This window comes from Scleropages formosus, chromosome 1 (assembly GCF_900964775.1).
Source record: "Scleropages formosus chromosome 1, fSclFor1.1, whole genome shotgun sequence".
Taxonomy (NCBI): Eukaryota; Metazoa; Chordata; class Actinopteri; order Osteoglossiformes; family Osteoglossidae; genus Scleropages; species Scleropages formosus.
The window spans coordinates 27,872,857-28,430,537 of NC_041806.1; the positions used below are offsets into that span (position 1 = coordinate 27,872,857).

Genomic DNA, 557,681 nt, shown 5'->3' on the forward strand with positions numbered 1-557,681 from the left:
ACTCTCATCTCTGCAGCGGAATAATGCCAGGAAGCATTAATTAAATATAGTAAGGTAGAGGAGGTAGGCTCTCTGCTGCAGTACAGACAGCTGGCAACTGACACTAATGACTGAGCCGGGGTACATCTAGAGTTTGACCGGTGAGCAAGAGGTGGCATTTGACACTGGTGCAGCTTAGATGTACTGTTATTCAGTATATTGATTAAAGTTTCTACAGAGATCGCACCAGCAGCTCTGCTACTCTCCAAAGCTAGCCAGCCTTATTCAGCAGGATTAGGAGCAGAATAAGTACTGCTTTAATGAAGGTGGCGTTTCATGTACACCGAGTCCTCAGCTGAACGCAGTTCGAATCGGAAGTCTTCTTGTAGCTTGATACGTTCGTAAATCCAATCACTCTGTCATAATCAAAGAAAGCGTAATAATATAGACATGCCTTGATTTAGTCGCAAGATGGGTCCTGTAACAGTCTCGGATAAATCAACGAGAGTCATCAATTGCTCATCTTAGCCGACCCTGGAAGTATAGTGCGTGAGGCAGGAAACAGCATGAACGGGGCAATCAGGACATTGTGGCACATTTATTTTATTACCTTTCATTAAGGTGAAAGAATGAGCAATGTTCATCAGTATCTAATCACTTTCAATCTGCCCCATTTACAGAGGCGTAGCTACGTGGTGGCCGTGGGTGGCTAGTGCCACCCCTGTTGTGCAAAGCGCTCTGACCACACTGACAGGTGACTTTTTTCGCCACTCAAACTAAGTTGCACGATGCAAATAGCGTGCGGCGCTATTAGGCTGAAGAACTGCGAACATCCCGCATGGCACAAACCTCTGTGTGTAGGAGGCTAGAAGTCGGAGCGGTAAAACTGAATTTCGGGAGCGTTACTCCAGCCAAGTCCAGCGCAAGAAGATACAATGATCAGGAGAGTAAAATCAGTGTTATTTACCTACATTTCACTAGCATTTCATGAAAGTTTGTTAAAGTTGAAGTACTGCGATGTTTCATGATGAGAAACAAATGTTGGCTTACCATTAATATCGTATAACTTAGCAAATGTTAGCTAAAGTTACTGCAACTGCTAGCTAGCTAATTTTTAAAAATAATGTTTCCACAAATGTTATCACATCATACGCTTACATTATGTCGGTCACTGTTTTTTTGTAAGTAGCTATTCAATTTAATAATAAGAAAGTGTTTGAGAGAGGGTGGGGGGTGCAGTGGCGCAGTGCCGCAGTGGGTTGGACCACGGTCCTGCTCTCCGGTATGTCTGGGGTTCAAGTCCCGCTTGGGGTGCCTTGCGACGGACTGGCGTCCCGTCCTGGGTGTGTCCCCTCCCTCTCCGGCCTTACGCCCTGTGTTACCGGGTAGGCTCCGGTTCCCCGCGACCCCGTATGGGACAAGCGGTTCTGAAAGTGTGTGTGTGTTTGAGAGAGGGAAGAAGCAGGGGAAATGTGTGCTGCTAAGAGAGACAAGGAGGAAGCAGATATACAGTCGAGAGGAGCTTGCGGAGAAGCTCTACAGACACAACACACATGAGATCAGACCAGAATCAGAGAAGCAGAAACACTCATGTAGTCAGTTGTTGCCTACCAGCTATGTAGGTTACATCAGTTGTATCTACAAACATAAAAAAAAAAAAAAAAAATTTCCAATACCTAATTAGCATCTAAATACACAAATAATGCAGAATAAGGATTGTATTAAATGATATTATAATGTTTTTACAGATTTTTCTACCGCTACTGTAATTTCTCATGTAAATGTAATAAATAAATTCTGTAGAATTTATAGTATTTCTGTCTGTAGAATTTGCTTTGGGTACAGCATATCATAGTCAGTTGTGATTTTTGTTTTTGGCCACCCTGATGAAATCACTGGGTCATACCTGGCCACCCCTGAAAAAAAGTTCTGGCTACACCCCTGCTCATTTATACAATCAAAAAACCCTATTCATGGAGATGTACAGTAATTTTTTTCTGTCGAAAGGTGTCCTGGGCCTGAATGCTACTTGGTAACCTTTTTTCTGTGCCTAATGGAGAAAATTTGTTCCATGAAGTTATGTGCTACAGTAATTCCTGTTATGAGGGAGTTGAAATACCATTATTTCTCATGGATTTTTTAGATATGACGGTGATAACAATGGAATATTTTAAGCTTCAAGCTTGTTTTTTACATTTACATTTATTCATTTAGCAGACGCTTTTGTCCGAAGCAACGCAGAGTCCATCCAGGAAGCTTAGTGTGTGAGACAGTACACCTTGGATGGCGACATTCCGATAGCTTTATTCACAGAAGTTTGTGGTATAAAGAAATAAAGTTAACAAGATCACTGTGTTAGAGCTGATAGAGGTGCTATGTAATGTTCCTGATAAATATTTCACATTGGATGAGCTTCTTTTGATCTCAAAAATAAGGCTTTATGTATTCTTTGTTTATTAATCTCTGTTCTCGCTGCAGTACCATCAAATCAAAGTGCGTATCCTGAAGTGACACAGTAAAAATTTCCCTGTTGTTTAAATGGTGTGTAGGCTAATAATGCTACCTACATAGAGTTCATTGGAGAAGACACACGCACACGCACTGTCTGGAACCACTCGTCCCATGTGGGGTCGTGGGGAGCCGGAGCCTAACCTACCAACACAAAGCGCAAGGCTGGAGGGGGAGGGGACACACCCAGGATGGGACCCCAGTGTGTCACAAGGCACCCCAAGCGTGACTCGAACCCCAGGCCCACTGGAGAGCAGGAACCAGTCAATCCCACTGCGCCACCGCACCTCCCTGCTTTAGAGAAAAGCGTCCGCTAAATAAATAAATGTAATGTAAATGTAAATGGCTAAATAATTGCAAGTAACACTGTAAACTGCTCTGGAGTAAAAGGTTAATAAATAAACAAATTTAATTAATAATAAACTGCTTTTTCATCTTTAGATTTAGATTATCATAATCAATGGTTATGATCGGTTTGGAATGTTAATGAGATAAGTACTACAATGTAGGAAGTACATTGCTGATTTTATAGAGGAATAAAAATACACATTTGAAGTCATTGTTTCCAGAGTAATGTAGAGATTTTAACAATAAATTTATTCAGAAAATGGGCTTTTGGGTTTGAGAGAACAAGTGCGTATCTGTGTCCCAAAACGTCTGAATCAAGGTGTTGAAAGAAATAAAATACCCATTGTAGCAGTAAAATGGGTGTGTAAACAGACAAAAATGAAGTTGTACAAAAGAAAAAGCCTCTTCTTTACAAAAATGATATCCATTTTCAGGAACTTTTATAGTTAATATTAACACTACACAAGTTACCCAGTAAACTGGTTGACATTTGTTCACATTGTGATTTGACCTTTCTGGTTTCTCAGCACTGACGTAAATTAATTACAGTTTCCGAAAATTTCTTGATGTATTTGTCAGAATGAATGATGTGGGATAGTCAGGTACACGAGTGGGTTATTTTAGGTTACTTGTGTAAATTTCTACTCGATATAGTTAGTTTCTCACTTCACATTCCCATCTGAGGTGATGCATTTGGGTTATTGTTTATAACCAGTCTCCATTTTGGAGGGAAATATGTGTATTTTTGATTAGGTAATTTTGGACAAGACGTCAGTGTATGATGTGGGTAATTTATTTTCTCGAGGAATATGCAGTTATTTCTCAGGTTGGCAGTTGGTGTGAATGGCGTGTACTCCCTGTCTTCGTGCCTTCGTACTTTGGTGTTAGTGGAGGCAGTTTTGTGTTTGCGCAGCCGAATTCAAACAAATGAATTCAGTACCTAAACTTGAAAAATTGAAACCAGCAAAGGGTAAACAGGGCAAGGACTGAACACAAAGTCATTGAACAGCTCCATATTCATAAAAAAAAATGCAGTGAAGTCCTGCATCACAGTTTACACAACGTATATGAATGGATTTTGGATTTTGGTAAAATTACTTGAATAAGTGTGTGGAGGATGACAGCACACGGTACGTGGTCGAGTGTTTACTTTAATTTCTTATTGTTTTTTCAAATTGACCTCTGCGGCAAACAGGAAACCGGCCGCCAACGTTACAAGAAAACAATGTTCTTCTTAATGCGTCGATGAGCCACGCAGCCCGGAGCTGTGAGCCTCCGTGTGTCACTGTGTTTCGTCAGAATAAAACCCGATACCTCAATCTGTTGAAACTAGTTCAAATAATTCAATTCCATTTTTCCCCCTGCAGTCACAGCAGCACAAGCAGTAATAATAAGGACGTGTTTAGAGTGCTGCTAAGTTGCTGCACAGCAATGCTTTGCTCTTTCTTCTGCCTTCCACTGTGGTGATTTGCTCACTCCAGGCGATACGCATTCCTCTCTCGACATTTTTGGGAGATGTGTAAATACACTTCGTTCTCAACTGATCCCTTGGTGTCACTGTGGAGAGACACCAAGACCGAATGCAGCCAAAAGAAGAGGGTTTTGTGCTGGTGATGTTAAAGTATAAAAACACAGGGATCACATGGGGGATTACACCATGTATGTATGGGCTTATCGGAGCCTTGAGAGCACGATATTTTCACAAGGGACATGCACTGTTGATTTTTTTTTTTTTTTCTGAAATGGCCCTCATGAAAATTTATTGGCGAATACCTAGGCCAAGGTTAACAGAAACTCCTCCAAATGTTTTCAAAAATCACGAACTGCCAAGTGCATGTGGCACAGGAAAAAAAAATTGCAGAGCAATAGGTCTGACAAAGGAATTTGACAGCTTGAAAAAATTTTTAATAGGTTAATACAAGAATATGCAGTGCAAGATGCCCTTTACCAGTATTAACTTAAGGGAATATATAAATACGCAGACATATACATATATGTATATATGTATATGTATATCTATTTATATTTTTCCTGGTAAGTTAATACTAATATATGTTAGACTTGCACATTTGCTTAGCAATCATGTTGGTCTTGAATTTTCTGCTACCTGTGGATATGTAAATTGAATAGATTAATATGCAGAACTGTTATTATTATTATTATTATTATTATTATTATTATTATTATTATTATTATCTGTCATGTTTATCTTAATGTATGTGCAAATAATGATCTTCATAATTTTTACACCGGCGTTTACATCCATGGATTAAAGTCTTATCCAGTGTAACATTAATTATTTGCCCCGAATAAGATATGCCGAGTTAGTAAGTCATGAACTGAATTCGATTGCCTGATGCACTCGGTCATGTACTTTTATTTACCCTGTGTTTTATTTTTGTTGATAAACATATACATTTGGATATTCCTTGAAGTAACAAATGAAACATGGGCGTCTCACCCAGCGGCTCTAAGTTTATCTACTGTATATAAGGCCGTACTGTGGTGCTGATAAGCCTGTCTGAACAGTTGACCAGGATTAGTGGGAACCGGACCCCACCAAACAAGGAAAGAATTCCACACAGGCTAACTGGAGGCAGCACAATAGGTCATTGAGGGGAGGGCGGGTTCTGTGAGCAGTCCGCGGGGCACTTTGAGCCTGAGCGGGGCCAGCTGGCCAGCGGCAGGCCAGGCCAGAGCGCTGCGGCGTGTTAATCAGCAGCCCTTTCATGGGTAGCGCTGAGGGAACCTTTTAGGAGCAGCAAAGTGCAGGCGAGTGAAAACGCCAAACATCTTGGCTGATGTCATTTCACAGCTGTTTGCCTCATAACACGGTGCAGGGTGAGCGAGTGGGGCTCCGCTGTAGCGGCATGTGTCGAAGCACGATTGCTTTTTCCCATAATGCACTGCTTTACTGTCACACCCCAGCATGAAAAGTTTACTTCTGATCCTCTCTTTCAGCGAAACCCCTGTGCCTGATTGTTGGACTGGATCATACCAAAGACTTTTGTACTTTGTGCAAGTTCTCCCACAGGTTTCCTATTGCATTCAAACATGTTTGCCCGCCTTGGGATGCATGCAATAAAAACACACTTTATAGCAGGTGTGGAGATGTTCACTTTTTGTTGTCCTAATACCTTATTCTGTTTTACACTGGTTTCTAATGGGGAAATTGTAAACGTCAAAATACACGCGGTTGTCTTTCTAGTGGAACGCCGCTCGTTGCGCCGCTCCAGTGCTTTCAACTCACCGTTGGATTACGGCGGTGCAGAAGGCCGCTGCAGGCATGTAATCCGCTTGTTTTGAGAAGTAAACTTGTACCATTTCAGATGGGGGCTCCCATGTGGAGCAGTTAAGCCCACAGAGTCATTAAGATGTTAAAAAACGTAAAGCCTGGCCGCAGTGGGAGATCTGCTCTCAGAACCACATCTGTCTAAAGCGTCAAAACATGAAGCCTTTCAGACCTGGGTGTAGAAATCTGTCACTGCTCTTTAAACATCAAGAGGCGTCCGCCCAGCGTCAGAAAAGCTCCTTGGCAGAGAGTGGATCGCCCCTTTTCACCACAGAGCACTTCTTGGATCCCTCCTAGAAAGATGCGTGCCACATGGCCACGGATTACCCAGAAGGCCCTTGCAGCGAGTGCCAGCGAGGCTTTACCCCGAACAGGTGCTTCACATTCCAGCTCTGGCTGACCTCAGTGGCACAGCGAGACCGCGAGCGCAGGATGGCCATTCAAACCATCATCGCCTCCCAACCCTTTGCTAAGCATGTGGGGTTGGTGGGCAGCAGATCTTACATGTGTAAAATGAAAAAAGTTCTTATTTTGTTATGTTTTATGTAGGTGCGGTGTGTGTGTGTGTCTGACTCCAACTGTATTATCGTGTGATTTGATCTAATATATAATAGTATAGTTATATATTCCACAATCATCAATATATCACTTATATAGTTATCAATTATACATTAGAACTAAATATATGTGTAGTATCTATGGTAGCTGTTGTATATATGAAAAATTTACAGATGTTCTTGCAGTTTGCATGCAGCCATCTGGCTGCACACTGGACATCCCTGTCGTAGAGTACAAATTTGCCAGGTACCATTGAAGGAGAATCCAGCCACTGTCAACCACAAATGAGAACCTGACATTTACATTTATTTATTTAGCAGACGCTTTTCTCTAAAGCAACTTCCAATGAACTCTATGTAGTGTTGTCAGCCCACACAGCTTATTCACCAAGGTGACTTACACTGCTAGATACACTACTTACACTGGGTCACTCATCCATACATCAGTGGAACACACACACACACTCTCTCTGTCACTCACACACTATGGGTAAACCTGAACAGCATGTCTTTGGAGTGTGGGAGGAAACCAGAGCACCCAGAGGAAACCCACACAGACACGGGGAGAACATGCAAACTCCACACAGACTAAGTGGGGATCGAGCCCACATCCTCTCGCACCACCTGGGCGCTGTGTGACAGCAGTGCTACTCATTGTGCCACTGTGCTGCCCTTTAATGACCATGACAGTGTTTGTCAACACAAACATTCGTGAGGACAGCTAGTAGTGTAATGGTTAGAGCAGCTACCTTTGGACCCAAGGGTTACAGGTTTGAATCTTACCTCTGGCTATAGCACCCTTGAGCAAGGTACTCTGAAATTGGTCCAGTAGAGCTATCTAGCTGTATAAATGGGTAAATAATTGTCAACTGACATTGTAAGTTGCTTTTGAGAAACACATCACCTAGATGAATAAATACAAATGAATTATGGTCACATTCAGTGACCAGTTTGTGTGCATTCCTTGGATGCTGCTTAAATAAAATTATTAGCAGGGCAACACTAATATTATTTGTCCTATTTTACTTGCCATCCTGTCTGCATCACACAGCGTGGTCGTGTTGTACGTCTGCGAAAGCGATTCCCCCCAGTGTTTTGCTACAGGTACAAAAGCTGCCACATGTGAAATTATTTCTACTAAAGTCAATACGTGTTCGTATGTCTGATGAATAATTTATATCAACATCTGTAGCATTAGCGCCCACAAAGGAGAACTGATATACGCACTTTGCAGATTTAACAGGGTTCAGAGCGTGCGCGAGACGAGGCTACGCTCTGGAGTGAAATATCATCACTTCTGAAACAAAAATCTAGTGTCTGTTCGAGGCGAGCCGAGGGTGATCGCTGAGTTTGTCAAGATCACTGCGAATTTGTAACATCGAATTACCGAATGCAATGGAAACTTACCGTATTTCTTCTTTCATCCTTTTATAAAACTGTAAATGTCACTGTTGCAGTTCTGTACCATTTTAAATGGCACAGCTATAGGAGCCCAACTGGTTAAAAATCTGTCTTTAATCACTACGCCACTAGCTGGCCCACTGTCTTGTGCACACTGTGGGTGATGTATAACCTTATTTTATCTGGCATTTCGGACATTGCTGGGAAGCCTTTTCTTCACGTGGACATCTATTGTGGCTTTCTTTGCCACGATTTTTAAAATTTACCCCGTCCCCGTTTCCGCATTCAGTGCTGATGCGCTCATCGGACAAAAAAAAGCAAAAAAAAAAAAAAAAAAAAAACACAAAACTGCTTTCGGTTACATCTCAGAACAAAACCACATTTGTCCTCTAATTTGCCCTCACAGACTGACAAAGGGTTAATGGGGCAAAACAACTCAATTAAAAAAGTCAACAGCCTTCGGTTCCCATCATTAGAATCAGTGCGGTGGAGTCCAGGGTATTACTGAGTGCACAGCAGAGCAGCCCATCTGGCCCTCAAATAGACAAAAGTTTTCATTCATATTACTTGTTTATACTTCTGTGAGCTTGATGCAGTTAATATAAGCTTTCAAGATGACAGATCGTCATCGCTAGTTAATCAGTGCTATTAGGAGATAAATATCAGTAACTCAATCACTACAGTAATTTCTTTAACAATAATAAGATTTACAAATGTAAGCGATTAAGTAATTAGCTTACATCTCTCCAGATTACAGTCCCTTGGTCTGGTTTCTGAAGATTACGGTGTTTTGAGTAGGGCCTTGCACATTTATTTATTTATTTATTTATTTATTTATTGTCAATGAGATTTGCTTGCTCTTGGCCAAAACTTTTAAATACTCTGTAAATGAGCCCAACGTCTCTGTAAGGCCTTTTCTTAAGTGAGCTCACTGATTTGCTCGTGAAAATGGCCGTCGTGCACTAGTGCCTTACTCTGAGGAAATGAAAGCCTTGCATTAAATTCAATTGAAAAATTATGTGCGCTTGATAAAATAAAGGCAGGCCCTGGGCCGGCATATCTAAACAGCTATCAAGCGTCCCTTTGTAGCTTCGTAAGCACTGGCTCTGGGCGAGTCTCCGTTTCAACATTTCTAAAGTTATACTCCCTTTATTTACAAAGTAATTTGTCGGTTAGTGTTAATTTCCTAAATACGACATAAAAGGGGCGCCGCACAAAAAAAGAAGGGGGAAGAAAAACGAAAGGAGGGGAAAATGGGAGAAAAAGCGGAGAATCGGGAAAATTGCTTCCACATGCAGACCTGGTGCTAAAGCAGTGAGCCACATAACTGCGCTTGACCTGCTGAGCCGCAGCCAATTCAAATTGAAAGGCACTGTTCTTTAATGAAGGCTTAATTTTTATTGCCACTCCGCCGACTTCAAAGGCAGCTCACGTTGCCAAACATAATTTCAACCGGTGGTATTTTCAGGTGCACTGCAAATAGTTCATAAATAATTTCCCCATTAGTCTTCTGCTGCTGGGCCCGTGCACCAGGGCTGCACTTTTTTTCCTCTCCTGGTCTCCAGGACACCCGCCCTTCATGAGCTTGTGCTGTGGGGGAAGGAGTGCGAGGGTCAGCTGAATGCCCCTTAACTGCTGAACGACTCCCCCCTACTCGTCTTCGGGTGCTGGGCCTCTTGTTCACAGGTCCCATGGATTGCACCCCAGTACCTCTCTGCATTACACAGTTAGTAAGTTAAAAGAAATCATCCTAAAGACGAGCGCCAGCAATAGTCGAGTGTGGCTGACAATGCTGGTTATCCATGGGCTCAGTTCCCTTGGGGGTGTCCTGAACAAGCTATAATGTCCCACAGGCCTGTGTGCGGCCATCCTGGTTCCATCACTCTGTGCCTCTAATGCAGCTTCGTAAATAACTCACTCACTATGGTTCTGCACGCTTTAGACTTGCCCCAGGACCATTGAAAGGCACACACACACACATTATCTGAACCGCTTGTCCCATATGGGGTCGTGGGGAGCCAGAGCCTAACCTGGCAGCACAGGGCATAAGGCTGGAGGGGGAGGAGACACACTCAGGATGGGACACCAGTCTGTTGCAAGGCACCCCAACCGGGACTCGAACCCCAGACCCATCGGAGAGCAGGACCCGGTCCAACCCACTGCGTCAACACGTCCCCCATTGAAGGACAAGTTCCCCTGAATACACTTTTTTCATGAAAAGTATAAACAGGTCATTTCTTGGTGTGATTCACTTCTCACTTTGCCCATATCTTTAACCGCTTGACCAAGTCAGGGTCACGGTGGTGTGGAGTTGATCCAAGACACACAGATCACTAGGCTAGGCAGTGTGAGCCCTGGATGGAACTCCAGTTCATTGTAGTGTAAGCAAGTCGCTAGTATGTCCAAAATACTGTCTTGACTTGGTGGCACTGGAAGTATTTTTTCAAAGTAGTTTCACTGACATATTAGAAATACACTCATCCCTGTTATTCAGTCTCCCAGAGTCTGTTTTTTCTCTGATTTGGTCTGCAATTAATACCATTTACATTACATTTACATTTATTAATTTCGCAGACAGTTTTCATTTATTGTTAATCAATCCAAGTATTCATTTATTCATATTTATCTGGTTTGCAACATCCCGTCCAACTATGACATTCAGTCCAGTGCAAAAAACCAAGATGGCATTTGAAAATAGTTTTTTTGTAGTGTTCAATTTTTGTATATCCTCAGTCACCCCCTCTTTCACCTCACACCACTACTCCCACCCCTCCAGCCTTCGTCAGACGCATTAAGTTTACCGTCATGGTGAATTTGCTTGCTGAAATTATTACTCTATAATATTTATTTTACATGTAATGTGACAAATTTTAATCCTGTTACACAACTTTTTCCTTATGATATTAAGCATTATTTATGGTGACTTGGGGGTGAGGTTGGAATTTTCCCTTCATCAGACATAATGGAATAAGTAATTATGTTATCCTTTTCTTTTTCGATATTTGGTCTTTATCAGGAACGAATTTGGACCAGATAACAGTGAATATGTGTATTAGCTTACTTTTAAACATATACTGTATCTTTTTAAGTTAAGATGTCTTTTTATTGACAAGGTCCTAACAATAAAAGCCTTATTGCCACCAAATAAATGCTTTACGATCCTCAACATTTTAAAGGAATGATACAAATCATGTAGCTGCAGCCTCGACTCGACAAGATGTTAAACAATTCTGATGTTTTTTGAAATAGTTTGTAAAAACTTTATTCAGAAGCGTTTGCCTCGATAGTGAAAAACTTGCAAGAAACCAACGCCATGTGAGTGGGACCATTTTGCAAAGAATCAGCCAGAAATTCACCTCTCCGTATGCATTTAACAGATCACATTTTTTTTCTTTACTTTTAAAATATTATTATTGTTCTTTAATTGCATTTCCTTCCCTGCAGCATAATGCAGCCTTTGAAGAAAAAAACCGAACATTTGCTTTATTGTAACCAGGCAGGTATTTGGCAATAAACCCGGTCTGTGTCATTGGGCGCATAACATGTTTAATGTGAAAACAGGCCATAAATCACGACTTGTAGCGGCGATATCTGATTATGCTCCCATAATTGCCTCTGCCTTGTCTGAACCCATGCCTGAATTTGTTCTCACGTAGGAATTAGGTTTCATTTGCTGGGAAAACATTGGAACGTGGGACCATTTTGGGAACAGACTTATTTGTGCCTCTTTGTGCCTCGGATTTATATGGCAACAGGGGTTTCTTCACTGGAAATTATCTCTGGCCTAATTCATTATCAAAGAACAGTTTGCTAACAAGCCTCTGTGGTGCCCACTTACAGCAAGGATATTAACTGCCTCCTATCTGAATTAACGCCTGACCACGACAGAAATCCCCTGACCTCCTGCAAACCCTGTTGAGCCCAGGGTCAAAGGAGCCCATTTGTGTATCAGCACCACCGTCTGCTATTGTATCGCTCTTTGCGAGAAAACAGCAGCCATGGCTGTGTTTCAGACTCTGCCCACAGCAGTGACCCATGTCACTCTCATCACCACCAAGTACGGAATATATACTGTATTTTAAATTCTGAGATTTTTAGTCATTTGAGAAGATATAGGGCAAAATTTTTCTAGAATTTTTTAGAAATTCATCAGTTGTCAGCAACTGCTTGTCCACTTCAGGGTTGCAGTGGTCCTGAGCCTATCCCAGAAAGCACAGAGCATAAGGTGGGGTTCCTTTCACAACAAATGCCAGTCCATTGCAGGGCAATAACATAGTCATTCACAAACTACAGGCAGTTTAGAGTCATCACTTCATCTGAAACATGTCAGCATAACAGATTTGAACCCACATCTAAAGCCAGAGGCCAGGAGCTATGAGACAGCAGCACTAACTGCTGCACCACTGTGCCAACCTCTAATATTTTTAATGAGTTTACCCTCCCTAGACAAAATTATTCTTTGTACCTCCCTTTAGTCCAAACCTCTTTTAGACATATCAGAGTGTAAACAAGATGTAAAGGTTGAATAAGATAATTCAACTTTTGTAACAGTGAAACGGATGTGTAAGTAATAGATATGATATACCTGCGATAGATTTAGAGTATGCAAAAAAGAACCAACAAGAAAAACCTTACAAAAGTGAACGGAATGCAAAGGGTATTCAACAAAAGTAATCAAATTCAACCATTCAAGACAAGCAAATTTCTAACTCAAAGCCCAGAAAAAAGGGTGATACAGAGTGCTGAAAAAAGTTCCAAGGAATGATACAGTACAAATAGGCAGCAGTCATGGTTAGCTATTAGCATAATGCAGCAAGCAAATGAGGAGAGGAAAACAAAAACTCCCAGCTGTGAGAAAGTGCTAAACAATAAACCTCTGGCGGTTCAAGTTCCAGTGGCTTCCCACTCCTCCTGAGCATTCTAGTGTGGTGACAGGGCACTTGTGTGGATAAGTCTAGTACAAAAGACTGCTTTCTCTTTCATAGCAGAACTACAGTCTATGGAAATTAAAGTCATTATCCAGACCCATGGTTACTGATCTTGTTAGTAGCGGTAGGCATTATAACCTGCAGCCATGTAAACCTTACAGATTTTTCATTAAGATGGTCTAAAGTGTCCACTTCAACTCATATAATGCTATACATACATAAAACTCTGAGAGGTACTAGGGCAGTGTCATCAGTGATTGTGTAGAACAGCTGCTTTAATGCTCTTAAACACTCTAACCTCTAATGAATGGCTTGTTATTGGAGGACAGGGGGTTGTTAATTTTTTTAATGCGTTGTCTTTGTATACGCAGAGTATCCGTTAGGCGACATAACAATCAGTTGCTCTCATCTTTGGTGAGGATGTCAGAGTGGACCCCTCTCAGGGCGACATAAGACCACCAGGGACATGCGACCCCCACAGCCAATTCAGCAAGTCAGCCTCAGGAAATGAGAGCTTGACCTCTTGTATTTGGGGGAGCAGAACCAATCTGAGGCAGCACAGTAAAGGGGGTGGGAACACTTTTTATCAGACTGTCCACCACCACAGTACTACATATGAAAACTCCTCTCTGTGTCATGCCATTGCTCTAAGATTAATGATATGCTTTATTAAAAGAGAATTCCCTATGGAAAAAGCATACATATTTGTTGGAGGTGTATTCATGTTAGGGGGGCTGCGGTGGCGCAGTGGGTTGGACCGCAGTCCTGCTCTCCGGTGGGTCTGGGGTTCGAGTCCCGCTTGGGGTGCCTTGCGACGGACTGGCGTCCCGTCCTGGGTGTGTCCCCTGCCCCTCCGGCCTTACGCCCTGTGTTACCGGGTAGGCTCCGGTTCCCCCGTGACCCCGTATGGGATGAGCGGTTCTGAAAATGTGTGTGTGTGTGTGTGTGTGTGTGTTCATGTTGCTCTTAGGGGGTGACTTGCAGCTGTTGCTCTTCCTATTGACTCATGGTGGATAGTTCCTGAATTCATACACTTCAGATGTAGTTTGTTAGGGCTCGTGCAGGATTCCCAAAGAATGAGTCAAAGAAAACAATTTTACCTGCTTTACATCCAAATGTCCTGCAGAGTAAGTTTGACCATACTGGGCAACGGCGGGCTCCATCTGATCCCCAAAAACATACCTTCCCACTTAGACCTGTGCTTTTGAAAAGACCTATAGACATTACCTGAAGTTATCTCTTACATGAATTTTACTGAGCTAAAGGTCCAAAACCTATCCCCAAAGCACAGGGCGTGAGGCTTATGAGGATACCCCTCAGGATGCCAGTCCATAGCTGAGTAGACATTTGGTGCACTACTCTTAACTGCTAAGTTTGCCAGCAGGCTCATTGACTGCTAACATTCGCAAACTGCAAGCTAACTGGACCCACTCAGGACTCAAAATGCCTTCTATGTGAACACTGACACAAGCAACTCGTCTCCAGTATGGGCTCTACTCCAGAGACTCCAAAACAGCTCTCCGCCTTTTATTTTCTTTAAACAAAACTCCACTCCCTTATCCCTTGGCACCCCACTGCCACTCTTGCACTGCCCTGTAACCACAATTTCCTTTATTTTTCTCGTCTGGCTTTTTCCCTCCAAAAGAAGCAAGGAGGTTATGCATACAGCACACACATCAGAAATTAACTGAAACCGTCCTTGTAATTACTGTTACGCATCACTTTAAACCGATACAGTGTTTCACCACATAACCTAAGGAAAGACATTAAATCAACACAAAATCGCTGGATTTCAAGGAAATGTGGGGACATCACAGGCTAAGTAAAATGCGCACCGATGTGGTTTCCGGTCATTATACTGTCGTTTGAAAGTGTTCTGCTGGTAAGTCGAAAGCAAACATCTGTAGCATCTGTAACATCTGAATGAGATGAAGATGGAGCTTCAGAAGAATTTAATGTTTTCATGTTTGTTTCTGCTTATGTGCTTGTGAATACATGAACTAAGGACAGGTTTCCAGCCAATAGGAGGGTAATGAGTTCCCATACAGAAGGTTAAAGGAGTAAAAATGTTTCATGTACAAAAATTGTGTCACTCCATTGCCATACAAGTATTGTTTTATTAATTTGTGCTTCCCTTACTGCCATATTTAGCATTTGTTTTCTGTGAGCACTCTCTGAGCCCACCCAACTTAAGAACATGGAATTCATTCTGAAGACATTAATTCTGAAACATCTCTTTAAGATTTTCTTTCTCTAGTGGACTTCAATCATAAATAACTACACAAAGAGACTCAATGAGTCTAACTCTTAAAAGTCTTCACATTATGATGGAAATCCTCTGGTCTTTTCTACTAAATAGTTAGGCTAAATCATAATTACGCTCCAGCGGCTTTGATATGAGATGCAAGCCAGAGGTTTTTCATGCTCTTATTAACGACTCTCTAAAAACATCTTCGGTTCAAGTCCTTCAGTGGGGCTCATTTAAATGAGGAAATGTGATCGACTTGCAAGCATTTAATCTGATTTTCGCACACATTTGGGGGTGGGTGTGGGTGTGTGTGTGTGTGTTTGAGACTGCTCAGCATCCCATAGCATGATCTGAGGAAATGATTTTTTTTGGTAAGCAGCTGCCCTGGCCACACCCCCCCGTCCATGACTGATGGCCACACCTGAGAAGGGGCTTATTGGGACAAATGAGCCCAGGTGCAGCCTGTGAACGGTAATAAGGGGCACTAAAGGCTCAACAAAAAGAAGGTCAAAAGCTACGAAGTTTGTGTCTGAACTTTAGTTTTGTATGTTCAGTTTTCAAAGATACCTGAAAGGTCTTCTTCTTTTGGCACTGCAATGATCTTTTCGTCTTTCTTTTTCATTTATGTTTAAAATGAGAAACAAATGTCTTTAAGACCACCCACCAAGCCCTGATCACCCCGGTATTGGACACGCTCCTGCATGTCATGTGCTAGGAAAAGGTGGTTATAGGTGGTCCAAGTGCCTTCTCTTCACTAGGTTTGATAAGGACTCTCGATGTAATCGGATGATGGTCTCTGTTGAGAAACTGCACTCGTGTTGCAAATGACAGAACCAGCACAGGTTGAGAACACTGAGATTTTTGACAGAAAGTTTCATTGCGTTCTGTTTCAATTTTTAAACATTTTCTTGCATGTTTACGGGGCATCGAGTAGTGCGGCCTTCTAATCGGTAGGATTCAGTTTAAATCCCACTATTTCTGCAGCACTCTTCAGCAAGGTACTTAATACTCCTCAATTGTTCTGGTAAAAATGCACAGTTGTATAAATAGGTAAAAAAAAAAATTGTAATGCATGAGCTTAATAACAAATAATAATATCATCTTGTTTTTGTTAGTGGTTAGCAATCTGGGGCAAAAAAGTGGGAAGGTGCACAGGAAAGGGTGTAACAGGTCTGAGCGCGAACAAAGGACTCGATCTAGTGTGAAATGGCAAGGAACAACAGCGCCCCTGTTTTCACAACTCTGGAAGCTGTAATGGCATTTGATAGCCTACTAATGGTGGGGGTGCATAAAATATTTAAAAAAAAAGAGCCATGAAGAGGCAAAGTCTTGCAACTTTACATCATCAGAGCCAATCAAAGATAATAGCAATAATTGGGCTTCAGTGAGATTCTTCAGGATGGCAAAGGGACCATTAAAGTCAGCGGAATTCCTCCCAAAGTCACGTCTTCGTTTCTTCCTCTGCCAGCAAAGATTACTGAATAACGGACTTCTTTTCCCCCAAGCAAAAGAAATTGCATTGACCTCTTCTATCTATTGCTTCCATATGCGAGCAGTTATCTCCCTTGCAAATGGAAATGAGAGGCAAAATTGCAACAAATGGGGCCATGCCACCGAATTCAGATGCCCTCACCCCCTGAGAGTACACATGCCCGATCAAATTAACTTTAACCCCTGAGCAGACAGCATCGACATTTCCCCTCGACGTAACGCACCCTGTCCAATTTGTTTGCACTTGTAGCTTGCAAAAACAACTGGATCGCAGCACGGGGTAAATAAGCTGTGATGGTGACAAGCGCCTGGCCGTGTGTTCTGTAGCCCACCAGAGCCCGCGAGGGTCCCCCCGTCAGGTGGCCAATCCTGACAGAAAACACCTGTTGGTGAGCAGAAGCCCGCTCTGCTAAAGTGGCCGAGGCACTCAGGTGGCCGGAAGGAGGACGGAGAGCAGAGCACAGATGCTTCCTGTGTGTTTGATGCCATTGGAGTCCGAGGGTAATGCATGGAAATAGGGGGAAGGACTCTCTTGTCCCTCACTCTCTCTCTCTCTCTCTCTCTCTCTTTTTTCTCTCGCTCTCTCTCTCTCTCTCTCTCTCTCTCTCTCTCTCACACACACACACACACACACACACACACACACACACACACACACTCACCCTCTTGCCCCTGCATATAATGAGGAGATCCGCAAACCAGCCACAGAGAAGGACTGTCACATGTTCTTTGTGGCTTTGCGTTAATGGGTGCCGATTCTGTGAGACAGGGGTCCTGGAGGTTGCTGGCAAACAGAAAATAAGACGGTCTCCTTTCTTAGAGCACGAGAATCATCTTCAGAGACATGGGTGATGTCTCATGGCAACCAACATGGAAATCAAACCTGCACAGACATGTTCTACCAGAAGCGTGGCTCCTAGACGGCTCTTCCGGCTCGCTTGTCTGCCTTAGATCATTACTGTCATGCTATAGCGGCTCCGTGAAGATTCGCTTGCAGATCAGTTTGAGTCATCCTTCCACACAGGACCAGTTTCAGTAGCTCTATGAGAACAAAGCCAGGAGTGAAGTCTGCCTTGAAGGCCACTTTGCTTGCGAACGTTTGGCCGAGCGGACAGGGGACACAGGAACAGAGCAACAAGAAAAGCCCGTAAAGCAGAAAGTTGCCACAGATCAGTAAATTAAAATGCATTACAACACTGCTGCTAACAAGATGTACTGCAGCTGTTTTCAATTTTGCGAGGTTAAATATTCTATTGCAAGCAAAAGTTTTAAATAAATGCAAAACAGCTTATATAGCTAAAATTTAAGAGCTTATAAAAACACAGATTGTTTTTCTTAACAGGAGAATTAATTAAATTGGATGCAGAACTCCAAAAAAATTATACGACATAAAAAAAATATGCAATATCTTCAGTTGTTATCTCACTTTGAAATGCCGTACAAATGCAACATTGTTCATTTATGAGTTCAGGGTTATCGTTGCGCATGTAAGTTACACGTCCACCCCAATCGGGGAGTTGCTGTTTAGGGCTCCCGGACCGAGAAGTAGAGCTCCTCCGATTGCCTCGATGAGTTTTAACCCACGGTTGAACATATGTGATCCTGACACATATAAATACTTTGTGTGTGTAGGAAACACTCAGTATTGGAACATACAGGTGCTAACTTATTTCACTTTGGGTTTTCCTGTCCTTCGTAATGAGGAGCAGGCCAAGGCCATAGCTTTAATCAAGCTGCAAGGGGCCCGTTCGGCGATTCGCAGCCTGCTGAAAGGCCAGCCGTACACATGGGCTCCATTAGGAGGCTGGAGGAAAATCAGTCAGGAACAATTGTTTTCCCACTCCTAGTTCTAAAGTGGAATAACTTACACAGCACATGAAGGAAAAAATCGTTGATCCTAAATGCACCTGAAAATATAACCCCCTCACAGCCGTTTCCCCGATACAAAAGTTCATTCGGCACGGTACGGACACGCATTTCTAAGAGCTCGCTCTCATTGCCATTGACTTAAAAATGTTTTAGTCTCATGGAGAATTTGTGTCATTTGTGGCTGGAAGTCTTTTATCAACCAGAGAGAAATGAACCAAGCATCGTCCGCTTTCTCGATGACAGTTTTTGGCTATTTTTGGTAGTTGCGGTTGACTGACTTTATCCAACTCTATGCCCTTCTAAGCCGAGCTAACGTAGGCCAGGCGGAAAGTCTCATTTTTATTTTTATTTATTCCAAAGATCAGTGAAATTTTTGTCCTTGCGCATACTGTACAGTCTTCATTAATCGTTATTCTAATATTTACAGTTAATAAAACATGCAACGGATGCGAGCAAACATACAATGGATATTTTTTCTGACAAAACAAAAATTGCTGTCAACCAGAATGCGGAAAGTAAATTTGCAGGCTACCACAGGAACAATATACAATAAACATTCACCGCAAAAGGTCAGGTTTGCAAAGTTTTTGTTTGGTTGTTTGTTTTGTTTGTTTGGTAGAAAACTTCATTCAGAAGTGTAAAAAGGGCACTTTTTTAACAGTGACATATCCTCTGGGTCATCTGGGTGTAAGTGACAATTATATTGCTGTTACTGAACATCTCAAGGTATTGGCTACAGGTTAAAAGAGGCAATGAGATGCAAAAATTTTTTACTGTACTGTAGTGGAACAGCATAATTCAAGCGGCGGTCATTTGTTTGCTTGCTGATGCTTTTACATTGTTATTAATATAAAATTACTGCAATATTTTGATGATCAGGCAAATAATAGTGATTTGAGTGTAAAGGCAGGAAACAAAGAAGCTGACCAACCAGGTCTTTTGCATAATTATGGGCCACATGTGAATAATGAGCTGAAAAACTGGATTTCTGAAGTACAGAAAAATTCTTCCCTTAAATGTTTTCGGTAAAAGCCTAAGTGTGTGTGCAATATTCAGTAAGTACCCCAAAAAAACTAAACTTTGTTAAAATTTCAGTAAAAAGCAGTCCTCAGAGCAAATGCACAAAATATCATAATGACCACATGATATGACACATTAATATTTTTTCTTCATAATTTCATTGTAAGGTATATTCTACTCTTCGGCTGGGCAATTAATCAGCTCAGTATTTTACACATTGATAACACATCGGGGCAAATCATTAAAACACAAGGGTGTCCTCTACATATTTATTATTCATTCATTGCCTAATTATTTTTTCACATGCAAAATTCATAGTTTACAGCAATAACTCACACTCCATTGAGTACTGTTTAAAGGCATCATTCATTACTTATGTGCAGCAGCAATATTAATAGCAGAAATGTCAGTAGCATTGGTTTTGCTGCCTCATTTATGTATTGATCTCTTCATTTATACAAGGAAGGGGAAAGGCCATGTGAAATATAGTGACACACCAACAATTAAAGGCTTAAATAATGAAGTTTAATTCCGCAGATCATTGCTGTTGTCAGTGTAAGAAAATAATGAGCCCCAAACATGCTTCTGGTGCTTGTATCAATGTTTTTTTAAATGGATTTAAATTGTACATTAAAATTATTGTTTGCACAATTTGCAATGCAGTATAGCAGTGGTGAAGTCTTGCATTATTATGAAAGCTCAGACAGGATGGTAATGTTGAAATTCCTTGCAATGTCTTTAAAAGGTACTTTGCTGTGCAGCAGGTGCAACCAACTGCCACCACACAAAAAAAAAATCTTTCCTTCCTTAAAATTAAACTTTTGAAAAATGTATAACAGGTTCTGTTTACTTCTGTGCTTCCATTTAACTTTTCGTTTCCTTAATAAATCTGCAGTTTTGACCAAAAAGACAGTGACAATAAAATAAATGCTTTTGGAGACACATAAAGTCTCCTAATTTATGCATCTCAAGGGAAGCATAACACCTCATTCTCACAAATCATAACTTTTCTGACAAATGAAAAATAACCAGATGTTTCTCCAGAAATAAACATATGACTGATATGTGGAGTTGCAGAATAAAATCCGGTTTGTTTCTTTTAGACATAGTGCTTCCTGAGAACAGGGGGTGCGGTGGCGCAGTGGCGCAGTGGGTTGGGCCACAGTCCTGCTCTCCGGTGGGTCTGGGGTTCGAGTCCCGCTTGGGGTGCCTTGCGGCGGACTGGCGTCCCGTCCTGGGTGTGTCCCCTTCCCTCTCCGGTCTTACACCCTGTGTTGCCGGGTAGGCTCCGGTTCCCTGTGACCCTGTATGGGACAAGCGGTTCTGAAAATGTGTGCGTGTGTGTGCGCTTCCTGAGAATTATGAGTTACTGGAAATGGTTTGAAGTAAAGAAGGTTTACACACAGAACATTGTAAATGTCATATTTTGACAGACACAAAAATTAAATTTTAAAAAGTAAGGTAGAATGAATTTGTCCTTGTCTCTCAGCTGAGAAACTTCCCAAATGCAGCCACGCAATTTCATTGTATATAATTTTTGGTTCTACTTCTTTAATAAAGTGATGGCTTTCTTTTCTTCGGATGATTCCAGCAATATGTTTTTATTGCTCCAATTTAATCCTTCAACTTGCTGCCCTCTCATACTGATCATTTTATTGAATTTTTTGGTGTCTCTTCTTAATTTGATAAATCTGATTATTTTATACCTCTGTAGTACAGGAGGGTCAACCAGTGGTCCGATTATGCATTTGTAATCATTTAAAATCATTTCAAGAACCTGTAAATGAGCAGAAAGTATTGTAAACCACTGAGATTTCTTTGACCCAAAATATGTATATTGATAACGAAAAAGATTCATTTGTAATATTTTATTTGAATTGTATTGTAATTATTATTATTGTAATATTTTCTCTGAAAAAAACTGTCATATTAAGATTGTGTTTTAAGAATATCCGTTTTATAAATTGGTGAATTTCTTTAATATCAAGCACAGTTAATGCCGATGGAAGATTGTGATGGAATATATTCCACAAGCCCAGATAATTTCTCTCTGAAACTCGCAAGCACATGCCAAATTTCTTTCCGGCTCCATCTGTCTGGAGCCGCACTCTCACACTGTTCATGCACAGACCTCATTCTGGGGTGAGGCATTTCGGACCCCGCATTAATGAAAGCATCAGACAAAACTCACGAGTTCCAAAAGTAATAAGCAGAACCAGGGTTACACTTTCTGTGAGGCAAGGGGGAATGTGCACAGTCGCATGGTTTTAAAGGCACTCTCTGGATAATATAAAATTTAATCTAGTCCACCCTGGCAAAGAGTGAACTTTGGAAGGTCATCGAGAAGTAAATGGAAGGCATCACTTTGCATGAAGCTCTTCACCTGATGCGTGCCACTGCTGCTTAAAGTGTCACGCCGCAGACGAGCCTAGATCACCCTTCATTAGCCCAGTCCCCATCAGGAAGGTGTCAGAGGGTTTTCTCAAACCACAAGTTAACTCCTAGCAATATGAAAGTGAGTGACACATGGCATTACTGTCATGTCCCACAGTGGCAAATCATGTGACCTCCATCTCATTATGAAAAAGAAAATAATGTGGAAAGCAACCACGGAGTGAAGAAAAAGAGATATAATAACAAAATAATGTTTGACAAGTCAACTAGAAGGCGAAGAACCAATTAAGATTCAAGCTTTTATGTTGTGGCTTACCAAAGAGAGCTGGAGCCGTTCAGTCATTTTGAAGGACGTACCCCATCTGTAAAACTGCTGCATGTCTCAGAATCCCAAGCGTGGTTCGAGAGGAATTTGTCTTTAGCCTTTGACCTTTGCAAACTTCCAAAGTTTAAAATTGGCACATGGGAATGCCTGAACCACAGAAACAAGGAAATACACCATTCCTGTGTATTATTATGTATGATGAAAAACCACAAGAGTAAATAACACCTGTCCCATTTTTTCATACGACAGGCTTGTTATTCAGTACAATGGATTTTTTTCCAGTCATGTGATATTTTTACTTTTGCAACAGGTATTTTATGCATCTATTATATTTTCCACCCTGCAAAACAGACGGACACTATACTTCTTTAGTAAAATTAGGTATTGTGCACACTTCCTCTTTACCACTTCCTGTTTCCTGTCATGTTGACAGTCTCAGCCAATCACAATATCAGCTCAAGTAAACCTAACTCACAGCTAAAACAGCAGTACTAACATTTAAAAATTAACTGTATAAGTTTGGAAACATTCCAAACAACAAAATTATTCGAGTTGTATGAACAGCTTTTATTATACAATACTGTTACACTAGTGTAAATAAAGTGTTTCTGTTGTGATTTATGAGCAAGAGTTCAAAGGTGACATTAACAGTCACTTATTCATTTTCCTCACAACCACAATACCCGTTTTAATTATTTGGAAAATAAGTAATAATAGATTTTGTTATGAATATAAAATATGTGAGTATTGTCATTGTCTTTCACAAAAAAATGTTGTTTATTTGGTTAATTTAGCATCTTTGTGGACATTTTTCATCCAAGAACTGATGGATCATATATTTTTTTCCATAAGAAATAATGTTAATTTGATCCCTTCACAATAGGAATATTCCTGACAGGGTGGTTTTACAGGAAAAATAACCCCATCAGGTTGTGTGAGGTGCATTCTTTTTTCAGTGTAGCTTGATTCAGAGCAATAATTGTATTATACCATTGCAGGTGTACAAGTAGAAATGTGGAGGAGAAGAAAACCACAAATGGCTAATATTATCTCCTGTGCTGTGGATGAAGATGGTGTGAATTTACAGCAGCACAAGGACACTGTGGCATTATTTGGAGGGGTAGCTCCAGTTCAGCACAGGGCCAGTCAGGTTGACCAGAGCACGTCCAGAAAGCCCAAAATATCAGTGCGGTCACTGTTAGGGCACACTGATGAGGCCGGTCATCTGGAAAAAAGCAATCCCCTTTAAACCTCTAATAATTTTTTTTTTATGTGTGGTCTATTTTACTGTAATTTATTGTAATTCTTCTCCTTTTGTTCAACACTCACACTCTTCTAGCATTTATGATACCAGAACTTTCTGCTAAGTCGTCACATCTTTAAGAGTGGATGCGTCAGCGGGACCTCCAGAGGAAACTTTGTTTAGGACAGTAACAGCCTGCACACATCTAATGAAGTGTATTATGTGTTTATTTCACAGGTGTGTATTTGTCTTCAAACCTGGGCCCTTCGAGTCCAAAGGTGGCAGCTCTAACTTTCTACGCCACCTGCTGCCCCAGGTGTGTATGTGTCAGTGTATGTATGTTTTCCACTCTTTCTTAGTGTTTAAAATAGTTTCTTTAATGGCATATTTTTATTTAACTGTATGACTCCGAGACAGGAAACCATCTTTAAAAAGAAAAAAAAAAAAAACTCCCATGAATTGTCACCTGATGTTGAAGGAGTTATTTTTTTATCTCACATGTCAGGTGGAAAACGTGTCACCCTTGACCCTTTCCTTTCGGAGGAGAAAACGGAAGTCCTGGCTAACAGTCTGCTGGGCATCTGTTTGTCATCTGGCAGATTTTCCTTCCCGCAGGATGACGTTTCTGAGTGGCTGCCTGTGTCCTGTGTCCAGGTGGGGATCATCTGGGTGGACATGGAGTAGCTCCAGTTGCCTAATGATTAATGTCCTCCATCACTGTCCAAACACCAGACCAGGCAAATGTTTGTCTGTGGGAAACATTTCTCCATTTATATATATGGGGGCGACTAAAAAAGGCACATGCTTAAATTTGATAATTAGTCTGTGGAGTTATTTGAGCGAAGGGAAAGTATTGGCCTCATTAGCTTTAATTGTCTAATTGCCTTTCATCTAAATAGCATGTAATTTCAGCCTTCTGTATATTTAAATAACCTAAATGTGTTTCTCAGCTATTTGTGTATCCGGTGAGCTCCAAAATAAAGGAATGGGTGCGGGGGTAGTGAGTGGGATCTACGCACCACTGGGCCAAAACAGCGGACATCTGCTCCCTAATGACCCATTGTTGTGATAGGTGTTTGCTTTAGCCCAGAGCGGGGCTTCTGTGAACCCCTCCCCCACCGAATGAGAGCGGGACAATTAGCGGCCTCCGCCAGTGTTGCATCCGCCAGCCATTCCCCCCAAAGTCCATACCGGTGACACGACAAGTCCCCGAGCCCCTGAAGACCAGGAGGGAGGAGATCGCCTCTCCCGTCGGGATGTAAATGCCCATTATCGGGACTGAGGCCACCTGCTGATGGAGGCCTCGCCTTTGTGTGGCTGTCGGTGCATGTGGGGATGCGGGAAATGGTGTGACTCCATTTTGCCCCCCACCCTCAGGGAGAGGAGCCAGCAAAGGTCTCCATAGCACATGGCAGCCCAGCTTTATTAGGACAAAAAAAATGCTGGGACAGGAGAACTCAGTTTACAGGACAATCAGATCAGCACCCAACTTAATTTCAGTGTCTGCAATTATCACACTGACAGTTGTCGTTTTGCCTCTACTTTTGCATTCACTATTCACCTTATTATGCTATTTTTTTTATTTTTAAATACAGAGAACATTATATATTAATTTAAATATACTTTACATAATATTCTATATATTTATTTAATGAATAAAATTAGTAAAATATAAAATTTTAAAAAATCAATGAAATAATTAATAAAAAGAAAAATTTAATAATACAAAAAATAAATAAAGTAATTTATTGATTAATTAAAAGTAATTGAAAAAATTACAAAATTTTAAAAAAGGAATTAATAAAATTGTAACTGCTGTTTCCTCATAAAACAATGCAATTACTCATCATTGTTCATTTTGAAGTAAAAGACACACCCTCATGAGGCTCATTTTTAGTAGCTGTATATGAAATGTTTATATAAAATCAGCACATTGTGAGGTGCAGATGGTAAAATCACGCGCTGTGCTGCACAATTCTTTCCAGCAAACCAATACATCCGCTTAAGGGATTCTGTCTGTGCCTACTGGTTTACACACAGTGCAGGTCTCAGCTTTCCTTTTATTTTAGATCCTTGTATAATCAACATATATAATTGCATGAAAATCCATTTTTTGACAATTCATTCCTAACTTTTCCAAAACTTCACAATGTGTGACATTTTACTACCGCATACAGCTGATTTAACGACATGCTGGTTCTCAGTGGCTCACAGTGAAATAATGAATATTTGAGTACAACTGAGTGATGGAATCAAGGTTATTATTAAATGAAGCAAGAAACAGTTGCGGCCATTTGAAGGTGCAAAAAGGTAAGTAGTAGTAGTTCGATTGTGGACCAAGTTCCAGCACATTTGAAACCAACCTTTTTAATAGGCACCGACAAGGGAGTGACAGCAAATCTACGAATGTGACCTTCACCTGACAGTATTTCACCATCAAAAACTGTCAAGGACTGACAATACACTCCAGATAAAGGCAAGCAGCTTGATCTATGGCCTCATTGACACCTTCGCTGCCAGTTTCATTATTGTCGGAGCTGAACACCAAGCACCACTTTCCTTTCCATCTCAAATGTGAAACGAATGACTGACAGACTGACAGCAACGAGACAGATATTACACCATATGTATGAACCGTACAACCGTACAATTAATTGTGGTCAGACCTTTGATGATCTGAAGTTCCTCATAGTCTTCTAGCTTTGAATGAGCATCATTATTTCTCTAGGCAAAAACAGTCAAATTCAGCAATGTGTTAATTTTTCCTCTATACTACCTTTCATTATCTGAATGGTTCTCATAGTAAACGTATGTATGAATGTAAAAAAAGAAAACATGATGCAATGACACAATTAACAGAGTCCAGAAACTGGAAATGGTGCCTGAAACTCAAGTTCGCTGTGTTTTCATTATCTGTGATCAAAAATCATGGCATAACTTAAAAGGAAATAGTAATAATGTTATATTACTCAGTGTTGTTAATGTTGAGCAAATGTATAACATAAACTCCAGTTAAGGTATTTTCAGTTATAGTCTCTCACACACACACACACACACACACATTTTCAGAACCGCTTGTCCCTTACGGGGTCACGGGGAACCGGAGCCTACCCGGCAACACAGGGCGTAAGGCCGGAGGGGGAAGGGGACACACCCAGGACGGGACGCCAGTCCGTCGCAAGGCACCCAAAGCGGGACTCGAACCCCAGACCCACCAGAGAGCAGGACCTGGTCCAACCCACTGCGCCACCGCGCCCCCCTATAGTCTCTCAGTCGCTCTCTAACTACAGAACTTCATTGGGACCAAGAGTTGACATGGAGAAGGTGAGGGGCTTCTCCACTTAGGGAGCAGTGGGGGCAGCATGGTGGCACAGTGAGTAGCACTGCTGTCTCACAGTGCTTGAGTTCTGTGAGAGGATGTGGGTTCAATCCCTGCTCAGTCTGTGTGGAGTTTGCATGTTCTCCCCTTGACTGCATGGGTTTCCTCTGGGTGCTCTGGTTTCCTCCCACACTCCAAAGACATGCTGTACAGGTTCATCCATAGTGTGTGAGTGACAGAGAAAGTGTGTTCCACTGATGCATGGATGAGTGACCCAGTGTAAGTAGTGTATCTAGCAGTGTAAGTCACCATGGTGAATAAGGTGTGTGGCCTGATAACACCATATAGAGTTCATTGGAAGCTGCTTTGAAGAAAAGTGTCTGGTGAATAAATAAATGTATTCAAGTCATGTGATGGGGTTTTTCAGAGCATAGTGGAGGACCAGACAGTCTCCCTTTCAGCAGACTGTGGACAACAAGAGGGTAGACAGCCTCACCCTCTGGTTTGAATCACAATGAAAAGCTGAAGGAGCTAGACCAGGGTGATGCTGCTCACGCATGACTCCATGATCTCTTCTCTTACCCTGCACATCACACAAAATGCAGTAACACCCAATACAAGCATGTGTGTGAAAAAACTGAAGGACGGTTCTTGGCCTAAACTAAAATGTTAGCAAATAAATACAGTCGAGGGGATCATAATATTTTTCTTTCATGGCCCTTAAAAGAAATGCAAAGAAGTTAGCATTTTACAACATCATAAAGGCTTACTCATCCCAACCTCCTGTGAGCATCTGGAGATGGCCATACATTACTCTGTGAATGGCTGCTAAGACCATTTTTCCCTATTGTTGAACTTTTATCTAACAGAATTAATTTTTTTCAAGAAAGAAACAATGGGGTATCAGTGGAAAGTTAGTCTTTGCAGAGTTTCTCCGCACGAGTGCCTGAGCTTTGAAACTGTAATTATTGCGACGGCGCTCAATCAGAGTGCAGGGGAGGCATTATTCTTGGTACCAACCAAGAAATGGTTGTTCAGTTGCCAGCGTTCTGATTTTAGGCTCAGATTCAGGCCAGGCCTGGCACCACAATCACGGTGATCAGAGCCAGTCTAATGGATGTACTGGAATTAGAACAGGCATTAAGTGTCTTAAAGTGGGAATTAAGTGGAAGCATTAAGCAGGAACCTTTGCAGTGCAGCTGCTAGTTGGTTCACAGGAATACCAATAAATGGCAGCTACATAACTTCCCTTAATCAGATTGTAGCAATCAGACTGAAAAATTTTCCCATATGTTGTTGGAGAGCAGGGCAAGTGAGCCCAGGGTTAGCGCAAGGACACAGGCCACTCTGAGGTTACCGTGTCTGGCTACAATTAGGCCTCCAGCACACAGACTGTGATGATGCTTAGGGGAGTTGTAGCTCCTCAGTCATTTGTAATTACTCCGTCAGGAATTACTAACTCCTCGAACCTACGGTTGACTCGTTCAAGCAGGTTTACAAACTGGCTATCCCTAAAAGAGCCCTGGCAGTCCGACAAAATCATAAAAATCCTGGAAATTTGGTGCTTTTGAAAAGAAGGCTCAGCAGGGGTAACACACACACAATGTACCACTGGCATTCTCAAATTCTGTTTGCTTGCATTTATGTTTTTTTAGCAGAGGCTTTTGTCCAAAGCAACTTCCAATGAGCTCTGTGTAGTGTTATCAGCCCACACCTTATTTACCAAGGTGACATACACTACTTACAATAGATCACTCATCCATCCATCAGTGGAACACACATACTCACTCTGTCATTCACATACTATGGGGGAAGCCAAAGAGCATGTCTTTGGAGTGTGGGAGGAAACCCACATAGACACAAGGAAAACACGCAAACTCCACACAGACTGAGTAGGGATCGAACCCACGTCCTCTCGCATCACCCAGGCACTGTGAGACAGCAGTGCTACTCGTAATATCACCATGCCACCGTGCCACCTACTGTTTCCTTATATTGTATGTTTATTATTGCAGTGAAGTAGTTTCATAGATAAAGAATAAGCTCTTAGTAAAGCACAGGTGCTACAGTGGCTTGAGCTGCAATCTACAATTCAAAGGACCAAGGTTCGAAATGATAATGGAGTAGCACCGTTGAGTAAGGTGCTTACCCAGGATTGGGGCAGTAAAAATGAAAAAGAACAGAAGGCACACTCAGCTAGGTGTGAGGAGCAAGTTATGGGGCTTGGGTACTTGGAACCCCCTTGTGACACAAGTAAGATGAGATAAAAATGGGAGAGTTTTATCTGTCAGATGGATGCGTTTCAACTGTATGCCTTCATCGGCGTGACCAACAAAACTGGAATAGTATAATTCTTCATATGTTCATCTCCAATACAGTAAAAAGTAACCCAGCTGTACACTTGTGTAAATCAGTGTAAGCAGTGTAACACTAAGGCACTTTGGAGAAAAGCGTGAGACAAGTAAATAAATGTAAATGTAAACCCAGTGTTCAACTAGCAGCTGGCAAGCAGGTACAGTACAGCTTTGTGTTTCTGCAGTAAAGTCGATTTTCTCCCACCCAGCTTCGTGCAAAGAACAGTGCGGTAAACAAGAAAATCTGCTTTTTATTTGAATCAAGCTTTGCCATGTTTCTTAACACAATGTTTAACCGTCGCACATTTCTTAACAAAACAAAACAAGTCCGCGGTTGCTTAATTAAAGTTGCTTTACAAACTATATTAATTCTGAGGCCAATCAGGAAGTTATTTTACTACTCCAGCTGTCAACACTCATTTAACTCGGGTGATAATTATTACTCTGTAAGTGTTTCATAACATGGTGTGCACTTCACAAAGAAAAGTGCAATATTGGATTTTTCCTTTCACACACATTCAGATGTAAATGTGACCACAGACATCTGGTGCACGAAGGCAGGCAAGACTGTGGTTCTGCAATTCAGGAAAAGTCGTTGTTGACTGAACTTAATTGCTGATGTTGATGCAGTCATTTATTGGCCCCTTTTTTTAGACGATTTAAGCATTTACACAGCTGGGTAATTTTTACTATATCAGTTTAGAGTAATACCTCAATCAAAGATACTACAGAGGGAGGTGGGTTTCAAACTTTGGCCACCTGAGGCCAAGGGTAGTACCGCTAACCATCAAGACTCACCTCAAACAGTAGAATGGTATCTTTTTCGGTGATGCTCAGCAGTTGTTTGACCACATTCACAGTGTTTGTAATACGGTCTTGGCCTGAAAAATTAAGTTGCATTTATATTTTATATTTAGCAGACACTTTTCTCTAAAGAGACTTCCAATGAACTCTATGTAGTGTTATCAGCCCACACACCTCATTCACCGTGGTAACTTACACTGCTAGATACACTACTTACAATGGGTCACTCATCCATACATCAGTGGAACACACTCTCTCTGTCACTCACACACTATGGATGAACCTGTACAGCATGTCTTTGGAGTGTGGGAGGAAACCAGAGCACCCAGAGGAAACCCACACAGACACGAGAAGAACATGCAAACTCCACACAGACTGAGCAGGAATCCAACCCATGTCTTCTTGCACCATCCAGGCACTGTGAGACAGCAGCGCTATTCACTGTGCCACTGTGCCACCCCGTTGAGATTTTCCACTAGCTTCTGCAGTGACATTGTTGGTCACTTCAAATATTTTAACACAAAAGCAGTAAACTCTGCTGTAGGGGATGTTGTCGATGAACACGGCTTATGGTAGGTTTCCATCTTCTCCAGTAGTTTTCAGTTTTTATGGTAGCAGTTTTACAGTTAGGCTTGGAATTCATCATACAATAGCTCTATAGTGTGACTACAGTTAGTTTTCTCTGAAAAAATTGCAATTTTCCATTAAAATAATTAAGAACTGGCATTCATTTGATGTGGATTTAAACAGTTTTTAGTGGGTTTGCAGAGTTACTCCACCAAAAGGCTTTATTCTCCAAATTCTCAAGTTATCCGCTTCTTTTCTGAAATACAGTAATAAAGTTTGTCATGCATATATACTTTATTCTCATGCAATGCCTACTTATAAGACAACAGAGATTTCACGCAGTGCACTAAAGTAGTCCATGCAGTACTCAGGTTTATCCAGTTTTCTTCCAGGCCCACATGGCCTCAAAATCATGTTGCATTTTGCAGAGATGATAGAAACGTTTCGTACTGTAATTCCTTCCCAGTCCAGAACTCAGCCTCATTATTAAACACTTTATCCAGTCCTAGGTCCACTGCAGATCCAATTAATGCAGCACATCTCTGCTGTTTTTCATTTTGCGTTAAAGGCTTTTCACAGCTTGATATTTGACCGTCAAGTTAAATCTTGCCATTCAAATTAAATACCTTGTTAGGCCATATTTGAGCCACCGTTCATACAACATTGCACCCACTTAACATTGTAATGCATTAATTCAAGAATTAGTGAGATATTTGCCAATAACTTTATCTAGATGTCAAACTTTGATTTCTGGGGGTGTAGATGAGCATTGTGGTATTACTGTGTTTCAGCTATTTTTGTATTTTTTTAAATCCTTGGCTACTGCTGTTCACCCCAGTTCTCAAAACAACGTATTTCCTCAATTGATGAATTTTGTGTGATGCACCAGAGAGGTATGGATGAGCAAGGCTTCATTAGTGGCACAGAGTAATAATGTTGTAATGTTCTAGATAATAATGCTGTGGAGTAGTATATTAATAATAGCAATATTGCTATTGATCTTCTGTAATTTTTGCATTTTGCCTTATTTTCTAGCACCACTTCTTAAGGTTTCAACTGCAGAGTGAGAAAGCCAGATATGGACCAGGGCTGTCACCCCGGGATGGTTTATATGTCCTGGTTTACACTTTGTGCTTGTTCACAGCTACAGGGATATGGACAACCCCATCCCTAGGATTATGTGGGCCAGCTCGTGCATTGGTGAGTTTCTGTACAAACTAACAGTTTTAACTGACTGGGTATAGAGCAAATTTTCTGTCAATTTAGAATTCTCAAATATAACAGCAGCTGTTAGGAATTTTTTTCCGTTGTAATTACCACATTAGAAAAAAAATCATTTTAGGTAATATTTATGGATGTATTTTACCCTGAGGTGAAAACCAGTGAGATCTTAACAGAGCAGAGTGAAGACCGCAGGTTAAAAAAAAATCTAGCAAGGTAAAAAAAAAAAAAATCTATACCAGATCCTGTGGAAAATGGTATATTTAAATAGTAATACACGTAATACACTCAAGTCAATACAAATAAGTCTGATTTGTTTTAAATTACAGTAGTTGCTTCAAGTTAACCTTGCAGCCTCTGGTTCCCCCCGCTGTCTTTATTTACAGGAATTCTTCTCTCATCGTACCCATAGCAAGCACACAAATAAAAGTAAGAAATCAATGTAACCCACAATTTTTACAGAACAGATTTAAGTGCTTGTGACAGGTGAAATCCAATAGCGCCACTCGAGCTGACAGGCTTGACATGTGTCTTACCATGCTGGCCCTCAATTATGCATACTGCAACGTTTCCCCGGCTTTTAATTGAATCACACTGTCTCAGACTTGTTATTTTTAATTTGTTGCATTTGATTTTTGACATTGGTGCACGGGGTGTCATGAATTATGCAGACGGGGACCTTAATTGTAGATGTTATTAAAACAAAACTAATTGCCAGTGATTAAAAAATGAACGTGAGGATGTTTTGCACCGACGCAAATGTTCTTCGGCCGCACGGTGATTTTTCTGCCCCGTTTGTTTGTCTGTGTGTTTGTTGTCTCCTGGTTTTCCAGTGAGAGGAGTGTGTGATACCAGGGTAGGAAAATGTGTCCTTTCCGTGTGCGTGGATAGTCTGTCATAGCGTGGGCTGGTGGGAAACTCTGCCAGATCATAGCAATCCAACTGCCTCAAAGCAAGAAAAAACCTCATATGAAGAAAATTGAGCATAATTCCATTCTCTTGGCTGGTGCACAATAAAACTTCAAGTTTTATTGATCTTTTTTCTTCCTAGGAACTTATAATGCTTCATGTGAGACTGTTTGAATCTTCTGTTGCCTATAAAATGATTTTCAGAGCTGCCCTTTGATTGGCAGTATTACGACTTTCTTGCAGCATGTTTTGAAATCCTCATTTTTTAACAATTCTGGGATCATTGGGAGAAAAAAAAAAAAAAAACAGGCCTTTTGGATTAATATGTAAAAATGCATTCCACTGTATGACACAAAAGGTCTGTCAACCAGGCAGTTTTAACTTGGGTTACCATTTTGCTTAATGCAGCAAGAGAAACAATGTTATGAAGTCCAGGGTAAATTAATTTTTTAATGAATGTCTGAGAGGAACATGCTTCAAAGCAATGGAATGACAGCAGATTGTTTTTATTCAGTACTACCACCGTCTTCAGGATCCTATTGTACGAACTTTGATGATAAATTCTCTGCAATGAAGCCTCACAGTAATTACTGTTGGAGAGAATATGCTTATTCTATAAGAGGAGTCAGTTTGTAAAATAAATATTTCCACACAATTCATTGGAGACCTAGCAGTTCAATTTAGCCTGTAGGCAAAGTTGAAACACCTGACTCTAAGCTAAAAAAAAAAAAAAAAAATCCTTATGTCTTTTACACTTGCATCACTTTGGAGATGTCTGGAAGTCATTTCCAGCCTTGCCAGGGAAGGAAGAGTTGCTTTAGTTTCATGAATGTTCAATCAATTCACCAGGACAGCATTTAAAACCCCACAGGCACTAACTGACTGCATTCAAAGCCTGTACTTAAAACGAACTAAAATTTCACCTTTGGGGCCAACAATATCACAGTATAAAAAAAGAAAGCAAGTTATTTAAATCTCCTATTAGACAGGCTAAAGGGATCACAAGGGCAGCAGGTCCAAAAGTGCTGGTCCACTTAAAGATGGTCACTCTCTTTTGCCAAGTTTTTGTCCAAGGCAAACTGCAATTTAAGCCATTTATACAGATGCCTGCCTTACTGGCAACTTCCTGAAGGGCACAAAAGCAGGGCACATTTGAAGAACCCTTCTGGAGAAGTAGTTACTGATCCATTTGGTTCATTGCACAGATTCTGATCTATGTGATAAATTTCTTTATTAATTGTAGTAAAATCCCCTTCCTTGTGACGGTTATGTCTTTTCCAAGCTGATATGCAAGCATAACGAAATTGAAGTAAATTTAAGTAGCTATACATTCATTTAATTGTAAAACAGAAAAAACATAGCTACATCCTATTGGGGTTCGAATCCCACCTCCAACTGTAGTACCCTTGAGCAAGGGACTTACCCTGAATTGATCCAGTAAAAATTACCCAGCTGTATAAATGGGTAAGTAGTTGTAGCTGGGTAGCTTCTCATGGGAAGTTACTTTTGAGAAAAGTGTCAGCTCAATGAAAGCATAATACTTTCAATTATTTTGCTATACTTTGTGTGTATAACGATATTCTTTCTAATACAGTAAATTCCTGCAAAACCCATATAAACTCATTGTCAAGCCCACAAGCCAAGCGGCCGCACCTGACGACAATCGACAAAGCCAGGGATAAAGGCAGCGCCATCCCAGCACAGGGTTACAGAATCTTGCGGCGCCTCCCGGCTCGGCTTGCGAATTCAACGCTTCGTCCCTTACACCCTGTTCCTCGTTCCTGTGTTCACCTGGCTTTCGACCCCTGCTTGTTTTCCCATGTACTGAATACTGTCTTGCCCCAGAAATGACGTTTGCACCCCAGAAGACCAACGCCTGTCCCTGACCACTGATTTCGTCTGCTTCTGTGTTTTTTCGATCCGGAATAAACGCACCCGCACTTGGGTCCAGAAAACCTACTTCCTGCCTCCGGGTCTTGGTACTGACGCTCATCCCCTGCAGAATGCATATCTGAAATAGCAGTACATTATATGAAAACAGGTACTCTTTGGGTCATATAACTGAGTTGAAATGCAAATCAGAGAATACTGCACAATAATTATTGTCATAAATAAAACGGATAGGCATAACTGGGAGGTACAAGCAAGCCTAAAACTGAAGAAGCTCCGAATGAAGTGGCAGTTTGGCACCCGATAATCTTGGATCAGTTCGTCAGACTTACTGCACAAAACACTGTCACAAGTGTGCTAAGAACGGTCCACCAGCAGGAAAAAAATCCAGTTAATAGCAATCCTGTGGTTAGACGGGGCTGTTTGATGAAAGACGCTTAGAGAAAATGACATAATTCGTGTAGAGTACAGGACAAGTTACAGTATAGTGAGTTGATCATCAGCTTTGTACAGCGGTGCCAGAAGACCCTGTTCAGAACATACAGTTAACACCTTGCCACAGACAGGTTATGACAGCCAATGACCTAACCGAACTATAATTTTCCTTGCTGAGAACAAAGTGCACAAACATAATACTTTATAGGAAACCTACAGAACGTAGTTTCTAAAAAGGTTCATAGCAGCAGTGTATCCAACTGCAGCTTAGTTCTTTCACATGAATACTAGTGCAGGCCACAAGGTTAGGACAGCCTAGGGATGTTCTGGTTCTGGCAAAATTACAACAAAAACAGCCTCGCGCTGTGGCCACCCAAAGATGTATCTGTGGGATCAAAAACTGAAAGTGGGGTCATATGGTAGAAGCTATTCTGAGTGAAGATGCACTCTCAATGGACATGGCACAGGCAAGAATCCCTGTTCCAGAAGTTTATTACTGCTAAAGGGGGAGGCACTTTATATTGAGGAGGTATACCTACTATAGTGGCCACAAAAGGAACGATTTCAAGGACACAGCCAGCTGTCTAATGCTGCGTAGATTAAAATTTAACACAGTGACTTCAGCATTTTTAAAGACTTTTTCCCTCATTGTCCCCCTGCAACAGGTGCTGTGTGACATTCAGACTATCCAGTGGAAGGTTGGCAAAGAGCAATAAGGGAGGTGGACTGCAGGTTAAAGAAATTAGTTTGCATGGCATAAAATCCTTTTTGAGCAGTATGGTAACCTAATTAAAAAAGTAAATGAATTACCTCATGTATGATCGAGGTAATAAGGGGCTGTATATCTCATGACTCCAAACAGCAATCCATTTGTAACTTGTCCAATCCCTGCAGTTGATAATTTCAAAACAGGTAGTCCCCAACTTACGATGGGGTTACGTTCCGCAAAAACCATCGTAAGTCAAAAATATCGTAAGTCGAAAATGCATTTAATACACCTAACCTACCGAACATCATAGCCTAACATATGTGCAATGACAATTACAGGCCTGCTGCCTTCATGCTAGGCAATTATCTTGAGTTTCTCCTCAAGAATAATTGCCCTCCTCTTCTTCTTCTCACCAATAGCAGGAGACACAGATGGGCATTTCGTAGACGTGATGGACACGCAAAACCCAACGCAGATACGGAGGGTGTCTGTATAGCAACTGCGTGGCAGAATGGGAGATGTGGATCGCTGTCGCTGCCCAGCATCGCAAGAGAGTATCGCACCGTATATCGCTTGCCTAGGAAAAAAATCAAAATTCAAAATTCGAAGTACGGTTGCTGCTGAATTTCTACTGAATCGCCAGCTCACCATCATAAAGTTGAAACAAAGCATAAGTCGAACCATCGGAAGTCAAGGAGCATACATAACACGAAGCAAAACAAAGTGTTTTGTAGCTGAGCGCTTTTAGTTCAGCACTTGATTAGCAGGGTTCTTGAATGAAATGTGCAGATATCCTATAAAACATTAAATATGCACCTGTCGTTTCTGCTCAAAAATAGCGCACTAAAATGTATCACTTCTTAGATCTTTCCACTGTATTTGAAAAGCCTGCCTAAATTTCCTCCTCCTTAAGTGGATTAGAACGTAGGTTTCTGTTTTTGTTCCTGTTGCGTTTAAATTCAATAACAGCGTATTGATTAGCTTAACCCACAAGTTGGCTCGCAGCACCGTGGTGACGCTGGCTGCGTCCTTCAAAGTGGCCTCCTGCTTGTGGCTCGCATTCCTGCGATGAAAACGGACGTGGGAAGACTAAAATAGAATGAAACGCTGAGGAAGGATTCGTGAACATGTGACGAAAATAATCGAAATAGCTACGTAACACAATCACCTAAAAATGCAATGCAACGGTACTGTACCGTCCGAGTACTGTACTTTACTGTATCGCTCTGGAGCTGTTTGACCCTTGTCTGAAAAAGTTGTTTCACAGTGAAATCAGTGTAAACCCAGTGTGACGTTACCTGCCAATTTAAAAGAATCCTTCTTTGCTCAAAGGTCTATTTCAATAAGTCTGCCCCCACGTGGCATTGTCAATATGATAAAGTAGTTTACTAAATTTCAAGAGCATCTCCAGGCTGGCTGCAGCCTCTTGTCCTCTGAAATGGCAATTAGAGTCACTTTCCACACAAGTTAGGTTAAACCCTCCCCTCCCCATCAGCCACGGAGGAGAATAATACCCAGGGAGGAGACAGAGACGAATCTGTGTCCAACAGCAACAGCACTGAGCCTCATGATGATCTGTGCTCCGACATTTCCAAGTGCAGACAGGACTCAGAGCTCCCAGAAGTGGAGTATCAAATTCCTAAAAAAAAACTCTCCAGAAGTCCAGGACTTCAGGATACGACTCTCAAGATGTGCATTTGCATGGAGCATTCGTGAATTGCTCCTCCTAGGATTAACAGTGCACTTGCAACGTGTAGCGTACATATGACATGTAAAACAGAACAGCGAGGGAAAAGTATGCATTTAATGTATATCCTTCTACTTTAAAGTACATCCGTGTGAGGAGCAGTGATTTTCATTAGGTGTGATTCTCACTCACCACACCACAATATACTGTAGAGAGCTGGCTATGTGATGGTTATTTCCTTCTAAATGGTTCTGTTATAATGGACAATTCTTAAATATCCTTAGCAAATATTATCCAAGCAAGAACTTTAACTGTTACAGTTAAAGAAACGTAACCTGAACATTGCCCTAGGACTGCTGTGAAAAGGTCGAGGCCCAAATTATTTCAATAAAATGTTCAGCAGTATCGACGGATAGAACTTTAATTCAAACTGTATTGTACTGTTGACAAAAGTACTGAAATGATAGGAAAAATGAAAACTATTTTAAAAAGTTTCTCCCGATAAAAATTATGGCAAATTTATTACAAATACATATTTCGTCATGCCTGATCCAGCACGCATTTATGTGAATTATACAATTTGGTGTCATACTGTATGTTAACAAGTAAATAGAAAGTAGCAAGAAGAAGTGCTGCTAGTGGAAATTTGCATGAATCGTTGCCCTTTTTCAAGAGAGAAAAGGTAAATGTTGTTTTTACAGTTGTTCTTAAGGGTTTTCACCCTGCGTCAATCCCTGCTGCTGCTCCAGTGCTGCTGACGGCTGCGAACGCTGTAATTGCTGTCAGTCACATTTCACCGCAGTCATGAAGGCAGAATTGCGGGGGGGGGGGGGGGGGGGGGGAGTGGAGGTGGGAGTGGGGGGGGGTTAGGCGGGAACCTTTTCGACTCAGGGCTTCTTCAGCCTCCTGAGGATACGCTTTATCTCACGTCCCTCCCGCACTGTCAGCAGCCAACGCAGCCGCCAGCAGACGGATTAAAACAGTAAAGGGCCACATAGACGCGAGTGACGCAGGCGCCGTAATTGAGAAGATTACCCTCTAAACGCCAGTAGTGATTTGGCTCTGAGGAGCCTGGCAGAGGGTGCCATCGCCGGGTTGGGCGGCAGTCAAAAAAGGGAGAGCGGGTATTTTCAGCAGTTCATTTGATTCTCGTACTCTTCGGTAATACCACTTGTTAGACATGCGGGTATGTAGAGTGCTACTTTCTCAGGAGGGCGCCTGCTATTCTGCCTTAGGGAAAGGAATTATGGGAAAAGGACTTTGGAGCAAGGGACTGATTCCAGTCTTCAGAACTGCCTCTGCAAAACATCCAGCTCTTGAAACAGGTACAGCCGTAAAAAACTTAGGAGAGGAGAGAACAGCAGCCACTCAGCAAAATACCACACCAGGTCTGTCCAGCCTGTTAGGGCCACGACTATGAGTGTGAAGTGGTCCAAGCGCCACTCGGGTAAAAATCATGGCAAGTGACATACTAAATCTCACATGTGTAAACTGGAAAACAATTTCTCAGTTTTATTGTATTTTACTCATTTCTGCAGATGTGTGTCTAGCTATAACTGTATTATCGCATGACTTAATAGAATTTGTGGTATTTATGCTTGGAATAGTACATATTAATAGTTTCACTAAAGTACCAGATATTGTAATTTAGTCAGGCCTTTATTTAAACAGCTCTTTATTTTAAGCACCCCATGAAATTCCTATAATTTGGAATATTTAATATTGAATTTCTATAAAAATTTGAGATTTTTGCGTAGTTTCTGCACTGCGATTTTGGCTTGGGGGGGCTGGGCTTCTGATGCCGGGTAGGGTTTAACCGTCAGTGACAGAGCGGCATGTGAGGCCCGGGCAGCAAGCCCTGGCCCTCCACCATCTGGAGGCGTGTTTAATCAGCCCTTTATTGGAAAACATTAGGATCCATTCAGCAGTGTCGCCTGTTCAGACCAAATCCCCTTCACTTGACTCAAATCTTCAGGAAATTGCCTGCATTAGGGAGACGTATCGGTGTGAAAAGCACCCTTGACACCTCCTGAACTGGTTAATTTTCCAAACTTCAGTCACACGGTCCCTTTCCCCCTCATGCTCATGCTCTTCAGTCATACCAAAGACAAATGAGACTAATTAATGTTAATGACTTTCTAATAGTTAATAATAGTAGAGTTTGTAATCATCCAAAATATATCACAACCAGTGGGAAAGAACAAAGATACTTTTATGGCTCTTTCGTTTCGGATAGTTTGGTATTAACAATGCTCTGCATTCTGACGTGACATGTACATGGACTACAAAATTACAGTTCTGTGATGTTCCAGAGTTTATGTATAACTTAATATATAAATTTAAAGTAGTCAACAGGTACCACAGATGTTAGTTCTAGTTCTAGCACTGTTTTACAGATGAACTAATCTGGAGCAAGGTATTTACCCTTAGTTGCTCCAGTAAAAAAGTTTAGAAATGTGCCAAATGCTGTTGCTTTCTGTCAAAAAAAAAAAAAAAAAAAACGTAAGCAAAATAATGAGTTAATACTATTTTTTACTTTCCATATGGACAGGATTTCAGTTTTTTATTATTTGGAAAGGGGGTGCGGTGGCGCAGTGGGTTGGACCACGGTCCTGCTCTCCGGTGGGTCTGGGGTTCGAGTCCCGCTTGGGGTGCCTTGCGACGGACTGGCATCCCGTCCTGGGTGTGTCCCCTCCCCCTCTGGCCTTACGCCCTGTGTTGCCGGGTAGGCTCCGGTTCCCCGTGACCCCGTAAGGGACAAGCGGTTCTGAAAATGTGTGTGTGTGTGTGTGTGTATTATTTGGAAACATACATATTTTGTGTGCACTGATCCTTGGATACATTGTTATATACCCTTGCGACATGGAGAATGATCACTAGTAAATATACCATGGTATTTTTTTTCCAAACAGCAGATTCTTTGGAGATGTAAATGCCTGTGTCCGTCTCACAGTAAGATTTAAACATGAGCCTCACCAGCAAACTATCATTTGTCTTTTTCGGTGCTAACAAGTCTTTTGTTAGTTGTCACTAACAATTTACTGCAATACATATGGATAACAGCTAGTTGCAGATCATAGCAAACTTGCTTCGTTTCCTTGAAGTGTTTTAAATTAAAATTAAGCATTTCAACACGCTTTGCACTGCGAAATGACAAACAATAAATAAATTTATAAATAAAAAATTTGAAAAATTTTTAAAATAATAAGAAATTTACAGTTCTTAATAATGACGGATTTCCGGCGACGCCTCTTTCCATGCTTCACGTTGCTGTCGGTCCTGCTGAAACTGAATTGCCCTTCAAATCCATATCATTGCTTACATTTCCTGATCGTAAAGAAGAATACAGCATTTAAAACGTACCGGCGCTTTTCCTGCAAAGGCTTTCTGAAATAATATCCATCCCCAGGACACTCGCTGCGACTTGTGTATCAGAAAATATTTTAATTGCTTAGTGGCGACCTGTACTTACATTAATGAGGAGCTTAACCTGAAGAAATTCTGCCCTTGTGGTGTGCAGGAATCAATAGGAAGTTGATAAAGCCAAGTTCATTGCTGCCTAACATAAAACAGACCTGATTTGTTTACTTACCTAGGCCAGCATGTGCTGGGCCCATTATGAAATGATTTATAGACCACTAGCCAATGAAATTGTTTAAAGTAGATTAGGTTCAGGGAACGATCACCACTAATATGACAAGCTGATGTCGCATGACAGGTAACCAAGCAAACAAGTTCCTGAAATTCAGATTGAATTAGAGCTCTAATGATCCTGCAGGGAGTGGGATATTTAATCAGGGTGGGGGTGGAGGAAAGGGGAGGAGAGGGGTGCCAGCCCCCCCCCCCCCCGACCCATATGAACACACATCACCCGAGGGAATGCAGGTGATGCGACCCTTGGCAGCTTTCTCTGTGTTTGCTCTTTGTGTATAAATGTATGCAGGTTGAAAACACACACTTCGCTGAAGGCATCAGGTATCCTAACGTTTTCCGAATTGCCTGGAATTTGACACTTAAGTAAAGACAAAGTAGCTGCTGTTAAGGTAGTGGGTGTTGTAGTGGTTCGAGATGTTGCCTTTGGCTCTAAAGGTTGCAGGTTTGATCCCCACCACCAGCTGTTGTACCCTTGAGCAAGGTACCTACCCTGAATTTCTCCCATAAAATTACCCAGCTGTATAAATGGGCACATAACTATAACCTTATAAGTTGCTTTGGAGAAAAGTGTCAGTTAAATGAGTAAATGCATTGATATCAATTAGCCAAATGAAATATTTGCAAAAACATATTTGAATATAGAAAATATGGGCTGTGTAAGTATGAATTAAGTTGAGAATTTTGAAAAGAACACATTTTTTTTGGTATTTTCCAACTGTTGTCAATGTTTCTTTTGCAAGAAGGACACAAAGGTGATTTATATTTGTCTCATTGCTTTAAAAATATTGATCCTTAGAAGGCAGCCTTAATGATACTAAGATTGTGTTAAAGAAAACATTGCTTCACACTGAAAAAAGTTTAACAAAAGCAATGAAAGAACATTTAAGTGCAGTCATTTTTTTTTCTAGCATTTTTATTTCTTGATTAATATTTGTTTTTAGAAACATACTTCTTTTTATTGGAAAATTATGAATTCTAATGACTAATGTGTCCTGCTTCCCAGTACACATTAAGCAAATTTTCTAGAGACTAGAGTATTAAAATGCAATGCAAGGTACATTGTCTGGACATGAAAATATGCATAATAATTATTAAATTATGGAAGCTAAGAATGCTAACTTGGCGAGGGAAAGACAAATATATTATGCATTTTTAATATATTTTTAGTTCACGCAACACAATTTAAAACTTTTCTCAAATTATTTATATGAAAGTTTGAATATTATGAACTAGAGAATTATTATTTCAATTTGCTGAAAACATATGTGTGTGGGTGAGTTTATATTCTTCTGACTGTTTAATGTTTATCATTTAAATAATACATAAAATGCATGAGCTATTTAAAAGATAAAAACAACCGAGGGAAAAATCTGAACTGCATGAAATATTTAAGCACGTTTTACACAAGGATGGTTTATGACACTTCAATTCAACACAACGGTAAGACTGGAAACAGCCAGAACATTCCAGAATCTGCCTTTGGAGCGGAAAGGTGCCGTTTCTCCAAGTACAGCAGTCATAATTTCTCTTGCATCTCTGAGTATGTCTTGGTGGCGAGACTTGGAGCATCTGCGGTTGGGCTTTTGTGATAAGAAGGGGGGGGAGGGAGCAAGAATGTTCTAGATCAAGGCCTAATGAGCGGTCTATGGCGACCGCTCAGCAGTTCTAATGAGGGACTCGCGACCATTCCCTTACACACCAGGGCCATGTGAGTCAGTGCTGCAACACGGGACCCCAGCCCTCCGACACACCTGACCCCAGCCGCTTCATGAGCCACTCTTTTCATGTTGAGACCCCAGGAACTAAGAAATGGGGGAGTGGGGGTGGGAATGGGGGGGCCATTGGAAGGCAACGGGGGAAATCTTGATTATGCGTTTTAATAATGTTAATTAATGAATAATAGGGCCAACGACAAGCAACAGGGCAAATTTTATTCATGCGACTAGAGCCCTGCCGGGCCTCAGCCTGGGAGACTCTAATGGGGACAATGTGGGAACAGCCAAAACTGCTGCGGGAGGGGCAACTGCCTGTTATCATAGACACACACACACACACACACATAAACCTTTGCACAACACACTTCCAAACAGTCCAAACGCTCCCAGAGACCTGAACACTCCCTTCATTCTCCAACAGGACCAACAGCTGCTTCTCCTCTGGGAGCACACAGGGTGTGAGACAGAGCCCCCCAGCAGCGAATTAGGAAGTTATGAATGATCAGTTAAACCCTACGGATTTATATTCATATCGGTTCTTTCTCATCAGTTACCTCCAATAATGACTCAACTGATGACTGTGCAACAAAACAACTTAATTTTTAGTTGTACATCTTGCATGACTTTAACATACAACAAGATGCTCAGACAGAAGCTCTCCCTTTTCGCTTACATTGTTCCCATAATTTTATGTTTTGGTCAGTAAAAATAGACAAACTATAAAAAGGTTAAAATAGTGTACAATTAGAAGTTACAGACTCGGAAATTAAATTCCGATGCGGCGTACTCTGGTGGGGCCTTGTAGATGCGGTGTCCATTTTTCTGATTTCATTTACACTGCCGCTGATAAACTGTCTGAGCAAAAAAAATCTGTACAAGGCAGCCTTGTGTCTCTATTTGTGTGAAAATGCTCAGAACAGATTAAATTTTAAAGAGGAAAGATGCACTGAAAGACCATTTGGGAATGCATAGGGAAGGCAGCTGCCTTCCCAACTCCAAGGCTGACCTTGGGAGCACATCTATGAACATCCCTGAGTGTTTATTAGGTATTTTTAAACTTTATTTGAAGAAGTTGCTTCATAAAAAATGTCTGCAAAGCAAAATAATTGAGCCTTAACAGTAAGCATGTAAAAATTTTTTTCTTTTTTTTGTGTTTACTAGAGCATCACTTCCTAAGAAAACAACAGAACGAATGATTTCCAGCCAGAAGCCCTTTACAATGAACTTGTCTCTCAGGCAAACCTCCATCTATTGCCTGCACCTTCAACATTGAACTTTCTGCCTTTCAGCTGATGCTCCGTTGACGTGAAAGCACTAATGAAACACCTTCTGTTTGGAAAGACACACCTGTGCTTGACCTGCCGGAGCCCAACACACACATTGGTTTTGAAATCCTTCTGACTGCTCTTACAGAACTGGGACATTTTGATTGCTCTTAATGTGAGTCTTACATTTACATTTATTCATTTGTCTGACACTTTTTTCACAGCTGGAGCAACGGTAAATACCTTGCTCAAGGACACTACAGCTGGACGTGGGGATCGAATCTGTTACCCTTGGATCTAAAGGCAGTAGCGCTAACCACTACACTACTGGCTGTCCCAGAAAGTAAGTCTTCTTCGTCCCTCCTCGGGCCCTCTTGGCAAGCAGTGTCTCAATGTGCTTGGACCGCAATGTCTCGATCCCTGGCGTGAAGGGACACATGCGTGGCAGAGTCCTTCCCGCACCAACGACAGTCCTTAAGGCCCAGGGAGATTCCCCACTCCTTACAGCAGGTGGTGCTGATATCGAAGAAGAAGGACTAAAGCCGCGTGTGTTCCTTGAGGCCCCTCGTGGTCCTGAGTGGAAGACCCCGCCAAGATCCTCATTGTCAGTCAGCTCACGGGATCTGGTTCCAGCGCTGCCCCTGACACCGTGCCGCCCGACTCCTGGCCATTTCCTTCCCAATCTTTCCTCATTATTTATTGATTTGTAAAATCAATAGCACCTTTCGGAGCACTGGGCATCTGAAGGCTTGGGATAGAAGTAGACGTTCAGGCCGTTTTTTTTCCTGGAAAAGGCGGAGCCCACGAGGTGGAGGTGGGCGGAGCCGCACAAGCCCAATGACACTTTTCAGCATTAAATAACAACGACAGTAATGGCTGAGCGAGTGTGGAAAAAAAGGCAATTTGAAGCAATTTCCTCCGTGAACACGGCACAAACACGTGCACCTTGCCACCGGAGAACACAACGGAGTTAACGGCGAGCAGCTCGGAAGCAAGCAGCTCCCTGATTGGCCTGCGGTGCTTGTCCAGGGTCACCATTCGGCCCACCTTTATCGTCACCAATAACAAGGAAATATGGCCCAGGATTAAAAAAAATAGGAAGAACAAAAGACAAACTGGGTCCCAATCAGCAGCTCATGAAGGGCCGAGTCTTAATCAGTCACCACTTAATAGAGCTGCACTTTAAAAATATTATTAACCTCATATGTCTCGATTAAGAACGGATAGGCCCCTCTACGTGTATTGTCTTTGTAGCAGCTGGTAATGTACATATTTATTAATCCACTCTTTTGCTGGCAAGATTGTACGCAGCGAAACAAGAGCGCCCTTCAGAAGCTGTGGGGGGGCGGGGGTTATGGGGCCACTAATTAAATGTCAGACTTGACAGATTAAAATTATGAAATTTAAAATCTGCGAGTGCCTCTTTGTCATTGTCAAATTAGGGGGACCCGTGTGATCAGGAGAAGGGGATGGAGGACTTTAATGGATTGAAAGGCAATGCGCTTTAGCAGCGTGGGATTCGGTGAATAAAGATTTTTCTGGCGCCTAAGGTATCGGCCTGCATGTTCAATTTCCCTCCGCGCGCAGCGCAAGGGGCAGGTGGCCCGTCCGAGCGCTACAGACGGCCGCCTGACTACACAATTTAAGGCTTTTATTCATCTAAACAAATTTCAGAATGCTGGTAATCTCTTTCTCACCTCCTCTCCGAGTTCGCGCTGAGCACCGCGCGAATTTATCTTAAAATGTCAAAATATGAAGATGGAGCCCTGCTCCGCACCGCACTTCTCAATTGCGACTTGACGGCTGCATATTTATTGCGGCGGAGATGCCTCATAAGAGAAAACACCTGCAAAATAGCGGTTTGGTGCAGAAGAGCTAAACCATGATGTTGACCGCACTGTAACACAACAAACGGAAACTGGAGACTCTCCAAAATTCACATCTTTCACAACCTTTTGGAAGGATCACTTTTCATACATGGAGAAACGTCACATTTTCACGTCGCTTTTGGATGGAAAAAGCGTATCAGAAACCTATATTGTCAAAAATTTATTTGATATGTCAGTTACAGGTAGTTAAAGGCTCTGAGTCTGGACTGGGGTCTGGACTGACACCAACCCACACACACATACATACTCGCGCACACACACCCGTACTCATCTGAGCACCATTTATTCACTTTGCAATTTTTTTCCGCAATTATGTTTCCATTTTTTACAGCATTTATTAGTATATTGTAATATATTGTTTTTTTATTATATATTATAATATAGTGTAATATCTTGATGCAATATATCGTTGTAATATATTGTTCTTTTATGTAGCACCACGGTCCTAGAAGAACGTTGTTTCGTTTCACTGTATACTGTACCAACTGTATATGGTTGAAATGACAATAAAGCCACTTTGACTTCGACTTAAACAAAAATCAGTTTTTAATTATCAAAGAAGCAGTTTTGTTCCCCGGATCCGTATTTATGGTGTCACCGGCTTTTAATGAAGCTCTCATCAGATCATTGTGATGTGTGTACAGCTACCTTAGAGGGACCCATTTCTGCACCAGAACCTCATAAACTCCATCGGAAGCCCCCACCAAACACCTCCACCCCCCGGTGCATAATGGACAGAAAACACATCTACGTGTCTTGCACGGCAACTGAAAATAAACAAAATTAGCCCAATGCTCTGTTATTGCGTTCACGGTTCAAAGCCTCTGTGCTCAAACCAGGTCCCAATTTATTCGGCTGCTGCGAGGTTGAGGCCACGGCCTGCAATGAAGCGATGGACAAACTAGACGACACATTACCGCAGTAACACTCAACGAGGATCAAAAAGCTGCACAGATTTAAAGTGACAAGATCCAATTAAATTTAATTACACAAGCTGTATTTTCATTTTAACTGACACTTTTTATTAGGGAGCCACACACACTTAAGCAAGGAAATGGGGCCAAATTATATCAGTGTAATACAGTTACGTTATGCAAAAATCCTGTGTATCTAATTTGCTGGAATTCAATTAGAGGCAAGAGGTTTGTAAAAGAGTTCAATAGTATAGTCAGGAATAAAGTCAAAGATCTGTGCTGCTCCTAATGTGTTGATCAGGAAGGTTGTTAAAGAAAGCAACACAGGTCCCTTTGCGCGAGAGCGACAAACGCGATCAAAGGGCCAAAGCAAAAGGTTTATTCTCAGTGCCTTCTTTTCCAAATACCATTGACTTTTTATTCATCTCCATTAACCAGAAACCAGTTCCTAAATTGCAGAGGTCTCCTAAAAATCACATCCTTTCTCCCTTTTACACACACCGACTTGTTGATGCCGATTCATCGTAATGCAACATTTTGCTGTATTAGCTAAGGGCGCTTTAATGCTTTTTTTTTTCCTTACTACAGTCACTCGTCTCTTCTCACTCGTTCAGTCCCCCTGGACCCGTACGGGACTTCTACACCCAGTATGTCTTTCCATTTCCCTGCTATCTGCAATGCAGACGTGTCCCAGCCTCCCTCAGTGTCGCCCATTTGCCAGCAGTTAAAAAAGTTTCGTTACTGTTTCTTGTTGTCTCAACCGCTCTGCTCTGATTCATCTTTATTTTACCCACAATCCCCTTTAATTTCTGGAGACCATTACACCCGATTGTCAGACTGCATCTTTTTCTTTGCGCGACACTTTGCTTTTCATACTCCGCCAGTATCAGTACCATGTCTCGTTGTGTTGTATCTCTTGAAGACAAATCAGCAATACTTACACATTCCCTTTCTCTGACGCTTCAGTCACTCAAGTCTCAATGCTGTCCTTCACGTCCCTATGGATCTGTCTTGAAGAACAATAAAAGTTGATTGATTGACAATAAAAATAATATGACAATGGGTGAGGATCCTGCTGTGGCTCTGTTCCTTTCTACACTAACGCCTTAGTTCTCAAGATTGGTCAGAACTGGTCACATACAGAGAGAACATACTTGGTGATCACTTGGATATTAGGCTCTACGTGTACAAAGAGTGGAACGATGACGAAATGTGCGTGGTACAGTCTAAGGGGCACTTTGGAGCATTTTCTATTTATGTATGTGTGATAGGAAGCACTGTATGAAAGCAATACTGCCTAAATTTTGCTGTATCTACCTTGGGCTTTTACTTGGTTTCATGCACATGTTGTCCTTGTTCCAGATATACCTGTAGGGCGTTTTGGATAAAAGTGTCAATGAAATGAAAATGAATGCAAAATTTGAAATGTAAGCACATGCTGTGGAATAAACAAGCTGAGAAAACTGTAACCAACAGAAACACCTTCACCGTGGGCATGGAGATGAGTGGGAGTACCGTGAGCTGCCTCTGTTATCGGGCAGAACCTCTGACACGGCGCAGCGCTAATGATGCGCTTGTTTCTGCTGTTTGAGCGTACCATCGGGACACACCGCTCCCCCGGCATGTTAATCCCCTCCCTTTCTCACAGCAGCGGCTGTGCCGAACCGCCTCTGCCTTTTCCACCCGGGGGTCACCGGGGTCAGCCGTGACACCGGTTTTAACTGTTATTTACTCTGATACCACGACAAGACAGATACGGGGGCGGCCGGCTCAAGTGATGTATGTTAAATGCGTTCCAAATTACTGCCGTGATGGATCTATCAATGTGCTTTTCGAGTCTGTCAGCCTGTCTCTGTCAGCCCTTCAGTTATCTTCACCCACACCCCCACCACCCACGCACCTCCATTACCCACCATTTCCTCGCACCGCCGGCTGCCCCCTCTGCAAGGCACCTTGCTCTGAATGGAAAATCAGATAGATTCAACAATCTTCTATCACCAAGCTGGTGCTGCCTGATGGCTGTGCTGGTCATCTCTTCCTCTTCGACATGATACCTGCATCATCAAGAATTAGTGCGAAACAGACTAAACCATCAGCATATGGCTCATATTGATCCGATCTATCGTATTATCTGAGCTCGTTCTGCAGTCATTGGTGTCACACCTCTGGACACCACTTCAGGTGACTATTGCACTCGCTACCACCCTCCTGCTCCCTTTGCCCATTCTGTTGGCAGATCCTTGTTGAACGTCACAGTTGTCACTTTTGTTGATTTTCCATCACCAAGAAGGCAAGGAGGAGAGACCCCAGTTCCCCAGATTTTAGCATCTGTGGCTGAACATGTGCAACACAACCTACTAATGACACAACAGATCACAGCTCTAGACGTGAAACACGCTGGATTTTTTGCCGCTCGGAGGAGAGCAGAGAGCGGAAAAGTACACTACAAAAATATGCTGCACCCATCGCATAGACTAATATTTGAGAACTGCGATCCAACTGGCAGCCACTGAGCTGGCCCCCATTTGAATAATACTGCTGCACAGCCACCGCCACTAATTGACTCAAACAGGCATTACCGAGATTAAGTTAGAGCCCAATGTTCATTAAGCAAACGGATGCATCTCATCCGCCAGCAGGAATCTCCCATGGAAACTAGTTCCAAAATTGAAAGCAGAAATCCAGCGGGCTTCAAGCAAGGCTGCGAGAGTGACAGTGGATCAACACACAGATCCCCCGCAAGCAGAAAGACAATTTTAGTGTCCATAGTGCTGCAGACAAACACCTCGTACCCATGTTTAAACCTCATCAATGGTGCATTGACATCAGGGCCGATGAGCGCTGTTGGCAAGGTGACTCAGAAGCTTCGGCGGGGGCATCGGAAGGCATCGGCAAAGGCACACAAGCCTTGGGCCATTCTTCCTGGAGGACGCGGGCGTCCAGCAGCCTCCACAAAAGGCACAGCCAAGCCACCGAGAAGTGCTTTTATTTTGCCACTTAGACGACAAATTACCCCGGCGATGGAGCGCTAAAGTTGGCTGATAATTTAATTGCGATTGTTGACTCGGGGCCTTCCGCCACGTTTGCCCTGCAAGGTAAATTTCCAAAACTTCGTCTGGATGCAGTCAAACAAAATGAAAGGTAATATTCTTTATCTGCTCCAGATTGCTGCAGATGAACTGCTTTAATATGAGCGTAAATAAGATTTAGCGATTCCATACTTCAGCTGGCCTCAACTCAAAGTGATTTGGATCAATAGTGTTTGCCGGCGAGCACGGGCAGGTCCCGGTGTGCATCACAATGGGAAGATGAGGGGGCTGTATTCAAATATCGCCGGTGTCAAATTAATTTCCGTGTTATCCCAAAATTCAATTAGAAGGGAACCCCCCATTGTAAGTAAGAAAGTGTCCGACATCCCGATGTGACAAATTACAGTGCTCAGTGTGCATATCAAGCTGAAGTGTTGAGCCTTGCTAATCTTCTCTCTAATTCTCAATTACTGTAAAATGAAGCCATAAATCACACAGACAGCCAGATCGATGGAAACATTGTTTTCCAAGTGATTGGCAGCCTCCCCAAAGGTTACTTTTTAAGTTGGTTTAAGGTTACTGCTCTCTGTGGGTTGTTGGGGTGCGGGAGGTGCCGAGGTGCGGGGGGGTGGCTTACAGCATGTGTCGGGGGGTTGGTGATGCGGGGGGGGGTCACACTCAATCTATATGATGCAAGGCTCCAATCCTTTAGGGAATACAGCAGAGGGACAGCACCAATTTTTAGCCCATCAGCCATCCAATTTTTCTCCTTTTCATACCTGGTGTAGTAAATGAGAAACAAATTAAATTTCTCCCCACTATCTCCACAGAAACCATTTAAATCCTTTATGGAAACTAAATTGTCCCCAGACAAATCGCCCCTGGTTCTGTGAAAATATACCATGGCAGTGCAACCGAAATAAATTTGTGTCACTCCAGATATGGCATTGTCTGTAATGCCATTCATTGGAGACCACTATAAAAGAGAGGGAAATAAAATAAGGGGCACTTTTGGAAGCACAAAAGGGGGAAAACAGACCCCTGGCCCCGTGCTGTCCTTTTTTCGGCACCGGGCCTCCCTGCTCGGTGCATTATTAATTTTTGGCCAGAGTTTCGCATTCATGAGGCCGAGATTGAAATGTAAATGAGGGCCTTGCTACGAGCAGCCAGCAGCGGCCGGCGGCTGAGCTGCGCGTGTCAGAGACGGAGGGACCTCCCTCTCCAGCGGACACCGCTCTGCGAGATTAAGAGCACAGAACATCAATCACTACATCAGGGAAACAATGAATAAAATGGGCTAAACAAAGGCGATGAAAAATCACCAGCAGAGAAGGGCAGCGGTGGTGGATGGAAGGGGCTCTTATTGAGCGACCGGCATCGCTGGGTTTGGCGACTTGCTGGCATCAGGGGCACCTGTGGGGTGACCTCAGGTTTCCTCATAGCGCTGTCATCAGGGGACGGAGAAAGAAAGCCTCTTGGATGTGGTTTGCTGTTCGTTTTGTGTTATTGTGCAAATATTGCAACAGAAAGCTGGAACCACAGCTGTTCGTAATCAGGACTGGTAACCGGAAGCTTGTGGGCTCAAATCTCGCATTGCTCTTCTTTGAGAAAAGAAACTGTGCTGCTCCAAAAAAAGGTTTCCTGTAAATAATAGAGGGTATCATTTGTAAACTAAATGTTATTCAGTTCTGATGTAAATTTACCAGTGACTTTGTGTTTAGATGTTGGAAACTCAAGTTTTTATAAAGTTTTCTTCTACAAGACACACATAGTCTAGGGGGAGCAGGTGATACTGTAGCTAAATCTGTCAGCTTCAGACCTGAAGAATTTAGGTTCAAATCCCACCTTCTGCTATAGAACCTCTGAGCAAGGTACTTACCCTGAACTACTTCAGTAAAAGTCACCCAACTGTGCAAATAGGTAAATAACTGTAAGTAACGTTAGAGTAAAATCCAAGTGTAAATGTGGTGTGAAGGATATTAATCTTGTTTCAAAAATAATTACATTTCTGTAGACTTTATGAGCATTGACTTTATTTTGAACACATTTATGGGAATTCCAGTAATGGCTGCAAGGCCTCTGTTTGGTTCATCACCCCAAGATCACATCATACAAAAAACAGCTGTTGATGGAGGCAGCAGCACTCAGAAGATGCTCAGGCCATAATGGAGCTGTAGTTTTTCCTCTCTCCACCACTATTATCACAGTCCTTATTTGCAGGGGGACCACTGAGAGCTTTGTGTTTTTTTTCTTTTCCCTCCATAACTTGAACTTAATGCGACGAAGACTGTACTTATCTCTTGATGCTGATCTAAATCGCACGAGCATCATTTGCACTTAATTCTTCTGGGTTTTTTGGGAAAGAGAGGCAATGCGGCAGCTCCTGAGTGGAGACGACGGGACCTCTGGGAATGGCGTGCGTCATCAGCCCGGAGCTCAGAGGCTGACAGATGCTCCAAAACACTTCACAAAATCTGATCAGCTCATAATGGCAATCTTTATTTATAGTCAGCCTTTAATGCAGAAGGCAGAATCATTTGTAGCGCTGGATTAAATTAGCTTTTGTGTGTTGCACGCAAAACAAACAAAAAGGAGCAGCGGGTGTCTACCTAAAGGGTAATTACGTTGCACGAGTTCGTGGCCCTTTCGGTGGCGCCGGGGCTCCGACACGTGTCTGTGCTTTACGCCGCATTTTTATGTGTGTGATCAGCCTTTTCTAAACACGCCGCAAGGTCACTTCCGCTCTCGAAGAAGAAGAAATGGGCCACGTTCAATGACATAAAGCGGAGACCTTGGACGCGCACCCATTTGTGACTGTTTCAGATATGCGCCGCTTGCTTTGAAAAATTCAACGTGGATTTTTGCCCTGTTTGTTTTTTCCTCGCAAGCGTAAACATTTTTTAAAGCTGCTGCAGAGCAGCAAGGGTTAAATGCAGGTTGTTTCGACGCCTCGTTTGAGGCCGCCGCCGAACCCGTCAAAAACAGCCTTTCATTTGCGAGCTTTACCTTCCCCAATCTAGACTCCCATGAAAGTTGTTTAATAAATTTCACTGTTTGTCTTACAGACCTTTCACCCCCCCGAGCATCTTTTTTTTTTTTTTTTAAAGAAAGTGGAGTCATACATAGCAATAAACATCATTCAGCTCAATCAGGGCTGGTTTGGATCAAATAGAAGGAGGCCGCCGCTGATGCCTCCAGCCCTCACTTGCCTCCTTTGCTTTCTCACTGTTAAACATTGTGGCACACTTTTAGGTGGGAGATGCCTGTCACTGTATTTTGTCAGCAAAGCATAATATTTCTTCAAGAGTTCCAAACCTGGCACTCAGCGGGGTGGAAATGAAAACGGCGCGCCACGTAAACCGGCGGAGTCAGTTGTAAATCACCTAACACGGTGTAGAGGCACCAGGTAGAAAGCCGCACGCTGTCAAGTCCTCCCCTGCAAAAGAGATCGGACATCTGCCATGGCGCTTTAATCAGCCTCCCGACGCCGTACACGTCCCCCGCGCTTTAAGCGCAGCTCCGCTACTGCCCGTATTAGTTTAGTAAGCTATTTAAATTTTTGCCTCTGTTTGTTTGTCTCCGTGGTAAAGGGGTTACTTCTTTGGAAGGCGCCTAAAAAGGGCCCTTTGAAGCGTTAATAAGACGGGTTCGGCGCACCCTTCACCGCACTTCACTTCTTTCTGCCAAGATAAGATGCCTGTTTTTTCAACGTGTCAAAAGATAATGTAATTGTTGGCAAGAAGTTTTTATATTGTTACACTTTTTTTTTTTTTTTTTTTAAGTTAAACAGGCGTACAAGTTTTAACTGCAGCAGTCGATGGTGAACGAGGGCGTCTGGTTTTGAGTGCACGCGAAACGGTCTGGGTCACCGCCGCTTTGGGGTCTGGATGCAGCGCTGGCAGTGACCTCGTGGACTCTTAACCGCTGCTCGGGAGGCCAGAAGATCATGAGTCCTCAGGTATTGAGTTTCCACAAAGAGCAATAGTAAATTCCTGAATGAGAACCTGTTAATACGGTAAATAGTAAGCATACACTGATGTAACGAGGGGCTGTGCCCCCCTCCCCCTCAGACCTCAAGGAAGTCTGATTTAACCCCCCAGCCTTTGTGTATAACTCCTTTGAGTACCATTAAAAAAACTTTTTAGCACCCCAATTTATGACGAGTGTTATTATATAACCGTAATGAGCACATAAAGTATGAAAATGAAGTTGAATTTTTTAAAAATATTTATATTAATGTAAAGATATTAATATGGAATATGTAAATTATTACAAAAAAATCTACTTCCCTTTAATGTATTGTACTACTTTCCTCAAGTATGATTGGAACAACAAAGGTGCTGGTGAAAGCATCATTTTCAGGATTTTATTTTAACCATTTCACAAGTTGTCTGTCTTTCCAACAGTTAATGTACATATGTAATAAACATATAATCAAATGGACAGTGTGCATTCTGGATATGCAATTTTTTTACAACACAAAATTTGAACCTGACCATTAATGTCAGTACAGTCCAGTTACACAGAAACAAATGTAGCCAAAGCAATAATTTGTCTGAATTGAGGGCAAGTAGTTGGTTTTAAACTAATTTCATCAGACAATGGATTTTTTAGAAAATCAGACAGTTTCCATATCAAAAGATAATTATAGTTATACTTTGTATTAGTTGGAGAACATGTAAAGGTGCATACATATAATATAACCTATTAAATTTAAAAGTGTGTCAGTGTACTGAGACCACCTACTGTCATGCCTTTCAGATTAATTATATGTATAGTTAATATGTATATTTATAACTTTATGTATAGAACAGACAATATTTAAGAAAAATATTCACTTTAAATGTCCTTTTTTTCTGTATAAAATATACAAATATTCAAGTAAATACCTTCTTTAATCCTCTTCACTCCAGTCAGACCATAGGGCCTTCAAGTAAATATAAACAATTATTTTTAATTTTGTCCAGGACAGCTTCCAGCGCTTGATACATGACACTAAACTACATACAGTTGTCTACCCATCTACCCAACAGAGCAATTTAACTTAAACGCACACACATAGTTACACGCTGATGGGAATTTAGAGTCACCAACTGTCCTGAAACATATCTCTGGGCTCTGGAAGGACACCATCAAGAACGTTCGAACTTGGCAAAGACAGAGCCAGATACGAACGTATGTGTGAAACAGCTGCCCAATAGCTGTGTAGCACCAGCTTGTAAGATCTCTAGACCCTTTTGCTCCTCTGCATGGGTATATTTCTAATGTCTGGGTCATTGGAACTATACAGAAGAGAATTCAGTTGTTGCACTTGACTACAGATGCTCCTCTACTTACGATGGTTCGACTTTCGATTTTTCGAAGTTACAATGGTACGATGGCAATGCACATTTGGTAGAATCCGTGCTTCAAATTTTGAATTTCGATCTGTTCCCGCATTTGCGATATGCGGCACGATACTCTTTCCTGATGCTGGGTGCAGCATCCACTCAAGCGCGCTCGCAGCCTCTGGAGCGATCACGGCAACCAGTGTTCAGCCACAAGTGTAAACAACCAATACTGTGGTAAAAGCGTTTTTTTACTTTGTGTTTTCGCATCCCATCATGTCTACTAAATGCCCATGTGTGTCTCCTGCTTAAATTTGCCCAGCTGTAAGCTATAGTAAGTGTTCTGAGCACGTTTAAGGTAGGCCAGGCTAAACTATGATATTCGGTAGGTTCAGTACTGTATTACTTTTGACTTACAATTTTTCCACTTACGATGGGTTTATCGAAATGTAACTCCATCGTTAGTTGAGGAGCATCTGTACATTGAATCAACAATCAACCGCAATCAACTTAAAGATATTTCACCTAGGTCTCCTAAAATATCAGAATTGTTGGAATATCCTTGCAGTTGCTTAGTAGCTAAAAACAGAGATACTGTTGTGGTATTAGCCTGCGGTCGGGGTGTCCGGTCAGACGGTCCCAAAAGCCCCTGTTGGGCCTCATCGTTCCACCGCCAGCTCGTCACTTTGGGCTCTGCTCCGACTCCCTTTGGAGAGACAGATGTTATACTTGCCATGAAAAAAAATTGAGTTATGGCTTTCTGGTACTGGATTTACAGTGTTTGCTGCAGTTTATTAGTGTTAACTGAATAAAAATGACATTAGTGAAAGAGATCTACATGGGCTGGCGATGCTCCTGAGACTGTTCCAGATGGCCGCGCTCTAACTGCAGTAATGTAGTAAGCCTTGTTGAGCAGCACGCCATATTGATTGGATTTCAGCCTTTAGATGCAGGCCTCGCTTCTGCGCGTCTGCGCTCGCATCGGTAGTGAGAAATCCAATACCGTGCCCCGAACTGGGGGGTGGGGGGGGTGGGTCAGCATGTTGCTGCCTATTAAGACTGTCAATCCCATCTGTCCCCTGCTCCCAGGATTGGGCTCTTTGCACATTCAAGCAGGCACCCGCTTCGAGCAGAAGACATCATCGTGCGACTGCGCTCCACGTAAAACAAAAAGACGGGGTGAGAAATGGAGAAAAGTCAGAGGAAGCCACCCCACCCCCCCAGCAACAATTCAGTAATATAGAAACACAAGGTGTTAAAGTTTTCCACTTTGCATTCTGGGTTTGCATTGTACTGTGTCAGAGCAGCAGCAGGAGAAAGACTCAGCTTTGATGGGCATGGGGGTCATTGGTCATTGTGGTGCTTGTTACCCTGTCATGGGGAGGGGGTGTAATTGGAGGACCTCCTAATGAATAATACAGGTCTAAGTAGCAGAAGAATATTGAGTGGAGAATCGAGGCTTACTTACCGAGATGTTGGCTGACAAATGACCGCTGACTCCGCGCCGCTCCGTTATGAATGGCTCAGCTCGGATACGACACCTTGCAGCAGGTTTCCCAGTATCCAGGGCTAGCATCTGCCCAGCAGATCTTTTCCACTTACATGTACAATTACAGAAACTTGGCATAATTAGAATTTTATTTAAAGTGGGTAATGTGAACTGCTGCTCTTCCAGTTAAAATAGCTTTAAGTTACTGAATTACTTCATTTTTTATTTACGTTCATTAATTTACTGACATTTCTTTTTAGAGTGTTCGGCTACATACAGTGATTTACCCATTTATACAGCCAGATGATTGTAGTTTTTACTGGAAAAACTGCAGGTAAGTACCTTGCTCAAGGCTACTACAGTAAGAGTATTTCCAAGTACAAATATTTCTTCCTTCTCCATATATGCCACACAAAAGTGGGACACACTGTATGCATCTCAGAAAACTGTTCCTGCTCTCTTAAAATGTACCGAAAAGCTTTTATAGGCAAACGTTCAAGATGAATGAAATGGAAAAGAAATAAAGCATCATCACTTCCCTATAAATATGTGACTATGACCGGCAGATTTAAATTAAGACAGTCATTTTTCTTATATTGATTCAACATAAAAGATGGGGAAAGGCCAGGTTTAAATGAAATTCATCAACAGGGCAAAGTAGAATATAAAACAGTGCGAGGGGTATGACTGCAGAGCAAACTTACTCTTAAAAGCACCTTTGGAATAACAAATCACCGAGAAATTACCTAAAGTTCAACCCATTTTAACAACCACATTCTCTCAAACAGCCTTAAAACAACAATACATTACTGAGTGTAACTGCCATTCTAATAGAGGAAAATATAGTAATTTATGAATTTGCCAAGCTCCCCTGATGTGCTGGCCACACCAGATGCATAAATCCCTCTTTCCCCATTTTGTAAGAACACCAGAATTTAATTTTTCTCTACGGTGAACCAGAGGAGGACTGTAAATTACCTGCTAACAGCGTTTACATTGATTCTGATACTAGGAGTTCACATGTGCACACGACCCACGATAGCATTTCAAGAGATTTGGGGGACACATCTGACAAGCGTCTGGAAAACAAACATCTTCTTCATCTCACAGCAAAAAAAGGAGAAAAAACAGGAGGGATTATCCCCTTGGTGACAACAACACCCCAATTGTACACCCATCTACAACATACCCATTATTATTTAATTCCACAGCCAGTGCTTGTCACATAAACTTGCCAGTAAAATCAGCAATATTAAACCAATTGAGAGTTTATGTGGCCCCTGCATGTTTAAAATAAGCTCCCCTTGGAGGTCATTTAACTGTCTCAGAGTTCACTTAACGCAATAGCACTTTTACAGTGTATATATAGTTTCGTTCATTTCTAGAGCAATACATATTTTAGTGCAGCTATTTAGATTAGATTATTTACCTTACATAATGCTAAAAGAGAAGCCCGGCTGGAATTTACAGCAGCAGTGTTCAGTTTTAAGCTTTATGTGCTTAACCCCTGCGATGTCAGATCGAGGCACGTTATGCGGTCACCGAGGCCATATAAATTTACATTTTTTCATTCAGCAGGAACTGTTCTCCACATACAACTCAGAGTAAACAAAAGTGCGTTTCACCAGGAGACGGAAATATAGATAGAGACACGTGGTTTTCAAAGTACATTCATTTAGTCCAATATCACTGTTTGACCAGCATATTGTACGTTACACTGGTAGCTATATGTAGAATTGGTAGAGAGTGATTTTTTTTAAATACAGATAATGCAGCAAAGGGTTAATGAACATATTTGAGATCACGAGAGAAGTGGGCCCAAAAGAGATGTGTTTTAAGGCTCTTCTTGAATGATGAGTGGGAGCGCAGTGCGTCCCCTCAATAAGCTCACACAGTGCAGTATACAGGTTTAGTCCATGGAGCCACTGTATATATATATTCAGGAAAATATATTCAAGATAGTCAATATATAAAAATTCATTCAAGAACATAACTGAATGTTCAGTTCTTCAATGGTTCCTGGCGATGACTCTTTGAGGAACACTATGAAACTCAACGTGAGAAAGGAGGACTGTGGGGTTTCCCACCTCGATTCCGACTTTCTACCAAGTTCTTGCAATAAATCCAGTGGGCTGGAAGTGCTGGTCAACTTTGAAATGGGCGCATTCTGACCCGTGAATCTGTGAGGCTCTGCTTGCTGAAAAGCCTGACATCTGTGATTGAGCATGGTCTGCGTGCTTTATGCGACACCTGGTATAAATGCTCCCTGGAAAGGGTTAAAGAGCCGTTTAGCTGTCCTTCCTCTGCACTGAGTCATGTCAGCAGGTTGGTGTGTTTTCCATGTAGAGCATTGCCAAATTACAGATTCTACAGCGTACCGCGCTGGGAGACTTGGGGTTTTGGGGGGGCAAGGGTGCAGAATCCAATGCATGCAGACGGCACGGGTTTCGGGGAGCACATGTGTCCCGACTTCCTTTGATAGCTAAAAAGGCAAAGACTGATGTCTCTCTCTTTCATCCTGACAGGGGAAACTCAATCGGCCCACCAGGACCCCACAGCCCCTGCCTTTAAAGTCGGTGGCGCGTGAATTCGTTGTCATGCTGACACCGCATCGTATGAAAGGGTTAAGGGAGCCTGGGCCGGGTCCATACGGGGAAAACGCCAAGGAACCCTAAAAAAGCAGCATGTTTGCTGCTCCTCCTCCTCCACCATTGCCGCGCTCATTAGGAGTACAGCGCCTTACCCCGGTAACATGGCTTTAAGAAGCCTCTCAGACACACTGTGCATGAAGAATCCTTCTGGGAGGAAGACAACACAGTAGGAAAAATATATTCAAGAACGTAATTGAATGTTCAGTTCTTCCTCATTAAATGATTTTTTTTTTCCCCTTTGCCTGTGAAAGTCCTGCTCAGAGATACAGCAGAATGAACTTGAAAAAGACTTAATGGTACATTAGGAATAAGCAGAGAACTGCAGGAGCAATTCGTCAGGGGTCAGCGCGTACAAAACGGCGCAAGACCCACTTCTCTCATTCTGTTTTTCATTATATTGATTCCTTGGAAAATCTTTAAGAATCCCCCCTCAGAACCATGGAAATTGTGTTGGTATAGCTAATGCCAGCTGGGGGGAAAAAGTGTTTTTTTTTCCTCTTCATTCCCCAGAACCCCAGAGATACAAACACCTTGGGAATGTATGTTATTTAAGGCTACTGTATGAAATGTTTGTGTCTTGATGAATATTCATGTACGTTCTCAAGTATCTCAAGTAAATTTACACTTTCATTTCAAATACACTGAAATACTTGCTCTTCCAATATTAACGAAAATTATATTTTGAAATAAAGTATTTCATTCATGTTGTAAACGCTGAATAAGCTAAAATCAAAATTTGTGTGTAAGAAGCGTTGGGAGTTTTAGTTTGGTTACATTTATCTTAGATTTATTATTGGAATATAATGTGGGCATTTACACTAAAATGTCTCTTTCCAGCCCAAAACAATATCGACTGTATATGACATATGAATAGGTCACAATATTTTGGTAATAAATGGTTTCGCTTCCGAGGGTCAGTTTCTGTCTGATGACGTTGTGTGCATTAGGATCTGCAGTCCTGCGAACATGTATTTTGTTCCATTTTCAGTCTTTTCCCAAGTTAGAGCTAAAGTTAATTTTTCTATACAACCTGCTCTGTACAGACTGTGAGATGAGTCCAACTTGGAGCCAGAAGATTTCTTCAGCCATGGCAATGTTGCAAAAGACATTGAACACTATTTTTTTTGCAAGAATAAGGATGGCCTGCATAATCGACAATTTCATAAAAGTAATATGAATAATGTAATAAAATCACTAGATAGCTCATTGCTTCAGATTATGGTGGTACTTAAAATAATACTGGCTTTTTCATTCCAGATTGCTTGCAGAGATCAAGCAATGAAGCAATGAGAAAATATACACTAATTATGTAAATTTAATTTATATCTTAATATTCTCCATAGCAGGTAATGTTGTAGTTAGAACCACTGCCTGACAATGTGAACGTTTCTAGTTTGACTCACCCTGCGATTCTCCTACATTTATATTTACATGCATTCATTTATCAGACACTTTTCTCCAACGTGATGTACATCTCATAGAAAATACAATGTGTTCATTACATTAGCAGGAAGAGACACTTAGATGCAGACGTGCAATTCTTAAGTAGTCAGTTTGTTTCTTTCCACCATATGAACCAATGTTCATCACATGAGTAGCTGCATAAAACGTTATCAGAATATCCAAATTCCTGATCACCTGCTTAGTAATTTTTTTTTTTTTGGCAATACATATAAACATTGATGTTACATTACAGGAGTAGCTGTCTAAAGGTTTATCCGAAGATGATCTTAAAGTTATAGTGCATGAACATTTACACCTTACATGAACTTAAGAGATCGTGGGTGAAGTGAGTCTGGAAGAGGTGAGTTTTAAGAACTTTTTCAAATGTGGACAGAGACTCAGCAGTTCTGAGTGAAAGGGGGAGGTCCTTCCATCACAATGGAGCCAGAACCAAGAACCTCCATGCATTACCTTTCGTGCGGGGGGACCACCAAGCGGGCAGATGTGGAAGAGCGTAGCAGTCTGGTTGGGATGTAGCGGATGATCAAGTCTTGTAGAAATCTAGGAGCAGTTCTATTGATGCTTTTGTAGGCCATAACCAGGGTCTTACATTTGGTGCTCCTACCCTTAAGCACTCTTTCTACACTGAAGTGCTCCATTGAAAATACACTGCTGTGTAAAAGGCTAAATAACTAATAGTCCCATAGTGTATTAAACTGACATTGTAATCAACTTAGACAAAGGGGTTTGCTAAATATCATAATAATATACACTATTATTGGATATATAAGACCATGGGTGTCATTTAGTTCCAATAAAAGTAATATTTTATTGTAAATGATGTCTGTGTGTAATGGCTACTGCTTGTCGTATATTTCAGTGTTTCATTTCAGTTGAGCCGTGTAATGGATTCTGAACCGGGTTTGTTTTAAGATGGTTATGCGTTATATTTAAAGTGATGATGTGGATATAGACAAGAAAACGCAAGAGGAATGGGCTGATATCAGTTCCCTTGTGCCCAATGGCCTGTCAGATAAACGGCTGAAATATAACCATATGTAATAATAGTAATGAATTCAGTGTACAGCTGTATTATTGCATGTATTTACATAATGTACAGTTCAGATAGGCAACTCCGCAAACTATAATTTATTACAAATGTAATGTTATATTTTAAATTCATGCCCAACTATATTTGAAAAGAACACCCACAAGCAAAATTATTTAAATAAGCCTTTATGTTATATAAGGACAACAAAGATTTGTATATTGCAATTTACATCAGCATAAAGAACTCATCATATTCAATAACAAGTCAGCACTGAAGCTAAAAAATTTAAATAGAAACTGACACTAATCTGAATCTACACTGAATCTGCAGTGCATATATATTTCAGGCAGTTTGTTTAACTGGTCCGTGTAAATTGTAACAATTTATGGTCCTTCCTGTAGACTTTTCCGGAAGGATCTTTGAGGGAAAAGTCATACATAATGCAAATATTCAAATATTTACAGTTCAAAATAAGATTAACTCTTAGCTCATCTAAATGTCCAAAGCTTTTGTTTAATTTTCATCCAGGTTTAGTTCCATTGGCCCTCCAAAAACAACTACAATTTTTTAGCATTTCGGTGTAGTGTAGTAAAAGTTCATTAATGCATATTTCAATTTAGGCACTGATTTTCTAGCTGTTCAAGGGCCAAGTTGGTGTTGCATCATCGTAGACTGAGTAAGGTCCAGAAACAACACACACACACAGTCTGAAACAGGTCATCTCAAGAGGGGTTGCAGCGAGCCGGAGCCTAACCCAGAAGCACAGGGTGCAGGGCTGAGAGGGGAGGGGACACACCCAGGGTGGGACACCAGTCCACCCCAAGCGGGACTCGAACCCTCAACCCACCAGGGAACAGGACCCGGCCAAGCCCACAGCAAGTAACATATTTTTCTGTCATTTTATATTGTTGTTTGTGTTATTCTAAAGAACAAAACTGTTTAACCATTTTGAACTTGTTGAACTGAGTGAATCTGTTACAAAGCTCACTATTCTGTAGAGTCCAAACTATATATACATAGTCTATAAATAAATGTATGTATGAATGTATTCATTTTTAATTAGATTGTCACATAAATGTTCATGTTAATGGCAACAGCTTGTAACACGCACTATTAATACCAGTTTCACAAGAACCTCGGCTTTTATGAAATCCTGGTAGTAACTTTGTATGAAATGCAATCTCATGTTCTGCCCAGACTGCTGCAAGCAAACCTGTGACCAAACTGTGTAAAAAGGCAAACCACTGTCTGTTTTCCTTCATTATTCCAGCATGCATTACTCATAAATTTGTAATTAAAATATGTTACAAATTACCAAAGTCTTTCATTATTTTGTTGAGATATATGTATGCAGGGGGTTGCAGCTGCACAGTGTGTTTGGCCTGTACCTGCTCTCTGGTGGGTCTGGGGTTCGAGTCCCGCTGGGGGTGCTCTGCGACAGACTGGCATCCCATCCTGGGTGTGACCCCTCCCCCTCCAGGATTGAGCCTTGTGTTGCTGGGTTAGGCTCAGGCTCGCTGAGACCCCACTTGGGACAAGTGGTTTCAGACAGTGTGTGTGTGTGTGTGTGTGTGTGTGTGTGTGTGTATTCATGCATGCATACTTTATGCAGTTATGCTTTGCTCACCTCATGGATTAAATTAGTTCCTCTTGTATAAAGTCTATTTTCACATGTGATTTTAAAGCATTAACACAATTCCGTATTTCCACTTTTGTGAGATCCAGTTGGTTATTTTAGTGGTTCTTTGCAGTTTGGTTTAGACAGCAAAATCATGCTGTGAACTGGTAAGTTATTGGTATTGATATTGTAGCCTTTTACCTTCGTATCTGATTACTTGATGTTTTGTTTTCAAACTTGTGATGAAGTAAAATATGTGTTTATGCAATTTGTATAGATTACAAACCCTCAAATAACAGACATTATAACATCTTAATGAAGTGAGAAGATGAGCTGGTTTCTGCCCTATTCCATTTGTTGTTTATTTATTTGGGGGGAACAAAAGCGCACGTCTGTTGAATGCATATATTTTTAGACACGTAAATAGTTTCTGAAGCACAAGCACCGCAGCGAAATCATCTCCAATTAGGCACACTTTCATCTAGCACAGCTCAGAGAGCATATTCTTAAATACACATAAAAATATGAATAAAATGGACAGATGGACAGCTACTGCAGTCTGGAGCACTTGGACAATTACTTGTAGCAGCTACAAATAACCACATGTGACATTAATGCTAAGGCAGAGAGTATAATTTTACGTACCCAGGCGGCCTTGGGTCATTGTGAATAAGTACAGGGGAAATTCATTTCAGTTTTCTATTTCAAGACCAATCATCCAAATTGGTCCCAGCGCTGTTGTCCACACCCCCCTCTGCTGTGGACAGTGGCTGGAAGGAAATGAAACTCAGATCCTGGGGACGCAGCTCTGTCTCCCCAAACCGTAATCGCAGTAAAAATGACGCACCGATGGACAGGGCGATCCACGTTGAGCTGAAGTCGGCAGTAGTCGAACCCCGGGTTGAGCCCAGTTCTGCAGCATATGTTGGACTACTTACCTACGTCAGAACAATTCAAGTTCTCGTCTTGTAACAAATGTCTGCGGCACTACGTTTGCTTTTGTGAAACTGCGTGACCTTTCTGTTCTCAGAGAGCGTTCGGCATAGCAAACTTCTTACCTTACATTTACCGTGCTGTGCCATGGTGAGTTGAAAACATACAATAATTCGAGAGAATAATCTGGAAAAAACCGTGTTCGGATTTGAAATGTAGACTTTGACAGAAAGGAATGGAAGCATTCTGCTTTGTTTCTAATTATTTCACTATGATAAATTTAATTGCTCTTCTTTCACAGAAGTCCATCATTCGCTCAGCGATGCCATACCGAAGTGTCGGCCGGGACAGCAGCTCAATTCACGGAGGTAATCATTGTCATAGCAGCCGAGGAGATTTCAAAGAACATCTAAAAATCGTTGAACTGTACAGGTTAATCTGAGCTGAGTTGGGTTTTCACAAAAGAACCCAAACATCCAGAAATCCTGACAACTCCTGGCTAGGCTCATAAGCCAAGAGACAACGCCAGTTCCAATGTCCCTCATCTGTATTCTGAAGCCTGCGAGCAGCCTTCATTGAGACTGAATGCTCCCAGAGTCTGATTCCACAGGAATTTACACACTCGCAAAGGAAAATCAGAGAGGAAGTCCGAACACATAATTGTCAGGGAAACACTTTGGCTGTTCCTCCATTCCAAGAACACGAACACAGAGCCGCAATATTTCATTTATTAAAGGCCATCATTGTATGACAAATGGTAAATTCCATTTATATATACGCAGTGATTTTCTGGCAGATTGTAGACGTTTTGAACTCGTTGCATAGAGTAGAGTTTTATTCCAAGCATCAGCCAGGACAATTTCCCTGAACACAAATGCACGTCAGCTACAGTGGAATAGGTCGAGTTCACTGGACAATACCATAGTAAGAAAACAGCCCATTTCAATTAGCGAGAGGCGGTAATCTCCTCGGGCAGCTGAATAAGGCATGACTGCAGCCTCCTTTAGTGCACATGTTGGAACACATGAGAGTAATTTTGTACCACTTAACTGTCTATATGCAATTACAGCAGAACGTAAAGATGTCTTTATATGCAACTTCAGTGAGATCTGTACTCCTTCCTTACCCGTGCACCTGCAGAAATTATTAACAGTCTTCATCTGCGAGGTACACTCCATGCATTATTCATGAGCCTTCAGTATTACCATAACTAAACTATCAAAGATATTAGAGACCTTTAGAATTTCTTCCTCTGGAATCTCACTTAGATCTGTTGTCAAGAATTTCAATATGCGCCATGATGTAAAATTCACAGTATCGTTCCCCCACTGAGCAGAGTGTACTGTGTATGCATTTCTGTGTGTGTGTGTGTGTGTGTGTGTGTGTGTGTGTGTGTGTGTGTGTGTGTGTGAGAGCACACATTTACACACGTGTGCTAATGTTAGGGGTGTGGGGGAGGGGGGGCTGTCTGTTCATCCATAAAAGGTTCTCATTTTTACATCTGTTTCTCTGTGGCTTTGCAGAGGGCAATCTTCTGATTCTCTGCACATCGTATAATAGCTCCTACCTCCCCAATGGACGTCACAGCATGTTATCTTTACTAAATAAGATTTTAAAAGTCTATAGGCTTACAGGAAAAAAAAAAAAAAATTAGACAGATTTACATAATGTTGTGCTGCAGCGAATAAAACCCCGTTGCAGCTCACTTGCAAGCTTTTTATTCATTAGACATAAGAGTTTGATGGACACCCACGATGTGGCAGAGTAATTACCATTTTCCTTCTCGCCGGTGACGCCTTTCTTGTTCCCCAGCACTGTGATGTGTTGTGAAGCCCAGAAATGAGGCGAATATTCTGTGTTACCGTTTACAGGCCGTCGGCGCACTAACAGACTGTAATTATGTTCTTCCAGGGACAGGACCAGCAAGGAGAACAAAGGGTGCAGGAAAACAGCGCCAAGTCCGTGCGCCCGCTTTTTACTAAATGTCCATCACACACTGCAAGGAGAACTTTCTTCCTCCCCCAGTGCCTTGTTATTTCCTTCCACTTTTAAGAAAAAGCATTTACTTCTTAATGCAGCACAGAACATTCTTCCACAGAACATGCTAGTGTTGTACACATACTGTAGCAGCCCTCCCTCATGCTCTTTCCTTTGCACCTAGGGGGACACTTGTATTGGTATGTATAAGACGTGATGCAATTGTTCAACAGAACACAAGTTTGGGGAATTAATTTTAAATATGATTTGGAGAAAAAGGCAAGGAAGAGGACGCCGGCACAGCAGCTGTGAAACCCGAGGCTTTCATTGCATCAAAACCAGCTAGTAGACTCTAGGATGTCTGCTGCGTAACGTGACGTTTTATTGAAGCTGAAACAACAGAAGACAGTTTAACTGCATATTTGTTTAAAGGAATGGAGTAAAGGATCTGGAAATATGAGCTTATTATTTAGAACTGTTACATCAGTATATAAATACATACATACATATCTAAAGGTAAATATTTTATAAATGCATAGACGCAGACGGAAGTGACATTGAGTCGAGACCTACTCATAGCAACCACTCATAGAGAGGTTTCCAAGGTGAGGCAGGAACACAATGGTTAGACAGAGCCTTCTTCCAAGCATGACTGGAGGGTGTCAACATAGGGAGAATCATGCAAAGCAAAGTCCACAAACCCTGAGCTGGCTTCAAACCCACACCCACCAAGCAGCTCAGGAGCTATGAGGTACTAGCTTTATCCTCTGTGCCACAATGTCCATCATGTACAGACAGTATTTTAATATAATACAATACAATAATATACTTACATATTATCTTCAAAGCATAACCGACCCTGCAAACTGTGATGAAATAAGTTGATGTTTATGTGTCATATTATCAGGAAATATTTAATTTTTGAATATTTTGGGTAGTTCTCACATGGACCAAACCCATGACAAACACTCCTGAATAAAGTCTCTGGACTGTATAAGTGAAGTAATGAACGATGTGCAGCATATTAACTGGGCCCTATAGCTAATGTCCCTTAGTTGTCTTTGCAAAACACAAATGACACATGGCAGAGTTTAATGACGGCAAAGACTTGGGAAAAGAATGAATGTACTTCCCTCAACTGTAATGTGGAAAAAGAGCAACATGCCACCAGCAGAGAGCTTCATTCCAGAACAAAGCTACTGGAGCTTGATTATAGCATTGCCTGCAGCTCTCGAATTCAAACAGGGAGGAGCCTATTATTTCTTTCTATGTGATTATAGTCAGTTACAAACGTATGAATATACATATGAAATACAGGATGTTTTATTAGGAATTATGTATGTAATTTTTGTAGAGAATGAAAGGAGCGACAGGAGAGGTCTTGATTTTTAATGTACTTAATTTATAAGCCACCATAACCTTGACTATATGTGCCTCACTTGCATATAAAATTTTCTCAATCAGATTAAAATTAAATATTGTCACAACCACACTGGTGATACATTTCAGGGACACTGCAGTGATATGTGGGGCAGCTTGTAAATAACATTATCCTTCCAGAGCAATCGAGGTACAGTGCACAGTCGGCTGGCTGGTGGCTGTCTAATATTCAATAACACGGAGCCAAACAACATTTTCTCCCATTAAATTTCTTACTTAGAAATCTTTCACGCAAATTACTGAGACGGGTTTCATTTCACCGAAGCGGTTTACTGAGAGATGATGGAATCACAGTAGACTTGCTGAGAGACTTGCGGGCCTGAATGTTAACAATACCGTCCCATTACTCAACACGTATTAGAAGATGCACCAGTGGGAGAGAGCTATATTAGAGCAGTAATTCCTATTCACTGAATATCATAATGTGTAAGTACATATAAAATCTTCTTAACTGCAGCCACCCTTAGCAGCCTTACAATTTTCACCTCATGGATCATTTGTTTTCTTATTCCAGTAAGTGTCTTTAGACAAACTTTTAAGGTGCTAACTGCACCATGATCTGTTAATGAATTAATATACAGGTGGACCCCAACTTACGATGGGGTTACGTTCCGCAAAACCCATCGTAACTCGAAAATATCGTAAGATGAAAATGCATTTAATACACCTAACCTACCAAACATCATAGCCTAGCATACATGCAATGACCATTACGGGCTTGCCGCCTTCATGCTGTGCAATTATCTAGAGTTTCTCCTCGAGAGTAACTGTCTTCCTCTTCTTTTTCTCACCAGTAGCAGGAGACACAGATTTGTGTTTTGTATAGACATGATGGATGCATGAAACACAACGCAGGTACGTAGGGGTATCCAAGAAAACACTGGCAGTACAGAACACTGTAGAGTATCGGTTGTATACACTAGCGACCGCGTGACAGACTGGGAGATGCGGATCGCTGCCCCTGCTCAGCTGATCAGCATTGTAAGAGAGTATTGTACAGCATATCACTTGCCTGGGAAAAAAAAAAAAAAAAAAAAAACATCAAAACTCGAAGTATGGTTTCTACTGAATGTCTATCACCAGCTCACCATCGTAAAGTCGAAAAATTGTAAGTCAAGGAGCATCTGTACTTTACTTTGGTCTGTTCCACATTTCTGGGTTCATCACAAAAGAGGACACATAGTAAACTGAATATTTTTCTTGTCAAAGTGAAATGTGAGAAAGCGTTATTGCTATTGTAAGACTTTGATCAAAAAATCGGCCGTTTCAGTTCGAAACAATGTAACGTTGATAATGAAATACTGCAAGTTCAGGCTTTTTGGGGAAACAAAGACATAATCGTTCTCCTAAGATAAGGGAGCACAGCATACGATCTTGCGGGCTGTTGCTCCCCGTGTTCGTTTTATTTTACTTAAAGTATTTAAAAATGTTAACTTGCTCAGCTTTCCTTAACCTGGATATGTCCCTGCAGCCCAGACTGTACTCCACTGTCACCAGATATCTTTGGTTTTGCTCATGAACTTTATCCAATGACTTGCAATTTTGTAAATGTGAATGGTATTCTTATGTCATGAAACAAGTTTAAAGAAAAAACCTAACAAAATGTTTATGGGTGGGAGGTATGGTGGCACAGTGGGTGGTGTGTGAGGACATGGGTTCAGGTAATAAATATCATATATGAGAGGTAATCCTGAAGTCAAGCAAGTCCTGTAGTGAACAAGTTGACTGAATATTGTTGAAAGACATTGCTGTAAAAAACAATATTATATTTATATTCACAAACGGATTTACTCATTCAGACAATGTTACCTGCTTACAGTGGAATTTGAAGTAATAAAAGGATCATTGGTTAGCTTGTTTATTGATGGCAAATCCTTTATTTATGGACACCAAGTATTATTGTAGCTATCATTGAAATAAAGAAGCAGTTTTTAAAAAGTTGCCTTCCAGCCCTTTTCAGCCTCCAGATAAACTTGTAAAACTTGCATCTGACTGACAAACAATACCACAGCTGGGCTATAGCAGCAGAAGACTGTGTCAAGTTCCTCTTCTGTCAACTAAGAAGACAAAGAGGCTACAGTGGACACATGATCACCAAAACTGGACAGCTGGGTTCACATCTCACAAGTGTGTGCTGGGTGAATGTTTTATTGTAACTCTACACACTAGTGCACGAAAATCCCAAGGGGGTCTCTGAGATGCTAGAACCATCACATATGGCACCAACAATCATATTGTGTTCAACATGCATTACATCACACCTGTTGAACATTCAAATTATCAGCATAACAGTAACTGAACCTTTCTGCCCTGTCTTGATAATTCCTGATTTGCACCATCATGATTGCTTGTGTATTGTTGAATGTTGAAAGATCTCCGAGAAAAATTACTTACACCATGAGGTTTGTGGTCTGGGCTTGTACATAATACTCTTGTGTCTCCGATTGTTCTCCATGGAGATGATTTCACTTTGACCCGATACAAGAAGTGACTATAAAATACTATTTTTACTGATTTCATTAGAGCAAAACTGATATAATTTGATTAACTCTTATTACAGTTATCAGACTTTTAAATCTGTTATTCTGTGTAAGGTTTTGTTATTACAATTAATTAGAAAATTTCAGATTCTTCACTTTTTTAATTTTCTGCCCATATTAAACAGCTGTGATTTTAGCAGTTTTATTAACTTTGTGCCACAATAACATTAAAATATATTTAAATTTTGTGTATGTCATATTTTCTATAATTTTTTTTGTATCAGGCCAGTGTGAAATCACCTTGTCTAAACACAAAGTGAATTTTACCAGATGCAAATGCCAACTATGTTTGGCTGTGCTTTATCACCAACTAGCTGAATGTGGAACTAGAGAGTGTTGCATTCAAGATACACAGGACAAGATGTTAAACCCCATGTGTATATTACACCAGCTCTACACAAGGACCCAGTCTAACCAACATCACCATGAAGCCACAGAGAACAACATCCATCATTGTCAGCATATAGCTCCGTGACTCAAGACAAAGACGCTTAACTTCCTTCCCTACCCAACACAGCCACAGGGTACCAACATGGGTATTCATCAAGGTTGTCAAGTGGGCACCTCCCTTCGTCGTTGTTTCATTGAATTAGGTCCTCGACACCTCCAGAAGGCTCAACAGTGCAGTCTGGTGTCCCAGACCCACCCCCCCTCCACACACGTTAGATGCCCTTCACCCTCAACAAATACCGCAACTCCACACACTCAACTGCCCCAGTTAAACCACAGCTCCATACATACCTTCAAACTCACCATCTTCACAACCTCAAACAATCATGGATTGCCTCCATACCTGCCAGCAGACACTGCAAATGCACCACTCCAAAAACTTAAACTACCCTAATTAACAAGGCCACACCTCCTTATTCACCACCAGCTGCCTCCTGTTACCAGCCACCTGCCAGTAATTTTACCAACCACCTCCCTCCAGCCTGTAACCCCAACTACACTGTTCTCTTCTCAACTGTAACCACTGACTTGCCTTCTCAGCAGTCTCAGACAGGTCTTTCACAACCACTCTTAATGAGCAGCCTCTAATATCAAATTCCCCCGATAATGACGTAGCTGATTTAGCCACAAACCCCGTAACACCTACCTCTACCGCTCTCACATGAGGCTCTGCCACCAGATCTTCATACTTTAACAATTTCCCCTCATATACCTTCCCAAAAGCATCCTCAAACTGCACTGTTAAGTCTACAGAGTATACGATCTGCTCGCACTCCAAATATAACACCCTGTCTGGACACATTGAAGTAACTGCAATGACCTGTGGCACCTGGAGCTGTTTGAAAATAAACAAAGAAATAAAATTGTTTGAGCTGAGAATTGGCTGTATCTTCAAAAACCCGTTGAAACTGAGACGTTGGTACCACGAGTGCCCGGTGGAATACAGCACTGGTTAACAACGACTCAGACAGCTCATTTAGTTACGTACATGTCTAAATACAAAAGCATTCTTTAAGTTTCAGCAAACATATAATAACCAGTTAAATTATGAGCAAAAAGTTCCCAGAAAAAGAAGAAAAAGCCTAGGGCTGTTTAACTTTAAAGCTTATGCTTCAAAAACTATATAAAACAAATAATCTGACTAGAACCATAACCCTGTGAGACCTTACTGACTGCCTGATAATTGTCTGCTTTCATGGTGCCATCCATCCAGAAAATTACACTTGTGTTCTCCAGCCTGTTGGGCAATATCATGGGGGCTATCACAAACAAGGGATGCTTCACACAAGCTCCCCTCCACAGGGATCTCCCAAACCTTGCGATTATCTGGCCACAGGGATCTATTCCCACATAAACAATTTCAAAAGGACTGGGGCCTCTAGTAAACAGAATAATTTGTGCAGCTCATTCTTATTCTTTCTGCACGACTTTCTTACTGACATGCATGTAACTTGTGCCTAATACTCCAGTTGTTGGAGCCCTGTACTGTTTATATCCAGTGTTCCAGAGGCCGGCTGTCTGCCGTGTCTACATTTCGTACGTAAAGCTACATTTTAAGACCATCCCCAGATAAACCTTTATGCAACTACTCCTGTAATGTAAATGTTCATATATGCATCTTTAAAAAAAATTACTAGGAAGGTGATCAGGAATCGTAGATATTCGGATAAAGTTCTATGCAGCTACTCGTGTGATGAACGTTGGTTCATATGGTGAAAGAAACAAACTAACTGCACTTAAAAATCACACGTCTGCATCTAAGTGTCTCTTCCTGCTAATGTAATAAACACATTGTATTTTCTATGAGATGTACATCGCTTTGGAGAAAAGCATCTGATAAATGAATGCAGGTAAATGTAAAGCTACACTTTAAGACAATGCTGCAATATTTCGCATTGTATTTTCCCTATAAATTCAGCAAATGTTTATAGTGATAGCAATTTCTAATTTAGCTTTTTTTTGCCCAAGATCAATGGGAAACAAGAGGTTTTACAGCTCCCCTAATGGCACAAAACCTGCTGGACAACTGCAGTTTTTACTTTGGTGTTCACAACATTACCGCGTACATCAGATCAAGGCTTGGTTGCTTGTGGGTCAACCCAAGGAGCACAGCAGGATCCTGCGGCAGCTCCTTCACCTCTTGAAACAGCCAAGGCCACCTGGCAGCATCAACCTCAAAGGTGCGCCAGACAGATGGCAAAATGACTACTGTCCAGCACCGGCAACGCCGTCACCCGGGTCAGCAATGTCATCCATCCATCAAAATCGATCTCCTGCTGGGAAGGAACTGAGCTGAGAAGACAAGTACTCATATTAAAAAATGCCACTCTCCATCAATCACCACCCAGCACATCCTCCATCCCTCCTAAACCATACTCTCCAACTTCCTGTTTACACTTAGACGCTGTTCTTGCTTTTGAAGTATTTCGATAGAACTGTTGTTTATTGGCCTGCCAGTGTTTATTTACTACATGTCAGCTGTCATTGTGACAAGGGGTTTTTTTTGGTACTAATGGAAATGTCTTTCTTAAAACCAGATGCTAGTAACAATCAAGGACCACATTTAAAAGTACAGTGCTATAAAGATATATAAATATACAGTAAAATAATGTTACATGTAACAATGTCATGTCCTTTGGTTCAAATGTAATGAAAACGACCGAAAATAATTAAATCCAAAAGTGAAACAATGTAATGCTGGGTATTTTGAAAGGGTAAATAAGCAAAATAAGTCAAGTTTCATAAAGAGGTTTATCAATGAGCTTCTGTAGTAACACTTGAGCAGGGTGGCAAATGTTATTACACGTGATGAATATTCTGCTTAACAAGTACAACCCAGTTCCCAAATAATCTTCTCCCCGCTATCCCTCCCGAGTTATCTGGTCCTGGCTGAGCTGTTCACACCACAATTGAATTCGTCTTTCACAGATTCATCTAATAAAGGCATTTCTCTAGTCGAATCATTTTCTCTTAATGTGTTCATCAATACAAACTATGTGGCCCCAGGGGACGGGCTATAAAATGACGAAACAGGGGAAACATTTTTTCATAACCTTGTAGCGGATTATGTACTTATGACATTTATTAGCTTTGCATGAGATCTCAAAAGGATTCAGTAATCAAACAATGAAGCTCATTTTCAGTACGAACGCAGAGTGAAATTGAACAAACTGTGCTAAGAGGTAGTGTTTAATGTGCACTTGCTTGGCTCTGGACGACATCCCTGTGGGTCTAGAAGCATCGCTTTCCTCGGATTCCTGTTACACACACAACATGGCATAAAACTCAGTGGCCTGACGTCAAAGCTCATGTTTCTGTGTCTATTTCCCATCAGTCGACCTGCTCGCGCAATGAATCGGAACGTGGACCGGGGGTGTGCACTGACATCGACAAGGTGTTACGAGCTGTTTAAAATCCCCATGCGGATATATGTACTGGATTTATTGTGCCTTTTGTGTGTCCGGTGCAGTGTGGAGATGAAGCAATGATTGTTGAACATAAATGACGACAAGAGAGGCCTGGACTGAGGCTATTACGGCTGAAAAGGGTTTCAATACAGAACCAAGCTGCATATTTAACGTCAGAAGTTGTTTGGTATGACTCTGACGTTGTCTTATTATCATCATTGTTGTTGTTGCCAATAATAATAATAATAATAATAATAATTAATATTAAGTGTAGTTGCTGTTATTGTTCCTTATGTTGTTCTTAAATCCTACAACTTCATTTGTTCTGCTTACAGATGTTGATTGACTTATTCAAGGCAGTTGACTTTGTTGCGCAGAAAGACACGGAAAAATCCAAAGCAGTATAAAATGCTACCTGCAGACAGCGCAAAACTGTAATACTTTGTATTTGAGATGTTTTAACACACATTATTTGAAACATAGTTTGAGTGCTGGGACTAAGTTTGGAATAAACAGAGTAACTTCAGAGTCCTCAGGCAGTTGAGCTCTGATCCACAACAAAGTTGGTTTGATTTGTCAATTTCAATTCCATACATGAGCTTCTTGAAATGTAATGAGTGCATTTATTTTGGCTCCAGGGGGATGTTTTAATGGATCAGGTTCCTTGGATTTCATCCCGACAGACCAGTGTTTACATGAGTTTTCGTTTCGTACGGAACGTGTGCATTCTCTCGCCTGCCGGGGTAAGATCTGAGGAATACCGTGGTACGATGAAGAATGAACCGGTATGAGCCTCATTGTTAAATGTTCTGCTGGAGCTCACAAAGCTCCAATTGGCCTGTTGTTGGCGACGCGACACAAAACAAAGCAGAACACATTTTAATGCGCTCCGCTGCAAGATCATTAGACAATGCCAGGCTGGCCTCTTAAATGAGATAATTTTTCCTCAAAGTGCCGCAGGCGAGACATGATTAATTAGGTGCACATCACACCGACTCATTGCATACGTTGCATTCGTGCCTTTTATTACACTTTGTGTATTTCTCTGTATAGGGAGCAATTAAGACGTCTACAAAGGGTTTCCCAAGCATTCTACCTTTGCTTTCCTTGATAAATTACTGTCCGCTTAATTCAATCTTGACCCCTGAATTATTTTTAGGCCTGAGGTTAAGTACTTTTGTAAGTTTCCAAATCAGAACAAGGCAGCTGGGAGGGTAACTTTATTCATGTTGTTCTTAAGGAATTTTGATTGATTCCTATGTTTTTAGTCATATGTTTGGATTGTACTGGAATTTATGCACTAGTGCAGCGGAGAGCCAGGTTAAACTTAGCGCTGTAAACGTTGCCACAAAAAAAGGGTATAAAAAATATCACATTTATATGTATTCATTTAGCAGATGCTTTTCTACAAAGCAATGTACATCTCATAGAAAATACAATGTGTTCATTACATTAGCAGGAAGAGACACTTAGATGCAGACGTGTGATTCTTAAGTGCAGTTAGTTTGTTTCTTTCCACCATATGAACCAATGTTCATCACACGAGTAGCTGTATAAGACTTTACCCGAATATCGACGATTCCTGATCACCTTCCTAGTAATTTTTTTTTTAAAGATACATACAAACACTTACGTTACATTACAGGTGTAGCTGCATGAAGATTTATCCAAGGATGATCTTAAAGCTAAGATTTACGTATTAAATGTAGAGTGGCACAGAGCCAGCCTCTGGAACACTGATATAAACAGTACAGGGATCCAACAAATGGAGTATTAGGCAAAAGTTATATGCATTTCAGTAAAAAAGTTTTTTTTTTTTTAAGATGCATTGAGATATTAAACAACAAACTACTGAAAGTGTTATAAGGGCAGCACTCACAGAGGTAAGTATATATATTTTTCATTGAATGTGAACACAAAAGTGATGATATAAAACAAGTGCATTTCCATCATAGGCCTTTTCTGGTGAGCATGTACTTGACTTTTCCGTACAGACAAGAAATCGGTAAAAATTTGGTTTAACCCCTTAAAAACTGGCATTGAAATTAACACCTGATTTATGAGCCATTCGGTGTTTTGTTTTTCTGAGAAGTGGAACTGAATGTTAGCACATGTGGTCTAATACTTGCTGTTTTTGACTGTTCCCATTAATAACATTTCCTGCCCATTTATATCATACGCAATAAAAGGAAAAAATCTCTGGAACACAGCTACAGTAAAACGCCACAGTTGTTTAAGGATTTAAAAGCATGAACAAATGCTCATGATTCGGAAGAAAGAGCAATAGTAGCACATAAACTATTGTGACTCTCTGCCACTTAGACGTTGTTAATTATGTCCTGTTTTCATAATTATTTCATAATTACCATATTTATATTTGGGTGTGGGATGCAAACACTTCAAGATGCACATTTAAATAAGATAGTGCTGTTGTCTGGATGTAGTCCTACACCGAAACACACCAAGCATTTCTCTTTCTCCCTCACTGTAACCCCGTGGCCATAGTGCGGTCAAGTTAGGGGACAAGTGGTAGTGTAGTGATTCGAGCTACTACTTTTGGACCAAAAAGTCATGGGTTTGATCCTTTCCTCTGGCTGTAGTACTATTGAGTGAGATACTTACCCTAAATTGCTCCAGGAAAAAAACAATTGCCCTGCTGTATGAATGGGTAAATAATTCTAAATTGCTTTGGAGAAAAGCATCAGCTGAATTAATAAATATATGTGGTTGCTTTCTAAATTGTAGAACTGATTCTCCTTGTGTCACTTTTTTGGCCTTTGCTTCCAAGATTCTTCTTGACATTTATACTGCAAAATTGTGGAAGATAAGTGTGCTGACATGCAACTGATTTCTTTTTTATTATTATTTTAGGAATTTAACAAATTCTGTAGCATGGGACCCTCCTTTGACATGAAATTTAATTATACCCTCTGCAGTACATGAGTCAGAAGACTCCTTTGTGTTTTTGGTTTAGTTTAACAGACTCTTTGGTCCTGTTGCTAAAAACTTTGTTTTTAATATGTAGATTTTGAAGCATGCTAAAATCTGTATTTTTTTTTTTTTTTAGAAGCACTCATGTATTTGACCTGATGTCTGGAAATGGCTGACAGTAATTTTTCCTTCAAGGATCCTTGTTTACAGGAGGGAAATGACTGCTTTAACACAACCGCTGCACTGGGCTGTTTGCCTTTTCATTAACATTCAGCCTCCATCTGATTGCCCTGAATTTTACAAGGATCTGTCTTCTGAGGGCTCGGTAACCCCACCGAGGGGGGGTGGGGAGTTGGGGGGGGGTTGTCTCACACACCCCCCGTGGTGTCTGTCTGTAGAGACTAGATGGGGGGGAGAGTTACCGTTTGATGTATTCACACGCATCGTTGGGAGTTTGATATTATTATCTATTCTCAAAGCAACAATAGGATATCACACAACACCAGGCGTTTCCAGAGGAGAGTAGCCCTTATTATGTTTTATTCACTTTTCATCGACCTGTGGATTTTGGTCATTTAAACATCGTTTTTTAGCATTCCTGAATTCCATTAATGACATTTTTTTCCCAGAGAAAGGTAAACATTTTATCCAAGGCAAATACTTACCCATCTAATAGTCCCTGTGGCTTTAATGTATTAATTAATTACAATCAGTCACTGTTCTGTTCATAGTGCATACATGTAAATTTCAATTTCTGCATGGAAGATTCCTGTCGTTGCGAGGGTGCTTTTTTTTTCTAAAAAGCTTGCTAAACTTTCTTCTGCCAAATGGTGATCGTTGCTTGATATTTTACTGTAGTGTGCGCTGTCACTTGGGAAAGGATTCAAATGAAAAGGTGTAACCTGAAATCCTGACAGCGAACTTCACTGCCAGGAAAAATTGTTTGTGCCTGCTGTTCCACCTTTGCAGCAGTTCAGAGGAAACCATTTTGACTGACTTGAGTTTACTATTCATTTTCTTAAATAGGTCCAAGCAAATCCTCACATCCCGGCAGCGTTGTCAGGAATGTGCCTGAATAAATTGTCACTTCATAATTTGTTAATGCCAAGAAACAGCTGCTTAACAGGACCATTTTAACCAGTGCCATTTAGTAATCTAAATGTTTTTTTCCCATATAAATAATGAAAATACTGTATTTACTGAACTGCCTAAATTTGCACTTTCCTCAGCTGTACTCAGTTTAGAGCAGGTGATTTGCCATGACTATAAATCAATGTTACATATGTTAAAGGACAACACACTCCCACATGGCAGCAAAATCACTAGATATCACTACAGATTCAATATGTATTATTTGTGCATTAGGGAAAGAAATAAATGACATTCATTCATTTCGTTGACACTTTTATCCAAAGCAACTTACAATGTTAAGGTTATAGTTTTTGTTACAGGCCTACAATTATTTACCCATTTATACAGGTGGGTAATTTTTACTGTAGCAATTTAGGGTGAGTACATTGCTCAAGGGTAGTACAGCTAAAGGTAGGGATTAAACCTGCAACCTTTGGATCCAGAGGCAGTAGCTCTAACCACTACACTACCAGCTATCCCAATGGATGGATGGATGGATGGATGGATGGATGGATGGATATTTTGATTTCCTAAACATGTTCTTCTTAAAAAACAAAGCATGCTAATTTCATGAATAAATACAATACACACACACACACACACACACACACATTTTCAGAACCGCTTGTCCCTTACGGGGTCACGGGGAACCGGAGCCTACCCGGCAACACAGGGCGTAAGGCCGGAGGGGGAAGGGGACGCACCCAGGACGGGACGCCAGTCCGTCACAAGGCACCCCAAGCGGGACTCGAACCCCAGACCCACCGGAGAGTAGGACTGCGGTCCAACCCACTGCGCCACCGCACCCCCTTAAATACAATACATTTCATGCTAATATTCTAACGAGTCATTTTCCACCTTATAAAGTCCTCCATTCTTGTCTACTGGTCCGAATACAAGTACTAAGAACAATAAAGTCGCTACATTTAAAGAACATATAAGGTCAGGGAGTTGATTAAATGACAATTGCTTCTATTCCAGAATCAGTGAAGCTGCCCATACAGGTCTACTCTGTGAGCGAACCTTGTTTTACACCCTTAATAATTAACTGTCAGCACAAGAGAGCCATTAAAGCCAACTTATTCATGGATATTGATTAAATGGTCTTGGATATTGAATTAAATATACTTCTTAATGACCTTCTCTGTCTGCTGAGACTCTCTAATGTAAATAACCATGGTGATTTTTCTTTCGTTTAGATTTATATTTTTTTGTGTGCTGAGTGCTTGTTTGGAGTCTAATGTTTACGGATCAGCTCTGAAGAACATTGAAGAGGTTAAAAACTTTAAAATGTTATTCTTTTTTTCTAAATACGGTTTTACAAATGTAACTGTGGCCTCAACATTGAAAATGTTGTTCTACATTTTGAGAAATTTCAATCTGGAAATCATTAATAGATATTTGAGATGGTTTTCACGTCACTGATTTTGTTCTGTTGCTGGTCCGCACATGACAGGCTGTCAGTTTTCTCTCTCCCTCTGGTAAAGCAGCGAAAATAATAATTGTTATTATAATTATAATTATTGATAATAATAATTATTATTATGTCCTTATTTTGTGAATAACAGTGGATGAGCCAGCCATTAAGGAATTTCACGTGGCGGGAACTGTATATTGATTTAATTTATGTATGGGAGTCTGTATTGTGTGCTGAGCTTTGAGGCTGAGTAAAAAGAAATATTAAAGAAAACACTCTTAAAAATTGCTGTGAAATAGTGAGACTTGAGCAGCTTGTTGCACAGGACTTCATCAGCTTTCCGTCAGTGTTTTACAGCAACTCCCTTTCCAGCGACCCTTTTTCCACACAGAATAGCTAAACATGGGTTCAAATACAAAGTTACTGTATTGTACTGAGTGGAATGAATCATTGAGATGTTACTTCTCTCTAACGAAAGCACGTCTCTGAAATGATCTCTTCTATCCTTCTTTTTCTCCAAATCTTTTTATATGTATTGTTTAAGGAGCCTTACGAGGGCTGTGATCGTTTATACAGCAGTGACCCCGAACCGGGATGCATTCATTCACTGTGTTTCCACGCTCAACGGGTTGTGTGCTGCGCTCCAGAGCCCTGAATTCTCGCTACCGTCCTTCAGCTGTAGTTTGTTGCCACACATGGATAACACCTTATGAGCCGTTGTTTTTCTTGATTAAGCCCTAACTCATGAACATGTCGTAATTGCAGGACTGCGGCATAGAGCATAACCCTATTATTAAACAATCAATCTCTCTAATTGACCTTGCATTGGTATTCTGTTTTGAAAAGAGAAAAGGACTGGGGCTGTCATGTGTCAGAGAAATGCAATAATACTCTTTGCTAAGCACATTTCGCTCAGCGGAAACGTTGCATATTGCAAATCCTCTACATCATACTAAATCAGAAAGTATATAAGCTTTCAGATCACAAATTAGCATATATCCGTCTCATCAGATGTATGGAATAAACAGAATTATACTGATGCAAGGTTCTCCGAACATTTATATGTGTGTTTGTAAGTAGTAAAGACTAAACGCTAAAGTTGCTCTTCGACTACTTTGCCATGAGTTCCGGCTATTTTCGCCATCTCCAGGCAGAAATAGTCCAAGAAAAAAGCTTAGTGTAATATAACAAAATCAAATCACTTTATTGTCACTCACCATAACCGCAAGTGTACAGGTGGTGAAAGTCTTAGGTGTGTTTTCCGCAGCTGTTCGGCATAAGTTATATATACAGACCGCAAAAAATATACACAATACATACATTGTAACATATTGTAACACAATGATTACATCCATACTTTCCAAACATGTGAATAAATCTCTGTATAAAAGTTTGTTTTCAAGTATCCCCCCATTAAGATGCGTGATGGTAGCATGCACAAGACACAGCTGATGTTCAAAAGGCAAGCGAACGGCAATATAACTAATTGTCTAAACATTTTTAGAGGTTGTGCTATGATTGTGTGTTTAGAAAACAGGCAAATGCAAAAAAAAAAAAAACAGGATATTGGCATTTGAAAGTTCTGCAGTATTGTTATAGCTTGTCTTCTATTTTTATAGTATAAATAATTAATAAAACAATCCGGTTTTTTATGTGGAAAATGACAATTTTATGTGATGGACTGTGTAAGGGAACGTAACATGGAAGATGCTTAAAGTACCTTTTCTAAATATATTTGTACAGTTTAATTTGCCGGTGGTTTATTGCATTTATCCTGTTTTATTTATCGAGCGAGGAGAAAAAACACTCGAGCAAAAAAGGAGGAGTACCTGGGAGTGCGGTATTGTGTACTTTGTGATCACGGGAGTTCAGCTGACTCATTCTTTCCAACAGAGGGAGGCAGACATGGGAAACAGGGAGCAGAGCTTTTCTCCACATCATCTGGGTCCCTGAGCACAGCAGGCAGAGGAAAAGTCAGCGGCACAGATTGAACATGCAGGCCTACAGAGCACTGGCTTCACATGGAGAGGCAACTTCCAGCATTTGCGGTGCACTTCCGTTCGCATTCGTTACCCTTGTCTTTATCCATCTAGGTTTTCGCCAAAACCACTTACAGTGTTTAACTACCTACAGGTACTTCCCCAATTATACAGAAGGGTATTTTTTTTACTGTACCAGTTTGGGATAAGTACCTTGATTACTTATTTATTACACCAGAAAGTGGGATTTGAACCCGGACCCTTTGAGTCTACTGTCACCTAACTAACCCTAACCTTTTTAACCCTGATCCCCCTGGTTCCTTTAGCCCTTTCCTTATTCACTCAGTTTATTTACGCAGAGAGAAGACATGTACCTGCAGACTAACAACAAAATAATGAGTTCTTTTTGTGGTTTGTTCACTTATTTAAGGCCCCATCGTAGCAGTAATGAATAGTTTTGATGTACTGAAGGTGTGTTATCGGTACGATGGAGAAAGCAGAAAGGTGTCCAGCTGAAATGCCAAAACCAAATGTCTGAAATGTAGCTTTTACGTAATTGTGTTAATATGTGCTTTGCGGGTATGAAATTATCTGCTGCGACTTCATCAACAGAATAATGTGCAAACTATGTACATACGACACCTCCAGACATAAAGCAGAAATATTCAAGTATTCAATGTTTCAATATTTACACACAAATCTTTCTAATATTTAAATACAAACGGATTCATTAACCACCGTGAGCAATTTTTGGACACGTAAAACAGGAACAAGACGAACTCTTTGAGCTATTTGCCTTCTGAAGCTCAGTGCTGCATTCCATTTGCTGCTTTTTTCCCACCAAAGTGATGTCCTGTTGTCAAAAAAATGCTCCACTTTGGACACCCTTCTTCATATTGGGAGGAAATAGTGTTTTCACAGCATTAGCTTGTTGGTTTTAATATAGCTTTGCACTGTGGTTGACTCCAGATGCAGCGATAGGTATTATCCGGGCGAGAGGCCTAAGCCGCGCCATAATAAACTGCAGTGAAAGATGCCCTTTGATCTGCAGGCGCACACAGTTTCCCTCCATTATTCGCCTCTGAAGTTTCAGCGGGAGGTTGTTGTTGAAGTTGACCTAACAGTGCCGAAATTGTGTTTTCCACCCAACCAATAGACACAGAGACTCTGCTTTGTAAATCCCAACCCAATACAATGGGGTTAAATTAAATTCCGCAGCAGCACAAAACTCAGAGAAGCCATCCAGAAAGGCCCACGCGGTATTACGCGGTAATCAGGAATTGGGAAAGCACGCAATGTGTCTAAAGGCAACCGCGGTAATCTTGAGTGCGCCGTTTCGGCCTTGTAGGAGAACGCGGCACTTTTAGCGGACGCTTCTGCTATTATATACATGATAAATTAAATATAAGGTGTTTTCACTTTTAAAAGGGCTCCTTCACTCTGGAGCGCGATCGTAAGTCAGTAATTGCATGACCGGGGTGAAAATAAATCTTGTCACAGTCCAGCGCCGCATTCAGAAATGATCTGATAATCCTGCTTGACGCGAGCCCTGTTTGTGTCGGACAGAATTAGACGAAGCGTGAACCTTGGCCTTCCTGGAATGGAGAAGTGCGGGCTGGAGATGTGGAACGAGCTGTAGCAGCTGCCACGTTGAGTTCAGCGCCTGCCACCGGAAAACATCCCGGGCAGTTATGAAACGGGGTCATGCGTGCGTTAGTTGTGCGGATATTGCCAGAATAGGTGCCTCGTGTGCACCTTCCACTAGCGCCGGAACCTTCTCCCTTCTTTGTGTGTGTCTACATGCGTGTGTCTGTGTGCGTGTGTCTCAGTGCATCCCGGAGAGAGGCGGCGCACAGGTGTGGACTCTCGGCTCTTCTGTTGAAGCGTCCGGTGGCACCGGAACACACACCGCTCCCGCCACTCTTGGGCTGCGTTCCACGTCCCTTTGTTCCGCGGTGGCGCGAACATTACGCAGCCCAGGACCATGTGCTCTGTCTGATGTGCGGAAGTTAAGCCGATGAGATGGTGCAGCTGTATCTCATTTCTATTTTTAGAGAGAAATCAGGAAAACCGAGCACTCGGCACAAATGTGCACAATGTCTCCTTGTACGAAAGCATCTTTGTGTTTTTTGTTTCCTGAAAAAGTTATATGTAAATGAGCGGCTGCTTGCCATGCGGCATATGCTAATTACAAGATATTTCACTTTCTTTTGTCTCATTAAACCAAAGATTATTTCCTGCTAAGTATGGAAAATGTATGACTTGGGTTTGGAACACAGGCCAATCATTCCTTGTGCCACGTGAAATCTTCGTTTTTGCGGTTTTTCATGGTATTTCATCTGTCAAGTGTACCCAGGTTGCAAATAAGCTACAAATATACTGCACCCTGTGTCCACATTTTATTTAGAACTTCTATATTTCATATGTATTTTATCAGCATTTATATTTTATTTCATATCTGAAATTTAAGCCCAAGTTCAAGCACAAAAACTGCTAGATCCTCTTCCTAAATTTTCATCTGAAACGTTTGACCTTGTGTTTCAAACGAACGGACTAATTAATAAGTTAATAAATGCACACACTGAAATCCAGCATGAAAGCCAGGAATCTGCTGTTTGGTTTGTGCTCTGTGAAGAAACGTCGCAGATGTATTCATAGGCAAGACCTAAAAATAGTTTGCTCAGTTACAGTTCATTGTGCGCCTGCGACATCAACCACTCATTTCCCCCCTCTGCTCCTCTCGCTAAAAGTACATTTGTACTGTTGATTTTACGAACATGTCAGCAGACATAACTCGTCAAGTGTTCGCGCCATTGCAAATATTTTCTACATTTAATCACGGGATGCATATTTAACAGTTTGACAATTAGCGGATGTTTGAACACATCACACGCAGGTGTCGATGCAGGTCTCTGTACTTTGTAATGCACAGCAAGCTATATTTACTGTGAAAATATGCAGTATTTTTTTTTGGACTGGAAGGGCAGGCGACTGCCACTGAATAACTGACAGTAGACTCTGCACTTGAGTGTTTATGCAAAGTTTATGCAAATGCATCAGTTTTTTTTTTTTTTTTCCACGCAGCCCAAGAGAAATCTCAAAGCTTCCTTAATAATGACTTTGTGACAATAACTTTGTCACGAAGCAGACGACGAATGTGAGCCAACAGTGTGTGGAGACGCTGCACGGCGCTGCACCGGTTAAAAAAGCTCTCGCAACGTGCTTTACGAAGCCTTTATCTGTGGGTCTGAACCAACGAAAGACACTTCATGTCCTGGAACATGTTAACAAAGCAGCCGAGTGTCATTGTTGCTTGATGGATGGCTGCCGAGTCCTGCTAATTATTAGAATACGTGAAAACGATGCTGTTGTTCTCTGGCTGCCCCAACAGGCTCAGCTACAAAGGTCATTGACTAAATGCCCAGCTATCAGCTTGAGCCCATATCACTCAATCTTGATGTATGAGCACAGAGGTACAAATTAAACAAGGACCGACCTTTTTGCGGAACCGGCTGAACAAGATGCAATTTTGGGCTAATGCCTGCATGCGAGTCAGACAAAAAAGGTACTATATTGAATGCTATAATTACTTTGTGTACGCACATCTGGAATCAAGTTCCCAAAGGAAACTAATATACATCAAAACCGCCTACCTTCCTAATGTGCAAAATAACTTTAATGTGGGCCAATTACGAAGGCGATTTTTCATCGACAATTTTTTCGCGTGCACCTATATAAAAGTTAAGCTCTTATATCTTCATCTTTTATCTAGTCTTAAATCAGTCCCAAAATATTGCATGAAATGAAGCAGTCATAAAAAGAGGAAAATTCATCTTCAAGTGCTATTAGATTAGGCTGTAAGTTCTGCTTCATGCAGCCTTCAGATATATATAGGCCTCAGTAGCACTTTAAAGGGGTTTTTCACATTTTTCATTTTTGAAATACTGCTCTTTTCAAGTCCCAAATAGTTCCTCCACTTTTAAGTGGAATTGGAGTTCACATGTATTTTTGAATGAATAAATTGCTCGTTCTTGTCGAAGTCACAATTCCAAGCATCTGGATCCTATACTGTCTCAATTTCGTATTCTGCCATCAGATGAGATTGGACCTGAGTAATTGTGATGGTTGACATGGAAACTATGCGAAAGTCAGTATGAGACTCATATTGCTATTGATCCACCAACATGTTGGCTGTGCACTAGAACAATGAGCATGCAGTGAACGTGCTTATCTTACGGCGCTAATTTTCGCACTTTGAGCCGTTTCGCCGCACTCTTGCTTAACAACGTCGTGTCACTTCTTTTGGCAACGTGACATATCTGCCACCACCTTGTTAAGACATACAACAAATCTCTGAATATTTGCCGTAACGGTCATGTAAAATATAAAATGTTATAATACTACATTACAAATATTTATAACTTTATTAATAGTTTACTTGTACAAGATGTACATTCATACTGTGTGAATTAACAGAAAAAAATATTCTGACAAAGCTGTATGATGAATCATGTTTAAGCATGCTTGCATAAGTCACAAAACTAGGAAACTGAACAAAATAATAAAGGTGGGTACAATAAGTTCCATGTAGCTTAAAGAAAAGTTGTTTGCAAAGGATCATCTAAAACTGATGATCATCACCCAACATTATTATTATTACCATCCCTGAAATGTCTGTAAACTCACACATAAAATGTTATGCAAGCAATGTACAACAGTCACTATCTGTTGGAACTGTTGTAAAGTAACATTAAAACAATATATAAAAATAAAAGACAAAGCCATGTGGAAAATGTACACTCATAATTAAACTTTTTTTTCATTTAGAAACTTAACAACACAAAAATAAATAAAAAAGCACCCATGAGTTTAATTAAAAATGGAAAAAAAACTGCTTAAGTGTAAAGATGATTTGTGAACAGAAATTATTAATGTTGCACAATTAATATTTTGTTAGAGGTAGACAGTGCTGGATCATTACGGAGTTCAAAGGCAAGAAGTACTGACATCCTTTTCATTTGAGCGCATAAACAATTCCCCAACAATTTTAATTATGTTTTAGAGTTGTTTCCTTGACAACAAACATTTCTCAAGCCATTTGACAAAATATAAAATATGACAACAATTATATTAAATATGTAATGAAATAATTTTACATCTGCAGCATTATGGCTTCATTGTATCATTGCGTGAAGGGTTACAACCTTTTCATGCTGCATTTGTTTTTCTTATAAAGTGTACAAGCGTATTAATTCAACTCTACATGTAGTCTTGCATATTAAATGCGGGAAGTCCTAAAATGTCGTAAAAAGTTTAAAGACTTTTACACACCAGTCCTTCCACCGGTGATCCTTAAAATATCGCACACCAGTTTGCTTGTCTACCTCAACAACGTATCAATTGTTTTCTATGTGCACAAAAAAAAAAAAAAAAAAAATCACTACTGTCAAAATGTTGGAGTTGTGGCACATGATTATTGATGGATTCATACAGTTTAACATCTCTTAGAAAAGCATGTTTGTTTGGCAAAGAAACTCATAACACATCCATATCAGTGCCAAAAAACGACTGAAAAAACTTTCTTTAGCAATTTACTGCTTTTGACATTTTTTTCTATATACAGTATTGCACTTAACTGCACATTTGCATTTCAGTTTAACTGATGCTCCACTGATTTCCTAAATTACATAATTGCAGTTACCCTTTTGTCCTTTTGAAATGTGTCACTTTAACCACTTTTGGTGACATCGAACCCAAATCTGCACTTTTTTTTACCCTTATCTAGAAGCAGTATCTGCTCATAGCACAATCTGTAAACAAGGCGATACCAGGCCTGAAAGTGCAACAGCTACCCTTGCTCCCATCCCCTCGAACCCCAGGCATGTGGGGGGGGGGTGGCAGAGCGTGAAAACGTTTCAATCCCACCGACTCGCACCCAGCAGAAAGACGGCGACGCGAAAATTCCCCAAGAAAAGGGAGACGAATGGGAAAATTAAGTTTAGCCGAAAACAAAAGTGTGGCTACTGCTGCGTCCGGAGCTCAGGCGAAGAAACGAGAAGAACAGAAGGAAAATCACGAGGGAGATATTCTGCAGAGGATGACAGATGCGGAGGAAGGTTTCTAGCGGCAGTGATTAACGTGTGTCGGTCGGGACACGAGGAGACCCCCCCCCGCAGCGTCTTTCCTCGGGTGGGACACATGCACCGGTCAGGGGCAGGAGCACAGTGGTTGGAGGCGAACGTGGGCACACATCCAACGCCGCAACACACGTCTGTCCGCACAGGCTGGCGCCAAACATCTAGTCCTGCCATTTCGTTAGTGAGCCTGTGTTTATTTATGTATTTTATTGTATTTTATTAATTTTATTTTATTTTCGCCCATTCCGAACACGTCTTCCCACGTTAAAGCGCCGATTTCACGCAGACATCCAGACTCTTCCGCACGGTCCCGGGGCTGAGATGTGTGGCTGGAAAGGACGCGGCCGCCGGCCTCGCACAAGTCCCGCCGGCCGGGCGACGGGTAAAACGCGGTGTCGTCGGTGTTTAATTACCTTCTCTAAAAGTGGTTGTTTTGGCAGCTGGTTTTGTGACAGTTTGTCTTTTTCCCTCCTTTTTCGTCGTGTTTTGTTTTGAACTGTGAGTGTCATGGCCTTTTCACAGGTTGAAGTCTTGTGTGAGGGGCAATTATGAGAGTTCAGAGCGGCAGGCGTGCCCTCGGGGGTCAGAGTCCCAGCGCCTCGGCGTGTTTTCTTGCCTTCAGTCTGAGGTCGGCGATGCTCGAGTTCTTGCTGTTGCTCTTGGCGGCGGCGGCCACGGCCGCGGCGGCGGAGGCCGAGTCCGCCAACGACGCAATTGGCAGTCCGAAGGGAGGGGGCGGGAACATCAGGTAAGGTGCGTGGGCCGCCAGGTGAGGGTGCAAGTGCGGGTGGGAGTGCGCGACTCCTTCGAGCTGCAGTTGGGCCTGCACCTGGAAAAGAAGTCAAACACACACACTGGGTCACTCACACACTGGCACGCGTACAAACGCAGAGCCGAAATTCAGCATCATTAAAGGAAAGTTCAGCTGAGCTTTTGTTGGACGCGTTCGTCCTCTAATGTTTTCCTCGGTGCACTTAGCACCTTTCGCCGTTAACTATATATCCTAGTAATGCACTTGAGCCTTTATTCGTAAGCAGTTAACATTCGCAAGTGTGTCTGTCGACTTGAAGCCGTAACGTTTATTTAATCCGCAGTAAATGTTTCCAATCACACACACACACACACTCAAATGCATTTCAACCCTACATTAAAATGTTCAGTCCAATTCACGATACTCATATGAAAAAAATATAACGGGCATTTTTTTAGTGGTATTCAATGTTTCGGGAACGTATTATTTAGCGGCAGGCGGAAATTTTACAAAGATTAAAGCACCACTTCGCAGCAAGTATACATTACTTACATTACATGCCTACATCACGTTTCAATAAGTACTGCGGATAACCATGTAGGAGCAGCTGCTACAAATTTTGGCAATCGGGGAGCTCAGTATCTTTCGACAAAGATGTGAAACCTGAATGTTGCTGGTTCACATCCCACTCTCCACTACTGCTGTAGTATCCCTGCGCAAGGAACTTACTCTGAATTGCTCCAGTAAAATACCCTGTTTTGTAAATGGGTGAAAAAATATCACTTGCTTTTGAAGAATGCACCAGCTGAGCAACAAATTAATAATTGAATTAATCAGGTTTTTTTGTATAAATCAGATTTTCTCGCTGTGTCAGAACATCCAATATGCAACCAGAACTAGAATATACGTCACAAAGTCAATAAAAGCTACAGGAAGGCATTTCATCAAGTTCACTAGAATTCCAACGCTGTAAATTCCCGAAAATACAGCCACCTCTGCCCACTCTCACTGACAGATTCTCAGACAGCCATCATTTATTTCAGTGCAGTCACTCGGGCGACTGGTTCGAGAGGGTCAGACCATCAGCCCCGATGAACAGTACAGCTGGGCCACTGGCGCAACAGGTGATGTGACCAGGCTCTCGCTCCCACGCCGCACACACTACTCAGACCCAGGCCCCAGCTCCCACCATAGCCATTACTGCCTTGCTTTGGCCCCTCGAACCCTTTTTCATCTCCCTGAGTCTGCTCTTCTGCTGCTCTAATTACAGACACTTTTTCTCTGCGATGAGGAAAATGATTCCTCGCTTGTGGCTCCAAAACAGCCGCAAGAGCAAATGATCGTGTGTGTGTGTGAGATCGTGCTGGAGAGAAAGGAACGCCTCTGCTCGCTCCCTTCAATTACTCACACTTCTCCACCTGCGCTGCGTACAACCACAAGACCATCGAAAATGAAAAATCTTCAGCACACATAAATATGCAATGCGACCGACTCTTATTTCTATTTTGAAAAACCTTGCATGTACTTTCGAACTGCAGAAACACCACAAGCCTTGGACAAAGGCGACATGAAAATAAAGACTGATAATTATTACTGCTTTGTTTTATTTTATTTTCCCGGTCGGTGTCAAGTGCTTTTGCGCAGCCATCGGTTCGGCCAAGAGATCCAAGGTAGAAGAAGAGCACAGATGACGAACTGAAACAGTTGCTGCTCAGAACCCTCAGTTCATTTCAACTACTTAACGTCCAGCTTTGTGACACAACTCGCTTCCATATGCGAGAGCTCAGCATCATAAGGCCGCTCCACTACCGCACGTAATACGATTTGTTCGCTTGGCTGACGTTACTCATGCATCCGAGCTCATCATTTACATACGAAAGACACGAGTTGAATGACGGAACCGCGTCGTGAAAGTAGAGACACTGTCATGAACACATTTTTCTGCTGAGACAGTGCGGCATGTACAGAAAATATTTGATGAGTTAGTATCACGGTAGTAACTGGCTATTTGAAGTCTGAAGGTTTTATCAGCGCATGACGTGGGAAATGGTGGTGATTTAAAGCGCCGCAGTGTACAACGAGATGATATTTGTGTCTTCGTTTTGGACCGTGACGTTTGGGACGTTAAGGGGATTGTAGACGGGGGAGCCTTACGTTAAACATGTGCAAATCAGCGTCACAAGTGCGGTAACAGTGTTGTTTACCTGTTGAAATGGCATTCTGAGAGCGCCCATGTTCACATACGGTGCCACTCTGCACGCGTCCAAGTGGCTCGCTGTGCCCAAAATAACACCTAGAAGAAAGCACATGTCAGTGCACAGAAAAAAAAAAGGTGACAAGGTGCTCTTTACGTATCTCGTGTGTGGTCAGCATGCAGATTCTGATCCTGTACGTTCGTTTTGTTGAAATTTTTTGTTAAAATCCATTCACAGCTACATATCCAAAATCAGACATTTATTACAGAATAAGGCTCGCAGTAGCTTTACGGTGCTTATATTAAGAGTCTTAATGTGGCCAGTTCCGCCCATACAATGACTGCGTGTGTGTGAATGTGTGTGTGTGTGTGTGTGTGTGTGTGTGTGTGTGTGTGCGTGTGTGTGTGCGTGTGTGTGTACCTTTGTGCATTTGGTTTTCTTGTTTTCTACATTTGGCTCTTCTGTTCTGAAACCAAACCTGTAAAATAACAGACATTTAACATGTACAGGAGTCTCAGTGGATTGAGAGAGACATGAAGGGCTCTGATGCACATGAAGTCCAAAAAGTACAAGAAGTAAAGCACATATGAGAAATGTAAGTCCCTAATGGATGACCACGCAAATCTTTTTTTTTTTTTTGCACAAAAAATGGAACACAAAGTAAAATATGTCTTTAAATATAGCTTTTTCAGTGAAATTCGTTTTAAAAAAACAATTTATCGAGCGTTTAAATTGTGTACAATTTTTCTTGGCACACGACATGATGTAAACTATTATTATACATGCATATAATTACTCTCATAATTATTATTGTAATGTAAATAAAATTAAGCCCATGTCTTTAATGCCCTTTATCGCTGTGTATAAAAGAGCGCAGTGATTTCTACGGCCATTAAGGACATTTTGAGGGAAGATTAAAATCAATCCCAGAGAGAAAGGACTCCTGGAGGAAACGCTCTGTTACACACAAACACACACCAATAAATACACAGGCAGTCGGACTGATTTCAACACGTCGTTCTTCATAAAAGCTGCTGTTGTTAATCCGTTAGAGCCTCGTTATATCACTCAATTACTACGTTATTAATAAACAACAAGGCGAGTGGATTTAAAAAAAAAAAATGAAAAGTGTTTACAACTGAAATTCATCGATGTATGTTATACATACTATATATTTGTCTCGTTAGAAATATATTATTGTTATATCACAGCTATCTGTGTTTTATATATGTGCTTCATATCTTTAAATGTATATAAAAATGTATAAATATGTATCACGAATACATGAACAAATTAAAGATTTTTAAAAAATGGTCCATGGAAACAAAACGGCAGCATTTTAAAATTTGAAAACCAGACAGTTTGAGAATGAATAAGAGGGAGGCAATAAAACGTCCTAACAGTTTTAGCGCTTTCATGATGTAACCGCTGAATTATTATTATTATTACTATTATTAAGTAAGGTGTGCGTGTGCGACATTTCGTAAATATTGCGAAGAAATATTGAGGCTCGTGTTACTCATAAATCAAACGTTTTGCAACCGAGGATCAATTCCAATTATGGCCGAATATGCTAAGTAAAGTGAACTACACTGATTTAGACAGTTATTTCTTCATTAAGGAGCACTCAATGATGCGCTTCACAAATGCTCTAATGCGATTTCCTTTTGATTTTTATCAGAGACAGTGAATAATGACATTTAATTTAGCTGTGCACCAGAAACCAGGAGATATTAGTGGTAATTGAATTACTGCCGACTCCTCACCAAGGCCTCATAACTTTCAATTAGGTGCGGGACAGCTGCTCCGCGCGCCCTTTCTGTGCACCACTAAAATATAGGTTAATATCTCATATGTAGCACAGCACTTACAATGTGCTTACGATGGATTTTCACCCGGACACGCGTCCCTCGGCCCGCGTCCCGCGTCCGCCCTCGTGAGCGGCTCTCGTCTCGCGCGTAACGTGCGCCTTTCGCTCGCATTCCTATCCCCCCCCCTCACCACCCCCCAACACACACACACACACACACACACACACACACACACACACACACGCGCGCGCGCGCGGCACTTTTTCTTTTTTTCCCCTTTTTCCTCTCGCGCACTTCTCTTAAACCCTCGCCGCGCGCGCGCGCACGCGCGCGCCGCACACATAATGTCATAAACGCTGCGCTCGCAAGCTGTCACGCGCGCTCGCGGCGTCGCTCGCTCTTCCCATTAAGTGCGTAACGCGCCGCATCCCTCGGAAAAGAGTCACGCGGCGATTGAATTATTTCTAATACATTTTTATGGGAACAGTATATCAAACCATTGGCAGATATTACAAAGAGCGCGTTGGAGAAAATGAGGTGAGTGACATGAGAAGGTGTCCCCTGCAGCAGCACTTCAATCTCCTCATTCATTTTAATGATGCGCCCGCATCTACAGCACTTCTTCTGCAGTAAGAATAAGCTTGTAGAATGTAATAATAAAATAATAATAATGTAACACCCTTAACGATTGCTACCATGTTTTTTTTTTTTTTTTTTTCTCCCCCCTAAGTCTCTTTGAAAGGACAATAAAGAGCAGTGAGCTGCTTAAGAACTTACTGCAATGGCAGCTTTTTAAAGGCGTCATTTGTGGCCGAAACAAGTGTGAAGAATCACATAAATGCGCACGAACGCGCTACAGTGTGAAGAGATTAAATGGCATGATAGAAACATATTTTAATATGCTGTACGACAGCTCCATGAAAACAAAAAGGCCCGTTAAGCAATATATTACTGTAATTACACGGATATGTATATATATAATTTTCCTCTTAATGACGACAATAAGGAATATTAGTGCAGTGTATCTCAGTAATTTTGGAACTTGTTTTTGTATTTTCCTCAGGCCCGAATGCTATCACTTTTTCTATTCTATAAAGTGACATTTATAGGAAATTTCATGAGAATGTCCTCGGGACATCTGGAATTTATCGCAGACATGTTTTTGTGTTCCTTTTTCTAAAAATTCGTTTTATTAATTAATGATCTAAATATTTGTCTTTAGAGTTTATTATATGGCGAAAGGAATGAAAATAACGCAGAAATTTTCCATAAAAAAAAACAGTTTATGATTGAAATATATTTTTATAAATTAATTATATTTTTATTTGATTTAATTTTAGAATGAGATTCGTCGAGGTGATCACGCAATTGCAGTATCCGGGAATTAATGTGGGAATTAATCCTTTCAAGGAGCGTCCTCACTTCAGAAAGTGCAGGCTTTACATTCCGTTACAGGTGTGAGATTTGCTCACATTTCGTTTATATACAGCTGAGCAGTGCTCTGTGTGTATGGGTGTGTGTGCGCGCGCGGGGACTGAGCATAACACTGAAAGTAAAATATATATACAAAAAATGCAAAAATCTCAGAGAACGATTTGAATGCGTTCATATTTCCCCACTGTTTCGATTATTTCCCTCATTTTTAGCAGGGGACATTCCCTCTGTGATTTTACCATGTCACGCGCCACAAGTCCAACGTGTGTTTTCCGCACGTGCTCCAGGCCTAACACACCACCGGTGACTGCGCGTCAAGTTACAGGTAAATTACGCTCCCCGAGGACCGGCAGTGCGCAATGAAAATATACAAAACATGGGCGAAATCCCTCGTGTACCCTACTACATTTGAGCCAGGTATTCACCCTGTAAAATACCCCCGCTGTATATATGAGGTAATCCTCGCAAATCTGCATATCTACCACTGCTAGTAGTAGCCTTGAACAACAAAGGCATGAGCTTATCATTCATAATAATAATTATCAATCACATATTATTATTGTTGTTATTAGTGGTAGTAGTAGTAATAATGGCAATTACAATAACCACAACAATAATGATGATGATGATGATGATGATGGTGGTGGTGGTAATGATGGGCACTTCCTACCTGTACCCGGGCCTCCGACAGCCCCAGCCTTTGGCTCAGCTCCTCTCTCATGAAGGCGTCCGGATAGTGAGTCTCATCAAAGAGTCTTTCCAGTTCGTTCAGCTGCTCTAGTGTAAAATTTGTCCTACTCCTCCTCTGTTTCAGTTTGCTCTGTGCATCTTCGTCCTCCGATTTCACTTCTTCCTTCTTCTCCTTGCACTCGTATATCCCTGTTGGAGCAGAGACCGTTTCAGTAAGAGCTCCTCCGCGCCCCGGGGTTCGAGGCCCGGCAAGGCCGCGATGCGCTTGTTAACTTAAGGACGCGGCTCTTTGCACTCACTGTGAAGAACTCAGGAGAAAAGTCCAGGCAGGAGCTGAAGAGCAGCACCGCGCCGCGCAGGAACGAACGCAAAGCAGCGCGAAGTGTGAAGTGTGAGCGACCGTAAGGAAGGCCGAGGAAAGGTGTGTTACAACTATGGAGACCAGGCTGAGAAGAAGCGAGAAGAACCGAGAACTTTGAAGACCTGTGAAGCACTGAGAACTACGGCATCTGTGAAGAATGGAGAAAACTACAGGTTTGCAGAGAGAGAAGCCAAAGGGAGACGTGGGCGAACTTTGCATAAGAGCAGGTTCACTTTATAACATGGATTGTTTTGGCTGCTTTATTAGATGCTTTATGACAGAAATATAGATCAGTTACATATGATACGGAGCGCTTTACACGAACACATATTGGCGATTTTTTATCGCAAAAACTAAAACCTGCATTGATTAAGATGCATTGATTGTGCAAAGTGTTTCAAACGAAAGAAAAGCATTTGATGTTTTACAGTGTTTACTGTGGCACAACTCATGCGATAAAATGTAACAACATGCATACCTGTTCAAGTCCACGGGTAACATGGGAGCTCACACTCGTATAAATAAAAAAATAATAATAATAATTAATGTGAAAAACATCGATCCATTTACTATCGATCTGTCAGTTAATAGCCATTATAGAAGTCTGCCGTAGTGAAATATCACTACTCTAAATTGGATTTATAGTAGACAGTCACTTGCAGTACAAATACACTTTTTACTTATTTATGTTGAAATTATTATGATAAAATTTCTTTGTTATGATGGATTGCCTATTATTTTCCATTAAGTTACCCTGGCCTATTTAACTTTTTATAAATGCAGTAATACGGCAGAACAATTATATTATACCTCGGTTTCTCGCTTTTATTTATTTTTTTATTTCTTCATTTTAATTTTGAATTTTTTGATTAATTTCTGTGAAACGCGCCCAAACCCGCTGACGCACCTACAAGTCCTGGTGCGCGCTTATAATTAATTATCAATATTTTAACGCTGTTTCGCGCATTAAGTACGTGCTTTTAAGTTGATTCGTTTGGACTTTAAATATACAGTTGTTTTTTTGCGGCTCTTATTTTTTCCTGTCTGAGCCTGTCCGTGTAAAAAAAATTACCGAAACGTAAACATCGCAGGCTGCAGAAAGAAACCGCGCGCTACACAAGCAACGCGCCCACCGTTTCATTGAGGAAATTAATATTACGAGGCGGAGGACAAATAGAGCGAAACACGGACTGAGGCCCAAACGCGAAAACGGAATTAGAGCGGAATCTCCGCACTGAACGAAATCGCGTATGTGTGTGTGTCTCTGTGTGTGTGTGTGTGTGTGGGGGGGGTGGACTACACACCACGCATGTGTGGAAATAAACAGGAAATCTGCCTTGAAATATCGCGTCCGGATTCGAATTCGTGACCAATTTTGCCACACGGCTTCGCCTCGTGTTCTATCATATGAAACACACACTGCGATGGAAATGTTTCTTTCCGTGGAAATGGAAAGCTGGGCGTTAGTTAAAAGGAGAGCGCGGACGTGGGGATGCTGTGCGTTGTAGCGCACACGTGAGTGTGTGTACGTGTGTGTGTGTGAGAGAGAGAGAGAGAGAGAGAGAGTGCGAGAGCTGCGGACGAAAGGTGAAGAAGTTACCTTCGGAAGCCCTGGGCACACCGAAGTCCTTGCTCTTGTCCTTGTCCAGCTCCACGTGCTCCTTGAAGAGGTGCACGGGACAGTGGGCGCCGCTCTCCGTCATGTCCTGCAGGCTCCCCTCCGGGTTGCCCAGCTCCCGGGCCCTGGCCAAGCCGCTCTCCAGAACTTCCCTGTACGTGATCCCCTCCTTGCTGCTCTCCTTCGTTTTCTGGTCGAAAGATTTGGACACGAACGCAGTAAGTTCTTCCATGGCTGCGCGCACAAATCCACTTTGGGAAGTGTCTCTGCTGCGGACCAGCGGGGGGCTCCTCGTTGGGCGGCGAACGCGCGCGCGGCTGCTGCTGCTGCTGCTGCTGCTGCTCGGGCTGCACGAGGCTCAGATCACTCTTGCTGTTATGTCTGTGTTTTTGGAGATCACACTATTTATACATGGCTACCCCCGGCCCAGCCCCCCCCCCATCCCCCCACCTCCCCCCCATCCCCGTGTCTCGAGCAATTACTGGAGGCTCCGCTGCTCGAATACAACTTTCAGCAGATTTTTTTCCCCCTCTCTCTCTCTCTCCGAAATCAATGCGGGGAGAAACACTGCGCGAGCTAATTTAATTATAATTCATTAAGATAGGAAGAGCGGTGGTGGGAGAGCGCGCGGATGATCGGTGTGTCTTCCTCCTGCTTTAGTTTTAATGACGATCAGTCGCCAATGTAGTCAGCACTGGAAATATGGGAGTGTGGGAAGATGAGCTGCTGGGGGTGATGCTGAACTGTTTTTAATAAAAGTAGTGCAGTTAAAGTTGAAATTGCTACAGTGAGGAGCCCGGCCGTTACTCCAAGTGCCATTTGCACAAAAGAATAGGACCAGACCTGTTACATGACATAGCCTAGGATTTCTTTATGAAATATTTCCCTTAGTATTGGCGCTCTCGATTTTTCCTTCAACAGTTTTACTGGGGTTGTTAATTAGATTCACGTTTATCCGGAAGATCACAGATTTATTGTGGGGATTGTGCTTCTTTAACGTCACAGTTTCAATGTCGCAAAATATGTCACACGCAACAATGTCAACGTAACCGTTAATAGTGATCTAGAATTCTCTGTGTAGGTACGAGTTGGTGTGTGTGTTGATCGCCTTCCATAAGTAAACTGTTAAATATATTCTTTTTACGCAGCCAAGTGCCACCAAGTATTTTCAGTTTATACATTCGTGTGTTAGAGAAAAATTCACATGTGGTAGGTGTGAGTCTGCAGTTACACCTTAGTCTTTATAAATTCCGAAATGAGCATTTTTCGCGGTGCTAAAGGTGGAGAAGCAGGTATACTGATGTCACGCATATAATGTACGGGGGAAATAACTGTCCAGATTCACGTATCAATTTGTGTTCGGGGACAAATACTATGAAAATTCCTCAGCTCTTCCTTTTCTTGTTTACGAATTATAAATAATCCGAAATTTCTACCGCAGTGTGAGCGAAGTGGTGTTTTTTGGTGCCAAGGACAGAAAAATAGACGGGAAGCTCTTTTCGATGTCCATTTTGCCATTAACGCTGATCATTTTTTTCCCCTCTAAAATTCATTGCACGGAGTTCTTAAACTTTTTATTATTGCCAAAATGAAAACGAAAATCGGGGCTTTGTTCGTGCGTATTTCGTGTTATTCATGACCTGTCACTTGGCTGCGCGTTCCACTGTAGTAAAAGTGTCACTTGTGTTCTGCATCCTATGCGCTCTTTCACCGAAACCATCTGAATTTCGGCGTCTCGTTACAAAAATGTGGTAAACAGAGGTTAAAGGAGCCCGGCCACTGGAGCGGGAAGGTCGAGGTGAGCTTTAACACCAACTATTGAGGCCGGGGAATACCTGCCCGTTTTGCGCCATTGCCGCTCTGACGGAATGTGCCGCTCGCTCCTCACAAGGTGCGCGCGCCTAATATCCATCCATCCATCCATCCCCACGTTTCATCCGTGATTCACTCAAGAGGATAAAATGTATGACGGCCTCTTTAGGTGAACGTTGGTATTTAAAAAGATGTGCACGGAGAAGGGCGTTTAGCGTTGTACTGCCTGCCATTAAGTTTTCCTCCATGTCTTACTGACATTTCTCCAGATTTCTCCAGATTTCTCCAGATTGTCCAGTGAGCAGACAGGCCTACGCGACAGAGTAAAGTTCTCAGGTTTGACTGGTAAAACTGCCAGGCGATTAAAAATACAGACACGTGAAAGAAGTGGAAGCAGCAGAGTGCGGGGATGGGCGGGAGTGAGGGGGCTGCAGGCCCGACTTTGCGGCTCTTTCCTCAATCGGACGCAGTTAAATCACCGCGGCGCTACAAAGCGGCCCCAATAAATGTTTGAGGCGGGCGACTCAACGCGGGGGAGCGGAGCGAAGGAGGCGATTCGCACGTGGTTTTCCATCTCCAAACAGCCTCCGAGACGCAGAAACGCCGCCAGAGAGCCGCTCACGGAGGCGCGCAGCGGTCACCGCGGCTTCCAAGGACGGGGCCCCTTAAAGGCAAACGAGAGGAGCTCTGAAGTTCCCCGCCGCGGCCGAGCGCGGCGAGCGCGGCGAGCGCGCGACCCTTTGTCTGCCGTCGGCGTCCGTAGGTATGCGAAAGCTCGATTTCCGCGTGCGGCGGTATTAGGAGATGCGACGGCGCGCAGACTGGCGATGTGATTGGTCGGGATTTATTTGATCAGACGTGTTTGACCACTCAGCGCTCCGGAAGAAGAGGTACACGCCTATTATTGTTCGTTTTCTGACCGTGGGCGCGAGCAGTCGGTGGAAGCCGCTAATGAGCGTGTGAAGTGCGCGTTTGCGCGTGGAGCGCGCCTCCTGGTTCAAATAGGTGTATAAAAAAAAAAGGCTCCAAAGACGAGATTTTACATGTTTTCTATTAGATACTATTATTATTATTATTATTATTATTATTATTATTATTATTATTATTATTCAGGCCTTTTCACACGCGTAATGAAGTTTAAATGCTTCTCCAGGGAATGGCAGGGGATGAGGTGTGTGCGTGCGGAGAAACGCAGTGTCCCCTGAGAACAACCCATTTCATCCACGCATTTATCCTCATATTTATCCGCACATGTCAGCAGTACAGTTTTCACGCGCGCAATTCCTTACCGAACGCCTTCCTTTAATGCGTTGCAAGGATCACAGCCTCGCGTAATAAAAAGTTGCCCGAGATACGACTGTGATTTCCTGCTGTTTTTGACGAGATACGTTGCCCTGCGCTGCATCATGTTGTATTTAGGCAATACAAAGAATTCTGTGTTTGCGAGGTTATTATAAACAAGACTTTAATTAATTAATATCAAACGCTTAAGCACCTTATTCAAGTTACATACAGCTAAGTTATTATGTTTCTTGTTTTGTCAGGAATGTACTTTTCCTCTGGTGATATAAAATATTGGTGTAAAACAAAAAATGTTTCATTTTGAATGTATAAAATTTGATCCAAGTTGCTTGAAGGATTTTTGTGATTTTTTCCGTACTTTTACCTTATTAATGGCAGCACCATGTCATATTGTTACCAGAGGTGTTTTTCGGCAAACTCCCCGCAAAACTGCATTTATTATATCACAGAAGATGGATATTGCAGGTGAGGAATGTGAAACTTAAATATTCAGAATTCACAGTGTAACGTCTCATATGTTCTTATTCTTAAACGCTTCTTGTCAGTTTTGTCCTACTTATTTTGAAAAAAAGTAATAATAATTAATTCACACCAAAGGGCGAAAAAGTCACAGTGGGTCCTTTTAAATGAAATAACTTCGAATTCCTGACAAAACGCAAGGCTGCCTGTAGAGATAGTACGTTTAAGAAAAAATAAATAAATAAAATTTAAAAAAAAAAAAAACACCTATAAACTGCATCTAATTTTTAAGAGCTTTGATGGCTTTGAAAACTTGGCGCAAGAGCGCACATCCATTAGTCACGAGCTGTAATTTGCGCAATAAATCCAGTAGCTTTGAACGCGCGCGCTTTTTTGGACGCGTCCGTGTTTTCGAAAGCGAATTTCGCGCGGCCGCGAGCGGCTCTTTTCCCACTCGCAGAACCAGCTGCCTCTTTAAGAACTAATTGCCCGAATTATTTCCCTTTTCTCCAACAGCTGGCACGAGCTGCGCGGCCCCAGCGCGCGCACTTTAAACGTGTACTGTAAGTTCTTTTTTTTTTTTAATTCTCACTTTGACTGCCTGTTTTAGCATATCATTTAGGCTTCTTATAGTTTGTCATTACGACAAATTTTTCGCGTTGTTTTGTTTTCAGTGTTTTTCTTCGCGGCTGTATGAAACCGATGTTATCCACGCTGCCGTTTTGTTGGAGACGCGCACGCGCTCACAGCCGCGCGTTTTACGCTGTAAAACGGCTTATTAATAAAGTGAAAAATGAATTTTCCGATAAACCCCCAGCTAAACTTGAAAAATATCTCAAAAGCCTTTGAACTCAAGCAAATTAGTCGTTTTACTGGCAAAGTTTCAGTGGGAATATTTCACATTTTTTACTCAGATCATTAGTAGCTTTGCTCGAAACTGTGGTCAAATATGACTTTGCTGATTATCATAGAGGAATCATAGATACAATTTAGATTTAAAAAAAAAAATTAGACATAATCCCTTTTTATGGTAACTGTCCAAACAGTTATTTTGGGTTATGTGTTGCAATGACAGCTATCAAATGTGGAATCCAAATTATAACTTCTAAACATAATGTAAGATATAGAGTCTAAAGGGGGTTGTGGGGCATCATTATCTTTTTTTTCTGAATATTCTTGCATTCGTGTATATTTTGTTTACTGTATTTTGTGTTACAGTAATTTTCATGCATTTTCCATCAAGCACACTTGGTCTGAGGAATAACTTTGACCTGGAGCTGAAGGGTAGCCAGTATTGGCTGGACACACCGATATTGGGACTCATCTTCACACCTAATATCTTGTGTGTCTGATGAGGGAAAATATGGGATTGCAATAAATATCTGCTGGATGTGAGAATAGTGGCTCTTTTTTGAATGATCGCACTTCTTCTTTTCTGCAATACACACCGACTAGAAATAAACAACCGTCTTTCCTTTTATATTATTCATGTTATGCGATGTTATGTGAAGTTCTCTGTGCCCATGAGGACCAGAGGGAGTTAAATAACTACAGGGGCTATAAGAAAGCTTTGTGGTCTGCTACTGGTAAAGGTACATAAAATGTCAGATTCTCTGACAATCACTGAATTCCTTCCAGCTTTTTTTATCCCCAGTAATCTTTAGGCCTGCATTGTAGCAGGAGGTCTCCTCATGATGTCAGCACTGTAAAATCATAAGCTGTGTCTGTGGTGAACATTATGCTGAGCCTAGATCTTTGAGTCTGAAGAACTTTACATTTTCCTCACAGGACTGAACGAAATCTCTGCCGGTATTTTATTGTGTGTGCTGCGGAATAAATGCGAGAGTCAGTTTGGCGGTTTGAGTGTAATTTTCACATGTCTGAGATAACCTCTGATGGCTGGGTAAGGGGCGGGGTCTTTGCACACACACACACACACACACGCGCGCGCGCACAGCCCATCACACACCATGCTATCTCAACGGTTTTTGGATTTGTGCGTTCTTTAACCTCTTTTCTCTGTGTGCCTACAGTGTGCACTCAGCTGCCCTGTGTGCACAGTCTTAAATGGGTCCTCTAAGGTTAAAGGCAAGCAACCAGCTGAAACATTTTCTGTAATTCGTAAAAATCCTTCATGCCAAGACAACAAGTCCTACTTAACCTCAGCAGCAAAAAAAAAATATACCCGGAGGCCTTACAATTTAATTCTTTCCCCAAACGTTCGTATTCTTTTTCTTTGGCTTTGATGACTGCTGTGGACCCAGCAGTTACCGAAGTTTCCAGTTAAAAAGAGGCGTGAAATTGATACTGTACCCAGAAAAGCTTGTAAGATTCACTGGGAAAACAGAGTAGCACCGTGCTCGTTTTCTTGACAAATTGCTCACACGTGCACACAAACAGAGACACGTGTTTATAAATAAATGCACTTGTTCAAACGCACACCTTCGCGAACAGCCGTGCACTGGTACATGTGCGATAGCTCTCGTGTTCACATACGTCCAAATGACGGGAAAGGTCCGCAGTGCCCTCGCTGCAGTGCTGGGGAATAAGGCCCTGACCAATGGCTATTGCTGCCCCCGTCTAGCGGGCAGCGGAAGAGGAGGTCGACGGTGTGTTCGGGGTAATTATCATCTGTCTGGCTGTGCTTTTGAAGCATCACACTCTGAACGCCTGCAGCAGGGGAGGATAAGCTGCTCAGGATAAAACCCAGTTTTAGGTTTGACTCCGGCTACAGAGTAACCGTAACAGTTTGCAGGTCCTTTGAGACAATACGGGGGGTCCAAGCCTACTGAAACATTCAGCAGCAGTAACTCGCAATTCACGCGTCTTACCCTTTAACTAATTTTGCCAGTTCTGGTTCACCTGCTGTTTCCGTCTTAATGTTTCATCATGTACACTCTGGGGGCTGAAGGATCCCATTGTTCTTGGAAACTGCCACAAGAGGAGAATCATTTGGAAGCCGCACTGCAAACGGTTTGCATTGGTCTTTGATACTCGATTAGATTATGCATGTTTTGTTGTCCCTCTTTTCAGCAGATTATCAGCCTTGTTACACAATTACCCAGACATGAGTATAGATAAGTCATTTAAAGCGCTCTTTGTCACATGCAATTCCTTTCAGTGTGTGAAGGTCCTTTAATGCCTCCTTTTTTTTTTTTCTTAACAAACTCTCTCGGTATTTGCTGCAGTAATTTTATTTATTTTTTTTAAATCTTATGTTATAGTGAGTGATGCCCGCCGTCCGCCACGCAACGGTCCACCGCAGCGGAGACGGGTGCGAGACGGGAGCCCGGACGCTCAAAGAAGGACGGGGCTGGAGTTCGGCCCTCGAACCAATCTCTGTCCTCTTTGCATTCTCCCCATTCTGAGACGTGACAGAACGAATTAAGAACAGGGAGTTTTCCCGATGACATCAGAGCCATTAGCCTTAGTGTCCCGTGGGAAATAAGAACAAACAGTACAATAAAGTACAAATCAATATCCTGCAAGGTAATTTATGAAAGATGCGAAACCTGGTGTTTCCATTCCCCCCCCCCCCCCCCACACACACACATACACACACAGTTAAGGCTAAAGTGTGGTTTTTGCCTTTAAAATTTGTGCAGATAAATGGGGGAAAACACCAAGTGTTACTCGAAGGAGAGAAAAAAAAAATAAACCTGCGGTTTCGCTTTCTTTTTGGTGGCCGGACACCATTCACCAGTTCTGCTCAAAATGTACATTAACCTGCTTTTAATGTGAAGGCGTTAAACGAATAAAGATCTATTTGCATTTCACGTCGTCAAAACAGACTGGTTTCCTTACACCAAATATATTTATATTTGAGCAATAATGAGGAAGACTCTTAAATAGCGAAACAGTCTTCACAATGAACAAAGCCCGTGGTGCGTGGTGGCACAAAAAGCCGGACGAAACAAGAGCGCAGTCCCTGTCACGTGCAGAATACATTTATTTGGATAATATGCAGGCACATCAAGCTGTCCTTAGCCGCGCAGCCCCCGACATGTTAACAATGCCTTCGGAGACCAATGCTCTTTCTTAAGTGTCCATTTAAGCGTGTGCTGTATGTACTGTTATTGCAGTCTAAGGGCCTCCCGTGTCACTTGGGGACAGCAAAGCCATTTGACATGGCTTTCTATACGAGCCGCCACGCTTGCTCACTCTTGCAATTAAACAGTTTTTAAAAAGCGGTCGTCTCCGTGGCGGTTGGAGGCAGTCGCTTCGCTAATGTACAGCAGGTGATTTATGCACACATCTTAAGAAGAAGAAGTCAGCAATAGCTCCACTCATTAAGATTAATTAGCGGCAGGATACCAAGTGGCAACGCTGATTAAGAGGCACCGGAGACGATGTGCCGCATGCGGTCCGAGGCAGCCGGGCTTCTCCGGCCTTTCGCTGCTCCCGCCTCGGGGTCCGGGCGGGGGGAGCGTGGGGGGGTACCATCTGTGGACGGGTCTCAGAGCACAGCCGCCACGCCGCGCTCCACCCCCATCTGTCAAGCTGCGTCCTGTCCCACAGGATTCGCCCATTGATTAGCAGATCAGATATTCACCACCGTAGGGCACAGATTAGGAGCTCTGAGATGGGCCCGGCTTTCGGGGAGCGCCGGGCCCCCGATGCGCGCTGCCACGCATCGCACCCGGGACATTTGAGACTCCCGCCGTTTTTGGCAAAATACACGAAAAAAAAATGCTGCTGGGGTGTAAAAAAGTCACTTTAAGATCTGATTGTTTCAAAGTCCACACTGTTCTCCTAGGGGTGAGTCTTAATGCTAACTGAACCAATCATCCCGAAGCAGTGGGCCTCGAACCCTAACCCCGAAACTTGCTGTTCATAGGGAAGGTCCCAGGTATTTCGCTGGGCAGGAATCCAGCTGAGTGGGTTCACTTTTCAATCTGGCAGCAAATAGTAAGCATCCTCAGCTGTAACCCCAACCCTAACCCTAACCCTAACCCTAATCCCAAACCCAAGGGCCAGTGGACACCTTGTCTCCGACACGTCCCCCTTTTGTTTCTATGGAACTTTATCCAAGCTCTCGTCCCCCTTTGCTGTCTGCCCCTGAACTGCATCCAGAGGCACAGAAATGCTCCTGTTGGGTGATGGGGAGGGTTCCGTAACCCTCCACAATCAAACCACCTGTCACAGCATGTGGTTTTACCCCCCCCCCCCCAAAAGGGTAAATGTAGTGTGACACATGAGGGAGACTTTTATTTTAAGCAGCGTGTCACGCAACAGCGAGTGAAACAAAGCGACGAGAGCCGCATCCAACAGCACCGTCGTCCCTTCAGCTACTTGTCCAGATGCGCTCATTCGAATGGGCAAATTGCTTAAATTTCATTTTAATAAATCAAAGAGGGAGAATGTTAATTATAAGGAGCAATTCTCTTATTACTGGCTCAACTGCGCCTTTTCGGTTTGATAGTTAAGCTGAGCACATTTCGAGATCCCATGACCGAACTGTGAAATTTCTTTTGTTTCCGGGCTGTCGGAGTGCAATGTGACACATTACTTTATGTCTTCCTTTCCGTCGAAAGTAATGGACATAACCTGAAATGAACAACATGGTGAAGAAGTACAATTAAAATGTAAAAGTCTCGATACGTCGCACGTAAATTTAGCGGGATTTGCAGAAAATGCGTTTCAAGCGCTGTTTGCGTTTGTTAAAAGAAATACACGTCCTGATGACACACGAGGATAATTATATAACATACACACACCTCAGCGAGAGATACGCAGCAAATGCTGTGGAAAAGATCATCTCCAAATTAGAGAAAATAAAGGGCCCAAAGCCTCTGAGCCATGCTTCATTCCAGAGTTGTTTTCCCGCAAATTAGGCAATTGACTAATGGCGTAAATGCTGTTAATTAGCAGTGCAGAAGCCCAAACAGGCTTTTTTTGCCTGTAACTAATAAGAAATCAATTAACTAATGAATTGGTCATTACGTGAAAAGCTAATCTTAGCCGGGGTATTTTTTAATGATTTTTTTTTTTATTGCCTATGATCCTGTCTAATTGCCGTTGTCATACAGCGCTCTCAGCTTTCAGAATGCTTAATGAAGCTTCATTAGATCATAACTGGCACTCTTGGAAGATTTAGAAGCAAACCTGCTTCCCAATTATTTTTAATTGCCAGACATTCGCACAAACAAGTGCTGCACCTTGCAGAACAGGAGAGATATCTGGCATTCCTGGTGTCTCATTCATTACCTCATTTGAAGCGATTAGAGCAAAGCACAGGGTGGCTGTTGTACTTCTGTTTCCCCCCCTACCCCACCATCCCTTTTTCTGCTAATCTGAAGAGCCCATCATTTGAAATCAACCTGTGGGTTATTGTACTCGCTGTCTCTTTGATTTGTTCCGAGGAGAGAGAGAGCCCCCCCCCCCCGCTCGGCGTGTGCGCGGCTGGCCGGGCCTCTGTCATACACACAGTCTGTGTGTGTATGTGTACGTGTTCGTACTTGGGACAAAAGACAAATAACATCTCTCCCAGTATGAATAATTAAAGACTGACTATATGTACGTTATATACATGTACGCACGTACATACAGATATACATGCAAAAATGTGACTCATTTGCCAGGCTCCTCACTTATGTGATGCAGGAGCATTCCTCGATCTTTTGGTAGCGCCTTGCGCGTTTGCAATTTGCTTCCGGTTGCGCCCTGCGGACGCGTGCGAAAGTGTCCCGAATTGCCCGACGTCGCAAGTATTTTTGGGAAAACAGAGCGCTCGGATAAACACCTGTTCCTGCTGTGCACTTCGATGTTTTGTGCTTCTCCGAAAACGTGTTTCCCTTTCTCCGCTGACCCAGATATCGGCTCACGGTTACATTGAAAAGGGGTTAAGAGCACTTCCGCGGAGTGCGTTTACTGCTTATTTCCCGTGACAAACGTGTAGCAAAGTTTAGGAGGAATATTACGATGGAATTCACTACGGTGCCCACCACTGATCTTTTTTACAGTGATACTTGTTAGAATGAAGGAGCCATTTACACCATGTTTTATCCTATCACTCCGCCCGACTTTGTGTTGACTTTTCTCGGCACCCAGTAATCCCAGTATAAGCAAATGTATCGGACGAGCACATGTTCTCCTTGTCCCAGTGGTCCTCCCAGTACGCTTTCAGTGGCATGCCAAAATACCACAGCTTTGAGGCAGTTATTGCTGGAAAACAGCTCTGAAAGTATGCTGTAGCCTGCGATCTGATTTACGGCGAAGCTGATCACCGTGTGCCGGTGTGCTGGGCGGCTGCAAGAGACGGGCTGGCCCCACTCCACCAGGCTGCTCATTTTTGATGAGGGATGAATGGTACACCAGATGTCTATCAATATTTAGTAGTAAACATCTCAAATGTGCATCAGGATGCGGCAGCGGAGAGAGTGAAGGTTGACGTTTATGCGTCTGTGATGGGAGGAAAAAGGCCCACCTGTTTTACTATCTGATGCATATGATGCTATTTTAAACTTGTTTAGAATGCAGGTATGTGGAAGGTTCACTAGGCCCTGTCAGTTAATATTGTCCCTATTAAAAAAGAGATAAATTCCCTTTTGGCGGTTGGAGAGGCAGTTCTCTACTGTTCCGTTGCAGTAATTAATATCCTGTTTAGCAACAAAACAAAAAATACAGCAGACAGTAAAATTACAGTAAAACAGGTAAAAAAGGAAAACCTGGGTTTGAATCTGACCTAATGCTATAGCACCCTTGGGAAAGGTACTTACCTTGAATTGCCCCAGTAAAAATGTGCCAAGTGTACAATCCAGTCTTGCATAACCCTCTCCTTATCTCCTGTCTGCTCAACAAACCTTCATTATTTATGTGTTAAAAAGAAAAACTCTTGTTCCCTATCAATTTTATGCACGGGTATTTGTGTAATGTGCACGAGCGAAAACGAAGGTGTTGGACTAAGCGACTGTACTTTGCGAATTGCGCGTCTCTGTCTCTCCGTCCGTTGGTGAAAAGCACTTTTGTTTACTCTGTGCGTTGCTTTGGAGAAAAGCATGAGCAAAAATATTTAAATGTAAACATAAACATCTGAAAATACATATACGGTAAACGGCCAAAGTAGCTAAACGCAGTGAGTCTCTTTGAAGAGAAGCGTCAGCTGAACGAATCAGTGCAAAGCATAATATAAAAGAATAAATTTGCTCACATTCACGCTGAATTCACACTGAATTTCGTTTGAAATCGCACAACTATGGTAAAGTAAGGACCACACATTGGCGAGTGGAAAGAGTGTCCAAGGAAAGGTCGCAGATCAACTGTAAGTTTTGTATTTTGCGTATCGCTGCCTTTCAAATCCAATAGAAGAGGCAAAATCTAATCGCAGCGTGCATAATTGAACCTGATGATGCAAAGATGGGCATATGCTCGTTCGCACAATCAAATCACCGCCAGTAAACTCGGCGGGGCGTTCCGTGTGTGACGGCGACCACCGATGATGGTACAGGCGCCTCTTGGCCTCGGTGCCATCCAGACTGTACACTGTCAGCGTGTGGCAACGTCTGATGTCACCAACAGCTTCCACCCTTCCGATTCTAATTCCAAATGCGAAACGCCATTGGCCTTAACTGTGCTCTTTGACCTCTTCTTTATATTCTCTTTGTAGTGGGGGGGTCCGCACTGGGCTCCATTGAAATGAAAGTGTTTCACATTCTTGTACCTTCTCTCCACATCTCAGCTGTGTGGAGTTTGCATGTTCTCCCTGTGTCTGTGTGGATTTCCTCCAGGTGCTCTGGTTTCCTAACACAGTCCAAAGACATGCTGGTCAGGTTCACCCATAGTGTGTGAGCGACAGAGAGAGTGTGTTCCACCGATGTATGGATGAGTGACCGAGTGTAAGTAGTGTATCTAGCAGTGTAAGTCACCGCGGTGAATAAGGTGTGTGGGCTGGTAACAGAGCTACATAGAGTTCATTGGCAGCTGCTTTGGAGAAAAGCCTCTGGTAAATAAAAAAATGTAAATGTAAATGAAACTAAGCTGAATGTATTCAGTACAAAGAAAATCAAGCTGGAGGAAAACGGGACTCCGGCTTAAAAAAACACGATCAGCAAGTTGCTACGCTAGGAGCATCGGAAGCGTCGTCCTCTTTTCGCAAACCGCACTTAATTCTAACCAGGCGCACGCGATTCTGGGAACTGCAGTTCCGACGTCTTGACAGAAGCGAAGACTGTTCGGCTTCACGGCCCGCTCGACAAGGAACGGGGCTCAACAAGTGTAATTCGTTAGCGGCGCAGGCCGTAGCTAATTTCGGGGTCTCGCGGGGGCACCGCTTCGGTCCGAAGGGCCGCGCTCCGGCCGCGCCAGTGGGCGGGTGGACATCTGCCGGCGGGAACGGCCGACATATTGCCGGGGACGGGCGCTCCTCGTTGCAGATATTATGTAAATTGAATTTGTTAATTCGGTGCCCCCGTTCCACGAAGTCTGCCACCAACACCTGCCGCTGTTTCAAGTGCCGGGACAAAGATGCGCCGTGACACGGGCTTCATTAAATAAACAAACCAGGATCTCCGGCTCAGGCTTTGGTGAGAGGCGCCATCCATTCTTGTACGTTCAGATCAGTGAGATTGGAGATGACAGCGAGAAGTTTTATTTGGCTGTCTCCAGACACACGGGGTGAAGACACGTGTGTGTATGTGCGTGTGTGCGTGTGTGTTTTTCCCCGGTCCTCAGTTCCTCAGCCAAGGACAGTTACTAATGTATTTTTTAGCTATAGTTCCGCAATCAAAGACGCCCTCGTGGCCTTCTGATACATCATCTAAATTTTATAAAGATCCTTACAAGATAGTCTGCTAGGCTACCACTGGAAAGCAGAATATCTATTTGCTTTTAAGTTTGACATCTTTTCTTTTTGTCTGCCTGTCTCTTTTCTCTTCTGGTTACCCTGCCGTTCCAGGATCAAGGCCGCGCACGCCGCTGCGTTGCACAACGGCCGGAGCACAACGGCACGACGCAGTCAAAAAATCCCAGCCCTATTATGTCAGAAGCTCGGTTACTTTACGGGGGGGAGGTCCTTTTATTTTTTTTGCGCGCGTTCCGAACATACGCGTTGAGCGCTTTTGACGTGTCCGCGCCGAGCGCTGACGTAAAATGTGGAAACGGCGCGAGGGAAAGCTGGAAAGCTCGTGAACTTTAACGCGAGGAGAGCGCCGCGCTTTGCATCGAGACACGCGCCCGGAATGTCGCTTAAGGCCCGCTTCTTGGCGCGGGCCGGTTTTTGTGCGCGTGTGCGAGCGCGCGCCCCTGCCAAAACATAGCTGATGTTTTTACCGAGCGCGGTGAACAAACCTTTAAAACGTACAGGGACATTAACACACCGTTAACAAGGAGTAATGACAGGGCACGGTCTCCAAAGACCCAGCCTGAACAATTCGCCCGTTGACCGAAGGGTGGCCGCGGCTCCGCTCTGAGACAAAGAAATCGATTACGGTGCAATCTCTCCGTGGATAAATACCTCGTTGCCATAATGAGGGTGTGCCATGTTCCGCCTCGAGGAAGCGCGCTCCATTGTCTTTCCAGCTAACAAGGTAATCGGACCTTTTTACATATTCATTTTTTTTTCCCCTTTCAAAGGTGCGGAGTCGGAAAGGCAGAAAAATCACAGCTTCAAAGCCAAAGTCCAGAAGTGACGTGTATTCACACCAGTCTTTTTCTTATTGTATCGTGGGGTTATAAGTCACAAGCAGTTTAGATTCATCAAATACCTTTTCTGTAAACTGCATCGCAATGTTGATGCCTAAATGGTCCCTCTAATCAGTATATAAATTGTTTTAGTTATTCCTATTAAGTCCTGTCTTAGAATGATTGTGTTTTATGAATATGGATGTGCCCAGTATTAAGTGACACCGTCTCTATTGTGAAGTAACTCGTAACAGAAACACTTTTTTATCCCCAAAACAGACACTTATTAAATAATATGTATGGATTTGGCACATGAACCTTTATGTCACATACACCGCCTGAAACTGCCTATCGCAAGCGGGGTTGCAGCGAGCCGGACCCTAACCCTGCAACACAGGGTGCGAGGGACACACCCAGGATGGGACCCCAGTCTGTTGCAAGGCACCCCAAGTAGGATTCGAACCCCAGACCTGCCAGAGAGCAGGCCCCGGCCACACCCCCTGCGCCACCACACCCCCTACCCACATGTCTTTAAAATGATATTGGTTTTACATGTTATTTTTGCCCAGTTTGCAGGCATAATAAACATTTATTGTATCCCAAGTATGCGGTGGCTGGTGGGTTGGCCCAGGTCCTGCTCTCCGGTGGGTCTGGGGTTCGAGTCCTGCTTGGGGTGCCTTGCGACAGACTGGCGTCCCGTCCTGGGTGTGTCCCCTCCAGCTCCATGCCCTGTGCTGCTGGGTAGACTCCGGTTCCCCGCGACCCCGTATGGGACAAGCGGTTCTGAAAGTGTGTGTGTGTATCCCAAGTATATTCAGACATTTTATTAATAATGCAAATAGTGGCCGACTTCAACATGCGAGTTGAGAACAGCAGCAGGTTCTGTCAGCTCTAAGTAACTCGCTAGGTTTGGATTTGGGCTTTTCTTACTTCGGCACTCGCGTGGACGCAGCAGGTGATTTCATCTGAATTTCCATATTCATTAAAAAAGTCCGAAATGTTTTTGACGTGTCCTTTGACAAGCCTCGCAAGAGGTCAAGTGCCCTGAGAGCAGTATGTGTCTGGCTTTTTCATTTAGGTTTTGTGTTTCGGACTGTGAAGAAACGGTGTGCCCCCCCCCCCCCCCCCCCCGCAGCCTAGTTCTGGAATCCCGGCACCCTTCTTCAGTGCTGGCCAATTTCCATAACCGCTCCTGGCTGTCTGGCTACTGCTATTTTAAATGCACTTGAGCTAAATGCCCTGTCACATAATTTGAGTTTTTCTCCAAATTGTCCAGCCTTTACCTAAAGGCCATGTTTGAAAACAAATGCCCATTATGATGGAGTCCACGCAAAACTTTATGTCCTCGGCTGAGATCATTGACAACTTGATGTGAGAAAGGTCAATTGGAATAACAGGTTCAGGCTTTAGTATAAATGCACTGCAGGATTTGACTTTGGAAGGGTTGGCCTGGAACATCGTGCCCGGTGTGGGGCAAAGGTAGTCGCTCTGCGTGTTCGGTAATGAGAACAGCGGGGTGCACACTGCTGCAATCTGTAATTATAATTACCTTCTCGCCTTATTCCCTCACTTCTGCGTTGCATATTGCTTGGGTGGATTCTTATTGCTGTCCCCCCAACCTGCGGCCTTTATGATGAACGCTGAACTCACATTCCCCGTACACGGAACCAGGTTTTTGCTGGTGGAGCTCAGTACCCCAGAGCTTGATATAATCTAATGGGTCTGAGTACAGTGCTTTTATACCAAATATTTAAACCAGGACTGTTGCTTATTATAAGTGCTGCAGCTAATTGCTTTACTTGGCTCCGCCGTTACAGCACCTTCAGAAGTTTATTGCAAATGTCATAACCTGTTAAGGAATCGCGAGATAGCGGTTCATAACGACAATGTGTACGAGTTTTATTCCGCAGTGCTCCGAAAGCATTGGGTTACGATGACACCATCAAATGAGGTACAGACCCCCTTCGACTAACGTAAATAGACCGTTATTCAGCCCTGTCAAAAATTACGTATGTCAGATTCCCCCTCCTCCCCCACCATTCAACGTAATAACGTTAATAATTTTTCCATCTCAGTTATTGCACCTTGACGTTTCTTCGTTATTATGGTTGTTTTCATGCTAGCCGTTCCTTTCACGTGCTCCTTTAGAGCATCCTTCACTATCGTATTCACCGTCGATACGGCTAAACCCGGTTCCCGTCCTATAGACGACAATCTGCGTCCACCTTCATACTTCTTTATTATTTTCAATTTCCTCTCCAAATCCACTGCTGTATGCTTGCGAGACGGTTCTCGTTTTCCTTCAAATGCATGTTTACCACCAGCCATTGTGAATAATGAAAAGGGTAAAAAAAATATGCGAAAAAAGCACTAGACTAACGAGAGGAGATGCGCTCGCGGCTCAAAATTCGCAGGAACCGGGAAGATGCAGTTCTTGCCCTGTCTGGCTACGTCAACTTGCGCTTAACGTATTTCAGATGTTTTGCGTAAAATAAAAGCGCCACCCGTAAATAATGTGTATGCCGCTAATTTTTCACGTAAATCCGGATTCACGTAAGTCGAATTTATGTAAGTAGAGGGATGTCGGTATATGATTTAAAAACGAAAATGTACATTACAGTTTCTGAGGTCTACAGTACTGTATGTGGAGTCTAGTTTCGGTTGGCGTAGCTGAGTGATTCTTCCAGGAGAAGGTTGTGACTTTTTTCGAGGAAGTCTCTGATCCCCAAGTAAGTATGACTCTGCAACATGTGATGAGTGAAAGAGAACATCTGGAATATCCCATAGTGACCACGTTACTGACTTTCAGGCGAGGTTCTGATAAATCGATCTTTTCGTTCTCTTTGAAAACCAACATTGGGTGCGTTTGGTATTTGATTTATTTGCCCGGCATTTTTTGAAACCACCTTTTTTGCCCACCAGTGAGCTGAGAAGCACTGACAGATGCAAGTTCGCCCTTGTGTTTGTTACAGTACACCTAGTGAGATCTGCAGGACATTGATGCTGGGCTGGAGTGTGTCTGCAGAACACTGACGTTGGGCTGGATTCTATCTGCAGAACCCTACTGCCTGGCTGGATTCCCCTTTCTAGTGATAGCCTCTGGAAAAAAAAAAAAGAGAGAAATAATGTATCACAACATAAAGAGTAATATCGCACACTGAATGCATATGTCAAAATTTCTTTCATGTTCTGAAGGCATACATCAAGAAAACTATTTCTGCAGCATTTTATTAAGATGTCTTAGCCTGATGGTCCATTCAAAGTGAAAATTAAATGAAACGTCTCTAAGTGTAATTTAACGAAAATATTGTAATGATTTGTGTCATGGCAAAATAGGACTTTTTTTTTTTTTTGCTTTATTTACACTATCTTGAAGTTGTTGGTATAAAGTACAGTTTGCCACAACGCTGTAAAGCAGTGGTATTTGGATTTTTCTTGCACCAGTTTAGAGCTTCGTCTCAATTTCTGTGCATTCGAGCTCAAGATTTTGTAGAAAAAAAGTTCAAGTCCAGAAGTGCGAGTCCTGTTTGGAAGGAGATTCATCGGCAGCCTGGTCTAGGTGAGGGATCCCGCGTGCTTCGGACACACAACGCGTCACGGGACGGCGTCCCGGCTGCCGTCACGCGGTCCGTGTGCAACACGGGGCCCTGAGGCCCTGCGCCTCCAACACGTAAACACGTGCCGTTAAATATCCTGTCTTGTAGTGTGGGGCGTCACTCAGCCTATACCTTTACAAAGGTTACACGCATTAACGTCAGTCAGGGGGAGTCCCCGAAGAAGGCCTCCCCATAGCCACTTGCCTTTAAAAGTTCCAGCCGAGTGAAGTGTCAGAGCCAGTATGAAGATACAAACAGGATCGCAAACCGCATCAATCCGCTGCTGACTCCCGCCACTTTGATCTGAATCTATTTCACACTTTATGATGCATGAAGCTGTCAGATTAAGGGCTGTTCAAAAACCCACTGTAGCTGTAGAGCCTGACAGCACGTGTGATGGATTAGAGACAAAACAAAAGGGGTATCACCTTCACCGCGAAACGCTTCCGTCGCGCTCTCTGGATACAGGAGGGGAACCGCCCAGGCCCTCGCAGCAGATCTAGGGCTTTGGCTCGAGCGGGTGCGCGGCGTCAAAAAGCATCCCCCTTGACAATAGGGAAAGATGCCTTGAAAGGGGCCTGTCGAAGTCGCCCCCAGCTCCCGCCTCCCTGACAAAAGCACCGCTCGGGTCTTGATGCCGGGCTTCCTGCCCCTTACAGGCTGCAGCGGACTCGTGTTTGGACTCAGTTTCTTGCGCAGTTTAGGATTGTTCACCCTAACACTATTCTCTAATCCTAATCCCATTCTCCAATACTAACCCTATCCACTAACTCTAACCACTGCCCCCAATCACTGAGCCTAATCCTGACAACTAACCCCTAACCCTATTTTCCAGTCCTAACTGTAACCCCTAACCCAGACCCTGTTCTACACTCCTAACCCTAACCCTATTCTCCAATCTTAATCCTATTCTATAACCCTAACCTCTAACCCTAATCTCCAATCCTAACTCTAACCCCTAACCCTAACCACTAACCCTAACCGCTAACTGTATTCTCTAACCCTAACCACTAACCCCTAACCCCTAACCCTGTTCTCTAATCCTAACCCTATTCTATAACCCTGAGACCCAACCCTATTCCCCAATCCTAACCCTTACCACTCACTCAGCCTTAACACCAAATACCAAACCCTAACCCTAATTCAGGCTCCTGAACACACAACCCCCTGCAGAGCCTCTAGGCAGTGAAAATACCTTGTAAGAGGCGGCCGCATGGAGCCACGTGCGCAGCACCATTTACAAAACATGAACCCTGCCTGTTCTTCCAAGTTGCATGGCTGCGCCGCCGTGGCAGTTAAAACACCCCTAATAATTAAAGCAATGCTGCGTGTTATGTGGTCTGCCTCGCGTCGGAGGAACGACACATTATGAAAGGTTTTATTAGTCCACGTGAACAGCTTTCTTCTCCACTCCTCGGCTGGGAGAGACATCTGTTATTTAAATAAAGGTTTTAAAAGAAAACGAGCTGGGAGTAATTGTTATTCCACATTGTTCGGCTGCTGACAGGAATTGTGCCGAGTTTAAAAAGCGCCGCATTGAATCCGAATGACAGGAGGAGATAATGAGGCCTTTTGATGTGATGCGTCGGAGAGGGAGATTTCACAGAGGCAGTGCTGCGCCGCGCAGCCACATTACAGGTCAGATTACGGCGCCCAGCAGAGTCCCCCCCCTCTCTCTCTCTCTCTCTCTCTCTCTCTCCCTCCCTCATTCTCTCTCCCTCATTCTCTCTCTCTCCCTCATTGTCTCTCTCTTTCCCTCTCTCCACCTCATTGTCTTTCTCCCTCCCTCTCCCTCCCTCTCTCCACCTCATTCTCTCTCCCTCTCTCTGCCTCATTGTTTCTCCCTCCCTCTCTCTCCACCTCATTCTCTCCCTCCCTCCCTCCACCTCATTCTCTCTCTCTCCCTCCACCTCATTCTCTCTCTCTCTCTCTCCCTCATTCTCTCTCCCTCCCTCTGCCTCATTGTCTTTCTCCCTCCCTCTCTCTCCTTCGCCCTCTCTCCACCTCATTCTCTCTCCCTCCCTCCCTCATTGTCTTTCTCCCTCCATCTCTCTCCCTCCCTCCCTCCTTCTCTCTCTCCCTCATTGTCCTTCTCCCTCCCTCCACCTCATTCTCTCTCTCCTTCCCCCTCTCTCTCCCTCCCTCTCTCTCCCTCTCTCCACCTCATTCTCTCTCCCTCTCTCTGCCTCATTGTTTCTCCCTCCCTCCCTCTCCACCTCATTCTCTCCCTCCCTCCACCTCATTCTCTCTCTCCCTCATTCTCTCTCCCTCCCTCTGCCTCATTGTCTTTCTCCCTCCCTCTCTCTCCCTCGCCTTCTCTCCACCTCATTCTCTCTCCCTCCCTCCACCTCATTCTCTCTCTCCTTCCCCCTCTCTCTCCCTCATTCTCTCTCCCTCATTGTCTTTCTCTCTCCCTCATTCTCTCTCCCTCTCTCCACCTCATCCTCCCTCTCTCTTGCTCTCTCATTCTCATTTTCTCTCTCTCTCTCTCTCTCTCTCTCTCTCTCCCTCATTCTCTCTCTCCCTCCCTCTCATTCTCATTTTCTCTCTCTCTCTCAGCCCGTCGCTGCGCCGACACGGACGATCCCCGATCGGCGCGTCCCGACGCTTCGCGGGAGGTTTGTCCCAGAGCCCCAATAATGAAGAGCAGATCTGCAAACAAAGCGCCGGCGAACAAACCGCCGCGCACACGTTCATCGCACCGCCGTCATTAGCGTATCAGACATTAATTAACACCACGTTCAAGACGTGAGCCAGATAACATGGCGTCTAAAGGTTCCGTTATTATGTTTTTTTTCCCCGCCGTTGGCCCCTGCAAACCCACCGGCAGGTCGGCAATGACGGCGCCGAGGTTCCGTTGTTGCGGCTGACGGCGAGATCAGAGCGGACGGCGCCGAACAGAACGGCGCACAAAGCAGCGAGTCCCTTAACTAGCAAGAGGCCCCGCGCAGAAGCAGGCTGGGAAGACAAACAATTACACGGACCGTGTGAGGAAGGGGCGAGGAGGGGGGGTCCGTGGCTCTGGCTCTGGCTCTGGTTCTGGCCCTGGTTCTGGCCCTGGCACACAGATGCTGCGGAAAAGGAAATGCTCTGTGGGCCAGTCGCTGGAATGATGCAGAGCAGTCCTCAAAACCGTGTCCATCGCTCGGAAACCTACTGCTCCCTGTCCGCTTAAGTCATGGTCAAAGCCCCCCCCCCCCCAAACCCAGCCACCCACCTCCGAAACCCCAACCCACGGTTTCACTCTCCTGACTCCTGCGGATTAGCGGCGACGTTGCTCGGCATCCCTCCAGGGAAGCAGGGGACGCCTCGTGACTGGATTTAGACGGAACGACCTAATGGGGTCACACTTTAAGTCAAGAGTCTATTAATAAGAATCAATAAATACGCCATGTGAGATGGGGAAGATGACAGTGGATGCCGGTGCATGTTAATGAAATGAGGAAGAGGGGGAGGAGGAGGAGGTGGCACTGGGCTCTGGGGGCCTTGGCGTGGAAAAGCATTCCACATCACGCATACATGAGCTCCTCAACCCTGCACTGAGCATTCACCGCGACCAACCTCTACACCGACGGCTTGCGACTGCACGTCCAGAAAGCACAGCACATCGCAGGACATCACCTCGATGTTTTATACCGATACACCTTAAAACTCAGGGAAAGTCCTTATTCTTTTTAAGTTTGGGTCAGATTTAAGAAGGTGCAACAGTTTGGATCACACCCTCCCATTTTTGATGGTGGTGGGCAAGGCCCGACCACCAGGTCTGAACCACCCGCCCCAGATGGGGCACGTGGAACCGGAGCCTAACCCGGCACACAGGGCGTAAGGCCAGAGGGGGAGGGGACACACCCAGGACAGGACACCGGTCCATCGCAAGGCACCCCAAGCGGGACTCGAACCCCAGACCCATCAAAGAGGAGGATCCGGACCAACCCACTGCACCACCGCACCCCCCACTCCCATTTTTGATGGATAAATCAACAAAACGTGAGTTGAATTCTGCGTTTCGATTGCGCAGGTGGATTTGCAGTAGAGGCTCAACATGGTATTACTTGTAAGCAGGGCTAAGGAGAGATGAGGGAAGTGGACACAACCTTGTGCAGCACTTTCTTGAATCTCCAGGATGTGATTATGGCCTGGGCTGAACTGGGTAGAATGGAAATGCTACCATTTCAGCAGGGCTTAGATGAGGCTGGCACTGCACAGAGTCTCTGGAGATGGGTTGGGGGGTGAAGGCACCTCAGCCATCCCCTCCACTTGCTAATACAGGGTTGTTGTGGGACAGTGAAAGAAATGTGGCCCAGCTGATGTGTGTTTTCTCGCATGCCCTGGGGAGCTGCTGTCTCACAGCGGCTGGGTGGTGGGAGAGGGCTTGGGTTCTATTCCGCTCAGTCTGTGTGGAGTTTGCATGTTCTCCCTGTGTCTGCGTGGGTTTCCTCCCACAGTCCAAAGACATGCTGTTCAGCTTCACCCATAGTGTGTGTGTGTGTGAGTGTGCTCCACTGATGTACGGATGAGTGACGCAGTGAAAGTAGTGTATCTAGCAGTGTAAGTCACCACGGTGAATGAGGTGTGTGGGCTAATAACACTACATAGAGTTCATTGAAAGTTGCTTTGGAGAAAAGTGTCTGCTAAATAAATAAACGTAAATGAACACGTTCGCTGTCCAGTATGAAACCCCTTTTACCAGGTGATAAAAACGAGTGGTACCTTGCTTTGCCCGTGCTCCACGTGGCGACTGTTTGCGTGTGTGTGAGTGCGGACATGTGCGTCCTCTCCGTATGAGCTATAATCATGTGCTTAACATTAAACGTAAATATATGCTGAAGGTTTCAAAACGGTAGTGGCCATGTGCTGCTTTTAAGCTGGGCTGCGATGGTGGTGCGTGTGCGTAGACTCTTGGTGGGCATGCTATGTTGAGTCCGTGCTCCTCGTACAGTGCTAATTTGGCTAGATGGAGCATGCTCTGATGTGAAGCATATGATATTACTTAAAATGGCACAAAAGCAGCCTGTCTGAATATCACACACACTTTGCCTCTGCGTGGAATGTAGGGGTCAGCAGAGGTCACAGACGGACCGTTGGGAGACAGCAACAGTAGTACCATGGTATCCACTCGTAGTCTCTTTACTCATGGCCCATTAAAGATCCCGGTAAATAATTATAAATGCCCTGTGTAATGGCTGTGAAACCCAAGCGCGTGTTTAATAGGCTACTTGTGACACGCTGAGAGAAAAAGAAAACACCTTAAAGGAAGACAGATGGGCCAATCAGCTTTGTGTATAATAGCCCACCTGTCTGCGAGAACCACCAGGGAATAGCGCCTGTGAACAAGACTCGGCGAAGCAATAAATGAATACTGATAACGGTGAAAATCATCATAAGATCTGCGCTCTAAGAACAGCGCAGGCATTGATTATAATGAAGAAATGTGTGTGTGTGTGTGTGTGTGTTTTCTATTAAAGTTCCCCAAACTACACTGGATTCATAATTATAAATCCAGTGTAGTTAGGGGAACTTACATAGAAAACACACACACACACACACACACACACACACACACACACACACACAGTTACTAATTCCTACTCGGCTGTGAATAAATGCACGCAAATCCAAACTGAGAGGGACAACGTTGTCAGACGCAGCATTATGTGTCAAAGGTACGAGAATTCTCTAGTCGCGCTGCTCTGTTCTGCTGTGTATTTGTATCAATGTAATGATGCAATAAAAATTCATGATATGAACATGTAAACCGCGTTACCAAGTCTCCCGAGTTTCATGACATGAATAAAAAAAAAAAGAAAAAACTCATTTTGATGCCTAATTATTTTTGGTCTTGACAGCCTGAGAGCATTACAGCGGCCAGCGTGTTTCAGGTCATGTTGGCTCGCTTTTAGCAGCGGAGAACGGCAGCAGTAAGCAAACCGCTGATCATGAACAGAAACAAAAACGCAGCCAGAACACGACTGCGTTTCGAGTCTCTTGGTTCGACACATTTCTTGACACGGGACCGACTCCGGTTTGAAACTGATTCCCTCTAAAAGCCTTATGTATTATTTATGACCTTCTGATTTAATGAATCATTTGATGCTGTCATACAGATGCGCAGCTTAATGCTCTGCACATTCGTTCTACTGGATTTTATTCAATTTATGTCCAAGGAATTTCTGTGTCACTTCCTGTATTTAGTGAACATGGCAACAGATTAACAGCAAAATTCGCCCAGATAATATTCATTAAAATCTGAAACACTGACCTCTTCTTTATTGTTATTATTAGAGGTGGTCGCGGTAGTAGCAGCAGCAGCATTATGATATTTTAATTTTTATAAATGTATTTATTAGTCATTCAGTTAATTTTAGTCTACACTACAGTTTTGCACTGATTTACAGAGATTTATGCAATATTTACTTAAGTACTTTTTTCTACTCAGCTGGACCTTTGCTCAAGGGTAACCCCCTGGGTAAATGCAAATGTCCACTCCTTAAGCGCACTGTGCCAAAAGCTCGAGCTGTACCCCTGTGCCCGTGTGCCCGTTCCCCCAGTAGGCTTTGTGGAAAAGCACCCCTGGCGCAAACCGATGCACTTCTTATTTTCTACTTATGAATTTTGGAAACAAGTTGGGGGCTGAGTAACGAACCCGTCGGAAGGTCCGGTTGCGTGCGCGCCGCTGAGTGACGTGCCTTCGGCCCAGAGGAGAGGAGAGCTGTCAAGGCGAGGCATCGCTCCCTCTTCAGCAAGTGTGACTTCTGACTCTCTTTACTTGCACTAATGACTCTTCTGAAAGTCAGAAGATACTGTTCTGAAAATACATATGTGACCGTATCTGTTGTATTAGTTTATTTATCTATTTATTTATTTATTAGAGGGACAGCCGGTAGTGTAGCGGTTTGAGCTGCTGCTTTTGGATCCAAAGGTCACGGGTTTGATCTCCACCTCTGGCTGTTGTTCCCTTGAGCAAGGTACTTACCCTAAATTGCGCCAGTAAAATTACCCAGCTGTATAAATCGGTAAATAATTGTAAGTCACTTTGGAGAAAAGCTCAGCTTAATAAATGAATTTTAATGGCTGAAAGGTGTGTGAGTCTTTGCTGAACTGGACCCAGCACCACTTCAGTGCAACCCCCCCCCCCATCCAGCATCTCTGGGTACAAGTGTCCCGCACTGGGAACCTTTCGAACAGGAGCATTTTGAATACCCAGCAAGTTATTGATAATTTATTGATCTCCCCTGTTCCTCATTCTCTCTGTCTGCAGAGCGGGTTCAGAAAACAGGCTTGTCACTAGATGGCTGTAGGACACCTCCGTCAAGATTTTGGAAGTAACTTGCTTGATGTAAATACGGTCATATAAATAGATCACAGGTGAAATGTCTTGTATGGTACCTTGGAAAAGAGTTTCTTCTTGGCACATTAATAAGAGGTATTACTGGTAATGCCGTTGAGAAGAGCCTTAAAGCGGCACACCGTTGCAAAGGCCTTCCAACGACGCTCTAAAGTTCACATGAACACGTGAATTCATGTACAGCGGGGGCTAGCTGTAGTTTCTTAAGACAGCTGTTGTGATTTTTGATGGGGTTTTTTCTTTCTTTTATCTAACGTCTTGCTGTTTTTGGCATCTTTCGCATTTTTAGTTAGCTTCAGGCAGCACCGAGTGCATTTCTGTCGTTCTCTGCAGATTGATGAGAGTCAGGGTTACTTGTTAATAGAATCTCATTTAAACAGTCACTCAATACTGAACTTAATATTTTTGTTTAAAAAACTTCTATTATCCCTTTTTTTATAAAAAAATCTTGAGAAACCAAATACAATGTAATGATGGGATGAGCGAAGCCTTCCCATCATCTCTTGCTAGGCAGCAGGTTCTTGTTTTCTTAATGATTCCTAACAGCTGTGCTCGAGTTTTGTGCTGATGATTGTCATGGTAATGATTTTTTTTGTGTTACCGAGGTGGGATATTTTTGTATTTCCATTAGTAATATTTGGATACCTTCGGCGAGTACCTGCACTGTCACATCCCATGCTCTCCTTCGGGACCTATTGGTTTTTTCAGTTGTGCCACGTTCTTGGTCGCCGGTTTTCGCTGTGATTCTAAAACTGGACTTCGTATGATTTCGAGGAAGGTGGTCTCTAAGTTAAGAGACAAAAAGATATCAAAGCATAAACGGTTGGTTCTGGGATGACTGATTTCATATATTGAGAGGCACCTGTTTCTTGATGGACCTGATCATATATTAAAAACCCCAGTGATGGAATAATGGCTTCCATTCGATCACGACTATGCTTGTGTGTCCGGAGGAACTTGGATAAAAGTTCCCTGAGAGTGGAGATGGTGGTGCTCCACTACCAAGCAGCAGCTGTATGTGGGAATCCAAATAATTTTTTTTAACAGCTAATGCTGATAGCACCGGATGAGTCAAAGTGCTTAAAGGCTCTTCTGAGTTTCATTACATTGACTCTGTAATTGCTCAAGTGGAGGTCTTTAAAAGACGGGGATTCTTCCCAATGTAATCACGTCTCGTCCATCTCAGACACGGGAAGTCTAATGACAGGAGAGCTTCGAAGACAGAGGAAATGGTGAAGAATGGCCTGCGAAGGGGGTTACTGTGCAATTCCTGTGCATTTCCCTCCACGAAGAGGACCAAGATTAAGCTCAATTTCGACCCGCTGCAGGATTTCCTCACCTCCGTCAGGATTAGACCTGGTCGTGTCAGTCGTTGGGCCCTCTGGGAAATCAACCGCCTGCAGACAGGTCACCGTGGGCCCATGCATATATTCATGGGCTTAATCTCGCACCGGGGCTCTGCAGGTGAGGAAATTGCATTTCATTTACACAACAGCCATTTGCAGCACACGTTAGAACCGATGCACAGAAACGTCTGATCCGCTTCGGAGTCACCTGGAGCGACGAGGTGCACGCGGTGCCGAGTCGTATTCCCCGCATGTACTCAAAGCGTGACATCACAAGGAGTCCACCAAGGCGGGAGGGTGGGTTACGGCCGTTTTATTGCCGAGATGCTGAGCGCGTGTTGGCGTCAAGCGGATAAATTATTAAAACAAGCTTGGCAGACACTGTGCTCGTGTGAGAGGCGTGGGATTCCAGGCGGAAAGAGCAAAGTGTTTATTCTTCTCCCGTGCACTCGAGTTATTACACTTTTATCATTGTTTCAGGAAAGAGCGTAAACAGTTTTTTCTTGCCTAGCATTATGATTCTTATGCAAAGAGTCTCAAGTGAAGCTGCTGAGGGAGTATTGACAGTATTAGTAAAACACGGTACAATGAGCAGAGGAGTGGGGTCGTTGGGCTGGACAAAGAATGGTCCGATCTCTAGCGATCTTTCGGGACAGGAGGCAGTGACCAGGACGTTGTTTCCTCCTGTCCATCGACTCCTCGCTGGATTTGATAGAGCTGGACAGAAAGCAGCGTCTTGTTAGTGGATCAACATGCAGCATAGTGAGTTTCACAGTCTGACACAAGGACCTGCAAGCCCACCACAGCAAAGGTTTTGCTCGTTGTTGTCTTGCAGGCTGTCACTCTCTCCCTGTCCCGCTTCCATCATTCTCTCTCGCCAGCGAGGAGACCCGGGACGGCTGCCAAGGGTTTAAACAGTTGTGATTTTTTTTGAAACCCTGTGCCGAAAAAAAGCGAGAAATGTCTCGGAAAGAGTTCCGGGAGTCAGCCGCAGGGCCGAGGATGAGGATCTTCTGGCCGACCCCATGTACATCCGGCAGCGGGTCCGAACGCCACCTGTTCCAATAGACTTCCCAGATCGGCATCCAGACGCGACAATGCAAACTGGGGACAAAGCTCGTCTTCTCGGATCAGAGCGCTGCCAAGCGGCACGGAAGAAGGAACGGTCGGGTCACTCTTTCCCATTAACTGCCATCACTTGGGCCATTTCGCCACAGCCCCTTACACACACACTCGCAGATCCCAAAGAGCCATCGCCCTCAAAGGACTGGGCCTCAGATGCAAATTGCTGCTATTAAACATCCCCAGCCCTCTCTTGTGAGACAGTGTAATTCCCCCGCCATGACCTACAGGTGTATCCCACATTAAGTGCATAAATTCATTGCCTAAAGGATCACTTCCTCTAACCCTCACTGCCAGATGCTGAATTTAAATGAAGTGTGTGTGTGTGTGTGTGTGTGTATAAAAGTCTGGCTGTGATCTTGCCATGGACTACATTGGCTGAAGGTGGAGGGATTGCAGTCTCTAAATGATACAGCCTTGGTACTGCAGTACCGCGTTTCTGTTCCATTTCCCCGTAGCGCCGTAATTCCTTTTTGAATTCTACACAACAAATGTTTTGTTTAATTGGTGCCAGGAAAGGACTGTTATTGAAAGCTTCTGTTTCGTTTCCTCTCATTTTCCCTGAATCAGCCTTGTTTGTCTTTCCCATCAGGCCTGTGTTATTTTTTTTTTCCTTTGGTGCTTTTATTTTGTTATTAATTTTTGTGTACTGTAAAGCGGTCCATTTTTCCTCATCAAAAGGGCTTTTCTCAGTGGGTGTCAGAGTGTGTTTTGAATTTACCTCCAGCTCCCGTCAGGCCGCGCAGCTGGGCCGAGTCTGAGGACCAAAGGTAAGCGGCAGCTCAAAGCCGGACGCTGGAGCCGTCGTCGGCGTGTCGAATCCGAGTCGAACCCGAGTTGAGCTCCGAACTCAGTTTACCAGCGCATTTGAGCGCAAGCCTTTATGCCTGGTTTATTTCTTTATACTTTGTTTCTCACCGAGGGGAGAAATGGGAGGAACTCAACACGCGCTGATCTCGTGTTTGACTTGGGAGCCGAAGCCCCGCAGATGAAGAGACGGGTTTCCTCTCTGGAGCTGAACCACGTGGCGGGAGAGACAGAGATGTCCTCCGTTCATTTGCTCGCTTGGCGCAGAAAAAGCCGATCAGAAGTCAGATGCTAATCTGGTTATGATACTTGTTTGAAGCTCGTGTCCAAAGACCACTGCTTGTGCCTCTAATTGCTGAGTAAATACCAGTTTAATGAGGCAAAACTGTGTTTACACAAAGTATAATTACTGCCATGCCTTCAAATAACAGTAATTATTATTGTTGCTATTAGAATAATAGTACATTCTTTGATTCACTTATTTATTCAGACTTTGTTCTTGTTCTTGCTTTTCAGTGCCATCGAGTTGATGTGGGCTCTTGGTGACCACATATACAGATTGCCTCCAGAATGTTCTGTCTTCCCCTCGCATCCTTAGTCTTGGAAGTGCTTTGCTACACCCTTATTTATAGTAAGAGTGCAGAGTAAATAGCAGAGTGTGAAAACAGGTACATGAAATTTTATAAAAGAAATTAATTCATGTATAAAAATTATAAAATAATGATTTAAAAATGGGGGGCATGGTGTCGCAGTGGGTTGGACCGGGTCCTGCTCTCCGGTGGGTCTGGGGTTCGAGTCCTGCTTGGGGTGCCTTGCGACGGACTGGTGTCCTGTCCTGGGTGTGTCCCCTCCCCCTCCGGCCTTATGCCCTGTGTCGCCAGGTTAGGCTCTAGTTCCCTACCACCCCATATGGGACAAGCGGTTTCAGATGATGTGTGTGATTAAAAAATATATATTTTGAAAAAATAAATATTATGAAATAATAATAGGCCACAAAGGAACTTGGGGCATCTATGATTCTTGATTGATAGATAGATAGATAGATAGATAGATAATGTAGAGTAGTGGTTACAGCTGCTGCCTTTACTCCTACAGGTTGCAGGTTTGATTCCCCACTTCTGGCTGTTGTACCCTTTGTAAGGTACTTACCCTGAATTGCTCCAGTAAAGTTACCCAGCTGTATAAATGGGCAAATACCATCTTTTTGGAGAAAAGCATGAGCTAAATAAATAAATATAGACAGAGAGCTGCATGCACAGAGCAAAGTAGTCCAAAGGGCATTGGGATAAATGAATATCACATTGACACAGGAGTAAAAGAATACAAGTAAAAAGTGTGCAAATAATTGAAAAGTGGTACAATTCAGTAACACTCAGACAACAAGCGGTGACAGCAAAGTACTGTAAGGAAAATTTGAAAAATTGCATGTGGGAGTGAGGAGCACAAGAAATGCAAATAAAACCTTGGTGAAGATGCGAGGAACTGGGCGGGAAGATGGCGAGAAAGTATCCGAGAGCTCCGGATTCCGGAGAGGCTGGACGATCCTTACAGGGAGGCCTGTCACAAGTGATTTTCTATATGTGCACGAGGAGAAAAGCAGGCTTTAGAGCCGTAGCTGGGCAAAGTTAGTGGTTTTGGTGCAAGGAATCTGGAGAACACCATGATGATCTGAGCGTGTGGTTATTGTAATCAGCCAAGGTTTTAGGTAGCCATAGAAATGCTGTGTGTTTTCCACTGAAACTGTGGGGACGGGACCAGCAGAGGCGTATCAGTGACTTCAACCACGGTAGCAGCCTATACTTTGCTCATTTATGACACAGCTGAATGTTTATTGAAACAAGGTACGGTGGTCGCCATAAGTGCAGCGCTGCACATGTGATACGCGTGAACCGGCGTCAAAGGAACGAGGGGCGAAGAAGCAGAAATCCAGAGCGTGTCGACGAACGTGACAAGGCGCCTTTTGGAAACGGACGAGCAGGGCGGCGGATCCTCTCCAGGTGACGGCGGAGAGTGGCCCGACAGGTGCGGCACTAAATACAGTATTAGAGACTCGTTATTCCTGAGCTGCAGTTGAGATCATCTGTGCTGAAGTCCGTTTGAGCGACCAAACAGAAGCGAAGAGGCGAACACAACAGACTCGAGCGGCTCTCTCGTCGACGCGTGCGGCGCATTCCCTCGCGTGACCCTGGCAGTTAAAACACGGTAGGAGCCCCAGCAGGAGCAGCGCCGCTGTACGTTTTAGGAGCTATCAGCACCGGTGCGTCCATCATGCTGTCAGAGGAAGTGGACAACTGAAGGTAAAGGTGGTGGCGGTGGGGGTGGAACACGTCTCATCCGGAATATGGAAATGGGCAAGGAAAGGAGCTCGGCTGCCTTTTCTGCAAAATAAGCAGCGTATTTAAAATGGCAGAAATGTAGAGCCTGTGGAATTAAAGGGCTTCTTTCTCTTTTTTTCTCAAGGACTGCAGCAATTTGCCCTCATGTCTGAAAGACTTCAAACCGCTAACCGACTCTGGCATCCTGAAGACAGCCCATACTTATGGCTGTTGTTTTGAACTCTGGTGTTATTTGCTGGCGGCTATGAGCAGAGCGGAGATGGGGGCTGGAGTGGGGGGTGTGCGGTGGGGTGGGGTGGGGTGGGGTGGGGTGGGGGGGGGCAGTTACACACCACGGCATTTCTGGGTCCTCTGCCGACTCCTGCTGCAGTGTTTGGTGTGAATATAGACGCGAAGGACCCCTTACTGCTGGACCCCCCCATCCAGGTGTACATGAAAAGTGTGTAGAAAATGCAAGGCCTGAGCTGATGGCCAGGTGACGGATCTCCACTTCCCTCCACGTTTCCTCCCACGGTGCCGTCCTGCTCTTCTGGTGAGCAGAAGACTGAGTGACCGTACTTCCGCACCGTTCCCAGTTAGTCCGATCGGACCCGCTCTGGGCCTTAGGCAGCAGGTCTCAGGGATAACCCCTCCCACGACACTCCTCGAATTAGCAAGGACAGGCAGTCTCCTTGTTTCACATGAAAAGTGTTTTTTGGGAGCAGCAGAGGTCTCCACAGTTCTGAGTCTCCAGCACAATAGCGCCATGTGCTCCGTGATTGAGACACATCCGAACATGGACGTGGAGAGAGGTGATTTTAAAGCGGGTCGAAGCTTAACCGATGAGATCCTGAAATAATTTTGTTTGGTTTTTTTTTCACCAAATTAACTTTTTAAAGTAAAGCTAATGTTCATTCATTCATTCATTCAGTTTCTTTCTTTCTTTCTTATTTACTTTTAGGACCAATCAAAACTTAATAATTGTGTTTCTGAATAATTGTAGAAGTTTTGCACTGAATAACAAGGAGATCCGGAAATGATTTTTCACTGAATTAACTTTTTAAAGTAAAACCAATGTTCATTCATTCAGTTTCATTCATGCATTCCTTGTTGGCCATATATGCAAAGTTCTACCTATATTGTAAAAAAATAATCAGTCAGGTGAACTGATGACTCAGAGTGGTGTGTGTGTCTGTGTGTGTATTACTCTACGATGGACAGGTGTCCTGACCAGGCTGCACACTGTTCTTCCTGGACAGAAAACGAAAATAAATGTGAAAATGCAAACAAATGACCTTCGATAATATAAAGCAACGTAACTTTAACATTTCATTGGTTCCGAAATTGAAGGCCAGCGCTTTTTTCGTTTACTGCCCTGGACCCTGAAACGCACACCGGCCAGAAACCAGTAACATTACAGGGTCGTTTAACCTTGTTGAAACCAGATTAATTTTTCTTCAATTACCTCCCTGCTCCCTGTTGGTTTGATTCTTTGAAAGTTAAACTGTGGGATTCTGACTCGTCCAGAAAAGAGCCCAATATCTACTTTTAATGAAGTAATAATGAAGTGAGCAGGAGCGCTCGCCTATGATTATCTCGCCAGAAGAGAATTAATTTGAATAAGACCAGCTGGATTAGAACAGGTTTTAGGCACCAGGCTGTGTGCCTTGGGGAGAGAGCGCGCTTACAGCCGAATCATCAGGGGTGGACATAAGGCCCATTTGTATAAAGGTCAGACCATGTATGCAATTAGCACATGGCATTGTTGGTGCTTTTCATGTCATTTCTCATGTCTGCGCGATAGGAAAAAAACGGTCGGATTAGAGGCGGGATATGCAGGGACACAAAACCGAGGTGTAGTCTCAAGTGTTTCAGAACGGAGGTTATGGGCGCAGGTTGACTCTCCTCGCATCCTTCTGCCACGGTGTTTTTTTTTTTTTTTTTCGGTCAAATGATACAGTCACTCAAGCACAGCGTTTGAATCCTAAGGACCTCTGGGAGCGGATTTCTCGCTCACAAGCCTCCTTCTAAGGGGGATTAAGGGGATTAGGAACCATAAAATGACCAACCACCTAGTCCCCAGGCAGACCCTGGTCTCCCGACTCCCCAGCCACCGAGACGGACTAGAGGCCGGTTTACAAAGTTCCCCTGAAAGGGGCTGCTTAGCATGACAAAGGATGCAACAATTCGTTGATCCGCCAGAATAACAGACAATGAACTCGCTGCAGTCGACCCACCTCATTTTCATCTGAACAAATGGCATTACACTTGGCAATGACATTGTTCTAAACTTGAACATGGGGCTGCTCTTTCTGCGCCGAGCTCAAGGTGTCATATTAATTATTTAAATCTGCAGAAAATTTCAGCTCTATTCCTCCAAGGCCCTATCTAGTGCCAGAAGGTCTGGAATCTGCATTAGTTTTGTTAATTAGGGCTGAAAAAAGGCTTTGATCTCGCAGAACATTGGAAAAAAGGAAACCTCCAGAATGAATTATTTTCTTACTAACCTATTTTTGTTCACATCTTTTTTTCTTAATGTATGTTTTGCACCAGTGTATTCAACTTTAATTTATGATGTAAATGCCCGTGCAAGAGGTTACTGTTTTTTTTTTTTTGCGGTTAACCGACTTCTCCGGGTCAGCAATGAAAGCCAATGACAAGACAAATTAATTGCCAAGTGGAAGAAAGGTGGGAACATGCAAGAGGTGTTATTTTTTTTAAATCAGTTTTATCATTCTTTAGTTGAAATTCTGGGATTGCTGCGACAATCTCATTTAAATGACCTTTGCAAAGAAACACAAGGGAGCCTATTGCCCATCGCCAACATACATCACGGGAAACTTTTCGAACCTCCCTTGGTGTAATGATCCCCGCAACTGTGCAAAAGTTTCAGCAAGTTCACCTCGGGGGACACTATATATAAAGGAATAAAATGTAAACCAAACAACAGAAAATGACTTTTCATTGGTTCCAGTGTGTTTTGCATATATTATTCGAGGGAAGACATAAACTGTGCGCATCAACAGCACCATTCGCGGATAGTGAATCAGTGCAAAAAAGCACGAGTAATTGTGCACATGTGGTCCAACTTGGCTTTAATTGGATCCTGCAACCTGAGATCTGAGGAGCTGGTTGTCCTCCAGGCAAAATCCCAGCCTCCTTCATGGGACCATCAACTTTTAGAGGGCCCCAACAGCTGATTATTGCTCGGCTATTGACAGATGTTTCATGTGCTTCAACGGTGAACCGCTTCATAAATGCTTACCAGGGCTTGCAGATGCTGCTGATGTCCGCTTTGGTTGTATTTCAGAATAGGGGTGAAAACCAGGGTGGCAGTAGCCTTACAATGAGTACCAGTCCCCCTTTGAAATCTGATGCAAAACAAAACGTGACCGTTGTCTCTGCTGGATCACTGCCAGTGTCCCTCATACAATGAAGCCCGAGAAGTTTATGGATAACCTAATCTTGGTTTTCCAAAAGGACACCGACATGTGTGTCACTGCAATCCAGTATGAACACAGGGCGCTACGTGGTAGGGCTCCATTCCTGGCACAATGCACTGGAGTTTCGACATGCAGAATGATGCTTTGGAGCTTGTAACCTCTTCAGCCATGCGAGCACCCATGCGAGCACCAACTGGAGGAATCCAGATGGGTCCAAGTGTCCCAGTTCAGAAGGCAGTTAGTAAAAGTTCGACCTCATTCTCTGGATTCTGATTTGAGACGAAGAACTTGGGAGAGGTCAAAAAGTATAGACGTGTCCAAGTGGGGTAGCTGGTGAAGGTATGAGAAGGAAACAGCTCCAGCCTTGCTATAAACACACACACACACACACACATTTTCAGAACCGCTTGTCCCATACGGGGTCACGGGGAACCGGAGCCTAACCCGGCAACTCAGGGCGTAAGGCTGGAGGGGGAGGGGACACACCAAGGACGGGACGCCAGTCCGTCGCAAGGCACCCCAAGCGGGACTCGAACCCCAGACCCACCGGAGAGCAGAACTGTGGTCCAACCCACTGCGCCACCGCACCCCCTCTTGCTATAAACACAATTTGGCTAATTCGTATAACACACACACGCACGCACGCACACGCATTTTCTGAACCGCTTGTCCCATACGGGGTCGTGGGGAACCGGAGCCTACCCGGCAACACAGGGCGTAAGGCCGGAGGGGGAGGGGACACACCCAAGACGGGACGCCAGTCCATCGCAAGGCACCCCAAGCAGGAGTCGAACCCCAGACCCACTGGAGAGCAGGACCTGGCCCAACCCACTGCGCCACCGCGCCACCGCGCCACCCACGTAACTTTGTTATTTATTTTATTTATCGTATGATGAAAAATCAGATCTTTAGCGGCATAAGGCAAGCTTTAAGCTGTAAAATTGGCTTCATGTACTCAAAGTTTAACATTTCTGATGTCGATGTTCATCAAATACACTGGTGTGGGCACAAACGTGGGGGAGTGATCCAGCAAATCGATCACTTATACATAACTTTGTGATGGGTGTTTTAGGCCTTGTTCCCCATTAATGTTGCGGTCAGGGATCAGCTACTTCTGGGAGCTACATGATTGCAGAGCATGACTGTTACTGTTTTATTTGACAGTTGGAAATTGCAGTATATGGTCATTTCAATATACAAATATATATATTATATATATATATATATTCAATATTTCAATATACATTTGTTGGAACAACACGTGACACATTAAAATTATGCACCGAAGTTGCAACAAGAGTAAAAACTAAAATGTTTTAAAACAATTTGGAGGTTCGGTCGTAGACATAACCGACAGTCATGAGCGTCATCCAAAACGTGGTCCGAAAACAGCACGATCATTAAGGCGCACCGTTGTTAATCGCACATTATGTTAGCGGCACAACGACTGTGTTCTCAGCCACTGGCTGTGCCTGGTGTGTTGGATGTTGGAAAACCTTTGCATCTGATGGATTACCTCACATCTCTACATGGGTAATGCTTGTGGGTCTTGTGTATTTCTATACGCTTAACTTGATTCCACTAAGGCCACTTGTTTAAAGCTTCTCTCGATAGCTGAAGACTTTGAACAAACTCATACAAAGTCCAATCCTTTGTATGTCTGAAATCCCCCTTTTTATTTGCTGCCTCTGCTCCGGACCCCCCACTAGTGGTTTTAGTAGTAGTGGGGGGTCAGGGGGTCAGAGAAAGGAGGGGTGGGGAAAAAATAATGACTTTGAGCCAAACTAGCCTGTGGCACTAGGGCTTGCCGCTGACCCTCCATGCCCCTAAGTGTGCCCGCTGCTGACACCCAACCGAGCAGGCGTCAATGAATACAAAGGATTGTGGGGGATTAGCCTATAAGACATTTGGCCGGCATTGTTCTCTTTGGGTAAACGAGTCCTGCAAGTCACACGCCGCAGCCTCCTGATCCAAACGTCTCCGTGAGGAAATCTTATAATCACCTCTTCCTTGGAAAATGACAGCTTTGGCCCTTGGATCTTAAATCTTGGACATTAGCAATTGAATAGAAAGCCTTCATACTGTATATCATTTTAATCTTTCACGTTTGGATCGACCAGATGGCTTATTATTGCGGCTGCTGAAGAGAAAGGAAGACAAATGGCTTCTATCTTTTTTAGGGAAAGATCCCTAAAAAAGAAAATTGCATTCATATATTCTGTAATTGTGCAGCTCGCTGTTTCAGAACTTCTGTACTTATGCTGTGAAACATAAAATTGGGCAATATTGACTACAGAGTCTCAGCTTTGACCATTGCATCATTTTTAAAATGTATTCAGCCCAGAACATTGCTTATAATGAGCCTCCAGTCATCCGGGTTTGGTTGTCCATCAGGAATGTTAACAAAAAGCAACAGAAGCCCAAGTGAACAAATGCCACGTAAAAATAAACAGAATTTTTAATGTCAATAAAATGAATGGCAGTTCTCACAATCTTTTGATTATGACTGATCTGCAGTATGTTTCTGCGATGGATCATATCTTTAGAGTTCACATGACTCATTAGTTGCATTGCTTTTCGTTTTGAAATACAGTAGACAAAATGAGGGAATCAATTAGGTACATAAAATGAATATGTATTATATATGAATACATATCAAATGCATGTTACTCTGTGTGCATGTACATATCTGTATTTTTGCTCTAACAGAAGTGTATCTAATGTGTACCACTTGTGAAAGTTTAAAATTCAGTAATTCTCTCTCTCGCTCTCAGGATTATTTCATTTTTCTACACTTTGCATTTCGAGCACTATGCCGAAAACAAACAATAAGGTTTAATCTCCGCTGCTGACAATGATGCATGAGCCTGGATGGAAAACACTTCTCAGGTGTTGCCATTAAAAAGCCATTTTTTCCCCCCGTAGCCCCATGTGAAACAGACAAAAGGAAATGCCCCAAAGTGCAATGGTTTAATACCTCAGGAGCTCCTCATTGGCGCCCTGAGATTGCGGGGCCGCCACGATTGTCTTCCCTATTTCAATTACATGATCTTTTCAACTTTGCTGAAATGAAAAACCCTCACAAAGAAGACGCTGCTCATACAAAGCTCCCTCGCTATCCTCTGAGACCCCCGCTTTGGCGGATTTTCTCAGTTTGGAGCTGCTCACACATTATGTTTCACCAGATTCACCAGCGCTTTTTAATTACTCACCCTGATGCTGATCATACACTGCTGATATCAAGCTGAATTTGAACACCACTTGAACACCCTGCTACGAATAAAGGACTCTAAGAAGCAACTCTAAGGCTTAATTGTTCCGTTAAATCAGACTGTAACTGTTAATTAAAGTGCTGGGCACAGATTAATTTTATCCTAGGAAGAATTCTACTGAATGAGCACTGAGGGCAGTGAGGAAGACCGTAGATTGTTGGCTCAGTGGGGACAGGTAACGTCACGTACGCATATTTCTACATGGCCAGTACGGTCATAGACCGCAGTACCCAGGAAAAGACTGTGTATTAGTGCCAACAGTACATCCTTTACTGAACGAATAGTATAAACAGTCATGGTCATTGATGGAAAAAGTATGTGAACCCTTACATTGAGTTACTAACCAACCAACGCCAACAACTGCGGTCGCAGCGAGCCGGAGCCTTACCCAGCAACATAGGGTGCAAATGGACACACCCAGGACAGAATGCCAGTCTATCGCAAGGCACCCCAAGCAGGGCTCGATCCCCAGACTCGCCACACAGCGGCCACCAGCTGAACCCACCATTCCACTATGCCCCCCGTATTGCGTAACTGCTGGAGCCTATTTATTAGCAAAAATCTCTGCATAATTCTTTCTGTAGCTGCCGGTCAGAGGTACCTAAATATTTCTGGCCCATAGAAAATGTCTTCAGTTCATGTGTAGTTTTTTGAAAGACCGTTTCCAGATCATTCCACAACATTTCAGTGGGACTGAGGTCCGGACACTGACTTGGCCACAGTAAAACACATAATATCTTCTGTCTGAGTTACTCTGGTGCTCATGTACCCCTATGTTTGGATTACTGTCAAGACCCAGATTGTCTTGAGTCTTAGATCCCGGACAGACACGTTGACATTCTTCTGTGGAATTTCTTCATACACCTTGGAATTCGTTGGCTCCTGAACAGCTGTACACATAATGTTGTGTACATGGGGGTGGTCAGCAACGTTTTCTGGAGAGCACCGGCTTGTATCTATTAATGACACGTATTACTTCCGCTGAGGACAGAAGAGTTAAATAAAGAACACACAAGTCAGTGTTTTGAAAGGTGTTTACATCAGTGTAACTCTGACACTGCATTGAAGTTCTCGCTGCACCTAAAAGTGTCTGTCCAGATCATCTGGTCAGGAAAATGAACAAAACGTTTTGTTTTTGAATACCAAAACAGCTTTGAGGCAAACCCTCGCTAGAGTCAACACAGTTTCATGAGGCCGTTTGAACAACTGAGTAAAATTATTCTCATTCCATATGGATAAATAAACTTGGAAGGGATTATCTTTGGTTTCTTGATGAATAGGACTCTCTTTCACGGAAACAAAAACCTTTTTCTGGACATTCTTGGAAAATACCAAACTACTCTGCATAATTAAGTTCTACATTCACAAATTACGTAGTAATAATAACAGTAATAACACACACACACACACACACATTTTCTGAACCGCATGTCCCAAACGGGGTCACAGCAAACCAGAGCCTAACCCAGCAACACAGGGCGTAAGGCCGGAGGGAGAGGGGACACACCCAGGACGGGACGCCAGCCCGCCACAAGGCACCCCAAGCGGGACTCGAACCCCAGACCCACAAGAGAGCAGGACCCGGGCCAACCCACTGCACCACCACGCCCCCATATAATAATAATAAATTACCATCCATGTATTTGGTTGCTTACATATGGTCATCTCTACATGTATGATTCTCTACAGGATCGCTGATCTCTTTAGATGTGTGTTCCTTAGTGACCTCAGCGTTTGCTTGTTTGTTTGTTTCCTTGGTTGTTGGTCAGATGGTTGGTTTGTATGGGCAAATTTGAGCAGACAAATATTTAGCAGAATATCGCAGTGCATTAAAAGTGTGGCCAGGGAAAGGGCACGCCCTGCATCTGTATTGTCAGGAAGAAGTTTATTCACGTGCCGTACGCAGTGTCGTTGAAACCCCAGAGCCTGAACCCCCCCATCACCTGTCTCACCATTGCTGGCATCACCTGATTGGTCCCAGCAAGTGCGGGCCGCCCCTTTTTTTTTGCGATGAGATCTAAAGCTGTGGCCGAATGTTTCTAGAGCTAACACGTCCCCCTGTCTTCTTGGAAAGTCTAGGGGCCCTAGAATTATAGCAGAAGTTCCCACAATCTGTACAGAAAGGTCACTCCACGTGTGCAGAGACATCAGTCGGTCCCCTTTTAAATTTCTGCTGCATTAGAACATAATTACGGACCTGCCAGACTCTTCCTTCACTGCTATTTTGAGAATAAAAATGTGATGGACAAGATGTGTTTATTTGGTCGCCATGGAAACCGTGTCAGGGCCCTGCATCTAATTGGCCTGCGCTGCGCTTTCCTTCTCGCAGCAGAGAACAGAGGCGCTTGGAAAACCAAAAGCTGTTTCCCTACATGAAAGGAACAATGTGAGATGGCTGCACATGCTGTCCAGAGGCCAAAGCGCAGGGCCCAGTTCTGTTCTAGCAGGTGCTGCAGTAATTATAGTTAAATCAACTGACAACTGTTGCTTTCAAAAGCAGGCGTGCTGACAAAATAAAAGCCGGTCTCGCCGGAATTTCTCCCGCCGTAATCAGAGTCGGCACAGATACGGTGCTTGTCAATTGCAGTGTTGTGCATCTCGAACGTAACAAAGAGCCCCCCGCCTAAATAAAACAACAGCATGGGCCCCTGCAGATGAGACGCCGGCATGGAAAAACAACCTCTCCGTGTAACTCGGGTCTCCCGTGAATCGTAACTCGTCCATTATTTAAGGCCCTCGGTTATTCTTGCTCCGAAATGACAGTTGTAGTGTTAAGCCCAATAATTACACCTGAGCCAACAACGCACACTGTCCCCTTTGATATCACCTTCAGCAGAAACTTCTCACTCAGCCCCGTTCGCGTCGAGGGTCAAAGTTACCGTGCTCGGCCGACGAGGGCCGAGTCGGGACTCGCGGAACCCGCGTGCCAAGCGGCCCTTGTAGGTTTTCGCCGGTTCGGTGGACGCTGCGGAAAGTTTATTGCCGCAGTAACTTTTTAAACGAGGGGAAAGACCTGCCACGGTCCCCTGCGACGTTTCCTTATCCACTGAGTCTCGGAGTCACGCCGCTGTGGTCGCAAAGCGTTACTGTCGTACCGAACGCCAGATACTAACAGGAGCGTAAGGACACCTGCCTAATGTCTCTCTGATATTTAGCAACAACTGATCATAATTTTTAATTAAATCAGCATCTCAGTAAATCACTGCTCAAATACTGCGCTATTCCTATTTACCGCCCAGGACTTGTAGATACTGTAGTGATTACAGCTGTTGTCCTGCACCAATAGGACGCAGGTTCAAATCCCACCTACTACATACAGGTTATTTCTTGAGGTCGACACGAAGGTCTCTGAGACAGGAGGAGGAAGTGGCAGTGTGTGTGTGTGTGTGTGTGTGTGTGTGTGTTTGTGTGTCCGCCAGGGCCTCCATTTTCATAAGTCACGTCGTCTCCGAGTACATCGGCGCAATTGATAAAACACAGGGCTAATCAAAGGGATAAATAAGAGATGGGCCAGCTGGCGGGAGTGCTTCCCCGGGCCGCCAGCTGTGCTGCTGGGAGGACCTCTGCCCCCCCACCTGCCCCCCCCCCACCCCCTGCTCTCCCTGGCCGTCGCTCAGCGCCCCTCACCTCTCGCTGACAGCCGCCCCCGCCGCCGTTCCCCGCGCTCCCTGCCACTCTCGTCAGGACCGGCGCGCTCTTGTCAGCGGGGCCGCGGAGGCAGTCAGCGCTGTCTGCCTGGAGAGGCTCGCTGAGGGTCTGCCGCATTTAAATCTGTGCCTGGAACAGCAGCGCTGCTTTCCTGGACCTTTAATGGACCTGCCCTTCGCCCAATTTTCATTTTGCATAAAGGTTCATTACGAGGCCCACGGGACGGCACAGGTCTGCGAAGGATACATCATTTACATGGCGATACACCATTTACATTCTTCCTTTCACAGACACTCCTCTGCAAAGCAGCACACAGCGATTGTTAACCGATACTCAGCTGACACCGTTCGTCCAAGGTGACTTACAGCGCCGGGTACACTACGGTAAACGGCCTGCGCTCATTCGCCCGTCTACATATCAAACAGAACAATAACATTTATTGCAATAATATCCCACCTTAACGAGTGCAAAGAAATAATTTACTTTATTTAGTCTGAAATTATTTATGGTAAATTATGCCACTCATCTATTTGTCATTTTCACTGCTTTGATTTAAGGCAAGTACCTTGACCAGGGGAAGTATAGCAGGAGGGGGATTTTGTCCTGTATCCTGTGAGTCCACAAGCAGCAGCTCTATGCACTGTGCCACCTGCACCCCCCAGACATACTTATTCACACACACACACACACACACACACACACAATCTGGAGTCACAGATACACACCTTTGGACTGTGCGAGAGAACCCACACAAACAATATACAGGCTGAGCCAGATTCGAACCCACACCCTGAAGCACAACCCAGGCGCCGGGAGGCACCACTGCTGTCCGCTGGGCCGGGGTGAATAGTTGTGTTGCTTATTCGTTACCGTTAGTGAAGAATCCAAATGTATAATAACCGTCCTCATACTTATAGCAGGACCTACAATTTGTTTCCCACCCCTCTCCAAAAATGTACTTGTCATAGACGCCAACATAACTGTCAGCTGTGTTTGCTGTTTTATTTTATGAAAGTTAAACGGGAGCTTTCGGGGTCATCAGAATGGAGTCCACAGCTCTGCAATGGGAGCGAGTCCTAATGAGCCATAATGACCCTTGTGACTAATAATCAATGAGCGCACGTCTCAGGTGTATCGTGTTCCCATCCTAGGGCTCGGTTTTTAATGTCCCTCTCTCGTCTCATTAAAAGATCCGGTTACTTTTTAATTTAACTTAATGATTTTTTTGAACAATATATCAAATGTGGAGAAGACTCGTGGGAGCAGCCTCTTTCTTCAAAATGCCTTTAGATTTTATTTATTTTTTTTATTTATTTATTTTTTATTTTGCTGGTGAGCGCTTTAGGATGACTTTGCCGATAATTAGCATTTCTTAGAAAGTGCCGATGCTAATTTTGGAAGGCAAGGTTAAGAGTTCACGTTTGCGTTATTTTTGTCATTAATTTCCCGAATTAATTATCATCGCCGGTATAGATTTTTCTCGAGCAACAGTCGTCATTTCTTCTCAGTTCACTTTTGCACACAGTTTAATTTATGCTTTATTTTAATTTGACTTACATGTTGAAGTTTTACCCTTTGCTCTGCCCTGACTCTACCTGCTGCCCCTAGTTAGGTTAATAAATTGCTCGTTAAAGCCCATTGCGATTAATAAAAGGACTTCATACACACTTTTGAAGGGGTTGCAATCTGCCGAAACGCCACGATCCACCTTACGCTTCCTCTTCGATTGAGCAACGGGGTAAATTACATTTGACTTCTGCAGAAGACCTTCAACTCCACCTTGGATGTCCCAAGCCCGGCTGAAAAAGGACAAGGGTTGGGCGTGGGGCTAGCTACCCCACACAGTAAAAACCTTGCCAGCTACAGAAACGCCAACATGCGAAACTTCATGACATTTCATCTCTTAGGGACACCTAGAGAGCCCTTGTTGGTGGCCTATGCCCCAGAAGAAGAAGAAGAAGAAGAAGAAGAAGAAGACGACCTTTGCCCAGCTGCAGTTAGGGAAGGCCGAAGATACCGCCAGTTTGAGGAACGCAAACTTTTGTGTGGTATTCCTCGATCGGGTGTCCTCAGACCTCGGACCCGGGCGGGCGCCACTTCGCCGGATCTCGTTCAGTCGCACGCTAAGCCCTCCGGGGCACCTGAGAAGGGAACCGCGTAAAAATAAATTGACCTGAACTCCGAGGCTAATGCAGTTCGTCAGCACACCCCTTCCGAAGTCCAAACACAGCAAGCACTCGCGGCAGAGCGTTTCTCACCCTCTGACATATTCATGGGACCGGGCTGCAAAACTGATCTGATTATTTTGTAATTTTAAGCTCCACTCCAATCCCTGTCAAATTAAAATAGAATCTCCATGCATCTGAGGACATCTATCAATGTGACAACCTTTATTGTGAGATATTGTAATGGCAGGCACAATATACCTGTCATATCCTGTATCGCAGAGCTCGTCTGGCTGCCACTCCCAGCAAGACTCATTTCGCCGGAGCCATTAGAGGCGCTCTATCAAGTACTGATGGCTTCCTGCGAAACATCTATTGGTTTTCTCCCCTTCCGCAAGCGAAGAGCTGTGTAATCAGCCCGTGCGCGACGGCTCGGCAAGAATATTCCCCGCTGAAAAGCATTGTGCGGCTACAGTGGCGCTACTCAAGCCAACATCAGGCGCCGAGCGGGTAAACATTTTCTGACATGTTTTCAATACGATTACATTAGAACAAGCAGCGTCTGATTGAGGAGCTAATATTCAAGCCATGCAAATCATCAATCACAAGGAGCGGCGGTATTAATTATTCAATAAAAGTCTAATTCAAGAATCAATGTTGGGAGTGGAGAAGGGGGAAGTGGAGCTCCCAGCAGAGCGGGAACGCGGATAATAAAGAAGGAATAGGGAATTACCCCACTCTCAGAGCTGTGGCCCGCGCCGTCTCGAGCTGTCAAAAACAACCGGCGCGCCACCGTTTCATCTCGCCAAGTTTAAAGACGACTTTGGAAACACTTGATTTCCTCGCCAAACTCGTTAGGTCTTTGTACCTCATTAGTTCAGGTTTTTTTTTTTTTTTTTTTTTTTTTTTCCGCGCGTGCCCCCCCCCCGTCCCCCATCCCCACTCCCCTTCCTATCCCGGTTTCCTTTCTCTTTCTTCGAAGTCGTCATTACAGCTCTTACGCCTCACACTTGCGGTTTGAAGTTTTAAATTGTGAGCTGTGATCTTTCGCAATTACCAACTGGGCTAAAATTTTTCCCAGGGAATTCATTATTTACATTCAATTAGACAAATTGATCAATCAGTTCTTTGCGCTGCTACTGTAAGGGAGAGCGCGTGACACAGGCGCTCTCAACCCACTACAAAGTTACCTACTGTAGGCCTCTGTACTTGGCTCAATTCAAAGGTGTTTTTCCCCTCAGTGCACCGCCAGGAACTTTCTCCGCAATGTTGTCACTTGCCAGTCAGGCTCATTAGTGTTAAACATCATAACCTCAAAGTGTTTGGTCCGCAGAGAACTTGGAACTTTTTCCAAACTCACGAGTTAATCTGATGTCGCTGCTCGTGTTCTCCGCCGTGTTCCAGGCGCCATGTAGCGTCGCGCGTAACCTTCGGTCGCCATGTGGCACGGTGGTGGCGGGTTTGGACATGGGTTGGAACCTGGCTCTGACTCTGCGGAGTTTCCTCTGGGTGCTCTGGTTTCCGCCAACAATCCAAATACATGTTCTAGGTGGTTCTAGGTGACCTGCTACTGCTGACTGGTGACTCGAAGCTGCCCGTAGCATGTGTATGCGCATGCTTGTGTGTACGATTACACTGTGATGAACTGGCATTTCCGTCAAGGGAACACCCTGACTCACACCCTGTGCTTCCAGGATAGGCTCCAGGCCACCACAGCCCTGTCCCAGGGAAGTGGTCACGGAGGCATATTTTTTTTCCCTCTTTCAGAAAACACCTGTCCTCAAATTGGTCCATTACTGTTTCATATGGGGAAATTTCAAATGCACTGGAGAATCACCAGTCACACATTTCCATGTATTTATTTAGCCCATGTTTTTTTCCCAAAGCAACTTCCAATGAGCTGTATGTAGTGTTATCAGCCCACACACCTTATTCACTGCGGTGACTTACACTGCTAGATACACTACTTACACTGGGTCACTCATCCATACATCAGTGGAACACACTCTCTCTCTCTCTCTCTATCACTCACAAACACACTATGGGTGAACCTGAACAGAATGTCTTTGGATTGTGGGAGGAAACCAGAGCACCTGGAGCAAACCCAAGCAGACATGGTGAGAACATGCAAACTCCATACAGAGTGATTGGGGATCAAACCCATGTCCTCTTGCTCCACCCAGGCACTGTAAAACAGCAGTGCTACTTACTGTGCCACCCACACAGCACTGCACCGTGTTTATGGCAATATTGCAGAGCCCGTGTTTTGCTGTGTTTGCAGCAGGGGGTCCTGAGCAGTCAGAAGAATTTGCAGAAGCCACATTGATGATGCACAGCTGTGAAGCAGTGTCATCACTGCGCCATTTACTTCGGTTTACCTCTCGCACATACAGCACCGCGTCCCGCTCAAAGCACTCAAGGCTGCTGATTTCAAGCAAATGTCCCTTTGTTTCCGTGACGCACACATGGGCACAGAATCTGCTTTCACAAGAGCTAAAAGGAACCAAACACTCAAATCAAACACTGGGATCCAGAACATCCCACAGGTCTGAAGGTAACCTTTAAGGGGCAAAGCAGCGTGTGGTGTGTATGGCTAAGACACACCTGTACACACCTGTCCCTATTCCATAATTGTTTGTAAATGCATATTCAGACCTCCTCTGTCAATCACCTTGTGTGTGTCCTCAGTCCTGGTGGTAGAACAAAGTTCACATGTCACACAGTTCTTGATCACTGTTACAGGTTTTTAAACTAATATAATATACATATATTATAGTGGGGTTGCGGTGAACCAGAGCCTAACCCGGCAACACAGGGAGCAAGGCTGGAGGGGGAGGGGGCGCACCCAGGACGGGACGCCAGTCCATTGCAAGGCACCCCAAGCAGGACTCGAACCCCAGACCCGCCAAAGAGCAGGACCCAGCAATCCCGCTGCTCCACTGCACCCCTAATATATATACACACACACACACACACACACACATTTTCTGAACCGCTTGTCCCACATGGGGTCGCGGGGAACCGGAGCCTCCCCGGCAACACAGGGCGTAAGGCCGGAGGGAGAGGGGACACACCCAGGACGGGACGCCAGTCCGTTGCAAGGCACCCCCAGCGGGACTCGAACCCCAGACCCACTGGAGAGCAGGATCCGGTCCAACCCACTGCGCCACCGCACCCCCCCTAATATATATATATATTTTTTTTTTTTAAATTATGTATTACATATATTTTAACATTTAATAACATAACACATATATTTTATTTATTTAAAGGTTTTTGGCAAAGATATGCTGGTTGTGGTCAAAGTGCAGTGTTCTTTTTGAGGTTTCAGTTCTTGTTTCATGTGCATTTATCAGATAACAGTTCTGCGGTTTTCCACACTGCACATGGGGTCAATAGAAGACCTTCAGCACGGGGAGATGGTTGGAGCTGACAGAGCAGTATTTAATACACAAGTCCATAATAAATCATGGAGTAAACAAGGTGGTAAACAACAGGCTTTTTATTTAATACACTTTTCCCCAGTGACAGGAGTGGTTTTGTAATCGCATTTGTAAAAGACTTTCTCCGCATTCAGCCATCTCTTTTGTTCCCGGTCTTCGAATTTCCCTTTTCCTTCGTTACAAGTGGATGCAGGGTTTCAGAAAAGCTTTGACTGGTAAGAAGCATTCTGTGCAAATTCTGTGGGATGGTGCGGTTATTTCGCAGTGAGCATTACCAGAGTGTTTCTCTCATCGCTTGGGCGCCATTGTCAGCTGAGAAAAGGCGTCGGGACCAACAACGTCCGAAAAAGAGGCTCTTAGCTGGTCTTGAGCGGTACGTGACCCCACAAACTACTGGCATGTAGCGTGCGGCGGGTTGATGTGCTCGGGTTGGCTGCGCGCTCGCATGAGCGGGTTCGTTAGGTCTCTGACAGACATGCACCTGGTGGTCCGGCCCAAACACAACTTAAGGCCTTGGAATGAACAACCGCGGAGCGAGAAAAACCGAAAATGAAAGTTTTGTTTACCGTCAGGGCCACATAGCTGCGAAGCACATCGGCCGTCTTGCAAGGGGGCGGCGAGAAGAGGCAGGGCAGGGCCGGGGATTCCTGTCGACAAGGCCGTCCTTCGGCAGGAGGGCAGCAGTGCCATGCGAGCGCTTCCCCGACACCGGGGCTCTGCTCCGCGCATGTTAAACAACGCTCTGGCCATCAACAATCCCAAACAAATTAGCATCTCCTGCCGCCTTTGTGTATATTGTTATAATGACTTCCCCCGAGGCCTCGGCGAGCGGATCCAGCGGCGCACGGGGTTGCTATCCTGTCTGTGTGCTTTTCACACCTCCGAGTGGAAGCGCTCGAGATAAACATCCTTAGATGCCAGAGAGTGACAACGAGGGTTTGTATAGCATATGGCTCGCTCGCAATATCGATTGATCGTATTTCACATTTGCCGTGCTGTATTGACGGCTGTCTTCCCCTCTCGAGGAGCGGCGCTTCTTCCTGACGTGCGTTTTAGTTTTCTGTCTCGGCGTTTTGATGGACATCCGATGCTAACTGATGCTAACTTCACATGCCCTCTTCACTTAAGAAAGTCAGTCAGTCTGGAAATGCGGGGAAAGGAAGGGCTACATCCGCTGAAGGAAAATGAGCCGCGTGGGTTCATGTCGAAGGAGAGTCTTCGCCAAAGAGCCTTGCGGCAGGCACACTCATGGCACACGCATCGCAAATGGCACCGCATGGCATGGATCTACACAGTGGGGGGCGTGTGATGGCGCAGCGGGTTTGGCCGGTGCCTGCTGTGTAGTGGGTCTGGGGTTTGCATCCTGCTTGGGGTGCCTTGCAATGGAGTGTCATGCCGTCCAGGGTGTTTCCCCTGTGTTTCCAGGATATGCTCTGGCTCGCCAGCGGTTATTGAAATTGGTTGGTTGGTTGGATCTACGTAACGCCCTCTCCACACCGTGCGTTCCGCAGGAAAATCGGCTTTGCACCTGCAAACGAACCCAAATTCATTGTTGCATTTCATTTGCCGCATTTCTTGGTAATGTGAGTGTCCTTGATTAATTCAGTTGCATTTTGCTTCATTTACGATGCGGTTCTTGGTCCCTGCTGTTAAATAGTAGGAAGTATTTTAAGAAAGTGGTAAATTATTACTGTGGACTCCTCCTCAATGTATATTAAAGGAGAAAACATCAGACATGTCAGCAGAACGCTGCCCTAATTTTAATTCTTAAACAGAATGTACATGGATTCTCCCATTTGTGCCTGTTCCAGGAAATCATTCTGACAAGATGAGAGTCCCTCAGATATTTCCCACAGTAGGAAACAGAGTCGATGTTCCCGAGTCCCTCTTAACCGTCCTGACTTCCTCTTTATCTTCCGAGTACCTTTGAGAGTACCGTGGTTAAACTGGTAAGACATGCCCTCTGTCAGCGGTAGGAGACCATGAATCTGAATCCCTGAATCTCGGCCACTGCTGGCCAGCTGTGAGCGTGGGTTCATCGGAGACAAAGTGAATCCTTACCATGCTTTTGTGGGCCCTCTCTAGTGGGATGTCTCAAGAACCTAAAACCAAAGCAACACAGTACACAACAAACCGTGCATCGTGCACCATGCAATAGCGGTTGTGCAAAAGCAGCATTTTGGGAATGCCTGTTGCCCCTACCTTGGGTGGCAAGGAATTGGCCTTGTAATGCAATGGAAGAAGGTTAATGTCCCACCACTGCTGAACCCTTGAGCAAAGTATTCAAGATGAATCGTGCCAGTATAACTTGTAGGTAATTAAATAACCAGTAACAGCCAACAGCGGCATTCATTCAACTCGTCATGGTAATGTGGTATATTAAAAACCAACAAGTTGTTTCCCTTGTACAGTCTCGTTGTCCTCCTGAGACAAAACGGACACGACGGCCTTCCGTTTCACACCCCTTTCTCCTCTTTTTGGACTTCCGCTGATTCTGCAGTGATACTGATGGGCAGCTGTGAAGAATGAGAGCTCACGGTGCCCCGTGCCCGGGCTCTGGAGGGTAACCCTGCCGGCCCCACAACAGGAGCCTCCTTCTCCCTCCGGTGTCCCACAAATACACATTTCCTAGCGGGGTCTTGCCACCTGAACCTGAAAAGGCCGTTTTCCCAGATCCCCGGCACGCCTGCAGTTAGTCATTTAAGTGAATCCCAAGTCGGTCAGGATGAAAAAGAAAATGCACTGAAGCCTGTTTAATTGGGATATTAGGCAAAACTGCTGGCCAAAATGCCCATTTATCATCCCCGGCTCCTAATTGGTTTCCGGTTCCTGCCTCGGCGCTGTGCTGTAAATTGAACGTGTCCTCGTGCGGAGCTGAACCGTCGCCACGCGGGTGCTGCAATCAGCCGCGTCAGGCTCCACTTCATGCGGACGGAGAGGGAGGATATGAGCGCAGCCAAAATATGCAGCATGCATTCCATGTGCAATTAATGCTCTTTGGAACTTTAAGGAGGATAAATAGCCAGGCTGCTGGTACGGAATTCCTCCACTTGATTACAGAGCGGCAAAGCAGGGGTATTTTTCTTTTTTCTTTTCTTTAGTAGATAAAGCGACTCATGGGGAACGGTCAGTTCGGCTCATGCTAAACTGGCTCATGCACTCGAAACAAAATGCAGCTCTAGACAGAGCTCCGGCGCTGCTCCAACAAGCCGAAAGAAAATGCCGGAGACCCATAAAATCATTAGCCATCACCGCTGAGCTCATCATTAACTATGCTGTGGTTTAAGAGAGAGGTTTCACACCTATTCATGCTGCGGATGGGAAGCTGATGAAGGTCCGGCTTACAAAGGATGCTCGACCACACTGGCAAGAGACAGCGAAGTTTAGGCCAAAGCTGGCAAACCCCACTGCTACGAAAGAGCATCAGAAACCAAGCTGAACTCATCCTTTGTCACTTGTTTCATCCATTTTCTCTTATGCCCATACATTTAGGTTACTAGAACTCAACTTCGTAACGATTTAATAGCCCTACTTCGCATTACAAAGCATTTAATTGAAAAGGACTTAATTTGTCAAGGTCTGGCCATTGTCAGCTTTCACCATAATCTTGGTAGTTTCACAGCCCCATGCAGAAAATCCAGGCTGTTTCAACTTTTCCAGTGAGTGTGAATTCATTTGCATTGTTTTCATTGATTTCTGTTGTCTGCACCCTTTTGTCTTATTCGGTTTTTTTGCATTGAAGGTGAAATCAGTGCATAAACACAGAGTATCGCATGCACGTATACTTTCTTTTGTGTTTATTAAGTCTATAGTAGATCATAGCTGAATAAAAATGAGACGTACAGTAGACAGACACACAGTGCTGTAGAGTTATTAATGAAGGAAACTCCCTGGTTATGTTGTGTTATGATAACTTATGTTAACTTTTGAAATAATTGCTTCCATTTAAATGGGATTTGGTGATATTTTAGTATAAATGGGTGTCGCTTTTGGGGCTCGGGAACTCGGGAAATTTTTTTTACCATCGAAAGCAATGGTAATTATGTCTTTGAGTTATGAGTAACTTCACGGTGGCTTTTTCAAGAACGAATTACCTTTGCAAGGTGGGGGGTAGACCGTATTGTGTGTTGTGCTGTGCTGTGCTCTGCCGTCTCCCTGCTCAAGGAAAGTTGCTGAAGGATCAGTGCTAAGAATCTGCAGATGTGGCATCAGTAAGAAGCTTATTTCAAAGAGTGTCAAAGCTGCACATATTGCAAACACAGCTGTGTGTGAGCTCTAATAAGCGAATACCACGGCCTGTGGTACACCAGCAGTGAAATTGTCTAATGCTGAAGGTTGGATTGCAGTTCACACTCTTATGTTAATATACTGTATTTTTTGGTTGTTTAGTGTAAACACTTTTCCAGTTTTGTGATAACGACCAAGGGTTTTGATGGCCTCCACTGAGAGAGTAAAGTCAAGGAAATTTCAGTGAAAATCTGATTAATGTGGAAATTGCTTATTAGTTTGATAATGTTTATTAATACTGACAGGCTTAATTCTGACGTTTATGCTCAGAAACATCATTTTAGCACTGGAATAGAATCACCTTTTGCTGCAGAGGACACATCTGGTTCTGTCCTGCTGGGGGAATCTGTTGAATGTCAGTGATCAGATCCCACCGACTCTGAGCATTTATCTCTAAAGTTGTGCAGAGCAATTGTCCTATGGTCCAGTCACAAAGGACAAACACACCCACCATCTGGTTTGCATCCATGAGATCTCAGATCTCAGAAAACAAAGTGCAGTTTTTTCTATGCAGACCCCACCACAGGCTTAGGATCTGCGATGGAAATTCAGATATATATTATATAACATTGTTTTTGATTCTTCTTTTTCTGAGTTCTTCTTTCAACTGGCATATCCGCCAGATTGTAGCAAGGAATGGAGGGCAACTTCTTGCCAAGACCGCATTGTGCCTGCGTCAGGAACATTTTAAAAGGCAGAAGGATGTTCAGAAATCAGTATAATGGCAAAAAGCAGCACAGCAGTTACATGTTAACTTGTATCAGACTATAATAAATGTTGTCATCCGGCAAGAAACGGAGCGCTCTAAGAGCTTATTTGTGCTTTGCTGGCTGCAAGATGCCATGTGCTCGGCTACGGACTAACCCGTACAGACCAGCGCTTCCGAGCCCGTTCAACGCCACCTCCAGGTCTGTTAACAACAAGATGGACGAGATCGGAAGCAGATCGGACGAGGGACTCCGAGAAGAGCAGAGGAGGAGGACTGTGCGTCTATGCGAACAACAGTTGGTGCAGGAGGCTCTACATTCCCTCACAAGCCGAGGCTACGTCAGCAGTAGAAACGCTACACGAAAGGACTTCAAGTTTCGATCTAATTCTTATTTATTTATTTTAAGTGTTCTTTCTTTCTGGTGCTGTCGTTCTGAGTGCTGCCACACAAAATTTCTTCGTATTGCATACAATGGCAATAAAGTATCTCATCTCATCTCTTCTCGGAAAGGAATTATGGCACGGTGGCGCAGCAGGCAGCGCTGGTGTCTCCCAGCAACTAGGTGGAGATTGGATCCGCACTCAGCTTGCATGTTCATTCCATGTTCACATGGGTTACCTCTAGGTAGTGTGCACGTTCATGCATACTGTATGTCACGTGGCTCTGGTACATAAAAGTGGGAATGACTGTAGTCACGGTGTATCTGGCATTGTAACTCATTTTGCATAAAGGTGTGGGCTATAGAATGGCTTATCCTGGTACCTCACTAGAGGTGGCTGTGCGGTCACTCTGGCCTTGCATTCATCCGCTCTGGTCTTCTGGCCATGGTGTTCAGCGCTTTGGGCTCCAAAGTCGAGCAGCTAGCAGCAGAGGAGGTAGCCGTGCGGGATCCACGACACGAACAACTCTGGCATGTAACGCTAGTGCAGCGTGTCTTTCTTGGCTTAGATTTTGTGCTCGTCGCTTCCCTTTATGAATTCATCTCTCTGTCTGTTCCTACCTCTCGCTACATTTGCTGGGCTATTCACACGAGCATACAACCCACCCCAGGAGCTGCATGGGTCCTCAGGGCCCCGTCTCAACGCCATCTCCCTACAGACAAAAAAAACACACTCGCACGCATGCAGAGACACATCTCTCCCAGTCCTCGTTTTGTTTTGTGCTTCGCATTCTAAGAAAACCCCTCTCCCGGCTCGGATATATTCCCCGTACGTCCATGCGCTGATTGCTCTACTTTTCTTCTGACAGCTAAAAATTGAACGGATAGAAACAATGAAATTATCCTGAGACATCTTAGAATACACTAATTACAGGAGGGGGGCTGTTGTTTGTCTGCTTTTGTTCAACAACAGAAAGTAAAGTGAAACAGCTCTGGAAACACCATCAGGAAGCTGTTAGAAACCTGGAAAGATGATCGAGGCGAATGCGTGCTCAGTTCTGGAAGGTTTTTTCTGACCGCCGCTAAATTTGTTTTTCTTTTTGTGCATTTTCTTTAAATCCTGGAGGGACCGCGTCGTCATGCCAAAGCCAGGAACGAGCGAGAAGGTTATTAAAGGTCAGCATTGCCCTAATTGTAGATTACAAGCAAAGAGGGATCCAGTTCTCAGCCAAGGTGTGAATCTCAAGTAGCCAAATAGCCCAGTCCCTTGCACTGTGTACTGAATTGTAAATGGTTGGCTAAAAAAGTCTGACAGCAATACCTGACATGGGCATTAAATCATTGCCCCAAGGAATCCTCCATCTAGCTCCCCTTGACAAGAACACTGTCATCTCGTCCAGGGCATTACCTATCCCTCTTGACAACGCTGGATCAGAATTAGTCATGGCATTAGATGTAAATTGGTGCTGTTCAAGGATAATAATGAGGACCAAGCTGCATGTCGCTGTGGTTGACATGACGACATCTTGATACTGTCTCTGCTGGTCTATTACGTCTAATGGTATTCCGACCTCCAAGGCTACAAAGTTTATTTTCGGTGTATACGTTTCTATTTTTGTTTGTCTGGACACTTGCTCCTCGAAGTGCCCAGGTAGTGGAAGCCCAAGGAAGGAGGCCCTGCCAGTGTTTACCCGTCCTGCACCTGACTGCTGACGACCACCTCCCTGACATTGTTTGGCAAGGAACCAGGTGCTCTGGAGACCCCGCAGCCGCAGATAAATTACATCACTTTGGGAGTGCTATCATTGTTGTTTGCATTCCCGTGGAGCAGATTGCAACGCATATTAGCCTGCGTGTTTACGTAAGCCACAAGGTCCAATGTGATCCTGCTCTATGTGCATGAATCCAGCTCGCTTTGTTTTGCACAGCCGCAGTTTAGACACTTAGCATTCTGAGCTGTTCATGTTGCTGTCGGCATTTTGTAGTTTGAAATCAAGGCGTTTGGCACGCTAATGCCTTTAATTGTCCTGTTTTTTCTGCTAAATGCTTCCTTAATTGGAAAGCGTACTCTTTGCTTCCATAGTCATTTAATATAATGATAGCTGAAGGTCCTTAATTGTGCTGGCATTGTAATTTGGTAAATGATAATTAATGTCTAATAAATATTCAGTAAAATAAGCATAATTGTTCCCACATTAAATATGTGCGGAATATTAATTATAGCACTTTGCGGAGTCGTTTTCAGGATTGAGCGAAGCAGTAAGGGCGAGTTCTCCGGCAAGGATCGTTTTCAACGTTCCTCTTGAAAGCGACGCGCGGCATCATGAGGGATGCGGGACATCATCAGTGGTCCTTAAGAGGGGGGACAACCTGACGTTACACTGGAAGCGGGTAGAGAGGAAGGCTGCCTCTCTCTTCACACAGCCCAATTAAGAGTGTTTAACAAACATCGATTAGCAGTAGCGGATCGGTGGCGGATGTAGAGGAATAAGCCAGAGGCTGTGTACAACCATTTGCATGTATTCCCAGTGGCTTATGTTAAAAATAGAGGTGCATCGCTGGGATCTTTTTTTTTTTTTTTTTTTTTGCAAACTAAGTAGGCCTTTTTTTTTTTGCTTTCAGCCGTGTCGGAAATCTCAGGTTCAGGGGGTGGGCTTCAGTAAACAGCTCTCCACCCTGCCCGCAGACTGCGGAAGCCAGCAGCGTGCTCTCCTGTCCAGACGTGCGAGACAAACACGTCTGTTCTCTGACTGACACCTTCCTTTGCAGGGGGGCAGCACACGCAGCTCTACCGTGGTACTCCGGCAGCCCACGGTAACTCATTCGTAAACACCCCGAGCATCATATGGAATGGCATGAAATAAATATGAAACGGGGAAGCGGTAGGAGTCAGGGGGCATGCGGGATCATGTGCCGCTTTACCGTTGAGTTCTTTTCTACATCTTCTCTTTAACCCGAAGGTTAAACCACGTAGGTTAAAGGGAGCCCACAGCATTTTCTAAATCTCACTATCGCACAGTAGGCTGGGACTGAAGGAGAAGTGATATATTCCTGTAAGCAGTAGTAGCACCGAACAAGGCTTGTGTCAAATCCCCTAATGGAGAAAAAATGTGTCCGCCTCGGAACAAAGGGAAAGCACCCCTCGACGGATTTTGTCATACACACTTTCAGGGCTAGGCTGTCCTCTTACATGCCTGAATTAATTCTGGTGAACATTGCCGGAATATGGCAGCGCTGTCAGCTTTTCATAAGGGCTGCGGATTTTGATTCCGGAACTTCCGCTTGCATCTGGGCAAATGACAGTCCAGAAGAGGCAACCGCTTCATGTCACGCCCTTGAAAAACCGAAAGATCTCCCGTTGCTTCGCAGACTGCCTCCTCGTGCTAAAATAGGACTCCTTTTCTGCCTTTTAAAAAGATTTCTTTTTTTTTTTTTTTCACCCAAATAAATGACATCGCTTCTTCATTCATTCATTCTTCGGAGATTTACTATGGGAAACACAGCCATGTCTGCTGTGGCAATGGCTGCATTTCATTGTATGTTTTTCATCTGTTTCTGGGGATCCTGTATGTTCCTGTGGTTTTACCATGTTCGTACACTATTGTTTAATTTTTGGATGCATTGTTCTGCTTTGAAGATTCCTCCCCCTGTGTCCCCCTGCTGTTTTTGCATGTTTTATGAATCAGCCATACAGGTTAGGTAACTTATTACACTGACTTGGATGGCAATGATGTTAAAAGAAAAAAAATCCCATCCCTTCCAAGTGCTGTAGTCTGCATAAGTGAAATTGACATGCCTTTCAATACATGGCAAAAGCATGTTATTGGAAGAGACATCTTTTATTCTCCGGCTTTTACATCGCAAACACTCGGCCATGAACTCAGATCAGAGCTCTCCATTGCAGGTTGAGAGGAGCAGACAGCATTTGTAATGAATAAATAAACAAACAGATAAATCAATTGACTAAGAATACACTGCGAAGTTTGGTTTTGAAATCCAAGTAAACTTCCTTATAACATTCGGCCTTTCAGCGGTGTGCAGTCCAAAGATGTCTTGATTATTGTTATGATTCCCAGAAAATATAAATGTACATTTCATTAGATTTTAAAACATACTCCTGCTGGCACGCTGGACTTTAAGCACGATACTAATAAGCGTACATATGTTGTGTGTATGTATTGTATAATTAGTGTAGCCTATCAGATATTCTGTAGCGATGAATCCTAGATTGTTCATGCAAAAGTACTAGAAATGCGTTTAAGCCTTGAACAAAATTAACATCATGCCACTGGACCTGAAACATCCAGTTCAAATCAAACTTCTAACAGTAGCACCCTTGAGCAAGATGCACTGAATTGAAAAAATTCATAAAAATTCATAAAAATTACCCAGCTGTATAAATGGGAAAAATTGCAAGCAGCTTTATATTGTGGACTGCTTTCTAGAAAGGTGTCTGATAAATATATTTAAATACTTGTGCCTGGGATGGCTCCAGGGGAAACTGTCCAGGTGGCAATCTGAGAACATGCACAAACCACCTCAACTGGCTCCTCTCTACCCAGAGCAGCAGCTGTACTCCAAGGCTCTCCTGGATAGTCAAGCTTGTCATCCTGTCATGGAGAGGAAGCCCAGCAATCCTGTAAAGAAACCTCGGTTTGGTTGCTTGTGTCCAGGATCTCATTCTTTCTCTCATTACTCCGAGATCATGACCATAGTTGAAGGTGGGACATACAGAGCTGCTTAAAAGTATGTGAACCCTATAGGGATGGTCATTATTCGTGTACAAAAAACTAAAATAAACTTAGAAAATCTCAATCTTAAATCTGAAAATAAACTTAAAAACAAATAAATGATTATGATTTACTCACCTGATTCTACTTACCTGCTCGGTTTAACCAATTCAACTTGGGGCTTCATTTATTTTTGCACCTGCACCACTTCTGTTTTTCTACTACGCATGAATTCCACTAAACCACATATGGAATTGGTAAATACACACCTGTTACGTCAGATGAGAAATACTGGTTCTGATTAAATAACAATTTTGTGGTAAAAGTAACTGACGAAAGGGGTTCACACATTTTCAAGTAGCACTATATAGACTTTGCCTGACGAATTAGCTCCTGCTTCACCACCACACAAAGGAGTAGATTAGGGCAGCAGACTCCATGCTCCTCAAATGACTGTACCAAGGAGAGAACCGGTCCGCTGTTCTACAACCAGGACAAAATTCACTCTGGTCCTAATGAATATGAGGCTCAGTTATTGAGCAGTGTCTCCTTTCCAGGTGACCTGGAATAGGGAGACTGAAGAGTGTAATTCTCCTGCAGATGGAAGACATCCTCCACTCCCCGATCTTAAATATAAGGACCACCTAAATCCAGAGGTACCTTACCTGCCTTAGGCTCATAAGCCATACTACCTCAACACTGTCCAATGCATTTAACACTCCTGGGTAAATCTCATCCAACCCTGCAGCCTTACCACTGTGAAGGCCTTGCACTACCATAATAATTTCTGAAAGATTCTTCAAACATTGCTGGCTGTGTCCTGATAGGAGGACATGTCCACCATAGCCTGGCCAGGGTCACACATTCACGTCCTCAGATGCCGACTGGTTTACCAGAACAACCTCGAGGCCATCAACAGTCTTCCTCCATGCCCTCTCCAAACTCCTCCCATGGTCAAGTTTTTGTTTTACCTCTGCTTTGGCCCTCTTATCCTGCCAGTACATCTCAGCTAAATATGGAGATCTTGCCAAAAACACCACCTGGAAGGCCTCCTTCTTCAACTTAACAGCTTCCCTCACAAGTGGTGTCCACTAGCAACTCCTAGGGTTGCCAGCATGAAAGGCACCAAACTGCAACTCTTAGTTACTGCATCCATAACTGAGATCTTCAGCATGGTTCATTGATGTTGTTCATCTCGAACCACGCTTCCCCTCAGACCTGTTAATCAAGGGAGACTCTACCCGGAGCACAAGGCTCCTGAAAACATATCTGTGTTTAACCCAAGAATGATTTTTAAGCACATGTATATGTCATGCATTGAATGAACAGTGTTGTCTACTGGTTATTTGGAAGCACTGATGACTTGTGTATGAATTCTATCATGTGTTTAACCTGAGTGATATTAACATAATGTATACATTATCCATTGTATAAGTAGTGTTGTCTATCAGTTCCGAAGCACTGTGCCCTAGGATGATTTCTTTGAAATATACTATAAATATGTTTAACACAAAAATAAAATTAACATAGATGTGTGTCATTCATTGTATAAATTGTGTTGTCTGTCAATTATTCTGGAACACTGAGTCCTAGTATGATTTGTGTATAAATACTATAAATGTGTTTAACCTAAGATTTGCCAGTAAGTCAGCAGGTCTATGCGAGGCTGCCAGTTGGAGACAGACCAGGAGCCGAGACACCGATCCTTCATACGTAACTTGAGTCCCTCAGCAACCACATGTTGAGGAGGCAGAGAGGCTGCCAAAGCAACATGGATCAGAGGGAGACCCAGGTGTGTTTGAGTCACGTATCCCTGTTCCGGCGTGGTCTCTGTGGACCGTCAGCAGAACGTGCCGGGGGCACGCAGTGCAGGAAGGCTGCAACATCTGGACAAGCCTTGTATAGAAGGCTGGGGGGTTTGGGGTGGCACAGGTGTGTTGGGCAGGACATAAAAGTCAGGCAGCACGGAGGGGTACATGCTGAGCTCCAAGCCAGTGCCGCAACCTCTCATGAGGGCTCGCCCGCACTGGAGATGCTGATCCAGGAGGAAAAATCTGGCTCGGCACTCCAGCCTGTTTTAATGAGAGCGCCGTTGCCGCCCGCATGGCCATTAAACATCAGCAGTGATTTGAAAGGGAATTTTAGATTTCCGGTCGCAAGCGCTTCACCCTGGAACGGCTGCGTCAGGTACGCTGGCGACGGGGCGCTCGCTCGCACCAGACCCTCTCGCTCTCAGCATGCATGATCAAAAGAAATCGGGAGGCAAAGACCATTATGCCAATGACACTTTGAGTAAGAGTCCAGAGAGCAGAATGACATGACAGCCATTAAGGTTTTAAAGTGGGACTTTAAAGGCAGGCTGAAGGATGAGTGTCAGGAGTGAATCAAAGAGAAAAAGTTAAATCTTCATAATGCGGCACGGTGTGCTGCACTCCACAAAAATAAGTTTCGTACGAAAGTGGCCTTGCGCCTGCGTCGCACACGCGCGCGGACGGCCGCGGCACGGCGTAGAACAAAGGGGGACCGCAAAGTTTGGTTCTGCGGCCTCGCAAATGAAAGCCATCACTACGGCGCGCGAGCGACCGCTCATTAAGAATGGGTCGGCTCCTAGCTGGAAGGAGGAAACACTCTCCGGAGCTCAGCCACGGTGTCTCCGAGTAGGAAATTAGCTCACAAATGGGAAGTTAAGAACAAAACAATCCGACTTGTGCTGCATATGCCACAACAGCAAAGAATGTTAATATTTCCCAAAACGCTTTACGGGAAAAAATATGATGGTTGAGCCTTTGTTGGACAGGGGTTACGGTGGCGTGCCAGGTTTGGCCAGTGCCCACTGTGTGGTGGGTCTGGGGTTCAAGCCTTGTTTGGGGTGCCCTGCAATGGACTGGTGTCCTGTCCTGGGTGTGTCCCCTCCCCCTGTGGCCTTCCGCCCTGGGTTGGATCTGGCTTGCCATGACCCCGCTTGGGACAAGCAATTGTTGACAGACCCTTTCTTGGTCATCTCTCCTTAAATTTCATATCACGCTCATAGCAACGCAGAACAAACCCGCTTCGTTATCAACAGAAGGGCAGTCCATCAACTTTGACACCTCCGGCACCGCAGCTCCTAGTTCAGGCTCGAGCGCGTGGACGCTGCCGCAGCACCAGATCTGTTGGCCACGACCGCACCACTGAACTCTCTCCAGCGAAAGCGGTGTCTAATGTGTCTCTCTGTCACATAATCAAGGATTTTAGAGTCTAAATCTTTGATCTGTGAGAACATTTTCTGACGGGGGGGATAAACCCCTCTCAGCGCAGCCTTCTGATCTTTCTCCCAATTAATGATGTCAAATGAGTGTGTTTACAGGCTGATTAGATTGGCGCTGCAGCAGCGGGGTCCCGCCTCCCCCTCCCCCGTGTCCTGTCCCCACCAGAGGCGCACTCCATCCTGCCAGAGGCCTGGCAGCAGCTCGCGGCCCCCAGCACCATGGCCGATCCGGCGTGGGCCCGTGCCCTGCTCTTCGCGGCACAGCTGTCGCTGCTTGGAGGCAGTTTACATCCAGTTGTACAGCAGCCAAGCTGGGGGTCTCTGGAGTGGCCCATCTGGCATGGCTCTGTGTGTGTGTGTGTGTGTGTGTGTGTGTGTGTGTGTGTGTGTGTGTGTGTCTGCACATGCTCACACTTCGCTCTAACCTGCCCACTTCACAGCGCTGAGCCCATAGATCTTTTATTCATCGACACTCGGCTCGGCTTTGCTGCAGTTAGTTAATATGCGGACTGGGATCTTCAGATGGTCTTCTTTAGTGGTGTTCGCAGAAAGTTGGGGGCGGGGCTTTCACTGCCGCGCACCCCTGCTGGGCGATGGGGTTACTGCCCTCAAGCTGGGCTTGTAAGCGCATGCACTTGGTGCTTTTGGTTTCTATTTCTCCTGCAGTCCTTGAGATGATTTGGATTAAAAAAATGAGTTTGCGTTGCATGTCAGCATTTCAGAAGTTATTTACTAATTATTAGTAATCCCAGATGATGCTTATTCCTACAACTAAAGATATATCTTTTATTTAACAAATTTCACGCATCACAGCAGTACCGCAGTCTACGTGTTTTATGTATATTAATGTTTTTAATTATATTTTTTGTGCTATACTCCATATATTGCCATGACATGTGTGGGTTTCTGAACTGACCGTGGCATTGTAGTGCAAGCTGAGCCTTTTTAATGTTAATAAAGCCCAATTACATCCAACTCTGCTGGATAAAAACACACATGCAGTGGTAAAAGTTTCAGAAATCCAGTTCTGCACGCATGGCTTACGCTGCGCTCTTATGTAATGCGAGCAAGTGTGGCTACACTCACCAGAGGACAGATGGCAGTCATTGTTCATCGCCCGTGGGATGCATCCAGGTCTTTTGATCATGATCAGGGCTCCATGTGTGCTTATGTCTACGAGTAGGTCGCAGGTTCTTCGAAGATTTTAGTAATGGGGAAGCCGAGCATGGGATCACTTAGCATCTTTTACAGCAGCACAGACAACCTAAAGGATTATTCCAATGGAGACCTAATTCTCTGAACAAACTCCCAGAATGCCTCTGTCTTCAACCAGGTGGAGAGTAACCGCATGCTTCATCAATAAGAACAGTCACCCCAGCACAGCCCGAATCTCACTACATGTCACTGCCACTTTTTCCAAGACTATACCTTAGTGCCATGTCACCCACCTGCGGCAGCCCTGACTTTGGGACCCTAAAAGTCCACGCTTGTTGTCACTAACCGTCACAGAGAAGGGCACATCAGTCCATAATCTACCACTAAGCCGTACCGTTGTGCTGTGGAAGCTGTGGGAAGCAGCGGTGGGAGCGGTGAGTGACTCGGAGGTTTCCTCATGAAGCGGACAACCCTTGGCCACAGCTAACAAGGCAGCGGAGGCAGCCCTGCTCTGTCAATGCGATCGCTCCCCCTGTCAACCCCCACGGTCCCTTGGACGCCTGGTTCCCTGCGCAGCCATAGGCCCCCAGCCCCTTCAGTGGCCACTGCCTCACCCGGCAGAGCACACCCCGCCCCACAATCAAGCATCATCCTGTTTGCTGTGTTTTTTTTTTTGTTCCTGTGGTCTTTCCTCATCTTGTTACACACTCTTCAGGCTTTGTGGTTAAATTATGTATTAAGGTCAATGTCAAAACATGGAAGATATGTAATCTGCAGGGAGTTTCCTTTTTATTCATTATTACAGTGAAGGCTGCACACAACTGTCAGGGAGCCGGCGATGTGCTCAGCATGGAAGCTTGCTACGCAGCGGGGCTCCTCAAAGCCCCTCTCCCTCCTCTCCCTGGACGGACCCCTTGATAGATTTACCCAGCTAACCCTTCTCACTTAAAAAGTCCTCTCGTCTTTGCTCCAGCCTGAAAGCTGTCAAACGCACCTATACAGCAGTGTCATAAATCTAAAGTAAAAGAGCGTGCGCTGAAGACACGGGTGGGATGTCGTGTAAGTGCTGCTGGTTTGGGATCTCCCAACGTGGAGCCACGCCAACATGCGGTGGGCCCTGAACAGGAAGCTCTTGCTCCGTCTCCTGCCGGGGGCCCGTCCATTCCCTGTGCGTATCCTCATCTGCTGCTCCTTCACACAGAGGCCATTCTTCTGGAGGAATTCAGACTTTCATTTATTTTCAGTTATCCTCTTTTTTTCAGTTTCACTGCAGCTTTGCCTAAAGACAGGAGACACAAACACCCGTTTTGCCAATTGTCGTCAATCAATGTCAGTTGCCAGCTCGAACCCGGACAAAACACTCCTTTGAACGCGATCTGAAATGTAGGAAGTGGCTGAAACCTTTCCCAGTTAGTGCATTCCTTCTCCACTGCCATGGTTCGGTAACGGCATGATGATTCTGAGCATGGACTCTACAGAGTAACCATAATCATTTTCCTGATACATTAATTCAGTTATGCTTTACTGTTTGACTAAGCCACTGGCATGCCTTGGAGTATTTCAACCAGTCTTGCTGAAAATGACATAATTAGCTGTACTTATTGATCTTAGAATCTGGCCTACCAGCTAGCACCCCACCCCCAAACTGCATTTAGAGAAATGCTAAATATGCAATAAGGCCCTAAGAAGGAGCGCTATGTGGCCTGTACTATTTCATCACCCCTCCTCCCACCTGCCTGCCCTATATTGCAATAATTGCTTCCATTGGAAAACAAATTAACGGTTATGATGACATATACAGTTCATTCCAAAAAACATGACTTCAAAAACAGCTTTGGTCCTTTTCACAGATAATCTTTTTCAAAGTAATGCTCTGGTGCTGCATGTTGAGTGTCTGTCAGCACACGTTATTTGTTTTGGTGACTGCTCCTCCATATGATTTTAAGAAATATTGTGGGGTGGATTTCAAGAGATGCAATTAATTGAATTTTTTTGTGTAGCTGCAGCTGTCACTTTTTTGTACAGTACTCCTAACTCTCTCGCTGTTTATGTCCTATTATTGATTATAAAACTTTGACACACGATGTTGTTAACACAGTGTTACTGTAAGTACAGTAGTGAACAAGTCAGACTGAAAACACATTGGAAGCTGTCTATAAAATTCATAATTTGCACTGTATGGAAACTTTGGCTCTTCAACTAGACAACTTGAAACAGAATTTGAAAAAACGAAGATCGGAGTGGAATGAACACTTATGATTAAAATGCAAAAGTGAAAGATGGAGCCTAGACTGACCATTAAGGTAACAAGGACAAATAATTAAAAATAAGGAAAAATTGAGGTGGAGCAAAAATAAGGGATCCTGTTTCGTCGCTGTCGTTTCCTTTTTATGTCTGCAGGCCGGCAGCGGGGCAGGAGAGGGACACCTTTTGCGTTCCTCAGTATGGCAGCGGAGCGGCGACCATGTTCTGCTCTTAACCGTATGTACACACATGGTCAAATAACTTCTGACTAGTGGGCCTAATTAATGGCTCCTCCCTGACCCAGGAATGCAGCCTTCGTCAGGATTGTAGCAGTGGAGCTGATTCAACATGAGCTACAAACCAGGCAGAACCTGGAACTAATGAATACTAATGAATCATAATTAGAGGCTCTTTGGCACCGATACGCACTGTGGGGACAAATGCTAATGCGGCTTCAGCACAGCCTGTACCACCATGACCCGACACACACACACACACACACACACACACACACACACACACACACACACACCAGCCGCGTCGGACTGCAGGAGTAACCGCAACAGGAGTAACAGCACCTTCACATATCACTTTCCTCTTCTATAAATTATATTCATGTTCCTTGTCTTCGGTGGCTTTTGAGAAGCAGCCGCAACTTTACCCTAACAAACACACCCATCCTTCACAGAATGGGGTTGATTTGTTCCATGAAATCACCCCATTAGGCAAATTCTCGTTCTGACGGGGTTGAATTACCATTATTTCGTCTGGAAAAATTTATCTGATCCAGGATGAAAAATATGCCATCTAAAATTACCCAAAATACAGGGCATTTTTTTCCATGATAACACCAACATATTTTCTAATATTGGTTCCAAGAATTATTATTTACATCTTATTTTCATTTTTTAGTCCATCATCAACAACTGCTTGTCCAGTGCAGGGCTGCAAAGATAGAGAGTATCCAGGAAATGCCCGGTTGTGAGACACGGTACTCCCTGGACAGAGCTGTTTCGGTAATTTCACTCCCAGATGTTCATGATATAAAGGGAAGTTCCCAGGATCGCTGTCTGTCTTTCTCTCTGCAAAGCACACACACACTATGCTGATAGAGGCACTATGTAGTGCTGCTAACAAATGTTTCACATTAGATAAACTTCATTTCACTGTGACATTAAGGCTTTACTTATGCTGATGTAAGTGTTCCAAGTTATAAAAGCTGTTTATGTGATTTAAATAATCCAGCTAATGCTTCCAAGTCTTCACTTTAAATCTATAAGGACTGAAATAACCCAAAATTCAAATCCCTCTCCTGTTCTAGTACACTAGATCGAGGTACTGACCCTGAACCGATACAGTAAAAATTACCCAGCTGTACAAATAGGTCAGTTATCATAAATATCTTAACACAGAAAGTCAAGAAAAGTGCTGGCTAAAAGAATTAATAATATTAAATTCAATATCATACCTACCATAATCGACAGCTGTGATGGGTTGAGGTTTTTTCCACATAACATGCAGGGAAGTATGGTATATAGAGTCAACGGTTTTCTTGGAATAAACATACTGTAGTCCCTGTGTGCTTTGAAAAGTGAAAAACAGAACAGGCAGTAAATCAATAAAATGCCTCTTGTGGAGGTCTAATGACTGCGTAACGGGAAAAAATACCGTTGTACTGAATAATGAGCCCCCCTTACAAAAATATATGTTTCATAAGCCGTTGTAGCGGTTTTTCATTAAGCTCATCAGTTTAGCCTTATGGTGCATAAATGTGACACAGTTAATTGGCATTATTAGAGCTTATTTCTCAACACTGCTGTTTTCTCAAAGCTTTTGTACTCGTCCTCTGCAGCGAGAAAATTAAACTTCGTGGTTTTTCTTTTTTTCCCCCCTTTCCAGTGTTTACTCTTTTGATCTATGTGTACATTATGTGGAGCTCTTTGAATTTAAATTTTACTGTCATGTAGCTCTTTTCATCAGTCAGACAGTTGCAGCTGTAATAATATTCAACTTTTAAGTCACTACGGAATGTTAATTACATTCTTTTCTAATTAATATGTCCCTGCAGCTTTCCCCGCCAAATCATTTTTAACACTGGATCGCGCACTTTGAGCCAATAAATTGCTAAAAAAAAAATCTCAAAATAAAACAACTTCAAAAAAATATGTAAAGTAATTGTTGGTATAACGGAGGAGCACGCATTTGAATTGTGTTTACGTAAACTTTTTTCTTAACCCCTTGCATATATTAAATGAAGGTAGTTTTTTTATTAATCTTTACTGTAGGCCTATTGCATTAGAAATTTAGGGGTTGGCCGAGAAGTCTTCACATGACATTTTTTTAAAAAATCGTTATACACTTATTTTTGTGCTGAGGTGACGTACGGTGAGGCGGACAGTCGCGACGCAGCTCGCGCTCCGCCGACGTCCTCGAGCCCGCGAAGTTCGCGCGCTTTGTCTCTCGCGCCGCCGGCCTCCGTTTACTTATTGACTGCATTGATCCTGACCAATGGCGTTAGGCACTCATAGTGAAAGGTCATTGGCTCATTCACCGACACGTGATCGGCGCGTGTCGCGGATGGGAGTTTTAAGGTCAATACTTGAGGAATTTTTTTTTTTAAGTAGGAAAATACACTGACGTGAACAAACAGCGCAAATCCTCGAAGGCACCGACTGTTCAGATGTAGTGAAACAATTTGAGCGATGTCATATGGAAAAATGAGACGCACGACTCACAGGTAACTTCTGGAAACGCAAAGGAATTAATAATTTATTCCTGTCAGAGAAGGTCTGGTTCGTCAGTGAGTTAGGAACTGTGCGTGTGCGTTTAAATTGTATTCTGAAGCACCAAACACTTGAGGAGATTTGAAGCAGTACAATATTAACGTGTAACTCCTCAGCGCGGCCTTGTTAGCGCAGGCTGGTTAGATGGCAGAATTCATATAAATGCACATTATTTTCAGTATAATTATTAAATTCCAGTTGTTATTGTTGTGTTCTGATGGGGGGGTCACTGTCGCAACAAATGCTTTAATTTTCTGGTGAGTCATGACATTGTTTTCAGGAATTAATAGCAGAGTCTGCAACCGCCTTCATCCTCTAATATATATTAATTTTTAAAAAGAAAAAAAAAAAATAATTGATCCCTCTGTAACTCCATATTCTGGAAAAGCTTTGAAAATGTGGAAGAAAATGCCCCAAACTGATCTGGAGGTAAATGCTCATATTTTAGAGCTGTGCGCTCTCTCCGTTTAATCTTTTTCCATCACAGCGTTGGTGGAAATTGCGCCTTGTTTATGGAGAAGAACAGAGAGCAGTTTGTCTGCTGTTCTTCATATCCGTTATGGATTTCCCACTGAATGCCGCTGTGTAAAACACACATCGGAGCTCCACGGCGGACCAGGTGAGGAGTTCCTCAAGAGCACCAAAACAAGAGAAGATGACATCCAAGGGCCAGGAAAAAATATATATATTTTGTTTTTATTATACTTTAAAATGAAGTGATTCGCATCTAGTGGTGAGGGAATTAATACAGGGAAATCTTGAATTAAAGATGTAAATCTTGACACTTTGGCGGCTGGGGGTGGTAAGGGACAGTAATCTCCAAGGCCTGAATTATTCTTAGCGTCAACCAATTAACACCATGTATCTTCTTTTATGTTAACTTCAATTAAGGCTCTTTACAATTTTTAAGTTCTTTTCTTCTTCATAGTTAGAGAGTGTCAGAAACACAGATCAAAGCAGGACGCAGCAGTCCAGGCTCCATAGGTAATGCTGCTTTGCATAAGAATCTGCATATTGCAAAGGAGGTTTTCATTTCTTTTTGCATGAATTAAAAAATGCAGAAGGGATTAGGTGGTAGGCAAGTGCGTGCAGCGCAAACCCCGCATCGCTTACTGTTTGGCTGAGAGGCTCCTGACCTAAGAAGGATTAAGATCGGGGGGTAAGAGGAGAGCAGGAACCCCCCCCCCAGAGGAAAAGCGAATGGAGAGCAAGTTCTGCTTGGTTGTTTGCTGTTTGTTTCCAATTTTATTTCAGTTTTATTAGTAGATCACTGTGTTCTGGCCTGGAGAGAAAACTGGGGACTATATCGAATTGGACCAGGGGTTTTTGTAAAGGCGTTGCTTCCACACTGTCTTCTTTTTTTTTAAAATATAATGAGATTTACTGCATACAGTAATGCCATCAGCCCTTTGGTTAGTGAAATATTTGTTTCTAAAAATTATTTGTTTGGCTTTTGTGTTTGATGGGATATTTCCTGGGTTTGATGGGTCACTAAATTGGGCTTTTGGAAATCTTTGCAGTTTATCACTCTTTCTAAACTTTATTTTATTGATTGTCGCTAATAAGAAAGAATGGACCTGTCATGTGTTCTGTTAAGGGAAAAAGTGCTGCCTTCTGCCACAGGAGCTGTGGATGGGCATCCTGTGATGTGAAGGTTCAATTAGGACTCTTCTAGGTTTGGAAATTATGGTATTAACCACTTTCCTCTGTTTCATCTTTCAGTTACAGGGACATTTGGTTCTTCTTTTATGATCAAATTAAACAGGCAGAGAAGGCAGCAGAAATCAGTGTAGTGCTTGAAATCTTGAAATAGCATGTAAAATTCTGCGTATTTTTTTCTCTGCTGTAAAATGCAGTACTATGTATTTAACAACATACATACACTTATACATCAACATATTTAACAGATGTGTGGCATATATTAATTATTTGGCAAAGTTATGCTACTTTCTTACTCAATTAGGTCCACTATTTCAATAATCATGCACAATATTTTGTATCACACACATCAGTTAGTTTTCTCTACAATACAAAACACACGGCTTGAACCGCAGTTTTATAAATGAACACTGCTGTTAGAGAAACACAATGTTTTTCTCACCCTCACAATCTGTTTAAATGAAAAAGTATCATAGAAATACATAGAAATAAATTAATCCAAAAATTATCAGGAGCACTATGAGTAATTGCTGTTTATTATATGCCAACACAAGCAATCCAGTCATATTCATATGACATATGTGATGCCCTCTTCATCTGTGTGCTGTTTATTGTAACAACTTTTAAGCAGTGTGTATGTCCAAAGTAACAATTTAATATTGGATTCCATTTCCTTTTTTGAAGACAATAATTGCAACCTGCAAATTGCAGCTAATGTCCAAATATATTTATACAGTACATGTTTCTGAGACTGGGTTTTTTTTTAATTCCATGTCTGGGAAGGGATTGTGAATATTTAAACTAAACAGGCCATCACGTCAGTTTATTTTAAAGGTGTTTGGAGCCCCTTTTGCCTTAATGTGCGAGTCTCGTTGTTCGCTCGTTAGACAATATGTGTTTTAATCTATTTCTCGCAGTATCCAAACATTTTGTCTGGCACCGTCTCTTTGTTGCTTTGTTTAGATAACCTTGGTGTCTCCGCGCGTTATTCTGCGGAATTCTTTCACTCGCGCCGCGCTGCGGGCGCACAGACCGCGCACGAGTCGGGCGCGCGCCACGTGCAGGATGCAGCGCCACCTAGTGGTCGCGGCTTCGTCGCGCAGCAACAGCAGAGCCGCGAGCGACGTTCGCAGTGGCACGCGCCGCCGTTCAAGCAGCACGGACACGATTGATTAAAAAGATAATTTAAAAATTAAAAAAAAAAAAAAAACATCTTAAACGATTTTCGCACGACGAGTTTTCCATCGTGGTTGCGTTTGCTTGCAGATTCTCCTTCAACTGGGATAGATTTTACTCAACAATAAAATGCCTGCACGTCTGGCCCGGAACAGAAATAAAAGAATACATTTTTAAAAAATTACGTTATATCCTCAGTCGCCTATGTGACAGACTACACCACTGATTGTGGAGGTTCAGTCTCACTGTACCTGGTGATCACCACCAATGGGGAAAAGTTGTGAGAAAGGCACCGGGTGCCCACACACACACTTTCAGAACCGCTTGTCCCATACGGGGTCACGGGGAACCGGAGCCTACCCGGTAACACAGGGCGTAAGGCCGGAGGGGGAGAGGACACACCCAGGACGGGACGCCAGTCCGCCGCAAGGCACCCCAAGCGGGACTCGAACCCCAGACCCACCAGACAGCAGGACCGTGGTCCAACCCACTGCGCCACCGCAACCGGGTGCCCATGCCCTTCAAATTAAGTGAATATAATGATGGATCCGTAACCCTAATCCTACTCCTAACCCTACTCCTAAGCACAAGAGCCACCTGATGTCCTTTGCAAATTCACAAAAAGAACACAGAGTGTCACACTTTTCCATAATGTATCGGACATTGTATCTACACACTTAACGTACTGACATCGGTGTAGCTGTGGCTGTGCGAAGAAGCTTGCTGTGCTTCGGAGAGCTCATGGGAACACAGTCACCCTCCCAGGGGTGCTACTATAATCCTTTCCCATCAGTTGTGTCTGGCCGGGCAGCTCGCACCTGCACCAAACGCTGTGGAAAGCGCACATCCTGTCCAGAGCGGGTTTTTCACACCCCTCGGCACCACCGTGACAGGGGACACTGCCAGTAGGGAGCAGAGATCCAACAAAAGTACAACGCTTTGAGCTCCCTGGATGTTTTAAGTGCCTTTTGGAGCAGAACTGAAAGCTCTTTGGTGATTGTTGAGTCAGGGAGACGCTTTGAGGGACACGCAGGTTTGTTTGGGCGCCGCGCAGAGGTCAGGCTCGGAGACGCGACGATCTGGACGCTTTCATTCACATGTGAAAGGCTGCCAGGACTTTGCATGCTGAGACCAAGGCGGTGGCAAGAGAAGTGCAAGGTGTGCTGCAGCGGGACTTTGTCCCTGAAACATGGGAAGCGTCCCAGAGGTCACGCAATGTCGACGTGTGAAGCGGGCGCCAGTGCTCCTTGGCGGCTACCTGGCGCCTCGATGTGACGGTGTCCTGCACGTTTGAGCGCCTCTCCAGGAGCGTGTTTTCATCTGGCCCTTTGTTCCTGGATTGAACGGCAGCCACCGTCCACACTTTGGCACACGGTACCCTCCGAAGAAGAGGAACAAGTGAAAGCGACACACACCAGAGTTCTGCATGTTATCGGAGCCCTCAGAACCAGTTCAAATCAAAACATTTCTTAAAAATCTGGACAGACAGATCCTTTGGCAGACATAAAGAGAGCGTTTCCCTACTTAACAGATCTTAGTTTTCCTGCTTTTGATGAATGTATAAAACAAAACCCAATTGTCTTGCCAAGCTCATTAAAATTATGGCTTTATTTTGAGTTTGTTAAATACCAACCTAAAGCTCTTTTGAAGATCTTCTTCAAAACTGAAGTTTAAAAAAAACATTTATTAGTCTATCCTCCAGCAATAACTATATATAGCATGGTGAAAGAATGTCTCCAATTGATTGTAATGTGGCCCAAACTTCTGTGGGTCTCACATCATTTTGCTAATCCACCTCTGTCATTGATGTTAAGTGTCACAGTAAAATTACTAACGGTAGCTGTTGTTCACAGTCTACAGCCACAGAATCTTTCAAACGCATGTGTAGTAAAGTGTTTCAAAAGCTAACCTATAACTATATTTTCCATGATTAGGATTCATCTTTAACCTTTCTGCCAAGGCTGTTTCAGAGAAGCAGAAGTGGTAGAAACATGCAAATGGATGTGCGGCACCGGCATGGGTCCCCCGACAATTTGCATCATTGTTTTCTTCTTAATTTAGTTGCGATACGCTGAGTGAAAAAGTAAACGTGTAAAAACACAGTTTCATAAATATGCATATCAAGCAAATTGTCAGCAAAAGCAAAGCAGTGTAATTTATCTCTCAAAAGAAAAAAACATGCTGAACGTGGAGTCTCCAGCTCTGGCAGATTCCTGGAAAAAAAAGCCAAATTATGAGTGAACTGCAGCTTGACAGGAGCCAGTGCGAATGTCAACTTTTGTACTGCTGCTCGGCTCCCGAATCGCGTCGCAGTAACTCGTACCTCCACAACTGTGCCTTGTGCTCAAGGTTCTCAACAAAGCAGCCGTTTTCTTGTCTGATCATCTCTTCTTGTCAATTATGGAAATGAAATGAGCTGGGATTTGCGTCTGGGTGAATTGATCAGACAGACCAAGAGGAGCTGTTTAAAGGATGTCGTGCAACAAGCCGTTTTCACTGAATTAACTGACTTCTGATCGCTCTCAAAGCAGCTCCGTTCCACAGCACCTGTAACAAAAGACCTTTCACAGGAGCCATGGTTGAAACTCACCAATCAATTCAAAACAGATTTATTTTTAAATTTCAAACTTTTCAAAAAATATTTTTTTATCAATCAGTACACTTTGTGGACTCTGTTTTTTAATTATTTTTAATTACCTTTGCAAATTTTTTCCTGGAACTCTATGGTGATTGATGCCCTGGTTCATTTACATTTCACACTCAGGGCTGGTAAATGGAATTCTGGTTAAGATCCACAGCAAGCACAGCAAATTGATGAGAAGCACTCATAATAAATTGCATACATTAGTGAACAAAGTGAATGGCCCAAAGAAAGCGCTTTAGATAATATAATGTAAAATTAATGATGAAATCCACAGAATTGAAATGAAAGAAGGTTAAGGAACATGCTCAAAGGTATAGTCATTTGAAAATGAACAGGCTCCCTTAACAGGAGTAAAACCAGGTCAAATACTACAAAGACCATGGCATAATCAGGTAATCTGTACCAAGTTATTTCCAAGCCCTTGCTGCCCATGTCTGAAAACTGGCAGTTGCATATGTAACATTTCAAGAAAACAACACACAATCTTGTGGTTCCCACACTGAGACTATTAAAAAAAAGGCTGTATTCTTGAAGGAAATTAAGAGACAAAACAACTTTTTTTAAAAACCGATTGAGTGTGTCAGGCTGTGTTCACGGGCCAGCCTACTTAAAAGCAACTTTTTAAATTCTCAAAATAATTAAGAAAATTTGGTTTAATAGCTAGGTCCTTTATCTTGAAAAGTGGCACAAACTTGAAAGTGGCACAAACTATCAGCCACTAAAAGTAGTTAATACTATCAAATATCATATAAACGACAACAAATGAGCCTTTTCCCCCAATTATTAGTGATGGAATGCAGGGTCTCCCTTTAATAAATTGATAAGAGTAAATTGCGCATTCAAACCACCGCAATTAACCAAAAAGAACAATATTTAGAGTTTCTGATCTGAAATCAGCTTTCTGGACGTAAGATAAATCAATTCCCTTACATGTGACTCAAGTGTTTGCCCTGGGTCAAATTCCAGAAGATAACTGCATTAAGAAATCATACTGCCTCATGTAGCTTATCGACACAGGGTGAATGAAAGAAAAAACATTTTCAGTACCAACAATGTTGTAAAATTATTAAGAAAAAAGGCACACATTCAGTTTTCAGTGCACTACATTTACATGGATCGTTTTCAGCATTAACACTGTTGGCTGTTGGGTTGACACAAAAAACACACACACAAGCTCTCTTAAAGGCTGTCAAGTTGGCTCTGGTCCTCAGTGATGCCAGGCGAACCATCATGTGTTAAATCTCCAAGTACTTCGGATCTGTTAAACAGAAAAAACCAAACCAATATTTAAAAAGTGGTTATATGGCATTCTTTCACAGTATTATTTTCTCACAGTTTAATTTCAGTCTGTTTTTTTTCTTTTTAAATTTTATGACAATTCTCAGAATATTTTGCTGCTCTCAACCCTGTCCGTCATTGATCAACTTTTCCTTTTTTACTGAACATCAGCTCAAGTGTTCAGCTCTGAGCAGAATAATGTGGTGATAATGTGGTGACAAGGAGGGAAAGGGCACCCCCTATAGGGAATGGCCATACTGCGGGGCAGGGCCACCAAACTCCTTGGTCACAGCACTTCACATAAACCACACAAATGCGTTGGAAGCTGTGCATTTCAGAAGAGCGCATTTCTTTATGAGCCTATAAATAAATCTTGCAAGAGGCAGAAAAAAGCAAATACACCATTTCGCTTCTTCAAAAAAATTGATAATCTCCAATGGAAGGAGCAAACTTCTGAGAACTAGTGAAGTATCTAATAAAAGAAACTACCCCTCCTCGGCTGAACTGTGCTGTGCGTGCCACAAAGTCAAAACTATTGTGAAGAGAATGTTTCATTTCCTGTTTTTTTTTGTTTTGTTTTTTCCCCTTCTTTTTCAGAAAAGCACAGTAGGTAAAGTGTATTTCTGATTAAATTATCAAAGGTTTACAAGCAAACCTAGTTTAATGTTTGGTTGCAAAAGTGAAGGCAGCGAACACTGAGATGCTGTGTCATTCTGCTCACCTCACTGCTCCACTGACGTTACTGTAAAATTCATGCACAAATAAGAATGAAATACGATGCAAACAGCAGCTGTGCACCTTGCCCCACTGACCCGACTCTTACTGAGGGGTTCTCACCTGTCACTGCAGACGCTGACCACCCTCAGCTCACTTATAAAGCCTGCTTGCTTTTTAATGCCGCAGTGGCTGACTGCTATCTGCACCCAAAAACCATGTCTGCCTTTGTCTCAAAACATCAAGACCTCTTGAGTTCCTGACCACACTACGCTATCTGTTCCAAAACACCTGACATTGTTCACAGTTTGCTGCCAAATGGCAACCCTTCTTTAAATCTGCAGCTCAGGTACATGAAACCATGGATGGCCAGAAACTGGTACGAGAAAATACATTAAAGAAAAACCAGGAAAAACCCGAAAAGAGTAATTTCAGGTTAATGTGTGGTAGCAGGTAGTGCTGTGGTTAAAGCTGCTGCCTTGCTCTCAGTGGCCTTAAGTTCAAATCCCCACTCCATCTCTAGTCCCCTTGATCATGAATCATATCCTGAATTGCACCAGTAAAAATTACCCGATTTTATAAGTCAGTAAGTTATTAAGTTGCTATGGAGTAAAGCATCGGCTAATTAAATAAATGTTACACGTTTACTTTTTATAAAACCCTCTTCTCAACTAAGTAACAAAGACCACTGAACAACACAGGATGTACAGCTGACACAAGTGACAGTGAAATAAAACCAAGTGGAAACAATGAGAAGATGCAGTTTGCTGTTCTGAAGTAGGACATCTGGCAACTGAAGAAAGGAAAACAAAAAACTACCAGGCCATTGAAATGAGAGCAAAGTAAACCACTGGAGGTCATCAAGTAAAGTACTTGCGGCTGCCCAGCGTTCCTTGGCAATCTAGTGTAACACAGCAGGCCTTTGTGGGGTGTTCTACCCACTGAGAACTCAGTTGGGTTGGTCAATGCAGCACTGTTTTACATATTGGTCATTGTACCGGAACATGACTAAAACATAGCAGTGAATTTTCACAGGAAAGTGTTCATAAGAATGAGAAATATCTAAGTAGGGCATATTTATCTCCTGCAAGATGCCTTTATGCTTGACTTAATCTGTCTTTACTATATTGCAATTTACATATAAACCCATCAGTCTAATCAGTGAAGCAAAGCACACAAACTAAACAAAAATGTCTTTGGTAAGCAGTTCATTTGTATACTATGTCATAACCTTAGGGTTGATGTGAACTGTTTACTGTCTACGAGTACTCTATACTAGAAACATCCGATTGACTAGAGACTGAACAAAACAGCGGAATAAGAGGTGGGAGAATGTCTGCATGATCAAAGGCTGTCTGTAAGTTTGCCCTACATGTTGAAGCCGCCGCCTACACAAGTGTAAAGCTCATATTCACCAGCGTTCCATTAGCCTCACTAGCACCACCCTATTGTCTGTACACACAGGTCCCGGAAGGCTTTACAGTAACATTGGAAGTATTCAAATGAAAACCCCAAAAGTAAGCATAAATATTTGCATCTTATGCAAAACTTCCTTAAATAGCATTGGTGCAAAGTCTACATTTTTGACTGGCTGTACAGGCAAGGGCTTTGACCGTACTGTAGGCCTGTTGGGTCAATGGCCTTTCAATAGCTTTGTATGGTTAATCAAGTTACCACAAACTACTTCAAAAACTATTTTAAATTATGCCTCAGCAGCAGAAACTCACCTGAAAAGCACATTATTTACCCTATTTTATCCCTTTGGAGCACTCGTACAAAAGCTGCAGTTTTTGCTCACTTCAGCACATCGTCTCTATAGTAGTTTGGACAATGCGCAGCTACTGTCAGAACATCCACATAATCTAAATAATGATATTTATTTGTAAACAAGTGCTCAACTTGGATATAGAGAATAAAAAATAATCACTGTGTATCACTCTGAAGCAAAGCACCTGCTAATTCAATACATGTAAATGCTAACTTGCACAGCACAGCCAAGGGCTAACACATGACTGATGATGCTGCCTGAGTCTTATATAAATATATACATATATGAAATAAAAATTTAATGTACCAGCAGCACCCTACAGACCACTGGTCCAGTGCTAAAACAGCACAATTACACCTAAAACTGTCTGTTTCAATGTTCAGGTCTAGTTAATCAGGTTTAATCTAGTGCACAGATGCACATCCTGAAGAAGTAAACTTCCGGAGAACACAAAACAGAAAGCTTCTCTTTTAACACACAATATAGAACTAAAGTAAAGTATAGCCTATTTCACATAACTCTTGAACACAAAAGATTGCTTCTTCTAAGTAAAAAATCACTCACACAGTCTGAAACCACTTGTCTCAAGTAGGGTTGCAGTAAGCCAGAGCCTAACCCAGCAACACAGGGCACAAGGCTGGAGGGGGAGGAGACACACCCAGGACAGGACACCAGTCTGCCACAAGGCACCCCAAGCAGGACTTGAACCCTAGACCCACCAGAGAGCAGGCCCTGAACAAACCCGCTGCACCACCCTCACATAAGTAAAAATCACATTCGTAAATTGAGAAATATTATTATTGTTGATGCTATTATTATTATTATTATTTTTATTATTATTGCTGTTGTTGTTGTTGTTGTTATTATTATTATTTGAGATCTCAAAGGCCTACCTTCGTTCAGACCCAGAGCTTGTTTTTCCAGAGGATGTAGAAGAGGTACCATGTTGCCGGGGGTTTCCTTTCTGTAATAATCAATGAGCTGATTCAGCGTCTGAAAACACTGCGGTTTCTCTCCAGGAGGCGTCTTTACCATGATTGGGATCAAATGAACAGAACACGAGAGAAACCTCGGTCAGGCACAGATGAATCACTATGACAGGTTCACAGAAGATCAAGAGATCCACGCAGCAAGGTGAAAGTTGTATACATGAGTCAAAGGAGGTATCTGTGGAAATCATTGTGCATCAACAAAATGTTTTTAATGCCTTTGAAAATTTTACTGTTTTGAGAGCTTACTCCTCATAATCAACAAAATGATAGGACACACAAGAAACACATATGTATCTTGTTTTCTTATGACATACATGACATGTATAGTTCGCACAAACCAGTTCTTACAAACAGCATTTCCAATGTCTTGTTTTTTTCTGAAGACATATAGGTGCTCACTGTTAACAGTATATTTTGAGGCTGCTGTATGAGCACCTACAGTGCCTACAGTGTTTATGGCAAGGAGAGTTTGCATGCATTCACAGGACAATGTCAGTATCAAGTTGCGACCTTCTAAAACAGGCTACTAAAGTTTGTGTCAGCATGATTCAGATTGTTTGTGTCAGGTTAATTTTATGTGCTGCAAGCCTCACCAGTAGCCCATGGTAAACTGCTGCTGTTTGTGCTACGGTGGAGGTCAGGGTTTCAGTACCTGCCACTTTCCTCAGCTGAGGTTGGCACAGAAGCCCAGGGAATAAAAGCTATCCCATTTTCCCCTGGCTCAGTGAGATGGTGTGAGGGCCCTGCTTAAAGTGAAGAACCAAGCAGTAAATGCAAGACATAAGCGAGAAACATTTTTAAAAATACTAATCTTGTGTTATGTATCTCTCACATGTGCGTGACACTGCATCTGCTACGGGTCTCTGGCATGTTTTCAAAATTGCAAGACCACAGACGAAGCACCTTCAGAAGAAGATAGGTGTGGTATATGTTCCGTCACTGCGTGTGCGGACAACACACAAACCACAGACCACCCCACGTCTATAGCATGACAGTGTATCAACAACATCCACTGCAACAAGTACAAGCACTTCTCACAAAGCCTCTCAGCACTCAGAATACAAATAATGCACTTGCATTAGTCATGTGTTATGCAAATGCATATGGTAAGTGATACAAATTATGCACTGGCATTAGTCACTTGTTTTTCTAAATAGTTGTCTGTTGTTAAAATCTGGATGAACTTTTTCTTGCTTTATAAGAGAACAGTTACTAATGTAACTGCAAGATTACTAAAGAAACTTTTTCCAATTGCCTCTGAAACTGAAGAGTGAAGCGGAAAGACTATTTCTAAAACATACAATTTAAAATCATAACACCCGAAAAACAAGGTGATTTATAGAATTTCGGAGCAGACTTTGTGATTCAGCATGACTCATACACAGGTCAAAAGAGGTGGCAGCTCAGACGAAAGTGACGATTCGAAGTAACACGTGTTAAGTTAAAAGAGTTTGCAATAATGGAAAATAGAGCTTCATAGCTCCGTATTTTGGTAGAGGTTACCCTTTATTTTCATATTATTCAAAAAATATTCTAAACTTTTCGAAAAAATGTATTTTGAATATTTTATATATTTTTCATGAAGTGTTTGCAAACACCAACTTGTGCCATCATAACTCAGCTGCCATCAGCATTGGAGTTTCAAGACAATGATGTAAGACGGATATTTCTGTAATCAACTAAAACAGAGAATTGTAAAACACATCCTCCGGTGACAGTTCTAATCACACTGCTGAAAAATATTTTCTTTTGCTTACATTTTAGTTCAAATGCAAATTGATAAATAAATTAATTCAAAATTCAAATGAACCGGCACTCTTCTTTAAAACCATACATGCCACATCTCAGAATAGCATGTAGGTCATTCAAATGCCAAATTTCTGAGTGTAAATACTGTTATAAATTTTTTAAAGGATCTTCAGCTCACCTGAATAGCCCATCCTCCAGCAGAGCGAGAAATTCTGAAGGTATGGACAACGAAAGACCTCCTGCACAGGTATACAAAAAGACAGGACTGACATTACTTTCTGGATATTTTAATCACTTAATATTTGTAAGATATTATATTTTATTTTATGTATTTATATAATCCACTCCAATAAGCTACATTAATTGCATTACTGTTGCAAAGTTTTACAAATTTTCTTTTGGATAATTTGCCATTAAGAACAAACTCACATTTGAAATATTCTAAATGTGTCCTTTATGACCTATGAGATCTTTCTAAAAGCCATTATTATAATATTCTCTCATAGCTTAGTGTTCTTCACACTTTCAGTAATAAACTTTTCAATTAAATTTTGACCCTAAGAATAATTTCTTCTCTGGAACAAAACAGTTCAGGCAATTAAGGCGATAATAGATGTTTGCACAAACTTACTTTATTTCCCAGTACTAGATAATAAATCCTCATTCAAATGTTTTTCAAAGTTTTCTTCTTTATTTCTTGAAAAACGTTTGTCAGGAATTCAGAGCTTGCAATTTCCTCCTAATTTAACTGTAATGCAATTTAGGTTGCTGTATTTCTTTGCTTTGTTTGTTCCTCGGTTATTATTGGGGGATTATTATTTTAATAATGTAATACCACATTGCACAAATACGCCCGCAATATATCATTTTAATTAGCCATATTACTCAGTGGTGAAAGGAAAATATTGCACAACTGTTGGGCTTTTGGCCTCCTCCCGTTTCTCTGTCTTGGGCTGGACATGGAGATGCCTGAGGGGGTAAAACAGAGGGGTTTTACCCCCCATAGTTTCCCCACCACATCCTCGGTCCAGCAGGATGGAGCGCGAGAGGCGGCCGGAGACACTCACCTGTCCAAGAGCAACGTCCACTGAAGTGGACGCAGCTGGACAGGAGTGTGTGCTGCTGACAGGCTGGAGGGGACAGGAAAGCCTGCGCAGCCTCAGGAGTCTCTTCCAAACCAATTTACATTACATTTACATTTATTCATTTAGCTCATGCTTTTCTCCAAAGCGACTTACAGTGTTGAGGTACACACACACACATACACTAACTTCTGCCTCAGCTGAGAGGCAATCCTGGTAATTCTGCGGCCTTCTGGCTTAATATTTGCCTGGAATCTGCTAGAACTTTGCTTGGTGTTTCATAGCACAGGTCACGCGCTGTCCATCACGCGCTGTCCACGCTTATCTTGCAGAGTATGTGACACACGGAATGACTTCTGTCGCCTCAACACTCACTGACTGACGCGACACGGGCCGGACACTTGGATGCCAACATTTTACCTGAGAAGTACAGCCAAATAAATAAATAAATAAATAAATAAATAAATAAGTGCCAGGCGCGCAGCCGCGTGCCTGGGTGTTCCCGCCGAGTGAGGCGCCACTCACCGCACGCACAGACAGTAGGAGCCCGGCTCGCTCTCGCTGTCCCTAGTGAGGAAGCTGCCCTCGCGCCCGTAGCGCTCGAGCACCCGCTCCGTCTCCTCCTTGCTCATCTTTCCGTAGTACACCGAATAAAACATGGCTGTGCCAACGATGAGCGTTCGCTTCGCGGAGAAACTCGGCGTTCTGCCTTCGCTGAGAGCACAGAGGAATTACATTTGGCTGCGTTTCTGTTCTTACTTCTGCGTTGAACTTCCTGCGCCAGATATAACGGCGCGCTTGACGGCGCGAGGCGGGAAAAAGCGCGAGGCGGCGACACTCGTGACCGCGGCGGACGCGAGGTGCGTCGAGCGATCACACTGAAAGCGGGAGACGCGCGAGAAGCTTCTCCTCTTTGTTGTCAGCGAATAAACTTGTTATAACACGAAACACTTGTGTTTTTTCACGGTCACCCGATATCTCAGTCGTTCAAAATATGACTTTAAGGACAGAAAAAAACTGAGCCTCAATATTTCAGAGAGTTCATCATAGTTAAATACAAAGAGAAAGACATCAGTTTTGGCCTGTATTTTATTACACCTAATGACGCAGGAAAAATTACATTATTAATTTAGTTCGTTCAATTTTTTGTCGTGTTATATTTTCTATTATTTTCAAGAATGTTAAGCCTTCCGCGTTATTTAGTTTTCTTTTGTGTGTCACTTAAGGTGCAATTACACGAGAAAATACTGTATTTTTAAGCCGGACGATGATGACGATTTCTGATAACGTCCCGCGACGTATTTCTGGATTTACCTTTTGAGAAGTAACTCACATCTTCTCTGATGCAATAAGCTTAGGACTTGAAACCACACAACAGCTGTATTTAGGATAAAACTTAGCATTTTTACAGTGACATATGTGATTTTCTCTGTCGATATAATAAAAGTTAAGGAAGATCGGCGTGCCTTGCTGCTTTTCCTTCTCACTCTGTGCTTATTTGGTTACTGAACAGTAAAGTTTTTGTTCCAGTGTCTGCTGTTTTACCGCAAATCAAAATGAAAAAAAAAATAAATAAAGTCTGAGCAACGAAATTAACTGTGCAGTTTGTGCGAGTGAACGTCCCGTTCGGCACCGACCCGTGGGACATTTTTCTTTCTTGTGAGTCTTTTTCTTTTCTTGACATAAAAGCCTTTGGCTCGTACTTGTGCTCGCGCGAGGACAGGTGACAGGGGCGCGCGTTTTGATGTCTTCAGAAAACATTTTGCAGGAGGCTACCACGTTTATGAAGAATGCAGCTGTAAACCACCGCATTTAACCACATGAGCTATGGTTTGAAATCTACACAATGTTTATGCCTGGAGCTGCAGTAAGCTGTAAGGTACCATACCATGGGTTTTCGTAGCCTATTAATAGGCAAGGTAAAATGTGTTTCCAGTAAACCGTTTCAACTTCGTTTCGATTTGCGAAGAGTCAGTGGGGAGAAATAGAGTGAGTTCTGTACCTGTTATCAGGAAGAAAACAGAAGTCCAAATCGTGTTTTATTCACTGCGCTTATTCCTAAGGGGTTCCATGGTCTCGGGGTCTGGCATAAGCGTGAAGAAAATTGATCTGTCTACATAATACTGCTTGACATTTAAAATGCGATTAAACCTGAAACAGAATGCATTATTAAAGTGTCAGTGCTCTCGTGGTGTGAGTATCTTTGATTGGTTCTCGTTCAGTTTCACATGCAATTATAATATTAGTGTGCAACAAGTGCAAAAAAAACATGTATTAGAAAGTGTTCTTGAAAAAAATCAATACACTGGAGGCATGTTATATTTAGCAGTCTGTAAAAATGCAATTTAAGAAAATATTCTTGAGTAATATCAGAGTTGACATTTGTTAATTTAGCAGACGTTTTCCTCCAAAGCGACTTACAATGAATATCAAGGCAACATTTAACTTGCTTGCACCTTTTTCCAGGGAGACATACACAGTGAGTGAGTACAGTGTTAGATACACACCAGCAATCATTCACATATTTATACAGCAGAGGAATGTGTCATACACACACACAGACGGAATCGCTCAGTCAGCAGTTCACCTGAAACACACGATTTTGGAGTTTTGGAGGAAAGCCCTGCAAACACCTGAAGAACATAGAAATTCCACAGAGAGAGATTCGTGATTCATGGGGTTCATAAGCGCACGTCCACATGGATAGGACGTGTGAGGCACTACTAACTGCGCAGTCGTGCACTGTAGTATGTTTTTATTATTGTTCACATCGTATTTCATTAGTTTCGGCGCATTATACATGTCGAGCAGGTAGCGTCGCTGGAAAGAAATATTCCAGCGCACCTCGACATCTTTCCACATTTACAGCGTGGAGAAGCACATCAGCGCCGCCGCGACGGAACAGGAAGTCTCGCGAGAGTTCAACTTCCCGGTTACCTGACGAGACGATAGTTGGAGTTCAAAGCGGAGCGCGTTGAAATGAGGGAAAACATTTAAATCGGAGTGGAGAAGAGGTAAACAACTGGAACCTTGAAGGTTCCTTCCCTCAAGTTAAAGTGGTTCGCATTCCTAAATGCACGGAGGAGTTAAAAAGATGCGTAGTAGTGCAGTCTTTGTCTCGCTGTTTGCGCTCTAAGTTATGTAAAAACAACGGTCCCTTGTGACGGACTAGGCTACTAGGCCTGTGGACCACTGGTGGTGGTGTTTCTATTTCTACACTAGTAATTTTAAGTAAGTTTTTCTACATCCACCTGTGTTTTTTGTTTGTTTGTTTATCGGTCATTTTATTTTGCAACAAGTTAAAATAACGAATTTGTCTGGGTGTAACTAGTCTAAAATTGTTCAGCTGCAAGAGTCATAACTCTGCTTGTAAATGAAACCCAGGAAACAAAACACAATGCCATATCTCTCCTTGGCTTGAACCATGGCTTTTGTGGAGCTTAATCATGAAGTATCTGAAAGAGTAAAAGAGATTCACATTTCATTTCTGCTGGATGATGATGGGCTTCTTCTCCGTCTGTGCAGGGATGGAAAATGCAATAATCTAATGAAGTAGTAATACATGATGAGTAGAAAGTAATAGGTTCTGTGGGGTAAATCTTGTGTCAGTGTAACACTGTCAGACTGATACTCTAGTCTAAACACGATGGGATGTCTTGGAGTTGACAGCTTCTGCCATGCATTTAACTCATCAATTACTATTTCTGAAGTAAAAGGGAAAATATACCTCTGGTTTATTTTTTTGGGTGGGAGCTTAAAGTTGATTATCCTTTTAAAAATAGACTCATGTAGTGGTGTCTTATTCCCTGATACCATGCTACTCTTTGATCATTTGATCGTCTTGTTCCAGGTGTCTTTGCTTTCACTGGGTTTTTGAAAGTAATGTAACGTGAAAATGCCGGCACAAGTCCTTGAGCCAGTCGTGAGAATGAAGGTGGATGAACTTTTCCTAAACTGGCTGAGTGAACTAAGCACTCAGGCGATGCTGAAAGACTACCTCATGCGCATCAAAAACGGGGAGTGCATTGATCCAGATGGGGGTCTGAAAGAGGGAAAGGACAAGCCCTCAGTCCTCAGTGAAAACAGTAATGTGCCGTCTAAGAAGAGCCTGGCAGAGCGGATGCTGTTACCTGTGAGTGCCCCCTCGAGCCCTCCGTCAACAGCTCTGCCAACCGGGAACGGCCGGGCAGGGCCCAGCAGCCGCAGCTTGCGCCGTTCCATAAGTACCAGGAGGGTAAGTTGCCCTTTTCCTTTTTGTTTTCTTTCCTCAGCAGACATGGGGATGGCCCTCATCTGAATCATCTTTGTAAATCTGAAGTAAATCCATCCATCAGATAGTAAGCAGATAAGGAGGTTTGTGTGACTACATACACAGCATAGGGACTAGTAGCCCTTGTAAGCAAAAAACTGTAAATGGGTGAAAAAAGGTATAATTGTAAATGGGTAAAATAAATCACTTTGTATAAAGGTGGCACAGCGAGTAGCGCTGCTGTCTCACAGCGCCTGGGTGGTGCGTTCAACCTGTGTGGAGTTTGCATGTTCTCCCCGTGTCTGCGTGGGTTTCCTCCGGGTGCTCCGGTTTCCTCCTACAGTCCAAACACATGCTGTTCAGGTTCCCCATAGTGTGTGAGTGACACAGAGAGAGTGTGTTTCACTGATGTATGGATGAGTGACCCATTGTAAGTAGTGTATCTAGTGTAAGTCACCTTGGTGAATAAGGGGTGTGGGCTAGTAACACTAAATAATATCCATTGTAAGTCGCTTTGGAGAAAAGCATCTGCTAAGTGAATAAATGTAAGTAAATGTTTATGCTTAGTATTTTTATTATTTTTTTGGGTGATGTTTATTGTACTGATGTCTGCACAACAAAGTTTAATTTACTGTAAGGCCAAAGTGACTTAAAGTACTTTCACCCATTTATAACGGTATTTTTACTGGAGCAATTCTGGGTAAGTGCGTTCCATAAAGGTACTACAGCTGGAGTGGAGAGTCAAGCTTGAACCAACAGGTTAAGAGCTCATGTCTTTAGGCGTTACATTACCTAAAACTCCCTGTCATTATGATTAGTTGTAGAGGTAGTAGTGGCATGTGTGTCTCTTATTTTTTAACTGTCGATAGGTTTTGGGTTCTTGACACATTTCATGTTTGTAGGAGAATTACAGTAACAGTGTGAATGGGGGAGGGGGGCAGCTGGTAGCGTAGAAGTTAAAGAAAAAAAAGTGTCAGCTAAATGAATAATTTTCAATGTAAACTGCAAGAAGAGTGGTTTAAGCTTACATTTCTTTTATAACACCTCTCTTGTTTGCGTGATTGGTGACACAGATAGGGCTGCCAGACATCCTGTGGTTGTTGAGCTTTCAACTTGGATAATTAAACTTCTTGGCTGAAGATTAGCTGTTCAGTGTAAAAAAAAAAAAAAAAAAAAAATCCAAAGCTGTTTTCCACTTCATCAGTTTATTCAGTAAAAGTTGTGGCCTTACTGACAGATTGTATCATGGTGGTTAGTAAGGATTTACAACCAGAAAACTGCCACTTCAAGTCTTGCTGAAGTGTCTTTGCAAAGTATACAGTATGTAAGTTCAGTTGTGCCCCTAAAGTATCCAGCTTTATAAATGAGTAAAATTGTCATTTCTGCATAACCATTCACTAAGTAACAAAATGTTACACCTTACAACACAATTTTTCTGCAACATAAAAATTCATGGTTCTTGTGGAATTGAATCGAACACAGCGAGGTGCAGTTTGTCACTGGAGTACATTTTTACCTTCCTATTTGGATTTCTTTCCCCTAACTTTGGTTCAGTGACTGAGGAACATGGAAAAAAGATTCCATTTGGATATTCCTGCCATGGAGGACAGCTATATGGGAAGATGGTCACTAAACATGCCAGCAGACCATTGCTGGAATCTCATTGAAAACATCCCAGAACCCAGTTACAAACAAAGGGGAAGGGGAATATCTGGGAAGGGTTTTAAAAGTGAAACACTACGCATTTTTGCCTGTAATGGCAATGTTCAAAATATGTTTTACATCCCAGGATGTTTTTAATCTCGTATTTATCTTCTGCATTTTCCAATTAATAAAATTACACATTTGGCATGTTACATAATGTGCTAAATATGATATTTTGAGTAAAAATTATTTTATTCCAGAAAAAAGTGGTAGGTGATATATTTTTGATTTCATGTTTGAATTCAGGGCATGGGATTTTGTAAAAATCACCAATAGTTATTCTGAGCTTATATTTGTTGATGAGTAAACAAAACGAGGCACTTGTCCCCCTTTTCCCTTTTTTACCACAAGAGGATGCTGAGTTCCTTGTTGGGGCTTCTCCTTCTCCTCATAGCTGATCTGACAGTTCATAGCAGCAGTAACACTGTGTCAAAGAGTTGCTGTGGATAACCCCTGTGTCTGCTGTTTCCCGCTTCATTGAGCTTCCTTAAATAAATCTCAGCTGAAATCATTTTGTAGTTAATGTCATTTAAAGATTAGTTACATTTTTGGCAGCCTGAAATGGAATTTGTGTTGAGGAATAAATATTTTTGTAGTGAAAATAATAGAAAACAGTTGCAAATGTGTATGTGATAAAATTTTGGTGGTTTACAGCTAAGAGAAACAATATTGGACTCTAATAATGCAAGTTTTTTTCATTAAAAAAGTCCTAGAATCGTGACAGACATTCATTGTAGTCGCTCATTTGAAATCAGTGTATTTTTTTGTGTTTTATGAAGCTGAGGAGAAAGTGTCATTGGCGTGCCTGTTCAATTATTGCAATTATTGCATTACTAAGAAAGAATAGAAAGTCCTCAACTGTTTCTGGTTTTAAATGGTTTGAACTGACATGACACAGATGGCATTCATTCAGTGAATACTTTCATCAAGGCTAAGTTCAAGCTCAGTTTGAACAAAAGAGGTAGCTCAGCTGACATCTGGGTCTCCCAGGGCCATGCTTGAGAACTGCTGTGCTAGTGCATCACTTGACACTCAGCTTTGAATGACAGCTGAGCTGAGCATCGTGACGGGCGCTCTCAAGTACGCTGTATTTGCAGTAACACACTATATCACTCATGGTCATAAGATTTTAACCAGAACATCAGTTTAGTTTTAATCGGAGTTTCTGTGTCAGATGTATGTTTCCACTCTTGTGGCAGCGGTAGGTTCACCACTGCATATTATTACTGTGTCAAGGTCTGAAGTTGTCAGATGTAGGTCTTTCTTTTTATGCCAGTCTTAAGCAGCTGAAAACAAGAGTTTGTAGTGAACCTTGCTTTTTTATAACAAAAGTCAAAGATGCAAAAGTCTCAGAATCCCAAAAAAATTTGATTTTATTGGAGCAAATTAGAGAATCGGAACAAAATTATTGGTAAGAGGCCTTTAAAGTTTGATCCCCCCCCAATGATTTCCAACATTTTCTTGATTTTAGTATTAAATTTTTTTAGTACTAAAATTTTGCACTAAAAAAAGCAAAACAATATTAATTTTTTGTGGTGGACACACTTTATTAATTTTACCCCAAAAATGGCACTTTTCTTACCTATTTGTTTGTGCAGTTGATTTGTAATGGAGGGCATGCAACCTGTGGTATACCCACCAAGCTGACAGATAGCAATAAAACACATCCAGACAGAGAAAGAATGTGGTACTGCCTTAAGTCAACACTTTTCCAGGGTTTACAACTAGTGTCTGATGTTTGTGACTCATCTCTTAAATGTAATTATTATTGTCTGTTAAGCTTGAGAATGCCAGTGATTCTATTAGGGACCGTAAGAAAAGATGTACAATGGAAATAAAAGTGGAAATGATAAAAGCAAAAATCAAGGGAAAAATTATAAATATTACAAATGCTTACAGGATTAATTGGTCAACAGCTGGCATTGAATAGGAGTTTCATTCTTTTTGGGTGTTTTTTTCAGTCATTTCTGTATTTGTCTGATTTATTTTGGGGCTCAGAATATTTTCAATGTATAGCTAGTATATATGAGGTGTTTATAGACTATAACATGGAAAAAATGAAGTCTGTAGTAAGTTTTTTTTTAAGTTAGCTTGGGGTAAAAGTGAGTGTGCAGGTTTTTTTTTTTCTTTCTTTCTTTTTTTTTTTTTAAAAAGTTTCCTTCTGGTGCCACTCCTGTTTTGTTAGTTGGGGAACTGAGCCGCTGCACTGTATATACATCTTATTTCAACATATAGCAGTTCAAGCTCCTAATATGTAAGAATTGTATTTTTCTTTTGAAAATGGATTCCCCAATAGACTGTGAATTGACAAAATGCTCTTCTTCTTGGCTTTATAAGTACCTCTTATTTTTTCCTTTCTACTCTGTGCATTTGAATAGCAGAACAGAGCTGAAAATACCGAGTTGTTTGCAGTGCTTTCAGTTTGCCATGGTTTGACATTTCTGAATTCTTTTAAGTGTGTGTGTATAGTTATTGAGGTGATAGCTTTCTTTTTATGGTAAATTTTCATAGCAAGCAAGTTACACATACAGTGCAATGACAGTGTAGTTTGAGTCACTGGAAAGTGTAATTGACAATGTCAATATTGTCAGTACTGGTTTCTGAATCAGTGCACACGTCTCTACAGTTATACCTTATAGCAATTTTTTTCTCTTTTTTTTAAAACAGAGTTACAGTTTGAGGTTTTAAAAACCTAAACACATAACAACCTCTACTACAGACACCAGTAGGACCCTTCAGCCACCTTGATGAGTTATAGTACCTCTGGCGATGAGGAGTCTCTTATATTTCGTTCAGAAATTGCCCCCTGACTTCTTGTCCCTCCGTAGGGGTTAGAGGTTGTTACCGGGTGTCAGCGCTGAATCTGGGGATGCAGTGATAGTTAGCTACCCAGGCAGCTGTCCACACATGCTTCCGGGTTCCAGCAGAGGGACATTCCGCAGACCCATGGGGGAGAAGTTGACTACGATGACCAAACGCAGGGGTCACCTCTCCAAATTTGTATATAAGTAAAAATGGAAATTTGTGCTATGGATTTTCCATTGGAAAGTATGTGAGTTTCACACTCCACACAGCAGCAACCAGGTATGGGACGGACAGGCAGGGCACTAATGTTGCATCTGATTAGCATGGTTGGTGTGCTCTACATAATTGTTGACATGAACAATGCGAGTAGTCAGAGCAAACTAATTTCATTGAGAGTTTTGACAAAAATAGCTGCGGTCTGCAGATGTAAATGTAGACTAGCAAATAGGACTGTTTAAAGTGCTGCAGTAGAATTCCCTTATTTCATGAAAGAGACGTATTGGTATTGAGTGCCTCATAAGCACAGCGTTCTTGCTGTTCTGTCCCATGTCATTTTCAGTGCCAAAGGACTGGACAGTTGACAGAAATCAGGAGTCTTTGCCTTTGGTGTCTGATATTTCTCATTTTTCAGCAGTCCTTGGTGCTGTTCTGCAGCGGGAACGACTGTGGTGCATTTCATACTTTGCGCAGTGACGTTAGTGCTGTGCGCCCAGTGTCGCTGTGTATTTAAGTGATACTGATCGGGCACAGCAATGCGCTATTTTAAGAAAGCCACAGAAATTCCAGAATACAAATGCATTCTTGAAAGGATTAGTGAAATATTCAATTAATGTCACACCAATGCAGTTTGGGACAGCTGTTCTAACTTTGATAGACGACACCGATAAAGATAGCCTTGGTTCCCTTGTGCGGGGATTAACCACACAGAACTGAGTTTGTGGTATATGTGCTGCAAGTTTGCTTGCGGCGTGCATGCTGAGATTGCTGCCATTAACTATTATAAATGCCCCTGGTCAGTAATGTACTTCTGGGGTAGGTGGTAGCATGGTGCCTAGCACTGCTGCCTTTGGACCGAAAGGTCATACGTTCAAATCCCAGTTTAAGGTTAGACTGTGTCATGCTCCGCAAATGTTTGATACAGATTTTTATTTTTCACCCACTACTTTCTGTAAAAACCTGAGATACATTAAAGAAAAATTCAACTTAACAATTATGTTTGCTTATTCTGTTTTCATCCGTTGCTTCCCTTATGAAGGTTCACTGCATTTCACAACCCTTCCTGGAAACAGCATGGCACAGGGTGCATAGTGAATGGAATGCCAGCCCATCATAGGATTTCTATTAACTAGGAACAATGTGTGTAGTATTTGTCAGCATCCAGTCACTCTCCATTTGCTTTATCATCTATGCTATCAATGAAAGTACAGTAATGTACCTTGCTTATTTACTGGGTAGGTTCTTTAATATTCTCTTCCGCAGATTGCTGTTTAATGCAAACTGTTGGCTGATATAAACATGCAACGTTCCTCAAGTTGTTACTGATCAGCAACACTGGAACAACAGAGATGAACTGTAAACACTGAGTCAAATTAATCTGGTGTCACAGTCCTATGCTCTTTGGGGGGTCTTTTTTGATAGTTAGTTAATTGCACAGAAATTCAGGTGGTTTTCACTGTACAACAGATAATTTAAAAAAAAAAAAGTAAAGAAAATACCATTTAAAATAAATGGGAAAGTGTCTCTAAACTGGATATTCATAACATGAGAACCTAGTGTATTTGTCCAGCTCTGTTGAGGGGCATATGGCAAGGATATGCATAAATGTAACTTTACAGTAAACACTTTGTTTGGCAGAGTGGAAGAGTTGTATCTTTGAAGTAAAACAGGTCCAAAAATGTTCAGATCGTTATTGATTTTTAAAATGATTTCTGTCAAGTAAAGACTTGTCAGTCCTATTTATAAAACATCAAATGAAAATATTCATGCATTTTTATTTTTAGATTAATTAAATACTTTGCATAATATTAAATGATTCCCAGCTTCAGTGGACACGTGAAGGAATTTTGACAGTAGCAAAGTGCACTACAATGCATCAACAGTCAAAGATGATTTGGCATTGCTAATGAAGTGATTTACCATGTTTCATATTAGTGCTCATCAGTCTGTGTAGAAATATAAAAGTGTAACTCAGTCTGTGAAAAGAAAAATCCTTAGTGTGTGAGGAAGGCTGTAGGTCAGACGCAGTCATGACAACATTCCAGCAGGACACCCCAGGCCCTTATAGTTCCATAGTCGTGTGCCGATGGCCTTCTTGGAAAACAAACCTGTCAGTTATGTGACAGGCATCCCCCTGGCTCCCCTCTGAACATTATTGGGATGTGCTGGGGTCCAGGTATGGCATGAAGGGGTCAGAGAACCAGGGTGCCAGGGAGCAAGCATGGCGGTCCTCTAGGAGTATCAGAGATGCTCAAGTCTCTTACAGCTTCAGTTGTTTACTTCCTGTTATGTCAAAAAATGCTCTAAATATTAATCAACATAATGTCAGTTTGTTAGTGCAGTCTCTTCATGACTTGTATATATATTTTTTCTTCTTGGAGATGTTATGCAGCACTGAGGTGATTTTGGGAGAACTTGGGTCAAATGATGAAATAGTCTTTTGCAGTACTGGTACTATGCATCCTCTGTTCGTTTGTTGTTCAGCTAGATGAAGACTTCTGGTTTCAGAGGAAGGAGTGAGAATTCTTTAATGTACAACAAAGATGATTTGCAAAGAGTGTATTAATTCAGTGCAGGGATATACGTCTGCTGAAAAATCTATGCGGTGATCTTGTGTGGGACAGCTGGTAGCGTAGTGGTTAGAGCTGCTGCCTTTGGATCCAAAGGTCACGGGTTCGATTCCCACCTCCAGTGTAGTAACCTTGAACAAGGTACTTCCCCTAAACTGCTCTGGTAAAATTATCCAGCTGTATAAATGGGTAAATAATTGTAGGTAGTTTAACACTGTAAGGCACTTTGAAGGAAAGCATCAGCTACATGAATAAATGTATGTTATACCAGGTTGATGAAATCTTTAAAAAACTAGGGAGAAATGGTGTGTGAAATAACCCTTTGTTGGGAAATTATTCTCTTAAGTATTGGAGCATCACATGTAGCATCCTAAATGTTTTGCTGTTAGATCCCTGTCTGCCCTTTGCAATGTCAGTCGCTTGCACACATTTTTTTTACAATAAAATATGAAGAAAGCAACTTGAATTGCTCAGGAGAGTTGAAGGTGTTAATCCAGGTTTAACATCTTGTTCATTTTGAGTTTTTTGTTTCCTTCATATGTGCAATCATGGAGATTAGTTTTTAAAATGCCTTATACAAGTCATTGACAGATAAAATGGAAAAACAGGCTTTCATTGCACAATATTTTCTTTGAAGGTCTCATTTGTGTTGATTTTTTTTTTTTTTTTTTTCCTTTCTTTCCCTAAACCCTACAAGCCTTGTGGTCTCGCTGATGTTTGGGTTGGTTTAGTAACTTACTAGTCCTCAAACTGTCCTGAGTCCCAGACCACTGCTGTAAACTGTGTTTGCTGATGTACCTTCATAGTATAACAAGCACCCTGTCAAGTGTGTGAGGCCATCCCAGTTCTTAAAGAAAGTCCGTGTGCAGTAGGGAATGCGTAGAAGAAGCAGAAAGAGTTTCATGAGTTGGTTGCGATTGGTGTGGATCCCAGGCACACTGGGAAATGGAAAGGCTCAACAAGTAGCCTTAGAATTGCTGTGTGATTAAAGTCTCTTGTCTTCTCTGCAGTATCTAACATACTGTTTTTCTGACTTCAGGCCCTTTAAAAACATCACAGAGCAGTCGATGCTGATCCTTGGCCTGTTTATAGCTACAGCACAGATTGGTTTTTCCATCTGTTGGAGCAACGGGTCAGAAATGAGTTAACGCAGATATTCAGCTTTTCTTTGACAGTAGCTCCTGAAAGAAATCTCACTGATGTGCCTCACGCATTTTGAATTGTACGGTGAGCTGAAATGATACAGTGCAAATTGTATTCTGCTGTGCAAATTTTCAGATATATAATGGTTTAGTATCTGTTTTATCAGTTTTCTGACTATTTGCCATGACTTGTCTGGATTACATGATAAAAGTATTTGGAATGAATTTATTCTCTAGCGTCACAAATTATATATATCCATTAACCTGTAAAGGACTAGATTTTTACTGTATCGAAGATAAACAGTCATTTTTCCCCATGCCACCTACAGTACAATGCTTATCGGGGTGAGATGGCTCATGAAACTCAAAATACAGCGTTTCATAGTGCAAAGATTACCGCATATGCATCGTGATGAAATTTTTGGGGGAAAAGCGTCTTCATGCTAACCTCATTGAACTGAATGTCATCAAGTAATATTTTCTTGTTTCTATGAATATATTTTTTGCTGAAGGAATTACAAAAAATGTCCATATTTTTATTATATCATTTAATCACAGTTATACCATTTCTGACAGATCTTTTCCTTCAGTGCCCAATTAAATTTTATGTAGTTTTCTCTTTTCATTCACTCATTAAAAGCAAAACATTTGTACTTTTAAACTGAATAAATCCTTATATTTGTAATGTATATTTAAAAAATATAATCTCATTATTACCTTAACAAATTATGGAAATGGCTCAAACTGAAATTTTGAAAGACATTATAATAACGGCTTTGCTGCACTGTTTACTTCAGTATGTTTTCCTTTTTTCCATTGGTTCATACAGTGAAGACACCCAAGTAAATAGCGCTCCTTTTCCACCTTATCAAACACTGTCGTATACAGTTTTTGCAGAAGAATGTGAACTATGATTCGTCATCTAAAAATACATATAATTTGAACCACGGAGTGCTATAATTCAGCTCCAATGTGACAAAATGGCATGTGTTCACACTGGTAGTCTGCTTTAATTTGCTTTCATTTTTGCCCCCCCCCCCCCAAACCCACATACCCACATAAACACTTAGGCATGCCCAGACACATGCGCGCACACACACACACACGTGTTGTGCTTTGGATCAGTATGTTTACAGGGAATTGATGTAATTGCTGTCAGTCCCAAAATGGATGTTTGCGAACACTAGAGATAAACTTGTTTCTGAAGATCCTGTTTCTTGGCTTGCCCAAATAGAATGTGCCGAGTGTGTTCACGTTCTCATTGGTTCAGCTGTCTGTCTTTGAATTCAACACATCCCCCTTAGCGATATGACCAACTATTATTAACTGTAATAGTGAGTGTCGTGGCTGGAAACTGCTGGCGTGGAAACAAAAAAAGAAAAACAGTATGCCGTTCAGAGTCAATATTTGTCCATTTTTGATCTCTACAGAACATGTCCTCGCCCTTATCTTGTGTCAGAGGAGTGAATGTGACGCTTTGTGGACATGTGTTTTGATAGATGTCACAGGCTTCTACTGTCAGCTTCTGGCAGCCTGTATAACTAAAGGGTGAGGTGCATTGTGGTTGTACTGGACAGCTTCAGAAGAGCTTTTGGAGGCCTGAGCACAGCAGCCACAGAGTTAATCAGGTTTCCCATGACAGATGGGTGTGTTCACAGAAGAAATGTGGACGCTCTCTGATTTTGGTGTCCGGCTGCATCGCCAGAGTGTCCCACAGCTTCAGTCAGAGGGCAGCAGTAACAGCAAGTTTAGTTTCTTGGCGTAACCTTCTGAGTGAGAGCTCTGGAATGGTGACTGGGAAGGGCAGGCCAGTGACACAGCCCCCACCCCCTGCAGAGTCCTCATGCCCCACCCAGCTGTCGTCCAGACACGCACGCGTCCATGCCATCTCCGTCCTCTGTGACTTTTAGGGATAGCTTTGCATCAACGTGCGGGACAGCGCGAGCAGAGTTGCTCTGCTCAGCACACCACCCTCAGGCTGAGAGCGACCAGCGCTTCCCGTTTGCGAGAGAAAACGTGTCAGCGTTCCGCCAGGGGCCCGGGCGTGCGCCCGTGTCGGCCCCAGAACCATGAGGGTGAAGGACCTCTCGCTGAGGCAGGACCCAGACGTGCGCAAGGAGCTGGCATTGCTGGCCCGTGGCTGCGACTTCGTCCTGCCGTCCCGCTTCAAGAAGAGGCTCAAGGCGTTTCAGCAAGGACAGGCAGGTTGCCTCAACGTCATTTTGGCACGTTGTGTTGAGAAATGTCTTCTTAAACAGTTTACTTTCACATTAATCGTGTCTTGTTGAGGGAGAGTATACAAGCGGGCGGGATGGGCCAGCCTTGATCGGCATGTCATCCTGCCACTATGTGTGGGCTGCGGGGGATGGCAGGGAGATCATGCAGTTGTCAAGGGACACACCTCCTGTTGAACATTTGGTGGTGGGGTGGGGTGGGGGTGCAGGGGAGAGGTGTGGTCATGGCAGGAGGTGTCTGTTCCCTTTTATAGCCATGGCTAACAGTGGTGAAGAAGGGAAGATTAACAGCATTTATCTTGTCACTCTGTGGAATGTGCAGCAGCACTTCCACGCGTTCCAGACGTGGCGGATGCTGAACCGTGACTCGTATTCGCTTCAATTCCTGCTTTTTTCTTCGGATACAAGTGCTTCTGCTTGACACTGTGTACAACTGTAGATGTAACAGCCAAAATGAGTTTGAAGTTATTTTATGGGCAATGTGCTTAGTTAGATATGGGGTACGCCAAGTCCTCATGTTATGAACGTTCGAGTTACAAATTTTCAAAGATACATACATTTTTGAAGTTTGTTTTTAATTGCATTTTCTTCAGGTGTCTATTTTCAAATATTTGTTTGTCGTAGAGTGGATGTAACTTGAGTTTCCATGCAGCCTTTAGCTGACCATAAAACACACCCAAACAGATGAGGATTGTGGATCTAAGTTAAATCATCTTGTTTCTGCAGCATTTAAAGCTCATATATGGTGGCCCTCAGTATCATGAGAAACAAAATGAGGAATTGACACCTGTTTATGAGAGACATTGTTCAGTACTCAGGACTGAATAAGATTTTGTGCGGACTGCATATTTTTACTTTCACTTGCTAAATTGCTTTTAATTTTAACTTAGCTTGGAATTAGTGTTTCAACATATTACAGCATATAAGTTAAATTAAGCAGGCAATGTGTAGTTTCCCCTCCATGTAGAGACAACTCAAGATTTCTTAGTGAAACTTGGTGTGCTGTAAACTGTCAACTGCAGACTCTTCTGTTTGTCTTACAGTAATGTATAGAGGTGTCTCACAAATGACTTCTGTATACAAAATCTTCCATAATGATATCACAGCGATGATGGTATAAAAAGTATAAATAATAATAAATGATGGCATCTGGTGTAAAGGTTTATAGTCTGTGCAAGCCATACTGAGAGAGCATGAAGAGAAATGTAAAATTTCAGTTTCTAAGTATAAATGAGTATGTACCATTCCCTGGTGTTTGGGTGTTCCCCTCCCAACACAAGCTGTCTATGGCAGCAGTGAGGGCTTCTTCATGCCTTTCACTCCTGCATTTTACAGTTCCTCCGCAGTTTCAAATTACTACCAGCCAAATGCTGGTAAAGTTTTAGAATAATCTGGTAAATGTTTTAAATGTCCCACAGTGTTTTCTCCTAGATTCACATATCTGATGCTCATGTTTCTAACATGCCTTTTCTTTTTGCAACAAAACATATGGCTTGCTTGTTTAAAACAAACAATAAGCTACTGTGCCTGCTGGACTAAAGTTAATTTCCGCTCCTTGTTTTGAACCATGACACTCAGAGGTAAGGCAAACAGGGCTGTACAGACAGTCTTAGCCATGGTCTTCGTGTACATGCGATGTCTACAAAAAAACCATTAAAATGAACCAATCTTTATGTAATCCAGATGTTTTTTCCACTTTAATCTTGCACATCTGTTCGTATTACTTGTCATGAAGATTATTATATAACACTAGTTCCGTTTCACTCCAGTTTAACTGGTTGGTTGTAAATGTGTTCACTCATTCAGTATTCAGCTGAGCCTGTGTCTTGTTCCTCCAGCATGTCAATGAGTACTGATGGCTGTATTTATGTCTGAATGGAGCACATCAGGATTACCTTTTATAGCTATCTCTTAATGGGCAACATTTAGTTTTTAAACTTAGTTCACTATCTTTAGCTGAACTATCTCTAGGCCAGCTTAAGTCCCATCATTATTTTCTTTATTTAAATTTAGTTAAAAAAAAATCTTTTGCTTTTGTATTTTCCTTCACTCTGTAAGGCTGATAAAACAGAATTATGTTAAAAAGGGCAGACTCTACACTTATCAGGACCTGTAAAACTACACTTCTCACAGTGTTGAATTGTATAAATGTGTTTGCTGTCTGAGGTTTCCTTTTCAGTGTTTGTCACAGATTGAGCTGAATGCTCATATAATTTTAACATACAGGTTTGACATGCAAGTGGCATTTGGCTTGTCCAGTACAGGCTTCCCTCACGTTAGAAGCATAATTTCTACAATAATTCTGTTCATAACAATTTGATGAAATGGGGAGAGATCATTTACATTTAGCTGACACATTTCTCCAAAGCAACTTACAGTGTTGTGGTTACAATTATTTACCCATTTATACAGCTGGGTAATTTTTTACTGGCGCAATTTTGGGTAAGTACCTTGTTCAAGGGTACTACAGCCAGAGGTGAGGCTCGAACCTGCAGCCTTTGGGTCTAAAGGCAGTAGCTCTAACCACTACTGTACCTGCTGTCCCTTTAAAAGTCTAGAATATCAGAACTATTCTGGACACCTTTAAATCCAGGCTTAAGACTCATGTATTCAGAATCACATTCATGGTCTTTTTCTGTCTCCGTTCCTCCTATATTTACATTTATTCATTTCTTCATTTTGCTGATGCTTTCCTCCAAAGCGACTTGCAATGTTAAGCTACTTAAAATAATATTACTTACCCATAATTATTTACAATTATTTACCCATTTTTACAGCTGGGTAATTTTATTGGAGCAATTTAGTGTAAGCACCTTGGTCAAGGGTACTACAGCTGGAGGTGGGGAACAAACCTACGACCTTTGGGTCCGAAGGCCAATTTATTGTAATTGCTTTACAGTCATAACCCATATATCTGTCTTTACAGTAAAGTACTTTTAAAACCTGCCTTTAAAGTACTATATGAAAGGTTATTAGAAGACAATCTAGTGAGGCTAATCTTGTAACGAAATTACTTAATCACTTGTAATGTTCGTAACCCCTCTCTGTTGACCTCTTGAACAAGTATCAGATTGTACGAAGTCATTCGTAACGATACGGTATTTTAGGAGAATTGTGTTTTATTTCGATATAAAAAGTGAGCTTTCTTGGCAACTGGCATACAGGAAAAAGTCACATCCTGCATCAGGGAGAAGGCTACTCCTCTTGTCTGGTGCTATATTGCTAAGCTACATATTTTGAATTAAATTTTTCCTTATAACATGTTTTTTTGTGAGAGTTGACAGCTGGGTATATGAATATCACAGTACAAATTTGCCCCTAACTTGTAAAAAGCAAAAGCATGTGTGGTCAGTGGACATCTGTATTGTAACAGAAATTGCCCAAAGTTATTTGTTATAAAGCAACACTTGACATAGGTCTGTTGGGTGAGGAAGATGAAGGTTGTGATCAAGTGATGCTGTTTGGATATAAGCCCTTTGATGTGTGATGGTAGTCTGTCAATCATTACTGATGGTCTGGCTGCCAAAATGACTCTAATAGTTTTTTCAGTCATACCACATGTCACATCACACGTTTTAATTGAACACCATCTCAGTAAGGGTTCACCAAGATGTAATTTGTAGAGCGACTGTGATTCTTTTTGGAACAGAGCTGGGAAACGTGAACTGGGGGAACTCTAACTAAAACTGTTTATTTCTGTCTGCCCTGGCAGGCGCAGGTCAAGAAAGAGGAGCCCATTACACCAGTGCTAAGTGAAAGCATTCCAAAGTTCTACTTCCCTCGAGGACGGCCCCCGGCCAACCTCAACATCGACACTCTCATTTCCAGGATAGAGAAAATATTTTCTCAATTCCCCAATGAAAGGGTGACTATTGAAGACATGGGGAAGGTTGCCAAGGTAAGTGTGATTTGTAACGTGTAGGCCTCAAGCCACCCAGCAAATCGTTTTCATTAGCGTAATTAACTCGTGCTTATAACTGTTTACAAGTTTGAGGATTCTTTTTTCTTACTCAATAAGAAATACTATCAGTATCCCCAAGGTCTGTAGGCAGTGATTGGAAGGGAACTAGGCTCAAATAAAATTGGCTTCTCTTTTTTACCCTCTGGGAGCTCAGCGTTTGAAAGTTGTTATCACTGTAAACGGTGCCATTTGCAAACACCACTGCAGCTTCTCCTGGCTGTTTATTCATGTCAGAAGTAAAGTAAACTGTGTGCAGTATTGGACCGATATGCATAATCCACCCGAGGCCACGGCGTCCAAACTTTCCACCTTCTGATTTAAAAAATAAAAGAATGCAACCGTTAGATTTCAATTTTCTACACAGCATCATTAATAAAACAGCCACTTGTATTCAGGCTGGACCAGCTCAGCTTTGCATTGCTGTTTGTGGCCAAGTTGACTTGGAAAAGCGATGCTTTCATGCAGCAGCAACAGACATTCACTGTACGCTATATGGCTGAATGGATCTCCCTTGAGAAGATAGTTTCCATCAAATGCACTTCATTTTCATTTTTTGTGTGCAATTGACATCTTTAACTTGTATGTGAAATTGTAATACCAATGGATTAGTTGAGGTGGCATCTTATATTTTTCAGACAGTGGCATCTTATATTTTTCAGACAGTAATGTAAAGAAGTGTTTTAAACAAAACTTTTTCTCTAATGCTTACAAAGATTCAGCTCTTCGTTTGGTTTGTGTGTGTTTGTGTATATATAGTACATTATGTACTTAGCAACTGTCCCTGCATGCCTTTATTAATTCAGCATGTAGTATTTAATAATAGAATTGAGGGAATAGTAAGTTGATCCTGAATCAGCTGTTAAGGGTAAAAAATAACCAGTGCTGGAGACAACACACTTGTTGACGTGCAGCTCCGTGGTCCCTCTGCAGGCCTGTGACTGTCCCCTGTACTGGAAAGCCCTGCTGTTCCTCTCCGCCGGGGGGGACCGCACCGGCTCCGTGTCCGTCCACAAGTTTGTCGCCATGTGGAGAAAGTAAGACTGCTAGCGCTTGGCTGTTAGCAACCAGCTCGTACACATTTACTGTGTTCAGTCCTTTTCTTCAGTGCGTTTAGGTTAACTCTTCTTTAACATGAACAGAAATCATGACTGAATATTTTTGAAATGAGTGATTGTGTCCATGTGTGGTTTTGTTTCTCAAATTCCACAGAATTAGAAGTCCATATTAGAACTGTATTAATATGTACGACGTGTCCGAAAAGTAGTTGTAAATACCTCGGAGGATACTTGTAATTGTAAATGATGGTATGGCTGTGCAGACCTGATTGAACAGTTTATTGTTTTATTTCTGTGCAGCTGAAGGTTGAAAATGATTGGGCATGAACTAAGAATACTAATTCAGGAATACATAAACCTCGAGTGGGCCTGTTTGAAGTGAACAATCACAGCGCCTGTGCCTTCCCTTCACTGATACCATCTGTTACTACTTTCCAGAACGCTGCAGACCTGTCATGATGACGCATCCAAATTTGTTCACATTTTGGCCAAGCCTGGCTGTAATTATCTCGAACAAGAGGACTTTATTCCGTTCCTACAGGTAGGAGGCTTGTGGAAGGTGGGGGAGCAGCTCTCAAACAGACCGCTTTCTTTAATGGCTTTCAAAGGCAGGGCAAAGTGGGGAAAACGCACCTATTCCACTTTGTCTGCCACTGTTTCTTGGACTACATTTCAACATGGACACATTCACATTAATACATATCGCAGACGCTTACAGAGATTAACGAGTATTAAGGTGACACCTTTACCCAAGGTGACTTACGGTGGTAGATACAGTACACTGAACTCCCTGCATTCACTCTGTACAGAGCAGTGTCACACCCACACACAGAGTACGGGCAGTGTAGAGCCACCAGAGAACCTGAAACACATTACGTTTGAGTAATTTGAGACATTGATATAGACTTGAAATTCCTCCACTCATTTTTTCGCAACGCTTTTATTACTAGTTTAAGAGGCCGTGTTGTACATCAGCTAAATAGGATGTATTTGCACTTCTGTACACGTGGATAGTTGTCGATCGTGAAGGGAGGCGTGCGTTGGAGCAGTAGAGGCCCTCGTGTGAAACATGTTGGCACTGTGCTCAGCTCACTCTTTCTTTCGCGCTTTCCGCGTCATTTGTATTCAGGGTGGCAGCCGGGTGCGAGCCAGAGGATCCCCAGCTCCTTTCCAGAGATGTGTTCTGGCCTCCGTACTTTAATTTGTATCGCGTGGACTTGGCAATTGCTTTGACCGTTTTGATAAATGAAATAAGGATTGCTGTGGAGTACGTCAGACCACCCGCCCCACAGCCGCAGGATTCATAAGAAGAATGATTTATGTGTTTTTCTATTATTTAATTTTGTCAGCGACGGGTCAGGGAGCATTGTGTTCATCTGAGAATAAAACACTTTAATTTTATTGCCTCATATGCAGGCACGTCAAGATTTCACTCGAACTGGGAAAATGAAACACTCGACTTTAACTACCCAACGATATAGTGTATGTTTGAAATTCCACACGCTGAACAAAAGCTCTGTTACACACATGCACGGAATCAAGTGTTGTCACCCTCTCCACCCACTTCTTCCTCTGCGCTTAAAACACACATTTTCATCTAAATACATGTATGGCTTATAGAGAAATATGCATATGCTCTACAGGTGTGTATTGTCGTCTCGTACTGTTTGATTAACCTGTTGATTCAATAGTTTCCTTCCTTTTCCCTGTACGGCTGGCAGTGATGACAGTTGGGAAACCTGCTAGCGTTTGACCTCTTGTTTTTCAGGATGTGGTAAACTCTCACACAGGTCTCGCTTTCCTCAAGGAGGCGTCTGAATTTCATTCTCGTTACATTACCACAGTAAGTAGGCATGAAGCCCTGAAACTCTCACTTTTAAACTGTGAGATGTCGTTTTAACTAATCTGTTCTTATCTTGCCGTTTCCTGCATTAGTTTGTCCTCTAGATTTGAGAGATTATATTTTCAGCCAGCAGTTTGGAAGAGCTGAGGAAGTAGGGAGGTGTTGGTGTTAAAGCATGATGTCACACGCTGTAATTCTCACTTCCAGCTTTAAACAGAACAGCACCTGCCATTCAGGGCAGACAAATGCGAACATCAACATGCCAACATGCCGCTGGCTCGGCTCCCTTCGGTGACCTGGGAGCAGTTTCTCCCAGTGTGTCTTTATATGTCCCGTTGCACCATAATTCAGTGACTGCTTATCACCAGCATAAATTTCAGTGCTTAAGAATGGTGATTTATCCTTAAATGCAACTTGTTCTTTGTTCACAGGTGGTTCAGAGGATATTTTACAATGTAAACAGATCGTGGACAGGGAGAATCACCTGTTCAGAACTGAGGAAAAGTAGTTTCCTTCAGGTTGGTCGGAGTAAATATTTTTTCCCTCTGTTTTACACTCAAAGAATTGCCTGTTTATTTTTTAAATGAACTGCTCTTTTAAATATGCCCTTCTAATAGTGTAGCAATTCTACAGAGGACACTGGGTTTAACACTAGGGAAGGGTGATGTGTTTAGGTTCACCCCTCACACAGAACTGGGTTCTACTACTACGTCTTGATGGTTTTGTTTCTTTATAATACATAATCCAGACTCAGCTTGTAGAGGTGCAAATGAAAATGTCAAAGTAAGCTCACCTTTATTTTTATGAAGGTTTGTATCTTTCAGTTGACAGTGTTGGGGTTCTCCCACAGAACGTGGCACTGCTGGAGGAAGTGGAAGATGTCAACCAGTTGACAGAGTACTTCTCCTATGAGCACTTCTACGTCATTTACTGCAAGTTCTGGGAGCTGGACACCGACCACGACCTCTACATCGACCAGAGAGATCTGGCCCAACACAATGATCAAGGTCGGGCTATCGCTTTGTTTGAACATCTTCCATACGCTTCATTTAGCTTCCTTTAGGTTTCTCTAAAGCTCATATGCTTAAATGTTTTCCATCTCCCTTACAGCAATCTCCCAAAAAATGATTGAAAGGCTATTCTCAGGGACTGTAACTAGGTAACTTCTCCACCTTCTTTATCCAGTGGTTGTGTATAATGTATAAGATGAAAAGTTACACGAGTTACTGCAGAATGGTGAATGTAAAGGCTCCTTCCGCAGGGACAAGAGGGTCCTGAAGGAGGGCCTCATGAGCTACGCAGACTTTGTATGGTTCCTCATTTCTGAAGAGGACAAGAGGACACCTACTAGGTGTGTCTCACCACGGGTCACCGCTGGTAACACGCTATTGAACAGGGAACTTTTCTCAACAAAAAGCTTTGGCTGTTTTCCCCACTGACACAATAAATATGAATGGCATCTTTGAGTGACGCATTTAAACCCAACCTCCTCTCTTGTGAGGCAGCATAGAGTACTGGTTCCGCTGCATGGACCTGGATGGCGATGGTGTTCTGTCTATGTACGAGCTGGAGTACTTCTATGAGGAGCAGTGCCAGAGGCTGGAGGCAAAGGCCATCGAGTCCCTGCCCTTTGAGGACTGCCTGTGCCAGATGCTGGACCTTGTTAAACCTGAGGTCGAAGGTATGGACAGGCCCATTTTCTGCTCAGGCACGTTCTTGCCTCCTTTTTTGTAAATAAGATCATGATATTTTTTTTTCCCTTCTTCTACAGGAAAAATCACTCTTCGTGACCTCAAGAAGTGCAAGATGTCCCACATATTCTTTGACACATTCTTCAACACTGAGAAGTACCTAGACCACGAGCAGAGGGATCCGCTCTCAGTCATCAGGGTGAGGACTCTGCGTGTGCTGTGGTGCTCGACCTACCCAGGAAGCGAGTTAGACCACTAGTAGGTGGAGGTATGACTGTCCTTCCGCTGTCCAGGACGAGACCGAGGGCCAAGACTTGTCTGACTGGGAGAAATATGCTGCAGAAGAGTACGACCTCCTGGTAGCAGAGGAGACGGCCAACGAACAGTACAGAGACGGGTACGGCCTTCTACGCAGCAGCTCTTTGCGTTGTCTTTCAAGCTCTCTAGTGGTGGCTAAATTGTGTGTTGAGAAGATGTGAAGGAACATTGTTTCCTGGTAAGTTGAGTGTTGGGTTGCTGCCATCTTGACGGCTGTTTCATGCTGATTCTAGGACGTCCACTGAGGTGTAGACAAGTTGAAGCCGACAGGTAGGGCACTAAGGTCAGGGGCACACAAGTTCACCTGGTTTGCTCTGTTCCTTCTCACTCCACAGCTGACTGCTTGCTCTCCTTGAACCCCTTCTTCTACTGTGTGTACAGTGGGGCTTGGTGCACTTTAGCTGTAAAAACACTTCTGCACCTGCTAAAATACCGATGTTCACAGGGTCGTTGTTACATTAAGGAACGTGTTCATTTACATTCAGATGATGCTTTTCTCTTAAGCTACTTACAATTATTTACCCATTTATCCAGTTGAGTAATTTTTACTGGAGCAATTAGGGGTAAATTCCTTGCTCAAGGGTACTACAGGTAGGCGAGATTCAAACCAGTAACCTCTGGATCCAAAGGGAGCGGCTGCAAGTACTACGCTATCAACACCAGTCTCTTCAAGGAGACTTAGTGATAAGGTACTTAGTTATTTACCCGGCTCTACAGCTTGGTCATTTTTACTGTATCGGTTCCATTCAGTACCTTGATCAAGATGCGGGAGGTGGGGTTTGAACTTGCACTCCCCGAGTTGAGAGAGGGTGGTTCTAATCGCTGCCCCACTTGTACATATTGACTATTGGTAAACGAAGCGAAACGATATGATCAACAGAGAACCTGTGAGCCAGAGGTGCTCCATAAACGTATGACAGAAAGACTTGAGCTTTGGAACGTTTCTCCTCCTCCTGTGCAGGTATGGAAATGCTTTCAACCAGATGGAAGATCACATCTCCAGCGACGCAAGCCTGCGCACTGACAAGAGACACTTGTTTGCGATCCCCAGCCCCCACTGCAGCCTTGACCTGGATGAGTATGAGTACGAGGAGGATTTTGAGTGATGTTTGCTGCTACTGCTGCAGCACACGGGGCAACCACACCACCAGCACCTGCACTGCTGCAGGCCATCTGCGCTCCACCAAGACAACAGGAAGCGTTGACCCACGGGCTCGGTGGTACAGCCTTTCGCAGGCATGTGGCCGTGGTGCGGTTTTCACACCTAAACCGAAGGACCTCGGCTACGCTGCTGTACAAGAACTGACAACCAGCTCTTCCCCTGCTGTAAAATTGGGTACTATAAGCTGTTGGAGTTGTATCATGTGTACAGTAGGAATGCTTGTATTTATTCTAGAAGTTTCCACAAGTGTGAGAGACTGAAGTTAGACTAGGTCTTGGGTCACAGTTATAATAAAACTTGATACTCAGTCACTGAAATAACTTGAACCATGAAATGTGCACTAGTTATATTAGCAATTGACTGTTCACTCATAACACTGGCTAATGTAACATTCCAGAAATGACTCGACAGCACAGCGGAAGGAACAAACGAAAGAAGGAAGGAAGGCCTTCTGTCATTTCAGACAAAAGGGACTTTAGCCAGTGACGTTATGAGCAGGAGCCCAGAGACACCTTAGATTTGCGAGTCTCTGAGTAACCTGTGCTATTTAACATACACTGTAATTCTCAAACCACTTCCCTTTTTTTTTTTACTGTATAAAATTTGTAGCTGTGTAGAGCAGGACTTATAAATTATTAGTCGAGTAGAGCTGTAAATATTTATTTTGGAGATTGCAGTGTTGCAAACTGTTACAGAAATTGTTCCAAATATCTTTTTCCTCTGAAGTACATTTGTTAAAGGAGAAATGTACCATGGTTTAAATAAAGCATTTTAGATTGGATATTTTTATGAAAAAGGTACCCGCTCTTAACCACAAAGGATATTCCACTCAGATATTCATATGTACTGTGTGTGCTACAGCTTTACACCACGTTTTACCAGCCTGACTTAAATGAAATGACATTTTTCCCCAAAAATTGATTAAAAAACAGCTTATAAAGAATATATACATACTATGGAAGAAGCTGCCATAATTGCAAATGAACAGTTACTAACAGTCAAGTAAATATATGTTGTGTCATAGCCTTGAATTCAAACTGTTTATCAACGAGGTCAGTAATCAGGCTGTAAGACAACCATGCGCCTAAAAGGCGCTTCCCTTATGAATATTCATCAACAGACTAATGCAGACATGCATTTCTAAGCAAATTCATCACCCCAGCAGCAGAATGGATTTCGCACAAAATTAACCTGGATAACTTGAGTCCTGGCTGAGGATTTGCGCTGCCCTGTAATGTCCTTCAACTGAATTTGTGTTGAAGAAATACCCAATGTAGCCAGCATTCTGGCAAAATTTTACTGTCCCTGCTAGTTTTTGGATTTTGAGGTTTAAAAAAGTTATTTTCCGCTCAAGTAATATTTTTAGTCCTGAGCACATTCTAGGGTGGAAAAGTGCTTGTGTGGTACGTACCGCATCCCACTTCAGACACCAGCACCACACACTCAAGAATTGCTTCTAACCAACGTAAAATATTCACTTGGGTAAAATTTACATTATCGATTTTAGAAAGAGTTCCTTAAAGCCTGTTTAAATTAATGACATGTACTCCACAGTGGTTTAATTTTTGCCCAGGAACAAATGTTCAATTCCCAGTTGAACTAAATATTCAAGTAAGGTAATGAACTCCAGAGCTTATTTACTGTATTTTTTTTAAAAAAAAGCTACAGGGCATTTCCAGTGGTGCTGTATACGAAATCTGACTGCACAATTAATACAAATATATAAGCAGATTCCACATCTGTAACACAGATAGTAGTATCAAGTGCTGTGAAAATCAGTAGCTTTACCCCCTTTCTCATGTTTTCTGCTGCCTCAGAGTACTCTGGTCTCATGAAAATTTGCTAATAAAATTGAAAATGTGTGAATGAACCTGCTCTTGAGGTGTAGTTCTACAGTACATAAAATGCTCTCAATTATCATACATACAATGCTGCCTGAAAGCATGTAAACCTTAAAGCAATGGTCATTATCAAAATATTAAACAAATGAATAAATGATCATTTACATACCTCATTCTACTTACCTACTCAGTTTAACCAATACAACTTGGGCTTCACCATTTATGTACCTGCATTACTTCCGTGCTTCTACTACACACAATTTCCTCTAAATAAACATAAGGAATTGGTCATTATACATCTATTATGTCACATGAGAAACACAGATTCTCATTAAATTACTCTTTTGTGATAAAACTAAGGGACGCAAGGGCTTCGCACACTGCCAACCAGCGCTGTACATTAATTCCAACTTTAGTACTGTGATTACTGAAGTCAGTGCGACGTGATGATCATCATACAGCAGTGGATCTCCAGGCGATGCTGGTAGGTATGTGAGGACCAACCAGTCAGCATCTCTCTGCAGCTCATTGCCAGAAACCATAGCCTATGGTGCCCAGCTGATGAGCAAAGAGCCGCACTAGGGACTAATGTCCATTATGTCCACGTCCTCGTCGGTGGCGCTCAGTTGTCTCAGTGAGGGGACCAGCACTGGCTCCGGCACTCGGACGGCTGGAGGAGGCTCCGGTTCAAGCCTCTCGTCTGGGCTGGAGGAGAAACCCACATCACGTCCAGGCATTAAATCAAAGTCCCGTTGTACATTTCAGTACCATATAACATCCACCACCGGTCTCACCCCATGTCCAGTCTGAGGGTCCGCTTTGCCTTGCTCTCCGTGCAGAGGAGCCCGGTAGAGCTCTTCTGCTCTGGGGTCTTAGCCGGCAGCACAGAGGGACCCTGAGCCTCTCCTGTTACAAATGTAAATGGGATTGAAACAGCCAGCCACTGAAATAATGGTGGTCCTTGTACTACTTGACTCGTACGTTACTGTAAGTATCATTTCATTACACAATTCATCCATCTGTCCATTATCAGTCAAATGCTAGTGACAGAACCTGTGTTGGAGGCATACAGTGTGAGGCAGGGTACACCCTGGACAACACACCAATCCATCTCACTAATGTATTCTATTCATTTACACTCACACACACATGCAAAAGAGAATTCAAAGTCACTAATTCACCTGAAACAGGCTTCTTTGGACTCTGGAAGGAAAGCCACATAAACATGGGGAAGAACATGCAAACAGACAGCTGGATTCTAACCCTTGTCCAAACCTATAGCTCAGGAGTAAGGCACCAGTGTTACCTGCTGCTCTGCCGTGCCACCGATTATATTATTAGTATAAGTAACAGGCACGAGCCACACAATGCACAGTAAACACGTCATTGCTCTTTCGTACCTATACAGCGACCATCAAAAATTCACACGTGTCTGACCCTGGAACGCCTACCATCACAGATGCTCTGCTTGAGGGAGAGTGAGGGTGAGCGCGACGGGTGGCCCAGGGAGCCGTGCCGCAACGTGTCACAGCTGACGTGGGAGGCGCCGTCCTCGCAGTCGGCCGTAGCCAGCAAGGAGGACCGGTAGAGCACCAGCGGCAGCCAGCACTCCTCGCGAGTGCCAGAGCCTGCGACCTGCTCTCCCGCAAACTTCTGTAGGTACGCGTATCTGGAAGACACACACAGAATGGACGCTGCCCAGAAGTGCACAGAAACTGGAATGAGTCCGCAAAGTAGGCAGCGGGAGTGACCAGTGACATAGACGACTAAGTGGAACAGTGGACAGAGTGTCCACACTTACATGGTCTTCTTGTCCGGCTTCAGCAGCTTGCTGGAGAACTCGCTTAATATGGTGAGGTACGAGATGTTGGGCGGAGCGTGTCTCTCTGCTTGCTGGACGAAGCCCTGGAACACAAACTCGATGCCGTCCCTGTGTGGGGGACACAAAGGGATTGGTGGTAGGTTCTCTCACGCGGTCAACCACTCCGTCTCCAGCATCTACGGAGAAGCTTCCCGAGCTAGATAAATTAACCCAAGTACCTGTGGATCATGGCCAGGGACTCACGCGACTTGATCTGGTCCCAGCCAAAGGTAAGCGAGAAGCGTCTCGCCAACTCCTTGATGCTACTGAAGGTCTGGACGGCGGAGCTGCAGGCCGTTCCACGTTCCTGCTCCTGCTTCAGTCGGAGGAACAGCTTGGGAAGAAGGGAAAAGTCGCGTGGTTCGTCAACCTGGAAGAGGAGTGTCTGCGAGGAGCTGAGCGAAAGCCGGGACTCGACCTACCTGCTGCAGACAGAGGACCAGCGTCCTAGCGCTCTCTATTTTGTCCATCTGCCTGGTTCGGCTTAACATCTCTTTGATAATGTCACCAAAATCGTTGTAGTACTGCGGAGAGAGAGAGCAAACGAACACGTTTTGCAGCGAAGGGCAGAAGGGTCACGTCGATACCCCCGCTTGACGACACCCTCAGAAAGGCCGTGGGAATGAAACAGGTTGTGTGTGGTGAGACGGGTTTGATTCCGAAGCGCAGCGCACCGTGTGTTTCAATTTCGCTCGCTTTGGGGAAGGCTGTGTGCAAACAACGGGGTGGAAAGAAAGCCGTGCGTTCACTGCTGTGCTCTGTTACTTTAGTAGGAAAGTGAATTCAATTCTCCTTTTGTTCATTGGAGAAACATGCGGCGCACACTTTATGTTCCGCGCCAAGTTACCGTACAACCCTGGGAGCAGCGTGTGTACGGCTGGTACCCTGAATATCTGAGGCATCCTTTGCAGAATACACCACCAACTGTATGAGCGATGGACTCGCATTAAATGGGCAGTGCCAGTGCTGGAAAAAGACGTCTGGGCCGGAGATCCCCCACAAAGGGGTCATCGGGTTCATCTGGCTCACGCCTTGTCATACGAGCCGTATGAAGAAGCCGAAGGCCAAACCTGCAGCTCTGAGCTGACTGGACAGCGAAAGCTCTGCTGTCTGCCCACTGAGGCTGCGATCCGACGCCCTGCCGGTCAGCAGCCGCGCAGCCGGCGACCACAGGCCGGAGCATCCCAGCATTCCCTTGCGGACGACGCTCTGTCAAGTCGGCTGTTCCCCGGCGAGGACGGTGCGGGACAGGGACGGGCCGCCTCATCAAAAGCAGCGACGCGGCAGCTATTAGCACAGCCGTGCTTCAGGCGCGATGTTCAGAGGCGCCGCTTCCGTGTGCGAGTGCGTGTGCCGGCGTGCGTGCGCTACCCCCCCCGGCACACACGCTCCCCTCCTGTCTCTCGCACTGTAGATCTTCATTAGTGAACTGTCAGCCACGCGGCGGCACTCTCCCTTCAAGCTGCAGCCACTATTTACTTATTTATACAATATTTTATTTAATAAACACACCTTTCAAACCAGTATCTTGTCAAGGAATAAACAGCAATAATGAACAACAACAGGATTTAAAAAAAAAAAAAAAAAAAAAAAAACAAAAATGGTTGGTTGCTGATAGCATCTTAAGGCAGTCTGGCTGACTAAATACAGAGCAAGGTGCTTCTTAGCAACTGTTTCCATGAGCAGAACTCGGAACTTGTCCATCAGTGTGATAGAGCAGCGTGTTGCTCTGTTCACCGTGATCACGCAGAATGCTGACAAGGGTTCAAAAGCCTCGTGAAAAATGGAGCGCGATTCCAGGCCTGTCAGTGTTTCCCTTTCATACATAAACACACACCCTTCTCCACTGCTGCGAAGAAAACAGCAACCGGACTAAACAATGGGAGTGAAGTGCTGTACTACGGTACGGATCTATCTGCAGAGAAATGGGACTAAACGATGCACTTGGTCGACGCGACGAACTCAAGGCGCCGGCACCTTCGTCATTTAGTGCAGGATAAGGACTTGACGCTTGTCAGGGGTTGTTAACTGTTGGAGTCAAGTGTGTCTCACCTTTTAGGGTCAAGGGCCACAAACATTACTGTGAACTGGTCCGAGGGCAACACACATAAAAATCACAGCAAGCGACATACCAAATCTTACATGTTTAAACGTAAAAATCATTTGTTATAACGGATTTTATTTAGGTGTGGTGTGTGTTCAACTGTGTGTCTAACTAGAACTGCATTGTGTGATTCAATAGAATTCGCAGCATTTTTTGCCAAATACCATATTGCGTGTGTTTGTGTGTATACATAAACACACAGTGCTGCTTGAAAGTATGTGAGAACCCCTTGAATCCCATAGTTTTACCACAAAAGGGTTATTTAATGAGAATCAGTGTTTGCCATGTGACATAATAAGTGCGTAATGACCAATTCCATGTTTCTTTAGAGAAAATCGTGTGTGTAGTAGAAATACACAGGTAGCGCAGGTGCATAAATAAGTGAAGCCCAAGTCATACTGGTTAAATCAAGTAGGTAAATAGAAACAGGTGTATAAATCATAATCGTTCATTAAAAGTTTATTTTAAGACTTAGACTTCATAAGTTTAATATTTTATACAACAATAATGAACATCCCTACAGGGTGCGCATACTGTCAAGCAGCTGCACATATATATGTGTGTGTGTGTGTGTATATATATATATATATATATAGTAGAGCCACATGTTAGTCAGCCCTGCATTAAGTCCCTCTAATGTATAGCTCTCTCCATGGTTCCATGTGGATGAGACAGGTGTGATGGTGACACTCCACAAAGGTGAAGCTCATCGTTTCAGGGCAATCGAAAAGAGCGCCCTGCTGCGGGCTGTGCCCCCCCGTGCCGCTGAGGTACCTTCATGTAGAACTTGAAGACATCAGCAGCCATGCTCATCTCCAGCACGCCATGCACTATGAGCTTGCAGTATGCTGCCAGCAGGTTCCTGCGCCGGTGGAGCTCCTCCAGGCGGCCGGCCTCCGTCTCGCCTTCGCTGGCTGCGACAAAGAAGGAACCGCTGCAGTTCAGAGGCCCGCGCAGAGACCCTTCCGGGGAGCACACACATCACAAAGGCTGCAATGGCCACTATTAATATTCTGAAATCAGTGTCATTTCACCCCTTTCAAAATTCCAAAGCAGCGTCTGATCGCTGCTGACCGTGTCGATGGCTCACGGTCCACGCAGAAACACTCGCCCGTGGACCTGAATTTCATTTGAGTGCAAACACAGTGTGATACAAACTGGATCACCTCCATTCCTCTGCTCCATGGAAATATTTTGACACAGATTGATTCTGACCTGTATTCTGCAATGTTTTTATTTCCATACCAAATTGAGCACCAGAGATGACTCTTTCTAAAACACTGGCTGCCAACATAAATTGCCCGGACATTTCTCGTAACAATGATTAATGCCCCCAAAGACAGAAGTCTATGAAAATTTCTGGAAACATATTCTGTGTCACAAGATTTTGGGGATGAGATAAACATTTAATTCAAAGCATATTCTACAAAAGGAAAATATGAATAGATTTACCACAAATAGGCTACATTCGCCTCGGATCCCATACGTCCGGTCAGTGATGGTGTCGAGTTATTAAATGAGCAATGAGCACGCATTTAAAACCTGAATATTTTATCATTAATAACTTGAACTACAATGAATGAAGGCTGATTTTTACAGCCATGAGGCCCACATTTAACAAGGCAAATGCTGCCACCTGCTGGATAATGCTACAACTCCAAAAAAACTACACCAACAAAACATGATCACACCTACAATTACATTTTAAACATGTAGAATAAAACCATAACTACCACAACATCCATCAGGAACATGCTGTGAAACTGAACAATTTCTTCACCTGCATCAGTTAGACTTGTGAGTTGCTGATCGTTACTCACATCTCTACTTCTCTCAACACACACGCACACATTTTCAAAACCGCTTGTCGGTTCTTTTTTTTTTTATTGTATTAATTCGGTTCCCCGTGACCCCGCATGGGACAAGCGGTTCAGAAGGGGTGTGTGTGTGTGTGTGTGTGTGTATTAATTCATGTTAAGTACCTTGATCAAGGGTCACTCAGCACAAGAAGGATTTGAAATGGAAGGGAAACAACCCCAACAATACACACTACTACACTACAACTCCTCACTGCTGCCTCCATCCAAGCGCAGATCCTTTCACAGAGGTCACGAGCACAGGAGACTGCAGTACAGCTGAGAACTCCAAGTAAAGCTGCGCACAGGGCTGGCAGAAGAGGCGGGGCTCACCTACCCTTGCTCTGACCATCATGCTCAGTCCCAGTGAAGACATGCTCCAGGACGAAGGCCACCAAAGCCCTCTGTAACCTGGGGTCCGGACTGTAGAGGAGGGGGGCTCCAGCAGCGGGATCCCAGGCCTGCAGCTGGTAGCTGTGAGCCGTGAGGAGGTCGCACAGGGACAGGAAGGCCTGATGTAAAGAGCATCCACAACATCATCATAAGTTGCACCAGTTGCAACAGCTCACCTGAACACATCAAAACATCTTAATCTGCAACATCTGAAGGTGTCTGGGGAAACAACACAGCACAAGCAGGAGCACAACATGTAAACACTATAAATGCCACTACGCCACAGGTTCTGCTCCGTCCACCTGATTGTGGTCGGATGCGAACGAGAAGGACGGACAGCGGGACGGCACAGCAGCAACGCCACCATCTCCTAGCGCTGGTCCTGGGAGAACTTTAGTGACTTGTTCATGCACAGCACTCTGGAGGATGGCACCGTGACAGAGTTTGACAAAGACAGGTGTCCGCCTACCTGCTCCCTCACCACGGCGTGTGTGTGGGACAGGAAGCGATGGCAGCGCTCGCAGAAGCCCCGAAGCTGGCCCCTCTGGACGAGGGCCTCCTCCTGTAATCACATGGGACACACACACACTCACACCCGCTGCTGAGTGTGTACCCACACTTCAGTGATGAGTGCGCCACCTTACTGCCCACCAATGCACTGCCACTTCTGCCCTCAGACAACATACAAATTTTAGATTTAAAATTATGTCCCACTCAATGTCAAAACAGCGGTGACACCCTGAAGCAGAAAACTTAAATTTAACTTAAAATGAGTCCTTAGAGCATCATTTAACGGTTTGTTAGTTTCTTCAAGAGCTCACCCTGAGCTGTGTGTGTGGTTGGCAGAAGCAGTTACAGTGAATAATGCAAAACGATGCGGGAGCCCAGCAACGGGGCCCTCGGACACGCTGGCTGATGAAAGTGTAGGCGGTGGCATCCATCATACTCCCAGTGCGGTCCGATCTTTCATAATCACCGCAGCACTCACCTATCCGTCTATCTATCAAACGGATTCTTAACCTTTTTACACTCACACATCACTAGAAAGTACACAATGTTTATACCTGCTGTCCTTCCTCAAATTAATCAAGGAACTGATCCAGACATCATGAACATTTGTCTAAGTTTCTAGGTACATTAATAAAATTAACATTAATTGCATAATTCATGGGGGTGCGGTAGCACAATGGGTCGAACTGGGTCCTGCTCTCCGGTGGGTCTGGGGTTCAAGTCCCGCTTGGGGTGCTTTGCGACAGACTGGCGTCCTGTCCTGGGTGTGTCCCCTCCCCCTCCAGCCTTACGCCTTGTGTTGCCAAGATAGGCTCTGGCTCCCCATGACCCCATATGGGACAAGCAGTTCAGGCAATGTGTGTGTGTGCTTAATTCATAAAAATTAATTAGAAAGAATTCTAAGCTTTTATCCACCAAGAAAGCAACTGCAATACATTTTCTGGGAGACACCTCACACCTGCCTCGTACCGCCTTTGCATCATGATCTATACAAATGGTCATCACTCATCTTTAAACGGTGTTGCCCAGTAACATGGAATGAGCAAAGAGAGAGATATCAGGCTCCATGGCACCCAGTATATGACTTACTTGTGCTGTTCATTATTTCTTTTTGGTCCATTTTTCTTCCTTTGTTTCCCTTAGTGTCATCTTGTGTGAGTGACACTGTCTACGTTTCAATAATAACCATGAGGGCGGGATGGTGGCACAGCGGATGGCACTGGTGTCTCACGGCTCCTGGGCTTTGTGACTCGAGTCGATTTCAAATCCAGGACCGGTCTGTGTTTGCATGTTTGCGTGGGTTTCTCCCCACAGTCAAAAAGTGAAATGTTGATTAAACTTCTTGTAACGCATGAGGGAATGTGTGTGACTGCTCTGCAACAGAGTGGTGTCCTGTTCCTGACTCACCTAATGCCATATACCTTCAGCATAGGTTCCGGACCACTATAACCCTGAGCTGGATGAGTAGTTATTGACAATGAACAAATGAACAAACGCTGTTGAGATGCACATTTATGATCGGAGACATTTTAGATCTAAAGAGGAAAAGAGATCACAACCGAGGGTGAATGTATGAGAAAGAGAAGGCGCAGGCCGGTACGTACCCTGGTGAGGCGCACTTCTGTACACGTGTTCAGATTCCAGAGAACAGCATAGCACGCACACTGTAGGGCCTGCACCGTAACCTGCAGTGGACGTACACACACCATCACCTAGGGAGGTCAAGCATGGGGGCAGGCAGGGCTTGCGTGGCTCTGTCTGCTATACCTGAGGGGGAAGTCCACCATGCTGGGTCTCAGCGCTAAGGAGCTGCGAGGCCATGTCATAGATCCCCCACCTGGAGAGATCCTGGGCACTAGGGAGAAGGGTAGAGAGGAGAGAAGACATTCACAGAGCAGACAACTAGCTGGGGTCTCCATGGGCTGAGGACACAGCCCTAGAAAGTGGGTTCACAGTCACTGTGTGTAAAACCGCTCCTTACTTGTGGAATGTGGCGACTCTCTTCAGCGTAGACAGAATTTCTTTTAACACCTCATCATCAGCACTAAATGTCCCATCCTGGCAGGGCAAGAAAAACAAAACTGTCCAATTCATCTGATTTATATTTAGGCATCCCTCCATTTACAAATTTTCTTTATTTGAACGTTCCTTGTATCGGCTCTTGGCTTCCGATACCCAATTTTCAATTTACGGGGGAAAAAATAAATTAAAGAAAAAAATCTGCATAACAAAATTTATCCAAAGCATGGTCAAAAAAATTGAAAGGTGAACATCACACAAGTGAAGCAGCAGCGCAGTACCCAATTTCACACACTTACTGTGTTGCGCACATCTCCCAGCAGCGTGCTCAGCCTCGCTACCCAGCGCTGCACTAGCTGGTCTCTGGCACCTTGTGCCATATTGTGCCAAGGGACATCCTCACAGCAGAGCACCTGGAATGTGCGAGCACCCGCTTCCAACACTGCTGCGTCCGTGTGCCTCTCTATGGTGGCGTCCATCTGAGCCAGCAGGGCCTCTAGGTGCTGGGGGAGTGAGACACATGAGCACTTTCACTCAATCACCTATAGGCTAGAGCAGAAAAACCCAGATGGTTCCATCAACAGAGGTCCATTCAGTTTCTGACTGAACGGAAAACAGACATTTAACAGACATGGAGAACGACACTGACCTTTTCCGGAAACCCAACACTACTGGCCTCTGCGTGGAAGTACTGAGGTATTTTAAGCAAACAGGACACCTTCTCTGCATCCTCTGAGAACTACAGACACAAAAAAGGAGTGCGATCACATGGGGAACACGGAACGGACAGCAGTCGCCCAGGAGTTGGGCGTGGACAGAAAAAGCACCACCATTCACTACCTTGGACAGCAGCTCAGGAAGAACTGCAACAAAGTGCTGTGTCAGTCTCACGCAGTCGTCTAGCTGGGCCTTCCGCTCCTTGGCACTGACCACCTGTCAAACACATAGCTGGCATGAGCACACGCACTAAACATTTACTCTGTCCTACGCAATCATGTAAAACAGGAGTGTCTCCGGCAGCCAGATCCAGCCCTAAATCTCCACAAGACTAACTCACCTTCTTGGTCGTCCCTCTTCCAGCCGCTGGGGGCCCCTCGGCCGCCTGTCTCACGCACGCCAGCATGATCTCAATCAGCAAGCCCTGCTGATCACTGCTCAGACCTGTGGGCACATTCATGACAAACACACTCACATCAGTGATAACAGAAAGCCCCGTCTGTTTGTGGCAGTGCAGTCAACAAACACAAGGCAATGCGGTATACAGTGACAGTCATACTCACACACTCAGACGCACGCTGAGCCACAGCGAGAGGCACTCACCTGCATCCTGAAAGAGCAGCGAGGTGAGAGCCGTCCAGTTCTTCAACAGGGCGCCAGCTGAGTCCCACAGGCTATCCACCAGGTACACCACGTGATCGTGGAGCTGCGGAGGAGGTTCACACACCGTGTAGTCTGCGTTTGAGCACATGTAAGCGTACACGTACACACACATACAAGGGCACTTCATTACTAACTGTCCCACCTCACTCTCTCTAAAGAACTGGATGAGGGTCCGAACCCTGGCAGCCATCAGATCCTCCTGTCCATCCTGCTGAGCACCATCTGCCTGAGCAGGATCACTGAGCAGCCTGCAGGCGGAAACAGTAGTGGGAGCTAGTGAGGCATACATTACACAAGCAGCTGCATACAGAACTGACAATAAGCCCCTCACCGGCTTCATTTCACGCTCTACTTTCATAGTACTCAAGTAACAAACCAACTCTTGGCCCCAACTAAGACTATAAGAAGGGGACCAAGTGTACTACTCATGTGATCTTAAACACTGGACAACAGATATACTTAGTTATATTTATAATTCTCATCATGCCTAGATAAACAGTATGGTAAAAACTGGTCTTTCCTCCCAGTTTGAATGTAAAAATCTGTCTTCTTGATACAGTTGCATGAGTCACATTTCATCAATGTATTTCATAAAGAGATTCTCTAAAGAAAATGTCACTAGCCGATTCCAAAGAGCGCATATTTCCCACGATGCCCTGAGGAAGCGTGAAATGCAACGTTTGAGGGAACCTGACCGAAGTGCCAGCACAGAACATTTCACATCACAATGATTCATTTGGCTTTTCTCCGAAGTCACTTGTAATGTTAAACTACTCCATACTGAATGTTAAGCTGTAACTTGCTCATGAGCACTACAGCAGGAAGTAGGATTCACACCTTGGTCCTTCCAGTGTAAGCCGGCAACTCTAACCACAACGACTCCAGAACATGTTGGAAGACTCACTTTGTGTACAGAAACTCCCCTGCGATGGAAGCCAGGGGCCGGTGGGAGGAGAACACCAGCTGGTAGAGGTTGTTACAGTCCTCTGCACTCAACACATCTTCACAGGACCTGGCAGACACAGGGCACAGGTGTGATGGGAGATGGACACATTCTACAGAGGAAGTATGCCTTTTCTGAAAACGCCACAGGTGTGTTAAATACTTACAGTCCCCAAAAATATGCATTCACACACATGCCCCACAACATTCAGTCAGTGTGCAGCACTATTTCTCTATTCAGTTTGACTGTTTTTACCCATGTGTATAGCTACGTTTACTACTGTGACAATTATGGTGAAGTTTATTGCTCAAAGAGCTTGAACCTACAACCTTTTGGTCAGCACTCCAGTTTCTTAACCACTGTCACCTGCTTGCACATGAAGAAAGGCACTCACTCGGAGATAATCATAAGCAATCTCACGGCCTGCACTGCCACCTCATGGTCCTTGTCAAGAGCCATGGACAGCATTCTCTCCTGCACACACAGGAACATCACCGCATTAAAACACACCTTACTCCAAATGAATAATTCAACTCATGACAAAAAACAAACCTGGAGTTCTTCCTTTTTCTCTGCACAACACCTGTTTTTTCCCCAGTTTTGAGAGCGAATCTCATAAATGCATTATGCTGATCAGACAATTACCTGCTGCTGTTGCTGTACCTGCTGTTCCCTTCAGAAGGTCGTTCACAACATGCATTTCCATTACCAACAAAGCAATACTGGGGGGAAAAAACCTCAGCACCACAGTCAGAGATGTACGCGGCCGCGGGTTCGAGTCACCCTGCTTCCAGTTCCCTTTCTCCCCGGTTACTGCAGCAGCACTATACCAATCTGTTCTCTGCTCTAGGCACTCCACTCAGGAGTAATGACATGCTGGAGCGGGGCTGTCTGGGTGGCTAAGGGCCCCGCGGAGGGCTTTCACAGCCCCAGGCAAACCCAAGGGCCTCTGCGAGGTGAGATTCATTAGCGGGCCGCTAATGGTTCACTCTTGCAAACTAGCCTTCAACACCTATGTGGCTTTAGAGAGGGCAAGGAATGCACTTTTCACTCCGGTGGTCTTTCCACCGACTCCGGTGTTTCACAGCCCAGAGGGGTCTGGGCTAGGGCGTAAGAGCAATATTTCCCAGAACAAAGAAAAATATACCTTTAAACAACCTTCAATACCCGAATCCAAACCTACCTTAAAGCGGCTGGTGAAAAGGTCCAGTTTGGACACCAGAAAGGCATCTCCATACAAGGCCTGCAGACCCTGGACACACTTCAAGCGGACATCAGGTTGCTGGAAGGGAAATGAAAATGCGCTGGAAAAGACTTCAAATGCAGTGTGTTTCATTATGTGCTGGGATGTGTGCCAAACAGGGCTGTTCATGCACCACATCACAAGCGCTAATGTGCAAGATGTTTTCAAAAATAAAGAGAAAACGAAACCTTGAAGCAATCAGTCATCAAACTTCAGACTCTGTGATATACTTCTTCCCAATCTTTGTAGACACTTTGCTAAGTAAAGAGATGAAGAGAAACCACGACACAACACACTATATCCTGAAGCCCTAGTTTTTTACTAATAGTTGGCCAAAAAGAATACAGAGGCTGACAGCTTCTGAGCCGTCTACTGTCTCTGACAGTATGACATATCGCAGTCAAAACCCAGCTGCCCGAGGGCCTGCTGTCAGCTCACAGAGACGTGCATTTCCTCACCATTCTGCCCGCTGCCAGCGCAGAGAAAAACTAACTGGGCCCAGAGGCAGAAAGTGAAAGTACGTTCTGGAAAGAAACTCGGAGGCCCGAATGCGGCAAAGTTACTCCCCCGATCACCTGGTAGTTTCTCTTCTGACCTGCGTACATACCTTGTCGTGCAGCATCCACCCCACATACTTCAAGTAGCTGTCGTTCAAGAACATGCTGCTGTAGAGCCTCATCCAGATGCCCAGCTCCTCCATGCAAATAGCCCTGATGTCGGGAACCACGTCTCTGCAATTACAAAACTGAACAGCTGCAAGACTTGAACTTGACACACAAGTTTTCAGAAGATGCGCAGAAATTCAACTTGGTTCAACTTATTTCTGCAGAGCACTCTTTTCACCAGAGTGACAAAGAGCGGTGAACAAAGTTACTGTAAATGATTACAGTTATAGCAGTAATAGTTAAGTATGGTTTGAGACAGCTGACAGCTGAGGAGAGGAAAACAAAAAAAATTCAAACTGTAAAGAAAGGAAGAAAAATACATCTCTGGGGATCCAAGCACCAGCAGCTGCCCACCCCTCCTGGGCATTCTGCTGTGGTGACAGGACATCTATGAGGATATGCCTAATACAAAAAAGAGCTGTCCAGCTGTCAAGACTGAGCTATAGTCTATGGAAGCTAAATTCATTGTCCAGGCCCATGAATGCTGATCCTTGGAAATCTGTAAAAAGACACATTGTAGAAATGACAAGACAGATGACAATAATATATCCATCTTACCGATACCGCTTCAAAAAGACTCCTTTGAAGATCGCATCCATCATATTTTCTATTTCAAGCCTCTTGTCTTGCAGCTGTAACAAAGTTTGCGAACTTTGCGTAACTGCGTGGCACTGGTACTGCATGAGTCTCACTCTAGTTTCGTCTGTGAACCCATTGTAATGCGTATTAATTTCTATTTCTGCCTTAACAGTCATGCAAGCTGCTGTGCGGTATTCAAGAAAGATCTCAGAACATGTCTTTCACACCAATTTCCCTTTCAAGATCCTGAAACATGCCTAAGTTAATCCTGTACCCCATGTTATTTTTTGTCTCCATGGTGTCCAATTCATATGTCATTTAAATAGTCAGCAGGTGGAATATGTGCTTTGACTAGATATAAGAAATGAGCTGGGCTTCAATACATATACATATTCATTAATGTTTATTCATTTAACAGACAATTTTCTTCAAAGTGACTGACAGCTAAGAGTAAATGAAAGCATATTTCACCAACACAGAGGGATACACACAGAGACACAGAATTCACAGGCACAGTCACTATTGTCCCTCCCAGCATAAATTTGACTTGTGGCAGCATACAGAGCCGAGGCTGCCTGACAGGGAGTACAATTATTAAAAATCATGCATATGTGCCCAAGTCCTCTGTCTCTTGTGGGATGCGATTTGTTTGTTCTGACCTCCTTTTTGCTAAGCATGCTGCTTTGGAGGAAAGTGTCTACACTATGGGGACAGCTGGTAGTGTAGTGGTTAGCGCTGCCCCCAGAGGTCGCAGGTTAGAATCCATCCTCCAGCTGTAGTACTCTTGAGCAAGGGTAAATTGTTTCAGAAGAAAAAATTACCCAGTTTTATAAATGGGTAAATAACTGTAAGTAGGATAACGTAAGTCGTTTGGAGAAAAGCATCAGCTAAATGAATAAATGTAAACACATTAAGTATTTAGTTAGAAAGTAGTAACAAATTAGAAATTAAGCACATCAGTTGTTTCAAACCCACAATTCTGCCATTACCTTTGAATTTGCAACTGATTTACATCTGAAAAAAACTGGTGATATAGTGTCTTGTCCAAATAATGACCACGACGGCCAAACGGGGCAAGGCTGAATGAAACCCGGGAGACAGAGTGTTCGAACCGGCAGCGTTTCTTACTCCTGGTGTGAAAGAACACATTTGTTTGCAAATTACCTCATCAATCTTGCGCTGGATCCGGTCCACCCTGAGGCCACTTCTCCTGCAGGAAGCCTTCACTCGCTCTACCTCGTACAGCCTTTGACTGTTGTCCAGGCTAACACTGAGGCTCAAGGCCACGCCCACCAAGGCACTGAGGAGCTTCATGGCTGAGTAGTAGCAGAAAGCCGGTGAAAGAGCTACCAGTTACCAACCCATGTCAGAGATGGCAGCAGCAACAAAACCACACCACTCTGCTGTCTGTGTTAAATGAGGGCAGCTGGTAGTGTAGTGATTCAAACTGCTGCCTTTAGGTAGCAGGTTTAAATCCCACCTCCAGCTGCAGTACCCTTAAGCAAGGTACTTATTCTAAAAATTGCTCCAGTAAAATTACCCAGCTGTATAAATGGGCAAGTAATTGTAAGTAGCTTAACACTTACAATTACAACAAGCTGCTTTGGAGAAAAGTGTCAGCTAAATGAATAAGTATAAATATAAACTGGGTGCAAGTATGGACTAGAGGGCCATCGGATCCTTACCTGCAAGGGTACAGGTGTGTCTGAATGCCCGCACTCTGGAGTCAGACAGTTCAGTGAGCAGGGATATGAGCGTGTCCATCAGGTAGCTGTCAAAGATGACACTGTACTGACACTGGGCCACCAGCACGGACAAGAACTCACAGAAGTTGGAGCGGAACCTCTTCCAGTAGGGCCCGGGCATGATGAGCGGGTACTCCCCACTGTCCTAAAACCAGATGCCAGTCAGACTGGTGCTTAACTTCTATCCATGTCAGTGCATTTCAGGATGAACATAGGCAGCTACAGAAAGACGATGTAAAAATTCAGAACTATAACTTTAATGGCCAATCATGCTTGCACATACAAGGAATTTGATGTGGTAGAGGCTCCCTGAGAACAATTCAGAATAACACAGCAACATCAAAGCAGTGGCGTAACCATACAGTGAAAAAAATTAAGATGTGATCAGTGAACAATGCATCAACAGCACAGTTACTTCTAGGGATGCGTATGAACATATCTAAGTAATATGAGCATAGATGTGAAAACAGCAGGAAGATTAAACGTAAGGTGTTATTGGTGACATAGTAATAAATATATTACTTCAGGCTATACACTTTTACCAGCACAAATTTCAACTGCGCTAAATTAGTTTTTAGCTGGACGCCAGCAGTGGTTTTTTTTACCATGTCCATCGGCCATGTGACAGTCAGGATCCAAGGAAAGGCGAGGAACTTTTTGTACTGTAACCCAGACCCCTGCAAGAGATTAAAGGTCCAGGAATCAAGCTTCCTATGGTATAAAGACACACAGACAGTAAACACCTGTCAGACATGAGTCTGAGGGAGTAACTCCTACCTCATCAAGCTCCTCCACCATCTTGCTCAAAATATCGCTGTCCTGTTTGTACTGGAACATCTCGGCTGTGACCACACCTGCAACAGCAGATTGCAGCGGTTGCGTTCACTTTCAGTGCACGCTTCCCTGATGTGAAATCTCACATGTGCAAAGAGCTCCAAATGTGGACACAACATCCTCCCCAGAAAGACAGAAACATAACAAAAATTTACCTTTGCACCCAGAGCACTGGATGAAGAAGCTGATGAGGTCCAGCAGGGCAGTTTCTCTGTCTGCCCGATAGGCCTCAATCCAGTCATCCACCACAGCCTACAATATAAACACACAAAAAAAAAAATCCTTTAGCAGAATTTTGTTTTTTTGAATATTGCAAAAAAAAATGTACTGAAGGAATTAAGAAGAAAAACATTAAGGTGCTACTTTAAACACTGAAAGCTAAGCTAGAACTGTAACTCTGGAGACCAGCACCGAATCACAGCACAATCCAACATGTCTTAATATTCAACAGATGTTTTCATCATATAAACACACTTCTCTGGTATGCAGAAATAGCTATAATAGTAAACATGATACACACACACACACACACACACACACACACACACACACACACACACGTGCGCACATCTAATTGAAGTACATGATATAATGCGCACACACACCTCATTATGAGACGTATGCACACATTACCAGTCAGACACACTCATATGCACCGGTACGCTAGCATACATAGAGGTACACATGCACCCTGACAAAGTGCACAATGCCTCCTCTCACTTTGACAATGCCTGAGATATGACCTGTTATAAAAACTCCTTTTACCACAGGGAATACGAGACCCTCTGGAGCGAGACGGGGTGGGACCACAAACCAGTGTTCAGAAGTCCAGTAGTCTCTGCCTATTGTCTGATTTGCAGTCTCCCCAACATCCTCATTCCAGCACAAGGAGTTTGACAACAGCAGTTTACTGAGTTCAGGGACAGTGTTTCCATGTCCTCTTGTGAGAAGTACCAGGCAACTGTCCCAACTTGTTACACAGAAACCCTCTGAAACAAGCGTAAGGTACAACACTTTGCGCTGCACAGGATGCAGCCACCGATGCTGTGAAACTGAAGTATAGTTTCTCACACACACACACACACACACACACACACACACACACAGGTCTACACACCTGCATGGCACTTTTTCCCATGGTGACAACCTCAAAGAGGGTGACAGCCTCAACATCTCCATACTTGAGGTGGTGGCGCTCCGGCTGGCCCAGACTATCCAGGCTAGGTTCAGAGTGCCTGCGCTTGGCATTCTCGGAGCCCTCCCGTGCTCTTCTCTTCCCCCTCTGCATGTACACACACACGCACACACACACATACACACACACACAGATATTAGCAGTCCTGAACAGCTGAGCATGCATGTTCCATGTATTTGAATAGGCCACACATTGTTGTAATGTGAACATAACACATACACAGTGTAAAGCTGAAAGAAACAAAGAAATCATTTGTATTTAGACAGGCTTAGTTCCCCTTTTACAGACCAGGTGATGCCGGATACTCAGAAGTACAGAATAATTTCACTCACTCGTTAAATAGGTTTGATACATAATTTAAATTCCACGATTACTAGGGAACAAGAGAAGCATAACGTCAACCTGGATTCCTTTAAAGACAATTTAAAAAGCAAAAAAATTACACCCACCACACTCTTCTGCCTGTTTTCATTCCTCGCTCCACCTGAGGCCGAGGCAGCAACATCCACGGTCGAGTTCTCTCTGAAATGCACGGGATTGAGACCACTTCTGCCACATATTCGATTTGCTTCTCTCACACAACAATAGGGCAGCAAACTAGGAAACTGTGTGTGTATGTGTAGCGGTAAGGATCAAAACTGCTGTCTCATGAGTTCTGCCGGTGTTTCCGCTACTGCTCAGGGCCCTTACTTAAGCACTAAGGGCCAAGCTGCTGTGGGCTCTGCAATCATCTCTCGTCAGGCCATTTTCACACGGACTCCGGACTGCGTGCAGAGCAGGGCTTCTGGGATCTGCAGAATGGGAACCAGAGTGGCGATGATCAGTCATCGCTGAGGAGAACAACGCAACATCATTGCATGTAACAGTGGGTGCCAAAACTACAGTAAAACCACTAAGTTGGTGCATTAACGCTCAATCGTTTTTCAATTTCATTGATATTTATTATGTATTTTGTGTTTTCATCAGGGGGGTGCAGTAGTGCAGCGGATTTGGCCTCTGCCTGCTCTCTGGTGGGTCTGGGGTTCAAGTCCCGCTTGGGACAAGCAGTTTCAGATTGCATGTGTTTTCATCGAGCATATATAGTAAAAATATCTCAGTGGAAACTACACACACACGTGACAGTTGCGTGATAGTCGCGAAAGTCGATGGCTTCTTGCTGTGTCCCAGTGTTCCAATGACTGTTTGTACACTGAAAAAAATGGAAAGTAGCTCTACTGAAAATACTAAAACAATACATTTACAGTCAACTTAATACATGTATGTTTGAGATGAGAACATAATTATATTGCATAGAGTCCAAGTGAAATTCAACACAGTCATCAGAAAATGATGATATGATCACGCTGCAAAAATGTTCCAATCTATTTAGACTTCTAACAGACAGTGTTCACTCAACATGATTTTTACTGCTTGCTCAATTTACTTAATTAAAATTAGTTAATGCAACACAATTCTTTTGCATTTTGTCTCAACTTAATTTCATTGTGTACAATCCATCTACGTTTACTTAATCCAGTTGTATTGGGACTATGTATGTATGTGAATAATATTTGTTGGGACAGTGTGTTGCTGAAACTGAACTGAAAAAGGGAGGCTCTATTAAAAATATATATCTATTTATATAGTATATTGTATTATATATAGTTATAATTTATTATATAGTTAACATTCTATCACTTTATTAAAAATATATGAATGACATGTAATTAATAATTAATATAATTAATAATGTTATGCAGATGACATAGGGATACATGTTTTTTCTGTCTTGTTTTCTCGAAAAAAGGAGAAAACAAACCTCAAACTTCTTTTCGAGATGATAAAAACAAGACATAAAATGTCGGCTTCATATTCCGAGTCTCAACTGTTTACGAATGCGTGTTTCACTAAGCTTAAGGTTTATCACAGCTTCATTTCTATGGGGGAAAAAAAAAATTAGATGGACTTCTGTTGAAACGGTGCCCATGTAGTTAGCCTGTAGTCAAGAAATATCAAGTTTATTCCTCATATTTTCGTCTCTACCTTCTGCGAGTTTTTCTTTTTTTTCGTTTGCGCGGGAACAACTTCAAAGTGAGTGAGCGCGCGTGCGCTTTGCAAAGCACGACCGTTGGTCTGGAGCGCGATACCTGAGGGGATCTGGTAGTTCAGTAGAAAGTAAGAATTGCAATTACAGTCTGATAGTATTCTGATAATAGCTGTCCACCTAACGTTAGAAACAAGTAATTGTGTTTTAAGAAAACCCTACACTTTTTTAAAATCATCGTGTCGGCCGCAGATTAGGCATAAGTTTCGCTGTGAGTGTCGTTGCCTGATTTATCTAGCTTGCTACCTACCTAGTATTGCGAACGCGGGAATGTTGTTGAGATAAATATTTACATCGTACGAGTCGTGGTTTATTCAAATATTCAAAGCGAATCTAAAAATTATGAGAGCGGTTATATTATAAGATCATGAGTCACAAGCTCATCATGAGGACCACTTCATAAAACTTTTTTTTATTGGCCTGCATTATATCATCATCATGCGCTACCAAAACCAGTAAGTGCTTTATGTAGGTATGATATGGGTAAACAGCTCATTTAATTGCGCCGCACGTTTCCACCTCTGTCAAAGTAATGAGCACACTAGGCTAAGAGCTTCCATTGAGTACAGTTACACCTACCCTGCCTGTAGCTAAACTTCACTTGCTTCACTGTCAGTACTGACACAAGTTAATGTAACTGCGATGCAAATAGTATAGTTAAACTTATTTATTGTTGTTCATGGTATTCATGACTAATTGATGCTCTCTTTTTCTTTGAGGGTGCGATTTTGCTTCAGGACCTCAAGAAGAATGTGGCTTTTGCAACTGCAATGTTGCTTGGTCTCATTTATGCTCTCAACCTGAAGTTCCCCACAAAGTTGTGCTACACTTTTGAGGTTTCAGGTTGTATAGAAGAGTCTGAGAGGACAAAGTTATTTTATTAAGTATAATTATTAGTGCTGTTATGTTCTGTTTGTTTATAGACATGCAGTTTAATGTTTATGCAGAAATGTGAGGTAACTTATGTTGCTTATGGTCTTGTTCACAAAATGTTTCTTATGATGTTTGTGGCCTTCATGACAGAATAGTTAATATGTCAAGCTGTAAAATGGTCTTGTGTGTACACATCAGCACATTTTTTACATATTTTCAGATACAAGTTGCTTTTAAGTCACACTGTTGCCAATTGACCTGTTAAAGAGATGTAAACTAAGTTTTGATAAGCATGATTCTTTAAAAGCTAGTCTCTGTATTTCACATTTTAATGCATTTAAGAGTATTGTTCATATTGCTATTAAGACAGATGGATCACTTAATGAAATAAAGCCTTTGAATCTAAAGCTGTTTGTTTTATTGAAAATAAAATGGAACATATTGAGTAACAACATAAACCATTAAAACTGAACAAAGATAATGCTGTAAAGATGTGATTAGATTACATAAAAATAACTTGATTCAAACATGTATCTGAATATAAAAGAATGATGTTAAGTCAACATAACTGAATTATGTTTGGATAATTTAATTAGAGCATGTACACTTTATTAAAATACATCTGATTAACATAAAATTATATTGAAACCATGTGAATGTATAGGATACTGTGAACCCAAACTAATTATGTGGAATCAATGTCCATAATTCATATGAGTAAATCCAACAAACTATTTTTTTCAGCGTTGGTGAATAAGGTGTGTGGGCTGATAACACTACATAGAGCTCATTGGAAGTCGCTTTGGAGAAAAGCATCTGCTAAATAAATAAATGTAAAACACACACCCAAACAGAATGGAAATGTGGTATTGGAATGGAAATGCTGGATTAAATCAACTCCTTTTCACAGTGCTAACAGCTCATGTTCAACAAAGATGAGTGTCAGTAAGCAATAACAAGATGAGGAATGCTGCAAGAACTGGTATTAGTTTGTAGAGATGACATTTTCAGCAATTTTAAATTAGTTTTACTTTTTATGATTTCTGAAGTTTAGAAAAATGTTAAAATTTAAAAGTCACAAAGGTCTTTTCTATACATCATAGCTTTATCCAGGACTTTTACATAATCTTAGCCAAAAAAAAAAGGTGCAGAAGCTGATGAACACTGCACACAATTGTGGGACAAACTGGTCAACCATCAGCACTAATTAGAATGTTGTGGATATGACAGATTCGATTATCTTCAGCAGTTCCACATTAATTTTTGCATTGTTTGAAGATTTTTAAAACATTGAAATAAAATGTACAGAGCATTTTTTTCCTTGTATTGTACCTTTGAGTTTTTTTTTTAAAGAACTATCCTGTTAAAAGTAAAAGGTCGCCTATATTACTAGGCTTTACTGACTGAACTAGCAGTAAAAAAGACTTTTGTTTTACAAATAAATCGAGTTACAAATGAAATGGACATCCTGCCGCAGCTGGGTCTGGTGAAGAAACCAAACTAATTTACTCCAACTACAGAGTGCATTTTACACTGTTTTACACTCTCTAGTGTCCTGATATGCACAAACATCTACTGTAACGCAAAATGTTTACTTTTTCACATTTTTCAGTCAGGTGTGAGGCGGTAAGTGCTCTCTCCGGGATTACTGTACTGTGCTTTACCATGGTGTACTGTGTATTGCGCTATAGATACTGGGCTACTGTACTACTGTAGTATACTGCGTTGTACTGCATTACACTGTGCCGAACGGTGCTTTACTCATCTGTGATGTACTAATCTGTACAGTAACTGTGTTCTGTAGTATGCTGTACTTCTTTACCAAAACGGAAAAGTCGCTTCCTGCATCGAGTCGGGTGGCAACGACCGCCGTATGCATAGCTTAGTTTACAGTTTCTACGTGTAAAATAAGAGCTGTATATTTAACGAACAACATTTAAGAACCTCACACCGCCGGTTTCTCCGTTAAAACCGCAGCGTCGTCATTTTTCCGAGATTTTAACATAAACTGTCAGTACGTCCTCAGTGAGGGATTTAAACAAAGGCCGAAAACTTGATTGGACAGCAGGGCTGTCAATCACTGCTCCTCGCCGTTTATACACCCATCCGTGGGCCGCAAGCCGAGCCGCGCCGCGCCGCGCGCCCCTCTGTGACGAAGCGCTCACGGCTCATGTACACCCGTATACACACAGATTCACACGCTGTATAGCATACGTACAGACAGTGCTGCGAGCGCGGAAGTGCGTGACTCCGGTGTGTTTCCACCAGCTGCCATGACTGTAGCGAACCGCGTCTATCTGCGTGCCGAAATTTCCGGTCATGTTCGCCATGGAAAGGCAGCGCACGAGACGTCATCTCACCAGGATGGCAGAAGAAGCCGCCGTGTCGCGGGCGCGCGTCTCCCTGTGTCCCTCGGTGTCCACCGGCGCAAGTTCCCCCGTCACCGTGCGGACAGAACGCACGCAGCTGTAGTGCATCAGTCCTACGTTTACATTAACTACTCAGCCTCGTGCCACCGTGTGCTAGCGACTCTAAAGTTAAGGCGCCACCCCGCGGCCCTTTCTTGTACAACAAATGCGCCCTGGCAGCTACTGTATCTTAATGGCGGGAAGCGAGCGCTAACTGCACATACAGTCCGACCGGTTTTTCAGTCTCCAGCAGCCTAGTAACCAGAGGAACCCTGGAATCCTGGGTATTCGCTGGTGGTCCCGTTAGGGACTATCTGAAAATGACATAACTTCTACTGCTGTGCAGTGCGGTTACACTCCCTGGCCACTTTATTAGGTACACCTGGTTGCGTACCCTTGGGTGCACCTCACGTGGTTATGACCAAATATCAAAATAATAATAATAATGGGAGGTCACAGGGGAATGGCCAGACTCATCCTAAAGCCACAAATGCAAAAACAGCAGCTCAGCGCTCAACTCCCAAGCCACAAATTGTTGAACCTTGAAATGGATGGGCTACAGCAGCAGAAGACCAGGTCCTGCTCCTACCAGCCATGACGTGAAAAGATGAGGCAAGCATGTCCACATGGTCACCAAAACTGGATGACTGAAAAGTGGGGGGGAGAAAATGGCCTGTTCTGGTGGACTTTGATTTCTCCTGCAGCATGCTGATGGAGATGTCATAAGCCACTGAAAAAAGAATGAACATGTGGATGGTATCCTGGTGGTGGTGGTGATGTAATACTGTGGGGAATGTTTTCTTAGCACACAGTAGTTTTAGAGCCAACCGAGAATTGTTTGATTGCAAAAAGCATCATAACATTTTTGTGAACAGGTGCATCCCTTCATCAGTAGTCTAGCCTTACTCGTATGGATACACCCAGCAGGAAAATTTGCCATTCCACAATGCACACATCATCTCAGGGTGGTCTGCAAACATGAACGTGCCCTTACTTTAGTGTAATGGTCTGCACAGCCCCTACCTCTGCAGCCTCATCTTTGGGATGAGGTGTAACACAATTTCAGCGGGTTGAATGTGCTGCCAAAACTTCTACAGAAACTGTGAAGCTCTCAGGACCTTATGGACCAAGAACCCTGTAGGATGTGTTCAGAAACCTGTTGCTGAAGTCATGCTGTTCTGGAGGCAAAGAGGGTCACACCTGGGCAGCTGGTAGCATAATGGTTAGACCTGCAGCCTTCGGACCCAATTGAGCAAGGTACTTACCCTAAATTGTTCCAGTTAAATTAACCAGTTGTACACATGAGTAAGTAACTGTAAACAGCTTAACATTGTAATTTACTTTGGAGAAAAGCATCAGCTAAATGAATAAACATAATGTACCTGGGTGTGCCTAATAAAGTGGCCAGATAATCTACAGTCACAGAATAGACATTCTATGAGATTCAGCTACAGGTGGTATGTGTGTACAGTGTTTCTGTTTCTTACAGGAAACACACCGAGGTACAAGTATTTACTCTGCTACAGTTCCAAACATTTACCCACATTACTTAACGCAGGAATAAAAAAACTCAGAAGTATAGTACTGTAAGCTTTAAACAAAAAAAATCTGTGCACAAAATCACTAATATTAATGAAACATTTGTGTTTCTAAAATAGAACATGGTTATACATTTAACAGGATTCATATCAAGAGTACCGTAAAGCATACTTTTCAAATACTTTTGAAAAACAACTTTAAAAAAATAATTCTGTTCAACTAGGGCTTTGTACACAGTACACAGTACACATGTGTATCAATATTTCACTGAACACTGACTAATTTAGTAAACTGCTCACATATGGAAATCTTATCCTTTTTAGACTTTATTGTACTTCTCGGAAACAAGGCAAAACAAGGCAAAACTAGACACTGAACTAACATCACTGCACCAAGTATACAGAAAGTGATACACACTGTACTCACACACACACATTATCTGAAACCGCTTGTCCCATACGGGGTCGCGGGGAGCCGGAGCGTAACCCGGCAACACAAGATGAAAGGCTGGAGGGGGAGGGGACACACCCAGGATGGGACGCCAGTCCACTGCAAGGCACCCCAAACAGGACTCAAACCCCAGACCCACCGGAGAACAGGACCCAGTCCAACCCACTGCGCCACTGCACCCCCCACCACTGTACTGTATATTATAACCATATTTTACAGCTAATTGACATGGTAGTTCAAATATCAAGAAAACTAATTTTTCTAAATTTTAGCCTAAAAAAATCTGACTGGAAGTGCCTTGAACACTGGATTAACCTCTGCTATATTCTCGCTACAGTTTATGATAAATAATCATCAATTTTTTTAGAAATGCAGCCATACTGGAAGGCAGAATATTTTGTTTTATATCTGCTAAAAGGCTATGAGGTTATGATATATAACATTTCAAGTAGATTAAATACTAAAATCATGTCATTTTAGTTTCAACTGAAACTGCAACAAATACACACTCCGTATATGAATACACCAAAATAACAAGGAAAATGTTTGTTTAGTATGTGCACAATACACACACACACACACACACACATTTTCTGAACCGCTTGTCCCATATGGAGTCGCGGGGAACCGGAGCCTACCCGGTAACACAGGTCGTAAGGCCGGAGGGGGAGGGGACACACCCAGGACAGGACGCCAGTCCGTCGCAAGGCACCCCAAGCGGGACTCGAACCCCAGACCCACCGGAGAGCAGGACCCGGTCCAACCCACTGCGCCACTGCGCCACCGCACCCCCCCGTGCACAATACTAAAATGTAATTAATTGTTTTCTTAAGACTAAACACACTATAATGACCCTGGAAGAAATGAGTTAATATAAGAAGTCCTGAGCAACTGGTCTTTGCTATTGGCCAGCAGAGGTACAGCAACACCTGATTATTTCCCAGCTCAGACCCATACAGGTACAGATCAATCCACACTAATCCACTAGTTCAGTTGTACTAATCAATCTTTACTAGAAAAACATACTGAAATACAGAACTTTGCAAATTATTCACCTTTAAAATAATTTGTACTCATGGGCAAATGAAGACGAGCTGAAATGTGACTCCACCCCACAGACAGAAGACAAATCAAGAACGGTCCCTGGCAACCCTGGTCAGGTGAGGTTGGACACAAAACCCATGGCTAGGCTGAGGTCTTGGGTCAGTTCTTCAGGCAGTGTGGACACAGTGGATATAATGCCATGAGTCACATCTAGTATCCTGTAAAGAATTCAAATACATGTTTATGCTCAATGTTTATTGTTTATATAATATTATTATTATTGTCCAGAGCAACTTTCAATGTTAGGTAAGTATGTATGTTAAGCTACTTACAGTTATTGCATCATTTCCTAGATCTTTAAAAATTACTTTTACAGCAGACATTAACAGCAGATGAACTCAAGGGCAAATAATACTCAATTGTACACATCAACATCTGAAATATATATACTGTGCACTGAGCCATATATGCTTCTGGTTACAGATTTATATATATACATATATATTTGCACGCCGGTAAGTATATTGTGAAATTTTCACGTGCATCATCTTACATATTCCATCCGTTATCAATAACAGTGCAGGGTCACAGTGGTTCAGAGCCTATCCCAGCAGCCGATTCCGGCAGCAGGGCACACCCTGGATGAGACATCAGTCCACTGCAGGGCAGTCACACAGACTCACTCACTCAGGGACACACTTACAAGGGCAATGTGGAGTCACCAATCCACCAAAAACACACGTCTTTGGAGTGCGGGAGGAAACCAGAGCACCTCCAACTTCACATAGACTAAGCCAGATTCAATCCCATGTCCAATCACACAGCCCAGGAGCTGTAAGACACCAGTGCTCGCAACTCCACCAGCACACTGGTCTGTCATAGAAAAATGCTGATAGTCCTTGCTCTTACCAGTTCGCATAGTGTGCTGGTAACTGGGGCTCCTGCTTTGAACCTTCTTCCGTCACAAGAGCCATTTTCAGATTTTTGAAGTTGGCCTCAATGTCCCTCTTCAAAACTGATAATGGCAAGATGCCTTTGAAGGAGCTGAGAACGTGCTGTGACAAAATCAAATATGGGCTCAGAATGTGCTCACAGTGACACGAAGGGTCAAACTTCATTGTGTGTAGAACCAAAAATTTTACTGTTTAACCAAACAATAACTCAAACTGTTCAGCCTCTGTAGGCCATGTCCGTGCAGCCTTAGAGAGAGAAGGTGGATCCCACTGTGGGTAAATACGACTCACGTAAATGACGGACAGCTGATGGGCGATGTACTTATGACTCCCCAGGTGCTGCACATCGTCCTCAAGCTGCTGGCTGAGAACGAGCAACTGGTTCAGCTTCCCGATGTGTGGAAAATAATCTGTAAGGGAGGGTTCGTCTTTAGGACCTACGTCAGGTCATCGGTGGCCCTTCTCGACAAACAGGCTGTCACGTCCACGCCCACAGCTCAATCGACAGCACCTAACTCCAGTTCAGCAGCTACCCGTTAAAAGACACTCCGCAACTCCCATACCTTTGCGGAATCTCGTCAGGGACAGCCGCCCTTTCTCGTGACTTTTCGTTCACAAGCATCGCTAGCTCTTCGTTCACGTCCTCCGGTTTCTGACTCTTCGCTTCGTTTCCCGACCACGCATCCTCGTTCCTGTCCTGTTCGCCGTTCGACCGACCCCTCGCTAAGTCCCCTGACCTCGCCCATGGATCTTCGCTCTGACCCTGACCGCCGATCGACCGACCATTCGCCTGTCCGCGACACCGAGAACTTGCCTCATCCCTCGTCTCCGGACGGACGACGCTGCACTTGGGTCCAGCCGTCCGAGGCCTTATGTTTCGCGTGACACAGGCCTCACGACTGAGCCCAAATACACACTGCTGCCACTGGTCGTCTTTCAGACACTTAGCCTTTTTTTTGGAGAATTTAAATCAGTCCTGACTATTATGGCTCACATTTAATGTTAAGATTTTATGTGTACAACGGTGTACACTAAGCCGTTCTATGCAAAGTTGAAAATATGTTTTTCATTATTGAAACGCATAGCTGCGTAATTATGTATTTTCTGTGATACTCAGCACATTCTGAACCGACTTTAAACTGACAGCCCGCAATCTAAATGATACAGATCACATTTTCCTTCAACTTTTTCAACTTAAGACCTAGATGAGAATTTCTGGGTCTTTCCAAAAAACAATTCCGGCAAAAGATGCAAAAATATCAGTGAATTGAAATGCAGTTAAGCCATGTAATAGATCACTGTAGTTAACTGTCTTTTTAGGGACCACAACAGTGCATAAACTGCTTTTCAAAGAAACATGTTTATGTTATAAACGAGTCAAATATAAAATGGTGTTTCATCAACTTTTTCAGCAGCTAGTTACTGACTAGCCTACTAGTGAAGATAGGATTCAACGATCTTGGCAATGAATCCATCGAGCTGCGGATCAGTGCAGACGGATCCGTGATGAGACGAGTTTTACTGCACAGTCTCGCTTTGTGAAGCACCCATGAGGTGGATGATCTCACCGTCCATGACAGGCTTTTCCAGCATGTCCACTGGACTTCCATGGATAATGAAGACCTCCACCCGTGGGAACATGGTCGACAGTCCCACTGCATCCAGGTAGTCCTTTAGAACATAATGTAACACGAGTACAAGCAAAAACAGCAGAGAAAACAAAACAATTTCTGCAAAATACAGATTCGGTGTGAATGACTGTTTGTCCAGGGCAGGGCTGCAGTGATCCAGATCCCACCCCCGAGGAACAGGGCAGGGGGGAGCACAATACTCCAGATGGGACACCTGTCTATCGCAAAGCAATTACACACACTCACACACACTTTGGGTACTTTAGAGTCACCAATTTACCTGAAAACCAGGTGTTTGGACTGTGAGAAGAAGCCAGAGCGCCTGGAGAAAAGCCACTCGAACATAGGAAGGACACGAAAACGCCACACAGACTGAGCCAGATTGGATCCCACACCTGAATACGGCACCGGCGCAGCCCGCTGCACCACCATGCCTCGCCTGTGTAAAAACACTCTATTGAAATTACCTCCAGCTGAGGAACAGGCTCAGGTAGGTGTTCCAGGCAAAGGATCATCTTCTCCATGACCTCAGCAGCTGTGTGGAGAACGCAGAGGATTCCCAGTGTGGAACCACTCGGATGCCACCGCAAGAATCGTTTACGACACGGAAACATTGCGCGAAGGCTTTGGGGTCACCTGCCTTCTCGGCGGAAAGCGTCCGACTCCACGGGGCTGCAATCTTGTTTGAGCTGCTCTTGAAACTAGAGTTAGCAGAACAGGAGTTGACCGAAGAAAGGAGAAGGAAGCTGATTAACCCCCCGACGCACCCCCCATCCCTCAGCATCACAGAGCTCACCTGAGCCCTAATGAGAAGGTCCAGCTGGCTGCAGAGACACAGCATCTCCAGTCGCACCTGCTTCTTGCTCAAGTGGATGGGCATCAGGGGCTTTTTCACATGCAGCTCCACTGACGACAACAACACAAGAAATACGCCACTGGTATCTGTTTATTTTTCAGAAGTTCACCGATAGTCACCACTATCCTGCTGTAAACGCCTGCTGTGGTGTTCCCTTCAATTAATAATGGTATTGTGTAATGTAGCCTTGCACCCTGTGTTTGCAGGATAGGTTCCAGACCACCGCCACCCTGTGTCAGTGTGTGTATAATACGCATACAAATACACCAAAAATATTCTTCATTCTCGCCATCGACACCCATCGCTAGATACCATAATGTATTACATATACTGTTTTATTCCGAATGCAATAAGGCTATGTCAAAACCAAAAAAAACTCATTCTAAAATTACAGAAAAGTAATGTTTTACATTTTGTATCAAAACAGGGGCAGTAAAATTCCTCTCAATTCACCTTGAAGCAAATCTCACATATAGAACACAACAAATAACACATAAAGCGCACAAAGAACACAAGATGCATCCTTCACAAGTATTAAAGTCCCAAATAGTAAATTGCTACTAAAATTACCAACTGCAGTTACAATTGTCATGTAATAAGTTATCCATCATCCCCAGCAATCAACAATACCAATCTGTATATATAATATACTTACATACTGTACATGCATATACTATATAAATAAATGTCTGTGTGTGTGTTTGGGTGTGTAGAGCATCTTTTCAATTCCTAATTTGTTTGACTGAAAACATTGCGCCGCCAATTCGTGAATATGAATCATAGAGGGAGACGTTTGGACCTTCAATAACCTCACTGCACACGTGCGTCATTCTGTCTCAATTAGGAGGGCCTAACATAACTATATTTGTAACAATACATGTCATACTGTAACAATATTACTGTATAATTATAATAACAATATTGTAAGAATACATGCAATTATGTAACAATGTTACAATAATTATTACAACAATATTGTAACAATACATGTAATTATGTAACAATATTACTATATAGCTATAAACAATATTGTAACAATACATGTCATAGTACTGTAACAATGGTGTAACAAAGCATGTAACTGTGTAACAATATTATTGTATAATTATAATAACAATATTGTAACAATACGTGTAATTATGTAACAATTTTACTATAATTATGACAACAATATTGTAACAATATGTAATTGTGTACTAATCAATGTTACTATAATTATAACAAGAATGTTGTAACAATACATGTAATTATGTAACAATATTACTATATAACTATAAACAATATTGTAACAATACATGTCATACTGTAACAATATTACTGCATAATTATAATAACAATATTGTAACAATACATGCAATTATGTAACATTGTTACTATTATTAGGACAATCTTGTAACAATACTGTATACATGTAATTGTGTGCTAATGTTACTATAATTATAACAACGTTGTAACAATACAAGTAATTACGTGTAATTATGTAACAATTTTACTATAATTATGACAACAATATTGTGATAATATGTAACTGTGCACTAATCAATGTTACTATAATTATAACAACAATGTTGTAATAATACATGTAATTATGTAACAATATTACTATATAACTATAAACAATATTGTAACAATACATGTCATACTGTAACAATATTACTGTATAATTATAACAGTAACAAAACATCTCATACTGTACATGTAACAAACATGTTTGCTGAAGAGCAGCAGGACACCAGGACAGATGATGTAGGTGGCAGGTAAAACGTGGTGTGATGATAGACAGGCGCGCCATGGTGGTGTACAACGCGGTACAGCAGCAGGGTAACAGGGCAGGACTCACCTCTGAATCTGCCGTCATACACTGTGGGTTTGCAGAGAGGCTCCGTGATGCTCACGGCGGCCATGGCGCAGCGCAGCCAACACACACTGTGCGTGCGCGCGCACACGCACGCGCTTGAGCATGCAGCAGGGAGCGCGTCGAACAGCCGGGACACAGCGGGCCGTTTCGCGCTGTTTTCCCCCCGGCACGCGCCGGAAGGGGCTGCGCGCGCCACTGCCGCGATCCGCCTTCAACGGTTTTATTGATTTTTGCGGGACAAAAACCCCTTTTTGTATCTGAGAATGACGCCCGGTCGTGTTTGAGCACCATTTTTCTGTCCAAGAAATGATGTAAATCAAATGTTCATGTGCTCAGAACTGTACAATAAGGGATACATTCTGTGTTCGTGCAGCTGCTCGTGTGATTCACATTGATTCATATGACAAATTAACTGCACTCTTTGGAATCACGCGTTTGCACACATGGTCCACCTTTATTGCAGTGTTTTCCCAGATTACAGCATGATTTCAAACAAAGTCTGTCCCACCACACAGCTCTGCTTCTCTTCATTGTGTGTGAACAACGCATTTTTAAAAACATTTTACATTACATTTATTGATCACTTTTCTCCAAAGCAACTTCCAATGAGCTCTATGTATCATTCTCAGCTCACACGCCTTATTCACTAAGGTGGCTTACTGTTAGATTAGAAATTATCGTAATTTCTATCTCAGCCTTCTGCCACCTCAGAGCCGTCCGGACACCAGAGACCACCGATCGCTGGGAGGATTAAGACACAAGAACAAGCAGCGTGTTTCGTTCCTAATCCTCAAGTTTATTGTGTGTTCACATGGATTATATACTATTTTGCAGAACAAAGAAATAAGTTTTCATTGGTTTAAAAAGTGAGTCGGGGTCTAGGGACAAAACCACAAAAGGCAATGTTAAACAACAGAGCACTGTGATTGGTTATACATATAGAGAGGATATAGGACACTTCAGTTGCATCCGTTGGCCTTTTTATCTTAAACAAAGAGAGAGAAGTTAAAACAAGAACTCCAACGTGCACTCGCATTCTTGACAGCTCTGACACAAACCAGAAGAACAGGGAGGACAGAGAGGTCAGAGAGGTCAAGGTAGAGAAGAAACACAAGAACCAGTTATTTCTCACACTTACATTGCTAGATACACTACTTAACACTGGGTCACTCATCCATACATCAGGGAAACACACACACTCTCTCTGTCACTCACACTGTGGGAGAACCTGAACATGTCTTTAGACTGTGGGAGGAAACCAGAGCACCCAGAGGAAATCCACACAGATATGGTGAGAACATGGAAACTCCATACAGACTGATTGCGGATAGAACCCCTGTCCTCTCACACCACCCACAGTGAGATTTTAAGTTGGACATTTCTAGTTTTAATGTGGATAATATGTGTTCAGCTGGTTATCCAGCCACCTTGAAACCACCTTTCTGACCTGTATTGTATAACCTGTAAATTGCCTTTGACAGAGGCATCACCTAAATAATAATCATGATAATAATATTATAGCCATCATCATCATCACCATCATCATAGTAAACCATGTTACTGCCTCTCTTCACTGGTCACGTGATCGGAGAAGCTAGACGGCAGCCTCTTCAGCAAGGTGTCGGAGTCGTACCATCATCTCACCCACCAGTTTCTTTTCAGCAGCCTCTACAGAACTTTCCCATCCTGTGGAGGAACACAAAGAAAAGAACGTCAGCGGCCCCATCCGGCTTCTTCGGGGCGCACCATTTATGTCTCCCTTATTCCAGCAGCTGAGATCTTCTAGATGTTCCAAAAGAATTGATGGCACTGAGCTTAGTTGACATGAATATTCAATATTGCCCACAGGTTACAAAGGCAAGTTAATTCTGCTTATTTGTAAGAGCATTAGCCTTACCGGGATGGGAGAAGGATAACGTGACAGTGAATGTCACCTTCGCCCCTTCACTTGTGTCATCAAACAGGGGCGGTGAAAGTCCTCTTTTCTTAAACCAGTCATCAACTTGATTTCTCACTGAAGCGCTGATGCTGGTTTCTGTAATGAATATTCAATAATAATAAAGCAGCTACATGTTTCATTCAAGGTATCGAGATTTGCCATTTACAGACATCCACAAGGTTCCGTGTATGTTACTAGAATGTTCCGAAAAGGTCGTCATGGTAACTGACCATTGTCACCCTCGCCAAGAAGTCCAAGGATCTGGGCACAGAGTTTATTCCGCGCAGATTTCTTACTCTGCTCCTTGCTTTCCAAGGTAAAATTAGAGAAGCAAAGTTTGACGGTGATGCTGTACTGAGTGGCTGCGTGCTGGAAACTGGGGTCTGACTGGTTATGCTCCTTCAGCGTGAGACCCAGGTTGTGCTCAGCATCCTTATTACTCATCATTCTCACGGCTGTCTCATGATTGAAGAAGCAGGCAAGTTGATAGAGAGCCTGGGAGGAGGCTTCCTGTCTCGCTGTCTGCTCAGATGGCCCTGGTGGCGCAACGGCGACACGTGAGCTTCATGTATCGGTGTCGACATCGACTTTCTGCTGAGGAACATGACTCCACGTTGACACAAAACCACAAGCTACTGGAGCGCTTACCTTTTCCCTCACACTCATAGGAAAAGGATCTCACGCTGAGTAAGCCGAAGAACTTGTCCTTTTCTTGCTTCGTCTCCTCACAAGGAAGACTGAAAGACTTATTTTTAAAATAATCTTTCACGGTCGCTATACACTCATTCTCTGCTGTAAGAAAATAAATACACATAACATTCAATGGCCTGGTATTATATACCATCTGCCCCCCACTTTACAATGGTAATTCCTTCCTGCAAAACCCTTGCCAAGGTCAATTGTCATAATTCAGAAGATTAGTTTCAACTGTGAAAAATGTTATGCTTTTCTGAGCTTCAAAAGCAAAACTCATATTATACTAAAATATCACCAAGTCACATTCAAATGGACATAACTAATTCACCAATAAACATTAGGTATCATAACAAGGCAGTTTCCCTTTATTAATTACTCGACATTTATTTATTTAGCAGACACATTTCTCCAAAGCAACTTCCAGTGAACTCTATGTAGTATTATTAGCCCACACACCTTATTCACCAAGGTGATTTACACTGCAAGATACACTGCTTACACTGGGTCACTCATCCATACATCAGTGGAACACACTCTCTCTGTCACTCACACACTATGGGTGAACCTGAACAGCATGTCTTTGGACTGTGGGAGGAAACCAGAGCACCCGGTGGAAACAGACACAGGGAGAACACGCAGACTCCGCACAGACTGAGTGGGCATCAAACCCAATATCCTTTCGCACCACCCAGGCACTGTGAGATAGCAGCAGTACTCGCTGTGCCACTCTGCCTCTATAATACTGTATGGCTGTGTGCCTGTGCTCATTCAGCTCTTTCATAGCTGTTACACACCGCACACTTAACAAATGTTCGCAAACAAAACATACATACATACATGCGACACTCTACTGTATGTATTAGTTCATAACAGGTGACAATTGCAAACAAGGAGCAGTGAATGCTGGAAGCATAACGCAGCACAAGCCAAGCCATAACTGAGAAGAAGACCCCATGATGGCTCTTGTCTTCTGGTGCTCATCATAATAGAGTCATCATAACAGCAAAGAAACACCCCATGAGCCAAAGTAAGGGCATTAAATTAAGGTTCGGATTCTCGGAACCTGAACAGCTGTTTCTCAGGGAATTATGGTAACGTATTCTTAATTTTATGAAGAAGGGTGAATTGTGGCTCAGCTCCAAGGCTATGTGACTGAACCATCCTTGGCTGCTTGTGTGGGATTGTCATGTTCTCCTTGTGTCTGACATTGGGTTCCTATTGGTTTCACTGTCTCTCTAACATGCTAATGACATGCAGCTCAGGTGAGCTCTACATTCTAGACATGTAGCTTAAGGTGAATGCATCACTCCACAGTTCCTTTGGTGAGCTGGTGTGTGTGTGTGTGTGTGTGTGTGTGTGTGTGTGTGTGGGGTCACTTGTAACACTGGCTCCACATCACCGGAACCTTGTCTGGAGGTGTGATGATGAACATGAAGAACTACCTGTGCTCGATTCACAGATGCCAAGTGCCTGGCCAAATTTCAAATACGTGTTGCGGATGGCGTCCTTTTTGGAACCATGGCCTTGTTGGTTCTGATAGGTGAAGTCATCAAGGCGGATCTTCACATTAAACACAAACTGCTCCGTTGAAGTGAGATCTTCCACTTTCACAGATGATGGATTGAAACCTGAAATCCGCAGCATTCTCTGTATCTGTGTCCCACATACATATTCTAATAAAGAAGAAATGAACAAAGGTTTAAGTACATTGCATAAGGAAGACTAGCATATAGCATATTAATTAAGAACTTGGACTTGCACCGCCAGCTCCAAGTCTCAGAAGCATTTTGGCAAACTGAAACAACCTTAACACAGGTACTTCACCTCTATACTGAGTGAAAGCAAGGGGTTGGTGGAGCCCAGGACAGGAGGTGGGATCTGCCTTACGGACAGCTCCCAACGGCCCACCCTTACCATAATACCCTAGTGAACTGATGAAGACCAGCTGCTTCCAGCGGTGGAGGACTTTTTAAGCAGCTGGTCTGAAGACTGGAGGACTGGCCATTCAACTAAGTGTTTGACAAGAGGCTGCTCCCTGAATTTTGGGAATCTGTGGGTCTTGATTCTTTTAAGGTGGTTTAGTTCCTTTTAGGTTTGTGTGTAAGTTTCTTCTGCTGAAGGGGCCACATTTTCATTTTGGCTGGTTTTGTTTTGGAATAAAACCCTTTTCTTGGACAAACTTGATGCCTGGTGCCTTTAGTCATGCCAGTGGCTACCTTGGCCTCACGGTCGGGAACACCACCTGAAAAGCCAGTTTTCATATCTCCACGATGTAGATACCATAGATGAAAAAGCCATTAAATCTTTGGATTAAATGTACCTGTATTCCGTATTTTCTTTGAAGAAGACAGCTGACTTCTGTGAACAGATGGCATTGTCATATTTCCTGCATCGCCGACTGACAATGTCTCTTCAGTACTTACGCTCATTGATGTGGGGTCAGCTGCATTAGCAAGAAAAGCAGCACACTGACATATCTAGCCAGCTTTACAATATATTTGTTAAAGGCAAGCAAATGTAACATGAACAAAAGAAAGAGAGAAAATAATGAAAAGCATTCTTCGAACCTTTTCTTTTCTTGCTTGGTTCAGTGACTCCAGGTCCATCCAAGGTCTGATATGATGGCATTTCACCTTGTTTGGCCAGCAGCTCTTGCAGTTTACCCTTGTAATTCCCATTAGCATCAGACAAATCGCAATCCAGGACTGTTGCTAGTTGTGTAAGAGCCTCCTTAGCTGCTTCTTGCTCTGCCTGCTGCTTTCTGGATGTTCCCTCTGGAGGAAAATGACATTCCAAAGCAAACAAAAAAACAAAATCTTTATTCACAGGTCACTTTTGGTTCCTTATTTTAAAATAAGCTATTCTCCACAAATCTTACCTTGGTTTTGGAAAGTAAAATCCCCACAGATGTCCAGTTTGCAAATGAACTTTCCTTCCGTTGTGATCCCACAGTCCTCAGCACACTGACATTGAGCCTTGCTGAAGAAGTCATGGACTATTCCCCTAATACTACTAGCAGAGGACGCTGTGGGGAAAGGAGGCATAGTTCTTTGGAACAGCATAGACAAAAATTTTCAGGTGCATAGCTTTACTATGCTGCATATCTTTACGTAGAACCACGTGTGGGTGGTGCGAGAAATGAAACGAGGCTGTGTATGCAATTATCATTTATTGGGTGACAAATCACGGCACTCTACAGATTCAATGGAATCATATACGGCAAGAATAGGGCGATGATATGAGAAGTATGATATGTGGTATATGTGGTTGCTGCATCGCAAGCCGGCCGAATTTCTTACGAAGACCATGTCGATGCACGAGCCGCCAAGTGTCGTAGGCGCCGTCGTCGAGGTGAGCCTCAAACCAAACGTACCTCGGTCTAAATTTAGGTCTTCTGGTCGGCGCGATACTCGTCCGATAGCGTGGCTCTCTAGCTATGAACTGAGGTGCTGATGTCAATGCTATGACATGTGGCTCGAATGTGGTGACATCTAGTACAACGCGTGGCAACTCCATAAGGAGCCAAATATGGGACATTTCTGCAACATTGCCAGCTCGCTCAGGCTGAACCAGCAGCGGCCGTTCGTATCTCGTTTGATGCGGTGTTCCTTCCTCTATCCAATAATATATGCACTATCTCTCTGCGTCTTTTCATTTGCGAGCAGTAGCGGCAAGAGGGGGTTGCATTTTTACATGACGGTCAATTCCCAAGTTACCCCCCATACCTAGTGAGGAGAATAACATAGTTCTACGTCAAAAAAATGGAAACGCGCAGCTACTTGAGTGCAGGAGAAAAGTGGGAATGCGCAGGTACCTGATGTTAGGTTTCCAAGTCCAAAAGCTTCTCCCAGGGGTGTGTAAGCTGCCCGAATTGCATCCTCCTTGGTTTGAGCCTCAGGTCCCTGAAGCACTCTCTTCACAGGCACTTTAACAGCAACGTAAAACTGTCCGCTTCCTGTATGACACAGTAAACATCAGCGAAGGTCTCCATTCCTTTACTTACAACAGAAAAAAATGTTCATTCCTGTTTCCTCCTCCCAGGAATTTGCTCAAGTGTTAAGACAGAGCGATCTGCTGTGTGACTGGGAATGTCTGGGCTGCTGGATTGGTCTACAGCTTCTCCTGCATTACCAGCATATGAGCTGTGTGTCTCCTGACCCTCAAGGTCTTGGATGATTGGGAACAAAGGGGCTGTTCAAGAAAAGTCTGATTATCAGACAAGTAGAGGAGAACAACTAGAAGAAATATAATACCGATATGCTTAAAAACAGCACATGTGACTATGCCAGGGAGTGTTGCACCTGCAGACTCAGTGTTGACAGCTTGTGTTACAGGATGCAGTTGACAATCAGTACGAATGCTTGACTGGTCAGTTGCCTTGCTCTGCAGCTCCTGTGGAATCTCAGCAGGCAGATTTTGGGCCAGTTCATTTTGAGAAGAGCCGGCATTCTGAGCTACAAATACACAAAAGTCACACCAGAAGTTGACTGGAAAAGAACAACTTTGGAACTTCATATATGATGTTTGTAGACCCAGAAAGCAGCACCTACATGTAGATGATCCCACTTCTGCCACCAGTGCCTCACTGGTCAAAATGTCTGTGTACTCAGGGGGCTTTAGTCCCCTTCCCTCTAGCAGCTCCTTCAGGGCACCTTTATAATTGTCTCCAGAAACTGCCTTTTGGCCGAGCACCCCAGACAGCTTCAGTAGAGCCACTTTAGCTGCCTGTTGCTCTGCATGCCGTTTTTTTGTTGAACCTTCTGTTGAGCAATTTCACAAAAAAACAGAGAATGAAACACAGCAGGAAGAAATGAACTGAATGAAATAAATGTTTTTTGTGGTATATTTAATACTGACTTAATGTCAATATTGTGATGATGCTCAAATATTGTGATAGTTCTTTGAGCCACTGCCGAAACTGGCGCCATCATTTTACTCTGCGACATCATGCTGAGAATGCCTTTCTCTGTTTCTGTCTTTCCCCTCCTTTCATTAGGCTTCATTGCACTCTTTTATAAATTATTTAAATATTCCATTTCTTTAGACTGTGCACCAGTTTTCTCCGAAGTCAACATCATCTCTTCAGAGCCTATACTAAAAAAAGCTTTTGTACGTGGGGCTACTGACCTTGCCCTTGAAACGTAAAAGGCCCCAAGAGTTTCAGCACACAGAAAATCTTCCCATTGGCATCAGTGCGGAAAAATTCTTCTGGTTTTCGGAAGCCACATTTCGAAAAATATTGCTGGATTTCCAACTTATACGACGAGTCTGGAAAACAAAGTATCGTATTTAACTTCTGAATACAGCCCAATTCTATGTAAAAAAAAAAAACATTGCTTTTCAAGCACAAACAAATATGAAACACAAAACGGAATTAAAGGAATTCTTTTTTCATTTGCTTACGTGGGATGAGCTCATCAGTGCCAAGCATTACAGCCAGATTCTTGTAAGCCGACTCAGTGGCCTCCTCCTTCCCACAATCCCCTTCAGATGAACTGATGTCAGTGTTGAGAAAAACAGTCACACTACTGAAATATGGGGAGGCTGGATTTGAAAGAAGCAAAAATATTAAATATGAAACTATTTGACATTCTATCATTTACAATTTAATCAGCAATTATGTTGTGCTTTTGGGCCATAGCATAGGTTATGAAAATAGGCCTAAGCATTATTTTACAATTGACCACATAATGGTTAAGTTATTGTATATTTTCAGAACTACGAACACCAATATCGAGCACAGTGTTCTGCTGTATATTCATCTCCTATAATGTTACACATTAGATGTGCTGTTAGCCATGCCTGACTGCTTATCTGGCGGGACTGATGCACAGGCCTCTGTGATCTGTAATGACTGGGTGGAGGAAGACAGCTGCTCCAGAGCCAGTTTGGACACCTCCTGATGAGCGGCTTTAATATTGCGGTGGATGAGATGCCCAGTGAATGTTTGCCCATTCACCTCCACCTTTCCTGTGTAACCTGGCAAGAAAACAAGACAGCAAGTCAAGGCAGGTTATGAACCCTGTGCTGCTACGTGAACATGGATTGTACTAAACTTCAGAATTTATTTATAGGTTTCTCCAATTTTTCTAATTTACAAAAAAAATCATAAAGCTAGCAAAGTACAAAATATGCTTATTCTGCAATTTGCTATTTTCACCACATTGCAACCCTGTATTGATTATCATTTAAATTTTAAACACATTCTTATTTTTGCTATGTACGATACCTTGAGCTTTGGGTATTTCTGAGAATGTAGGAGTTGGCCACTGATTCTTCGTAGCCAGTTCTAGCAGATGGTTTTTGTACCTCGTTGCATCTGCACTGAAAACTGGTTCTGTAGACAAGTATGTTGTTAGAAAAATATTCAGAGTGCATTTTCACTTGGTGGGTAGTTTCTGTCAGTAAACAAAATGAATCAACTGAGAACTGAGCTATATGACTGACCAATGAATGGCCAAATTATAGGTGACAAAATCAAACAATTAGAAGGAAGAACTGACACTAAGAGCACAGCGAGACACGTGACAAAAAAGACCATTGAGGGACACGGAAAACCAAATGCAAGACAGTTCCAGGATGACAAGTGTAGAGGTCAGTTTTTACAACTGGTGGAAACTCAGAAGACTAGTGATGGATCTGATGTGCAGTGGAAGCTTATTCCACAGCGTGGGAGCTAAAAGAATGTGTCTCGAGAATCAGTGGAGAGACCACAGCAGAGGCCCAGTGTGTATATAATGAGGAGCGGCAATACCCAGTTTCATGACGCAGCATTTCAAACGAGCTGGAGAGGGTGGATGGTAGGCAGTAGGTAGAACAAGACCTGTCAAACCTGTTTTTATGCCTATGGCTTTGTGAATCAAGTATAACTTGGTCAAAACTTGTCTTTGTGGATGCAATGTCTCCAGTTGGGAGAAAAAGTTTGTGAACAATTTTGAATTACCTGGATTTTAGCATGAACAGCCCCTAATGTATGATCGGATCATTTAAGTAATAACAACAAATAAAGACAGTCTTATCAAATGAACAATGAACAATATTTTACATTTCCATAATTTACTGAACAATTGGCTTAAAGAACTGGCTGATGATATCTTGAGAAGAGGGTAATTGGAGTCAGGTACATATTCCATTCATTGCATCAGGTGTTCCAATTAATCCAGGTGCGGGTTTCAACCTCCCTGACATAAAAAAAAAAAAAAAAAAAAAAAAAAAAAAAAAAACCACACAGTTTTGGTTTCTAGCTCTTCACAACCAAGTTCTGTTGAAGTACAATATGGTCCATTTAAATTTAGGAGATGCTTTTTTTCCTAAGCAACTTAGTGTTATGCTACCGGTAATTATTTAGCCATTTATAGAACTGAGTAATTTGTTTTTAGTGGAGGAATTTAGGATGAGCACCTTTCGCCAGGGGAATAAAACCGTAGGTGTGATTCAAACCTGCAACCTTCAGATACAACGGCAACAATTTTAACTTCTACACTACCAGCTGCCCCTGCAGGTCCCATTAAAAAAGGTTTCAGAGGACCTCTGAAGAAGGGTTGTTGAGACTCAAAGGAACTGGAAAGGATTTTTAAAGACTTGGACCTCCCATCACTCCACAGTCTGGCAGATAGTTTACAAATGGAAAAAATTCAACACCACTGTTTTCCCTAGGAGTGATAATCCAAAAAAGATCAAAGCAAGCACAAATTGTCTGGTCCTCAAGGAAATGAGAAAGAACCCTAGGGTGACAGCTAGGATCTGCAGTCATCTTCTGCACTTGATAACATCTGTGTTCATGGGTCTACCATTGTTTGTTTAAACTGTTTGTTCAGTAAGATATGGCAATGCAAAATGTTTTGTCTGTCAATGAAGACTGTCTTGAATAAGACTGTCTGCAAATTCAATCCAATCATGCGTGGAGATCTAACTCTACAAACCCACCATTGTTAATCCTTTCAAGGTTCTCGACTTTCTCGGTCAGAACACTTAGCTGCTGGTCATGTTGCTGGACCTTCTGCTGGATCTCATTCAGCTGCTCCACCTGTGGACGTAGCTCCTCCAGCAAGTCCTTGTTCTGATCCAGGAAATCCCTCAAGCCTTCAACTTCTATGCTCTGCAATGATGGATAACCACAGAAGAAACAGCCCAACATATTATATATAAGGAATACTAGTATAAGGAATAATCTACTAAAGACTGTGTGTTTCTTGCAATAGACTAATCTACAGAGGGACTCTTTCCAATGCAAAGCAATATCATCTATTTATGCTGCAGAATACGAGCTACAACAGCTTCTTCTTTGGAACTTCAATCCAATTAAATTACTTATTTATTATATAATATACCAGCACTCCTGGGGTGATTTAAAGTGCTAAGGGAGTTTTTCCTTCAAACGCTGCTACATTAAGCAATATCATCTTAACCAATCTGATTGCTAATTGAGGCGTAGAATAAAACCTGATATTGTCACCTGATAAAGGAATTGCCCATATTAATGTTTACCTTGATCTTTAAAAATACTATTCAGTGCAAAACGGTATAAAGCAACATCAGCATCATCTTGAAAAAAAATGGTATCTGACACTATTTTCATGCTTCGCTAGAACACCTTTTCCATGCTAAAATTTAAATTAATGGTATGATTGTTGGATATTTAATTGCTCGGTATTTACAAGTGCAGCTAAGGCTTGGCACAGTGCTGAGGGGAGAAACAGAATGACTTCTCCCCATATTTTAATTTGCTAAATTGGCACAAGTGCAGTTAGAAAAGTGCAACTCCTGTATTATATTGTGAGCTCATTTAGCATACAATGTGTTCCTAAGATGTTTTACCGTATTTTTGCCTTCCTCAAGGCAGCGACTGAGGAATTCAATCTTTTCCTTCAGAACTTGCTGCTCCAAGTCTTGCATCTTCTGCACACTCAGTAGATTCTGAATAATTTCTCTTTGAGGGGTAGCACCAGAACGATCCAGGCCCTCGAGGATAATGCTCAGTTCTGTGTTTTGGAGCTAGTCACCCAAAAGCAACCAAGAGCAAAAATGCACAAACGTTAAGAAAGCTTTCACATTCCCTAAATGCAGAGTGGAATTCTACATTTCTGGCAGTGCAGATACAAAGCACATCTTTGTACTTGTCTTTGTTTGACCTGTTTTGATTAAAAGTGAATTCAGAGGCCTTCACATGTCCCATATCCCCACGGAGAAACATGGAGGTAGGCTATCCGAACCTGTGCTATCTCCTCCTTCAGCTTCTCCATCTCTGGAGCGTGCATCTGGAGGCGTTCGGCCAGTTCCAAGATTTTCTTGAGATGCTGCTCCATTTCCTCTTTCTTCACCTTCATTTCAGGTGAGTGCATCATCTGGTTCCTCACGTTGGTTACCTTGAAATGACAAGAGCAACTCGGGACACCAGGCAACATTCCCTCGCAATGTTCTCTTATTATTGTTTCCTTTACTTACTTACCTCTTATTTCCCATGTATTGCATACATAACTTCAACATTGTACAATTTATTAAAAACTTTTACACTGAAGAGATTCAATACCTCTGTCAGAATTAGTTTTTTCACAAATCTCTGGAAATGCGTGCAAAACGTCATGAGATTGAGTATTGCCGAGATGTCAAACTGATCAATTCTGCTGTGCGCCCTGTTTCCCCCCGGCATGTAAACCTGGAAAGAAGAAAAGGACAGGGGACCAAAAGACAGACGTTCCAAAGACAGCTTTCCTTAGCATAAGTATACAAGGCTGGTGTCCCCAGAGCATCGCGGCATTATTACTGTCACTCAACAGAAACTCAATGAAAATTCATCTTAATGGTTCAGTGTGTTTGGAAAACAGATCTTGTCATTATCTCATCAGTATACAGTTCTTAAAATCAGAAATGTTAGCATTGAAATGTGAAATAAATTTTCATCTGATTCTTGAAAAGAAGTGTAATAAATGTAATAAATATGTAAGTTATCGGTTAGAATACGGTCAAGAATGAAACTCTGCTGCGCAACAACAGCGATAAAATAACCACAATATTATTACCTTTGCCACCTCCCATTTCTCTGATGACCACTTGAAAGGTCTGCAGTTGTTCCAGTATATCCTCCCATTTTTATTGCTGTGATTTTCCAAGATTTCATCTCTCCACAGCCGACAAGCTTCACAAACAGGCGGAACCTTGAAGCACAACGAGTGGATGAAAGGCTTTGCACCGAATGACCAGACTCGGTAAATTGTGGACACGCCGGTGGATAAAACACTTCAGTTATGACATCAACATATTAAGCATGTCAGGAGTAGTTGTAACAGTTCTGCATTTAACCTAAATAGACCCTTGATATGGGTGTGTCCCCTCCCTCTCCGGCCCTACACCCTGTGTTACCAGGTAACGGTTAGGCTCCAGTGAGCAACTTCGGCCTCTGTGTGTGTGTACTGATGCATAACTGAATGTGCAACAGTCTATTTATGTTTAGAAATGAAAAAGCAAAGAAATTTCACGTTGGCCCGCATTATTATTTACCCCATAACAATGAATGGGAAATTGGGTTTCGATATACAAACACCCGCTATAGGAACGGTTTTTCGGGACGTTCGTAAACACAGGGATGCCTGTATATAGTGTTACGTGTGTGGGGGAAATGATTCTTTGTGTTCTAGATATTCAGACAAATCAAAAAAAATAGGGGAAATAATATTCCATTTGTAAACAAGAGAGGACTGCTGTACGGTCCCCCCAGCCCTGTACCCACTGAATCAGTGACTGATCCCGGGATACTAGGCTCCGGACCGCACCAGGAAAAACGGAAGCGCGTGAGGGTGTTTTTTTATGTTAATAACTTTTTTTTTTTTTTTTTAACCAAGCCTCCATATTCCAAAATGTATCACGAACGTTTGTTTTTTTTCCCCCCCACGTCAGTAGCAGCGAGCGAGCACTACTGCGCGAAGCCAGCTGCTTTACCTTGAGCGGTTGGCCCCTGACGTCACAGTTCGCGTGACAGCGCGCGTCGCCCACTCGGCTCCGCAGCGAGTCGTGGAAAGTTTCGGTTTCGTCTTCCACGAAGCGACGCAAGCCGGCCCGGAGCAGCTGCAAGCTCATCGTGGTTTTCAGCCAGTTTTTGTAGCTCTCGTCCGAGAAGCGGCGGTACGACGCCATGTTCCCGGGCGCCCGGCGCTGGTACCACCCTACTGTGGTACCGTAGTACGGTGAAAGTGTCAGCGGTGTCCGGCCGACCGGTAACGCGAAAAACCCGGCCCCAGTCTCCTGCTGCGCTCGAGTCCCGCCCTGCTGAGGCTCGGCCCTCCCCGAACGACCTGTGACTGGATACCACGATGCGAGTGCAGTGAAAATCCCACGAGTGCCGCACCGCCCCGGGTTTCCGTTCTATGGTCTATGACCGAAAGCGGGTATAAACGATATTGTGGTGCGCAGCGCCGTCGAGTCGGATGAGAGGAAAAAAAGGACGCAGAGGCAGCGTTGATCTGAAACGTTTTATTGACACCAGCAGCACGCAGGGAAATAATACTCTCGGGCCGAGGAGCCTCTTTTCTAGACTCTAGGACCTATGCCAAGGTGTTTTTTCAGACTTTATTTAATAGTTATCAATAAAATACACAATCAAACGAACTCAAAACCATTTTCCTACAGTTGGTCAACGAAATTACTTAACAGCCATTACATAAAATACATTGTCAAGACAATGACAGAGTCTTTCCCATAAGACGACCCCTTCCCGGCTTCAAAAAATATAACTGACCCGTGCATGTCTTCCCCACACCAACATACCCACAAAAGGACTGTCCCCCAATAGCAGCTCAACCCAAGTCATCATGTCACATACATGCATCCTTCAAAACACATAAAATACTTCTAAATTACAGTATAAAACATCAGACCCCTAAAAACAGACAAATAAATACAAAACAGACATACACATGATTAGTCATCAATATAAAAGGCTCAAAGTGCACAAAATAACCTGATAAAACAAGGCCATTAAAATCTGTAAATAAAACACTATACAAATAAAATCCACACAAGTTAAAAGAATAAGTTAGTTAAAAGTGCACAAACCCAATGACACAAAACTAATAAAATTTGTGAATAAAATACCTATACCTCAAGACTTCCCAGCTTGTTTTAGCCTCCCCCTGGATTTCTTTTGTCCCTTAGCCAAACACGTCATCCCCCTCATTTTGCCCGTAAGTCCCCCCAGTGGTTGCACACCTACTTTACTCATTTTTCCCATAATGCAACTATTTACATTAAACACATATCCCGCTAAAACACAGTAACGCAGATCGTTGCAATATTGAATATTGACCTCTGTGCAGCTCTCGCTTGTGCATTGCTTACAGGGCCGTGGTGAATGAATACTGGTATTCATTAATTGTTTGTAAACAAAGAGCTAAAAGACACATTGTGATTGTAGCCAACATTGAAAATATTCCTTTACAGTTTTCTGCATCAGGGGGTGCAGTGATGCAGTGGGTTGGACCGAGTCTTGGTCTCCGGTGGGAGACCAAGTCCTGCTTGGGGTGCCTTGTGATGCACTGGCGTCCCGTCCTGGGTGTGTCCCCTCCCCCTCCAGCCTTTCGTCCTGTGTTCCTGGGTTAGGCTCCAGCTCCCTGCGACCCTGCATGGGACAAGCGGTTCAGACTCTGTGTGTGTGAGAAAAAGAGTTTTCTGCATTTCTAGCATTGAAATTAATTGTAAAATAAATGTACACATAAATTTTCACATGTATGTTCTACAATATCTTATTATGAGGTGTATTGAGTCAGTTGTGCATCACATCACATCTCAGGCAAAGGTAAGGACTTATGACACATTATTTTAAAGTACTGCTTGGCACAGAGTGACCAGGAGTGACGTAGCATGGAGCAGCGAGTACAAAAACCAAACACATGTGGAAAAAACCACAAAACAGGAGCTCCTGTCCTTCATCAGTCCTTTAAATATTATATTTGCACCGGAGGCCAATAATCCTTGAGGTGGGTACAGCTGCGTTCCTTCCAGCCACAAACATTTCAGGTTTGTTAATTCAATTTGCAACTCTGGAGCTTTTTTTAATGTGTAATATGCTAGTTCAACAAGTGTATATTAAACTACTATTGTCCTACTATTCCACGGTTTGTGCCGTCAGTTCCAGTTTTGATTGTTCTTTGAGTTACAACAACAGGCATTGTAGCAGTTAGAGTTGTGACCCCAGGTTCAAATCTCATCTTGTGCTGTAGGTATTTACTCTGAATCACTGCACTAAAAATTTCCCAGCAGCGAGTAAGTACATTAGCAAAGAAATCTAACATTCTGAGCTGCTTTGGAAAATGTATCAGGTAACAAGAATTCCTGCATTTCAATGAGGTCCAACACTTCATAACACGAGCGAAGACCAACATGGTTGAAAACTTTGATTTTATTATTGGTGACTATACCCAGCAACAAGAGCTTCTTTACATTTATTCATTTAGCAGATGGTTTTCTCCAAAGTGACATACATCTCAGAGAAAATAGAATTTGTGCATCACATTAGGAGAAAGAGAGACATAGTTGCAGACGTGTGATTCTTAATTAAACTTAGTTTGTTTCTTCCCACTTTATGCACCAATGTTCATTGCATGAGTAAGTGCACAAAACTCAGGATGGACTAGTCCTGATCACCTTCCTACATTTTTTTTTAGAGGTACACAAACATTTACATACAATATGTTTATACAGTACACATAAATGTAGTAGAGGCTGTATAAAGTAAAACAGTAGAGGCTGTATAAAGGTTAATCTGGCGATGATCATGAAGTTATGGTGCATGAACATTTACACCATACATGAGCTGGAAAGATCGTAGGCTAAATGGGTCCGGAAAAGGTGAGTTGTCAGATCTTTCTTGAATATAGACAGAATTTCAGCAGTTCTGAGTGACAGGGGGAGGTCGTTCCACCACAACAGAGCCAGAACTGAGAACCATCGTGCTTTAGCCTTCGCAAACACCAATACACATTTCTTTTTATAAAAACACAAATTTAATGATTTATTGCAGCTGAACTGCTGATAACGGGCCACAGAATTCTCCTTGGAAGAGCTTTTCCAAGTCCGACTGGCTTCGAAGGAAATCTTGGAGTTTTCCCAGCTCCTCGAGGTCCTGCAAAATGAAGATGCTGTAAAGAGTACAGAAGGGTGGCAAACAAAGTAAAGCCTGAGTTCTTCTACGGACTCATCCCCTCTGTCGTTACACTAGTATGTTTCATTATGAGAGTTTTTTCCTGCAAACAAGTATTCAACAGTCCATGGTGCAGGGATATGATACTATGTTAGAGATATATATGATGCTACATAATTCCTCAGAGGTATGCTGCGCTGCTTCACAAAGGAAAGCGTGTGATTGGTTGCGAGAATCGGGGGTGTGGCCTAGTTACTGCACCTGCGGATCAGGTGGCGCCTGTCCGTCCGTACAGAGCAGCAGCTCCTGTAGCCTCTCTCTCAGCAGCTGTGTTTCCACGTGGCTTATGCGCTCTGGCTCCAACCCCTCCCGCTGAGCTCCGTCGACGCGGTCGGACCCAGGGATAGACACTGACCAGTCCACAGAGAGTATCTGGACGCAGAAACACAACCGAAAACTTACTTCTAGCATCACGTAGCATAACTGTTTTGGAAGTGGAGTTGACAACAATTCCCCATGACCGGTAGATGGCGTAGTGGTTACAGCCGCTGCCTTGATTTTAAAGGACCACGGTTTCAATCCCACATCCCGCTGAAGTACTCTCAATCAAGGTACTCGCCCTGAATTGATACAGTAAGAATTTCCCAGCCGGATAAATGGATAGATGGTTATTAAAATTAACATTGTAAGCGTAAAATAATTATTACTGCTCTGTAAGCCTTAACAGAAGCTGTGAGATACGTAGGTCATATCTCACAAAGTCTCTCCCAAATACTACACTGCAATACTGTAACCACAGGCACTGTAGTTCTGCACCATCCCTGGCGCTCTCACCCACCTCCTGTATTTCCTGGGCGGCGGCAGCGATCCCAGGGACGTGTCTCAGCTGCAGCAGCAGTCTGTCCAGGCTCCCGTGGAAGTGGGTCATCCACTGGGCCGACACCTTCATCTCGCTCGAGTGCATGAGCTCGTTCCTGTGCCTGATCACCTGGAAGCCACGGCTCTTCTCAGAAAGACCACTTGGCAAAAGCCAGAAGCATCCGCTCCCACTTTATCGCAAGGCTCGACCGCACCAGTCGTCCAGCTGTCCAAACGCCCTCATTTGCATAAATTTCCATAGGCAGACAGGTAGGAAGGTAAATACAGAGCTGCCTGAAAATATGCAAACCCGTTACGTCCCTTAGTTTTACCACAATGGTTATTTAATGAGAATCAGCGTTTCTCATGTGACATAACAGGTGTCTAAAGACCAATTCCATATGTTGCTTTGGACTTTATTCTACCATTGCAGTAAGGTTAAATCTCTTTGGGAGGACTTAAGTTATTTATCTGCTTATATAAAATTCAATCATAAGTTTTCATTGAAAGATATATTTCTTTATTTTTCTGGCAGTGACCATGCCATTGATCTTGTTGTTAATTTTTTCATGTTGCACTGTAAATTTTTTATTCACCAAAGCAAATTTCTCAAGACTTTGCCTAGACTCAATGTCTTTCTTGCTGAGATTTCCCTTGTTGTAAACTCTCTTAAACTCATTGGTAACAATAAGAATAACAAGTTTATTCAGAATTATGATCACATTTTTCGTATTCAATGAGATGCTACTGTTATTTTATTTTTCTTCCTTTTACTGTATGTTATTTTTCAATGCAGTGCTGTTCCTTTTCTGCAATTTTTTTTTAAAAAAAAAGTGTTGCTTTAGAGGAAATCGTGTGTGGTAGAAACAGGGTAGTAGTGCAGGTGTAAAAATAAGTGAAGCCCAAGCTAAACTGGTAAAACCAAGTAGGTAAGTAGAATCAGGTGTGTAAATTATAATTGTTTATTCATAAGTTCAAGATTTCGATTTTTTTTTAGAAGTTTATTTTAGCATTTTCTACAAGAATAATGACCATCCCTATAGGGTTCACACACTTTCAAGCAGCTCTGTATAAGCTAAAGCAAAACACTAAGAAATTCCATGAGAAACAATGTCCGCCCTCATGATAAAGAAACGTTGTGACGTCACAAACCGCATCATCTGTGGTTGCGGTCAGACCTGCTGCCTTTGGAGCCAAAAGGTTGTGGGTTTGAGTTTCAACACCATCAGTAATACCCTTAAGCAAGGTACTTACCCTAAAAAAAAATTACTCCAGTAAAAAAAAAAAATTCTGAGCTTTATAAATGAGTAAATAATTGTAAGTTGCCTTGGAGAGTGGGGGTTGTGATGGCACAGTGGGTTTGACTGGGTCCTGGTCTCCAGGGGGTCTGGGGTTCAAGTCCTGCTTGGGTTGCCTTGCAATGGACTAGCACCTTGTCCTGGGTGTGTCCCCTCCCCCTCCAGCCTTGTGCCCTGTGTTGCCGGGTTAGGCTCCGGCTCCCCGCGACCCCGCATAGGACAAGCAGTTTCAGATTGTGTGTGTGTGTGTGAGAGACCTTGGAGAAAAGAGTCAGCTCAATGAAGCAGTGTAAACGTACTCGGCCAGGTAGACCACACTCTCTCGTCTGCGTGCGCCTCACCTCCCTGACTGCCCGTTGCTCTATAAAGCTGAAGTGGTCACAGAAATTGATGAGGTTGAGGAGGGCTGCGGCATCACACTGGTCAGGTCGCGTTATCTTGGCCTGCCCACGTGGCATGTAGGCCTGCAGGGACACAACAATCCAGGCTTGAATCAACAGCTGCAGCCTCTATGGTTCTGTACTCATGTAGGTCTCAACAGCATCAATGAAGTCCCCAGTGGCTCCTCCTCTGCAATAATCATTTATAATTCATAATCCATGGATATAACTGGGGTGGAGAAAAAAAATTCTGCATCTCTGTGCATAACTCAGTTGAGAATTACTGGTGATCCTTTATGGTTTCTGTGAACACTTGACAAGTTTATTTCACTGAACACATGCACAACAAAGGGCTCAAATTCCTTATGATGAAAAAAATATTTACAGTTGGAGAGCTCAGGTGAACTGATACTGGAGGGACCACAAAGTCCCAAGCATCACTATATTATTAGAGTATTTCTTCTAATTTTTGAAGTGAGGGAAACAAGTCTGCAACATGGAATTTTTTTTATTTTAAATCACCCTCTGAATTTGACTTCCATATAATTTTAATTAGATTATTTAATAATTACATATTTTTTAATAATTTTAATTGTTATAAATTATTAGATTGTTTGAATTTCATTTTATCTCTATTTGACTATATTTATTTGACTTGCATAAAATTTCAGTAACATTACAAATATAAACGCAGGCTCTGGTAAGTGTTGTGAAGGCTACACCATTTTCCAGCAAAGCATCATAATTAATATCACTAACTTCTCATAAATGGTCAGTTAATTTGTGAAATGGAACTCATATTGTTAAAAATCACTTTCTGTACTATCACATCAAAGTGATTAAGAAATTATGTGTTTTGGAACAACACATCATCTGCATGACCTCCCTCCCATTTGTCTGATCTTGGGAGGATGAAGAGTAGCGAGTAAAAAAAAAAAAAAATAGGGAGGGTGAAATGAGGACACACACACACACACACACACACACACACACACACACACACCATCTGAGCCGCTTGTCCCATACGGGGTCGCGGGGAGCCGGAGCCTAACCTGGCAACACAGGGCATAGGGCTGGAGGGGGAGGGGACACACCCAGGACAGGACACACCCAGGACAGGACGCCAGTCCATCGCAAGGCACCCCAAGCAGGACTCGAACCCCAGACCCACCGGAGAGCAGGACCTAGTCCAACCCACTGCGCCACCGCACCCCGACATTATATATTAAAAAAAAAAAAAAAAAAAAAAAAAAAAAAAAACCACAAGTGACAGATTGCAGAAGGACAAAATGTGAATGATTCACTGTGAAAACTAGCCTTGGCCAATTCCCAGTGCTGGAAGGGCCACAACCAGGGTCTACAGTTGCCCCAGTGGACCTGTCCTGCCCTGTTGGTGTGATGCCTCAAGATCTCGGTCCTCCACTGGCCGCATGCCGGGACAGGCCGAGGAAAACTGCAAGAAACAAAACAAAAAAAAAAAAAAAAAAAAAAAAAAAAAAGTGGAGAGCACAGATCATTAGGGTTGTTGTGGAGAAGCCATCAGTTTACTCAAATTACTGGGGCCGATTATTTCGACAGCGGAGGAGCAATAATTCCTGACGAATAATCGGTCATACCTTCAGGTTTCGGCAAACAGCAATAGAAAATAGAAGAGGGGAAATAAATATATATGAATTCTTCAGAAACGACAAAATAATCAACATTTCGATTATGAACACGAACGGGGAAAAAAAAAAAAAAAAAGACTGCGCAAAATGGAACCTGGTGGTGTTCAGAATTTAAGCCTTAATTAAATTAAGGGCCACAACCATTAATTATTTCGCGCTTAAAATTTATGAATGAAGGAAGCCCGTTGTCGACTGAAATCAAACAGGTAACCAGAAAAATTACTTTCCGAGGCACAACCAAGACTGTGCGGCATCGGCCGCAACTAGAATAAATTAATCGGCAGTGGTTTGCGGGTTTTGTCATTCCAGGAATCCAGGTTCAGGGCCGTGTGCGTGCCGTGTGCGTGCCGTGTGCGTGCCGTGTGCGTGCCGTGTGCGTGCCGTGTGCGTGCCGTGTGCGTGCCGTGTGCGTGCCGTGTGCGTGCCGTGTGCGTGCCGTGTGCGTGCCGTGTGCGTGCTCGCATTACACACGCACAGGCACACGTCACGAAGAAGGAAAAAAAAGAGAGAGAGATAATCAGACGGCACTGACTCACCTGGGTTCCCCTGGGCTTGCAGGCGCCCCTGCAGCGCTGTCCCGACCTCAGCGCCGGGTTCGCGCTCAGCAGCCCGCGGTGGAAGCGCTTCATCTCGTTGTCCAGGTAACCGTGCAGGGCGTCCCTCACGCGGAGGAGACAGTAACCCGCCTTCAGCCAGTTCTTATACCCCGCGTCGTTCAGGCGGACCCCTAGCTGCTCGAAGCCCATGGAGCGTGCGCCTCGCAGCGTCCACAGACCGTTACAGGAGGGCAGCCATCGCGGTGCGATACGATCTCCTGTCAGCTGGCAGCACAGTGAACATGTTCTTGTACCGACCGCAGCCGCGCACTTATTTGTCCCGTCGAGCTGACAACTGTGCTTTTGTCCTGTTTTCGTACCGCACTTCCGCATCGGAGTCGCGCTCGGCCCTCGCAATGCATCATGGGACTTGAAGTCCTTTTCCACACAGGCCGCGCTTCCACGTGGACTAGCGAGGAACTCTAGGAGCCGCGGTCTGGGTTCCGAACCGAATCAGCCACTCTGTTGTCTAAATCAACAAATCATACCAGTCCGTAAATGTGACAACTTAAATAGTAAATGCTGTACTTTTTGAAACAAGTTATAGATATATCTAGTATTAAACAGGAATACTGTTCTTGCAAGTGTTGATGGGCTCTTCAAGGTGTGCCGTGTGTTTTTGATTAAGTTGTGGAACATGCCATGGAGATATACTTCAGTGCCATGGTGCACACTTAACTTTTCGCTCAAGTGTGTAACATTTGAACTGCAGGTTGATTGGACTGATTTTGGAACATCATGTGACCACCCCTTGGACCTTAGACAGTGCTTCACAACCACACCTGCTCCATACTGTCAGCTGTCACCCTCTTCCTGTTCTATATGCCCTGTATGTATTTGCATTTTCTCGCTATACTGTTGCCGTGGCAGTTTTGCTCTCCAGTTAAGAAAAATAAACTAAGACCTGTAGTAGGTTCTCAAACTTTTTCCTACTGAAGAGCATTTTTAATGAGGTCCTTATTCAAAGACATTTCTGGAAGAAAAATCCATTCAGTTGTAATGCTTATATGGAAAAATACATAATGTTATGTTTCTATATTTTACTCAAAGACAACAGCTGCCTCTCCTTCCGCTGTTGGTTGTGGTAGATATAACAAAGTTGAAAAGTTCAGATTTTTTTCCTTTACACTCCATAAGGTATCAGTCTTGTCTGAATGACAATGACATTTTATCACTGCATATTTGCTATGTACTTCAAATACACTGAAGAAGAAAATATAAAAAAGTTCCTTTGGAGCTGAACCTAAAATATGGAGGTGGGCAAGGGAGGGAAGCATCAATTAATGAGTTAAGTAAATTATATTAATTGAACTGGCATCAAATAAAGCATTAACATAAAGACAAAAGTGCCACTAAAAGCCCTGGTGTACAATAATGTGAAGAGACATTAGCTAAGACAAAACCAAAGATATGCTGATTACAACTCCTGTAAATGTGTGCAGGACATGAGAAATGTTACAATCTGTTCACATTTTTTATTAAATATTTAGAAAAAAAGTCTGATGCCCTTTTGTATGCAAAAACCGTTATAATAAAATACAGCATATTTATAAAGTTTATCACAGTTTTGCAATACAGAAAGTGACAGGCTGAACAGAAAATAAGGTTCAAGTCCAAAGAAAAGAAAAAACACTTATATTGCTGATATTACCAAGGACATCCAACACATCTAACACTGGAATCCTGCAGTACAAAAAAAGTTTGTAAAGTTTCTTCATAAAAACAACCATATTTTCAAAATTGTGTAAAGAAGGAAGTATAAAACGTACTAGTAAACATATACTGTATTTCATGTAAGCAGTGCATCTGAAAAAATAAATTCCTTTTTTGTAATGTAAAATAATTTATGACTGGCTTTATGAAGAGGAGCTTCCTGCAGTTGTGTCTTCATTCATGACCACAAGCAATCCTTTAAAAACAGTGTTCAATGGCTATTCATGTGTCACTTGTCCTGGAGCTGCAGAGGAGCTGAGCGCTGTGCGCAGACACAGTTTACTGCCAAAGTGTCCTGTATCAACACACACTGGAGCCGGAGCACCAAGTACCCAGTGGACCTCAGAGCCTCGTGTGTGTTCTGGTCTATGGGCGTCCCCCAGGCGGCAGTGTGAGGTTGGCCATGAGTTCGTGCACCGAGGCAAATATCGTGCACTCACCTGAGGGGGAAGAGAGGGATCAAGTTAAAGAACACAGCAGATGAGAAATGACAAAACCGCAGAGTGTAAAATATCAGGGTGAAAATTTGACTTTTGTCTGCACAAGGTTACTTTGCTTGTGACTTCCAAAAACACAACTAACCAGCGCACACTGTCTAGTGCTTTGCTAGTTAGTGCATCCACGTGCTACACACTAGCCAGCCCCAATCCCCCCCATCCCCCACCCGGCACTGACCTTGGCGTGGCGGATGCATGTCGTTGAAGCGCTTGAGGATGCTGCTGACCATGAGCGCTGCGGCACCCGATGAGCTGTGCTGGCGTGGGATGTCGGCCTGCTGCGTCAGCCCCGTCGCCATGTCGTACACGATGGGCACAATGATGCTCAACGGCTCCTGTGCTGGGGGCAGCCGCTGGGTCAGCTGAAGCTGGAGGGCCACATGGGGAGCGGGGTTGAGCTCAGGGGTAAGACAAAAACCCGGGGGCTACGGGCATGAGGCAGCAGCTGGTACAGTGGGTTACAACTCCTGCCTGTAGACTAAGGACCCAGGTTCAAATCCCACCTCCAGCTGCAGTATCTTTGAGAAGATACCTACTCTGCTGTATAAATGGGTAAATCACTGTAAATACCTTTACACTGCAGGTCATTTTGTAGAAGAGCATCAAGTTAATGAATAATTGTAACCGACATGGAATTGGAGCCTGATGAACTGGTATTTTTGTTCTTAGAAGCGGAGCGGCCCTGCAGTAACCTTTGCGGAAAATATTTGCATATGATGTTCCAGGGCATTTCCAGCTGTATAAATGGATCAAACTGTAACGGGATAAACCATGAGCTGAGGAGGATCAAGGGGGGGTGGAGCGCAGCTGCCATTCGGCTGTGTTTCTGGGAATCCCACCATAAAAACATGTCAGTGAGGCGGGGAGTGATTCACTCTGTGTGACAGATATATTAACTCGCAACCTCACAGGGGATGACCTTCACCCTCTGCCGAAGGTACCGCACTCACACCCTGCTGTGATGTGTGGCAGGTGGAGCGGCTCAGCTTTAAGACAGTCCGTAAGGAGTGACGCAACACGACACGACAGCTCTTACAAAGAACAGCATCTTGGACTTCAGCACAACGGCGATGGTCCCAGGAGGGGCAATGGGTGGGGCACTCGGGGGGATCGTCAGGCAGAACTGCACATTCCACTTGAGCTGGGCAGCCTGGTCTGGAAACTGGAGCAGCAGAGAGACATCCATAGAGTGAGCCCCACACACACAGAACCCAGCTCTCCTCTCTCTCACTGCAGTCTGTGCTCACCAGCTCCAGCTTCATAATGCGCACACAGTCCCTGAGGATGTGGGTGGGGGCCCCCAGCAGCTTGGTGAAGGCGTTTAGTGTGTTATACTTGAAAGGGGGTCCGGCAACCTGATAGAAAAAAGGGGGAATCGGCAACAGCATTTCAAGTCTTTCCCAGACACCTTTATCCATACTGAAATGCACATCTTCTCATAAGAGCATTTACATACATTTACTTATTTAGCTGATACTTAGCTATCACCAAAGTGACTCATATTTACATTTATTTATTTAGCAGATGTTTTTCTCCAAAGCAACTTCCAATGAACTCTATGTAGTGCTGTCAGCCCACACACCTTATTCACCAAGGTGACTTACAATGTTACGGTTACAATTATTTACCCATTTATACAGCTGGGTAATTTTACTGGAGCAATTTAGGGTAGGTAGCTTGCTCAAGAGTATTACAGCTGGAGGTGGGGGATCAAACCTGCGACGTTTGGGTCCAAAGGCAGCAGCGCTAACCACTGCACTACCAACTGTCCCCTTTTTACACATTTGTATGAGGATTTGTGCTGTAGGTCATATTTAATGACAAGCATTTTACTAATATTAGAGAAAAGCTTTGGAGAAAAGTGTCAGCTAATTAAAATAAATCAAATGTAAATGTTTCAACCCAGATGGATTTATGGAATGAAAAGTCTGGACAACTTGGTCCAAAGTACTTCTTGAGTAGCACAGATTCTTAAAGTCTGAACAAATGAATATCCTTTTAACTGAAAGGGTGAATTAAGATGCAAACCATTCACAATCTGACATCTCTGGAATGAGCTACAGGTTGTCATAGTTGCAAATCCTCTTATATCGAATTAGATAAACCATAAGGATATACAAATATTTCTTAAAGCCCCATTCGGCTTTGTTAACGTTTTTGTACTAATTTCACACATTATTCATATCACTCAAAAGAATGATTTTTTAAAAAAAAAAGTACAATATTTATATTAAATATTAGTACTTTTGTTTCATTTCTGAATCCGTTTGCTTTTGATTTTCTTTTCTACTTCACCAGAACACTCAGTGACTTGCTCGTTGGCTTCAATCACAAACAAATTGTTTTAGAAATAAAACATTTTTGCAAATACGATGCAGTCGTCAATACAGACACTGATTGAGACCCAAAAAACAGGAAATGCAGTGCCTTGTGGCAGCACAGCAGGCTGCTGTTCTTGTCGTAACTGGAGGACCACCTGTAATTTCAAGCCCTTTTTGGAGAAATCTCTTGGATGTATGACTGAAAACACACACTACCTCTCCACACACACTCAATCAGCAAAAAGAGCAGCCATGCACTGCTGATGGCCAGAAGGGGGGGGGTTTCATACCCTGGTTTCAAAGAACGTCTCCAGGAACTGCAGCTCCTCCTGGGTCCAGGGTCCTGCATTCTCAGGGGTGACCTTCAGCTGCAGTGTCTGGTAGTTCTTGGGGTTCAACGCCACCCTACACTTGAGCACGTCTGTCTTGAACATGATGACGCCGGGCTCGTTGGCAGAAACTATGTTGAGCTGGGAGAAGGAAGCCAGGTGGGGGGAGCATTAGCATAACATCCATGTTCTGAGGAGCAGGGTCTGCTATGTCTCATCAATACCAAACTAAGTGACACACTCTATCCTCATACAGAGATAAAGGGAGCTACCACGTCTAAGTCGATTTGTTTGTAAATCCAACACGATTTTGATTACCAAGTCACAATCATTAAAATGATGACATTTCTCAATCTACTGGCTGGGTTCTGTACAAGCCTCACATAAAACCATAATAAAAATATTATACAAACTTATTTTTAGTTTATCATCATCATCCATACATTCACCCAATTTCCGTTACCACTTGTCCTGAGAAGGGTCACAAAGATCTAGAGCCTATCTTGGAAGCATTGGCTACAGGGTTGAGGGGGGGTGCACCCTGGGCGCAACACCAGACTGTCACACACCAAGTCACAACTAAGTGAGAGGAAACCCACAGAGACACAGGGAGAACACACACAGACTAAGCGGGGGGGGGGGGGGGGGGGGAGAACACACATTCTCTCACACCCCCCAGCTGCTGTGAGGGGGTAGCACCACTCGCTGTGCCACCCATAATGTTCAAGTTTGTCATAGGTACAAGTACTGTGTACAAGTATCATGAAATTCTTCTTGAATGCTTCTCCACAGACTATGAACAAAAACAATAGAAATACTGCACAAACAAAACAATAACAATGAGTAATTATAATAAAATAACAGTAGAAAGCCAGAGAACTCAGAATGTGAGAATGAGATTGCGAATGTTTAAAGTGACAGTGTAATCTACCAATGTGCTTGTAAGGAGCAGTCCAACTCTAGTTACAAAAGGTGGAACATTGGTGAGTGTTATATACTCTTACAGCAGTGGGGTAAAAGCTGCTCCTGTACCTAGCAGTGCGGGTTCGAATAGACTTGAGCCGCTTTCCAGACGACAGAAAAGAGAAAAGTGACCGTGATCTTTCACGATGTGTATCGTCTTTCCGAGGCAACGTGTGGTGTAGGTGTCCTGTAACGCTGGTAGCTGTGTGCCAGTGATTTCCTGAGCTGTTCTGACCACCCTCTGTGGGCTTTCTTGTCCTGTATGGAGCAGTTTAAACATCAGGATGTAATACACCCTGTGAGGACAGACTCCACAGCACACCTGTAGAAAGTGGTGAGGACTGTAGTAGACATCCGGGCTTTCTTCAGACGCCTGAGGAAGTGGAGATATTGATGGGCCTTTTTGATGGTTGATGCTATGTGCTCAGTCCATGTGAGCTTAGCAGTGAGGATGACCCCTAGGAATCTGAAGCTGTAGAGAAGGTCAACAATGTCCCCTCCTATGTAGATGGGTGCATGAGCTGTATCCTGCTTCCTGAAGTGAAATCACCAGCTCCTTAGTTTTACTGACATTGAGAGACAGGTTGTTGTCTTGGCACCACTCTGCCAGGAGCCTTACCTCCTCTCTGTAGGCTGTCTCATTGTTGTTGGTGATCAGACCCACAATGGTGGTATCATTAGCAAACTTTATGATGGTGTTCAAGCTGAGCCTGGCCACACAGTCATGTGTGAACAAGGAATACAGCACCAGGCTCAGGATGCTTCCCTGTGGAGTGCCAGCGCTGAGGGTCAGTGGGGAGGAGGTATTTCTGCCAATCCGCACACACTGGGATCTGTTGGTGAGGAAATCCAGGATCCAGTTGCACAATGTGGCATTCAGTCCCAGACCTAGTAGTTTGTTGGATCAGCTTGGTCAGGATGACAGCGTTAAATGCCGAGCTATAGTCCACAAATAACAGCCTTGCATAGCAGTTTTTATTGTCCAGGTGAGCCAGAGTGGTGTGAAGTGTGTGTGTGATATTGCATCTTCAGTATATTTGTTGTGGCGGTAGGCAAACTGCAGTGGGTCCAAAATGTCTGGGATGATGTCCTTAATGTGCCTCAGCACCAGCCTCTCAAAGCATTTCATTGCAATGGGGGTCAGTGCCATTGGGCAATAGTCATTAAGGCAGCTCACTTGGTTTTTCTTAGGAACGGGGATAATGGTGGTGTTTTTGCAACAGGTGGGTACAGCTGAGCTTTTTGAGGAGGTGTTAAATATGTCCGTGAAGACAGTAGCCAGTTGCTCACTGCATGTTTTTAAAACTCGCCCTGAAATTCCGTCCGGAGCAGCAGCTTTGCGGATGTTGACTCGGCTATAAGTTTTTCTCACTTGTGCCACAGGGACGGTGAGACTGGAGTCATGCAGCACTGCGGGAGCTCGCACTGGGGGATCTTTGTTTGTGAGCTCAAAACGGCCGTAAAACGCATTCAGTTCGTCAGGGAGAGACGCAGCGGCGCCTGTCAATGTCCACGTCTGCTGTTTATAATCTGTTAAAGTTTGGATTCCCTGCCACAACCTACGTGTGTCTTGAGTGCAGTTAAACTCAGATTCTACCTTCCTGCTGTATTCCCGTTTCGTGCTGGCGATGGCTTTGCGGAGCTCGTACTTAAACTTCTTGTACGCATCCGTGTCTCCGGACTGAAGTGCGCAGGTACGCGCGTGGATCATATTTCGGAGGTAATCCATGGTTTTTGGTTGGGGAATGAGCGGACTGTTTTATGGGGTAAGCAGACACTTAAACAGTACCGGATGAAGTCCGTGACCTCTGTGGCATACTCGTCCAGATTGGAGGATGAGTTTCTGAACATGTCCCAGTCCACGGAGTCAAAGCAGTCCTGGAGCCTTTCCTCCGTTTCTAGTGTCGAGCGCTGCACAGTACGCGTCAGAGGCTCCTAGCGCTTGAGTTTCTGCTTGTAGACTGGGAGCAGTAACATCGAGGCATGATTTGACTGCCCGAGGTGCGGATGCAATAGGAAGCAGTACGTGCCTTTGTGTGAAACGTAGCAGTGGTCGAGGGTGTTTGAGCCTCTGGTGGGGCAGGAGATGTGCTGATGGTACTTTGGGTACACGTTCCTAAAGTCGGCTTGGTTAAAGTCCCCAGAGATAATGAACAGGCCATCTGGGTGCTTGTTTTCGTACTTAGTGACAATGTGGTATAGTTCGTTCAGAGCGCTGTGTATGTTCCCTTGGGGTGGGATGTAAACGGCGGCCATGAGCACAGCCGAGAACTCCCTGGGCAGGTAGAATGGTTGGCATTTGATCAGAAGGTATTCAAGGTCTGGAGCGCAGTTCTGTGAAATCACTTCCATATTCGTACACCATGCGTCGTTAATAAGAAGGCATACGCCCCCTCCTCTTTTTTTAATGTTAAATGTTGATATTTAATTTTATTTCACTAATTTGAACTACATTAAAAGGTAAAACCTATCATCTTTAGAAAGCCCTGTTGAAAGCTAACTACTGACTGATTCATCCCATAGGCATGTGCAACAATCAATAAAAGCTTAAAAATACAACTGTCCCTCAACTTAAGGTTTAGGCTCCGCACAAATCTTGTATAGACATTCATTAATTATAGACATATATTAACACAAATTTTAAATGAATGAAAATCAAAATGTCTCCACAAACTCTAAATCATTGCTGGCTGTTGACAATTCATTCCATAAACACATGCAATGTTCATAATTTTGATACCGGCAAATACATAAGCTGTAAACACTGTGGAAGTGAGTTGAATTAGACCATCTCTCCCTCCTGTGTGGGTGAGCAAGCTGGGTGGGAAATCACAGGCTGCTTTTGCTCCACAAAAAAGCGGAAATTTCAGAAAAGATGGGTGACGGAAAGAAAAGAAAAATAAAATGGCAAACACAAACCAAATAAAGTTCACATCTTTAAAAATGTGTATGCGGGCTGCAGCACGAGCAGTCAATGTAGGAGGAGTCAATGAGACCAGCAGAGACGGAACACACTCACATTGGCCTCCTGCTGGATGATGCGCTGCAGATGTCTCCTCATGATGACAGAGCCCAGGAAGCGCTCCAGCGGGGAACAGAGGTAGCTGCCGGCCAACCCTGGGACTAGGCATGGCGTGGGAGAGGGCAGTAGGAGCACGTTCAAGGCACTGTGGGTGAGCACGGTGGGGATGGACGCAGCCCAGGAGCGCTGAGGTAACTTGCGAGGAGGCGGCATGTTGGTCGGCACTTTGACAGCGGGTACAAACACAGCAGTGAGGGAGGTTACAGTGAAACCAGCAAGGACCTTCACCACATTACACTGGTACTTACTGGCTCCGGCACGGGGGGACTGTGACACATCCGGGATGGGAGAATGAAGCGAGGGGTTACCCGGTGACATTCCGGGGATGCGAGCACCAGGTGAGGGGCCAGATACCTGGGGAGATCCTGGCCAGGTACCCGCCCGCTGACCAGGAGACACCATGGGGTAGGGGGAGCTGGGATCTAGAGCTCCTGAAAATACAACATATGCAAACATTAGACATTCAATGTTATTCAGAAATTCAAAACAGCCAAATCACACACCACAAAGCACCTGTGATGAGCTCAGACATCCTCTGGAGTTCACCACTTCCCAGAAAACATTCAGAGGCAGCCTGTGGATATACTGTCACCTTTGTATGTGCCTCTTCCCATAATTCCCTTTATGATTTAGGAGAACAACACATCTGATGCAGAGGGCAGCTCTGCAGTCAGTAGCCAAGCGCTGCATTCCATCACACTAGCCTGGCCTTGGGCTACAACTCTGTGTCAGACCAAACACTTTCCATGTGGCTGGCAAAGCTGGAAGTTCGGCCCATAGAAATGTCCAAAGATGAGGAAGAAGAGAATGGGGGCAAAAGGGGGATGGGCTCTCATTGCACCACTGGGGGAACTGACTGCATGGATGGTCCCTGCACACAATCAGCCAGCGGAAGGCAGGTGCTGAACACAGCCTATACAGAAGCTAAAGGTGGAGGGGTCGGGTCCCTACAGAGCAAGGAAAAAAACTGGAGTAAACAAAGGACTGGAGAATGGGAAGGAATCCTGGCATGCAGGTACAAGACATTGTTTTAGTGTGGCCTCCTTACCAGGGGACGGTGTGGGCATCATGGAGGGTGAGGGGGCAATGTTCTGGTGGTATGCACTGGGCGGGGAGGTGAGTGCTGGGTAGATACCAGCCCCAGGCTGCTGTTTCAGAAACTGAAAGGAAGGAAGGAGAGAAGGAGTTGAGTGTGAAGATGTAACCCGGTGGTACACACACCTGAAAAGCTATGCTCTGTTCAAGACACCCTTCCCATCATCACCTGGAGCTGGGGCTGTATTTGGGAGGCGAGGGGGTCCAGCAGGTCCATGCCGACTGGTGATGGCGGGTTGTCATCCTCGTTCACGGAGCGCCGCCTGGCGTCCTGGCTACTGTCCATAAACATGCTGAGGAAGGTCTGCCAAATTTTAAATGAAAGGTGATACATAAAGCCCAGAGCTTGTGGATTTCCTGAATCTCCCACACACACATCCTCCTCACATGTTGCCTTCACACCTTACACTGCACTTGTAGTTGTCAGCTGAGAAAACAACAGCTTCAACTATCAACTAAGAAAAAGACCCCCAGTGAGGTTTGCGGATCACCTTGAGCCCTGGCGCTGGGTAGAACCCCTCAACAATCTTGGTGTTGTCGAAAAGGCTGTAGGCGCCATCGCGGATCGCCACCACACCTCGGCTGCGGCAGTAGATGTCGATGCAGTACATGTTGCGGAAGGCCAGTCGAATATGCATGGGGGACTGGGGCAGGATCGAGAAACACTGGTAGGCCGTGTTGGTCCTCTGGGTCAGACCCAGCATGGGTACTGTGGGCAGCTTGTTGATAGCATTGAGGGGTGCCTGGGTGTCAGCCAAAATCTGAGCGCGAAAAAGGGTGAATGAGTTCCCTGACAGACATGAGCCAAACGTGGTAAACCTCATTAGGCTGAAGAGCACGTGACGCATTTCTTCAGCACCAGCATTCAATCATACAGCTTATAAGAAATCACAAAAGACTCAAACAGAAAACATGAAAAGTAAAGCTGGAACGGAAGTGTGTAGGGGTAGGGGTACCTGGAGCAGCTGCACCACTGTGGGCATCTTGTTGAACATCTCCTGCAGCTGGTGGAGAATGATGTTGTGGCAGTTGCTGCATCCTGAGTTGGGCCCCACCGTGCCGAGGGAGAGGTGGAAGCGTTGGTTTGCAGAGTTCCACTGGATGGTCACCTGGAAACACACACACACAAAAGGGCTGGAGCGAGGAGCCACACACACTTGAAACACTGACATTTATCTGTAAACAATCCCGAGGCCATGCAAAAAACAAAGGTGCAAAATGACAGGTATGTCCTCAGAACCAGGCCTCTGCAATGTGGAGAGAAAAAACAACCACATCAGTCATTACTCCACTAACTTCTTGCGTGATGAACAGTCAACTAGCGACAGATCCTAGTTGAAATAAACTGGAAGATGTATCTTATTTTAAAAAGCATTTTCTTTGTTTATTTTCCCAAAAAAATTTGTTTGTGCAATAGCAAATGTAACCTATTTTTACGTGCCTAACAAAGATGTTAGTAAAGAGCACAAAACTAAAATAGGAGTGTGGAACTGCCTTAACTGACCTCTCTTCTACAATGTTTACAGCCATGTGGTCATGAGTGATGGTGACTTAAAAAAAAAGTGATTGTTTATGGGATCAATCAATCTCCTAACAACTGGAATTGTAAAGGAATGAAAACTATTTTCACTAATTTAAATGAGATTTTAATGTAGCTTGAAGTTAATAAAAATGTTCAAGTCTTCGAAAGTGCAGGCTTCCCTTACATAAACACGCCTTAAGTGCACTGATTAAATTGAAGAAAAAAATTCTACCTTTTCCCCTTTAACTCTCTTCATTTTTCGTTCTATTATTTTCTATTTTTATTTTTTGGTTTCTTTCTATGGTTCTTGGGAGGCCCAGTAATGCTGCAGGCAGTGCTAGTGCTTTACAGCCCCTGTATTGTGGGGTTCACATCCAGGACAGCCTGCATGGAGTTTGCATGTTCGCCCTGTGTTGATGAGGGTTTTCTCTGGGCGACCTGGTTTTCTCCCTCACAGTCCAAAAGCAAGCGTTTAAAGTGAATTGGTGACTCTAAATCGCCCACAACGTGACTGATAGTGTGACTCAGTGTGCGACCAATTATTGAATGACTGTGGATAAAAATTCCAATATTTCAATTTTAATATGTTAATTTTGTTTGACATTTAGAAAGCAGACATACTGAGAACACTAAGTAAGAGCACACTACAGCATATGCTAGTCACAGCGCGATACTCACCGAGCTGCATTTGGTGCTGCCGTAGCAGAGGACCAGCTTACGGTAGTTATAGAGCCGCACCTCTGAGAAGATGCTCATGTATGACGGCACATCTTGGAAGAGCAGGGCAAGAATAAAAAAGAAAAAAGCAGTAATTAGACTCCAGGAAAGAGTTCAGCAAGTCACCTCCACAACTATCAATTGCATCTTTTATTACCTTAAATTACCCTCTTTTTACAGTACACAAAAGTACAGAGAAACACATGCTTACACACTGCTGGAATGCAACTCTGGAGTCACAATGAGTCACAAATTTTAAAAAGGTTGCCGTTACTGTTTTATTTTGTTTTATTAGTGTTCTATTCATTACAGAATTACCAGGCATTCTGCATCGCAAATGTGTGCAGATGTTTTAATAAAAGACCCACCACAGCCGCGCTGATATTAACACATCATGTATCTGCAGCTCACCCCTCCACGTCCCTGTCATGTCTTTTAGTTATACAGCCTGAAACCTACTGATCAGTTTGTCCTTGAAACAAAGGCTAGTCAAGGCTGTTCAGCCTCTCTCCCCAGTCTGTAGAAAATAAGCCAGTTTCACAAGTATTCTGTATTCCGGAACTCTCTACTGCATGGAGTTCATGGTAATAAGCAAAATAAAATACAAAAGATACATTTAACAACACAATACAGTAAATAATAATGTAAAACAATAAAGACCTAAAACCTGTGAAGCGTCCTATTCAGGCAACCTTACAACACCACTCTAGGATATTATAACATTAATAGATTAAAAGCACCAAAGCTGCAAAACTGGCATTAAATACATACTGTCAACATTTTTACACATTACACTATTTGCCAGACTTTGCCAGATTTTTTCCTGCACCCATTTAGTTTATATTCCTTGCTCAGGCCTTGACAACAACATCAACATTCTTGACTGCTATGCTGGCTGCTTCACTACCATTATGCCAGTGTAAAAAGCAGTATGTAGAGGAGGAAATCGTGGTAAGGTCCTGTGTGTGCTGTGCCCCCCTTACCTGGCAGACAACGGGTGTATTCCAGCACACACTCATACAGCTGGCTGATGCTGTTCCAGTCGCTGAGGAACATCTCCACCACCTTGCGTCCTCCCACGGGTTCCGACAGAGGGTTCTCATAGGTCAAGTACACGTGCCGTGTGGAGGCTGCAATACACAGTAACGACACATTCGCATTTACCCATTCGGCAGACACTTCTCTCCAAAGCAATGTACAAATTTGTCTCATGGGAAGACTTCATGGAACAAATTAAACCCGGTATATGAGGGACACCTCTATTACCCTGATGATATAAACTGTTACCCAGCTAAAACTACATCGCAGTACAAAGATACAATTTCCCCCAATTATAGAGCCATACATTTCACTACAGTACCCTTGAAGTGAACAGGCAGGCCTGGGCCCCATATTGGCAACCCTCAACTTGCAAGACAGCACTGCACTGCCCCGCAACCCTACACCACGGCCAACCTGATGACATTACATAACTGTGCTGCATGAGACCTGACAACTTATTTCAGGCATCACTGTAGCATAAGACCAAACTCAATAACAAACATCCAGCCATTAAATATACATTCTATCATATTCTCTTTCTTAGGCATCAATAGGGTGAATCTATTACATTTCAGAGGTTATAAAGACAAGCACACAGGTGGGTCCGCAGTCATCCCTGTGAGACATGTGGCCACTCCCACCTTGGTCCTTGCTGGAGGTGCTGCCAAGGGGGCAGTTGCAGAAAACCAGCTCTGCCACCCATGTGCGGTTGTTGCGGCCCTGCAGCCGAAAGGTGCAGTCCAACAGGGAGCACTCCAGTGCCCTCTGGGTCTCCTCGCTGACGCCTTTGCAGCGGGGGATTCTGGAAAGTGAGGAAAGGGGGACTTTCTCTTAGGTAGATCAGACAATACAGGGAATTTATACAAAAACACAGAAACACACAAAATCTTGACTCTGGATTTGCTGTGTAAAAAGTAAATAAGGAAACAGAAAGCTAATTTTTAACTTTTTCTGATTTCAAAACACGGTCACTATCCCCACTAGAACCTGTAAGGTGCTCTAGTGGCTGGGGGCTCTTACTTGAGGATACGAATGGCATGGCTGCAGCAGTCCCCTTCTACCTGAACACCCTGGTGTGGGATTCCCATGTTGGACAGCTGAAGGCAAAGAAGGTCGAGGGAAAGCGTGAGGATAAAGGCATTAAAAATACTTATTGCCCGTTCTTATTCCAGAGCAATTAGTATTCAGCACAAGACTCTGCTCCTCTGATGGTAATGAGGGAACGTGAAAAACACCCCGGTTCTCTCCCTGCCATACAGGCTGCCCCCCACTGAAGACCACACAATACCCAGTAGGAGAGCTGCTACTGAGAACTCTACATTCCTCCCTGGAGGCGACTGCCAGAATGACTCAGTTCTCGAGTGCGTTTCCACTCAGCTCTCGCCAAGGGTATCACGAAGATGAAAGGGGGGCTTTACCTCACAGCGCAGGCCGATGAGGGGCATGTTGGTGTCACACATCGCCACCAGGTGGGCCAGCACTTTGTTGAAGGCGCACATCTCCCCAGACCGCTTGGGTTTCTTAGGTTCGATAGCAGCAGCCTGCTCCCCAGACAACTGTTGATGGAAGCCATGGGGGGGGGGGGGGGGGGGTTGAGCAAACAGCAGCATGTTCGTTATACTCAGTGGTTCACACTTGACACTAACTGTACTGTTTTTCTTCTGGGTATAAAATACAACCAAAGTGCCGACTGCACACAGTTAGTACTCATAGCATAGACTGAAAATAAGACGGTGCTTTTACTGTCCAGGACAGAGATGATTGAATCATCTACACCTGCGAAGAACAAGAAGCAATGGAGGTGTCCAATTCAGATAAAGTTTCAGCCCAGCCATGAAGCAGCAGAAGACCAACAGCCTGATAGACTGCCTGCCTGCCTGCCTGCCCGCCCATCTGTCTGTCTACCTGCCACATCCCAGCTTAATGGAGCCAAACTTGAGCTCTTTCCATAACGACAGCTACTTTACGTCTGCTCTCTACTGTACATCAATGTAGCTGTCGTAGTGACACGGCTGGTGCAAAGAAACCATCACTGCCAGAAAGAATGAGATCTAAATTCCTCAGTAGTCACATCCAGTGAGTTAAAGGAATATGCTTCCAGTCTTTTCTCCACACAAGAATTTATCTTTTCAATTAGGTTAGTCGCTTATACAGTATGGGGAGGCAAGGTGGCGCAGCAGGTAGCACTTCTGCATCACAGCCCGTGCCTGTGGGTTTAAATGCGGCTCAGTGTGTGGAATCCGCATGTTCCAAAGAGATGTTTCAGGTGGACCGTGTATGAGCGTGTGACTGCCCTGCAATAGACAAGCATCCCATCCAGGGGGTACCTTGCCTCACACCCTATGCTTATGGGATAGACTCTGAACCACTGTGACCCTACACTGCTTATGCAATCAGTGGAAATGAATGCATGGACTTAAACAATGTGGAAACATGAAGAAGTGTGCACTGGTCCAGGAACTTAAAAGATTTTGAACGACAGTTGACAAACAATACCTTCCGCTTGGTCCCTGGTCGGACGCCCTTGCTAGGTATGGCATCCAGCACCAGCTCGTCCACATTGGGTTTGAACTGCTGCAGCAGCTGTGCACTAGGAGGTCCATCGTCACCCTCCAGCTGTGCCACGGAGAGGAAGTGATACCTGTACTCCAACTTAGTGGGGCATCCGGGCACATCAAACATCTCCACCACCTACCACGTCACCAAAGAGAGGCGCGCAGTTAGTATAGACAGTGCAAGTGGGCAAGAAGGCCAGCAAGAGTGTGCGATCATGAGAGCAAGGAAAACTTTCAGAAATGTGAAATGGTGCATCCTACCACAAATGCAAGGCCACCGCTCTTACTGGTTGAGTTTATTGAAAGACAGGAAGAGGTGGGACTTACTATGTAGTACTGCGGGAGGCGAGTAAGCTTGATGAAGAGATGGTGCTTAGAAAGACTGCCAGCTGGGTGTGACGAGGCATTGGCAAGGTTCAGTGTGTCACTGCACACCGTGGGGAGGTGCTTCACTGACTGTCGGCAACGTTGCTTCCCCAGCCAGAACCTAAACCATTACATGCACATGAACAGCTACTCATACAAAAACCATACAGTGTCTGTGTCTGAAGGGAACACATACAAAAACTTAACATCTGACCCAGAGAACATTAGTAGGAAAAGTTATCATTAAGATGCTTAGCACATATTTTAATTCAGGATCACACATAATTTACAGTACAGACTTGGGTTTAACTCCAAGTCTTACTTCAACTGCTGCAGCCAGGAAATGATGCGCTTCATGTCATCATTGATTGACTTCTCAATGTCATCCAGCATGGACTGATCTGTGCAGAAACACAGGGGATCACGAGCCAGTATCAGCAGGGTTCACGCTGCAGCTGAATCAATGGCACCTCTGAATGATCAGTAGTCAGATAGGATATTGATGCATTTCGAGTTCTGCGCAGTCTGAGCACACTGCTTACCAAGTGCATAGAGCATAGGCTGGAACATTCCGGAATGCAAGTCCACAAATATATGAAGACACTCGGAGCGTCCACAAGGTTCCAGAATGGGAATGACCAGAGTTGGAAGAGCAGATTCTATGAAAGCTGCAGCAAGACATCTGTGTTATTTTGGTACTGAGTACTACAAAGACAATAAAAACAAAAAACACAAACTGATTTACAGCTCGGTGCTAACGGGTTCCATTATTCCGGGAAACCTCACACACCTTAACATGGAACAGTTTCAGAGGCTAAATGCTTACTGACCCGATTAAAAATTTCTTTTGCAGGAATTGATCTTTGGGATTTTAAGTAAATTTTTTGTGTAAGCCCTCAAATCTATTTTTAAAATGTTATGTATACATTCACATAATTTTAAAAGTAACCTGACTCAGTCAAACTACTGCAAGAAAATTTTGAGATCTAAGACCTAAAGGATTTTTTTGTCTTCCCCACAAAGAATGCAGCAACAAAAATGCGTCTCTGATTCGAAAAGCTGTGAACTAACAACCATGCAGTGTTTATATGCAAATATCCGACTTTTGATGGAACTCACAGCTGTCGTTGACATTGTGGGCCTTCAGTATGGCTTTCAGCTCCAGCAGCTTCTGATGAGACCGTGCATGTACGCTATCGATCAACAGCTTCTCCACGGACAAGTGACTGATCTAGAGGACAGAGAACCATAGATGGCAAAGCTTTATCACAGCCCCAGATAGCAGCAGCAGCCCTGGGTCATTGCAGCTTTTATGTAAGTGGTACGTGGGAACATTAGTTTCCACAGCCAAGGGTTTCTATTTTCAACCTAATTTTCCCAAATTTGTGATATGAACAGAAGATCATGTGCGGCTAAGCACAGGGGATTAAAGGGAAAACTATTTCTTCAAAACACACAATGAGGAAGAAACAACTTTTAGAAAATGTCACAAACACAGACTGCACTTGCAGTGACAATCACAGTGTAAATGCATATCTCACCTTCATGGCTCTCTCCATCAGCTTAGATTCACAAGCTGGTAGAGGAGGCTCATGGCTTATCTGCAGAGGCTTGGACCCATCAGCCTCATCGATCTTGATGGTGACCTTGTGAACAGACGCTGTGCCAGTCTTACGACCTAAGACCTGTTGACTACATATGATGAGGCATTCATAAGATTGTACAAAGGGCAACTGGACTGGAATGTCTGAATTCAAGAATTTGTTAACCCTATAAATATTACTCGCAACAAAGAAAAATCATTACTTTCGCACAGAAATTCAGAAACAACAGAACAAAATCACCAGGAAAAAAGGGATTTAAACCAGTCATCCCAAGGCAACAGCCATTAACGATGTCAAAAACAGAGTGAGAGCCATCACAAAAGAAACAGTGACGTTGAGAAGGACTCACTTCCAGACGGAAAGGGTCAGGCACTTGGCGGGGATGTAGCGTTCCACTTGGACCAGATCCCCCCAGCGCTCCCTGATGAGCATCAGGGCCTGCGAGTGCAACACCTCCAGCTGCAGTGACAGGCAGAATGAGTCTGCAAGGAATGTGGTCAAGTACTCCCTCTTTCATAAGCTTGGCACTGCAACCTAGACATACATCATAAAAGTTCTTCAAAAACAATCAGCAAAACAAGGCACAGCCAGATGGCTGGAAATCATAAGATCACGTTTGCACAAAAGAAGCAGGAAATACGAGATCCTCGTCTGCTTGAAAACTCCCAAAGCTCAGGGGGGCGACGTAGCTGGGAATAAGCAGCCGTTCATTAACATGCATGTGACTGTGCTTACAGGCACTTCAAAGACCTTAATGAGAGGCGCAGGACAGCCAGGCCGCACTGAGGGGCTCATTAAAAATGAGTGCTTCTGGAAGCCACCTTCACGGGTGCACATTTCTCTCTAAAATACTAATTTTTTAGCGAATAACACCAGTTACAGGTAATTTTGACAGTGGCATAAATACTGCATTGTAGCGATAATCAGGTCAAGCGCTTGCATTTCTGGTACAAGTTTAGATGAAGGAAAAAAAAAAAATTAACTCATCATCTGCTTTTTCACAAGATGACACCACACTATACTGCCACGTTGCCCGGGGGCTTATTTTCCTGACATATGGCACAGTGAAATGGAAACGCGGCCTGCCAACAGTTCTTTGCAGTGAAGACATCTACTTCCACCAGAGTGACACATATTCTTTCAGACCAGAATGTCACACTGCAGGTCAACAGAAAACATATTAACAAGCGTTCTTTCAGTACAACTCAAATTAATTTGTTGCTCAGAAGCTTAAAAGTACATTTCCTCCACTCCATAAAATACAAAATTGACAAAGGCACTATAGGGGGTTTTATTTAATTTTCTTTTTTTTTCTGGAAAAAAAAAAAAAAGGCAGACATGTACCAACAACTTGATCTTGAGAAAAATAAACCCAATAATTTGTGACCATTCCTCCTCTTAACGCTCCTGCTCTGTATGTAAAACCAGAAAAGTTCACAACTAGCTTGTCCACAACGGATGGAAAAAGTGACACCCTGTCTCTAGCATGGCACATTCACAAAACCACAGATGCCAGACTGGAACAAACATGTGCTCCTTCTGCTCACTTCCCATCGTTCTCATGTTGCACTACAGGCTTAACGTGGAGGAACTGAAGGCGGCCGGAGCGGGAAACACAGCAGAGACAGCCAGGGCTTCCTTTGCCCAGAGAGTCAGCTTGGGAGCTGAAAAGGATACGAAGGCAGCTGTACATGTCCTGCAGAGGCTTCTCGTCAGCAAAGAGGCGTGACTGAACCAGCTCGTGGATGAAATTCACCTGCAGGGTGTGCACCAGGGCCCGGCCATCTTGGAGGACACACAACACCGTTACAAACTCTCAAGTCAGTGTGAGAAACTGTCCAAAACAGCTGTGCTATAAAAGTGACCAAAAAAAGAAACTTTTAAACATTTTAACCTGGGAGGGAAAAATAATGACACGAAATGAGAGATAAGTTCATTGTCAATGAGTAGTGTTATAAGACAAGGTGACAAAAAGATGGTCAACCTTAAATTATGCAAGATATGCTGAAAAAGACAGGCGACCTAAAGAACTATGGCAGGTAGAGCAGATATGGGCTTTGCAATGTGACACTGTGGAAGTGAAAATACTCTCAAAATCCTACCATTTAGCAAGGATAAAGTACCTGCTTTGACAAGAAGTTGAGGAGAGTGGCTAATGAAAGGATAGGAGACACGCAGAAAGCTCTGCATACCCACTGCCCTGGGCAGGGCGGCAGTTCGTTCTCTTTCGCTACTGAATGTGCTATGCCAAAATAAAGATAAATATAGAACCGGACTCAAGCCACATGTTACTGGCTGTAATAGCTTCACTGTAGCATTAATGTAAGCTCAGTGTCAAACAGGGAGTTGATGTACCTGCTTCTAAGCATCCACGCTTCGAGTGCATTGTGAAATTAACGTACATAAATTGTTCGAATGGCTGCAGAAAGAGTACACATTAATGCAGTCCTATTCATTTATTCTGCATTGGTTATCTGGTGCAAAATCAGTGCCCTGAGGCTGTACAATAATTACAAGTCAAAGTTCCGACTTGCAGAGACCCACCAGCTTAAGCCAGAGTTTAACGCATCTAACATAACTCACATCACATACAAACACCACTTACATTTATTCATTTAGCAGATGCTTTTCTCCAAAACGATGTACAACTCTAAGTTAATAACACTGCTTTCCACAAGTGATTGTACCACTACAACCATGGTATGAAAATAATAGAAAAGAAACGTTAACGGAATACAGTAAAACAGGTATGTAAGCCAAGGTGTACAGCATTGCGAGACTCACCTCCCGTCTCCTTGTCCTCTACCAAAATCTCCAGCTTCAGCAGCCTCCATGGGATGTCAGGGTCATCCCCCATTACGGTCAAAGTGGCCTCAAATTCACCCTCCACGCGGAATTTCACTCTGCCGTTGGCTTCAAAACAAGAAGCACAAATCACCACACCACCAAACAACTTGTGACACCGACTCCTCAAGTCGCATAAGTTGCTATAGACAACGACAGGACATTAAAGTTGTGGAAACCTACAAGTTTCAGACAGATCGAATTTCCTACCTCACGTACCACACTGACACTATTACACTGACCGAGCACAGGAAGAAAGCGTCTAACTGACCGACCTCAGCAGGCAGCACTTACCCACAGTGAGGTTGGCCAGCTGAGGGGGCAAGTCCGTCGTGACCAAACGGTGACGCAGGATTTGGTTGAGCTGGTTCAGGGTGGTCTGCTTCTCCTGCTTCATAATGGGATCAGGTGGGATAATCTTGTCCTGTAGTTAGAGCAAAGAAAGAAAGGTTTAACTGACCCTCCCACACCATGGAAAGTAGTGATTTCATGATGGCAACACTAAAACGGTAGTGCAAACATCAGTGTAACTGATCACCCAATCTGAGTAGTTCCATCTCTGAGAAACTTTTACAGCCCAGTGTCAAAGGTTGCACTGTCACTGACCTGACAGCAGATGTTGCACAATAAACGAATCATTTTCTACAAAGCTGCTTCTGACTCTTGGAGGACCTTTGAAATAAACACTTCACTGAAAACAGAGTAGGGCATGAGTTGCGCTTTGGAAAAACTCTGAACGACGTTCTAGAACGAAGGCCATAGTCAACGCTTCCCTGGATACATTTCTGCTTCATAATTTAAGACTCGGCTTTGTGAGTGTAACTAAAACCATGTCTCAACCTAGCAGACAGATACATCTCTACAGACAGCTTTTATTATCTTTGAGAACTAAAAATGCCAGAGTCTTAGTGTTTCTCTGTATTGCGGTGGCAACATTTCTGTCACAACACTGCAGGTTTCCAATCTTCAGAAAAGAGCTTCAAAGAGATTCAAAACCCACACAATCGCCACCTGAACTTTCATTATCATGTTTCTCCCGAGTGAGAGTTGCACTGAGAGAAGCTCCTTGGATTGGTGTCCCCACCACAGAGAAGAGCCTACCCTAATGCAGGTGGGGAGGCGGGGGTAGGAGCCTGTGGTCAGCACATCGATGGCAAATGGGATGGCGAAGCTGGGCAGGCGGGCATGCACCAGAGCATCGCGGGCCAGCGATGCTAGCCGGTCTGCCGTGTCCACAAATAAGAAGGCCTGCTGGTCCAGGAAGCTGGAGATCATCTGCTCCACAAACACAGAAAGGAGGACAGAGGCTCTACAATTCAAGTAAAAAAATATGCAACAGAATCTGTTTTTAATTTTACCATTTCTGCCCAATAAAAGTGAGCAACATTAAAGCTTTACATTTCTCCTTAGAATTCAACAACAATTACACCACAAGGCGCTGTTATCATTTAAGCAGTACAGCATAAGACAACATGACAGATAGATGCTCAAAGGTATTTATTAAATAAGATGTCTATGCAATGTGCTTGCACAGCCAAACAGAAACACTGCTGACACATGCAGAGGTAGGAGTGACCCACCGCACACTTCTCCACCTTCCCAGCGTTGCTGGCCCACTTCACCAGCGCCAGCAGCCGCACAAACAGCTGCCGAGTCCGGCTGGCAAACTGGACTATCTCTATTTTCCTGGTGAAGACAAACAAGCGCAAGTGTCAAGACGGACGTTAGGCTGAGACAACTGCGCCGTACATGACGGGCGAAGAACACAACGACGGCTACAACCAAATACTGCACATTCCCCTTATTTGCAAACCCAGGAAGAAATGCTTACCGTTCCATGTCTGTCTTTCTGGGGAGTCTGCAAGACAAAGAATTAAGGGTGTAAAATGAGCGAACACAACGTGGTGTGACCACAGCCACTACCCCTACGGGAGGCAGCTACACCAGCAACATGCGCACACACACCACACAATTCGAAACCACAATTCGAGATCACGTAATGACTGCTTAAATGTAGTAGGAAGCGCACAGGACAACTTTGCTCTGTCCTTTCAGAGTGCACGTTTTTTTGGAACACGCAACCTGAACCTGGAGCCCTCTGCTCATTCTGCAAAACCGATGTGAAACGAAGCAACTTCCTCCATCTGTATGGGTTTTACCACCCACATCTGCTCAAGTTGAGAGCTCTCTGGTACACATTCTTAGCGTTTCCCCCCACTTTGTGTTCAGATGTCTTGTATTGTAAAGCATCAGGTAGCAAAGGGGGTGTAGCCACTGCCTCATAATATGAAAATCTCCAACTTGAATCCCACTCCTGCCATGGTACCCTTGACCAAGGTACTTACCCGAAACTAACACATTAAGAGAACACTGGTGCATAAATGGGTAGATCAGACACATCAATTAAGCAAAATAATTTAATATGATAGATGGTGAGGGACTATTTCTCTCACTTGTTTAGATGTGTCAGTCTGGTTATGGACCAATGGATGTGAGAATGATATCTTCATTGACCTGATAGGAACAGATATTAATTCATTCATCCTTCTGAGTCACTGGATATTTTGACATATTTTATGTTGTGTATTGTATATCTTGTACGGTATAAAAGTTAAAACTCGCTGTATACACACACAGCGGAGCATTTCTGTCACACTACTACTCAAGATGCAAACATCCCAGGAATCAAGTACAAGAAAAATGCACTACGATTCACTATGTACAATGAAAAATGAACTGAAGCCAGTGAGAGAGACAAAAAAAGACAATACCATGCAAATTCATAATATATATGGAAGTAAAACTGGGCAAACCGATGCCTTACTGTCTAATGTAATGACAGCAGCGAATATGATAATCTAAGGCTGATGGTAGGTAGATCATTTTAATAACCATTATGAATCGATGAGGTCTTGATAATTAATAATGGTAACGATGGCAGAGAGTGAGGACAGCACTGACTGATGAGAAGGATAACGAGGATGATCATCATCATCATGATTGAGTAGCGGTGTGTGTGTGTGTGTGTGTGTGTGTGTGTGTGTGTGTGTGTGTCGTTGCCCGATCCCCACTCACAGCTCTGCCAGCAGGGTGATCTCATGGTAGGTCCTCTGCAGGAGGAATTCGATCAGCAGACTCAACCGGACCCCGTGTGCGGCCGGAGCGCCCGGAGGAGGAGGCTGAGGCGCCGAGGGGCCGCCGAGCGGGACGAGCTGGCCGTCCGAACCCATCTGAACTGGAGCCATGAGCTGCCTGAAGCGGGGCGACAGCCAGGTCGCTTTGGACAAAAATCAGACTTCTTTTTTTCACACTACGTCCTCTTTATTTGTAGACCGGCTGGGACGCCGTCTCTCCATGGAAAAGCCAACCAGCGCACAGTTTAAGAAGAAACACCATTCAACACCGTAGCGCAGCCATTGCTCCGTTACACAGGAAATGACGACAAATTGTAGCCATCAAAGACCCGGATACGGAACTCCTTTTGCGCCATATGAAAAGGGACCAATTGCAGTCCAATACGTAGGAGTGACGCAACCCCGATAATAGGCTGTAAACATTGATAAACTCAGAAGTCTCATATATCTGCGTTCAGCTTTTGTATTGTGTTCAGCCTCAACTTAATAAAGAAAAAAAAACTTGTCTCTGCACATTACATTAAAGTATTTTAAACTGCTCTAATAAACTGCAAGTACTTAAAAGTAGTTTTAATTACTAAAATAACTTATATTATTTTTTTACGTGACACTTTTCTCCAGTGTGACTTAATGTAATTTTTACTGGACAAATTGAGCATATATAATTTCCTTGATCCATGGTTATCCACTGGGATTCAGGGTGCGCTCCTTCAGATGCAAAGATAACAGCTCCTGCCTGATTATAGCTTATGTTTAAAAATTATGTTTGTTTTTTAAAAATATTAAGTATAACTGTTGAAAGGGTATAGCTGACATTTCAGAGCTCTTACTGCAGTTAAGGTTTCCATTTCATTCTCAGTTCTACTTTTCTTTGCTCCCTTTTGAAAAGAAACCTGCACATTGTTGGTTTTCCATTTGTTTTAAGTTCCTGGGTCGATGGCATAAAGCATAGGATGCAAATGCTATAAGATTGTTTTGAAATAATTTTGTTAGTACGTTGCTTGACATATTTGATTTTGTTTTCATGGCAGGAAAACTCGTTATTGTTTGTAATAGTAACATCACACGCTCTACGTTGATTTAAAAATCTACCCATAGTTTTCATTGTTGCCAGTATTATTTTAAATTCTTAGCCATTTGAAGATTACTGATTAGTGGAGCTGCTGACAAAGGAAACTCTACAGATTCAATGAACTGCACTACTAAGCACATCTTAAGAACTAAGCACATCTTTCACAGTGAAATGCTGCTGGGCCAAATACATTGTACATTCCAGTGTAGGAGAAGACAAAAGGAAAGAGCGAGAAAATAGGTTTGTGTGTGTGTGTTTGTGTGTGTATGTGCGTGTGTGTGTGAAAGCAGTGCACACGCAGCAGCCCGAGAGGCCTACTGTGCAGCAGGGGTTAATCCCAGCCTGGTGGCCCCGTGAGTCAGCAGTTGTGATCCTCTCAGTTACAGTGAGTTTAAATGATTGAAATGACATGCTGTTCAACGTTATGCTCTAAGGATCGATTCAGATCACAAGCCAAATCCAGTGAAACGCAGCTGTTTAGCAGCGTCTGTGGAACTGTCATTGACCTAAAAATCTTCATGGAGCTGTTGAGGTTCTGGGAACTGCTTTTGCATACACAACACATTTTCTTACTCTTCCTATTTTGCATTATTTGCTGAATTCTTTTTTTTATATATATTGAGGAACAGAAAGTGCAGCAAATAAAGTTGATTAGCTGTTGCTATAATAGACGATGATGTCTTCAGTGTGAGACAACCAACTGTGAGATGAACACACATGCAGGTTCTATGGAACTTCTATGAATAGTTTAATGAGACAGTTTTACTTAAAGTAATACAACGTAAGATTATTCTCATGTTCATTCTTTCCAGCTCAATCCGTAGTTTTTCTGTTTTTATTATGCCAGATTATTCAAATCTTTCAAATCTTACTAATCTCCAAATCTCCAGAATTCTTTGAAGGCTCTGTTTTGAATTGATTAAGAAGTGTCGTTGTTTACATGGCTTGTTTCTTGCAAAAATTCATTGGAAACATTTTGTTTTTTAATACTTAATATTTCAATCATTCCTCTTGTCACCTGAAATATGACTACTGGCAGATTGTTTTTCGATATTGCCGTGCCATCTGACCTCTACCTCACTTAACAAAATAAAGCACAATTTCTACGTTCTTTATTTTCCATAAGATAGATTTCTTCTTAATTTTCTGGAAAAAACTCATATGCTGAAAAAACTCAGTGATACTAATGATGTAATGGATTTGACATATGTATCGTGGTTATAAACAAAACATCCCAAGGAAATTGTGATGTTTACATTTACTTTTATTTTTCTCCAAAGTGACATACAACTCAAGAGTAAACAGATATGCATTTCATCAACAGGAATGACAGAGATGCAGATATGTTATTCTCAAAGTAGAGTCAGTTACTGTAGTGTAAAACCATTGCTTTTTGCAGGCATGAATTACACAAAAGAGATCTACTGTATATAGAATTGATTGGGAATACATTTTTTTACAGATATTGCAGGGAAAGTTCATGGAGCAGATCAGGAGAGAACTGAGTCAAAAACATGTGTTCTGAGAAAGCTTCTTGAATGTTGAAAGGAATTCAGCAGTTCTGGGTGAAAGAGGGAAATTGTTTCCATACACACACACACATTTTCAGAACCGCTCGTCCCACAAGGGGTCGTGGGGAACCGGAGCCTACCCGGTAACACAGGGCGTAAGGCCAGAGGGGGAGGGGACACACCCGGGACGGGACGCCAGTCCGTCGCAAGGCACCCCAAGCGGGACTTGAACCCCAGACCCACCGGAGAGCAGGACTGTGGTCCAACCCACTGTGCCACTGCGCCACTGCACCCCCTTCTGTTTCCATACATTGAAGCCATAATTAAAAACCTCTTGAGTTTGAACTTCTTGAGCAAGGGACCACCAAGTGACCAGAGGTGGAGAAGCATATCAGTCTGATTGGGTTATAGCAATTTATCAGGTCTTGTAGATGTTGGAGAGCAGATCTGTTGATGGTTCTGGTGATCTGGCCATAACCAGACCCCTGAATTTGACGCTGACACCTGCAGGAAGGGGAGATAGATGAGAATAACTTCAGATATTGGTAAGTCAAACACCAATCGTGCAGTGGCATCCTGGATCATCGGGAGAGGTTTGACTGAGGAGACCAGAAGACCAAAGAAGATGGATTTGCAGTAATCCTGCTGGGATATCACCATGGCTTGGACCAGAAGATGTAAACAGTTTATAGTGAGATAAGAGCAGATCCTGCAGATGATATCCTAGATATCTGCAGGACCGGGTTATGGCATAAAGATATTGAGAGAGGCATAGACATGAGTCAACTGTTAGTACTAGGCTCTTAATCGATGAAGCAGATGAGATCAGGGAGCTGTCCTTTTATAGATGTTTCCTCACAGGTGGACAGACTAGCCAGGAGGTGAAGATCTTGGTCTTGGAAAGATCGAGTCGTAAAGGGTGATCATTCATCCAAGCAGAGACGTCAAAGAGGAAAGCTGTGACACGTGATGATATTTCTCTAGCAGTAGAGAAGTGATGAGTAAAACACGGTGCTGCTGTCTCACAGTGCCTGGGTGGTGCGAGAGAATGTGGGTTCGATCCCCGCTCAGTCTGTATGGAGTTTCCATGTTCTCCCTGTGTCTGTATGGGTTTCCTCCCAGAGTCCAAAGACATGCTGTTCAGAGAGTGAGTGTGTTTCACTGATGCATGGATGAGTAACCCCTTCTAAGTAGTATATCTAGCAGTGTTGTCACGTTGGTAAATAAGGTGTGTCGGCTGATAACACTCCATAGAGCTCATTGGAAGTTGCTTTGGAGAAAAGTGTCTGCTAAGTGAATAAATGTAAATGAGTAAGGGGCCCAGCACTGAGCCCTGCCAAATACAAGTTGAGAAAGATTTAGGGAAGACAGTGAGATGGCATGAGAAAACTACCCATCTCTGAGCGTGAAGCGCTATCTCTATTTTTTTTTTTTATTATTGTTAAACAGCTCAGGAAGAATGTGAGCTACAGACCACTACCCAAAAAGAGTTTTTATTCAAATTCGTAATTTCTGAGCGACTTGTTTAATGTGAATCATGTTCGAAGGTCGAAAGTGAAGTGCGGAAGTCTGGGAAGCCACTTGGTCAAGTGAACTGAACGTGGATCAGTGACTGTATGACATCATCATCATCATCGTTACCGCCACCATCCTTTTCCTCATCATCCGGGTACTGCGGACACGACCGTCGCGATTCCCTCGCTGAAGCCGCAATAGCGAGCTCACATTGGGTGCAACTGGAGGGGCCGCTCTGTCCAATGTTTTCTTTGTATTCATGGCCACACAGGCCGTTCGGCTCCTTACGGGGAGCCAAAATGGCTTCTGTTTCATAAGCGTCCGATAGGCGGAACACACCCGTGACAGCAGGGAGGAGGCGCTGCGAACGCTGTACAGGGGGGAGTTGGGGACAGCGTGCCGAATTGTGTGTATGAGCGACACTGTTAGGGCTGGAAGGATTGCAGCTGGTCTCGGGCGCTCGCATCGCACCAGGGCAAGTTCTCTCTGTAGCTCCGTTTGCGCTGCAGAAAATCTAATGCGCGTCGGATTATGTGCAAGTGCCTGTGGAGCCGGCGCTGCCGCCATATTGGAGCCGAGTATCAGTGACTGAGCGCCGGGGACTCGACTGACAGGCGGTGGGAGCGGAGGAGCGTCGAGGGGGGCGCTGCTGCTACTGCCGCCGCTGGTGACGCAGGAAAAACACCCAGAAACAGACACACACATACACAGATAGAGCCAAGGAAGTGACACCGTCCCCACGCACACAATTCGCGGCAGAACCCGCTGTCCGGGCGTGTTGATGAAGCTGAGCGCGGGCCCGAGGAGCCACACGGGCTGTGGAGCGCCCAGCTAGCCGGCCGAAAGGAGTGAAGCCGTTCTCGTTCTCGGGTAAGTAGCTAGCTGGCGAACTGGCGCTGCCCCGCACCTTTGTTGTGCTATTCTGTCATTTCTGGTACGTGCGCCGTGTTGCGGGTCCTTGAAATAAGGCCGCGAGGCACGAAGCGTCGCGGGGTTTGTTGCATGACGGCGGCGCGTTGCCCACGGCGCAGGGCCGAGTGGGACGCCGGCTGCCACCGCCGCTGTGTTGTCCCTAGGAGGAAAATGGCTGACGGCCTCCGGTTTGAGCGGTGAGTGAGACCGTGAATGTTTCAGTGTGAGCGGAATGCCGCCTGTGTGGGCTGTCACGCTGGCGGGACGGCGGTGCGAGGTGTCCCGTGCCGCAGCCGCGATCATGCTGTCTGCGTTCGGGGAGGACGGAGCGGAGCGGGGCGCCGTTGTGAGGCGACGCGGCGGGGAAGCGCTGGAAAGCGGCCCACTGCCTCAGTGGAGCCCGAGGATTCCGCCTGAAACTCAGGCCGCGCTGGATCACACCTCACCACACTACTGGACTCGGGTTACGTACTTGCACTGTATCGAGAATGGCACGAAAAAAGTGAATTGTGCATTTTTAACCCTGCGAGGTGTTTATTCTGTTTTGACGTCCGCATTGGACATCCGAGGTGAGGAACGTGTGTAAGCCGCCGTGTCAGTAAGTGCTTTCGCTTCGGTGGCTCTTTCACCACTTTGACATGCTATGTGTTTCCAGCCAGTGTGACACTGCGGTTCGTCGTCAGTCGGATATTTGTGACGTGAAGGCGAAACATTCGCGCTGTAAGTTCGCCGACAGGCCGCTGCTATGTTCAGCACTGGCATTATGATGTTTGAAGGGTTTCAACAAAGGAAACGGACTAAACTGCGCTTCCTGTGCGACACACTCCTTCCCAGCGCCATCTATGACAGGGTGACACGCTGCTTTCGGCAGTGCTGATGCGGTGCAGATGTGTCTCATTTGAGCTCATTAGTTACACTTCATGAGGGAACCCGGTGGGAAGGCGCGTGCTGCCGGACACGTGGCCAGGTGTGCCTGCTGTCATCCTGCACATACGTATGGTTTGGTGTATTTGCTTTAGGATCACTCTCCTGTGGCGTCCAGTGGATCCCCCCCATATAGAGGCTGCGAAAGCTGTCCCGCCGTTATGGTGAGAGATGCGAGGGCATCTCTCTTTATCGCACTTCTCATCTCCTTTTCTGTCACTGAACATCAGTCTGCAGTCATTTGTGATAAATGAGCTGGCGACCGTGGGTCCCCGTGCATGACCCTGGCACCATTTCCTGGGTGCTGGATGTTGGTGCGCGTTTCTGTCGCGTTCAACTTTTATTGTTGAGGTTAATTTTACTGACGGGGTTCTTGTTCACCTGAACGCATTTGTATAGCATTTTCGCTCTTTGTAAATTCAGCATTCGTGCAAAGTAAGCTTGCAACTTATTATAGTATAGATTTCTTGTTTTGGTAAAAATAAATGAGGAACGTCAAGTTTTTTTTTTTTTTTTTTTCTTTTTTTTACAATTTTTTAAAGAATATTATATATTTTTTTAGAAGCATTTATGGCCGAAACAGCTTTAAAAGGCTGGAGAGGAATGTAAACAGAATTGTCTTAGTCTGACACAAAGTAACCTCTGACTTCGTATGTTAACTTTTATTATGTGAGGGACTCTTCCCCCCCCCCCCCCTTTTTCTTCCTTCTTCATATGTAAAACCTGTTGATTTCAGCTGGAGTGGCTTTTGTAGTTCATAAAACACCACTGAACGTGCTTTTTGCGTACTCTTTCATTTTGAGTGTATTTCAGTTTTACGTGATACTTCTACCGTTAGTATAATAAAACAAGTTCTTGTAGGTACCTAGTTTCGATAAATCTGTTCATAGAAAATCGGATCCCAGTATTTGAAATGGTAAATCTATTTTTCTGGTTGTTAAAGGTAGCAGATACTGTGACTCAGTAGACTTTAGGATGTCTTTTGTTAAATTACTACTTTGAATCATCAGACGAGCTGTGCTATTAACTTTATAACATATATTCTTCTCTTTTTACAGTACCATTTTAATCTGGATTCATAACGTACTTTGCAGTACATCCATTGTGTAGAACAGTGTTTTTCTTTAGAGGTCTGAAAACCATGGTGTTTTGTTTCCAAATGGAACAGTTTGGCTTTGAAGATAATTCTTTGTATAAATGCATTTTTACAGTAAATGTTTGTCTTTGACCTAAGATTTTACCTTACTGTGCTACCTAGATGTAGAATAGACTTTTTGATTTCATTTCCTCAGAAGAATTGATGTGCAGACTTGTAGGAATAAACTGAAATGCTGAGTAAGCTGTAAAACTGCATTACACTAGTAGTAAATGAAAACATTCCGTCTTCTTCTGTAGTTAATACTGAAAATACACACAGCTAGCCCTTGTCTACAAGATGTTTTTGCCATTAAGCTGTAAGTGAGCTTTCTTTATGGAAAAAATATCTGCTGCAAGATAAATATTTCCCATATATTTGAGTTCTGGCACCCAGTGCTTCAGGAGGTGGGGGGGTCCATGGAGACTCATAACCCCAAAATCCTCACTGTCTATCATCTGAAGGTTGCTCAGTTTCACTGCTTCTTAAAGTTCGTACAGGTGTTATCAGTCTCACCATACCTGCCCAGGTCATTGATGGGAAGGTAAATGTTGAGTTTTGGCAGAGTTGTGGGAAAACAGCAGAGCTTAGAGTTTCTCATTTTGAAAGGGGAACTGTGTAACTTTTAACTTTGACAGAATGATGTTTCAACTTGAAAGTTGCCATTTAAATTCCATTTACTCAATCTGTGTTAGTAAGTAAAATATATGCACTGTTTTCAAAAGGAGTTAACCAGCCCGTTAAGTTTTGAGCATCTGTTCTATATTCTTACACTGATACGTTATATTATTGACTGACTTGAAGCCTGGACAAGATCGTTGGGTTTTTGTCATGAATTTGTTGTCCGTGTAATTGTCAGGGTGAACGCAAAAGATTCTAGAAAACTACAGTTAAGCTGAAGTGGTTTGTATTGTACACATGTGGGAAGTAAAGTGTATAACTGTAAATTTCAGTTTGAACTTATATAGAGATTTGTTTAACCTTTTTCTTATTATTTTTATGATCATTTCATATGCTCTTAGTCTGTGTTTTGAATGTTTGCTTATTAATCCCCAATCCACAGTAAAACAAGGTGATGTCTAGATTTGAGGCATCGGATTTATATGTATTTTCCAGCACCAATGCACATATCATTTTTGAGCTCCTCCATAAGTAACAGCCTCAGGTTGGTCGGCTGATAACTGAAGGTGGATCGATTGTGCAACAGACTGTCCTTTCTGGGAGGCATGAGAAAACCAGACCGAAAAAAGTGGTATGACACAAATGTTATCTTTGTACGACCTATAAAGACATTTGTTTTAGGACAGAAATGTATGATGGTGGCAAGGGAATTCTTCTTGGAGGAGTTTTAAGATTTGCTGCATTTGTGAGGCAACATTTATGAAATTCATTCCGTTTTGCAGGATGAAGCCAGAAATGCTGAACGTCACTTTTTCTTCATAAAAAAAGGGCCGTGTTGGTTATTAGGACATACTTCCAAGGACAAATAATTCTGTGGGATTTTTCTTTTTTAATTATTAATCCATGTGTGTTGTCACATCAAATGACTGCACGCTGAGGCTGCTGGGAAACTTGCTGTGTGTTTAGTTTTATTTCATATTCCTTGTTAATCTTACAGCAATCAGTGCTTTTTTTTTTTTTTTAACCTCCTGAAGTTAGAATTGTACGTGAGATATATCACTCAAAAGGGATTTCATTTTGTAAAAAAAATAACCAGTTAATCACTTCTAGATTCTGAATATTTTGGAGTGTGGCTCTTGTGTGTCATAATGACAGTGGGGCCTCAGTCTCTACACAAATGTGGTAATGTATGTAAAATCAGTGAATGTTTATGAACTTGCTTGTAGTTTGCTAAAATTAAGTATTTTTCTTGGGCATTTAGTTTGGTAAGATGAGTAAAGCTTTATGTTGCTGATACAGACTGTATATTGTTGTATATACACCTATTAACATAATACTACTCACTCATGTAGTTTGGATAACCCTTTGTCCCAGTCAGGGTCAATGCAGTCTGGAGCATATCCCAGAATTGCTGGCCACAGGGCTGGGGGGGGTACACCCTGGACGGGTTGCAAACCCATCGTGGAGTAGCCAGCCACACACACACACACACACACACACACAGTGACACACGATGGGCATGTTGGAGCATCCAGTTGACCTAAATTGCTTGTCTTTGGATTATGGGAAGAGACCTGAGAACCCAGACGAAACCCACACAGACCCGGGGAGAACATGCAGACTACACGGACTGAGCTGGGTTCGAATCCCAACGGCTCAACAGCCGAGATGCAGTGAAGCAGCAGCACTGCACACTGTCACGGTGTCGCCAACATGATAGTACTGTACCGTGCAAAGAAAACAGTCAGGAAGGAGGACATTACCTGATCTATGTACAGATATTAGAATACGTAGACAAACTGTCAGAATTAGGTTCCCGACCCAAAAAATGAATTGGGAACACATGTGCAGTAGTGTTGGCGGTTGGATATTTGCACTCAGTGTCTAGTCAGCCACATTAGGACATAATTCTGTTCAAATAATAGCACCCTGACTAAGGTGATATTTGCCATTTTCACCTCTTGGGGCATCTGCCTGTGTGCAGTTTTGCATAATTTTTTCTCATGGGTGAGAAGAGTAGCTTCTTAAATATCAAATGCACAAAAAGTGAAAATGCTTTATGTGGTTTGATGTTGATACCAACACCTTTATTGTATTTCTTAATGCAGCACTTTAACGTATTGTGGCATGTGGAAGTTCCAAAACTGAACATTTAAATTAAAAATAGTGTTATTGAAACCTGTGATATAACCTCTTGTTTTAAATCAGTTGTTTCACTCTTTTATGGGAATATGGATGTTTTAGCAAGCTTTAGCTTCTTCTCCTTTTTGCACACATTCCCCGCCCCCCCCCCCCCCCAAAAAAAAAAAAAAAAAACTTAAAATGAATTCATAAGCATTGTTTTCTCTGTTTATATTAATGTTCATTTTTAAGGTGTAGTTAAACCTTAGACTTTGTGTCTTTACACTAAATTTTGTATTTAAACATTTTTTTCAAATTTAGTGGGTTAATGAAAAATATAATTTTTAGTGTACTTGTGGTTGGAGTGTTCATATTGAAGACCCCAGCCGAGTTCCATAGACTACAGAATATTTACTTGAGACCCTAAACCTTCGTAGCAGGCTCGGTTGGCATGAGTAAAGACGACAGTTACGTGAGCAAAGGTGGCAGCTCGTGGTGTTTGCAAGTCTGCGATAAATGACAGATTTATAATTTATATAGTATTCATTCAAGATTAAAACTGAGCACATTGTATAGCGATTATTATTGTTCTTTACAATTAAATTGCAATAGTAATTTGAATTACAAAAGCCAAGAACTAGTTTAGATAATAGTTTACTACTGATTGACATTTCCCATCAGAAATCAGGACATTGATTGCTTGTCAAAAACCGATAATGTAACACTGGAAAAGCTTAACTGGAAAGATTGTGTGCTGTGTTCAAGTAGAATTAAATTCAGTGTATGAAAAAGAGGTTCAGATTAATTTATGATTTTGCTAAATTTCTGCAATTTTTTTAAATTAAAATTATGGACCATGCCTTTTCACACATGTGATATTCTCTTAAATGCATTATTATATGAAAATGGTAAACTGGTGCTCACTGAAGTCATCATGGTAGTGCTTAGTTAAATGTTGTGAAATAAGTTTTTCTTAAAAGTAAAGTTTAATTAAGCACAACAGTGTGCAGCCCTTTCTGGAAGATCGATCTTCAGCTTTCCTGGTCCATTTGACAGATATAATCTCTCCAGTGTGTCCTGGGTCTGTCCCAGGGTTTCCTTCCCTTGGGATCTGCCCAGTTACAGCTAAAACAGGAGCCTTACCTGACTACTCTTGATCTGGAGAAGCAGCAGCTCCACTCTGAAGCTCTCCCAAATTGTAGAGCCCCTCGTGCTGCCCCGGAGAGGGAACCTAGTGATCCTGTTGAAAAGTCTAATTTTGGTCATTTGTGATCTGAAATTTTTGGTTTCATTCTTTTGAACATTAGCTAAAGCTCATGGCCGTAGGTGAAAATGGGGATGTATACGGAGAGATAAATCGAAGGCTTTGTCTGACGACTCGGCTCTTGCTTCACCACGACCACTTAGTGTCTGCAGTTTTGTCGGCATTCTACCATCAGTTCCCCTTTTCCACCTCTCCTGAACAAGACCCAAAAATTCTTGAGCACCTCCAATGGGGGGTAGTTGTTCATCTGTCACCTGGACACCAAAACAACCCAATCTTTTCCGGGAGAAGACCGTGACCCCTGACTTATAGGTGCTGATCTTCATTGTAGCTGCTTCACACTTGACAGTAAACCACATGACTGCACACTGAAGGTCACATTTGATGAGGTCAAAAAGAAAAAGTTACATCTAAACAGCAGAGATGGCACCCTTAGTCCTTCTGACTGGACACCCTTTGAGCCTCAACTGGACATTGATATCCTGTCTGTGAAGGTCACAAATAAGTGGCAAGACAACACAAACTTGATATATCAAGTCTTATGCTCTCTTCAAACAAGATGATCTTAACATTGCATATCCGTAGACCCGCCTTTCCTGGTGTCAACAATACAGACTGGTGGTGATGGTGTGGAGAATGTTTTCTTGATGCACATTAGGTTTTAGTACTAAATGAACATTGTTTTGTTTCTTTATGGAATCAAACATTCTTGCTGACCAGGTCCCTTCGTTGCCAGTTTAGCCTTTCTCGGATTAATACCTTCAGGAACCTAATGTACCATGGCGCAAAGTACAAGTCCCAGGATCATTCCAGAAACATGACGGCGCTTTTACTCTTGGGCCCTTGTATAGTCCCCACCTCTCAGACCAGTAAAACACCTCTGGGATGAGATGAAACATAACCTCTGCAGAATGAATGTGATTCTAAAAATTCTGTTTTGCACAAACTATGAAGCTGTCAAGCCAGGATGAGCCAAGAAACTTGTAGAATGCATCCAGCATCTTGTTGCTGAATTTATGCTCTTCCAGATAGCAAAAAAGGGTCCAAAAGCTACTGGCTTTGTGTACCTATGGCTGATGAGTCTGTATCTAGCCAGTCTCTTGTCTGCCAGAGAGGTGACATTCCTTGACCCATTTCCTTTGCCAGGGTCCAGTCTCTCTTGGTGTGTGTTGCCTACCCCTGCAGTCTTGGCTTGCGTCGTGTCCAACTCCCAAGTTTTGCATGGCCACAAGATGCCCAACAACAAATTCCACTCCCAGTCTTCTCTCCAGGATTGGATCCCAGTGACTAATCTGGGCACAGGGAATGCGCTTATAGAACCTCAGACATATTTATTAATCATGTCTTTCCATATGCCATAAGTTTTCAGTCCAGAAGTGTTACCTTGTGGTTCCTCTATACACAGATTGAAGTTGTTGACCTTTTCATATCTAGAGGTTTGTTTCAAGATCAACTGTACCCAACAGCTCTTTGTGTCTTGTAACTAATGGATGCTTAATGTGGTTTAACTGCTTCCCTCGCTGTTTTTGGTTTTATTTGACTGTCACCTTCTTTTCTTGAAAGCTGTTAAAGGGCATTTGTGAATTGCAGGCTTCCTTTATGCTTTTTAAACTGGAAGAAACATCTGTGCTCAGTGGAAGTCACTCAAGCAATCAAGCATGCTGTAAACACACTTTTAATATGGCCACCTAAGCAGACCTAATCTGAAGGAGTCAAGCATGCGCAACTGTTGCTTGGTTTACCGCACGGCTGCATGAGCCCGAGCAGCGCTTCGACGCTGTTTGCGATGGTGTCGGAATCCTGAACTGTGCATTCATTTATCCAAGTTCCTTATGCAGTCAATTTAGCATCAGTGTCACAGCAGCTTCTTAAATTGCATAACTTTTGTACAGTGTGCAACTTGTGGTTTCTTTGGAATTCAGGTTGAACAACTAAAATGCTTAGGGTTTTTTTTTTTTTTTTTTTTTTTGGCCATTCATTCTCCTAAAGTTTTGAGATGTTCCTGAAACCGCTGTGATCTCAGAATGAGCTGGGTTCTCTGGTGGGACCATGTCTTTATGTCCCCCATGGAAGCTGCTGCTGGCTGCAGTCTCTCTCTCTCTCCTGAATTGAAGTTGGGATAGTTAGTTTCCTACGGAGTGCTACTTAAGTCTTATTAATTTGATTGATGGATAAATAAAAGAGCCACGTGCCCGGCTGGAAATCTGACTTGTCAGTCCTTCTTCCCCTGCTTTTTAGAGAGGTTCCCAGAGACACATGGAGGTGTCATTTAAGGGACTGCTATACAGCAAAAAAACCACTGTCACCGACTGAAGCAGGAAGTAAAACCCAAGTCCTTTGTGTGGCTCTAACCACTTTGCAACCTGTTCTATCTTAATACTAAATGAATGATAAACATGTAACTGTTTACTCCATTATTTATGTGTTATGTGAGGGATTTGTGCGTTTCTTAGCATGATTGTCACAGGTGCAGGCTATTTCCATATGTGGCAATATTCTTAACTTTGCATGTATTGTCCATTATTATATTTTTGGGTATTTAATGTTCTTAAAGGCATAATGTTAGAAGCCATGTGAGTAAAACTATATAAACATATATATCTGCAACTTTGTAGAACAAGGAAGATATTACTAATCAGAAAAATCTAAATCTTTCTACTAAATCATAGAAAGGTAATCTGTACATTTTACTTATACATGGGAATTTTTGAGTTTTGCAGCACTGATTTATATCTTAAGTACTGAATGAATGCATATGGAAGTATTGTGCACAAATCAGGCATCATGGATGTTGAACATTTTTTCCCCTTTAGACAAAACAGACAGTATTTTAGCATCACGCTACAGGAACTAGAGACTTTAGGGAAGAAGTGCTTTGGTATGCGCTCTGAGAGTCAACTATTACGAATGACATGCTTACGTCTTTGGTGTTGGACTTTTCCGTGATGACTCCACACAGCAGGGAAAGCAGCTGACTACTGGAAGGAGTCTTTAAGAAATTTTGTAAGCAGATAAAGTGGAATAGAAAGTTTCACTTTATAATAATTCCTTTTAAAAAAAAAAATTGGCATCTGGAAGGGCTGCTTTGGGCAGTGTTCCTTTGCGGAGGTTTAACAAGGTCCATGCAAAGGAGAGGCACAGGCTGGTTGAGAAGGAGGTGTCCACAGCGGTAGAGGAAGACCAGTCAGCCAGGAGGTTGGGATGCAGCATCAAGGGAGTGGACAGGTGCTGGAATATAAGGTCTCGTGGGCAGAGCTCAGGAGAGCAGAGACCTGGTGTTACAAGTTCTTGATCTGGGCAGTCTGACATACTTCCAAGTCTATGTGATATGTTCATCTAGGGCAATATTGATTCTCCATCATGTCAGTTATATCCACAGTGGGGGGGATAGTGAAACACATCCTCAGCAGCTGTACGAGAGATACTGTCCTCCGTGCTGTGACACGGTGCTCAAGAGTGTGGCAGAGTGTGGCGATGGGATTCTGCAAGAGCTGTCATCGGACAAAGACGCAAATCAGCAGGCGGTATCAGGTCACTGCTTCTGGTCATGGTGCGAGATTTGTCAGCATAGGGGTCGTTTAGGTTTCTGGTCACCATCGGAGAAACATCTGTATGACCAAACATTGTACTGGTAATCTGAAGTTTCTAGACAAGTCATCGTGATGGGCCTCAGTTTCACAGGAAGAATCAATGGAGGCTGATGAGGGGTCATAAGGAACTAACCCTAACCCTGTGTCCCCTTCCCCCTCCGGCCTTACGCCCTGTGTTGCCGGGTAGGCTCCGGTTCCCCGTGACCCCGTAAGGGACAAGCGGTTCTGAAAATGTGTGTGTGTGTGGGCTTTGCTGGAAGGTCTCTTTATGGGGCCTAGAGTGTTGGATGCAGCAGGAAGTCAGAGGCGGAAGGTTGCTCAAGCTGTTACTGAGGCTGTGGGCAGCACATCTAGTTGGTTATACATCAGGAGAGGTAAGCTCTGGGTTCAAGGTGGTGCTACCTGGTCATCTAAATGAGGCTGTCTGTCGAAATACCCAGTAACCTCAGGTTAGATCACCCGTGATGTGTTCGTGTGCATCGTAACATGTTTTGCATAAATAAAAATGGTAAATTGTTCATTCATGTGTGATAGTGGCAGGAGGGCACAGATGTCGGCTCCATTTTTATACCACCTGTGTGAGCTGGGCTTTTAGTATTCATATTCAGTTTTTATAGAATGCATTTTCAATTTACAGAGATAATACAGCACCTTTGGGAACTGCCAAAAGCAAACATCTGTGATTTTTTTTTTTGACGCTTGAATTTTTCATAGTATTGGGAAACGCTGAACGAGTCTCTAAAAATTGCAAGTTTCTCAGGGTCTTGAGTAACCTGGCGGTTGTTCCAAGGCTGTGCTCACTGGTGGGGTTCATTCTCAAGTGCTTTTATGCATCATTTTCCCATTTGAGATGCAGTTGACCTCAATGCGTTTGATCAGATTTAAGAAAGAAGCAAAGTAAACTCCGTCAATGTTCCACTCCTCAATTAGAAATCAGTACACAGTTTTTTCCTTTTAATTATGTGGCAGTGTTTAAAAATATGAGTGACAGGTAACTATGTATTTGCACATTATGCATGTATTTGGAGTCATGCCCTGTGTTTGTTTTATTCATTCTTGTTATTCTCCAGGTTATGCAATGGTCTCACCAAGACGTCCCGATCCTCAGCCGGTGCCCTCTCGCTCAGACACAGGCCGCTGAGGAGTCTGTGATTCCCTCCACTGCCACAGCCACATAAGCAGACAAAATTGCAAAGATCTGCCCCGTGTCGAGCATGACGGCCACGACCCGTGGCTCTCCTGTGGGGGGAAACGACAGCCAGGGCCAGGCGCCTGATGGCCAGTCGCAGCCCCCACTCCCTCAGAACCAGGTGAGTGCTTCTCTTCTCTGGTTCTCCTCTTTCACCTCTGACAACGCCTTGAGCCTGTGTCTGCAAAGCTGAAATGCAGCTGTTGCTGTATAACGTGGCTAGATACCTCTTCAGATTCCTAAGACCCTTGCAAAATTTTTTTTTGGTTTTAAATTATAGCATCACCTGCATTTTTATCCTGTTTTGAAATTAAAAGCTATCCACTTTGTTCCAAATGATGAAACACTTTCAACACAAACCAGTTTTCAAGACCTACAAGTCTTCATGCTGTTTCTAATACTGAACATGTGGTGGTTGTCATTCTGGGCCATTTGGACAGTGGCTATAATTTCTTTGACTGAAGAGTTTGTTTGCGTGTTACTGTCAGGTTATCTAAGTGTCGGAACACTTTAATTAATCCTGTTTACCTGGAACAAGAATGGAAAGAGATTCCCTGACATTTGGAGTGTGATTGAAAACGTCTTAGTTAAAACAAGTGCTCTCTTACATAATGAATGCCTCCTTTTGTCTTCTGAATAAGATCATACATTGGACTCAGATTAATTTTTCAGTGCTGAGTACTGTCAGTAAAGATCATCCCAGTGAGATGTTTTAAATCAGTGATGTTCTCCATACTCATATACATCCCCTTATTGCTGATGCTCTGGACAAAAGGACAGTGTGTACACCGTGTTATGTTTACATTTGTAGAGCTGTAAAATGGGATGACAACTAAAACTCATTAGATTTGGCACATTGTTGATAAACTAATTGTAAATACACAAAAGCTCTTTATGTTTAGACTTATGTATAAATAATGTACATTTTATATTATCTATAAATCAGCATCATGATAGCAGTTGCTCAGTCAAACTTAGGTTCATATCTGGCTTAAAATGGGCAATTTGCATGGTCTCCCCATGTTCGCAATCCAAAGACAGGTTTGAAGAGGATAATAGTGAACCTCTTCCATACTCTCCACCTGTTCTTCCCAAGGAGCTTTAAGCTCCACGAGGATGACTTGGTCAGAGTTTTCAGACAGCAGTATAATCTGTAGCCTTAAAGGTGTCTCTGTGATAGTTGGTGGAAACCTCTCTTCATAAGTCAACCATCAGCCCACAGTCAGGGCTTTTTTGTAGAGCTGCTGATGTTGTATTTCTCAACATCATTTGGCACCATGCCATAAACTGCCTGGATCAAGAAGTAGTTGCAATCCTTTTCTGTTCTCCAGAAGGCAGTGTTGCTCAAGCTTTGGGGAATACCAGACAATCTTTGCTGGTAACATCTTAATTTTCTACCAAAAGCCACAACCATCTGTATTAGGACTTTGTAATCCAGAAGGGCACAAAGAACTCGTGGCAGGATGCAGGACTGATATAACCCTCCTTTAAACTGACCTGGAAGTCCTGCTTTCTCCATTGTTACTGCAAACCCTTTAACTCCTTTGCAGGTTGGCTGAGTCACCACAGTATCCTTCAATCTGCTGTCAAACCATTTACCTAAACTCTTCGCTGGCTTATCTAGGATGGATTGAATCAGTGTACTCTCTGTTCTAAAGCAGAACCCGATCAGTAGGCTTCTCCTTCCTCAGTACCAGAAATCTAAAATGACTTAAGATCATCCTAGCTTCACATGACAATCCTTGCCAGCCTATTCAGAGTCCAAACTTAGCCTGGGACTATCTGTTAAGTCATATGTAAAGGCTCTAATGGGTGGTTGCCTGACACCAGACTTAGTGTCGTCCTCTACCCTGAACATCTGTTGAGTTCTCAAGTATGTTCATGGCCAAAGCAGATGGGACAATGGAGATAGTACAGTGCAGTTATCCCATTCTCTAGCCTCTGTCACTGTATTTGTTCCTCTTGTTGTGACCCTCGTTCTGAAATCACAGTAATGGTCCAGAATGAGGTCCATGATCTTGCTGTGAATGCGGGACTCCAGTAATGACCTCTCCAGCACCTTGCATGGTATTGAGGTTTCGTGTTTGTGATGTCTACCCACAGTACTGCTAAGTGTCCCTTGTTCTCACAAACCTCTCCAGTCACCTCTGCCCCCACACCAGTATGTTCTGATGTGTCGATATACACATTCCTGAGAAGGAATGTTGTTAGACGTTGAGTGACAATGCTGAAGAATGACGTACCTTCTCTGCTGGGTTGATAAAGAGCTCTGAACTGGTCAGTCTTGACTGAATTCTCCTCTTCGGGGATCCACGCCTCTCAAGCATGCCTCCACAGCCATGCAACTGCACCTCTTCTCTAAATGACTTTCACAATCCTCCAAAGCCAATGTAGCATCTTTGAGCATCTCTGTAGACCTTGTATGAGACTTCACTTGGGCCTAGGGCTAAGCTAATTCTTGCCTCCTTTATCACCTGTCATAACTCCTTCCAAGTAGCTTCCTTCTTGTCCGAGATAATCTGTGTACTTTGTGCTTCTGTTAAAGCCCTGCTTTGCTCCATGTCCTAGTCTCTGGTCAAAATTACTGTAAGCTGTTTGAAGGTAGTTGTGTTTCTGCTCCAACAGCTTTCAGTGAACCCAAAGGGATCCACGACAAACGCTGCCCACTTCCGGCCCCCTTTCTCCTCCTCCTTCTGTGTTACTCTGTCCACCACAAACACACTGGCCCCTTTTGGATATTTATGCTGTTCCCTTGGTTTATGGGTAGAACTCCTGTCTGGAAATTGTCCTTTAGATGAATTTCCATTATGCAGATGAAGCCATTTCCTTTAATTCTCATGGTAAAATTGTAATGCCTTCACTCACCCTAAAAATTACCCAAATATTAAAAAATTGGCTGTCTGCTCAAGACCCCAACAGACAGGGTAGTGGGAGTCGTTCTGCTCTTCTCTTACTGGACAGTGTTGTTCCTTCTGGCAAAGGGAGCTGAGACTGAGAGTGCCACTCTCTTGCACCCGCTCGCAGGGCAGAAGAAAATGTTGTAAGATGTGTAGGTCCACCATGCGGGGGAGCTATCTGCGCACACCCCCACAGTTCCCAGGCCCACCATGCACTCACAGAGCTGGAGGAGAGCCAGGAGCAGGGCAGAGACCTGCTGTCTCGAACCCTTCTTCACCTTATGATCGCTGCTTATTTTGGACTGTTGATATTGACAGCTCTTTGTTTAGTTGGACTTTGCTCATCCACTTGGACTTTACTAATGTTTAAAATGTACCAGGAAACATTTTCCCTTTAGATTTCAGGTGAGGACCTCAGGATCTTACGTAGTTGGAAGACATTTTTATATTCTTTGATTTTTCATTTCATGTACCTTTCCTGAGCGGGGTAACAGTTATTTTGCCAAATGCACAAATACGTTGGTCATGAAGAAGTTGGGTCGGTCTGTGTGCAATGAGACTGGGAGCTCTGAGGTGTCACTGGTCCTTCCTGTGGTACAGTCCCCCCCCCCCCCCCCCCCCCCGCCTGTAACTGTGTTGTTCTCAATGCGTGTGCTGTCATAAATCGTCTGAAGACGTCCCCTAGCTTTACGTTTGCATGTTTTGTCTTGAAATAGGATTTACCTAAAATACTTTGCAGCATGTTTGGCGCAGTGAAAAATTATGATGAATTGTTCAGAGAAAGAACACAATCATTCTGCCTCTTATAATCCTTTAGTAGTATTAGGAAAAGTGGGTGCTTTGATCTCCCCGTTCAGTTATTTCAGTTAAGCTCAGAACACTTGTAAATTTTAAAATTGGTGCATCTTCCACAACTTGATCATAAACATTTGAAAAACTGTTTAGTAAATTGCACAAGTCTATTGCAGAATTGGCGAAAGAAAGCTTTCCGCTGTATTCTGCCGTCACAGGAGTGTGTTTTGTATTCAGGGCAGCACGTTTAATGGTTCTGCAGTAGTTTTGAGTGCAGTTACCACTCTCACATGTGCCAGTATACTTCAGTTCAGGCAAACTTCTAATTTTGGCCTCCGGATGAGGTGGGCAGCGGGTGCGAGTTACTGATGTGCTGCAGCACTGTACATGACAGAGCGTTCTTGCTGTGGCAGGTGTACAGAGAGTAGGAAATGAAACCCGCTGGTTGATTTTACACACACACACACACACACACACACACACGTATCCCAAGTGCATGCATGCTCTGCTTAGCTGTTCCACACAGGCTGCTCAGCAACGTTGAGGTAACCTTGCCTGTATCTATGTGTGTGTCCAGACTTCCTCCCCGAACTCGTCAAACGAGAACTCCCCGGTGAGCCCCCCCGAGGAACACGGCCAGGGCGATGCTCCTTCCCAGCTGGAAGATGAGGAGCCCGCCTTCCCCCACACCGATCTCGCCAAGCTGGATGACATGATCAACCGGTGTGTGCGCCGCCCCTCGAGCCCTGCAGGCTTCCCATACCGTGCTAAAACACTGTGTTTGTGTCTATTCTGTCTATGCACTCCTCCCTGTGCTCTTCTGCTTGCAGGCCCCGGTGGGTGGTGCCAGTTCTGCCAAAGGGTGAATTAGAAGTTCTTCTAGAAGCTGCTATAGATCTTTGCAAAAAAGGTAACTAAACAATGTCTTCAGAAGTCCCCCCCCCCCCCAGCCTTCCTTTTGGAAAGAACCCGGCGGTAACTGTCGGACATCTGTGCTCAAACGGAGGGTGTACCCAGGTGGTGCTTGTATATCTGCGGAAGATGCATCCCCAGTGAACACACAGATGGCAGCTAGGGATTCTCCTGCCTGCCTAGTGCTGAGCGGTAATGTGAGATCTGTGTGTGTTGTCACCCTCCTACCTTGCAGAAGTGAGAGGTGCCTTTCACACCAGATGCTACAGGCTAGGGCTGCTTCTCTTGGGTCCTGCTTTACTGAGGGGGCAAGGGAACCCCGATGCTTGTCTCGCGCGCTGTTTTTGGAAGAGTCGCTCCGTCGCCACATAGTTGACCGACAAAGGCCGCAGTGCATTAAGAGCTGAGGAGAGCAGCCGCTATGCCTCTTGCACAGGGCTTGTTGATGCTTTGCTCAAATCTGTGGTTGAGCTCTCAGCTGGTGAGGTGTTCACTGTATATGGGAAGAGGAAAGTTATGTTTTTACATTAACTGAATCAGCAAATTAATACAAACTATACATCTGTGTTCAGATTTCTCTGAGCAGAACGCATTGTTTCATTAATCTTTGTCCACCATTATGGCCGGTATATTTAAACACACTGTTCTTTAGGAGAATGGTTTTTATTCATATAAAAAGATTTCATATTGACTTAGTGATTAAATATGGCTCCTCTGTTATGAAGATGATTGAGCACATATACTGATAAGAGACTGGTACAATCTTATGTGTTGTTGTCTTTATTGTTACTTTATTGGGAATCTTTGTTATAATGATTACATGAAACGTTAATGGATGTCTGAATACGTGTATGTAAGAAAGGTGACTAATAGACACAAACTCTTGATATTCATCTAATGCGACAACAAAACTTCACAAACCTCTGTTCAAAGTCTGGAGCTTTTGTATGTCCCACTTGGGCATGTAACGCAAGTTTATCACCCCAAGACTAGTTTTTAACCCAGCAGTTCCAGCCCTGCTGTATATCTCCATTTTATTCAGACCCCTTAAAAATAGTCAGTTAAAATAATTGTGAAACATCCAACCATTATTCAGACTGAACATGTTCACCAGTCCTATGAGGTAAAATTCTATTAACTTTTTTGTTAATTTTTTAAATTCTTTTCTTTCTTTGTAACTTTTCCATGATAGGTGCACATTGTTTGTTTTATATTTTAAATTTTGTTTCCCCCTGCCTTCTTCTTTAAGGACTCGATGTCAAGTGTGAAGCATGCCAGAGGTTTTTTCGAGATGGGTTGACTATCTCCTTTACGAAAATCCTGACGGACGAGGCAGTGAGTGGCTGGAAGTTTGAGATTCATGTGAGTATGCATTGGAAGCATACAAATGTTTTTGCTTTTTTCAGCACGAGTTTAAAGCTGAATAGGTGTTTGTGGGAATAGTGTTTGATTAGCTGCCCACCCCTAAACAGAGTTCTTTTCGATCAATACATGAGCGATACAACAAAAAAAAAACAAGCCTGGGTAATTTTTCTAAAATTCGCATTTTGGTATAGATCTCACGTCTAATTACAAGTGAGCATAAGAGATGGTGAATGAAAGGCAGGAACACCCCTCATTTTTGGAGACTTGATTCATTTGCGCCTGGAATTGACCCCTAGAATGTAATTGCTTGCTTCTCTCGCCCTCTTCCTTCCGACATCCTACAGAGGTGCATCATCAACAACACTCATCGCCTGGTGGAGCTATGTGTGGCCAAGCTCTCTCAGGACTGGTTCCCCCTTCTCGAGCTGCTGGCCATGGCCCTCAACCCCCACTGCAAGTTCCACATCTACAACGGCACACGGCCCTCGGAGACTGTGCCTGCAGGTGTGCAGCTGGCCGAAGATGAGCTCTTCGCTCGCCCTCCCGATCCCCGCTCGCCCAAGGTATCGATCCTCAGGGATCGTCAAGTGGGAACAGTCCAAACCTTAAGAACTCACTGTTGTGAAGCTCTTTTTGTTGACACCTTGATAACACGGTGCTGGAACTGGGGCTATACTTGAACCTCATCAACCCATTTGACATTCCATTTATCTTAGTAGTGACAGCATTCAGAGATTTCGTTAAGGCAGCAGCTTTTAGAAAATATTTTACACCTGAATTCTTAAATAATTAGAGGTATGTAGCTTTGATATTTGATTTCTGTTTTTTGTCTAAATTTGTTTGACAGAATAAGAGATTATTATTTATATTGACAGATTTGCTTGACCTTCTTTTCTATTCTTGTATTGAGTAAATATTGCCAAAGGCTCCAAACAGAATGCGAGACCCGCTTTGGATGCTCTTTGGTAAACTAAACGATGCGGCCCTGTCATGTGAAGCAATGTAAATTTAGATTGGAAGGAGTGTTTGCCTGGCAGATGATTCTGAGATGATGGGCTGAGAAGGCTGAAGAATGCAGCGTGGGTGGAAGGTCAACACAGGCAGACTGCTTTGGAAAATGAGGATACAGTCTGTAGAGACAGAATTAATTCGTTCAGCGATGACTTAATCCACATCTTTTCTTTTGCAAGATGCTTTCTCCTGCAAGTCACTTTTTAATTGAACCGAGTGTATTTTTTTTTTTTCTCCCCCCCCCCCTCAAAGTCTTGAACAGTGACCTCCTGTGCTGTGTTGTTGACTCTGTGCTCGTCTTCTACTCCTGCAGGGTTGGTTGGTGGATTTAATAAACAAGTTTGGCACATTAAACGGGTTTCAGACGCTGCACGACCGCTTTATGAGTGGCCAGGCACTGAATGTTCAGATCATCGCTGCGCTCATCAAGTATGACTATTTATGGCAGAATTTGAATTAAATGGCTTTGCCTTTTAATAGTGGGCAGTACTCTGTCAGGCTGAACTGACTGTTGTATTCCATTGTTTCCTAGGCCTTTCGGACAGTGCTATGAGTTCCTTACATTACACACAGTGAAGAAGTACTTCCTCCCCATTATAGAAATGGTTCCCCAGTTTCTAGAAAATCTCACAGACGAGGAATTGAAAAAAGAAGCCAAGAACGAAGCCAAAAATGATGCTCTGTCAATGATAATCAAGTCATTGAAGAACCTTGCATCGCGGGTACCAGGGCAAGAGGAAACAGTGAAAAATTTAGAAATATTTAGGTTAAAAATGATTCTTAGGTAAGATTTCTTTAAAAAGGAACCCTATAAACTCACTGTGATGTATCTGTATGTGTACAATAATGACTGATTCCTCAACAGGTTATTGCAAATTTCTTCTTTTAATGGAAAAATGAATGCACTAAATGAAGTTAACAAAGTGATATCGAGCGTTTCATATTACACGCATCGACATGGCAACCCCGAGGAGGAAGAGTGGTTGACAGCAGAGCGCATGGCGGTAAGGGATTTGCCTCAAGATTATTGCTGCTGATATTTTTGAAAATTTAATCTGAATTAAAATAATGAAATAAAAATAATGTTGTCTCCACAAACTACAATTCTGTGTTGATCGTTTACTGATTTGTCCCACAAACATGTACAGCGTTCATAATCTTGTTGCTCATCAAAAGCTCGGGACCAACATACACAAGCCATAAACATTCTGGAAGCAAGTTAATCTGGCTCTTATGTTTTGGAGCTTTTTACTGCCAGCTAACTGGTTGGGTGTGGAAATGCAGCTCGTTTTTGCTTTGCAACAAACAAATTTTTGAAAATAGAGAAGTGAAGAAAATATGATTAATTAGGTCAATTAGGACCTAATTGTAATTTTGGCATCGTAATTACATACGTATTATAATTAAAATTCATTAATAATTGACCATGGGTGGTGCGGTGGGCTTGGCTGGGTCCCGCTCTTTGGTGGGTCTGGGGTTTGAGTCCTGCTTTCGGTGTCTTGTAACGGACTGGAGTCCTGTCCTGGGTGTGTCCCCTCCCCCTCCAGCCTTGTGCCCTGTGTTGCGGGTTAGGCTCCGGTTTGCCGCAACCCCACTTGGGACAAGCTGTTTCAGACTCTGTGTGTGTAATTAACCTAAAAATTTTTAAATTTGTTTCTCAAATGTTTGAAATATGAGGATTCAGTGCATATATTTCAATAAGCCGTTGTAGTTGTTTTTTTTGCATCAGGCTCTTAATATATAAGGGATGAGTGAATATTTCATGAGTAATGGCCATTCCAGTAATTCTTTGAAAAATGTATTCTGAGAATACTGAGAATTAGGTGGAAAATAAAACTCCCGGCTCTCCTTAAATAGTCTTTTTGATGTGTGGAACAGATCTTGGCCTGGCTTCAGTTTTCTGAAGTTCATGTTTCTCACAGGAGTGGATCCAGCAGAACAACATCCTGTCTATCGTGCTGAGGGACAGTCTCCACCAACCTCAGTATGTTGAGAAACTAGAGAAGATCCTCCGCTTTGTTATCAAGGAGAAGGCCCTGACACTCCAGGACTTGGATAACATCTGGGCAGCCCAGGTACCCAGGTTCTTGTGGGTTTTGTTTATAGCCATTGGCAAAAGTTAGCAGGAGAGGAGCATTGAGCGATCTCTGTGTCATTTTGAGCGAGATGCTTGTATGAACTAATTAATTGATAATGGTTCTTTTCATTTTCTGAATGCTACATTTTATGCCTTTTTTTTTTTTTTTTTTGTAATTCCATAGGCTGGCAAGCATGAAGCTATTGTGAAGAACATGCACGACCTTCTTGCGAAGCTTGCTTGGGATTTTTCACCGGAGCAACTGGATCATCTCTTTGATTGTTTCAAGGTAAGCCTAATGCCAGAGGAACTTAAGAAACCTCAAGTGTTTTTGTTTTTTTTGTTTTTTTTTTTTTTTTAAATACCTTTAACTCAAAGTTTCTTTCCCTGTGTTTTCTTTCTCCAGGCAAGTTGGACAAATGCAAGCAAGAAGCAGCGGGAAAAGTTGCTGGAGTTAATCCGACGCCTAGCTGAGGATGACAAAGATGGTGTGATGGCCCATAAGGTGCTGAATCTGCTGTGGAACCTAGCTCACAGCGACGACGTCCCTGTGGACATCATGGACCAGGCCCTAAGCGCTCACATCAAGATCCTAGACTATAGTTGCTCCCAGGTACGTAGCATGAGGACATGCCAAGTTCTGCTTCATGTCACTTAGTTTAATGATCTCACCAAAAATTATCATGAATGAATGAATACACCAACTATATAGTTGAGGAAAAACTATGGTGATGACTTACTGGTTTCTTGGCTGATGTAAACTGTCATTTCTTAACATCTTGACTTTTGTGACCAAGGGCTGACTTAATGTGCTTGCAGGACAGAGACACACAGAAGATCCAGTGGATAGACCGCTTCATCGAAGAGCTGAGAACCAATGACAAATGGGTGATACCCGCACTAAAGCAGATCAGAGAGATCTGCAGCTTGTTTGGGGAAGCTCCTCAGAATCTCAGGTGATCAGGGTTACTTATGAACAGTGTGTTTTCTTACCCTTAGAGTTAGACATCTTAGATATCTGTGCAGATGCTTGAAGATCCTGTCCAGGGATACATGGAGGACTTCAGTTGCAGTACCAAACACTATATCACTGAAGTTCCGAACTAACGATCGCTTACTGCTGGTAGTTTCTTAAATTATCAAAAAAACACTGGCTTCATATAGTTATATTTCATGAAGTGGGCCTCTGCTCCCATTGGCTGTGCCCAAGGTGTAATTTCACACTAAGCAGGTTCTAAATTTCACAAACTGGACACATTCATCTCAGGCATTCATTCTCCTTTGGTTGATTTCTCTCACAATTCTTTCTGGTGAACTTTTCATCCTGGGGTATAGCTTTGTCTGTTATTTTTAGAATCATTTTATGCATACAAGCATCTGATAAAGATATTAGGACCCACAGTAAATGTTACCTTTTTCTTATTTTGTGCTATGTAGATGTATATACAGCGCAGACCACTTTATATGCGATTGTTTTAAACAGACTGTGTTTAAAGCAGACGGTCCTAAAATGCTGTTTGATCGTACCCATGCAGAACGCAAGGGATGCCCCAATACCAAAGATTGATCTTAAGGAAAATAAAAAAAAATGTAACTTTTGCATGTAAAGCAAACTTCATATGGATTTACGGTTAAAACGGTCACGTTTAAATTTGTCTGCACTGTAGAAAATTATGTAAAATGTAGCAGAAATGTAGCCCACATACCTGTTGTTTTTCAGAAAGAAAATTCCTATTAACATAGAAAAGAACTTAGTGGGGTAAGTGGTTCAGTTAATTTGGGGTTTACTGTTATAATGTAAATTATTTAAATCTAAGTATAGTGCTTTAAAATTGAAGTAAGGTTCAATAGCTTGAACAGGGTGTTTTACAAGCCTGCTTGGGCCTCCTTTCCCCAGTGTTTTCCTCAGACATACTTTGCTTCCCTTCTTCCAATTCTCCTCATGGCTATTCCAGGGATACATTGCACCGGGTGCTTATTGGTTCTCCTACGCCTCTGTAGGGTCGCAGTTTTCAGCTGACTCAAAGCGCCTTCTGGAATTTTTCTGCTGTCTTCTCTCCTGCAGGAAGTGGTGTGTACATGTACAATGGTCTGTCTGCCACCTTCGCACAAGGGGCAGTCAGGGTGCTATTACACCAGCTTGCTTCAGCCTTGTGTGCTGCTACATACAAGCATTACCATGACCTCATGTTTCAGTTGCCGTTCTTCTACATGCAAGTTTTTCATGCATTTTGAAGTTAAACTGAATTCTTCAGAACTGGCAGATGTGCTTCATAGTGGAATGTCCATATTTTGGGAGAAATTCATAACATAACATAACATGTTCCCGCTCTCCCACAGTCAGACTCAGCGGAGCCCGCACGTGTTCTATCGGCATGACTTGATCAACCAGTTGCAGCACAACCATGCGCTGGTCACCTTGGTGGCTGAGAACCTGTCAGCGTACATGGAGAGCATGAGGCAGTTTGTCAAAGGTTGGTCCTCATCCTAAAGAGATTGCAGTGCAGGGGCTCCATCTAACCTCATGCGTTGTGTTCGTGATCCAGCTTTATCGCCAGTAGACCTTGCTCGCCGATGTCACAACCTCACCTTTTGTCAAAATCCATGTTGTGCGCTCCTCTCCCCAGAGGAGCGTGCAGACTTCGACCCGCAGACAGTGCGGCCCGGCAGTCGCTACAGTCACGTGCAGGAAGTCCAGGAGAGGCTCAACTTCTTGAGGTGAGGAAACCCTTCTTCGTTCCACTTTTATACCTTGCGACCTTGACAGGTCGGATATTTGGCAAGTCAAAACCACCTTTTTATTGCAGGAATATCTACAGCAAGTTTGAAATGTCCTCATTTTGCTATAGATGTAAATGGATAGCTGCGAGGAGGCCTTGTGGTGGGTTGCCGTGATGATGACAGGTGGATGCTTTGTGATGCAGGTTCCTCCTGAAGGACGGCCAGCTCTGGCTGTGCGCGCCGCAAGCCAAACAGATTTGGAAATGCCTGGCTGAGAACGCAGTCTTCCTTTGTGACCGCGAGGCTTGTTTCAAGTGGTACTCAAAGTTGATGGGTGATGAGCCAGACCTGGACCCAGACATCAACAAGGACTTCTTTGAGAACAATGTTCTGCAGCTGGACCCCTCACTGCTCACAGAGAATGGCATGAAGTGCTTTGAGCGCTTCTTTAAGGCTGTGAACTGCCGGGAGGGCAAGTTGGTGGCGAAACGGAGGGCGTACATGATGGACGACCTAGAGCTCATCGGCCTGGACTACCTCTGGAGGGTAGGTGCTCCAAACTTTGTGTGCTTTATTCTGGTTATTTGATCTGTGCTATGGATGTCTTGGTATTTCAGAAAGAGCAGAGCAATTTATCTCTTGATACCATAGTTATTTATTCATTTTCCTGAAACAGCCCCCTTATTTAAGTAAATTAATGCTGTCATTTGAAATAAAAAATTTAAATGAAGGAAAGAATTAAAAACATTTATTGCATTTGGGGATTTTTGAGAAAATATTTTCTTTAAATGAATCTTTTTCTGGCAATGTTTCTTTGGAGGTATAAATATTAATTTTTATTGAAATAATATAAATTTACAGGTTTATTGCTTATTTTCTGAGATTTCACAATATGTGTCACCTTGTAAATCCAGTATTTCAGGGGGGCTGGATCAACATTTCTTATATTTGTCTTAGCTATGTAAGCTTCCATAGGTACACTATGTTCATTGCTGTGCTGTTACATATGCTCATTCTTAAAAGCTGGGTAAAGAAAATTAATTTAATGCGTATATGTGCCATGGGGCAGAAGAAACACTGGAACTAATGGGTTTAGGCAAAGGGAAAGGGGGTTTGGCCAACATAAGAGTGCTCTTCCATCTTGTGGCCTATTTTTGCCTTAATCTTTCAGTGTGTATGGTTTATGCATTATATAAGGAAGGAGGATATGTAAAGCACTTGGTGACATGATGCAGTACTGTCTTAAGGATTGAGGGAATGTGTACAGTTACTGGAGAACAGCTAAAAATCTAGTTAAAGTGGAATTTAGAATTTGGTAGGTTTGAAGTAAATCTCACTTTAACTAGATTTTTAGCTGTTCTCCTGTAATTTCACTTACCACAATACAGGCTTATTTTAAAGTGCAATTCCTTTGAAACTGTGTAGTTAGGTTCCCAGGCTACAGGTTTGATCTTAAGGTTTTCACATTGGATTATGTGCCCAGTGCCTCAGATTCATACTCATCACCATTCAGTTATGTGTCACGATTGTGTTTCTTGATTTTTACCTCTTGCGTGCCATGAGTATCTGCACTTATATACACATGCAGATCAGTGTACAGTGGAGTAGACTGCAGTTGAAGTTATCTTAATTGCTGCAAAAAGTGATACAAATATCATTCTTTGGTAATTCAGAGAGACAGCTTTTCGTTTTTGCGTTCATTTCCTTGAATGCAATTTTTCTTGTCTTCATTATGCGCTGTGGCTGACAATGCCAGACTTTCACTGTAATTTGTGTGTTTGCGTGGTTGCGGACAGGTTGTGATTCAAGGGAGTGATGAGATCGCCAATCGAGCAATCGACTTACTTAAAGAGATATATACAAACCTTGGACCAAAACTGCAAGTCAATCAGGTAAGATGCTTTTCTAAATTGCAGGGTTAGCAGTGTGTTGGTTTTTTTATTTTTTATTTTTTTTTTTTTTAAAATCGTATTTGTTACTATATTCTATGAACTTAGGACAGTCTGGAATGTTTCTTTCTCGCCTACGAAAGTCAGAATGCTTGAGACGATGCTGTTGCTGCTGATGTTCAGTTTAGTCCAGTTTGTACAGTTAAACTTTTTTACAGTGCTTTCTTACCAGCATGTACATTGCAAAAGCTCAAGAAGCTTAGAACCCTTGACTTGGTTTCCTTGTAGGTGGAGATCCACGAAGATTTCATTCAGTCGTGTTTCGACCGGTTGAAGGCCTCTTACGACACCTTGTGTGTGTTGGACGGGGACAAAGACAGTATTAACTGCGCCAGGCAGGAGGCAATTCGGATGGTCCGCGTGCTCACTGTCCTAAGGGAGTACATCACCGAGTGCGACAGCGACTACCATGAGGAGAGGGCTATTCTCCCCATGTCCAGGTACAAATGGAGGAAGAAGTTCACAGACATCAGAACTCTTGATTCTGAGAATATGAACTATTCATATGTCTGTCCTGCTAGTACAGCTGTTGAACATTTGCTCCATCTCATCCACAGAGCTTTTCGGGGCAAGCACATCACGCTCATAGTGCGTTTCCCAAACCAAGGCCGGCAAGTGGATGACCTGGACATTTGGTCGCACACCAATGACACGATAGGATCTGTGCGGCGCTGTATCCTCAACCGAATAAAGGCGAACAGCGCACACACCAAGGTTGAGCTCTTCATCGGCGGAGAGATTGTGGATCCTGCCGATGACAGGAAGCTGATTGGCCAGCTCAACCTCAAAGATAAAACCGTAAGCGTTTCCATTTTTCTGTATCCCTGTGGATTGAGATAGATGTTGTTACTGTTACAGTGAGTGTTGTCATTATCTTTTTAAAAGTGTCATCTTTTCCCTTCTCCTCCTTTCTGCAGTTAATCACAGCCAAGCTCACCCAAGTTAGCTCCAATATGCCTTCAAGCCCCGACAGTTCCTCCGACTCCTCCACAGGGTCTCCTGGGAACCATGGCAACCATTACAGTGATGGGCCCAACCCCGAGGTGGAAAGCTGTCTTCCTGGAGTGGTGAGAGAACAGTTTGTGTGCTGTACATACTTTAACTCCTTCACTTCCCTCTTACATTACTCTTTGGCAGAGAAAAGTCTCATTAAAAGGAGCGCAAATACGCACAGGTATGTTTGGGTTAGTTTGCAAACTTTTATACGCACAAGCAAAACTGGCCATACGTCTAAAAGAAGCAAAATTGGCCATGTGTCCTGTGACAAATAAGTTCAGCTATATCACGACAGATGGCATTTGGCAGAAGTCCCAATATTTGCAGCGCGCACCAGGGTTTGATAAGTTTGCCACCATTGTTGTTTCTTTGCATTTTGGCTTTTTTCTTTACCGCCGTTTGGTAGTTATTAAACCTGTAGAGTGGATTTTAAAATTACTGTTAGTGCAGAGCAGAAGGTGTGAATGATGAAGTTGAACAGGGCGTAAGAATTGCAAAAGCCGCCTCATTTCAACGCGAATCCTTCGTCTCAGAATTAACTTTCCTCCAGTGTTTTGCAGATTCTTTCTAAATGAAGGCAAGTGTTAACTTTTTTTGATTTATTAACAGGTTTGCAGTTTGCCGTTATGTTTTAAGTCGAGGGCTTACTCTACTGGTTTTGTTGGCCTTTAATTTGTGCTGGACACAAGTGGTCCAAGTGGGAATGTGCTTTACAGTGACGGTGCGACGTGCTTCTTTCAGATCATGTCACTGCACCTACGCTACATCTCCTTTCTGTGGCAAGTAGCAGACCTGGGCTGCAACCTCAACATGCCTCTCCTGAGGGATGGCGCACGTGTCCTTATGAAGCTCATGCCGCCTGGTATGTGATTCAGCCCTGCTTTTCCTTATTATGTCTGTCCTCCCAATGATCTGCTTTACATCCAGCCACTGAGAACAAATACCGTATGTACTCAATTCTAAGATGGTTTTAATGTAAAAGACGCAAAGCAAAGAAATCCTGAAACTCCACAGGTTTATTATTCAAGCTTTGTATTACTTAAAACGACACATTTTCTATTCATCTAACAATGGAGGGAGGTGATATGCAAAAATAAATAAATTTTTCTCATAAATGTATTTATTGATTTCCTCTTTACTATCAGCCTATGAACTTTCTTCAGAATCACTGTTGGATTCAGAACTGCTGACATCAATCTCTCTCCACAAAATGTCGTCTGTGCCAAATTTAGTTTAAATTCAATGCATGTGGTACTAGCAATTGCCAAAAGCCAACTTAAGCAATTAGAGTGATATGTATGTCATTACCTCATTGATTGTAAGACACATCCCGATTTTCAAGGTGTTAAAATTTGAAAAAATGCGTGTTGTAGATTTCATGAAATACGGTATATGCAAGTTACATCTAAAGTCAGATCTAGTGGTTCCCAGACTTCCATGTATGAAACATACTTTCCCCCCCCCAGATAACACTACAGTAGAGAACCTGCGGGCTACATGCCTGGATCATGCCAAACTGGGGGAGAACAGCCTCAGTCCCACTTTGGACTCTCGTTTCTTCGGCCCCTCTCCATCCCAAGTGCTCTATCTGACTGAGGTGTGTCCTCCTAGTGTGGCTTAAGCATATGGCCGATTCCATCAGCAGCAAATACTTGTGTGCTCCTTCGCGATTAACATTTCCTCTTGCTCTCTCGGACTCTGCAAGGTGGTCTACGCCTTGCTCATGCCAGCCAGCGGGACGCTCGGAGAGGACGCCAGTGACTTCCAGTACAACTTCTTGAAAAGTGGCGGGCTGCCCCTGGTCCTGAGCATGCTGACTCGGAACAACTTTCTCCCCAATGCGGACATGGAAACGAGGCGGGGCGCCTATCTGAACGCTCTCAAGATTGCTAAGTTGTTACTGACAGCTGTGGGCTTCGGCCATGTGAAGGCTGTGGCCGAAGCCTGCCAGCCAGGCGGAGAGGGGACAGCCCCCGTCTCACCGGTCAGTGTGCCCCTCTAGATACCCCAAAAATAACCCAGATCGTTCCTGCGTGTGTATCACTAAAGAAGAGCTTGTGTGGATGGGTCAGTGAGTACTTCTCTTTCACTCATTACTATAATTGATCTTGAGTCCAAAGTTCTTTGTTGCCCCCAGATAAACCAGGCAACACATGACCAGGCCATTGTGCTCCAGAATGCCCTGCAGAACATTCCCAACCCTTCGTCTGAGTGCATGCTCCGCAACGTGGCCATCCGGCTCGCCCAGCAGATCTCAGACGAGGTATCCAGTAAAGGCGCTATATTTTTCTCATGCAGAGCCATGCATGTCTGTTTTAGTTCCGTTTGTTTAGAGTAAGGAACAGTCAGTAGTACAATAGTACTGTTGGTCGTCCACAAATCCTACTTTGTCGTTAGTCGAAAAGCAGCATATACTCTTACATGAATCCTAAGGAGATATTAACAATTACCATGCATAAATGCTACATTACGTTTTCACTGATTTCACACATTATCCATGTTAAAACGTACTAATCTACAATAATATAAATATCATACAGTAATTATAAGATGAAATGCAGTACAGACAGTTATATTTGAGTACTGTAGTTAATACTGTGCAGTGTTCATTACATGAACGCCCACTTTTTTTGTTTGCTAGCCATTTTTAAAAAAAAAAAAAAAAAGTAATTTGAAAAGATTCACAAATGAGTCATTGTTAGACACCCAAACACTGACGGAAGCCCAAACAATTAACAGACATTCTTCCTTGTGGCACCACGATCGGTCAGTCAGTGGTATCGTTAAGAGATGGCGCAGTCATGCTTAGCTATTATAGCGAAACGTCAGGACTCGAAAATAGCATAATACAGTTAATTTGATCACAGTCCTATGTCCGGAGAGCCATAAGCCACATGTTTTTTTTAATTTGAGAACCCCTGATATAAAAAATGAAAATTAGGGTTCTTTTAATAATCAAAATTCCTCACCATTTGTTGAGCTGTTTCTTGTCTTCAAACAGAATTTCTTCCAGGCTTCCAAGTACATCCCAGACATCTGTGTGATCAGGGCCATACAGAAGATTGTCTGGGCATCGGGCTGCAGCATGATACAGCTGGTCTTCAGCTCTAACGAGGAGATCAGCAAGATATACGAGAAGGTATTACCCCAGCTCAGCTTTGTTTTTTTATGCTTTCCCAGCAGATCGGTAGCAGATGTGCGCTGGGTCAGAGTTTGACTGGAACGCCGTTGTCACCCCGTACAGGCAAACGCGGGGAACGAACCAGATGCAGAGGACGAGCAGGTGTGCTGTGAGGCCCTGGAGGTGATGACATTGTGCTTTGCGCTTCTCCCCACGGCACTTGACACGCTCAGCAAGGAAAAAGCCTGGCAAACCTTTATCATCGACTTGCTGCTGCACTGCCAGAGCAAGTGAGTGACCAGCCTAGTGTCTCTGTCACCCCGTGTCATCAGGCTACAGTATCCACCAAATGACCGTGCAGTGACCACCCAGTGACTCGCTGTTGTGCTTCTTCAGGTCTGTGCGTCAGATGGCCCAGGAACAGTTCTTCCTCATGGCCACGAGGTGTTGCATGGGACACAGGCCGCTGCTCTTCTTCATCACCCTTCTTTTCACAGTTTTAGGTGTATGTATCACTTTTTTTGACCGAGTTTATAGGATTTCTAACCTCATAATGAAATCAGTACCCTTGATTGAAAGTATTTTGTTGTAAATATTGCATGGTGTAGACTTTATAACTTTGTTTGATTTGACTCCTCCCCTTTTTCAGAGCACTGCAAAGGAGAGGGCTAAACATGCTGGGGACTACTTCACATTGTTAAGGCACCTACTCAATTACGCATACAGTAGCAACATCAGCCTCCCCAACGCAGAGGTTCTTCTGAATAATGAGATAGACTGGTTGAAACGAATCAGGGTGGGTTGGTGCTTTTCACTTGCTTTTCCTATAACAGAGCAACACACTGAGAAAATAACCACATCTGTGCAAGGTCGTCAGTGTTTGATTTGTGGTGAATGTCGGCAGGATGAGGTAAAACAGACAGGAGAGACTGGGGTTGAGGAGACCATTCTTGAGGGCCACCTTGGCATCACAAAGGAGCTGTTGGCTTTCCAGACCCCGGAGAAGAAGTACTACATTGGCTGTGAAAAGGGTGGTGCCAATTTGATTAAGGTCAGTGACTGCTCCTCAACTTTTTCTTTATTCTGTCTGCTGTAAAATGAATAATCCAAGTCCAAATTCCTGTCATTATAAAATAAAATGTGTGTGAAAAATCATTCAGGACTGGTTCACATCGGATTCCGTCCGCACGTGATCGGACTTCAGGTGATCAGATGCTGGAATGACTGGACAGTCCAGTGTGTTTTCCAGAATTTTCAAAAAAAAATCTGCAAAATGGAACACAGATTATTGGAAAAAAAATTTTTAATTTTAGTATTTGAAGTGATTTACCTGCATAAAACTTAGTTATAACAAAATATGTTGATTTATAAATGCGAAGTAAGGAAGTACCTGAATCTTCCAACAGTGTATCTCTTTTATTGTGTAATTTTGTCATATTATGCTGTGTGTTGAGAAAACATTTTATGTACATATAGCAACATTATTTCACATCAAAATGATTTTTTAAAGATCACATGTATGCTGTTGCTTGAAAGTATGTGAACCCTGTAGAAATGCTCGTTATTCTTTTATAAAATATTAAAATAAACTTAAGTCTAAATCTTAAACTTATAAAATCAATTAATGGTTAATTTACTTACCTACATCTTCCCACCTACCAGCGGAACTTGGGGTTCAACTCGCACTACTTCTGTTTTTACTGCACACGATTTCCTCTAAAGCAGCATACGGAATTGGTCATTACACACCTATTATGTCAGATGAGGAAGACTGCTTCCCATTAAATAACCATTTTGTGGTAAAAGTAAGGGATTCATACACATGCTTTCAAGCAGCATGATATGATACATCGGAATGACTGGTGAACTGCATGACTCCCTTCTCTCTCTCTCTCTATCAGACCAGTCATGCATGTTGGAGCTGTGTGTAATAATACTGTTACCTGATTATTTTATGCTGCCTTGTTCAAAGATATGGCCATGCAGGGTCCTCACATCTGTGTCATAACCCCAGTTTCTGCCTTTATTCCCACCGCAGGAGCTGATTGATGACTTCCTGTTCCCTGCCTCCAATGTGTACCTGCAATACATGAAGAGTGGCTCGTTCCCAGGCGAGCAGGCCATTCCTGTGTGCAGCACGCCGGCCACCATCAATGCTGGCTTTGAGCTGCTGGTTGCGCTTGCTGTCGGATGTGTGCGCAACCTCAAGCAGATCGTCGATACGCTCACAGACATGTATTACTTGGGTATGCACCTTAAGAATGGCATGGTTTTGGCCTTTGTTGTTGTCTAAAACACTGTGCTTCGTTCCTTATATCGGCCAGTTATAGTGCTCTAATACATGTTTTAAGTGTGTGTTGCTTCTACCCTCTACTTCCATTTAGGTTCGGAAGCACTTGCAGAGTGGGAGTACTTGCCCCCTGTTGGCCCCAGGCTCACCAAAGGCTTCGTGGGTCTGAAGAATGCAGGCGCCACCTGCTACATGAACTCAGTCATCCAGCAACTTTACATGATCCCTCCCATCCGCAATGGTATCCTGGCCATCGAGGGCACAGGCACCGATGTGGATGACGACATGTCCGGGGACGAGAAGCAGGATAACGAGGTGCGGTTGGTGCTATGTGGCAATTGGGTCTCTCTGCCACCGCTTTTTTATGGTCCTGAGGCAGAAGGATTTTGAGGTGCCTAGCTCCAAATTGTGCTCTGTGAACACAAGACTGACAGACTGGTTTTTTCCCCAAGTTTTCACGCAGTACTAGCGAGGCCTGAAAATGAAGGCGGCCATGCACAGAGGCATACCGCAGTACACATCTGTTTTGTCTTCAAAATAACTTTTGATTTATTCAAAGGTGACAAAAAGTTAAGCATGCTGGTCTCAATCCCACAGAGCAATGTGGACCCGCGGGATGAGGTTTTCAGCTATCACCACCAGTTTGAAGAGAAACCTTCTCTCAACAAGTCTGAAGACAGAAAGGAGTACAACATTGGTGTACTGCGCCACCTGCAGGTCATCTTTGGGCACCTGGCTGCCTCCCGGCTCCAGTACTACGTGCCCAGAGGGTTCTGGAAACAATTTCGGTACATGAGTCAGTTTATAATTATTTTAAAGAAGGAACCAGCTGTAGAATTGCCTAGTGTAGCTGTGCAGCTCTTACCAGTGTGTGTGTCTCTGCAGGTTGTGGGGAGAGCCGGTTAATCTTAGGGAACAGCACGATGCACTTGAGTTCTTCAATTCCCTTGTGGACAGCTTGGATGAGGCCCTGAAAGCTCTCGGTCACCCAGCCATGCTGAGCAAAATCCTGGGGGGGTCGTTTGCGGATCAAAAGATTTGCCAGGGTTGTCCTCACAGGTACGTGGGCTCACATCAACAGCCTTGATGCTTAACTTCCTCGCAGCTTTCCTACAACTGTGTTGGTGACTGCGCGTTGTGGAATATGTTCAGGTACGAGTGCGAGGAGTCCTTCACAACACTGAATGTCGACATCAGAAACCACCAGAACCTCCTGGACTCAATGGAGCAATATGTCAAAGGAGACCTACTTGAGGGTGCCAATGCCTACCACTGTGAAAAGTGCAATAAGAAGGTATGCATCCCTCTGCTTTAATGCGCACATCTCAACCCCTTGTTCGTCTTACGATAATGGTATGTTTTCTTGGCTGTAAATGGTATCTGCCTTGTAGAACGAGGAAGCGCATTTTAGGAGTCGTTCAAGTGTCTACAACGGCTGCTCTGTGCTCTTCAGGTTGACACGGTGAAGCGTTTGCTCATCAAGAAGCTGCCTCCTGTCCTGGCCATCCAGCTGAAGAGGTTCGACTACGACTGGGAACGGGAGTGTGCCATCAAGTTCAACGACTACTTTGAGTTCCCCCGGGAACTGGATATGGAGCCGTATACAGTGGCGGGCGTGGCCAAGCTGGAGGGTGACGATGTCCATTCTGAGAACCAGGTGATCCAAAATGAGCCTTCGGAAAGCGACGCCCCGGGCAGCTCCAAGTACCGACTGGTGGGCGTGCTGGTGCACAGCGGCCAGGCGAGCGGTGGCCACTATTACTCCTACATTGTCCAAAGAAATGGTGGCGACGGTGAGCGGAATCGCTGGTACAAGTTCGACGATGGCGATGTCACTGAGTGCAAGATGGATGATGACGAGGAGATGAAGACGCAGTGCTTTGGAGGGGAGTACATGGGCGAGGTCTTTGACCACATGATGAAACGGATGTCCTACCGGCGGCAGAAGAGGTGGTGGAACGCATACATCCTGTTCTATGAGCGCATGGACTCTCTGGACAAGGACAGCGAGCTGGTGAAGTACATTTCAGAGCTGGCCATCAGCACCAAGCCACACCAGATCAAGATGCCAGCTGCCATCGAGTGTAGCGTGCGCAAGCAAAACGTGCAGTTCATGCATAACCGTATGCAGTACAGCCTGGAATATTTCCAGTTTATAAAAAAACTTCTGACCTGTAACAGTGTCTATTTAAACCCGCCTCCAGGTACGTATCTGCCCGCTTTCTGCTTTGACTCCACATCTCCATTGGTTCTTTAACCATTATTAGGCCCTGCTGGTCCCCCTTGAGCTGGCTTATTTACACACAGGTGAGGAAGGTGCACGTGAACCAGTCTGCTTGTAGACAGTGAGGGGGAGACAGAATAAGCAGCAGAGCCCCAGTGCTCACAGTGTATCGATAGGACACATTACTGTAGTTCTCCACATGTGGTGTCCACATCCAGAGGTCTTCTGGGAGCCCTATGTCTGGACAGGGCAGGGAGAGGAGAAGCATAAAATTTCCTGTTCGTAACTCCTGTGTGGGGCGCAGTGGGTTGGACCAGGTCCTGCTCTCTGGTGGGTCTGGGGTTCAAGTCCCGCTTGGGGTGCCTTGCGACGGACTGGCGTCCCGTCCTGGGTGTGTCCCCTCCCCCTCTAGCCTTCCGCCCTGTGTTGCCGGGTTGGGATCTGGCTCCCCGTGACCCCGTGTGTGACAAGCAGTTCAGATGATGATGTGATGTGATAACTCCTGTGTACTGGTGCATTATGAATGAAGCAAAGTGTAAATAAAATATTTTATTTACAGTTACCCATAATTTTTACAGAAGATCAAGTTGAATTACTGCCAAGTTTTTGTTCTTCGCTTATTGAAGTCTGTGTGCATGAAAGATGTTTGAACTATCTCAGGTGTGCTGCAGTTGGACACATTGCAAGTACATGAAGATGACAAACTCGCAGTATAAGAAGCCCTGCTACATTGTGACCCAGTGTAACCGAGACAGAACATGCATGCCCCCCCCCCCCCCCCCCCCCCCCCCCGAGCTCCTGCAATGATGAGAATAAATTTACACTTCTTTAATGATGCTTGTTTTTTTTGTTTTAATTAGGGCAAGATCATCTTTTGCCTGAAGCAGAGGAAATAGCTATGATTAGTATTCAGCTCGCTGCTAGGTTCCTGTTTAGTACAGGATTTCACACAAAGAAAATAGTCCGTGGCCCCGCCAGTGACTGGTAAGCAATTGTTTCTCTCTGAACCCCGTCGGCTCAAAAATAGCCCACAACACTCCTGCTCAGTGGTTGTACAACATGACGTTTTAAGACCTGTAAATGAGGTACAAAGCAAGTGTGTAAAGAGGTATAAAAATTATGATAAGCATTCAGTCACTGTGCTTGAATAATGCACAAAGAGGGAAGTAATAACCAAGGACAGAAGGTAAGGACAGGTGGTCCTCGGCTTATGACGGTTCCATTGTGGGGACTTTGTCCTACGTTGAAAATCCCATTAAATGAAATATAAGGATATATGAACAGTTAGTGTGCATAAATACATTCTTGTGTAACTGGCCTTTTTATATATAATTTTTCTTATTTCACACAATTTTTATTAAATTAATACTAATGTAGAATATACATACACTAGTGTTTTCATTTTTCATTGTTTATTTTCACTTTAATTTCTAAATCGTTTGTCTCCCGCCTTTTTTGTTTCAGCGCCACCAGAACACATCTTTTTTCTTCCTAGCTATTTTAAGTAAAAAGCAACTTGAAGGAAATCCCTTTTTTAAAAAAAAAAAAAAAAATTATTATTAATTTTTTTGTCTATTTTTCACTGCTAGACACCCAAACCCAAACTCAGACCCAAACAATAAGAAATACGGGCCCTTGCAGCAGTGCAGTCAGTCAGTGTTAGACATTACGACTAAACATTGGGACTTGAATTGTATACTAAGGTTAATGGAACAGGTGATGCACGTCTGGGTTGTTGTAAGTCACGTATATCATAAGTCAAGGACTGCCTGTATACACTTGCTGTCCCATCAGTGCATCATATTCACAAGACACAAGATATTCATGTATCTTCAGTATTTTCAGCACATTTTGCTGCAGTGACCAAGCAGTATGATCAGACTTCTCATTTGAGAAGAATCATAATTCAGCTTTACCCAAAGTTATGTTTTTAGAGGAGGGTTTGAAAGGTTCCAGACTGGGGCTGTTGACCTTGTGCCGTTTGCCCTCCCCTCAGGTACGACGCCCTGTGCATCCTGCTCCGGCACAGTAAAAATGTGCGCTGCTGGTTTGCACACAACGTGCTCTTCGCCCACACCACTCGCTTCTCCGAGTACCTGCTGGAGTGTCCCAGTGCCGAAGTGCGCGGTGCCTTCGCCAAGCTCATCGTGTTTATTGCTCACTTCTCCCTGCAAGATGGGCCGTGCCCCTTTCCCGCTGCCTCGCCAGGGCCTTCTGCTCAGGTATCACCGGAGAACGAGATGTAGTGGGCATCGTGTGCTTTGAGCAGAAATCTGTGGAAAAGACTTTGAACCTGATTCTAGGAATTTGAGCGTTCTTAATCCCTGTCCACATTTGTATGTTGAAATTCTCCAACAGTAGGTTACGTAATTGCTCACGACTCCACAATAGCTGATATTTTAGAACACGGTTACGTAGGTAACGTTAAGAAGTCGTTTACCCTCTCGGTAATGAAGACGCTTGGTCCCCGCAGCAGTCGTGTGACAGTCTCAGCCTGAGTGACCACTTGCTGAGAGCTGTACTGAACTTGCTCAGGAGGGAGGTGTCGGAACACGGACGCCATCTGCAGCAGTACTTCAACCTCTTTGTCATGTACGCCAACCTCGGTACGTGCCTAGTCTTCCTTTTCCCCAACCGCTCGGCGTGCGCCCCCCTTCCCTGCTCATACCCCCCTTCTTGCTTTGTGTTCCAGGCATGGCAGAGAAGACCCAGTTGCTGAAGCTGAGTGTACCCGCCACCTTCATGCTGGTGGCTCTAGACGAGGGTCCTGGACCTCCTATCAAGTACCAGTATGCCGAGCTGGGCAAGCTGTACACTGTGGTGTCGCAGCTGGTGCGCTGTTGCGATGTATCATCGCGCATGCAGTCTTCAATCAATGGTGAGCTTCTGTGGTTATTTGGAAGCCCTCCTGACAGCATCAGTGTTGTGCTTGTTTTTAAACAGGTATCATAAGTTGCACTACATGAAGATGCGAATCCCTATTCAGGACAAGCTCAGAGTCAAGGGCTCAGAAGTTATTAAAAGTGACAAGTGGTTGTGCATCTAGTACAGCTGTGGATTCTTTCAGGTTGAGGTTCCATTGAAAGGCACTTGTGCTTCCTCAGGTAATCCACCTCTTCCAAACCCGTACGGTGACCCCAGCTTGTCACAGCCCATCATGCCGGTGCAGCAGCTCGTGGCGGAGATCCTGTTTGTGCGTACCAGCTACGTGAAGAAGATCATCGAGGACTGCAGCAACTCAGAGGAGACTGTCAAGCTGTTGCGCTTCTGCTGCTGGGAGAATCCACAGTTTTCCTCCACTGTGCTCAGCGAGTTACTGTGGCAGGTGGGGAGCGTTCTGCTCTTAAAGATCCACTTGGGCTGTCACTGCTGTTTTTATTTTATTGGCAATTCACAAATTCACTGTTTGCACACTGTTGTACTTTTCTTGGTGTGGTACTCACCTGTTCTAGTCTTGTGCTTTCTATCTGTCCTTCTGTCTGTCTGCCTATATGTCTTGTCCTTTGGAAAACAATGCACATGCAGCTTTGAGAATTTTGAGACATGTTTGGTTCTTGTGTATCTTCTGCTTAAGGAAATATCCTCTGGCTTATTTTATTTACTACTTTTTTTGCATGGCGATCCCTTAGGTGGCGTACTCCTACACATACGAGCTCAGGCCTTATCTAGACCTGCTGCTGCAAATTCTGCTCATCGAGGACTCTTGGCAGACCCATCGGTGAGTCTCTGATTATCTCTGTCTTGTAATGTCACGTATGGATGTGTTGCAGTTGGTGTTGTGGGTACTCCAAACACCTTCTTTTGTGCCGTCTCTAGGATCCACAATGTGTTGAAGGGCATCCCCGATGACAGAGACGGCCTATTTGATACCATCCAGCGCTCCAAAAACCACTACCAGAAGCGGGCCTACCAGTGCATAAAGTGTATGGTGGCCCTCTTTAGCAACTGTTCGGTGGCCTATCAGATCCTCCAGGTACAGGAAAGTGAGCTCTGTAGTCTGCTTGCTCCTGTGTGTGCTGCACAACGTGTGGCCTGATGTGCTGGAAACTGGTTGCATCTGCAGAGCAACGGGGACCTGAAGAGGAAGTGGACCTGGGCGGTGGAGTGGCTGGGAGATGAGCTGGAGCGGCGGCCGTACACTGGGAACCCGCAGTACACATACAACAACTGGTCGCCACCTGTTCAGAGCAACGAGACCTCCAATGGCTACTTCCTGGAGCGCTCGCACAGTGCCAGGATGACCCTGGCCAAGGCCTGCGAGCTGTGTCCCGAGGAGGTACATTTCCCGTCGCTCAGATTTCACTTACACCAGTCTCCTCTGCATTGTGGGAGGGATTGTGAGAATTTTATAAACCTTCTCGAGCTGCGTCTTCACTGTTAGGACCAGACTGTTGGATTGTACAGTTTTCCTTAATTAGCCTAATTAGCACTTCAGGCATCCATCTCACCCTCACAGGGATTTCTTGGCTGATTTCCAGCATTGCCTACAGCTTATTGCCTTATAAAATGTTAATGTGGAGGAAACTGGCGTTAAATTTGGCTTTATATAAAAAAAAAAAAAAAATCTTGCGGCGTTGCTGTTATTTTTTGTTCTTTTTTCATCGGTGATTTGTCGTTGCCACTACGCTCATATTTAACATTGTACAGCACCTACATCCAGCAGGTTTCTGTACATTTCGAAAGCGAGTACTAATCTCTGGTCTTCAGTACTCTTGTACCTCAATTTATAAACAAAATTATTCACCGGTTTGTGTCTGCTGAAGTGCCAGATAAAATACTTAGCAATTCACGGTAAGACTTGAATTCTCCAGTTTTCATCAACAACTCGTCCAAATCGGGGTCTCGCTGTCCCTCTATACTGAAAGCACAGGACTTGAGGCAGGGTACAATGTGGGCAAGGTGCCAGATTATTTTCCTTTCTTGAACATGAAGCAACATTAAAGTCTACTTTAAAATAAAAGCTTTAATACTTTAACTGAAAAATGTAAAAATACATCACGTCCACTACGTCCTATTCAGCGTGTTCTGTGCTGCCTTATTGACACAAGGCGGTGCTGCGCTCCTCCAGTACATAAGGTGCCCTGGGAGAATGGAAATGGGGAGTGAGGTGTAGCGTAATGGGCGATCACATGAGAAGGACATATTAAAATTTGTTCGCCTTCAGTGCCGGATGTGTATCTCACGGTAAACTTTAACACAACTGCCGTAAACTGACGGTGAGAAGGCAACCAGTGTATTACATAAATGTTTTGCAGCATCCGGTCATTTTCAGTTTTACATCACAAATGCATAACGACAGACGTATGTCTGTTTATTCGCTGTGTAGTTTCTGTGAAAGGATCAGATTCGGCTCTTAAAAAGAAAAAAAAAAAAATTTGTAGAGTGCAATTGCATCTGTTCAGCTTTGAGATGCTGCACATTACACACCACCCCACCAGCACCATTTGAGATTCTATTCTGAGTGAGTTTTGGTGCCCTGTAATGGCAGGAAGTGGAAACACAGATCATCTTTGCTCTGCAAAAGATTTTAGGAAAAAAATAGAATGTTAAAGGAAATTACTGGGATGTTTGTAACATGAGGTACAAGTGTATTTGAAAATGGAAGTCGACGCATTCTTTATCCAAAATTTTTTTTTTTTTTTTTAGCTCTGAGTTGCTAAAAGCAGAAGTGGTTTTAAATTATTGCTGAAATAATGTAACGTGCAGGTGGTCCTCGACTTGGAAAGGGTTTTGCTCCTTTTCCACGCTGTCATAATTTGACTTCTAGTTATACAATGTATTATATCATCAGTGTATATAAAAACAATATATATAAATAAGTAACATGCATGAATTCTACACTGCATAGTAGGGTTTTATTGTATTTCTTCACTAATTTCTTACATTGCCTATGTTAAAATAAAGCCAATACATCATAGTCATAAATACGGTGTAGTAATACAGCATAAAAATACAATTCCAGTGAATACTGTAGTTAATACTGTACAGTATTCATTAATAAACTATGAATATTTTTCTTGCTTGCAGACCTTTTCAAATTAGTAACTTGTAGGGGGTGACAGACAAAGACGCTCGTAAATAAAGTGCAATCGCTGCTAGAGACCCAAACAGTAACAGATAAGGGCTCCTTGTGGCGGTGCGGTCAGTCATCCCTAGACACTTCAACCTCATGTCAGGGCTCAGGAATAATATAATAAGGTAAATGGAACGACCTTTGTGAGTCCGGGCTTTTGTAAGTTGGATGTCATAACTCGAGGACCACCTGTATATATCCAGCACGCAGGTGTGTGTGCATGTATGTATACATGTATGCGTGTGTGTATATATTTATCCATATTTTAAAATTCACTGCTTTTTGCAGCTGTTGCTTTAAGTACTTTTTCATTAGTGGTCATGGCTTCAGTATTTTTATCTTTTGCTAGATAGACCAGTTTTACTCTTTATTTTTAAGTTGTTATGCTATAGGTAGGGCTTTGAGTTTTCGATGATGTTGTAATTAATGGCATCTTGCATCGTCACTGAAATAAACAAAAAGCTAATATATATATTGACCTACTTACAGAATGAAGCCTTTGAAAGCTGCTTGTGTTTTTGTGTTGGTTTTGGTTTTATTTTGGTTTTTCCTAAACGATCAATCGCTCTCTAATGTGCTGAACCTTCACAGTTCAGCCCTGAAATGTCTGACTGATGTGATTCTTAGTTGGCAAAGACTAACTGCAGAAATGCTCTTTAAATAACGTACGGTTTGAAAATGCTGTTTGATGCCTCCACGGTTGCATCCTTCAATGACGTCTCTTTCATATGCAATATTAACTGCCATTTCAAAATAGTGTCACTTAATGAAGCACGAGGTGGCGTCTGAAGAAGACGCCGCGCAGATGTCGTCCTCGCCGCAGCCACTTTTGCCAGGGGACGTGGCAGGACAGCAGCCGCCCACTGTAAGCCCCGAGTCCCAGCAAGCGAGTCTCCCTGTCCCTGCTCCCATTCCCACATCCCCTGGGTGTTCCGAGGGCACGTCGTAGTGTGGCTGCGCTTCATCTCCGTGTGTTTATCAAAGCTGTGTCTTCCCCACTGCCGCACCACCAAGTCCGACGTCCCCGCAGAAAAGTAATCGAAAACTCTAAGCCCTGGCTATAGTAACGGGACTTGTTTTGTTAGCATAAAATTTGGGTTTCTCATCCAGATGAGCTTGTGTGTTTTGTTTTTTGTTTTTTTCCTCCCCCCCCTCCCCTATTTTACTTTGCAGCTTCTTGTTCCATGTTTCAACAGGGTTTATCTCGATCGAATTTACGCACAAATTAACAGGTTGCGTAATTGTCAGTTTTGATACATTTGCAAAAGAAACAAAATACAGATGGTCCTCAACTTAGAACAGGGTTCCATTCCGACGACCTCATTGTAAATCGTAAATCCCCCTTACACTGTATTATGCAAACAAACATGAGTGATACTTTTGAAAATTTTCACCAACTTTACACATTGTTCATGTTAAGATATTATAAACAGCACAGCGCAGTACTATAATCAGTGTGGTGGGATTGTTATCATGTTCATTTCTAAATGATTTATATCACCATTTCTTCTTTTCTGCACTACCCGAACAATCGTTTTCTCTTGCTAGCCTTTGTAAACAAGTACTTTGAATGGAGTCATAAGTAAAACATTACTGTAAATAAAACACAATATTCAACTAGTCAATAAGGAATACGGTGTCTTGTGGCACTGTTATTTGAAAGGTCACTAATGAGCCACTGCTGGACACCAGGACACTGAGACCCAAACTATAACAGATATGGGCTTCTTGTGGCAGTCGATGTTGCCGTACGGCAAGCGGAACGCTCGACATTAGATGTTACAACCGAACATCGAGACAAAGCAATATAATGGGGTTAATGGGAACAGCCGTTGTAAGTCCGGGTTGTCATAAGTCGAGGACCACCTGTACATGTTTTGTGTATTTTTAACGTGGATTTTTTTTTTCTTTGTCAGGCATATGTGTTAAATGGCGCTTATTTATACAATTAGAAAACGAAGAAATTCATGTGCGAGCTGATGTGAGACTTTAAGACGAGTGTTTGGCTGAAGGTGACCATTGTTTACAGGTCTGCCAGTACTTTGTTGGAAACTGCAGGCTGTTACTGAGAACACACACAGCCAGAGTGCTTTTAACGTGACCGTTTCCGAAACGGCTCCCACATCACTTTAAAAAAAAAAAAAAAAAAAAAAAAAAAACCATTTCTGTTCACTATTGTATCATTGTTGCCATATGCTTGAATGCTGTGTTTCTGCAGATGTAGTTTGTTTCGATGGCGACTTCCTCTCATTTTTCTGCACTGAATTCATACATAGATGCCTGTCATACATTTTTGCAGTTCACCTTGTAAGGCCCTTGAAAAAGTCTGCTCACGTAAGGTTTTACCACCTGAATTTATGCTGATTTTAGAACTAAGGCAATTATATGGCAATTATAAAGTTCACCCACTCGCTGAAGTGCTATTTTAATTCCCGTTAACTCTTGTTCTCATTGTGCTGTTCACTTAGGGTGGCAGCAGATGGATGAGTTGATTTCATACTTTTGTTTGTTTTTAATGAGAGCCATTATGAAATAGCGGTGATGCTGTAGCGCAGATGAGCTGATTTTTCCAGCTCTGTTTCAGTGAACTTGTTACCCTGTTTCGGTTCTGTAGGAACCCGAGGACCAGGATGCTCCCGAGGAGCACGATGCCTCCCCTCCGGAGGACAGCACGCTGTACCCCAACCCCCCGGGGACACAGTATCAGCAGGTGTGTAACACACACATACATAACAGAGATACTACTTGGAGCCGAAGGCCTGAGGACTGTCCACCTTTTCACAGTGTCCTTGCTGTCAGAACCAACAGTCCGATCAAGCTTTACCATATTTTATGGGTCTAAAACTCAGTTGCAGATAGGTTATCAATAAGTAGAGTTTTGCTCGAGATCCTTCTTTTATGAATTTGACAGCATCATTTGAATTATTTTGACAATTTGTCAGTTACATTAAAAGTCAGAAGTTACATGTATTATTAAATTCTGTATTTTGGGGAAAGTAGTGCAAATGAAGTGAAATGGATGAGCTGAGCCAGGGGGTTTTGGTTAACATGGTAAACCAGCTGTGACACGTCTTGTCAGGAACTGGGTTTGAGACCCCTGTCTGTGGATCCTTACACTCTGCATGTCCAGATGTAACTGGCAGGAAGTGTCTTCCCATGTGCTTGAGCCTCTCTTCTCTCTCACGGGTTGCTTGTGTGTGTTGAGCAGAACAACCACCCGCAGGGGCAGCCATACACGGGGCCTGCTGCTCAGCACATGAACAACCCTCCCCGCCCAGCCCAACGAGCACAAGAGAACTGGGAGGGCCCAGAGGACCCGGCGCAGGCCCCCGCCAAGGAGTAGGACTCCCCGCTCACACGCGCCTGCCCTCTCCATCGAGATGCTCAATCAAAGTGCAAGACCAGGCCTTACAGTTCATTTGTGCCTCCAGGCCCCACCCCCTTGTGTTCACAAGTCAGTTTTTTTTAAAATTAATTTTTCTAGGGGTATTTAACCTGGAGCGGAGTATCAATTCACTGTCGGCCCTGCAGAATTTTGATCTCTGAAAACGTAACCCGGCTGCAGTGAGTAGTGTAAAGTGGTGTAAGAGATGGGGCCCGAGGCTTGCGCAGAACCCCGCAGAAGGTGTACATAGTACGGTGACGGCAGTAATGATCCACTTCCTGCAGCAAGGCTGATCGCTGCTGTAGGGAGACGTTGCAGGTTGACAGAGGGCACAAACAGATTTGGGGGGACTTGCTTTGTCATCTGTGCTCAGCAGTGAGGTTTCGTTTGGGTCCTTTGCATTTTTTTTTTCTTTTTTTTTTTTTAAGAAGGACAAACGTTACTCATGTCAACCACTTGAACCACACCAGGGTCGTCTCCCCCCGTGGGAGCTGATACTACTCGGGGCTGTAGGAACAGCTGGCTTTACTCCTGTGATACATGGTTGATGTAGAAAGTGGTGATGTGAACATTGTTCTAGAACTTTCATTGCCTTTTTTTTCCATTCTGGAGTTAATTCAGCCCATTTCGAAGCTCTAGTTAATACTGCTTGTAACATTTTAGCATGGCTTCACACCACATTAGTGTAGCCAACGGGAAAATCTACGCTTACAAGGCAGCAGCGGCTGTAAGCCCTGATTTACAGCTACTCTGAAAAGCCTTTTTTATTTATTTTTTTATTATTTTTCTCTTACACCTTGACAGTGGTATTTGGAACCAATATAAGAGTAAGTGGCTTTTCAATTGCACATATATTCCACAGTTGTAACATTCGGCGATGAACTTTTTGGTGGGACGATAAACATGTAGGTTTCAATAATAGGAATTTTAAAAAGATAAATATATATGCAACAATATGCTACACCAGGACACCTGGAGCATAATAGACAGTACTTGGTGTGCTTGTTTCTGTTTCTTTGGTAGAGCATTATCCTAGATTTAACTCAAATGACTTTGCAGCCTGGCAGAGGAGGGGTTCGGGGGGTGGGAGCGAGGGCTCCTATTACCCCGGTCACTTCATGTGCACATAGTCCTACTTGAATGGAGGCATTGTTTTAAAACTCTACATCCTTGGGGGACAAGAAATGCTAAGCAGGGTTGTATCATGAAATTAACAGCTGGCTTGACACCTTGCAACTGTCAGAGGTGTTGCTAAGTAAAGCATTATTCTTTAGGACATAAAGGAAAACAGTAAATACTGTATTTAATTGGTAACTTGAATGTGTTTGTTTCTTGTTTAATTTTTATCTAAAATACCAAATAACCCCTCAGATGAGAAGAATCAGCCCACCATATATTAAAATATTTAGCGGTTTTGTTTTATAGAAATTATTTTGCTGAATTTCACAAAAGAAATTGTGTTATTTTTAAGGAAGGTAATGACTGTACGGAGTTCTGCGCCCTGTTTTGCCGACTTTTGTTTTGGCTGTGGTGTGACATTTGAATTCTGGAAGTACAGTCGCGATGTGAACTTTCACTTTGTGAGGTTTTTTGTGCACAGAGATATAACAAAAAAAGCATTTTGCCCCTTAGCAAGAATAAAGACAATGGAATCTCGACACTGTAACCGTCTCCTTTTATTTATGGTTCATTGTAAATAGTTTTCTGCACGTAAATACAACACGAGTGTGAAAAGCAGTGAATTACGGAAGGGGGGGGATCCGTGTGCAGTCGGGACTTGCTGGGAGATGGAGTGCAGGTCCGCATGAGGGCCCATCCTGGAATGATGTGCCAGAACCGAACAAATGGCGAAACACAGATGAGACTCCTTACCAGCAAGCCATCCTGGGAAGAGAGGGTGAGGCTGCTTTTCGCAGACTGCCACCCCCCACCCCACCAAAACCCATACTGCACTGCAGGCTCTTGTCTATCCTCGTTCTTCCTCTGAGGGACACAATGGTTCATTGTTTTAGCCTGTAAGGTCTTCATTTTTTCTATTGGCTTTTGGTTGTGTTTTTGTCGGAATAAATTGGATCATACTGCCTTTTTGACTTTGAATTATTCTCAAGCTTTTTTTGTGATTCATGCATGGATGATAAAATCCCTTGATCTGCCTTAGAGCACTGTACAAACCCAGCACACTGTAAAGTTATACTTAAATAATAAATAGTATTTGAATTATTTCATGTGCTCCTCCGCTATTTGACACCCTCGCAAGCAGTGGCAGAGCTTGCAAAGACCACTGGGTTCATGGTCTCGAAGATGAAGTATGGAAGAGCAGGGGGCCTCCAGCCTGCAGACTTTTCCATGGGATGTGTCCTACAGGGAAAGAACTACTGCTCGATCATCTCAAGGCCATGTGTTTTCATCAGGTTTGTCTTAAACGGCACAAAGAATTATTCGCAAACAGTTATTTCTAAATACCTTCTTTTAATGGGATTTAAGTTTCCCCGTTCTTCCAATTCATCTAGTGTGGGCAACATTGAGTTGAGATGGATTGGTATCTCACCTGGAGCGTACCTTACCTGGGATTGGCTGTGGAGCACCGTGTCCCTGCTTTGGACAAGTAGTTATAAAAAATGCATGAGGGAATAAACACATTTACAACACAGCGCTCAGATGTTGCAAGTTAATTTCTGACACAGTGGATTTATTACTGCTGATGACAACTACAGAACCTGAGTCGGCAGTGGCTTGTCTTTGGAGCTTCTGGACCGCATACGAGATTCAAGTTAGTCGGCACAAATTAACCAATTTACTATTTGGTTCCAGGCTATACCGGTTCGTCTGCAGGTGGATGTGGAGTCCAGTACATACTAAAGTCTTCTGAGATCTCTGCCTTTTATTGAGAAATTTTATAAGATCCCACACTTTTGTTGTATCCAACACCGTTCAAAATAGGTGCAGACATGGAGAGCATCTTTCGCAAACATCCGATGCCTACCCTCAATGTTCCTCTTCCAAGCAAGAAGTGAAACACCCTGCTCTTCATCTCAAACTATTGAATAAACTTCCCTGAACTCCAGGTGTGATACTAGTCTTGTGACTTACATTTATTCATTTAGCTGATGCTTTTTACCAAAGCAACTTACAATATTAACAGTTTTTTTACTCATTTATACAGCTGGGTAATTTTACTGGAGAAATTTAGGGTAAGTACCTTGCTCAAAGGTACTACAGCCAGAGGTGGGTGGGGATCAAACCTACAACTTTTGGATCCAGAGGCAGTAGCGCCAACTACTAGAGTAGCAACTGTCCCTTCTTTTCTGCCTTCTTCTGAAGGCTCTTTTCTTAACCATCTTGGAACATCAGGTCTAAAAATGTCTTACTGATGGATGTTCTGTAGAATTTCACTGTTTGTAACTGTTTTTATAGCTTCTGTGTTCTTTCCTTTAGCTGAAGCCTTTGTCCAAAGAAACTTAGAAAGTGCTAATCTACATCACAGTTATTTCCCCCCACTGTCAAACATTTTTCACTGAAGTAATTCAGTGTTACACTGATGAAAAACACTGCTGTTCTTATGTTCTGCATGTGTTCCAGATGGGCTGGAAGCTCTAAATTGCCCAGTGTCTCTTGCCATCTGGCCATTAGCCTTGGCTTCAGACCACCACAACCCTCACTTGGACAATGTTAACAATACTGAGTTGTCACATGATTATTTTGTGACTATGTGAAGTACACTCCACTTACCTTTGACAATGGCACCAGCTAATAAATTATATTTTATAGGTTATGGCTCCATCACTATATGAATGTTAGTGTCAAGCTGTTTAACTCAGCAAACTGAAGTGTTGAGGAAAATTACACTCCTATGGAAATAGAATGGAGCACAGAAAACAGTAAATATCAATTTAGACATAAGTGCAGCAAAACATAAGACATCTAGTATCTCAACTTCCACTGTTTTAAGCAAACTGAAAACATGGAGGGAAGCTGGGACACGAGAACTCGTTACAGCTGTGCAGAAAAGAACTTGTTCCATTGCACTTCATTTCTAGCTTCTTTAAAAAAATACCACTATGACAGCCGTTTTGTTTATGGTGCTGTTTTTGCAGTACAGTTAAATAGTTCAGTCAGAACTGAACCAAGTCTGGGGATTCAATGTCCAATTGGGGAAAAGTCCTGCAAAGACAACTCTGGATTCAGCTGAATTTTTGTTGCTTACAGCAAAAATTAACACCAGTCAGATAGCTTGGGTTTACAGAACATTTTATTAAGAGGAACACATTAGTTCTCCTTCTCCTGGACGGTCTTGGTTCCGCGCAGTCTACCCGTGCGACGGGCAGCGATGAGACCGACCTTACGACCCGCAGGTGCATCCCTCCTGATAGTTGAGGGCTTGCCAATGTGCTGATGGTTACCACCACCGAAGGGATGTTCAACAGGCTGGAGAAGAGAAACAACACATAAGCAATCATATAGGATACCGTTCCCTGAAATCACACCAAAAGCTCAGATGTGTGTGTTTCAGTGCAAAACTAAGATCATATAAAGTTTTGAACCTTTGAAAAAAGTTACATCTACTACACTTCTGAGATATATTTCAGCAAACTTCAACAAAGTGTAATGAATATAACTGTACTGAAAGTCTTCACTTGATGCTCTCCCTGTGTAGGAGACCTGCTACAAGTTGTCAAACATCAAACATCACGATGCAGTGAAGACAACTTGACCGCTGACACTTACGTTCATGGCCACACCACGGACACGAGGCCAGCAGTTTCTCTTGGCCTTGTACTTGTGGTAGGCACGACCGGCCTTCAAGATGGGCTTGTCAATACGACCACCACCAGCAACCACACCTGTGAAAGGATGTACGGTCAAACACTCCCAGGTAACACATTATTCCTGGATTGATCTTCACAGCAAAACTAGGAAGTTGAAAATCACACAAGGATGTGAAGTGTGTCTGTACCAAATGACCACAGCACATAAGCCCAGAAGGATGACGATGGAAGACTACTAGGCAAAAAGTCTAATTTAAATCAAACCAGGCTAAGTGGACAAAAACAAAAACATAGAATCCCGAAGTGCAGTGCTTGTGTACTCACCCACGACAGCTCTATTGGCAGACGAAATGACCTTCTTGGCCCCAGAGGGAAGCTTCACTCTGGACTTCTTAGTCTCAGGGTTGTGGGAGATAACTGTGGCGTAATTGCCAGAGGCACGGGCCAACTTGCCCCTGTCGCCCGGTTTCTCCTCCAGGCAGCACACGATGGTACCCTCAGGCATGTTGCCCACAGGCAGCACATTGCCAATGTTTAGCTGGGCTGCAAAAGTGGAAAGAAGCCCATAAGAGACCACTGAACATGACTAAACAGAAGCAATCCATCTGTTCAATGCACCACCGTGTTTCCACAAGTTTCTAACTTCTAAGCAGCCACAAATGGAGGAACTTATTGCAAGCTAGCCTGTGATGTCAATTTGAGACCCCCATTTGTGTACAAAACTGTTGCAGGAAATTATTAGCACAACATATTCCATAAGACTTGGTAAATGATCACCCTGATCAAATTATCTTTGGGAATACAACGATGGACTGAAGAGACTGATGCAGTATGAACAAAAATCGAGACACAAACAAGTTTGAGGGAACTGCCTTAGACAGAAACTAGGAACCCAGCAACTCCTTACCTTTTTTGCCACAGTAGATGAACTGCCCTGTATGGATGCCCTCAGCAGCAATGAAGAGCTCCGTCCTCTTCTTGAACCTGTAGGGGTCACGAAAGACCACCTTCGCCAGGGGGGCTCCACGGCCAGGATCGTGAATGATGTCCTGGGCATTCAAAGAGTCAAGAGAAAAAGAGAAAGAGTCAAAACCCAACAATGGAAACAAACAACACTGAAAAAGCATCAGAGAAGGTAAAGGGACAGTAGGGATGCTCACCTTCACAATACCCTTAATGTAGCCATGGCGCTCAGCAAAGTCAACGTGCCGGAGTTTAGCGGCACCCTTCCTGTGCTTCACATGGGCCCTGAACACGGAACCCGCACCTTTTCTCTGTCCCCTGATCACACGCCCCATTGTCAACTGGAGAGGAGAGACAACACAAGTCAGGATTTGAACCCAGGTCAGCATGCTCTTAACCACAAACTGCAGCAATGAATGAATCAAGAAACAAACAGAAAAGTTCCTTAGTTTATTACATCGATTTACTTAATTCATGTGAAGGATAGATAACCCATGATTGACCACACAACACGTTATAAACTTCTCAACTTCGTACAAGTTGAAGTTCGGAACCCTTGCTGTCAAGGTGCAGAACATTCAATGTGAACACAATAATAATTCTACATTATTTCTGAACTGGCAACAATTCTGTATTACAGACACTCCTGCGCTACAATGTGAATTTACTCAACATTTGCTAACAGCCAACAGCAGGAGACCATCACGTCCCAAGACACACAACAAAACATGCGTTTAGCTACAAAATACGTTTTCCAAGTGTCTCTCAGAAACATGCACACGTCCCTTATAATGTATCTTACACTTTCTGGGCCTTCACGTAAATGGATGCCGTTATTATCACAGAGATTTGAAACAGATTTAAAACGAGGAACAAGTCCGACATTACCTACCTAAACCCAGCCAACGGAAAGAGGCCGAAGGAAGGCGGAAACAGCCTACTTCTTCCGGAGAAGTGCCCCTGAAGGCTTATGGGAAATGAAGTCAGGGCTGATTGTTTTGATGCGCGAAACGTTCGTCTCGCGAAAATGGAGTCCTTTACAAGTCGAGAAAAAAAAATCTAACTCTTTGCAAAAGAAGTGTTCATTAAATGTAACCAAGCTACATAGTCATCTATGAAAACTCATATATGTCTATTAGTACATATACATGTAGATACCAAAAATTTGAGGATTAACTTCTTCAGTCCTCCTCCTCCGTCTTCAAATGTAATTTTCTATATTCCGTTTGATAATGATATATATCTATATGACCCGAACAAGGAGAAGGTAGGACACAAGAGAGTTTTAGATTGTTACATATTTTCCATAACGTTTAAAAGTGACAGTGATATGCAGTCGGGCGTGCACCCTTACTAATGTAATATTAATGTAAATTTGCAGCTCAGTAGTAGTACACCCGGCTATTCTGACAGATCGGCTCGTGCTGTTCGCCCCCGCTCTGTGTTTTGCAGTTACGTCATTGTTTGTCAGTGGCAGAGTCCCGCTATAACCCACTCTGACCACCAGGTGGCAGCGTTTTCCTGGCGCCTGCTTACTTCCACGTACTGTAGTTTTTTTGTACACGCAGTCCCCGAATTACGAACGAGTTTCGCGTCTTCAGTCTGTCTTTCAGTCGGATTTTGACGTAAGTCGGAACAGTTAGGTATGGTGGGTATCTAACGTCCGTTTGTCAGCTGTTTGTCGTAGTATATAAGTATATTGTGTACCTTTCTATGCATGAAAAACATTAAATAAACACTTTGGATACACTAAAACATCTTTACTATAACAGTAAAGTAATAATAGTAATACAATGTAATTATGTGATAGTAATAATAATAATAATAATAATAATAATAATAATAAATGTATTTATAATGGGGGCGCGGTGGTGCAGTGGGTTGGACCAGGTCCTGCTCTCCAGTGGGTCTGGGGTTCGAGTCCCACTTGGGGTGCCTTGCGACGGACTGGCGTCCCGTCCTGGGTGTGTCCCCTCCCCCTCCGGCCTTACGCCCTGTGTTGCCGGGTTAGGCTCCGTGACCCTGTATGGGACAAGCGGTTCTGAAAATTTGTGTGTATTTATAATAGAGAGAGATAAAAATAGATAATAATAAATGTTACTACTGTCATGAAGAACAGACGACATGGAGGAGGCCGTACCCAAGTGCAGGATCGTTTATTCAGAATCAAAGGACTAGACGTGTTCTCGTGGTCGGGGATGGACGAATGGTCGGTTGGTTGGTTGGCGAACTGAACGGAGGTGAGGATCCAAAATCGTGATTGAGGGACAAGGTGGGCGGTCATTATCAAAGAGACATGGAGCAGGACTTGGGAATGATGAGGAACAGGGCTTGCAAGAGCAAAACGAGGGAGGTTTGAGAACGCGGGGGAAGGATTTCTGGAGTGAGATTCCCCAACAGGGAAGAAGTATCTTTTTTAGCTCAGAGAGAGAGATAGAAACAGTGTGTGTGTGTGTGTGTGTGTGTGTGTGTGTGAAACACTAAAGAAGCTGTAATATCCGCTTTTCCATTGTTCGTTGGCGTTTCACTTTTCGCTGTATTAGTTACTCTTTAGTTTCAATCATGATCGCTTCCTTTTTTTGGATGCATCACCATCACTTGCATCACATTTACACTTTGGTCCATGGTTAGGAGGGTAAAAACAAAAAAAGTCAAATCCAGTAACACACGAGACACTGTTAACGGGAAAAGAATGAACTCTGTACTAACTCGGGCTCACGTGCCCCACCCACGAGCCAACAAACTGCTGTAGACGCCCAACGTTTTGATGCGCGTTGCAAAGTAGCGCCCATTTATTATTATGAACCATTGTACATACAGTAAGTCAAATTTTTAATGTAAAAGGCTTCATTATGAAGTTTTCATTTGATTGTTACTTAAGGGTAACAAAACCAAGACCAAGGAGGTCATCGTGGACTTCAGGAGACAGGAGAGGGAACACACCCCCATCACCATCAGCGGGACACCGGTGGAGCGGGTCACCAGCTTTAAGTCTCTTGGTGTCCATATCACCGAGGATCTCACATGGACCAGTCACACCGATGCAGTGGTGAAGAAGGCCCATCGGCGCCTCTTCTTCCTCAGACGGCTGAGGAAGTTGAGGATGAACCAGAACGTCCTCAAAGCCTTCTACACCTGCGCAGTGGAGAGCACTATTACTGGCTGTATCACCTCCTGGTATGGTAACAGCACTGGCCTCAACCGTAGGTCTCTCCAGAGGGTGGTGAGGACAGCCAGACACATTGTGGGGGTTGAGCTTCCCTCCCTCCAGGATATCTACAACAGGCGGTGTGTGAGGAAGGCACAAAGGATCATTAACGACCCCAGCCACCCTAATCACGGGCTGTTCTACCTACTCCCCTCAGGTAGACGGTACCGGAGCATCCGGTCCCGCACAAGTCGGCTGAGGGACGGTTTCTTTCCTTGGGCTATTAGACTGTTAAATACGCAGGACTGAGACCAAAATTCAAATCCGCAGTTTTATTTCTCAGTATTCTTTGTACATACATATAGATAGTTTATGTTTTTTATTCATTCATTAATTTTTTTATTTATTTATTTATTTAATGTTTCTGTTGTATATTTTGCGAATACAATTTGTATATATACTGTGTTTTAATGTAACTTATGATGTACTCTCAATACCACATTTTCTGGACCTGCACTAAAGATTTTCACTCTTCTCTACATGTTATGTTGACGATGATGTGACAATAAAGCTTGATTTGATTTGATTTGATTTGTTTTGAAAAAATCAACTTCTGGTCAGTAATGGGGTGGTTTGTAAGTACAGGTTGTACGTAAGTCAGACGTTCGTAACTCAGGGACTACCTGTATACTGTTTTACATGTGCATTTACTCATTTATTATTTACAGTGATAAGCTAGTTGCAATTATTTTCCTATTTATACAGTGGGGATTTTTTACTGGAGACATTAAGGGTAAGTACCTTACTCAGGTGGACTAAAACTGGAGATGAGATTTGAACCTGTGGGTCCAGCAGCAGCTCTACTACTTATGGGACATCTACTACTACACTACTAGCTGCCCCCTGTTTACCATTCATTCATTCATTCATTCATTTTAATCACGTTTCTAAAATTTCTCTTCTTGCCCACTATGACGTCGTAAATTCCATCATTGTTTGCAAAAATCTGCCCACCTCAGGTCAGCCCTGCAAGAAACTGGTGAAGAAAATATAGTTAATAAAATACAACCTCTGAAAACAAGTCTGACGTAAGTGCTGTATCTGTTACTTGCCATTTCTATAAATGTAATATATATCAATATACTGTATATTCTTTAACTGAATGTGTTTGTGCGTTCTGGATTTAGTGTGTAAATACAGTGATAACTGACGTTTCATAATGATACATTTCCATGGAAACACTGTTGTCATGCTTGAAGGTAAATAAACCGTGATAACACAGTATGTCCTGTTGGTGTCTCACTGCTCCTGGGTTGTAGGTTGGAATCTGGCTCAGTCTGTGGAGTTTGCATGGTCTCCGTGGTGGCTTTCCCTAGTGGTTGTCCTTCAAGTGCTCTGGTTTCCTCCCACAGTCCACAGTCACAAAGGAGGGAGTCCCACGCCTGTGGCTCTCAGTGCAGGACAACAACCCCTCGAGGCAGGAAGAAACTGGCGACACACCCTGCTGACGCACCTAAGCTGCTCGTTATGTGTCAAGACCCTCCCAGGTGGAATTCCGACGTACGAGACAGGCAGCGGGTGAGCTGGTGGGGGTGGGGTCGGAAACATGCTTCTGTCATAAAAGCAAGACTAGTTGGGTTTTGTTTATACTTGATGGTAGCAGTGTGAATTCTGTTCCTTCTTTTTTGTAACTCTTTCACTGCCATTTGAAGGGGGGGTTAAACATTGAGCTGGAACAACACACACTTTCAGAACCACTTGTCCCATACAGGGTCGCAGGGAGCCAGAGCCTAACCCGGCAACTGAGGGCAGAAGGATACACCCAGGACGGGACGCCAGTCCATCGCAAGGCACCCCAAGCGGGACTCGAACCCCAGACCCACTAGAGAGCAGGACCCGGTCCAACCAACTGCACCACCGTGCCCTCTCAGAAGCTGGAACAACCCTGCAGGTTATTCAGAATGGATTCTGTTGTACTGTCAATGTTATAATTGTTCAAACGCTGACACTGTACATTTCTTTGCTTTCGAATTGCAACGCATCTAAATTCTTCATTATGAAGCACTTCGAGAAGCTGCTTTTAAGCGTGCAATATGAAGATCAACATCATCATCATCATCAACAAAGATGGTACAAGTGATCTTACAAGTACATTATTGCTGTAATTACTGTAACCACTCATTATGGTCGCAACCCCTCTTTGCTGAGTTGTTCAGTAAGGATCATCTGCAATAATTGAGTAGTAAATCTAAATAAACAGAAGCGATAGGTGACTGTTGCCAGCCTGCACATCTGCGGGAGGCTCTCAGCATCAGTGAGGCGCGTACGTTCGACTGAAAGTTCTGTTCTCCTAGTAAGTGTGACTTCTTTGCTTGTTTTGCAAATTTCACAGTACAAGTTAGGGGCCAGCAGGCAGCCGGAAGTGTCCAGAACCTGCAGTGGGAACGGGCCCGATCCCCAGGCAGAGGTGGCGTTCTCAGAAAAAGAGCCTTGGTTATGTGAGGGAACGTTACTCCTTGTGTGTATCACACCGAGAAACACTTTTTTGTTTAAAAAGAAGTAAAAGCAGAATTACATAAAGTTAAAATAGAAGAATGATCTTATTTGTATAGCATTATTTTCGTCAGCTGCCACTTTGCACAAAAGCAACTTATAATTATTTACCCATTTATACAGCTGAGTAATTTTACTAGAGTAACTGGGTAAGTACAGTGTACAGTACTAGCCAGAGGTGAGATTTGAAGCTATATCCTTAAGGGCTAAAGGCAGCAGCTCTAACCACTATACTACCAGCTCCCATGTAGTAAGTTATATGTAATTTTCATTATATATAGTATTTCAGTGTTCAGTACATTTTAATTTATCTTTGACAGCAGTACGTGATGTGACGAGAGCACCCGCTATCTAACACATATCAAAACACAGTATTTTTATTAATCATAGTAATATTTATGGAGAAATTATTTAAACTGAATACAAATATATAAGTGTGCAAACACAAGTGCTTTAAAATAACTCAAGGATGAAGCGAAATAAGGCCGAGCTACATCAAGAGAGACTTCCGCAAACAGGGATTTCGCGCATAAATATCGTCGCGTGCCGCTTCAGGTGTCATTAGCCCTACTCGTCCATCCAAATATCGCGGTATTTGAGGTTCTCTGTGCGCGGACCTTCCGGCCAATAAAATCTCGCAGTCAGGTCCTCGAGCCTATTCCACCGCTGACCACTGGAAGGTGTTTGTAGAGCGTTCGACTCCGACTGGAGAAGAAAACAGACCGCCAGGGCACCGGCGAAATAGAAATAGAAATATATTTGCGATAAAAGAGGAAGGACAGGAAAACCTTTTTACGTGTATAATTTAAAGCAAGACGCTAGCGTTGATATCACCGCGCACTAAAAGCCACAAGGGAAGAAAAGAAAAGGGAAAACAGCGGCGACCGAAAATACGAAGACGCGGCTTAGCTCGCTGGCTAACAAAGACGGTTTCTCTGACGAAGACAGTCCGCATTATCCTTTAGTTATGAGTCATGTGGCCGTCGAAAATGTCCACGGTCTAGATCAGCAGGTGAGTGTCCGCAGCCCCGGAGGTACTTTTCGTGGGGAGCGAGTGAGCGACAGAGAAAGTGCTTATAATATTAGCTCGCTGTGTGTCGTCGATATTAGTTCGCTCTGGCGCCCTGTAAAATGGTGGCCGCTGGTGCAGTCGGAGGCAGCGGCGATTATGGCGGAGCTCGGAGCCCCGCTGCGGAGAGTGCGGCTGGACACAGCTCGGCTTCCTCCTCCGTCGCCGGCCTCCTCGAAGCTGAGCACCCTAGTGTTATCGACACAGCTCAGTCTGCCTGGGGAGAAGCGGGTTTTGTCCGACACGCTTTATGATTAAATCCCGCTGTCAGTCAGGCGTCGTTTCTCTGCGCTACACTGCATTATTATGATTATAGTATTTTTGATTGTAAGTAGTGAACACGTACAAAGACTGTTGCCAACAGTGTTGGCTTTCTTACACATTATGTTATGATGATGGTGCGCAGTGTGAGTGACGGGCTGGTAATCCAGCCGGGCTGTGTTTGTTTTCCTACCTCGTCAGGAAGGATGTGTGTGTTTACATGTCAACCAAGTCTAGTAAATAACACGGTAGGGTGTAAAGACTGCTGTCTCTCGTTTCGACTTGGCCGCCGCCGGTCTTTGTGGTAAACGGAGATGCGGCCCAGCCGGTTACGCGGTCGGGTCGTCGTTCCATCGCTGTCGGAACGCGCAGTGAGTAAAAACACGGTACTGTACTTTCAATTCTGGCCCCCGAGCCGAGTTCGAACACAGCACACTGCGCTCTGCCCCCCAGTTACCTGACTGAAATCCGACAAAGTTTACATCTTTTTTCCACGCAAAAACCGTAGGGAAAATAAACTTTAATTTCCACGGGCGTTTAAACCACGTGAAATGACAGGTTAATTGTCATGTTCTTGTTTCACTCAACGTGACGTCAAGTCCGCGTCCCTTTGTTTATGTTGGCGGAGTGATGCGGTTGACTGCGGTGTGGTACGGAGGACCGGTCTTTCTGAATCCCGATGCTTCGCATTTATTTAAACTTATTTGTGATCTCTTATCCAAGCGGATATATTTGTAATAGTCTTTTTATGCAATTAAGTCACATACATAGGGAGCTCACGTAATGCGTAGTTTTTTTTTTTTTTTTCTTTAAATATTTTATTTTTAGTTAAAGATCAGTTCTCTACTAGTTGCTAGCAAGTAATTACCGTGCTGAGTTTTTTTTCAGGGTATTTAAGGTGAATTTATCTAAGCTTCAGTCTCCGATGCCTTTGGCAACTTCAGTAAGTGGGTCAAGAGAGGAAAAACCAATCAGCGCATTCCTCAGCCGACACGTGACCCGTGCAGGCCACTCCCCTTCTGCGTAGTTTGTCGCGTTAAATGTGGGGAGTTCTTGGTTACCGTGGTGGAAAAAATGAAGTGTTTGGGTTTTCAAGAGTCATATGTCTTTTTTGGGTCTGGTTCATTTTACTGCACTAGTATGTGGATGATTTAAATTTTATTGAACATCTGAGTTGTGTGCGTGAAATGCTCACTATACCATCACATTTCAAAGTGTTAGCAATGTGTATCTGTCTGCAAAGGAAGTTTGTCAGCAAGCTTGTGGTAGCAATACATCATCACAGTAAAACTGAAGCATCACCTATTACTTGGCATGAATAAACTTTTTTGCATTTATTTCAGCTGGCTGTCCTAGACTTAAACTCTGTTGGAGATGGACAAGGTGGAGGTGGTTCAGGCAGTAAGTCCCCCCCCCCCCCCCCTAAATTTTGCCTAAACCAGATCAGTTTAAAGAAGTGTTCACAATTGCTGCAACATCATTGATGTTGTAAAGACCTTTAGTGTGTCCCTTTTGTCATGCCAGTAACTGGAGTAACCAGAAATACTTTCATGTATTAAGAAGCATTAATGTGTAAAGTTGGGTGTAAGTAGCCTCTTGTATCACTGCTGCAATTTGACACTGTGGTAATTATTTATGTACTGTAATTGTTGGCCAAATCAACTTGTGCCTTTGTAATCATATACTTTTGAAAATCTTTTAGGGCGCTACATTCCACCTCATTTACGGAACAAAGAGGCTTCCAAAAATGGTAAGGACTACTTTTCATTCATTTAGTAATGTTATGAAGAACACTTAATCTAAGTTATGCTTTTAAAAGTTACGGTTAAGTTGCTTTTGTTGTGTGTTTCTGATTCAAATTAGTGTTGTTTTCATATACCATTAACAGAATCCACTTGTATGTTTTTACAATTATGTTTCTATGCTACATTTTCTCAAAGTGGAAAATTGGTAATTTATATAGAGGTTGTGTAGAATGCTTTGAGTATTAATCTATATAGTCAGAAGAAATATGTTGATTCTACTATTGTCATGAAAACACTTACTGATATCACTTCATACTTGTTTTTTTTTTTTTTTTTTAAATAGATGAAGAGAAGCTTAAATCCCAATGCCATCTAGTGGCTTTTTGGCAGAGTGTTTACTGCCTTGTTGTAAGAATGAGATATGCAGAAAAATGCCAAAGAAATTTACTAGGCAGAACAAACGTGATTTTTCTTTGTGTTTGGGGGAGGTAGAATACCTGACACTCATTTGTGTCTACAAACAAGGCTTTTGCAGGCACATGCTCTTTAAAGTGCTCTCCCATTGAAAATATTATGCTAAAGAGTTTTTAAAAATGTTTAGGAAGTGTTGATAGTGCATCCCCAGATGGCCTTGTCTACAATGTAGATTAAGCATCTAGTAGAATGAACATGTCTTCTAATCTAACAATGTTGATGGTTCCTTTAGTCATTGCTGTTCAGTTCATATATGAATTACTGCCACCTTTTATAGTTTCTGCTATAGTACCCTTGTTACCTACCATGAATTGCTCCAGTACCCTGTTGATTAAATGGATAAATTAGTTATCCAATGTAATAAAATTGCTAAAAGACATCAGCTATTGGTGTATATTAAACATTTTCTGTTTCTATGATTCTCTGGCTTTATAAGTTGTTATTGTTTTGTTCGATTTCAGACTAGTGTACAATATAAAAGTACACAGATCATGTGCCAAGGTGAAATATTTTAACTTTCCAGTGTAGCTGCTAGTACCTTAATTTGGATCTTTGTATTTATGCTTTAGGATATGTGCTTAAATATTGCTTTTAAGTGCTTGGACATTTTTTTTTTCCCCCCCTACAGCAGGAAATGCTTATACCTCTGGTAGACAGAGTGGTTATTCAGGGGCCTCATTAAGGAGCTGTAAGTCTGTTCTGAAAGCTTCTGCTCACAGAAGTGCTGCCCAGCTGCATGGCATTGCAGAGATACTGCTTTTGCGTGTAAATTTTATCACACGGTCTTGATCTTCAACCTTTAAAAAGCAGCACGGGCAGTTCCATTGGTGGGTTAATTCTATACGGTGAACTCAATCTGGCTTAGGTATTTTGGAAATAACATGCTCAGTGCACACAGCAGGTGATTGTGAAGTGATGGGTGCCAAGTAGGCAGTATTTGCTTATGATATACAGTGGCTCCTCAAATTATCAATGCTCACATGAATTTTTGAATGGACATATCAGCTTTTAGTTGCATTTTCTTCACTTAACAATCTTGTAAAATTTCTGGTGGAAAAATTGACACTTCCGTTTACTTGCCGAGCCAACAGATGGCACCGAAACACACCAAAACAGAACGTGACTATAGGACTGCCTTAATTAATCTTGCTTCCATGGTGTTTATAGTTCATGTCTGGTTTTTGTGCCCTTTTGAGAAAGAGTCTGAGACATTGATAGAAAATAATCACTGTCTTATACTGGTGATTCTACTTGTGCTTGTGAGGGCCATACTGTTGCCTTGGAGACCAAAGTGGGGATCAAGTCTAAAGATGGTGACTCAACATAGCATATGTTTATGGGATGAATTGGCCAAGCTGGGATAGGACAGGAGTTTATGGAGATGTATTTTGATTTTTCAATTGTTTTAAAATGTTATTTTAAGTGCATATAACTTTAAATTTTTACAATTTTATATTGTATACAAGGTTTTTTACAGAACCTAACTTGCAAATGCAGATCTGCATTAAGCTTTAGTGATTGTGACTTTGGTGTTCTGGCGACATATAAATAGCTCTCCAGTCCAAAATTTAAGATGAATTAGTGTGCTTGCACTTACTTATATTTCAGGTGTTTTCCACTGACTTCTTCAATCTTAGCAATGGACTGCCAAAGATGTATAATAGTTACCAACGGCTGTCATTGTCTCTAGTAAAGAAGTACCAGTGGAAAGGATTGTGGTGTTAAGGGCATCATATGTCAGTGCCTTTTTACCAGAGCATATGCTAATGACCTATTGTTCATGGTGTTCTTCACCCTTGTTCTTAGAAAAAAACAGTCTGTCCAGCTGCAATAAAGAAGTATGTGGAAAAACGCTAAGATGACTTACATTGTCTGGTGGAAAAGTGAAGTGTGTAGCAACTACCCTTTTATTCAAGTTTATGATAAAAGTATAAGGTGATCGGATGTTCTCTCTCTAAAATGTACTATTAAATAGTAACACTTGAAATTGCAGTGTGAATTCTGTAATACTTGAGGGTATATTACCTTAAGCTTAAGTGTAGCTGATGATTGGCTACAGTAGTACACCTACTAAAACACTGTAATAGTCTAACTGTATTGCACATTTCTCCAAGTTTTGACTTCAGAACCAAAGGGCAGAAGTTAACAGCTGATATGGCAGTATAGTAGTAGGATCGTGAACATTTCCATGCAACTGTGTATTGTTCCTGGTAAGCCTGCCTCAGTGAACAGTACAAAGTGTTACGTGTAGTGCACATTTCTATTGGCAAAACACTGGAGATCACGTTCAAAAACATTCCCTTCATACTTCTGAAACATTAATAGTGATATGACATATTTATGTGAAATTTGGATATCATTACTTCACAAATGCACTTATGTACACTTTGGCTATTCACGGGTAACATTTAGCATCAACTTTTCAGTCCTGCTTCTTACGTTATGATGTTAAGATGTCTGTCTTTTTGTTCAAATGGAGTTAAGCTGTTAATTGAAATTTTAAATGCAATACTTTAGCACATATTGATTTTATTGGTAAATACTAGTAAGTTGTTGCTTTAACATGTAATATGCAAAAAATGGTTAATTGATAACCAAATGAGCACAAGCTTTCTGTGATATCTTTGATTTGTTATACTTTATTCATTGAATATTCTTAAATAGGTACTCAAATTCCATCACACTTTAATAAATACTATCTCCAATTAACTGTCACTTCAGTACAGTTTGAGTCATGCTTTGAATCAGCATTCACTTCAGTATGGTGACATTACAATAGCAAATATACCTTCTGGTTTAGAAACTTAGTGCTGCAGTTTTTTTTTTTTTTTGGGGTGACCTTCACATGTGTGATGTTTGTTTAAAAGTATCAGATGCTGTTATCTTCACTGGATCTTACTGTCAACCTTAATCTATATTGGTATACTTGCAGTGTAAAGGGACACTGCTCACCTGCCGTGTGCATTGGGCTAAAAGAAAAACAAGATCTTGGATGTGCTCTGCTATTTGCAAACAGCAAAACAAGACTTGCTTACTGAACGCTTTCCCCTTTTTGCTTACACTTAATTGGAGCCTTAGCAGTGTAAATTGTACTTGTGCACAGCATTTCAACATCTGATAATTGTCTTTTTGTTTTTTCAATTAGTTCTGTGGGTGAATGAGTTTAAAGTTGGAACACTTGCTTTATACCTCCAACATGAGGCTTCTTCTAAAGTTTCTCCCAAACAGTACCCTCAAATGGGACATCCAGAACACTACCGTAGACAAAGAAATAACTATGCATCGGAATGGACCGACTTTAGAACTGGTAACTATTTGCAGTGCACTTTTATCTTGGAATTTGCATTCATCTTTGATTCAGTTGTAACAAGGAGCATTATGCTTTTGCTTAGGTTACGCAAGATACCCATCGCAGGAGCTTTCCTATTATCAGGCCTACAGCAGTGGCTGGCCAGGCCGATGTGGTATATGACAGAGTGTATGCATGCTACTGGAGGGAGATACTGTTCTCCAGCTTGTTACTTGACCCTGCTTTCTCTTGACTTTGCTTTTTACATGACTCTTTGGTGTGGTGCTCTTAGTTAATTTCTTTGGTCTGTATGTGGACGTTACATGTGACTTCGCTTCTAACCCATTACAGTGCATGGTATTCTGTGTAATTATCAGAGCAAGTATGCACAAAAACACTTGCTGCTTAAGTGCTGATGTAGATTTTATTTTTTATACAGTTGTAATCCTGTCCGTGCATCCATACATTTTACTGTATGGAGATTAGCAGAAGACCAGTAACGCTAGTATAAATTTAAGTGTTATTGTCATACTGCTTAACAGTTCTGTGGTGGAGAGTTGGGTAAAAGTCAGTCATCCAAAATACTGTGACTGGACACTGCAGAACTAATGGAAATAATCTGCATTTTCAAGTCCCAACATTAAGTGGAATTGGCTTTTGTACCTGTTGAGATTTTTCACTGAAGTTTGTGATGATGCCTACCTCAAAACCCATCTTGCATTAGTAGCTTGATTCAGTCAGAGCTTAAAGGTTTTAATAATTCATTAACAGTAGTTTGACATTACTCATCACAAAATAACTTTCACCATTGTCATATGTTAAACACAGTGTACCTCTCGCTCATGTCATTTAAACGTCATACTTTGCCTAGATGCTTGTTTGATATGGATGTTTTGGAATACTGGCTTAATGCTTGTTTTTAGTAGCATGTCTGTTACTAGTAATCTGTGATGTAAACTCTGCACCTTCATTGTTGAGGTTAGTAATTTCCACCCTCCTTTGGTAGATGGAAAAGAGGATTTCTGTTAATAGGTTGGACTGAGGAGTGTTAATTTTGAAAGTAGTAGGCTTAAGTATGAAATATTAACAATTTTTATAGGCAGTGTTTAACACCTAAGCCTTTTGAAGTTTCATAGCTTAATTTTTTTTTAAACCTCACAGAAATAGTGTTTAATGCCAGCAATCTGATTTCTCACACAAATTTTGCATTTTATTCCAACTGTATATGTCAAGAATTCAGAACCAGGTTGAAAAGGGTTAATTGCTGCCTTAATTGTTCTTTCCTCTTCTTAATTGAGAACAAAGGAGATGAAAAAAATATTTTGCATTTGTTGTGATTGTGTTTAAGGGTTGCTGGCATATACTTGATGCCATCAGTGAATGTCTCCTGTGGTCAGTGCAGATCCAAATGCTTCTGTGTGGATGCAATTGGCAGTTCCGATGGATCTCGTTACTGTACATCTGCATGATACACCAACCCAGGGTTTTAGTTTGTGTTAGGCCAAGTTGGTGACTTGTGAAATTAGTCCTTGTCATCTGCATGGTAGTTGGACTTCTATGTTCATGCCATCCTTACATTGGTTGACTGCTTAGCCAGTGGTTGATATTTTGATCTGAACTTTGAATGAGCGTATTCCATGGTCAATAGTGTGGGCCTTGGCCAGTAACTGTGTGTGTTGATCACAGCCTCTCCTGCCCACACTGACTGCAGCACAGCCACGGATGGAAATGATGACACGGCCAGCGTGCTCAGCTGGGCCGATCGCTGTGGTAAAAGTTATAGGGGCATGGGTTTGTCTGTCTGTGCTTTCATCCTGCCAGTTTGTCTAACTGTAGCTTTTTGTGTAGTTATGGAGTGGCATAGCACAGGCAGTTAAGGGTCTACTTATGTTTCTGATTTTTCTGGTCTGATACGTCAGTGGCCTTTCAGCTTTGTTTTGGTTTGTGTTCACATGTAGTTGTCAGAAATGACCACACCTGAGGCTATGGGTGCAAGGGTAGTTGAGCTACTATAAAACCAGTTAAGTTTTTAGTGCTTAGAAATCTGAAATTACGAAATCAATTACTTCAGTGCACACAAGCTAATGTTTTAAAGTAGTAGTGAACCTTTCTGTGCCAGTGATTGCTGTCTCTGCATTAATGTGAGGAACACATTAAACAAATATTTTGCATTCATGAGAATCCTTTTAATCAAAAAGATTGTTTGCTTTGGTGCTTGATCCCACAGATTCCTAGGGTGAAGGTCAGTGTAATTGAACAGCTTTCAAGATGAAACATCAGCAAGAAGTGGGACCCGTCAGTGGCTCCCTTCATCCCTGTGCTCTTGAGGACAACATATTCCCAGCTGACCTGTTTCTTACCCTACTTATGTCAGACTCCCCTGGATGGGACAGCAGCCGCAGCAATGGCTACATGAATGGCTACCATGATGGCAGGGATAACCGCATGAATGGAGATCGAAGCGGTTTCGGGGGACGTGGACCTTCTCGCACAGACAGAGGTGGGCGTGGTGGGTACCGTGGCAACCGAGGCGGCGGTTCCTTTAACCAGTCCCAGCCAATGCCAAATTCAGGTAGGGGAGCAGTCTGTCTGCTCATAGCTTTAAAACTTAATCTTCATGTTTCACTTTGGTGCTTAAGTTTCTAGTGCCAGTTTAGTTGTTGCAGTGGTCATTGATACTGTATGTCTGTCAGTTTTACATGGTAAACTGAAAAGAGTATGGATTAAAAAAAAAATTTTGCTGTGACACCTTGCGTTTCTCATAGGATTTGGCTACGATGGCAAAGATGGCAATGGATGGAACACACCTAAAGACAACAGGGATGCCTATAGCAGTTTTGGAGGGCGCTCCGACAGAGGGAAGCCCTCTTTTTTCAATGACCGGGGCTCTGGGACAAGAGGGAGGTAAGAAGTGCTGTATCCTCTGTATCCTATTTGATATAGTAAGTAGTTAGAAGCTTTTTTGCTGGTTATGTTGAACACCACTACTGTAAAACAAATACCATGTAATAATTCTGAGAAATTGAGGAGGACACAACCTTTTGAGTTTTAATGCGTCTGGTCTGTGAGATAGATATGAACGTGGAGGCTTTGGAGGAAGCAGTAGCCGATGGGTAGAGGACTCTAGAGAAGAGGAGGACTGGTCTAAGCCCACATCTCGAAATGAGCGCCTGGAACAGTCAGTATCCCATCAGCTTGTTGCTTGCAGCAATCTGACAATTTATTCATGAATTCCACTTGGGATTCTTCAACTTGAAGACTAATCGTGTCATTTCTGCTCCTTCTTCACAGTGAACTCTTTTCTGGAAGTAACACAGGGATTAACTTTGAGAAGTACGATGACATTCCTGTTGAGGCCACTGGCACAAACTGCCCTCCTCACATTGAAAGCGTGAGTGAAATGTAGTGTCGGCTTTCATTTTGTACCTTTTGTGTGAAGTAGTTTCCTAAGTGTTGCCTGTTTGCAGTTTCATGATGTTGACATGGGGGAGATCATCATGGGTAACATCACTCTGAGCCGCTACACCAAACCCACTCCTGTCCAGAAGCATGCCATTCCCATCATAAAGACAAAGAGGGACCTGATGGCCTGTGCTCAGACAGGTGAGAGCTGCTACGCATTCACACTGTCATGTGTAATGTAAACATTAGTTTGCTTATAGTTAAGCATTGCTAGAATTTGTGAGAGATTTTGGTATACCTTCCCTGAAGGGATGGTATCTAGATCTTTTGAGGGAACTCTCTGAGATGGGAGGAGCTCGTTTTTCATTTCATCTGACTGACTGGGGAGAGGGTATGTGATCTCCACAGAGTGGAATCTGTACTGGCTTTACTTGCCTGATTCATGTTGCCTCCATGGCCAGGGTCCGGAAAGACGGCTGCGTTCCTCCTTCCAGTTTTGAGTCAGATTTACACTGAGGGTCCTGGAGAGGCCTTGCGGGCCACAAAGAACAGCAGCCAGGTACTTGGCATTGTTTCTTCACTTAACTCAGATGCATACATTGTGCATTAATAGATGTCATGTCTACACTGCTTAAAGTTTTTAATGCTCAGTGACAGACTGCTTTAATGCATAATCTGAGCCCAGTCAGCTACAACAGTTTTTGCTTGTCAGTTTCAGGAAAGCGGTTTGTGCATCTTTTCTAAATGTTTTCACAGGAGAATGGGAGATATGGACGGCGCAAGCAGTATCCAATTTCTCTGGTTCTGGCACCTACTCGAGAACTTGCACTGCAGATCTACGATGAAGCTAGAAAGGTACGTGCGCCTGGGCACCAGGTGTCAGTACAGCACTCAAATCGTCACTTTCTCTGTTTTAATCTGAATTCTTTCTTCCAGTTTGCTTACCGCTCCCATGTGCGCCCATGTGTTGTGTATGGAGGGGCGGACATTGGCCAACAGATCCGTGACTTGGAGAAGGGCTGTCACCTCCTTGTTGCCACTCCTGGCCGGTTGGTGGACATGATGGAGAGAGGGAAGATTGGGCTGGACTACTGCAAGTAAGTTTACTTGGAATGCAACACGGCCATTCAGCACTGGCTTGCTGGCCTTTTTCTGCCAAAGAATAGAATGAGATTTCAGCACTTCTCTGAGTATTCCTTAATGCACCGTATATTTGCAGTTACTAAAAGATTAAATGCATACTTTATCTGAGTTCGTGGAGTTTGGTTTTGAAATTTTGTGCCTCTTTCCAGTTACTTGGTTCTGGATGAGGCTGACAGAATGCTCGACATGGGTTTTGAGCCCCAGATCCGACGTATTGTTGAGCAGGACACCATGCCTCCGAAAGGTGTGCGACATACGATGATGTTCAGTGCTACTTTCCCCAAGGAAATCCAGGTAAATGGTGCTACATCCAAGTAAATGTCAGTTGTCTGTTGAACAATACCAGGTGCTTGATCATGTTTATTGGTCTTAGATCCTTGCCCGTGACTTCCTGGAGGACTACATTTTCTTGGCTGTGGGCCGTGTTGGGTCCACCTCAGAGAACATCACCCAGAAGGTTGTTTGGGTTGAGGAGAATGACAAACGTTCCTTCTTGTTGGATCTCCTGAATGCTACAGGTATTTTAATCCTTCATGGCTTTACTCTGGTATAGTTCAGCCTTCTGAATAGTTGATTTTCAGTGTAAGCAAATGGTTAAATAAAGGTAATGTGTATAGTCAACATTAAATTCTCTGTATCCATGGACCTTCTCCAAGGAAGGACAATAATGTGAAGGTTCAATGTTTGTTACAGAAATGATTTAACTCCATTCCTAAATGGTGTGTAATTCCTTTCTCCGTATTGTTGGCTGGATGTTCTGTACAAAGGTACACGGGGCCCCATAAAATGTGTCCACCAGTTTTATAGTTTTGCACATGACAGTCAGGTTTGGTTCGGAGAACATCTGTTCCATTCTTAAAGTGAATGCTTCAGCATTTTGTAGACTGATTTTTTGAACTTGTCCAGCTCTTATTTAAAATGCATAAAGTTTATTGCGAGGTTTGGTTTTATTCAAAGTCGTTCCCACTGAGGTTCAGGAAAATGCAAGCGAGACCCCAGAGAAGCCTGGTAAGTACAACTTATCATGGAGTGCTACTAGAATGCCTCATTTCATAAATTTTATTTTGCCCGCAGTTTTGTTCCGTTTATGCTTTTCTCACTTTGCCCTCGATTTTGATAGACAGTAACGCATAGCAATGGCTAGGAAAGACCTTGAGTTTCTGTGGATAGGTTGCTGTTCATGTTTGCGTTGCAGGTTTTGTCTAGTTACCAGTCTGCTGATTAGTAACCAAAATAAGACTGGCTGAGCGTTACTGTCTGAGACATTGGCTTTGAATTCATCTGCCTGACAAGTGACTCATTTTGAAAGGTGATCAACTAATACTGTGGTTGAAGGAGAGTATCACTGTTATCAAACAATGTTGTAGCTGTGGTCAAATTTGGAACTTCTGTATAGAATAGAGGTTTTCTCTCTTGTTAAAATTTGTAGTGCTGTCTGACAACTTGTTTTTAGGATGTTTAAAGTCATTGACTTATCAGCAGTACTAGACTGTTTGCAATTTAGTAGATTTGAATTCAAACACCATTTATGGTATAGAACTTATGTTACAAGATTTAGTGTATAATTTAGTGTGCAGATGTTTGGAGCAGGAGAGAAGGTAAAAATGAATGTATAACATTCATGGTGTGGTTTCACAATTGTGTACACATCTCAGTTTGAAATTCATAGTAATGATGTCACTTCATGTAGATCTGCAATGCCACTGTCACCCTCCATTTGTCCACCAATCCTTTTTCATTTAAGCTTTTGCTGTGATAGCCATTAAAGAGTGTGTGTCCTGTGGCAAACATTGAACCCAAGTGAAAGTCCCTTTGTTGAAAATAACTTAATGGGTTGGCTGGTTTTGGTTACATTACCAAACTGGGCATAACTGGTGTTTAGTTAATGGTTGTCAGTTAAAACAAAAAAATGCTCTCCATACTACATATGGTCCTGAGTTATGTTTGCAATCTGTCATAATTTATGAATGTGTAACCTCACTTCTATATGCAGCAAGGCCCTTGCTAGAAGTAAGGGGTAGGTGAGCACATCTTTTTTTTGGAAATGCTGGGCTACTGTTTCTATTCAAATACAGACCCCATTGTTTCTGTTTGCAGGTAAAGACTCCCTTACCTTGGTGTTTGTGGAAACAAAGAAGGGTGCCGATGCTTTGGAGGACTTTCTATACCGCGAAGGCTATGCATGCACTAGTATCCATGGTGACCGTTCTCAGAGAGACCGAGAGGAAGCACTCCACCAGTTCCGTTCAGGAAGATGTCCCATTCTGGTTGCCACAGCAGTATGTTTTGATCTCCCCCCCTCATCAGTGTGCAGCACTTGTCCAATGGTCCCCAGAAACTGGTCTGAAAACATCTGCACATTTTATACAGTTTTATTACATGATGGCTTTTGTGGAATAGAAGGGGGGGAAAATAGCATGGAATCTTCAAAAAATTTTGAAAACCACTGTGGACATTAATGAATTCATATTGTCTTGAAGGTTGCTGCACGTGGGCTCGACATTTGCAATGTGAAGCATGTGATCAACTTTGACCTACCTAGTGATATTGAGGAGTATGTCCATCGCATTGGTCGTACTGGACGCGTTGGAAACCTTGGTATGCACTCACACAGCTTCTTGAGTATGTCCAGTAGTCCCTTTGTTTGGTATGGGCTAAGCTGTCTCCTCCTTTCAAGGCCTGGCCACTTCTTTCTTCAATGACAAGAACACCAACATCACGAAGGACCTCCTTGACATTTTAGTGGAGTCAAAACAGGAAGTTCCTTCGTGGCTGGAGAGCCTTGCATACGAGCACCAGCACAAGAGCAGCAACCGCGGTCGCACCAAGAGGTATGTTTGGGCTTTGAGAGCAGCGGACAGTCCATGCTGTATAACCTTGCCTTTTCTGTTTTGAAGGGAATTGAAAGGTGTGTTTCTCTCCCCCCCGGAAATTGTTTAAGGTTCTCTTCCGGTGGATTTGGAGGCAGGGATTACCGTCAGACTGCCAGCGGGGGAAGCAACTTTGGTAACCGCAGTGGTCGCAGCAGTGGAGGCCATGGTGGCAACAGAGGTTTTGGAGGCGGTAAGGGTAGGTGTCGTGTCAGCTGGGACCAGTCTGACTTCAGTGTTTGGTATTGCAAGCTTTTATCATAGTGTTTGACTTGCTGCTTTCTGTCCTCAGGAGGCTTTGGAAACTTCTACAGCAGCGATGGCTATGGAGGCAGTTACTCTCAGGTGGACTGGTGGGGAAACTAGAGCTGCTGCGGCTGTTGCCAATCCAGACTAGCTGAATGGAAACCACATGTAACTTAGCCAGACTATACCCTGTGTAGCTTCAAGAACTCGCAGTACATTACCAGCTGTGATTCTCTGACCTCATTCTGAAGGAAGGAGGGAGAGGGGGTAAACGTTACAGATGGACGGCCAGCCAGAGAACCAGAGCATCACTCTTTAGATAAAGTCAAACATGGCTGCTGATATGCAATGCCTGATAGTATCTTGGACTCTAGATTTTCCAGTGCAGCTCATTTCTTGAAAACCTGAGGATCATTCATTTGTTAATGTACTGTGCCTTTTAAATTTAGACAGGAATTTATTTTAATGTCGTCATTGGCTGTACTTTGGCCTAAAGCGCAATAGGAATTTTTTTTCAAGGCATAAAAGGCTTCTACTAAATCAAACCTTGGCAAACACTGGAATGATGACTTGAGTGAGTCATTAGTCCATTTGAACCTCAAATTGTCACCAGGGAAATCAGGAAATGTGTGCAGTCCGCTGTGAGCGCTGCGCACTCGGCTCCTGGATACATGGAGGAGTTGAATTGAAGGTTGGTGTTGACTCCTTGTGTGACTAGTAAGTGATGAAAAGTTCTGATTTTATTTTGCTCACTCTATCCTGGGTCGGTACCTATTAAGGATATGGTTGGTTTGCAAAAAAGAAGAAACCATTCCAGCTGATCTCAAAGTTTGTTAGTGATGCAGACTTTCTAAAAGACAGCAGCGTTTGGATGCAGATGCTGGAATTAATCCACCTCTTGAAATTGAGTACAGTGTTAGGGCAGCTAGTGAAGTTTCGCAGACTAGCTGTTGAGTGGGGTGTCGTTTCCCCCTGTTGATTTACTTGAAACAGTTGAACATTTTTTGAAGTGTTTCTAAAACTACTCAGTCTCAAAATAAAATGCCTGCCGTAAGTGATGCTTGAATGGCTGTAATGGACCACAGCGCCGGAACGGATTGCACTGGTTGCCGTGGCTGATTCGGTAATATAGGCATGCTAGTGTTGTTTTTTGGTCAAGGAGATAAAGCAAATGAAACTTGCTGCAGGCTTTATTCTTATTGAACATGTATACTATTTTTTTTTTTTTTTTTTTTTTTTTTTTTATTTTTCCTCTTTTCAAGCTGCGTTGAATCTGATAGACATCCTCAGCTAAATTAAAGACATGGCTCTTTCTCAGACTTAAGGCTGTTAGGCATAGCAGAGCTTGGTAATGTACAAAGAAGAAAACTGCACAGGGTGTCTTGGCAAGGGCAGTTGGGAGTGCAGTTTGGTGCACCACCATTTTAGTTGCATATGTTTCCATTACATACTGGCTGTGTATTCCACTAGGTCTGGCCAAAGACCAGGGTTCCCCATCCCTCTGATGGCATGTTAACGGCGCCCAAGTCGATCGGACCTTGATGTGCCTGTTACAGTTGGCCGCAGAGCAGTTGGCTTCATTTCCTAAACAGGAAGTTGAAATGGGGAGACAGTGGAATTTAATTAAGTGCAATAGATTTATTCTCAAGTGTGTTGTGCCTTGAAATTTTTTTTTTTTTTAAATTATTAAAAGAATCGAAGCGGATGCACTGACAGTATTGAGGTAACTAATGAATGGTGCTATTTCAGTTTGGTCTTAGGCCCTTGTTTTGTGTACCCATCAAGTTTTTACAAAGTTATTTTATTGCACATCTAGAGTTTTTATATAAATGTCTTGAGTGCGTGTCCTTAAGCTTTCAAATATTGTATGTTGAGATTGTGAAACGCAGCTTGTTTACAAAACGGGAAGGGTTCTTGATATCTAACCAGGATTTATTTGGGACCAGGGGGGATTAGCAGTTGGAGAATTTAGGTATTTGCACACAGATTTCTAGATTCTACTTGTGCTGCTAGTTTTGTGTAACTTATTAAGCATTTTGAGAAATATTTATTTTTATAAGCCTAAAAGTGATTCTTTGAAAGTTTCAAGAAACTTGACCAAAAGACAGTACGAAAACACTGGCGCTTGAATGTTGAATGTCACCCGTATGCGTGAAAATTTATATTTCGGGGTAGTGTGAGCTTTTTAAATGTTAGTCATATTGGACTTGGTCAAAATCCACACCTGTCACTGGCCTTGTAGCCAAACATCTCTAGGATATCTGATTGGAAATTCAAAATCCAAAATGCCAAGGTTTGGATAAGTTGTCAAAGAAACACATTTCCTAAATGTATTGGTGCAAAGTGTCCAGAACTTTTTTTTTCCTTTTTTTTTTTTTTTTTTTTTTTTCTCCTCTCCTCTTCCCTCCTTGGTTTGGTTGAATTTTTTTTTTTTCCCCCTTTATTTTTTTTGTTCCAGTGAATGTCTGGCACACAGCAATCTTAAAACATGTGGTTATTTTCTTGTTGCATTTGCATATTTGGTGTGCCTCTGGTGTTTGACCTTTGGAAGCATTTGGCAAGTTTTGGCTATAGCAATAAGTCTTGCACCGACAAGATGGACAGACACAAGGATTGATTCTCATTTAAGATTTTTTTTTTTTTTTTTTTTTTTTTGAGGGGAAATACTGAAGCTCTGAAAGTTAAATGCCAGTAAAGGCAACACCAGGGCTCCTTAGATTTAGTATTTGCTTTATGTACTAGTTTAGATGCTCTGCACTGCATGAGAGAACTCAGCTGTGCGTTATTGTATGATTTTACCCAAATAAAAGTTTGAAATGCAAAACCCGTACAAATGGTTTGTAGTCTTTCCTGTGTTAACTGCAGAAATGGCAGCAGCTGCGTCTAGTTGTGTCCTCAGGAAACTGATGTAAATGCCTCCTCTATAAAAACCCTGTTAAAACAACTGAAAAGTTCAGGATATCCATAGCTTTCTGGAACATTTCTGTAACTCATTATAGACTCAGGAATGAAATTAAGAGCTGCTTATGCCCTTTGTGGTGCTCTGTCCTACAGAGAAAGGGTGGTTTTATCTGTGGGAACATCCTGGCTGAATTGGACTGACTTGAGGAACAGTCTGGAGCTCTAAGTGTCCCAAACATCTGGGGACTTGAGGTGAGATGCACCATGTTTGGTTCTAAAAATCTAGAATTAGTTTGCATTTAATTGTGAGAACTGCTCATTAAATGTGAGCCACACATTTTGAACTGCTTATCCTGGTTAGGGTGATGCCTGCAGTCTTAACTCCTCCTGGGGATCCACAAGTGTTCCAGGCAAGACTTGAATTAGTTCTCAGCATGACCAGGGTCTTCCTGTGAAGCACTTCAGCTGGATGCCCAAACCACACCATAAATGGGTTGTTCCTGACTTGGAGGGGCAGCGATTCTACTCCAAAGGTCTCCTTAATCATTCCTTGGCTGTTCCACAAAACTTATTCTAATTCTACTCATGATTTTTGCTCTGTGACAACTCACTGCTCATGATCAGAGGTGAGGATTGTGATACAGACAGAATGGTACATCACAAGCTTTGTCCAAGTTTTCTGCTCCCAGTTGAAATGTTGTGGGAGACTTGAAGCAAGCGGTGCGGCAAGATGACCATAAACCATGAGACTGCTGAAGCAGTTCTGTGTATGTAGAAGAGTGGGCCAAACATCCTGCCAGTGAATGTGATAGATCAGTGGGTGTTTTCTTCAAATTATTTCTAATTGGAAGGTACACATTTACAGCATTAATTCTGACCATCTGAACACATTGAGGGCACCTTTTGGACTTGCAAACTGGGGTGTGGTGGTTCCTATATTTAAGATGGGATGTGTTCCAACCACAGGGTGCCGGAGATGACACTCCACCTGATAAGTGAGCCTCAGTTGCAGGAGGAACAGTGTGTATTTCATCCTGCTCGTGTTACAGGGGACCAGATCTTCTCCCTGGCACAGCTCTCAGGATCAGGGGAATATGCTAATCTAGCCTAATGTTTGTAGACTTAGAGAAGGTCACATGACTGTTTCTTGGCATGGACAATGGAAGATACTGCAGGTTACGTGGGCTACTGGACCCCCTGATGTATGTTCTCACTATCATGTGTGACCGAAGTGTAAGTTGAGGCTCTACTCAGTCTTGTTTGAAGACGGAATCAGACTTGATATATTGAGTTTGTGTTGTCTTGCCACTTATTTGTCATCTTCACAGACAGGATATCAATGTCCAGTTGAGGCTCAGAGGGTGTCCAGTCAGAAGGACTAAGGGTGCCATCTCTGCTGTTTAGATGTAACATTTTCTTTTTGACCTCATCAAATGTGACCTTCAGTGTGCAGTCATGTGGTTTACTGTCAAGTGTGAAGCAGCTACAATGAAGATCAGCACCTATAAGTCAGGGGTCACAGTCTTCTCCTGGAAAAGAGTGGGTTGTTTTGGTGTCCAGGTGACAGATGAACAACTACCCCCCATTGGAGGTGCTCAAGAATTTTTGGGTCTTGTTCAGGAGAGGTGGAAAAGGGGAACTGATGGTAGAATGCCGACAAAACTGCAGACACTAAGTGGTCGTGGTGAAGCAAGAGCTGAGTCATCAGACAAAGCTTTTGGTTTACCTCTCCATATACATCCCCATCCTCACCTACAGCCATGAGCTTTGGCTAATGACTAAAAGAATGAAATCAAAGATTTCAGATCACAAGCGACCAAAATTATCCTTTTCAACAGGATCACTGGGTTCCCTCTCCGGGGCAGCACGAGGGGCTCCACAATTTGGGAGAGCTTCGGAGTAGAGCTGCTGCTCCTCCAGATCGAGTAGTCAGGTAAGGCTCCTGTTTTAGCTGTAACTGGGCAGATCCCAAGGGAAGGAAACCCTGGGACAGACCCAGGACACACTGGAGAGATTATATCTGTCGAATGGCTGAGGATCGATCTTCCAGGAAGGGCTGCACGCTGTTGCTGTAGGAAGGAATGTTTGAGGCTCCCTGCTCTGCCACCAAGTCTCACTTGGAGATGAGCAGAAGGATCTGACTGTCATCATCAACCCAAACTTGCTCTAGCTTCAGCCAGAAGAAACAAACCAGACCATCTGGTGTCGTCAGTGCACGGCTTTCATTCATTCATGTTGGTGTTTGATTTGGTTGTAAGTTATACCGACCAGGGATGCTTGTCAAAATCATACGTCTGATCGATTCTAAATGTGTTGTGGATCTTTCACTGCAACTCCACATCATTGCTGCAGCAATGGGCAATACTTTCTCCAGGGCGTGAGTAGGTGTGCTGGTGGATGGAAGGCCGAACATCACGCTTCGGAGTAAGGAGATTAGCCCCTGACAGTCTGAGCCCCACAGGCAGCCTTCTCTTGGGCGAATGTCGCTGGCTTTGATCTGGGAGTGCTGCTTTTACTCCTCTCTAATCCCACCACTGATCTGGATGATTTTTTTCAGCCATTAAGTGATGGATTTCTAGGGGAGGTGGGGGGAGGGTGAATTATATATACGCACACGTAACAGCCTGTGCAGGAGATGGGAAGTCTAATGCATTCGAACGAACCCTTTGGAGCAAGCAATGTGCATCTCCTGCGAGGACAGGTAAGTTAAGCAGTCTGTCTGATCTCTTTTAAATAGGTGACATTGATAAACATGGCTTCTAAGAAGGCTTTATGAATGCAACATGCGGTCATTAAGTATTTAATTTTTTTTAAATGACGTTTCAATGCTTATAATCCCGAAGCCACATCTTAAGGCTTAAGGTTGTAGAGTTTTGCCAAGATTCTGCTAGATTGCTCCTATTTTCCCTCTTTCTTATGATTAACTTTTTCTTACTCGCCTTTGTCTGAAGTGACCTACGGTGTTACATCAGCAACGATCCAATAATTCATCCATTCATACTGCAGGAGATTTGCACTGTGTGAGTTATGATCAAGGCTACCATGGAACGAAGTGATGGCCGTAAACGCCACACTACCTGCTGGCCCACTTTTAAACCTGAATCCTCGTTTTAGTCGCATTTTTAAAGTCCTTTTGTATCCAAATGCAAACTATGGTCCTGAATTGATTTGAAATGAGCCAGTTTATCCGTTAAGCTAATCGGTTATTAATGATCTTTGTCTTTCAGACCCCATAGGTTCTACACACATTCCGTCCTGACATGTCAAGGGTGAACAAGACCTGATGTTTTTCAGCGTTCTGCAAAGTAAGTACTAACGGCTCCATTCGTTCGCCTCTGCGGTGCCGTTTCGCTCAGCTGACAGCCGGCGTCTCCCCAGCCATACGGCAGCCTGTAGACCGATTACGATCAGAGTCGACAGTCCATGGGGTCACTGACAGCTGTTACTGCGCTAACTACTGTATCTTGGGCCGCTTCCTTACCCATCGTTGCCCAGCTGTGTAAATGAGTCATATGTTGGACGTTGTGTGTCGCTTTGAAAATTGATGTATGGATGAGTGACCCAGTGTAAGTAGTGTATCTAGCGGTGTAAGTCACCTTGGTGAATAAGGTGTGTGGGCTGATAACACTACATAAAGTTCATTGGAAGTCACTTTGGAAAAAAGCATCTGCTAAGTGAATACATGTAAATGTATTGAGTGTACTGAAGACTTTGTCATTCAGTGCTGTGCAGTACAACGAAATCATAGTGGTACTCCCTGAGTTCTTTACACAGCCACATAAAACAATGTAAAACACAAATATTTAAGTATAAAAATAGAAAATTAAACAATTTGGATAAATGCATTATCTGAACTACAGGTTAACATCAATCAACTAACAATAATGCCACCGGGTATTTCCCTGAACTGTAGATGTTTACATTGCATTTTTATACCTTGCTTTTTTCATAATAACCTGACATTATTTACCCATTTGTACAGCAGGCTAATTTTACTGGCACAATTCTGGGCTAGCATTAGAGTAAGAGGTGGGATTTGAACCTGTGAGCTTTGGAGCCAAAGGCAGCAGCTCTACCCACTACGCTACCAGCTGCCCCGTACTACTGAATCAGGGATCCATCACAAGTTTATGTCCCCAAACCATTATACTTATTTATTTAGCACATACTTTTCTCCAAAACAGGGGGCCTAGTGGCGCAGCAGGTTTGCCCAGTGCCTGCCGTGGCGTCCCATTTTGGGTGTGTCTCCTCCCCTTTCGGCCCTGGGACGCCAGGTTAGGCTCCGGCTCACCATGACCCAGTTCGGGACAAGCGGTTGTTGATGTTGGTTGGTTTTCTCCCAAGCAACTTCCAATGAACTCTATGTAGTGTTATCAGCCCACAGACCTTAGTCACCAAGGTCACTTACACTGCTAGATACACTACTTACTACGGGTCACTCATCCATACATCAGTGGAACACACTCTCTTCATCACTCACACACTATGAGGGAACCTGAACAGCATGTCTTTGGACTGTGGGAGGAAACCCATGCAGACAACATACAAATTCCACACAGACTGAGTGGGGATCGAACCTTGGAGGAGGTACGAGACAGCAGGGCTACTTGCTGTGCCACCATGGGTAATTACATTTATTCATGTGCAAAGGCAACTTACAATGTTAAGGTACTTACAATTACTTTGTAATTTTACTGGAGCAGTTTAGCAGGGTAGGTACCTTGCTCAAGGGCACTACACCTGGAGATCGAACCTGCGACCTTGGGGTCCAAAAGCAGCAGCTCTAATCATTACGCTACTAGCTGTCCCATGCTTGGGCTCCGTTGAATTCGGTCCATGTGCCCTTTTTCTATTTCCCTGAGCCCGATTCATGCTCAGCGTCACGCTCTCTGGTTTCTGACAGAACCACCTTCAGGAAGTGAAGCCGGGCATAAGAGACCGTCCTTAAAATGTAATTAAAATGTACCACGGCTCTCGTGTCAAATTAAAACGAGCTCAAAAGAACGGCGCACAATTGTTTAGGTCATCTCTAATCTGCCCCATTTTAATCACCAAAATGTCCAGAATTAGACTGAGACCATATTAAAATGCCCCACTGGTATCAGTGGCTCCAGAAATGAGAGCACAGGAGCACCCATCCCCTTCTGCCATTTCTACAGATTACTTGTATTGCTGGCACAGGGCATAGTTTGGGCGCCTCAACCTTTTAATCGCGTCTCGTTCGTTGAGACGAGAAGACGACCTCATTTGCTAAGTGATTGCTTTTACGTGGACAACCTATTTCATCACTCGGTAATTATGCCGACGGTGACATCGACGACATCGTCGGTAGGGACTCGACTGCGGCACACTGATCGCATTAGTCCACTTTTTTATGAGAGTGTAGCCAGTGCCTTTGTCCAGGGCGACTTACAAAGACCACAGAGCAAAGCTTCACGCACGCTGGACAAGGGTTCGAGCCTAAGTCGGACAGACGAGGCTACTCGCTGGTGTCGCCATGCTGCCCACGGCTATCAAAGTTGCTCACGTGAACATTTTTCATCCCCTATACAGTATTAAAGTTGATCCTTACGGAACGATATGCGTTATTGCTATTGCGGAGGCAAAGTTTTGAAGAGTTGATTTTGATGCAAATGTACATGTGACACAAAAACATAGAGACTTAGTTTTCTGCAGTCTGGAACACACACACCGCTCATCCCAAGTGGGGTCGCGGCAAACCAGAGCCTAACCCAGAAACACAGAGGGGGAGAGGACACACCCAGGACGGGACGCCAGTCCTTCACAAGGCACCCCAAGCGGGGCTTGAACCCCTGATCTGCCCAACAACAGGACTTGGTCAAACCCCCTGCACCACCGCACATCTTTAGAATATCTTTGCTATTTACAATGAGCATTTCAACAGATGATATTTACTCCATTATTTTCTTCTTATAAAGAGCTTCGTTGCGTGTCAGTTACGGTATAGCGCCTGTCTATGGCAGCAGCACGGGTTCGACTTCAAAGCCTGTAAAGTAACGGCACGGTAAGCATTGAGATGAATGCTCCTCTCAGCTGGTAATTCAGCATAAAGAATGAAGTCCTGGGATTCTTCCTTTTGTCCCCGAAGTACTTCCAGGAAGTAAATATTTGGAAAACGGCCATTTGTTCAGAAGCTGTTGAGTGGCAGAGCAAAACAAACCATGTGAACGAAAGCGATGACTGGTGTCACGCACCGAGGAAGGCAAAACATCTTAAGTGCAAAGTGACGCTAAAGATTTCACTCCCTTTGCACACATTTGCACCGTGTCCAATGCGTCATGGTATAGTCGAGGACTATTAATATGTCACTAGTACACGTGAGGTATTACCCTATTAACACCTCTCTTCTGGCTCCCTCTCTGCTCCGATGCTCCTCGTGCAGCGTCTTTCCTTCTGCTGTCCCCTGTCCTGGCCCTGTGGGGTTGCACCCGGTCCTGCCCAGCCAGCTGCACCTGCACCCCGGAGGGCGGCTGCACCGTGCTGTGTGACCGTGCCGGTTTGCCCGAGCTGCCGAAGGAGTTCCCCTGCGAGGCCACCTCCATCAACCTGGACAAGAACAGCCTCAAATTCCTTTCGGAAAGGGCTTTTGGAACTCTGCCCTCGCTGCGCTACCTATCGCTTGACCACAACAACATCTCCTTCATCACACCTGGGGCCTTCAAGGGGCTTCCTAACCTGCTGGAGCTCAAGCTGGCGCACAACGAGTTTATACGCTACCTGCACACCCGCACGTTCACGGCGCTTAAGAAGCTAATACGCCTCGATCTGGCCGACTGCAACCTCTTCAGCATGCCTGACCGCATCTTCCTGGAGCAGACGGCCCTGCAGGAGCTGCTCTGCTACCAGAACAACTTCCGACGCGTCCCTGGGGCGATCAGGGGCATGGAGAACCTCACCCACATCTACCTGGAGCGCAACAAGATCGAGGCCGTGGCCTACAACTCCCTACTGGGCCTGAGCAAACTCAGATACCTGAATTTACAGGACAACCGCATCAGTGTCATCCATGACCAAGCCTTCCAGGACCTCCAGAACCTGGAGAACTTCTATCTCAACGACAATCTGTTAGCTGATCTTCCCCAGCACATTTTCAAGGGGCTCTATCGCCTGAAGATGCTCAACTTGGGTAGCAACATGCTCACCAACATCTCCAAGACCTGGTTCAGCGACCTCGTCGAACTGGAGGTGCTCTACCTGGACCGCAATCGTCTTTGCGTCATTGAAGAGGGAGCCTTCGAAAACCTCACGAGCCTCATTTCCCTCCACCTCAACAGCAACAACCTAACCAGCCTGCCCCTCTCCGTGTTCCAGCCGGTCTATTTCCTGGGTCACCTCTACGTGTTCCGGAACCCCTGGGAGTGTGACTGTGGCCTGGAGTGGCTCAAGGAGTGGATGGAGAGCTACAAGCTAGTGAGAGACATCCCCTGTTCCTCCCCATCGTCAGTATCCGGTTTGGATCTCAGCGAGGTGGTCTTTCACAGACTGGATGGTGCCTGCGTGGACCCAGCAGAGCTGAACCTGACGACTTCCCCCCCGACACCAACCAAGCTGTGGCACTCCACCACAGAGAACAGGTTCAACAGTCTCATTTCCAAGCTGCTGCAGCAAGAGCTGCGGGAGGAGGTGGTCAATACGACTGAGAGCTTCCGGAACGGCAGCTTGCTGGACCAAGTGGACAGCCAGGTGTCCGCAGGAACCTGTTTCCATGACAACCAGCTTGCACTGCTGCTGTTCCTCTGCGCCGCTATGAGCGTCGTGGTGACAGGATCTACACCCGAGGAGAGCAGCATTTCCTGAAAGGAAGCTGGATTTCCGTGCGAATTGGTAACGAAGGAGAACACAGCTGGATCGCTGGCGTAGAGCTCACAGGCATAATCCACGCGCGTTCCTGGAAGCCTGATTAGAAAGTGTTTTCTCTGAACCGATTCCAGCTGTTTCCTACCAGTATGTTTTGGGGGAAGGGGGCGTTTCGCTGACAGCTCACCCTCTTCTCACACAGCAGTCCATGTCGGAAAACATGCAGCGTAAACATGGACCCCGAGGACAGAACGTGGACTTTGTTTATAGAAGTGATTCTTGTGAGTTTCTCACCCAACGTGTGGTGCTTATGCATCTTGAGCTCTCCGTCACCCAACTTTGGATTTCCTACCGCGGTCGTGCGCGTCACTTGCTAGCCGCTCCTGTTTTCGTGTCTCAAATGCTGCAGTGACACAGAGGTTGTGCAGGAGAAACGTGTTTGTAACGGGTGATGAAAGAAAGCAGCAGCTTTCATCCTTCATGGCCACAACCTCTGGAAGGAGTAAGAGAAAAAGGGCCTGGAATGGGGGGGTGGGGTGGGTGAGTGAAGAGGACTAAGGAATGATCTCCAGAAACAATGTTTGCTTTTTTCATTTTCTTTTTTTTTTTTTCCTCTCCTCTGATAATTTTGAAATGTCAGAAAAGCATTTCAAAAGTTGAAGGTTCCAGGGCTGTGATGATCATCATGTTATGGGTAGAGCTACACATTAATTGGAGTCGCTGTATTGATTAAATCAATGCAGCCCTGTCTGGAATAGGCCGCAATAATGGGGGGAGGGACTCTTTCCAGTACCGAACTTTAGCCATCTGTCTGTCGATTCACAACTGATCCAAGTCTTTGAAAGAATTTCCATGAGACTCTCGAACCCTGTGCAGTGAAGCTGATGTAGTAAAAGTAGTGACAGCAGTACCTTTAGCGCAAAATACAGGGAAAAGGAAGCATCGCTATTGAAATGCTGGAATACACGCATCCCTTTGTTTGCGGAGGCCGAGACGAACGCGCTTTAGGAGCCGGGTTTCGGTCTCCTGCTGGTCCTCTTGGTGAAAGCGGGGGTGTAAAGTGCACCGTGTGGGGCTGGACTCCTGCTCGGCGCCATGCGTCAAACAGCCTCGGGTGTGAAGGATGACCTGCCGCGCTCTACCTGTCCACGTTTATGGAGGAAAAATTATGAACTGCACTTGGAAAATGTAATCTTTTCAGCGTTGCAGTTTGATGCATCTCAGCGACGCCTGGATCGTATTTCACACGCATGGTTTAGAGACTTGATACTTTTAAGATTTGTTGAGCATGTGACCACCTTGGGTTTTGGGTCATGTTGTCATTATTATTGCAGTTGATAGAATTTATTTATTTATTTATTTATTTTTTAAATTCAACTGCTGTGATGCTGACAGTGAGAAAGTCACACGGCATAATACAAATGTGTTTAGACTTCTGTATAACTTTTTTGTGGGAAAAACATATTACAAGCTGTCAAATCCAGTCCTCCTTGAACAGATGGACCCGCACACTGGCTTTTCTTTTATTCATTCAACTCAGTAAATTTAGATTTGCAAGCTTTTAATAAATGCATTAAGCTCCTTAAAACATAAGGCTTATCTGTCCTCTTTAAGCGCTTGCCTAAGTTAAGCAAATGGAATATGCTTATCGCTGCGTTTTTCCGCCATACAAACATCTACATGGACAGAGCTCGGCTGGAACACCATACGAAATGGCGCTCTCCCTAATCCCACCTCTTACACAATTGCAACGGGCCCCTTCGGCACGTAATTAACTCCGCTTTTGTGTGTGTTTTTCCCCTCAACTCTGTATATCCTTCATACCGCAGAATCAGTATGCAGTTTCAGTGCGTTATAGTCCTTTCTTCTGACGAGGGAAACGTCGCCTCCTGCATCACTCATCTTCTCATCCGTGGCGTGCAAAGACCTCCCTGAAACGTTGGCCCAAACAGAAAGGGAGTTTGCAGGAGCTGCGAAGTAGTGTGTGTGTGTGTGTGTGTGTCTAGGGTTAGGCTCTGACACTGTGAACATTGTTACAGCAGTTAAAACGTATGTGATTTTTTTTTTTTTTTAATTTATTTTTTTATTTTTAATGCTGTACTATGTGGACAAAGCGCTCCTGAGACAGCTTCTAGGTGACCTTAAGTGTCATGAGGTATGGGGGAGGGTTTGGTGGCCGATTTGGGACACGTGGTGAACCACGGCAAAACGTACCTTCCGCCCCACGGTGACTCGAGGCTCGCTGGAGCTGCGACCTGGTGCCGGAAGCCGAACGGAGGGTCCCTCCTACCTGGCTGCCTTGGAGCCGGAGGGGTCCGCGTTCATGGAGGGAGCGGCACTCTGCTCCGCCTGGCCAAGTCCCTGTGTGTCTGTGGATCCGCTGAAGACGGGATGCTTAGCTACACGGGGAAAGTGTGTAATTCTTCATACCCGGAGGGGACGGTACGGGACGGTGATGTACCGCCAGTCCCTCTTCGGGTTCTCTAAGGCCGAGTCACAGCACAGATACCAAAGCTTTGTAGAATCTGCACTCTGTTGGAAACCAAATCAAACGCCTCAGTATTTGCAGCCATTTGTAATGTGTGCGGAGACAACAGTGGACGTAGACATTTGATGACGTGGACGTATGTGTTTTAATTCACTGTCTTGAACCTGTCTGTATAAATCTGTTTAATTGCTGAGGAAATCTGTCTGCGTTGCTCGATTGGTGCCGCGGCTGCATGGTGCGGTCGGACAGGCGCTTAACAGAACCGAGCGAGGAGTTAAACGGAGTAAAAAGGAGCGGGGCCCCCTCCGAGTAAATATGAAGAAATGCACAGGATTTACTACTTGCTCGGTTCTGTTAAGCGGCTGTCCAAGTCAGGGGCAGGGTGGTTCAGAGACTCTCCCAGAAGCACAGGGTGGAACAAGTTAAGTAGGGTTACACTATGGGTAGGATGCCACTCCAGCACAGAAAGACACGGGGCAATGTAGAGTCTCCAATCCACCTGAAACATGCATCTTTAAACTGTGGGAGGAACAGGCGAACTCCACAGAACCGAATTTGAACCCGAGTGCAAACGGCCCAGGGGCATCAAGGTGCCACCACACACACACACACACACACAAGTTTTACTAGTATGTTAACATACAAGTCACCGCACCAGGGGCGTCGGCCACGTTGAAAAGGATCACATGCAAGAGCCACGGCAGTGAGTTCAGGAGCCTTGTTCCAGCGCGTGGTTCGTACTGTTGTCCAGACCGTCCTCTCTCTCACCCAGCTCTACCCAGCAGAAACACGTCTGATCTAAGCAATGACTTCCTGCAATAAAAATGACTTCATTCGAAAATGAAAAAAATGATACACAGGGGAAACGCATGCCGATGCTGAGGGAAGATCCGTCTCTTTGATGCTTGTCGGCGTCAAACCCACGGCCCTCTGATCCGTCCACGGTTCGCCGGGGGATGTAACTCGGCAGCGTGGAGCCACCGCGAGACTCGCAGACGACAAGATCGTTACCTACCTACCTACTTGAACCTTGAACGTTCGCTCTGTGCGGCTCGGAAGGCTTTTCAACGGGATCCAGGAGACAGAAAATACAAAGACCGTTCGCTTTTTGAACACATAAAAGGAAATATATTTAAAAAAACTTCATACTGAAGAACTTCTTCATTTGTAGAGGAATATACAGAAGGTTGTTTGAAGAGAACAGTTTCATGTACATTGCCTTGTTTTAATGCACAAACTGCTTCTTCATTTGCAAAGTGTTTCACCTGCAAAACATGTGCACCTATTTCGCAACAATTACACACAGAATAAAAACCAGTATTCTCGCTCTGATTCAACCGAAAACGGTACTCGACGACACGCGGGTGGATCCGGAATCAAGCCCCCCCACCCCAGCTCTTCTTATGACAAATTAACTCTAGACACTTTACAGACATATCTCACTACATGGTTGATTAAAAACTGTTTGTTCATAAAGTTACCCAGAATGCAAGGGATGTGCATAGGTGTCATTTTTCTTCTGCTTTTCCACACGTATGGAATGTTCTCTGCTGTAACAGTAGTTTTGACACGGATAACACTGACCGCATGTAAGCGTTGTAGAATTTCTACATGCACGAAACCTCCTTCGGACCTCCGGATCATTGGGGGGACCATTTAGAGAGACAGTATCTACGTGGAAGGAAAGCGCTGTCCGTCAAGTGTCCAAGAAGTAAACAAAACTTACAGCTGAAATGGGTATCACCCGTGAAGCAGAATCCCCCCCTGAAAAAAAGAGGTGGACTAAGTAAGCGGATGATGCGAGAAGCTAGACAAAAGACACTGTAGTGTTCATGTGCTTTTCATCTGTCAGTAGAGGTGGGCACCGCACCACAGGCAGCGTCTGTAGCGTGCAGAGGAGCTACGGTCACACCTGACACAGGACGCATGGAGACTCCGGCAACGGCCTGGTACCGCTGCCGTTCGGTCCTCGTATCCGTGCTCGTGACTGCTGTCGGATGCTGTCGGATACCGTCTCTTTAAAAAGTTAATGCTGCCTCCTAGCTATAAGGACATGACAATATTTAAATTTTGTACAACACTACGTTTAGGTAGTCTGTAAGGGCTGAGACCGACTGACCGCGGGCCGTGTACGCTGAGGTTTCCGAGTGTCTGAGGTGCTTCCGAGGAAAGAAGCTCCGCAGGTGCATCGCGAAGAAGACGGGGAAGGGCTGGGGTGATGCAGAGGGTGGGCGGGGCCTAGTAAACCCAAGAAACGGGTACCCACTGGGGCGTTGTGGACACCAGGTCAATGGCTTCCTCAAGGCATCTGATGGTCTCGTCGATCTCGTTGTTGATGATGGTCTGGTCGAAGTAGTGTCCGTACGTCTTCTGCAGGATCTCTGACTCCTTCTGTAGCCTCTGGAGGGACTCGTCCTACACAGGAAGGAGCAGAGTAAAGCAGGAGCCGCTAACCGCACCTGGGGCCCAGGAAGCTCCGCAGGACCTCACCTGCCTTGTGGAAACTTCGAGATACAGAATAACGATAGCCACGAATATCGAAGGCTGCGGACACATCCTAACGATGAGAACGCAATCCAAACCTTTGAGCATTTCTAGAGACTCAGTTGACCCCCAGTATGATGTCCTATGAAAGTAAATGTTAACTCTACACGATCACTAGGCCAATATGCTGAAAAAGCCCAGGCGAGCTCACTTGGCACCTAGAGGAGAGGGTGAGAGTGGCACAGGGGGCACTACACACTGAGCACATCGATGTGGTTGGGCCAGAAGTACCAGTGGCGCTAAGCGCATACTTACGGGCAGCTTTCTGCACCACCTGGGGAGCCGCATGGCATGAAAAGGGAACGGCAAGAGAAATGAGGAACGGAAGAAGGCGAACCGAAGCGATTGAACATGTCACGGTTAAAGTGCGTTTCCCAGGCCATCACACAGTTGGACAAGTCGTGCGCAAAGCAGGGAGTGGCCTATCAGTCAGACTCCTTTGAGTACAACCTCCCACTATCAACATGACTTCTCTACGCGAATCGCTCAACAACTGGAATGTGTAGGTGTGGTGCAGATACGGTGTAGGTACGGTACAAACATACATACAGAATGTTTGCTGACAAAAGGATGGTGCCGGAGGATCCACCGAAGCTTAAAGCGGATTAAACTGGGCATGTTGTGTTGCGGTAACCGTGACAACTCCATACTTACTGTACACTTTTAGTTCCGAAAGAGTAGTGCACTGTGAAAAATAAGTTGGTAAGGCTGACAAGGAGACAGCGGGACTGTGTGCACATCTGTGTCTTACCTCATTCATGCTCGGGGTTAGGATCGGGGCAGCAATGAAGACAACGTAGGGCGCGAACTGGGCAGTGCGTAGGACCTTGAGGGCCTGTGGATGAACAAGGACATCGGTGTTCGGCAGCCTTTTGCTTCACATCACCAATTAGCACAGGAGAACCCAGCAGTACTTAAAATTGCACAGAGGCAGCTCCACAGTCATCGCACAGAACCGAAAGCATGCCTGGTTCCTATGGCGACGACAACGATGCCGTCGAAGAGGGTCCTACCTGTGGCTCCACATCCAGTATAGATATCAGGCCCTGCTCGTGGATCTTGCGTATTGTTTCCAGCCGCGTGCCGTACATGGCGTCCTCGTGGCTGCCGTACTCCAGGTAATCGTTGTTTGAGATGTCCTGCATCATCTGGTCATGTGACACAAAGTAGTAGTTCTTGCCATTCTCCTCATCCTTCTTTGGAGGTCTGGTGGTGTCTGTGTGGGGGTAAAGGAACAACAGCGCACTGTTTAATGACCTAAAGGCAGCAGGTTCACATCCCAGGAAGGGCCCTTTCTTGGTGTTTCTTAGCCTGATCACACAGGAGTCCAAATTCCAGTCCCGGTCCCACAGCTGAGCTCTGCATTGCTACTAACAGCCCACTCCATGTGCCCCACCCCCCCCCGGACCACAGCCAGATGGCTGTTGCGGCGTTCATCTTGAACCAGTAGTGAGTGGAGCTTCGCTGTCATGCACACCGCTTTGATGGACCGCAGTGGTCCGCTGCTCGAAGTCTACAGCCGGCACCCCCGATCCTCAGTAGCCTCAAGATGGCCTGCTTTTCACAACAACACTCGAGGCTCTTCCTTCTACATGTGTTGTCAGATGCTGGCATTTCTTAATCAGCCTTAGGAAACCTTACAATCCAGCGGTCTTTGTTCAGATGTTCTCTCTATTCTGCTCACGGTCAAAGTGGAGCGGCTGGGGTACAGCACTGATCGCCGTTGATGCGCGTTCCTTCAGGGTTTCCATGCCGCCTTGGCTGCTCGCATCAAGGTGGCATGTAACTCCATCCACACTGCAGCGTGGAGCCTTCTGAGCACCCCACGCATTGTGTTCTCCAGAGACCTTTTCCGTGGAGGACTGGACCAGCTGAGCTCCCGGTGCTGCTTCACTCGTCCAAGGGTGATATTCAGTTACTCTGCTGTATTCTGTCACCACTTTCTGCAGCCTTCTGCAATTTCCTTCGAGATCAACGGTCTTCATCTGCCTATGGATCTTAGAAACCCGCTGTGGAGAACGCCACCCACCAGGAAGAGCGGGATACGACACAGTCCCACACAGAGCCGTCCTGAATTACGAGCTGATAAAACTCGAGGAACTCGCAATCCCGCTAGATTGGAAAGAGGAAGCTTTTGAACAGGTTGCGTGTCTTACGTGGTATGGGATAGGCAAATCTGTCCGGGTGCCTCGTGATGAGCGTGTTCTTGATGTGCCTTCTGCCCACGCCGTGGGCGCCTGTTAGAGGAAACGGCGGTCAGTCAGGAAGTCCGAGAAGCAACTCGTTCACATGAGGAGACGGAGCAGCTGGCCTCACGCACCCAGCAGGACCAACGTTTTCCTTTTAAACGCCGGCAGCTTCACGACTTCTTCGTACGTGACGAGGTCTAGTTGGTCGAATACTGCAACAGAGAGGAGGCCACAGTGAAGTCACGGCAAAAACGTACAGGAGCGACGGCGGGACGGCGGGGGGTTCGAACACAATGGCTTTCTGAAAGTGGAGCAGAGCATCACTAAGGACGGCAACGAGAGCCAGAGTTTTTCATTCTCATAAAGAAGCCCAGGACATTTTAGCGAAGACAAAAATAGACGACGAGCCAACGGCTTTTCAAAACCGATGACACGGATTCTGATGTCTTCTCACCCGTGCCTCGTGTTGCGTGTCTCTAAGAATGGTACTAGCTAAACGGCAGGTCTGCGTAAGCTGAGATAAAATTCCAGAACCACTCGTTTAACAAGTACCATTCTTAGAGACACGTGACACGAGCCAACGGCTTTTCGAAACCGATGACACGGATTCTGATTCCGTTGTCTTCTCACCCGGTTCCTCGTGTCGCGTGTCTCTAAGAACGGTACTAGCTAAACGGGTGGTTCTGGAATTTTATCTCGGCTTACGCGGACCTGCCGGATCGCACGGCCGCCCTGAGCCGGTCGCCTGATGCCGCACTGCAGCCGCACTGCAGCCGACCTGAGAGACCACTTTATGTGCAACCCCACCGTGGTAACAGACGCAGCGCACAGGGTCCATCTCAGAGGGGCTAACGTGAGTCGCCGACCATGTCTTTCTCTACCGCTCATTTCTTGCATTCGCCGAAAAGGAACGGCATCTTCTCTAGCCTCGCAGTGGACGTATCTTGTAGCGCTAACGCGGCAAAGCGAAAGCGAACGAAACGGAGCAGGCGCGCAAACGGGAGTAGCCAAGCTTCGTTCAAATAAAGCCGTGCTGTGAAAATGGAACGAGGTCCGGTAGGACGGGAGAACGAAACAATTCCCTAATGCTGTAGGACGGATTGTGTAAAACCAGCAATGAGCCTTAGTGCCGCTGTTTGCGCAGCCAACGGCTCCTTCGCCTTGCTAACGTTATCTGCTGTGTGTGTGGAGTCCTGGACACACAGCGACCTGCATGAGGAACTGTGTAAATGTTAATGGGACACGAGCAGCAGGCCGAGCTCTGCACTCAGATGCATCACGGTACAGGGGCAGTACGCAGTTTCGCAGGGTTCTTTACCAATTTGGCTCCTGATCGCGATAGGCCGTACGACGAAATCTGACAGCCAGGGATGGCGGGATCTTTTCGGCTGCCTTTACCTCCCTGGCGGAGGCGCCGCAGAGCCGTCGTGGAGCTGGGCGCGGGAGCTGCCTTCACAAAAACTGCCCTCAGACTGAAAAGTGATGTTGTACCTGCGGCTCGGGAATGGGAACCCGTTCTCGATTCCGAACAAAGTGATTTCCGCTCTCTCGTTCACTTGGAACGAGGTGGGTGTTGGGTGCCAAAGCGACTTTGGGCCTTTAAGGGCGAACACACAGACAAGACCACAGAGAGGGAAGAAGGATGAAAGCAGAAAAGGGCAGGACCCCCAACCCACCCCCGAGGTACTTACATGCAGAGAGGCCATTGGGAGGGAGACAGCATGAAAAATGTACAAGGGGGAAAGGGGGTCATTGAGATATGGTTTAGTTCAACTGGCTCACAAAAACCATCAAACACAGCACAGAGTGACACTGAAAAACACTCCTGTGAATCACGAGAGAGAGCACCAGGCCGACATTAAACATGCGCTAAGGACGTGTTCAGTCAGAGGCGGGCAGACGCTGTCCTTGCTGAGAACGTCCTCTGCAGAGGAGCGGAGGCTCGACATGCGCACGTGAGCTGCGCAACTGACAGGACCGGCGTCCACGGTGCATCCGTTTGGTGACACCGCTCATAAAACTACAAGTGGCAAAAACAGCGAAGAACGTGCCTCTCCGTACCTGAACGAAACAAACCTTTGTGTCGCTCCATTGTAAAGGGACTGGGAGTGATGTAATCCAAACTGCTCAGGATCAATCGACTGCTCATTGACAAGTACCTGATTACATTTACACTGACATTTATTCATTTTGCAAACGCTTCTCCAAAGTGATGTACGTCTCTGAGTAGAGTGTGTGTACCTGCAGCGTAACTCACCTGCTGCCCTGGCTCTCGCGGACAGGCCCACCTCCCAAAAAGACAACCCGATGCATCATGTCCTCCCACGCACAACCTGACCTCTAGTACAAAGGTCGGCGCTCCCCGTTCACAGAGCTCCGCCTCCTTCTACTGCTGCTTCCCTTCTGCTGAGCTGGGTCAGGTACGGCAGCCCATAGATGCACCTAACATGTTCAAACATCCTAACCAAGTTTAAAAGTAAAATTAAAAGAAGTGTCGGTAGAAGACGACCCTCTGTTACCTGCAGCCCTTTCCATCCCACCACTCTGAAAAGTGGGACACTGGACTCAGCAAGGATTACGCTCATCTCTGATCTGCCACGGCAACCCTCCCTGCTTCCTGTGTGCAGACAGAGGCTCCGAGCAGCTCCAAGCCGGAGAACGTGTGACATCTCCTCTCCGGTGGAGCACATCATGCCCGTTAGCCTGCTTTCTCCTTCTTAGAGGATGGAGCCTTAACTACAAGGCTTCAGTGGCAAGACGTAGGTTGATTAAGAGCGCTTTCCCTTCCCATGGTGCACTGTGTTTATGGTATGCCGTCTGTGAAGCAACTAGAAGATGCTGCACAAGAAGCCGCGAATGATTCAGGTGTCTCTCCTGATCCGGTGTGGTGAGCACACAACATCTGCTGCGTCGTCCCGCAAAAGCTGGGAGTTTAGCAAATCTCAGAAGTGAACATCATATTCGTATTCAATTCAAAGGGGAACATTATGATGCGTTCCTAGACCATGAATAATCATCCATTTTTCAATCCAAACACACAAAAAGAAGAAATAGTGCTCACCTGCCTAATGAAGGTCATGTAAATTTTCATAACTTGAAGGTGTAATTACCAGTAATCATGATTAATATTATAGTATATATGATACATATTAAGTTTTTGAGTTCCTGAGCCCCAAAAGTGACATCCATCTACACTGAAATATCACCAAAATCCCATTCAAATGGACACAATTAGTTCAATAGTTAAAATGAGTTCTCGTCACACGACAGCATTCCTTCATCAATTACTCTAGAACACATTATTATTATTATTATTATTATTATTATTATTATTACTACCACCATATGTCTGCCTACCTCCGCTCATTCAGCTCTTTGCGAGTTCTGCACGATGCAACATGGGTTCATTCTCTACTCTGCGGGAGTAAGCATGTTTGCCCCATGTTTGTCGGACTGTTCCCAAAGACATGCTTCATGAACTGGTCACTCTAAATTGTCAGGTGCGTGTGTGAGATAGAGAAAGTGCTGAGCTACACTTGCATTCCACTGGGTCTAGCTGATCTTGTGTTGACAGCATTTCACAATATTACCTTGATTTCCCACATTGGTGCGCTGTAGAACGTGACAAATGCACTGATAGACACTTTCTTTCTGTTCACATGCTTTAAAACGTCTGACTCACTACTCATGTGGACTGATTTTCTGTTGAATTTTGGTTCCAAGCAGCACCAGGAGCTTCCATCATGTTATCCTTCTTAGGAACCATCATCGCTTATAAAAAAAATCTGGAGGCTCTCTCTCAAACCCTCTAGTGGAAATCCCCAAACTGTTCACCCTGGTACAGCTGACACCTTGGTAAAGTATCTTAACACCGCAAGCTGCCTTGGACAAAGGACTCATCCGTATAAGAGTTACTATTAATATTTTGCAGTAGAGCCTCGGGCGCTGCTGTATTTTGGAGGCAGATCGACTGCGTGGCATCTGTATCATGCGGGAGGGCCGAGAAACCGACCTGGGTTCCAATTGCCCTCACAGCACATAGCCGCACACTTCCTGCGAGACTCGATACCCTCCGAGCCGCAGATGACACCCGAGTCCTCACGGTCACAGGCCACGTGGCCAACGTAACCATCTCAGCTACCGCTGTGAACTTGCTTGCGGTTGGCTGTCAGTACCGTGGGGCGCAACTGCAGTACCTGCCTCCTCTGCTGCCTGCTTGTCAACCTGCTCCTGCAGTGTAATCTCTCTCTCTCTCTCTCACACACACACACACACACACACACACACACACACACACACACACACACACACACACACACACACACGCGCAAAGTCGCAGCTGCCATTAAAGAGCCTTACAGCTCAGTCACGCTCTATAGTAGAAAGGCTGCGCTTTGACCGTTCTGGTTCTATCGCCTTGGCACGAGGGGGCCCATGGCAAGCATGGTTAAGGACATGGCTATTCCCCCAATGGAGCAGGTGCAGATCTTCCTTCTATTCCTGGCGCCGCTGGCGAGACACCGGACACTCGACACTGGGCTGCACCGCATCGCTACCCGCCGCTCGCACGCAGAGCGCCGCCGCCACCTTCAGTGACACCTGGTCTCTTTCCAGGCTCACTTTACACTGAACGGTGTAGCGTGTTCATCTCTGAAGGCTGGAGAAAATGGCAAGAAGCGCTGCTGCACTCATGAGCAACCCCCTTCTGCATGGCTCACCTCTGGAAATACCTTGTTTTCAAAACAGTTCTTAACGTCTGCCCTAACAGGGAAAGCCTAACCTTAAATGTAAACCCTAACCTTAATCCTAACCCTAAACCCTAAACCAGGTGTTTTTTGTTTTTTAGTCTTTCCAGCAGCACTGCAGTGACACATGCCTACATTCTGCTCCCCCTTACCGCACAGAGGAGACATCAGGAACGCCAGGACTGGACTAAACCCTGACACAACATGTTCCGACAAAGACTTTCGGGGGGAGGGGGGGCAACACTGCGTCTCGTACCTGCGTTGTGCTTGGCTAGGTATTTGTCCTTGTACTGCTTCTTTTTTTTGCCGAACCAGGTACAGCTGGCCTGCTGCTCCTGCTTGGTCTTCTCCATCGCCATACAGGCCACGCGCCTTGAACGAGGGGGGAAGGAGCACACGTTAGGTTCTGGTATCAGGGATGAGCAACGATGTCAGCGAGGGCAGCCGTGGACACAACGCTCCCTCCTTGGTGCCACGGCCAAAACCGGGCGCTACGTACCACTCCTGCAGCTCGGGGGAGGGGATGAGGCCAGCTGTGCCGTTCTTGGTGTTCTCCAGCTTGCCCTGCCACCAGTTGTGGTCATCCTTGCTGATGATCTGGATGATGTCGCCGACTCTAAAGCGTATGCCGGCCTCCTTGCAGGGAATCAGGTCGTCCTTGGCGGGGTCATACTCAAACTGCGCTCTCACGAAGATCTGCGCACGGGACGCAGCGGTCAGGTGGGGGCTAAGGGTGGGCTTCAAGGAGGGAGGGTGGGGGATAACAGACGCCCGGTAGCGAGCAAACATGGCAAACGGGGGAGACGGCCTGGTGACTGCGCGAGGACCGAGGGCACAACATGTGGGCTCTTCAGACAGCTATGTACTTCTGCTGCCAAGGCGGGAGAGTAACCACTCAGCAGGGCACTTGGATCGCGAAGGGCCACTGAAAGAGCCCTAGTAAAGTGAGGGACGGCCCTGAGCTGTACGTAAGCAGCATTCACCTGGGAACCCGTTTGGAAACACACCGTGAGGTACAATGGGAAGGGCCTCCCCTCCCCCCTCAGTTTCCCATGTGAGGGAAGGTCTCTCTACAGCCAGTCGCATCTTTCTCACTCCTACCTACCTTTCCATTATTCCCTTCAGCTGACACTTTCTCCAAAGCAACTTACAACATTATTCCACCTACAATTATTTACACATTCATACAGCTGGGTAATGCTACTGGAGCAATTTTAGGGTAAGTACTTTGCTTAGGGGGGGGGCGCGATGGCGCAGTGGGTTGGACCACAGTCCTGCTCTCCGGTGGGTCTGGGGTTCGAGTCCCGCTTGGGGTGCCTTGCGACGGACTGGCGTCCCGTCCTGGGTGTGTCCCCTCCCCCTCCGGCCTTACGCCCTGAGTTGCCGGGTTAGGCTCCGGTTCCCCGTGACCCCGTGTGGGACAAGCGGTTCAGAAGGTGTGTGTGTGTGTGTGTGTGTGTGTGTGTGTGTGTGTACTTTGCTTAGGGGTACTACGGCCAGAAATGGGGATCGAACCTGTGACCCAATCACTGTGCTACCAGCTGTCCCACACTGTAAGCTGTTACCTCGCATAACACGGCATCCTTGACTGCAGCGCTCAGGATCTAGGGTTCGAAAGCATGGCACATGTCACGTGAGGATTTAATGAGGAGTGTGATAGCAAGGGTTGGGAGTGGACGGCGGCTGCGCGACCGTGTGGCGACGCAACACGCTGCTCTCAGCTGGAATTATCACACAGCTCTGCATTATGAAAGCCTGCTTCTCCGTCACTGTCCTGGCTGGGGGTTTGGGGGGGGCTGAGTCGAGTTCTCTGCGGACAGGAAAAGGTGCCCCCTGCTGGTTGCGATTGAATACAACATGAGCACAGACATGCAAATACAAACACTGGCTTGCGGATGCCATGGGCACCGCGCACCTCAGCACTTACACACACTGTATCAGTGTGTGATTATAAACATGAGGAATTTGGTGCGGCTTGGCACTGGGATGCTGTCTGCCGCATGAGCTGGTGTGTGCGATGTAAGAGTGAGCGCCACACTAAGTGAAGAGACACACTTGGCTCCGTTCAGGGTGACCGGCGTGGCTGAAAAGAGCCTCTGCTGTCACCGCATTGTAACATGATCCATGTGGTTTTTGTCGGTAAAACTGCGGGGGATTCTGGGTGCCGTGGCGCCGCTCAACGCTCTCCCGATGGACCGGAGGGGCGGTGACAGTTGGCAGAAGCAGAGCGGCACATCAGTTGCCCAAGGGAGGAGACTGACACACCAATGCTTTCCTTTTTACACTGTTTTTACACTGCTGTGGTGTCCCATGTCAGCTGGTGTGCAGCAGTAGGGAAATAGGTGGGTTTAGGCTGCTGCCTTCGATCATAATTATTACTCGTTAAATGAATGAAACAAGTCGGTTTGTAGCCATAATGTTGACCGTTATTGTTAAATACACAAAGATCAATTGATTTGTAATGAAATTCTCTCAGGTTCAGAGCAGAATGAGCCACAATCCGTGGGACACGGTAACGAACCCGAGCTGCACTCGGGCGATTGCCAACACATGCAGCGCGGGCTGGCGTCACACGGGACGGACACTAGGAGTGCAGGGTCACAAAGAATAAACGGGTGACGGTGGTGTAAACTCAGCACGTAAATGAACGGACACACGGATGGGGAGAGGGAGAACGCGAGGAGACGGGACACAGGGGGCCACAGCAGCACTTGAAGGGGTGGGCGGGGCTAAGGAACGTGGGGGTGTAAGTGGTGGTGGGGGGGGGGCGAAAGCACCGCGCTGTATCCCACCTGTCGTCCCTTCGGCTGGATCGTGGAAGGCAAGTCCTGCGAAAGAAACATGGGGTGAAAGAAAGACTGAGAGCTCAGTGGGGCTGCAAACACACACACACACACACACACACACACGCGAGGGCAGGAGAAATAAGGCGCAAAATCACTGTTGAATGAGGAGAGTAACACTGAGACGGCATGCCGCTCGAAAAAACGCGAGTGAGAGTGAAGAGGAGCGCTTCCACTGGGTTCCGCTCCAGAGGCGAACGGCGCTCACGACCGCTCTGCGGGCAGCAAGCAGGAGGCAGGCGAGTGCAAGCAAGCGTCTACACCACATGGGGGGTTCGTGTCCTGAAGGCCACGGCCCTGTGAGCCGCCCCGCTAGCAGGCCGCGAGCGCGCAGCTCCACTCGCGGCCCCCTCGGAGGGTCCACATCCTGAGCGCACATGCACCCCCCACCCCGGGATTCGAGCAGGAGCACAGCAGGGAGCTCTGCGGCGTGTAGAGTGTGGCAAGTATCTTCACAGGCTTTACCACGGTGCGTTCCACGCTGGAAGCGGATGCACGCCGTGCATTAAAACGGCGTGTCGACCGTTGAGAGCATACGGCCCTGCGCGAGGAGGATCGAGCTAACCCTTTGACCCCTGAGGGGGTGAAACACTCAGTACGCACCTGCAGCGTGACAGGGGGTGTGTGCCTCGCGCTCGCGTGTGTACGTGTGTGCGCGCGTGTAGGATGCTTCACGGGCGCGGGGGGTCATCACAGCCACAGGAAGCACACCAATTTGAGAACTGAGATAGCGGAAACGAGGCCCAGACCGAGGCTAGGAGCGCCGTGCGGCGCTCTCACCGCGAGGAACGCTCTGCAGCGCCAGGGCGAGCCGATACGACACGATGAAAGTGCATAAGAAGAGCGCGAGGAGCTTGTCGGAGACAGAGCCACTAGAGTGTGGGGTTCGGGGGGGGGGCGGGATGGGGACACACTGGTCCTCCTGGGAAATAAGGCAGTCTTACCAAGATTGAACTGTTAATGCTGGTATGCCCATTGGCAGGGGACTGTCTGGAGGTGGAAGGGGACTCTTTCTGAAATAAGACACAGAGTTCAGCAATACAGAGCCACAAACCTCGGCGCACCAACACAGGCAAACGGGGGATGTGTGTGAGGGATGGGGAAGGGGGCAACAACATGTAACACTTTCCTAAGAGGCTCACAGTCTTCTGCTTCTGTCTCGTCTTCGCTCTTTACATTTACACAGACATGAAAAATTGACACAGAAATCACAGCTACCGTACGTCACACCTCACGAACTGCCTGCAAACTGCGATCTTTGCTTCTTTGGTTTTCCCCATCACCCCTGTGTCGCCGGTGTTTGGCACTCAGCGCCGCTCCGCTCCGCTCACTGGAGCCCTTTACAAAAATAAGCTGAACTGAACTTTACCCATTTGTTTTGTGCGCGAATGCAGCAGACGGAGCAAACGGAGTAAACAGGGTACGGACTGTATCGCTGCAGTTCTGCTTTGCACCCCAAGGCGGAGCTGTAGTTGCATACAGCGCGATCATTCATTTTGAAACGTACAAGTATCTCTGCCTTGATAGCAACAATAAAACGGACAATAAGACAATAATTACAAGAGTGTAAAGCAAGAAAGGTGAACCCGACATCAGGGTTGGAATCTCGGAGAAAATTCAAGCGAGGCTGGGAGAGACTCCCACTAGCACTGCTAGTTTCACCTGCTAGCTACGCACCGTCCGCAAGGGGAGCGACGCACTGTTAGCGTGCTGCGGCCAGTTCCTTGACCGGGTGCGAGAACCTGGTGAGATTTAAGGTGGGGGAGGGTGGGCCGGTTAGTAAGAGGTGGGGTGGTGTGGATGGGAGAACAGGATGGGCGCCTGTTCTTGGCGGGGTTCCGATATCTTGGTTGCAAAATTGGTGTGCCGGCGCCGGGTTCCATCTGAGCAGTATGGAAGCGTTATACAGACACAGCCATGAGCAGGCAGTTAGTCACAGGGTCACTGAGGGATCGCCCACCACAGGGATTCCACACACAACATCACATCCACCAAGGGGAGTCCAACCGCAGGGGAGGGGGTGGGGGGGTGGGGGGGTGACTTGACCTGGGCGGCTCTGTTACCTCGCAGGAAGACGACTGCGTGCGGTAGCTCGGAACGATCTTGAACGTGATGCTTCCCCGCATCTCCCTCTGCAGAGGGAAAAACAGACAAGTCCGAGCATCCAGCGCTGGTCGGCATGGAAACTGGCACAACAAACAGCTTGCAAAGAGTGACAGGACGGTTCTGCAGGAATGCTTATGGCCATTGGCGCAGGACATTATTTGACACATTGCGTCACCTCCCGAGGTCCGAGGGGTGTGCTTCATGACCGCTTGCGGCAAACTGCCGGGCCTCACAGCCATCGGGCGCTGAAAACGACCGTGAGCGCCAGCACGACCAGTGACCTGAGCCGCGCAGTCAAGTGTACATGAGAGCTGCACAAGAGCAAATCAAGCAATCTTGTGCTGTGCAGCCGTCTAGTCAAAGGCCAGACTTCAACCCTGCCGAGAGACTGCTGCGGCAGGACCTGAAACCAGCTGTTTGTGCTGAAAAACGGACAGATGTCACAGAGAGGAGGAAGTCCTGCATGGAGGAGTGAGTCAAAAGTCCTCTGCAGTGCTGTGGTCATTAACTAAATGGCTGGACTCCATTGCTGGTGCTAAAGGTGGCCCTACTTGCTGTAGAACTTAAATAAATGACATGAATGTCACAGTGTTGTGTTATTTATGCGTATGTACAAAATATGCAATAATACAGAAAATCAGACACCCACACACACACACTGTCTGAAGTTGCTTGTCCCAAGTGCGGTGGTGGTGAGCCAGAGCCTAACCCAGCAACACAGGGCGTAAGGCTGGAGGGGGAGGGGACACACCCAGGACGGGATGCCAGTCCGTTACAAGGCACCCCAAGCGGGACTCGAACCCCAGACCCACCAGAGAGCAGGCCCTGGCCAAACCCACCACGCCCCCTCGCCCCCTCCAGAAAATCAGGGAGGGGAAAACACATTTTAAGGCCCTGTACATCAGCTTGTCCAGAGTACATCCAGTTCTCCAGAATGCATTCAAAGAAATCCATGTGAGGTGAAATAGAAGAACAGTAAGAATGAGGTTGTGCAACGATTTGGATTCCTCTTGTAAACTCAAGCTCGGCGACACTTCCCCATTTCATAACACAAAAGACCACGAAACGAGCTGATGTGGGCTGATCAGGGATTTCTTTTTTTGGCAAGCAGCACACTAGACTTCCTCCTTGCTGAAAAACGGAAAAGGAAGCCCAGGTTGGCCCTTTTGGCCAATTTCTTACCAGCATCTTTTGAAGCTGCTCCACGGTCTGGTTTGCCACACTGATGCCGTTGATTTCCCGGATCTCGTCTCCAACGTGAAGCGTTCCTGGAATGGCGAGAGTGGAGCAACTGCCAGTAAGAGGTTTCCAGGAAAAGAATGTCCAAACAAACAGCAGGCGTCTTCCCCACAAGCGCTCTGATGTATTCCACCTTGTTTTTACCAAGCTTTTTTCACGAACTTGACAGCAATAATGACATAGAATGAACCACTTTTAAACCTCTCTTTAAACGGTGGACAGAGGCACAGCACCAGTGGCACCCTGCTACAGGAAATCTCGCACACCTATGGCTCCTTCCACTGCTGTGCACCAGACACACCAGCCCGTCGGTTTCCTGTCCATTGTGGAAGTCCTGTGCTAAGTGGCTTCTGGAGCTGCTGTGGTGGAGGGTGGTCATGTTTGTAGTTTGAGGGCTGCCAGCATACCTTGTCTGTGGATCATGCCACCATGCATTATCCTGGCCACAATGCAATGGTTTAAGTCGTTCATCTTCAGCGTGATGCCCTACACAGGGACAAAGGCGGGAGTAGGTTTATGGCACTTATTGGTGAAATAACTGAACTATCAGACACACTAAGCTGTTTAGTGTCTGAGCACACACTGCACTATGGATTTCCATGCAGGTGTGCAAATGTACATATCTCCATATTTTTTGCACGCATGCATTTGTAAATATATTCGCACATAGCTGTGTATGTTTGAATACTGAAACGTGCATGCTGGTACTTCGAATTACGAACATCCGAGTTATAAATTTTCAAAGATACAAACATTTCCCAGTTAATTTATGTGTAATTGCCATTTTCTTTATGCAGTTCGATTTTATAAAGTTTCTTTTGCGGAGTGGAAATAACCTGCATTTCCACTCACCACCATTAGTTGGCAGCAAAATGCACTCAGGGGGGCATTTATAGAGCTGTGTTTTTAATTTATTACAGCTTCATCTAAGACTTTTACAGAAACCACCCAGTGAATAAATAGATAAAAATAAGCAATAAGCAATATCTGAAACATCTTAGGGTGGAGTTTATGTTTAATTATGTTATGTTACGCCCTGTGTTTCTGGGTAGGCTCCGGTTCCCCGCGACCCCGTATGGGACTAGCGGTTCAGAAAATGTGTGTGTGTGTGCATATTATGACATAACTTGAGACTTCTGGTTCCAGCTGCATTCATAATTTATGGTTCAAGTGTATATGGATGTACTAGGTGGAGAGGTATATGTCACTGAAAGTACATGAAAGTGCGTCTTTAGCCTTGCATGTGTATTTTCTGGAGGGTACCATCGGCTCATCCGTGTTCTTCTGGAACTGTACGAGGCGCACACGTGTCACGTTCTCCAGGTCCATGTCACCATTGGCACTCTCAGGCGAGTCACCGTTCAAGTAGGGCGAGGTGGGTGGGGGCGTGACCCTCAGGGCTTCATCGCTGTACACTTCGTGTGCCACAACATCGTGGGTCTGCAGTAAGGCCTGAAGACCAAAAGCAGCACAGACACACATACATGCAATCAGTATTTATAAATACAAAAGCATATATATATATATATATATATATATATATACAGTATACACACACATACATACATACTCAACAAAAATAAAGCTAAACAAACACAGAGAAGTGAACGCAAACAGGCTGACGGAAATGGACACACATACACACGCTCCCATGTGCAATTACTAACTATACATATATGCATACATTCATAGACACATTTATATACATACCAGCTTAATTACTTTTACAGTGCTGTGAAAAAGTACATGACACAAAAAGGCATTTTTCAATATATTTGCATGTATGGATCATTCATTTCAACAAGGTGATGTAATTAAACAAATGATGAAAATTATTCTTTGCAATCATCGATTAAGTAATAAAGTTCAGAAATGCAATTATCCGCTTGGGGAAAAATAAATATTCCTTTAATGTCAATAGCTGGGATTGCATCCTTTGGCAGAAATCCCTTGTAAGAATTTCTTGTAATTGTCTATCAGTGTGCTACATCAACTTGAGGAAATTTTCACCCGCTCCTTCTTGCACTGCTCCTTCAGCTGTTTGAGGGCATGTCCTTTCTTGCATGTTCTGCTCGTTTCCATCCCTCCGTAGTACTTCTGTAGAGACAAGATCTAGGCGTTGACTTGACCATTCCATAACCCTCCATTTCTTCTGTTTGACTCACTTGTTTGGGTATTTGCTTGAGTATGTTGGGTCTCTTTCTTGTTACAAGGTCAGGTTACAGTTCAGCTCCAGCTTTCTTGGCAGATGGCTTCACATTCTCCTCAAGGAATCCATGGTTTGACTGATACAATGTGGAATTTGACATTGATACAATGTGGAATTCGTGGTTTGACTGAGTTTGACTGAACATCTGATATTGACTGAGGCAAGACTGGAAATCCCTTGATGATTTCTTGGGGCTCTTGGAGACATCCAGCAGCATCTTTTGGTCAGCTCTTGGGCAGGATTTGGTGGGATGACTTGGCCTGGATAGATTGCCGGTGGTTTGAAATGTTCTCCATTCCTAGACAATCTTTCAGACAGTGGAGTGGTTCACTACAGATTGCCTGGAAATGGCTTTAAAACCCTTCTGAGATCTTTGAGGACCTTAGAGACCTCTTCTGGTCTTGGCGTGATGCAGTCACACACCTAAATTGCTGAAATCAAAGCAGACTACAGGTTTCTGATGATTACATAAGGCAGTGCCCTCCAAGTCACTCTCTGATGGTCTTCTAGTCATGTGCACCTGGTTTGGTGAACCTGACTCTAATTTTAAGTTAATGATGCAGTGACTTTTTCTGCAACGTGTCAATGTTGTTTTCTAAAAATTAGACCACTTTATTTACGAGTATTGCAGAAATGACCAAACATCCACTTTTTCCAAAAATGCAAAAGGAAGACATACCTCTTCCAGAGTGTAGTTTCACACCACTGCGAGTGCATTTTCTGCACTTATCCCTTTTCTAAAAATTTCTGTTTGTGGAGTGAACACGACTTGCATTTCTGCGCTTGGCATTATTTAACAGTAACACACACAATAAAAGGAGTATGGAGACGTCTTTATTCAGCTCATCTCCACAGAGTTTACAGCTCTTATCTGTTGTTCCAGAGTGCTGGTGATCAATAACAAGACAGGGAACATTGCTCAAATTCATGGAATGAATCAACAATCGGCTCTAAACAGGAGTTCGTGGGCACTACGTATTTTCATTTTCCATATTTTGAACTAATTTTAATGTACTTTGGAGTTAATAAAATGTTTAAAAAAATTATGATTTTACAAAATATATAATTATAGCGTTATCTGAGACTCTTAAAGACCTGTAAATAAATCAAGGGATGTCTGTATTATTAACCTTCTGACTGTGTAGACAATAAAGTTTAAAGCGGCCAGAAGCTGATGACCAGTGTATAAGCATTAACTCAGACAACTATCAGAATTTATTAAGAGATTAACTTTAATTTTAAAGCTGGAGTAATGAAAAAAATGAAGTCTCATAAAAAAATATACAAAGTTTTAAATGTTTTAAAGTTGCAGCAAAAAAAAAAAAAAAAAAATCAACTGACATCCTTATGACAAACCTGTAATTTATTGTGAGTTATTGGATGGATTAATGAGTAAACCGAGTAAGGAATGGACTTCCAGCACTATTTTTATTCATAATCTGAGAAACCAGTGTATACAAGGCCCCACACACAAATGCATTTAAACACATCGCTGCCAATCAGTGTCTCCCATGTTCGGCTGCTCAGTTATGGGTGTGAGCAATCTGAGACACCAACTGCTTCATCAACGGGAAGCCGATATAAAGAGTAGCCTGGGAAAGTTAAAACAGAAGTGGACCACTGAAGGACCCTGGGCTTGGTGTCACACCCTTAATTAAGCACCAGTGTGAGAAAGGTCACATCTCAACAATGCCAAGTTCCTAGAAGTTCTGCGTTCCCACATCATCAGTGCCCAGCGAGTTCCATAGCTAAAACCAACTGCCAAGCCCACTATGAGCAAGTCACAACCCACAACTCCCCACTTTATTTGCGTCACGATTCCCAGATGTACCCATGGAACAATGGAAACCCCCAGCAGTGCAGTGCCTTCCACATGCGATACGAGGTGGTAGGACCTGGGACAAGCCAGGATTTCAGCAACCTTAGATGCCTTTGCCTGCTGTCACAGTGACAGTCCCTCCTTTTTCAGCTCCTGCCTTCTCCGGTGTGGTCTGAGTTTTAATTCCTCTCCATTCAGATCCATTTCAGTGCTTCTCCTGAGAGGTTTTCCAAACTATGTCAGCACATGTTGGGTGGCATGGTGGCATAGCGAGTAGCACTTCTGTTTCACAGCACCTGGGTGGTGCAAGAGGATGTGGGTTTGATCCCCACTCAGTCTGTGTGGAATTTGCATGTTCTTCCTGTGTCTGTGTGGGTTTCCTCTGGGTGCTCTGGTTTCCTTCCAAAGACATGCTGTTCAGGTTCATCCATAGTGTGTGAGTGAGTGACAGAGAGAGTGTGTTCCACTGATGTATGCATGAGTGACCCAGTGTAAGTAGTGTATCTAGCCATGTAAGTCACCTTGGTGAATAAGGTGTGTGGGCTTATAACACTACATAGAATTCATTGGAAGTTGCTTTGAAGAAAAGCATTTGTTAAGTGAATAAATGTAAATGAGACACTATATATAATGTGAGAAACCGATCTGTGCTCAGCATCACCCACTCTGCAATGTATGCACTCCCAATTCCATCTTCCTTTTTGCTTCATGAAGCCACACGACACCTCTGTGAGCAGCCAAAGCGCTGGGAACTTTACTTTTTGTGGGTTAGAGCTGAAGTAACACTGTCCTCAGCACGTGAAAAATAATATCCGTCACTCTGCCGTCTATCAGTGACTCCGTTAAACTCACCTCGCTGGTTGCAAACTAACATCGTCACTCCTGTAATCGAAGGGACTGCCGGCCACAGCTCTGTCAAGAACACCACGGTAAACACCTGAGCAGTGCTGGAACTCACCATAAAATGAGGCTGAGTGAGGATTCGCCTTAACTCTTTAGCATCGGTGTTTTCTGGGTAGCAGGAAATCTCTTCCAGCACCTGTGGGAACACACACACACACACACACAGAGAGAGAGATAGAGAGAGAGGCAGATATCAGCTGCTTTTTCCTGTGGGGGGTTCTCCAATGGTCTTCACCACGTACTACATCTGTGGAGAGACGGGCAGTGCTAAATCCCAACCTGCCCTTCGGGTGTCCACCAGTTCTGAGTGTCAACAGCCCCCTAGACCCATCCCCTGCTGCCGCAGCCCTTGTATTCCACATTTCGCACCAAATGACTGCGAAACCCTCCTTCTGAGAGGTCCGATTTCAAGCGGAGATGTATGTATATGCCTCACAGCTTGCTGATGAGTGCATTGCAAGCATACCAATCCTAGTTTTGTGTGAGGGACTGCACACTCCTGGTCTCAGATCAGTGTGGAGACCTGTCACAAGGCCCCTAGTTAACATAATAATATTACAGTGAGCAGCTTTCAGATAAGATCACATGATTACAGGTGATGTGTGCAGGAGAAGAAGACATCCACGGTCCTCTCTGGCCCATTTAGACACCAAAGTGCTTCAATATTTGACAAGTGTAGTGTTTTTCAAAAGGACTTTGCGCTTACATATTCCAGATGTTTCAAAGCAGCGCTTGCGTCATCCTCGGCGTAGTTCTTAGCACAGGGAGACACACAGGAGAGTCACACAGTTGTTCTCTGATGGCTCCAAAGAGGGTTTTCCAAGGTCACACAAGCACCATTCTCAGCACCAGTCTCAGTGCCAGCCAATCAGGGAGTATCATCGAAGGGGGAGGGGTTAGTCTTGGACACGCCCCCTCATTGCCTGGAAGTGCTTACATTTGCCTTCTCTCATGAGAAGAGTTATTCTGAAGCATTTCAGCACTAATGCTGATGAAGAAAAGCCAAGCAAAGCAAGAACAGTTTAAACAGTTACAAACAGGGAACGAGTTTGCGTCGCAATGTGACACAAAAATCTGGGTTAATACGGTTAAAGTTACATGGCCCGATTAATCGAGTAAAGAGGGTCTAGAAGGCCAGAAAAAGGCTCATTGTTGATACACAGAGAGTGAGGAAATAAGACTGACCTTACGATTACACGAAGGAACACAAAATACTCAGTGATATTCCAGAGAGATTCCAGAACATCACTCCAGAATTTGCGTGGGGGTTTCTGACGTAGCCCCGCCCCCACCCCGCCCCACTGGCTAGATGGCTAGAACACACACCACTGTGGCAATGCTGATTTTACACACCACTACAGCTAACACATGGGATCACAGGACACACAGATTCTGTGCTCAGCGGTGCAGGATATCCCTGTGCTTCTTGTCCTGCGTGACCCGTGTCTACAAACAGGGTGCGAGGGTGCGGCAGGTGACCGGACTGGGGCGACCGTTGTACAGGGTCCAGACCGTTGTCGCCCGTGACCCCGATCCATGGCAACCAGCACTGACAAAGACCGCGACTAAGCGATACGGAAGTGACGGGGCAAGACAGACAGGGACCTGGTTACTGCGGGTTGTGGAAAATGAAATGCACTAAGGCTGAGGACGCGATGACTGCAGTGAGTCGTGTGTGTCGCGAAATGACTGCGCTGACCTGGGTTAATGTGCGATGACCTCGTCGCAAAGCGTTTTGTTGAGCGCAGTATTTCGACTAAGGCTGATGTGTGTGTGTGACCTCCGCTGAGCTCCAGCGCTCAGGCTGGATTTGCGAGTCACAGATACAGAGACTGATGTCGGCGTCTTTAGGCAGGATTACAATTAGTGGAGTGGGTTCATGTGCCTCGCTAGCAGCAGGAATTGAACAGGGAAAGTAGGGTGCGGTCCAGAAAAATAGGGTTAAAGAGACTAAGAGGGATTCGACCGTGTTGCACGCAACTTGTAGAGCGGCCTCTGTTTGCTATGGTCTTTTCCTGTGTCCTTCAAGTAATTCCCGAAATAACTAGAGCGCTCCAGGAAAATGGGACTTGCTGTAGATGATGGAAAAACATTTCACCGTGGTGTCCATCAAACTTTCACAGTGTGCTGTGTGCTTTTCAGGAAGGTTCTCTCTGTGTTTGCATCCCAGGAAAAATGCAGAAGGCGGCAGCGGCAAAGCACTTTGGTTCCCTCCCTTGCCACGGAACCCATGCGAGCGGTCGCCAGGAGACGGCTTCGACTCGATTTCACGTCCATCATCGTCATCATTTCAGGAGCACTGAGCAACGTGAGCGGAAAATGAACATACTGCACTTGGGACTATTCTGAACCTTTGGAAATGCTTTATGCTGTGCAGAGGACCAAGAACTGCCGCCCCCCCGTATTGTATACCGCTCAATATACTATATTCTCATGTTAAGCTATTCTTACCGCGGTCCTCTCCCTAACCCCCTCCTACACTGACTACATTTTTCCAGTGAAAGTCTTCTCACCGTTTCACTGCATTTTAATGTCCCATGAAAACAGGAAAAAAAACATTTTTGAGTTTCTATGAAACCTTTGTGGAATTTCTAAAGCTCAAGGCCAAAATAGCATGTTTTTTTTAAGCTTCACTGTAACTCCAGAACTTCTGTCACTTGGTTGTTGTTGTGTGTGTGTGTGGTTCTCTAGCCTGGGCCAATTTTCTTCACAGTTAATAAAGTTTGTCTTTTCTTCTCCATCCACCCATCCATCCATACATCCATCCATCCACCCATTTATCTCAAAGAAGTAGTAGAGGTTGAAACAAACTACAAAAGCCCTCATTTCTGAGAGCGGAAAGGCTGGAAACTGATGAGACCAGTCTGAGCAAAAATAGGACCCATGACACCCAGTTGGCGCTCCAGGTGTTTCCACGTAGACGTAGACAGAAGAACAAAAACAGTCAGAGTAAGAACTCTACGGTAATATTTACCGTGTCCACTCAAACTGTAACCTACCTTAATGTCTGCTGGCACATAATACAAATTGAACCTTCATAACCATATAATTAGCTACGTTTTATGCAAAAGAAATATTTGTTTGAGGAAGTATTCGTACCCCGTAATGTAGCCCAGATCAGAACAGCTGCATCTGCACACTGCTAATATTTTAAAAATCCAGGCAGCGTCTTCATCCCGAAGATGTACGAACCGGAATGTTAAACAGTCACTTAATGTATCTTTACTTGATATTACCTGTATTTTGATTCTATATTATCACCCGTGGCTGTACTTTGTCAGACCTACATGAGTTCGAATTAAACACCCACACAGATTTTGGATGCTGTGAAGCCGAAGCGACAATTTACTTGATCTGACAAATAACAAACCCTCTACATGGTACAACCTCAAGGGATCTATGAACGGGATGAACATAAGGATGTCGCAAGAGTCCCCGGTTGAGCGAGAAGTACATCCTTCACGACCTGTGCTACGCCTCATTGATCGGGGAGGGGAAGGGAAAGGAAAGAGAGCAGCTGAACCACATATAAGTATATATTTCACATAGAAACTCGGTCTGTGCTGCGTTTGTGCTTGTAACTACGGTGATTCCAATGGTCTTGTGATTTACAGCAACAGTAAAAAGAAGAAGTTTACTGCATTCCACTTTGCTCTCACGGCATTCCTTTTGCTTAGTGGGGCCGGAACTTAAAGCAAGTTGGACTGATGTTTGTCATAAGTAATACAACAAGCTGTTTTTCGGATTTGGACATCATGCCCATGAGTTCTTACTGCTGGCATCATCTATAACACCCTTTTACTTCTTCATAGCCTCAAGAAATTATGCAAAACAGACTTAAGAACTGGGAAGACCCTCTCTTGTAAGTAAACACTGTTGCTTTAACAAATATCTTTTTGCAGAAATTCTCTTAGATATTAAAGATATCTAAGTGTTAGGACATAAAAATGAAGATGACTCATTTCTGTAGATATGTTTGTGGAAACATTTTCACCCTCTCGTGTACTACGAAGCCGCTGTGAAGCCTTTGAGCCTTAACGTGTGTAGCCTACAGTCGGCGGAGCGTCTGTCAGGAGGGCGGAGTGTGAAAATGCACCCGCAGAACCAGTTTTAGAAAGTGACAGAGGAAAAGAGAGCAGAGCAGCTGAGAGCAACACCTGCGAGTTTTGAGAAGAGCTGGTTTTGCAACGAGAAGAAAGAAGGAGACTGATGTGGTAAGCGATGATCAGCATGACTAGAATCATCGCTCACTGTTAGCTGTCAGGGAGGAGGGAAAAAAAAAAAGTCTAAAGCACACGGGCAAACGGAGGGAAGAATGGACACGCCATCAAACCCTTTCCTGAGGTGGAGCACATCCTGAGCGCATTCTGTTTAAAAGCCAATTAACGTCAAAATCAAGACGCAAATAATTTTTAGTGTCCAATTGTTATTTGCAAACTGGCAATTTTCTTGAAGAGAAACAAAGGAATTAGTCTGAGAGATGAAAAGGTTCTTATGCGGTACATCTCCCTTGGTTTGACCTATCGAACCATGCAAGATCTGAGGAACCCCGACGTCCCAATACGTCTAAAGAGAGTAATGACAGCAGCAAGAATGAGCAACGTTTTCCCTCCGCTGCACTGAACAGTGACACTGAGACACTCCAGGTATGAACCACTATGCTGAATGTGTGAAAGTAATATTTCTCACTGTAACTGGGGACACACGAAAAGCCGAATGCGGACATGCTGAAACTGCACTCTAGAGGCATAGCTCTGCGTGCTTCACTGAACATCAACATCTGGTTCCCAGGAGACCTGCATGGCTCGGTTCTAGAATCCAGACGAAGGCCTTCTAGCCTGCGGTGGGGTATGGGAGGGGGTGCTCATGCAGGATCCCACCTCTTTGACTCTCTGGACAGCGTCACTTGGAGGGTTCCGGATCTGAGGGGAGGACTTGGTGTTGATCTTGTCATACAGCTGCAAGGAAGCGCAATGAAAAGGGACGGAAAACAACATCAGACTTGCATTTGCTGCTATTCTTGTGTTTGTTTGCGCTCGCTGTCGACGGGATGGCACTGGAGCAAACAATCACATCATTTCCAGTCGCTCACCGCAGCTGAGGGTCTGCTGCTCTCACTATTAGCAGCTGCACTGCAAGCTGAGATGGTACTATTAAAGCACATTTAAAGCACAGGCTTAGCGAAACAGTGGCCCGAACCCAGGCGTCACCCTCAGTTTGAATACCCCAGCGATCCTCTTTTCAATTTCAATTCCTACCTCCCCTGCAGGACATCGTTTTTCATTCCCGCACTTGTCAGTTGAGATTTTCCTCAATGTTAAGCGATTATTGATCGGCAAAGCTAGAGTGCGGCTGTTGAGCTCATCTCTGCACAGAGGAACGCAACGCGTTTCCACAAGATGCAGAGATTTGCAGGCTTTCCGATTAACAGAAGCACCGTATTTGGGAGCAAAGGTAAACGCGGTACCCGATGCAGCGTGGGCGCTTTGCACGAAGACGCCTGACGCGTGCAGCTCTGCGCCAGCTGCTCTCTCCCTACGAGCGCAGCACAGAGGTCAGCAAAGGCCATTATGCAATGCTGTAGGTCCGGCGCACATCGAACCCGTGCACTTCCTCCTCTGTCATCTCCCTGCTGTTTCCTCACAATAAACCCAACGCTGCCTTGCACACGAGAGACGCGCTTTGCAGGGAAATGGACGGCAACGCATCTAGGTGAAGGAACACACTCCGGAGTTGCGTGCAAAAGCTCCATGTCAATTTCTGTGGGCGTCACACACACCGACCACAGTGCATGCAGCCGAGACGCACACACTCACTTGGTGAGCCCGCGGCCTCAGACAGAGAGAGCTGCGCATCGGCATCGTACCGCACACCTCTGACATGCGGGAAAACTGCTGAAACCCACACAAGGGTCCTGCCGTTACCGTAGTACAAACTCTATTTACTGTGACAGACAAGTGTCGATAGAAGTCTTTCAAGGCCTAGGAGTAACAAAAGAAGAAACAACACCCTTCGGTGTCACAGTTAAATAAAAATACTAAACAAAACACTGCGAACAGAGTGAATTTCGTAGCTGCTCTTGCTGTACGGATATCATACAGAGGAGCTGTGAGAGTGAAATTATACTTCGTTCTTCATCTTGAGGCTACGAGGCTAATTTTTTTTCATCTCAAGAGTTTATTTTCCCACTGCTCGTATGAAAGGAGTGTGTTTCAAGACACCCCACAGGCATTTCCGCTCAGTACCAGGCACATTAATAAATATGGCGGAGGGCAGAGATGTGTTCAGCTCACCGACCGCGGTGCCGGGCAGCGTGGCGATGACGCAGCGGGGGGCAGCGGATTCAACGCCCGAGGGGGCTTCAGCCTTGCTGCCAGCCTCTCTCCGCATGTCCCCCTTCGGAAAAACGATTAAAAAGAAAGCCGGCGCTGGGCGCCTGCACTGCAGTAAGTTGCTCGGCCAAAAAACCCGACTCTGCCGCTGCATTTGCTGGGGGTGCCATGCAAACACGAGTCCCTGTAACACACTCCTGGTCACTGCGATTTCGCAAAAAGCTGAAACAAGAACACTGTTGAGCACCGCAAAGAATAACAAACACTAACCTGTCAAACACAATTGGGTGTAATTTATCAACAGGAGCCTGTGTTCCTTCTTTATTTACAGTGTGTAGCTCACACTTTCCCCAGTGTAAGTGACTTCACCAATTTATACAGCTGAGTAGTTTTCACTGCATCAGTTTTGGGTGAGAACCTTGACCAACGGTACTGCAGCAGGAGGGAGGATTCGAACGTGGGCCCAAGGCGACAGTTCTAACCACTTTGCCACCTGCTGCTTTTAGCTGAACGAGCAAGTGAACTGGGGAGTAAATGGAAGACGCCTGTGCTGAGCCCTCTGTCACCACACACACACACCACACAAGAGTACCCTCCCAGGACGCTGCAGAATAGCACTGACCCAGAAATAGCCTCCCCGGGGCCCTGATGTCGATACCAAAAGGCTGTAATTACTGCACTTTCCAAATTACCCACATACCTAATTGTATTTTAAAATAAAAATTCACCACTGAATTGAAAATACATTTTCGGCACAATCTAAACCACCCCATTCAGGCCACACAAGGGCCCTTCTGCTCAGCGAGGAACAGCAATATTACAGAGCATTGTAGCCACAGTTAGAATTTAAGTATGTATTTTTGTCACATTGATTATAGGCTGTGTGACAGTACAGTACGGTACCTGGTTGGGGACCAATGCGGGCTTACATTATTCTAAGCTGCTACTTTAGTCCTTCGTAGAGAGAATACCATACTTCATACTCAGTGTTTTACACTACCTTTTGTGGTGGCATGTGATCTTTAAGCTGGTGCGTTAGCATCTTAAGCTGGCGTGGTAATATACCCTGGTGATTTAGGAGGAGTGTTCGCAAATATGGACCCTGATGCAGAGGCACACAGGAGGTAGTGCGGGAAGATACTGCAATGGAAGCGCTGCGCTTTAGCGAACGTGCAAGCCTGTCTGCTAGCGCTGTGTGTTAGAATACACACTAGCATGTGTGTTTGTGTGTTAACAAACGGGCTGCGGTGTGTGTCAGCTGTACGCCGCCACTCACGTCCAGCAGAGTGTGGAGGTGCTGGTCCTGGAAGACGCTGTGCAGGAAGTCCAGGTCCTTCTCGCTGCAGTCGGTCAGAGCGTGGATCTCCTCCAGGCTGTCCAGCACCTGTGACACGGCCCCTGCGCTTGGATGGACAGACACGCACACGCACACACACACACACACACACACACGCACACACACACAAAGATACACAGTGCCACTGAGATTTGACCCTTGCCCAAGGCCGATGGGCTTCAATGCCTTTTAAGCAGTCAATGGGTCTAACTAGGCAACTAAAAAAATTGAAATAAAATGATTTTATAGAGTATATTAATATAAAATACTATGGTAATGCAACTCTCTTCTAAATCTCTTTCATATGTATGATTTTTTTTTTTTTGGGAAAATGGAACCGACAAATTTTGATCTGGAACAGGTTTCCCCTACAGTAAAACCCACTTTACTATGTTAGTCATGTGTCCAACACAGGGTAACGGCTTGTAAACCTGTTTTAAAACATTAAATGGGTTGACGACTGACTATGCACTAACTAGAATTTTCTCTTTTTCGAAATTCTGTCAGCTTGCCCTCCAGCACAGACACAAACATGCGCATGGTTTGCACCTGCAGTTCCATAAACTACGTCCAGATCAATAGGCTCCCAACAGGGCCGATATTTGCTCGTTTCTGACAGATGGTCTAAAGTCTTGTTTTCACGTTAAAATGGCAAAACATGCAGAATGGCAGTAGATGATAGCAGTGGAAATGAACTCTGAAACAACAAGAGGTGGAATAGAAATTTTTAATACTGCCATCTCGAGAAGCAGACAATCTGGAAACAAGAGAGTATTGCGTAGATTTGTGCAAACTCGGTCAAAACATTGATAAGGGGTAATAATTTTTTTTCAAAAGACAGTAACTCATTTAGCTGTATTTCATGTCAGCAGCAGAAATAAGGGCAAGATGTAAATGCAAAGTGTAAAGCAAGAGCTGTTAAGTGATATGTCACTTAATATGATTGCAAAACAGAGTTATGTCGATTATAACTGTGTGTGTGTGTACACATGAAGAATTTGAGGACTCATGTTAGCAAGTGCGGTACTATTTGACACCGAAGAGGTGAAAAACAGGTAATCACTGGACAGCCTGTGTAACAGCCTGTCAACAGCGATGAGCGCGGAAACCGTAGAGCAGGGTTGTCAAATACAGCACGAAGAACAAGAGGAACGGAAGTACACACAAAAGCGCTTGAGTTCTTAAAAACACACGCTGCATATTCGCACAAGTGTGATGCAGACCAGGGGTGTCGAACACATGGTCTGGGGAAACTTTTTTGCCCAGCCTGCATACTGATTCGGTGAGGATTCGGGCCGAACTGTGACGACGCACTGTGTGAACCAGCACTAATACACGCTAATGATTAAAGTGTATAAATTAATCTGCCTATGCAAAGTTACGCAACTGTAAGTAAAGCCATCTATTGTACAGCCATCGAACGCCTCACAGTTCCTTTCCCAGGGGATCAGAACGGTTTAAGATCCAGCTCCAACTGCCCTGCTGGCATCGGAGGTTCTAGAGAAGGACTTGGGGGACGGGAGCGCGGGAACAGATGCTTTCCTGTGCTTCGGCGGTGAAACGTGACACTAAGTGCGCACGCGCACACGGCGGCCAGAGCTCCAGAACACACTGAACTACAGAGGGGTCACAAAGGAGGACACCATCCCCCCAGTGCATACATTCATAAATCTAGAAGCGTGGGCTGCATTTACGGGCTGTTTAGTTGTAGGTTCAAATCTGTGCGGAGTTTGCATGTTCTCCCTGTGCGGGTTTCCTCCGGGCGGGGGATGGGTTCTCTTTCCTTACTGAAGCCCCTTCAGTTCTGTGTGATCAGCAGCTCCGACCGGCGTCGCTCTGCAGTCTCATGTTCTACTGATGAAACACGAGGCACGACAAAGGGTGTGTCAGCGCAGTCCGGGCGGGACGTTACGGCCGTGTTCTAAGCTAAGCAGCGTCAGGCAAGTAACGTACATAAAATAGAAAATGTCATGTTATGACACTGGCGTTTTTTTTATTGATTTGTTCTTAATCATATTAACATTGCTGAGCTGTCACTAACAGCGGTGCGGGGGAGTCAGAGGTCGAGGCGAACAAATGAGCAATGTTGAGTCAGTGCGGCGGACCGCAGGGGTACAGGCTGCAAACAGCGCTCGCCCTCTCTCTTAGTCACTGTCTCTGCTCTTACGTGATAGTGACGTTCCTATCGGGCCCCGCTGCGCGAAAGGAGTTTGACACCCCTGCTAGACCCTTCATCGACACAGCAGCAGGCTGGACCTACTAGGTGGACGCTGGGAAACCACAGGACACACAAAGGCAGTATTAAATGTTGGATTCACATGGATGGGAGATGGTCGGTGGCACTAAATTAGAAACGTGACAGTCCACGCGGTTACTTCGAAAGCCATGACATGGCGATACCTACTTTCCGCAGCTAGCAGTCCTAGAAGGCGGCAGCAGCAACAGGACAAACGATAGATGTTAATTCTGGGACATGGGGTTAGTTAGCAGGTTCTCGGACAAGAAGGTCTGAGAACTCCTTCAAAAAGTACAAGCACAACAAGCAAACAGTCCTTCAGACAATAAACAGAAACCAACCAGAGCGGTAAGAAGGATACAAATGTCATTGTACATCCTGTTCAGCTTTATTGTTAGGAGCAGGTTCAACAAAACGGGGCTCAGGCTCAGAATGAAAGAACACAAACCGAAGGTCACTGCAACTGGTTCATCTGGAACAATGAAACAGCATCCAGTGTGAAACCGATGTCAAAAGATGACATACATGTCTGAACATGAGTTTGAGCATCGCGGAAGAGTTGGACTCGCCGAGCCATTAGCACACACCAGTTAGCAGGATTGCACAATGTGTGCGCGCGCGCGCGCGCGCGCGCACACACACACACACACACACACACACACACACACACACACAGTACTCAATCATAAAAACCCACGCAAACACACATCGCTGGCCCTCGTCTCAGTGCGTCCTAAGCGCTCCGTTTGGATTCCGAGTGTTTACTGTGCCACAGCAGAGTTTGCCCCTAAATAGAGAGAAGACAGCAAGGCAGACTAAAGTGCCAGTTCTTGGTCACTTCGGCGTCTTCCCACGGTGCGATGCAACGATTCCCTCTTCTCTCTGTCTTAATCTCAACTTTCATCGGATGTTTACGGGAAACGGCAGCACGGCACCGGCTTGGAAATCAACGAAGCGAAGGAAAGCTGTCTAGGCTACAGCACTCCGAGGTATGGGTCCCATCTGTGAGCCATGAAGCCAAACACGATGTGGAATCATCTAGACGGAATGTGGGCACGTCATACAAGTCGAGAGCAGCTATCTAGGCCTGGGCATCTCTGCTTCGGGAAAACCAAAGCCAGGTGTAACATCAGTGCTCTGAGAGCACAGGGCGCCAAGAGGAAGTGAGAGTCTGCTCTCGAGATGCACGGAAGGGTTGCTCAAGCGGCCTCTTCCACTTACAGTCTGGGGCAGTAAGAACAGACAGAGTTGCAACTTTCTCAATCTTGGCATGTCACGCAGCTCGAGTGTACAAGCAAGATTTTCGGGGTTCAGAGGGGGTCCCTTCTCACCGAGTTTGAGTGGGTTCATCGCCGACCGAACGAACGCTGCTCAGTTCCTTTCGGCCTCCGGACGCCAAAAGAGAAGCGATTCTCAGATACAGACAAAAGCGCTCGAGTTCTTAGAAACACACACTGCGTATTTACACAAGTGGTCTGTGCTATTTTTTATGGTTTCAAAATGCCCTTCTGGGTGAGCGTATTTATCTTTTATTCATCTCTGGAGGGAAATTCTGTTTTCCAGTGGTGCTTCACACTCATAGGTCCTGCTGAGAAAAACTCCTGGGTTTTATTAACTTCTGAATTTTAAGAAATGTGACCGGGAGGATCAATTCATAAAAGAAGAGACATTAGAAATGAGATTTTCTGTAATGCTGGAGTTCTGAATGCCTCAAGCAAGACCAAAACATTTTTTCCCCCACCAGGTCTTTTTTTAAACCAAGTTTTTATCCATTTTAAGCCACCTGTTGATGAATATTTCCTTAGATTATACAAAACACATTGAATTCAGGCAAATGTCACAGATGTTACTGTTTAAAATGGTAAAGAAAACTTTCATCATTAAGTGAAGGATTGTGTTTTCAAAGCCAAAGTAAAATAAGGGAAAAACATGGAAAAAAATACTACAAAATAGCTGTACTGCCCCATAATTCATATAACTAAATGTTTCTGCAAAAGAAAAAAAAAAAAAATTAAGTTTTTTTTCAGATGTGTGTGTTCTGCAACTTTTTTAGTGGGCAAAATTGCATTTGAGTACATGTGGTATTTGTGGGATTATTACAATAATAACCCCACACCTATAAACTGTGTACACAAGAAGCAAGACTTGTGGTGCCTTCGGGTTATTGGAGGACCGACAGAAGATTGACCTACCTGAGGACGTTGGGTCTTCTGAGAAATCTGGCAGCTCTTCAGGCTGATCGCCATAAAAGGAGCTGAACTTGTGGCTGGAGACAGCAGCTAGTACCGCACCCTGGATGGGGGGAAAAAAAAAACCCCCAAACAAATACGTGCGTTATCTCTTTAGAAGCAGCTGCATGCACACGCGCCCAGAAAGGTCTTGCTGCTGGGTGTCAAGCGTTAATAAAACCACAAAAGTAAGATGCAGCGCTTTTGGCAGCATACGAAGATGTCATGCTCTGATATTAAACCCCACCAAAAAAAGACAAAGAAAAACAAACAAACAAACAAACAAACAGCCCAGCAGGACTCTGCAGGAACTTTGCATGAGGGAGCTGCAGACTGCGGCACAATGTAAGGACTATAAAAGGACAACAGATGCTACCATAATGAGAGAACTGTTTTAGCCAACAATTTAAAATGCAGCGAGTCAACAATAAAAACTAGGTTAAGCGTACATTACGATGTTCCAAACCATCACTGCATCATTAGCCAGTACATAAATATGTCCAAATTAGAAATAAAAGTATGATTTTGATCATCAACTTATTCTTTGGAGCAGCAGGTGGCCTAGTGCTGGTGGCACCACCTTACAGTCCAAGGACCCGCTTCACATCCCACCGCCTGCCGTAGTGCTGCGGGTTATGTCAGGCAAAGACGACGCGGGGCACCGTGAGGTGAGGTACGGTGGAATATGAACTGCTCTAAGTGGGGTTGGGGACGTTTAGCTAAAGAGTTACAGAGAGAGAGTTTTTGGGCTGATATGGACCGGACAGTGAGGCCTTGGCTCTGCTTTGGGGTATCTGAGCAATGGTTTACGGTTATAGTCACATAGGTGGGGGTGTATCTCGGTGTATTCCAAGAGTGTTTGTGCTGATATTATGGATGGGACAGAACGCAAGACCCCAGAGGCCTCTCTCACTTTCAGCTTCCTCCGGGCATTGAACTTCCTCAGCTGCTCCACTGTCTCAGGAAGGTGGATCTTGTAGGCGTAGCGGTCTCTCTCCTGCACCAATGCACAAGAAAGTCAACAGCAGCCAAGCACACCCTCAGGCACTGATGGGGGGGACCCAAAGTGCACAGACTGTGCAGTAATGTCAAGGAATCAGAGTGGCGCCCGCCTACCTTGAGCCAAGGGTGGTTGAGGGCCTCGTAGACGGTGATCCTCTCTGCGGGGTCGAGCATCAGCATGCGACGCACCAAGTCCTTGGCGCTCTCTGAAATGTGACTCCACTGTCGCGGGTTCATCTGGGGGACACAGAATGACATGAGGGCTGCTGGGAAAGTGTGAGGGTGTCATCCCATCCAGCAGCAGCAGGTCTGGAGGTCAGCAAGACAGCTTTTGGGAGCAGCCCCTGCAGAAGGTATCTTGGGCACTGCAGGTCCTGCACTTTAAAACCCATCGCTGCAGCAACACATTTCCATGTGTGAAGGTTTCAACATCCAGAGCGAACGGGTGAGATAAAAGGTGGGACTGAGGACGTAGCTATGGAAATGAAGTCCTACCTTGTACTTGCCCTTGATGATGCCTTCAAAGAGCCTCTCCTTGGTGCCGTAGAAGGGTAGGCAACCGCTGAGCAGGATAAAGAGGATCACGCCACATCCCCAAACGTCCACCGGCTTGCCGTAGGGTTCCCGCTTCACCACCTCTGGAGCCATGAAGTGCGGCGTCCCCACACGGCCTGCGCACATGGGTCCAAGTCACTCATGCGGAAAGGCGTGTCTCTGGCTCTCCCACTTGCATGCATACACGCACGCAGTGCTTTTGAACACCACCATGCTGACAAAAATACACTGCACAGGAAAAGTGTAATTTCAAAGGCTCTTTCTCTTCTTGCCTCCTGGGAGTTAAAAAAAAAAAAAAAAAAAAAAGCTAAGGTGCCTTTTACTTTCTTGAACGTGGCGACACCACTGTGCGCGCGAGTACGCACCCCCGGCCACCAGGCCCGACTCGCCCAGCTGAATGGCGACGCCAAAACCCCCGAGCTTCACGGGCGCCGAGTTCTCCTTGGAGGCCAGGAGGACACAGTGGGGCTGTGGAAATGGAGCGGGACGGGAACATGCAGTTAGTGTTCGGCTCCGTCTCAAAGCACACAGAGACAGAGCCACGCAAGCACAACTGCAGGGAAGGACACCGCACGTGGGACGTCCAGTGCAGATCTGGCCGTTCCATCGACTGCCCGCATTTCCATGGGTAATGCTTGCAGAAGTACATCTACATTTCCTTCTCCTTTTCTGCACCCGCAGCTGAGATGTAGGCGGGACTGGGGATCACGTTCGCGCACCCAGAGAGAGACCTTCAGGGGCCGAGCTACACGCCGCAAACCAGACAAACTTGGGGGGGGTGGGGTGGGGGGGGTGCGAGCAAGCGAGGAGAGCGCAGCTGACGCTTCTCACAAGTCAAGTCAGAGTGAGCCGAGACAAAGGTGGGTGAGAACCTCTCCGTGGACACCATGCAGACGGTGAGTAATCCCACTTTGTCTGAGTACCGCTTCACACACTTTATTTCAGTTTTACTCATAACTGAAACCAGCAGACGGGTGCACGTCTCCCAAGGAAGGGGAACACACACAAAATGCTACATGAACAGGGTAACAGCTGCACTGAATGGTTGCTGCAGGAATCATTTCTGAAGGTGAGAATGAAAGCTGGAAAAAAGCCCAACCAGACCAGGCACCTCTTTGTTGAATATTCACATCGAAATCTACGTCTATATCTGCTCTCAGTTACTGGCTGCGTGGACTCTTGCAATCCTGACGCCGTAAGTCACCTTAGAGAAAGGCAGGGGCTAAACAAATAACGACAAGACAAGAATGATACCGACGACAGGAACAATGTAACTATTGCACGGCGCGCTTAGTGCTTTCAAAGGAAAAAATGTTCACATGACGTACAAAATGAAGCTTCTTGCAGCAATTTACCCATTTGAACACTCGGTCACTTTTCCTGTAGCAATTCAGGGGAGCTGTGTTGATCAAGGGGACAGCGGTGTGAGGCAGGATTCAAACCCAAGTCCGTTGAGTGCAAGGCAGCAGCTCTAATCACTCCCCCACTTGCTGTGTCATATCCTCTTACAGGAAAAGTAAATGTTTTCTGGTCTCTCTCTCAAAAACCATTTCCCTCTGCTCCGCAGGACTGAAAGCAGCAGCTGTGTAGACACGATGTCAGGCGCGAGCACCAATTCGTACCCATTCTCCAGCACGGAGGTGAACACGCACGGCCATTTGGCTGCTGACCACAACGATAGCTGCCTGCTGGATGACTCGACGCTGCGGATCCCCCTGGCCTTGACCTACTCGTTCTTCTTTGTGTTCGGCTTGGCGGGGAACTTGCTTGCGCTCTGGGTGTTTATGTTCGTCCACGTCAAGAAGAACTCTGTGCGAGTGTTTCTGATCAACGTCGCCATCGCCGACCTCATCCTGCTGGTGTGCCTGCCTTTTCGGATCTTCTACCATAGCAACAGCAACCAGTGGCCGTTGGGCCAGACCTGGTGCAAGGTGGTGGGCAACGTCTTCTATATGAACATGTACATCAGCATCATCCTCCTGGGCTTCATCAGCGTGGATCGTTACATCAAGATCCAGCAGGGTGCCCCCCGGCGCCTCCAGGGGAGCGGCTGGAGTGCAGCGGTCTGTGCTGTGGTCTGGGTGTTCGCCATTGCTTCAGTCATTCCCATGATCATGTTCTCTGAGGGCAACGAGGAGAAGAACAAGTGCTTCCAGTACAAGCAAAGGCAGAAGGCTAAGGGGAAGGCCTACTTTAACTTATTTCTCGTGGTTTTCTTCTGGCTCATCTTCATCTTCCTCATGGTCTCCTACGGGAAGATCGCAGCGAAGCTGCTCAGAGCTTCCAGAAAGAAGCCGGACCTCCCCAACGCACTGAGGTACAACAGGACGGCCAAGAAGTCCTTCTTCGTCCTGTTCCTTTTCACCATCTGCTTCGTGCCCTACCACATCTTCCGCATCTTCTACATTCACTCACAGGTGTCGGACACGCCCTGCTACTGGAGAGGGATCATGGACAAGACCAATGAAGTGGTGCTGCTGCTCTCTGCTTTTAACAGCTGTTTGGACCCGGTCATGTACTTCTTGCTTTCCGGTTCTGTCCGCAAGGAAACTATACGGCTCATTAACAACACCGTCTTCAACGTGCAGGACAGTAGCGGCAACAGCTCCACCACCGAGTTCCGGAGGCCGTCCTTGGGCCAGGTCAGCAACACCACGAGGAACAGCATGAGCCTGCTCATCACCCAGCGCTGCAAGTCCACGCCACCGAACGACCTCCCTCGCTAACCGTTGACTTTCTCTCATTGACCAGCAGGGTGCAGAATCTGCCTGGATGTCCATCCGACAGACAGTGCCAGCAATACTGACGATACTGCAGACAGATAGCACCAAAGAGCGGACTGCTGAATGTTCAACGACACTCATTCTTAGACAAAGGTGCTGGCTCAAAAAAGGAGTGTTGAAAAGCAGACTGATATCTGCAATAAGAAAACTGGTGAATTCTTGCTCTCGATTAAATTGTGGACTGTATGACACTAATAACATTGACCACCCATGAAGAGTCATTGAAACAATTAAAAGTAATTACAAGGCTGGCTCAAAATGTTCATATTGCCCTTATCCATCATATGATAATGGATACTTTTTTGACTTTGTAGATTTGGTTGTACTTTGACTTTTACGTTTACATTGTAATTATATATTTTTAATGAAACTAAAAATAAAACTTTACAAGTAACCTGAACTGTAAATTCTGGTGCTTGTCCGAATCAGCATGGAGACAACAGATTTTTTTTGGCTCTTAGTTGTGGAAATGCTGTGCGCTTGCGTGGAAGGAGACCAACTCTCTAAATCCATACACACTTCCAATGTAAGCAAGTGCCATCACTCCGCTTGCCAGAGGGAACCTCAGGCACAGACACTATTTTAACATGTGGTTTCCACATGAGTAAAGTATGTAAAATCACTATGCAAATTATGTAAATGGACCTAAAACAAACTTTAGTTTTGACTGTATGATCAGGCCAAAATGCTCCTCTCATTGTTCTGTTCATGACGCACATCAACACCATCACTGCATGTGGTTTTTTTGAGGTCATCTCAGGTCTGTGGTCTCCACATGTGCTAAGGAAACAGGTCACAATTTCTGCCTTCATTGTCACTGTGATCATTTCATCACTTGTTCTCTAACAGGAATTGGCAAACAAACAGCTGTTTTCTACATAGAACAGGATGTTTAGCGCCATTCTAGGCAAGACTGAATATACCTTTCAAAGAACCAGAAGAGGAAAATGTTGCACTTGCTACCTACTGAGTCCAGCATTTGCAACTTTCGATACAGGAGGGTAACTGTGGTCACTCCAGGCCTGCAATGCGTCTATTCAGCCACACCGCGGCAGGCAGTGTGGATCTTAACGGACCGATGCAAAAATATGTCAAGAAGCATCAATATGGTTCTCGGCAAATTCTCAACTCATCTGCACTGACACACCACAATATCCCCCCACGACACACACACACACACACACACACACACACACACACACACACACACACACACACAAACACGCCGAGCACTGCAGATCAACAAAGAGACAGGCTGTTCTGCTGAAGAGATCGAGAGAGCTGCCCGGCCTCATTGACGTCGCGCAAGAAAAAAGGAAGAGGAGAAAACAAACAGGGAAATGACTGACACACAGCTAAGAAAACTCAAAAGTGAGCTCGTCGATTCAGGCAACTTCAGTAACTGCAATGACTAGGTGAGTGACATGTTTTACTGTCAAAATTACTGGAATCCTTAAAGCGAAAAAAAAATCAGTTATCATCAGCACTGAACTGTAACCTGGTCAGCGAAAAAAAATAAAAACAAAAAAAAATTAAGGATACTCAGATTATAAATATATGCTGTAGAAATATATTTGCATGGTGACCATTTTTGTATATGCTTTTTTGAATTCTAATGTTACATGTACTGAACTGAAGTTACTTTTGACGACTTACAGATAAAAATATCAGTAAATGGTGGATATTCTCATCACTGGGCCAAGTAAACTGTTATATATTCAAATTTCTTAGGCAATTCTGGAAAAATGACCAAAACACACAGTTCATCATTTTGCAAGAATACACTACTCAGCACATAATGTCTCATTTAAAAGAAAGGATCAAATGTATTTTAAAAATACATGTGGCCAAAGATAAGGTCGCAGCCCCTTTATTTCTTGTCAAAGCAGGTTGTCAGAGTCGATGCCAGCAGCCAAAATCTAACAACAGACCGATATAGAAATAAATTCAGTTTAATTGAACTTACCGTCCTGTAGCGCCCTTCCCAAAAATTGGCCTCGCACTGCCTAACAAAGAATATCGCAGGAAGTACAGAGGAAAATGCAGGAAGTAAGAACATCAATAAAGCACGGTTACGAGTGAGGAGAAAAGCTGGTTGGAGAAAACACCAAAACTCCAAGGTTAATTTCAGAGATCTGTTCTAGAGCTCTAGATGAAATTGCTGTACTCCTTGTCCTCTGTTCCCTGGTAGTTCATTGGAGAATGTATCCAAGGACGGAAGAGTCTGCTTCCCTGAGCCCGACGGCTCCTGCCTGTGTGCGTCCTACGCTACACGTGTCGTCCTGCCCACGCTCTACGTCCTGATGTTCCTCCTGGGTCTCCCAGGGAACCTCATGTCTCTCTGGATCTTCATCAAGAAAATACACAGCAAGACCTCCACGCACATCTACCTGGTGAGCTTGGGTGCCTCGAACCTGTTGCTGTGCCTCACCATGCCCTTCCAGGCGGCCTACTTGGCGGCAGGGACTGATTGGAATATGCAGCAAATGGTCTGCAGGATAGCCATCAGCGGTGTCACACCACTGCTGCACATCAGCATCTATGTGGGTGTATTCATCCTCACCTGGATCGCGCTCAGCCGCTGCGCTCTGCTGGTGCAGAACGACTATGGCGGACGACCCAGCACCTGCACCCGGCTGCTGCCACCTGTTTTCTTTCGCAAGCTCCGGCAGGCCAGCTTTGCCAGGGCCACCTGTGCAGCCACCTGGCTTTTCGTGCTCTCCTGCGTGTTGCCTGTGAGCATCTACTACTCCGTCCAGGAGGTGGTGCAGAAGGATGACTTGGTCAGTCAGGGCTGTTATAGGGTTGCAGTGGAGGTGGGTGGAAACAGTACCCAGAAATCCTCCATAGTAGCCATAATGCTCTTCTGCATGTGCTTCATCGTGGTGATGGCCTGCTACATCTCCGTAGTAAGGCACTTCATCCGCTCCCAGAGGAGCCGGATCGTCTTGGACAAGCAGCGCATGTACAGTCACGTCTTTCGCAAAATCGTAGTCATCCAGGCGGTGCTGATAGTCTGCCTCCTGCCTTACCACGTATTCAAGGCCGTGTTCATCGACAGGGCCTGGCGACAGAGCCGTCCGTCTGCCGACGGCTGCCATCCGATGTCCCAGTTTGTGGAGATAAAGAACTTCCTCCTCTGCCTGGCAGCTCTCAGGTGTAACACCGACCCCATCATGTACCTCCTGCTGGACAAGACTTTCCGCAAGAATGCCCTGGAAATGTTTAATGTCTGCATCGGCTCACAATCCTCTCAGAGCACAGGGTCAAACATGGCCGAGGGACCCACGTTCTCACAAAGTTGAAAAAGCCAGCGAATGACCGGAAAGGAGAACCAGCGTCTGAAAGATGTCAGGCATTCAAATACAGTAGCACAAAGTAACAGTGTTGGAGGTCCAGGAAAGACAACTCAGCTCATAGGAGAAGGTAGTGGCGTCTTCAAGGGAAAGTAGGAAGCTTAGTTATGTCTCCGCCTTCTTGCAGATTCTTTCAAACATTCTCGGTTCCTCTTCGATTTATAAGAATACGAAGATTTGGTTACACCTGAACTCCAGCTCCGAGCAATCAGCTGATTTTGAGGAAGCCATGGCTCAGCAACTGGTACTACATATCATTTCAAATCCATCTAATGCGTTCCGACCACTGGAGCGGTTTTCTGTGCAAGGGAGGAACATAAACAGTTTAGCGCTGCCTTCTTGCATGGATGTCCGTAAGGTGCAAACACTGGGAAGAACACATGAACACAACACACCCTGAGCGAGACTCAAACCCATAACTGCAAATGAGCTCAGCAGGTTGTAGGGAAGCAGCTTGACCTGCTGTGCCATCGCACACATACTAAATACATGTCTACACTAACGCTTTGTTAGAGGGCCTTTGTACACATATGAAATTTCACATAGACACATATTCAGCACTCAGAGTCACAAAAACAAATGTAGAAAAAATGCACAAGTGAACTTCCCAAGGACTGCAAACACCTATAGATTTTAGCGCCACTTGGGTGTACCTCTGAAAGCAAATAATTTTTGATCTTTGGCACATTGTACATAAAGTTTGAAAAGAGGTTCTAGCTTATTACGCAAAAACAATTTTTTGCAGTACACCGCAGGACCTTTCTGTGGAGAGTTCCTATACAAATTCAGTGGTTACTAAATTCTTAGAAATTATGACTGAAAAAGGGGCGGGGGAATGTTAACGCCGTATGCATATTTTGCCACGAATGAAAGAAAGCACAGTTTATATAATGTAACCTTGCACAAAGCAGAGCATGAAAAAGAGACAAAAATCATAAATACAGCAGCAAAAAACAATTGCAGGGGCCATGCAGAACAGAAAGCAGAGGGAGCAAAACAAAAGGAGCGAAACGAAGGGATCCAAACGAAAGGAGCAAAGTATGGCGACGTGTTCGATAAATGATTCAACACCACGGTGTTTCAGCTGCCTTGTACCTCTGCCCCGCTACAAAATGTCATGACATGTGTTCATACCCAAACTCTTGAAGCTACTTTACGCAAATTCACCATTTTGCAGTTGCACTGGCTTTTTTGGAGGGAATATAATTTCTCATAAAGCTTTGATTCTGATGGCATGTACAGCTGATCCTATGTAAAGATTTATGAAAGTTGCATGTAAATACTAAAACTTGAGTGCTATAAAGATGGCTGGTGCATTACATGTGTTCATTTACTTTATTATTTTGTGGACTTCATCATAGTGTCCTTGTAAGTCATTGCTCTTGTCTTTCTTCATAATTTTCTTCTTTAATCTTGACAACTGTGTGAACAACAAGAATGACAACTGTAGAGCTCATTGCAAACACGCTATGCAATGCAGTTTGGTCTGGGGATGTCAACTGAGACTCAGCGAAATGTGAAATTCATTTGCCTGGCAGCCCCATATTTTATCATATCAGAATGAAACCTGGAAGTCTGAACGTTCAGTCTCCTCTGCTTTTGTAATTTGTTGTACATATAATAAATAAATATAATACAGCAGCTGAAGGATGTGGGGCTTGATCCAAGAACATTGAGATTCCCAGTGCATAGCTCTAACCGCTGTACGACCTGCTAATACATCATGTGCTATCCTACAATATTAAGTGGAAAATCTTGGATAATCGACTTAAAAATGATACAATCAATGTTTTTAACATATGAAAATGGGACAAAATGTGTGTTTATTTGGTTAAAACCCAAAGATTCTTCAACATGTTGCAGCACATTAGAGCAAAAAAAAAAAAAAAAAAGGTGTATGATTTTAGTTTGGTTTTCGTGACAATACAATGAACAGTTTCAACAGACGAAATATGAGCAACAGGGCCCATCAAAAACAGATCCCAGTGCAATAAAGGAACTGTGTTGTACAGTAAGAAGAAGAAAAGCTTACAAGAGCCCCCCCACCTCTCATCGCATCTTTCTTCCTTGAATATACTCTGCTTGAGCAAACTTTCTAACGTTCCCTGTCACCGCCACTTAAATTATTCATAAATGAACGGCATGCTCTGCAGTTCGCTGTGACATACTGTTCGCAAGTAAGCAAAAGACGGTAAACACAAAACTTTGTCAATCTGAAAGATTAAAAACATCTAAAATTCAAACTGGTAAAAAAATTTTCTTAAAAAGCTATGCCAAAGCTCCCAGGACTTATATACTTTATACTCCTCAGTAGCAATGATGTTCAGCTTCTACTAACAACCTAATGTGTGTCAAGCAAACATTCCCTACACTATTACACGGATTCACCATGCTGATGTCAAATTCTAACATTAAATCAAGATTCATGGAACCAGGTGATGTTTTTACATTTTTAAGTCCTCCAGTTTTGGCGTTCACATACCTAATGCACAGTCATCATCTTCTTTTTAGTTGACAAGAGCAGAATGCGTTGCTGTTTTTTCCTGTTCTGTTTCAAGGCTCAAGACTTGTTTACGTTTATCTGATGCTTTCCTCCAAAATGACTTACAACGTTAGTCTAGCGACAATTATTCACCCATTTGTAAAGGTGGGTAACTTTCACTGGAGCAATTTAGGATAAGTACCTTCCTCAAGGGTATTACAGCTAGACGGAGGTTCAAACCTGCAACTTTTGGATCCAAAAGAAGCAGCTCTAACCACAACGCTACCAGGTATCCCTAGGTGTGTTCAGACTTGGCTTCCTGCACACTTGTGGGCTTCTGGTTCTCTTTGACAAGTCTGACCATTCTCATCTCATCCAGGGGCGTAGCTACGTGGTGGCCGTGGGTGGCCGGTGCCACCCCTGACTGAAGCTCCGCCACCCCTCCGGCCACCCCCGTTGCGCAAAGCACTCTGACCATACTGACAGGTGACTTTTTTCACCGCTCAAGCTTCACTTGTACGGCGCACACAGCGTTCCGTGCGGTGCTATTAGGCTGAAGAGCTGCGAACGGCCCGCACGGCACAAACCTCTGCGTAGGTCGGAGGGAGGAGTAGGAGCGGGAAAACTGAAGCCGACGTCGGTCCAGCGCAAGTCAAGCGAGCAACGCAAGAGAAGAAGAGGGTATGCGGTTCAGGAGAGTAAAATAAGTGAGGTTTACCTACATTTCGCTGAAAGTTTGTTAAAGTTGGGGTACTACTGCGATGTTTCATCATGAGAACAAATGAAATCATGTTAGCTTATATCGCACAATTTAGCTAATTAGGCTAATGTCAGGTAAAGTTACCGCACCTGCTGCTAGCTAATTCTTAAAATAATCATGTTACCACATAAATGTTAACACATCATTACGCTTACATTATGAGTCTGTCACTGTTTTTTTTTGCAAGTAGCTATTCAATTTAATAATAAGCAGGGAAGTAGGAAGATACTTTGCTTTTTCACAAACTGAGGACTAGCAGCAGCAGGAAAACTGAAAATGAGAAAGAAGCAGGGAAATGAATGCTACAGGGAGAGAGGGAAGAAGAACTTGCAGGGGAAACGTGTGCTGCTAAAAGAGACAGACGAGGAGGAAGCAGACATACAGTCGAGAGGAGCTTGTGGAGAAGCTCTACAGACACAACACACATGATGAGATCAGACCAGAATTATCAGAGATAAGCAGAAACACTCATGTAGTCAGTCGTTGCCCACCAGCTATGTAGATTACATCAGTTGTATCGGCAAACATAAAAAAATCATTTCCAATACCAAATTTGCATCATTAGCATCTAAATATACAAATAATGTAGAATAAGGATCAATATGTTTTTACAGACATTTATAAGTACCGCCACTGTAGTTTCTCATGTACATTTGTAATAAATAAATTCTGTAGAATTTATAGTATTTCTGTCTGTAGAATTTGCTTTTGGTACAGTGTGTCACAGTTGTGATTTTTGTTTTTGGCCACCCCGATGAAATCACTGGGTCTTACCTGGCCACCCCTGAAAAAATGTTCTGGCTACGCCCCTGATCTCATCTCATCATGTCATCAATTACGTGTTTCCACCCACAAAAGTGCCAGTGAGTGGATCTTGTTTGCTTCCTGCACCGTCCCCCGTACAGGCCACACAAAAATCGCAGGCGGGTGTCTATGTCTGAGATAAAGGAACCAGGTTGGCACCAACCATCATATCACGTTCGGTCACATGGATCACGTCTTGCCCTTTCCAGCGTTTACTCGGTAACCACACCACACCACACCACACCACACCACACCACACCACAGCACAGCACAGCCTGCATGCTATATACACTGAGTCACAACCAACTGACTCAACTGTAGTGCGAGGGGGGCGAACTGTGCGTAAAGCACCAGTTGTGCCTAGTAAAGTGTCCACTCAGCGTCCATAAACGCTGAGCAACGGCACAAAGTAGCTTCAAACTAATGGGCTAATGGAAAAAAAAGGCAGCACAAACATAGCTGCAACCGCTCCTCCATATGTTGGAAAAGATGCGGAGCTCAGCCAACGCTCACTGACCGAGGCACAGCCACACTTCCGACACAAGCGGACCTCGTCCGTTCTTTTCCATCTGCTGTTTACGTACCACGGCACAAAACTCGGTGGCATGCACATCAGCAAACGGTCCTCTTGCAGATCATCTGACACGACCTTCCTCAACGTGTGGCTCGGCCTCTCCGGCAAAAACCTCATTAGCACTTCAGAAGCGTGACTCGAACGCTATGCGGTGCGAGTCGCGTCACTTGTACGCATTTACTTCTGCAATCGTGGAACACTTTGAGAGAGAGACTTCGCAAGGCCGCAATACAAAGAGCGATAAGAACGGAAAGAGCAGGCGCCTGTCAGCCTGTCGCACAGCACCTGCGACAGGTGGATGCATCTCAACACCTGTACAGACAGGAATGTCATTACAAGGAGGCGCTAAGGGAGCCGGCAAACCGATTACACCGTTTTGGGCAGAATCTCGGTGACAAATGTTGGGAAGTTCACTTATTCACGCAGTTAGCGAGACTGCATTTCGCTGCAGGTGGTACAGTGGTTCGAGCCCCTGGAAAAAAATCCCACCTGCTGCTTCAATCAAGGTACTTACCCTGAATTGCTCCAGTAAAAATTACCCCGCTAACATTGTTAGAAGCATATTATAAGAACCTCATGCTGAAAGACTTTGGAGAAAAACATCAGCTAAATAAACAAACATAAATGATCGCTGCCTTTCGAAACGGCTTCGAATACATGCCCGACTGTGGCTCTAATGAACTGCTGGTGCTAAACTTAGATGTGAAAAAAGTACACAAGCACATAGAAGCAAGAAAGATGGTGTCACTTCACATGACTTCCTGTCTTCTACAGCACAAGTCGCCAAAATCTGGTCTTCGATGGTGTCAGTATATTCTAATTTTTGCTCCAATTCACCTCTTTATGGCTTTAGTGAAGACAAGGCATTGACTACATATTTAATTGAGGGGGGGTTTGGCCAGGTCCTGCTCTCTGGTGGGTTTGGGGTTCAAGTCCTGCTTGGGGTACCTTGTGATGAACTGGCATCCCATCCTGGGTGCGTCTCCTCCTCCTCCTCCAGCCTTGCACCCTGTATTGCCGGGTTGGGGTCTAGCTTGCTGCAACCCCATATGGGACAAGCAGCTTCAGTCAATGTGTGTGTGGATCCTTAATGTCCTCACTTGGCATTTTAAGTGTGTATCTGCCACTAAACAGCAGTTATTATGCATACAAACACACACTTTCTGAACCACTTGTCCCATAGAGGGTTGTGGGGAGCCAGAGCTTAACCCAACAACTCAGGGCATAAGGCTGGAGGGGGAGGGGACACACCCAAGACAGGACACCAGTTCACCACAAGGCACCCCAAGCAGGACTTGAACCCCAGACCCACCGGAGAGCAGGACCCAGTCCAACCCACTGCACCACCTGCATACAAAAACATCACAGTTTTATTAATTTCAACAACCTGGGCTTCTGACTTAAAATAAAAAAAGTCTTTGCATTTAGCGGCTCGACCAAAAACAGATGAATTTTTAATTTAATATTAAGTTAAGCAAGTTAAGCAATTTAAGCATTTTATGGCAGTATTAAATTAGATTTTGTCTCCAGGTTGTACATTTTGTAATGTTAAATGTGAAAATATATCAAAACAACCTTGTCACCTTGCCAGACTAGGGTAGCAACTGTCTCTGTGTGTATATATTGCCTGTTTAATCATTAGTTTACATAAAAAAATGTTTCTGGCTGTCAAAAACACCAGCGGAGCATTTTTGACGCGCTGAACATGACACTTGGCATTAGCAATATTTACAAGTCGATTACAGCTGTAATTCTGTTAATTTATCAGCTGTTCCAGCTTATTAAGTGTGCCAGTGGACCGATGTGGGAGATGCAAGCAAGCGTTAATTCCCTAGTACGGTAAACACATGGTACGAAGGAGATTTAATGTGGAGCGAGTGGAAGCCATGCATGTTGTCATGAGTGCAACATTTTTCAAAAGTATCAAAAATGTTACGCAGTGATTTATTTTATATTCAATGAGCGAGAACTGAAATCGTCACAGAGACGGGGATAAATGTACATATTACAGGTTGAACCTTCCTGCTGAAAAGTTCACGGTTTACAGGAACAATATTTTTTAATCCAATCCCAGCAGCCTTTCAATGTAAAACATTAACTTTATAACGATTTGTAAGCACCTGTATGATGACTTTGTTATAATGACTGCCTGTAGAGGTGCAACCTTTGGGGCTGTGGTCAGAACTTCTGCCTTTAGCCCCAGAGATTGCAGGTTCAAATCCCCCCTCCAGCTACTGTACCAGTGGAAAAAGTACTTACCCTGAATTATCCCAGTGAAATTACCCAGCTGAATAAATGGGTAAATAATTGTGAATACCTTCAAGTTGTAGCTGTGGAAAGAAGTGTTGGCTAATTGAGTCAATGTATAGGGGGGAAAAAAAAGAAACATTTGGAGGGTAACTTTGATGAACCACCAAGGACTATCAAAATCAGAGAGTGTACTAATGCCAGTACATCCATCAATCCGCAGTTTCTTTTTTGAACCACTTTTCCCGGAGAGGGTTATATGATGGTGGCTGACCAAGCCGGGCAGAGCGCACTTCCCTCCACGTCCTCCTAGGGGACCTCCAAGACTCCCCGGGCCACACGAGAGATATAATCGCTCCATGGTGTCCTGGGTTTGCTCCAGCACCTCCTCCCAAGGGAGGCTTCAGCTCTGCACAGAACCATAGCCTCACGTTTGAGAGGTGCTCACCTTCCGATTGAAAACTCTTTATTTCAAATGATAAACATGACCATAACTGACACAAAGAATCTGCTCATTTTCCTGTAACACCAGCAAAAGCAACAATGACTCAATAAGCAGCTCCTTTCTCTCGTCTCGCAGATGAGAAGTGGCTCAATTACGAGCTTTAATTCATTTTATGCCAGAAGGGTGTCCTGGTCATTACTCATTTGCCCTCTGTGTGCAGGGCTCAGCGCCCATCCCACTGCACCCCCCTCCCCTACCACTCAAGGTGAAGGCATCTTCAGCTTGGCACCACTGCTTTTTGGGGACTGCTAGCACAGAGCGGGCAGGGATTTGAGCAAAGCATTTTGGCCTTTGACCTCCTTCCTGTTCAGTGAACATTTGTGGTCCAATACTTTTATTCAAAGCAACTTAAACTGCAGCCAGATGGTCAAGGGATCTGTACCCAGATGCCTAAAAGACCTGATCGGTCCCGACACTACAACCGACGTCGTATACATTGTGCAGCTACCATCCAGTCCGCTAGAGAAGGGTGGTATTGTGAGAAGGGGGTCTCGTGGTATTGGTTGGGGTCTCGGTCTGTGGAGAAGGTACGTCACCAATACTCTGCTCTGTACGACTGTAAACGAGTGTATCCTGTAGGTGCTATGCTGTTGAGGAGCATGACCCGTGGCCAAAGGTGAAAGGTTCAGATGCTCAGAGCAGACGCTCGGCTGCACTTTGTGCACCTCAATGCGCTTCAGAAGAAAAGCGTTGCTAAATATCAGGTGAAGGTGAAGTAAAAACAGCTACTTTAATCATTTCAGACAAAGGATATATTATAATAATAATTATATATAAAGTCAATGATAATGTGAAAACCAAAATGCCGTGAGAAGGATCAAGCGCTGCAGTTTGTTCTCTTGGCCCATATTTTAATTTTTTACCACCACCCCCCTACACCTTGCCACTCGGAACTGAAACATCTTCATGTGGTCTGAGTGCCGGAAGTGCAAAATGGCATTTTCAAGGGTTGGCTTGTTGTTTAGGAGGATGTTTTGGTTTGATTGCCCCGACAAGCTCCTTGCAATGCAGAAGTCTGTGGCGAAACACTTTCTGCAGCCAGAAGTTTGAACAGAGGCCTCTGGTTGATTTTTACCTTTTTTTAAAAAGAAATTTTAGGTTGCACAAGAGCAGCTCGAAGGTCTGTATATAATATATACACCGTTCAACCCAGGAAGGTAAAACACAAAAGTGCATTCAAATGCAATTAATACTAATTGATTTCTAAAAGATTTATTTTTCAAATTAACTCTGTGAACACATATCCTTTGTCTGCTACGCATTATTGTCATTCTATCATTTTTTTTCCAAATGAAGATTAATGAATAATGGTACTTCTGCTTTCATTAATTAATAATTAATACTTCTGCTCGCTCGGTGGTCCCGTGCACGAAAGGTAAAGCTCGGTTCTCGGTTCTGCCTCCGTTGTGGTTGAATGACCTCCCCCTCTCACTCAGAACTGCGGAAACTCTGTCTACTTTCAAGAAGGGTCTGAAAAGTCACCTTTTCCAGATCCACTTTGCCCAAGATCTCTCCAGCTCATTTATGGTGTAACTGTTCACGCATCGTAACCCCACAAGCATCACCAGATACAACCTTTATTCAGCCAGTACTCTGGCATTGTACTTTCTTTGTGTATCTTATAATATTAAAAAAAAAAAAAAAAAAAAATTGGTGGGAGGGTATCAGGATTTGTCTATCCTGCGTTTTATGCACCTACTCGATCGATGAACCTCGGTGCAACAAGCAGTAGGTAACAAACTACTTTGCTTGAGACTTTCATGTCTGCAGCTGTCTCCTCCTCTTGATGTAATGCATAAATTGGACTTTTGCTAAGATATATATTGCTTTGGACAAAAGTGCCTGCTAAATGAATAAATGTAAATGTAATGAAAATTAAAATTAGTGGACAGTGGTCAGAGCTGCTGCTTCTGCACTCAGAGGACCAAGGTTCAAATGAAACCTCCTGTTCTAGTAGCACTGACCGCGGTACTTACCCTGAAATGGTACACTAAAAATCGCCGAGCTGCATAAAAGCACAAATCAGTGCAAAAAGCTTAACATTGTAAGTTGGTCTGGAAAAAAAGGGGATGAATGAATGAAAATGCACCTTCAGTTCAATGCACCTTCAGTTCGTAACTAGAGTGTATCTCAACAGTTACAATTTCCTAGTGCACTTATTCTGACACACCAACTACACACACAAATCAAAATTCAGCGACGCAGCAAATGCAACTGTGATCCCTGATCGCTCTGGGAAAGGTGGAGAAGGACTTCCTTCCAACTTATTATCCTCTCATTACTCACTTGTTTTCAGTGCGTTGATGCCTGTTCATGTCATTAAGAAAATGTCCATCGTATTCACCACCTTGCGCCGTTCATCCCCAGCACTGTTCAAAGCTCTTATTCAAATGTCTTCCTACCATCAGATCTGTGAACTCGTAGAAGCTGGTAGATGGGGGGGGGGGCACAGTGAGGGCATACCTTCACGTCGCGATGGATCACATTGTTGTCATGGCAATAACGCAGCGCCTCCAGGATCTGCCGCATGTAGTGGCTGGAGGGGAGAAAGAGGGACTTGAGGACCACACTGAGAAAGAGGAGCGTGTTTCACAGCGGAGAGAAACTTCAGACATTTCTTCTCACTCAGTCCAGTCTGACAGGGGCAAGGCACTGCACGAGTGCACGCACACACACACGCACGCACAAGACACCAGATCAAGTGTGTGTGTTCCACAGAGCAGGTTCTCTCACGATGACGTAACTGCACACACTCTTCAGCTGTGTGAAGGCAGCCTGCAGCGTGCACACACACACACACACACACACACACCACCTGGATTCTTCTTTTCACCTGTCTAGCTGATATTTTTATTTATGGATGTCCGTTTATAGTGATTTACCCATTCGCACAGCAGCCTCATTTTTACTCTGCCCACCCAAGGTAAGTACCCTGGGAGCTACAGCAGAAAGTGGGACTCAAACATGTGTCCCCTGAGGTGTCTGCTCAAACTGCTGCGAGACCTGCTGCCCTTACAGCGTTCGTATTGTACACAAAGTGACAAATACTGATTTTCTAGTGTACACGCCTTTTTTTTTTTTTTACCGTGTCAGTTCAGGGTAACCAGCTAGCTCAAAGGTACTGCAGCCATAAGGGGATTTATTTAAAAGCAGAAAAAGAAAAGTCCTGAGTGTCACTGTCTTTCCGCACACTAGTTCGATGCTCTCGGCGGCGTAAAAGCAAAGCTGAAAAGGTCTACGTCTCCGGCCCTGAAGGGACAGGTTGCTGCCACCTGTTGGCCGTCAACTGCAGTGCAGTCAGTGGACAGGATGAGGACAGCGCTGCTCGGGGACACCCGCCACTGTGTCCTTTGCATAAGCATGTGGACGTAGAATGCAGCATCTGTCTAAAAAGTTGTCTATCCCCAAAATTTCATTCACAAATATAACAGATTTTCAAAGAAAATATATAATTTTATTCTTTCACTTACACTTTACTCTGTTATGCAATAATGCAATAACCATGATTGCTTTTTAAATACAAAAAATGCTATAGATATATATTTATGGAGGGGACCTCATTCTGTCTAGGAAAGACACTGTGAACACGGCCAGTGGAGCTGCACTCTACAGTGGGGATGGAAGGTAGTGCAGTGGTTCAAGTTACCATGCTGTCAAAGGACCCAGGTTCAATTCTCACACCTTGCTGTAGTTCCTCCGAGCAAGGTACTTACCGATTTATACAACAGAGTGATTTTTACTACATGAATTCAGGGTATCTGGCAGTGTAGCAGTTAGTACTGGTGACTTTGGATCTGTAGGTTGCTAGTTCAAACCCCACCTCCAACTGCGGTACCCTTGAAGAAGATACTTACCCTAAATTGCGCCAGTAAAATTACCCAGCTGTTTAAATGGGTAAGTAAGTGTAAGTATCTCAATGTTGGGAGAGAATTATTAGATAAAGGTAAATGAGATGAGGCTGTGTTTGAAAAGGACACCTGCTTACAGTGGTACTCATTATTGCTCCACTTACCTGGCCACCGCTTCGCTGTAGACGAATCCGGCATCAGCTCTCTTCACAATCTCGAAGCACAGGTCAGCCCCGTCCATGCTGTCGGGGGAAGGGGTGACAGAAAATGGTCAGTGGGAGGAAGTGCTGTCAGCTTGGCAGTACATGTGGTTGACATCACAGCCCCTCCTTCCCTGTGGAGGAAGTTCCTCAAGGTAGCGCTTGTGAGACGCCCAGGGAGCGGTGGCCTGTGCTCTCGGAGACACTAAGTCCAGGTAATTCATCACTCATGATGTCCCGGTTAAAAATCACACTTCCATCCTGCCTGTTCACAGTGCAAGTTGGGACATGATAAGTGCAGTTCACATTTCCCACCTGTGGACAAAGGCCTTTCTCAAAAACTGCACCCCCTGCAGGTGGCATGAGGTCTGACAGCAAGAGGGATGTTGGGAAAATCCTGGTGTTGGTTTCCTCAGAGTACCGCTTACTCCACGGGTTGGTCCCGTCCCAATGAGGGACACGTGGACAAACCCGTCTCAGAGCCTGATTGAAGGCACTTCTCTAAGGGGGATAGAGGTAGCTGAGTCCTAAAGGGCCCAGGTGTTAACTGGGGACAGGTTCGTTGGACCGACAAGACCCAGGTAGGCAGGGGTCATGCCCCTTCTTGAAACCTCTGTCCCTTTCTGCCCCAATGGCTTGTTGAAACAGCGCTCTTCATCGCCACGGTAACGGAGTGACACTCACACACACACACACACAGCTCTACTCACATCCCTCAGCATCATTTCTTATTTTAACACATTTTTAACATGTTTCAATACAGTGTTTTTTTTTGATTTTACATTTAGAGGATAAGCTTGTAAATAATTTGAAAGTGTTTTTTTTTTTCTTTTGAAAGTGTATTGATTTGCTCAGTATCCGTCAGATAGGCAGATCGATGAGCAATGACCATCACTCATGAGAGGGAGGAAGCTGGTGCAAAGAATACAGCGATTCCTTCTAATTCTGAATTTTTCAAAAAAAAAAAAAAAAAAAAAAAAAGCCTCCTGTTAAATATTGAGAAATTTATGTTTGAAAATCACTTTAAATATTTACATTAAGCTTGCAAACTTCATTCAAAAACATAAAACCGCAGTGCAAAGAAACAACGAACGAAAACTCTGCACCTTAGGGCAGCGTCTGCATCGGCACCACGCAAGCTCAGGGACCGTGGCGTGTCGCACACACATTTCCTGAAAAAATAAAACGGCGATGTACTGGAGTGCCTGGTCCTTCCAGTGTACAGGGGCTATGGAGGCCTGCCGGGCCCCCTGTTCAACATCTGCTCTCAGTGTTTTGGGACGCAGAGGCACAGACTCAGTAATTCCCTCCACCATCTCCGCATCGTCGACCCGGGATGGCGTGGGGTTGGCTCTGGGTTATTGTTAACTACCTATTGTTTGAACCCCACCTGTTTTCACACGAAGCTGCTGCGCATCCTCAGTACGCTACAGGACATGCTCCACGCCTCTTTTCACCCACGATCCCTTTGGCCCCGGTAAGCCTTAGCTCTCCTTTACCGTAGGTACCTGCTCAGACTGACAGCCAGGTACTGACAGGTAGCCCCCCCATCCACAAAGGCTTAGAGTACAAGAACGCAAGGCTTTCTGGGAATCATGGCGCACTTGAGCTGTCATGTCTTTTCCAGCGTGCGGCTCAGAGTGGGCCTTTCTGCGTCGGGTTTAATTCCCCGAACAAGAACATAAATCCTCCTTCCCTTCTGCGCTGTCGGCCTCCCGCACCTTCCGTGTTGAGAAGGACGCGCAGCTGAAGCGACCCGACGAAACAAAGACTCTTTCGAGCCAGACACACAGCAACGCATTTTAACACTAGATTAGGGAAAGGTGATGTCAAATGACCTCTCTGCACTGTCACACCCTCTTCCACGCGTCTTCTCCGTACCCAACACTGTCCTCATAAAGCTCTTCTGCACCCAGCACCCTCCCCCCATCACCTCAGCCCTACCAAAAACCTTCCTTTCGACATTTCGTCACCTCTTACTCTGCTTACTGCGGTATTCAGCGCAGCCCAAGCAGTGGACAACCTCGCGCAGAAGAGGTTCCTTGCAGATCCGAGCACCAGGCCCTACTTTCCCACCCAAAGCCCCATCGTGAAGATGATACACTTACAACTCGAAGACCATGTAGAGCATCCCATCCGAGCTGTAGGTCTCCAGCAGCTCCACGATGTGCGGGTGTTTGAGCATGTGGCAGATGCTGGCTTCTCTCTTGAGGTCTGCAGAGAAACACACAAGATCAAAAGAATGGACAGTGGAAGGGACTGAAACATGCCAGAAGCGGGTCCAAGTGCGAGACAGAGAAGGTGGACAGGTCAGAGGAAAAGAGGTCCCCACACACTGCAATGACACTGAACACAGTGCTCCGCAGCTCACGTGATGACGATACGGTCATTGAGAGCGACGGCAACGGTTCTCAGTTCAGGCTGCAGTTGCTTTTGGAACAATCCTGGAACGGATGAACATGAGATGTATCCCCATGCAGGGATGTGCACAGCTCTGGAATTGAAGACTTTGTCATTGTACCGCTATGCAATACAATGAAATTGTAGTGGTACTCCCTGACTTCTTTAGACAACAATATAAAAGACAACACTTAAGTATAAAAATAGGAAAATTAAACAGTAAACAGAACAGTAAAGAAATACATAAATAGATGCAACATTACCATCCAAACTAAACGACAAAAAAAGCAACGTAAAGAAAAACAGAACTTTTACAGAAGTACCAAGCTGCTGCGTCTATGCACGGCGCCATCGCAATAGAATGATTGAGGAATGATCCCGAGTTGTACAGCTGGACAAAGCGTTTCCTTACAACCCTCTCACAAGAGTTCATTGTAAACATCCAACTGTGTGGTTACAGCACAGTAACTTAAATATCACAGCTTTCAAGATCTTCACATGTACAGTGCTGTAACCACACAGTTGGATGTTTACAATGAACTAGATCTTCACATGTACAGTGCTGTGAAAAAGTATTTGCCCCATTCCGATTTCTTCTGTTTTTGTTTATATCTCATACTAAATTGTTTCAGAAATTAAAACAAAATCTAACATAAAACAAAGGCAACCTGAGCAAACACAAAATAAAGTTTTTAAATGATAATGTTATTTATTGAAGTAAAAAAGTTATTCAGTACCAACTGGGCCTGTGCGAAAATGTATTTGCCCTTGTAGTAGATTTCTCTGAATCTATGAAACTGCATTCATAATGGGGTTCAGCTGGACTAGGCGTAACCAAGCCCGATTACTGCCAGCCCTGTTCAATCAAATCAATACTTAAATAAAACTTTTTCAACAGCATGAAGTTGGTTAAAAGGTCTTACCGAGTAACACACTATGCCAAAGTTGAAAGAAATTCCAGAAATAATGATAATGACGATGATGATGATGAACAAGGTGATCGAAATACATAAGTCTGGGAAGGGTTACAAAGCTATTTCAAAGACTCTGGGACTCCAAAGAACCACAGTGAGAGCCATTATCTCCAAATGGAAAAAAACTCGGCACAGTGGCGAACCTTCCCAGAAGTAGCTGTCCTTCCAACATTCCACCAAGAGCACAGCAACAACTCATCCAGGAAGTCACAAAAGAGCCAAGGATAACATCGAAGGAATTATAGACCTCTCTTGCATTAATAAAGGTAACTCTTCATGACTCCACTATCAGAAAGACACTGGACAAAAATGGCATTGATGGAAGAGTGCCAAGGTGAAAACCATTAAGGCTTGTCTGAATTTTGTCAAAACACACCTTGATGATCCTCAAACCTTTTGGGAGAATGTTCCGTGGACTGATGAGTCAAAAGTGAAACTGTTTGGAAGACAGGGGTCCCGTTACATCTGGCGTAAACCAAATATTGAATTGCACAAAAAGAACATCATACCTTGGTCAAGCATGGTGGTGGCAGTGTGATGGTGTGGGGGTGCTTTTCTGCTGCAGGGCCTGGGCAACTTGCAATAATAGAGGGAAATATGAGTTCTGCTCTCTCCCAGAAAACCCTAAAGGAGAATGTCCGGTCTTCAGTCCGTAAGTTGAAACTCAAGAGCAACTGGATTATGCAGCAAGACAATGATCCAAAGCATAGAAGTAAGTCCACCTCTGAATGGCTCAAAAAAGCAAAATTAAAATTTTGGAGTGGCCTAGTCAAAGTCCTGACTTGAACCCAACTGAGATGCTGTGGCAGGACCTTAAACGGGCAGTTCATGCTGGAAAACCCTCCAACGTGGCTGAACTAAAGCAGTTCTGCAAAAAAGAGTGGGCCAAAACTCCACCACAGTGCTGTAAAACACTGATCTCCAGTTATTGGAAGCGTTTTGTTGCAGTTATTGCTGCTAAAGTTGGAACAACCAGATTTTAAGTGTAGAGGGGCAATTAGTTTTTTACATGGGTGGTAGGCGTTAGATAGCTTTTTTTTTTTTTGCTTCAATAAAAAAATTAAAATTCAAAACTGTATTGTGTTTACTCCGGTTGCCTTTGTTTCATGCTGGATTTCGTTTGAAGATCTAAAACTATTTAGTATGAGAAATACACAAAACAGAAGAAATCAGGATAGTGGCAAACACTTTTTCACAGCACTAGTTCCTCCTCGTCTCTCTCCACCAACTTTAGGTGTCCATGTCAGGTTCAACAGTGTGGTTACACCCTAAAAGATGGTCAAAGGATCTGCACCTTGACACCTAAAGGATGTGATCACCTTCTACGCCCCAGCAAGAGTGCTGTGCTCTTCCACCTCTGGCTGGTTGAGACCCAAAATCAAAAAAGTCAGTAGGATGTAAGTTTTGACTCCAACGTTGTGGAATGAGCTCCCTCTGCCCCTCAGAGCTGCTGAATCCTCTGAACATTTCAGAAAGGGTCTGGAAACACATGTCTTTCAGACCCACAACTGTACATTGCTGTGCAGTAAATTCTTTGCTAAAGGAATAAATGAAAATAAAATGACTGAATTTTTAGGGAAATGACACATTTATATTAGACATTACTTCTGTGTGTATTGCGAAGTGCCATTCAAACCATGCTAAACATATAAATTGCACATTGTATTTAGCTGAAAGAAAGTGGAAAAGAAAGCAGGCAGTACTGTTATGTCACAGCAGATAAACATAACACCCTGTAATAACAATATTATAGTAAAAATAATGCAAGATAGCATGTCAACAAGGAGCCAAAGAGATACCCACAGTGAACCACCTGTGAGTGAATCACACTCCAACTGTGTGAAAATCAAACACCAAGAGCAAAGTTTCAATCAGCCTCTGCTGACATGGACAGAACCACATGGATGAAAAAAAACTCCCTTCTCAGTGTCAGTGAATTTGCTCTCATGCTTCTGGAGTCAAAAACCATTTCACTTAAACTATTGCACCAATCCCTCCATTTTTTCCATTAACTCCTTCTGGTCCTGGTGTGGGTGGCGGTGGTCCTGAGCCTATCCCGGAATTACAGAGCGCAAGGTGCGGGGAGGGGGTCACTCTGGACGGGACGTCTTCGGAACTACTTTCATTTAATGAAAGCAGAAGTGTATTAATTCATATTTTAACGGAACCCTAATGACACGCGTATGATGAGATGTGTCACTTGTGTTGATGGGTGACCGCAACTGTCTGCGGAATTAACCGAAGGCACCGTTCAAATTGTCATCACAAACACAGACCCGCAGCGAAAGGCAGAAACGCTGCTTCCAGGACTTTTGACCTGCTACTGTTTGGCCACTCGAACTCCAGTTATAAATGCAGTCATAAGAGCAGTAATAACCCCCAATATCTACCCACCAATGAAGCATGATGATGCTGCTTTCCAGCTGGGCGTCTCCCTTGTTTTCCACCTCTACCCCTTGGCGATGACGTAAGCAAATAAGCGCACGTGAGAGAAAGAGAGCCGATGAGCCCTGGCCCTTGGCGTCTCGCCTCCGAGGAACTGTGTTTCGGAGGAACGGGCTTCGCGGCCCCATGCAGTGCTTACGAGGCCAGCCGTCGCACGCTGGGGAACAATACACTGTTTGCGTAGGTGTGTTGCAGCGAGCGCAACCTGTGCTTCTGCCACTGGCCATTAGGTGGCAGTAAAGTGCAGGTGTGTGGGGACCGCCTTCGTTCAACTCGCCTTCACGGTGTTTACGCTTGGTGTCTATGAAGAACGCCGCACTTGGCCAGCAGCCGATATTAAAGCGGAATTGGTAGAAATGTCATATTTTTATTGTCATTGTTTCAATTTGTTTGAATTTCACTCTCAGTTGAAGTAAATGGTGTTAGATATTTCTTTAACACACGCCCTGAGTTGCCGGGTTAGGCTCCGGTTCATCGCGACCCCGTATGGGACAAGCGGTTCAGAAAATGTGTGTGTGTGTGTGTATTTCTTCAACACATTCTTATATAATGCTTTGAGACTTTTACAGAATCTAACCTGTAATTAAACAGAAGCCACACTAAATAAATCAAAGGATGGCTGTATTATCAACCTTTTTATTGCAGAAGTGGATAGAACAGATTGTTTTAAAAAATTTTAAATGACGGGAAACTTTGCTTCTAAGCGACTTACAGTGTTGAGCTACTAACAAATTATTTATCCCTTTCTATAGCTAGGCAATTTTACTGGAGCAAATTAGGATAAATACCCAAAGGCGGCAGCGCTAACAATAATTAATAATTTCCCTTGTGGGATCAATAAAGTATATCTATCTATCTATCTATCTAACCACTACATTACCACATATCCTGTTAACTAACTAACATTTGTGAATAATAATAAAAAACAACTGATACAGAGAACTTATGACACCTGTATGTGAGACTAACGCAACATCGGCAGTCAAACCACAGGGGGTCTGTATTATTAAACTGTGATTGTGAATTACTGGAAAAAGTGACCTTGAACTTAAGAACAAACTGAGTTTGGAACAGAATTAGCCTCTGTTGTGTTTGTATGGTGAAGAAGCAGTGTAAATCATAAGAACATACAAAGTGAAACATCTAGCAGCGCCTACATTTCTGGCTTTCCGAGAGCCATTGCGGGCCTTCGGAAATGCCGAGCGAATATTAACTGTATACCACTGTTACCCAGCAAACCACTCTTCTGATCCGACAACCATCTGGGTTCTTGCAAGCGACACTTTGACCGGCATCAGCCGTCATGTGGTTTGTGACATAACGGTGAATCTGAGCGCAGGAATTCACATATTGACCCCCGATTCACATAACAGTGAATCTGACTTGGAGGTGGGGGGATCCAGACAGACAGACAGTGAGAGGTGCTGCCCCCTCCCTCAACAGCCATCACATTGCTTCCAAATGATTTGTGATGGTGTAGAAACACACACTTGCATGCAAACATCTTTCACACACTCGCACGCACTCAGCGGGAGAGACGGAGGACGTTAAATGATTTATGGGCTACATGACTCATGGGCTCCGGGTGGGAGTATTGGGAAAGCAGAGAGACAGATGCCAGCTTCCCAGAGGCATCTGAGAAGCAGGACCCAACCCCACCCCCCACAGCCCAGAGAAGGCCAGACACCCTCACGTGCGCAGCCACAACACTGGTCTCACATGGCTGATGGCTTCTGGGGGAGCGGTGGGGGGGGGCTGCTGGCGCCGTTGGAAAAGACTGAGGCTTCAAAGAGGACCAGTCTGGTACATCAACCGACCTGCAGGGTGTTATTGCTGCAGTCAGATAAGAGGCACCACATAGAGTGCACACTCACACAAACCCCTTTTTTAGCTCTATTTTGTCATACGTTGCACACTCCTTTTTACCAATACTTTCTACAGGGTGGCCAGTCCTAGAACTTATTGACTGGACCACGTACAGCAAAATACTTACTGACTGTACTACGTAGTGCCTTTCAACCCAAAAAACTAACCCTAGTCCTCACTTCCTGCCCAAGTGTGACTCCAGGATGAGTGGTGAGTCCATGAGGGGCTCCTACCTGAATAAGCAGCAGTGCTGCACAGGTGACACGGGAGCAGTGCAGCGAGCGACCCGCTGCCAACAGAGTCGAAACTGCACTCAGCTACCGCTCTTCACTCGTACAGTGCAGTCCGGCAAATGCGACTCACGTTGACCACTGGTACGGGTTTCACGAGGGGGTCCAGAAGTGCTTTACCCCATCACTGGGTTTAGAACACAGGAAGAACATGCAAACTCCACATACCCTGAACTGGATTCAAAGCTACGCCCCAACACACAGCTCAGTTGCTGTGGGAATTGAGTGCTACCTGCTGCACCGCTGTGTAGCACAGTGTACTTAAAGATGGGTTTTTAAATTAGGAAAATAAATAAATAACCCCATTGACCGCCATCACTGATGCTGGACTTTGCAGAGACTCCTCCGCACAGGTCTCAGAGCTCTTGCTCCTGTGACCTCAAGAGAAGCAGAAGTGGCTTTGCTCTGTATCACGTGTACTTCTGGAAAAAAAAACCCCGAACCAACCTCCTTCATCTCCGAGCCACTTCATCCGGCAGGTGGTGCTGTGCTCAGAGCCGCTGTTTTACACTTGACGGAACCAAGTACAAATCCCCCTCACGCTGCAGCATCCTTGGTACCCAAGCTACTTACCCCGAATCGATGCAGTAAAAATTACCCAGCTGCATTAATGGGTAAAACATTGAAAGTTACTTAATGCTTTAAACTAAAGAAAACTGTCAAGTAAATAAATGTATAAGGCCAGTACTTTTGGTAATTTGGCCATCTCTATCAACTGGCTACTGCAAAGAAGATCAAAATAGCACGAGGACTTCTGGAAGGGTTTCCGGTTAGATTCTAGGGTTAGGCTTTAGGCTTAGGGAAGTGAGAAGGGGAAACACTACTGGGAGCAGCAAAAGTACAGGAGAGCGATCCAATAAGAAGATAGATAATAATATCAGAAAACAGTCGGCTAAAGATGAGAATCCCTCCTCTTCAAAAAGGCGCGAAAATGAGGCGCTGACCTCGCCTAAAAACTGGAGTAGTCGACGCTCTAATTAAAGTTTTATCAGCTGCCAAGATGTGTGTGTGGGACAACAATGAGAAATAATTGCTTCCGCGTGTCTGCGCACATCATGCGCTTCACAGCAAGAGCTCAAAGGTAATGACAAGTGTCAGCCGGGGCGACCGCTGAGTACCGCAGGACCAGCACGCTTCGCCGGCTCCCAAACGGATCAAGTGACCGCCGTTGACGAAACGAATAGAGCCTTCGTAAGAGCGGCACATTTTCGCCTTATTCTCTTTCGCCGTTACGTTCTCCAGCGAACAACAGCTGAGCAACGATCTTTCCACAGCTCAGCGGCGCCTTTGTAATCTTTTTGCCGATGGTCAACGTGAAACGGTCTCCGAAACATTCCCTTTCTCCTTGAACTCAGCGAGCGACACACACCGCAGTGTGAAGGCGCACTAGAGAACTCACCCACAGAGCAACTGTGCAAAGAAAGAGAAGGTCCTGATGCTTTCAAGATGCACATCAAACGCAAGACTGGCGCATGTGAGCTCACTGCTGGATGATGGGGAACATGAACGTTGAAAGACGTCGAGCTCAGCGCTTTATTATAGTCATACTGGCGGACGTAGGGGGTGCGGTGGCGCAGTGGGTTGGACCGCAGTCCTGCTCTCCGGTGGGTCTGGGGTTCGAGTCCCGCTTGGGGTGCCTTGCGACGGACTGGCGTCCCGTCCTGGGTGTGTCTCCTGCCCCTCCGGCCTTACGCCCTGTGTTACCGGGTAGGCTCCGGTTCCCCCGTGACCCTGTATGGGATGAGCGGTTCTGAAAATGTGTGTGTGTGTGTGTGTGTGTGTGTGTGTGTGTGTGTGTGTGTGTGTGTGTGTGTGTGTGTGCGCGCGCGCTATGAGCAAAACAAAGGGCGGAGATGTCGTACCAACGCTGGCAGCCGCAGTACCAATGTGCAGAAGAGACCGAGACAGAAAACTGAACCAGGAAAATGCCAAAACTCTCCAAATCAGCGACCCACAGCAAACTAAAGGACTGGTGCCCCTTGGTTGGTGGGCTCGGGTTCGAGTGCTCAGTTGTCTCTTACTGAGGTGAACCAGGTGAGCCCACGTATCAGGCGTCCACGTGCGATCCACACACCCCTGCAGATTTCTTGGCTGAGGGCGCTGTGCCAAGGCGCCGAGGTTTGAGCAAACTGGCCACAAAGGTCAAGTCCGCCACGGAATGAGTCTGTCCATCGGTGGCGCAGGATTCAACTTCCAGCACCCTAAACATCTGTGTGCTCCACCGCTTCACAGGGCCACCGCAATGAATCGAGAGCGGTCGCTCCTCTTCAGCATGCCCCGAAACATGACTGCAGCGCCATTACCAGTAAGTAAGCTGGCGCCATTGCCGCCCTACCTCTACCGTTTCTCAGCAGGGCCACTGGACCTACAGTCCAGAGCGTCAGCGAACGAGCGAAGGAACCTCCTGCCCAGCGCACCGAACGCAGTGACGGCAGCTCTCGCACATGAAGCGCTCTGTAGACATTGATGCGTGAAACCTTTGTTTCTGCCCCCTTTCACCTCAACGACGGAAGACGAAGTGCATGTTTCTGTCACCAACAATGACCTGCGAAAATAAAAGTGCTCAAACTGCAGGCGAATGTCAACATTCGCACGGCGCCCTTCTGACATTTTGGGAGCTCCTCACAGTAGTGGTGCTTGTGTAAACCGACACCCACATGGCATCACGCTTCCACTTCAAATGGTGCTGTTTTCACCGGCTGCGCCCCGCCTGCGGCAGCACTTGCTCGCCGTTCTGTGCGCGAGGTGAAGGTGCTGAGCTGGCCCACGCCAACGAATGGAAATGTCCAGCAGGAATCGCCGGTACGGGATTGGAGTGGTACTGCAAGTTCAGCCCCCTGGGGAGAAGGTCTGAGAAACAGAAGCGACAACATTAAGTTTCCAACGGTAAGCTGTGCTGCACAGTGACCAGTGCTGACCTTGGTGGGTGCATGCAACTGTGGGGTGGCACAGCAGGTAATGCTGCTGCTGCCTTGCAGTATCTGAGCTGCTGTGACATGGGTTCAAACCCAGCTCTGTCCTTGTTTGTGAGGGTTTTCTTGGGGTGCTCTGGTTTCCTCCCACATTCCTGCAACATAAGTGGGGGATCTCAAATGAGTGGCTGTGAGCCCTGCTACCCTACTGTGGACTGGCATCCCATTCAGGGAGTATGCTGATAGTCTTGCACTCTGTGCCCCAGGACAGGCTCTAGACTGTTGTGACTCTGCTGCCCAGTTTAGGTGGCCACTGTAGCCTCATCTTGTTCTTCGCAGACGGGTGCAGCCTATTAACTCTGACAGCGGTGTGTTCGGAGAGCACGGTGCTTTTATCGAGTCACAGCCCTTGTCCTCTGACCACTCTCACTAACAAGATGTGCTTACTCACAGTGGAGCTGCGGAGCAGATGTTTGTTACCGCACCACACTCTGTAAACTCACACTGTAATGAGGGAATGTAACATGTGCCTATTTTAGAGGTGCTACAACCACCATGTCTGGCACCAACGATCATATTGCGCTCAACATATCTTCAATCACTCGAATGCTTCGACCGCTGGACCTTGGATCATCCGAATGCTTAGTCCCTGAACCTCTCGAGCTCATCTGCCTGTTACGTATTTTGCGCTGCAGCCACATAATTTGCTGCGCGTCGATGAGCATGTGTACCTAATAAAGTGGCCACTGAGCACATGCATGCGATTGTGTGTGTGTGTGTGTGTGTGTGTATATATACAGGCATAAGCCCGCTGGTCCACGGGGTGCACGCTGAGACTGTCACAGATGGCAGAGGGCTGGCACCATGACCCAAGACCCTGCTGGTGCAATACGGCACGGCAGGGAAGTGCATGCGCCAACGCCTCCCAGCATTGTCTGCAGCCCAACCGTGGGGGCAGTGCACTGCTACGGCAATGATGTGTCACTCACCCGTGGGAAAAGCAGAGTACAAACATAGGCGGTTGAATTAAAAACTTGCTTGGCTGAACACAAAGCAGGATGTGTGGAGACCTACAGGTGAACCAACAGAGCGCTGACCGGACTGTTTGCAAGCCGACCAGGTTAAACCTCGAAATGCATGCGGTAACCAGGATTCAAGGCTGACACTGCACCTGTGTACGGGGGCTCCTTCGTGTTGCGAGTTGAGGTTCAACAATCACTGCGGGGTGCTGGAGACCCCGAGACGGGTTGGGTTCCAACATGGTGATTCCTTTGAAAAATCTTGGAAAATACAATTAGCTGCTCACTGCACCCGAAGGACCTCCAAGTGGATCCCAACACACCTTCCCATCATGAGCTCAGTTTCGTACCTGCACCCACAAGCACACTCGCCATGAGGAGTGTTACTTCAGGGTGGACTAGCAAACAGGGAGCCGGGTGTTGGGCAGTGGCAGACAAGCGCCTTGGCACACATCTCCTTAGACTTCCTTCAAGACCATTCAGAGAGGCACATTTTCAGCAGTGTGAGTCCCCAACTCCGAACCACCCAGCTAGCGGCGTCTGGGAGGGGAGTATCTGCAGGGGAGACGACTGACGAGGTATGTGGGGTAAACACCGTGACACGTCCCCTAATGGAAATCGACGTCGCCCCGTTACTCTTAACATGCTGGGAGTGCGTAAGCGGCGGTATGTGTCTACGTGTATGTGGGGGCAGCCTGGAGCCCGAGAGAGAAAGAAAAGAGAAGAACGGGAGGAGAAGGGATAGGAAGGAAAGATGAGAGAGGAGGTCACACCTTGGCCGCCGAGGATTAGAAGGAAATAAGGTCTAAATCTGGTGGGGGGCCGCAGTGATTCCGGGTGGGCTGATCGCTGAAGGCAGGAATACAGCGATGCACAGATGGATGCAGCAGCCATGTGGGACTTGGCATTGGGAAGAGAGGTTCTGAAGCACAATGCCAAGGTCTAAAGAGCCTTTCAAAATCCAAGCGACAGGAGAAGACGGAGCACCACGGATCCTGCGCTTAACCCCCCGAGGACCTGAAAGTTACTGACCCCTGTAGACCAAAGTTCCTCAAATCCCGCCTGCCTTCTGTACGTCCCACTAGACGAGAAGCGACACCAGCTGTGGAAGCCTGAGAAGTTTAAATTAGAGACTGTTTCAGCAAACAATTCATATCGAAGCAAAAACTTGTGAAAACATAGCGCATCATGGCAAGACCTGGTCTTCAACGCCCAATCCTTCGTCTGACAAAGCCCTCAGGGATGTAAGGCATTACAGCTGGCAGCTCAAAGCAGGACATGTGTTCCGCTCTTGCTGCTTCCAGAGGAGTGGAGAGTCTTGCCTGTTATGAGTCATTACAGTTATGTGACAGATTTCTTATGATGGAGACTTCAGGGTAAGCAGGGCAAGTGTGGGCGGCTGGTAGCATAGTGCTTAGAGCTGCTGCCTTTGGACCCAAAGGTCGCAGGTCTGAGTCTTGCCTCCAGCTGTGATACCTTTGAGCAAGGTACTTACCCTAAACTGCTCTACTAAAAAACTACACAGGTGTATAAATGGGTAAATAACCGTAAGCTGCTTTGGAAAAAAAGACATGAGGTACATAAAGTAAGAGTCGAATTCAACTGACCGCAAACTCTCACGTCGATTCCGCTGTAAGGGAGAGGGCAGAAAGGACAAGCAAGGCACTGAGAGACACACCAGCACTTCTACAACTGTGTATCACCGCCACAGTGGCGTATAAACGGCTTGGTTTGCACAAAATCGATCTCCTTCGAAATACGTTTCAAACATCAGAATATACAAATCAGAATAAGTGCGATGTTGTCAGCATGTATCCAAGTACAGCTTTCGGTGTTGCTCGTTCCCGTGATGAGTCCTGCTGACACTGCTGCGCTGGCGGGAGTGCGAGGTGGCGTCCAGGGTGCGGCTGCGGGGGGAGGGTGTTGTAACAGCCAACAGCAATGGAGGGGAAAGTCTGTGCCGAAGCGCCGGTCAAGGTGGCCTGCTGTAGGACATCCAGCCAGGACCTCGGAGTCTCCGTCTCGGGATTAACGCTCAGTGAAGACACCTCGGGGGTGCAGTGGCGCAGTGGGTTGGACCACAGTCCTGCTTTCCAGTGGGTCTGGGGTTTGAGTCCTGCTTGGGGTGCCTTGCGATGGACTGGTGTCCCATCCTGGGTATGTCCCCTCCCCCTCTGGCCTTACGCCCTGTGTCACCGGGTAGGCTCTGGTTCCCCGTGACCCCGTACAGGACAAGCGGTTCTGAAAATGTGTGTGTGTGTGTGAAGACACCTCCGTTTCCCACGAGGACATGCAAATGAGCGCACTGGTTCTCTGGGGGAATCAGCGTTCCCATGGTAACTGGGAATCACAGACAGCTGAACAGCAGCAGTAAGAAATCACCTGCAGTTCCCACTTCACTGACAGGTATAGACACGCAGTGAAACAGCGGAGGGTTCCAGAAAAGAACTAAGAGCAAAGACGCAGACACATACGTGCAAACGCACACACACGTCGGAGGGAACAAGTGTGAGTGTGTTGGGTCCTTACCCTCTGTGCTCAGGCCTGGGCTTGAAGTGAACTTGGCCACGTCCACGATTTTGACAGCGAACTGCTGTCCAGTTTCCCTGTTGATGCATCGGCGGACCACGCTGAAGGGCCCCCTGGAAGAGAGAGAGGCGCCAATTAGAGCGTGCTGTGCGTCTGAGCCGCGGACACGTAACAGGAGCAAAGCCGAGGACAGCGACTCACAGCTGACAGGTGGAAAACGAATGTGTGCGACCTGGTGAAGAGACTCTGCCTGGGTGGGGCAGTTCTCAAACGACACTTTGGCTCATTTCGGGGATGAGCGATGATGCTCCGCAAGTCACCTGCACAACCTGTAAGCACATCACACTCAACAGGAACGTAGCTTTGCCTCCCAAAGTGGAAATTCCTGCAAAATATTCGCCACGCTTCACACTCAGGCCTCACATAGCAGCGTCCTGTACAACAGAAAAGGACTACGACAACGTATGGAAACGCATACAGGTTAAACATTAGCTCCTGACTCAGTACCGCAGTATGTTTGTCTGTTACATGGTCATTTTTCTTCATCACGTAAAATGGACCTGGATCAGAGCTTGCGGGAACCACGCGCGCGCACGCACACGGTGTCCGAAACCCAGAAGGTTGGTGTCCCTCCCTGGGGTCAGTCGAGCTATTTTCTAGTTTATTTACCTCAATGTAACCATGGAAATGCTGGCAACATCTGGATCCAACATGAACTAGGTCTCACACCCTGTGCTTCCTGGATAGACACCGGACCTGCACTATGCTGCACGGAACAAGCAGTCATTGATAAAGAATGAATGGATGAAAATATACTGTGAAAAGACAAGCTGGAAACAATAATTCTGAAAAAAATATGTTTGTTATCATTGGCATGTGAAAAAGTACATTTCTGGGGATCTTAATTAATTTTAGGTAACATTTCCCCCCATGAGCAAAATAAAATGACCAATCATTCACGATCACCCACCTATGACTATCACCCATAACCTGGGGACAGCTGGTAGCGTGGTGGTTAGACCTGTTGCTCTTAGACACAAAGGTCACGGGTTCAAATCCCCCTGCCAGCTGTAGTGCCCTTGAGCAAGGTACTTACCCTCAATTAATCCAATAAAATTACCCTGCTGTATACATAGGTAAATAATTGCAGGTACATCATAAGTCACTTTGGAGAAAAGTGTCTGGTAAATGTTTCTAAACACTTTATACCGCCTGCCCCTTTCACCTAATACTGAAACATAGAAGAAACCATTTACAAAGCAAGGTGTGTGCGTGTGCAGGGGGGAACAGCTCGCAGACAAGTCCGTTTGTACCAAATAGCTTCTGCACGAGTGTTTTGTTTTCTGTGACTTATTACCAAGCAGCACGACACCCACATTTTCCCATTAAACTGCATATTTCATTGTTTCTCTGAGACGTTTTTTCCGCTTCCAGAGCGCAGCATTCAGCTGCTCCCGGCGTGTGACTGATGGGCTCTTAATTGTGCGATGACAGCGCTCCCACTTCTCTCTCGCGCACACGCGCACACACACACACACACACACACACACACACAGTGCACAGGTGGGCCCTCACTGTGCAGACCTGGTACCTGCTTAAGTCAAAAAGTCAGCAGACATCAACTTGCGGGGGGTCTCCAAGTCAGCGGTGTCCTTTCTAAGTAAAGAGTCTGAGGCCCTGGTCCAGTGAGGGACACTAAATTACAGTAGAAGTTCACTGAATTGAATACTACGTCACTGTACTGCTGTGCAATACAATGAAATTATAAAGTATAATTACATTGTATAATGTCCATATGCATATCGCACATGTGGGTGGGTGCACCAAGGGCACTTCCCTGAGTCGCTCGCTCGCTGTCACAGATGACGCTTTCTGCCGAGGCTTTGAGGATGAGACCCCCCAGTAAGCAAGAAGACGAGAGGAGCAGAATGGACAGAGCGGGGGTCAGAAATCTCGTGTACCAAACACCACCGGGCTGCCCTCAAGCTGTAAACCAGGCAGGGATTGTGGTCACACCCCGCAGGACGCTCAACGACAGTTAAGAACAAACTACATGGAAAATCTATTGATATTTCACTCACCTGGTGCCAAATGCACACTCTATTATATACTGTATATATAAACAAACACATGCTATTTATACTATATATAGTGCCACCCTCTGTTAGCCTGACTATGAGGGCGGGGCCCCGGGTTCTAACAGAATCCGATTTATTACTTATCCCAAACTTGGTAAATAGAAAAAAACCCAAATAAGAATTAACTCTACATGACTGTGTTGTTCAGTACACCAATGTCAACCCAAAGTCCCTTCAACATTTACATTTATTCATTTAGCAGATGCTTTTCTCCAAAGCAACTTCCAGTGAACTTTATGTAGTGTTATGAGCCCACACACCTTATTCACCATAGTGACTTACACTGCTAGATACACTACTTACACTGGGTCACTCATCCATACATCAGTGGAACACACTCTCTCCGCCACTCACACACTATGGGGGAACCTGAACAGCATATCTTTGAACTGTGGGAGGAAACCAGAGCACCCAGTGGAGACAGACACAGGGAGAACACACAGACTCCGCACAGACTGAGTGGGGATTGAACCCATATCCTCATACACCACCCAGGCACTGTGAGACAGAAGCAGTACTCGCTGTGCCACCATATTACTGAAATAAGTACAAACAACTAAAACATTAATGAAATAAAAGGCTTCACAGCAAGTACTTCAGTGTTAGAAACAACAAGTGACATCACAGTTATAGCTTCACCCAAAACAGAGCCTAGAAGTTTCTTAGGGACCTTCCCACTGTCACAGAAGCACAACAACACTAGCAGGAAAATTCGGATCATCCGCTCGCGGTTCAGGAGCAGATGAGATGGGAACTCCAGCGAGGCCCAAGGAACTTGGTACGTTGCCGGGAGCACGAAAGGCTATAATCGGGGTCCTTCTCCGTGGCACTAGACGTGACGGGCTGAAAGCCCCCAGTTTTATAAAACAATTTGCCTCGTTGGACACAAACGAGTACAAGACGGAAACGTATCTTTATCAACTCTCCAAACAGAACACGCTGTCTGTCATTACACGATCAAAACGAAATGATATTTTCTTTCTTTGCCGAAACTATGAACTCCCTTCTCCTCACACCTGGAACACTGGAGAACCCCACTTGTTCCAGAAGCTTCTCCCACTGCGTTCCATCCCTCCTCTCTAACCGGTTTCCCTCAAACCAAAACCCAATCAGTTTGCAATAAATCCAATATCACACATCGGTTGGAACTGTCCTAGCATGTGCTGGCATGGCTTCAAACAAACTATGTGTTGGAATCACGAAACTTTATTTAAACCCTCAAAAAAAAAAAAAAAACTAGTAGCACTATGGGGCTCTATATATACATACTGTATGTATATATATATATTATACACAGCCGCTACTCCTGTATTGTAGGAAGGTGATCAGGAATCGTCTATTCTGAGTTTTTGCACCTACTTGCGTGATGAACATCGGTGCATAAAGTAGAATGAAAACTAGGTTTACTTAAAAATCACACGTCTGCAACTACGTCTCTCTTTCTCCAAATGTAATGTACAAATTGTCTTTTCTCTGAGATGTTCATCGCTTTGGAGGAAAGCATCTGCTAAATGAATAAATGTAAATGTATGTACTGTATATAGAATTAAGTGGATATTATAGGGGCCCAGTTAAGACAGCTGCGAGCGTAGTGAGTACAGCTGCTGGTTCAAATCCCACCTCCAGCTGTAGTACCCTAAATTGTACTTACCCTTAAATTACTCCAGTAACATTGTATAAATGGGTAAATAATTGTAAGTTACCTCATATTGAGGGGTATGGTGGTGCAGCGGGTTTGGCTGCGTCCTGCTCTCTGGCGGGTCTGGGGTTCAAGTCCTGCTTGGGGTGCCTTGTGATGGACTGGTTTCCCCTCCCCCTCCAGCCTTGTGCCCTGTGTTGCCGGGTTAGGCTCCGGTTTGCCAAGACCCTGCTTGGGACAAATGGTTTTGGACAGTGTGTGTGTGTGTGTGTGTGTGTGTGTGTGTGTGTGTGTGCGTGTGTGTGTGCGTGCGCTTTACATTGTTAGTCACTCTGCAGAAAAGTGTCAGATGAATGTAAGTCAGTCAGGTGGGTCGCTGCCCACACGGAACAAAAACATTGTGGATATGGCCCTAACACACGGTACATGGGACATGCGACAATGTGTTGGCTCACAAGAGCTGGAGGGAAGTGTGCTGAAGGCACTTCCTGCTGTGCTGCCCTGAGGTGAACACGTCCAGCACTGATGGGACAAGAGACTCACTGAGCTCTTCATCGAGACGACCAGTTTGCGTTCTTCAACGTGTTACCTCATCGAACGTGCTGAGAAGGCGACATCCTCCTTGTTGCGTCTCCAGCTGGAGCTCATATCCTGGAGTTCCCAGTTGCCTCCTTGTAACAAGAAGACCCGGGTTCAAGTCCCACCTCCTGCCACAGCACCCTATAAAAAGCTGGTTCCTTCAAGTCCATAGTGAGCAGCTCTAAGCACTGCGACCCCTGCTGCTCCTGCAACACCGCGAGTCCATTGGTCCAAAGAGAAAGTCCGCTCGCGCAGGACACGTCATCGGTGCTCCTTCGGCGGACTGAACTGCGATCACCGTCGCACGGTCCTCAGACCAACATGGTGTAGCAATGCTGCAGAACCAAAAACCATGAGGTTTTCACGCGATGGGAGAGAAGCACGAAGCGAGCCTTGAGGATGACTGAGGAGGAAGCTGCTGCAAGAACATCACGGGCACTGCTGGAACCCACAGATCTGAAAGGAGACCCGAAGGACGCCGATCGTCTGAAGCTGCGGAAACAAACTCCGTGCAGTTAGAAATCTGCCAGGCACATTTCCCCGTCCGTTTTGCACTCATTTAACATGCATTTTAAGCGAAGTAGAGATGGCGGTCTCCAAAGAGCGCTTCAGTGGAAGCGGTGACGATTAAGGCAACTGCGGCTCTGCACGAGATGAGCTCCGGCGCCGACTCCGCAGGGAAGATGCAACAAAGGCGACGCCTCTGGAATTCAAACGCGTCTTCCTGTCTGCTGGTAGCAAAGTCATCGGCATGTCTTTCTGACTCTGCAGTGACGCAGAAATTACCCCAAAACGCAACCCTTGCAATTCATCTTCCCAACACTTTGCTGGTCTCAGGTGGTCCGTCATCATAAGAAAGGATGTTCGCAGAAGGCTGATTCATTTATTCTCCTTAGTTATTACTGCTCTGCAGCTTAGCTCATCTTTTCATCCAGAATCACTTAGTTTGGAAGCTGCACCCTGAACTAGGCTACTGTAGCCAGTCTCCAGTGCTGTGCAATGAACTTCCAGTGTCCCTCAGAGCTGCTGAATCCCTTCCAGCATTCAAGAAGGGTCTCAACACAGACGCACTGTAAGGATAAACCGACAACAGAGGAAACGATCGCACGACGTGGATTCATGTTCATGAGGGGATGTGAAAAATGAGAAAAGCTTGATGGGTGCAGGTGCTGGGGGGTTTCAGTTGTACATGCCAACACTTACACTCATAATGCTGAGTAATTATATGGCAGGTGATAGAGCTGCGTTCTGTAAACTGGACTTTTTTGGTCAAATGGTTGAGAGATCACTTGTACATAAATTCAACTCAGAATTTGTGAGCCTACAAGAAGATCAGAGGCTCTGTAACCCAATACCTACAGAACTTCATCACTCCCTGCACCCCAGCAAGAGCACCATGATCCTCCACCCCTGGCTACCCGGTGATCTCATGCATGAAACTTCCAAAATCAAAAGTCTGTAGGTTCTCAGTTTTGGATCAGATGTGGTGGAATAAGCTCCCACAGTCCCTCAGAGTTGCTGAATCCCTCTAAATATTCAAGGGATTCTTGGAGGAGTCAAAAAAGAAAACCTCTCTTTCAGACCGACTGCTCTTCTGATCACCTGTTTACTCCACAAATTTGCATCACATCATCTGTCACAATCACCTTCGTATTTCCCACCACACTCAGTAACTATAGGCAGCAGCTTGTGCAGCGAGTGCCGGCAAAAACAGAGGAATCGTACATGGTGTTTCCACAGCCCTGTATCTGCACGCAAACCTCTTCAGTCGTTGTGAAATGCAACTTGTTTGCTTTGAGCTGCCAAAACCAAGCTGCCAAACAACCGCAGAAAACAAATGAACACAACGAATGTGTGCCGTTGCTTACAAGCGACAAGACAGACTAAGTAAGACAGCGGGTCCCCCAATTCACACGCTTTCGCCTTTCTGGTGTCCAACAGAAGTACAGGACAGGTGCCCTGTGGCAGTCGTGTGCTGAGCTGACCCTTCTTCTCAGGCGCCGGCAAAGCAAGTAAACAGCACCTCAAGAAAGACTGGGACTCAAAAACATCTCATACTGTTGACTCCACAGACACAGATGAATGGATGGATGGACGGATGGATGGAAACGCCTGATGCTGTTTTATCCATAGGAATACAGAGTTGGGGTTTCCTACCAAACACAGTGAAGTGCTGACAATTACTTTAACAGAGTGTGAAAGGTAATATTACGTAAAAAGGGGAGCGTCTGGAAGTTCCCCCCGGGGCAGCTGGTTGGCAGATGTGTGTCGTTCTTACCGCTGTATCCTCATCTGCATGGAAAGCAATGACGGCCTGCAGCCTTTGCTGTCTAGTTATTGAGACACCCCCCTAGTGAGTGATTCAAGTCCACACACACACACACACACACACACACACACACACACACACACACACACACACACACACACATCCAGGGAGTTCTCGGTGAGAGGCAGGCTGAGCGGCCATTACTGACAGGGAAGCAGGATGATGGACTCTCAGGGCCCCTGGGGTTGGCAGCAAAGCAGACAAGGACCGCAGCTTCCATTACGCACATGCCACGCCTGTCCCCTCGCTCCCATCAGCAAGTCGACGGCTTCCTGTCAGCAGCAATATCGGAGCGCGCGCGCACACACACACACGAATACATAGACACTTCTTACATGTCTGCCATAGCTAATGAAGACGACTACTCCGAAGGCGGAATGAGTATTGTTGGCGTCGGTGCAGTATTCTGTGGCTCCGGAGGCCAATGCGAGGGCCCCGAGCTCTGCTGCACACAGGGCGAGTCAACCGGGTAGGGGACGGTGCAATCCAAGGTAAGCAGAGGTGTCATCGAGCGTATCTCCCCGATCCTAGCAGCACAGAGCAGGACTCTGAACAAACCCCTAACCGTCATGACCAATGACCGTCACATTCTGCACACCACCGCGACTAAAGAGGACACTTTCGGCAAGACCGGTCCGGTTGTGCTGCTCCAAGGAGCGAGCGGAGATCATTCCTGCCAGCGGTCATTAGGCTCTGTGAGGAGTCCCTCGCTGTCGGGGTGCTACTGAACTTTCTTTCTTTGTTCACTCATTCTTGTATATTTCTGTTTACAGACACTCCTCACTTAACGGCCGAGTTCCGCTCCTACGACTAGGTCGTTAAGCGAATTGGTCGTTAAGCGAGGAGCCGCCCCTTACCAATATTTCAATCATCAAATTGGTCAACAAATTTTTCCGCTGCTTCTACGTCCGCACTTGCCACTTCACCACTGATACTCTGATTTTGCAGGTTGAATCTCTAACGAAACCGTTGAAACCATCCATGGCTTGTCGTAAATGTTTTGCCGATTCTTCGCTTTCACGCGCCTTCAAAGTCTCAAAGATACTGCATGCCTTGGCTTGAATTATTAAAAGGCTCATCGGCATTCTTTTTTGTATCTGGTCGTCAAACCAGATCGCCAGTAATTTCTCCATTTCACGAATGAGGCCTTTCCACCGAAATCATTGAAGAAGCTCAATTTATAGACGAAATACGTAGTCTTGGAGATTGCGAATGCTAGTGTAGTGAATACTGACCGACTGTGGGAACGAGGCTGAGACTGAGAAAGGGTGATGCGAGATGAGATGCTTGACACTGAGATGCCGCGCTGCCGTTTCCACGACCAAAGTTCTCGTAAAGCGTACAATACCAACTGGTTGGAGAGCTGGTTGTAAGTCTGCGCGGCCTTAAACAGGTAGGTTGTTAAGTGAGGAGTGTCTGTATTTATTTATTTTTACTCATTTGCACCCGCTGTCCATTTTTGCACTATTTATTTATTCCAGTGTCATTCCTGTATCTTCTCGCTATTTGTTCCACGTTTGCTCCTTCAGCCTCATGCCACTTCCTTCGGGATCAATGAAGTCTTCATCCATCCAGTCATCCATCCATGGCCTTGCTCGGGAACAGAGCTCTTCCAGGTGGTTCGGGCGGCACATTCCACGTGAAGAGGCTTGACTTACCTTTTCTTCTCCAGGCCCACACCACAACCCTACTACGGTTTCTTCAGGCCTCTCCACACAACGCTTTGCAGCTCTCACTTGGTGTTTTCAGTCATTCTGATCCTGTAGCTCAGCCCGTGAACATAGTGCTGGCTGCCGAAGCCTTCATTCTACAGGCTGTGGGTGCCCTGGATCATGCTCTAATGAGGGACAAGGTTCTCCCATGACAGTCAACAGGTCGGAGAGGCGTTGATATATCCAGTGCAATATCTGCACAGGGTTTGAGCTCCTGAAGCACGGAGAAGTGAACAGAAGGCAAGCAGAATGCAGACACCTGCGTGTTGATTTTAAGTTCTAGAAGGTGACTATTCAGACACAAAGACGCAGCTCCACTGCCATCAGTACTTAGACCCTGGAAAACACTCTGGATAAGAGTGATATTTTATACCATGGACCTTGAACAGAGCAGGTTACAGAGGAGAAAGAAGAGCGTGTGGCCACAGACATTGGGAAGAGAGAACTGTACTGGGACGCGGCAACCATGACACAGGGAGGCCTTTGCTGAGTATGTGCTGAGAGACGCGGGCACGTCCGGCACTGGGCCGTACGGCCAATCGCTGGTGTGGCCATGGTAAGCGGTAAGCGGAACGTTCCGGGTGAGCATGGTGAAGCACCAACCCCCTGCTGACTGCTTCTATGAGCAGCCATCAGCACTCAGCATTGACAGTAATGTGCACAAACACGGGCAAGGTCATCATCATCATCATCATTAAACTTTTATCCAAAACAAAACGATTTTTGTATTACCGCTGGAAAGTGTATGACTTTAAAATGGACACAACAGCAAGGCGCCACTAGGGCATGAAATCGGCATCTGTCCGGTCACAAGTTCATGTCCTTAACCATGATGCCACCTGCAGCTCGCTGTAAACCAAACAAAAAAAAAAAAAAAAAGTCCATGCAGAGTACGGTGAGACAGCCGTCACATTTGCTCATTTGCTTCATGAGTTCTATGATGGAGCTACAGAAAGGAGTGAAAAGCACATCACGGCTCTCGCTGCCTCCCCAGTCAATACGCACCATCATGCCACTCCGCTCCTGGACACACTCTGGGTTCTCCCCTTTAATTGTACTCGTGTTTTTGATGCATTCACATAAACAACATTTAATCAAACGGCAAAGGCTTTTCCAAGCGTGAAATGAATAAGATCACATTATGGTAGTCAAACATTTCATGTGGTATAATTGCTTCATTAAAAATAAAGCATTAATCAAGCCTAAAAAAGAGGTCTGTTGGAAGACTAGTCCGCCTCAATAAAAACAAGTAAGCAAATAAAAGCACGTTAAAAACATTTTGGTCAACAGCACACTCCTTAAGGACACTGGGGAGAAAAAAGACAGTACAAGTTTCTCCACTACAATACACTCTGGCCACAGAGTCCGGTATGCTGAAAAACCAATGAAGCGCCTTGTGGAAAAAGGTACAGACCATTTTCCCCCAAATAACACTTTTTTCAGCACAATGGCATTTTTGTGCATTACATTCACTTTACTCAACAGAATTTCATTGCGTACAGCGGCTGTTTTCGAATGTTTTGGATAAGAAACATAGGCACACAACCCAATACTACAACGGATTATAAATCACAACCATAGTAGCAGACTGAACATTATTATTAAACATTATTATTTAAAAATTTAGCTGATACCTTTTCCAAAAAGTGGCTTACAATCTTAAGCTACTCACTGTGATTTACCTATGTATATGGCAGGGTAATTTTAACTGCACCAGTACTTTGTTCAAGGCTATGACAGCAAGAGGCGGATTCTCACCTGGGTCCTGCCTTCCTTCTACCATTTAGAATTAAAGTACAAACATCAATATTAATTCAGCTGAAGTCATCAACAGCTTTAACACCACAAAAATGTGCACTACAGTAAATGACGCCTCAGTTCCACAATAAAAGATCACATCTCGCACACTGGTTCGCAACGCTGCACAACACATGCCTTGAGGGACTCTGAATCCAGTAAAAACTCCCGCAGCTGTAACACCAGCTGACGTCCAAGTTCTCTACTGTCGCTGCTGTGTTTTTCCCCAGGACACTCAACAGGAATTCCCAAACTGCGTAAAAGCACAAAGTACTAAATATAGGCTCTGTATGTACCGCATATATATTTTGAATAACTGCAATCAGTTTCGGTGCCCCGACTGCTCGATTCCAGGTTTTCACCGGAAAGTCATGAGCATAGCCCTGGTAGAGTGCTGCAAACACATGAAGGCATGAGCAATGAAGGCCACCAAGCCCTAAGGGCCAACCAGCATGGCCATGAGCTGGCATGTGGTGAACTCCAGGACCTCATCACAGCTCTGCGCATCAATGCTCGTAACCCTGCCATTGAGAGATCAGCGCATTAGTCATGAAGAATAAGCCACATGTTAGGAGGAGCCATCAACAAGACGGTGTTGCGATCAGATGCTTCCCAGGGGACCCTTTTCCCCACTTTGTTGGCGCCATTTTCCAATAATGGCCAATCCAGTGACCCTTCACCTTTCTAGAGCCACAGACATTCTCACGGTTTTCTTGGCAACAGAGGCAGAGTCGGTATGAAATCTGGACAATGCTTTCGTCAATGGTTGATAAAACCTCTACGAAACAGCCTCACCCCACTATCATATCCAGAGCCCACACCCCGAGAGGACACCAAGCACCAATGGACCAGAGTTGATGCCGCCCTGCAAGCACCATAAAGAGATGTTGCCAGCCCACACCTCTGTGCTCCCAGCATGCTTTAGGAAACGTGGGTAAACATGTCTTCGGCCCGTGGCGTAGAGTAGCGGTTGGGGCTGTTGCTTCTCAGCCTGAAGGTTCCGGATTCAAACCTCTCCTGTTGTAGTCTCTTTGTTTGCAAACACTTGATCAAAATCACTCCAGTAAAAATACCCTCATGTACACATACAGACACGCACACTGTCTGAAACTGCTTGTCTCGAGCGGGGTCGCAGCAAACCGGAGCCTAACCCGGCAACACAGGGTGCAAGGCTGGAGGGGGAAGAGACACACCCAGGACGGGATGCCAGTCCGTCGCAAGGCACCCCAAGCAGGACTCGAACCCCAGACCCATCAGAGAGAAGGACCTGACCAAACCCGCTGTACCACCACATCCCCTACCCTGATGTATAAATGGGCAAACAGTATTTGCTTTGGATGAAGCCATCAGTTAAATAAAGAATATTTCCTGTAACCTGCCCAAAATCCAAAATCTCAAGAACTCCAGAACCAGAAAGCATGTGGACTAGATCATCGCAGATAATTCCCTCTCCAACAATCACATCGTGCAATTCAGGGAAATCGGCAGTCCAGCTGCAACGTCCAGAAGAATGGAGACAGAGAATGTGTCGGCATATCGTATTAAATGTACCCCATATATTTATTACAGGTGTCACCTCATACACAAAAGCCTATAAGGAACCGTCTGCTCCCCTTTTATCCAGTGGAAGTACACATCACACACACGAGCACAGCCCTGTGGGCCACTGCTTTTACCCTCATTACCCAGACCAGTACATAGCAGAAGATTCCCAATGCAGAGCATCTCCAGGTTCTAATGATCTTCGATCTGTTAATTCTATTAAGAGAAACCTTAACGGTCAAGGGTGCTCTCAACTGTACCAGGTCATATTTCATTCTCACATGTCAGAACATCATCTTCACCAAACGGTTAGCATTGTTTCTTCTCTACTAGAGGGAGGTTAATTTATCGTCCCTGCTCTGTAGTGCACTGCAGCGCATCGGGTCGGGTCTCCTTGTTTACTGAGCTCACCTCATTACCGCAACAAGACAGAGGAGCGGTGCTGAAATGCTGTCAGCTGCCTTTAATCAGCTCTTCCATGCTGCTCCGTTACTACAAACGAATGACGCGAGTTCACACAACTTCAAGTGCAAGAGACAAAGACAGTGTGTGAGTGCGGTAGGTATAGCATATGTACTTATGTCTGCATAATCAATGTGCATACTGTATGTTCACCCTCACATGACCGGACTAATGGTAGGGGGGTCCTGTCCTTCCAGTGTGCTATGTGTGTTTTTTTTAATTAAGATTCACTTTGTCGATTAACCAACCACTCGAGAAAAGTTACCACCAGTCAAGTTGCCGTTTCGGAAGACGGCGCAACATTTATGACAGTTGCTTTTTAAATGTGTGGTTATATTTTTATTGTTATTAAAATTTTTATGCAAGTGAATCACTTCAAATATTAAATTGTTTCATTAAATGTTTGCCTTTTTTTAAATTGTAGCAAAGGTTTTTTAACAAAAATATTGTGATGCAGGGGGCGTGGTAGCGCAGTGGGTTGGACCAGGTCCTGTTCTCCAGTAGGTCTGGGGTTTGAGTCCCGCTTGGGGTGCCTTGCGACGGACTGGCGTCCCATCCTGGGTGTATCCCCTCCCCCTCCAGCCTTACGCCCTGAGTTGCTGGGTTAGGCTCCGGCTCCCCGCGACCCTGTATGGGACAAGCGGTTCAGAAAATGTGTGTGTGTATTGTGATGCACTGGACTGTTCAGTCATTCCACTATGTGGCCACCCGAGGTCCAGTCATGCGTGGGTAAACTATAATGCTTCAGACAGACACAAGAGTTCTTTTATTTTTTAAAAAACAACATAATCAACACCTCATGGTGTCTGCACTGCTCGACTAGCAAACCCCTGGGGTTCACACACATGCTGCACTAGGCCATTTGCAGATCTCAGCGTCTAAGCAGGTTGGCCTTAAGTGCTGAGGGACTGATTTTAAACTATTAACAGGAGGTCATTTCAAACTATTCAGTCTGTCTCTGTCTGTGTGTGTGTGTAATCTAGCAGTCAGATTGATTCCACTGAACAAACACAACAAGTTCTGCCTCCAGTCCTGACAACTGAACTGGATGCTGAGGTCAGATAAAACCCTAATTATACATTTATCATACAAGCCTCTGTGTCAGGGCATTATATTTATGCTGTCATGCAGAAGATTACAGTCATATAAAAATGTTTTGTAACACAGAGGTGATCTGCTGACCATTAAAAAACAACCACAGCACACTGGCTTATTTACAGGTATTTCCAACTATATTCTTATTACCCATTTCAAGTCAATGCAGTGTGAAGAGTTAAATGTGACCATTTCTTTAAATTGACTACATACTCTGGGTATCAAGCAGAACAATTCACTAAAAAGCACAGTGTGAAATACTAAAACGAAGACAAATTGACCGTTAAAAAAAAGACTCCATCATCATGTAAAAAATAGGCAATCAAAATAAAAGTTGCACAACATTATGATTTGTATTAAAGCAACATCTTCAAAGCTGAGGCTAACAAATATCACCAAAGCGCTAAAGGGGCACTGATGATGTTGGACGTGGAGAGGGGGGAAGGCAGGGTTTGGCTCGGGCCGACAGACGGTGGACGGTCGTTGAGCAGGTCTGGGGGCAGGAAGAGGAGGCGAGGCATGCAAAGGCGGTCGTGTTAGTTAAGCAGGGTCAGTGGGTGAACTGGGAAAGCGTGAAGAAGAGGAAATTACGTTGGCGGAATCACTGGGCTATGGAGGCAAGTCGCTTTAAGTGCATTGTTGGAGTGACTTTTGACCTGTTGCCAATGCCACAGAATGTTAAGCAATGGGCAGGTGGTGATGGTTCTTGGAAGTTGTATAGCGGTGTGGCGATGCCGAGGCACATTTTGTCAGGGGTGTAAGGTTAGTTTGGGGCAGAGGCGCTATACTTGGCGCTGTAATCAAATTCTTAGATGTTTGGCAGGTGTTTTTGAGAGCAAACGGCAGGTGGTGAATTCCTTGCCTGTTTGCAGCAACGAGTTTTGTGCAGGCAGGAGAGAGTAGCACTATGCAAGGGCAGACGTGCCCTGGTAGGTGGGGTAACTTATGGGACTGAAAGCTACTGGCTGATGTGGGCATGCAACTGGTCATTGCAGTTCCTTCATTGCGTCCGGACTTGGTGTTATATTCAGAACGTGAGCGGATTGTGTACTTCGTAGAGTTAACAGTGCTGTTCGAGGATGCTACTGGGGAGGTATACGAGCAGAAACTGTTAAAGAATGCAGATCTGGTGGCAGCGGCAAGGGACCGTGGGTGGCAGGCTCATGTGAGGCTGGTAAAGGTAGGTGTTAGAGGGTTTGTGGCTAAATCAGCTACAGCATTGTTGGGGGAGTTTGATATTAGAGGCTGCTTGTTAAAGGTGGTGGTGAAGGAGCTGTCTGAGGCAGCTGAGAAAGCAAGTCAGTGATTATGGTTGAAAAGAGAGCAGGGTAGTTGGGGTTGCAGGCTGGAGGGAGGTGTGTAATGGTGGAAAATTGGTGACAGGTGGTGAGTAATGGGAGGCAGCTGGTGATAATTAAGGAGGTGTGGTCTTATTAAGTAGGACAGTTTAAATTTGCGGAGTGGGGCATTTGCAGTTGATTTGGTAGCAGGTATGTATGGAGCTGTGGTTTAAGTGGGTGAGTTAGCGGGGTTGCAGTATTTGTTGAAGGGTATCAAACATATGTGTGGCGGGGGATTGGTCTGGGATCCCGGACTGCACTGTTGAGCCTTCTGGAGGTGTTGTGGGTCTAATTCAACGAAATGCTGATGAAGGAAGGTGCCCACTTGGTAACATTAATGAAATACTCATGTTGGTACCTGGCTGGTATGGTTTGTTGGTTTGGTGGGGGAGTTAGGCTTGGTCTGTTGGTTTGGCATTGTTGGGTTTGGTTGATGGTCTTTTTGTGTTAATGGGTTAGCTTTGGTTTGGCTCTTTTGTTTGTGAGTCACTTGGCTTGTTGGTTTGGTTTGGTATGAGGGCTGGGTCTTTTTTGTGTTGGCAGGTTAGGCTTGGCTTTGGTGTATTAGACTTGGTTTGGTGGATGGTTTTTGTACTGGGAGTAGGCTTGGTTGGTTTCTGCTGGTGGTTGAGGCTTGGTCTGTGGGTTTGGCTTTGGTGGGTGTTTTGATAGCTGGTTTGTTTTGTTGGTGGGTGGGTTGGAGAAGTCAGTTAAGCTTCTTAGTCTCAGGTCAAGAAGATGCATGTTGGCAGGGGGTGGTGGTGGTCTCTGGGGCTTCAGGTTGGTGGTTGGACTAGGTTCTTTGTGTACAGCTGTTGAAAAATACAGAGGGGGATAATTGCTTTCCCTGTGTATCCTGAATGAATGAAATTACACAAAACAATGGTGGGATTTGGGGGAGATCTATAGGTGTGTCCTGAAAACACCGAGGCATGGAATGTAATAACACTTAAGAGGACTCCTGATTTCCCTGAATTGCACAATGTGATTGTGAGAGAGGGAATAATCCGATCTTGTTCTGGAGTTCTTGAGACTAAGGGATTCTGGGTGGCACAGCAAGTAGTGCTGCTGTCTCAGTGTCTGCATGGTGCGAGAGGACATGGGTTCACTCCCTGTGATGTTTGCATGTTCTCCCTGTGGGTGCAGGAATTTCTTCCAGAGCATTCCTCTAGGTGCTCTGGTTTCCTCCCACACAGTCCAAAGACATGCTGCTCAGATTTCCCCATAGCGTGACAGTGTGTTCACTGATGTATGGCTGAGTGACCCATTGTAAGTAGTATATCTAGCAAGAGGGAACCTTGATGAATAAGGGTGAAACATTACATAGAGTTCATTGGAAGTTGCTTTGGACAAGTGTCTGCTAAATAACTGTACAAGAAGTTCCCATGTAAAAATCCTTCCCTTTGACTTCAGAAGGAGCCAAAAACAGAAGAGTGCTTCACTTGCTGACATGTCCCTTAACTATGTGACAGAAGAGCCATACAGTAGTTGGTTGCCTTTTGGGGATCCAAAAGGATAGTGATTGAATGTCTAGTTAACACCCAACACAATCTTGCATGTCAGCTCACTGAACACAAGTGCCCTGCCATATGACAAGAGCACAACCAGTGTGAAACCCCCCTTTGTACAGGGGTGCCTATCCTCCATGCTGGGGAAATGCTGCGATGTCATTAACGAATAACCAGACCACAGATGCTAGAAAACTCCTCAATCCCAACACACATAAGAGGAGGTGCAGTAAATTAAAGTCAAAATTAACTGTCATCCCACCTACAGAGGCGCTACACAGGGAGAGCACCAGAACTTAGTTTCCCTTAGACCTCTGTGCCACAGGGGACATGCAGTGCAAGACAAGTGAAAATACAGGACTGGTGACAATAGAGAGATGGTACTAACATGTAAATGCAGTATTGCATGTTAAAACTGACCCGTAAGTGTGGATTGCTGTGCTACTACTACTACCCTGAAAATAGGGAAGTACAAAGTGTGAGGACAATAGCCCACAAGAGAGACCTTAATGGAAAGCACTTGGCCTAGAAGGCCACCATCCTTTCACACATTGTTGAATCTTCATTAGAAGCATGAAGGGAGGAAGAGCCTCGGAGGCCGAGCGCTGAGACTCACTGTTAATCCCTCATTACGCCATTTGTCAAAGAGCAAAGCCAACGGGGATTTCACATAGAACAAGCTGTCGCCACAGAGGGATCAAGCTGATCTGCAGACAAAGGACAAGTTTGAGAAAGAGAGGCTTATGTTTTCTGGGCTGCTGCTATGTGGACGTGCACATGCCAATAAGAACTCTCTCAGTACTGCGCGACAGAGCGGTGAAGGGCTGGTGCGTGAGGGGTCGGGCTGCAGTGGAACCGCACCTGCTTGCAGATGATCGTGTTCCAGGAACAAGGAGATGAATTAACACTGAGCATCTTACGAGTGACTTACACGGGCCACGGTGTAACCATTAGAAAGCCTGCAACAAAGGATCATTAAATAATGCCACGACACATTATTTCCATGGGCGTACAAATATTTAATTACATCATGAGTTGGCAAATTCCTGTTCACTCATTACTGGCAGATGGCCAAGTCTCACCATGCCTACTTTCACACATAGGTCCAGCTGCCGGGGGTGCAGAGGGCAGCTTACACAGGAGACGAGAAGGTCCACCTGAAGCCTACCAGTCCCCGAGGCCTTGTGAACAGGAGTGCAGATTTAGGGGTAGGACCAAGTGTATGAAAACAGCGGGGGAAGGTTGGAGGGGCACATGGGCAGGAAATGGCCAACCTTTGCTAACAAAGCATGCCTTTTATGCCACCTGGGACAACTGACACAGCCATGGGCTTGTGCTCCTGTCTTCACTGCTTACTGAAAAGAGATGAGCAACCACGCTACGCGTACAGAGAAGTGTTTCGTGTGGCCGGTAACACAGTGCAGCAATACGGATGCAGGGCAGTTTTGTGCCCCAGTCCGCTGGAGCTGTGCTGGGAGGAATGAGCTCCATCCACTCAGGGATGCGGTGCTCATATACGCAACTCGCCTGGCGTGCACGCGCAGCAGCAATGGGCAGGCAGTGTGCTGAATAACCGGTACGTGTGCCACAGGGGGCAATCAGCTTATGTTAAAGCCAGGTATCAGGTAACCGATAACAGGCAGTGCTTCGTCCAGATCCAAAACAGAATTCTACTGAATAGCCCTGCAGGATGGGCTAACCCCTAGCTGTGCTGGAACTGCACTCTCAGGAATCTCCTTGTTCCTGTGAAGACTGTCAAAATGACAGGCATCTTTAACCAGCCCCTGTGGCACTGGAGAATTCCTGAACCATGAAGGCAGCACGCTAGGCTTGGAGTGCTTGTCGCTGTAGGCTGTCAGAAACCTTTCCTCACAAACACGTGAGCAGACAGATTCCTTCCTTCCTTCCAGGTTCACCACGAAGGAGCTGAGCAGCCTGTAAATAATACCTATAGTGATCTCACAAACCTGTGCTTGGAAATAAATCTCTGCTGTTACCGGAGCTCTGGCTTTTGGGTAGAGGAACTGCACCTTGCCCACGCTTGTTGACAACAGGGTTGTTCCCACAAACGCTGCTGCTTTGGCGGCACCACCACCCGACACACACCTCCAACATGGAGGACACTGGAAACGCCGCCTTCCACCAAGCAAGAGTCTTCACGTGTGCCTACCACGTTCTTCCATAGCAATATCCAACAGCAGGATACGGGTCATACTTGACATCAAATGCACTCATTTCCAGCTCCTGCTGCCCGGAGTAAGTGGGGTGTGGGGGAGGAAGCCCATAACATGGTAAGGAACAGTTTAATCAGGCATCTTAAAAGCAATTCTGCCTCATTAAATGTTAGCAAACAAAACAAATTGTGTGACAGCAGCAGCTCTACCACGGTTCGCAATATTAAATGCAGTGAAGTACACAGGAGGCCAGTCCTTTCAATGCCTACCTTTCAATCATATCAGGTGCTGCACTGGTTAACAACGCAACATGACTGGAAGGCTGCGGATTTCAATCACAGGATTAGGATCAGCAGCAACTTCTGAACAGGTACTTCACTTCAGTGGCACCAATAAATCATCTAAGCTGCATAAAACTCAAAGTGAAAAATGTAAAATATAAATCCTTGTGTTATGGCAGGTGCTCTGGATGTATGAGGGCCGAGTAGTTAATAAATAGCAACAATCTCTGGGCATCCCGGAACGGCTGACACACGTAAAAGAAACATGAAAGACAAGATCAGCAGCAATTAAATATGAGTTGCTAATAAGAGCGATGCTTTCCAACCTGGGGTTCTCAGTGCTGCTGCAGACACTGAATTCACAATTTCTACATCACTCCAACTGCAATACATATGGAGTTGGCCATCCATGAATATTCATGAGGTGGTCCACAGCACAGTTATAAAGGAATGAAGAGCAGAGTGATGTCATCTGCATTACGTAATGTTTTTTACGGCCTTTTATTTCCTTTCCAACAGTGAGCCGGTCCCAAAATGAAATTCTTCATGATTTACTGTGGTGTAATACTGTATCCACCATGACGGAAGCCGCATCCCTTCCGACTTGTTCAACATCTTAAACTAAATCCAAAAACACTTTGCTGCAATTACATTCCTACTGATAATTCAGAACATGCATCCCTAAGTTGCGCAACAACAGGCTGTCTTTGGTTTCTCAACCTCTTCCATCCTGCAGCTCTTCTGCTTTCAAGTTTTACCTGCAAGGTTGTGAGACAGTCAGTCCCAGCTGTAGAATAAAAGCAGATTTAAACTGGTTAAGACATTACCTGAAAGCCACGAGGAGACAGCGAGGTCTCCCTCACTCTGGGGGGGGGGTTGCGTGCCCTGCAAAGGCACCGTGAAAAGAAACGTGAAGCTTGCTGCCAGGCTGTCAAAACAGCACTTCCACAAACCATTGGCAGAGAACAAGACATTTTCTAGGGATCCTGGAGGGCTACACAGGAGTCCTCAATGGCAGCCTTTCGTGGCAGGAATATAACAGCTCTTTTAAAAGCTGTCAACAGGCTCTGCACTCTGAGAGGAGACCACAGGAGCTCAGTCACAGCCATCATTAGTTGCATCGAGTGCTTAAGTGCTCAGGTGGAAGAAAAATCTCATCGTTCCAGATGCCCCGAAGACCACCATTGGGGACACCGCTGGCTCCCACAGCTGGGCTTGGCTTCTGCCTTGGTTCTCAGAGACAGTACAGAAATCCTCCAGGGATCTGGAATTTGTCAAACGTGATACTACGGTAGCAGTCAAAAGTTTGAGCACCCTTGCTGGAAACATTTCTGTCATTTGGATAGATTCGACAGGGTAATGGGCTGGCATCCCCCCAGTTTCTCTGCCGCAATGCCAAGGTGTCCTCAAAAATCTCAAGCTTGTTAGTGTGCATCCCATGGGAGAAAATCTCCTGGAATTGGCCCTTCGTTAAGAGTGGATGGGTGCACCTTAAAAATGGCACTGGGGGGGGTCAGCTAGCACGGGAGGCCGTTGTGGGGTGATGGGTTTTGGAAGATGAGAGAACTTGCTTTCAGTTTGTCAACTCTTTGCCCAACATTCAGACTGTCCTGCAGCAAAGTCTTTAAAGAGCTTCCTGGAAGGAAAGCCCTGAGGGTAAAGGAGCAAGAGTTTTTTCACAGCAGCAAACTTCATTTGTGACCCTGCTGGATCCAGTGAAGGAAGCTACTTCAACTTACTTAATAGGGAGGCTGGACTTAGTCTTATACAGCACAGCTTCTCCTCTGGCAGGGGGACAATCCTCAGTAGCACCTTATTTGGAGATGAGGGCCATTAATACATCATCACCATTACAAACGTTTCAGTAATAACAGCCATCTTGCGACGGACTTAATGATAGTCGTTGACCAGCGAACTCTACCTGGTTACTGCCCGTGTTCCCATCCAGTGGTGCTCCCTGTGTGCCTCGAAAGTAGGGCAATCGTAATGAGAATTTCAGGGCGTACTGCTCATACACTCAGGTCACCCAGAGACAACTGTGTGTCTATCAGACGATTCTCACACATGGAGGTTCAAGAGCACAAATGGCTTCTGAAAAACACTGCAGGCTGGGGGGGGGGTCACACTGTTCATCCTAACAAGTGCAGCAGGTGGTCTCCTGGACCAGTGACTAGGAGCTTCAGGAGGCACTATGCAGTTTCATCCTTTAGCAGCTATTTAAACTAAACTATAGATGAATCCTGATAAAATTTTTTTTGGTAGGAGGTTAATAAGATACAAAGAATCACATTAAAAGCTGGAGTAGCAGCTGTATAAAGGTTTATCTGGGGATGCTCTTGAATTTACGGTGCATGAACATTTATCCTATACACGAGCTGGAGAGATCCTGGGCTAAATGGGTCCGGAAGAGGTAAGTTTTCAGATCCTTCTTGAACGTAGACAGAGTTTCAGCAGTTCTGAGTGAGGGGGGAGGTCGTTCCACCACAACGGAGCCATAACCGAGAACCTCCGTGCTTTACCTTTCAAGCAGAATTAGGTGAGGGAAGGGGTCTGGTTGGAGTGTAGCAGTTGATCAAGTCCTGTAAATAGCTGGGAGCAGTTCTATTGATGCATTTGTAGACAATAACCAGAGTCTTGAATTTGATTTGGGCAACTATAGGAAGCCAGTGCACAGAAATGAATAGAGGAGATACATGGGAACGCTGTGGCAAATCAAACAACTTGTGCAGCAGCATTCTGTATCAGCTATAGGGGTTTGATGGCAGTAGCAGGAAGGCCACACAGGAAAAAGTTGCAGTAGTTAAGACAGGAAGTCACCATGGCCTGGACAAGTAGTTGTTCAGAGTCAATTGTGAGGTAGGGATGGATCCTACAACTATTATGCAGGATGTATCTACAGGACCAGGTTGTGCCTTCGATGTGCTGAGAGAAAGACTATAATCTCAGGAAAAAGAAACAAAACTGCTGTTTCCTCCCTTGCCGAAGTTGAGCAAATCTATCCCTTGGCCCTGTGTATGAGGCCATTGCTCTGGACACCAGAAGGCACTTCTTCCATTGTAGGGCTTAACCCAAGGTTACAGAGTCAAGAAAGCAGCAGGACTGGCTGGAAGAACATGGGTGGCTAACAACAGCAGGAAAAACCAGTGGATGAGATGAGCAGCCCCTTTCCCAGCTACCCAAACTAAACAAAGGAACAACTGAGGAATGAGAAGATACACTGACTGAGGAATGATAAAACAGAAGTTCATGCAGCCCTCAGGTCATGGATAATGAAAGGGCGTGTCTCTTCCTATTGCTCTAAGGAGGATCAGTCTACACACAAGCCAGCCTTCCATCTGAAGCCAAAATCTGCATCAAGAACAAATTCCAAACATCAAAACGGTGTCCTCACTGCCCTTCTGAGGTGTTTAAGGTCATGACCAGTGTGGTTTTAAAACTCAAAACAGGGGAGCTGGGCAAATGGGCCTCAAGTCAAGGAAACACATAAAATACCATTGTTCTGTCAAAATCACACAATTTTCAGGATGACCACCTTTGCAGGCAAAATTGCTGTAATAGAGACAGCAGGTGGTATACTGGTTAGAGCTGCTGCCTTGTACTCAAAGGACCCAGGTTCAAACCTCCTGCTGTAGTACCATTGAACAGCATAGCCTGAATTAACAGTAAAAAATAAAATAGGTACATCATTGTAAATCACAAGCTGCTTTGAAGAAAGCTGTCAGCTAAAAAAAAAAAAAAGGTAAATTAAGTAGCATGGAGAGCTGTACTTAAGCAGAAATGAACTACAGAAAATGCGGTCTCGAAGGTTCAGCATGCTTATGTAGACTTACCCATAGTCTGGAGGCAAAACAAATTAAAAAAAGCTAATAGAGGAAAGCAGTGAATCATTCTGACGGTGACAATAAGCCAGACAGTTACAACTGACCACTAGCAGAAGACAGAGGTAGACAGAGAGTGTAATAGACTAAGAAGGATAGCGAAATCAGTCCAAATGGTATATTGTGACACCCTCAGCATCCCACCCTAATGAAAATGAAAATAACCAGACAACAGGCAAGACATGGGAGAACAGTGTCAGTCTTTCCCTTGCTGCTCTACATTCCACCCCAACACAGTGAGCCCAGAGACAGCGGACGGCAGGGGTGGACGGGGCTTCAGCAACGACTTGCCATGAGCTGGGAAGAAGACAGGTCCTTCGATGAGTCCTTTTGCACGCTCATGTGTGCCCTCTGACATTGTTGCCAAGTGCACCAAGGGAAGAATCAGCAATAATTTAATTCCTGACTTGAAGACCATTCAGGTAATGAGTTTTACTTCACTCTGCCTTGGAGGCTGGCGATGATAAAGAAATTACTGTTATGCAACAAACCTTGAGATCGACCCACCGTGTAGGGCTTTAACGCCCCATATCCCCCACATTTCATTTAGCATGACTTATTCAGAAAGAGGATTTATCTGAATGAGCACACTAGAAATATTGCTCCTTTTTCCACGGCTGAGTGCCACACCAGGGCATAGGGTGGACAAGCCATGTGGAAAAACAATAAATACATCTCATCAATTTAAGACAGCAATCTTAAAAGCCTGTCATCAAAACAACCATTCAAAAAAGAGCTGTATTTCTCCAGGTAAAGCTCCAAGCCCATTCAATTTCCACTGATGCTATCTTGATAATGTTACCCAGCCACAATGAATTGATCATTTCGACTGAGAGGGCCCTTAGCAATAAATCAGAGCTTAAAAAGGGAAATAAAACTGAGCTCTGACTCAAATCAGAGTTTGAACGCAGGACACACAACACGGCCTGTGAACCGCAATATGCCTGCCAGGAGAAAACCTGGAACTGACAGCGGAGACTTTAAATAAAATTATTGCAATTTAAATACCCTAATTACAGCTGGCAGCCCATTTCACAGACTAAAAAAAAAAGGGAAAAAAAACCCATGACTCAAATAACTTGCATCAGACTTCATAAGAGATTAACACACATCTCAGTCAGTGCTTGGTGACTGAGCCTAATAAGATCGCACCGAAAACCTTCTGCTCCTTTTTCTGGAGAAGAAGCAGAAGGGAACCGTTGAGCTTCTGTAAAAACCTAAGAAATGTGACTATGGAAACAATTTGGAAACGAGTGGGAGTAATAGTGACCAAACTGATTTCTAAAATACTAAACATCAAGTACAGTTCACATCACTGTTTCCATAGGGATGAAGGCCGTGCAACAGGTGAAGGGGTTCTTACATTTACATTTATTCATTTATCTGACGCTTTTCTCCAAAGTGACTTATAATGTTAGTCTATTTAGAATTATTTACCCATTTTTATAGATGGGTAATTTTACTGGAGAAATCTAGGGTAAGTACCTGCTTACGGTACTACAGCTGGAGGTTAGTGAGAGTCGAACCTGGAACCTTTGTGTCGAAAAGCAGCAGCTCCAACCATTATGCTACCAGCTGTGCATTTTATGGTATAAAAATGAACAAACAGAAACCAAATTAGGATGAAACCAAACTAGGAAACACCCAACAGCGAAAAGGCCACAACCAGAGCAGCCAACTAAAAGAATAAATGTTTTCCAGCTGTGGTTTTGCTGCCTTCCAGGCTGGGAGGTTCCAACCAAGCATCAAAGTACCTGCCCTGCATTACACTGACTTTCCAAAAAAAAAAAAAAACAATAACTTGATGTGCCGTAGTGTGCGTTTTGCGAGCAAGTAGTAGTGTGTTAAGGTTAGAGTGTTTCTGTAAGTTAGTAGCGCAGTGGTCAATGACTTCAGTGTCAATGATGTGAACACACAGGTCTAAACTCAATAGCTGAATACGAATTGCCCCACGTGGCTCCAATATTCTCCACATGCTGTCACAGCGAGTTAGGAAAAAATAGGAAAAAAGTGCACCAGTTAAATGAGCACTTCATACAGCATGTCAATTCAGAAATGCAAATATAAATTAGCAAGCACTGGAGGTTAGCAGCCTTCGCAGTCAAGGGAGGAACCCGCTCCAGTCATTAGCCCACATCATGAGCTTCAGACCTGGTCTCTAATTTATGACTGGATGCAAATTATGAGAAGTTATGAGGTTCTGAAAAGAGAAATTATGTTCGACATGATGGAGTGGGGTTGAAGAATAGCCCACCATAGACTACAACCACAGGATCGAGCATTTGCTGGGTGAACAACAAAGAAAAACCAAAGGTATAGCAGAGGTATTAAAATCTCATGTCAAAAATTCTGGAAGGTGCTCTAAAAATGCAGCAGGTTCAGATGCACTAGAATTCATAGTTGTAACCAAGGTGGGGATCTTAAGAAGGTTTTGAGTACCACCACTGGCGTCAAAATATCTAAGCGGTCTTTCTTCAGTAGGAGTATACAAATGCTCACATTTTCTTTACAATATACACAGAAATTACCAGGGCTGTGGAGTTGGTACACACCACCTTCGACTCCGACTCCAGTAACCCAATAATTGCTTCCAACTCCAACTCCACAGCACTGCCCAAAAGTTGCACGCTATTTTGGGGATCGACCTATCCGGCGAATATAAGCATAAACCTATATCACACCTTTTATTTTTGGGGGTCGACTTATACACCAACATATACGGTACATTTAGTTGGAGTATTTACATTTTTACCAACTCCGGTAACCCAATTACTGCTTCCGACTCCAGAGGACTGGAAATTACACCGGTTACAGCAATGTGAGAATCTCTCTCTCTTTTGGTCCGGGGCTTGAATTTTCAAGACCGAGTGAGAAAAGAGAAAAAAAAAAAAAAAAAAAAAAAACAGAAGGCTTTCATTCTAGTGAACACTATGCAGTGACAAACAAGCTCTGTGGCCCTCTCCTTCACCACCTCGCAAATCCGTCCTCGACGGAAAGCTGCAAAAGCATAACAAATAGAACGGGAATCGACAATACATCTCGCCTTTCCACGCTACGTGAATTATACATGAATGTAAATACTATTTAAAGCATTATGTTAAATGTATGTTGCCGTGTCCTTGTAGCAAACTGTACTTTCTGCGAGCAAAAACACTGAATTTCCGAAAGTTCCACATCACTTTATGGAAAAGTCTCGTTTCTATAAACTTTAGCCTGTACGCTGTTTTTCCACAGTCAACACCCAAAGTAAAAGGTTAAACCAACTCAAACTTTTAACTTTGGTCAAGATGACATCACTTGTAAGACAGAAACACAAACAGCCGTATAGATGACATTTACCTTTGTATTGATCAGGGAATTAGTTGAGCACATCGCCCTTTGCTCTATGATCCTGAAACGAACAAGCTCCAAAATTACAAACAAAACATGATATGCAGTAAAAATGCTTAAGTGATGACATTCAGCACCATCTTTCCCTGCAATGTTTTGTGCAAATGTTACCCAGCATATACTGAATCTGAAATATAATCGACAGGGTAAAAATATGGACCAAAACTGTCCTCCATAGCTGCTCACAACATGCAAACGTACATAAAAAGTCGTACATACTATGGTCTCCTGGAGGCCATACAGCGCAAAGTGTAAATCTGTCGGTTTATTGGCTTAGCAGGCCAGGAGACATGGCCTCAGACTGAGTTTAAATCAAGGTCAGCACCAAGCAGACTTTGCTCACTGACTGTTTCTCTTTCTCTCCCTCCCACACACACACAGCTTTAAAACAGTACCAGCCATGTACCCCGGGCTGCTCCCTCCAGTGCCAAGCATATGGCAGATGGACAGCGATCCCTGGTGAGCATACGGAAGGCACCACCCTTAGAACTGCTAACATGTCTCAGCCCCTGGTGGCATTCTAATGGGGGGGGGGGTCCAGGGAGGATGCACTCAGCACAAGTCTGGCTTGTTCCCTTGTCCAATCACCTCCTGATGCTGCAAAGATTTCAGCAGGAGGATTCCCTCAAACGATGAAGGTTGTCAACATGACCCCAACCCAGCATTCTACCCGTACAATACCTGAAACGGCATTTGTTGACCTTTTGACTGATATTCTGGCTCAGTAGAGCTGTCTATGAGCTATAACGGCTGTCATGGAAGAGAACTGGCATCATAATTTGAGGGGGGGGGGAGGGGAAAAAAAAAAAAAAAAAAAAAAACAGCACAGTAATACACTTTGGTTTGTTTCACAGTTTGTTATACAGTAGTATATATACTATACGTATACATATATAGTATATATACTTTCAGATCTGCTTCACATTTTGGGTGCAGAGCATTCCAGCTGGCAACATCACACATTCACTCCTGATGCACTCAGCCTTCCTCCATGCCACGTCGCCTCAAAAACGAATCACATCTCAAGGTCGACACCTTTACAAATGAGCGGTTCTGGTTGACGGTAACACAGAGCTTAAGTCCCTCTAACGCCGTTTCTGTTCATTGGCTTAAACAAAAAGAAACGGACAGATGAAGGTGATGGACACAAAGCTTATTTTCACCCTGATTCAGCTGTTGAATGAGTGCTGGATCAAAACAGGGGGTGACAGCTTGAGTGGCCTCCAAGTGCTGCCTACGCTCCGCTGATGAACACGGCAATGAGAGCAGCTCTAGGATGCTGTCCGTTTCTCAGTACTGCTGGACCATTTCTCCTCCCCCACTGGACTAGGAGTTCATTTTACCTCCATGCATCCATGGGTCTGTCTACTTCAAGATTTTTCAAAACAGTGAAGTCTCTTCATGGGACCTTGCTTTAGTTCCCCTCCGAAAAAGGAATTTAACAAATTACTCCAGTAAAATATACAGCTGTACAACAGGCTACACTATTCCCCTCAAAGAGGAAAATTATTCCCACAGTCCATTATTTTACTAATCAAACTAGTAAGTCATTTTGAATAACAGCACAGCCTAAGTAACAAATAAGTGAGCTTATATGTCATTTGGAAGTAGAGTCCCAGCCAGACCGGCAAGGGGGCTCACTTTGAAGCACGGCTGAAGAAACCTTATCAGGAATAAGCAAGAACCATCTGTTCTGTAAGGCTGGAAGGTACTCGTACACAGAGGAGGTTAAGTGCGGGAGGCTCACTTCACAGCGTGAACACACTCCCCAGCAAGCGTTAGTATCAAACAGTAACACGGGGAATTACAGAAATGCCTGGTCACAGAGTGATAGAGAGCCATTCGTTGAGCCCTTGAGGAACTCCGATCCAAGGAGAAATCCCAAAGCAAGGAGTTCATCTTGATTAGGGTGCTTCACTTTACATAATCAGCTTTGCCTAAAGAGGAATGGGGTACACAAAACTCTCTTGATAGAGAAACACTACTGCTGACTTTTATTAAAGCCCATATTTTACACTGTGATTTTTTTTAAATGGGTGATTTTACCCAGAACAACATACACTTCTATGCGGTTATAAACTTCAACATCACATGGAAACAACAGTTCATTGTTTAAGGGAGTTACAGCCCCTCTAGACGACTCAAAGCACAGATTAGAGGCCTGTATCCTAAACCACTACGCTGGCTGCTGCCTCTTGTTTGAGACGTTGTGTCGTGCACATCTAGTTAACCCTTTTCCCCACTCCTCTACAGCTACAGGAGAGTTGCAGCATCATACTTTCACGGTAACACTGCAGTAACCATAGACGTTAAACTAATGCATTGCAAATAGTGTAATGCAGAGAAAGGAATATTTTTGCACAACACGTGCAGTTCTGAATGTGCCATTCGGGAGGACAGCACCTGATTGGGCACACGATGAATACACATTCACTCTATTACTATTTAAACGCCAAGCAGATGCTTTCCATCGAATGTGACGCAGATGGCTAACAACATTATGTATGTGTCAGTGCATACAGCTGGATATTTACCTAAACAGCGCAGAAGCAACTGGCTTTCTAAAAGGTACAACAGAAGTCCCCTTCCAGGGCTGTGAACCAGAGTGCTGCTGATTTCCCAACAAGTGGTGCGGTACTCCTCGTGCTGACGAACTGCTGCTGTCTTTGAACTCTAAACTGCACCAATCCTTTGGTCCACTTCCAGTGAGCATTTCCATTAAATCCCATGGGGCAGAAGACACACTGTGTAAAGGACCAGGGATTTCTACCTACAGGTGCTCTGCTGTGGCAAGTCGAGTCTCATGTGGAGACAAGGGTGTTTTAAGTGGAGCTTCTGCTTTACGTTGGCTCCCCCAACATCAGCCTAGTGAGAAACAGACACCCCCAGGAGAAGGGCCAAGCTGATAGACTGCAAGACCAACATCTGCTTTTTCCCTCCTCTCTTGACATGAAAATACTGACGCCCGCAGAATAGAGAGCACTTTGCAGATTAATGCCATGATTTGTTAGCAACATTTGGAGAAACTGCAAATCAATTTGAAGCGAGCTGCCTCTCCATGTACACTGGGTCACAAGGTTGACGGGAATATTCGCTTACTACGTTCTCCAAGAGAAATGGCTCCCAGCTGGCAGCAAATCAAGTCTTTGAAGAGGATTACGAGAAAAAGGGTGGAAAAAATAATAAACCTCCCGAGCCACAGGTAATCCAGTGTTTGCATTGTTGCACTTGAACCACTGGGACCAAGGGGCAAATTCAGCTGGAGCCTTGATGAAGGTGCTTAACTATCCATCTGTATAAATGGGCAAAGTGTGTAATGATATGATCCGGAAGCCACTGTGGACAAGAGTGTTGGCTAAACAAGTAAACAGAAAATAAACCTAGCGCCATGGATTAAGAACACATGCAGTTTTGCATGGAAATCAATGGGCGGCACACACTATTGTTTCAGGAAGAATCTGCAATGCAACGGCCCTCCAGCTCATTCAGCAGTGCCCAGGGAGGGCAAAACACACTTCCATGAGGTCAGAACACGCCTCTGGACAAGTTCAAGTTGACGCACAAAAACTGAGCATGTGCAACTTTTCTTCCTGGTTCCAATCTATAGAAGGAACATTAGCCAGGAGTCACGGCATCATATAGAGTCTGAACACTATTCTTGATCAAACATAGGGTCCTAATCTGGTCGTCTAGAAAAACTTTAGAGTGGAAGTTCAGAAAAGTTTTTTTTTTTTTTTTAATTTTTTTTAAAAAGTCTGATCGATGGCACAGAGGATAAGCCTTTATCTGAGAATTGATAAGCCATATTCGTATTTTTATCCCAGCATGATTCCACCACAAGCCGTGAAAGCATTATTCTATAATGGAGCCCAATACGCTTATCATAGAGGGAGCAGTGTACATAAGTAGCACACCAGCATGAAGATGTATAAAAGCCCAGGCGATCATCTTTCCTGCTGACACAAGCAGACCTTGAGTAACCAAAGAGAAACTGCTTAACAAATATGACTTTTTCATTTATATCTTTTTTCTACAGAAGGAAATGAAGAAAAGGGCTGCCAGTTTAATGGGGTAAGATTAGCATGGCATTCAAGAGGAAAATATAAGATCTGGTCACTGGATTGCTAATTTCCTCAGAGGCTTCGAAGTTCTAAAATTTGTGGAAGGAACGAACGAACGAGTCAGTGCAACACGGAATACTGGAAGGAACGATCAGATGAAGATGGTGAGGGACGCAAGACCTTCTTTGTCCTCTAGGTAATTCCAAGACGTTCATGGTGAACAAGGGAGAGGTTCTCTACCAAACTGCGGTAACTTGAATGACTCAGACGGAACTAGTCTCAGATTCTGAATTAAATAGTGAAATCAAACTCAGATGCCTATATAAAAGATGGGTCTTAATCAGTGCCATGCATAAGGATAATATTAGGTTCAGAAAACCAGGATTTGTATAAGGAAATGCTGATAATAAAAGCAGAGAAACCTGAATATTTAATTATTTCCAGATTCAGACTTATTTTTAACAATGCTCAATGTCATGTTCTGGTGTAGAGTTACTATATTTATGACTAGGTGAGAATTACAGCATACAGGGTAATTACTCAAAGGATGAAGAGAGTGTTATAACCTCAACACATTCCACCACAGACAGCAAAAACCTGGTCGATCCACTAAAGCATCATTTAAAACAGCACAAAAAAAAAAAAAAATCTAAATATGTCATGCAGCAATTAAGCACAGCATGGTTTAACATGTCTGGATGGCCTGTCCAGATTAGTTTTACCCTTCAGCAGTTGGCTTGTTTACAAATTCCATATCAGTCAATTAAAATCAGAGAAAACCATTTCAAAGCATGCTAGTTTCTAAAATAAGATGCATGTAATTAAATACATTTACTTTTAAAACTGTAAAGATACTGTTTGTTTTATGGCTGAAATATCATATCCTTGAAAACATATCTTGAAGCTGAACAGATGAACATTAATGACTAAGACACAATAAAAAAAAGTTAAAGATCAAGAACACAAACACAGCTGTGTGTGTGTGTGTATGTATATATATTAAAAGCTGAGAAAAGTAGTTGAAGATAAGCAAACCAATGACTTCTACAATGTCTCAGGCCCTTCCTACATATCAGTTTTCTTTAGGGAAATGATGTCACTTGGTCTTAGAATAGGGTCAGAGCAGAACATCATATTTATAGTTGTGCAACAAGAATAGCTCCACGGGCAGTCGTTCCAAGTGGTTCCAAAACCATTTCCCCAGAAATGGTTCCAAATGTTTGGCGAGCGAAGCCGAACCCAACCCTCGGCCTATAAGTGACATAAAACCAAAGTTGTTAGCTGCAGAAGTCAGCAGCACGCAGGCAGACTGGATGTGCCGTGGGGCACAAAAAGAATTCAAGCTGAGAAAAGCTGCGAAGGCCTGCAAAGATTCACAGCTGCTTTGCGGCTTGGCCTGGATCACGGCACGGCAAACAGTTCCCCGGCAATCACGACAAAGCGATGAGGAGCTGTTGGCCAAGGTGGCCCTGCTAGGCCCGCACTGTCATTACAGAGGCCCTGCTTCAAGCCAGACCCTCACATTTCTGCTGAAGAACAAATATTCATGGAAATTCCGTGCAACTTCTGGCCTGTGGAACCAGAACCGGCAGGAGCTTGCGGCCTGGAAGTTGCTGGCCTAGCACAACCTGGTAATTGGTGGTGTCCCTGGTGGTTCTTGACCATCATCATCCTCCTACACTGGCCCTTTCATTTCCTTCCGCTAGATAGGTACTGGCAGACACTTCTGTCTCCTTGCATGAGTAGCAAAATACTAAAAGTACCGCAACATTAGAGCACAAAGAGGGTCACAGAAGGAATCATGAACCACAAAGACATTCTACTTGCTAAAGGTTCCCCTCAGCACCAAAATGCATGTTCGCAGGTCTTAACAGGATTTGGAGTCTTTATGTAAGTCCTCAGCCACTGGACCTACAAGATCAACACAAACAAAACACATGGTGCAAACTGGTGCCACTTTCTAACTTCTGGGACATTACAGACACAGCATATCTGAGATGGCATTAATGAATTTTAGCAACGAGCTACAGAGGAGCAGTTTTCAGTGGAAAGGTGGCCCTCCAACCACCTGCATATACACACACACACACACACACACACACACACACACACACACACACACACACACACACACACACGTTGTCAGAGTGTAAGCATGCAGAGAAAGTGTGTGACAGGGTTTTAACAAAAGTCTAACTGAACCCTGTGTTCATGCACCAATTTGTTAGATCTCGTACAGGTCAAGGTGAATTCTGCTTAAAGAGGTTTGTTCGTACAAAGCTGTTCCCATTATTCACACACACCTCTATCCTTGTTTGTTTTTCAATCTATGAAACCTGACTAATAACCCGGAATAATTACCACAGGAGCTGCTGTGTTCAGATGTATGGTCATGTGGGCTGCAGGTGACAGGTGAGCACATGACACACATCCAGCAGATGAGAATGAATGGTTTGTCCCTGCTGTCATTGCATAGTGTGCCAGTAGTGCTCAGTAGTCTGGTAACACAGCGACTGCATTTCGCTCACAGCCTGCAACCAACTTGCTGTTCTTTGTTTTTGTCACCCTTGCCCACACCTCCTTTGGTGCCCCTTCTGTCTGCTTCATTTTCCCAGGCTCCTGACTCCACATCCTGCACCACACAGACTCTTTGGTGTGGTATTAAGTATTTAGGGAGCAAATATGATGGCAAGGGGAAAGAATGATCCAGGAATTAGACTCCCATTACAAAGTACAGAAATGACATTGAAACTGCTGCTGATGCTGCTAAAGGAAAACAGAATCCTGGGTTCAAGGCCATCGCAAGCACGTCTTCATTGGTAGAGACCCCAGTCACTCAAGCTAGCAAGTTGCATCGTGTATACTGAGGATTAAAAAAAAATTCATAATTCATCTTCAGTCATTACATGTATTAGGGTGCACAGTTATCAAATATTAGGTACAGCTGGTAGCATAGTGGTTAGAGCTACTGTCTTTGGACCCAAAGGTTGCAGGTTTGAGCCTCACCTCTGGCTGTAGTACCCTTGAGCCAGGTACTTACCCTAAATTGCTCCAATAAAATTACCCAGCTGTATAAATGGGTAAATAATTGTAACCTTAACACTAAGTCGCTTTGGAGAAAAGCATCAGCTAAATGAATAAGTGTAAATGTATTAGAAAACTGACTGCAGTACATTACCTTAGAATTGCACGATGGTGTTATACTGGTTTGAACACATATAAGTGATCCAATCCCTCTTCAAAAGAAATAGGACAGGAACCAGGTAAAGGTTTAGTGAAACAAAAGCTACTTCCACATGGTGAAAGACCCTCACTTATCCCCCACCACCAGGCTCCTCCTAGGCAGTCACTGCAGGTTCTTCTGCCTGGACATCCCAGTGTACACAATGTCCAGATGCCAACTTCACTTCACTGTGGCATATGAGAAGCTCCTGCATCTCCAGAAAAAAGAGCAAAATGCTCAGCATGGGCTACCAGCCTCATTCACTTCCAGCATTCCTTTGTGGGGCTGCGTACTGGATTACTAGACTTTCACATGTGTGTACAAACACGTGGATGCAGCAGTAATACTGCTAAGGTCTTGAGGTGTACCCATAACGCAAGGCATGGTGGAGATTGACTGAAAACAGCATTCTGCCAGAATCCAGTCTTTAGGATCATGTGCTCCGAAATAGCCTTGCAGCGTGAGCTTTGCAATACACACAACAATAAGTTTACCACACATGGCTACATTTACACACACACACACACACACACACACACACACACACACACACACACACCATAACATTAATATACATTAACTTGAACTTTTCTGGGTATTATAATTGAGCGCAACAACTTTTGCTCCAGCCCTATATAGTAGAAATACGACTCCCACCACCACCACTTTATTCCTGAACCATCTGACAAGGAGGGAAAAAAGGGAGAGGGACACAGAAAAGGGGGGGGGGACGACTCACACATATCCAACAGAGAAGAAAAAGACCCAGTGGGACTCTCGAACAATCTTCTTAAGGATTAGGGAATCAAGTCCTTGAACTGAAGGCATCTAACCGAAGGCAAAAGCTCCGAAAGCTTGCAGGGAATTATGACTTCAAAAGGGGGGGGATTTATTTATTTATTTAAAATAAAAATAAAAAAATAAAAAAAGTGCTGAACCATGGGCCAACTTCAAAAGCAAAGAAGTTGACACCCCCAAGATAGGGTGCAAGAAACACAATCAACTGCTCCAATTTCCCCACAACAAAAGCATGCTAGCCCAGCCCTATACACACTAATGGATTTTTAAAATAAAATAAAAATAAAAATAAAATAAAAAAAACACATGCCAGCACCACAGTGAAAATACATCACATTTATTACAAGCTACCAGGGTTCCACACCAATCTGGTGAAAACAGACTGTCCGCATGACTTGCCCGAACCCAAATGAAACACACATATTTCCGAGCCTACAAGACAGGCATGTGGGTGGGCCACCACGGGAACACTGGGGCATCATTTCAGCAGCACAAACCAGCAAGTCATTAAGCACATTTACCCAGGTGCCCTTGGTTTCGAACACCCGGTTAAGGTGCATATTTGTTATTAGGCAAATGTGCTAATGTATAGCATATGATAATTTTATGAACCCTTGGTTTAAATAATCTGAGTGATATATTTCCATTTATAGTTTTCTCCTGGAAAGCCTGCCCTCTATCCAATATCCTGCATCATACATCATCATCATGGAGTCCTTCCCACTAACTGTTCCTCCACACAAAGCTTTGAGGCAAACAGAAGGCTTAGACCACCTGGCTTTCTGGGAGCTTGTCATCCATCCATGAGTCGACATGTTGATTCAGAGGAAGCTCAAACATTTTGGCTTATCGCAGCCATCCAGAACAGGCAACAAAACCACGAGCCCACAGTTCTAGTCCAGCCCCCCCTCTGTGGTGTCAGCAAAGACTAAAGTACAGTACAGCTTTGACCAAGCAAGTCTGCACAGTAGATCTTTGCCACAGCACCCTCTACTCTATATTCTGAAGACAAAGAATTGACATGTCATGTGCGCAGAAGGAAAACAAATACAGGTAAATGCCCTGAAGCAAAAGTCAAATTTTCATAAAAACATGAAAATTGGTGCATCTCATTTTGATGAGTTTAGAAACACAACCACCTTCCTGGGACTGGACCTCTTTCTTACCTCAAGCCAGTTGTGAGCTCCAAGTGAAAAGGTGTCCTAGCAAGTCCTCTTGAGAGGGTTTCAGTCACAATCAACAAGCTGTCATGACACAGACAAGAATGTGGCTTCACAGAAAGGGCTTTGTGGTACCAGGAAATGTGAAGCTTTGGTTGTGGCTACATATGCAGCAATGGCACCTCCTGAGTTTGACAGGAAGATGACAAAGCGTTCCCAAAAAAAGGTGGGACACCAGCAGAAGCCATTGCAACAATGGAGATCGGAAGTCTTTCTGAACACCACAAATAACAAGAGGTTCATGGGAATGGAAAGTCCCACTCAATCTGCTGGGAAGAAGCAAGGCAAGCAAGGCACTGACTCTGCTGACCCAGGAAGTCAGGTGCACCAACCTGAAATCTGCTTTAACTGACCCAAAACACAAAGTACATGAATAATAAAAGGTAGAGGCCTCCCTCCTAGCAAGCAAAATGAACTGTGGTTAGGAAAAGAAAGAAAGAAAAAAAAAAAAAAAAAAGACTTGAGGTGAGACCACAGTGGTAAGCACTCAGTACCCATGGGGTTGCAGTTAATCCCACAGGGTCTAGCTAATTAAACTAGCTGAAGCAGCAACCTACCCTGGCCCACTCTATCACATGTCAATGCCAGCAGAGACCAAGCTGAGAAGCACAGGGTCCCTGGAGTTGGCCTAGGACTTCAAAATCAGCTGCCCAAAGGGCAAAGGCTGCCTTGCAAATCAAGATTCAGAGCCCAAACTGCTCTGCACAAAACTTAGTCAAGCTAGTTAATGCACATGTTAAATTGTCTACCCAAGTGGAAAAATAATCGCATCGCAAACGATGTACATTGAAACGAGACAGCGTAATGAGGAAACATCACACACAAAGGTTTTATGCCTCTAGTCTAACTACATGACTGCAGACATTTAACCCCAAATCTATTTCATTTATCAACTGGACAGCAGGGCAGGACGGTGTAAACAGAAACAATGAGGAGCTGATACTAAAGAACCCTGGCAGAACCTTGCTCTCGACAGCATGAAGTAGTCCACGGTGTAATAAAAACATATCAGAACTTCACAGATGATGGACTTGGCACCAGATCAGTACCCTTGCACATCAACAAACCAATGCAATGCAAAGCATTAATCAGGGGTTACTACCACAGCGGAATGTATTCATCGGAGAACTTTTACTTCACAGTATCGTCTGGCCTGGGCTCAGCCCCCTGAGACTCCTTTCCAAGGAGTTCAAATGTAGTGTCCTCTTAGTTGGGTCACGGCCTCCAAGCGCCTTAGCCACTGCAGGACCGATTTAGACCGTGGAAACAGCTGGTGCTCACTCAGAACCTCCACTTCAGGCAGACTGTCACAGAGGAAATAGTCTGACCATTCAGAAATTATCTCAGGATAGTTTGTATATAAACAAGTCCCTTGTATTCAGGAAACAGTGATTCATGATTATAATTATTAGGAGACAGTGAAATAAAAACCTTTGGGTGAGGGAGGGCATTGGATCTTGCTCCCTGAAATGCACCAATAAATTTACCAATTATTAATTGATAATTAATTGATTAATTAGTTAATTAATTAATTAGTTAATTGATTAATCTGTACCTCAGTCTACACCACTTTGTATATTTTTTCCCCATTACACCAGCATCACCTGACTGAAACAGACCAAAGTCTGCAAGGCACGTAGGACAAAGGTGTCAGGTAAGGAAATAATAGTCAAATAATAATATAAAGCCCTCGATGAGAACTAGGAGTTGTTCGAGAACAAAGACCCCCTGCAGTATGAGACAGGACTGGTGATGCCCTCAACAAGATGAGGGAGTCAAGGATGTCAATTGCCAGTCTCTCCTGTACAAAGCCTCAGGGGATGCTACAGCAGAGATCCATTATGTCTACCAGAACTTCAAAAAATGTATACATGTGTATTTTATATGCACGTATCAAATTAAAGACACAAGCTGTTAGTATAAGTACATATCATTGGCCTTGCATTCCGAGTGTACATGAAGGATAATCGGTAATTCTGTTTGAAGGGTGATGGCGATGAATGTTTAAGCCATGGAGATCCTAATTGCCAACACTGAGCGGCGCCGAGGCCAAGAGTGAACAATTGCAGTCATGAGAGTACACTGACGAATTACAGTAATTACGTTTCATTTTTTATTAAATAAAACCCATGCTTTAAACATTGCCGATGACTGTTTGGATAAGGCAATTTCTGGGCAATTAAGCCAGGAACACAATGCGCTGTGACAGAAGGCTCAGGAGGGGAGGACAGCAGTCAAAAGCACAGACTGCGCAAAAACGAACCTGCTGCAAAAACAGAGCCCTCGTTACTGTCTGGGAGGGAGCTTTTAAAGCCTGTTAACATGTGCTGCAACGACAGGCGTGTGCCAGTTTCACTTTGTGAGGGAAACACTGATGTGTCATGGCAGGTGGTCCAGACAGACATCGCCATGACAACATGTCTGCCTCCCAGGACCTGCAATTTTATGCAAGCTCGCTGAATGACAGTGGGTGTGACCCATCCAGTCATTTGTGTTTCAGATATGACCATGTACTACGCACTTAGAACCATCTTATTGCAAGGACAGCCCGGCAAATGAATTACCCAGACAAGTTTTCACTACTCGCACTGATAACAATGATTTGTTTATTGAACTGTATCATATAATCAGTGTGTGTGTGTGTGGGGGAATCTGAAGTTCAGAATAGTCCAGCACCACAAATGATGTCTGGGTACTGAGAACCATACACACCCAAGCGTTCCTCTTCCAGACTGGCTCTAATTGCAGGTTAACTGCATGGATTCCAAGGGGGGTGTGTCAAAGTAAAGAAAAGTCAAGCGCACTTAGGAGATTGTCTCATGCCTAGTTGCAACAAACATGCACAATGAAACAAAAGCAATGCTGAAATATCATCCAGGCCAGGTCAGAAGATAGCAAGATTCTAAAGAATCTCTAAACTGCTGTTTTGGCCACCCGGTATACAACTGGAGTGGCTGTATTGCATGACAAGTCCCACGGGTCTGCATGACTGGCTTAAGATGGGCTTCATCTCCATGCGATTAACTAGGGGTTGTTCTTCCGGATCAGCCTCCCAGGAGCACATGTCAGGGGGCATCCTAGTGATGCACAACAGTCACACATGCTGACCAGACTTAAACATGGTCACCTCCTTCATAAACGATACCAATGACACCTTGCTTTTATAGTTATTAAAAAAAAACAGTAACAATAACAGCAGCACGAGAACGATATGTAATCAAGGGAAGCTGTAAGTTTACCCTCAGCATATAAAACTAATGGCTCCATATTTCAGCTTGCCAGTACAGCTCCATACTTCAGCAGATATGGTTCTTCTACTTTCACAGACATAAATGGTTTGGACAGCAAGAGTAAATAAACCAAGAACAATGTATAAATACCAGGTATAGCGTTAACAAAGAAGGTTGAAACCTTTTCAATCTGAAGAATAATCATGATAAAAATGTTTTGAAAGCCTTAAAACTTGAACAACGATTATTACCAGATCAGTTCATACAATTTTATATATATGAGATGAATCCCAGATGATGAAATTTGCAGACTTAGCTTCATCCGGGACCCAGCAAAACAGTTGCAATGAACATGTCCGTGCAGACTTAGGACAACGATGAGGGGTGATGGGTGAGAGGAGGGAAGGGGCGGGACTTTTGCTGGTTTATAACTACCATCATCCATATTCTTCTAGATTTACACAAAAATACACCTGTACTCCAAATGTGGAAATTCAATGAAATAATTAAACAGAGAAATTGGGAGACTTACTGTGTATAAGGGAGCTCACCGGTACAGACACACTAGGGCAGCCCTCTCAGAATTACACGAACATGTCCAAACCAACTGGGCCTTTCTTTACTTGCAAACCAACTGGCTCCTGGCTGGAATGCAGAGAACTAAGAGTTAGCTTACCAGGTAGCATGGACAAAGGACCTCCTGCTCACCAGTAGTGGGGTTAAATTACCTAAGGAGAAAACAGGGCCAGGAATCGTTATTTCATCACGCTGGATGACTGAGGATGTGGTGACAACTCACCCAGAAAACCGAAAAGGGCAATGACCCATTTGTGAGGCAGTCCATTCAAAATGTCATCAAGTTACATTTTTTTCCAGCAGCAGAACCTTCCTTCTATTTTATCCACTGGAATAGAGTTCCCTAAGCCTATGAACATCTCACTTGATCTGGGCTTTATCGGGATAAATCTTTGATAATCAAAAATAAACCACTCTTACAAAAACAGCTGTGAAAGCTGACACAAGCCAATCCCCATATTCTAGTTTAGCCCACAATATTTATGAAACACATGCATCATTTATACTTAATCATTTAGCGGAAGCTTTTTTCTGAAGCAACACACAACGACTAACAACACACATACAAAGAGCAATTTACAATGACCAATTTTCTCGAAACCCATCTTTGGACTGTGCGAGAAAAGCAGAGCACTAAGAGGAAAATTATGTGAGCATTGGGAGAACATCCAAACCCCACACAGACAGCAAAATTCAAGCCTATTTCAGAACCCAAAGCGCAGCAGATGTGAGGCACCAGCGCTACCTGCTGTGTCACCATGTCATCCATAACCCCCCATGTCCTCCAATCCCTAAACTCCCAGGGAAAAAAAAAAAAAAAATGAAATTTGAGGTTGAGAGTACAGGGACAGTGAGGCCACAGTATAAACCTGGGTAAAACAACATCAAGGCACATGAGAAGGGACAAGAACTTCCCTTGTGTTAATTGTCAGTTCAAAGGAAATTTGCAACCAGGCAGCACCGACAGCATTTGCCAGGAGTCATTCTGAGGTGCGTGTGAAGCGGTGCTGGAACGGTTCCCCTCTCTCGTTTGTCTAATCTCAGGGACCATTACAGCCTCGACAAAGACCAGAACCACACCTGAGGTTATTATCCTTGTGTCCTCGCTAGCAATGAGTTACTAGTCACACGGCAACTAGAAACCCTGCACTTTTCCCCTCATCTCCGGGTCTGGGGGAGGGTGTTCATGTGTACTGACAGAGCGCAGGCAGAAGCTGAACTACAGACCCACTCTTCACTGGTCCCTAACAGGTCTGACAGAGCGGAAATTAAAAACGCCGAGAGCTCATTGCAGTACACACATTTGACAAACGTTTTCAGAGCAAAAGCAAGAATGGAGGGGAGAGAACAGGACAAATTCAATGAGGCCTTACATAAGCTGTGACAAGGTGGGAGACAGCAGAGGAAGTTCCAGAAGAAGCCCACCTGAGGCATTTGCACTGTGGGGGGGAGGGACGACACAGAAGGGCTTTTTCCATTGTTGCTTTCTTTACCGTTTATTGCATATCAGATGGATTTTAGCCTAAAACGATATACATACCTCACAATTCAAAAGCTGTCCCGCAGGACATTTAGCATTCAGTGCCACTCATCCTACAGTCCTCCAGCAGCAACAAAACATCACATACAAGTCAAATTCTTTACTGTATTTCATCCCTGTGACTAATGCTGTTGATGCATCCCATCTTCACCTTTACACACTTATATCCATGGAGAAGGACCTTTAAGGGGGTGTGCCAAAGTACACAGTTTTACTCAAAATGTATATACTTATATATTCATTTTAAAAAAAAAAAAAAATAAATAAAATAAATCACACTTCGTTACATGAACACAACCCAGGAAGAAAGGACAGAAAGGCACAGAGCTGTTTATGCCCAAAATATTTAGGACATTCACATGTAGAAGACACTACACACGGAATGAAAAAGGTAAATTGACAACAGGGGAAATTCACTAGTGAGGTCAAGTCATGCAACAAAAACTACACTTTGGGGTAAATTTTATTAGTCATTTGGTGGGGTGTGTGTGTGTGTGTGTGTGTGTGTGTGTGTGTGTGTGTGTGAGAGAGAGAGTGAGAGACATTGCTTTGGTGTACAGATGAGCTAGTCTAATCTATCACTAACTCACCTTTAATGAAAAGGTGTCCGCTGAAGACCAGACAGTGTTCATAAGTCACAACAATAGAAGTCACTTTTCTCCAAAGTATCTGACAAATGAAAATGAAAACTGATCAAATAAAAATGCAATCCTAGACTAAACATTTGCATTAATCATAATGGGCAGGTAAAGACAGTGGAACCAATTCCTGAACCAATTGATTAAATTAAGACCTGCATGAAATACAAGCTCTCAATGTTAGCCATATGACGTAATACATGACTCGAACAGGACTGCACTGTAGGATATCGAACGCACCATATAACCACTAGCTTGGAAACAATACCCTGCATTTACCTTGTCCTTAAATGCTTAAGGAATTAAAACTGTGGTGCAGAGGTCACAGATGGGGCTCTGCAAGAGCAACGTTGAGCTGTTATAGGCTGGAGGAAACTGCTGTATAAAAGGGTGAAGTGAATGTTAAAGTAATGTAAGTCTCACTAGATAAAATTCTGCTAAGCAACAGCATCTGATTGATAATCATCCTGCTGACAAAAGCATAATCATATGAATTTACCAAGCTTTAGTGCAACTACTGCATCAAGTCCCTCTGGTTCAACAGGATTAATATAGTCAAACCATTTATTAGTTTGTTAATCATCATTGAACATCATAATATAATGTGAGAGCAAGCCTTAAAAAAAAAAAAAAAAAAAATCAAAGCAGAACACAAACACTTACTGTGAAATTGTGGATATGGAAATGTTGGGTGACTATCACAATGTAATCAAAGATTTCCTGCAGATACCCCCCCTTAGTACAGGCTTTCTTACTGCACTCTAATACAAGGGTGAGATATCCAAATGCCAGAAAGCAACACCCAGAGGATCACAGCTGAACAGCTCTGTTCCACATCACAGTAATAGGACACAAGAGATTTCTCATTTAAATTTTAAAATGAAAGAAAAAAAAAAGAAATGCAACTTAAAAAAATGAAAGGCGGAAAGCCTCACCCGACTGTTCCCGTTTCTACCTTTTGAAATAGGAAATGACAAGCTGAATCAGGGAGGTGAGAGTTTGTGTGTGTTTCTATAAACACCTTTATAGCAAATGTTAGGTATCAAAATACAATTTTACAACCATTATTTTTAACATTAAGCCAAGAATTCATAGAGGTTTAATACCTCAAATCAAACCCTTGTGAACAATTTTGGTTCGTCACTTCAAACCGTTTGAGGACACCCACTCGAGGGGTAATAAAAAAAAAAAATGCATGGACTTGGAAGAAGGCTGTGAACCGTGATATATTGAAGAAAAAAAAGAAAAAAGAAAAAAAAAAAAACTCGACTAACAGCTGACTGTGCTGCACTCCTATAAAGCGGTCCTCTTGTCCTCTGCTGGAGTCAGTCCTCTTGCTCATTTATTCTGTTTTGACATAAAAGAACCAATGCCCACGTGATGTGAAGATCTCAAACCTCGCTCTCCTTTACCACACAATCCCTGAGCAAAGAGACTCAACACATATAAAATGGGAACAAGCTCCATACCAGACATCTTACAACCTCGGTTCTTGAAGGAGTGTTTGCACTAGCTGTCTCCCTTGTTGAACCACTGATCATATGCTCACCAGTGGAAGTTTGAACACAGGAAATTGAATTACATTTCATATAATTCAATTACACATTACTGTAAATTTAGATATTATGGATTATAAAATACCATATTTTTGGTCAAATGTTGGCATAAACAGACCACATAATTAACAGGCCACATAATTAAGCGCAAATTGAAAAACTGCGAATGGCCAGTAATGAAACAAGTCTCCTGCACTTTGACAAAATGGGTTTGAGACCATACTACATGTCAACAGTACTTCCAGGTACTGTTGGCTACTGGGAAGCAAAATGATTTGTAAATCAATAGACAGTGTACACACACAAGTTTTCAACTGGCATTTATTTCATAATGAGCCACTGGAGGCTATATTAGCAATGTACATATTATGAAATAATCAGGTACTATAGCGTTTAACATTCTTTGAACCGGAATGTTTCCAGCTGGAATGCCAGGCATTCCACTACAACAACCCTGAAACGCAGTGAACTAATACTAGTACCAAACCTGAAAAGCTCCAGTGAACTATTCAGCTGTATACATAGGTAAGTTACTCTGTATTTAAACAATCAGATATGCATAAAATTGAAAACCTGGCTATGGTGTTATATATGACCATTTATTATCATCATCTACACATGTAATGTACACATTTATGAGAATATTGCTCTTCTTCATCAAGTAAAGTTAGTGATCAAACAATCTGCTTTCACATTTATAGCTTGTCAGTGCCTGCATGGAAAGTACCTGATTAATAGGTACAGACTGTAGGTAAAGGTTCAAATCCCAGGAGGAGGCTTTAACTGCTGCTGAGCAAAGCACAGACACAGGTTGAAGTGACTTGCCCCACACGGGGTCACGGTGAGCCGGAGCCTAACTGGGCAACACAGAGCACAGGCTGGAGGGGGAGGGGGGGAGACACCCAGGACGGGACACCGGTCCGTCACAAGACACCCCAAGCAGTACTCAAACTCCAGACCTTCCAGAGAGCAGGACCCGGCCAAGTCCGCTGTGCCACTGCGCCCCCATCTCTGAGTAAAGCATCTCACCTGAATTCATTTAAACACAACATGTCGCATTAAAAGGGTTAAGTAAACTTTAAGTTGCTTTGGTTAAAGTAGTCATCTTAAGAGTAATGGCGGCTTACCCAGCACTCAAGCCACTTGGCTGAGCTATAACTTGTAGTATCCCATTTCGCTGCAAGCGCATGGAAATCTGGAGTTGGGACTCTGTAAACCACTTGGGGACAAGTCAAGGGTATTGGGCTAATTTGATTTAAAAGAGATTACAGAGACAGAATGAAAACTGTTTGCAATATTCTCCAGTTGAGTCATTTTGATGGGGCGCATATATCTTTTAAGCACCAATACTTTTTGTAGGTTAAGCACAGCTGCTCTTGATTTATACCCTAAAATAATAATCATTAATAACTTCTTAAAAGTACAGTTTGCGCAAAAAACACAGCAAACTCTAGCACTGATTTGCTAAGATATATATATGGCTAATGCACACTGATGGTCATAACTGCATGTTTCACTGACATACTTGAACAAAACAGATGATTAAATGTGTCAGTCAAACTACATAAAGAATTAGCAGTTATTTTCCCATAATGCACCTTGATTTTCATAGACATGCAACTTGATGAAGGAAAACAAATGAGATGCTAGTGTTAAGCTGTTATATCCACTTGACACATTACTAACAGCAAGACCCTTCTCTAATGTGCCTGAAGGTACAAAAATAGACAGACATGATGCCATTTGCCTCCCCCCCCCCTTCTATCTCTCACACACACACACACACACACACACACACACACACACACACACACACACAAAATGGGCAATTCAGAATCACAAATCTACTTAAAACACATCTTTAGACAGTGGGAGGAGGCCTACATAAATAGGGGGAATACTGGGGAAAACAGCGCTACCCAGTCTGTGCCACCCTATCAAAATAATAATAATTGATTAAAGTCTCATAGAAAATCTGGAGTTTTAGAATTCTAATCTCCAGTCAGCATTCTCATATGAAAAGCATTTTTTGTCCTATGTCTTTTTAAAACAAGTGTATTACAATCCTGATGTGGTGCCCGAAAAGTAGACATCTCTGGCGTACTGCATTGTAACGCGTGATCACGAATCAGCCTAATTCCAAATGAGAAGCATATGGCCCCATATGCAGTGAATCAGCAGAAAGAGACCTGGAACAAACGTTGCTTTATGACGTAAGGCCCGTACTGAGCTGAACGCAGCAGGACTACAGAGTGGAACAATGTAGATGCAACTTAACATACTTCAGGGGAAGAAACTAAGCTTCAAACAACACATTCCTGTTTAATATTGTATTACTCGTACGTGATTAGTGCTAACAGCCTACAAATCCTGAGAAGCTCCAAAGACACTGTAGGGGCCATACAGGAAGCCAATTCAAGCATTATAGCTAAATAAATAAGCTAAATAAATAAGGTTATAATTATAGGCTACAGAAAAGGCTGATTTTTACATAGCTCATAGCTTCATTGACACTTCATGACAGCAGAGTGGTTCCTTTCACTTCCTCATGAAAAACTGTCTTTTTGGCCTTGACTGCCTGGAACCATGGTTAGATGGAGTATGTTTGCACTGCATGGAGGGAGCAGTGGCACAGCGGGTTTGGCCGGGTCCTGCTCTCTGGCGGGTCTGGGGTTCGAGCCCTGCTTGGGGTGCCTTGTGACGGACTGGCGTCCCGTCCTGGGTGTGTCCCCTCCCCCTCCAGCCTTGCGCCCTGTGTTGCCAGGTTAGGCTCCGGCTCCCTGCGACCCTGTGTGGGACAAGCGGTTTCGGGCATTGTGTGTGTATTTACGCTGCCAGTTTTTAGCATTCACATCACCATTTGGGGAAAAAAAAAAAAAGGCAGTAATTCACAGTTCACATAGGTGGGTCACACAACTGTGTCAGTCACTTTATGCCAGCATATTCCAGGCCTGAATCACAGGTGCAGATGAAGAACCAATTCCTATTCCCCAAAACATCTCCAGTGTATAAATTACTCATACCAATTATTCAATGTTTTATTTGGGACACAGTCTTAATAGCCCCAACACTAAAATATTTGAGTAATTCCATCATTCAAAGGAACATTTAATAAAAAGTGTGGAGGGTCCACATGTGATTTTCACAAAATGTGACAGATCACAGATATGTGCTCTATTAGTCATGCAAAATTTTTTACATGTAACAATATGTAAAGCCTGTAATTCCCTACAGAACACAAAGCACTTTATGTACCTCTGATGATCTTAGAGAGGAGCTTTTCTTGCAAATACAAGTGAAAACTTGTGATTGGAAGCAGAGTGAGAAAGAGTCCGAAATACGAACTGTTTCAACGTGCCACAATTAAAAGGCAGGCGGACACTGCACTGCGGACCACACAGCCATGTCTCCTGCTGGTCCGAAAAAAGCTCAGGATGATGGCAGACTGAGGGCCCTGGGTACTTCTAACTGAATCCTCGACATGGATGAAAAGTTAGCTGACTGGTGGGGGGGAGGTTACAAGTACCGGTGAGATGGATGGGTAACAAAATCACTGGTCCCAGTGGGGAAAGACCTACTTCTTGTAAGGCCCACTAATGGGATGCTTCCTTGGGCTTCATCAGAGGGTCACCCCACACTGAAATACCTCAGCGAGATGCAGTCCATCTGCATAAGCCATGTCAGCTGTGTGTCCTCACAAAGACTGTGGTGATGGTGCGAACCCACCTTTCAGTCACCAGCACACAGCTGCAAACAAAATTTCTCTGGCTGACATTCATACAGCTAAATGGCCACCAGCAGAGATTACTTTTGGCAGTGAATGTCATAAAAACAGACAGACTTACTTTCATGGAACACTTAAGGGCGCAATCAAAAATTTTTTTCATAGCTTTTTTTTTTTTAAACCATGGCACTGTATACTGGGCAACATATTCATGAATATGAAGTTTATCACCAGAATAGAAGTACATCTCTTGTCAAGAGATGCACAATGATCTCGTGAACACTGCCAGAATAAAATGAAAATGAAAAAAAGGTACAAATATTTTTTTTTTAAAAAATTGTTTTAGCCATAATTTGTCAGTTCAAGGTCAGCCGAGGAGATTTTTGCAGATAAAGCAGCGTGTGAGATAGAACAGTGACAACTATAAGAGACAACTAGAATGTCTGGATGCATCTGAAGAACAGCAGCTTGAAACTCCACAACATGCCTCTGCAGAAATACAAGACATATGAAAATGAAGGAGTCATGCTGGAATCATCCAAAGACACAGTTGTGAAAACATGAAAGTATATTATTTTTGAATGTCAAAAACTGGCACTGATATACTAATTGAAGATAATGTACATCAAAGAGTAAATAATGAAACTTCTCATTTATATACTGGCATTCCCAATATTAATAAACACCACTTTTTTTGTCTTGCAATAAAAACAGCTAAGTGTGATTTGACTCGATCCCTTTGCGCTACTGTGAAAAGCTGCACTGTCTCTGCCTCGCCCTCTCAGAAATAAATGGTGTCCGTTTCTCGCCACTGGCTGCACGGCCGTTGGAGATGGGCTGTGTAATGACTCCTTGCCACGCTTCATCTGGGACTTTGTTCCCCGCATGCTGACACCTTTCTGCAGCAATGCCTCGAGCCACCAGGGCAACTTAACTGCTGAGCTTGCTCTTTCTGCACAACACGGAAAGAGATGGGGCAGGGAAGGGGCGGGGGGGTCGGGGGTGGCAAAACTGACCTTGGGGTACATCTCATATAAAACATTAAACCCAAACTAACTCCCAAAGCAGGGACAGCTGAGCACTTCACAGACTAAGGGTCTCTGGGAGGCTTGGCTGACGCAGACTGACCTCAGGAAACTCGGACCAGTGCCGCAGTAGACAAGCCCAAGCTGCAGGACTCCATTCACCACTGTGACACTTGCTGGTCAAGAAGCATATTGACGATGCAGCTTGGATTCAAATGGCCATCTCAGCCGTGCTGACACATTTGCAATCTGAGAGCTGAAATCTTGTGGCAGCGGAACCTGGCTGACATTGGTCCACTAGAGAGAAGAGCTGAGTCCAGCTTGAATGGACCGTTGACCTCGACCCAGCACTACCAAGGCAACTCAGCCAAGTGAATAAGATGCCGCGTGGAAAATGTAAACTGCTCACCGCATGTATTGACCGATGCATCTACAAAAAGGCTGCTTTACTGCGGAGCACCACCAGCTGACAGGAGTCGGAATTGCAAATATTTACACCTTTTACGAGACATTTACTGTAGGTCGACACTAAAATGGCTTGAAAAATTATGTCTATAAAGGGACATAAAAGTCCACCAAAACATGAGAATATTTCTACACAAGAGTTGAACAACAGTGTGTTTGGAAACTGTTTAAAAACTCTGTACCAATACCAGTGAGGTTTTCTACAAACTTTAGTCAAAACGCTTGTTAAAAATGCAGCCTGGCAGAAGAAGCATCAAAAAGAATTTGGCTCAAAGTCTAACGAAGGCATGGGGGTGCTGACCCGAAAATTTCTGGCACATCCTTGTCATCCACCGTGAGCACAGCCTCTGACAACGATATACCAACAGCACTGATGGCAGAAACGGTGGCAGTTCAATGATCACAGTGAGATGGGGCCAGCTACAAACACATTAATGGACATAGCCTTCCCCTCTTGATCAGACAGCAGCAGTACATCAAACAGGGGGGAAATACAACTACTAACTGATCTGAGGCTTTGAAATATCTGTGCCACCTTCTTTGGCATCTCACAGGTTTTTGGAGGCCAACAACAGAAATAGCCTGAAATACTGGGGTGGGGTGACATGAAAACAGTGAACAAAAAATACTGCATAACAGACACAAGAGCTACTCAGAAAAAAAATGACACTAAAATACTGAATGCAGACTTCTGTCGATTTATGAACTTCACACAAATTTTCAGTTATATGGCCCTTGCCTTTTGATATCCAATTTTCAGTTTCTGGAACAAAAAAAACAAGACAAACAGAATTTATTTGAAGCATATCCAAGAACATGTTTGAAAAATTGCAGTAACCTACTGCTGTTTTTGTTGGTTTCCCCTGTTTTCTTTGTGCAGTTTGTGCAAGAATGACTGCCAAGCCTACTCCCTCCTTCACCCACCTCAACTCACAACCAACTGATCGTGTACAAGAATACTTCACTACAGTATACGGTCATATTTTAAGTTGTTGTCTAGACATTTTTACATAAATTTCATTACTGAATGTTTATTGCTGTAGCCTAACACACACACACACACACACACACACACACACACACACACACACACACACACTTGCTGAAGCCCCTTGTCCCAAGCGGGGCTGCAACAAGCTGGAGCCTAACCCAGCAACACAGAGTGCAAGGCTGGAGAAGGAGGGGACACACCCAGGATGGGACACCAGTCTGTCACAAGGCACCCCAAGCGAGACTCGAACTCCAGACCCACTAGAGAGCAGGACCCGGCCAAGCCACCGCGCCCCCTGCTGTAGACTGAATATAACAATTTATCCCTGTAATGTATCGCTAGAAATACACCTACTAACTTCATTAAGTGCTTGATCATGAAGTGTTTTATATCACGCTGAAAAGTTACATAGGTGTTTTACAGTGATTTAGTGGTATTTGGGAAAAGTGGTTTGGGAAGACATTTTCTCCATTTAAAATAAGAGGAAATAGGCTTTTGTTTCTGAACTGTTTTCAGGAATGGATTAATTTCATAAACTGAGGGATTGCTGTGCTTTTCAGGGTTCAGGGGACACTGAACCCTATATAGCCTTTGCTGCACTCAGTCAAGTTGAGTGATGCTATGGGAGAGACAAAAAAGCAGATGGCCACTGCCCACAGATCTCTCCAACCAAGTAAATATTTTATCATGTGCAGCATGAGAAGCACTAGGATGGAGTCCATGTGCAATTGCGTGTGCCGAGTCCAATCTTACAGAGGAGCTATGCAACCATCCCTCCCTGCACTCAAATCACAACACTGCCCACAAAGCAGACCACAGCCAAGAATCTGGATTTACCTGCTCACTATGCCATACACATGAATAGGTCAACTTTTCAGGACATAAGTCAATAAAATGATTTTTTTTTTTACCATAAGAGATTCTGTACAGCTGGCAACCTAGTAATTATCAAAACTAAATCTGTGACCAGATGGTTGCAGGTTCAAGATCCACAGTCTATGCTGTATCACAATGTTAAGAACATCACTCACCAGCACCCCTCTGATTAACAGCTATCAAAAAGAAAAGTATTTTTGAAACATGTCAACATTTTTGGACACAGGCCATGTAGAGTAGCAAAATGCATCAACAGAAAGTGTCTGATAACAAGAATTCTATCAAGAAAAAAAATTAAGAAACGGTTGCCTGTCCAGCAGTTACATTCACCAGCTGCTGTGTCAGTCAGTTTATTTGTTATGAGCACATATTAATAAACAGCAGTACAGTATAACAATGGGAAGCTCAATCTGACTCCCTGTTTATAAAATAGTGTATGGTATGAGTGACACTTCAAATGAATTCACTGCCTCCATTCAAAAATTCTCAATAAAATAAATAAATCAAAGACAGACACAGATGCTGACTGTCTTCCAAAGCATATCTATCACATGGAAAAAATAAGTCACTACTGGCACCAAGCCTCATGCAGGAGGGAAACAGCCCACAGAAGGTTTCACTGGGTGATGGTGTTAATATGTATATGCACTGCCCCGAAGACATCAATGTCATGTCACATGTATACATTGCTATGCTTTGCGGAGAACACAAAGGCCTACAGCAAATCCACACCCGGGCTGTGTTCCACCAGCTCCTGTGTAAAAGTGACAATTGTTCACATCGCAATGTGCTAGTGTTTGCACAGCCTAGCATACTATGAATCTGCAGTTTCTTACAATGCCACTCCTAGATTTTATAGAACACTTGTCATCCGAAGCGTTCACATGTATCTCCTCTACTCGTTTCTCTGCACTGGCTTCCCATAGCTGCCCAGATCAAATGTAAGATCCTAGTTATGGCCTACAAATGCATCAATGGAACTGCTCCCAGCTACCTACAGGACTTGATCATTCGCTACACGCCAACCAGACTGCTACACTCTTCCACATCTGCCCGCTTGGTCGTCCCACACACGAAAGGTAAAGCACGGAGGTTCTTGGTTCTGGCTCCGTTGTGGTGGAACGACCTCCCTCTCTCACTCAGAACTGCTGAATCTTTGTCCACATTTAAAAAGGGTGATAAAACTCACCTCTTCCAGACTCACTTTGCTCATAATCTCTTAAATTCATATAAGGTATAAATATTCATGCCCGTAAGGTATACATGTTCACGTTCATGTGCGGATCAATCCTTTACAGAGCCACTCCTGCAATGTAACGTAAATGTTTATATGCACAACAAAAAAAAAGAAAAAAAAACCACTAAGAAGGTGATCAGGAATCGGCAATATTCCGGTAAAGTTTTACGCAGCTACTTGTGCGATGAACGTCAGTGCATATGGTGAAGGAAACAGACTAACTACTTAAGAATCACATGTCTGCAGCTATGTCTTTCTCCTAAGGTAATGCACACATTGTATTTTCTATGATATGTACATCACTTTGGAGAAAAGCATCTGCTAAATGAATAAATGTAAATGTCATCCAGTTTCACTGACAACATTATGCTTGAATAATATCTGATGGATTAGTTGAATGCTGTGGCGGCACAGCTAAGGCCTGCTGTACAACTGAAAGACTACAGGCAAGTGCAGCAAACCTCCACGGTCAACATCCAAACCCACGTGGGCACAATGTACCACTAAAACATGTCACAATTGGATGCAAAGGAAATGCAACTGAAAGGTATACCTGCTCCAAAATAAAGTTGTTCATACTGGACTGCCCCTCACACTCCCTTCGGCCACCTTCCACTCTCTACTAGATGCAATTAACACAGAGCACTTACCTCCAACACCTAGCAAACTGAGCAAAGGCACGTGTGCGTTACTGAAAACGGCCAAAGAACTGAAAAGCAGCAGGTGTATTACAATACGTCAGCAAATTTCTGGAGCAGCTAATACAGGTTTTCAGCTGTTATGGTGAAAAGAGGCTGCAGTTCCAATCTTCTGCAATAATTTGTTATAAACAGGTGTGTTGGCCCCTGAGATACTATGTCACTGGTATGCTTGGCATGACTGTTTCAAGTAGATGTCATTCATGGTGTTAAATGAGAATGTGTCCCTGGGTTTTCTTCTAGGGTATGAAATGTATGCAAACTTAAATGACAGCTAAAATAAGCAGTTTATAAACAGGCACAACTAATAGGTATATAGGTGCAGTGGTGCCTGCGACAATAAAGGTAACCAACAGAAGACTGAAACGCACATCACCTGTGGGCTTCGCACTCTTTGACGTGACTGTCGGTATCATCGTGCACCACACACACCTCCTCCCTGATCTCAGAGAAAGACTGAGGCCTGGAGACAAGGTGCACTTTCCATAGGAGAGGAATCCAGCCTAATGGACACTGTCCACACCGTGGCTGAGAGCTGGTCCCAGGGTGGGTGTTGGGGGGGCAGCTCATGGCACTTTCGCTGTTGTGTGACACAAAAGAGCAGAATAGGCAGGACAGGCTGGAGCACAGCAAATGAATGTTCACAGGTGGGTCAGAACAGGCAGAACATGACTTTGCTATTAAACAGAGTCACAAGTCTGCAGTTCCTTGTGGGAGGGCGTGACTAACTGTGCTAATACTGATCTCTAAACGGAAAATATTTTGTAACCGTTGTACATCCAGTGCAGTACGGGGCATTTCCAAAATAAAATTTCATTAACACCAAGCCCACCAGCATAAAATCCAGATTCATCAAAGGAATTCAGGCCACTTTTCAAGGACTAAAGCAGCACCGAAAGACCAAATCAGTGACAAAGCAACAATCACGAAGCCACAGAATTCACTGGCTCTTAATGCCACCTAATTACATTTTCCATCATGACAGACAACTCACGAATCATGCGGCTCCTTTCGACTCACAGACATCACTCCACCTCTGCGCCCTTTAGGTTTAAATACAAGCGAATGTTTGAGGGTAGCAACATCCCTCTCCGTACTCTCTCTCTCACACACACACACACACAGTTTATTTTATCAGTACTATTAGTGAACAGATCTAACATGCGGGTACATGTGTCTACCCCAATGTTCACACAGGCCTCATATGCCCCCAGTATTTGTATGTGTGTGTATTCACAAAGTAATTTCATTCACATATTTGGTCCCATTTTTTCCCTTTTGAGATTTTAGGTTTATTTTGCTAGTGCTCCCTAGCACATTTCTCCAAAGCAACCTAAGCTACTTGCAACGATTCGCCCATTTATGCAGCTGGGTGATTTTTACCGTATCAGTTCAGCGCAAGTACGCTGCTCTGGGGTACTACAGCAAGAAGTGGGATTTGAACCTGGGCCCTTGGAGTGCAAGTGTCAGCTGAAACCTCTGCACTCCCTGCTGCCCCAAATGACAAGGCGCAAGACATAGGTTCAAAACCCGATACAGCAACACCCTGCTGCACATCCACTTCTGTCCCGCTTTTGTCCAGACACTTGTTCTCACAGTACCTGACAAGTTCTTACACTGGTATTGCCACGTATTACTCCCTTCAGAGGAATTCCCTCCTGCTTCAGACATGCAAACGCAGTAAACGAAGAAGCTCTGGTCTGGAGGCCACGGTGGAGCTGCCCGGACCCACTTTGCTCTGGGCAGCAGCAGGGGGGAGAGGTGGGCGCCTGCTGGACCCCCGGGGGGGGGTCTCCATCTCCACCTGTGGTCACCTAATCGCCTCCACACTTGAGGTGCGGCTCCAGGTTCGAATCACACTACCAACTCAACTGGTTAGTGCTGGGGAGGAGGCAGCAGAGCCCACTGGCGTTTTACCAGGAACCGTGTGAACGGTTAGAGGCCCGGTCCCTCTACTCTGTGTTCAAGTCAAGTTCAACGTTAATCTCAACTGTTTCCAATACGTACCGACGTGCAGGAGCTCCTCCGTCCACACCTCGAGGCTCGAGCACCGCGACGCTTAAGGCACCTATTAGTACCCCCTCAACCTGATGTTATGCGCCCATTAACTTCAACATTAATGTTTGAAATGACACACAGCGGCGCCAGGAAAGTGCGTTTCCCGGCTCGCCTGAGGCACCGCGGACACCACGCGCGCGCGCGCGTCTCGAGCGCACAGCGGAGCTCGCGGCCGGAGCGTCTCCCCGCGCGCGCGCGCCGCTGCGGACACTTACTTCCCGATCACCTCGCACAGCTCGTACACGTCCTCGAAGAGCACGTCGTCGTCGGCCATGGTCGAGTGGAACGGGCGGCTTATCCTCCAGAAACCCGTCCAAACCCGGCGACTGCTTGTGTCGCTGTGTTTATTATTTCTTTAAATTTTTTTTTTTCCTCCAAGTTAAACAAAAGCCACGGCTCTCAGTTGGACGTCTTCCTGTGTGGAGGAAGGGGCCGTGGGGAATCGCCGCGTCTTCCAGGTAGGTGCCGGTGCGTGTCCCGGAGCACCGGGATGCTGCTCGCAGAGTGACCGCCCCTCGCTCGCACTCCCGCTTCGGCCGCACCTTCCTCCCCTCGCCTCCCGCCGGGGCTCTGAGTCTGACTGAGCCTCCGCTCCACTCCGCTTCGCTCCGACCGGTGCGGTGGTGAGCTGATGTGATGTTGGACGCTGCGAGCCCCAGTCCGCCCCTCACGCCGCCCCGTGGGTGAGGTCTAGTGGCGGGTCCCTCCCTGCGCCGGTGACTCTGTGCCCACACAGCGGAGCGCTAGGACGGCGGTGCTGCGCCGCGGCTGACGGGGACCGCTTATCCCAAATAACGCTGTGCTGCACCGCGCGCGGTATCCAATGACAGCACCAGGCTGCACACATGTGACTGGCTCATCCCCGCTTAAAACGCATGCATGATGTCCATGTCTCCTGTTCTGACGCCCACGTCCAAGTAGAGCTACGCTGTAAATGGATCTCGGCAGCGGTTCCTTCCCCGGCTAGATGCTGCTCTACTTTCTGCCTCTAGTTTCTCTCAGTCTCGCCTGCCACTCCTCCTCCTGCTCCTGCCGCTTCTCCGGCTTCCAGAAACGCCAGACCCCTCCCTCCCGAGGTTATGAAACTGGATTATTGGACGCCATGATGGCTCAGGGATGCGCGCTCGGGTTCTCAGTTCCCTACAATAAGCAATACGGTGGGCTGAGCCAAGATGCCGATTTGGGACGCACCTTCGAAATTTTTAGAGGCGCAGATTCCTTTTCCACTGAATAAACATAACTGTCACTATCCACCAATCAGGCGTCTGAATGGGTATAAGTCGCGCATGCGTCATCCCCCCACGACCCCCCCCCGCTTGCTGACGTCAGCACTCTTCCTCCACAAAGGATTTTTACCTAATCGGTCATAGGTGTGCAGCAGAGTAGGTTTATCGATGTGAAATGGACCCGAAATGTTAAAAAAGAGAGAAAAAGTGAGGTTTTAAACCACCTCAAATCTCAAGCCTGAACAGAGTAGTCATAACGTATTTCTTAGAACTGCAACCTTGCAGTAATGAAGTGAATACATACATACATATATACACACACACACACAAATTATATAGGCTATAATAAATGAATAAACTAAGACCTGATAGTGTTACTTCTCCTGGAGCTCAGGTTCATCTTCAGGACTGACAGCTGATCGAGGCGGAAATTGCTCATACTCACCTGGCCCCTATCTGATTGAATCCCACTGTGATAACTCCTCCGAAACATGGAAATCTGCTTTTGTATGCGACTACGTCCGACCGCATTGATTTCTTTTCCCATACGAGATGCGAGGCATCGATTTTTAAGTTTTCACTGACAGGTGACGTTCTTTTAAAATTCATCTCTAGTGAGAAGTGATTACATGCAGATCAGCTTTGCTGCTATTAGCCTGTGTTCTTGCAGTGACAGTGAGACTTTCATCTGAAGGAGATGGATAGCGGACCATCAATCACTGACCTCAGTCCAACCGGACGGAATGGTTTGAAACCCTGAAACCCTTGGCAGCTTCGGCACTTGGTGTATATTTGACCTGTAAACATCTTCCACATGCAATATAGTAGCACTTTGAATTTATTCATTCAGCCGATGATTTTCTCCAAAGCAAATTAGAAAGTTATTTACCTGTTTATACAGCTGGGCAATTCTACTGGTGCATTTTAGGGTAAGTACCTTGCTTAAAGGTACTATAGCAGGAGGTGGGACTCTAACCTGCGAGCTTTGTGTCCAAAGGCAGCTGTTCTAATCCAAGGACTACCAGTCGCCACACAAGTTTGTGACTTGTTGCGTAAAGAGTTTGATGATACATATGTTGTTTTCCGCTACCTAAAGAAGTCATTAATTTCATATTTCATTTTTCTTAATGAAACCTACTTTGGGGTTGTTATGTATCATACCAGATGTATGGCGGCCATGTGATTTACAGTGGCACTTTTTTTCTGATGCTTAACATGAGTATTGCATCTCATTTATTTAATTGTGTGATTTATTAATACATGTCTGACTGCAGCATCATTGTTTACTTTTCAGATTTAAAAAAAAAAATTCTCATTTTCATCTCAGAATTCTCACAGATTTTCTTCTATGGCAAAATACCAGTTTTGCAAATTTTTTGTAAAGCGGATTATGTCTTGAAGACTCCAGTAAAAGGTATAAAGAACAAAGGAATGAGACAGAATGACATTATGGAGCTTGCACCCAAGTTTGGTAGTATTTCACATCAAAGAAGATCAGTCCTGGGGGTGTAGCGGATGTCAGAACAGCTTCAGGATTCAGTCTAACTGCGGAAATAGGCCATCCAACCCTGGGTGATTCATGGCTTTCTCAGATGAGACAGGACAATGCATCCGTCACAGAGAAGCATCTAATTCCGCGCTGAATTCGCAATCCCGTTCACTCTGTGGAACTAGCACTGAGGAGGGAGAGCTACTCCTGGTATCTGTTTGCATTTCTCTATACTCATTTTTCCTACAAAGCTCCCCCAGCACACACCAGTCCTGTCAACTGCCGTGGCATCATACATCATCCTGGTACCTTCGCTTATATTGATATACATATATTTATATAAATATAGGGACATGTCCAAGATAGATCCAGAAATACAGTACATACACGCATAGTATATGTATATACCTATACCTGTATATACACCTACCTTTCTATGCTAAATAAATAAATGTAATGTAAATATATATGCAATAGAACTGTGTCGTATTTTGGAGCCTCACCACACCTCAATCCCCAGACTGACATCAGCACAACACCTGGAGACAGTATGTTAAGGGGAAACGAACACCAGATGTGGCTGGTTTACCAACTGAGAGGCTTTATAAAGAGTTTGTGAAGAGTTTTATGTTTCTTTTTTTACTTGGAAAGGACATATTAGTTATTTTCCATTCCCATTCACTCACTTTTGTTAACCATTTATTCTTGTCAGGGTTGTGGTCACCAGGAGTTTATCCTAAAATCATTGGGCCTTAGGAACGACACATCCAGGATGGGATGCCAGTCCATTGCAAGGTAGCCCCTCACACACACACACACAGACAAAGGAAATGGGCAATTTAAGCATGCAGCATCCCCTCCATTCCTTTCAGATCAGTATTTGATAAAGTTTTATCCTGTATGGATTAACACATATAGATAGATTTATATAATTTCCCAGAAAACACACACCATAGCATGTCACAGGGCTATGTTCAAGGTCCATCAAATTTGCTACATGAATTTTTCAGCCATTTTAAAATGTTTACATTGTGTGGTGAATGTTGTTTGTGTGTGAATAGTATGTCATCCTGAAAGGAATGTGTGTATTGCATGAACCACAGCTGTAGGTCTTTCCCATCCCCCCCCAGTTCGGCATCTATCATTAGGAAATTGTACATATGGGTGCTGAACCACGCGACACGCCTGCGCTGCACATAACACAGTTATGGATGAAGCATATACTGGAACATCATTCATCAGTCAGTCCTCATTTGTCCTGTAGGATCTGGGTTTGTAGATGTTGAGCCTTGCCACAGTTGTGAACAAAGCATGAACTTTGCTACTCTTTGGGGGAAAAAAATTCCTTGAAAAAGAATAATTTCCTTTAAAGGGGGGAGGGGGGGGAAATCACTTTAGTTCCCTGCTTTTCAAACACAATAGAATGAAGGATTTTCAGTTATTGAAAAAAAACATATTGTGAAACCTTGCAGTATTTCCACCTGGACAACAGCTCAAAATCTGGTTGTTATCAAATCTCAGCCACATGTCCAGAATTGTATTGTACGGTATCAGTGGAGACACTGTACACAACATGGCAAACTCAGCTGCCTGATTTTAACATCTACTATCATCCATAGTATTAATGTTATAAAAATAAATTAAACAGGGTTTAAAACAACTTTTTTTTTTCCAACTGGAGGCTGGCAAATCTCTATAGCAGACTGGGAAAGACTTCAGTGTTTTTTTGTCTGGAATTTCAGCGTCTCTGTTGTCCCGAAAGCTTTGTGTAATAATTGTTTGTGCTGAACACTTTCCAGCCATTCATATTTTGCAGATAATATTTGACTGGGTATTTATGCTGCACGTGCTGATGCAGTCACCCAAAACTGAATTAATACCAAGGCACTGCTCCTCCTACAATAGACTGTCTAGAATTTCTACCCCAGTTTAATTCCAGGTCAGAGAACTGAAACAATACTTCCGTCTGATACTTATATGCAAGATTTTAAAAAATGCATGAATACAGCAAGACATCCTTTAACATAATATATGTTAAGCTCTGTGTGAAGTATGCTTCAGCTTGTGGTGTATTAATTTTGATTTGTTCCATAAACCTACCAACAAAGTATTTTGTGAAGAAGCAAAAGAAGATGACACTACCATTGCCGAAACGTAGCTCCAGGGCATGCCCACATTGTCTTTCCATTGTACAGTGTTTTTTTCTGAAACTGAATCTACACAATTAAATTAAATTTACACAATTAAATTCTTACTGAAGCAGTTCAGGTTTATTACATTGCTCAGGGTTCTTATTATAAGCTTTGCCACTGTAATTTTTGCATTTTTTTCTCATCTGTTTAAAATCCCACATAGTCCCAGGACTTGTCTGGAAAGTAGATGTTCATGAGATGCTGCGGCGTTGATAACCACACTTAGAGATGGTGACTAAAAATGCACCAAAGGCCAGAACGGGACGGGACTGATGAGGGCTGGTAGCTGTTTGGAGACACTTTGTTGCGAGGTGTATGAATGATGCCCAACTCCAGCCTTGGGTAATAAATCCTGTTTTCGCGCGAACAAAGTCATCTGTGAAGAGACAAAGGAAGACGAGACCATGTTTCCCGAAATGTCGCTCCCGGGCATGCCTACAGCTTTGTACTTCCAGGACTGTTGGAATGATGAACAAAGGCCCATGTTGTTCGACATGTATTCCAATGGTGACTCCTTCTTCGGTGTCATTAGTAGGGCAGGAACATAGAGTGTAGTGCAAACACACACTGCGTGGTCCAGGATGCGGATGTGAGGACCACGATACCCACCTTGGATCTTTCAGTGTCTTCAGAGGACTCATCAGTCTGACCGCGGTAACAAAGACCCGGGAAGGCGATCAAAGTAAAGAACGAGTGCCGTAGTGCAGAGCGGCAGCGATGCTCCTCACCATGATGAACATGATGAAGATGATGGCCTCACCCTGTGCAGAGCCCTTGCCCGAGTCTGACCGTTGATTCTGTCAGACAGGAAGCGTATTTCTGTGCACATCAACAGCAAACGAAGAAACAAAATCAGTGAATCGAGTCAGCCGACCTTCTGCAATAGGGATTTGTTTACCTGCCGCAATGTTTTTCCTTGAAGGCATCTCAGAGCTGTAAGTGGAGAGTTTTTTCTCACATGAGAAGACTAATTCATTTTTAAAGGAGGCTTATTCTGAATCCGGAAAAAAAGGAAAACTGAACGGTGCATAACTTTGCATAATTGAATTTGTTTTTGTTTCTCAATTGCATTGTTTAGGTGGATCTCACTGCAGGGTGAACAAAAGACTTTTTAATTTCATAGAACTGAGGAGAACTGCCTTCCAGTGAAGCCCACAAACAGGGTGATAAGAACATTGTATTTAAAATGCAACGTGTGACGATGAATACCTATGAATAACAAAATGTAAGGTTTTGTTCTGGAATGGATTTGATTTGTGAAAATGTTGTATCTGTTCCATTTTTATTCTGACGATCCATTTAGAATGGTTTGAATAAACAAAAAACGATCATGCGTTTGTACTATTCACAAGCTTTACCTGTGAGACAGTCTCTCTAATTCAGCCAGTCACTATTATTTCAGGCACTTTAAACCAATATAAGCAGCTCCGAACAATTTTCACAAGAGCTGTAATAGCAGTACTGCACATGAACGATATGTAATTCAGTTACTCCTGCTCTGTTATGCACCAGCCCCTTGATAAGCCGGAATACATTCACCCGGACAGGCTGCAAGGTCCAACCCGTCATTTCGGAGCACAAGGGAAATTGTATAAAATCATGATGACTTCCAGACTGTATGAGACACCCGAATTAAACAAATAAATGTAAGCAACACGTTTGGTTATGTTGCTATAGCTACAATGCACAGTCAGGAATGAAGCTTATAACCGCACAATACCTTCACTTGAAAGAGAATATTTAGTGGTAGTACATCCGAACTGCTGTTTTCTGAGCTGTTTCTTATTTATCATTATGCAATCATTTAGCATACACCATTTTCTAAAGCAGCTTACAATGATAGGATTTATATATATATATATAAACATAATATAAAAATATAATAATTATGTTTATAATTGTAAACTACTACAAGTTTTTACCCATTTGTACAGCTGGGTAGTTTCTACTACAGCAATTCAGGGTAAGTACCGTGCTCAGAGGTACTATGGTGGTAGCTGGGATACGAACCTGGGACCATCTCTAACTACGACGCCTCTTGCTTCGTTTGCGTCTATACTTATTTGTCTACATCTTGGAATCTGAGCACCTTTCCACACTGATACCCGTGACAACGAGCACTATCTTCCGGAGCAGCTTATTGTTCAGCGTGTCACGCTCAGGCGATGCTGCAGTAGGACAGGAGCTCGAGCTCGAATCGATCATTGCAGTTGCCTTTCAGCTACTGCTATCTGTTATTTACTTCAATTAATTTTTGTACGGTGCCCTTCCCAACAAGGTGCCTCCTGGTGTTTAACACTGAAAAGAAGAAGAAAAACAAACGGCACAGAGACTAACGTGAGTAACAGCAACAGAGGTGTGCATGTGAAGAGGGGCGTGGGAGGAAAGGCAGAAGGCAATGGAGATGACAAAACTTTAGAGAGGAGACTTACAGACCTGGGCGTCCAAGACCTCCTGCTACTTACCTACTGCTGGGGGGCTGCGGGGGGGTCATGTGGTTATCTTGACTCCTCCCACTCTGGTCATCAGGTAATCTTCAATGAGTTGGGGACATGTAGTACAATGACAGGGTGTCCCAGACTCAACCCAGCAAAGCCCACCCTGGGCACCTGGGGGTTTCAGATAGGGCAGGAATCGATAAATATGGTTGTAATCCACACCGTAGTAAATTATTTAAGCGTCTTTTAGAAAAATACACATGCTGCCTTTTTTTATTGCCCATCATTTTAAAATGCATTTAAGTTCAATGTTTCTTCATGCGGATGAAAGATAATAAAATAAACTGGTATCCTTGTTGTATTCTGTGTCACACCTGGCGTTTCCAGTATAAAGGAGCACTGAGAAACTGCACTGTTCAAGTTGTTGATAAAAATCCAAATAGCAAAAATATTACACTTTGAATTGTTTTTAATTTTATCTCACAGTGCCTAACCTGTGAATAAATCAAAGAGCTCAGCTTTGATTGATCGTGACATCATGTGTGGACTTACAAATAATTTTGAGTACGAGTGTACTGCGGTAACCTGGTGACTCTCTCAAACCAACCAACAATAGATGCATATATTAATAATTATTAATAACTTTGGATGTCTTCATTTTGGCTAGTTTCGGGCAACTTTTTTTTTTTAGTTTTTACTATTTTATCAGTCATATTCCAGGCATTTCTGCACAGACACCTTGCTGAGTTGACACACTGAAGCCATCAGCGCCCTGAAGGCCCGACTTCTATTTTTACCATTATTACCGTTTCTGTAATGTATAACAGGCAGAGACTCGGCCCCGGCGATCGCCCAGGGAAACTGCTCGAAAGCGATTAATGTCCCATTAGTGACTGTGTACTCGCCAACAAGTGTACCCAGCTGAATTACGGCTGTTTTTTTGGGTACGGGCAATTTCATGTGCCCTTGAGCGTCTTTCTTAACTCAGCACTTGAAAGTGAGACCGCAGGCGAGCGGCAGACAAGCTGTTAATGGACTGGTGCGTCCTGTTGAAAGAATGCTATTATAAACTCCTCTCTGTGAAGATTTCACCAGGAAAAACAGTGGGGGGAAATGTTTTTTGCTGTATTAGTAGACGCTGCAGCATCATCACGTAACTCTGGTCTCAGTGCTCAGCGCCACTGGCTTTTTTTCTTTTTTTTTCCCCCGGATTAATAAAGAAAGAGAGATAATTCTGGGAGTGTATTGATCTTTGACTCGGTGGCATTTACTCAATGAAATCGCATAAAAGAGAACATTTTTAAAAATACCAAAATTAATCCTGTCAAGCTCTTCAAGGCAGCGCATTACATTCGATACGTCTCTGATGCAGAAATCGACTTTGTCAGTTTTTCAGAAATTCATTAACTAGATAATTTGGAGAATATTGCTTATAAAATTGCTTGATGAGGAAGAGGGATTTGGAGTGTTCAAACCTGTGGAGTTCGCATGTTCTCCCCGTGTGTCTGAGTGTTCTGGTTTCCTCCCAAAGTCATGCAGGTCAGGTGGATTGTTGATGGTGAATTGCCTGTGGTGTGTTGCTGCCCTGTGATGGGCTGGCATCTTGTTGAGGGTGCACCCCCTTTGCCTGCGCCCAGTGATTCTGGGGATTCTGAACCACTGTGATCCTGACCAGGACAAGCAGTTCATGAAAGTGAGTGAGTGGCCCAATCTATCCTCACTGTTTATATCAATAAAATACTGTGCAGTTTAGGATTTTCCTTCGAATGTGGCCTTTCTCTTCATCCACCGGGTTGACATGGTTTTGCACTTTAGCTGTGGGAGAAGAAATGGCATTCGCCAGGGAGCAATGCTGCTGGAGGTGTTCAGGTTGGACTTGTTAAACCATGATCTCCTTCCCTGGATCCATCAGCTGTTGTTTAGACAGCGTCGATCACAACACGCTCTCCATTTGTCCCTTCTCCCTGCTTTTCTCCTCCACAGACGGCCTTCCCATCTGACGAGATCGTCTTCCCATCTCCTTGGAGGTCGTCCAGGTGGTCGTTTTCGTTCTCTTGGGTACCACTCGGCTAGGAGTGTGGTCCATCGGTTGTCCGTTATCCGCTCTTTCCCTCAACGCTTCGTTGGTTACGTGGTCTAGGTGTGTCATGCCTATCATTCTGCGTTCCGTCGCTCTTTCGGCGACCGACAACCTGTGCTCTTCGTTTTTTGTTAATGCCCATGTTTCGCTGCTGCACAGCATGGCTGGTAGGACCGTGGAATTAAAGAGGTTTGCACGTGTTGCCTTGTTGACACCTGCTACAAGAACTTCTTTGATGGAGTTGAATGTGCATCACCCAGCTCTGATTCTTCTTCCAAGTTTGTCTCCCAGTCTCGAACAATCTCCTTAATTTTTTCCAAAATTGCAGTTTGGAGTTATTTTGAAATTTAGGTGTAACTAGGTCTAAAAAAGGATGCAGTTTCTGAGCACAGTACAATGACTAGTGTTAAAGCAACGTGTGTAGTTCTACACCTGAAACGTGTTTGAATCGGTGGTAGGAAAATGAGGACTCTGATAGCTCATTCTGGCATTGCTGGTTTTAACACTCACCTCTGAGTTCCTTGCACAGCCCGCTGAGGTCAAATGAGCTCCAGCATCATGTTTGCGATCATTGCGGTCATCATAACATTGCCGCGGAACTCGTGTTTTATATTACATTTATTTATTAGATGCTTTTCTTCAAACTGACTTCCAATGAACTCTATGTAGTGTTATCAGCCCACACACCTTATTCACCAAGGTGATTTAGACTGCTAGATACACTACTTATAACAGGTCACTCATCCGTACATCAGTGGAACACACTCTCTCTGTCACTTACACACTATGGGTGAACCTGAACAGCATGTCTTTAGAGTGTGGGAGGAAACCAGAGCACCAGGAGGAAACTCACACAGACACAACATGCAAACTCCACACAGGCTGAGCAGGGATCGAACCCATGTCCTCTCGCACCACCCAGGCGATAAAAGATAGTAGCGCTGCTTGCTGTGCCACCGTACCATCCCAATTTTCAAGTAACCTCAGTCCCAAGCTCCTAAAAATGACCAGTAAATCAGCAGATATCAGAAACATGCAGTGACAGGGTATAAAGGACTTCAAACCTTGTGTTGGTAAGAACCAAAACAAGGCAGAGCCATTATCGGTGAGCCAGCGCTAGTGTGGGGTGACTGGAGGGCTGAAATTGTAATAAATGTACTGTGAGTTATAGCAGATGTAATGTCAGTTGGAAATAAAGTACATTTATTATTTTTTCTTTTTCTGTGCAGTTGACTGAAAATTTTGTGCATTATTCCTGGTAATAAGTTCATATATCATTTGTTAAACCAGCCAGATGCAGCACAGCAAGCACTGCTTGCTTCATTTGTATCATTATATCCTAAATATGTTGACAAGTCCATGAGACTGGTTATTGTATTTAAATATTTACATTTACATTCACTTAGCAGACGCTTTTCTCCAAAGCGACTTCTAATGGATACTATGTAGTGTTATGAGCCCACACTCCTTATTGACCAAGGTGATTTACACTGCAAGATACACTGCTTACACTGGGTCACTCATCTATACATCAGTGGAACACACTCTCTCTATCACTCACACACTATGGGTGAACCTGAACAGCATGTCTTTGGACTGTGGGAGGAAACCAGAGCACCCAGAAGAAACCCACACAAACTGAGTGGGGGTCAAACCCACATCCTCATGCACCACCCAGGTACATCAGTGGAACCCACTCTCTCTGTGTCACTCACACACTATTGTAGTGTTTACAGTAAAACAAAACAAATAAGTGAAAACACACACACACACACACACACACACACACACACACACACACACATTTTCAGAACCGCTTGTCCCATAGGGGGTCACGGGGGACCAGAGCCTACCCGGCAACACAGGGCGTAAGGCCTGAGGGGGAAGGGGACACACCCAGGACAGGACGCCAGTCCGTCACAAGGTGCCCCAAGCGGGACTCGAACCCCAGACCCACCGGACAGCAGGACCGCAGTCCAACCCACTGCGCCACCGCACCCCCTAAGTGAAAACAATGCAAATGAAATGAGACTCATTGGACAGGTGGACATATCTTGGACAGCCTAAAGGGCACCATGATCACGAGATGAAACCAGGTGAAACTATCGCTGAGAAGAACGCTGCAGGGAAGGTCCGGCGTTGTGCTGCTCACCTGTCAGGAGGTGCGCAAAATGCAAATTTGGTTCTTGTAAATGCAAAGAAATGTGGTGTAAGCTGGAGAAGGGGTGTTAAATCAAACTCCATGTAAAGTCAAACGATCGTCCCCCGAATGGGTGTATCCCGGGGTGTGAGTGCACATGCTAGAAGGCGGCGTATCAATTAATCACATAAACTTGGGATTGGAAAGAGCTTCCAATCAAACTGTTTACTCCAAATTTGCTCCATTAGAATATGCAGCTGTTTAAACTGGTGAATAAAAAAAAAAAAGAAATTTAAAATTGAGAAAGAATGGCTGGAGGCCACAGGCGTATAAAATGAACACCCCAGGCCCAAGATAGATGGACTGGCACAAATCAAGCTTTTTTCACTGAAACCCTAAAATAGATTCCCAGTAAGAAAGGTGAACGGCTACTGAGGCCCATGATTTCCAGGCTGTGATTTTTTTTCAATTGCTTTAAGCCTTGAACAGTAAGTCGGACCTGCAGCCTCATGTGGCCGTGCAGTGCTGTGCAGAGCTGTGCCTACAAGGTCCCTGTGCCGAGAGCCAGCGACGACACGCTACGCTCATTCTTAATCAATACAAATGGCTCCCTCCGCTGCGTACGACTGAGAGCATCAGGGATAATGAATTAGAGACGCCCTCATTTCACTGCAGTCCAAGATTTCTCACTCCTGCGGACTAGATCTGAACAGCAGGCACATGTTTCACTGAGCGATTTTTTTCATCCACTGGTCACTGGTTGATCCCTACAGTGCTGCTATGTGAACAGGATGTGACCCCTATGGGGATGGTAATTATCCTTGTATAAAATATTGCAATAAACGTACAAAATGAGTAAAAGACTATGATTTACACACCTGATTCTACTTACCTACTTGGTTTTACCAGTTCAGCTTGGGCTTCACTTATTTTTACACCTGCACTACTACCCTGTTTCTACCACACACACGATATCCTCTAAAGCAACATATGGAATTGATCTTTACACACCTGTTATGTCACATGAGAAACACTGATTCTCATTCAGTAATCATTTCGTGGTAAAATTAAGGGACGCAAGGGGTTCGCATACTTTCAAGCAGCTCTGTATATGACTTGAATGGGCGCTGTCCTGTGTCGGCCCTCATTTCGGACCGCTGTGGAAGATGAAACGCTCAAGGAGGACATCAGCTCTGCTCAAGGTCCAGTCTGGGCTAGAAGAACAATGCTTCAGCAGCGGTTTGCCGCAAGAGGTGTCTGGGGATGATACTTGTCATGGAGGCAGAGAATTATGCCTAGAGAGGCTGCAGGTTCTCATCCTCGGAGGGACTCTGGGCAGGTCTGTATCGGGCCCACACTGACGTCAGCAAGAAATCCAGGCCCCGCTGTAGATCCTCCTGGGTGGCGCCACCTGCTTCAGCAAATGAATAATGTATGGAAGCAGGTTCCGGCTGCAGGGGTCAAGCGCGGCAATTTGTTTACCGCACTTCTTTTGGGACACGGCGCCCCACACAAAGAGCCTGCAGCTCAGTTTGTGGCCGTGTCCTGCTGCGCAACTGTGCGTGAGTGCATTCACTGGCAGGAAGTGTAAAATTAACGCCCAGGTGTGTTTGTTTGGGCTTGAACATCTGTGCCAGGGTATCGTTTCCGCAGTAGGAGGAATTCTTCACTTCTCACTGAGCTCTCTGTGATTTAGCGTGATGCTTATTTTGCCGCGACACTGGGAACGTTCCACATCCTTCCGGAATCATCCACATCTATCACCTGTGTAACAGGGTAACAGTTCGTACTGTCTGCATGATAAGGTATGTACAGCATTGTGTCTTTCTCCTTGGGGACGCATGGGATGCTTGGGCAGCTCAGACACACCTAGGCTTGATGGCAGAGGTCAGGAGACCAGACAGGAGCGAGTTACAACAGAGTTTTGTTCAGTTTGCTCACGTCAGCGTGTTTCGGACCAAAAGTTTCATTTCCATTCAGGCTTTTAAATATGAAGAATATTGATAGACACACCCATAAGCACCCCTACCGCTTCCTGAGCTAGAGACATTGTTTTCAGGAAGTAAATACATTTTTCTACTTAGTCCTCTGGACCATAACAAGACACGGAATTTGTAATGCTTATTTTAATTTATCTTTCCATTCCTGGTTATGGCTACATTCATTCTGAAGAGTATTTATTACACTCTCCCACTTTCGTGAACTGCTTGTGCTGGTGTCATTGCAACAGACGGACGGAGGACAGGCAGGTAGGTTGCGAACCCAAGTGCGGGTTGATTTTATTCGTTTCTCCGGATTCAAAGGGCAGGACAGGGTCAAGGTCGAAGACATTCGAAAGATCTCCAAGGCGCGAACGTCACAACAAGGGCGAGGCAAACTCAGTAGTCAGAAAACAGGCGAAGGTCAGGAATTGGGAACAGAGGCCGTAGATACAGAACAAGAGATTGCTGATACTGCAAAACCACGAGGGCGTTTTCAAGAATCCGCGTTGTCTTGCTGACCCAGAGCTCCTTTTATCCTGTGAGTCAATTAGTCACAGGTATTGCCGCTCCGCTCGTTCCTGTGGGCGTGACAGCTGGTTAGGGTTGCAGGGGTCCAGAGCCTCTCCTGGAGCCAGGACATGAGCTTTGTGGGGGGTACGGGCTGAATTTGATGCCAGGCCATTGTAGGGTAGCCGCACACACTCCTCCAGTCACCAGTCAACCTGAACTGACTGTGTTTGGACTTGGGGGAAAGATCTTTGGTTATAGTTCATACAGTTCAAATCAATGCATGTAGGAGCCTGTGAGAACCCATGTAAGTAGGCGTGAATTCAGAAGAAAAACGTTCACAACAGCTTTTTAAAACTGTATCTGTGCCCTTTTTTATGCATTTTTGGGCATACATATTTTTTCCACAAGCCATTTGTATCTGACCCCGTACTTATTATCAGAACGACGAGTTCCTGTGAATTATTTCATATTTCATCTGATATCTATCATATAAGTAAGCTCTAAACCAGGAGAACAGGTAGAGTATTCTCCAAGGTCAACACAAAAAATCCAGAGAGCGATTATATAAAATGCTCCCATTGGATTGAAGAGCTTGGATTTAGTCAAAGGGAATAAGAACGTCCCTCGAACCCTTTAACAAGATCTGCTTCAGCAACGTCTTGAGATACAGAACCCAGTTCAAGTGTTTCATAAGTACAGCTCGATTTTAGGAATAAGATATGCTTGTGAAGTCCAGCTTTCATACATTTTTGCGAAGAAAAGTGCGGTTGAGATGTCTGGATAGTTATTTCAACTTATTTCAGGCTGAAACCGGTTTCTTCAAATGGATTCGATAACAGCGTGGTTTCGAGATTGGGGAGGTATCATGAAGACAGTGATAAATTGAGCTATTTCCTTTGGGCTGGCACAGCCACAACAAGTTTCTGTTAAGCCTTTAGGTTTTGCCTTTTTTTCCCTGTTTAAATGTTATTTGTTCCAATTTTCTTTTTAAGAAGGCTAACAAAATGCTGCAAATACTGTACAGCATGTCAGCAAATGTATATATCAACAGATTAACAGCCACCCTATTAAGACTAAGAATGAAGCAAAAATCCAAATAAAAGCCCAGCAATAAATCAGTCATTCTAATATAACCTTATTGAAATAGGGCTGCTGGTGCTGTAATCGATAACGACGCAGCCCTCTAATCGTTACAATATTGGTTTAAACCTCACTCCACGTGACTGCTATATTGCCACTGAATGAAATACTTACTTTAAAGTGTCCCAGTTAATAACGCCAGCTGTGTAAAAGGGTCAAAGCGCTGTGTATTACATGTATTCCTAACAGTAAATGTAAGAGCTCTGTGTGACATAGTGGCTCATGGGGACTAGTTCCCGTCCCAGTCAGAGACCTGCTTTCTGCAGGCGCTGGTCTGAATTAGCTCAGTAAAATCCAGCTGTGGTAAAAGTTACCCCATCTGTTCTCCTTCATCATAGACTTTCTGAAACAGAGCAGAACATTATGCAGTTTGGCTCTATTCACAACCTGGTGATGGTGGATAAAGTTCTGCACTTCATGCGAGGAACACGACTGCTTTTGACACGATCCGAAGCTGCAGAATGTGCGGTCCTGAAGACTGCCCCCGCAGGCAGACGACGGCGATTTCCACACGGGAGAAAATGCAGACGGACTGGCGCTTTCTCTTGGGGCTCTGAGTCACGCCTCGGCACAATTCAGAATATCAGGGTTATTATGGGTCATTAATTAATTTAGATGGGGTCTTTGAAGCAGATGACCCACAGTGTTTAGGAGCTCAGCGTTCAAAGATGCTTTGATTCTGCAGCCCCACCCAATAATGGTGACATGTATTCATCTTTATTAGATTATGGAACAGGTGCAGCCATGACGTAGATGCTTAAACGAGCAGATACTGGGACTTACCATAGTCTCACACACACACTGTCTGAACCGTTTGTCCCATACGGGGTCGCGGGGGAGCCGGAGCCTAACCCGGCAACACAGGGCGCAAGGCTGGAGGGGGAGGGGACACACCCAGGATGGGACGCCAGTCTGTCGCAAGGCACCCCAAGCAGGACTCAAACCCCAGACCCACTGGAAAGCAGGACCTGGTCCAACCCACTGTGCCACTGCGCCCCCGGACTTACCATAGTAACAGTTTCGAAGTCTCAGCAACACTTTAGCGTGTCTCTGCAGCCTGGTTGTGCACCGTACGGTGAGCCGTGTTCACTCTTTCCACTATGTCCCATGTTTCATGAGAATCCCTCACACTTTGATTGCGTCTCGATTTACCAGGCCTTACCACGGACCCCTACCAACTCACTGTTCAGAAATGTCTACGTCCAGATCTCTTCTCTGCTGGTATAATGCACTTTTTCTGTCCTTCTCTGAGATGTGTGCCTATGTTGTGCTGGAGAAAAGCATCTGCGTATTCAAGTACTGTATGTGTCTTTCGTGTGTTTATGTGTACACACTTTACAGTAGTTGAGTAAACATTGACATTTCTGCTTAATTTAGCCTTTAGTTCATTTTCTAATGTTTCCATTACCATTTATTGAGACTGTTTTTAAGTGTTCGGAGGCTGTTTGTGGAAACATCTGGGAATTTCCATATAGTTCCGGAACCATTTCTTCCGCCATTTAGAATAACAGCGAAGGACCGCCTGGTTTCGATACTCTTGGTACACGGACCGTTTTCAAGAACAATCTAGGTCCACATAACGGGCAAAAGCTGTAAGTAATTACATGCTGTATTATGAGGAACGGTGCAGAACTAAAGAGATGAAAATGTCCAAATCTAGACAGGAATTGAGCATCTTTCTAATCAGTATCAATTATGGCTAAAGGAACAAGCAAAGGGTATGTGTCTTTTTTGTACCGATATTTTTCACTCAAACCATCAACTGCATCGCGCCATTATTACTTGTTCAAGCTGATTAAAGAAGCAATCTAGGAAATGATCATTCAGTTCAAAAAGAAGGCAAAATAGGCTTATGTCACTATGCAACATGTCCATAAAGTGTAAAGTTCCACCTAAATTCGTGTGGGATAAGCTTTTCCCTGCAACAGGGCTCCATTATAAGGAAGCCTGAATCCACCTAATACCTTTGTTTAATGGAACACACATTTCTGTGATCATTGTTATTGCTTTGTTTTCAACTGCAGCTAATTAGAAGAAATTGCCTGTATCGCATTGGCAGTTGAGACCATGGGCTGTAATGGCATACAAACTGCTTTGTCATTAGACATTATGTCCTACTGGCATCCTCGATGAGACGGGGGGCTTTATGCATATCCCCATTTTTCAGATCAAGCCAGCCAGCGTGTTGTGTGTCCTCCCATTGCCGCTGTAAACCCTTCCACTGGATTTTAGGCTTGAGCTGGAAAATTGACATAAGAAAATTATGTATATGGTCATTCAGCAGGCGGCGGGTGCGGTGGCACAGTGGGTTGGACTGGGTCCTGCTCTTTGGTGGGTCTGGGGTTCAAGTCCCGCTTGGGGTGCCTTGCGATGGACAGGCATCCCCCCCAGGTGTGTCCCCCCCCCCTCCAACCTTGCGCCCTGGGTTGCTGGGTTAGGCTCTGGCTCCCCAAGACCCCATATGGGATGAGCGGTTCAGAGAATGTGTGTGTCGTTTGGCAGGACATAATCCTCAACATAATGCATGACCTTGTTAATACTTAATAATCGGTTCCATCCTGTGCCATAATGAGTGCTGCAAATGAACATCACCTGTACTTCTTGTCTCTGAAAATTGCACGCAGAGAACTAAAGGGTTTTACCATATAGATGAGCCATCAAGGATTTTAATTGTAGGTATTTAGTAGGTAGTCCAAAGACATGCTGTTCAGGTTCATCCATAGTGTGTGTGACACAGGAAGAGTGTGTTCCACTGATGCATGGATGAGTGACCCAGTGTAAGTAGTGTATCTAGCAGTGTAAATGACCTTGGTGAGTAAGGTGTGTGGGCTGGTAACACTACATAGAGTTCATTGGTAGTTTCTTTGGAGAAAAGCATTTGATAGATAAATAAATAAATGTAAATGTACATTATTTAGAATCAAAAAATCTTCTTATATTTCAATAATGTCAGTTTGTAGGTATTTATGTGGTGACGTGCATGTGTTCGGAATTGTGTTCGGCGAGTCTGCAGGATGAACACTTGCTCAGATGTTCGCTCAGTGCTGGACGACTGCGTCTCACTCATTTGCTCATATCTCAGTATTTGATGCCTGCACCTCTGTCTCTGACTCCAGGTCTCCTCTGCCTGCCCCAGGACACAGAAAATGTTTCTACTGATCCTCCCTATTCTTTCCCCGACGCTCCAGACTGAAGCAGTCAAGCAAATTCGGCCGTATCATCCTCTGCCTGCATCATGACGACGGTTGTGACGTGACCTTCCTGACCCACGTCACCACTGATCATATCTCTGCTGTCTGAGCCTTGCGTTTCTTTACCAGTTCTCTCTCTTTCTCCCATTCTCTCGCACCAGACCCCCAGCATGCCTTCTGAAGACCCGAGCTGGTCCTCAATGTGGCTGCAGCAGAGCCCGGGACCAAGTTCTGACAGCACACCAGTCTCCACGCTACCATTTCTTAGAGATGGTGAATAATTCAGACGGACTTGCAAATTTCCCATCTCAATTATTGCAACACCTTCCAAGATCTGGCCCATTAATTATTGAAGGAGTGCCGTATTCGGGATTGTCAAAAACAGAAGTTAATTATCTCTGATTTACAGGTCAATTAACACATGGGTTGGGGGGGGGGGTGACCATGACACTGTAATTTGGGAAGAGAACATGATAGGATTTGTTAATGCGGACTGGTTACCGGTACGGCTTCCTTACTGTTATCTGATGAGAAATTAATTTTCTGTCACAATGACACGCTTTGTAAGAACACACACTTAGTGAGAACACACCCACACCTTCCCACCAACCTGCATTTTTGTTGTTCCTGACTTCGCTCAGCATTATGGTCCTTGTCATGGGTGTCACAGCAAACTCGGCACACACAGTGCACCCAGTACACCCACAAACATGAGGACTAAACTATCTCAGACTGCCGACGTGGCGTGTGTTCCTCTTCCATGGCATTGCTTTTTGCAGTCTGTCCAGTGGAAACACACCTCATTCGCTTTCCAGTACATTCCCTCGACCCACATCTCTCTAAACACTTTATTCAGTGTGTGACACATGGGGAGACAAAGCACACACACGTACCCAGAAACCAACACGCAGACGTGTACAGAACACATGAACCTTCCACTTTGGATCATGACACGTGACCATAGATGGAACATCTCTCACACACACACACACACACACACACACACACACACACACACACACACGACCATACCCGCCTAAAAGATACACCTAGTTTCCATTAACAAACACGTAGTTACCATGACTCCCCTCTTTAAGCCCCTGTCTGACAGTGTGGAGGAGCTTCCCCTGGAGCAAGAGACACAGAAGGACAAGAGAACAGGAGTTCTAGAGTGCGAGTCTCTGCCTACTGATTCCCTTCTCCCCGACACCTCATCCAGCCTGAGATACGGAATAAATACGACTGAATCAGCGTAAGCGGTGGCATAGTGAGTAGCAGTGCTGTCTCCCAGCGCCTGGGTGTGAGAGGACATGGTTTCAATCACCACTCAGTCTGTGTGGAGTTTGCATGTTCTCCTCATGTCTGCGTGGGTTTCCTCCGGATGCTCTGGTTTCGTCCCACAGTCCAAAGACCTGCTGGTTCCCCCAAAGTGTGTGAGTGACAGAGAGAGTGTGTTCCACTGATGCATAGATGAGTGACCCAATGTATAGCAGTGTAAGTCACCACGATGAATAAGGTGTGTGGGCTGACAGCACTACATAGAGTTCATTGGAAGTCACTTTGGTGAAAAGCATCTGCTAAATAAATAGATGTAAATGAATCTAGAAACCAGGAGCCGGTGTCCACTTGTCCAGTGAACGAGGCCATTCGTTGTGAGGAAACCTGATTACATGTCACCACTAACCCCTAAGAAGAGCTGTTGCATTAATGAGTATTTCCATGAATACCGGCTTGGAAAATTGTGTGAATGACTTACTGTATTTACACTGGGCTGATTTATTTATATTTATTTCACTAATAACGTTTTCTAAAGGCAGAACAGGGAAACTTGCACAATTTTAAGCAACAACAGCAACACTACAAACGGTATTTTTCCACGAGGCTTGTGGCGCCAGGCACAGAACGCAGGGACGATCTGGCTGAGAGTCACATTCCAGTAAAAACCTTTAGCGATGAAGTTCCGTCTCTATTGATTCTGTTATTATGGCCTTGTGGCCGAGCTCTGCTGCTCATGGCTCTATTTGATTTATCTTCTTCAACAGCAAAGCGTTGATGGAAAACTGGATGAAAAGCTCTTTCGGCGAATGCACCGAGTGTCCTGAAGCTCTGACCCTCAAGAGGACGTTTGAATGAAATTCAGTATATGGTCTTTACCTAAACGTTGTGATCGGCGTTCAAAGCCCCATGTCGTCTTCGCTGGGGGCAGCCAAAGGTAAACTCCCAGTACTGTGGTAACTGGGGTTGAAATGTTGAGCTTCCGCCTCTCCTGGAGGCATGAACCAAACCTTGAAGAAAGAGTTCCCATCACATGGATACGGACCTTCACTGCATTTACCCCGGTGCACCGCATTCCTTTTGTTGGTGATTGTCTGATATGGAGCATCAAGACAGATGCTGTGGATGTAATCCAGCTTTCAAAGCCAAGAAATAAGCAAGGGAAGTAGATGGAGACAGTGCAGGTGTCTGGAGTGTGCCGGTGTTCAGAACTGCGCTGTGTCAAGAACTCAGTCCACCCGAAGAGCCCCGCGGGGAGAGCGCCCCTGTTGGTAGACTTATCGTTCGTCCGTCCATCTCCTGGTGTCCAGATTGTTCGAATAGGTTCTCCTGACCAAAACGTGCATATTTAAGGGGTATTACAAAAATACCAAAAAAGTCCGAAACCCTGGCAGCAGGTCAATGTTTGGTGCAGAAAATGATGAAGCAGGAGAACAGTGTTACATTTCTGATGGTGGTATGACTTCGATGTAGGAGCTCTTAAAGGTCACGTAAAATTATCACGGGATGTGCGAGAGAGGATGTGACGTGTCGTGAGAAGGAGGTGGTTACTGTTATTATGACATAAAACATTATAAACAGTACCAGTCAAAAATCTGAGTACACCTGGGCAACACCTGTATGGGATGAACTGGACAGAGGAGTGAATGCGAAGCAACACACGGGTGACCTTCGGCTCTGGGAACTGCTGCAGAAGAGCTGGGAAGACAAGGAACCTCATTTGCTCATGTAACTCGTTCGCCCGATACCTCGAGGGGAAAAACTCCCTTCTGACTAGTACCACCGATACCGTGGTTATACTGACTGCTGTTAATATGTCATGGTGAATATTGTCACACTGGTTTATTTGTATATTTCCACAGCACTGGGGGGTATTCATGATCTGTGGTTGTTTTCCCAGCCCAGAATACTGCCAGTGTCTCCACGTCACCTCCATCTCCCCCAGCAACAGATGCCCGGGCTCTCGCTGTTTGATTCTGAGGGAAACGACGCTCTGGATGGGTACGCTTCCAACCTACTTATTTAGCTTGTTTGATGGCGGCAGAACCCGGGGTCACGCACGTCCCTCACGTTATGCAAAAAAGAGCCGCGTTTCATTTCACATGCAAAGAAACAACTTAATTGCAGGATCACGTGTCCGACGTGTTCCGGTTTTCCCAGAACAAAAGGCGGCGTGGCATTCGAAAGGCACACGCCAACAGGTCTTGTACACAGCGGAAATCTTTGCCGGCATTTTTCTATTTCTGATTCATCTTCAAAGGATTCGGTGAAAAGCACCGAAGACGGGTGAAATGTGATGGCGCATGGCAAAGCGGAAGTCACCTCATACCACATTGTTTTAAATGGAATGTCACATCACCGTTAGATTTTCAAAGCCTGCCGAAGTATTAAACATACAGACACACGCACACGTGCGTCCCCGAGGATGTAGTCTGAAGCGAAGTCCTCTCGGTTAAAATGGAAGTAAACACTTTTGAGTTGTACATGACAATGAACAGGTAGTGAGGTCCGTCCCGCAGGACCGCTTTCGCGTGCTAAAATTGTCAAAAAATGCCAATGGCCTTAAATGGTCTCCACTTTTAGGGGAGGACAGAAGAGCATCCTCCGCACACACTGCAACGAGCTGCTCTGTGATATTGCCTGCGGACGGAGGATTGGACCCCGTGCTCCCCACCACACACGCACACCAGACATTTGGTTCTTCTGCTGGAAGCAGCAGAAAAGGGAGAAAGCGGTATCCATAGCAACACAGGGAGGGGCCACCGATGCAGGCCTGGGAAGCAGCTCGCAGATCAGAAAGTTGGCATTTATTTTGAACCGCTGCTTCTCCTCCCTCACCGGTCTCCGGTCGGCCGTGTCGAACCCCGTGCTGATCGCTGTCGCGGAGCGTGCAGTGGCACGACACGGTCGCCCCTTAGCCTCAAGCCAAAAGGTCCGCCTTCCATCCACTCATTCCTCCAACATCTAGGGTTAAACACGGTCACAGCATATTTCTGTTGTCGTATTCTTCACTTGCGATTCCATATAGGGTCATGAATATTGATGCAGCTGCACTCAGTCCTACGGTGTCCACTCCTTCTGTTCTGTGGATGTCATCCAAAGACCCAGTTTGGACCACGAATAACAGGCTGCCATTTTTAGCAACACCCTTTCTGTACCCATTATTCAATTACATAAATAAATACATACATAACGAAATTCTATGAATTTCCTTGTCTTAAGTAATGCTGTGCAATAGAGCTGTTACATCGTGACGTGTAACATGCATGAGCACAACCGCTATCTCTAAATGTTGACAGGACTAAAGAGATAATTACTGATTTCAGGAGGACCCAAGTAGACCACTCACCTCTGCACATCGATGGAACAGCTGTGGAGAGAGTCAAAAGCTCCAAGTTTCTTGGCGTGCATGTGACAGAGGACCTCTCCTGGACCCTGAACACCACCTGCCTAGCCAAGAAGGCCCAGCAGCATCTTCAATTCTTACGGAGGCTGTAAAGAGCCAACACCCCCCTCGCATCCTCAGTACTTTCTACAGGGGGACGATAGAGAGCGTCCTGAACAGCTGTCTCACCGTGTGGTACGGGAACTGCACAGTCTCCGACCGCAAGACCCTACAGCGAGTGGAAAAACAGCTGAAAAGATCATCGGAGTTCCTCTTCCCTCCATCGTCTCTATATACAACAACCGTTGCATCCGCAAGGCCAACGACCCCTCTCACCCCTCTCACCCCCCTCATGGACTCTTCGACCTGTTGCCATCTAACAGGAAGTACAGGAGCATCCGCGCCACCACCAGCAGACTCCGCAACAATTTCTTCCCTGAGGCAGTTAGATTTCTCAACACCCAGCTTCCTCCCAACACTCAACTGGCTACGTTGACCAATTAACTCAGCACTACACTACTCTGCGACTACCTACAGCTCACAGCCATACTTGCATCCTATCCTGTGTACTGATTTATTTATTTACTTATTCATTGTCTTATGCTATGTTCTGTCTTGCATCATGGTCTCTGAAGAAACGACATTTCGTTCTACTGTACACAAGCTGTATGGAGGAACGACAATAAAAACTACTTGTAAACTTCTTGTAAAAGTGCCACACAGTGGCCAGTCTTAGAACTTATTGACCACACCATATATGTTCAGCTGCTGATCTTCCAAAAACTGTTCTATTCCTGCTATTGTATCCCAAGTATTACATTCTGCTGTTGTCCTGCAGAACTGATCTGTAATGTATTTGTCCGGCAAACGCCTTTGACACCATAACTTTCTGATATGTCACGTTTTTATGTTCCCTGTGCTTTGCTGCCTGCGGAATGGGGCTCTCTTAAAAAGCTGGCAGGTTCACACCGGTGTGGTACCTTTCAGCACACTCCCGAACGTGGATTATGACATTTATCATCTGGAAGTTCTTGTCTACAGGTACCATCAGCTAGCTCTTGGTGATAACATACTGCTGCTCCAGAAAGTTCTGTCCTCCAGTCATGTCCTTAAGGTTGAAAAGGATGCATCCACTGTCCCTGTGAGGGAGTCCAGCACTTAATGGTACAAATGAGCAGAGATGTAAAAGGCATCGGCAAAAAACATGTACATTTATTTATTTATCAGATGCTTTTTTCCAAAACAGCTGCTAATGAACTTTTTGTAGTGTTATCAACCCACACACCTTACTCACCAAGGTCATTTACACTGCTAGATACACTACAGTACTTACACTGGGTCACTCATCCATACATCAGTGGAACACACTCTCTCTGTCACTCACACACTATGGGGGAACCTGAGCAGCACATCTTTGGAGTGTGGGAGGAAACCAGAGCACCTATAGGAAACCCACATAGACACAGGGAGAACATGCAAAGTCCACACAGACTGAGCAGGGATCGAACCCATGTCCTCTCGCACCAACCCCACACTGTGAGACATCAGCGCTACCCACTGTACCACCGTGCTGTGCAAATAATGTAATATTTCATATTTGAAGCTGGTGAAAGGTGCCGCTGTAAAAGGGAACCCTGAGTGAGCTGTAATGGAGCTCATTGCACTTGCAAATGCAAAAAGAGAACATTTCAGTAGTTTTAATGTCTATATATAGTTCTGTGACATCATGACATTTTCACAACACAATTAATTGACCTCCCTGCGTCCTTCAGTCTTGTTGAGAAATATAATTTTCCATAGAAGTGACGAACGTTTCAATACAAATGCGCGGAGGGGAGGTTCGACGACCCTGCAAAAGACTTAATTGTTTGTTGATGTGATTCATAGAAGCTGAAAATAAATTAATTCAGCAGTTTTGTGTGGAAGTGCGAAAATCTCCGTGTTTCAGCTCCTGACTTGCTTCTCGGAAACGGCAGTTTGAGGCGTAACGTCGAGCTGAGCTGCGCGGTGGCGTTCAGAGTGTGTGAGCAGCGATGACCATACCTCGCTGGGGGAGCGCTGTCACATGTTCATTTAAACAGCATCAACAATGACATTAAGCGGGAGAAATAACCTTACAGGTACAGAGTTTGTGTTGTTTAAATGGTCTCCACTGCATTTCTTCATGGAGGCACTTGAGAGTAAGGAGAATAACCCAAGATTATCAGCAGATATGCTCCCTGACAGGGACTGATCACTTGCTACCCCCCAACCGAACCGATACACCCTTCCACCACTGCCCTCGTGGTGGTCCAAAATTAAAAGCACAGAGGTTTTCAGTCCTGGCTCCAATGCAGCGGAATGACTTCCCCCTCTCACTCAGAACTGCTGAATCCCTCTCAACACTCAAGAAGGGTCTCTAAGTTCAACTCTTTTGGTCACCCATGTGCTTGGTAACCATGTAATGTTATCTGTTTAATTAAAACGAAACTATGAAGCCACTCATTTACATTTACATGTATTCATTTATCAGACACTTTTCTCCAACACGATGTACATCTCATAGAAAATACAATGTGTTTTTGTTACATTAATGCGTTACATTAGCAGAAAGAGACACAGAGATGCAGATGTGTGATTCTGCAGTTTGTTAGTTTCTTTTCACCATATGAACCAATACTCATTACATGAGTAGCTGCATAAATTTTTCTTATTAAATTATTATTAAATTAGCTAGGCAGATGTGGAAGAGCATAGCAGTCTGGCTGGGATGTAGCAGATGATCAAGTCTCATGTGCAATGTAATCTATACTGGTTTATTCAGCGGTATGAGACATATTAACTATACTCAGGAATCACATACAACGTACAACATACGTTTTGTCCAGGTGCTTTGGTTTCTTCCCACAGTCCAAAGACATGTTCCAAGTGGACTGGTGACCCTGAACTGCCCACAGAGTGTGTATGTAAATGTAAGTGTGTGTGTTATTGTGTGTAAATGAGTGTGTGATTGCTTTGCAAAGGCCTGATATCCCATCCAGGATGTACCCTGCTTCATACCATATGCTGCTGGGATAGACTCTGGACCACCTAGACTCCACTTATCAGTAGTGAACAGACTCTTATCCCCTTAACAACTCAACAGGTCAGTAGCTGTGATGAACACAGGACACAGGGACACACACACTGTATTCTCACAAAGGAGAAAAGTGAAACACGAATCTGTGAGTGGGACTTGAGAACAGAGGTGTGATGAAATAATGGATTGGAAAACTGGACCTGAACAGGAGCACAAAAGGCAGGAACAGAGAGGACAGGACAGGCACTCAGGACTAGAACATGAACACCTATGGCACAAGACTTGCAAAACCACTAGCTAAAATTATCTGGAAAAATCACAACACTGATTAAGAATCTACAACCATGTCTCAGTTGTTTGGTCCTTTCGTATTTGACTATTGGCCAGATTGTGAAGAGATACACTAGTCTGGGCAAATGGTACTGAGTGGTCCCTCCTCTAGCCCCAAGGGGTATTGTCCCCGTGGGTCATGGTAATTATCTCACACACACATTGTCTGAACCGCTTGTCCCATACGGGGAACTGGAGCCTAACCCGGCAACCCTGGGCATAAGGCTGGAGGGGGAGGGTACACACCCAGGACGGGACGCCAGTCTGTCGCAAGGCACCCTAAGCAGGGCTCAAACCCCAGACCCGCCATACAGCAGGACCCAGCCAAACCTGCTGCGCCACCACACCCCAAAATTTTTAATAGTGTTAATTAATAATTATGGAAATGTATAATGAAGGTCACTGAGGGTCCATGCACTACTGGCCCATGTCTGGCCCTGACTGAAGCCCGACACACCTCAGTGTGTTACAGACACATGCACACTCTGATGACAAAGGGCTAATTGCTGTGCCACTGCACCACCCATTTAGGAAGCAATATACTGTAATAATAATAATTTTTTTTTACCAATATTTACCTTTTATTATCTCTTCTGCTATTATGACGGTTAGTCTAACGTAGGGTTTTAAGCTGTCAGTAAGCGTTCATATAGTACCTCATTTTAGAGATTTCTGCACCTTTTTCATTGCTGTACATATTATTCCGTATGACAGAATTTCAGTGAAAGCCTTTTGAAGAGGAGGTTAATCCCAACATTTGCATACAACAAGTGGGCTTTCAATAGCTCCCCTTTTCAAACAGGCGCCATTAAGAGCAGAATACTAATGAGTGTGCAGACAACAGAGATGGAGCTCCAGTCCAATTCATGGAGCTAATCGCAAACACACTCGGTATACAGACTCACATATGTTGAGGGTTTTTCATTGAGCTATTTATCAGATGCTTCTCTACAAAGCGACTGCCAATGAACTCTACGTAGTGTTATGAGCCCACACTCCTTATTCACCGTGGTGACTTACACTGCTAGATACACTACTTACATTGGGTCACTTATCCATAAATCAGTGGAACACACTCTCTCTGTCACTCACACACTATGGGGGAAGCAGAACAGTATGTCTTTGGCCTGTGGGAGGAAACCAGAGCACCCAGAGGAAACCCACACAAACACGAGAAGAACATGCAAACTCCACATAAACTGAGTGGGGATCAAACCCACATCCTCATGCACCACCCAGGTACTCTGAGACAGCAGCGCTACTTGCTGTGGCACCCCTAACGCCATCCATTTCTTACGAGGCTTCCGAATGAGGGGCAAGGCTTCAGACATAAAAACACAACCATTATGGTGAGTGCTACCGCTCATAAACAGCCTCCATAGTTCATTGAAGAGATATGTTCAAAATTCTTGTTTTCTCACATTACTGTTTCATTCTGTGATACCAGTTATAGCTGTTATGTTTTTTTTTTTTAATTTTTTTTTTTAAATATAAATGAACTGTTTTGTTAATGCAACTAAACTTCAAACTGCTTTTCTTCAAACTATTTTTGTCACTGGAGCACATTTTTAATTGTATTGGCTGCTGTTATCAGAAATGCATAAATAAATTGCATTCAATAATTTAAAGTAACTGAATGCTCATGCGGTTGATATAGCTAATTAAAATGGTTTATAGGCGATATTTGGAAAATATAAAATATTAATTTAGCATTAATCCAACTGCAGACAGTGAGACTGCATATTAAAGCAGTTACTGGAAAGGAGGATGAGCAGTGGAGGCTTGAGGATGACATGATATGAACTGCAATGTGACTGAAGTCTCTTAAATGCTTGGAGCCCGGAAACACGAAGCCCGTCTGCGAGTTTGTTCGGGCTCAGGTAACGTAGGAGTGGGAGTGCGGTAAAAGAGAGGGATGAAAGCTTTCATATAGTGCTCAGATATAAAACAAACAAATAAACAACAGATGTGTTGGTTTAGGAAGAGGTGATCTGGAATTTTCCCTCCAAAATTTCAGGCATAAACCTTCAGCTGTGACTGTTTGAAAAGGGATTTAACGTCTGGAAGGCAGCGTCAGTTCTGAGCATGTTCAAGCCTTCGGCTGGGGCACCTTGTCCACTTGCTCTCCTTGAGGTCCTTCTCAGAAGAGAACGGCACTTGTTTCCTTGGGCGTCAGGCTTCAGCGCGCCTGGTTTCTGGTTTTTGCCGGTTTTAGTTTGCGAATAAGAGGCAAATAAGACCAAAAATCTACCTTCACTGGGAGCGTCAGCTCGGCTTAAAGCGTACTCATGGAACCAGTAAGTGTGCTGATGGAAACTATCAGAATTGATTCGTGGCGCTGACATCCCTGGGGACGATCTGTCTTTTTCCTTCTCTCAGGAACCCTGTTGTAGAGTCAGCGGAGTAGAAACACAGCGCATATCACCGGACATCTCTGCGTATGAGTGACTTCGAAAGGCGAACCACTTGGATGTCGTCCTTCCTCCTGGATTAAAAGCCAGCTAAGTGCTTTTGCTTTGTGTTGCAGAGTTGCTGCCTGTGTGGACGTGACAATGAGAAGACCATATACAAGCTTGGATTATTATTAAGAATGGTTGCAATAATATTTACTCTAAAGTGACTTACAGTTGTTTACACAGGTTGATGATTTTACTGGAGCAATTCAGGGTAAGTACCATGCTCAAGGGTACTGCAACCAGAGGGGGAAATCAAACCTGCAACCGTGGGGTGCGAAGGTAGCAGCTCTAACCCTACCAGCTGCCCCAGAGAAAGTAACTTGCAACATTAAGATGGATAATTTTAGCAGAGCAATTTAGGGTAAGTACTTTACTCAAGGTACTTGAGGTCCAAAGCTGCTCCTGCTGGCTGATATGTTCTTACACATCAGGGGTTTGGCACAGAAACAGCTCTTCAGTTACAGCGGGAAAAGATTCAAATATTTCCTGTTTTCCAATAGTGCAGCTACAGAAGTATTGCATGCCTCCTACAGCCAAAGGCGGGATTTGAACCTATGGATCCGAAGGCAGCAGCTCTAAGCACTACACTACCAGCTGCTTTTCCAATGTCATGCCTGCAGCTCTGGAATTATGAACTGCATCCAACCACACACTCCGCTTTAAGGTTTTCCCCACTGCACACTCTCCGTCACGAAAATAGTACAAATTCGGCAATGGCTCTGCTTGCTTTGGATCTGGCTATTCTTCACAAGCCCAAACAAGCCTCCAGTCCATATTGCGGTGTAATGATCTCCCTTTACGGCTCAGGGCCGAGCCAGCTGGCTCATGGGCACAGGTTTTAATTACTTCCTTCCTAATGCCTCAACAGTGAGCTTTGCCTTTAAAACACATCATCTAAGAAGACAAATCAATTCCGTTCTTGCGTTGTGTTTAGATACGGTATTATTTTCATTGAAGGAGGTTTTAATGTCATACTCTGCAGGTAAACCTTTAGTTTTCACCTCCCTCCTCAACACTCCAACCTTTTGTGTGATTTTCCTGCTAAAAATGTTGCACAGATGTTCGCAGACTGAGGATATGAAATTTTAAATCCGCCTTTTCAGAATGCGGGCAGTGTGTGACCTTCGGATGCCCTGTAGGAGGCACACAATATTTTCATAGCTACACTATCGGAAAACAGTAAATATCTGAATCTTTTCCCACTGTAACTGAAGAGCTGTTTCTCTGCCAAACCCCTGATGTGTAAGAACATATCAGCCAGCATCCATCCTTTGACAGTAATAACTTGTCCAGTTGAAGGCTTAGAGTCTGTCCTGGGCGGTACAGAGTGTTAGGCAGGGTACACCCTGATCTGGACACACACACACACACACACACACACACACACACACACACAGTGAAGGCAATTTTAGAGTGACCGGTTCACCTGAAACACATGTCATTGGATTGTGGGAGGAAACCAGAGCACCCAGAGAGAGCCCATGCAAAGCCAGGGTCAACCCTTCATCCAAACCCACAGCCCAGGCACTGTGAGACACCAGTGCTACCCACTGCTCCACCATACAGCCCTGTAAGAAGGTACTGCAACACAAACTCGACCGTAGGCTGTAAATAAGACCACTGCCATATCCAGTGGCAGACCTGCGCTTTACATGTGTTTGTTGTCATTTGGTTTACTGGACAAAAGATAAAATGTTATGTAGAAAATGTATGTTGGATTGTTTTTGTAGGCTGTCAGCTCTGTTCCACCCAGTTTTCTCCATCGCTGCCCACAAACATCATCCTGCCTTTGTCCCTGAATTAGATGCAAGCTGTGTTGCAATTTCCCATGATCCTCCATAATGACCCAGGTGCAGTCTCCTGTGGTCCCTGATGATCCAGGTGCGCACATCAGGCATGGGGCCATCTCCATCCCGATCCCGACAGTCAATTACACCAGGTGGTCAAATCCATTTTTTAAATGTCAAATTATCCCAGAAAGTCACTGCACCATATTATTGTATTTCTCAGAGACCGTTCATCTGAACATAAAAGAGCAGAAAAATAAATGTTCCTTTTCTGTAAAACAACCTCTGCCCTACTCTGAGACAGTTCTGACAGGCCCACGGACAGGTCCTGTGGGTTTTGCCTGTTCCTCTACTTTTATGTTACTGTGGTTAGCCTTCAAATGGTACTCTCAGCCAGGAAATGCTGGAACAGGTATAGTTCTTTATCATCAATAAATACTTACTTATTTTATCGATATTTTATTATTCCTCAGCATATTTGCTTGAGTGATCTGCCAAAATTTTCAAATTGCTTTAGCTAAAATGTATCTTTTTCTTAGTGTTTCATAAATGTGGAAAAAAAGAATAAGAGTAACATGGTGAGTTACTTGGTACAGCCTGTAATGTCCATACATTAGACAATAAACACAGAGACAAGCCAAGTGAGTAAGGTATAAATTAAACCCCAGCCCCGATTTTACAGTAAGTCTAAAATAATTACATAAATCCATAAATACATGACCAGGTAAACCATAACCATATCATCCAGAGTGAGGCAGTGCGTCGAGTCGAACACCGGTAGCCGAGACGGTGTCTTTCGAATGGAGTCCCTGCTCGATGTAAATTCAATCCCGAATGTATCGTGTGACGGCACACCTGTGTGTTGTGTATTGTGTAACATGTATTGCGTAACATGTATTGCTTAGTTGTACCTGCTGACATTGCCGAACATTTCATTTGCTCGAAATGCGTGACAAAGAATGACTTGGTGCGGAAGATCCGCGATTTAGAAGCACACGTTAAGAATTTGATTTCTATACGAGAAACGGAGAGTTGGTTGGACTCGGTGTGTCCTGATGCCTCTGTAGCATCAAACTTGGCATCGACACTCAACAGGCCCCAGTACAGCTAATGAGAAGCCAGGTACCCCGCAGTGCTCTCACGGTGACTGGGTTACTGTTCGGAGTAAGTGGAATAAAGCAAACCCTAAGGCGCGGGTTACCGGTTCGGGTTCTCCCGTCCAAACCCACAATAAATATTTGGCTCTAAGCAGTTCACCTAATAATAATAATAATAATAATAATAATAATAATAATAATAATAATAATGTGCTTATTTTGGGGGATTCAGCTGTCTGAAATGTTAAGGTTTGGGGGCCTGGGAATCGAAGTGTATAAGTGAAGTGTTTCCCACGCGCACGTGTGTCTGACATGGAGGCTTGCGTCAGTTCTCTGGCTAATAATGGCATCTGTCACACCCTCCACTTCCATGCAACAAGGAACACCTGCGGCGGATCACGAGACGCAAGGGGAACTCAAAATGTGACAGGACGCAGAACCTCAGTTCAGCCATATCTGTTGCTCTTGTTAGCATCTGCTCTTCTGATTATCCCGGTATCCCTCTCTCCTTCCTTGTCCCTTGTTCCTGAGCCCTTCTACCCATGTCTCCAAGTCGCCCCGAAATCTCTTCGACCCACTGCCTGTCTCTTGGATTACGCCTATTGGATTCTCCGAGTTACTATGTTCACGCCTCAGTGACCCCTTACCTGGTTTTCTGGATAACTAGTTTTGGGTTCCCCTGAATAAAACACCCAGAGCTCCGCACTTGGGTCCGGCGTCTCAGTTCCGTGAGGAAGCCATGACAGTGTCAACTATGATGGTGCACGTTGGTAGTAATGATATTAGTTACCAGCAGTCTGAGGTGTTAAAGAGCTGTTTTATTTCTATGTGTAATAAGGACAGAAGGAACCATTGCAATCTTATAGTGTTTGGTCCTTTACCTAGGCTCTTCATGGAGGACATAGTGTACAGTACACTGGTGTCCTTTAATAGGTGGTTGGAGACGTGGTGCCACTGTAATTGTCACTGAAATGATTTCTGGGAAAGGCCCAGGTTCTTCATGCGTGATGGTGTACACCTCAACTGGAGGGGTTTGTTTATTCTGTCCCAGAGCTTCAACTTGGCCTGCAAGCTGCAGAACTGACTCATCCCTGGGTCATCTCCTTAGCAACTGTGTGTATTGATGGGTCTGTTACTCGTTCTGATACCAATGGTCATTTCTCATGTGATGGGGTTTCTTGTACTGTGTCCAGTGTGGGCCTCAAAACTTTAAATAAAAGCGCTTAAGTGCAATGAAAACATACAAACCATTACAAGGCCATGGCGTTTAAGTAGACGTAGTGATAGGATCACTTGCACTAGAAACCTAAAATACATTAAAACAAATGTTCTCAACTTACCAGCGAGACCAAACTGTAACCATAATGCTGTCTGTGAAATATTCGTTCGCTAACAAGTATAGCTGTTCTAGTTAACGACTTAATACTAAGTTAAAAGTCAAATCTATTCTTACTTACCAAAACCTGGCTCGGTGAGTCCGATACGATTCCGCTAATAGAAGCTGCTCCGGATGGATATGATTATTTCCATAAATCTCGTTCTGTATGCCGTGGAGGTGGAGTCGGCGTTCTTTTCAATAATGGATTACAAATAACACCGAGAAATCGTGATCATTTTACTGTCACGCCCTCCACCTCAGCGCAACCAGGAGCACCTGCCACACATCAGGGGACGAGTGGATAAAAGGAAAACGCGGAACACACACAATTGCAGAACCTTGTTCAGCCTTGTTACTCACTCACGCTTCTTCCCTTGATCAACCCTTGATCAACCCTTGATCAACCCTTGATCCCTGGATCCCTTGATCCCTACCCATTCCTATGATCCACGACTTCCTGGTTTTCCTTGACCTCTCACCCGTTTTCTGGATTACGACTCTCGGATTCTCCCTTTGGATATCGTTTGCACATCGGTGACCATTTGCCTGTTTCTTTGACCATGTCTTTCGGATTATCCCGTGAGAAATCTTCCAGTGCTCCGCACTTGGGTCCAACGCTTCCGCTTCGGGGAAGCACCATGACATTTACCTCGTTTGAAGTTCTATAGATTTCAAGGCAAAACCCAATATAATTATTCCTTACCTACCATCCACCAGGACCGTACTACTCTTTTCTAGAAGATTTCCGTAACTTTATAACCAATTTAGTCATTACTCATGACAAAATCGTCCTGATGGTTGATTTCAATATCCATATAAACGTGACGTCGGATACTCTCGCTAATAGTTTTACGTTTTTCTTAAACTCCGTCGGTTTTACTCAAGTTGTTACCGGTCCTACTCATTCCTGTAACCATACGCTCGATCTCATCATAACCTATGGTGTAAATGTTCATAATGTTAATATTATTCCTTTAAACAAGGCTATTTCTGATCATTATTTAACCTTTGATCTATACCTACAGGTGCCGTCTAACCACAGTGCGCTCCTGAGGATGATATTAGTTGTCAGCACCATCTCAGTAGCTTCCATGTAATAACTGTAGAGGAAATTACCATGCTAATTTGCTCTATAAAAGGTACTACATTTCCGTTAGGCCCGATCCCCACTAAATTACTGAAAGCCGCATTTTCCGTGCTTGCAGAACCTATTGTTAATATTGTTAACACGTTGTTACTAAATGTCTGGGTTCCAAAAGCTTTTAAAATCACTGTTATTAGGCCCCTACTAAAGAAATCGGATCTGGATTGTAATAACCCATGTAATTATAGACCCATCTCCAATTTATCGTTTTTATCCAAAATTTTAGAAAAGATCGTTGCTTCCCAAATAGTAAAATGTCTTAATCATCATAATATATTTGAAAAACTTCAGTCTGGTTTCTGCACTGGTCACAGCACTGAAACAGTGCTCACACGTGTTATTAATGATATTCTCACCTCTTCTGATGCTCTTCAGATCTCAATTCTTATGTTACTGGACTTGAGTGCTGCATTCGATACTGTAGACCACAGTATCCTACTGAGTAGACTTGGAAACCTGGTTGGACTAAAAGGTACCGTTCTGAAGTGGTTTGACTCATATTTAGCCAACGGTGAACAATTTGTACTGAAATCTGATGACTACACCTCCTCCATCTCAACTATGGTTCAGTGTGGTGTGCCACAGGGCTCTGTGTTGGGTCCATTACTGTTCTCACTGTATGTGTTACCATTGGGTGACATTATTTGCAAACACAATGTGAATTTCCATTTGTATGCCGATGACACAACTATATGTGTCATTTAAGCCTGATGATCCATCACATGTGGTGTCTTTAGCTAATTGTTTTACCAGTATAAAATTATGGATGAGTAAAAATTTTTAATCTCTAAATGCCAGTAAAACAGAGATACTTGTGGTGGGTGGTGATGCTGAAACTCTCAACATAATCATGCCAATCTTTGCAACATGTGGTATTACCTTCAAGCATATGGATTGTGTCGAGGATTTGGGTGTCCTGCTGGATGGAAAGCTTTCATTTGTATCGCATGTAAATGCTTTGACTAAGTCATGCTTCCTTCAATTAAGAAGCATAGCTAAAATGCGACGATTCCTTTGTAGACGGGATTCTGAGAAACTGGTTCATGCTTTTGTCTCAAGCAGGTTGGACTATTGTAATGCTTTATTTTCAGGTTGTCCATACCAGAATGTATCCAGGCTACAGTTGGTACAAAATGCTGCTGCAAGAATTGTCTCTAGAAGTAGGAAGTTTGACCACATAACACCGGTACTTAAATCGTTACATTGGCTCCTGATCGCATTTAGAGTCAATTATAAAGTCCTTCTTTTAACCTATAAGGCAGTACATCGCATTGCTCCGGCTTAACTTTGTGAAATTACTGATTCTTATATCCCAGGACGACATCTTCGTTCATTGGATGCAGGTTACCTTAAAGTAGCTGTGATCAATAAATCCTCAGTAGGAGGTCGCGCCTTTAGTTATAGAGCACCTAAACTGTGGAATAGTCTTCCAGTTACTGTCAGAAATGTCCCGTCTGTTTCTGTTTCCAAATCCAGATTAAAGACTTACATGTTCACTCAGGCATTCCACCTCGAAATGTAATTCCACTTGGTTTTTTTTACCACCTTAAATACAAATGCATATTAAATTGACTTAAGTTACAAATTACTAACTCTGTTCTTTCTTCTTGTCGAGCACTGCCTCGCTACATATGACCTGAGGAGGCCAGCCAGTGGTGACAGACGATTACCATGCTGACTGAAGATGATGACCAACTACCAAGATGGACGAGACGTTCCATCCTGACCTGGGGATTCAAGATACCTTATAGCAATAATATCATTATTACTTGTTAACTAGCTTAGGATTCTTACTAAATCTAGAATGCACAGGAGCGGTGGGCAACCACTGGCCCTTGGGCCCTCAGAGGTTTTTTTCTCCCTCAACTTTCAATTGGGAGTTTTTGTTCCTTTCCTCTGTGGCCAGTAGGCATACTTATAGCTCTATAGAAGTACTGGATTATGGTAGTCATTAATCAACTGTCTTCTTTGTTTCTTATATGATCTATTTGTTTTTTTTTTTTGCCTTATGCCTGTGTTAAAGCACTCTGTATCGCTGTGTGAGAAGAGCACTCTATAAAAATAAATTGAATTGAATTGAATCATAACTGTTACAATGCCGGTACCGAGAAGCTTTCAATTGGTTGCGAAACAGCTGCTTTACTGTTTAGGTCATAATCTGGCATTTCAGTTTCATAATTCATAATGCATAATGATGTGGTATAAACACTGTGATTAAGTCAGCTTTCCAGAAACTCCATGCTACTTGGGTTTGGCAAACAGGTTCATGCAAATGTTGTTAGTTTCTTTTTGGCTTCTTAGTGGCTATAATAAACAAAAGTTTCTTTCCTCAAAAGTTTAATTAAGAGCAGTATTCCTTAAATGCAGCAATAGCACACGCTTCGCTGCACCTTCAAAGGACGATAATGGTGCTTCATTTGCATATCCGGCTCCATTGGTTATCGGAAAGTGTCCCCTATTTCCTGCACCAATGACTTTGCAGTTGTCAGCTGCTCCTCACATCAACGGCTTTAAAAATCACAAATGTTTCATTAAGGACTCTTCTCATGTGTGGTTTTCTCTGTGTAATAGAGTCCGACAGTTCTGCCATCAGTCAGCGTTCTCAGGGCCCACAAAGCTCTTTGGAGGGAAATGTGGAATTTCATGTTCTCATCTCTAATGACACATAGTTTCCTTCATTTATTTTGATAATGTCTGTCATCACTTTCTGGTATAATGAAGAGAAATTAGTGTTTTTAACTGTGGGATTCATTACATTTACTTATTTAGCAGACACTTTTCTCCAAAACAGCTTCCCATGAACTCTATGTAGTGTTATCAGCCCACAAACCTTAGTCACCAAGGTCACTTACACTGCGTCACTCATCCATACATCAGTGGAACACTCTATCTCTTTGTCACTCACACACTATGGGTGAACTGAACAGCATGTCTTTGGACTGTGGGAGGAAACCAATGCAGACAAAGGGAGAACATGCAAACTCCACATAGACTGAGGGGGGGGATTGAACCCATTACCTCTGGCGCCACCAAAGCATTGTAAGACAGAAGCACTACTTGGTGTGCCACCATACAAGGCATTATCCTATTGTATTTTAATTTCTCCTTTGAGATGCAGAAATCCATTTTTGTGTGTGGCTTCCTCCCTCAGCCCATGTTCAAGAGAGCAGTGTGAAACCAAGGCTGCTGTATGAAGAACATCTTTCTTTTCTTCTGTTCCCAGCTGGCCAGACAAGCCAAGAAGGAGAAGATTTGTGTTTGACAGTTGAATCAGTGCTCTGGAAGGGGAACCTCAGGTTGCAGACTTATTCGACAAGAAAGGCAGAGGAAAAGATAAGAAGCTGGGTGCAGATTGCATCTGTGTTTTTTCCCACCTGCACTCACTAGCCTGCGTTCTGCACATGCTTATGAGCGGTAAAAATATTGTTTTACCCTTTGCTAAATGAGGTCAAACCTCGTAGGTCTCAACAGGAATGCATCCCGCAATCCTTTGAACTGATTCAAATAAGATATTCCATGGGACATGAGAAGGCCTCAGTGGCATCACTAGGGTTGATGTCACTCAGTGCAGTAACTCATGGTGTCACCCCCACCCCCACCCCATGGACCTCCTCCCGTACCAGACCATACAGAATCCTTTGTAATACTTTTTTCTACTAATGTTAGTCGTAATTCTCGTATATCACTGAATGTAACGGCAAAAGTAGTGACATAAACAACTAGCAAAATTAAAATTACACCTTTAGATTACAATACCATACGCACAGCCTAAATGTATTTACATAGTTTCATGTGGTTAAAGTGAAAATTGGGTAAAAAAACAACAGAATTTGAAGTAAAAACTTTTAAGAGCGACATCAAAATTATGTTTATTTTAACGTTTTTGATATAGGTTTACAAGTACTAATTAGCACAGTATTGTAGCTAAAACAACATAAAATGTGACTAAATCAGCGACTATAAAAACAGCTGCAGCAATGAAAAGAACAACGAGTCCTTGCAGCACGTGGAGATGAAACCACATGATCCAAAGCGTCGCTGTAATTGGGTAATAATGAAAGCTCTGAACAGAGCTTGTTGGAAGGTTCAAGAAGTACATGAGCACAGAGTTTTAGCCTTGTACGTATTGTAACTACCCACATTACTGATAGTTTGGGTTGGAAACGGGTCTATTGTAAATAGTTGGATTCTGGGTGAATTCTAAATAAAGTGTTCAACCATTGGGGGGAATTCCAGCGAATATAGTGGGGTGGCTGTGTTTGGGAGTGTGTGGAGAGAAAGTCTGGGGGTGCTAAGGAGGTTGGGGAGGTTGCCTTGAGGTAGAGGCTCTTGAGCCAATGGGGTCCTCAGACTGAGAGTGTTAGTTTCCTGTGTGCTGGTGATCTAATGAAATGTTAATTTTAAATGCTATCTGTGCGTTCTTCTTTGCCTCCTCCAAACCCAGAGTGCTATATGCCGCAGTGTTACTTGTAAGCTGGGCTTATAAAAAATGTTTTTGTTATAACTACAGGGATATTTCTACAAAAAAATGATACATGTCTGCTGAAACATTGCAAAAAAAATTTCTAGGTAGTCATTTTGGTGTCACCTGGCGTGGTCCGCACCCCTCGCGCCCCCCCAGCGGTATCACTGCAAAGCCTGCTCCTCAACCTGCGTTTGTCCTTCTAATGTGAGCTCCTTCTCCTGAAGTCTACTTCCTCCGCGGACCACTGTCCCTCGCGGAGGCAGGCGGGAAGCTCAGCCTCGCTGAAACACCAGGCATATTTAAAATTCAATGGAGACGGCCGTGGCACCTCTAGTGCAGGCTTGCGGGGGTGGACTTTGAGGACATTTCCTGGAGATAAGAAGGCGCTGGAGGAGAAGCAGCAGAAGTGGACCTGAATTCATTAAAGAAAGCCCCCTCTCCCTCTTCCCGTCCACTCGACCCGTCGCCCCATCAAAGTGAGTGACAGATTCACTTCTGTTATTACATAACCCAGACTTTTAAGGTTAAATCTTCAAGTTATAAAAATTCCCACATAACCTAATATTAAAAATTGAGATAATGCATTTCTTCACTCCTCTGATTAATCTTGTTCAGGCCATCAAAGCTCAACATAATGTGAAAAAAATCTTGCTTGAAATATTCATGGAATATTGTGCGGATCAAGTGTAGACACTGTAAAAGTGGGTTTTTCTCACTCAGAATGGGAAAGTAATTGAAGTGAATGAGGGGTCCTATGAGGTCCAGTTCCCAGGCAACTGTGTCACTGCAGTGCGTCCATCAGGAGGGGACGAGTGTAAACATTTGTGTCGTGCTCCAGGGAGTAGAATGCTTTTAATCCCCAGGGTGGGACGACATCAGCAATTTATAAGTGTTACACTGTAGTCATGACCCACTTCTGTGGGAGACGGAAAAAGGCTGACACTGGCGGGTTCCAATGGAGTAGCAGAGGGCAGCAGTCTCCCCCAAACCATGACCCTGCCCCCGCACTGATTTCCGCAGACAGCCATGTGAGCGCCGTGCCACATAACTGACTCTTACTGCGAGCATTTTGAGCCAGCCTCGCGTGTACTTTCTCGGTGTTCAGAGGACAACGATGCTGCAGCCTCCTGTAGGGCAGCTCTAGCATCCTTCTTCACTTCATAGTTCATACACATTACAAATATTCATGTAGCCGATCCTGCTCTTGTATCTTGCCTAAAATACGAGTACAGCAGAGTTGCAGCTAAAAGAACTTGTGGAAGTTCTGGATCAAATCTCAGAAGACGTGAGTAAGACAATGTTGGGTCCTCAGACAATGTCTAAATAAAGAGCTGGTGCCAAAGTTCACACAGTGAAATGCTCCTCATACAAGTATCTACTCTGGAGAGATGAGTAGGGGGAGTATGGTTGTCCACTCCTTTGCTGCAGGTTCCAGTCTCACCCGAGTGTGAGCCGCAGAGGTCAGAAGAGAGGCAGATGAAGGTAATTCCACAGCTCAGAGACACTGCTGAGATGTTCCTGAAGGAGTGTAGCTTTGTCACATCAGTGATGGGGAAACCCTACAGAGCATTAAACTGCTCTAATGTTTCTTCATTAGTGCTGCTCCTCCCAAACCTCGGGTGTTGTCTCGGGGATTCCCTCGGCCTTGTGGCTCATTTCGCGCAAGTTCTGCCGTTCCTGAGCATACTGCCTGTACCGTTGCATGATTTTCAGAACTTCATCAGGAGGCACTTGCTTGTAGACTCAACATTTTTCAGTGACTGATGACACTTTGTTTTGACAGTTGAAAATTTGACATTTGACACTTGACATTTCTAATGATTACTGCTAAAATTTATTATTTAGCGGAAGCAAATTACCTGTACCATATGAATGGGGGACTGAAAGTGTCATGGTTTTCATCCCGGAAGGAAGGGGTGGACTCAAGTGCAGAGTGCATAGGGGTTTATTCAGACGCTAGACAGGAATCGTAGTCAGGTACAAGCAAGGGTCTTCGGACTGCAAACGAGGTACACCAGGAAATCCAATATCGGAGTCGGGAAAACAGGCAGTGGGTCAGAACACTAGTGAGAGGGTCAGGTTTCAGGATGGGAGCGGTCTCAGGAAACGGGCGAAGGGAAGAGGAGCTAGGAGCAAGGAACAGAGAGCAGGGTACAAAGGCGGCAGGTAGGCTGACTCAGAGCAAGTGAATAATCGGCAAACAAGGTTCCGCGACACTCATCGTTGGCTTCTGCCTTTTAACCTGTCGAGCCCCAGGTGTATCCGGTTATGCCGATGATGTGGGCGTGGCAGAAAGTGTGTGTACGTGTGTACCTAAGGGTTAGGGTGTGTGTACCTATGTGTACCTAACCCTAACCCTGCAACGGAGCAGTGTCCTGTCCAGGGTGTTCCCATTCCTTGCACCCATTGATTGTTGGATAGGCTCCTAACCACCATGGCCCTAACCAGGATGAGTGGTTAACAAAAATGAGTGAGTGACTGAAAAATATTTAGAAATAACATGGCACTTGTAAGCTATGACATCTTAATTTACATTAACATACTGCTTCACTCGAGTGCATCCTGCCTGATAAACTCATTTAATACTCTTGGACAGCAAGTGTAACTATTGCTCAGCTTTTCCGCCATATCCTCCGGGGGACAGCTTTTGTTTGCTTGTTTGGTTTGTTTGTCCGCTGTTTGTCAGAGGGTGCCGGTGGGATGACCACGATCAATGTGCTGGTATCCTCAATCAGTGGCCATGTGCACTCTGAGTATGAGGGGAGACCAGCGCTCTGCACTTGCGTCTCACAGCTCCTGGGCTGTAGTTTCAGATCTGAAGTTCAAATTTTGCTCGGTCTATGTATCTGTGCGTGTATGTTCTCCTCGTGTTTCAGCGCTATTCCTCCCACAATGCAGCCATGCATGGAAGACAGTGATGGTGAAGTCCATGTGTAACCTCCAAGAGTTGGCACTGACTTCTCATTTTTTATTTTACTGACCCTCATTATTTACCTTCTGTAATTTATCCTATAATATACTTATATGAAAAGTACATTAAGGATAAATAATAGAAGGCATATAACAAGAGGGTAAATAAAAAGGACAGCTGGTAGAGTAGTGGTTGGAGCTACTGCCTTTGAACCGACAGGTTTCAGGTTTGAATCCCACCTCTAACTGCAGTGCCCCTGAGCAAGGTATTTACCCTAAATAGCTCCAGTAAAATTTCCCAGCTGTATTAATGGGTTAATAACTGTGAGTAGCTTAACATGGCAAGTAGCTTCAGAAAAATGCATTGACTCAATGTAAAAAAAAAAAAAAAAAAAAGTAATCGTTGCTGTTCTGCTGTGACTATTAACCACACTCTAGGAAGTTCTACAGGCTTCGAAACAGTAGCCTTGGGACATGTATGAGTGTATGAGACCTTGACCAGGTTTGATCTGTGTCTTCAAAAGTCAAACCCTGGAGTGCTTACTCTGCCCTAGAGGTGGGTCGGGATGCACCTGTTGTCTGCATATGGATCATAACAGCACACACCTTGTATTGGTGAGATCCCTCAGAATCTCGATGGGAAAACTAACTTCCTGCATCGAGAAGAAGCTTCAAGTTGCGGAAGTGGGTCGGATAGTTCTCTTCCATGGTGGATTTAAGTGAGAATCGTGCGGTCGTTCAGAAAAAGCCCCTGCGGGCCCTGCTCTGTGTGCGCGGGTATGAGTTTCCGTAGGGAGCGTGAGTGGAGCAGGTCGTGTCCCCGCCCGCGAGAGAGATCACTCACACACAGATCCTGGGATGTAACACAGAAACACACACGCAGATGTTTTTGCCCATGGAGGAGCAGGAGGGAGGTGCAGTACTCTGGAAATCCCAAGGCTTCTGCAGCAGCTCTTTTGGCTCCAAGGCAGCGAATGCCAGCTGTCTGTTCGAGGCTTCGAAAAGGCACTATTTATATTTGCCTCGCTTCAGCAGATTGTCAGTCACGGGCTTTTCTCACATTTACGACTCAGTGCGGCACATTCATTCCTAAGTGCTCATCTTTTGAATGCATTTCTTATCCGTTTCAAGCTGCATCCTGTGTGCTGGTGGGAGGAGGTTTCAAGGCAGGGGGCGGGAACAACCATGATTGACAGCACTACACAACACACCTGCCGTTTAAGAACCGTTATTTTTAAATTTCTTCATTTATCTGATGCTTTTCTCCAAAGCAACTAATACTATTGAGGTTCTTAAAACTATTCACCCCTTTTGTGCAGCTGGGTAATTTTACTGGATCAATTTAAGGTATGCACCTTGCTTAAAGGTACTGCAGCCAATAAGGGGGCTCAAAACTGCGACCTTTGGGTCCATAGGCAGCAGTGCAACCAGCTGCTCCATATAGGGTATGCAGCCGGTTTGAGAGACACCTGCAGGAGATGCGGAGACACTTTCGGGGACTGGAAGGATTCAGTTGAGTTGAATAGATGACGGATGTGCTATGTGCTCAGTTCCACGAAGGATGGGGTGAAGCACATGCTCTGAACAAACTCCTCAGTGCGTCCTCATGGTGGTGCTCCCTTTATCTGTGCCTTGATGATGACAAACCGATGCTGGTGCGTCTTGTGGCGCTTGTATCAGTACGGGGTGCGTCTCCTGGGGGTGTCACAACAGTGACGATCCATTAAAAATTGTTATAAGAGTTTGTTAAAATAGGCAAACAACGTACGGTTCCGTGTTCAATTGTAGGAAATGTATGAAAATCATGTGCTGTTATATTTTTTTTGTTTGTAGTTTATTAATGTCTAGCTTGATGCTTGGTGGTACTTATTTAGAGTAATCACTTGAAAGCAATCAAATAACTTTTACAGTTTTTGCTCCAGTTTCACTGTACTGAGTTGTTTTCTTATGCTGGCATCACACACATCACATCTTCTGCCTAGCTGGACCTTTCGAGTCAGTGCATATTGTCAATGGGCTGAGCAAGTAAAGTTCCCCAATTTCTGAGCAGAAAGAACCCAAATAAAAAAGTGTATGAGGGTGTGTAGGTCTACGAGTAATGTTTACAATATTTACATTTTAGGGTAATAATGTATGTATAATAATTTACATTGTGTCTGAAACTGCTTGTCCCTAGTGGGCTTGTGGCGAGCTGGAAGCTAGCCTGGCGTCACGGGGTGTGGGGACACACCCAGGGCGGGACTCCAGTCCACCACAAGGCACCCCAAGCAGGACTGAAACCCCAAACCCCCCCCAGAGAGGAGGCTGCAGCCAAACCCGCTGTGCCATCATACCCCCCGTAATAATTTTAATAATAAAAATTTATGCAGCTACTCATGTAATGAGTATTGGTTCATATGGTGAAAGAAACCAACTGTACTTAAGAACCACACGTCTGCATCTAAGTGTCTCTTCCTGCCATGTAATGAACACATTGTATTTTCTATGAGATGTACATCCCGTTGGAGAAAAGTGTCTGATAAATGAATACATGTAAATGTAAATGTAATAAGAGTTTCGCAGCTGACGCTCTACTCCAGTGCAACTTGTTTCAGCCGTTTAAGTAAATGAAATACTGTAGTATCATAGAGTAAAATGAGAGAGAGCCCAGCCAGCGCTTGAGCGGCAACAAACTCAGGGCTCTACGTCACTTACCACACAAATTAACAACAATCAGAACAGAAAAATTAATATGAACGTCTGCTGTGGCTCCTTTTTGCAGCCAGCGTGTGTTACTGTGTGTTCTGGCCTGAGCCGAACGGGACCAGATGCTGGAGCTCTCACTTGCTGCTGGGTTCGAGCTTTGATGCGAGACTCAGTCACCTGCAGGTCCTGCGGGGACAAGTGACGCTGGCATGTTCATAAGCCTCGATAAAGGGCTGGACAGATGCAGGGAATGATTGTGTTTGACTTCTAATTACAAGGTTTGTTTCATCCACGACACAAATGTGAGATGGAAAAGGACCATAAAGGAACCGACTGCCAGCCAGATGTTTGACTCCAGATGCCAGTGGTTTACGCTACTGAGATCAAACCAACCATTGTTGCGGGGAGCCAGAGCCTAATCCAGCAACACAGGGCACAAGGCTGGAGGGGGAGGGGACACACCCAGGACGGGATGCCAGTCTCTCACAAGGCACCCCAAGCAGGGCTTGAACCTCAGACCCCCCAGAGAGTGGGACTTTGTCAAACCCGCTACTCCACCGTGCCCCCCACAAGCACAAACCCCAGAGAAAGAATTACAGTATCTGGCAGCTTAAAGCAGGTAAGTGTGAATGTTCATTAAAAACTGCATTGGACTACATTCTGTCATCATCTACTAGACTATTAATACCTGCCTTTTCCAGGCGCTGCTCAGCGGAGCAGCTGTGCTCTCGCACCTCGGGTCCTTTGCCTATGGACTCTTCACCAGGGTATAGGTTCAAGCACCGTTCAAAGGGGCTTTCCCCATGCAACTTCAGGTCTCCGATTTCCTCACTAACCCTTGCATGAAAGCACGTGATCTCATCTGCCGCTGCCGCATTCGAGCAATTTGAAAGGAAGTTGTGTCCAGCGGTGCATTATGCAAATGAGTCATGCAAGTCCCTTCAAGGATTCCACGGATCCGTGGGTCTGAGACCCGGAAACGCGGCGCATGGTGGTGGGCTGAACACCTTGTCTTTGCCCGCTCACCATCTGCACCCTCGCAGAAGTAGAGGCGCGTTTAGTGCTTTCACAGCTTGAAGATCCTCACTGGTCGTTGTTGAACCTCCTGTAAAGAGCAATTCAAACATCTTGGGCGAAAGGCTCCAACAGTACAGCTTAATGGCAATGTTCAAAGCTAGAAGATGAACATCCTCTCTGCGTGAACCTCGATTATTTCTATGTGTTTCAGCAACACTGAAATGCCGAGAAGCATTAATTTACTGCGCTTGATCTCCAGCCGCGATTGCAAAGCGCGGGAAACGGTTAAGGGCCAGGCGTTATCAGCATGTACGTCGGCCGTCACTGGAGCCAAGCCCGGCGATGCTCCAAGAAGATGCAAATTAATTTAATGTAAGCATGACTGGGGCTGCAATCTATAATTAAGCCTGTCAAATTTTGATGTTTATAGCGGCCGAGTCTAACGGCATTTAAATCTGTAATTAACATGTCTAATCCGTACGTGTTTCTCAGTTTAAACATGCTGTGGTGGGCAAAGTGTTCATTGATAACTCCAAGGTGCTGGGAAACACCAGTGCGAGATGCCAGGAACTGGTCCCACGTGGAGAACCAGTGCAGACACCGTTCGGACAAACAAGGACATGTGCACTTGTCCCTTCTTCAGTTTATTGATCTCATGATGGGCTCTTCTCAGTTTGGGCTTCCAATGCCTTTGATGCTGATGCAAACGTATACAATTTGAGCCTCTACCCAGAAATAACCTGCTGAAATGAACTATGAGATGAACAAACAGTTTGGACGTGATGCTGAACAGCCCATGTGCACTTTGAATGGTGCTGTTGTACCGATCGCCAGATCAATTTCCCCTTTTCAGGAGCACCTTCTACGCTCTGATTTCTGCCCGGAACAAATACATGTGTTTCGAAACAATGTTCTTACATCATTGACAAAAAAACTGTACTTTTTTAAACTTATTTTTAATTAGGTTTTACAAACAGCCCAGGCTGACAAGAATAGGGTAGAGACAGTAAACAGAGAAAAAGTAAATATGTGTAATATATAAAAGTAAATATTTACATTTATTCACTTAGCAGGTACTTTTCTCCAAACCAGCTTCCAATGAACTCTATGTAGTGTTCTCAGCCCACACACCTTATTCACCGTGGTGACTTACACTGCTAGATACACTGCTTACACTGGGTCTATACACCAGTAGAACACACACACTATGGGGGAACCTGAACAGCATGTTTTTGGAGTGTGGGAGGAAACCAGAGCACCCAGAGGAAACCCACGCAGACACGGGGAGAACATGCGAACTCCACACAGACTGAGCGGGGATACTGTGCCACTATGCCACCCTACTAAACATGTCTAATAAATTAAAAAAGTGCTGCATGATCATATGTGTGATAAATTGTAACCTTGCCACCTCAGAGTTGCAACATTTCAATTTATCACAGGTATTATCATGCAGCACTTTAATAACTTTCAGAAGGGTGTCGACATTTTGCATGATTGACTGGAACAGTGATGCACATCAAATGTCACTTTTTCAAGTCAGTATCTCTATGTGGTACAGATTCTAGGGGATGTATTCAATACAAGATATACTCCAATATGATAGAATTTATGCACAGATATTCACTCCTCCTCAAGTGATGTGCCCTGTTTTACACTATTACACACACACACACTTTCAGAACCGCTTGTCCCTTACGGGGTCACGGGGAACCGGAGCCTACCCGGCAACACAGGGCGTAAGGCCGGAGGGGGAAGGGGACACACCCAGGACGGGACGCCAGTCCGCCGCAAGGCACCCCAAGCGGGACTTGAACCCCAGACCCACCGAAGAGCAGGACTGCGGTCCAACCCACTGCGCCACCGCACCCCCATGTTTTACACTATTATTCTGTCGGAAATGTTTTAATGACTCGTGTGTTTTAGGCACCGGGAGCACACTCTCACACACCTGGAACTATCCCCTACCATGTCTGCAAGGATCACAAATTTGTCTCTTCGCTGTGGGCTTCGAGAAGTCTTTGAAATGACTTCCGTGTCTCGGAGAATTACGGTTAATGAGCTTTTCTCAGATTGGTTAATGAGAACTCATTAGCGAAGCCGGGAGAAGCGGAGATGTTGATAGTGCAGACGCTGCACCCCGGAAAGGGGGCCCCCTCCACCATCACCCCCCCAACATCTCCACCACCTCCACAAGCCTTGGCTCCCGAGAGGCTCCAAGAGAACTGTTAAAGGAAAGTCAAGAGTGTTTGTACATTCCTCATCTGATTATACTGCCTTTACAGTCTTTTCTCTTTTACCCCATGAGCTTGAGCTGAAGTCAGCTGGATGAATTTGAAATGTGTAGCACAGCCGGTATTCGCAAACGTTGACATCGACGTTGTTCATGCTCTATAACTTTAAGATCGTGCCCGGATGAACCTATACACGGCTACTCCTGTAATGTAACATAATGTTTATATATATTTAAAAAAAAAATACAAGGAAGGTAGGGGGGTGTGGTGGCGCAGTGGGTTGGACCTGGTCCTGCTCTCCGATGGGTCTGGGGTTCGAGTCCCGCTTGGGGCGCCTTGCGGCGGACTGGTGTCCCCTCCCAGGTGTGTCCCCTCCCAGGTGTGTCCCCTCCGCCTCCGGCCCTATGCCCTTTGCTACCGGGTAGGCTCCGGTTCCCCGCGACCCCATATGGGACAAGCGGTTCCAAAAGTGTGTGTGTGTGTGTGTGTCTGTGTGTGTGTGTGTGTGTGTGTGTGTGTGTGTGTGTGTGTGTGTGTGTGCGCACTAGGAAGGTGATTTGGAATCATGGATATTTGGATAAAGTTTTATGCAGCTACTTGTGTGATGAGCATTGGTTCATATGGTGGAAAGAAACAAACTAACTGTACTTACAAACTAATACATGCTTTTTTCCAAAGCAGCTTCCAATGAACTCTATGTAGTGTTATCTGCCCACACATCTTATTCACCAAGGTGACTTACATTGCTAGATACATTACTTACACTGGGTCACTCAACCATACATCAGTGGAACACACTCTCTCTCTGTCACTCACACACTATGGGGGAACCTGAACAGCATGTCTTTGGATTGTGAGAGGAAACCAGAGCACTCGGAGAAAACCCACGCAGACATGGGGGGAACTTTCAAACTCCACACAGACTGAGCGGGAATCAAACCCACATCCTCTCACACCACCACTGTAACACAGCAGCGCCATTCGCTATGCCCTCGTACTGCTCCAACCAGTCAGATGTATCGATGTGTTTCTGGGGAAGAATGAAAAAACTGGCATTGAAACTGCATACGTGACGCCTTTCACTCCCGGGCGGATCCTGCTGTATCGCTGCTGGTCGGACAAGATATTCCGCACCTCATCCTGTACAAGTCAAACCTTCATCCAATTCGAAAGCAAAGATTCGGGGCCTTTACTCCGAATCCTCCTATAGAGCGTTTGGCGAAGTTGTTCGAGCAGCACGAAAACAGGAGTTTCGATTGGTGTCTGCAGTGTCTCAAGTTCCTCGTTGTCGATGTCGCCGCATTGGCGCGCCGCCAAATTTGGGCCCTCCTTTGGCATTTGTGCTCATTCAGTTGGTGCAGGTACGTCGCTCACGGGCGCTCCAAAGGCCCCGAGCGCTAAAGAAATCATATCGAAATGCAGAAAGCTGCCGTTTGTGTTTTCAAGGCCCTACAATGGGGGAGGCAGAATATTGACTCGAGGGGTTGTCATGGTTACGGGGGAACCGGTCGGTGGCCCTGCGAAGCGAGCTGGGAGGATGAGAGAATCAGAATACAATCGGCTCGAGATGGTGGAGATAGGCGAGCAGAAGCAGACATCGACTTAATCAGTGCGACGCACGGTCCGCCTGCAAATCTGCTTATCTTCAAAAGATGATGTTCTCGCCATGAAAGTGCTCCTCCGCAGAAAAATTGCATTTACAGAGATTAGAGCTAAAGTGACCTGATCTGAATTTAAAGGCACACAAGTAATTGTCGTTAACATGGGTTCAAGACAAGGAACGTCTTCAGAGAAAGTTTAAAACTCTCCGTGACGTGCCGCTGGGGTGAAGTGCTCTTCAGCGTCGCCGTTTCACCCTTCGACCGGCGCAGTGGAGCCTTGCGACGTTGCAATCCTTCCTATTCATGGAAAGGCATGTGACGTTTACCTGGGTTTGGCTGCCATGGCGTCAGGGTCGCCACCGAACTGATGACCCTGTGGTACCCCGCATGGCCACTGCTGAGAGCTAGCGCCCCCTACTGGCGGCTGCCCTTCCCCTTTGCACCTCACGAAAGGGAGCTTTGAAACTGTCAGCTTATTATTATGCTAATCGGGTGAGATTCGGAAACTTCCACACATGCTCATCTTGCCCCCCCTCCACAGTCCTCCATACCGCGCCACAACATAGTATGGCCAAGTGCTGTGTTTTATTTCCATAAACACTAGAATGAAAAGACAGAAATGCAGCCAATGCAGAGGAAGAGTTGAATTTTGAAACAGCAGCAGTGATTTGGTTTCCAGCACAATATTTCCATTTCCTTCCTTGCTGTTTCCGACTAAAGCTTCTCACATCGGTGATGGAACTGTCAGCGAGAAGAAAACACAGAGAGTGCACACGCTCGGAGGTCATGCCCACCCAGGGCGACATGGTGGCACAGTGAGTAGCGCTGCTGTCTCACAGCGCCTGGATAGTGTGAGAGGATGTTGGTTTGATCCCCGCTCAGTTTCTGTGGAGTTTGCATGTTCTCCCCGTGTCTGTGTGGGTTTCCTCTGGGTGCTCTGGTTTCCTCCCACACTCCAAAGACATGCTGTTCAGGTTCACCCATAGTGTGTGGGTGACAGAGAGATTGTGTTCCACTGATGTATGGATGAGTGACTCATTGTAAGCAGTGTAGCTAGCAGTGTAAATCACCTTGGTGAATAAAGTGTGTGGGCTGATTACACTACATAGAGCTCATTGGAAGCTGCTTTAGAGAAAAGTGTCTGCTAAATAAATAAATGTAAATGTAATTAGCTCAGGAACTGTGAATTACCACATCCCCCTTGAGCCACTCACATGCTGCAGTATTTTGGGTGAAGTACCTTGCTCGAGTTCATTACTGCAGGGTCCTGGGGATATGAGCTGGCTGTTCCTTTAACCGCTGTGCCACCTGTATTATTTGAAAGCATCGTTAAGAATATAACCAAAGGACCATCCACATGTGTTGCCGCAAATCGCGGGTGCGCGGTTGCAGGTGGCGAGGCAGTTAAGGGTATCTGCTCATACCTCAAAGGTTGTCTACTGCCACACCCTTGAGTGCTCCTGCACTAAACCTGCTCCCGGAAGGAAACCCAGCTGCAGTAAAGGGTTAAAAATATAAAGTGTTGAAGCATTGAAATCCTGGAAGGAATCCTCCCTGTGACCCCCGGTCGAGTCTGAGCGGTCCGACGGCTTCATTGATCGTCGCAGCAGGCGAGAGCGCTGTCACTCGGGGGTCGCTTTCAGGGTCTCCTCAAAGGGGGGCGCCGTCTTATTGGCAAACTTCTGCCTACTTTCATTGAGCCTCTGCTCCACGCGGTGCTCTTTTTTCCATGGAGCCATTTTTGACCTCTTTCAAGAGAGACTGTCCGATGACCACTGGCCCCCCGTGACTCGGCTGACCTCAGATGCCACCCGCACTCCTGAGTCGACCGGTGTGTTCTATAGTGCCATGGCAACCAAAGCCAGCGGTGAGGGAGATGGAAGCTGCAGAAGGAGCTGCTGGTGACAGGTCTCGGAAAACACAGGACCAGCATCTCAGGCTATAATGGGTGCAGGAAACATACATTCGCAGGAACTGCTTCGCTTACCTGGACTACCCGGATTTCTCCTTTTCTATCGACTTGTAAAAAGTGCCACAAGAGCCTGGATCCTGAAGCAACAAGGCAGTGGTGTATCAATGTATCACACACACACACACACACACACACACACACACACACACACACACACACACACACACACACACACATTTTCAGAACCGCTTGTCCCATACGGGGTCGCGAGGAACCGGAGCCTACCCGGTAACACAGGGCGTAAGGCCGGAGGGGGGGGAACACACCCAGGACGGGATGCCAGTCCGTCGCAAGGCACCCCAAGCAGGACTCAAACCCGAGACCCACCGGAAAGCAGGACCGTGGTCCAACCCACTGCGCCACCGCACCCTTCAATGTATCAATGACAGCTAATGAATTTGCATTTGTCTTTACATTTACATTTACATTTATTCATTTAGCAGATGCTTTTGTCTAAAGCGACGTACATCTCAGCAAAAGCACAATTTTATGCATTACATCGAGAGGAGACATAGCTGCAGACATGAAAGTCTCAAGCAAACCTCATTTGTTACCTACCGCTTGTTGCACCGAGGTTCAAGTAGGTGCATAAAACACAGGACAGACAAATCCCGATACCCTCTCATCAATTTTTTTTTTAAATATTCTAAGATACACAAATAAGCAAGTACAATGCTGGCGTAGTGGCTGGGTCTTATGACGTTTATTAAATGTTTTAATCCATACCAACTTGCAACGTTAAGCCTCTTACAATCAGTTTACTCATTTATACAGCTGGGCGACTTTTTTTGGGTAAGGAACTTTCTCAACTTTCCTACAGCCAGAATCTCAGAATCACAAACCTGCAACCTTTGCGTGCCAAGGCAGCAGTTCTAACCATTACACTCCAAGCGCCCCTGTGGTAAAGATCCTCATTAACCAGTTACTAATTAGTAATTTTCGAGAAGGAGGCCAAAGTGGGCTGATGGCCAGGAGGTGAGGAGAGCGGCAGAGACCCAAAGAGACGCCTACAGATTTACAATGAACAACACGAGAGAGAGCTCACAAACCGCCCTGAACCAGCTGCACCAACACAGTGCTCTGCCCTCACCCCAAGTACACATGGTACAGACATGTGTCACTGCACGACAGGGATACGTTCTGAGAAATGCGTCATTAGGCCATTTCGTCGTTGTGCGAACATCAGAGTGTACTTATTCAAACCTAGATGGTATAGCCTCGATCATAGAGTGTACTTATTCAAACCTAGATGGTATAGCCTCGATCACAGAGTGTACTTATTCAAACCTAGATGGTATAGCCTCGATCATAGACTGTACTTATTCAGACCTAGATGGTATAGCCTCGATCATAGAGTGTTGATTATACAAACATAGCCTCGATCATAGAGTGTTGATTATACAAACCTAGATGGTATAGCCGCGATCATAGAGTGTTGATTATACAAACCTAGATGGTATAGCCTCGATCATAGACTGTACTTATATAAACCCAGATAGTATAGCCTCAATGCAGTCAAGAGATATGGTAAACACAAGATTTGTGACGCTGCTGCTGGTGTAACACAGGATACTGTTCTACAGTAAACTTTTTTTTATAAGTAGAGAGAGTACACTGTAAAATAACGATAAAAAGTACAATATAGTAAATACATAAACCAGTAACATACGTGTTAATTATCATTATCAAGTATTATGTACTGTACATAATTGTATGTGCTATACTTTTATATAACTGGCAGCGCAGTAGGTTTGTTTACAGCAGCACCACCACGAACACAGGAGTAACACGTTGCACTATGACATTACGACGGCTGCAACGTTGCTAGTCGATAAGAATTTTTGAGCTCCGTTATAATTTAATGGGACCACCATTGTATAGGTGGTCGGTCGTTAAGCGAAACGTCTTTAAGCGGTGCATGACTCTGTTGAACTTGGCAACCCTCAGCTGTGGCCCTCGCAGGCCTTCACACACCTTGGTGCATTTCTCAGCACAGATGAGCAAAACGTGAAAACCTGATTAAAACGATGAGCACAAGGTACAGTACGCGCACCCATGTATGAATGAAGGGCAGATTTACCACAGTATTATCACTGCTGTTCTTGACACCTGAGACACCTGTTTCTGGCTCAGGGAACAAGGACTGTTTTCTCTCTGCTCGTCCCCCACAGATAGGAGGCATGCTCTTGTTTTTCTCCGCTTTCCTGCCTTCCTCTCCCTGCAGCTGCCTGCTGACGGAGGAATTCTGACTCACGCAGCCGAGACCTTGAACAGTGAACAAACAGCTTTCATACGTGTACCTGTGCGTGTGTGTCGGGTGCAGTGTATCCACTTTCGGCAGCTCTGACACACACACAGACTGTATGTACTGGACATCACACACATATTGGGACTGGACGACTGTTCGCAACTCGAGTTGTTTGTAAATCGGCTGCAGATCAATCTAAAATCAGCAGCTGACAGTTATATTTATATGACACTTTTATTCAGAGCAGCTCACAACTAGGGGGGTGCGGTGGTGCAGTGGGTTGGACTGGGTCCTGCTCTCTGCTGGGTCTAGGGTTCGAGTCCTGCTTGGGGTGCCCTGTGATGGACTGGTGTCCCCTCCTAGGTGTGTCCCCTCCCCCTCCAGCCTTGCACCCTGTGTTGCTGGGTTAGGCTCTGGCTCCCCACAACCCCCTATGGGACAAGTGGTTTCAGACAATGTGTGTGTGTGACTCACAATTATTGATCCATTTATATAGCTGGGTAATTTTTATTGGAGTAATTCAGGATAAGCACCTTCCTCAAGGATACTAGAGCTGGGGGTTGGATTTGAACCTGTGACTTTTGGGTCCAAAGGCAGCAAATTTATCCAGTACAATACCAGTAGCTCATTTACATAATGAGATAATTTTGGACGATCACTAATTAATCATGAAGCTGCAGAAATTTATTGAGCTGCCTGGGAAGGGCTTGAATACAAAAGAGTGGTATTTAAAACAACTTTCATCCAGGAGTGGCTAGACCCTCAACAAAGTGCTGCTAGTGGCGATGCAGGTCAGCTCGGTTCTCCTGATTGCGGCAGCATGTGAGAGAGGAACCGTGAACCATCAAAAGCGTCAGCTTGTGAAAAAGAGAGGAGCCCAGAACAAACTCTCTTGCCATTTATACGCAGGGCTCTGCATCCTCCTAGACCTGTTTATATGTAGCCCACAAAAAAAAAAAAAACTACTGGGAAGGTGATTAGGAATCGGCAATATTCTGGTAAAGCTTTATGCAGCTACTTGCGTGATGAACGTCGGTGGTGAAGGAAACAAACTAACTGCACTTAAGAATCACACGTCTGCACCTAAGTCTCTCTTTCTCCTAATGTAATGCACACATTGTATTTTCTATGAGATGTACGTCACTTTGGAGAAAAGGGTCTGATAAATGAATAAATGTAAATGTAGAGCTCCATCTGCCATGGCAAACATGGCCACGCCCTCTTGTCGAAACTCCTGCTCTGGAGCGCCCCCTGCAGGCGAGCAACGCTCCTACACCTGGACTGAATGAGAGTGCGAAGGGGCCAATGGTCGGGTGCTGAAGAGGAGGGAGGACAAACGGAAAGCTGGAATTCCTTTGCGAGTTCAATCCAGGTAGCTAATGAAAAGCCGCGGAAACGTTGCCCTTGTTTCCCTACTTGTCCTTATCTGCAGAGAAAGGTAATCTGTCACAAGTGGCCGGGGGAACCTGCTTGGTGCTCGACAGCTTTCCTCCCCAACCCACATTTAAACTCTGCCTTCTTTGTGACTCACTGCTGCCACCATAAGGACAGAAGTGGAACTGCACACTGGACGCCGCTCTGACTCTGAAGCCAATGTGTGGGTGTGTGTCTGTGTGTGTCCGTTTGTGTGATGCAGGAGAAGCCCGAGCTCTATCACCTAGATCGCTAATAAGGTCAGAGTGCAAGGGAACAAAGCTGAGAAATGTTGTTCTGAAGTAAAATCGCTGCAGTGCTTGAACTGCCTGTTCCGCCCAGAAGAAACAGGGTAACTTGACTGAATTTGACTGCTCTCATGTGTTGTCCATCTTCGTCTGTTGCTGCACTGACTCTGTCCGAAGAACGGATACATGGATTTATGACAATTAGACCTTGCATCACTACAAAGTGAACTCTTTGCAATTATTGAGCAATGGAAAGTAGTGAAATGGGCTCCCTCTGTTCCTCGGAACTGCTGAATCCCTTCCAACATTCAAGAAGGATCACACATCTTGTCTATTTTGGGCCCATTTCCTCTGGAGCTCCTGTAATCTTCATAAGTTAGTTGAGCACCCCCTTGTCATTTTTATTTACATGTTCTATTTTTAGATCATAATGCTTTCTTTGAGCTCAGTGCACAGCTGTAGTAGGAAACATGGGCTGGTATTTAAAAACCTTCCTCCCCAGCGTACATCATAAACGAGTTTTAAGAAAGGGTTTCATAAAGTAAACTTACCCTGATGTTAAGTGTGGACTGGTTTGAGGAAGACAAACAGCCAACAACTGTATGTCACGTTGAAATAAATGAGAAAAATAAAAATTAAGGCACAGCGCTTCTAAAAGCCTTTGTCATGCAGCTTGAAATGGGGTCTCGGTTTACGGCGCCACAGTGAACTCTGTGGCTCAGGCTGATGTTGCATGCCGGATATAGAAACATCTGGACAGTTCAACTTTAAGTGGTGCTAATAGCTGTCCACTGGATGAGGAACAGAAAAACGGGCTGTCAGGAAACTGAATAATGGAGAACATGACTAATGCTCATTACAGGGACACTGACCACTGACCACCAGACTTTCAGGGCTGCGTCCATAAGCGAGGCGCTGCCCTGCAGAAGTGCGATTCTGTTCTTATGGTCTTGTCCTGAGTTCATCAGCAGCACGAACGTCCCGCCTTCTGTAACTTCAGTTCCTTGACAACTTCACCACCTGCCGTGCACACGCTGAACAAAAGATTTCAAATGTGTTCCCTCACGGGGGGAGAGGTGACGCAGTGGGTTGGGCCGGGTCCTGCTCTCCGGTGGGTCTGGGGCTCGAGTACCGCTTGGGGTGCTCCAGCCTTGACCCTATCTCCAGCCCGAACCCTTGCTCCCAGCTGAACTCTGGCTGCTGCGCACACCACAGCGCCGGCCCCGCAAAAAGCTGAAACCCTTTGCCAGGCTTCAGCACTTGCCCTTACCCGAACCCTAACCCTAGTTCCAGCCTTAACCCTACCTCCAGTCAAAGCCCAGGCTCCAGCCTTGACCCTATCTCCAGCCGTTACACTAACTCCCAACTGAACTCTGGCTGCTGCGCTCACCACAGCGCCGGCCCCGCAAAACGCTGAAACCCTTTGCCGGGCTCCAGCACTTGCCCTTCCCCGAACCCTAACCCTAGCTCCAGCCTTGACACTACCTCCAGCCATAGCCCAGGCTCCAGCCTTGACCCTATCTCCAGCCCGAGCCCTTGCTCCCAACTGAACTCTGGCTGCTGCGCACACCACAGCGCCGGCCCCGCAAAAAGCTGAAACCCTTAGCCGGGCTCCAGCACTTGCCCTTGCCCAAACCCTAACCCTAGTTCCAGCCTTAACCCTACCACCAGCCATAGCCCAGGCTCCAGCCTTGACCCTATCTCCAGCCGTTACACTTACTCCCAACTGAACTCTGGCTGCTGCGCTCACCACAGCGCCGGCCCCGCAAAACGCTGAAACCCTTTGCCGGGCTCCAGCACTTGCCCTTGCCCGAACCCTAACCCTAGCTCCAGCCTTAACCCTACCTCCAGTCAAAGCCCAGGCTCCAGCCTTGACCCTATCTCCAGCCCGAACCCTTGCTCCCAGCTGAACTCTGGCTGCTGCGCAAGCTACAGCGCAGGCCCCAAAAAACGCTGAAACCCTTTGCCGGGCTCCAGCACTTGCCCTTGCCCGAACCCTAACCCTAGCTCCAGCCTTAACCCTACCTCCAGTCAAAGTCCAGCCTCCAGCCTTGACCCTATCTCCAGCCGTTACACTAACTCCCAACTGAACTCTGGCTGCTGCGCTCACCACAGCGCCGGCCCCGCAAAAAGCTGAAACCCATAGCCGGGCTCCTGCATTAGCCCTTGCCCGAACCCGAACCCTAGTTCCAGCCTTAACCCTACCTCCAGCCATAGCCCAGGCTCCAGCCTTGACCCTATCTCCAGCCGTTACACTAACTCCCAACTGAACGCTGGCTGCTGCGCTCACCACAGCGCCGGTCCCGCAAAAAGCTGAAACCCTTAGCCGGGCTCCAGCACTTGCCCTTGCCCGAACCTTAACCCTAGCTCCAGCCTTAACCCTACCTCCAGCCATAGCCCAGGCTCGAGCCTTGACCCGATCTCCAGCCGTTACACTAACTCCCAGCTGAACTCTGGCTGCTGCGCTCACCACAGCGCCGGCCCTGCAAAAGCTGAAACCCGTTGCCAGGCTCCAGCACTTGCCCTTGCCCGAACCCTAACCCTAGTTCCAGCCTTAACCCTACCACCAGCCATAGCCCAGGCTCCAGCCTTGACCCTATCTCCAGCCGTTACACTAACTCCCAACTGAACTCTGGCTGCTGCGCTCACCACAGCGCCAGCCCCGCAAAATGCTGAAACCCTTTGCCGGGCTCCAGCACTTGCCCTTGCCCGAACCCTAACCCTAGTTCCAGCCTTGACCCTACCACCAGCCATAGCCCAGGCTCCAGCCTTGACCCTATCTCCAGCCCGAACCCTTGCTCCCAGCTGAACTCTGGCTGCTGCGCACACCACAGCGCCGGCCCCGCAAAACGCTGAAACCCTTTGCCGGGCTCCAGCACTTGCCCTTGCCCGAACCCTAACCCTAGTTCCAGCCTTAACCCTACCACCAGCCATAGCCCAGGCTCCAGCCTTGACCCTATCTCCAGCCGTTACACTAACTCCCAACTGAACTCTGGCTGCTGCGCAAGCTACAGCGCAGGCCCCAAAAAACGCTGAAACCCTCAGCCGGGCTCCAGCACTTGCCCTTGCCCGAACCCTAACCCTAGCTCCAGCCTTAACCCTACCTCCAGCCATAGCCCAGGCTCGAGCCTTGACCCTATCTCCAGCCGTTACACTAACTCCCAGCTGAACTCTGGCTGCTGCGCTCACCACAGCGCCGGCCCCACAACACGCTGAAACCCTTAGCCGGGCTCCAGCACTTGCCCTTGCCCGAACCCGAACCCTAGTTCCAGCCTTAACCCTACCTCCAGCCATAGCCCAGGCTCCAGCCTTGACCCTATCTCCAGCCGTTACACTAACTCCCAGCTGAACTCTGGATGCTGCGCACACCACAGCGCCGGTCCCGCAAAAAGCTGAAACCCATAGCCGGGCTCCTGCATTAGCCCTTGCCCGAACCCGAACCCTAGTTCCAGCCTTAACCCTACCTCCAGTCAAAGCCCAGGCTCCAGCCTTGACCCTATCTCCAGCCGTTACACTAACTCCCAGCTGAACTCTGGCTGCTGCGCTCACCACAGCGCCGGCCCCACAACACGCTGAAACCCTTAGCCGGGCTCCAGCACTTGCCCTTGCCCGAACCCTAACCCTAGCTCCAGCCTTAACCCTACCTCCAGCCATAGCCCAGGCTCCAGCCTTGACCCTATCTCCAGCCGTTACACTAACTCCCAACTGAACTCTGGCTGCTGCGCTCACCACAGCGCCGGCCCCGCAAAACGCTGAAACCCTTAGCCGGGCTCCAGCACTTGCCCTTGCCCGAACCCTAACCCTAGCTCCAGCCTTAACCCTACCTCCAGCCATAGCCCAGGCTCCAGCCTTGACCCTATCTCCAGCCGTTACACTAACTCCCAGCTGAACTCTGGCTGCTGCGCTCACCACAGCGCCGGCCCCGCAAAAAGCTGAAACCCTTAGCCGGGCTCCAGCACTTGCCCTTGCCCGAACCCTAACCCTAGCTCCAGCCTTAACCCTACCTCCAGTCAAAGCCCAGGCTCCAGCCTTGACCCTATCTCCATCCCTAACCCTAGTTCCCAACTGAACTCTGGCTGCTGCGCTCACCACAGCGCCGGCCCCGCAACACGCTGAAACCCTTAGCCGGGCTCCAGCACTTGCCCTTGCCCGAACCCTAACCCTAGTTCCAGCCTTAACCCTACCACCAGCCATAGCCCAGGCTCCAGCCTTGACCCTATCTCCATCCCTAACCCTAGTTCCCAACTGAACTCTGGCTGCTGCGCTCACCACAGCGCCGGCCCCGCAAAACGCTGAAACCCTTAGCCGGGCTCCAGCACTTGCCCTTGCCCGAACCCTAACCCTAGTTCCAGCCTTAACCCTACCACCAGCCATAGCCCAGGCTCCAGCCTTGACCCTATCTCCAGCCGTTACACTAACTCCCAACTGAACTCTGGCTGCTGCGCTCACCACAGCGCCGGCCCCGCAAAACGCTGAAACCCTTAGCCGGGCTCCAGCACTTGCCCTTGCCCGAACCCTAACCCTAGTTCCAGCCTTAACCCTACCACCAGCCATAGCCCAGGCTCCAGCCTTGACCCTATCTCCATCCCGAACCCTAGCTCCCAGCTGAACTCTGGCTGCTGCGCACACCACAGCGCCGGCCCGCAAAAAGCTGAAACCCTTAGCCGGGCTCCAGCACTTGCCCTTGCCCGAACCCTAACCCTAGTTCCAGCCTTAACCCTACCACCAGCCATAGCCCAGGCTCCAGCCTTGACCCTATCTCCAGCCGTTACACTTACTCCCAACTGAACTCTGGCTGCTGCGCTCACCACAGCGCCGGCCCCGCAAAACGCTGAAACCCTTTGCCGGGCTCCAGCACTTGCCCTTGCCCGAACCCTAACCCTAGTTCCAGCCTTAACCCTACCTCCAGCCATAGCCCAGGCTCCAGCCTTGACCCTATCTCCAGCCGTTACACTAACTCCCAACTGAACTCTGGCTGCTGCGCACACCACAGCGCCGGCCCCGCAAAACGCTGAAACCCTTAGCCGGGCTCCAGCACTTGCCCTTGCCCGAACCCTAACCCTAGCTCCAGCCTTAACCCTACCTCCAGCCATAGCCCAGGCTCCAGCCTTGACCCTATCTCCAGCCGTTACACTAACTCCCAGCTGAACTCTGGCTGCTGCGCTCACCACAGCGCCGGCCCCGCAACACGCTGAAACCCTTAGCCGGGCTCCAGCACTTGCCCTTGCCCGAACCCTAACCCTAGCTCCAGCCTTAACCCTACCACCAGCCATAGCCCAGGCTCCAGCCTTGACCCTATCTCCAGGCGTTACACTTACTCCCAACTGAACTCTGGCTGCTGCGCTCACCACAGCGCCGGCCCCGCAAAACGCTGAAACCCTTTGCCGGGCTCCAGCACTTGCCCTTGCCCGAACCCTAACCCTAGCTCCAGCCTTAACCCTACCTCCAGTCCATAGCCCAGGCTCCAGCCTTGACCCTATCTCCAGCCCTTACACTAACTCCCAACTGAACTCTGGCTGCTGCGCTCACCACAGCGCCGGCCCCGCAAAACGCTGAAACCCTTAGCCGGGCTCCAGCACTTGCCCTTGCCCGAACCCTAACCCTAGTTCCAGCCTTAACCCTACCTCCAGCCATAGCCCAGGCTCCAGCCTTGACCCTATCTCCAGCCCGTTACACTAACTCCCAACTGAACTCTGGCTGCTGCGCTCACCACAGCGCCGGCCCCGCAAAACGCTGAAACCCTTTGCCGGGCTCCAGCACTTGCCCTTGCCCGAACCCTAACCCTAGTTCCAGCCTTAACCCTACCACCAGCCATAGCCCAGGCTCCAGCCTTGACCCTATCTCCAGCCGTTACACTACTCCCAGCTGAACTCTGGCTGCTGCGCTCACCACAGCGCCGGCCCCGCAAAACGCTGAAACCCTTAGCCGGGCTCCAGCACTTGCCCTTGCCCGAACCCTAACCCTAGTTCCAGCCTTAACCCTACCACCAGCCATAGCCCAGGCTCCAGCCTTGACCCTATCTCCAGCCGTTACACTAACTCCCAACTGAACTCTGGCTGCTGCGCTCACCACAGCGCCGGCCCCGCAAAACGCTGAAACCCTTAGCCGGGCTCCAGCACTTGCCCTTGCCCGAACCCTAACCCTAGCTTCCAGCCTTAACCCTACCTCCAGCCATAGCCCAGGCTCCAGCCTTGACCCTATCTCCAGCCCTTACACTACTCCCAACTGAACTCTGGCTGCTGCGCTCACCACAGCGCCGGCCCCGCAAAACGCTGAAACCCTTAGCCGGGCTCCAGCACTTGCCCTTGCCCGAACCCTAACCCTAGTTCCAGCCTTAACCCTACCTCCAGCCATAGCCCAGGCTCCAGCCTTGACCCTATCTCCAGCCGTTACACTAACTCCCAGCTGAACTCTGGATGCTGCGCTCACCACAGCGCCGGCCCCGCAACACGCTGAAACCCTTAGCCGGGCTCCAGCACTTGCCCTTGCCCGAACCCTAACCCTAGCTCCAGCCTTAACCCTACCTCCAGCCATAGCCCAGGCTCCAGCCTTGACCCTATCTCCAGCCGTTACACTAACTCCCAACTGAACTCTGGCTGCTGCGCTCACCACAGCGCCGGCCCCGCAAAACGCTGAAACCCTTGCCGGGCTCCAGCACTTGCCCTTGCCCGAACCCTAACCCTAGCTCCAGCCTTAACCCTACCTCCAGTCAAAGCCCAGGCTCCAGCCTTGACCCTATCTCCAGCCCGAACCCTTGCTCCCAGCTGAACTCTGGCTGCTGCGCTCACCACAGCGCCGGCCCCAAAAAACGCTGAAACCCTCAGCCGGGCTCCAGCACTTGCCCTTGCCCGAACCCTAACCCTAGTTCCAGCCTTAACCCTACCTCCAGCCATAGCCCAGGCTCCAGCCTTGACCCTATCTCCAGCCGTTACACTAACTCCCAGCTGAACTCTGGATGCTGCGCACACCACAGCGCCGGTCCCGCAAAAAGCTGAAACCCTTAGCCGGGCTCCAGCACTTGCCCTTGCCCGAACCCTAACCCTAGTTCCAGCCTTAACCCTACCTCCAGTCCATAGCCCAGGCTCCAGCCTTGACCCTATCTCCAGCCGTTACACTACTCCCAACTGAACTCTGGCTGCTGCGCTCACCACAGCGCCGGCCCCGCAAAACGCTGAAACCCTTTGCCGGGCTCCAGCACTTGCCCTTGCCCGAACCCTAACCCTAGTTCCAGCCTTAACCCTACCACCAGCCATAGCCCAGGCTCCAGCCTTGACCCTATCTCCAGCCGTTACACTTACTCCCAACTGAACTCTGGCTGCTGCGCTCACCACAGCGCCGGCCCCGCAAAACGCTGAAACCCTTAGCCGGGCTCCAGCACTTGCCCTTGCCCGAACCCTAACCCTAGTTCCAGCCTTAACCCTACCTCCAGCCATAGCCCAGGCTCCAGCCTTGACCCTATCTCCAGCCGTTACACTAACTCCCAGCTGAACTCTGGCTGCTGCGCTCACCACAGCGCCGGCCCCGCAAAAAGCTGAAACCCTTAGCCGGGCTCCAGCACTTGCCCTTGCCCGAACCCTAACCCTAGCTCCAGCCTTAACCCTACCTCCAGTCAAAGCCCAGGCTCCAGCCTTGACCCTATCTCCAGCCCTAACCCTAGCTCCCAACTGAACTCTGGCTGCTGCGCTCACCACAGCGCCGGCCCCGCAAAACGCTGAAACCCTTTGCCGGGCTCCAGCACTTGCCCTTGCCCGAACCCTAACCCTAGTTCCAGCCTTAACCCTACCACCAGCCATAGCCCAGGCTCCAGCCTTGACCCTATCTCCAGCCCTTACACTAACTCCCAACTGAACTCTGGCTGCTGCGCTCACCACAGCGCCGGCCCCGCAAAACGCTGAAACCCTTAGCCGGGCTCCAGCACTTGCCCTTGCCCGAACCCTAACCCTAGTTCCAGCCTTAACCCTACCTCCAGCCATAGCCCAGGCTCCAGCCTTGACCCTATCTCCAGCCCTAACCCTAGTTCCCAACTGAACTCTGGCTGCTGCGCTCACCACAGCGCCGGCCCCGCAAAACGCTGAAACCCTTAGCCGGGCTCCAGCACTTGCCCTTGCCCGAACCCTAACCCTAGTTCCAGCCTTAACCCTACCTCCAGCCATAGCCCAGGCTCCAGCCTTGACCCTATCTCCAGCCGTTACACTAACTCCCAACTGAACTCTGGCTGCTGCGCTCACCACAGCGCCGGCCCCGCAAAACGCTGAAACCCTTAGCCGGGCTCCAGCACTTGCCCTTGCCCGAACCCTAACCCTAGCTCCAGCCTTAACCCTACCTCCAGTCAAAGCCCAGGCTCCAGCCTTGACCCTATCTCCAGCCGTTACACTAACTCCCAACTGAACTCTGGCTGCTGCGCTCACCACAGCGCCGGCCCCGCAACACGCTGAAACCCTTAGCCGGGCTCCAGCACTTGCCCTTGCCCGAACCCTAACCCTAGCTCCAGCCTTAACCCTACCTCCAGCCATAGCCCAGGCTCCAGCCTTGACCCTATCTCCAGCCGTTACACTAACTCCCAACTGAACTCTGGCTGCTGCGCTCACCACAGCGCCGGCCCCGCAAAACGCTGAAACCCTTAGCCGGGCTCCAGCACTTGCCCTTGCCCGAACCCTAACCCTAGCTCCAGCCTTAACCCTACCTCCAGTCAAAGCCCAGGCTCCAGCCTTGACCCTATCTCCAGCCCTTACACTAACTCCCAACTGAACTCTGGCTGCTGCGCTCACCACAGCGCCGGCCCCGCAAAACGCTGAAACCCTTAGCCGGGCTCCAGCACTTGCCCTTGCCCGAACCCTAACCCTAGCTCCAGCCTTAACCCTACCTCCAGCCATAGCCCAGGCTCCAGCCTTGACCCTATCTCCAGCCGTACACTAACTCCCAGCTGAACTCTGGCTGCTGCGCTCACCACAGCGCCGGTCCCGCAACACGCTGAAACCCTTAGCCGGGCTCCAGCACTTGCCCTTGCCCGAACCCTAACCCTAGCTCCAGCCTTAACCCTACCTCCAGCCATAGCCCAGGCTCCAGCCTTGACCCTATCTCCAGCCGTTACACTAACTCCCAACTGAACTCTGGCTGCTGCGCTCACCACAGCGCCGGCCCCGCAAAACGCTGAAACCCTTAGCCGGGCTCCAGCACTTGCCCTTGCCCGAACCCTAACCCTAGCTTCCAGCCTTAACCCTACCTCCAGCCATAGCCCAGGCTCCAGCCTTGACCCTATCTCCAGCCCGAACCCTAGCTCCCAGCTGAACTCTGGCTGCTGCGCTCACCACAGCGCCGGCCCCGCAAAACGCTGAAACCCTTAGCCGGGCTCCAGCACTTGCCCTTGCCCGAACCCTAACCCTAGCTCCAGCCTTAACCCTACCTCCAGCCATAGCCCAGGCTCCAGCCTTGACCCTATCTCCAGCCGTTACACTAACTCCCAACTGAACTCTGGCTGCTGCGCTCACCACAGCGCCGGCCCCGCAAAACGCTGAAACCCTTAGCCGGGCTCCAGCACTTGCCCTTGCCCGAACCCTAACCCTAGTTCCAGCCTTAACCCTACCACCAGCCATAGCCCAGGCTCCAGCCTTGACCCTATCTCCAGCCGTTACACTACTCCCAACTGAACTCTGGCTGCTGCGCTCACCACAGCGCCGGCCCCGCAAAACGCTGAAACCCTTAGCCGGGCTCCAGCACTTGCCCTTGCCCGAACCCTAACCCTAGCTCCAGCCTTAACCCTACCTCCAGCCATAGCCCAGGCTCCAGCCTTGACCCTATCTCCAGCCGTTACACTAACTCCCAACTGAACTCTGGCTGCTGCGCTCACCACAGCGCCGGCCCCGCAAAACGCTGAAACCCTTAGCCGGGCTCCAGCACTTGCCCTTGCCCGAACCCTAACCCTAGCTCCAGCCTTAACCCTACCTCCAGCCATAGCCCAGGCTCCAGCCTTGACCCTATCTCCAGCCGTTACACTAACTCCCAACTGAACTCTGGCTGCTGCGCTCACCACAGCGCCGGCCCCGCAACACGCTGAAACCCTTAGCCGGGCTCCAGCACTTGCCCTTGCCCGAACCCTAACCCTAGCTCCAGCCTTAACCCTACCTCCAGTCAAAGCCCAGGCTCCAGCCTTGACCCTATCTCCAGCCGTTACACTAACTCCCAGCTGAACTCTGGCTGCTGCGCTCACCACAGCGCCGGCCCGCAAACACGCTGAAACCCTTAGCCGGGCTCCAGCACTTGCCCTTGCCCGAACCCTAACCCTAGCTCCAGCCTTAACCCTACCTCCAGTCAAAGCCCAGGCTCCAGCCTTGACCCTATCTCCAGCCGTTACACTAACTCCCAACTGAACTCTGGCTGCTGCGCTCACCACAGCGCCGGCCCCGCAAAACGCTGAAACCCTTAGCCGGGCTCCAGCACTTGCCCTTGCCCGAACCCTAACCCTAGCTCCAGCCTTAACCCTACCTCCAGTCAAAGCCCAGGCTCCAGCCTTGACCCTATCTCCAGCCCGTACCCTTGCTCCCAACTGAACTCTGGCTGCTGCGCTCACCACAGCGCCGGCCCCGCAAAACGCTGAAACCCTTAGCCGGGCTCCAGCACTTGCCCTTGCCCGAACCCTAACCCTAGCTCCAGCCTTAACCCTACCTCCAGCCATAGCCCAGGCTCCAGCCTTGACCCTATCTCCAGCCCTAACCCTAGCTCCCAACTGAACTCTGGCTGCTGCGCTCACCACAGCGCCGGCCCCGCAAAACGCTGAAACCCTTAGCCGGGCTCCAGCACTTGCCCTTGCCCGAACCCTAACCCTAGCTCCAGCCTTAACCCTACCTCCAGCCATAGCCCAGGCTCCAGCCTTGACCCTATCTCCAGCCGTTACACTAACTCCCAACTGAACTCTGGCTGCTGCGCTCACCACAGCGCCGGCCCCGCAAAACGCTGAAACCCTTTGCCGGGCTCCAGCACTTGCCCTTGCCCGAACCCTAACCCTAGCTCCAGCCTTAACCCTACCTCCAGCCATAGCCCAGGCTCCAGCCTTGACCCTATCTCCAGCCGTTACACTAACTCCCAACTGAACTCTGGCTGCTGCGCTCACCACAGCGCCGGCCCCGCAACACGCTGAAACCCTTAGCCGGGCTCCAGCACTTGCCCTTGCCCGAACCCTAACCCTAGCTCCAGCCTTAACCCTACCTCCAGCCATAGCCCAGGCTCCAGCCTTGACCCTATCTCCAGCCCGTTACACTACTCCCAACTGAACTCTGGCTGCTGCGCTCACCACAGCGCCGGCCCCGCAAAACGCTGAAACCCTTAGCCGGGCTCCAGCACTTGCCCTTGCCCGAACCCTAACCCTAGCTCCAGCCTTAACCCTACCTCCAGCCATAGCCCAGGCTCCAGCCTTGACCCTATCTCCAGCCGTTACACTAACTCCCAACTGAACTCTGGCTGCTGCGCTCACCACAGCGCCGGCCCCAAAAAACGCTGAAACCCTTAGCCGGGCTCCAGCACTTGCCCTTGCCCGAACCCTAACCCTAGCTCCAGCCTTAACCCTACCTCCAGCCATAGCCCAGGCTCCAGCCTTGACCCTATCTCCAGCCGTTACACTACTCCCAACTGAACTCTGGCTGCTGCGCTCACCACAGCGCCGGCCCCGCAAAACGCTGAAACCCTTTGCCGGGCTCCAGCACTTGCCCTTGCCCGAACCCTAACCCTAGCTCCAGCCTTAACCCTACCTCCAGCCATAGCCCAGGCTCCAGCCTTGACCCTATCTCCAGCCGTTACACTAACTCCCAGCTGAACTCTGGATGCTGCGCTCACCACAGCGCCGGTCCCGCAACACGCTAAAACCCTTAGCCGGGCTCCAGCACTTGCCCTTGCCCGAACCCTAACCCTAGCTCCAGCCTTAACCCTACCTCCAGCCATAGCCCAGGCTCCAGCCTTGACCCTATCTCCAGCCCTTACACTAACTCCCAACTGAACTCTGGCTGCTGCGCTCACCACAGCGCCGGCCCCGCAAAACGCTGAAACCCTTAGCCGGGCTCCAGCACTTGCCCTTGCCCGAACCCTAACCCTAGTTCCAGCCTTAACCCTACCTCCAGCCATAGCCCAGGCTCCAGCCTTGACCCTATCTCCAGCCCGTACACTACTCCCAGCTGAACTCTGGCTGCTGCGCTCACCACAGCGCCGGCCCGCAAAACGCTGAAACCCTTAGCCGGGCTCCAGCACTTGCCCTTGCCCGAACCCTAACCCTAGCTCCAGCCTTAACCCTACCTCCAGCCATAGCCCAGGCTCCAGCCTTGACCCTATCTCCAGCCGTTACACTTACTCCCAACTGAACTCTGGCTGCTGCGCTCACCACAGCGCCGGCCCGCAACACGCTGAAACCCTTAGCCGGGCTCCAGCACTTGCCCTTGCCCGAACCCTAACCCTAGCTCCAGCCTTAACCCTACCTCCAGCCATAGCCCAGGCTCCAGCCTTGACCCTATCTCCAGCCGTTACACTTACTCCCAACTGAACTCTGGCTGCTGCGCTCACCACAGCGCCGGCCCCGCAAAACGCTGAAACCCTTAGCCGGGCTCCAGCACTTGCCCTTGCCCGAACCCTAACCCTAGCTCCAGCCTTAACCCTACCTCCAGCCATAGCCCAGGCTCCAGCCTTGACCCTATCTCCAGCCGTTACACTAACTCCCAACTGAACTCTGGCTGCTGCGCTCACCACAGCGCCGGCCCCGCAACACGCTGAAACCCTTAGCCGGGCTCCAGCACTTGCCCTTGCCCGAACCCTAACCCTAGCTCCAGCCTTAACCCTACCTCCAGCCATAGCCCAGGCTCCAGCCTTGACCCTATCTCCAGCCGTTACACTAACTCCCAACTGAACTCTGGCTGCTGCGCTCACCACAGCGCCGGCCCCGCAAAACGCTAAAACCCTTAGCCGGGCTCCAGCACTTGCCCTTGCCCGAACCCTAACCCTAGCTCCAGCCTTAACCCTACCTCCAGTCAAAGCCCAGGCTCCAGCCTTGACCCTATCTCCAGCCCTTACACTAACTCCCAACTGAACTCTGGCTGCTGCGCTCACCACAGCGCCGGCCCCAAAAAACGCTGAAACCCTAGCCGGGCTCCAGCACTTGCCCTTGCCCGAACCCTAACCCTAGCTCCAGCCTTAACCCTACCTCCAGCCATAGCCCAGGCTCCAGCCTTGACCCTATCTCCAGCCGTTACACTAACTCCCAACTGAACTCTGGCTGCTGCGCTCACCACAGCGCCGGCCCCGCAACACGCTGAAACCCTTAGCCGGGCTCCAGCACTTGCCCTTGCCCGAACCCTAACCCTAGCTCCAGCCTTAACCCTACCTCCAGCCATAGCCCAGGCTCCAGCCTTGACCCTATCTCCAGCCCGTTACACTAACTCCCAACTGAACTCTGGCTGCTGCGCTCACCACAGCGCCGGCCCCGCAAAACGCTGAAACCCTTAGCCGGGCTCCAGCACTTGCCCTTGCCCGAACCCTAACCCTAGCTCCAGCCTTAACCCTACCTCCAGCCATAGCCCAGGCTCCAGCCTTGACCCTATCTCCAGCCCTTACACTAACTCCCAACTGAACTCTGGCTGCTGCGCTCACCACAGCGCCGGCCCCGCAACACGCTGAAACCCTTAGCCGGGCTCCAGCACTTGCCCTTGCCCGAACCCTAACCCTAGCTCCAGCCTTAACCCTACCTCCAGTCCATAGCCCAGGCTCCAGCCTTGACCCTATCTCCAGCCGTACACTAGTTCCCAACTGAACTCTGGCTGCTGCGCTCACCACAGCGCCGGCCCCGCAAAACGCTGAAACCCTTAGCCGGGCTCCAGCACTTGCCCTTGCCCGAACCCTAACCCTAGCTCCAGCCTTAACCCTACCTACCAGCCATAGCCCAGGCTCCAGCCTTGACCCTATCTCCAGCCGTTACACTAACTCCCAGCTGAACTCTGGCTGCTGCGCTCACCACAGCGCCGGCCCCGCAAAACGCTGAAACCCTTAGCCGGGCTCCAGCACTTGCCCTTGCCCGAACCCTAACCCTAGTTCCAGCCTTAACCCTACCTCCAGTCAAAGCCCAGGCTCCAGCCTTGACCCTATCTCCAGCCGTTACACTTAACTCCCAACTGAACTCTGGCTGCTGCGCTCACCACAGCGCCGGCCCCGCAAAAAGCTGAAACCCTTAGCCGGGCTCCAGCACTTGCCCTTGCCCGAACCCTAACCCTAGCTCCAGCCTTAACCCTACCTCCAGTCAAAGCCCAGGCTCCAGCCTTGACCCTATCTCCAGCCGTTACACTAACTCCCAACTGAACTCTGGCTGCTGCGCTCACCACAGCGCCGGCCCCGCAACACGCTAAACCCTTAGCCGGGCTCCAGCACTTGCCCTTGCCCGAACCCTAACCCTAGCTTCCAGCCTTAACCCTACCTCCAGCCATAGCCCAGGCTCCAGCCTTGACCCTATCTCCAGCCGTTACCCTACTCCCAACTGAACTCTGGCTGCTGCGCTCACCACAGCGCCGGCCCCGCAAAACGCTGAAACCCTTAGCCGGGCTCCAGCACTTGCCCTTGCCCGAACCCTAACCCTAGCTCCAGCCTTAACCCTACCTCCAGCCATAGCCCAGGCTCCAGCCTTGACCCTATCTCCAGCCCTTAACCCTAACTCCCAACTGAACTCTGGCTGCTGCGCTCACCACAGCGCCGGCCCCGCAAAACGCTGAAACCCTTAGCCGGGCTCCAGCACTTGCCCTTGCCCGAACCCTAACCCTAGTTCCAGCCTTAACCCTACCATCCAGCCATAGCCCAGGCTCCAGCCTTGACCCTATCTCCAGCCGTTACACTTACTCCCAAGCTGAACTCTGGATGCTGCGCTACACCACAGCGCCGGCCCGCAACACGCTGAAACCCCTTTAGCCGGGCTCCAGCACTTGCCCTTGCCCGAACCCTAACCCTAGCTCCAGCCTTAACCCTACCTCCAGCCATAGCCCAGGCTCCAGCCTTGACCCTATCTCCAGCCGTTACACTAACTCCCAACTGAACTCTGGCTGCTGCGCTCACCACAGCGCCGGCCCCGCAAAACGCTGAAACCCTTAGCCGGGCTCCAGCACTTGCCCTTGCCCGAACCCTAACCCTAGTTCCAGCCTTAACCCTACCTCCAGCCATAGCCCAGGCTCCAGCCTTGACCCTATCTCCAGCCCGTACCCTTACTCCCAACTGAACTCTGGCTGCTGCGCTCACCACAGCGCCGGCCCCACAACACGCTGAAACCCTTAGCCGGGCTCCAGCACTTGCCCTTGCCCGAACCCTAACCCTAGCTCCAGCCTTAACCCTACCTCCAGTCAAAGCCCAGGCTCCAGCCTTGACCCTATCTCCAGCCCTTACACTAACTCCCAACTGAACTCTGGCTGCTGCGCTCACCACAGCGCCGGCCCCGCAACACGCTGAAACCCTTAGCCGGGCTCCAGCACTTGCCCTTGCCCGAACCCTAACCCTAGCTCCAGCCTTAACCCTACCTCCAGTCAAAGCCCAGGCTCCAGCCTTGACCCTATCTCCAGCCCTTACACTAACTCCCAACTGAACTCTGGCTGCTGCGCTCACCACAGCGCCGGTCCCGCAACACGCTAAAACCCTTAGCGGGGCTCCAGCACTTGCCCTTGCCCGAACCCTAACCCTAGCTCCAGCCTTAACCCTACCTCCAGTCAAAGCCCAGGCTCCAGCCTTGACCCTATCTCCAGCCCGAACCCTTGCTCCCAACTGAACTCTGGCTGCTGCGCTCACCACAGCGCCGGCCCCAAAAAACGCTGAAACCCTCTAGCCGGGCTCCAGCACTTGCCCTTGCCCGAACCCTAACCCTAGCTCCAGCCTTAACCCTACCTCCAGTCAAAGCCCAGGCTCCAGCCTTGACCCTATCTCCATCCCCATACACTAACTCCCAACTGAACTCTGGCTGCTGCGCTCACCACAGCGCCGGCCCCGCAACACGCTGAAACCCTTAGCCGGGCTCCAGCACTTGCCCTTGCCCGAACCCTAACCCTAGCTCCAGCCTTAACCCTACCTCCAGCCATAGCCCAGGCTCGAGCCTTGACCCTATCTCCAGCCGTTACACTAACTCCCAGCTGAACTCTGGCTGCTGCGCACACCACAGCGCAGGCCCCAAAAAACGCTGAAACCCTCAGCCGGGCTCCAGCACTTGCCCTTGCCCGAACCCTAACCCTAGCTCCAGCCTTAACCCTACCTCCAGTCAAAGTCCAGCCTCCAGCCTTGACCCTATCTCCAGCCGTTACACTAACTCCCAACTGAACTCTGGCTGCTGCGCTCACCACAGCGCCGGCCCCGCAAAACGCTGAAACCCTTAGCCGGGCTCCAGCACTTGCCCTTGCCCGAACCCTAACCCTAGTTCCAGCCTTAACCCTACCACCAGCCATAGCCCAGGCTCCAGCCTTGACCCTATCTCCAGCCCGAACCCTTGCTCCCAGCTGAACTCTGGCTGCTGCGCACACCACAGCGCCGGCCCCGCAAAAG

General features: G+C 44.7%; 15 protein-coding genes across 52 annotated transcripts; 6 read left to right on the top strand and 9 right to left on the bottom strand.

The window, feature by feature from the left end:
• Window positions 1-87,628: 87,628 nt before the first annotated feature.
• On the bottom strand, window positions 87,629-97,086 carry LOC108926466 (short stature homeobox protein). Of its 2 annotated transcripts, XM_029256507.1 has the most exons (6): window positions 96,728-97,086; window positions 94,747-94,955; window positions 91,252-91,309; window positions 90,841-90,929; window positions 88,503-88,714; window positions 87,629-88,254 (listed from the first exon to the last, which is right to left on the bottom strand). In XM_029256507.1, exons 1-6 carry the CDS (start codon window positions 96,975-96,977, stop codon window positions 88,164-88,166), a joined length of 909 nt encoding a protein of 302 aa, XP_029112340.1. In that variant the 5' UTR covers window positions 96,978-97,086; the 3' UTR covers window positions 87,629-88,163. The 2 variants fall into 2 exon arrangements, with proteins under 2 accessions (XP_029112340.1, XP_029112334.1); XM_029256501.1 differs by lacking the exon at window positions 87,629-88,254 and having other exon boundaries at window positions 88,414-88,714.
• A 71,391-nt stretch (window positions 97,087-168,477) lies between these two features.
• LOC108926500 (SH2 domain-containing protein 1A-like) lies at window positions 168,478-176,889 on the bottom strand. Its single transcript, XM_018739216.2, has 4 exons — window positions 176,559-176,889; window positions 175,130-175,190; window positions 173,104-173,236; window positions 168,478-169,708 (listed from the first exon to the last, which is right to left on the bottom strand). The coding sequence occupies exons 1-4, from the start codon at window positions 176,690-176,692 to the stop codon at window positions 169,686-169,688; spliced, it is 351 nt and encodes a 116-aa protein (XP_018594732.1). The 5' UTR covers window positions 176,693-176,889; the 3' UTR covers window positions 168,478-169,685.
• On the top strand, window positions 173,952-200,934 carry ppp2r3b (protein phosphatase 2, regulatory subunit B'', beta). Of its 4 annotated transcripts, XM_018739214.2 has the most exons (16): window positions 173,952-174,308; window positions 175,116-175,198; window positions 179,884-180,267; window positions 194,666-194,851; window positions 195,845-195,948; window positions 196,408-196,510; window positions 197,738-197,812; window positions 198,244-198,330; window positions 198,663-198,819; window positions 198,923-198,971; window positions 199,074-199,163; window positions 199,318-199,493; window positions 199,584-199,702; window positions 199,797-199,900; window positions 200,055-200,091; window positions 200,783-200,858. In XM_018739214.2, the coding sequence occupies exons 3-15, from the start codon at window positions 179,929-179,931 to the stop codon at window positions 200,071-200,073; spliced, it is 1,608 nt and encodes a 535-aa protein (XP_018594730.1). In that variant the 5' UTR covers window positions 173,952-174,308; window positions 175,116-175,198; window positions 179,884-179,928; the 3' UTR covers window positions 200,074-200,091; window positions 200,783-200,858. The 4 variants fall into 4 exon arrangements, with proteins under 4 accessions (XP_018594730.1, XP_018594727.1, XP_018594728.1 ...); XM_018739211.2 differs by lacking the exon at window positions 200,055-200,091 and having other exon boundaries at window positions 200,783-200,934; XM_018739212.2 differs by lacking the exons at window positions 173,952-174,308; window positions 175,116-175,198; window positions 200,055-200,091 and adding an exon at window positions 178,971-179,047 and having other exon boundaries at window positions 200,783-200,934.
• Window positions 200,935-203,379: 2,445 nt separating this feature from the next.
• Window positions 203,380-228,637, bottom strand: LOC108926496 (cohesin subunit SA-2). 3 transcript variants are annotated; one of them, XM_018739210.2, is made up of 32 exons: window positions 228,560-228,637; window positions 220,842-220,942; window positions 220,601-220,673; window positions 220,074-220,238; window positions 219,112-219,208; window positions 218,900-218,976; window positions 218,728-218,799; window positions 218,063-218,267; window positions 217,542-217,693; window positions 216,357-216,430; window positions 215,741-215,864; window positions 215,074-215,172; window positions 214,285-214,364; window positions 213,852-213,959; window positions 213,090-213,195; window positions 212,888-212,990; window positions 212,625-212,728; window positions 212,408-212,500; window positions 212,217-212,306; window positions 211,867-212,070; window positions 211,530-211,606; window positions 211,316-211,403; window positions 211,153-211,233; window positions 209,508-209,600; window positions 208,983-209,157; window positions 207,564-207,703; window positions 205,108-205,209; window positions 204,865-205,019; window positions 204,626-204,754; window positions 204,276-204,493; window positions 203,619-203,730; window positions 203,380-203,529 (listed from the first exon to the last, which is right to left on the bottom strand). In XM_018739210.2, exons 2-32 carry the CDS (start codon window positions 220,880-220,882, stop codon window positions 203,403-203,405), a joined length of 3,564 nt encoding a protein of 1,187 aa, XP_018594726.2. In that variant the 5' UTR covers window positions 220,883-220,942; window positions 228,560-228,637; the 3' UTR covers window positions 203,380-203,402. The 3 variants fall into 3 exon arrangements, with proteins under 3 accessions (XP_018594726.2, XP_018594724.2, XP_018594725.2); XM_018739208.2 differs by lacking the exon at window positions 228,560-228,637 and adding an exon at window positions 225,468-225,757; XM_018739209.2 differs by lacking the exon at window positions 228,560-228,637 and adding an exon at window positions 225,326-225,442.
• Window positions 228,638-228,649: 12 nt separating this feature from the next.
• On the bottom strand, window positions 228,650-233,974 carry LOC108926499 (uncharacterized). The gene is made up of 8 exons (XM_018739215.2): window positions 233,829-233,974; window positions 231,929-232,038; window positions 231,773-231,833; window positions 231,600-231,667; window positions 231,070-231,172; window positions 229,793-229,911; window positions 229,458-229,603; window positions 228,650-228,766 (listed from the first exon to the last, which is right to left on the bottom strand). The coding sequence occupies exons 1-8, from the start codon at window positions 233,890-233,892 to the stop codon at window positions 228,661-228,663; spliced, it is 777 nt and encodes a 258-aa protein (XP_018594731.1). The 5' UTR covers window positions 233,893-233,974; the 3' UTR covers window positions 228,650-228,660.
• Window positions 233,975-235,139: 1,165 nt separating this feature from the next.
• On the bottom strand, window positions 235,140-247,842 carry LOC108926454 (uncharacterized). Of its 2 annotated transcripts, XM_018739129.1 has the most exons (21): window positions 247,417-247,842; window positions 246,501-246,635; window positions 246,011-246,136; window positions 245,694-245,846; window positions 245,299-245,475; window positions 244,408-244,579; window positions 242,711-242,818; window positions 242,284-242,460; window positions 241,885-242,025; window positions 241,609-241,749; window positions 241,032-241,241; window positions 240,783-240,935; window positions 240,296-240,436; window positions 239,360-239,506; window positions 239,049-239,255; window positions 238,802-238,924; window positions 237,924-238,154; window positions 236,434-236,577; window positions 236,016-236,321; window positions 235,744-235,881; window positions 235,140-235,532 (listed from the first exon to the last, which is right to left on the bottom strand). In XM_018739129.1, exons 1-21 carry the CDS (start codon window positions 247,609-247,611, stop codon window positions 235,441-235,443), a joined length of 3,417 nt encoding a protein of 1,138 aa, XP_018594645.1. In that variant the 5' UTR covers window positions 247,612-247,842; the 3' UTR covers window positions 235,140-235,440. The 2 variants fall into 2 exon arrangements, with proteins under 2 accessions (XP_018594645.1, XP_018594646.1); XM_018739130.1 differs by lacking the exon at window positions 238,802-238,924.
• A 2,510-nt stretch (window positions 247,843-250,352) lies between these two features.
• Window positions 250,353-256,253, bottom strand: LOC108926476 (uncharacterized protein CXorf38-like). The gene is given in 7 exon segments (XM_029254837.1): window positions 250,353-250,594; window positions 250,874-251,044; window positions 251,451-251,600; window positions 253,110-253,232; window positions 254,466-254,585; window positions 254,587-254,601; window positions 255,352-256,253. Coding segments are annotated over 7 exon segments (1,083 nt in total). The 5' UTR covers window positions 255,745-256,253; the 3' UTR covers window positions 250,353-250,483.
• Window positions 256,254-256,449: 196 nt separating this feature from the next.
• LOC108926503 (mediator of RNA polymerase II transcription subunit 14-like) lies at window positions 256,450-279,482 on the bottom strand. The gene is made up of 30 exons (XM_029255971.1): window positions 279,136-279,482; window positions 277,892-277,918; window positions 277,641-277,746; window positions 277,162-277,335; window positions 276,355-276,484; window positions 276,001-276,129; window positions 274,894-275,001; window positions 273,566-273,698; window positions 273,154-273,304; window positions 272,732-272,843; window positions 272,155-272,280; window positions 271,935-272,013; window positions 271,574-271,733; window positions 271,188-271,382; window positions 270,110-270,247; window positions 269,712-269,788; window positions 269,333-269,493; window positions 268,634-268,780; window positions 267,612-267,703; window positions 266,368-266,520; window positions 265,903-266,172; window positions 265,581-265,715; window positions 265,365-265,476; window positions 264,565-264,747; window positions 264,254-264,480; window positions 260,233-260,412; window positions 258,869-258,976; window positions 258,658-258,783; window positions 257,800-257,989; window positions 256,450-257,564 (listed from the first exon to the last, which is right to left on the bottom strand). The coding sequence occupies exons 1-30, from the start codon at window positions 279,303-279,305 to the stop codon at window positions 257,491-257,493; spliced, it is 4,173 nt and encodes a 1,390-aa protein (XP_029111804.1). The 5' UTR covers window positions 279,306-279,482; the 3' UTR covers window positions 256,450-257,490.
• A 4,153-nt stretch (window positions 279,483-283,635) lies between these two features.
• On the top strand, window positions 283,636-327,288 carry usp9 (ubiquitin specific peptidase 9). Of its 7 annotated transcripts, none has more exons than XM_018739194.2 (47): window positions 283,636-284,162; window positions 294,930-295,169; window positions 299,315-299,460; window positions 299,568-299,647; window positions 300,899-301,011; window positions 301,359-301,577; window positions 302,339-302,454; window positions 302,558-302,809; window positions 302,891-303,029; window positions 303,948-304,100; window positions 304,287-304,391; window positions 304,509-304,715; window positions 304,922-305,058; window positions 305,823-305,861; window positions 306,443-306,576; window positions 306,730-306,820; window positions 307,027-307,369; window positions 308,620-308,715; window positions 309,001-309,212; window positions 309,330-309,570; window positions 309,690-309,839; window positions 310,510-310,630; window positions 311,235-311,365; window positions 311,474-311,752; window positions 311,906-312,031; window positions 312,770-312,907; window positions 313,013-313,179; window positions 313,286-313,394; window positions 313,539-313,685; window positions 313,794-313,940; window positions 314,928-315,135; window positions 315,274-315,494; window positions 315,777-315,967; window positions 316,065-316,238; window positions 316,332-316,473; window positions 316,633-317,383; window positions 318,264-318,387; window positions 319,400-319,625; window positions 319,877-320,009; window positions 320,096-320,281; window positions 320,508-320,728; window positions 321,033-321,121; window positions 321,220-321,376; window positions 321,467-321,679; window positions 324,234-324,341; window positions 326,091-326,186; window positions 326,685-327,288. In XM_018739194.2, exons 2-47 carry the CDS (start codon window positions 295,074-295,076, stop codon window positions 326,817-326,819), a joined length of 7,809 nt encoding a protein of 2,602 aa, XP_018594710.1. In that variant the 5' UTR covers window positions 283,636-284,162; window positions 294,930-295,073; the 3' UTR covers window positions 326,820-327,288. The 7 variants fall into 7 exon arrangements, with proteins under 7 accessions (XP_018594710.1, XP_018594711.1, XP_018594714.1 ...); XM_018739195.2 differs by having other exon boundaries at window positions 319,880-320,009; XM_018739198.2 differs by lacking the exon at window positions 324,234-324,341.
• A 3,804-nt stretch (window positions 327,289-331,092) lies between these two features.
• rpl8 (ribosomal protein L8) lies at window positions 331,093-333,533 on the bottom strand. The gene is made up of 6 exons (XM_018739149.1): window positions 333,483-333,533; window positions 332,788-332,931; window positions 332,535-332,676; window positions 331,952-332,170; window positions 331,587-331,702; window positions 331,093-331,286 (listed from the first exon to the last, which is right to left on the bottom strand). Exons 2-6 carry the CDS (start codon window positions 332,923-332,925, stop codon window positions 331,128-331,130), a joined length of 774 nt encoding a protein of 257 aa, XP_018594665.1. The 5' UTR covers window positions 332,926-332,931; window positions 333,483-333,533; the 3' UTR covers window positions 331,093-331,127.
• A 5,408-nt stretch (window positions 333,534-338,941) lies between these two features.
• Window positions 338,942-355,173, top strand: LOC108926481 (ATP-dependent RNA helicase DDX3X-like). 14 transcript variants are annotated; one of them, XM_018739155.2, is made up of 23 exons: window positions 338,942-339,303; window positions 340,965-341,022; window positions 341,324-341,371; window positions 342,469-342,528; window positions 344,986-345,147; window positions 345,233-345,304; window positions 346,816-346,899; window positions 347,504-347,701; window positions 347,895-348,033; window positions 348,203-348,307; window positions 348,421-348,520; window positions 348,597-348,732; window positions 348,993-349,090; window positions 349,288-349,386; window positions 349,468-349,628; window positions 349,824-349,968; window positions 350,048-350,192; window positions 350,632-350,682; window positions 351,772-351,953; window positions 352,155-352,272; window positions 352,352-352,505; window positions 352,616-352,743; window positions 352,837-355,173. In XM_018739155.2, exons 1-23 carry the CDS (start codon window positions 339,259-339,261, stop codon window positions 352,908-352,910), a joined length of 2,562 nt encoding a protein of 853 aa, XP_018594671.1. In that variant the 5' UTR covers window positions 338,942-339,258; the 3' UTR covers window positions 352,911-355,173. The 14 variants fall into 14 exon arrangements, with proteins under 14 accessions (XP_018594671.1, XP_018594672.1, XP_018594677.1 ...); XM_018739156.2 differs by having other exon boundaries at window positions 352,616-352,737; XM_018739161.2 differs by having other exon boundaries at window positions 347,504-347,638.
• Window positions 355,174-355,181: 8 nt separating this feature from the next.
• nyx (nyctalopin) lies at window positions 355,182-365,448 on the top strand. 2 transcript variants are annotated; one of them, XM_018739184.2, is made up of 5 exons: window positions 355,182-355,943; window positions 356,053-356,224; window positions 357,530-358,392; window positions 358,919-358,996; window positions 362,095-365,448. In XM_018739184.2, the coding sequence occupies exons 4-5, from the start codon at window positions 358,975-358,977 to the stop codon at window positions 363,507-363,509; spliced, it is 1,437 nt and encodes a 478-aa protein (XP_018594700.1). In that variant the 5' UTR covers window positions 355,182-355,943; window positions 356,053-356,224; window positions 357,530-358,392; window positions 358,919-358,974; the 3' UTR covers window positions 363,510-365,448. The 2 variants fall into 2 exon arrangements, with proteins under 2 accessions (XP_018594700.1, XP_018594701.1); XM_018739185.2 differs by lacking the exons at window positions 355,182-355,943; window positions 356,053-356,224; window positions 357,530-358,392 and having other exon boundaries at window positions 358,405-358,996.
• Window positions 365,449-366,634: 1,186 nt separating this feature from the next.
• On the bottom strand, window positions 366,635-487,296 carry LOC108926483 (peripheral plasma membrane protein CASK-like). Of its 11 annotated transcripts, none has more exons than XM_029249730.1 (28): window positions 486,273-487,295; window positions 432,278-432,390; window positions 419,951-420,056; window positions 417,807-417,884; window positions 416,258-416,330; window positions 400,649-400,751; window positions 400,224-400,399; window positions 399,843-399,965; window positions 399,640-399,723; window positions 398,691-398,790; window positions 396,667-396,684; window positions 394,203-394,324; window positions 391,475-391,552; window positions 387,301-387,348; window positions 386,650-386,730; window positions 382,927-383,115; window positions 382,071-382,149; window positions 381,607-381,692; window positions 380,382-380,450; window positions 379,263-379,331; window positions 378,268-378,303; window positions 375,975-376,171; window positions 375,732-375,847; window positions 370,862-370,927; window positions 370,698-370,778; window positions 369,555-369,757; window positions 369,293-369,376; window positions 366,635-368,412 (listed from the first exon to the last, which is right to left on the bottom strand). In XM_029249730.1, exons 1-28 carry the CDS (start codon window positions 486,329-486,331, stop codon window positions 368,236-368,238), a joined length of 2,814 nt encoding a protein of 937 aa, XP_029105563.1. In that variant the 5' UTR covers window positions 486,332-487,295; the 3' UTR covers window positions 366,635-368,235. The 11 variants fall into 11 exon arrangements, with proteins under 11 accessions (XP_029105563.1, XP_029105559.1, XP_029105583.1 ...); XM_029249726.1 differs by having other exon boundaries at window positions 370,862-370,942; XM_029249750.1 differs by lacking the exon at window positions 379,263-379,331 and having other exon boundaries at window positions 370,862-370,942; window positions 486,273-487,296.
• On the top strand, window positions 401,093-403,333 carry LOC108926486 (probable G-protein coupled receptor 34). The gene is made up of 2 exons (XM_018739186.1): window positions 401,093-401,179; window positions 401,851-403,333. Exon 2 carries the CDS (start codon window positions 401,879-401,881, stop codon window positions 403,007-403,009), a length of 1,131 nt encoding a protein of 376 aa, XP_018594702.1. The 5' UTR covers window positions 401,093-401,179; window positions 401,851-401,878; the 3' UTR covers window positions 403,010-403,333.
• On the top strand, window positions 404,326-406,453 carry gpr82 (G protein-coupled receptor 82). Its single transcript, XM_018739187.1, has 2 exons — window positions 404,326-404,481; window positions 405,258-406,453. The coding sequence occupies exons 1-2, from the start codon at window positions 404,474-404,476 to the stop codon at window positions 406,369-406,371; spliced, it is 1,122 nt and encodes a 373-aa protein (XP_018594703.1). The 5' UTR covers window positions 404,326-404,473; the 3' UTR covers window positions 406,372-406,453.
• Window positions 487,297-557,681: the final 70,385 nt, after the last annotated feature.

Coding starts and splice junctions, on each gene's coding strand:
- ppp2r3b (XM_018739211.2), top strand. CDS start 179,929: ATGCCGGCACAAGTCCTTGAGCCAGTCGTGAGAATGAAGGTGGATGAA. Junction 198,972..199,073: donor TTCTCAGGGACTGTAACTAG/GTAACTTCTCCA, acceptor CTCCTTCCGCAG/GGACAAGAGGGTCCTGAAGG. Junction 199,164..199,317: donor GACAAGAGGACACCTACTAG/GTGTGTCTCACC, acceptor CTTGTGAGGCAG/CATAGAGTACTGGTTCCGCT.
- LOC108926454 (XM_018739129.1), bottom strand. CDS start 247,611: ATGGCGTCGTACCGCCGCTTCTCGGACGAGAGCTACAAAAACTGGCTG. Junction 241,242..241,608: donor TTTTACGTTTCAAGGGCAAG/GTCAGTAGCCCC, acceptor ATTGCTCAACAG/AAGGTTCAACAAAAAAACGG. Junction 240,437..240,782: donor TGTCAACACTGAGTCTGCAG/GTGCAACACTCC, acceptor TGTGTCATACAG/GAAGCGGACAGTTTTACGTT.
- rpl8 (XM_018739149.1), bottom strand. CDS start 332,925: ATGGGGCGTGTGATCAGGGGACAGAGAAAAGGTGCGGGTTCCGTGTTC. Junction 332,677..332,787: donor ACATTAAGGGTATTGTGAAG/GTGAGCATCCCT, acceptor TTGAATGCCCAG/GACATCATTCACGATCCTGG. Junction 331,703..331,951: donor TGCCAATAGAGCTGTCGTGG/GTGAGTACACAA, acceptor ATCCTTTCACAG/GTGTGGTTGCTGGTGGTGGT.
- LOC108926483 (XM_029249726.1), bottom strand. CDS start 486,331: ATGGCCGACGACGACGTGCTCTTCGAGGACGTGTACGAGCTGTGCGAG. Junction 416,331..417,806: donor TACAGCGAAGCGGTGGCCAG/GTAAGTGGAGCA, acceptor TCTCCCCTCCAG/CCACTACATGCGGCAGATCC. Junction 387,349..391,474: donor CTGTCCAGAGAGTCAAAGAG/GTGGGATCCTGC, acceptor CCCTGTGCTAAG/AACTACGCCGAGGATGACGC.
- LOC108926486 (XM_018739186.1), top strand. CDS start 401,879: ATGTCAGGCGCGAGCACCAATTCGTACCCATTCTCCAGCACGGAGGTG.
- LOC108926499 (XM_018739215.2), bottom strand. CDS start 233,892: ATGGCCGCCGTGAGCATCACGGAGCCTCTCTGCAAACCCACAGTGTAT. Junction 231,668..231,772: donor GGACGCTTTCCGCCGAGAAG/GCAGGTGACCCC, acceptor TTCTCCACACAG/CTGCTGAGGTCATGGAGAAG. Junction 231,173..231,599: donor AGCCTGTTCCTCAGCTGGAG/GTAATTTCAATA, acceptor TATGTTCTAAAG/GACTACCTGGATGCAGTGGG.
- LOC108926496 (XM_018739210.2), bottom strand. CDS start 220,882: ATGATTGCAGAGCCCACAGCAGCTTGGCCCTTAGTGCTTAA. Junction 216,431..217,541: donor TCCAGCGCAAGATTGATGAG/GTAATTTGCAAA, acceptor ACTTTGTTACAG/CTGCAAGACAAGAGGCTTGA. Junction 215,173..215,740: donor GGTGGATGCTGCACGACAAG/GTATGTACGCAG, acceptor TTTCCCTTCCAG/CAACCTGATGTCCGCTTGAA.
- LOC108926500 (XM_018739216.2), bottom strand. CDS start 176,692: ATGTTTTATTCGGTGTACTACGGAAAGATGAGCAAGGAGGAGACGGAG. Junction 175,191..176,558: donor TCCTACTGTCTGTGCGTGCG/GTGAGTGGCGCC, acceptor ATACCTGTGCAG/GAGGTCTTTCGTTGTCCATA. Junction 173,237..175,129: donor CTGGAGGATGGGCTATTCAG/GTGAGCTGAAGA, acceptor ATCATGGTAAAG/ACGCCTCCTGGAGAGAAACC.
- LOC108926466 (XM_029256507.1), bottom strand. CDS start 96,977: ATGGAAGAACTTACTGCGTTCGTGTCCAAATCTTTCGACCAGAAAACG. Junction 94,956..96,727: donor TGTGCCCAGGGCTTCCGAAG/GTAACTTCTTCA, acceptor CTGCTCCAACAG/GGATATACGAGTGCAAGGAG. Junction 90,930..91,251: donor AGAAAACCAAATGCACAAAG/GTACACACACAC, acceptor GCTTTCTTCTAG/GTGTTATTTTGGGCACAGCG.
- nyx (XM_018739184.2), top strand. CDS start 358,975: ATGTTTTTCAGCGTTCTGCAAA. Junction 358,997..362,094: donor GTTTTTCAGCGTTCTGCAAA/GTAAGTACTAAC, acceptor CTCCTCGTGCAG/CGTCTTTCCTTCTGCTGTCC.
- LOC108926503 (XM_029255971.1), bottom strand. CDS start 279,305: ATGGCTCCAGTTCAGATGGGTTCGGACGGCCAGCTCGTCCCGCTCGGC. Junction 273,699..274,893: donor GGACATGTACAGCTGCCTTC/GTATCCTTTTCA, acceptor CATTCCTTGCAG/ACTCATTCTGCCTGTCACTG. Junction 264,481..264,564: donor GTCCCCCCGTGCCGGAGCCA/GTAAGTACCAGT, acceptor CCGCTGTCAAAG/TGCCGACCAACATGCCGCCT.
- LOC108926481 (XM_018739155.2), top strand. CDS start 339,259: ATGAGTCATGTGGCCGTCGAAAATGTCCACGGTCTAGATCAGCAG. Junction 339,304..340,964: donor TCCACGGTCTAGATCAGCAG/GTGAGTGTCCGC, acceptor CATTTATTTCAG/CTGGCTGTCCTAGACTTAAA. Junction 351,954..352,154: donor CCATTCTGGTTGCCACAGCA/GTATGTTTTGAT, acceptor ATTGTCTTGAAG/GTTGCTGCACGTGGGCTCGA.
- usp9 (XM_018739194.2), top strand. CDS start 295,074: ATGACGGCCACGACCCGTGGCTCTCCTGTGGGGGGAAACGACAGCCAG. Junction 313,180..313,285: donor CTGCTGCACTGCCAGAGCAA/GTGAGTGACCAG, acceptor GTGCTTCTTCAG/GTCTGTGCGTCAGATGGCCC. Junction 319,626..319,876: donor CGCCAGGGCCTTCTGCTCAG/GTATCACCGGAG, acceptor TGGTCCCCGCAG/CAGTCGTGTGACAGTCTCAG.